Raw genomic sequence first — 419274 nt, forward strand, 5'->3', positions numbered from 1 at the left:
GGCCTTTGTTGAACCAGTTATGGATCACTGGTCGGTGCAAGTGGTTTACACCTACTTATTGAGCCTTACGGAGCAGTCACTCAGGGTTTGGATTGGTATCTGGATTAAAAATCCCATGCCTCGACTGGGATCCGAACCCAGTTCCTACCAGCCTGTAGACGGATGGCCTAACCACGACGCCACAGAGGCCGGTAAAGATGATAGAAAAAAGAAAGAAAAATGTTTTATTTAACGACGCACTCTAAACATGATAGAAGACATAAACAAAATAATCTTAATGTACTACGAGTCTACCTCTTCTTTCTTAAGCCTTAAACTATACATCGAACGTAAGGATCCCATCCACAGTGAATTTAACGACTCAATGGGTAAGTGTAATGCCACTACACCGATTTCTCTCTCACTAACCACTAATCCTCTGTCCTGAACAGACAGTCCAGATAGCTGAGATGCGTGCCCAGGACAGCGCACTTGAACCTTAATTGGATATAAACACACAAAAAAAAATTAAATTAATAGGTCGTACAGTGCATATGGCTATAACTTTTATGTACACTCATTTTTGGATGAAGTCAAATAAAATTTAATATTATGTTGTTACAAGACCGTGACTGTTTTCCTGTCTACAAGAAGACCTGATTGAAAACAGATTGATTCATAATGTGGAATATATCTTTGTTGGCAGTCTAGCGAGTTTCTCGTGCTTGGGAGCTAAACAGTATCTAATTCCGTTACGCCAATAAAATCTCCATTCCAGTCGCCTTTTCCAACATTACGACGCAACCAGACCGTATTTCACAACAGTGGCATGGTTTTTCGGTATTTAGTCAATAAGTAGCATGCACGTGTACAACATGTTTTGCATGTTTGCTACGTGCACGTGCATATGGGTGATTGTAAAATACGAACCAAGGTAAGGTAATGGACAATGTATATTTCTCCAAAAAAATACTAAACCGTTAGTTTACGTTAATTATAAATAATAATAATAATAATAATAATAATAATAATAATAAAATAAATTAAAATTCCCACAAGTAACCGGGACGTATCATTGTTACGCCAAACGCTATCATTATTTTCCTGGTGAATCTTGTCTTTGATTTCTCACTAATCTAGTGAGCTCGTCTTTCCACATGTGTCTTCAAAAGTAAGACAGAGAACACGTGTAGTAATAAGTGAATAATTTACGGCGGGGCTCGCGCTAGGGTGCTGTCTCATGTGTAAGGAAACGGCGCGGTATGCCGTGACAGCAAGCCGTTATTTCACCGCTGCCGTAATGTTAGACACGGCAACGTGGTTTTGTTTTTATCAGCTGCAGTTTTCGCGCGTTGGTAACTTCATCGAGGCTCACCTGTCAGTGTCGGCAATACACAAAACACTGTCACTTCAGACTGAGTGAAATGTATCCGATTAAGATATACGAGACCATGGGCAATTAGCTCTGAGTATTTCAGTACACCTTTGAATCTCATTTAAAAATATGTTAACATTCTGCACTGGCAGATTCCAGAACAATTATTGCTGGTGGTTTGATGCGTTATGTTGTGGGGAGATTAGACTTTCGCTCGCCACAAACGATTCTTTTAAATATACATGTATATATATTGTTTAAATCTTTCACGGTAACAGTGTACTAACGAGCGCTGTTTAGACGTAGGCCATCATATCAGTTTTTGTCTGCTTTTACGTACATCTGGTATGCAGCGTGCGTTATGCGGCAGCAGTGAAATGAACGCCGTATTGCCGCACCTGAAAGGTCTTTGACATACTGAGGGGAAAAAAAAAAACCGCAAGGGTTTTTTTTGGTGGTAAATATTTCAAAAGTTTTATTGATGATTATTTCATTGTTTGGATTTTTAGTTTATGTTTTCATTACTGAATAACCCCTGCGCGCGCTGTAACCTCACCGTGGTGCAGGGGTGTAACATTCACTTTGAGAATGGCCAATACAGCACACATTGCAATTTTGAGTAAAAAACAGTATCTATCCGTGATATTTGTATTTTTGCACAGTTCTTTACACTGTTTTTATTTAAATCTTGAATTTTTATATTGATGTTGATTATCACCGTATTTGTTTGCATTACCATAGTTTGACACCCAATAGCCGATGTATTTTTCGTGCTGGGGTGTCGTTAAACATTCATTCATTCATTCATTCATTACTGAATAAATTTTGACAAGTTTTGCTGTGTTATCACAGACTGCGTTTGCATGGATAATGTTGAAATGTCGGTACCCTACGCAATTTCCTGATCCAAATCAATAGCGTGTGCAGTCGCTGCTGTAACTCTCCTTACCACTGACCCAATCAAGTTGTTTATTGTCCTTTTGTGGATGTTATTCCACTCATGAAGAAGGTACGAAGAAGGGCCTGCGTGACGCGCTTCTTGACCCTCCTGTCCAACTCGTCCCACACATGCTCGGTCGGGTTCAAATCTGGACTGTAGGTTGGCCAATCGAACACTGGGACGACCAAATCCCGATGATCTTACGGCTGTAAGATTTCCCTGAATGACCACGAGAGGTGTTTTCACGCCATAAGAAATTCCCTCTAAAGCATAACAGACCCTCCCCCAAATATGTCGTTTTCCTTAAAGTACACGTCTGAATATTGCTCACCTCGACGTCGATAGACACGTTGTCGTCCATCTGACCTGTAAAGCGAGAACTGAGACTCGTCAATGAATAACACACGTCTCCAGTGGACCATGTAAAACCGATTTAGTGCATGTGCACGCAACCATTCAATCGACTTTGACATCGCCTGGGTCAGGGGACAATATTTCGAAATCAGAGGTAACCGGAAGTCGGTTAACGTGGTTTTTACCTAGGTAACCAATCGTTCGGTTACGTGAATTAGATTTGCGTAACCTGTGGATTACCTGATCGGTTACCTCAAAGTTACGTTGAAATTATATTTTAAATACATAATTTTTAGCTCAAACATAAAGTTAAAACAAAATACAAAAGAAAACGTTTTATAAAACAGTTTCTTGCCATCGGGATCGCAAAAAGTAATTTGTAGTTGCCCGAATCTAAAAACCACTGTCCTCGGGCATCGGGCCACCGTATTCTAGAACCTCTGTGCAGCTTGCGGAAGTTAACACTATCGTAAAAGGACTAAATATCAGCCCAGTACTGAAACAAAATAGATACATTTGGAGAAAAAATGCCCATTCCCTGGTGCATGATTAGACTAATAATTTTCTTTTATAAATAACAGTTAAAGGCTACCATTTGTCACTATGTAAAATTTAGTATACAGCAGATTAAAAAAAAACCCTACCAAAAACCCAAACAACAAATGTCCAGTTCCTCTGAACTATAAAACGGGCTACTCATTGGTGCATGATTAGATTAATAAAAATAAATCTTATAATAACATAACAAGAAAGACCACAATTTGACACTGATATTTTGCGGTGGCTATGCTACTTTCATTTTATCGATGGTACTTCTATACTACAGTGACGTTCCAAATGTTTGTTATTTAAAGCTCATTATGCGATGTTAGTATTTTTCAGCTTTTGTGACATTTTTGCATTTTGGTTTACGTTAAAACCATTTTCAACCTTTGTAAAATTATAGGCAATCCAATAGTATGTCTACATATATTCCTTTAGTACGGAAGCGTATTAGTGCCACCAAACGCAATAAAATAGCAGCAGATAATTTAGGCACCTTAGCGGTCCGTGCACATTTCTTTAAAACGTTTGGCTCGTCTCTATTCTGAGACTTCGGTCGCAAGTTACAGCCGTTACAATATACCGTTGTCTACTGGCTGGCCGCGCATCAAGTATCTAAAAATCAGTCTAAAACATTTGTCAGAATACTAGTAGTCTGCATGAATAAACTTCCTGTAATCGTGAAGTCTGTAAGTTTTAATTTCTGAACGTCTAAAGGTCACGACGTAACCGATTTGCGGTTCGCGTAAATTTAATTTTGCGTAACCGACACGCGAACAGATCGGCGGTTCGCGTGAAATATTGTGCTCTGTGGGTGTAAGTGGCGGACCAACGTAGGGACGTCGTGGCGTTAAGGGGAAATGATATACTATTCAGTCAAAATTTTAAAGTCATTACACCTTGAACTTTTCACATATTATAGATATATCCTTATATTACCGGAATGTCTAAAAAAAAAATCATAAGTCACCCGACAAAATTTTGATCAACGGACCATAAACTGAATAGGTGTATGAATCACCATGACGTTTCCTTTTTTTCGTGTGTAGTCTAATTAATCATGTTTTATATCCATTAACCATATTTAATTTTAAACTTTTTTGTAATGCAAAAAAGAGAACAGTAGTTCACTACTAAAACGTAGTTTTAAAGCTGCAGTCCCTGGAATATTTTTTATTATTTAAGCATTTAGAACAGAAAATCCAATTACGTTTGATGCATATAAGACGCCGCACTCCACACTGGTTTCACTACGCTAGATTATCCAAGTCAAAAACAAACCAAGTATTTCGAAAGTGGGTCACTTTTGACGGGCTCGCACCGATCTCGGTTTTCACTGGTTTATTACAAACGTGAAATTCCCCAACAAAAGATCACGCGAGATTTCGCAATTTTGGAATGCGATTAATGGCGTCAACACCAAAGAGAAGGGTCTCATTACACAGATATCATCTGCCATTGAAACCCATCTTAAATTGCCCAACTTCAAATGAAGATTGCCAATAGAACGGGTTCTTGTTGGCACTAACAACATACACCATTGCGAACATATATTATATAAGCATTTATTTTCGCGCAAACAACGTCGTGATGTTATACGAAATATTGCCCAACTGAGTCTAGAAAAAGATTACATTCGCTGGTGTGAACTAAAAAGCTAGCATTGCAGGCAGACTATACGAAGATGTTGCAAAAATACCGTTCCTTGATAAATGGTAGGTCCTAAGGTTTTACTTTTCAGTCAGACCAGAATTAAATATTACTATTAAATTACTACTAGTAATAGTATCAACATTAAACAGGGTTATTTTAAGTTAGGCCTGTGGGGGAGGTGGTGTGGAAAAGGTACCCAGCGATTTATTAATTGTATTAGGTGTTTGTTTTTTGTAGGTATTTTTTGCTAAACAATATGATTTTATCAGTATTATCACAACTCAGAGCCGTAGCTACCATTTTGCAGCCAGTTCAAGGAGGTTACATACTTAAAACGTCAATATCAATAACCAGTAAATTGTCATGTTATTTGTATTTAAAGGTAACAATTTTACCGCATAATACATACTTTCAAATTTTTCTAGGGAGGACTGTGTTCCCGGAAGTACAATTTTGTTTGTCTTGGTCTCCACGTGGGGCGGGACGTAGCCCAGTGGAAAAACGCTCGCTTGATGCTCGGTCGGTATGGGGTCGATCTCCGTCGGTGGGCCCATTGAGCTACTTTTCGTTCCAGCCAATACACCATGACTGATATATCGACGGCCATGGTATGTGCTATCCTGTCTATGGGATGGTGCATATAAAAGATTCCTTGCTTCTAATTGAAAAGAGTAACCCATGCAGTGGCAACAGCGGGTTTCCTCTCTCAATATCCGTCTGGTCCTTAGCTATATGTCCGACACCATATGACCGTAAATAAAATGTGTTGAGTGCGTCGTTAAATAAAACATTTCCTTCCAATAGCCAATGATTAATAAATCAACGTGCTCCAGTGGTGTCGCTGTAGACAAAAAGGTTACTTTAACATTAAAAATAAAATGGGAACTATTTCTTAAATTTTCTGGAGATCTGTGCAAGTAACCAGCTATGTGGGCAGGGGGACGATTTTGGGGGTATTCAATATAATTTCCTGGGGAGCATGACTTGATCCCCTCTCACCAGTCTAGACCCCCTGGCAGCTAACATTCCCCTATGTGTGCCTACAAACCCCCTTTAACTAGGTGCTGCCTAGGAAATTGTAGTTTTGTTGTTAGTACATTGAGTACAAATCGGTTTTTGTCAATATATATTTATTTACATATACAATGTACACACACACATCAGGGACAGATCCAGGCTTTTTGAAGGAGGTATGCAGGTGTGTTGGCAAAGTCTAAATGCAAACTTTGCACAAGCCCTCTCTTTTATTCATTTTTTTGTCAGTGTGTGTATATATATATATTAATTTTTTATTTTGTTTAATTATGAAGAAGCGTTATTTAGCCAAGTTGGTAAATTGCTCATCTGAGGTATGTGGATTGTATCAAATTGAAATCCTTCTTTGTGTTATTTATTCACTTATGTTTATAACAGGTGTGAAGAACCACAAAGAGAAAAGCCCAACCACAATACCACAAATAGAACAACATTATCCACGGTCAGTGTACATGTATATTACCTTGCATTTTTATTATCTTTATTATTTGTTTACTATTATTCTTGGATTTTCAAATCATTTCTCAGTAATTATTCATATATATATATATATATATATATATCAATTTTCAGTATTCTACATGTATATCAAGATATACAGCTTTATTTCTTTAATAAGGTCCATGCAATACACGTGGCTTCCAGATTATGGTAGCCCCACTTCCACGGCTAGTGATATTCAATTATATGCTAGTAAATTACTATTGCCATGCCCGACGGCTAGTGATAAAAAAAGAAAAAAGTCAAATGTTGCAGTTAGTCTATTTTGTACATATGAATATTCTGCCCCCACCCAACCCCCAATGCTAGTTTTTTTAAGCTCTGTCTCCCTCTTTAGTGATTATTACTATTATTTAGTAAAATTGTTTTAACTTAAAGTAAAGTAGGGCTAGTGAATATTTAATTGCGGCTAGTAAAAATATTTTAATCACTGATCCCATGGCGAGTGCATTTGATAAAAGATCTAGAAGCCTTGCAATACATTAAATGGTCAGATCTTGTGGAATGCATAAATACATTTTAAATAGATTTAAACTTTATACACCATTAACAGTACCTTCCACACATTTAAATATTTCATGTACTACTTATCCATATTTGTTATTAATTTTAGGCATCTTTGAATATATTCCAAGTGGAGTAAGACATGGAGTGTGGTGCCCGTTTTGGAGAAGACATTGTACCAGTACATTCTAGAATTATTAACACAGATCATGCACAAAAGAATAGATGAGGCATATATGACCATGTAACCTCCAGTGACAATCTCACAGGATGATCCAAAAAGGATATTTAGAACCATTGCAGAGATTGAACCAGAGGCAACAGAAGTTCTGGTTTCCAAGAAACGAAGTCGATTCCAATCAGTCTTTGAATGTTGTCTTTATACCACAATAAGTGATTAGAACCACTTCAAATAAATAAGCAGCTGAAACCCTCATAACTGCCAAACGGGTGTGGAAATTTATATCGGATTCTCCAAACACAACAGCTTGATATCACATGCCTGACTCAGGACCCAGATGACCTTGTCTCCAAAACACAAACCGGCTACAGGCTGTATGCCTCGTGGCCTTGTTGTAGTGGCCAAGCATCAAGTTGTGGAGTCCGAAAATGTCCTTTCTGTATGTGTATGTGAGTCGCAAAAGTTGCTCGTCCAGTACTAACATTCAATTTCCTGTAAGAGAAAATTGGTTTGCAGTTAATGTCATGTTTATCTTTTATACCAATGACTTGAAACCATAACAAATAAACCTTGGAATTTTTATCTGGGTTGTATGAAGCAATTGATAAAGTTCATAAATTATGCTAGTATAATTAGAGGATAACAATGTTGTATTTGACCATTTGCGGATGTTAATGCCGGTTTTACAATGGCCAGTTAAGTTATTCCCATTACTCGTTTTGAATATTTCTATCTTGAAATAATTTTTGTTTTACTAATCACAGCCAAACTGGCAAACATTCAATTTTTATTATTGTTTTTCGTAAGTATCTAATGATAAAATTTCACACGTGAATACAATGAATACATATGGGTTGTTGTGAAATGCAGTTCCGTGGAAGGTTGTCACTGCATTTCTCACAATTTCTGTTGGCATCTCCCTACAATTGCCACACCTATACCAACTTGGACTAGTCTGTTCTTGTGGGGGATGGTATCTATATGATGATGGTGATGTAGATGTATTTATTTCACATAAGTCAAACACAATTCCTAGCTCTCTTTCAGTTATTTTCAAAAATTTTTCTCACATCATCAGTTGGCATCTCTGTTATAAGTTCCTGAAATAATAACATATCGTTTATGCACATAGAAAGTTAATGCTATGCGTGCACTGTTATGAGAAAAAAACAAAAAAACATTGGTATTTGGAAAGGTTTTAACAAATGTTTTAGCAATGGGCAAACATGCCATTAATGACTAGTGAAAGAGTAACACTGGTAACCGGAACTGTAATGTTTTAATAAATAAAATAATTTTGTATTTGTAATGCTATTATGTATTTTTAACCAAACATATATTGAAGATGACATACTGAAAGAGTTACATTAGGGCTCGAACTTAACGGCGGCAAATTTTGTGCCGCCGGATACAAATTACTGCCGTCGGTAAAGCTCCTCACCGACGGCAAAATGTATAAACGTTTATGAACATTATCTGCCAGTATTTAACAGGGATGTTTGGGTGTTGGTTGAAGTTAATTGGCGTTTAGTCAGTACCACGCGATGGAACTATATTTAGTCATGCGCGTACCATGTCTTGTTGTATACCCCTGCGCGTGCTGTAACCTCGCCGTGGTTCAGGGGTGTAACATTCTCTTTGAGAATGGTCAATACAGCACACAATTGAAATTTTGAGTAAAAGTCAGTATCTATCTGTGATATTTGTATTTTGGCACAGTTCTTTACACAGTGTTTTTGTTTAAATTTTGAATTTTTATATTGATGTTGATCATCACTTTGTTTGCATTACCATAGTTTGACACCCAATAGCCGATGCATTTTTCGTGCTGGCGTGTCGTTAAACGTTCATTCATTCATTGTTGTATAATATACGTTCTCATTGCATTTTGCCTCCTCGCTTTCGTATTATGCCGCCCCTTTTTCACGTTTGGCAGCCCCATTTGTTGTTTCTGCGCCCCTCGTTAGTTTTCGGCATCCTGTTATAATTTACAGCACCCAGCTCCGCTATTTTAAAATGCACTTTTTTCACATTGAAAAACATCGATCAGTCTGTACACTGGAATCGACGGAAACTAGCTGCGGTGTGTACAAAAGCGAAACTGACGAAAAACTTCACTAGCTTACGACAGTTACCGTAACGTTATTTAACACTATTTTTAACAGCCTCTGTTGTGTCCCATACCAGTATCCATTTGTATGTTTGATACACACAATAAGTTATATTTTATATTAGCAATGGAAACATTTTATTTCGTTTCGGCAATCTCCGACTGAAAAACCCACTTACTTGGCGCCAAATTTGTCACGTGATCAGAATGGTCATTCTGTCTTTTGTGTCCACCAACTCGTGTCTGATATTTTAACTGATGATTTTTACTTACTGTCATTTGTTTATTCAGCAATTCCTTATAACATATTAGAAACGTTTAATTTTGTTAGGGGGGTGGGGGGGATCACCGCTTATAAAAACGGAAGTGGTAGTGTTCATTATTAAAATAATTTATCTTGGGTGCCAAATAATATATACACTGCCTTTACAAAAACGAAAATACTTTTTATCAGCTGACAATATCAATGCGATCGATTTACTCGATGAAGATGGGGAAACAAAAGAACAGATGAATGTTATCCCAAGGTAGGAGATTGCTTAAAAAATATTTAATTTTTTTTTCTGATATCTTAAAATCTTTATTAAAATAATAATATTAAAACTTTGATCGGTTTAGCAAAACGAATACCCGTGAATGTCAGACCGACACTCCGTTTTAACTGAACTACGTTTTAACTAACAGTGCACAAAAGATAAGACAGCTTGTACATCGTACCAACTTTTCAGTACCAGATACCGAGGGGCAAAATAAGGGATAGACCAACCTACAACGATATACGGTAACGAAACGTTCCTTTTATTTATTTATTTAAAAAAAATTTGCTTTTCATTTTTAAATTTTTATTATTATTATTATTATTTATTCTTTTTGAAATGGTGGAGTGGGGGGGGGGGGGGGGGGCTGTGCGACCACCCTCCTTTAATTTTCACCCAGCGAGAACACTGTATACAATTTAATGTCATCCATAGAACAATTTTCATGTCATATTCACCGAAAACTTGATCACTTTCGTCTCAGAAACACCAGGTTCCGTTAAATGTTAGCGTATGCTAGTAGTCCATGATTCTATTTATAATAAATTCTTTATAGACTGGGGGAGTGTATATTACATGTATAATATGCACTGGGGAGTGCTTATTCTACGTATAATCTTGACTGGGGAGTGCAACTCCAGGGGAGTGCAAATTATATGTGACACCAGGCCCCGTGCCTTCTTAAATCTTAAAGTTTAAACTTTAATAAAGTCTAGACTTTAACGTTATAGCAACGCCATTCAAATAGCATTACGTTAAAGTCTGGACTTTATTAAAGTCTAGACTTTAAGATTTATAAGCACGGGCCCTGTTCTTAAAATAAAAACTGAAATGTACACTGTAAGAGTGACGTCAGTATTGCATCAGTCAGTTCTTACAATAAAAAGTGTACACACCCTTCTGGAGGCGGGGCCTAGTGACGTCAGCGATTTCATCATTATGCGTCATCCCCTACTGCGCAGTTTGGATGATGCAATAGTATAATCGATATCCCCTATAGTGGGGCCCTTACTACTGTTACATTTTCAGAAAAATACCCCCTCTTTACTAAAACTGTTTCTGACCTTAACCTACCCTGCAGAAAAGTCCATCATGCTGTTTTGAGATCCAGATACATACCCCTATAAACAAAATACATAGTTAAGTTTGGTGCCCTGGGATGCTACCGAATTGTCAAATTTGGGGTACTGTCCACTCGGTCTACCAATTAATACCTTTATCTATAACAGTACAATACAGTTCATATTTTAAAATGTACTAACAGAAATTCCGCGGAGTTTGTAGACATTCCGATAAACAGTCTAGACTACGGAATAATAATAATTACTAAACTTAAATAAGTGACCGAGTTACATAGCTATATAATTATACAGTAACATGGAAAGGTTTCATATTTGAGAATATTCGAATATTCGAGTTACTGTTACAGTCAAGTCGAGGTTTGCACAGAAGGTGAGATACTGAGTAAGAATATTGAATAAGAATATTGAGTAAGAATCTAAGAGTAAGATATCTGTAAGATTATTAATTATGCATTTACCTAAGTTCGATGGAATATGGTTTTAATTTTGATAGGTTTAAAAATAAATTTAATCAAAATATAATAATACTTCCATATATTTGGCTTTAACACATTTAATCGAATAGATGCACAGAGAAGGTTTACGACCCATCAGACCCCATGTGATCACTAACCATTGGGCCTTGTCTCACTTCTTACTTGCATACAGTAACCATTTGACGAGTCCCAGCCCGCTGGGCCAGATGATTGTTCTGTATTTCGAGGAAACATTTTCATTATGTTGGCACAGTGTTTGTTGTAACACGTGTGGTAGTTGTCTTTTTTATTAAGCTCGTGCATTCTGTAGCCAGACACATGCCGTGTGTTGGTTTTCTCAAGTGCTGTATACTTTCGTGTATGAATGTTATTTGTTTTTCAAAGATACGGTATACACCAAGAAGACTAACCATAGCAGCGTTACAAACACACGAACAGTTTTCACGTCTCATCAACAGAACCAGAGCCTGCCTGTATCCGCGGAACACGAGCAGCCCGCAGAGAAATGCAGATTTAAGTGAAAGTGCAAACTGTCGAGAAGTAATTATGCTAATAGAAGTGCTGAATGATTTCTTTGAAAGCTTCAGGAACATATTGAAAAATGTCCAAACATCTTGTCCCCGCACATTATGATAAAAATGCCCAAGGAAAAATAAATATACAGTTAGCACGTGCGTCGAGGAATCTCTCCTCTCTCTGTATGACCAGAACAGAGGATTGCGAACAGCTTTAGAATATGGTAGCGGGTATATTTAGAAGTCTGTTGTTAGACAAAACAAGCTGCCAGTTGTCACTATTGTATTTATAGTCAGGCGAGACTACATACCTAGGAGACTTAAAAAACACTTTTTGTTTCGTTTAATCCATAGGAAATCATCATCAACGTTGTCAGTTGTCGTTATCATATGTAATATTGACTTTTATTACACGCTATTGAATTCTACATTTCCAATAATATCAGAAACGGGTCGTTGAATCTGGTTACATTATACAACGTACATTGGTTCTATGTATTGAAGCAGGTTACACCGTCACGAGTAGTAGGTTCTACATTATTAACAAACCAAAACAGTTACGTCTTGACTTGACTTGACATTGTTTCAGACAGACACCGGCCTCGGTGGCGTCGTGGTTAGGCCATCGGTCTACAGGCTGGTAGGTACCCAGTACGGATCCCAGTCGAGGCATGGGATTTTTAATCCAGATACCGACTCCAAACCCTGAGTGAGTGCTCCGCAAGGCTCAATGGGTAGGTGTAAACCACTTGCACCGACCAGTGATCCATAACTGGTTCAACAAAGGCCATGGTTTGTGCTATCCTGCCTGTGGGAAGCGCAAATGAAAGATCGCTTGCTGCTAATCGGAAAGAGTAGCCCATGTAGTGGCGACAGCGGGTTTCCTCTCAAAATCTGTGTGGTCCTTAACCATATGTCTGACGCCATATAACCGTAAATAAAATGTGTTGAGTGCGTCGTTAAATAAAACATTTCTTTCTTTTTTTGTTTCAGACATGTCCATCCCGGGCCCCCTGTCTCTGGATAGACAGGGACTTGAATGGGTCCAATTAATTATTTAGAAGCGCTTCCAAAAATTATTATATATATATTGTACTCATTGAAACATTTGGTCGCATATTTTCGAGCGGGCATCCTAAATTTAATTATTTTATTTTAAATAAATAATTTTTTTTTAAAACTTAACTGCCCTTACGAGGTTATGATTAGGCAGGGTTGGTAAGGTAACGGGGGGTGGGGGGGGGGGTGGGGGGGTTGGGGGGGGGTGGGGGGGGTAAACCCACAAGGAAGTTATTTTATGTAGGTGAAGAGGAGCATCAGTCATATAAGGAACGTCAGTGTGACCAACCAAGGGCGAACCCGGGGGAGGGGGCGGGCCCTCGGACAGACCTACCACTCCCTACGGCCAAAACCGCTTATGCTTATCGCACCCTATCTCTAAATTTTCGGTGGAACGCCCCCACCCCCACCCCACACACCCCCGGCGAGTCCAACCGTTGTGCCGTCCAATCATGGTGCTCTTCAGAGATTAAAGTTAGAAAGATCCAGCGTCGGCACCACTAGGAGAGTGATGCTAAATCCAGCGTTGGAGTATTGAAGAAAAGGAAACATCAGTGATTTAGGTTATGTAATGCATATAGAACGTCGTGCATGCATGTTTCTGGCAGACAACTCATCGCTTCACAGGGGAAAAACATAAGTAAATAGTTAGGTTATGTAATCCATATAGAACATCATGCCTGCGTGTTTCGGGCAAAACATTCATCGCTTCAGCAATTACAGAGGAATAACATAAGTAAATATTATGTGATTATATAATGCATTTATAGCCAGTGTTTGTGACAGAACACTTATTGTCGCCATTTCACAGGAATATTATGCGATTATGTAATGCATATAGAGCCAGTGTGTTTCTGACAGAACACTTATTGTATCAGCATTTCACAGGAATAACATAAGTAAAACTGTAAATAGTACGTGGGTAATGTAATGTATGCAAAAAATGTTTGTTTCTACCAGAATACTCTTCGTTTCAGCATTTCACAGGAATAACAAAAGTTAAAATGTGGGTTATTATGTAATGTGTATAGAACGTCACGTGTTTGACTGAACCTGCAACGTGGAGACACGAGAAGAAAGACCGTGCCACTTCTCTCGGTTTGTCAAACCCTGCAGGTGTGTCAGACGGGTGTTAAACATATTCTGTATGCTGAATTTTTAATATCATCTTTGATGTGCTGTGGAACTTTGTTAGGGTCCGTGCTGATCATCAGCTGATGACACTTTAAATTCCTACTCATGACTCTTGCGAAGTCTCCAAACTTGAACTAGGCCAATAATATATTTGTACAGGTGAACGTTTATTAAAGCATTTAGATTGTAGAGTTTTACAAACACTGGGCCCAGTTGCAAAACATGCCGCGTGAATTATCGGAAAACCCTGTATGAATTGTGAATGCAGAAACGACAATCTCTATGATTATGCAAACTTGTAGATTACCTAGGATCAACGCCAGTTCTGTTCTTTTGTGTGAATTAATTCACGCGGATAAAGGACTTTCTTAGAACTATTGATCTTTGACTTGCCTTATCGCAAAACTGTCAGTCAGCGCACACTTTACACGATTACATATCTCACAACTTAACTCTCAGGCATTTATAGTTTCATATCTCGACTACATTATAATGACGTTTAAAGTTAGATATTCCTAGTAAAACTGTAAAACAATCAATCAGACAAACAGAAAAATCCCAAAACAAAAGAAAACAAAAAATAACAACCCCAAAACCCAAACCACTTGTTCTTAAACAGACCGTCCATAATTTAATGTTTTGCTGTGTGACTCTATACAAAAGAAACCCACATAAATTGATTATTCGAAAGGCTTGCACCAAAATCAAGTTACGAATAAACACAAAAGTTAGGAGAAGATACACCTTAAAACTAAACATGCATATTAGAGAACGTTTAACAAAATATCATTCCGTTCAGACATTTGAAGTCGTCGTTACGCAGGATGAAACCTCAGTTTTGCATTGAATTCAGAAATAGTCAACATGCTCTCAGTTATGAAAACAAATATGGACTAAATGGTGTAGCAACTGTGTATTAATAAACTTAAGTTCATTAAAATATTTATTATTGCTGCTTATAGTTAAAATTCTATATATACATATTAAATAATACCAACTGCAATAAGTATTAAAGTACGGCTTTGCTATATCGCAGTATATCGAAATACGGCTTTGACCGATCGTTGCACCCCTACACTTAAACAATTAGTTCAAAACATTGCGACACAGCGCCAGATCACATAACCAGAATTTATATTTCTGTAGTGCTCAACTGAATGTGACTGCAAATTGCTACCTCACTCGAATACATGTATTGCGGTTTTATTTATATCTTTACCAGTGATTTTACTAATTACTAGTTCACATAAATATAAACTCTAAAGTTATTTTCATTTACATTTTACTCAATTAAGCCAAACTGGATTTATATTAAAGAACTTTTTTTTAAATATTGTACAAGGTATACAATAGAGATCAGACCTGCTGTAGACTTGAATACGTATTTATGTGGATCTGAGATAGGTATTTCAATATGTATAACAAGTAGGTGTAACACGATAGTGTAGATCTGACACAGATATTTAAATCGATCTAAAACGTTGGTGTAGATCTGACACAGATATTTAAATATGCAAAATAGGTTAGTGTTGATCTGACACAAAAAACTATTACCAGCCAGAGATTTTAATAGATAAAATAAGCTAGCGTGAATTTGACACAGAAATTTTAATAACTTACTTCAGTTACACTGAGAACGGATAACGATTACGCTTCATAAATTGCATGGTGATCCGTCGTGAACACGCATTATCTAGAAATAAAATGTCTGGCGAGTATCAATCAATCATCGTTTTAACTATATCGACCGACAACCGACATTTTTGACCATAACTGTTCACAATTCAATATATCAATCAAATATTGTGTGGTTTACATTTTGTATGACTCTAAAATTTAAAATATTGCATTACTGTGTTTACATGTCGGCTGTCTAAATTACTGTGCAGGAAAAGCAGGAAAAGTGTCTTTTAAAGGCGCTCAATCACGGATGGTTGACCTAATTATTGACTCAACAAAATATTATATGACAATATATACATTTGATTTGTACCTAAAAGTACTTTATTGACCCATCTACATAACCAGTATATTCCACCTATTATTGATATTTTATAAAAATAATTGAATTATGTCAAAAATAACGGCTATTTGGAGAGCAGAGGTGTGACGTATTATTTTGAGTCACGTGACGGGCATCCCCCGAATAATCGAAGTGTCAAAACGATTTACTAAGCTCGTGTAACGAGAACGCTTTACCGTCCTCTGCGACGTATAGGGTAAATAAAAAAATAAAAAATAACAATGAAAATAAGTTATTAAAAATTAATAATAAAAACATGTACTGAATGATAATAATACATTAATTTATTTTAGTAACAGAAGCATGTTTAACGTCGACAATCCCGACTAGTTAGACCTTTGCATCTATAGGTAAATTCCCCTGCGTGGTGCAGGGGTGTAACATTAACTTTGAGAATGGCCAATACAGCACACATTGAAATTTTGAGTAAAAGTCAGTATCTGTCTGTGATATTTTTTATGTTTGCACAGTTCTTTACACTGTTTTTATTTGGATCTTGAATTTTTGTATTGATGTTGATCATCACCTTATTTGTTTGCATTACCATAGTTTGACACCCAATAGCCGATGTATTTTTCGTGCTGGGGTGTCATTAAACATTCATTCACATGGGCATACATAGGATTTTGAAAAGGGAGGTTCCAATACATAGGATTTTGAAAAGGGGGGTTCCAAAATAGATTGCAGAGATATTGGGCATACATTTCTATGTTGAGTAAATATAATAATGTCAGATATCAATGTCAGATATATTAAATTATAAAAAATGCGATTTCAGGGGGGGGGGGGGGGGGGGGGGGGGGGGGGGGGGGGTTCGGTCGAAACAATCGAAACCCCCCTAGGTACGCCCATGATTCATTCATTCATTCTATAGGTAAATTTATTGTTAGTCGTACGCAAAAAACTCTAAACATCTGGATCACAAACATATTCATTTACCACCTTGTCAAATTCATTTTATGCAAAATATGCCATAACAGCTGACTTGGGATAGGAATTGTTACATTTTAAAAGAATACTCTAGAACTAGACAGTATTTATATACGATGTAACTGTACATACGACGGCCGTGTATATAGCCTCCGCTTACGAGGGCTGGCTATATTCACAGCAAAAATGTATATAGGCAATAAATAAGTATTTGATTGATCCATATTACCGACCATCTGGAACAGAAGGAATACATACTAAGTAATGTACGAATAGTGCGTTTTATGAACAGGGGAGACGGGTGGGGTTTATATGAATCTATGAATAGCGTACTAACAAAAAAATTAATAATAATAAATAAATAAATAAATAAATGAAAATAAAAATTAAAAATTATCAGTTGCCGAGATATATTATCTTAGGACAGTAGACAAACTAACAACAGGGCTTGAACTTATTAATTGTTCTCTGGTTGCAATTTTGAGGCGCCTTACGTAAAAAAAAAAAAAAAATTAAGTTAATTTTACCACAAATAAATATGACTAAAAGGTTATTTTGCTGTATTTAGTCATATTTCAAAAGCGCAAAATTGCAAGGGGCAATAAAACTCAAAATACATATTTTTATACCAGTAACGCTGAGACCACTCCCGGATCCCCCTCAAAATTTATGCAATGTTTCTGTAACAACCGCCCCCACCCACCCGTCATGAATTAATATATTTTAAAAAATTATTTTATTATATAGCCGGCCCTCATTTGCCAAGTCTCTATACACGGCGGTCGTTTATATAAAATTCTAAAATACATTATACGGTTGTCGTATATACAGCCTCATCACTACGAGTCTGTTTTGCCTTATTTTTATGACTTTTCACAAGACTTCCAAATTTTAAAATGAAGCGTGTCATGGAATTCCCTCGATCCTAGTTCAATTAAAATGTTTTGGATCATACAATAACTAGGTTTGGTATTTCAAATGAATGTAATTTCCATTTATAATCCATATTTAGAGAAATAAGGCCCACTAAATCCGTAATTGAGCTCCTTTAACAATGACTACTGTTTTTAAATTGTTTTTAAATTTTTTATCCCTCCCTTTAGGCACAATGTCAGGCAAAACAAACAATAAATTCCAATGATTAAAATCAAACAAGAGTCGATGAGCCATGCGAACAGCGGCCCCTCACATATTAAAGATATCAATAAACGGTAAAATCAACAATGTGTCGAGAGAACCAGACCCTGCGAATAGCGGCCAAACACAAAATCAATCTATAGGAAGTGCCCCCCCCCCCCCCCCCCCATCATAAAGCGACGGTGCCTAAAGCAATAATACATTTTTGTTTTCACTCCAGGTTATAGAGCATAATATAAAAATGTTTAAATACAATGGTAAATTTCTCACCGCAGGTTAAGGTACACAATATAAAAATAATTCAGGAAGTGGTTAACCAGCTCTGAGCACAGCAGCCAAGTATAACTATCCCCAATAAATGTTAAAGACCCATCCTATTTAGCGCCATATGCCAATTGGGTAAAGGACCATCCAGATGGGTGTTGATGTTTTGAAGATTATTTAATTCTACCCCCGCCCATGTTCCTAACCTACCACTGACTATGGTAAACAGACTCGTTGGATGACACAAACGTTTCAAAGGCACCTTTTATGGTATTCACAAATACGTCTATTCCCAAGGTTGGCATGTGGACCCCTATCTGGGAGAGGGATAAACAATGCTGGCTGGTCGAGTCGGATGTCCTGATACGTGATATAACATCCCCCGTGCATCAGTACAGCTCCATATAACATTCGTGTCTCCAAGTTAATCGGGGGAGAATCTGCGACCATACCAGCTCGGTAGAATGGAGCTGACGTGCTAACATGTGTATGGTCTCCACTAATGCGAATTGCATATCTCCTGCCGGCATGTTCCCCATATCACCCCCCCCCCCCCCCCCATGTAAAAACAAAAACTGAGGTAGTGCCCGAAAATCGAATAAACAAAAGTCAACCTCCTTAAGACCTCTCTCCACCGCACCCCACCTATTCCCTGCCACCAAAAGGCACAACCTAACCTAGCTAGGCCTAGGTTAATGCCGCCTGGTCTTTGACTCGCATCGAAAAAAGCTCTTTTTCACCAAGGAGGAGCCGACGCACCAAATGGAGTATTGATCTAAAAGTTGATATTTACAGTTTTAGTATTTTAATGAGATTTTCAATAAATAGTTTGGTATGTAATTACACTGAAAGATTGGGAATTCGTATATAGAATTTGAATGCGGCCGACTTCCATCTCTCTGCTATTTGAATTTCCTCCTTCAATAGGCCCTGGATTGCTGCCATTGTTGCAGCCCCAATGCGAAAGGAATGGAACTTAAATTGTAAACCTTTTAAGCCCAATTGTTTATGAGCTTTCTTCAGTACTGCTCTGAATTGGTAACGGGTGAGAGGTTTCCCAACAAAATGACACAAGAAAGCCCATTCCGTTTCTGGTTCCACTGCTAAAATATGCCTCCGTTTTACTTCAATACTAAAATCACCCCTTTATTCCGTAGAAAAACGACGGTGGCAGCACAAAAAACCCCCAAAACCCAACTCTTAAGTGATATATAAGCCATAAACTGCACAACCTGTTCTAGTGCTGGTGGCCAATAACTGCTTATTTTGAGCTCTGCGCAGGAATGCATATTTAAACTAAATCCTCTGTCATATGTTGTGCGAGTACTGTCTGCAACTGATGCCAAGTTCAAGTTCAAGTTCAAGTTGTATATCATTTCTTCAAATTGTCCTAGTACTTCCGTTGGCAGCTTCTCGGTCTCGGGAGCCAAAGATTGGAATCTCAACGACATTTTGCGAGAAATGGAATCTGATATTTGGTTGGCCTACCTGCCAAGTGTTGCGCGCGGAAACTAATATTATTGTGCAATAATTTGATAATTAAACTCCTAATGAGTGACATAACATTTTTGGACTGTAATGGTTGTTTGTTAATTACTGCAACTAATGCCTCATTTTCAATAGTTATTTTTATTACAGAAAGCGCTGTCCCAAATTTGTATGGCCAGGACCACCGATATCAACTCTAAGAATGTAACATCTTTCATGACTGATAGTCACTTTCAATGTGAAGGTCATGGAAAAAATACCCAGTGTCCTTGAAAATAGTATATTAGCCTCACAAACGAGATCACCGTTTCCTGCAATGTCTGTACACAGTTGCAGAACATCACAGTGGTACAAGTGAGTACCTGGAAACTAACGTTTCCTATTGTAATCTTGCAAAACAAAAACAACCTCTATATCTTCTCGCATTCCGGCAGTTACCCTAATAAAGTCGTGTGGTTGCCTGACCCCGCAAGTTGCATCGTAAAATCACCTGTTGAATGCCCAAGCATTGGATAAAGTTGGCACATTTTGTCCATGTAGATATTACTAAGTGTGCACAACACAATAATAATATATATACTCTTCAAAAAAAGAAACGCAAAAGGGTACAAATGGGTTATAGCTCCGATTTTATGTTTCCTACCGGTTCATGCTTTGTGATTATAAGGTCATTGCATGTCCCAAACACATTCCCACGGTTACATTCGATAAAACGCAGCTACTGTACAATAAAGTTCCAAAATGTGAATATTCGCAAAAACGCAGCCACGTGCAAACCATGTCACCACTGCACGTGCGTTGTCTGCACGTGCAACATGAACACCGACAGTATAAAAGTGCAGGGTGTTCGCTTGCCTGGCCTCTGTATCTGGCCGACAGTTGACAATCCAGGACATGCCACGTCTCAGTGAACCGCAGAGAAACAATGCCATCGGCCGACTAGACGCAGGCGAATCCAGAACGGCCGTTGCCAGGGCATTCCATGTGTCCCCAAGCACCATCTCCAGACTGTGGGACCGTTACCAGCAACATGGATCAACACGTGACCTCCCTAGATCCGGTCGACCACGGGTCACTACCCCGGGCAGGACCGCTACATCCGGGTACGCCACCTTCGGGAACGATTGACTACTGCCACCTCCACAGCCGCAGCAATACCAGGTTTGCGCAGGATATCCGACCAGACCGTACGGAACCGCCTACGTGAGGTAGGAATTCGTGCCAGACGTCCAGTTCGAGGTGTCATCTTAACACCACAACACCGTCGACTCCGACTGCAGTGGTACCAGATTCATCGACAATGGCCTCAACTGCGATGGAGACAGGTGTGGTTCAGTGACGAGTCCCGATTTCTGCTCCGACGTCATGATGGAAGATGTCGCGTGTATAGGCGTCGTGGTGAACGTTATGCGGCAAACTGCGTGCAGGAAGTGGACAGATTCGGCGGGGGTAGTATCATGGTGTGGGCAGCCATCTCACACACTGGCAGAACTGACCTGGTCCACGTGCAGCGCAACCTGAATGCACAGGGCTACATTGACCAGATCCTCCGGCCACACATCGTTCCAGTTATGGCCAACGCCAACGCAGTGTTCCAACATGACAACGCCAGGCCTCACACAGCACGTCTCACAACGGCTTTCCTACATAACAACAACATTAATGTCCTTCCTTGGCCATCGATATCACCGGATTTGAACCCAATTGAGCATCTATGGGACGAGTTGGACCGACGCCTCCGACAGCGACAACCACAGCCCCAGACCCTGCCCGAGCTGGCAGCAGCCTTGCAGGCCGAGTGGGCCACCATCCCCCGGGACATCATCCGTACTCTGGTTGCTTCAATGGGCAGGCGGTGCCAGGCAGTTGTCAACACACGCGGAGGCCACACCCGGTATTGACTCCAGATGACCTTGACCTTGGTGGTGTGTCCTATCACTTACTCACAATGGACTAGAGTGAATTGTGAACAATCCTGCAACATTTGGTAATTATCGGACTCACCATTCAATAATTAAATCAATTCTCCAAATGTTACGACAATGTGGTTTTGCGTTTCTTCTTTTGAAGAGTATATGATGGCATTTGTTCATTTTGTTCATGTTGATATTAAGTGTAAATATAATAATAAATATGATATGATAATAATAAATATGATGAAATTTGTACATTTTGTCTATGTTGATATTAAGTATACATAACACATAATAATAAATGTGATGAGGTTTGTACATTTTGTCCATGTTGATATTATGAATTGTGCGTAACTCCATTTTATTGGCGGTTAGGACGTGTAACCAGTCATGTCACAATACCAACAACAGTCTATTCACCGTCATGTTCCTGGGCAATAAAGTTATTTGCGGCTCGTTTTATTCGCAACGTTTATGTACGAGCCTTACCTTTAGTGACCTGTAACGAAGTGTGATCACAGCGCACATCGATAACATACAACTAAAATTAATTTAAATGTGGAGGTTGTTGGTAAACGCTAATGTACAATGCAGGTGGTTGATGAATAACCGCGATGTGATGCAAACACACGAACACAACGTGTAGACTATCAATTTCATTTGCTGGTGTAGGAGAGATGGAGACGGGGATTTATTTTAAAGCATAGCATTGTTTTGAACTTCCCACAACAATTTGACTTTGTATTTCTAAAACTGACACAACTGTAATTGAAAAGATTACTACTTATAATGTTTCTCATACAGGTAAATACAAGCAATTGATCAGCAAAATAATAGTTGGATTTTTGTTAAGACGATTCATGCTAGGGACGTATAAATCAGAAATGGGTTCATAAATAGACATTATTGGAGAATAACTAACGAGCTACGAGGAATTACGGATTATCTGTCCCGAGTGAATTAATGTTTTACAACATTAATTCACGAGGGACAGATAATCCGTAATTCCTCGTAGTGAGTTGGTTATTCTCTTTATTACCTATTGTCAATATTTAACTATTTTAAAAGTATATTTACGTTTCCGCTGCTGTAACAAGCTTGACCAGCCATAACAATATATTCATACGCGCCATTACTGGTACACACCTAACAGTATCCACAGAAGAATAGTTCCAAAAACAGTCAAAATAATGAAATAAAACCCATTTTTTTGGTATTGATACATATATTGTGTTTGTTAATTTTTTAAAATGATCACAGTAATATTGTCATATAAACACACGAACAAGCGCGTTCGTTCGTACGTACGTACGTACGTACGTACACACACACACACACACACACACACACACACACACGCGCGCGAGCTCACGCACACAACCTCCACCCTAAAAACCAGTAATTTTGTGACGTTACCCGAAAACCGCCAGTCGTAAGCAGGGAACACAGTGCAAAAACATTTTTAGTTTAAAACATAAAAATTAGTTCTTTTCAAATTGTTATTATGGAAGAAATAGTCGGCGTTATAAAAAGGAAAAGAAAGAAATGTTTTATTTAACGAAGCACTCAACACATTTTATTTACGGTTATATGGCGTCAGACATATGGTTAAGGACCACACAGATTTTGAGAGGAAACCCGCTGTCGCCACTACATGGGCTACTCTTTCCGATTAGCAGCAAGGGATCTTTTATTTGCGCTTCCCACAGGCAGGATAGCACAAACCATGGCCTTTGTTGAACCAGTTATGGATCACTGGTCGGTGCAAGTGGTTTACACATACCCATTGAGCCTTGCGGAACACTCACTCAGGGTTTGGAGTCGGTATCTGGATTAAAAATCCCATGTCTCGACTGGGATCCGAACCCATTACCTACCAGCCTGTAGACCGATGGCCTAACCACGACGCCACCGAGGCCGTTTTAAAAAAAAAAGAATACAGAAAATGTGGTAACAACAAAAGAACTATTGAAGTTAAAAAGGTATTGGTCGCAAGAAAAAACACAGAAACAACTCGAAAAGAACAGAACATTGCGTGAGCCTTGACACGTCCTAGTTTGAGCTAGTTTGTTGCACGTGGCTTACAGATGATTGCGTGCTGGACAGTTTAATCGGACTCCGAATCGGAAACTGGAGTATTCGATGCCGTTTAGCTGGATTGTTGGAAGTGTTTCAGACCTTCGTTTTTCAAAAACCCAGGAGTGCTAAAAATCGCACTCCTCAAAATGCTTACGAGTGGGGATGGAAATTCGCACCCATCAAAATAATCAGAATTAGAGGCAAGAGACCGAGAGGAATTGCACCCATGAACATGATTAAGTTTGAGGAGTAATGATTTCTAAATTAAATAAGTTAATGTTTTGTGTTTTCAAAATAAATATCGTAATTAAACTAATATGATAGTTGTTCTCAAAGATGAAGGAATGGGCCATTGCAGTCTTTCACAAGAAAAAGAAACACCATGAACACAACATTTATCGATTTCTTGTGTACTATATGCATATCATGTTGCATTAAAATTCTCAATCATGATAATCTGTTGACTATTTATGAATAAGGAATTGAAACTGATTTGTTTGTGCTTATTCTGTTTTATTTAAAACAAGTACAATAATTTTAGTCTCCATCGCAGAATGATATGATTTCTCCATGGACACAAACCTGTGAACTGAATGTGAATTGACATTGTAACAACTATGGTATTGTTATTAAGAATTCTAACTGTTAAAAAAAAAAAGTTTTATCTGATGACGCACTCAACACATTTTATTTACGGTTATATGGCGTCAGACATATGGTTAAAGACCACACAGATATTGACAGAGGAAACCCGCTGTCGTCACTTCATGGGCTACTCTTTTTCGATTAACAGCAAGGGATCTTTTATATGCACCATCCCACTGACAGGGTAGTACATACCACGGCCTTTGATATACCAGTTGTGGTGCACTGACTGGAACGAGAAATAGCCCAATGGGTCCACCGACGGGGATTGATCCCAGACCGACCGCGCATCGAGCGAGCGCTTTACCACTGGGCTACGTCCCGCCCCCTCTAACTGTAAAATGTCTAATAAAACTCTCACTAAAAATAATGTCAGTAGGCATATTTGTAAATCATTTAAACCAAAAATAATGTCAGTAGGCATATTTGTAAATCATTTAAACCAAAAATAATGTCAGTAGGCATATTTGTAAATCATTTAAACTAAAAATAATGTCAGTAGGTTTATTTGTAAATCATTTAAACTAAAAAGACATTAAAAGTGTAACAACCACATGGCACAGGGTTATCACACTTATCATATTATAATATACATGTCATGTACCTGCAGAGAAAATGTCAACATATATTGTTTTCTACTCAAATATATCTTACTACAATTTTTATAAATATATATTTTACAAACAGGATTAACTTTCATCATCGGCAGAGGTGGTACGATTCATGTTCGGGAGTCGGGGACGAAACCGTCCCGGGTAGCACTCCAAGTCGAAATCGTGGAATTGAAGCTTACCAGTATCTGTTTTTACATCTAAGTATATAAGTGTTTAGCGGTTGTATAATGTTGACAACCTTCCCAATCGAATCTCCATCAACTTTAACTAAGTCGTTTATATGAATTGATAACAGAAACGCGGACGATAATTTTGTTGACGTCTGACGTATTTATGAATTTTCTTTTTCAAATAAAATAAATTATTTTCATTTATTATCTATTTCATTGTTTGTTAAAATATATAATTTTATGTATATATAAACAATTTAATTACTTTTTTCCCCCCGTAAATGTTCGTATCGTAAATAAATTTATTATAAATTTAAAACAGAAATTAAATTGAGACGGTTACGGTTAGATGATCCAAAAGCCTTTTATAAAATACTTAAGAAACAAGATAACTTAGATAACAACGTTAACGTTCCTCCTATTGATACATTTTTCGACTATTTCAGCGACTTAAATAAGGGCCAACCCAATAATGATAACGTATTTGATTTTAACATGGATGAAGTACTATATGAAGTAAACAATGACAGTATTATCAACGAAAAATTCAGTGCAGATGAAATAATGAAAGCCATAAAACAACTAAAATATCATAAAGTAGCAGGTGTTGATAGAGTAGTTAACGAATACATTAAGTCAACCGCTACGTCGCTCATGCCAGTTTATGTTAAACATTTTAATACTATTTATGATAATGGAGTCTTACCAGATGAATGGCATACCGGTATTATTATACCAATTTTCAAAAACAAAGGAAGCCGGCTACATCCCGAAAATTACCGACCAATCACATTACTTTGCTGCTGCTCTAAACTGTTCACAACTTTACTTAATAACCGTTTAAGTTTATTTATTGAGGAAAATAATACCATTAGTGAGGCCCAAACCGCGTTCCGTAAAGGCTATTCAACTACAAACCATATTTTTACATTACATCACTCAATAAATATCTTGAAAAAAAAGAAAAAGAAATTATATTGCGCTTTTGTGGATTTTGAGAAGGCATTCGATACGGTACCTAGAATACAGCTTTGGCATAAACTACTACAGCATAACATAACCGGTAATTTTTTAGAATTATCCATAAAATGTATCAAGGTCTTAAATCAATGATTGTCGCAAATAATCAACAATCTACTTTATTCCCATGTAACAACGGTATCCGTCAAGGTGAAAATGTATCCCCTATTCTATTTTCCCTGTATTTGAATGATTTAGAAGATTATTTATCTAGCCATGGATGTGAAGGGGTTTCCCCTACAACAGACAACCAAGATCACCCAATAGATATTGCTTTACACATGCTTTGCTTGTTATATGCAGACGATACTACCCTATTATCAACCTCTGCAGCAGACCTGCAACACACCTTAAATATGTTTGATCAATATTGCAATAAATGGAAACTTAAATCAACGGTAACAAAACGAAAATATTGATTTTTAACGGTAACACTAGAGATTATAAACATAATTTTAAGATTGGAAATAATACATTAGAAAATGTGAAAGAATACAAATACTTAGCAATTACTTTTACAAAATTAGGAACTTTCAACCGAATGTAAACTTAAAATGTTTGACTTAATGGTTCTGCCAGTTTTATTATATGGATGTGAAATATGGGGATATGAAAAAGTTGATATATTTAATTCAGTACAAATAAACTTTCTAAGACACATCATACCTGTTAAAAACGCAACACCAATATTTATGCTTTATGGAGAGTTAGGGAGAACGCCTGTCGAGTTAACTATATATATGAAAAATGGTATGTTACTGGGCGCGACTGATATCAGGAAAACTATCAAAATTGTCTACTCTTTTATACAAAATTATGTTAAATGACCACCTTACTAACGGAACTAACTATAACTGGATTGATACTGTTAAAAACACACTGAATAACTTGGGAATGGGTGATATCTGGATAAGACAATCTTTCATATCAGTAAATTGTCTCTTACAACAAATTAAACAAAGACAATGCGATTAGTATTTACAAACATGGAAACATAACATATCACTGTCATCGAGAGGCAACACTTACCGATTATACAAAGAACGACTATTTTTCGAAAGCTATATTAATAAACTACCAGAAAAACTGTGAACAGCACTCTTAAAATTTAGAACGTCTAACCATTACCTACCCGTTGAAATTGGACGTTGGAATAACATACTCATAGAAGATAGAATTTGCACATTATGTAATGCATTGGACATTGGCGACGAGTTCCATTATCTTTTTATTTGCCATTTTTTTCATAATTCAAGAGTCCAGTTGCTACACCCATATTATTATACGCGACCAAGTACTTATAAATTTAGAGAACTAATGGAGAATAAACGAATTAGTATCCTAAAGAAATTATCATATTTCATAAATATAATAACTAACGAATTCAAACGCCCTTGACTACAAACACCTTCAAAACCAAACATATTTAACAAAATACTGTAACCGTCTTGTTTTTCGTGTTACCTTTGTTTGTAATAACTACTCTGGGGGATGTAGCAGGGAGCAACTGGAGTCAGCCTAGTTATAAAATGAAGAGAGAATGAATCGAGCGTATATCGTCTTTATACATACGTTTTGACTAACAAATAGAAATATTACATTTGCCATGAAATGTAATAATAAATGCTTATTCATTGTAATAATAAGTAGTATGAATAGATAATAAGTAACATCTGTGTATATAAGGCATGTTACCATTTATACGTGCGTGTAACTAACGCATAAGGTGTGTAACCAGTAACAAGAAACATCTGTGTATATAAGGCATGTTACCATTCATATGTGCGTGTAACTAACGCATAATGCGTGTAACCATTTACACATGTTATGTTCTAAGGTATGTGTTACAGCATAGAAATATATAAACATGAATGTGAGATCGACATTGATAATAATTGCATAAAAATAAACTGTACGAAATATATAGTTAAATTGACTTACCTAGTTATAAAATGAAGAGAGAATGAATCGAGCGTATATCGTCTTTATTGCGGAATCAGATGTGTGTCTGAAGCACATTTGCGTCTTGCTTAAATATAGCTCGATTCATATGGTTACGTAAACGTCTTATTTCTTGATTAAAGGTTATATTGCTAATGGTGACATACTGGCTAGGTAATGTTTTGTGTGTGTGTCGCCTATCAGTATAAACCCTTCATTTTGTTTAATTAATGTATAGTTGATTGGCGTACCTAGCTGCTGCTGTCTTTAAGTTTATCCCTGTTAATTTGTTTACTGTATTCATTGCTGATTGACGTTGCTGGCGTAATTAGCCGCCGGTTGTTAATTGATAAGTCCGTAGTAGGCAGTGTGCGAGCTCTTTGTTGCAATACACGTACATCTTGTGACTGATGTGATTGTGCAGGCTGTTGTGGAGCTGGTGCTGTACTGCTGGAGTAGAGATCAAGTTGAGAGTCTCTATCTCTGGTAGTGTCGGTTGTTGACTGTTGCTGTGCTGTTGGTTGTGTCATCTGCATTTCCTGAGAGTGATATGTTTGTGTCGACTCTTGTGGGGTGGATGGCATTCTAGCGTGAAAATGTTTGAGACGATTTGCATGTACCAGGGACGTGTGAGTCTTCTTGGACGCTGAGTGACAAAGCTTGTATGTATGATTAGGTCCTATTTGCGTGACGAAGTAAGGACCATCCCATTTTTGTGTCAGTTTTGGTGAGCGACCTATCATCTTGTCCTGTTTAAAAAGGAGTACTTGGTCACCAATGGAAAACGTAGGCTGTTGTGCTTTGAGATCTTGGCGATCTTTGTTGACAGTTTGGCTTGTGGCCATATTGTCTTTTGCAATAGCCTTGACTACCTTGAGATTATCAATGAGTGTCGTGATATGCATTTTTGCGTCTTTGCCTAAGCTGGGTTTGGGAAGAAGTGAGGTATCAAAGGGTAGGTGCATTTCTTTTCCAAAGAGAAGGTAATGTGGAGAATATCCTGTTGACTGACATGGTGTGTTTCGCATTGCCATCATGATACATGGAAGAAGGTCAGCCCAATTAGTCTGTTCTTTATTGACGTAAGATCTGAGAACTTGTTCAATGGTGCTGTTTCTTCGTTCACACATACCATTTGTTTGAGGATGATAGGAGGATGTATAATGATGCTTCACTTCAAACAGTTCGCAAATTGCATTTACCAGGAGGGAGGTGAATTGACGTCCTCGATCTGTGATGAGAGTGCGTGGCGCACCATATCGTGTAAATACCTCGTTGAAGAGAACTTTACCTATTTCCGTTGCTTCTTGTGCACGCAGTGGAAAAGCTTCTGTCCAGCGGGCAAATGAGTCAACTACAAGAAGTATGTACTTGTATCCTTCTTTGGTTGCTGGTAAGGGCCCGAGGATGTCAATGTGAAGACGAGAGAATGTATCTTCAATAGGCATAGGAACCATGGGAGCAGGTTTTGCATGCGTGTTGCGTTTTGACTTTTGACACTCTTCACAGGAATGGATGTAGTTTTCTATGTCTTGGTACATACCTGGCCAGAAATACTTGTTAAGAATCGCTTGTCGAGTGGCATCTCTTCCAAAATGGAACCCTCCTGCTTTAGAATCATGATAGGCAAAGAGAAGCTCTTTTCTGTCCTGTAGTGGAACTACCAGTTGTCGTACCATAGGTGGGCAGTTGTGTTTCTGTCCTCTATGTTTGGGTAGATAGAAGTGATACAAGATGCCATTTAGGACATCATATTCTGTGTTCGCCCTTGAAGACCTTTTATCTGTGACTCTGTGTAGTTAGGTGGCATTTCATTCTTCTCTATGTAGTCAATCACAGGTTTTAAATCAGGAGACTTGCGTTGTCTATCTTTAATGTTCTGTTCGTCCAGATTTGTGTCTATTAGTACAACACATGCATCCATTGGAACTGTTTTGGGATTGTAGTGGAATTCAACAGAAAGCTGAATTGGCTCCTCTGAGGGTGAAGCCAATGTTTGTGTTTGCGTCGTAGATATTTGTTATAAATGTTGTGGTGTATCAGTGTCAGTTGTACACACAGAGGCTTCTATTTCATGTGATTCTGCTAGCTGGGCTGAAGTTGGTTCTTCAAGCTGGATGTTCCTTAGATCTAATGAAGGGATGTCATCTGTAACTGGCAGTGTCATTTGTTCCTTATACTGGATTCTAGATAAGGCATCGGCATTTTTGTTGGCGGTCCCTGCATGGTGAATAATATCGAAATCATACTCCTGTAGCATGAGTGACCATCTGGCTAGACGTCCCGAATCTGGTTTTATATCTTTTAGCCATGTCAGTGCTTTGTGATCAGTGAAAACTTGAAACTTCTGTGATGTAAGGTATACTCTATAGGTTCTGATGCCTTCTAGTACAGCAAGACATTCTAGTTGTGTGGTTCCCCATTTCTTTTCACATGGATGAAGAGATCGACCTCCATAGCAGATAACAAGTTCTCTTCCAGTGGAATCTAGCTGACTCAAAATATACTCAAGAGCAGTCCCGGAGGCGTCTGTTGTGAGTATGAATGGCTGATGTGGGTCTGGGTATGCAAGAATAGGTGCAATAGGTTAAGGATCTTTTTAGCTGTAGGAAGGCTTCCTGACATTTGTCTGTCCACTGGAATGGAACATCGTTTCGTAACAGATAGTTGATACGAGTGGCAATCTTTGCAAAGTTGTGAACAAATTTGCGATAGTAGCTGCATATTCCTAAGAAATGTCTGACATCATGGACTGTCTTTGGAGTAGGAATGTTTACCACTGTATCAATTTTGGTATTGTCCACCTCGATTCCCTTTTTGCTAAACAGATGTCCGAGATACGTTACCTTTTTCGCAGCAAACCGACATTTACTAGGTTTAAGTGTGAGTCCAGCTTCCTTTATCTTTTGAAAGATGCATTCCATATGTTGGAGATGTTCTGTAAAGTTTTTGGAGAAAACAATAATTTCATCAACGTAAATCAAGATGTATTTCCAGTTCATTTCTTTGAGGGCAGTTGAAATTGTTTGCTGGAAGGCCATCGGAGCATTCTTCAATCCAAAGGGTAACCGATTCCATTCAAAAATACCATCTGGAGTTATGAATGCTGACCGATCTTTGGTGGCTGGATCAAGAGGTATTTGCCAGAATCTGCTAGCACAGTCAAGGACACTAAATATTTGAGCATGTGATTCACCAACTGAGTCAATGACATCTTCAAATCGAGGCAATGGAAAGAAAATTGGTGTTGTTACCGCAGTAAGCTTCCTGTAGTCAACAGCAAAGCGGTAAGTACCATCACGTTTCTTCACCATGACTACTGGAAAATGCCATTGAGAAGAACTCGGTTGAATAATACCCGCATCAAGCATCTGCTGGACTTGTGTTGAGCATTCTTTCCTAACCTGTATATTTTGTCTGTAGAAGGGAAGTCGGATAGCTCTAGCATCACCTGTGTCAATTTTGTGATGATGCAAGTCAGTTTTCCCCAGTTCAGACCAATCTTTAGCAAATGCTGTGCGGTGACCTGAGAGAAATTGTTGTAGCTGTACCTTCTGTGTTGGAGTGAGGTCAGAGTCAGAAAGATCAAAGAATATGTCATTTGATTGGGATTGATTTTCTGTGATAGAAGAAACATGTGGATGAGTTGATGGAGGGTCTGGGACATCTGCTAGAGTATGCACACAATTAGCATCTACCACTGATGCGGTTGCAACTACTCTTCTTGAACCTAGACGAATGGGTAAATTAGTAGGATTTAGACTCTAATCAACATGGACTTTTTGTCAGTTTTGACCAAACACTTTGCTCCCTGTAATTGTAAGTTTTGTAAGCTCGCTGCAGGCTCGAGGAGAACAATTTGGTTTCTACTGCACCAGGATATCTGTACAGGTATGTCTGCTTGCGATAGTGGGGGAATAATGACTGGTTTTACTAATCTGACACGGCCAGCATTTGTATCAGCTATACAGACAGAAATTAGACCATCATGAATGAAGAGTGTGCGTGAAACCAAGTCAATTGTAGCACTGTTTTGTGTGAGAAAGTCGATACCCAGAATGAGAGAATGATGGAGAGAAGAAAAGACATGAAATGTTTGTGAAATGGAAATGTTGCCAACCCGAATGTTCAGTTATTGAGCCTAATACTGGATGTTTTTCTCCCCCTACTCCTATGATCACGGGAATGTTTGATTTGGACATTGTAGATTGTAATCCTAACTTTTGAATGAATTTCTGGCTAACACAGCTAATAGATGCCCCTGTGTCAACCAAAGCTGTTGTTTTCAATTGTCTCACCTTAACATGGACTGTTTTTTGTTAAGGGAGCGACAAGAGAAACATTGACTGGTTTGTGTCTGATATCAGAAGCTCTCCTTTGCCTATTGTAACGTTTTATGCTTACAGACTCATGGTGACCCCTGTGAGAACAATATGTGTTGGCATGTGGACAAAATCTACGATTAGGGCAATACTCACCACATCCTGGACAGCGGATTTTCAGATGAGATGGTACAGCGGAACGGTTGTTTCTAGATGGCTGGTGTCGTGGACCTGCTCCCTGTCCATTGTTGTATCGTCGTTGTTGTTGGTATGGCGTCTGATGTTGTTGTTGGCATGGCACCTGGCATAATGGCTGATGTTGTTGTTGACATGGCCCCTGCAATGCTGGCTGATGTTGTTGTTGACATGGCGCCTGGTATACTGGCTGATGTTGTTGTTGACATGGTGCCTGGTATACTGGCTGCTGTTGTTTATTTGCACCATGATTTGTCGCCTAGAGCGTTTCTGCCTCGTGTTTGATCTGATTAAACTTAGCTTTGTTTCCCGTTAACATAGCCTCTACTACCGTCGATAGGTGTCCAAGCTTTTCTGCCAAATCGACAGAGTTTTCTTGAAAAAGCGTGGGGCTAGATTGTTCTACCATCTGAGCATTATGTCGCACTTCTTCTAGTGTTTGGGGTTCTTTAAGGTGGACCCACTGTCTCATTGGCTGCTTTAGTCCATTCACCGCACTGGCTACCACCACGTCCTTAGGCAGATTTCTATTTTGTGTGGCCGTTTGCACTCTTGTCAAGAACTCCTCCACAGTCTCCAATGCGTTCTGAGACATACTGAGGAGTCCCAATTGAAACACCATACTCTTTTTTAAACGTTTCTCGAAGGCTTCTCGAAGCCGTGCCAGGTGTTTTGTAACGTCATCAGTGAGATCTTGGTTCCACACCTTTGCTGAGCCTTCTAAATAGAACGGTAGTAGCAGGCATGCTCTTTCATTAGTATATGAATTTAGCGCTGTTAAGCCTGTAAAGTCATTCCACCAAGTTGTGGGATCTTGGCTACCTGAAATTTTTTCGAGTTTAACATGCGCCATCGTGTCAGAACCTCCTTATGTTGTTGGTATCGCAGGAAGCGATGACAAATTGTGCGTTGTCGTTGTGGATGACGACGGAAGTGTCTGAGTGTTAGTCGTAACCGTTGTTGATAATGATGATGGCTGTGTAATTATTTCCGGATATAGCGTTGTTGTTGTTGCTGGTGGTGATGTTGTTGTTGATGTGTCTGTATGATTCCGTTGAAGTTTCTCTCTGTAATTTATTGCGCTGGCTCCGTTCAGTGGTCGGGATCGGAAGCATCTCCACCACTTGTAACAGTCTTGTTTTTCGGGTTACCTTTGTTTGTAATAACTACTCTGGGGGATGTAGTAGGGAGCAACTGGAGTCAGCCTAGTTATAAAATGAAGAGAGAATGAATCGAGCGTATATCGTCTTTATTGCGGAATCAGATGTGTGTGTCTAAACATTGCAATACATACGTTTTGACTAACAAATAGAAATGTAATAATAAATGCTTATTCATTGTAATAATAAGTAGTATGAATAGATAATAAGTAACATCTGTGTATATAAGGCATGTTACCATTCATACGTGCGTGTAACTAACGCATAATGCGTGTAACCATTTACACATGTTATGTTCTAAGGTATGTGTTACAGCATAGAAATGTATAAACATGAATGTGAGATCGACATAGATAACAATTGCATAAAAATAAACATTGTACGAAATATATAGTTAAATTGACTTACCTAGTTATAAAATGAAGAGAGAATGAATCGAGCGTATATCGTCTTTATTGCGAAATCAGATGTGTGTCTGAAGCACATTTGCGTCTTGCTTAAATATAGCTCGATTCATATGGTTACGTAAACGTCTTATTTCTTGATTAAAGGTTATATTGCTAACGGTGACATACTGGCTAGGTAATGTTTTGTGTGTGTGTCGCCTATCAGTATAAACCCTTCATTTTGTTTAATTAATGTATAGTTGATTGGCGTACCTAGCTGCTGTCTTTAAGTTTATCCCTGTTAATTTGTTTACTGTATTCATTGCTGATTGACGTTGCTGGCGTAATTAGCCGCCGGTTGTTAATTGATAAGTCTTACTCTGTTTATTGCTGCACTGTATTGTCAGCGTTACGTGTTTTGTGCAGGTCTGCCTTGGGGTGGTAAATGACACTGTGATAATACTATCATTATCCACTGCACCATATACAAGTTTAACAATCTATTCGTTTATAAGTACTTGGATACCCGTATATATGTATTAAATATCTGTATTATTACATAATATATTGATGTGCGTGGTTGTATGTGTTTGTGTATGTGTTGGTGAATGTATTGTAATTAATGTATTTACTGTCAACCATTTTGTCACGTGTATATAACAAAATGTTTATGTATATATTCCTCCTATGCCGTTGTGTAACGGCCCGAGTGTAAATAAAGTCTTGTCTTGTCTTGTCTTGTCTTGTCTTGTAGTACTAGTTTGATAGATGAATGAAAGCATGAATGAACAAAACGTAGTCCCGGCAGTACGTAATTGCCAATCAAATCTCGTCTTTATAAAGCCAGCCAATCAGTGGCTGTAGAAGCAATCTGCACTGTGCAAAGATAAAAAAATATGACCCTGTATATTTGAGCCCATATGGGTAATAAATAGAGGATAATAAACGAGTTACCAGTTATTATTAAATTTATGTCCGAGTGAAATAATTTTCAGTTGTCACGAGCTTTAGCGAGTGACAAATACAAATTATTTCACGTTGGACATAAATTTGATAATAACTGGTACCGACTTTCAACCTGTTATGTATAGAAACGATGTAAACCACTTTACGCACTGTTCTGAGAATTGCTATAACTTTGTAATTTAATCACCTTCATAGATAATTTTCAAAAACAAAAGTTTTTTATTTATTTTGCTACAAAATCTATAATGAATTGCATTAAAATTACATTTTGTTGTAAATTTAACACCAAAAACAGAGAGCTGTAAACGCAAACTCTGTAAACTACATGACGTCATTTTGTGTGCTTGCCAAATCGTGATGACGTCATATTTAGTACCGACATGGTCGTTGGTTTGTAAGTGCCAAATTACCCAATAGTATTGTTCGTTAGAACAGAACAGAACAGAACAGAATGTTTGTATTGCCAGAGCGGGAGCGAGGGTAATACATAAACCCTGACATGAGTTTCGTAAATTCAGTATGACACACACGACAATTTCCTTATTATCCATATTATTATTATTACTTTTATATTTTATAAATCACAAGGGCCATCTCAAAATGTTTGAACTAAGCTTAGAAGAAGACGACGACGAAATGACGTCATATTTTACATACACAGTCTGAGCTAGGACTTTGGAAGCAACGTCATCTTATGACGTCGCATCCCAAAATTACATTACATTTAGGGGATATGATATGATGTATTTGATTATTTGCTGACGTTAGGTCTCACTACACAGTTGACTTCCGGGTGAGAGTTCATTGATCACGGTCCACTATAGTTCCTAATTGTGACACGTTATGGTTCACATATTCACTTCCATGTTTTAAGGCATTCGTAATTCACACGAAACATGTCGTATACCCTCAGGATAATTCGGAATGTTTTCAAATTATTTTTAAATCACTGGCAGGATTCTGCAAGTAAGGTTTTGATTGGTGGACATGAGCTCCAACTGGCTGTTTTTAGATCCACATGTAATAGTGGAGCTACTTTTAATTAGATTGTCAATGGCAGATACTAAGCGATTTAGTGAAGCAAGTGATGATTTCTCAGTAGATAGTGCTCGTTGTGATGTATTTATGTGCTGTACCATCAATATCTTGTCTCTCACCTGGTAATCCAGGTACAAACTCGGCTGGAATATCTCTCGGACCTACACTATTTTCAAGTAAAATCATTTCCACCCAACCATATCTAATTTGCGTTAATCATCTATATGACTGGGAATTGTGAAACATGGTAATTGCATTATGAGTACATTTCATATCCTACTCTATATTTTCTGTCCACAGACGCTTTAATGAGACTTGAAGTTTGGGTAGATGAAACACGAAGAATGACACATCCGTCAGTAGTTTGCTGTATTAATGCAGTATCAATCCTTTTTATATCACTATTTATCATCCATTAAAGGCTTTTGTAGGAGATATCGCTGGCACTATAATTGGCGATATCTCCTTCCTGCGATATTCTTCCAGGAGATATCGCTTCTTTTGTTGTCACTGTGTATGTTTCAGCGCTAAACCTATCATTAGTGACGTCACGCCACTGTCATTCTGCTAGTTAACGAGTCTACCGCTGACAAATATAATGACATTCAACCAACATTATTGACATTGTTTACAATTGTCGGAAATGAAGAGGATGATAATAGATGATAAAAAGAATACATCCCTCGTGTCCTGTGATACCATAATTTATCAGCACTTGTTGATAAATATAAAATTCTTACTATTATTAACTCGTGCTGATAAATTATGATATCACAAGATACTCGGGAAGTATCCTCTATAACTCCTACATAATGTCATATTATGCTTAAATATTTGGATGAGCTGTTTTGACCAACAGACACTGTCACGAGGATCCTATAATACCCGTAACTGAATAAAACACGATTATCCAAATATCTCTCCTAACTGTATATCTATTTGATCTCTCTGTATCGGACAGTATAATACCCGAGTGGCTCGGCTCTAGGGATAATCAGAGATACGATCTTATATAAAAATGTATATATATATAACACGTTTAGTTCACTAGAAAACACAACAAAACACAATACACTTTGGAATCTGTATTAACACTACGCTGACAAATGTACTTGCCGCAGTAGTTAATTAACAACAACAAATATAATAACAACCCAGAACTAATCACTTAATTAGTTAATCACTAGGTGTCTAGTTTACACAATATTCTAATCACTGCACGGTAATACAACCCACACACGTGTGATGATTGAGAAACGCTGCCAGGGGAACTTAATTAATAAAGGAATTACAACTCTATTCCTAACTGGTTAATTTTTAATTAACCCTTAACTACTCATTCAGTAACCTTGTAATACAGAATTAATACTGGTACCTAACACAATAAAGACAATAACCTACAGTTTACCTAGGTCCTCTAGGATGACTGGCTAAGCTTTAATAATTTTAGAACAGTGAAGCCTAGAATTTACTTTGTCAGATTACCGGAGACACTGTCTAAATAATATTGGTATAATACAGTATTAAAATATTTAAAGTCACATCAATCACATCAAGGTTATACAACAGAGCAGAAAAATATATTTACCACGTCCGGACTGAACTTATATAGATCGTTCAGTGGACGACGTCCGTTCCCCTGGATACGTCCAATGTTTCTCCCCGATATATCTAAAATCCTATCTATTTATTCAAAAATCTCAGAGACAGCGAATATTGCCTGGGGGCACAACGCGGTACCTCACCTATCATGCGATATTGCCACAACTCCCAGAGACGGTATTTTTTCTTAGATGGCCAGACTTACTGTCGCCTAGTTCGCCAGAAATACCCCGGTCGTAAACCGCACTACCGGAGTTATTACGTAACTACTGGCCACATGGCCTCCACACCTGGTCTAAGTGTGTATTAGAGGGTACGGTCGCGCGGAGGTATTACGTAATCAAGCTGCACACAGCCCTCTAAAACAATTAACATCGCCGCAGGCGAAAAGATAAGAGCATGTTCCATCACAGACACCATGAATAGAATGGAAAGAACAGAATAGATTTTTAACGACACCCCAGCACAATAATACATCGGCTATTGTGTCAAACTATGGTAAATGTAAACAGTAAATGATGAACAACATCAATATAAAAATTCAAAAGTTAAATTAAAACACAGTTTAAAGAACTGTGTAAAATACAAATATCACAGATAGGACAAATTAAAATTTAGAGTAAAAGTCAGTATCTGGTAAATATTGTAGTAAACGTTGTCCAAATGTATCTTTTTCAGTTTCTTTAAGATGATGGCACTCTACCAAAATGTGGCGTACAGTCAAAGTACACTGACAGTGCACACATTGAGGTGGAGGATCTTTGTTCAAAATAAATGAATGGGTCAAATATGTATGACCAATGCGAACACGACACAAGACTATTGCATCCTTCCTGCACTGCCTGTAGGAAGATTGCCACTCTCCCAAAATTGGCTTGACAGCATGAAGCTTGATCGCAACCGCACCGTCACAATCAGTTTGCCAAGTCGAAAAGATAAATTGGTTAATACTACATGTATGTTCAAAATCAAAATAAGACACACCAACCCTGGCATGAGGTAAATCCAAAGCAGACTTGACAGCTGAATCTGCCTTTTCATTACCCCTGATGCCAACATGGTTGGGCACCCAACAAAATACAATATGTTTATTGGCAATGGATAAAAAGACACACTTTCGTATCGCTATTCCAATTAAGGGATGGTCCAGCTTCATATTGCGTAAGCTTGGAGACACGAAAATGAGTCGGTAAAAATTTGGATACAATCGAATCCTTGATTTCTTCTAAGGCTTTAATGACTGCCCAAACTTCAGCACTAAAGATTGATGCCGAGTCAGGCACTCTCATGAAAAGTATTGTGTCTGATGAAAAACCTGTAGCACAAGCTACAGAATTCCCATTCCGTGATCCGTCTGTACAAACAGGAATGTAAGCACGGTACCTCTCTTGAATTTCCATGGTGGATATTTTGCACTAATCAATAAAATGATTTAATCTTGCTGCCATACTGCAGAGAACGCTTTGGACGCTCAACACTCAACCAAGGTTCGTGTGCATCAACGTAAAAGCTCTCTACAGATGTTCTAAATGCACCAAGATAAAGCCTAAGTCCCTGGTTGTGTATATGATCTAGCATCTGCAAGTAAGACTTGCGTGCCGACCCATACACAATGCATCCATAATCAAATTTTGACCTCACAAGAAATCTATACAGACGAAGCATAATCTTTCGGTCTGCTCCCCATTCCGTTTTAGCAATAACGTTTAAAATGTAGAGAGATTTAAGGCCTTCTTGTTAACATATTTAAGATGGGGCAAAAAAGATAGCTTCCTGTCAAAAATAACCACCATCAATTTAGTCTCCTCCACAACTGGAATTGGATTTTTGTCCAAAAACAACTGTGGACCTAAGTGGAGACCTCTTTTCTGGCAGATATGCATACAAACAGTATTTGCCTTTGAGAACCTAAAGCCATTATCAGTTGCCCATTGATGAAGTTTATTCAAACAAAGCTGCAACTGACGTTCAGTGATACTCATATTGGACGATCTGTAGCAAATTTAAAAATTATCTACATATAACGAGCAATCCACACTGGGTGATGTTGTTAATTTTCACAGAAAATAAAGTTACAGACAGGATACTACCTTGAGGCACACCCATCTCATGTGTATGAATATCAGACAAAGTCGACCCCACCCAGACTTTAAAAGATCTATCTTTTAAAAATTGAGAAATAAAAACTGAAAGTCGACCTCTAAGGTCCATGTCGTGGAAGTCGTTTAAAATCCCATACTTCCACGTGGTATTATAAACTTTCTCCAATTCAAAACACACTGAAACACAGTCCTGATTATGAATAAAAGCTTCCCTATAAAACGTTTTAAATCTAATAAGATGATCAACCGTACTACGTCTAGATCTGAACCCACATTGCTAGGTTAGTAAGCAATTTGTGCGATTCAAGATACCAGATAAGTCTACGATTGATAATTTGATCCATGGTTTTACAAATGCAACTTGTCAAAGCGATAGGGCGATAACTAGTAGGATTAGTTGGACCCTTATCAGGATTGGGAATAGGAATAATAATTGCTTTCCTTCAATCAGAAGGAAAGTCACCAGAAATATTCAAAAGAACCATCAAAGATGATTCAGGTAAATGTTTCCATAACTGATAATGAATGTCATCTGGTCCTACTGAAGTATCATGGCTTCTACGAAGAGCAACCTGCAATTCCTCGATTGAGAAGGTCTTGTTGTACACTTCAGCATTTTCAGATGAAAAATTGATGGGCTGGTTTTCAGCTTTATTTCGAACAGATGTAAAATCATCTGTACTGAAAGCAGAGGATGAGTTATTAATAAAATTGTCTGCCAATGCATTGAATATGTCATGATTAGACATCCGTCTCATTGACAGCCAAATGATGGACTGTATTACTGGATTCCGTTCCTTTGATTTTACGGATCCTATTCCAGACAGATTTCACCGATGTTTATGAATTCAACTTGGAGACAAAATTTCTCCAAGATGTTTTCTTACTCTGATCTCTCTGCGAGCCTTAACCCTAGCAATACAAAACGTTTGAACCTCTCCAGCAACCTGTTTCGCTCTTTGAATGCATCCTTGCATGTATCAGTAAACCACGGTTTAATGAAATGCTTTGATACTGCCGAAGTCTTAGGAATAGTTTCATCTGCAATGTCTTTCAAGATAGAAGTCAACAAAGACATGGGATCATCAGCATCAGTAATGGCAAATTGTTGCAGACGAGTGCTGCACAGATGCCAAAAGTGACCCCAGTTTGCCTTCGCCAACTTCCACCTTTGAACCCTTTCAAGTAATGGAGGTCCGTCATTCTCCAACATAATGGGAAAGTGGTCACTACCACAAGGACTACAAACAGTTAAATCTATGGAAATGAACGATCCACTTGCAGAATGAAAATATGTATGACTTTTAACATCAAATAATATTAAGTCATTTTTGAGAATTGAGTCTTCCTATTGTTTACCTCTAATACTGACATCCTCACATAACCACAAAGTGTGGTGACAATTAAAATCTCTCATAATAATAAAGGGAGTAGTGAGCTGGTTAATAAGATCTTGAAAATCTCTAGGATTAAAATTAAAATGCTTTTGAGGAGGTAAATAAACTGAACATAGAGTAATAGTTTTATAAGCCGTGACTTTTACGGCCACAGCTTGTAAATTCGTAGTTAATGTTACTATACTCTGAGGAATGTTTTAACAAGAATGAAAACACCCTCTAGATGCTCTATTTTCAGTTTCCTGAAACTTATGATAGAGGGTAAATCCTCTCATTGTAATATGATCTGTGTCCTTCAGGAAAGTTTCCTGAAGACATATTGCAAGAGGATTATGTTTTTGAATTAAATGACGTAATTCATCAAAATTGGGCCTAAGCCCACGGCAGTTGCACTAAAAGACTGAATTTGTACAGGGGTTAGCGTTACTTTTTCTTTTGATATTGATCGTGATCAACGTTGAGATGAAGCTTCCATCTCGTCAGTCATATCAACAAGCAAAGCATCAAAGGAATTGCTAAGTGGAACAGATCGCATCTCAATCTTTTTCAAGTGCCCTGAAGAGCGATCTTTTCTAGATGAAACTTTGTCTTTTCCTGACTGAGAAAGACTGCTAGGCCCTGACATCACGACAGTCAATTTACCTGGATTCTGCGAATCCAAAAACATTTGGGTCATTGTGGTAGTTATCTTGTGTGTTTGAATAGCTTCTTGTTGTTTCTGAGCTGCATTTGTAGGCTTGTTTTGCAGCTTTTTCTACATCTGAAAGCTTTTTGTATTTTGTTTCATCATATTGCCACGTTAGGTCAGTGATGATAACAACACTTCGTGTGGAGACCTTGACTGTCGCAGCATAGGACTTCCTTAATACGACAGATACTTATGTCTCCACCAATTTCCTAACCTCAGGAAATGACAAGTGTTTCTCAATTTTGACCTGCTGCACCTTTTCTTCCAATTTCCATTTCGCACATTCTCGCGAATATGCATGGCCATGACCAAACTTGTTCCGGCGAATCTTGATTCTCCTCAATAATGTCACACCCTGTGGTGACAAGTTTTCAGTAATTTCATCTTCAATGACTCCTTCAAATCTTTCGACCGAATAACTCCCTTAGAAGAGTTCAGGGAGGAATGTTAATTGGTACATTACACAAGACTGTCGACTTAAGAAGACAATAAGAGTGAATCCAAGTCGAACATTCTACCAGCAACGAGCCATTTATCATCTTTTTAACAGTCTTTGGCTCGCCAGCCAAGCGGACAAGCCCTTTCTGAAAAGCAAACGTTGACAGTTTGCTCAAGGTTCCGTTAACAGAAGAACTGATGACCAGAAACCTTGGCCAGGATTCAGAAGTTATTAATTTTGATTTTTTTAGAATTAACAATAGTCTTAGATTCCTCGTCAGATGATGAAGAATCCGCAACCTCGGTGTGGACCCTTTTCAGGGTCCCATCTGAAGTATGGAAGTTACTGTTACCCATGTTGTGAGTCATAAATGTTCATCAACCATGCCCCCACCCACCACGGAGTCCAACAAGGGGACATGATGCTGCGGATAACCAGCAGACATTCATGCCAGGGATACATGGTTGATATACTCAGGAAAGAATATTATTATCACCCGATTGACCCTAGCCACTTCCCCAAGAGCAACAAATACAAAAGGTAATTGAAACTGTTTGTTCTTGGCCAATATAAACAAAGTGAAAAAGGTTGTTTGCTCTTGAGCTTGGCGTGACCAGCCGATTGGTCAGGTCGAGCATCCCTGACCATTCGTCTGGCTGAACTCCAGGCCAAAGTGGTGTGTTGCGAGAAAACATACCCGTAGACATGTTCCCAACTCAACCACCAGGATCCCATCATCCAGCATTATGGGATGCACATCATGGACAACAAGGTGCCCCAAAATGTTACACCCCTGCACCACGATGAGGATACAGCACGTGCAGGCGACAGACATCATGAGTATTTTGTACGATGCTGTCATACTTTGAGGGGCGGGACGTAGCCTAGTGGTAAAGCGTTTGCTTGATGCGCGGTCGGTCTAGGATCGATCCCCGTCGGTGGACCCAGTGGCCTATTTCTCGTTCCAACTCCACAACTGGTGTAACAAAGGCTATGGTATTTATTACCCTGTCTGTGGGATGGTGCATATAAAAGATCCCTTGCTGCTAATCGAAATAAATAGCCCATGAAAGGGCGACAGCGGGTTTCCTCTCTCAATATCTGTGTTGTCCTTAACCATATGTCTGACGCCATATAACCGTAAGTAAAATGTGTTGAGTGTCGTTGAGGGGAAATGATACTAGCGGTCGAGTGGTATGGTCGAGTGCAATAAATAGGAAGCGAAAACAACGTATGTGAAGTTTTGTATTTATTACATACCTTGTTTTATTTGTTTGTAAAAACGTTTTTTAATTTAACGTCATAACGATTATCTATTTATTAATCCTCCTTTCATAGATTTATTTCAGGGGAAATGATACTATTCTGTCAAAATTTAAGTCATTACACCTTGAAATTTTCACATACTATAAAGATATCCTTATTTTACTGGAATATCCACAAAAACATAGGTCTCCGTACAAAAGTTTGATCCACGGCCATAAAGTGAATAGGTGTATGAATCACTATGACGTTTCCTTTTTTCCCCGCGTTTAGTCGAATTAATCATGTTTTACACCCATTAACCACATTTAATTTTAAACGTTTCTGTAATACAACAAAGAGATAATTAGTTGTGTTACTTAAAATGACATCCAGCAGACATAAAAGTACATCTCTTCACTATTAAAACGGAGCTTTAAATACATTGGAACTAAAGAAAAAAGTAACTTTTATTAAAACATTTACTGACTATTTACTTTACATTTGTATACAGGATCTAAAAGTCATTACACCTTTATCAGTTTTGCACAGATAGTAATGTTGATGAATAAATCAATATGAGATAATAAAAGATATACTGTCACCTGCTGAGTTTGAAATACCCCATTCATAAATAAAAATTAAAACAAAATCCACAATAAATCGTTTGAGCACTTTTGTTTCAAAAACAGCTTCATTGGAATGATTAACGAAATACAACCAGTACAAATAATATTATTTTTCATAACGAAATTTTATTGTGGATGTGGGTGGAGCTGGGGTCGGGATGGAGGATGGGGAGGGGGTCATTATTCCCACATATTAGTATATACTGATACTAATGTCATAAATGACCTGTCTGTCAAACGTGACGAACTTGTTAAACAAATTACACTAAGATATGTGATATTTTATTGAGTACGAAGCGAAACTGTTTTCATTTGTCTCCCTATATTGACACCCCAGCGCGTGCTGTAACCTCACCGTGGTGCAGGGGTGTAACATTCTCTTTGAGAATGGCCAATACAGCACAAAATTGAAATTTTTAGTAAAAGTCAGTATCTATCTGTGATTATTTTTTTTTACACAGTTCTTTACACTGTGCTTTTGTTTAAATCTTGAATTTTTATATTGATGTTGATCATCACTTTATTTGTTTGCATTACCATAGTTTGACACCCAATAGCTGATGTATTTTTCGTGCTGGGGTGTCCTTAAACATTCATTCATTCATTCATTCATACATTCCCTATATTGACACAAACAAAAATTATACATGCGTATATAAAAAACATGTTTTAAAAACTAAAAACAGACTATACCTGTATAATTCAAGGTCAGTTGTTATTCCGTGGGAATTTAATGAAGAAAGTTGGCAACATATGTAATTGTAAAGCTTATTACAGTAGCATTCTGAAAAGCTTTGGTGCCATTTTTTCCTGAATATTATCAAGGTCACGGTCATAGCACCAAAAAATGCTGTAGTTTGCATATATTATATTATTTACACGTGTTTTACTGTATTTTGAGGAATTGTGGTTGTGACTGGTGTATATATTGTATTTTAAATAATGAGACTTTAACCATAGTATTACAAATTACAAAGGTAACATTTAATTTTATTCAGTTTCAAGGTCATGTTAAAGTTAAAATGCGCTATATTGTACATGTTTCGTTATATACATAGTTAATGATCATAACTTAGACATAAGAGCAACATATCCAAAAATATTGTACTTTCATTAAAGAAATAGCCTGTAGCATTGTATTTCTGATGTCTAGAATCCTGAATTCAAACAATGCAACTTTGAGTTTATGAATATCACATCACAACAATACTTATTTGAATTAAATTGTACATGTCTAAACACAATAACTGTCTTTTGAGCAGACGCAAGACACAACCTGTATTAATTTATAAAATTCTAAAAGTTTGATAATAATAAAATACCATCTAAACATATATTAGATGCCTTTTCTACCACCTCACCTCTACTACTATTTTTCCCACCGACACCATAACGTAAATGCAGGTAACAAAGTTGAGGCTTTAAGGACAGCGCATCTATGTTCACTTCTGGGCCAGAATGCAAGTTTGTTGGGGAGCAAAAATGAGATATTCTTACCATACAAACCGTGAAATACTTTACACGCACCTATGGATATTAAGTGTACAGTATTTGAAGAAACTTGGGTGTGTCTTTAGACAAAATGCTAATCTTAATAGAGTCTTCGTTTTCTTTCAAGTTATTATGCTGCCTCAAGTAAGGAAGAAATGTTTTATTTAACGATGCAATCAACACATTTTATTTGATTAAGGACCACACAAATAATAAGAAAGGAAATACTGAGGAGCACTGGCTGGCATTTAATGCAAATGATGCATTTTACGGTATGATGGTTGTGCTACAGTTAAGAGAGTCTTCACCACAATATACATATACTGGAAAGACACACGGAAACTGAAATTAACACTTTACGGTATGATGGTTGTGCTACAGTTAAGAGAGTCTTCACCACAATATACATATACTGGAAAGACACACTGAAACTGTTATTAACACTTTAGATACATAAGCAAATATTTTAGGACTTGGAATCTTTTTCTAATACTTTATATTTATTCGACCAAGCCTGTTACACCAACCTAAAAGAAGTTTATAGTTACAAACACTAACAACAGAATGTATTTATGTCTACCCTAACATAGGGTATAATTTTGTTTTCTTCTGCAAATCATTAGTGGGGTTTTTTTGGTATAAAATTCAGATTTCCCTAAACTATAATTTGTTAACTTAAGGGTTGGCTAAAATGACAATACATATCATGGTCTTTATATAATTTTAGAATGCTATCAATCTTATATCTTAATTGAATTTTGTTAATGAAGATTCAAACCACTAACCTTTTTAAAGCATATGCTGTTTTAATGGAAAATAAACTAATGTTAAGTTCCAGGTTGCCAACATCATCATAATCATTTAAGATATTTGATCTATAACAAGCCAGTTGCCATGCATAATGATAATATCCATTTAAGAAGTGATCACAATTACTGTTTGTATGACACCGCTTAGGTATGGGAAAGACATGGACCATGGTGTAATTATTTTTGGTTCAATATAAACACAATAGTAAGCACCTTTCAACTAAACAGATTGTAACAAAGTGTATGGAATGAAAATTTAATTATATCAATTTTAAGAGATATAGGCCAAAAACGTATTTTTCATCAGTACTGACTGTTATTCAAACCCAATGCTCATCTGTGGACAAGTGTGGATGCTAAGGTCAAAGTCGCTGTGAACTGGAATAGTTGAGTGAACTACATTTGTAAGTAAGCAATTAGTATAGTTTAATTACATTGAATGGCACAAAGCCATTTTTTGCTAATATATGTGCTATATATCTGGGTGTAACCCACCAAAGCAAATCTGACATCTACCACAAGCAAACTTTTATATATACACGTGTGTGTGTGTGTGTGTGTGTGTGTGTGTGTGTGTGTGTGTGTGTGTGTGTGTGTGTGTGTGTGTGTGGCGAACACCCAGAAATGATCTCCCCCTTAGAAGTCGCGTCGTTACTATACACCCTAGAGTCTCGCTTTAAACAGCTGTTCGGTAGTGTGATTTGAAGCCACTGGTTGTATAAAATTACTCTGTTCACCTCTGTACGAACCAAAAAAGTTGTCATATTTTTTCAGACAATGAATGTCTGGACTGCATAACGGATATGACAAAATACAACAACAACAACAACAACAAAAACCGCTGGAAAACGAGACGTTTGTATGTCATTGCCAAAAACCTATCCATTCTCGGTGTGTAGATTTAAAAAAAAAAAAATATTCTAAAGAGACTGCGGAGCTTGTTTTGCAATGTGAGATTTGATTAAATACTTGAGGCATAACAGAACAAACTGTTTTGTTTTTGCTACTGACCCAAAAACAAACAAACATAAGAAAATACTTTCCAAATTATAATCTAGAATTTATTTACATAAACCGGCCTCGGTGGCATCGTGGCAGGCCATCGGTCTACAGACTGGTAGGTACTGGGTTCGGATCCCAGTCGAGGCATGGAATTTTTAATCCAGATACCGACTCCAAACCCTGAGTGAGTGCCCCGCAAGGCTCAATGGGTAGGTGTAAACCACTTGCACCGACCAGTGATCCATAACTGGTTCAACAAAGGCCATGGTTTGTGCTATCCTGCCTGTGGGAAGCGCAAATAAAAGATCCCTTGCTGCCTGTCGTAAAAGAGTAGCCTATGTGGCGACAGCGGGTTTCCTCTAAAAAAATATGTGTGGTCCTTAACCATATCTTTGACGCCATATAACTGTAAAATAAAATGTGTTGAGTGCGTCGTTAAATAAAACACTTCTTTCTTTCTTTCTTTTATTTACATAAATATCTTGAAACTGGAAATTTTAATGTGTTCAATATATATATATATATATATATATATATATATATATATACATACACATATATACATATATATACATATACACATATATATACATATATATTTTGTTTGTCTTGTTGGGTTGGGTTGGGTGGGGGGGGGGGGGGGTGTGTGTTTTTTTTTGGCCTAACTAGATTATTTGTGACAAATGTAGAAAAATCCCAACATTTTATTCTCCAGTGACTGTTAAGCCGTATAACAGTTTATAATACTTTTACTTTTTGGTTGAGTATGTTGACTACATTATGATAAATTCTAACATGGCATTAAAAAAAGCCACACTGTTGGACTGAAAATAGAAATACCAGATAGGTATCTGTGATCATGAAACAGGCCATGTGTGAATACTGCATGTAATGCATCTTTTGAAATTAATGTAATTAGTGTTAAGTTAATTGGTGCTGTACCTATATTCACTTTAAACTATTGGTAAACCATAAGTGTACTTTTATATATAGTCATAATTATTTCTTGCTGCATCTGGTTTTAGAAATCCACATTTATAAAATAGCAGTATTTTGTTTCTTTAATTTATAATTTATTACTCTCACAGCCTTTGGAGAGAAAAAAGTATAATGTCTAAAGCAGTTTTCAATTGCTATTAATTTCATTATCAGTGGAAATCATGGAAAGTCATGAATTTTTTTGGTAAATAAGTGTATGAACCATGATTAAGATAATTTACAGTGGACTTTTCTTAATATAAGTATTGGAAAGTAGAATATTTAGATACCGGCATGTCAAATAGATTTATGTTAAAACAGGCTCAGTGAAATCAGAATTCCTATCAGATTATGTTATTTTGTACACACAAATTAAATTATTTACATTAACAAATTATAAATATTGCAAAACAATACTACCATCATTTCTAATTTCATGTAAATGTGTATGAAAAAGCATTGTTATGTTTCTACTTACATGTAAAAAAGAAAAAGAAAATTAAGAACAAAAAACAGTATATTTAATATTTTAAATTTCCTATTTATTTTTCATCATTTGAAAATTTAATATTTATTTCTGTGATTATATGTATGTTACTGATTTAAAAAAATTGTTATTACATTTTTTTTAATTTTTGATTTTACATTGAATATATATTTATTTGTGTTACCATAACTTTAATAATTTTGTTTGAGTTGGGTTGTCAGTGCTATCAGTCAAATATGTAAACATTTAATGGTTTTGTCGTTAGTACTAAAGTAAAATACTAAGGTACTGTTAAGGCATTATATGGCGTTAGTACTAAAGTAAAATACTAAGGTACTGTTAAGGCATTATATGGCGTTAGTACTAAAGTAAAATACTAAGGTACTGTTAAGGCATTATATGTCATTTTGCACAATATAGCAAGGAACTCTTATTATAGATCATTTAGTACTATATTATTATAATAGCAATTTGCTTTTAGGACAGTTGACTGCTTAATAAAGGCGGTTGTTTGATCGGATTTTATGGTACACGTACATGTATTTAGATCTAGTTTATATTGGATTGTACTGATCAAACATATTAGAAAAATACAGGGACATTAAAGAAAGAAAGAAAAAATAAGATAAACAAACGCAGCACATAGCCAGTTTCTTACATCTTTATTGTCTCTAATCCTATGTACTTTAAAAAAAATTATTTTGAGTAAAAATGTAACGAACTGAATCGTGTATTATGTGATAACTAACAAGTATGTACTATAATAAACACTGTTTGTAAAACGAAAGCAGGTTTCGGATTTCCTAATTGCAGAAGGTAAGCGAAGCATAACACGTGTTATCGGGTAACTAGTCAAACGCTGCTCGGTCAGGAAGGTATGCGTATGTGTATGTGTGTGTATATATATATATATAGAGAGAGAGAGAGAGAGAGAGGGAGAGAGAGAGAGAGAGAGAGAGAGAGAGAGAGAGAGAGAGAGAGAGAGAGAGAGAGAGAGAGAGAGAGAGAGAGAGAGAGAGAGAGAGAGAGAGACAGACAGACAGACAGACCGAGACAGACAGAGAAAGAGAGACTGGCTAAAGAACGGGGTATGTTCACCTCCCTTTTCATACACCGGCTATTTATGAGAAAAGCTGTCTGAAAGAGGCAGCCTCGCTATTCGCTGGTTCACACACTAGCGCCACATTGTGTTTGTAAGGTTAGAGAGTCGACGAGCCAGCGACTCGGGGAATAACGTTCCTCATTCTCCGCTTTGTGTTCATTCTACTTGTCCACGTTTAGTGAATGGTATATAATGTCCAGACAACCCACGTGTCAGTGAAAATAGCGCTCCGGCGTAGAACGGGATTATCACTTTGCCAGAGGTGGGAAAACTTTAAGGATATAATTTAAGCGATTTTATATATATATAGATAGATAGATGTATATAGCTAATTTCGTCATTTATTACAGGTGTTTTCTTTCTCTGTCTTTTTTAAAGCGAGATTATAAAATGAATTAATGGTGAGGAAACAGTGGAATGAAATTCTTCGCTGACCGCCTTCCTTACTAAACAGGTCGTTGTGCAGCACTTGCTAGATCGATGAGTTACAGAGATTTCTCATCGATAAGCGTATAGAGATTTCTTCTTTCGTCGCATATGGTGAAGCTCTCACGCTACCTGTCCGCGGGTCGTCATCTCGTGGCGAATCTGGAATGATATCTTCCTATCTCCGGTCGAGGGGGTAAGTCTTACAAGTGCGGCTTTCAGGCCAGTAATTAATTGGTGAAGTTACACCTGGACCCAGTCGGCTTGTGTAACACGTTCACACGCAGTCCACACCGCTCGCCGCTGCAGGTGACAAGTGAAGGGCTCACTTCATTTCCACCAAGTGTCCCTACACAGACGACACGGGATTCATGAAAATTCTTTTGTGCAGTTTCTCGACAAAATTCAGGGATTTACCGGCCTTAAACTGGATACAATATTCTGTGTTGCACCTTTCTTTTGTTAGTTTAAACTTATTATTATATAATCATTGCAACGGTAAGGTCTGCTTCTTATTTTAATCGCTAGACGCAGAATTTATATATATATATATATACATGTATATCATTGTTTAAATTAGCCAGCTACTCATTTGTGTTGTACATGTAGTTGCTACTAATCTTCGAATTTAGCTTATTAATTTTCATATTTATTATATTTAAAAAATAAAATACTGCAAATCAACATTTTAAAATAGACTAAAAGGGGAACCGTGAACAGTTGTTTTGTACACTACATACTATCAATTTAAGTTATTTTAGTTTTTATTCTTCCCATATTAGCCGATATATGTTTTTGTCTGTGGTGTAATTAAACATTCACACGGGCGTAGGAAGGTGCCAAAAGGTTAAGGGGGGGGGGGGGACACCCATCAGACACACACACACATATTTTTACATGTATTTACAAACACACACACACACACACACACACACACACACACACACATAACCATCGCTTCTGCTACAAAGTGGGGGGGGGGGGCATGCCCCCTTACCCCACCCCACCCCCACCCCGCTTCCTACGCCAGTGATTCATTTATTAATGTATTCATTCATTGTTCGTTTGTAATCTATATATTTCTAGGCTATATCTTTAACCATTGTTCATACTTTGTGACTATACGTGTTGTCACGCAACGCTTTATTTTGAACAAGTTGATCGAGTGCCAGATGTTTGCGACGCAGACATTTGTTGTGGTTTATATTAATGAAGTACGAGCTGGAGAAAGGGTTAATATTGAAACGTGAATGTCGGCAATTCGGTCTATGCAGTTAGTGCATAAAGCCCGCTGTTTGTCTCACCGATGTACACACATTAACGCAGTTACGTAGATCTGTATATACTGCACTTCGTGTACCATGCACTTTTCATTAAAACTAATTGGGTTATTAATCATTGCATGAAGTCATGTATTAAACACTTTCATGAACAAAATAATAAACTAACGATCTAAGCCAAACTATTATATTACAGCATACAGTCTTATTGTTTTCGACTGTCTGTTGTGTTTGTTTACGGTGATTATATTACAGCCTACAGTCTTATTGTTTTGGATTGTCTGTTGTTTGTTTACGGTGATTATATTACATTTACAGCACCTTATATCACATGTATGTTGTCTGTATGGATAATTACATTAATCTCGGTGGGTCAGAAATAATAGTGTTTGATATGAGGTCATGTTTAAAATTAGCTAAATCATTATCACCAATAGCCGTCTTGTAATGCATGTATTCTTTATCGAGTTTCCTCCTCTTTACTCTGAACACTTGGATCGAAATGCATTAAAACTATGTAAATCATAAGCGTACGAGACAGGAAGGCAGGGATGGGGGTTAACCGCCCCTCCTTCCCAATGCTGGAACAAAATGTCAAATTCGGGCAAAAATTATAGAGATATTCGGGCAAAATGTGGTAACCTGAGACCATTTAACCATGTATTTTCACCATTCTACCCTCAAAATTAGTTGTAATCCATGGTAAATGCGTAGTGATTCGTTTGCAATCCTATATAGCTGTTTGGTAGTAATGCTAATATGAATAAATGTTGTTATCCCGATTCGGGCATTTTCGTTTAATTCGGGCAAAAACCAGCCTAACCCCTACAAAATTGGGAACCTGTACGCCTATCAACAGTTAAAAATATTAACTGTTACACCACTGTCTAACCAGCTGCGCATTTTTGAGAGCTTTACTGTAAATAACGTTTACCGTGTTATCAGTACTTATTATGAAAACATAGTCTCTGGCATAGGAGGGGAGGGGGGGGGGGGCGCAAAGGGGGCATGTGCCCCCACTTTTCAGATATTTTGCTTTATATTTGCTTTATAATAGTGTAAAAGTGTATAAATATAAAAGTGCATGTTAGTGGATGGTGTGTTTGTGAAACATATAGGCAATTATTTTGTTTAATTGAAATGTTTAAACTTATTTAGAGGTCCCTTTTTACTGACATAAGTTTCCACAAAATGTATAATTCACTACTGGTAAATTGTGGGGTTTTTTTTACTGATATTGTTGGCTGTTTTTGCAGGAATGAAAACTCTTTTTCTTTTTATTTAATCAGATATGAAAGCAATACATCAGCTGATCACACGCCAGTAACAGGTCTGAAAACTCGTGAATGTATACTATTTCAACACTTCCAATATTTACCAGCTGCAAGCCGTATTTTACAGCTCGCAAAATTATATACTGCGCATTTTACTGACGGGAAATGTTTTCATATCGGTATTAGAAATAAGACCACTGGGAATGGCAAATCTGTCTCGTATTTAGCAATACCGTCGCCTGACACCCGAAATCTGTCTCATGTTTGGCAATACCGTCGCCTGACCCCCGAAATCTGTCTCATGTTTAGCAATACCGTCGCCTGACCCCCGAAATCTGTCTCATGTTTAGCAATACCGTCGCCTGACCCCTGAAATCTGTTTCATTTTTAGCAATAACGTCGCCTGACCCCCGAAATCTGTCTCATGTTTGGCAATACCGTCGCCTGACCCCCGAAATCTGTCTCATGTTTGACAATACTGTCGCCTGACCCCCGAAGTCTGTCTCATGTTTAGTAATACCGTCGCCTGACCCCCGAAATCTATCTCATGTTTAATAATACCGACGCCTGACCCTCGAAGTCTGTTTTTGTTTAACCTAAATCTGTCTCGCGTATCTGTATATTTTAAACTTCATTAAACACGTAGTTATAACTACTGTAGTACACGTTGTAGACATTTTGTTAAATCGTGATTATTACGAAAGTGACAAAATAGCTTAAAACATTTAAAGTTTATACCATAATAATTACAAACTTTCCGCCTTTTTACGGTTTACTCTATTCTTAAACTAAAAGTTATCCTTCGATAAATCTCAGAAAATGACGTCATTAGCCTACGCCAGCTGGGACGTCATTACGTAAAACAGGTCATCGAAAGGACGCCAGAAGCTGATTTATGTGTATTTTAACTAAATATGGTGTATTCAGGCACTTGTGCATGCATTTTAGAAGTGGGTGGGGGGCTAAATTGTAGCTAGCGAAATTTTTAGGGGTTAAGATATGCTTCCGCGGAAAAAGCATTAAAAAAAGAAGAAGAGAACATTTGCTTGATTAAAGGGAGGGTTCGACCGCCTAAAACCACCTCTGCGCACGCTCATGTGTTTGTAATTATATAAGAACTGTTTGTCATTTTAATGAATGTATCGATGTACAAGTGTTATAAATTGCATAAAATTGCGTAACGTAATGGACGATTTTAAACTAAAAACTTCAGAAAATGACGTTATTACGTAATGCAGATCAAGGGAATAACGTTAGAATACGATTTTTTATCTCGCCTTCATGTAAAATAGTCGAATTTCATTGGTTTGGACAAAATCCTTATACCCCGCGTGGGCGGAGTCAAATTTTTTATACCCCACCTGTTACATCGGACTGTTATTGTATTAACGCGCCATGCAAAAATTCGTTTTTCACCAACGTAAATAAAACACGGCTGACAAACGATTTGCCAACAACTTGGAAAATGAAATATAAGAAAAGCGAGCATTTTAATGTGGCGAAGCATTGTAATAATACAACTAATTTTGAATTTGAATGACGTTATTATTTTATTTTTTTGAACATTATTAATGCACCTGGATGTGTTTGAAGAAAATCTTGTAATTAAACATGTCGGCAAGATAAATTCGTTGTAGAAGCATCATTGATTTGTTTTCCCTCTGTATGACTTCGGTTCGGGGTACAAGAGCATACAGAGAGTATAAAAATCCATAAACCCCTCGTGATGCCTCTACAATTTAGTTCATCAAAATTAACCTCGAATGCAAGTGCAAGCACAAGCCAAGCTTGCACTTGCATTCGAGGTTAATCTCAGGCTGGTAGGTACAGGGTTCGCAGCCAGGTACCGGCCCCAACCCAGAGCGAGTTCTTAAGGGCTCAGTGGGTAGGCGTAAGGCCACTACACCCTCTTCTCTCTCACTAACCACTAACCAACTAACAACTAACCCACTGTCCTCGACAGACAGCCCAAATAGCTGAGGTGTGTGCCCAAGACAGCGTGCTTGAACATTTATTGGATATAAGCACGAAAATAAGTTGAAATGAAATGAAATGAGGTTAATATTGATGAACTACTACAACTCATAGTGAATTATGTCTAGTTTTAACCATGGGCGTATGGGGACTCTTTGATTTAGGGGGGCTGGAAGGGTTGATTTGCCCGAAATTTTACCCATATAAAAACTGCCCGAATTTTTCCCACTGTTTTCCCGTTTTGCCCGTGGTTTTAACTAAATAAGTTGTGCTGTTTGTAATTATTAGAATTGTTCGTCATTTTTTATGAATTTATCGATGTATAACAGTCACAAATTTAGCATGGGAGGAGCACTTTGTAGCAATAACGATGGTTTTTATATATTTATACATATATTTATATGTGTGTGTCTTCACCCACCCCACACCACACCACCCCACACACACTTTTTGGCACCTTCCTACGCCTGTGATAAACATACGTAAGGTTTTTTTTCTTTCTTTTACTATTATTTTCTACACATAAGGTAGAATGACTAACTGGGCTGGTTTAGTAAGTTTAAAACACATATAGCCGCTCTCTTTGTTTCTAAAGGTAAGAAAAATATATAATGAATAAAATAAATTCTATTTGAATTCTCGTTATGAAGACACATTTTGCAGTAGTACTTAAAGTAAATATACTTAAAAACTTTTCTTGCAATTATATAATGTCAATGTGACGTAACTAATTATGTCTCTACTTTTGTGTAACACTAAATGATTAAATTAGTTACGTCACCGCATGCCAATCATTGGTGAATGTGGCAAAATGTGTCGTGCAATGATACGAAGAATGCACCACTAATAAAGAATGCACCACTAATAAAGAAGGCAGAAACAAATAAGAAAAACAAACAAACAAACAACCGCCACCCATGAACTCGGAGAACACATCCTAGGCAGATCTTTCAATGGTTACACCTGTGAGTTGACACTGGACTTAAAAGTAACCATTGTTAGCAAAACCCTTTGTGTTTGGAGAATGGTCAAAATTGCGTTCCTTTAACGACGCCCACTTAGCAAAACACCTTGAATTAGGGCCCGTATTATTAAGGATTTCCCAGAGGAATTGAAAGTCGGGCAACAATTTGCCCTCTTGCCCATCCAGCGCACTGTAGAACGTCCTTCTGTTTATGGAAATATAATAGAATATAACCGATATTTATCTGCCTCCAACCTCGCCAGTACTTCTACAGCAGCCGAGGTGTTCAGACGTGAGTACAATGTCACAACCGGGCTATAACAAACTGCTCGTTTTCCCAAACACCAATGTGTGAATAATCACTCTTTGCCTTTTCCTCTTTTTTTTAATGAGCATGTGGTAAAGTGAAACAGACGGTTTGCGAATCCGCTTCATTATAGTGAATCGCCACGGCTAATTTACCTCGCCCGACGTGAGGGAACTCAATACTGCCAGGTTGAAAGGCGCCCCAAACTATCTTAATTTCACTCCCCTTGTTTCCACAGTCACGAATCGCTCACGACTTGGGTTCCACACACATACAATACACTTTCAAACTTTATTTATTGTGCAGAAAAGTACAATATACTTCTGATATAAAAGTATCTGGCATGGATAGATCCGATTTTTTTTTGTAACTTTACATTTAGCATTTTATATTAGTTTGCAACAATAACTAAACTACGTTGTAAGTTATAAAATAAATGGAATTCACTACCCGGCTCTCTCTCTCTCTCTCTCTCTCTCTCTCTCTCTCTCTCTCTCTCTCTCTCTCTCTCTCTCTCTCTCTCTCTGTCTGTGTGTGATTGTTGTGGTTGCAGTTTTATTATTATGTGTAAAATATTATCTTCAACCTGTTTATCTGTATTTGTCTGGTCAAGAAACGCGCGCGTGTGTGTTTCTTGTTGTTTATGTTTGAAATATTTACTTCAAACCTATATTTGGATATTTTTGTATTTTACTTTCCCACATACAGGAAAGTACCAGTCGTAATTGTCGAAACATGACAGTGACTGGGGGGGGGGGGGGGGGGCTATATATTAATTTGATTTTATATATTAGCTTTGGAGTGTGGGGTAGTCCCTGCTCTCCCCTCTTGTATTCCAAGCCTGTGCTAGACGCGAGACAGTGGTTGGGGCTGATCTTACCAGAGGCTGGGGTGAATGGGGGGGGGGGGGGGGGGGGGGGGGGTTACGTAACCCAGTGGTATAGCGCTCGTCTGATGCGCGGTCGGTCTAGGATCGATCCCCGTCGGTAGTCCCACTGGGCTATTTCTCATTCCCGCCAGTGCACTACGACTGGTATATCAAAGCCCGTGGTATGTGCTATATGTGATATTCTACTTATGGAATGGTGCATATAAAATATCCCTTGCTACAATTGTGAAAATGTAGTGGGTTTCCTCTCTAAGACTATATATCAGAATTATCAAATGTTTCACATCCAATAACCAATGAATAATAAATCAAATGTATTCTAGTGGTGTCATTAAACGAAACAAACTTCTTCTTTTTTCATTATTTTTTTTCATTTCTATTTTTTTTTTTTGGGGGGGGGGGGTCATTATAATTACTGTTTTCACTGTTGATAATCATCAAAACGAATGGTTGAACGCAGTTTAACGATTAGCTTGCACGCAAAAATTAATGATGTCAATAATCGTATTCGTATCTATTGGATTGCATAAGGTCTCTGCGAAGTAGGATGGCTTATTGCCATTATACTCCACAATCATTTCTCTGTGTCTTTCAAATACAACAATGTATATATACATGCACTTAGACAAACAAGTTTAGCAATTTGGTAAAGTTTCTTAAATAAAAGAAAACTCGTGACTTTGAAAGTGTAATCAGACACTGGATTTAATTGATGCATCATTTGTCAATATACGTAACAGGGGATTTTTAATATAAAATGAAATGCATAATTGTCACGTCATTGAATGCATTCAAAATAAGCACTTTTTCTGGTAATATCTAGAGGTTTCAACTACATATTTACCAGATATATATGTGTATTGCGCATTATTATGTTGATGTGTCTTCATTATTCACACTAGGCCTACTTGTATATAATATTCAATTCAATGTTTTCAGATGTGAAACCGATGGATAACAAGTGGATACCATGTTTTTGGAGGCCTTGTGACCGTTGACCTTCGATATGGATGTACGGATTTTACTGTGTGTGTTATGCCTACCTTTCTGTACGTTAGGCGAAATATTGATACGGAAGCGAGACTTGACAGTGAAAGTGGGCAGGTCAGTGTACCTGGCAAGGGAGGATCTTGTACTGAGACGAGACCGGCGCAATGTGGAATGTAGAGTGGAGGTTGTCCACACTGACCCCATCACCCAGCGAGTCGGCAGATTGGAACCGCCGGTAAGAATTTAATAATGAGTGTGAAGGGCGTAGGTGGTGATAGTCGGCTTTTTATTAGACATATATAAGCTTTTTATTTCAGAAATGTAATGTAAGACTTGAACTGTTTTTATTCACCTGTTTTTAATGCTGAACTCCTGGTTTTATGTTTAGTTTGCTCCTGAGGATGTCAGCATTTAGCTGACGAAACGTTGAGCTTTTTAACTCGATTTTTAATTGCCTCAGTGCTTCTTGAAGCTGCTCTCTTCTCAAACATAAACATCTTTAGAAGGAGGTCAAAGAAAAGCCAAACTTGCTAAGACATTACACAATTAATTTATTTTTCCAAATATGCAGCCACTACGTCTACTTTTTTAAATATTTAATTCCATAAATTATTTTCAATTATCAATTAAATAATATTATTATCATCACCATTCACAAATAGTTTAGAATTTAAAATGGTTACATGTTCATAATTATAACTACAAACATTTTATCAATGATTTCAGGCCACTGATTTTCAAAAATTCCTTTTCACACAGACTATGTACACCTTTAACATCATTATAACGGACAGCAACTATGACACTAGGACAATTTGCCCTGGACAAAGCTCCCCAGACAATCCCCCAGCCACCCCCCCCCCCTTGGTAATTTTATTCAATAAATAATGACAAAGGGGAAATGGGTTGAAAGATACGAGATGGGGTGGGGGTGTCCTGCTCCCATAAATAATAATTAATTGTTTTTATTCTCACCGAAAAGATGGCAACAATGGCTAAATCAGTGTGCAACTAAGCTGTGTGGTCTGTACAACATGATTTGCTTTTGACAGCTATAACGTTATTTCAGTGTTCGTGCAAATCGTTCGTCGTTTGCGTTGGCTCTATTGTTATAACACTTCTAAATCTAGACTGAAGGCTTTAATAAAACGCACGCAGTTAAGTCTGGATACTTTACTCAAGTCGCAAATCTGGTCTTAAAAGTGTTTTATAATCACGGTGAACAAGCATCGTATGATGTCAGTGAATTTGCAGGATCAAAGACATGTACCTAATTATTCTAAGATTAAATTGTCGCATGGTTCACGCTTTTAATGTTACTGTACTTCAGACAGCCCTCTCTCTCTCTCTCTCTCTCTCTCTCTCTCTCTCTCTCTCTCTCTCTCTCTCTCTCTGTGTGTGTGTGTGTGTGTGTGTGTGTGTGTGTAGCTGTCTCTCTAGCTCTTTCTATCTAATATTGTTTAGAGGACATTTCTGGTGTACTTCCATCAGAAAACTGCTCACGCACGCCTGTCGTGGGCACAACCTCTGTCCAAGACCGGCCTCTAATATTTATCTCAACGGTGTTTTTTAACTACATACTAGTACATATTCTGTGTCTACATATTGACATTTAAGTGGGCAAGCAACAGTCTCTTATCCAGATTGTGCAACAAAAGTGGTGTTTATTGACACAGTAAAATTGTTCACACCTTTACCTGGCACTGAAGGACGGAGTACCACTGTTTCTAACATACCTCCTCAGTGGACTGGTGTTTCCCACAACCAGCTTGTTTGTCTAAGACTACATGAAATATTTTCTAGACCACGTTTTATTGAGTATAGCGTATCTATTTGAGGACATAATACAGTCCGGTAAATACTAGTGCCGTGATTAAACACCGCGGTGGGTTGACAGATGACTAGACCCCAACTAGTAGTAAACTTATTAAGGGGCCATCTCACGAGCATACAGTTATAAATATGCGATGTATGCAAAAATGGTCGACCTCACTCGGGTAACCGATTTTCGTTCACAATGCGCAAAATGTGGGTTCGACGCTGATTACTTGAACGGAACAAGGATCTGACTCAGCAGATTCCAATACAGTATGCAGGGGCGTAGCGTGATCTGGACCTGGGGGGGGGGGGGGGGGGATCGAATATGAACCAAGTGGACCTTTTTTTATTTTGTTTTTGCACCAGCAGAAACTCCAAATGTATAAACCTGTATGTTTTAGTTCTGAAAGCGGACCATTTGCTTCAGCGGGGGTGTTCGTTCGAACACCCCGAACACCGCTAGCTTACGCCCCTGAGGATGGCAGAGTTCACTTGGGTTTCATTTTTACTACACTTACATGTATAATTTTCATTTTCTATGACACCATTTGTAATTTTCGAGCTGAGTTTTGTTTGGTCAAATCGCATATTACCGAAGTATTCAATTTATAACAGAAACACGGTAAAATGGAGTATAGCACAGAGTAATAAGAATGTCACAAGAAACCTGCTGGTTTGCTAGCACAAACTTCTTAAGTAAGATATATTTATGCTCGTTTCAGGTACAAAATATATCAGAGTGATTATTTCAATATAATATGGCGTAGATAATTCGTTCCATGTACAACATTTATCATTAATCTCTACTGGTTATGGACCTCAAAATCACCCACAGCAATTACTGGAAATAATGACTACCATCGGTTACAAACCTTTACACCAGCTCAGTTTGAGCGTATGAAACAGTTATTTCCACTGATTACAGACTTGGTTGGAAAAGGGGGGAAAACAGCATTACATTTAGAAACAGCAACATATTAATAACAGTTGCAGAATACTTTCCCAGATTTAGTTTTGCGTAAGAACACTATTACCGGAAAAAGAACATATATGTCCCAGATAGCAAACACGTGGAGTACACGTGCGCATTGTACTTCCTGCGAACATGATCCATTTTTCTGGTTATTTGTCAGCATATCTTTAAAGCATAAACATAACAATCACATTTGACCTCATGAAATACTTCGTGTTGCGGCCTAGTGTCCGCACATGTCATACATTGTCTCAGATATTTAAAGTAGCATAGTCATACACGATTTTTATATTGGTATATCTTACTTGTAAACATTTTAATGGTTTACATGTATATTCATAAATAATTCAGCAGATACGCACGCACAGGATATTCAAACGCAAACGCTGCCGCAGACCCCAAATATATTTTGGTATAGTGTTTCTACATTCCATATTCCTTGTTTATAAATTAAAAACAAACAAACACAAAAAGAAACCGAAATGATATATAACAGGGCTACATCGCTGTGAAGGGTTTGTCTTATTATTAACATAATATTTCATAGATTTAAAAGTTTCGTCGGAGGGAATTTTGAAGCGTTGAGAACGGGATATAATATACATATAAATATAACGAATCTTGACTGAGTATCCCACGCAGCCTCACCTCACACCTTTCTCAGACCCCACTCCCGGCTACGCCACTGCTTTGGCAAATTTTGGGATATTTAAAATACATTTTCTACCACTTTAAAATTGGAACTGGGGATCAAAGCCCATCCACCTGTATCTTTTTTTTCAATCCAACTTGCACTTTACCATGAGAGTAAATAAACTATATTTAAAACAAATATTACACACACAAGTCCCCACCATGTGGACTTTTGTCTTCATATTATGATAAAGGCTTGTTGAGAGAGTGTGTGTGGCACGTGCGGTTATCGTAATACTTATCCCATGTGCCATTTTCGTCATTATCACGAGACAAATTATCGACATTTTACTTGTGGCAGCCGCCGAACAAACAGAAACGTTTTTGATTCACCACCAACTTATCAATACCCGCAGCTGGGACATCCGCTTAAATCACAGATTAATAACATTTACTTAATTCAGTTAATCGTGGCTGCGAGACCATTGCATCATCTCCCTCTTTAGTGTCTATACCCTATAGACTAATCTAGACTAACCTATTTACTTCATTTTGTTTTTAATCGTAGGTCAACGTGTTTTATATATCAAAATGCGCGTTTCCAAAAATGTCTGTGCCAAAAAAGAGAAAAGAATATGCATAGATGGCTTCAGAGTCAATAAATACTTGAAACGTAAATTTGATAGGTTATGATCTAATGAATCAACACATATTAATTAAAAACATAGAGTGGATGTCAAACATATTCAGAACTTTTGTTCTGTTGTTTTGTTGAAATGTAATTACAAAGAATAAAGATTGTCAAATCGACCATCCCCCTCCTGAACAACAACAAAAAGCAAACAAAAACCTCAAAACAAAACAACAATTCCTTCAGACAAAACAAAAGCAAACAAAACGCCTAAACAATCAAATTCAATAAATTCAATTGCATTAAGGATAAAAAATAACTGAATGGAACTGAACCGAACTGAACTGAATTAATTAATTTAGACCTCGCAAACGTAAACCAAACAACAGATAATCCTTGAGATACACATAGATACAATAAATTTTGTTTAGAAATGAGTGTTCATGTATATATTTCTATACATTTCATTCATAATCAGTCTGTGCATTAAATCTAAATAATAAAACAGTTATCGCAATAAAAATCTCTGCACAAATCAGAGTCAAAGTGGAGTTTTGGCAAGGTCGTAACTGCATCCAGAATTAGAAATCCATTGGTAGCATTTTTTCAGTCATTTTATCATGGCGGCCATCTTGAAATTCAAAATGGCCATCATTTTAGGATATTTTAAGTATATTTTGAATCCCATTTAACATAGAAACACAATTCTTGTGTCTATTTACATTTTTGAGATCAATAAACTTGTTGATAACATTTTATTTAGTTATTTGGGCATGACAGCCATCTTGAAATTCGAAATGGCCGCCATTTAAATAGTCATATATATATATTATATATATATATATAATTACTCAAGGTGCCCCACGACATCAATTTAGGTATCTGTTTACATTTATGAGCTCAGTGAATGAATTTGTAAAAAAGAACATTGTTGTCTGACCTAGGCATCCATCTTGAAATTCAAAATAGCCACCATTTTAATTTATTTTTCCATACGTATCAACTCTCCGTTAAGGTAGAAACACAATTATTTCATCTGTACATTTTTAGGATCAATGAATTAAAGGGCGACATTTTTATAATCATTATCCACGTTAAAATTGAAAATGGCAGCCATATGGAAATTTAAAAATGGCCACCTATTTAATCATCTGACAAATAATTTTCCTCCTAGTCCACATACATTTTATGTCAAATAATTAAAATATTGCATTAGTACTTAATGACTTTCATTGTCTATATATTAAACTAATGAAATAGAGGAGCATACCAATTGTAAACTGTAATTCACAATGACACATTAGCAGGGCTCACCTTGCTCATGCCAAATTAGCCAACTGCTAATTTTATACAAAATGGCTACATATTTATATATGCCTCTCGTTAGTTATAGTTATAGTTTTTGTCATTTAATTTATGAAATAGATATATATTTCTAAACTGTACTGAGATGTCTTAATATAGGCATTTGCCAGCTGGTTTACGGGTTATTGCTGTCTTCCTATAGACGAGGCAATAGATTCATAGAATCAACTACTATTTTACCAAATGCCTATTCAACAGAGATACGGCCCTAATCACGTATTACGGTTTTGTCGTTCAGATTTATTTTGTTTTGTAAAAATAAATATTCTTTAAACCAAGAGATACATATTATACTCTTTAGATTGTTGAGCACAAACTACCTGAGCAGTATCTACCCTGAAACTGTAATATGAGCATGTATGGAATACAGTACACGATTTCATTGTGAGAAGCGGCATGCGTTCAGATTTATCATTCAAAGATTTTGGTAGATATAAATAAAACTATACTAGTCCTAGTGAACGTTTAACACAAATATCCGGGCTTTTTTAGCTTTTAAAAAACAAGTCATTAACTGCATTTGGGATATCATACTCTTTCCTCATTAACAGAGATATTGATTTTTTTTCCCACAGATCAATGTGACAATGTCAAGGATGGGAAGACTTGAATCACTGACTTACACAGTGTTTGTAACATACTCATGTACATACATATCCATATTCATACACTCATATATCATTTATACATACATGAACAGATTTTCACAGATTTACACATATTATATTATGTTACTCGTGCCTGAGTAAGTTTTGATCTGAGGAAAAAAGAAAGAAAAAAACAAACAAAAAAAACAAAGAGGAGAAAGAAAGATGAAATTGCAGAAAAATTAAAGAATAAATAAATGAATAAATGCGTGGATTTTTTTTATGGAGTTGAAAATACTGGTAAGAAAAATGAGTACAGTTAGCAAAGAGACGTTTTACTGAATTTATGTATCTTGTTTTCCTTTTTCAAATAAAAAGATCAAGTCACTTTCCCCAGCAGTCATTAAATTGTTCGTACTCGCAATTTTTTTTTTAATAAATGCATTTCTCTATTTCAAATTTCCTTTTCAAAATAACTTTATAGTATTAATACATAAACTTCTTTTAATCATTTTCATGGTGAAAATATAATATTTAATATTAATTGTTAATCAATTTACAGTTTTAACCAAATATCATCTATCATCCCAAAGATAACTACCTATTTCTTGATTTGACTTGCTTTATTATGTCGTCACGATGAACTAGGAGCATTAATATTATAAATGTATTGGAATTCTGAACGGGCGAATCTCTTAAATTGTAATTTCGTTATCCTAGTGCAACACAACCAAGCCTTATTAACAAAAGCTACACATATGTTTGGTGTTCATATTAAACTCAGGACAATCCGAGTTGGTCAGAAGATGTCATTCCCAGGGCCTCCCCACTTGTCACGACGGGACGCAAAGACGAACTAACAACTATTTTGCTTGTGTGATGTTTAAGAATGGAGAATAATCAGAACCTGATACGGTCAACTGCCGTCGATGAATTGAAGAGACAAGTCATTTGTAACCAGTGTTGTGCATCAGTGAAATCGTCAAATTAACGTGATCGGAGTGAGTTAAGATTCATCCTCTTATTCGTACGACAGTGAGTAAAGTGAATCTCAAACAGCGCGAAGGACTGGCGACAGGCCGAAGTCCTGGGAGAGTGTTCGCTCTGTGGCCTCTGTCTCGCTGTCAAGTAGGCGAGGCGGCGGTTTTCACAAGTCCAATTTTACTGTCCAGTGACTGTGGGCAGTGACAGACAAGAACAGCCAGTAGAATACAGTTTAGTGATTAATTGAACATGCAATTTTACTGTCCAGCGACTATGGGCAGTGACAGACAGGAATCGCCAGTAGAATACAGTTTAGTGATTAACTGAACTAGCAATTTTACTGTCCAGTGACTGTGGGCAGTCAAGACAGGAATCGCCAGTAGAATACGGTTTAGTGATTAATTGAACTAGCAGTTTTACTGCCCAGCGACTGGGGGCAGTGACAGACAGGAATCGCTAGTAGAATACAGTTTAGTGATTAATTGAACTAGAAGTTTAGTGAGTAAAGGTGTCTGGATCAATAACGTGTTTGCTTAAAGAGCTCATCATGAAAAATGTTGTAAATGACTACCTTTTTTGTTACTGTATATATATATATATATATATATATATATATATATATATATATATATATATATATATATGTGTGTGTGTGTGTGTGTGTGTGTTTAAAACAATTTTAAAGAAATAATTTCCTTTTACATGTTTCAATTTGTCATCAGAAAGGAACAGCTGCTAAATAACTGCTAAATATACGTATATGTATAAAATATATTTTAAAGATAATGCAATGGATCCCAACACGTCAACAATAATAGGCCTAAGCAGTTTTTAGGATGAGAAACGTTGAGTTTTTATTTGACAAAAATATGTCTTAATAGAATTGACAAAAATTAATATATATATTTTTAAATACTGATAAGCACTGTCAGATGTACTCTATTTATATCATTAGATTAATCTTCAAATTGATAATACACGTCTACTGAAGTTATTCTAATGAACTGTATACTAGAAAGTAATATTTATACAGAAAACCCCCAACATCATTTCAGTATACATGAATTTCGCTTGATGAATTCAAGCAGGGAGTTTATTAAACGTTTTGACATCCAGTAGCCGATTAATCAATAATCTCTAGTGGTGTCTTTAAACAAAAAACTTTTAACTACATTGAAAAGTGGCTGAAGAGCCTCTTTCCTCATTACCTTTACCACACTACCATATGCCTCAAAGCCGTTGTTAGTAATTTTAAATTAACAGTGGCTGTGAAGTCGTCCGTGTGTTTATTCTGTGGAGAATAATACATGAAGCTTATCCCGACCTCCAGACTGGTTGCTTCATTATACCTGTGCGTCTGCAAGCCTCCAAGTACATGAGTGGATTTGCCTCTTTCACGCTTTAATAGAACTCGTCTAGCAGCGGCTTGCCTTGTGGCGCTACTTTTATTGTAACTCTGTGACATTCTGCCAATTAAGATGGCATTTCTTGTAATTCTAGTTTGGTAAGGTCCAGCACGTATAGCACTCACCGATCTTGGGGACCATTGTTCTCGTTAATATCTCAGTGAACTCCTTAGCACCACTTCGCAAATCGACTAGGATATTTAAAAATATGCCTCGGGCTCAAGCCTATCAAACATCCCAAGAACTTCTTATTGTTCACCACAAACATACACAGCTTGCCTTCTTGTATTATTTCTCTTTTGTGTACAAAGGTTAGTTTGTTCCGACCTTGAGAGAGACAGAACCATGCTTTTGGTAGCCAGCAGAACTTGTATACTGCATGTCAAATACTATGCTGCTGCACATGCACATTAGGTACCATCGTACGTTCAGAAGTGACGCAACTCGGGGGGGGGGGGGGGGGGGGGGGGGGTGTTAAAATACTACTAACTCTTTCTTATTAATAATTAATTAAGTAAAAATACTAGTGCGTGTTACTAACGAAATATTTAAGTTTAAGTTAAAACATTACTGTCTTATAAATATTTAAATAAAATACTAGTGCGTCTTATTAATCAAATATCTTAAAGTGTAAATGAAAACACTACTGTGTTCTTTTCCACCTTCCTAGCAGAATATATTGTAGTATGACCTATATTTAAGAAACAATTTGGAAACGTAAGTCAATAAACAATTCAGGCGCGGATTCAGGCGGGTTGTCTAGGTGACACGCCCCCGTCAATTTTTGTCAAACAATATATATTGAAGGCCAAAAGAAACTTTACCATAGTTTTAAATCACTCTGGTGTAAAAACAACAAAAGATAGTCGCATGAGGTGAAATATATTGACTAGATCAATATGTCATCATTAACATAACTAAAAATGAGTGTCATTCAGCATCTGATAATGACGTCACATTTTCCCAAAGCGAGGTGGTGTACACAGATCGAGCTTTCAACTTCATGGACGACATGCAAAGCATACAGACAATCACTCAAGTCCAATAACAAGTCACATTAATAGCGTGTGTGACCACCCTTTGCCCCAATACAAGCAATAATTCTCCGACACATAGAAAAAATCAGTCGTCTGATGAGGTCACGTAGGACGCGTTGCCATTCTTGTTGAAGGGCCTGGATCAGTTCCTGTTGGTTGGCTGGAGGGTGTGGTCGTTGGCGAATACGGCGATCCAAAACATCCCAGAGGTGTTCTATGGGGGACATGTCTGGGGAGCGTGCAGGCCACCGCAATAAGTTTACGTTATTGGCTCTAAGGAAGTTCTGTACGATTCTGGCTGTATGAGGTCTGGAAGTTGTCTTGCTGAAAAATGACACCACGTGGCTGCCGTTGGAGAAATGGTATTGCAGTTGGACGAAGAATGTCATCCCTGTAACGTTGAGCTGTCACGTTTCCGTGAACGATGACCAATGGTGTCCTTTCCTGTGCACAGATACCTTGACACTCCCTCCACCATATGGCACGGCCCCCTGAACGCAAGAAGCCGCCACTCGTTCTCCCCTACGGCGGTACACACGCTGTCTTCCATCAACTCTGAACAAACAGAACCGGCTTTCATCAGTGAAAAGAACCCTCAGCCAATCACGTCGCTGCCAACGTCGTACAGTCCTAGCCCATGTCAATCTCAAACGACGATGGTGTGGTGTCAGTAAGTGTCCTCTATATGGTCTGTAAGCCCTTATTCCATGAGTCCTGAGTCGCCTGGCCACTGTCTGTCTACTAACCCTGTGACCTAAGGCTTTCATTGCTGATGACGTCACTGTCAGGAAGCGATTTCGTAGATGCAAGGTACGCAAGTACCGTCATCACGGGGCGAATTCACCCTGGGTCTGCCTGTTCTTGGCCTGTCTGATGTCTGCCCTGTTTGCCTGTAGCGTTGCATCAAGTTTGTAACAGTAACACGGGAACAACCGAAGGCTCTGGCGATGTGGGCATGAGTGTCTCCCATCTGTATCATACCCAGGGCTCTCTCGCGTTGTTCTGGTGTCAGTCGTGGCATTCCTATGTTTTTTTGTTTTTTTTATCTGTGTGTATGTCTGACATGCCATCTAAACCGTTTTTATACCCTTATTGCACGTGCAATTGCTGTTGTTCATAGTGCACGAGTATAATTTTCTGCATACATTATTGTTGTGTTTGGGCTATGTGTTTTGGATTGAGTTACTTTTTAAAAACAATTCATTTTTTTCTTAAATTCCAAATTGAAAATGGTAAAGTTTCTTTTGGCCTTCAGTATATATTGCAGAATACAAAAAAAAAAAAAATTCTGGATCTGCGCCTCCTATGTCATTAATGTAATGTACTGATACAAAAATAAATAAGTTTGGGGATAAAATACTGTAAAGTAACTATAAGATAGGTTAATACATTATGACTGTCAGGTCCATGAATAATATATAATATTTATTATTTACTAATGCACGAGTAAGTGTTCACCTGAAGGTCAGGATACTGTATACCTGCGATTGGTGGAGGCGTGACCCTCTGCCCAGCCCCACACTCACCTCTGGCTTCGTATGTAGGTGTATTTTATATGGGGGTTTTTTTATGTTGATTGTCTGTGTTTTGTAATACACGTTTTTATTTGTTCAATTGATAGGTTGTTTGATAGTGACTGATAATGAATGTCATGGGAATAAATTGTTTTCAGTGTTAAAGAGTTAATAACTGCATTGAACGTTATGTGCTTGATGGGTAGGGAGAAACAATTTCGATTTACCCTTATTTCACTCCAATAACAATAATGTACTGAATGTTCAGTAATACATTTTCTGTGAACTTATATACTCTTCTATACTCTTCTATACTTGTATTTCATGTGGTTTACACAATGCTACAACAGCACGTGCAATCATAGATTATACTTGGAAAATAATATGTTATTGATCATCGACTTGATATGTACAAGAAATGTTATCGTAGTTTGGACATTCAGGGCCGTGTTTAGGGGATGGGCAAGTGGTGGAACCCCCCAAAAAGTCTGAACAATAGCTTTTTGGTTTACAAAATTGCTTTGCGCATTACAAAAGTATACCTTACCCCCCCCCCCCCCCCCAAGCACCACCATAAATACTATAGATTTGACCACAAGGGATACCAATTAAAAGAAAACAATTGTGGAAAGGACCTAACACTGTGGAATCTTTAACACCCCGATCTTGTGTAAGCTGATTTTTGTTTGTTACTACACCCCAGTTGTGTTAGGTTAGGTACTGTATGTAAATATATAGTTTATAACATAAAAATCAAATAAATAATGTATTGGCAAAATTGATTCAATATACTGCATGTACATGGAATGGTTACATGTATTTTTACGTATATGTTTAAATTAAAGGTTAGACAAAGGTGGTACACATTTTACATTCCAAAACATGCATAACCACGTAGCCTCGTATCCCAATCTTTTGTTATGCAAATAGCCGTAGTCATTTATAGGAGAACGAAACTGCATTAAAAACATACAGAGATTTTTGTAGGATGGAAATAAGTCAACTTCGTACATTTTAGATGAAGAATTGTATATAAAACCTGTTAGGGTTTGGGTTTGTTTTCATGCGAATGTAAAGAAAACAAGAATTGAATGGGAATTAAACGTAACATTTGCAAACAACTTAGGGTCTAAACAATTCAACAGGACATTTCGTTGTCCAAATATATCTTTTCGAGTTTCTTTGACATGATTACACTCCACCAAAATGTGGCGCACCGTCAGAGTGCACTGACAGTGCTCACACTGAGGTGGACGATCTTTCTTGAGGATAAATGAATGGGTCAAGTATAAATATTAAAGTAAAACACTAGGTCTTATTAATGAAATATTTTAAGTATAAGTCAAAACACTACTATGTGTTGTAACTATTTAAGTAAACACACTGGTGCGTATTATAAATATTTCAGTAAAACAGTAGTATGTCTTATTAATGAAATATTTTAAGTATAAGTCAAAACACTACTATGTGTTGTAACTATTTAAGTAAACACACTGGTGCGTATTATAAATATTTCAGTAAAACAGTAGTATGTCTTATTAATGAAATATTTAAGTATAAGTCAAAACACTACTATGTGTTGTAACTATTTAAGTAAACACACTGGTGCGTATTATAAATATTTCAGTAAAACAGTAGTATGTCTTATTAATGAAATATTTTAAGTATAAGTCAAAACACTACTATGTGTTGTAACTATTTAAGTAAACACACTGGTGCGTATTATAAATATTTCAGTAAAACAGTAGTATGTCTTATTAATGAAATATTTAAGTATAAGTCAAAACACTACTATGTGTTGTAACTATTTAAGTAAACACACTGGTGCGTATTATAAATATTTCAGTAAAACAGTAGTATGTCTTATTAATGAAATATTTTAAGTATAAGTCAAAACACTACTATGTGTTGTAACTATTTAAGTAAACACAATGGTGCGTATTATAAATATTTCAGTAAAACAGTAGTATGTCTTATTAATGAAATATTTTAAGTATAAGTCAAAACACTACTATGTGTTGTAACTATTTAAGTAAACACACTGGTGCGTATTATAAATATTTCAGTAAAACAGTAGTATGCCTTATTAATGAAATATTTTAAGTATAAGTCAAAACACTACTATGTGTTGTAACTATTTAAGTAAACACACTGGTGCGTATTATAAATATTTCAGTAAAACAGTAGTATGTCTTATTAATGAAATATTTAAGTATAAGTCAAAACACTACTATGTGTTGTAACTATTTAAGTAAACACACTGGTGCGTATTATAAATATTTCAGTAAAACAGTAGTATGTCTTATTAATGAAATATTTAAGTATAAGTCAAAACACTACTATGTGTTGTAACTATTTAAGTAAACACACTGGTGCGTATTATAAATATTTCAGTAAAACAGTAGTATGTCTTATTAATGACATATTTTAAGTATAAGTCAAAACACTACTATGTGTTGTAACTATTTAAGTAAACACACTGGTGCGTATTATAAATATTTCAGTAAAACACTAGTATGTCTTATTAATGAAATATTTAAGTGTAAATGAAGACACTACTGTGTCTTACAAATATTGATTAAAAATACTAGTGCATCTTATTAATAAAATATTTTTAGTATAAGTCAAAACACTACTATATCTTGCAAATATTTAAGTGAAAACAATTGTGCGTCTTATAGATATTGAAGTAAAAACCGTAGTACATCTTGTATAAGTCAAAACACTACTATATATTTTAAATATTGAAGTACAAACACTGTGCATCTAAGTAATGAAATATTTCTGTGTAACTGTAAGTAAAAAAAACCCCAACCCTGCTATGTCTTGCTTTAAATAAAAACACAAGCGCGTTTTATTAATAAAATATTTAAGAGTTAGTGAAAACATTATTATGTTCTATTAATTAACTATTTAAGAATAAATAGAAACACTATTGTTATTACTGAAATATTTAATTTTGAATGTACTCAAATATTTAACACTTTTTTCATGGATGTCTTAAATGGTAATTAGAAATGTTCTGTTCAATGCCTGGTTAATGAACGTAAAATGTAATTTGTCATAGTAAAATTTGGAATGGTGAGTGGATCCTTGATCAAGTTCAAGTTTCTGTCACCAGTAATGTATGTCTTTACACACGCGGTGGAAGGACCGAGTAATAAACAATGTATAAAACCTGGTTTCGGTTAGGTAATCCGTTACGTCACGGGGTTACGTTTTTCAAAGAATGTTTTCATACACCGGCTGTGTATCCCAGTCGCAGAACATACATTTATCTAGTAAACTTTACATATTTAGTATATCAATTTTGTTGTTTTAGTACCCAAGATGTAGTTAAATCTATTTTCTGTTACATATAGTTTTTGAAGGTGACCATTGCGTAGTGAAAATTGGCTTAAAGGTGCTGTGTTAAAGTTAAAACTAAAATATTTCGTTATTTTCACATTCATTTGTAATAAATAGCTACAATTTAATCGATCCCACGCATATTCTTTCCATAATTCACTATAGAATAATAATTTTTAAAAGTCCGGAATAATGTGTGGCTAAATATAGCATGGACACCATCTTTGTTTCTTTTGTCAGTTGATCACAAATAATACCGGGTAAACTTAGTGTGTTGAATGTGTATGCATAAAACAGTGACGTCATAGTTTATACGTGTGTCACTCTCAATCCCCTTACACACACACCACCACCATCACAAAAAACCCAAAAACAACCCAAACAAACCAAAACAATTATTATATAGAACTTCATCTACGTTGTTTTCGCTTCCTATTTATTGCACGAGTTTATTTTGCGCAAGAATATATATGTTTTTGCGCAAAATAAACGAGTGCAATAAATAGGAAGCGAAAACAACGTAGGTGAAGTTCTGTATTTATTACTTCTTTTTTTATTTTTTTATTTTATTTTATAAAAACGGTTTTCAATTTAACGTCATAACAATTATCTGTTAATCAATCCTCCTTTTATGGATTTACTTAAGAGGAAATGATACTATTCGGCCACAATTTAAAAGTCATTACACCTTCTTGAAATTTTCAAATATTATAAAGATATCCTTTATATTCCTAGAATAAAAAAAAATCATAGGTCACCGTACAACATTTTGATGCACGGACCATAAAGTGAATAGGTGTATGAATCACTATGACGTTTCCTTTTTTCCGCGTGTAGTCGAATTAATCATGTTTTACACCCATTAACAATATTTAATTTTAAACTTTTCTGTAATGCAACAAAGAGAACATTATTTGTGTTACTTAAAATGACATCCAGCAGACACACAAGTACATATCTTCACTACTAAAACGAGTTTTAAATACATGGGAACTAAAGAAAAAGTGAGTTTTAAACGCATTTGTATACAGGATCTAAAAGTTATTACACCTTTATAATTTTGCACAGATAATAATGCTGGGTGAGTAAATCAATATGAGATAATAAAAATGTACTGTCACCGATGAAACTTTTTTACAGTCAGAGCTTGAAATACCTCATACATAGATAAAAAAAAAAAAAAAAAAAAAAAATCATTAAAATTCCACCATAAATCGTTTGAGCACTTTTCTTATAAAAACAGCTTCATTGGAGTGGTCTACAGGCTGGTAGGTACTGGGTTCGGATCCCAGTCGAGGCATGGAATTTTTAATCCAGATACCGACTCCAAACCCTGAGTGAGTGCTCCGCAAGGCTCAATGGGTAGGTGTAAACCACTTGCCCCGACCAGTGATCCATAACTGGTTCAACAAAGGCCATGATTTGTGTTATCCTGCCTGTGGGAAGCGCAAATAAAAGATCCCTTGCTGCCTGTCGTAAAAAGAGTAGCCTATGTGGCGACAGCGGGTTTCCTCTAAAAAAATGTGTGGTCCTTAACCATATGTCTGACGCCATATTACCGTAAATAAAATGTGTTGAGTGCGTCGTTAAATAAAACACTTCTTTCTTTCTTTCTTTCTTCATTGGAGTGATCAACTATGTTCTTAAAAACACAAACAGTACAAATAACATGAACAATTCCATTGTTGGTGTGGGTGGGACGGGTCGGGGTGGGGGCGGTCGTGTGGTCATTATTCCTATATATACTGTATGTACTAATGTCATAAAATGATTTGCCTGTGGGAAGTACGCCATAGTCTGCTTAAATCATACACTTTTTAATATAATTTTATTCAATTTCACGGAACATGATCTCGTTTTGCCAAAACTGTTATCTTTTTTCCCTTCGTTAATATACGAACAAAAATTATTATATATAAGAAAAACATGTTTTGAAAAAAAAGCAGACTATGGTTATGGCCAATATTTTCTTGCCCACTGGACAGGGTTATCCAGCTTTTGCACGGTGCTAGAAAAATCTGTCTGACCCTAGGGCTATATAAATCTGTCCGACCCGAGGGCTAGACGATTTCTACATACGCGTGACGTCATAACTCATGTTTTACAACGATTGACGTCATACCTCATGGTTTTTAAAATTCTGTCATTTCACGTTGTATCGTTGTTTTAAAAATATTTAAACAAATTAATATTTTCAGTTTATTGGTAAGTTGAACATTACATATTTATGTCGTTGCATAAGGTGGACTATATTTTTCCGCGTATGATTAAATGAGTTTGCAGATGAAATGTATACGAATCGTTCTACAATAAACAGACCGTAGCTTACAAAATCAACGCAAGAAAAATAATCAATCACCGTTGTGAGGTATAGATAAGGCAATTCCAATTCTCGGGACAAAATGTTTTTGTAAGAGCCTCGGTAAACCTCGGCCCTCACAAAAACCATTTTGTCTCTTAGGTTGGAATAGCCTTTTCTTACACACCCGTGTAGGAGATCACCATGGTGTATCAAAATCGTATACAACGTATGTTGGAGATCGTTTCTGAGAGGTCATGACCCAGTAACCAAAGTGATCGGAAGTAAACATGCGAACTATTTTTCATCGTCTGCTAGCTTCTATATTATTAAAATGGCTGCGCCTATAAACAACATTCAGGTCAATGAATACGTACAGACTGATGGCAAAGAAAAAGGACGGGTAACATCTACTGTAAAACCATTGGGTACTTACACAATGTACAACATCAGAACATTTGACGGTGAAGTGCGCCATGTCTCCGGTTACCGACTGCAGAAGTTACCAGACCATGTATGCCCCGATGAAAGTGGCATCGATCTGCCGGACGATGTTTTGGAAGAACTTTTTAATGATTACTTTTTTGATGAGCCCAGTAATTTTGTATATGAACCCCCAAACACTTATGACCATTCAAATATCGATCGGTATATTGCAGAAAATCAGAATTAAAACACCATGAAAAAAACATTCTACACCATTAAACAGTTGAAGCATTTCACCGAAGATAATAGCGACACAAGACCGATCGAAACCATTCCCAAATCGGAATTATGCGACATTCTTTGTAGCTTCTTTTTTTTTTTTTGGGGGGGGGGGGGGGGGGGCGTAGCCCAGTGGTAAACCGCTCGATTGATACACAGTCTGTCTCGGATCGATCCCCGTCAGTGGGCCCATTAGACTATTTCTCGCTCCATCCAGTGCACCACGACTGGTACACGAAAGGCCGTGGTGTGTGCTATCCTGTCTGTGGGATGGTGCATATAAAAGATCCCTTGCTGCTAATCGAAAAGAGTAGCCCATGAAGTGGCGACAGCGGGTTTCCTCTCTCAATATATGTGTGGTCCTTAATCATATGTCTGACGCCATATAACCGTAAATAAAATGTGTTGAGTGCGTCGTTAAATAATACATTTTCTTCCTTCCTTCCTTGTAGCTATTTTATTCAATTAAAAAAGCCTGATAGCTCGAATTATGAACCATTCACCATCCTTGGGATGATGGGACGCTTTGAGCGGTATTTGAAAAGTAAGAACTATGGCGGCTTAAGAATATCTGACCCCGAGTTCGCAAAACTTGCTTCAGTATTGAAAACGAAGCAAAAGATTCTCAAAAGTGAAGGCATGGGAAACCTACCTCGACGTGCAGTCTCTCTCTTCGACGATCATATAAATAAACTATTGGATTGACCCTTCAGAGACAAAACTGAAACCTTTTGATAACATTCATATAATATACATGTACTAGTCATGTCATACTGGGCCAATAGGAACCCTTCTCCCCCTCCTCCCTCTAAGACTAAAATATACGGGGTTTTTTCCTACCCTATATGAAGATAAAAATCTGGCTTGTTCACACACACACCCTCTCCCCCCTCCTACTTGAGACTAGATATTGTGCCCACCTTCAAAACATTGTTCCTGCGAGCCTGCATATACGGGAAAGTATTGTAGTTTTCATTGAGAATGCAAATCGCTAATTTTACATTTAATTCAATATCTGTTTTCTTTGTGTACACAAAAACAAACCCAAACCCCAGCATTTTGAGTGTATGCATCAAAACTAACACAAATCCCAGCATATTCACATCAATTCTATTATTCAAACTAAAGGAACAATTACAATTAATATTCCTGAGACAATCAATTATGGAGTTTCTTAATCGATCACCATATAAGTAAAGTCCATCTTGAGGTCGCGAAGACTGTTCACGTACGCGTAGCCTTTAAGGGGTTGGTTTGCAGGGTCCGTGTGCATATAATTCATGGCGACGAGTGAGGTGTCTGAAGAGAAACTGTTTTAACAGAGGTGGTGGGTGTATTGTAGATATAGAGCCGCAAGGGAAGCATCTGTTGAGGGTAAGGAGGGTATTAGGGACAGCTCAGTGGTGGATTGTGTCCTTGATATTGCGATAGCTACAGACTGTAAATGTAAGGATGCACCAATCATCAGGCCAAAACCAGCAAGTATGGACCACATCCTCGGTGCATGTATTGGGTGCTGGATTGAGTTCAGAGTAGATAACGGATAAAATATGGCATTGAAAGTAAAACCAAAGACCATTCGGTCAATATGGCGGGTCATGAGTTGCGACCCGGTCCTGTTAACTTTATGTGGATTTGAAACCTAAGAATAATTTAGATTTCAGTGAGTTCACCACAGCTGAACATTAGATAAACACAGGGATGTCTAGGCCCGTCAAGGAGCAGATGCTCAAACATCACATGTTGAAGGATCAGGAGATCTACATACAAAACAAATGGTGGGTTTTTTTGGTTGTTATTCTGTTTAGGCTAAACCCCTATAATTTAAGCTATTTCAGAGGAAAGTAGAGTTCCTTGGTATGGTAATTAATACAGACGGGGTGGAAATGGGACTGGATATATAGCTCGTGAAAAGGGAAGGTCCATTTTTCGAAATTTCTAGACAGAAAATAACCTACCATTTGTATTTCTTTAAGATCTGGGTAGACTTTATACACAAACATCTTATAAATATTATTGTCATGTTCTTAGACCCCAAAAGCACAGGGTGGTAACAGCCAGCGAGTTATGAATGTTGCATTCTGAAACATCCGCCATCCCTAGTGATAATTTCTAGCCATGAGGACAAATGTTACCTTTCCGTGACCACCTACTCAAAAATTAAGACTCCTTTATGGCTCTGTTTGCAGGACTATAAAGTCTACCATCGACTAAAGCTGAATTAAATGTTTAATCCTGCCCCGGAACCACCCACTGGCTATGTCAGAGGCTGGATCCGTGGTAGGCGTGCGTGAACCTTTATTGGATATTGGCACGTAAATAGTTCCCAATCCTAAATGTTTAAAACGTAAACGATATAAAACATGCTTTTAGGAACAGACTATGGCAAAATCAGATTTGCAGCTTTTCTTCGTTGCTTTTAAATTATTATTTTATTAAGATTTAAACAACCCGACATCGCAACCATTCGTTCTTAAGTCCACTCATTAGATAAAACTATTCGTATATATATTGTAATTGTTCATTTGTCGATGACAAGACTTGTTGTCTAATGAAACCTGCACGGATCACAATAGTTACTTACCTAACTAGAGTGTCCCCTAGCACTCCCCTTTGTTTATATGTTGTTGGGGAGGGTTAGCGTACAAACAAGGGGGGGGGGGGGGGGGGGGGGGGGCCTAAAGGACAATCGAGTTGTTACTTATCTAGTTCTCTAAGCGGATGTTTTAAAAACGTGGAAAAGGGTAGGCTAAGGGCGAACTGCAATAAATAGAAAATATCGCCAACTGTCGTGAATGGATGGCTAGACAGCACGATAAATGGTGTCAATATCATATTATATGACGACAAATTATTTTCTAATCAGTGTCAGTGCCGTGAATCGTTTGCATGATGTATGATTTTCGTATTAACTTTTAGGATGTGCTGCACCGGTTTGTGTGTTTCTCCTTTGTATCTAGGGAAAGCTTTTGTGGCTGGCGAGCTATTCATACCATGTATTCAAGATTTCATATTTTTTCCAACTCGCCGATTCGTTTTTACTGCACCACTGACTCGCTATTTGTAGTGCCTTTCGGGGATTAGAGCTGTGTTTGCGTGGCGACATCGACAGATAGAAGTGTTTTTATTGCCCATTGAAACAATTTGAAATTTAAAAAATCCCTTATTTTTCCAACTGACAAACGACATTTAACGTTCGGCTTCTTTTGGATAAATTGGATTTGTTCTCTCCCATGTCGACGTCTAATAAGCTTGCCACTGTTAGTTTGCTAGCACAAAACTCAGTGAAGAATTAAGAGAGAGGAACAAAGTTTTTGTATCGATCCGAGAGAAAGCACCGAAGAATGCCATTAGTTGCGCTATTTATGGCAGATATCTGAAGCCGTTATTGTAGAAGTGCTCTTCCGTCCATTTGTGTAGCGCCATGGTAGATTTTATTGACAGGTTAAATATGCAATTCAGATAAAAATTACTTTTGTGAGGAAAACATTGCTTTACCGGTGTTTAGCACTTTAGTCTCGACATGCACTAAGTGATCATTTGACCTGTCAGACGATCATTGTTCTGTAATGTTTTTTCTTTTAGTGTTTTGTGTTGGTGCCCGCACAACACCAGAGTTGATCTATACGGTAGCATGTTTATTTAATATTACACACCCAGCGCTCTGCAGAATTTGTTTGTACAACTTCCAAATGTTATACTTTTTAAAATAGGTGTTTTATTGTAAATCAACAGAGCGTGTTCTAGCTTCTAAATAGGCCAAACAAATGAAATAATGTTATTATTGCTCCATATTAACCCTCCCCCCATCAATCATTGGCGTGAGTTGGGAGTGTATAGTATAGTAAGGAACGTCATTCATCTATCATCAATCTGAAAACAACAACAAACCAACTGAAATTAAAGGCCGTCTCAAAGTTGATTGGTGTTCAAAATTATTTGTTAAAGATAATCTTGAATTATTAAGAAAAGATTATGTGTTGGGTATATATTAATATGTAGTTTTATGTACAAATAAATGTAAAAATAGTAAAATATGTCACTCGCAAAGTGCTATGATAATGCAACGTTTAGAATATTATTGTAAAGTTTGTTTTTGCCTACTATACTGGATATTTTTTATTGTGACAGAGGTTACATTTAAATTCTAACACACAGAACTGTATTAAGTTATTACGCCACTGACGTGATTTGTTTGCTTCGTTTACTGGATGTCAAACATTTGGTAATTTTGACATATAGTCTTAGAGAGGAAACCTCTACATTTTCCCATTAATAGAACACATTGGTTAAAATGTTGTGAAAGGTTGGTCATGTTCGTTGTGGTCATCCATCATTTCATCACGAACAGTACTGTAGTATAATAACGTCAATCCAGTAGATATGTGAAAGTAAATTATACTGTTAGCAAACCTGTCAGATGGAGCACTAATGTGTTTATCCTCCATGATTTGTTTTATTCTTGTGCTTTTATAAATCTTAAACCTTTTTAACAATGTTTACAAGTCTATCGGCTACTGAGTAAATGGACAATCACCATCAATATAATATTGTAAAACACTTTTTTTTCTTCTTTTTTTTAAACCCTGAGACAAAAACAACAAAACAAGAAAAAAAAATAAAAACGAAAGGTTATGATCAGAATATCGAAACTGTTTATGAAGCTATTGTAAATAATTAATGATTAAAATATAGGTTCCTCCTACCCACCCTAAAAGTACAACTTTTTAAAATAAAACACACGTGCATGCACGCGTACACACACGCACATGCACACATACTACACTGAATAATCACAATTTATCACAAGAGAATCATATATATATATATATATATATATATATATATATATATATATATATGCTTGTTAAAATAATTGGAATATATAGAGGAATGATTGTGCGCTGTACTGGTCACTCTGATGGCAAACCGTGAGAATTTCTCCACAGTGAGGCAGAGTGCGCGCAGGAAATATAAGCAGTATTTTCTTTCATTCAACGAGTACTGGGAGCTTGTGTTTTCTTACAGTGATTGTGGATAACACCAAAACCAAACAGCATCATTGTGTTTACATTATTTTCCTTTTTCTATTATTGTTTACTTAGTATACGTTCACTGTTAATTGTATCCAGCGACATACTTAATTCGTAACTTTGGTATGCATGTGCGAAACTAGGATGGTAAAAAAGGGAGTGAGAGAATGAATGATTTTTAAAAGACCATGCAAGTATGTTTTAAAATATTTAAAGGGACATACCCTAGTTTTTAAACACTATAACATGTTTTTTCACTATTAGAGCCGTAATATTTACTGAAATCAAACATTACTTATATTTTATCGTTTAGATTATCCATTTCCATAGAATCGAAGTGTTTCTGGTCATTCTGTTGTTTCTAATACCACAAAATGCATTTTTCATATTTTCAAAAACGAACGTGCGTCTGAGAAGTAGCGGTTATTGATTCGAGTTCTATTTTTTAAAGGCTATTTACTGGTTTTGACGTCACAGACTCTTCTTTCACTCTATTGTAACTTTATCCAAGTGTGTTACAGGTTTGTAAATTAACTAAACTTAGTGTCCATTTTACGAGTTAAAACTAGGGTCTGCGCCTTTAATAACTCTATACAGTTCGTTATATCTGTGTGTCAAGATTTAGATAAACATATCTGTGTTGTTAAATTCTGCCGTGAACCTGCCCTTAGTTTACCACTATAGGAATAAACAATACGATTCAAGAACTGATGAACTGTGAATGTTCTCGGACCTGGCGAAAGCCAGGAGGTCAGTTGACAATTTTGTCCGATATACGTGTGTTAGAACACATAGAGGTTCGTGCCGTGGCAGGCCGTCGTCTGCCTTTAACAAGATTACGGGAAAAGACGATTTCTCGGGTTTCTACAAATCTCGTCCTTTCACCGCGGTAATCCACGGGGCTTCACAACGGGCGGAATGTAGGATGAACAAACACCATATTATTAGTTAAATGTGTACGTGTGTTGACATTGAAAGTGATACACCCGCTCAAACACAGTCGCCGTAGACTGAGATCGTCTTTCAGCAGTAGGGCTATTACAAATATTCCTGGTTCTCATTACCGTCAGACTAGTACTGTAATAGTAATATTTCTTTACCTATACAAGGTCGACATTGCAATTCTAAAACTAAAGATATGTTTGGTTAAATGTTCAATACTTCAATACTTCGTCTGTCTTCTTTTAGAATAAATGTACGGTAAACGATCTAATCTGAACGACAAAACCGCCATCCGTGATGAAGCCCGTATCTATTTATAATGCACTGTCGAATGGGCATTTGGCCTGTCTAGTGACTCATCTATAAGAGGACAGCCATTCCAGGGGAGATCTTTTACTTGCCACGTCCAGACTAATTTACAAAATCAACACTAGCACAACACAGAGCTCATTGGAATAAATACAGCTTGATGACATGCACTCATGAATCACTGAAAAACAGGCTAACTAACCTTTATGCCACCCTCTGGGGCAATAATTAGACATCCAATAGTTGATGATTTATTAATCAATGTTCTCTAGTGGTGTCGTTAAGCAAAAAACTTTAACTTTGGAACAATAAAGATAAAAAATACTGATGATAATATATTTCTAACAGATCACTGATCCATATGATACATAGAGTTATACATTCACATACAAAATATATATTACTTAAGCCGTCGCTTCTTGTTTTGGGTTAATGCCAAATTCGATTTGAAAGCCGTCTTTTAATACTTCTTTTCGTAGCACTTTGATTAAACAGATATTTTGACTATCATTTTAACTGTTACACTTTGTCTTTAAAAGTATAAAGCCATCGAACAGGAAATACGCAGAAAACGTGTATAATATTGTCTTCCATTTGTTTACCAATTTTCACATTTTTATTAGCACATTAGCACATTTTGTTCTCTATTGAAACTGCCTATTTCACGGTTGTCCGTGTCGCATGTGCACATGCAATTTGAGGCAGTTTTATCCTTGTGAGTTAGGGCTATACTTGTATCGGAATGTATTAGAACTCTGGGACGTTGTTATATTTTCTAGGGATGGGAACAGTGTGGAGAAATTAAGAAAGAAAAAAACCCCCATCTCCGACAACATTCTGTATGTTTAAATCGCCCAAAACACCATTCATATGTAGAACTAGAAATAAAATTTAATTGTTATTTTAAAGAAAGGTTTGGGAATTTATTGGAGTGCAATCTGATTAAAATTAGCTCTACTGGTCTACCAGTAGATCTAACAGCATTGCGTGGACTCCCATGTCCAGGTGACATTTCATCTATAAATAACAATTTATTAACAATTAAACTTCGCCTTTTATAGCGTTATTTCGGAGCATACAAATTCTAAAAATATCTGGCAATTGGCGAACTTGTTGATCTGTTTCAACATTGAAAAAACAAGGGGAAAAGTGCAGTAATAAACTCTGGATTGTATACTAATTAATATAAACAGATTTTATGGCTATACCATCACGGGGTTTTTTTGGTGTTTTTTTGTTGTTGAAAAATCAAGAAGATTTTCACTGCAGGAGGAAACATGTTTTTAGAGAGATAGTTACGCTACTGATTCCCGCGAACACGGCTAAGAACACGTGGTGTTGTATGATACAGGTATACAACAGCTGGGCATGTGTACCACAACGGGACAAATTCGTCTATATTGCCCCAATATGGATACCTAAAGACATGACATAGCATTGAAGGATTTAAAAGACAATGGTTACAACCGAACATGACAAGTGTGAACGTGATTGAAAGTGTTCGTAACGGTCGTGCAGTCGTACGCTTCTCCGAATGAACATGTGCTCATCAAATATAAGAGAAACAATGTACATACCTTCTGGATTTCAATGTAGTTATGAAAATAAAAGTCCATTGTATTTATAATTTTTGTTTGTTTTGTTTTAAATACAGGTGTAGTTAAATGAAAAGGGCATCATGATACATCTACACTTTTCCTCCATAAGTGTAGGTGTATTGTAATACACCTACACTTATGGAGGAAACGTGTAGGCGTATCGGTGAATACACCTACACGAGACCGGAAGTGGGGTATAACTGAAACATTCACTTGAAATACTACCTTCTGTAAAATGTATTAATACATTTTTATAACCATGCTTAAGGTTACACACCACTAGGGGCGGGCTGAGGTGCTTGGGTCGCAGGATCGGACCACTTCGGTGGATCCATTCAGCTGATTGGTTTTTTTCATGTTCCAACCAGTGCAACACAATTGGATAAATTAGGAAAAAATTAAGTGGGTTTCCTCTCATGACTACGAGTCTGAATTACTAAATGTTGGACATCCAATAGCCGATGATTAATCAGTGTGCTCCAGTGGTGTCATTAAACAAAACAAACTCTCTAAACAAACACACCACCATTAATTACTCCATGCAGTTCAATACAATTTGTATGTTGGATTATATTCTGTGAAAAATACAACACTAGTTGTCCGTGATGATGAATCTGGGTTTGTTGAGTCTATACTAGTAAACTTCAACAGCTTACGATGATGCTCGCCACGCGATTAGAACGGAAGGAAGGAAATGTTTTATTTAACGACGCACTCAACACATTTTATTTACGGTTATATGGCGTCGGACATATGGTTATGGACCACACAGATATTGAGAGGAAACCCGCTGTCGCCACTTCATGGGCTACTCTTTTCGATTAGCAGCAAGGGATCTTTTATATGCACCATCAGTGTTTCTGCCAGAAAGAAATGCTTGGGTATGGCACTATGGAAGTGAATGCAACCACAGTACGAGAGGCCTCCCCCAGAAGTAAAGTTTGTTTTATTTAACGACGCCGCTAGAGCACATTGATTTTTTATCTTATCATCGGCTATTGGACGTCAAACATATCGTCATTCTGACACTGTTTTTAGAGGAAACCCGCTGTCGCCACATAGGCTACTCTTTTTACGACAGGCAGCAAGGGATCTTTTATTTGCGCTTCCCACGCCTCCCCCAGAAAGAAATGCTTGGGTATGGCACTATGGAAGTGAATGCAACCACAGTACGAGAGGCCTCCCCCAGAAAGAAATGCTTGGGTATGGCACTATGGAAGTGAATGCAACCACAGTACGAGAGGCCTCCCCCAGAAAGAAAATGGGTTACGTTTAGGGTTAGGGTTAAGAAAATAATACATTAATTAATTTTGTCAAAAGGTTAACTTAAAAAAAAAAAAATCTGGGTATGGCGCCATACCCATTTTACCCTCTGGCAGAAATCCTGACCATCCCACAGACAGGATAGCACATACCACGGCCTTTGATATACCAGTCGTGGTGCACTGGCTGGAAAGAGAAATAGCCCAATGGGCCCACCGGCGGGGATCGATCCCAGACCGACCGTGCAGCAAGCGAGCGTTGTACCACTGAGCTAGGTCCCGCCCCTCGATTAGAATGGTCACTTCAATATAACCATCAAAACAATAAAATCAGCGGACACATAGCTTAGTTCGTCTGAATGTATAGCCTCTATTAGAAATTCGCGAGAAAAAATAGGCAGAATTACTTCCCCTAACCAGTAACCACTTCCGGCACGTTCCGGTTACAGCAAATATGGCTGATGAACACAGTTGGCTCAGACCACAATTAATTTCGTTATGTTTCTATATAGCCTTAGTGGCTATAACATTTTTTTTTATTAATATCAGCAGGCCCGTGGATTTTTGTATGTACCTTTGCCTGCCTGGAGGACACAAACCCTGAAAAGGACAACCCCTGTTGACCAGCTCTTTCTCCCAGCATATTGGTTTAAACAAACACACCCTCTAAACCAGGCCGGAGTACACCCATTTTACACAACAACAAAACACTACTTTTGCATGGGCCGGAATTACCACAAACAAGTCTTCAATGTCAACAAGTTACACATGTTTACAAACTACATGCTCTCCCTTGTCACTTCAGTCAAATAGTTGCCACTTCATAGCTGTCTGCCATGAAATAATCACAGTCAAACAGCAGACTACTTTCCGGACAACCAAATGGGAAGATAACTGTAATTTGAAGCCAGTTGTTTGTGAATCTTCAGCTGAGAGTTATGCATGCCAGTCCCTGGCATCATAAATGTCTCCACCTATGCTTTAAAAATAAATAATGATACAGATAAAAATTAAGTTGATGAAATTGCGTTTTGTTAACCATGTGTTAAATACAGGAGATGAATCTAGCAAGTTGTCACCCACCCTGACTGTTTTGGTCACTTGCTTGGAATAATATTTACTACAAGTTATTTATTTCTTAGCTGTTTGTTTTCTAAATTACACACAGAAATGGTATATTTTTGTTATTTCCAAAACACTTTTATTTTTATTTTTACGTCAAACCAAACTTAAATTATTTACAAAAACAACAAAACAGTTTTGTAGGAAGATGGGACGGACTATATGTAAGGCCAAATAATAAAACAGAGTTGGTGATCGTTCCCGCCCGTACCTGAAAAATGCGCCCGCCCCTGAAGTTATTTTATTTTTTATTTTGTTAAAAACTGTTAAAAATGCGTCGAAATAGCAGCAATTCAACTTTCGCAAGCACCGTAACGGGTTAAACCCATCACCAGGTCCATCTGGCGGCCAGTGAAGGAACTACAACATCCAGGCACATGCGCTTTTGGCTGCTACTCCCGCAAACAAAATGGTCTGCAAGGGTTTTATAAAACAATTTACAGAAGAAAAAACAAATACCCCCCCCCCCCCCCCCCCCCCCCCCCCGATTTGTGTGATCAAAAGGACGATCACCAACTATTTTTTATTTTATTTGGCCTAATATTCCGATCAGAACAGTCCCCTTTCCCACGTGCTACATTATGTTTGTTTGTTGTTGTTTTTCAATATATTTTCGGAGACGCATGACCCGACCCCTCCCCTAAACACACCACTAGTAGAGTCTAGACTTCCTCTACACCATTTCGTTCACACGCGCCTGTTTGACTAAATATTTCGTTTATTGCAAATCAATTAGGCCTATATACATCGCATTATAGAGTGTAAATTTTGCAGCTAAATATATAATTTAACCTAAAAACATCTACCTATAGTAACAGTACTTGTTTTGTTTACATCAAAATATTTGTGTAAACATATTTATGTTAGTCTTGCATGCCGATTATTTAAGGTAGGTAGATGCCCAACATGTTAAAATGAAGACATTATTGTATACATGATTATAAGCTTAAGTGGCAGGCAAAACAAAAAATGTAATATTTAAAAAATAAAACCCCCTCAACAATTTTACCTCCCACCCCCAAAGAAAACCCCAGTAACAACAACAAATCTGCCCCCAAATAAACAATAGCCTACAAAACAAGCCCACACACCAGTACACACGCAAAACCAAAAACAACCCAGACGAACACGCACATTTAAAAAAAAGGTTTTATCTATGTACATATACCAGTGGCGTAGGAAGGTGGCAAGGGGAGGAGCGCTCGCACATGCACACGCGCACACACACGCACACACATAGAATATATATATCGGCGTGAAATGGCCAGATTTTGGCGAGTGCACGTGAAACTCGGGGAAAAGATAGGGGTAGTGATGGGTATTTAAAGCTGCAATGCTCGCAATGATGCCTCATTTCCATTTCGACGTAGACGAGTTACAAGATGCCAAGACTAAAACCTGCCGAATCGAAACATTGCAATAGGCCGTCTCCAGTTAGATGAATCGAAGTCAGCAGTCGCACGCACCATTTCACCTCTCTGGGACAGGTACCAGCAGTTTCAATCAGCTGAAGACCGGTCCAGAAGTGGAAGACCTCGCATAACAACTGCTGCACAAGATCGCTACATCCGGGTTCTGCACTTGCGTCACCGAACTGCCACAGCAATGAACGCTGCTGGACGCATCCCTGGTTTGAGAAGGGTGTCTGCACAAATCATTCGGAACCGACTTCGAGAAGCTGGTTTACGGGCTAGGAGACCGTATGTTGGCCCCGTCCTGCGACGTCAACAACGTCAACAATGTACAGGGGTGGAACTTGGGAAACTGGCGGCGAGTATGGTTCAGCGACGAGTCACGTTTCCTTCTACAGCGACGTGATGGACGACAACGCAATGAACGTTTTGCCAAAAACTGCGTCGCCCAAGTTGACAGATTCGGTGGAGGGAGTGTCATGATATGGGGAGCCATCTCATACACCGGCAGAAGTGAACTTGTGTTCGTATACAAGGCAACCTGACAGCTAAAACGCTACTGGGATGAAATTCTTCGCCGTTACATGCTTCCCATTTTGGATCGACGGAGAGAACGCTTTCAGCAGGACAATGCTAGGCGGCATACGGCACGTGTAACAATGGATTCCCTACAGAATGAGAACATTAATGTGCTGCCATGGCCATCAAGATTGCCATAACTCAACCCCATTGAACATCTATGGGACGAACTGAACAGACGTATACGCTAGCGTGACCCGGAGTCTCAGACGCTTCCGCAACTGTCACATGCACTGCAGGAAGAATGGGCTAGGACTCCGTGTGCCCGGATTCAGAGACTCATTCAGTCTATGCCAAGGAGATGTCGCGCAGTGATTGCTGCTGCTGGTGGCCACACAAGGTACTGATTTCAGCGCCCTCGTGCGACGCTGTTTGGTGACAAAAACGCCTCCATTGCCATCAGTCCATAGCAAGAACATTGTCACATACTCATGTCAAATTTGACTGTGATACGATCATAAATAACGAAATTATGCCACTTTGTATCAAAGAGATAATTCCATGAGTATTTCGCCTATGCGTTTCGTTTTTGACAGAGTGTATATATATATATATATATATATATATATATATATATATATGTGTGTGTGTGTGTGTGTGTGTGTGTGTGTGTGTGTGTGTGTGTGTATTCGTCATTGTTCAGCACAACTACCGGGTCACCCAAACTGTAGGGATATTCAACGATACACCTCGTAAAGTGTGGATATAACTATTACATGTTTTTAGTCCACGTGTACACAGGTTTCATAATGCGGGCATAACCTAACTTAGTTTGCTGGTGGTTCTAAATGCATAAGAAATCATACAAATATGCTAATGTTGTATTGAATTTTAACATTTGACTAAAATAAATTGAATATTTGCACAAATGGTGTATTTATTTATATAAAGCTACTTATTTAAACTTTATTAAGATATAAATTACCTTGCGATGAACACAAAACAGTCATACTAATTGTTACCCCGGCCATATTTAACTGACCCTGTGTGCCCGAATACACCTCTGGACCAAATATTTTTGTGGGATAGGTCCACAAACACCATAGTGATATTATATTATTTTCACATTAATTCTTGTATTATCCATATAAGTACTGTAAACAGTATTAAAAACATGGGGTTTCACTAAATGACCTTGACCTTGGTTTCTGTTTCACTCGTACACAATTACAATGTTTCCTGTTAAAAGACAGTGTTCATTTTATATCTATGTAGATTCCAGTTTGTAAAGTGAATTCTTCTTATACGAGAAGAGCTGATAAGCGTGTGGATATCAGATTCCCGTCTCTTTTTGACTCCTAGGTCATGTGGTTAAACTGGTATTTTGACTAAGTTATTATCCACTCTCATTTCTTTCACAAACATTAATGTGAAAATGCTGATTGAAGCACTATATAGACATTGGAAGTTGATTCTTCAATACAATAAGTCCTTTAAAGGGACATTCCCGAGTTTACTGCATTGTAAGATGTTTCCGACTAATAAAATATTTCTACGATTAAACTTACATATTAAATATATTTTCTTGTTTAGAATATCAGTGTCTGTATATTCAATATGTTTCTGGTCGTCTTAATATTTGTAAGATGCCCAAATTGATTTTGTCTTCAAATAATTTCGTACGTACGAAAAAACAATAGTTTAGGAAATAAGATGAAATTTAACCTAGTACAAATATTGGAACGATCAGAAACACATTTAATATACAGTTACTAATATTATATACAGAAAAATATATTTGACATGTAATTACAATCGTTAACAAGTCTCAGTTAGTCGATAACATCTTAAAAATTGCAGCAAACTCAGGAATGTCCCTTTAAGATAACACACCACCATTTGCCGTGTCGTTACTCGCTGTAGCAGCTTAATATAGTCCGGAAATAGTTCCTCATAAAAAAACCCTACAAAATTCTGATATGCTTTTTGAAATCTCTTTGATGATTACACGTAGGTTGACCTCTGTAGTATTTAAATAACCCATTGCTTTGAAGTAACGTGTTATATGCAGTACTAAGTGATAACAACTGTGCAAGTGGTATGGTGCTACTTGTATAACAGCACCACGACATAGAAACTATTGAACTGCATGGAGTTCATTGGTGGTGTGTAACCTTTTAACTCGATACTGTGTCAATATGCAGCATCAGTATAACAAGAGCTCTCTCTCTCTCTCTCTCTCTCGCTCTGTGTGTGTGTGTGTGTGTATGTGTGTGTGTGTGTGATCACTGTCTAACACTGTAATCTATTACGTAATATACTTACCTGCCATTTTATAATGATGTTTTAAAGAGTTCATACATATCATAAAGTAGACTTGGCATTAGCTCATTAAAGGCTCAAACTGGCCTCTCGAGTGTCCAGGGAATTAGCGGAGATCCCCAAACAAACACGCTAGTGTTAAGTACAACTCTTATATCAACAAGCTGCGAGAGGTCAGAAACCGCCCACTCCTGTGAACTCTCCTCCACTGCTACTGCTAGAATTGCTGTCAGCCACTAGCCTGCAGCTTGTCTACAGCCTGTCTGTACCTGGCCGCGTTTTAGTCGTTAATTATGAACTAAACAGTAACTTAACAAGGACTCATTTCAACCAGTCCATAGCTTATTTACACATATTTGTTTTAGTTGCTAGACTACACAACAGTTAATAACCACTCAACTCAAAATGTTCTTTGTATGGAGTTTGCTTCAAGAATTATTTCTGCATTAACTAAACTTAATAACTACTACACTCAAATAATGTGTGTCCAAGTTTTAGGTTTATTTTCCTACACGTACTTCATACAAGAGCAATTTTGCAACTACATGTACATATGCTTGCATTCTTGCAAACACTTAACTATGGCAAAAGATAATGCAAGTTCAAGGAGATATAAATTCGTGTAAATTATATACATTAGTTTTCTCCTAGTTTTGTTTTGTCCTCGAGAAAAGCTTAGCTTAATCGACAATTTTCTCACTGATCGGGGAAATAATTAATAATAAAACGTATTTATTTTTACAATAACTGTTTGCCATGCTCAAATGAGGTTCTGATGTTGAAAATGTTGCCTTCAATAAGCTATTGTTACGTGAATCCATCAACGAATTCTGCCCATTATGCTATGTTTCCGTGCATTCAATGACCACTCTTTGCATCAAACCTCAATTTGTAACATCCATTAAGAGTTAGTGGGAAATCATCTCCTCTTTGTGGCAAGTCCCTCATGTTATAAATATCTCTCAGAAGAAGCCAATCTATCCAATCTATATAGTCATACAAATCACTGAAAGGCTATAAATCTGTGAGCACGACCATTCAACTTCTGTATGGGATGGTATTTGTTTGAGCATCCCATGCAGACCGCAATGAAGAGCTATTGTGAAGACAAACTACATATTTCTAAGACCTCCATCCTGGGAGCTCATGAGTGAAATAGTGGTACCCAACGAAGCATGAGATAGCCGACATTTTTCCTAGCAGTTTGTAAACAGTTTGTGCAGTTAAGGAAAGAAAAGTGCGATTCTTCGTTTTGTGACGAGGTGTCAGACATGACTAGGTCCAGTGTTCGTGGGGTCGAGGTAGAACTCTGGGCGGGATGCCACCCCGGGCATGATATCCCAACAATAGGAAAACATCCACCTGTCATAAGTAAACTGAAGTCTTTACAATCAATACCATAATTTTTCTGACTGGCCTCTTTGAACTGTGCGGCTGATGTCTTAACTGGAGCCCACCACCACAGCCTCGGGCTATGAGTAATGAGCAATTCGCCGAGTACTCGAAACAAGATGTCTGCTTTACTGGTCGATGTGAGAATCTTGTTAACTTGGGTTTAGAATATCTGAATGAACAGTTTTATAAGGATTTCCAAGTGTAGGTTGCCTATCATGTCTCAATCTCCCAATGAAGCTGCTTGAACGCACGACAGTGGCAGCCTAATTGAAATATCCAACATGCAGACGACATCCGTACACTGAACACACCCGCACGGCTACCAGCACGAGCCGTGTAAGTAAATGGAAGAGACAACAAATTCTCACTGGAATGCCACTATCGACACTGCCATCAGAAAGGTGCAAGTTTCCTTTCATTGTTAGCGAAGTGTTAAGATGTCTCTCGTATGGACATAGTGTTAACCCTCAAATACCACTGTAGATAAACGAAATAATAAGGCCCATAGACCTGACGGAGGTTGTAACACTAATAAGCATACAGTGATTGTAGTAGTAATTTTACGTAGTCGACTTTGAACACGATTTCTATGTAGTCTTTTATTCCTTGGTTTTAGATTTACTTTGACAGCACCACACAGATAGTTAATTACTGTATAAACGAGAAAATGAAATGCAGTGATTGTCAGGTAAAAAATGTTTCTTTTGCGGGTTCTCTAAAAATGCCTATTAGCAGTAGTGAGAAGTCGGAAGTCGCCGTAATATTCTGGACCTAATCCAATTTTAAAAACGAAATCACGAAATAGACGCCAAGACCCCGACATGTTAATTAGTGTCTTAGTTCACTTGGCACCTTGTCGCCGTATGTCTGTCCGTGTTTTCACTTTGGCACCAGTCTGTACGTCGACACGTTACGCCGTTTGCAGTGATCAGTCAAGCATTCTTAAATTTTTTCCGACATTCATTTCAGTAATGCCAGAAAATACTCATTATTACTTTCATTTTAACATAGTGACACATTATCAACTACTTAATAATATCACGTTTGTAATGAAACATACAGTTGTTTTGTTTTGATTTTATTACTGGAAGTAGTGTTTTATATCGAAATGTATAATTCTGAATTTTTTCGAATGAACACGGAACATGATAAAACGTTACGAAAACATATTAAAAGTAAATATTAAAACAGTAACTGCACCGTTATTACTAAGTATCTGAATTTCAGCACCATGAGCATGATCGAAAATGCATGTAAATTACCAACATTAAGCCACTTCCAACTAGGTCACTGAACTCTGTTGGCTGTTCATAACACTGCATTGCACTGGACCACTGGATTGCAGGGGGGTGGTGACAGCTTATAAATACATTGTTGAACCGTGTTTTATTCTGAGTAAAATATTCAGCATACACTAGAAGTATTGTGGTCGGTCTGATGTTGATATATAGATATATAGATAGATAGACCATTCCGATAGTTTAATAAAATTTTCTCCATCATTTATATTCACAAAAAATATACTACCCTTTCTGGTGCCGGTTGGCCTTATCCAAAAATACACTAAACAAACTATACCGATATAGGTCTACTTGTGTTTAAAAGGGGGGGGGGGGGGGGGGGTGCATTTGGTCTTGGTGACCGATTTCCTAACCGAAATTGATACTGTTATTAAAGAAAATTATTTTAATTTTATTAAATATATTCTGATATTTTGATGTAATAGAATGAAAAGATAAAGATTGAACTGGCACGTCACTGCGGACTGGCTGCGCACAATGCTCTTTCTTACACAATAATGTTTGCGTCCCATTACCTTAAATCTCCTGTAATAAGCATAATTCGGAACGTACATTTATGTTTTATGCCTCAAATTAATTCCAGAACATTTGCCTGTATGGATTTATAACTAAATAACATGAATTAATCCACATTAATTATTTACACGAGACAAAAACATTGCAAAACGTCGAAAACGCTATGTAGACGGGTAACATTTGCAAAACACGTTTTATACAAAAGTGCTGAAATTTTCATTATGAACGCGAGAAAATGCTCGAAAATGTGCCCACAATATCACCTGAAAATAACGTAACTGAAGTAACTGCTAAGTAGATGACTTTGCACATAATTAAACAAATTATTGAAGCAAAAGTTGTTCACACAGACGTGTAGACGCCTGCAAAATGTGTCAAGACTTGATGAGGGTGAGTCTGCATTATTGTAAGCAAAATAACTGTTTCAGCATTTCTTCCTAAATAAAGTCATATTTGACATATTGTTTGCGCAAAATAATTGTATGAAAAATTAAACTGCTTTAACATTGCTACATTTTGAAATATTTGCATATACACATGTACTTGTGTCCAATGAAATGTCACAAAATCGAAAAGTATGCAGTTTGCCGTAGATATGCATATTTTACGGTCAAATATTTAATGTTTGATTTGTCATATCTATTTGTTTATTCTACATATTATTTTTCTTAAAATTAAGAAAAAGTATAACATGGATTTTAAACAAATATAGCAAATTACCTATGTCCAGGAAAATGTCACAAAATTAATATATAATGTGGTGGCTTAAGTCCAAATTTGGGCGATATTGTGACACGTTGGCCCAGTGCACCAAATTTGGCACAGTTGTACCTTGGGACCATAGAATTGCTTTGAGAAGGGGCTACGCGATTTTATAGCTCACGGTGAAGGTCAGGTCAGGTCAAATTAATACAATGTCAATAAAAGCACGTTTAAAGCACTAACCTGGGCACAATTGTACTTTAAGAAAGAAAGAAAGAAGTGTTTTATTTAACGACGCACTCAACACATTTTATTTACGGTTATATGGCGTCAGACATATGGTTAAGGATCACACAGATTTTTTTTTTTTAGAGGAAACCCGCTGTCGCCACATAGGCTACTCTTTTACGACAGGCAGCAAGGGATCTTGTATTTGCGCTTCCCACAGACAGGATAGCACAAACCATGGCCTTTGTTGAACCAGTTATGGATCACTGGTCGGTGCAAGTGGTTTACACCTACCCACTGAGCCTTGCGGAGCACTCACTCAGGGTTTGGAGTCGGTATCTGGATTAAAAATTCCATGCCTCGACTGGGATCCGAACCCAGTACCTACCAGCCTGTAGACCGATGGCCTGCCACGACGCCACCGAGGCCGGTAATTATACTTTAAGATCATAAAGAATATCTGAGATGGGGCTGCCCACTGTTAAAGGTCAAGGTCGTTTCAAGGTCAAGGTCAAATTAAAACTATAGCGCATTGGTTGCCAAAAATTATAAATTGCTATTTCTATTTGCGTGTAATGCTACATATAGGAGCCGGGAGTGTGGTGCTGAACGGACTGTATTTTGCAAAGGTGGGAGACTTAAAATATAAAGTAATACGTGGAAAACAGCCAATTGTTTCACGTACAGTCTGCCATGTACATTTGCAGAAACATCAAATGTGAAAATGGCCAGTTTTCCTTAAGCGAAGATGAACACCAAGATATATTGCAGTGTGTTGATATCTGTCACTTTGTTCGCTAAGACAAGTATTTGCAATGCACATGTGTACGTGTAATAAATTGAGAATAATTATCCTAATATTTATGATACATAAAGTATACAGTACAGGAAGTCGTGTTTATTGACAAATTAAAGTGAATAGTTTAATATACAATGTACAGCTTTTAACAACGTTATAAACAGATGGTGTCATTTTGACCTCTTTGACGTTACCGTATGAGGTACGAACATTGTGCGTAACATATATTTTATATATACATATAAATTGTCATCCCGTTACAACCCCATTGTTTTTCATGGTGCACGAGTCATTCGTGTGTTAACTATTAAGTTATTTTTAGTCAAAGAATACCGCCACCGGTATAAATTATTCTTATTGGCAGAAAAAACACATAACAAACTCATCATTCAGATTTACTTACAACTGAGTTGCAAACATGTTAACAGTAAGATTGCAGTGGAAAGTGCCATGGTCACAATTTTTACAAGCAATTTGGGTATTTGGGGAGAGGGGTTTGCAGGGGTTGGAAATGTACCGATAAATGTTCACTTCGCCTAGTTTTATCAAACTTCTCACCTTTCTTCTGGGAAGGGAGAAGTCACTTCTACGTTTTCAATTCTAGATTCTAGATTCTAGATTTCTAATAATGACTGTTGGAACATAAAGACTTTCAAGTCGCTTAAATCCTTTCTTGGGTTTTTCTTTTTCTGTTAGGGTAGGGGACTTTTTCTGCTCTTCTTTTTTCTCTTTTTTTGGCCTGCATTTTGTTTTAAAAAACCCTGCACAAAATAGAGGTCATGGAAAGCTAAATAGGACAAAATATTTTGGTCCATGCCCTTATAAACTGTAATATAATACTGTTAAATTCTAGACAGAAAGGTTTCGATAATAATGTATCACTTGTAAGTCTGCCATCAATCTGAATTTGAAGTGACACTTTGTGATATTGTAGCGGGTTTCCTCTCTAAGACTATATGTCATACTTACCAAATGTATGTCATCTAATAGCCCTCCTCTTGTAGTGTTATGAAACAAAAATGTTAAAATTAATTCTTGTGATTATAAGTGTAAAACGTACAACAACAAATAGGAAAATCACGCTCATTTGAGATCTTGACTGTGATTTTAAAAAACCCATGACAGATATTCACTTAGTAGTAGTATCATTTACAGAGCACACTGTGTCATCCACGAAATATTAATACGATCCAGGTCAGAGGTTAATCACACATTCATAAATTCCGGTTTGATTTGCGTGAGCTAGGGTTTTTATATATTAATTTGTCAAATGTATATGATATTTAATGTGAAGCAAAGAGACAGGAGTGATTAGATCTAACGAGGGCGTGGATCCGAGCACCTGGTGTCTGAGACGTCTGTTCTCTGGCCAAACCAAACACTTAACACATGATTCACATCTTAAATAAAATGTCTTTCCTCTTTCTGCGGAGTTCCCTTGCTATTAGGCGTTTTTAGTAAAGTATCAGCTTGATTTAATATGGTTCACGTCCGCCGTGGATGAACTACACACTCAGTATCTAATGAGTGCATAAACATGCCAATAATACTAGGGTTTCGCTCATTACTGGACGAGGACAGGTAAAGGGAGAGGGTAAGAGATAACAGGAACAGAACGGAGTCGATCATTATTTCTTTTAATTCCTAGCAGTCATCTTTTCATTACTATCTTTATACAATCATCTTGACAGGTCTGCCTTTGAGTTTAGTTTTCAAACTGATTCCTTTCTAGGAACATTGTACATCTTCCAGATTCTTAGATACACTTTCAACTTTTGTATAATTGACTTTCATTTTCTATTTCTATTTGAATTTCTTGTGTTTTTGTGTTTATTGGTTTCTGGGAACGACCATATGTCAGACACCCAGTTTTGTATTCAGATATTGACGCTCAATAAAAACAATGGCCAGACTAGTAAGTTTAGACCGCCATTATAGCACAGTTTAGTGTCTTAACGTCGTCAGCTGAGTGTAGCATAGTTTATGAGTCTGAACCTCAAGATTATGGGCCAAATTCACAAACATTACATCGTTACGGAAGATGGGGCATTTTAAGGGGGAAAAATATAATAAAAAATATGTGTATTTCAAACTACATGTATATTTGTTGTACTATAATAGTAAAACGAATTGTGGTTTTGTCATAGATTTGTATTTTGTGTTTACGTGCAAAACTAGGCTTACAATGTTTTGTGAAATTGGTCCCAGACTCTTAATTGACATCCACTACCAGACTATCAGCGACAACACGGTATACCTGTAATCATCATCATTATTATGGAAGACATGCTTTATGTGTTGGTTCCAAGTAAGCCTATGACAAATATTTCATTTTTATGGTGGTGTCAAAATCGATTTGCTATAAAGTAGTACGTTCCTTTCCATTTATTAATGGCACATTTGAGTCATTACGGTTACATATAGTCTTAAACACGTAGTAAAGTGGCAGACCCTAGGTTTTAAACACTATGGCGTATTTTTACTAATAGAACCGTTTTTGATAATTGAAGTCAAATATTACTTAGATTACATTGTTCAGATTATCCATTTCCGAATATATCCAAAGTATTTATGGTTATCCTAGTATTTCTAGTACCACGAAATGCATTTTTCATATTTTAAAAACGCATGTCCCTCAGAGAAGTAACGGTTATGAAGACAAGCACTAGTCTAATTTGTAAGGATATTTCACGCTTTAACATCACAGACTTTTGTTCTCTCTATTGTAACATTATCCAAATGTGTTACAGGTTTGTAATCAAACTTCGTGTCCATTTTTAGTTATAATGGTCATAAGGTCATAAGGACATGTGCCTCACATCATTGTACTTCCACATTAATCGTTTATTTGTTGTATTTAATTACAATATATGATAATACCTGTCATAATACAAGCGACGTCTTTGGACTAACCTCAATAAGTTGAGTACTATGGTTCTACAATAAAAACACGCTATCTCTGCTCTCCATGACTGTACGCTTGTCGTGTTTGATTTCTTGGAATCAGTTTACAAATATGTTAACTGTCGGCTATAAAACTCTATACCCACGAGAAAACTTGGATCATTGCATGTTGTAAGCTTAGACACCTGTAGCATAGTGTAGAGACTGCTAAAGAACAGCTGCAAATTGTTTTAACAATCCAAAACATATATTGTTTCACATACATAATTGGAAGCCATCTTTCGGTTGAACTTTAGTAACTTTGCTTCATATTGCCAAACACCTGGATGGGTTTTGTTTAAATTCTGGATTTGCACCTGTTGTGGCTGTTTTTCTAGGAGGCGTTATTTTGTTCACTCGCATTGGTGTGCTTTCCTTGACAAAGAACATGTAATAAAGGTATGAAATTGGCCACGAATGGGCCTGTGACACCGTGAAAAGACCTTGCATGACTAACAGCTATAACGTACACCCAGTGACACCTAGTTTTCACAGTCCACGGAGCACACAGAATCTACAACTATTTCTATAGTGCCGTGGCATGACACCTCTGTGCTTGTTCTCGGGAAATCCCTGAAACTGTCGCACAACAGGTAGAAGGGGTGACAATTATTAAAACTACTCAATCAAACAAGTTTGGTGACATTCGAGTTTAACTGCCATATCTAGAAATGTTTTAACTGTTTTGTGTTTGTTCAAGAACTAGAATAATGCATCACAAACATTTACATATGTACATGTATTTGATTTAATCAGGTGAAGTCTAGGCCATTTCGCGTACAACTGGTTATTTGTCGTTAGTAAAGTCTGGCATGTATTCCGCAACACTAAGGAACGGCGATGGTAACATAACTTGATTGGTATTTTTAGCACGCCTGTCATGGGAACACGTAATGCTGCAAGCTCGCTTTTATGATGAAGAAAGGAAATGTTTTATTTAACGACGCACTCAACACATTTTATTTACGGTTATATGACGTCGGACATATGGTGAAGGACCACACAGATATTGAGGTTAGAAACCCGCTGTCGCCACTTCACGGGCTACTCTTTTCGAGCAAGGGATCTTTTATATGCACAATCCCATAGACAGGATAGAACATACCACGGCCTTTGATGTCGTGGTGCACTGGCTGGAGCGAGAAATAGCCCACTGACGGGGTCTTTTATGATGAAGACGGGAACACTAGATTAGCCCCATTGTTGATTTATGATTAAGTTTTGTCTAAAAACAACATTTAATACAGTTATTTATGTTCCTATTTTGCTTCGTAATTAAGTATGTAATTGCCAAAGTGATAATTGAAATATAGAAAATTTTATATTTTATTATCAAATAAATATACCAAGATTTACGCAGTAATATAGTTTATTTTGAGATTACATTCTGGTCTGTATGCTCTAATTGTAAGCCATGTGAAGTGACAAACACCTAATTCTACTATGTAAGCAGTGTTACCTGGAGAGATCAGGAAACTCGCTGGAGGTGGGTTTTACCATGCAGTAACACCTCTCTTGTAATAAAACACATTGATCTCAACTCGAGTGGAAGGAAGAAAATACATAATCTTTAAGTAATCAACTGTTGTTGCTAGGTCAAACACCTGCTTGTCACGGCGTTCGCTTATTTACACAATGTTAATTTACTCACTTTTGTTGGGCAGATTTACTGTTAAAATGGGCTAATCGACCTGTAATTACTTTGTACATTAGGTTTTAAGGAATCATGACGTCGAGATTTAACTTGATCTGTAGTTCTGATTCGAAACAGTGGGTTGTTAGAATATAATACACGCAAACTTTACTTTTTGTGCTTGTATCCAATTAAGGTTCAAGCTGTCCTGGGGGCACACATAAGTTATCTGGGCTGTCTCTCCTGGACAGTTGGTTAGTTGTTAGTGGTTAGTGAGTGAGAAGAGAGTGTAGTGGTCTTACACCTACCCATTCAATGGTTAAAACTCGCTCTGGATGAGAGCTGGTACCGGGCTGAGAACACAGTACCTAGCAGCCTTATGTCCGATGGCTTAACCACGACACCACCGAGGCCAGTACCTTTCTTTTAACGTATCGTCTTCAACCCTACAATTAAGAAAATGTCGACGGTTAAAAAAAAACATTCCGTGTGTGTGTGTGGGGGGGGGGGGGGGGGGGGGGTTTGAATATAGACCACCGCAAAAATAAAATGTGCTGTGAAGAATTAAACACTCCACGACGATCTGTCAATAGCCTGTTTGATCTTAAAAACTGCACGATCGATCTTAAAATCATGTAATGAGATGATAGGCTGCTTACGTATACTCAACTACAAAAGAAATACGAATATTTATTTAGTTTTGTTTAATTTATTTTACATTATTCAGTTTGAATTCTATTAAATTTTGTGTCTATTAAAATTATCAGTGATGTATTGACATGTTAGACCCGTGAGTACTAAACGCCTTTCTTCTGTTGTTAAGTATAATACTCCTGTTAGTGAAAAGTAAAGTTTGTTTTATTTAACGACGCCACTAGAGCACATTGATTATTTATCTTAACATCAGCTATTGGACGTCAAACATATGGTCATTCTGACACTGTTTTTTAGAGGAAACCCGCTGTCGCCACATAGGCTACTCTTTTACAACAGGCAGCAAGGGATCTTTTATTTGCGCAGGATAGCACAAACCATGGACTTTGTTGAACCAGTTATAGATCACTGGTCGGTGCAAGTGGTTTACACCTACGCATTGAGCCTTGCGGAGCACTCACTCAGGGTTTGGAGTCGGTATCTGGATTAAAAATCCTATGCCTCGACTGGGATCCGAACCCAGTACCTACCAGCCTGTAGACCGATGGCCTAAGCACGACGCCACCGAGGCCGGTTATTCCTGTTAGTGACTGTAACGGGGAGTAGTTCAAGATGCAAAGTGTCACAGTTTTACATTTCTAAATCGACTGTAATCTGATTATTATTATTATTTAATTCTATCATGTGTAAGTCATACCAAATGGATAGAAAACTATTATTAATAATTCCTGCAGTAAACCTTCTCTAATCGTTTACCGGTATTAAAGGGTCTACCTCGAGTTTGCAGCCATTGTAAGAGGTTTCCGATTAACCGAGTCTTGTTGACGATTAAAATCACAAATTAAATACATTTTCGTGTTTAGAATGCCAGTGTCTGTATATCCAGTGTGTTTGTTGTAGCAGCCATTTTTCATATATATACATATATATGGAAGGTAAACAAACCGTTTGGGCTGCTACAAACTATGGAAGCGTATTAGTTCCAAGATTATATTATGTTGATTTTCCCAATATTAAAGTTAATTTTTCCAAGATTATATGTCGGCAAATAGAATTATTGTATTGTGTTTGGTGGCACCAATACGCTTCCGTAACAAACAACAGGACGAAAAAAACTATTTATTTATACAGACACTGATATTCTAAACAGGAAAATATCTTTAATATTTAATTTTACTAATAAAAAATTATCCGTATTTCGTACACATGTTGCTATGGCAGCAAGCTCCGGATAGTACCTTTAACAAACAGCAACTAATGCACAATGGTCATACAGAGAATTGTAGTGTAAATCACTTTGGTTTATTATTGTATCATGTCGTCTAAGATGTATGGTGTCTGCATTAGCTTTCAAGCGGATCTGAATAAATTACGTTTAGTAGAGTTCAAGAACCTGTACAAATGTTAATGCTGAACGTCAGCACGTGTCCGAGACTCGGGTCCCCTGTTATTTCTGGTAGCTGTGTGTACCCTAGCTTCATTGCCGGTCAAACGACAAAATAAACCTGGCTCTGTATTGCACGCACTTCACAGAACGTGGTTTTGTCCATGGGACGATATTTGCGCTACATACTTTGGTCTTACAATTGAGTTGTTCACTATATAAAATGCTATTATACACGAGTATAAAGCCATGTAATCAGGGTAGCCGCCGCTTTGGGGTGAGGTGTGACATATCTCTTAATCGTGTTCTCCAGTACACTATAGGTCTAAGCGCCGGTGGCGGTGACGGGGGTGACAGAGGTGCAGGGACAAACAGTCCTGTTGACTCTAGGTGTAACGCTTTTGGCTGGTACTCCACAGTGTTAGTTTTAATGACACAAACCATTGAAAAACCATTCACTTCAAAGAAACAAGATACTTTGAATTTTCAATTTGCGTGTGCCAAGTAAAAGCACAATAAAACATCTAAAATTATGTTATTGACTTGTAAAAATGTTGGTGTATCTCAAGTTTTTTTCTAACCAGGTTTAGTCAGACGTGTGGTTATTATTATTGAATAAACTCCATGGCCATAACAGCAACCGTCTTAATTTCAAAACGTCACGTCCTGTCATCAATTAATGGTACAAATGCTGACGACGTAAACATTCCTGTTGTGTACACGATATTTATTTACCTAACAATGCAAGGGTGGGGGTTACAACGAGGCCTGCAGAGCAAGTATATGGCATATTGTGTACACGGTCAGTTGAAATACAACACTGAATCCTCGTAAACTAGCCGCGCCTTCCTTACCGTACCTGCAGCTGTGTGTGTGCGACATAGCGGTGTTGTGGAGGAATATCCACATACTTAAAAACACTTATGGTCCATTCACTATTTATTGAAGGTAGTTTGCTAGTCAGAATTTCAGTCATTTATACAAGTGTATGCGTAAGTTTTAATTAGTGTTCGGTCCGAATATTCGAATATTCACTCGCTAATTTGCTATTCGAAATATTCCAATAGTATTTTCAAGTATTCAAATATCTGGAGTTTTTAGGTTTTATCTGCGGTTTCTTTGAATTATAAAACTTGGTCCTGCATGCCGCCTGCCCTCGGCATTCAGTCGGGAACATAAAGCGTGTCTCGAGTTTCAGAACAGATTTTAGGAGTGATGTCATGCGGGTTGCTGAAATTCATAACAAGTATTTTCATTTTCAATAACACGGGAATGGATTGATCTATATTAATCAATATTATATGTCGATTTCAAATCCTATAAATAAGAATTAAAACAAATACCTGCGATCGTTTTATACAACAGTAGTTTTTCGGATATTAGGGGCCAATTTTATAAATTATTCAAAACGAAATTCTATTTGACGAAATTATAGTACCAAAATAGATACTGTATAACTAAATTGCTTACGTCAAATTTAAGATTACTACTAAAAACAGATAGATGGTTTAACATTCTTAATGTAAATTCAGTAATACTGATATTCAATTGTAAACATCAAAATATTAAAAACAGTACAATATATATATATATATATATATATATATATATATATATCTGTGTGTGTGTGTGTGTTTGTGTGTGTGTGTGTGTGTGTGTGTGTGTGTGTGTGTGTCTGTGTGTGTGTGTCTGTGTGTGTGTGTGTCTGTGTGTGTCTGTGTGTGTGTGTCTGTGTGTGTGTGTGTGTGTCTGTATGTGTGTGTATGCGTGTGTGTGTGTGTGTGTGTGTGTGTGTGTTTCAAGGCATGCTGTTTTTGTGTAATGAATCATTACTGAAAAACCTTGCTTTATTATTATTATTTTAAAGTCTAATCTTGTGAACTTTTGAACTGATGTTTCTTCATCGCCCTGTTTAGCTATCTGTATTACGTACCCGGTGCTCATAGTTAACTATAGATAGTGTGTGTTCATGTGTGTTTTTGTCAGGTATGTTAACTATGTATTTGCATTGTCCTCTTGTTACATATTGCAATGTGTCTAAGTGTTGTTAAATAAATCCATCCGAATCCGTTCAGTCGGTAATTGAAAGCTCGTCTCGAAATCGTTTAGAGCTGAGCACTGTAAGAATGCTACATTTCTTAGTAAAAACAAAGCGAAAAATCCCAAACAACAAACAACAACAACAACAACAACAACAACAACACAACACAAAACAAGAAAAACAACATGTAAAGTGTTTTTGGTGTTTTTCTGTACGAGTTCCAGGCGCATATTTATTTTTGTCATACTGTTTTAGTGTTTATTATATTTTGATATTGATAATTCAGTATTTATAATATTCAGAAGTCAAAATATATAGCTATGTTAGCTACCAGCCACTACTGCATTATGACTTGTTTGTTTTCTGTGGTAACTTGAGTTTTGGATTTATTGAAAGTCTATTACACAATTCAAACTATACAAAACACGTTAATTTGATTAGTTAGTTGTTGTTCAGTTCGTATTCGAATATTCGCATGTCCTTTCTATCGAATATTTGAATACCATTTTCAGGTCGAATACCGAACACTAGTTAATAAAACATAAACAAAAATCGAACCAACCAACAGACAAACAAACTAAAAAACCCCAAACAACAACAACATGCTTTAGAGAGTTCACCAAATATAATAACTCCTCCAGCTCTCTGTACCCGGCGGTCACCCCCAATGACGACCTGTTTCTGTCAACAAGACAACTTATGATAACATTGATCTTCTGGACAAATGTACTCTTTGCATGTAACTTAACGCTGAATTAGACTCAATTTCGATCTAGGACACGCAGGACCTAAAATCCACACATACTTTTGGTTATGTCCACACATATTATTTGATGTTTTGAAGACTGTACAACACACCTTATTTTAGTCAATGTTTGCTTTCTGTTGTGCAATAAATCACAATTTGTTGCTATTTTTTTAATAACAGTGTGTTAAAGTCAGACACTTAATCAATAGAGGATTTATTGGTAATTTTCTTGTCAAGAAATGTTACTGGGAATGCGGTTCTCGCTAGAATTAAAACTACTTTATTACGATGAAAGAAAGTGTTATTACTTGATAAAAACACTAAATCGTACTTGATTGAAAAGTGATTTTTAAAATGAGGTGAGTAATATGGCCTTAATGGAGTAATGTCTCGACGGCAGGCCTCCTTTCACAAGTGAACAAATAACTGTTTCGCAATACGGTGATAACCACCAATATGTGCCGAGTCCAAAGAATGTCATCGTTAGCGTGACACAAACCATAAAAATAACTTAAGTAAAGCTTGCACTTGGGGGTGAAATGTTTGTTGTCGGGATTTCTATCGCGTTTGTAAGCAAAAGCCTTGGCGTGTTCTATTTAAATGTGCATTACCAGTTTTAGGAATACGTATAATCTAGGCTTAAAATAAAATAAATGACACGCAGGTGCTACATAAAGAGATAGATAAATGGATGGACAGATGAACGGACATACATATAGGCAGATATATATATATATATATATATATATATATATATATATATATATATACATATACACACACACACAATGTATGTATATATATATATATATATATATATATATATATATATATACATCTAGACAGGTGACTACTTTACAACTAAGGTAAGGTAAATGAGATATGACTAGAACACGTTTACTATTTATAATGAAGTCCTGGACAGATTTGAATATGCAGGTATTTTCTTGGTTACTAAGGTTCGGATCACCAAATAATAAAATGTTACAACTGAAATAAAAATAATTAGACAAGTGGGTATTACGAACCACGTGGTAAATAGGAAAATAGCGCAAAACGTGTTCAGCGTCTTCAATAGGTTGTCGTTTACATGTCATGCAAACTTATTACCATTTAGATTGCTGATACCCAGACGGAGTCGACAATGTAATATCTGTTGCCTTCTGTCACCTTCATGAAAATAAGATGGTATAGTGGGGTCTGCCTTTTTAATTTGAACTTTTAGACTGTAAAATGATGAACAATTCCTAATGTCGGATGAAGTATTATTCCATAGCTTAACGTCCGTATTAATTAGTTTATAAATTAGTTCATCTGTTGTCGAATTAAATAGTTTATGTATTGTTCATATTAATTGGTTTATGTATTGTCGAATTATATTAGTTTATATATTGTCCGTATTAATTAGCTTATGTATTGTCCGTATTAATTAGTTTATGTATAGTCCGTCTTAATTAGTTTGTGTATTGTCCGTACTTGGCCAATTAATCTACATTTTACGGTAACATTAGTCATAATTTTTGCTGCCAATATACATTTTTAATAATCCACATTTGACAGCAACCATCTATAATGTTGCATAAACGAAATCGTTGGCTTGTTTTAATTTAGAAAACGGAATGAATGAATGAATGAATGAATGAATGTTTAACGACACCCCAGCACGGAAAATACGTCGGCTATTGGGTGTCAAACTATGGTAATGCAAATAAATAAAGTGATGTTGAAAAGAGCAACGCGAGAGACTTGATTCTTTACTAGAAGAGATGGATTTTAGGAATTTGTTAAAGAGACATTCCTGAGTTTGCTGCACTTTTTAAGATGTTATCGACTAACAAAGACTTTTTAACGATTGTAATTACATATCAAATATATTTTTTTCTGCATAAAATATTAGTGGCTGTATATTAAACGTGTTTCTGATCGTTCTGATATTTGTATTAGGTTAAATTTCATCTTATTTCCTAAAATATAGTTTTTTCGTACGTACGAAATTATTTGAACACAAAATCCAGTTTGGGCTTCCAGAAACACATTGAATATACAGAGACAGATTCTAAACCAGAAAATATATTTATTATGCAAGTTTAATCGTATAAATATTTTATTAGTCTTACATCTTACAATGCAGCAAACTCAGGAATGTCCCTTCAACCAAACCTATATAGTGTGCTCCATTTTGATGCGCAAGTCCAACATTTATATCAAATTCAACCGAAGCATTCCGAATCAATTCGGATTCCGAATATTTTCAAATTGCAAGCATGATTTTGCCAACGGTGCTTTGATTGGTCGATTTCAAGGTCACGTAAAATTTATTTTGCAGAACCGACAGTTTTCTAAGTTTTATTTGTAAATAAGTCAATGCTAAACGTACATTTCTCAATTGTCCCACATCCTGGCGATTCACTAGGATGTGTTTCTAAAAATTACGTACTTGCGAACATCCAATAGAATCAACATTCTGGCAATCGCCAAACAGTCATAACTAAAAAACAGTCCAAAACTTGTCAGGAGCGAATCCAGGATTTTGTAAAGGATGTTGGAGCTCAAAATGTCCCAACTGGGCGGTATTGAAATTTGAGGTTCGGTAGCAATATCGGTATTTTGGGGTGATTTACCTCGGTATCGGTACAGTATTCGGTATTGACATAATACTAATACCGATATCGAGCGGTAGTTCAGGCTCCACTGCTAATTTAATCTAAATAAAATTAAATTCCATACACAAGGCTCTCGTCTGATTTATACCCAACCCATTTTGCATTCGTCAGATATAGCTCAGTGGTACAGTGCTCGCTCGGGATCTGGGATCGATCCCCGTCGCTGGGTCCATTGGGCTATTTCTCGTTCCACCCAGTGCACCACAACTGGTATATCACCGTCTGTGGGATGGTGCATATAAAAGATCCCTTGCTGCTAATCGAAAAGAGTAGCCCATGAAGTGGCGACAGCGGGTTTCCTCTCTTATTATCTGTGCGATCATTAACCATATGCTTGACGCCATATAACAGTAAATAAAATGTGTTGAGTGCGTCATTAAATAAAACATTTCTTTCCTTCTTTCGTCAGATATATTGTTAGTGCTTTACTAAATGGCAGCAAACATTTTTCAATAGCGAAATTTCGGTATTTTGAAATTTGCTTGGTACGGTAAATCGGTATTGACATCATACCGATGCCAAACAGTATATACGGTATACCGCCCAGCTGTACCAAAGATGTTCCAGTTGTGACATCTTGGTCCAAGAGATGCCATATATACTATATAAAATACAGATATTAACCAATACTTTATTACATTGGCTTCAATCGGTCAAAGATGTTCCAGTTGTGACATCTTGGTCCAAGAGATGCCATATATACTATATAAAATACAGATATTAACCAATACTTTATTACATTGGCTTCAATCGTTCAAAGATGTTCCAGTTGTGACATCTTGGTCCAAGAGATGCCATATATACTATATAAAATACAGATATTAACCAATACTTTATTACATTGGCTTCAATCGGTCAAAGATGTTCCAGTTGTGACATCTTGGTCCAAGAGATGCCATATATACTATATATACAGATATATAAATTGGCTTATCGTTATAAAGATATTAACCATGCCATATATTATATATAAAATATATTATTACATTTGGCTTCAATCGTTCAAAGATGTTCCAGTTGTGACATCTTGGTCCAAGAGATGCCATATATACTATATAAAATACAGATATTAACCAATACTTTATTACATTGGCTTCAATCGTTCAAAGATGTTCCAGTTGTGACATCTTGGTCCAAGAGATGCCATATATACTATATAAAATACAGATATTAACCAATACTTTATTACATTGGCTTCAATCGTTCAAAGATGTTCCAGTTGTGACATCTTGGTCCAAGAGATGCCAATTATACTATATAAAATACAGATATTAACCAATACTTTATTACATTGGCTTCAATCGTTCAAAGATGTTCCAGTTAGTGACATCTTGGGCCAAGAGATGCCATATATACTATATAAAATACAGATATTAACCAATACTTTATTACATTGGCTTCAATCGGTCAAAGATGTTCCAGTTGTAACATCTTGAGCCAAGAGATGCCATATATACTATATAAAATACAGATATTAACCAATACTTTATTACATTGGCTTCAATCGGTCAAAGATGTTCCAGTTGTAACATCTTGAGCCAAGAGATGCCATATATACTATATAAAATAAACATATTAACCAATACTTTATTACATTGGCTTCAATCGTTCAAATTTGTTTTGTTTAACCACACCTCTAGAACACATTAATTAATCATCGGCTATTGAATGCTAAACATTGGGGAATTCTGACACGTAGTCTTGATAGGAAACCTGTCAGTTTTCCATATGCACTTTCCCACATGAAGAATGGCACATACAACAGTCTTTGATATACCAGTCGTGGGTCTCTGGTTAAACCATTTAAAGGCATGTGGACCTTTTGAAATTGTGCGTGCCAAACGAGTGGGATTTTCGCTCGGTTGTAATCCGTTCGTTTGAAATGGACTACAGTGAAGGGTCGATCCTCTTGGTGAAGCTATTGCGTCTTCCTATTCCATCTAGTGATTCCTAAATGGCATAGCATAGGAAATGGTATAAAATATGCTTAGTAAATATGTTTATACCCCACTTCCAGTCTCGTTGTCATGGTATTTCCGTTGTTTCTCTTTTATTTGAAGAGCTCGTACGTGTTCACATTTGAAGAAGCGCACGACTGTGCGACAGTTACTAACACTTTCCGTCACGTTCACACTTGCGGTGTTCGGTTGCAACGTATTGTCTTTTAAATCATTCAACACTTGACTAAAGTCTTTAGGTATCCATATTGGGGGAATGTAAACGATTTTTTCCCTTGTGGTACATGCATGTATGTATGTATGTATGTATGTATGTATGTATGTATTGATGTATGGATATCTATATATTGTATGTCCGGTTTAACCATTACATATATATATATATATATATATATATATATATATATATATATATATATATATATATATTAACGCACTGGCACAGGGGGTAATTAAATCCTTTCTGGCCTCACAAAATGTCTCATTCCGTTGTTAGGACTCGAACCAGTGGCACCGAATCGCCCGCAACTTGCACACTTGCCACGATGCGTTCTGAGCTATCGAGTCATCCTTAAACAAGAATGCTCATTAACACAATCATACGCATGGGGCCTAGAAGCTATGCGGTCGATCCCGCTTACGTGCACTTGCTAGTGTGTGTGTGTGTGTGTGTGTGTGTGTGAATTAAAAGTTTCAACAGTTTCGTTTAAGACTATGTATTTTTTTTTTATTCAACTGCAACTTTAATTGTATAATATCGCAGTTATAAGCGAGGTTTCACTACATTTAACATATTTCAATGGTTATCTTAAGTTGAATTCCTCTCAAAGTCACTTTTTGCATTTATTATTTACCATACAATTGTTGAAAATAACGTATTAATGTTGTTATAAGGTGGTATTCTTTACCTAGTGTGTTTATATGCATGAACGGAACAAATGAGCCATAATTCTTCTTGCGACACAACTGCTTGCGTTTTAGTAAATAGTTAGAATAGAGCATAAAACAATATATTTTATCAATTGTTTGAGCATATGGTCTTAAGATGTGCTTTTATATTATGATTACCGAATATGCCTGGGCCGTTAACAACGCACTCGTATCACTTACGTCAGATGTGTGGTGTACATCTGACGACATTCCCAGTCTGGAGCTCGAAGCGGTAAGACGTGTTTGTTTCGCTTGTGCACACTGCACGTGCTTTCGCGGCTCGACTTGGGAATCCTTCACTTCGTTGTTTTTATCAGTGAAGTGAAGTTTTCTACTAGGATGTATGCGGCCATTGGAACTGATTGAACGCTGGAACGTTTCTCGTTTCGACAGTCTGCACCACCAGGTTGGATTCTTTTTTAGCGAGATTCCTTGCCTCCACGTCATTTCTCCGGCTGACAATGTTGACTTGTTTTTTTCGTTATTCGTATGACGGCCATTCTGCAGAACGCCACGGTTATTCGCGTTTAGTCTCTACATGTCCGAGCCTGTCCTAGCAGCACTGGAAGATTGACCGCCCCACTCTAAGAAGAAATAGGAAGCGGGGTCGGCCCCTACTACTCTTTTCTAGACTTTACTTTGTTTTATTGTGATACCATCTCGTATCCTCCGGAGTCGGACCCGTCCGCACCACTATACCAACCCATGACGACTGGACTATACCATAGTCTGATTCTCTCTCTCTCGTTCAGACGGATCCGGCTTCTCAAGATCTGTATTTCAGCACAGCACTACACCTTCAACGTCTATTGACTGTCAATCTAGGGGTTTTCTTGACGGGATGCAACCCATCTCGTCCCTACAAGCTGTGCCCCCAAACGGCCTTAACGAGGCCACTCACGTGGACATATAGATCGGACTTTAAACTTTTAGACCTTTCGTTCAAAAGTGTATGTCGAAATTACGTTGTTTAAAAAAATATTATTAAATAGTCCGATCCTCTCTTCTTTCTCTTATTTATTTTTGGACTGTCCTTCTAAAATGCTCCAAATTATATAAATATTCGACCGAGCAGTCAATTCTTTTTCTTTTTGGCTTGTAACTTTTTTTTCTTTTCTTTTTTAAATGCTATTAACTTTTTTTACTAATTGCTATTTTCTAAATTCTGCCCAAACTCTAACCCCCCGCACTCCCACCCCCCTCTCCATCCCGAGTCAGGCCACCGATCTTATCTAATTTCTTTTTGACCGCCCGATCTAATCTAGCGACCAAATTTAATGAGTAGAATTTTCTTTATTAATTATATTAATTAGAGATGCGCATCAAAATTTTAAAGGCCCACTATTTAAATTTTTGGATGTAAATTTCAAAATTGTCCCCTTATTTTTTTTTTGTCTCGGGACAAGCCCCTGGCTATCCAGAGACAGGCCCCGGGACGGACATGCTCGAAACTCTAGTGGTATAAGAGCATGTAAAAAATATTCGCACTCGCACTCGCACATCTGACGTAAGTGTTACGAGTGCTGTGCGTTACCGGGCCCTGTACGCTACACTAGTTGCACGTGGAGCTGATGCGCAAACATTGCTGACTATGGCATAAACAGATGCACATAACTGAGCATCTGATTGCGTCTGCAACTCTTCATTACCGACAGCTGGTGTCTATAATAACACATTAAAGAGAAATAGACTGGGAATCTTTCAGACGTTAACTAGTCTCGCCGGCTTCCATTTTGCTGTTCCTTTGATATACGTTGCTGTGTTGGTTAACCTCTAATAACAATTAGTCAAAATATGTAAGCCCATGCACTGTATTATCATTATTTCTTGAAATCGAATATGTTGATTTTTGATGATGCTGATGTAGAGAATAATACTAATGAGTGTGTTGATGCCGTGTTGGTTGTTTTGTTGATGGTCATAGTTATGGTGATCTTACGTTTGACACGATACCAGCTTTGCATTGCATTATAATATAGAAAAAATCATCATATGATGGTTCCAAAAGCAATATATCTGTACATTAAAAACAATCCAGTTTATTTTTAAAGCGTGAATACCAATGACATCTATAGTACTTCAACATCAATGAATGACATTATTGTAGTAAAACACCGGCCTCGGTGGCGTCGTGGTTAGTCAAACGGTCTACAGGCTGGTAGGTACTGGGTTCGGATCCCAGTCGAGGCATGGGATTTTTAATCCATATACTGACTCCAAACCCTGAGTGAGTGCTCCGCAAGGCTCAATGGGTAGGTGTAAACCACTTGCACCGACCAGTGATCCATAACTGGGTCAACAAAGGCCATGGTTTGTGCTATCCTGCCTGTGGGAAGCGCAAATAAAAGATCCCTTGCTGCTAATCGAAAAGAGTAGCCCATGTAGTGGCGACAGCGGGTTTCCTCTCAAAATCTGTGTGGTCCTTAACCATATGTCTGATGCCATATAACCGTAAATAAAATGTGTCGAGTGCGTCGTTAAATAAAACATTTCTTTTTTTATTGTAGTAAAACAATCCTACATTTGACACGTGTTTGTACATCCACAGAAGGTTCAAGTACGTCTGGCTTAGGCACATTCTCCGAATTTCTCGCTGGATGAGTCCGAGACCGTCTATTGTTGGGCTATGTTCTGCCCTCAAATTCCCATTAAACCCAAACATATTCTCTGACTCCGTCATTATGATAAAGCTATACACAAAACGTCTGCTCAATATCTTGAAGCATTGATAAAAAAAACCCCTCCAAAAACCATATGCGGGATAGACAGACGGAGACAACCTCTACTCTCCCTCGGTTGGACCCATAATACAATAGTCCTGTAGCTTTCTCCGAATTTTCCGCCGGATGTTTCCATGACCGGCTTTGGAGTGTACCAGTATATTTAAGATTTGAACACGATACTCTTTGACGTTCATGGAAGTATGAACCACAGAACCGCCTAGACCACTGTATGAATGGATTCACGCTAATTAACGCGTATGAAGCGGTTTGTTGTTCGTACGTCCATGAACTAAAACAATTATTATGTCACATTTATATAATTCAAAAATTATTACTATTTCTTAAATAGAAGATACTACGAAATAACAACAGAACTCTTGCTCGAGGAAACCGATACACCGAATATAAGGAATCTCCATTCAGCGGTTCGGTTTCCCATCAATAGCCGAATGAGGGAATTGTCATATTATTTTATACACAGGGTAGCACATACCACGGCCTTTATTGTAACAGTCGTGGTGCACTGGCTGGAACGAGAAATAGCCAATCTAATTAAAACTAGCTCCACTATTACATGTGGATCTAACAGTAGCCCGTTGGAGCTTATGTCCAGTTGACCTTTCATTCGACCAATCAAAACCTTACTTGCAAAATCATGCCAGTGATTTGAAAAGAATTTGAAAACATTCGGGATTATGTCGAGGGTATACGAAATAATTCGGGTGAATTACGAAGTATGCCGGAAACTAATTGAAATATAAAATTTTATATAAAATTCGTTTCAAGACGAAAAAAAAAACGTGATGGTATAGCCATAAAATCTGTTTATACTAGTATACAATCCAAAGTTTATTACTGCACTTTTCCCCCTGTTTTTTTTCAATGTTGAAATAGACCAACAAGTTGCCTATTGCATAAATAGTCTTGCCCGATATTTTTAGAATTTGTATGCTCCCGAATAACGCTATAAAAGCCGAAGTGTAATTGGTTCATATTTAAATTGTTATTTATAGATGAAATGTCACCTGGACATGGGAGTCCACGCAATGCTGTTAGATCTACTGGCTAGACCCAGTAGAGCTAATTTTAATCAGATTGGAGAAATAGCCCAATGGGCGCACTAACGGGGATGGATCCTAGACCGACTGTGTATCAAACGAGAGCTTTACTACTGGGCTATGTTCCGCCCTCAAATTCCCATTAAACCCAAACTATTTTCTTCTTTTTTTCTTTCTTTCTTTTTATATTAAAAACGCCACAAACATTTAACAGAGAGACAAAGACATTTTTTTCTGTATTTTAGACATTATTAACATGGATGATGATGATGAGATGAATGGTGAAGCCGCAGTATTTCCATTTCGGAAGTGTTCCACGCTTGCTGTCAGTTGAGCTTTCTCGGTATCACCCGAGCCCGGGATACAGGGAACCTGCAGTGCATGCCGGGTAATCATCCCCCATGTCGAGAGACACACCTTCGTCGCGTCTCATAATCGCACCCGTGAAGTGAGTGTATGTGGCCTTACCCATTGAGCCTAGCGGTGCTCTCATTCTGGATTGGAGCCGGTACTGGCATGAAAAATCCCCCATTGCCTCAGGTGGGATACGAACTCAGTACCTACCAGCCAGAAGTCCGATGACATAACCACTACACTACTGAAGCCGGTCTTTAAACCCAAATTTGATCTGTGACTTCGTTATAATGATAAAGCTATAAACAAAACATCTGCTCAATATCTTGAGGCAATGCGAAAAAAACCCTCTCTAAAAATCATAATATGCGGGACAAACAAGACTCCATCGGTTGGATCCATAAAATAAATTGTGAAGTATTTGAGTTTGGAACTCTTTTATTTATTTTCAAGTAGAGATTTGTTTATCAATTTTCTTATTATTTTTTTTTTTTTTATTATTTTTTTTTTTTTGGGGGGGGGGGGGGGGGGGCGGGATATAGCCCAGTGGTAAAGCGTTCGCTCGTGGTCGGTTTGGGATCGATCGTCGTCGGTGTGCCCTTTGGGCTATTTGTCGTTCTAGCCAGTGCACTACGACTGGTATATCAAAGGCCGTGGTATGTGCTATACTATCTGTGGGATGGTGTATATAAAAGATCCCTTGCTGCATTAGGACAAATGTAGCGGGTTTTCTCTGATGACTACGAGTTAGAATTATTAATTGTTTGACATCCAATAGCCGACGATTAATTAATCATAATAATAGCATTTGATACACCAGTTTATACACTGGCAAAATTTGTGCAGTGAGCATCACATCGAGATGGCAATGTGGAAGACATTTGCGAGCTATTTGGATGGATCTGGATATACAAATGCACTAAGACAGGCAGGTGTCGCTTCGTCAGGAATAGCCGGTTCATTCGTTAAGGCTGTTCATCTTGCAAGCTGATGAAGTGTTTTCATACTTTTGTCCTTTTTACAGAATAATTCCCTTCTAACTGATATACGGAAAGTATCCAGTCATATATAATAAAAAAAAATATATGGCTTACCTAGGACAATGGCGCCTTAGTCCCCTTCAAAGTACTCCCCTTGGGACCTCAAACACTTCTGCCAGCGTTCCTTCCATTTTGCAAAACAGTCTGCAAAGTCCTCTTTCGGGATCTCCACCAGCACCTTCGTCGCGTTCTCCTTAATCTCGTCCACGGTCTGAAATCTTTTCCTTTTCAACGGCGATTTTAGTTTTGGGAAAAGCCAGAAGTCGCAGGGAGCCAAATCTGGGCTGTAGGGGGACTGAGAGACCTGAGTGATGCGATGTTTTGCCAAAAAAGAACCTGCACGAGACGTGAAGAATGGGCGGGCGCATTGTCATGATGATGATGGCAGTCATCACTTGCCCACAGGTGTGACCATTTTCTTCTTACTGCATCTCTCTGCCGCCAAAGAACTTCGATGTAGTACTCCTTCGTTATGTTGACGGTGTTGTTTTTTTTTTTTTTTATCACGAAGGTGTTGTTCACCACGAATATGCTCCTCCAGGCCACACAATGACGTTGCTCCGACTTTTCCGCGCCTTCTTCGGACGTGGAGACAAAGGCGACTTCCACTGGGAAGACTGGGCTCTTGTTTCAGGGTCATAGCCGTAGACCCACGACTCATCTCTGGTTATGACCTGTTTGAGGAAATGTGCATCACTATTAGCGTTCTGAAGCAAGTCCACTGCAACCTCAGCACGAAATTCCTTCTGCTCTTTTGACAGAAGCCGCGGAATGAATTTGCCGCCACACGTTTCATGTCAAGATCTTCCGTCAAAATCTGTGAAACAATAGTCCGTGGAATCCCTATATCTTCTTCTAATTCTCGCACTGCCAATCGCTGATTTTACCCATCTTGCATTACCATAAAGTTTATTCCATCCCTCTTGCATTGCCACAAAGAGGACTGCCATTCCCAGACTGGTTTACTAAAGAACGCGCAGTTCTACCTTTAGTCTCTTTGTACTGCATTACCTTTTACTTTAAAGACAACACAAGTCAAGCAGCATATCTTGGGTGTTCTAGCATTTTGTTTTCACCACCGGTATTAAAAATGAGATTTAATATGTATAATTTAATGGTATTTTGTAAAGTAATATTTTTATTTCTACTGGATTTCTTTTTCAAATTTTTTGTTATTTGAGTTGGTATGGGTTTAAAATTTAATGACATGGTTTTATATAAATTTTATCTTTATTCATTATGAAATTAAACACCAATTCATTGGTTTTCTTTTGACGTAAACGGACTATACGATGAGAATATGGTTAGTATTTTTAAAGAAAGTCTAGTTTTGATTTTGGCTCTTCAGTTAAATTTCATTGTGAGGGCTAGTTGAATTTGAGAAGGGCCAGAAAGATTTTTCTTCAACTAGCCCTGCTGGCGACCATGGTTTTCATGTTAATTTTCAACCCTGCTACTTCTGCTGTTGCTGCTGCTGCTGTCGCCGCTACTACTACTGCTACTACTACTACTACTACTACCACTGCTGCTGCTGCAGTAGTAGTAGTAGTAGTGCTCAGCAGCAACAGTAGTAGTAGCGATGGAAGTACCAGATGCAACAGAAGTAGTAGTAGCAGCAGCACCAACTGCAGCAGTAACAAACACGTGATCGGTAACAGCAGCAGTTAAAGTAGCAGTAGTGGTAACAACAACGGTAGCAGCAGCGGTAGTAGCAACAATAACGCTGGTAGTAGTAGTACTGGATCTGGTGCGATTTCTTCTGTCTTGATAAACACTTGTTTAATATGATCTTTCGTTACACAACTACATGTAGTTGGAAGCAGGATATATTGGCGTCTGGAATGATTTTTTGTTTCCGCTAACCATACCTATCCTATTTTTTTCACCCATACCCCATTTTTTTTTACCAAACGTGTTTTCATGCATAAATATTTTATAATCATTGCAGTTGGGCCTAGGATCCTCAAACTTGATATGAAGGTTGGTCATGACCGGTAGAGGAACCCTATCGATTTTGAGGTCGCTAGGTCAAAGTTACAGTGACCTTGGGCAAGGTTCCGATCAATAACTTGAGAACGGTTGGACCTAGGATTTTCAAACTTGATATAAAGGTTGGCCATGACCAGTAAATGACACCTTTTAATCTTGATGTTGCTAGATCAAAGGTCAAGGTCACAGTGACCTTGAGAAATTAAGCAATTTTCTGATCAATAACGTACATGTCAGAACTGTTGGATCAAGAATCTTCATTTACTCTTTATGTGGTATGACTATGCCTTTTCGCCGCATACATCTTGGTGTGTACTATATGCGTACGCATAACGCTCACAGTTGTGCTCTATGCGGCGCGCGCTATATGCGGCGTTACAATGCATGTTTGCAAATATTACAATCTACAGAAATTATATTTCAAAATAGCGACAGTTTGGTATGTCAACTGTTGATGCCGACACATGGTTTATGGATGATGTAGTTATGTCCGTATTATGTATTAGTAGAACACCGACAATGCTGCTTTAAATTATTTGTTTCATATACATATATAATTCTTAAAGTTTCAAATTTCGATTCCACTTCGTAAGAAATGAAATCACTTTGTCTCTAGAATAGGCGCATAAGAGCTTCCATATGTGAAATGATATTTGTCAGAAGTGAGATGCCATTTTACATGGACAATGTAGATGGCGCTTCAAGCACTTTCTAAGCAAACGAACAGGGTTGAGAGAAATGTCAGTAGTGATGGGTGAGAGATGGGATGCAGTGACATTTGGGTTACCAGCCATCACTGAACATCATATAGCAATTTGGCTGTTTAGCTTTTAGATTCCCAGTTGTATTATGAATACAGCAGTGAGCGTCTAATTCCGTAACTACGCTAAATGGTTTCACAAAATCGTTTCGGCCCTGACTGCTGCCAGCCTGGTATCTGAAGACCATGTTGTCTTCAAATTATACTGTGGGCAAGTTAGTTTGAAAAATGTCTTTATTACTACTAATCTCCGAGGATATCTAGAGGATATTCAAGCAGCATTAGTCTGCGTTGCAACGGGAGTGGCTGAAGTTATTAGATGACTACTGGGGGAAAGAGAACAAGGATAGAGGATTCTATTCGCTTCTGAATTTTTGGATTCGGATTGTCTTTATGAGATTACAATAAACGTTTGTTGACAGAATAATCAGTTATACTTGATCGTAGAACTTTCTAGATCCATAGTTATTGGGGTCCCCAATACTGTTAAATGGAGAATACTATACGACTAGTTTTATACTATTTTTATGAACGAGTACATTAAAAAATTATATCAAGCGAGCGAAAGGGAGCTAGATACCATTTTTTAATGTACGAGTTCATAAAAATGGTATTAAACTGAAAGGAGTATAAATTATGTAGTATTTTATGTATTACCTACCTATAATTATTGCTGAGAATTCATCAAAAAGTAACAAACGTAAACAAGCAGAGCAGCTGGTGTTTGAGTATCGGCATAAGCCCCGTCCACAATCGAGGTTAATGACCCAGATTTAGATTTCATAAATAGTCTATTTGACGGCGGTTCTAAAACTACTTCGTATTACTGAGAGTAAAACCAGTCCTAAGTTCAGCCAGCCGTTTTTCGCTAACGTTTGCGAACTATTTTGACTGGTTTCCGAAGTGGTTATTCTTTTTAACATGAAGCGCATAAACCATTCAAGCAGACGTTTTTCTGCTCGGTCTGGCTGAACTCAGCATGTTTTCAATAAGAAAATCATACGTCACATTGAGTTGACCCCATTCTCCCATGTGCTGCGAGCCAATAGCTTTAGCGTTTATATCCCTGCTTTGTTAAGAAAACGGTATCTCACAATGTGACGTACGATTTTGTTATTAAACTCCGTTTTATCTCTCACAGGTATGTAGTAAATAGAGGATATTTCATGTTTTTTCTCAAATATGATTTATATCTTATGTCGTATCTCACGAGTCGCGCTTGCGCCATTTTCTTATTTATTATATAACTTTTGGCAATTTACCTTTATTTTTAAAATGCCAGCAGCAAAATAGTTCCAGTTTTCTTACAGTGAAGATAACACTTTCTACAGTGACAATAACACATTTTAGAGTGAAATAGTGACATTTTCGCTCTAAAATGTGTTATCGTCACTGAGTGACTGATAACACTTTTATTTCACTGATATTTTAAGATATTTCACTAAATGTTATATAATAAAAGCTGTCATTATCGCAATTAAAATATAATTGTTTGTGTTTTTCTTAATCAACAGACTCATCTTTTAAATAACATTAATTTTTCCGGCATATTTCATATTGGACGTAAGAAAGAATATTTGATTAGCCATGGTGAAAAAAAAATACAGTGTATGTTTGTACTTATTTAATTAAGTTATCTGTCTATAGTTAAAACCGATTTGACAACATTCTTCGAACATTATAAATACAAAATATTAATCTTCAGTGCATACGCGATTTTTCGTCACCCAGTTTTACATTTATGAAATACGCTACAATCTCGGACTACACAAAGGTGTTATTTCTTATGCATATAGCATTATTTCTGTCTATAACCAAACAAGGTATAAAGAAAGACATTTTAAAACTCGTTGAACTTAAATATCTGCACTTTGGATATTTTTTAAATGATAAACACTAAATGAAATCTGATGGGTATAGGTTTGTTTTCAAGCGTAGTTAAAAACCACACACTCGCACATACACATAAGTTGGAAATAGAGGGGGTGAGCCTTTCACCTCTGAAGATTATACATTCCACTCTCGTCCTACAGTTGAATGGCGAATTAATATATTATTTCCCACGCCTGTTGCTGGTATTTTCCGATGCCTATGACACACAAAAGAAACTTGTATCGAATAGGTATTAAAGGTAAGATTAACCTAAAACTCCTTCAGGTCTAAATTGCTGTTATTTACTTCTGTTCGTTTTCTGTTTTTGTTTTTGTTTGTTTGTTTGTTTGTTGTTGTTGTTGTTTGTTTTGTTTTGTTTGTGTGTGGGTTTTTTTGTGTTTTTTTTTTTTTTTTTTTTGGGGGGGGGGGGGGGGGGGGGTTGTAGCAGTTTCGTTCATAGCAACACAGTGAGTTTGAAGAAAGTGAAACTAACATGCTTGTTCAGAACGTCACAGGCTTACGCGAAACGTGTTAAACTATCCCCTCATTTGTATTACGTTTTCAGAGTTTGTCTCTGTGCCTATGCGATATTTCACTCTATTGTGGAAATGTATTATGAGCGTTATTGCTCCTAATACATTCCACTCAATGACTGTCTATGAGAGACAGGTTGGAAGTTAAGTATAGATATTATTTATTATACAGCATTGATAACTAAGAATCAACCCAGTGTAATATGTTTTTGTTTCTTGTCCAATTAGGAAAAAAAGGGCACTTTTAAACTAAAAGAAGTGTATTTACGTAATATATGTCCCCTGCACTGCCTATCACGCACTATATACGACTCTGTTGAGTTTGAGTTTTCTCGAACATGCTCACCTTAAATATTTTTAAATTATAGATATAATGCTTTTGGTGCATCGTGGACCACTGCAGTTGTTACATTCAATCATTTAAAAGTGGGATTAGTCCTGAATTTAAAAATGTGTCTGTGTGTAAGAGAGTGTTTGTGTGTAAGTGTGTGCGTATGTGTGTGCGTGTGTGTATGAAAGAGAGAGAGTGTGTGTGTGTGTGTGTGTGTGTGTGTGTGAGAGAGAGAGAGAGAGAGAGAGAGAGAGAGAGAGAGAGAGAGAGAGAGAGTGAGAGTGTGTGTGTGTGTGTGTGTGTGTGCGCGCGCGTGCGTATGTGTCTTTGTAAGAAAGTGTTTGTGTGTGTATGTGTGCGTACGTGTATGAGAGAGAGAGCCAGTGTGTGTGTATGAGAGCGAGCGAGCGAGAGGGAGAGAGAGGGGGAGAGATAGAGTGCGTGTGTGTGTATGAAAGAGAGAGAGAGAGAGAGAGAGAGAGAGAGAGAAGAGCGACAGAGAGTGTGTGTGTGTGTGTGCGCGCGCGTATATGTCTTTGTAAGAGAGTATTTGTATGTGTGTGCGTATGTGTATGAGAGAGAGCCAGTGTGTGTGTATGAGAGCGTGCGAGAGAGAGAGAGAGAGAGAGAGAGAGAGAGAGAGAGAGAGAGAGAGAGAGAGAGAGAGAGAGGGGGGGGCTAGAGTGTGTGTATGAGAGAGAGAGAGAGAGAGAGAGGGGGAGGCTAGAGTGTGTGTATGAGAGAGAGAGAGAGAGAGAGAGAGAGAGAGAGAGAGAGAGAGAGAGAGAGAGAGAGAGAGAGAGAGAGTGAGTGTGTGTGTGTGTGTATGTGTGTTAATGAAGATAAGCCGATTGCCGGGGTATAAACCCTTCAGTAGTTACACAAGATCTTGAGATCTATACTTGGCACTGTGCAGAGTAAAACACGAATCAGATAGCTGTTCAGTAGTTACGCTTCGAGACTGCCGTGATATATTAATCAAGTCTTTTTTTCTTTCTTTCTTTTTTTTTTTTTTTTTTTTTTTTTTTTTTTTTCATTCTCTCAATGCAATCACTTTTGATATGGTGTTATGGTACTGCGTTTGAAACGAGTTCAGTAATCGACATTCCATAAAATATCAATATTTTAGCAGGTCAGGTCAGGTCATAGGGATTTACGTGCACATTCAGAGCAAGCTGTTGTAGCGCACGCTTATCCTGGGCACAAAAGCCGACCTCGGCCGGCTTTTCTGTCCAGGACAGGAAAGGTGGGGGTGGGAAGGAGGAGGGACCGCCTGCACTGGCAGGTGCAAGGGAGCACCAGCAGCCCGACCGTGGTCGGTAACAGGCGGAGGGGGGAGGGTGTAATGGTGCTGTGGAATTTTGAAGGAGCAAAGTCACCAAGTGCCCAAGTAGTCCACCAGCAGCAAGTATTTGGGATTGGGGTAGGGGAGGCCGGTATTCTTTTGTCCAGCTTCCCCTGGGTGCATTGCAATTCGGAGCCGGTTTTCTTTTGCCCGGCTCCTTATTAGAGTACGTGCCATTAATTGGGGGCGGGTGCATTGTTATCATTAGCCAATGCACCCTATGTACTGTTGCGGTTGTGCGTGTTGTTTGTAAACACTAGTTTGGTGTTGAGGTTGTTCCTAATGTCCTAAGTCCCTATTCCAATGTAAACCAACGGCTATTCAAGGCCACCCATCCCCCACTATCCTTGGATTATAATGAAATACAAAGAGAGGGGGGGTGGGGGGAGAAATTATACTAGCCTAGCTATCTATTTTGAAGGGTATTCCCTTATAGTGTAAGTATTGGATAAAAAGCCTAGTGCTTAGCATATCTTATTGGTAGCAAAAACAAATATCCATTAAGGAATAAGGTAGACTGGTATGACAATTATATGGTTAGTTAATATCTAATCAATTGGACTTACTTAATTTCTATCTGGTTTTCTTGTTTCTTATCTGTATCTTCTCCTGGTAAACCTAAATAACTCACCTTATTTTGCTGTAATAGAGTCTGTATTTGCTAATACATGGTGCAAGTGCAGAAATCAAGTCGTGAAGGTTATTTACAGTATTGCGATGTCCAATTAAGAGGATTAACCACCGCAAAATACCTCGAAAAAAGAATTTGAAACATTTATATATACAATTTATAACTATTTATATTTAATATTTATACTATAGTAGTTAGGTCGTTTGTCAATTATCATAATTTGCTGACCCCCCATTCTTGATTCCCCGGGATGGAGTGCATAATCGAAGATCGAGTGCATATGGTCACGGCAGGGGGCGTTGCAAGGTCGTCCGTCGCTAGTTGGTTATTGTAACCATTCCACCGTTGGCCCCCGCAGTGCATAATCGAGATCGAGTGCGTAGGATCGCTGCTCCATCCAAGGGGTGCACAAGTGGAATGGAGTTGTTATAAAACCTAATTTTGATTAAAGTCATACGTCTTAGTTTACTTGTTAACCATCCCGCCGTTGGTCCTCCGGGCTGGAGTGCATAGTCGATATCGAATGCTTAGGGTCGCTCCTCCATTCGAGGGACATACAAGCGGGCGGTGTTAAGTAGTAGCTAATGGATGTTATTTATATACTCTTCAAAAGAAGAAACGCAAAACCACATTGTCGTAACATTTGGAGAATTGATTTAATTATTGAATGGTGAGTCCGATAATTACCAAATGTTGCAAGATTGTTCACAATTCACTCTAGTCCATTGTGAGTAAGTGATAGGACACACCACCAAGGTCAAGGTCATCTGGAGTCAATACCGGGTGTGGCCTCCGCGTGTGTTGACAACTGCCTGGCACCGCCTGCCCATTGAAGCAACCAGAGTACGGATGACGTCCCGGGGGATGGTGGCCCACTCGGCCTGCAAGGCTGCTGCCAGCTCGGGCAGGGTCTGGGGTTGTGGTTGTCGCTGTCGGAGGCGTCGGTCCAACTCGTCCCATAGATGCTCAATTGGGTTCAAATCCGGTGATATCGATGGCCAAGGAAGGACATTAATGTTGTTATTCTGTAGGAAAGCCGTTGTGAGACGTGCTGTGTGAGGCCTGGCGTTGTCATGTTGGAACACTGCGTTGGCGTTGGCCATAACTGGAACGATGTGTGGCCGGAGGATCTGGTCAATGTAGCCCTGTGCATTCAGGTTGCCCTGCACGTGGACCAGGTCAGTTCTGCCAGTGTGTGAGATGGCTGCCCACACCATGACACTACCCCCGCCGAATCTGTCCACTTCCTGCACGCAGTTTGCCGCATAACGTTCACCACGACGCCTATACACGCGACATCTTCCATCATGACGTCGGAGCAGAAATCGGGACTCGTCACTTAACCACACCTGTCTCCATCGCAGTTGAGGCCATTGTTGATGAATCTGGCACCATTGCAGTCGGAGTCGACGGTGTTGTGGTGTTAAGATGACACCTCGAACTGGACGTCTGGCACGAATTCCTACCTCACGTAGGCGGTTCCGTACGGTCTGGTCGGATATCCTGCGCAAACCTGGTATTGCTGCGGCTCTGGAGATGGCAGTAGTCAATCGTTCCCGAAGGTGGCGTACCCGGATGTAGCGGTCCTGCCCGGGGGTAGTGACCCGTGGTCGACCGGATCTAGGGAGGTCACGTGTTGATCCATGTTGCTGGTAACGGTCCCACAGTCTGGAGATGGTGCTTGGGGACACATGGAATGCCCTGGCAACGGCCGTTCTGGATTCGCCTGCGTCTAGTCGGCCGATGGCATTGTTTCTCTGCGGTTCACTGAGACGTGGCATGTCCTGGATTGTCAACTGTCGGCCAGATACAGAGGCCAGGCAAGCGAACACCCTGCACTTTTATACTGTCGGTGTTCATGTTGCACGTGCAGACAACGCACGTGCAGTGGTGACATGGTTTGCACGTGGCTGCGTTTTTGCGAATATTCACATTTTGGAACTTTATTGTACAGTAGCTGCGTTTTATCGAATGTAACCGTGGGAATGTGTTTGGGACATGCAATGACCTTATATTCACAAAGCATGAACCGGTAGGAAACATAAAATCGGAGTTATAACCCATTTGTACCCTTTTGCGTTTCTTTTTTTGAAGAGTATATTATAATAGTAAGATCGTTTGTCAGTTTGCTGTTCCTCCACCTTTGATTCCCCGGGTTGGAGTGCATAATCGAAGGTCGAGTGCATAGGGTCGCGGCTCCCTCCGAGGAACTTACAGGCAGGGGGTGTTGCAAAGTCATGTACGCTAGTTGGTTGTTATGTTAACCGTTCCACCATTGACCCCCCCCCCCCCCCCCCGGAGAGGAGTGCATAATCGAGATCGAGTGCATAGGGTAGCTGCTCCATCCAAGGGGTGCACATGTGGGACGGATTTACTAAAAAACCTATATTTAATTGAGATCATACGACTTAGATTGCTTGTTAACCATCCCTCCATTGATCCTCCGGGCTGGAGTGCATAGTCGAGGTCGAGTGCTAAGGGTCACTCCTCCATCCGAGGGACGTACATAAAATAAAAAATTCTCCCAAGTTATTAAAGTTACATTCTCTGGTTACCATATTATAACATCATGTATAAATATGAAATACAAGCTCAAATGCACTTTTAAAAAACTCGTGTGTGTTCGCTATGAACGGAGATCGTCAAAAGTATACGCTCGATTATTTGCCTGTGCCGCCATAGCTCGGCAAAGCACTAACAACAGCCTGTTGTCAGTTTCAGTTAACAAATTGTAGGGTTCGTCTCAAAAAATTAAAAGAGAAATCTTGCGCTGTACGAAGAACGTTCGGTTGAGGATACGGTTCTAGAGTCTTTCGTTAAAACCGGTTTGATCTTAACAACGTATTATCGACAATCGTACCTTCCTATTTCAGAATTAATATTTTATAAAGTGATAGTAGAAGTTTCAAAGTTTAGTTTGTATACTGGTAACACATTAATCATGTATATATTTTTAAAATAAAATATACTAAAGTAGACAATGAACGTTTTCACTTCTTAATTGTACGTGTTAAAATCGACAAATTCAAATAAATATTCTTTCGTTTGGAAAGGGTAAAGTTAGTGCGGGGTGGGGGGGGGGGGGGGGGGGGGGGTTGTAACGACATCAAAGTTAGAGCATATGGATTTAATAATCATCCGACACCATACAACCGTAAATAAAATGTGTTGAGTGCATCGTTAAATAAAGCATATCCTATCCTTCCTTCCATCTGCTGTTATGTCTAACAATTTGTAATATAATCTTGCATGTGCAGGGGGAGGATATTGGAGGTCGAAACCCTTGCTTGCCTAAGCTTAAAAAAAATTGAAATGTATTTTCTGGGGAACCATGGCCTCATATAAACTTCGCTCAACACAGTCTATAACCCCAACCCCGTTGAAATCCCTGCACACGCGCCTTGGAAACCGCTACATTTTATTTTTTTATCAAGGGATCGTTTATATGTACCATCCCACAGACAAGATATCACATACCATGGTCTTTTATATACCCGCAGATGGGGATCGATCCTAGACTGACCGCGCATTTCCAAAAAATACCTTTTTAGGTCTAAGTAATGAATAAAATTAACATATAGTCTTGAAAAATGTTACGTAAATCGAACACAGTACCCTCTTCCTCTACCCCTAGAGCGTTACGTAATTAGTAACACCCCCTTACATGTAACGCATATGCCAACAGCTGGCCACTGTCAAAATTTCAAGGCAAATCCCCCACCCACCGACCCCTGGAAAGGCATTGTACCATACCTCTATGGATATAAATATGTTTTGGAGATATGGGACGACCCCTCAATCAAGACAGTTAAATTTGTTCAAAAATTGCGAAATCTCACGTGATCTCTTGTTGGGGAATTCCACACTTGTGATAAGCCAATGAAAACCGAGATCGGTAGGAGCCCGTCTAAAGTGTTCCACTTTCGAAATACTTGGTTTGTTTTTGACCTGGATAAGCCAGCGTAGTGAAACCATTGCGGAGTGCGGCGTCATATATGCACCAAACGTAATTGGATTTTCATTTCTATATGCTTAAATAATAAAAAATATTCCGGATACTGCCGCTTTAATTTCCAGTAAGATACATGTACTAGTTTTGATGCAGTGACATACATACACAAAGGGAAGGAACTCTCAGTTACCGCAGGTGTTATGATTGTTTAGTATGGAGGCCCGTTATGGACAAAATGTTAATAAATGTTACATTACTATTGAGCGTGAACATCAAGCAAGTCCTGGTGTGAATATCACCAGAATTTGTCTTTTTAACGTCCTGTTATCATGGTTAAAGATATTTAAAACCAAGAACTTCAAAATTCTTGTTACAAATAATCTGAACAAAAATCCTGGAATGCAAGATATTTTAAACTGGAACAAATCATACACTTCAATATACAGAACAGTAACACTGTAGAAATTTGCTGAGTATATTCTGCATGCAGTGAGAAGGCACAGACACGTGCTGTCTGTCTTTACAACCTTGGTATCACTGGAGAATATAAATTATTTCTAGTGATCACCTTTATCACATTGTACCCACTTGACACTCACAAGGTTTAGACATACTTTGTGTGTTGTTAGAGAAAACTGTTTACAAATTATCAGCATTTCGATTTATCTAAATCAGACCCTTCACTTTCCTCGTGGGAAATTGAATTGCTTTCATTGAGGTGGATGGTCCAGGCTGGGGTGATGAAGGTAAATTGTTGTGTTCTTTCCAGTTATCATCTTTTCAGTGCTTGTTTATTTTAATTTTATTTATTTATGTTTAAAATATTATGATCAGTACCCCTTATTATTTATATTTGTGTTCAGTTTTTTTTTTTTTTTTAAATAATATGTTTAAAGTAACAAGTATGTTGATGCTCTCGCTCATTCTCTAAGTGATTCAGTCAACCAACAGAGTGTGACGTTACAGATTTGTGTTAATATTATGTGGCCTTTATGGGCCTCCATACAAGCCGTAACACGTTACAAAATATTTCGGCTAATCAGCTGACAAACCCAAATAGCAGACGACAGGTCTGGGACACGTGGAAAGTCGGAGAGTGAATTGAAAGGAAATAATGAACAGTTTTGCAGGGGGGGGGGGGGGGGGGGGGGGGTGTCAATTACTATTTCAAGGTTTGTGAATGGCACATGATTTACATTTGTTTTTTAAGTAGCAAGAAAATGGAAAATTTTACACTGATATGTTCGCATTTGTCAAAAACCAATCTGATTAAAATTAGCTCTACTGGGTCTACCAGTAGATCTAACAGCATTGCATGGACTCCCATGTCCAGATGACATTTCATCTATAAATAACAATTTAAATATCGACCAAATACACGTCGCCTTTTATAGCGTTATTCGAGAGAACTTGTTGGTTTATTTCAACATTGGAAAAACAGGGAGAAAAGTGCAGCAATAAACTCTGGATTGTATACTAGTATAAACAGATTTTATGGCTATACCATCACGTTTTTTTTGTTTGTTTTTTTCGTCTTTAACACAATGATAAAACTACCAAATATTTGACATCCAATAGCCGATGATTAATGAATCAGTGTGCTCTAGTGGTGTCGTTACACAAAACAACATTGTCGGGCACTTGTGGTATTATTGTATGAGACGGCCCTTGGAATACGGAATGGCTGAGTGGGCGATCATGTGACGCAACGTCACGATATAGGTAGGCGAACTTAGAATTCTGCTGCCCGGAGTTTGCCGAAGCTTAGCTGAATGTGGGTGCTGTCGGGTTTCTTTCTGTAGTGTGTGTATTAGTGATTAATATCAGAATTTTTTTAAATCAAGGAACTCGAAAATGGCCGATGTAAATGTATTTGACGTCAAACATAGGATTGTTGTGGTATTAGAGCGGAAATCTTCAACTACTTTTTGGTGGTCGGTGATTGACAAAAAATTACATAGCTTGCTCTCTGACTGTAATGAGAACGTATTTATGTCCAAATGTCCGTCTAGCTCTTTTATAGTCAGAGTACTCGGGCTAGTTGGATACCAGATTTTGAAATGTTAGTATCCAACTGGGATACTGCCCCAAATTTGTAATCTCGTCAGTAGTTTTTGTAGGCGAGCGGTGTAGGGTCCGCTAATGTTCACCTGTTCACTAGTGTAACAATGAACACTAGTTAGCGGTTGCAATGTTGACCGCTAGTGTAACAATATGGACACTAACGGTCGACATTGCAACCGCTAGTGTTCACAAATTGACGTTAACACTAGCGGTTGCAATGTTGACTGCTAGTGTAAAAAATAAAACCCCACAACTTTTAACGTCCAGATGCCACGAAATCGCGTTTTAATGCACTTAAAGGCATACTGTCACAGATTGAAGGACCTTATTTCTCAAAAAAATTATAATAAATGATAATTACATTAATTTTTGGAAACCAAATTTAGCTATCGCATCACCATAACTGAACCATGCTGGAGTGAAATCCATGTCAACCCTCTTGGCAATATTAATATTTTAATTATGGACCATTGCCATTAATTCAATAATTTTTACAAAATATCATTAGTAAGTGGAGTATGGTGGTTACATAGATAGTTGAATAAAATACAGTTAGGGACAGATCAAATTTATAGTTGTTTAGGTAATACTTTGTTAGGCCATTTAATAGGTCAGTGGTCTGTGACAATATGGCTTTAAGGTTCAACATTTTCCGGACCCCACTAGACAACTCGAGTGTGTCCAAATACAACCATCCTGTGACCAAATGACCCCTCCCCCTCGCAAAATCCTGGCTACGGGTCTGTGTTGATATTTTGGGGGGATAGGTGATTTAGAGATTGATTTGTGTGAACACATTTGTCAACAACCTATGTAATTTAGTCCAGGGAGTTATGTAAATTTGCTTCTTTTTTTCTTTTTTTGCTCAACTCGTGGCTGATTATTTATTATCTTATCTGATGTCCGTAAACATTCGACATTGTCGCGATGATCTAAATTTAGACAGGAACTAGCACACTACATCATATCAGTCACAGTGTTTTTAACACTTATGTCACGTAATGTATTGATACGGTTGGGAACCAGTTAAATCGCTAGGCTATATTTGTTCTGAAACTTCGTAGTCGTTTGGTTTTAGGTGTTTACAAATATTTGTTTAATGTTAACGCGATTGACAGCGGGAAAACCCCCCACAAAAAACTCAGAATGCATTTAAAACAACAAGCAGAATAAATAACATTATTTTATTGATTAATATCACATAAAAAAGGGATCTGAATTTATTGTTTTAGACAGATCGGTATGATGCAATGCAGGTATGAACACATACAAATAATACGATTTATCTTGCTACCTACACCAGTTACAACAGGCCCGTAGCATGATGGACATTATTGGGGGGTGGGGGGGGGGGGGGGGGCAGTTGAACAGCGCGAGGTATTTGGGGAGTCCGGGGGGATGATTCAAAGGTTATTTGCCCGCTACTGTTACTCTCGCCGTTAATCTCGATCCGTTAATCTCGCTACAACTTTTACACTCAGTCGAGATGTAAGTTATAAAATTAAAAAAAAAAGCCAAAATTATTGGTGGGGGGGGGGGGGCGCTACGGGCCTGTACAACAGTCTCTACATGTCCGAGCCTGTCCTAGCAGCACTGGAAGATTGACCGCCCCACTCTAAGAAGAAATAGGAAGCGGGGTCGGCCCCTACTACTCTTTTTCTAGACTTTACCTTGCTTTATAGTGATACCATCTCGTATCCTCCAGAGTCGGGCCCGTCCGCACCACTATACCAAACCATGACGACTGGACTATACCCTAGTCTGATACTCTCTCTCTCGTTCAGACGGATCCGGCTTCTCAAGATCTGTATTTCAGCACAGCACAACACCTTCAACGTCTATCGACTGTCAATCTAGGGGTTTTCTTGACGGGATGCAACCCATCTCGTCCCTTTAAGCTGTGCACCCAAACGGCCTTAACGAGGCCACTTGCGTGGACATATCGATCGGACTTTAAACTTTTAGATCTGCGTTCAAAATTTTATGTCGAAATTACTTCTTTTTAAAAAAAAATATTATTAAATAGTCCGATCCTCTCTTCTTTCTCTTATTTAATTTTGAACTGTCCTTCTAAAATGCGCCAAATTATATAAATATTCGGCCGAGCAATCAATTCTTTTTATTTTTGGCTTGTATCCTTTTTATTTTTTTTAATTTATTCTATTAACTTTTTTACTAATTGCTATTTTCAAAATTCTGCCCATTTTCACCCCCCCCCCCCCCCCCCCCCCCCCCCCCCATCCCGAGTCAGGCCACCGATCTTGTCGGAGGTCGGACTCGGGATGGGCGTGTTCGAAACCCTAGTGGTATATGGGCACGTTAAACTAGTTATCATCATCATGTACAACAGGTGTTGTTAATTGTTTATTAAGCTTTCAAAGAGGCGCAATTATTTCGTAGCACTTTCTGTGGTGTCCTACTTACTGGGGAAATACCGTCATTGTTTAAAAGGTGACCACTGGCAGACAGTAGAGGTATGACCGCATGTCGATGTAGACAGTAGGGGCAACATCGCGCGCCTGTGTAGACAGATCTAATTACTACATGACCCGTACTTTTGTTCTTGAATTTGCATTCGAAGTCCGGAATAGAAGGCACCCGGTGTCGACAGAGAATTTTTTTTTTCCTAATAAATTAACGGTAGTTGAACAGGACATAATGCCGGTTTAGATAGATGCCGGTTTGCTATGTGTCCACTATGTGTGTGCGTGTACACACACACACACATACACACACATACACACATGTGCATGTGTATATACAAACTAACGGATCAAGATTAACGGCGAGAGTAACAGTAGCGGGCAAATAACCTTTGAATCATCCCCCCCCCCCCCACACACACACACACACACACGTACAGTAAGTTTGTATTTAATTATGAAATACAAGCCCCATATTTTTTATCGTTCTAGGCTTGGTACTCTCCACTGGAATTGGGTGGGTTGGGGGGGGGGGGCACATACCCACACTATGTATATACATGTGTAGGTATTATTTTATAAAATGTAATAGGTTTTGTTTAAAGTTTGATGGGGGTGGGGGCGTGTTCCCGTGGCCCCCCTCCCTACGCCACTGCAGGGACAGCGCATGGCCATAACATTTTTCAAAGAGGCACTTTTGTGGGTTTTATTTGTTGTATCTATGAAAATGTCCAATCAAATGAATTTTAAAGAGTCTGGCAACCTTGAGCCGTACCACTATATTTTACACTGCCGCCCCTGCTCTGGTACCATCCCCGCCTCGTCCCCCCTCCTCCACCCTCACCCTTTTGAGCTTGTTGTGGTTTCTTGTTTGCTGCATTGTGCGCAATCGTAGAACATGTGCCGGTGGCTTGGAACAGATATGTTTAAAAATAAAAAAATAAATAAAAAAATAGGTGTCGTATTTATCGACCACCTTAATAATTGTCGTAATCCCCAGGGATGAAGTGGTTACTGCAGATCCTATCCCATCGTGATTGTCCTTTCCATTACGCACGGGTTCTGTGCAAGAACCACTTAAATGCAAACCCTGTGATTGTTGTTTTGTTTAAAGTTCGGAAAAACTGCTGCTTTAATTGATACATCCAAACTAAACAATGGTTAACCATATTTTACATTTGAAAACTATCTCCAAATGAATATCCCATCCATACAATTCAATTCAGTAGAATAAAATTTTTGATTTTTAAAAATACACGTGTTCCACCTTCCCAGTAAAATGTCTGAAAGGCTGCGAATCACGCTTTCATGTTATGCCGGTTAGCGTGTCACGGGGTCACGTGAATTAGGTCTTGGAGTCGACAGGCGTTTTGGCAAGCGATGGGAAAAACGCGACTTTTTATTGCGAATATATTTTTTTAAAAATTATTTTATTTTATTGATACTTCATATACATTGTAAAAGGTATACGTAGATACCAAACAACAGTGAATTACGTTTTTGATAAACTTGGACTTTTAATGCATTTTTATTATGTGTATTTATTTATACATGTATACACATTTGAGAAGTGGCGTGTAAATGGTGTGATGAGTTGGACTGAAAGTCTGTAAATATCCACAGTGCCAATGAAAATAATTATAACAACTGTATACCGAGTATTAGGTCTGACATATAACCTATAATACACCAGCATTAATTAACAAGAAGAGATATGTTAAATTACACGGCTGGCATGTTGCGGTTATGTCAGCTACATTCAAACCATGGGCATACGACCCGGGGGGGGGGGGGGGAAAAACAGTGGGAAAACAGTGGGAAAAATTCGGGCAAATATTATCTGGGTAAAATTTCGGGCAAATCAACCCCTCCAGCCCCCCTAAATCAAAGAGTCCCCATACGCCCATGGTTCAAGCATTCACATTCCTGTACTTACATGACGTTACTGATTAATTGTACAGGTGCGCTCAGCTTGTGGGTGGGTCTATATCAGTTTTAATACTTCTCCACCTTGAGACACAAAAAAAAGAGCAAACAAAACCCCTTACGTCAACACGTTTCCATTTTATCAGTACTGAAACCAGTATGCAATTCTTGTATCATTTGTTATCGTTTGAGTATTTGTTATTAGTTAAATATTAAATTAACTTTTTGTTCTGCTAGTCTGACACACATCAGTAGTAAATGAGTATCTAACATGTTTACTGATTTCAAGCAATAATCAATATAGCATAATGTTAACAAGATGACAACTTTGTTACTTGCGTTCAGCCAGACCGAGCGAAAAAAAAACGTCCGCTAGACTGGATTATGTCATGTCATGTCATGTCATAGGGTTTTACGTGCACATTCAGAACAAGCTGTTGTAGTGCAGCCTGTCCATGACAGGAAAGGGGGGGGGGGGGGGGAGAGGAGGGACCGCCTGCACCGGCATGTGCAAGGGAGCACCAGCAGCCCGATCAAATCGGTAGCAGGTGGGTGGGGGTGGTGGTGGTGCTATGGAATTTGAATGGAGCAGTTAAATGCCAAAGAGAAAAGGGTGTGCAATTTTGATTGATTTGAACGGTCGGTCGAAAGGTAAATGGCCGAGCTAATATAGGTTTTGATATTAGTGAATTGAGGGTAGCTCGTTAATTTTAGACCTTTACGATGCTGTGGTGTCTCCCTAGGTTGCCCATAGGGCCCTTATAAAGGGCCTGACCGCTTCTGGTCGAGGCATCACCAAGTACCAAGTTTAGCTATCTAATTTGAAGGGTTAAACCTGTATAGTGTAGGTATTGGTTTAAAAGCCTAGTGCTTGGCATACTTAACTTTATTACCAATGCAATAAACTGGATTATGCGCTTCACGGTAAACCAAATGGCCATGTTGGGAACCAATCAAATAGGTCGCAAACGTTAGTGAAACATTTGCTGGATGAACTTGGGGCAGGTACTACGAATTAGGTTACACATTTCTTATAATGTTGCTACATTCCAGTTGAAAATACCTAGAAATACTGAACACATTAAGTGGACAGGTATGTATATCACATGGATTTCGCAAAAAGTCGTACAGGCGGTGTTTGTGACCTATACCCAGTTCTCTTGCGATATGAGTGAAATATTGTTTACTAAGCATGTCAAGTAGTCACTGTTTATCAAGACTACTTTGTGAACAATACTTATAATTCCATCAGTGGTGGTGACACACATTTAAAGTAAAATCACAAAACCGAGAGTGTTAAACATGGTCTAGGAGTGCTCACAATAATATTGTTCTAACCTGGAATAGAATAGGTAGTAATTGATTTGTTTATAGTTTCACTTGAACCAAGCTGGTGGTGGAGAACTAACCTAGAAAACTGTATCTCTCATGGTAGTAAAAATACTAATTATGAATTATCAAAGACGGTATCCAGTGGCAGATCGATAAAATCCATTTAGGGGGGTCCCAATGACATGAGACGGAATGCCAGTGGAACTTTGGGGGGGGGGGGATTGGAGGGGATCATAAAAAAATTTTAAATTAATATCTGGTATCTGGCATTATACGTCACTTATAACAATCACTGGATTGTGCATAAAATTGATACCCTAGGGAAAATTTCTTTCATAATATATGGGTCCTTAACATTTTTCTAACAACTATTACAGATTTTTAACAAGACTATTTTTAACAGTCAGACCAGCCTCGGTGGCGTCGTGGTTAGGACATCGGTCTACAGGCTAGTAGGTACTGGGTTCGGATCCCAGTCGAGGCATGGGATTTTTAATCCAGATACCGACTCTAAACCCTGAGTGAGTGCTCCGCAAGGCTCAATGGGTAGGTGTAAACCACTTGCACCGACCAGTGATCCATAACTGGTTCAATAAAGGCTATGGTTTGTGCTATCCTACCTGTGGGAAGTGCAAATAAAAGATCCCTTGCTGCCTGTCATAAAAGAGTAGCCTATGTGGTGACAGCGGGTTTCCTCTAAAAAAAAAAGTGTCAGAATGACCATATGTTTGATGTCCAATAGCAGATGATAAGATAAAAAATCAATGTGCTCTAGTGGCGTCGTTAAATAAAACAAACTTTTTTTTAACAGTCTCTGAAGGCTTAAAGGTAATTAGTGAACACAACTATGTTACATGTGTGCGGATAGGCACTATTGACTCCCTGTCTGCTGCTGTAATTAGTGAACACAACTGTGTTACACATGTGCGGATAGGCACTATTGACTCCCTGTCTGCTGCTGTAAAACTATCTGTAATCAATTGTAGCTGGTGGTGTTCCCAATTTACAAGCTAATTTCAGGAAACCTGTTCAGTTAGCACAACGTTGTCACTTTCACTGGGTTCCAGTTGTCTGTAGCAGTCATAACATAGGGGATTCTGGAAATTCCACCAGATCAGTATTGGTAAATCAAGCCAACCTAGTATTTAAGGACGAGAATAGATTTTCATAACATACTGTATCTACTGCTTTAGTATGTGTGTGTTCCATTAAATAATACTGTGAGCTTGTCCTTGATGACACCTGCAGATGATTACTGCATAGTCTGATTGTTTGTCTGCTTTTAAACTGACAAGACATATGAGGAGATCATCCCCAACTAGCTTCTGTCTTTGCTTTGAAATCAGTGTTTCACACTGAACAACTGCATGGTCATATAGCTATTTATATATACTACTCAAAAGAATTTAAGGGTCAAAATTTTTATAACCAAATAAGTTTCAGAGTGTATTAGATTGATGATGTAAACTACACCAAATTTTTTATTTATTGTTCCATATTTACGAAAAACCACAAATAAACGTCACTGTATACAAGAAAGTCACATGACATGCTGTCAAAGTTGAAGGTTGTCAAACATGGATTTCACACATTAGAACATTTGTTTAATAGTGTGTGAATCCACCCCTGGCGCGAATACACTCGACACATCGTTGCCTCATGCTGTTGATCAGACGTCTGAAGAACTCTTGGGGAATGGCCTGCCACTCTGCCATAAGAAGTTGACCCAGATCATGAAGGTTGGCCGGAGGGGCATGGTTATCCCGAACTCTCCTGCCTAATTCGTCCCAGGCGTTCTCTATTGGGGCCAAGTCAGGCGAATATGCTGGCCAATCCATCCTGGCGATACCTTGTTGTCTGAGAAAGTCCGTTACCACCCTGGCACGGTGGGTCTGGCATTGTCATCCTGCAGAACTGCCCCGCCGCCAATCTGCTGAAGGCCTGGGAGAACCAACGGCCGGATAATCTCATTCAGATAGCGGATTCCATTCAGATTGCCATCCACCACATAGAGGGGGGTCCTGTGGTGGATAGAGATGCCGCCCCACACCATGACGCTGCCACCACCAAACCGGTGACGTTGTCTAACGTTAACGTCAGCAAAGCGCTCCCCAGGACGTCTGTAGACACGAACCCGATCGTCGTTGAACTGGAGACTAAACCTGGACTCATCAGTGAACATCACTCGACCCCACTGAACACGTTGCCACCGCAGATGAAGCGTGCACCAGTGACGTCTGGCCGTTCTGTGACGTAGTAGGAGTGGTGGTTGAACAGCCTGGTGACAGCATCGTAGATTATTGGCTCTCAGACGATTGCGTATGGTTTGATCAGACACTCGAGTTCCAGTCGCAGTCCGCAGATTGTCACGTAATCGGCGTGCAGTGGTTGTGCGTTGACGTAGAGCCATATTGGTGATGTAGCGGTCCTCTCTATTTGTAGTGCTTCGGGATCTTCCTGAACATGGACGATTTCGAACAGAATTCGTTGCTTGGTACCGTTGCCACAGTCGGCCAACGACACTCTTACTAACACCAAGTCTCAGAGCAACATTTCTTTGTGTATTGCCATCCTGAAGCCAAGCAATAGCCCTTCCTCGATCTTCGATAGTCAGTTGAAGTCGTACCATTGTCGAATTTGGAGTGTGCACCGTACACGAACGCAAGCTCCAATTATATGGAAATTCAGCATTGGGAACATGGAATACACGTGCAAAGCGTGCAAATGAAGCGCTTTGTGAAAAAGCAAGTTAATGGCACTTAGCAGACCTTTCGCTTTCGCCCTAATTTACGTGCAAATGTAAGCATGTTTTCGCCATTAGAACTAGTCGACAGTGTTAATGACAGTGGATTTTAATTCATTTATGGGTTGCATAGACCCACTTTCGTCAAAATGGAACAATACCATGCGTGACATTATGGTCTAGCTAATATAATTGACATTCAGAAAATAATGTCGAAAATATCGTCTGACCCTTAAATTCTTTTGAGTAGTATATATTTAACTACTGGGCATGAACTTATTTTAGTAATAAGATTAGAAATATGGTCGTGTGCTGGCTGTTGTCTGTTTACAGACTAAAACAAAGCAGATGCGTTAACTTAATTTAATTTGAAAGGATGGCAACTTATTTAGTTCAACTTGTATACCATTTTCTTCTGGAAACCCTGCAACGTTGAACTCCCCACCGTTCAATCGTCAAAAGGATAAAACAAAATTTAATATATAATCTGATCAGTTTAATGTTTGGTTTGTTTGGGGTGGGGGTGGGGTGGGGGGGGGGGGGTAAATCTGTCATTGCAATTCATGCCAGTTGGGATATCATGGTTTTCAGATTAACAAATGTTAATGTTTAAATTATAAAGAAAAATGCGAAAGTGTTAACTACTCTGATATTTGTAACGAGTGGATATAATGAGTTAAGATAAGTATTCTATGATTCTCAATTCACTACTGAAGCAGTAATGTGGACTACCGTACTTGCTTCGATTAGCCTATACAGGGAACCATGTTGGGAATTCTAATTCATCTCACATTACAGGCGTGGATAGGCCTACAAGGAGAGAGCGCTGCGTAACCCATCCTCGAAATTTGAAGTGCCCCGGGAAAAAAACGAAATGTTTAGCAGGTGAATACAATGCATTTATTGTGTTTCACGAAAGAATGTAGTATCATGTTCAGCTTTATAATATATATGTTGGTGAATTTTGGCACGAGCTTGGCCATGATTTTATATTGAGGGGTACCCATACATGGGGAGGGCACCCACACTGTCTTTGAGTCATGTATATAATTATAACAGACAAATATATATTTAACAGGTAGTTGCACGGAGGGGAGGGGGGGGGGAGGGGGGTACTTTTCAAGACTTACACTAGTCTTACACATGCCCCGTACACTAGACTTACACAGGGCCTGCTGAGTTATTTGAAAATGGAAGCAGGGGTGGGGCGAATGTCTGTGGATCCAAATACTTGTATTTGTCAGGGCCGTACACTCCGGTTGGGGGGGGGGGGGGGGGGGGCAGTGGGGCAATTGCCCCCCTGAGAATCTTACTGTTTTTTCTTCTTCTTTTTTACTCCAGAAAATAGCATACACATATCAGGAATTAATTTGAATAGTGTTTCATTTGTTTATAAAAAGTAGTTATCTCTGTGCTGTAATCAACAAATTAAGCCCCAAAAGTCTACAGTTAATCTTTTTGTTGAATGACAACTTTGAAACCTTACCTCGCTTTACTCCAGAGATTTTCCATTGGACTATAACACTGGTTACCCATCGGTATTTGCTTGACTTGAATTAGCCAGGTTACTCAAGTTGAGTAATTAGGCTACTCACAGAGCTATTCCCCAGATGAGTCAAGTCTTGAGTCACATGAAATACCCATTTTGAGTAACAATAAAATACTCATTACTCATTATTAGGTTACTCAAAGTGATTAAGGTGCTATGCATAATACAGTACATTGTAATTCCTGGTTACTCAAAATGAGTATGGGTACCCTATATTACACATTTTGAGCAGAAACGCATGCAGTGCATGGCAGTACACATGCTCAAAATGAAGCTACCAAAGCACGGCAAAAGTGGGACAATGATGACGAGATGACATTGCTCTCGACCTTCCAGGGATTTAAGGTATTTGCATTAGTTTCACCAGGGTCATTGCAAAATCTCACCACAAAAGACCTAGCAACAGAGGCAATCCAAAAATCGTTATTTTGTGTCAAAAGAACTCGGACAAGAAGAAGTGAATACATTCATTGAGAAGAGGATGATTGTACCTGAGCAAGGTGACAAGCCAGATGTCCCAATCCATGCATCTATACACAGGAGTAATGCCAAAACATTTACATCTCTGTATGAAGTGGTCAAAGACACTAAAGACAAAGACAAGAAAACTATCCTGAAGGCAGACAGAAATGTCCTCCAACGGCTTGTTAGTGCCTATGAGGCAGGTCATCCAGTTGACTTGCCAGCTGTTCTAAAGCATGAGCTTCTGCCAGTTCCTGTATCACTTGCCGAAATGCATGGTACACTGCGCATTGGAAACAAGTCCGTACTGGCAGATAAGTTAACTGAAGACATAGTGTGTCCTGAAGCTGTTGAACTCATCATCTTGCCTCATCATTGATGGACACTCACTGGTGGTTGCTCTGGGAAAGCCTGACAATGCAATGACCTTTGGGGATTTGGCTGACACAGTACTAAAGGCAGGTTCTAACTATCAACGGGTAGACGTTGTCTTCGACAGATGTAGAGAAGAGACAATCAAGGGTGCTACCAGGACACGATGCACGAAAGTTGGGGGTCGTGATGTGCCTCTTCCAAAAAACTGGACACACTTTTTGTCGCTCCCTGATAATAAAATTGCACGTTTCCTGTCTGAAGAACTGTGTTCTCAGGCACCTTATGATAAGGAGATTGTAGTTGCTGGGGGATTCAGAGTGGAACTCGAGGTAAGGTCATCAAAGACAACCACTGATTCGACTCATCTGAGAACCACACATGAAGAAGCTGACACTAGATTGGTGTTACATGCTGTGCACAGCCAGTTCAATACAGTTGTGCTTTTGGTTTCCCACTTCCCACGTGTACAATATGAACACCTCTGGATGATGTCTTGTACCACCAAGAAATGGTGAGATATACCTATTGATGTGGTTTTCAACATCCTACCAAGATATTCAGCAACAACTCTGTTACCATTTCATGCATTAACCGGGTGCAACACCACATCCTACATTGCATATCACATCAAAAGATCATCATGAAAAGTCTTTACAGGGCTCCATCAATTGCTCATAAACTTGGGAATCGGTGAACTCACAAAGGAGACCATTCGATCTTCAGAAACGTTTGTCTGCAGAATATATGATGTGCACAAAACAGACTCTGTTGATGCCGCAAGGCATATACTGTTCTCCAAGACTGGTAAACCAGAAGCAATGTCACCAACAAGTGGTGCTCTCCACTTCCATTTGATGTGAGTACACTATCAAGCAATAGTTTGGAGAAATGCTCAATGTGCCGTACCTGAGCTTCCTGCACCCGCGGACATGAGATGGAAACATGGTGATTCAGGGCTACAGCCCATTCTGATGTCATTGAGTCCGATCCCAGGAAGTTGCCTGCAAATGCCGCAAATCTGGGTTACGATGTACAGCAGTGTGTACATATCAGCAACAGAGTGATGACCAAATTCGTACTAATATGGTCTAGTCCAACAAACAGTTTATTCTACCACACTTCAGAATGAGGCATTTGTGAGCGAGACCTACTGCCCCGGCATGCCTGCATAAGCATATTTTGATACATAGATTGTTATGTAATTTATTGATAGCTAATTTACACAATTAAGCATCTGGCTTATCACTGATCACATTCTCGGACCTTCAAAACATAGGTATAGACACTCATTTGTCATGTTTGCTTGCCTAGTTACAGAGATATTGGAGAAAAAATATTTTTCTATAACTGTGGCCGCTAATTTGCATATTTATTAGTATTGTGTACCACTGATTACTTTAGAAATGTCTTAATCCTATTCTCTGACGCTCAAAACATAGGTATAGACACTTAATTTTGTCATTTTTATTAGTATTGTGTACCACTGATTACTTTAGAAATGTCTTAATCCTATTCTCTGACGCTCAAAACATAGGTATAGACACTTAATTTTGTCATTTTTATTAGTATTGTGTACCACTGATTACTTTAGAAATGTCTTAATCCTATTCTCTGACCCTCAAAACATAGGTATAGACACTTAATTTTGTCATTTTAATTAGTATTGTGTACCACTGATTACTTTAGAAATGTCTTAATCCTATTCTCTGACCCTCAAAACATAGGTATAGACACTTAATTTTGTCATTTTTATTAGTATTGTGTACCACTGATTACTTTAGAAATGTCTTAATCCTATTCTCTGACCCTCAAAACATAGGTATAGACACTTAATTTTGTCATTTTTACTTGCCTGGTTACAGGGTTATTGCAGAAAATGGTTCAACAAGTGTCCAAAATTGGCAATTTGGTGGCCATTTTGTTTATGCAAATTAGATGGTCAAAAACTCAAAATTTTGTTTGGGAACCTGGTTTATCGGATTCAGCATACCTGAATTATGCTCAAAAGTCTGGTTCCCAACTTTTACCCCAAAATGCTCCTTGATTCTTATATAGGGCCTTTTTTCAGAAATCCCACTAGACTATTTTATATTTACAGATTTGTATTGTAGCTTTATTACTAATGTCAGTGAAAGTGTTGCTTTTGAAAACAATGTTCTAATTTACTTCCTGTTGAACTATATGTGACCTGTAGGCGTAACTGTAGTGACATTGTAAACTGATGGCGAGTGTGTTCCGTCTTGTGATTGGTTAATTACATATGTTTTTCCGGGAACAAATGAAAATGACACCCGAAAAGCTAATGACGTCATTAGAAAGTGATGTCAGTAGCAATTGGAACAGGCCAAGTTGATGGTTCAAAGGTCTACAGTTAGATTGTAACCAGGTATTTGTTTTTTCAAGAAACAGTTCCAAATAGAAACGATTCAGTTTACAATGGACATAGCCATATGGAAGTTTTAGATTTGTGGGTGTTATTGTCTATTTGATGACCGCAAATGTTTCATTTTTAACCTCAGCCTAACGCCTTCGGTCACAAATGACATTTGCGGGATGAAATAGACAATAACACCCGCAAATCTAAAAAAATCCATATGGTTATCTCCTAATTCAAACCACATTACTGACATTGTTTACAATTGTCACAAATGAAAATGATGATAATGGATGATAAAAAGAATACTCATGCTGATAAATTATGATATCACAAGACACTTGGGGAGTATCCTCTCTTTATCAATGATCGACGTAATAATGGTGTGTAGTAAACCAGATATGTTTTGTAAGAGTAATATCAGGGCCGTAAAAGTAATATCAGTTGTACCCCCCCCCCCCCCCCCCCCGAAAAGAATCCAGAGAAAATTAACTGTTTCAATAATCATGTTCTATTCATCAAACGGCCATGTGTTTTAAATATACCTTTGAATTCTGTTTGTCTTTCTGTGTAGGGAGGGGGCCGTGACATGCTTTCTGTGTAGGGAGGGGGGCCGTGACATGCTTTCTGTGTAGGGAGGGGCCGTGACATGCTTTCTGTGTAGGGAGGGGGCCGTGACATGCTCCCCCGGACAGTTTTAAAATATATATACCCAGAGACACATTTTGTGTGAGAAATTAAAAAAGGTTAATTTTATCAATTACATGTATATCATATGACTTGGGCTAATGGGAAAGTGGATGCAAACCAAACACAATGACAAAATATGTAGACAGTAGTATTACATACAAGTGGGTGAAATTATGAAGTAATGCAAAATATTTTACACGCACACATATACACACACACACACACAGACAGAACAATAATGCTTTTTAATCTGTATTTGTATTGCAAAAAAAAAAAAAAATCCTTATTTCTCATTTCTCTGCCAAGTACAGTAACATCCATTTATAAACACACTTTTTAGATCTGCAGAACTTGTTATGGGGACAAGCCTGATGCTGCGATTTTGTTTAATCTGAAAACAAAAATGTACAGGGTTTGTTTTTGTACTATTCAAACAAAAATTAAAGTCTGGCTTTTTTTATGGATATCTGGATAGCTCAGAACGCATCGTAGTTAGTCAGCAATTTGCAGGTGAATCGGTGCCATAAGTTCGAGTCCCAGCAATGGCATGGGATAATTTGTGAGGCCAGAAAGGATTTAATTATCCCCTGTGCCAGTGCGTTAATATCTATGTATGTAACAGTCAACCTCGACATACATACAATATATAGATATTCATACATCAGTACATACTAGCCAGTGCCAGGTCTGCCCACTGAGTCATGCATTTAAGCGGGATCGACTGCATGGACTTTAGGCCCCATGCATGTGGTTGAGTTAAACAGCATCCTTTTTATGGATGTCTGGATAGCTCAGAACGCATCATGGTTAGTCAGCAATTTGTGGGCGATTCGGTGCCATAGGTTTGAGTCCCAGCAACGGCATGGGATAATTTGTGAGGCCAGAAAGGATTTAATTATCCCTGCGCCAGTGTGTTAATATCTATGTACATGTAACAGTCAACCTCGACATATATACTATATATAGATATTCATACATCAATACATACATACATGCATACATACATGTACATATACATATGTACTGTTATTCATATATGTTTGTGTTTCAACACACTATTCAGCAATTGGGACATTTTGGGCTGACTTAGTACATAATTTTTAGAATAGGGACATCTGAGCCGGTGTCCTCCCATGATGTCTCAGATTGGACATCTTGGCCAATTGGGACATTTTGGGCTTCAGCACAACATCAATTCACTCGCACAAGATAAACGGTATTGCCTCGTAGCTCATTGAGTATGCTCTAAATCTACACCTCACAACGCTGATAGATTGTATTAGTCCATGCTTTTGTTATTTAGATAAATATAGTTACCGAAAGAGATGATTGCTCAAAACAACAGCAAACAAACAAAAATACACCAAAACAAGCAACAACAAAAAACAGTAAAGAAATTATATGTACTGTACTTATTATATTAAATATAGGTGTTCACATAATTATTAAGTTATTAATATATAAGAATGAATATAAGTATGCTATATCACTTGCCTATAACATTTTAATACACTGATCATGATGCTGGTATGTATGTAGAACGAAACAATAATTGTGCATTTATGTGATTGCAGTTATGATCATGCATATGACTGTAGTTTTTCAAAATTGTTTCTTACAGATATTCAACTGTGATTTCCTGCCGGGAACAGTCAAGTACATCCACAATGGATCTCCTTTACTGCACACTGACCAAATAAAGATGCGGGTTCACAGGTTCACAAGGACACAGACCATATCAGAGATTGTGTACCTCGGCATTCGAATAGTGAATGCATCTCACGAAATCATCGTCACCAGGGGCCTCCGGTCTGTGGTAGTGCCGAAATTCTATGGGTTATCTAATACGATAGATGGATCAGTCTTACGGTTTCAGAACTCTGATAACTATAATGTCTCGTGTGCTGTCGGCTTTTCAAAGTATCATTCTTTATGGCCAATAGCTGGCCAGATGGTGATGGGGAAGAAGCGCCAGGTGGTGGATGCAGTTAAGAAGGATTGTCGTGAGTTTCTCTACATGTCACTTCATTATGAACATCTGAGGTCGCCTACACCGGACGTCGATTATCTCCCCTTGACTGTGGAATTGTTTGACCCTTCAATCAGTGAAGAAGTTGTGGTTGAAAGCTTCTTTCTTCCTATTTACATTAAAGGTGCAATCCCCAACTCTCCTCCCAAATGTTCTGCAAGCAGTATGAAGATGATGGATGTGGACCAATTTATTTTAACAACACTGATTCCTGGCGTCATATCGGCAGAGGATTACGAAACGCCCAGAGGTCAGTTGATATTCAACATCAGTAAACCATTCAAGCCTGGCCAAGGGTACCTGGTGAATCGAGAAAATCATGCTATCCCAATTACATCATTCCTTCAGGATGACCTAGAAAATCACCACATTGCGTATCAACCTCCAAACATAAGTCATACGAAAAGACGCATGTATGACGTTGAGCTGATGGTGTTTGATAGCCATTTCGCCAGCAGCATGCCCATAGTGTTTCACGTTGCTGTACTGCCATCTGCAACTGCTGCTCCTCGCATTTCCCACAATCTAGGTCTTGTCCTTCTGGAGGGACAGTCCAGGGTGATTACAACCAAGCAGTTACAGATTGTGGACAGAGACAATATAAACAGTGTTCGACTCTATGTGAAGGGTGGATTAAAGCATGGTAATATTGTTATTAATGGAAGACAAACCATTGTTTTCTCGCCCAATGATTTAGCAAATGGAAATATTATTTACTATCACGATGACAGTGACTCCACCAGTGATCGTATAGAACTTCGTATCAGCGATGGGTCTAATACTGTTTTAACAACATTTCCAATCATCATTATTCCAAAAGATGACACAGCCCCTCGACTGATAAGCAACCTTGGCCTCCAGATCAATGAGGGCGGCATGAAGAAAATAAGCGAAGCTGTCCTACTTGCTCATGACACAGACTCGCTGGATTCTAATATTATATACAGTATTGTTAGATCACCGTCTACTGGAGATATTCTCCGCAAAGTTAGACCCAAGGATTCGGGTACTAAAGTGTTTGGATTTAGGCAACGAGATCTCCTTAAAGGCCAGATTTACTACAGGCACTTTGGTGACGGGTCATTACGCGATTCATTTACATTCACTCTTCAGGATCAACAGGATCCACCAAACGAATCTGAAGAGCAGGTATTTAAAATCGATATCAATCCAGTCAACGAGAACCCACCAACTATTTCACCATCTGCATCCAATATGTTAACTGTTTTAGAAACGGACATTGCCTATCTGAGCTCGGCCCAACTGAGATTTACAGATGTGGAATCAACAGACAGACAACTGAAGTATACCATTACCACCCCACCCTACTTCGTGTACAACAGAGGAGAGCGCGATGCTGGCAGACTCATCTCGACTCACAATCTCACAATGGTAATGAAGAATGGAGCAATTCCGTCAGCTCAAGACTTCACTCAGGAGGATGTTAATCACAGGAAGATTGCTTACATGCCCCCTCTAAATGACATAGGACCAGAGTCCAGGTTAGTTAGGTTTATGTACACAGTTGAAGACTCCAGCCACAACAAACTCTATGGCCAGACCTTCGACATCCATGTCCAGCCTATCAATAACAGAATTCCACAGTTTGTTACAGAAAAGTTACTGGTTGAAGAGGGTGGAATTCTGGGAATCACAATAAATCAGTTATCTGCTGTTGACATTGACACTCTTCCTGAAAACCTGAAATTTATTTTGGATGCCCTTCCAAGATACGGAACTATTCAAAAGGGTGGAATTTCTTTGACAAATGGAGGAATATTTACTTTCACTGATCTTGAGAAGAAGGATATTAGGTAAAACTTTACAACTTATTGTTTCAAACTAATACTTTTTACGGTTTGTTTCTAATTTGGCAACTGGAAATTCAAAAGAAATAGCGTGAACGGTATTCTGCAATGAGTTTCATAAAGAAATGGCCATTCTCAATGTATGTAAAACAACAATGAACAATGCATGTACATTATGTACGAGGGTTGTTACCAGGGATAGCTAAATGAATAGAGGAAAACAAGTGAATAATGTATACTAATGTGAAGTAGCTTGGCAGTTTGCATCAGGACTATTAGATGTCCTTTACATTATTCTTTTATATGCACACATGATACGTTATCGCTAACATAACCTGCAGCAACAAATTGTTGTAAAAAGAAAAAATAATAATCATAATATTATCCTTAGAATTAATATTGCAGTTAATTTAAAGACAAGACTGTACAGCACTTGACTTACTAAATGGCCTAATAAAATATTTCCTGAAAATACACACATCTTATTTCTCTCGAAAAGTACTTCACTCAACCATAAATGTATAAGACAAGGGGGCAACTGGCCCCACTTCCTCAGTCCTGGAGAAAATCCTCAAAATTGGGCAAAAACAACCAAGAAATTTGGGCAAAATGAGCTGGCCTGAACACTTTTCACCATGTAGTTTCATTATTCTTCCCAAAATATTATTTGTAACCTATTTAAAACTGCTTGGTGATTCATTTGCAACACTATATAACTGTTTGGCTGTAAGGCTAATATGAACAAATGTAATCCAGATTCAGGCACTTTTGTTTAATTCGGGCAAAAATCAGTCTGCCCCCCTACAAAAATGGGAGCCTGTACGCCAATGCACTCAACCAGTTACATGGTCAACTTTTATATAGTTTCAAAGAAGGAAATGTTTTATTTAACAATGCTCTCAACACATTTTATTTATGGTTATATGGCGTCGGACATATGGTTAAGGATCACACACAGATATTGAGAAAGGAAATTCTGTCACCACTTCATTGTCTACTCTTTTCGATTGGCAGCAAGGGATCTTTTATATGCACCATCCCACAGACAGGATAGTACATACCACAGCCTTTGTTACACCAGTTGTGGAGCACTGGCAAGATTCAAAGAAATACAAACCTCTAGTGTAGGCTATTTTTGTGTGTGTGTGTGTGGGGGAGGGGTGTTGTCAATAGTTATCCCAGTCAAATACAAATGCATAATTAGTCCAGTTCACAAGTTTGATGACGGACAGCCACAGGGTATCTCACAAGGTGTAGAATTCTTGTTCTGTGTTTGAGGCTTCTGGGAACTGAAAGTTTTCATAACCCATAAAATGATAAATGATTTAATTTTTCATTACTTGTTGCAACCGTGAATATGTCCTTTTGTTTAATTTTTTTTTTTTAAATATGATGTTTTAATTTTAAGTTGCAAAGGAAAAATAGATAAAGCAAAATCTGACTTGCACGAGAACAAGGTGAACAAAATTATAGTTTTCACAAGTTTCACAACTCTGTATTTATATATATCTCATTCCTCCTGCTCCAGTGGAATATATTGCAAATGATCACGTGATTCTTTATAACATTTCATTTTTTTCTTGGGTAGCGTTGTTTGATTAATTTTATCAAAACATTCATCAACGATTAATAATCAATTAATAATAATTAATTAGTTTGTAACAGTAATTTTGTTACCCTTATTAAAATAAACAAATAACAAAATCTTCATTAAATAAGCTGACACTGTATTTTGTTTCAGGTATGTTCACGACGGCTCCGAGGTTCAGTTAGATACATTAAATAAGCTGACACTGTATTTTGTTTCAGGTATGTTCACGACGGCTCCGAGGTTCAGTTAGATACATTAAATAAGCTGACACTGTATTTTGTTTCAGGTATGTTCACGACGGCTCCGAGGTTCAGTTAGATACATTAAATAAGCTGACACTGTATTTTGTTTCAGGTATGTTCACGACGGCTCCGAGGTCGAGTTAGATACATTTACACTGACAGTCACTGATGGGTCAAACCAAGCGACTAAAGTGATATCAATAGACATTGTTCCTATTGACGACCAGAATCCACAGATGGGAAGCAACCTGAGACCTTTCCTTATTGTGTCAGAAGGTGGCGAATCTGCTCTTACATCTAGAATACTGGCTGCAACCGACGAGGATACAGATGATGCTTCTTTGGTGTTTCTCATAGTTCGTCAACCCAAGTATGGAATCCTTCAACTGAACAACCAACCAGTGACCAAGTTCACCCAGAAGGACATCAAAGAAAAGAGAGTGAGCTTCCTCCATACAAGTGGGGAGATCGGCATGACTGCAGTGAATGACATCATAACGTTTATTGTCTCTGACCAAAACTACCTAGCTTCGGCAGACATGCCAATGTATGATCTCAATATTACCATCACACCTGTCAACAACCAAAAACCTGCCATAATTCTTGGTAGTCCGGTATTTGTCTCTGAAGGAGAGATTTTCAAGATCACTAGTGATATTCTTAGTGTTGAAGACCCGGACTCTGAAACTAAGGATATTAAATTCACTATCACTATTCAGCCACAATGGGGATATCTTGAAAACATTAAACCAAATGCTGGATCAGAACGGAGTAATGCTGGGGTGAGAATAAACCAGTTTTACTGTAAAGATATACTTGCTGGATCCATTAACTATGTCCAAGCTAACCACAGAGGGGTCGAGCCAATCAGAGATACTTTTACTTTCTATGCTTCTGATGGAAAACTGCACTCACTATCAGAGTCCATAGCCATCACCATTGTACCGGCAAATGACGAAGAGCCAGATTTGATGTTAAATGATTTCTCAGTACAAGAAGGTGGCTTTCAGATAATAGATCAATCCATGATTGATGTTGTGGATTTGGACATGCCCAAAGATACACTGCTGTTAACCGTGTCCCAGAAACCTGAGCATGGACGCATGATCATGATGATACACACATGGAATGGTGAAGAAATTGAAACTGATATTCATGATTTTACAATTGACGAACTCCATAGTGGAATGCAGATGAAATATGTCCATGATGGTACAGAAACATATAGTGATAAGTTTGCAGTGACAGTTTCAGATGGTAAGCACGAAATCAAAAGGGTTTGTAATATTACAGTTAAATTAAACAACGACGAAAGACCAGAAGTTATAAAGAATGCTGGTTTACATCTAGATTATGGTGGTTCAGCATTAATATCCAGTGTTGTTCTGCAGGCAACTGATGAAGATAACTCTGATGAAGAACTGTTCTACATTGTTGTGAGGACTCCTCGCAAAGGAATCCTGCAGTACTGTCCAAACCCCTTTTCCGCTGTATCGTCAAATGAATGTAAGGATATCGAGCTGGGTATAAACTTTACTCAGAGGGATGTTGATCAGAACAAGATTAGGTACATACATACCACGAGCATGGGCAGTACAGAGAGTGATAGTTTTCTTTTTGTACTGACTGATGGCAAATACAAACGTCCAGAAGAAACGTTCGAAATTAACATTATTAATTCTAAAAAGTCCAATATTGCCCTTCTGAACCGAGGAATGACAGTTCGTGAAGGTGAAAGGGTAGCTATCAGTACGAACAATCTCAGTGCCTCGGATGAAAGCACAAAAGCTGAGGAGATTGTTTTTGCAGTAATTCGTCCACCACGATTGGGTCAGCTTGAGTACATTGATCGGCCATTTACACAAATCAGCAGTTTTACGCAGTTGGATTTAGCCTCGCAGAAGGTTGTATATAGTCACCTCACAAAGAGTGACATCACTGAAGACCTCTTCACATTCACAGTGACGAATGGATTGAGTGAAGCTAAAGATGGTGAATTCAGAATTTCTATCCAGCCACTAGACAGAATCCTTCCAAGTTTGGTTGTGAATCACCTGCTTGAAATCCTTCAAGGTACTGAAGAAACCATTACACCGTACCACATTAAAGTTACAGATCCAGATACATCAGCTAAAAACCTAACCTACACCATAGCAAAACCACCAACATATGGCCACATTTACAACAGAGGTAATTTAGTTAATAATAAGTTTACACAAAGTGATGTAGATCTTGGCTTTATAACATACGAAAGCGATGGGAGTAAGACGGGATTGGACAACTTCCTCTTCACAATTTCTGATGGCAGACATGAGGGATTCTTGATTAATGGCTCACTGCAAACACAGCCAGCAATGACTAGCATCTTCATCAAACCCTTGGTAGAAGATGCTCCAAAGCTGGTTACCAAACGACACCCTGAACTTTTAGAACTCTTTGGAAAACAGAGATATGGATATCAACTCAACAACCATATTCTCCGGTAAGTGCAGTTTTAATTTTTGTAAGTTATTATACCAAGAAAAAATTATTAGTCCATATCATACTTTTATTCTTTAAATAGTCTACAGTACATCTATGTATATATAGAATACTAAACGAGCTTGCCTGTCGTACCATTTTTATGAAACGAGTGAACAGTTTTGGCATCTGACGAGCGAAAGCAAGTCAGATACCAACACTGTTCATGAGTTTCATAAAAATGGTATGACAGGCAAACTGGTTTAGTATTTTATTTATTACAAACCAACTGCAAACAAGCTGCAACGCAGAAGTAAACAGATGTCGAGACCTGCTACAGGTTATTTTTCTACGAATTGGGTCAGCAAGTGATCTACGTAACACATAAACATAAATGACGTCATTGTGAGCAACGCGATGTCATCAATGTACAGTTTAGATTTTGGCGTGAAGCTTGCATTAATAATTGTTAGTTAATGTTTTTAAATTCATAATAATGACTGACTTGTAGATCAGACCAGCAAAGATCGAGCTGAGTGAATGGGATTGACTAGATGTGACACTGACATTTTATACATACATGTAGGGCTGTAAAAAAGTAGCATGTCGATGACATCGTTTTGGCTTTGTACACAGTGGGTCCAAATATAACGGCCTATCTTATCACAATTTCCATTCATGGCCGTATTTCATAATGGTATACTTTTAAATTACACTATTTTGTACAAACACGCTTAGATACGTTGATAGTCTCTGATCAAAATATTTTCAACACCACTTTTTTACTGAAATGTTTTCTAGCATTTGGGAAAAAGATGCGTCATGCACCCAGTTTATCTTATTGCAGGGAGATACAAAGTGACGTCATTCCAATATCGACGTCGTTCAAATTAAAAAATTACCCCACCAGTCTGCGCGTGCCAATATTACAGTAGTTAGATATTGAGTAATTGTTATGACATGAGTAATATCTTACACTGGTGTGTAATAAATTACAAATATTAAATTATATGCCATACATTGTGTGAATATTCTATTTGATATAAGCTTGAAATCATTTAGCCATTTCTATTGTATGAATAAGAGTTCAACACACAGCCAGTCTCTAATGAGTACGAAGTAGACATTTTGAACCTTGCTCTCTTGCAAAAGCCAGACATCATTTATGAATTCGCCCCTGACTCCTACTAATTTGGTGAGAGGTTGTGGGGGGGGGGGGGCGCGTTGGGGATTTTGTTTGTTTGTTGTTTTGGGGTTGTTTTTTTTTGTGGGTTTTTTTGTTGGGTTTTTTTTTTTTTTTTTTTTTTTTTTTTTTTTTTTTTTTTTTTTGTGGGGGGTCTTGTGGGTTTTTTTTAAAGGCTATTTTAAACACTGTAAGTGTAGGTAATTAATAATGACTTTTGTAAGAGAAAGACCTATTCAACACTATTGTACAACAACGTAGGCTAATCAGTGCAAGAGTGACACAATGACTTTTAGTCTGCTTAGGAAATTACGCTATTATTGTACACCTAAACATTCCATCAGTTTTTACTTAATATTACAGACAACATATATATATGTGTGTGTGTGTGCGTGTATGTATGTATGTATGTATGTATGTATATATATATATATATTAAAATGTTCTGATAGTTCTGCAATGTTTATCTGAGACAAAAAAAACCCCAACATTTTAGTGTGGTACTTTGTTAAGTGTTTTATTTTTATATGTAGGTATTTTTAGATATGTGTTATCATAATTTTCCAATGCTAGTGTGGTTGACTCGGATACAGACAGCAGTGCACTAGTGTACATCATTTTACGGAAGCCCAAGTTCGGTCATCTTGAGAATACTGTAGCCAAGACGTATGTACGGCGGCGGTTTACCCAGAGAGACCTAGATGAGAATCGCCTCTTGTACATCCTCGACAAGGAGTCACAGACCACTAATGACAGCTTCACATTCAAGGTGGAAGACAGCAGAGGCAACTCACTTAATGAACAAGAGTGAGTTGCATTATATATGCCTTTTGTTAATTGTCAGGCCTGTGCCCCAATCCACCCCCACTCCAATTGAGGATGAAAATGTAAGTGGTTTTTTACCTACTCTGTATAAATAAATATTAAAAATATATAGTTTGTGCCCACCACTAGACACTGTGCCCCTCGAAAAAAGGTATGCACTTAAATCTTAGAATTTAATATATTATGGCAAACCTACAGTATGTGTTGATTGAAGGGACATTCCCAAGTTTACTGCATTGTAAGATTTTTCCGACTAATAAAATATTTCTACGATTAAACTTACATATTAAATATATTTTCTTGTTTAGAATATCAGTGTCTGTACAGTTGTATATTCAATGTGTTTCTGGTCATCTTAATATTTGTAAAAAGCCCAAACTGGATTTTGTCTTCAAATAATCTCATACATACGAAATTGTTTTGTTTTAGGTGATATAGTACAAATACTAGAATGATCAGAAACACGTTTAATATACAGCCACTAATATTTTATGCAGAAAAATATATTTGATATGTAAGTCTCTGTTAGTTGATAACATCTTAAAAATTGCAGCAAACTCAGGAATGTCCCTTTAATGTATATATTTTTCAATTATATATATATATATATAGTTTGTGCCCCCCACTAGACACTGTGCCCGTTGAAAAAAGGTATGAATTTAGATCTTAGAATTATATATATTATGGCAAACCTACAGTGTATGTTGATTAATGTATATATTTTTTTATATATATATATATATATATATATATATATATATATATATATATATATATATTATAATATTTATAAGTGGAAGTTGGAGGTTGTTAGATTTTTTTAATATATGTTTTTAAGTATAACAGTGACTTATACACAACATACACAGGCCAGCCTTATTTGCTGCAGAAAATAGACGTAGAAAAGCATACAGAGACTACACCCAAAGAAGAATTTGAAATACGGCTCACCCCTCCAAATCTTGGCCTTGGTGCATCTCAGTTATGCAAAATTACATTAACTCTGGGTGAGAACAATGCATTTGAATGCAAATACTTGTAAGTTTTTAGGAATTTCCTACATGGAAAAGTGGGTGAGCATTTGTAGATCCTCCTTGGCCACAAGGGGATGCTTCTGACTTGGGTACATATTTATGTGCTAAGTTTCATGTTTTTAACCAAAAGTGCACAATTAAGTTAAATATTGCGTGCTAGCTGCACCACTAAAATGATAGGTAAAAGCGTGGAAAACTCAGAACACAGTGGAAAGATTGAGATCACAGGAAAACTTTGCAGATTTCTTTTGTTAAGATAATAGGCATTATATTAGTCAACCTCTCAAGCAAAACTAGCATCTTCAACTTGACCACAAAATCACAGAGCTTGCCATAGATATCAACAATAACAAGTATCTGTATTTCAAGGTGGTTGGCTACTATATATACATTTAAATTGTGAAAAAAATCATTCATATTGTTTTATTACTGTAAAGTATATTTTTGATACATTGACAACTTTAATGATATCCAGTCCAAACCAGTATGAATTGTTGAGACACATGTATGTGTGACTTGTAGGTTTCTTATGAAGTGGTCTAAGATCGAGTTTACGACAGAGGATGTGGTGGTGTGTGAGAATGTTGGGACTCTCTCTGTTATTCTGCGCAGAACGGGAGCTCTCGATCAGTCTGCGTACGTCGGCATCCACGTGAGGGAAATGTCTGCACGCATAGGTCAGGATTTCACGCCTAGTTCAGCCAGACAGGTTCAATTTAGTCCAGGTAAGACCAGAGTGTGTACAAAACTATATGTAGCCCAGTGATAGAGTACTAACCTCGAGGGTATTGGAGCAAAGTATTGATTATCTTCAGTCAATTTAGATTTTTCTCATCCCATCCAGTGCCTCTAACTATTATGTGTTGTACGATGTGATGTCCTGACTATGAGGAAGTCAATATAAAAGATCCCTTGCTGCTTTTTATTTCAAAAGAGATGAAGTATGTTACAGAAATACATTTCCTCTTAGTGCCCCACAATTCAGGGCATAAAATTTGGCACTAACAATTTTGTCTTTCGTCTGTCGGTTATGCAAAACCAGTATCAACACGAAAGATGAATCGTTCGTGCAAAAACTATAATCGCTCGTCAGAAAATGTAAACTGACGTGTTTTGGATAATATAACTATTTTTGGAATAAAATAATAAGAGAACGGGCCTAGCATTGCAGGTGTAAGAAAAACAACAATGTATCCGTTTGAACTTGACATCGCAGTCAATTACAAAGTCGGCACTGTCTCGTGGTAAATATTCTTGCGCACAATAAACTCGTGCAATAAATAGGAAGCGAAAAAACCATATGTGAAGTTCTGTATATTTACTTTTTGACACCTGTATGGTTAAGTTGAAATATATGCATTAATTCTGAAACATGTATTGTAATGAAAACAAGTTACAACCCTTGCTAAATCAATTTATTAAAATATGAAGTACACAGCGAAGAAAATAGTACGTTTAATAAGGGACTTTAAAATAACTAAGTGGAAATTAGAACATGATGACACACTGAGTTGCAGCATCGATTGGATTGATCGAGGATTCGCAGAACTTCGGGTCTTTCCGTTCAGACTATTATTGGCGCCAACAAGTACTCCCCTGTAACAGAACCGATGGGGTAGTGTACTGAAATGTAAATGGCAGCTTTCAAGTTAGTCCCAGCATTCCAAATAATAATAGTAATTTAGTAGTTATGATAAGAATTTGGAGAAAAGCTATGAAAATCGCCCATCTTAGATTCTCATTTGATTACCGTTGCTGGTTAACCGTTTCTGAACCACTGGAGAAAATCGTTCGTGCAAATACTAAAACCACACGAATGACATATCTTATGCCCTGCAATTGGTATATCAAAGGCCATGGTATATGCTGTCCTGTTTATATGGATCATTCTACAGAAAGTGTCACTTTTATGTCCCTGCACAATTTCTTTTTTCTTTATATATAGAAAATTAAGTTTGTTGTCTTTAACGATACCTTATTAATAATATCATGGATCCTGTCATAGTATTTTTGTCTCTCTGGTAATCAGCTTTGATAGAGATTTTATTCGAGATTAGTGTAAAATGTCATTGGTGTTACCTGTCCCCAGCATACCACTATACATAACATGCACTGTTAAAATATATAACAGAAGACATACATGTACCATTGAATACCTTTAATGTAATACATACTGATGGCTGACTTACTCACTAAAGAAGGAATCTTGTAAAGATTTTCCGTATATAAGCTTATCCCTAAAGTTTTATGTCATTGGTGTTACTGTATATATACTTATGAGAAAACAAAAGAAATTAAATGCTCTCTGGATGAAACATTCCACCGATAGATATTGGCCGTCAAACATATTTGTCAAAAACAGCAGACATATGAACAGTTGTGAATAGTGTTCTTTAAATGTCATGAATGTGTTGTCAAAATATAAAAGTATGTTTATTCACTGTCATTGGTGTTACAATTGTATTTACATGTATGTAATGGTTAATAATTTTAAGAAACTTTTTGTATGTTATTATAGACATCGTATGTCTGCTACAACATGCACTTTTTCAGTTTTCTCAACTGTTTCTTTAGAGAGCATGAATTAATTATGCACTTATTTGTCATTAATGTTACCTGTCATTGATGTTATCAGGTACCAATGACCATTAGTAACACCAATGACAATGCCATTTAATAAGATGCCATTTTCCTCGCTTTGCATATCTTTGACAATGATTTGAAAATTAAAGGGACTTGTGCAGCACCATAGTTGCATAATGGCACTTTGGGTAAAATAAATGTTTTGTTGGAATGTAAATAGTATGTTTTCAACGTCCCTAACTGTGTTATGCGCAATTAACATCTAATTTGTTGTTGTCGGTTTGTCGTTCATTTGTGAGGTTTTTCTTCACAGTTAGTGAAGATTCCCATTAACAATAAAGTTCAGACAAGTAAATATCTAAATACAAAATTTACAAACCCCTAAACCATTAAGATTACCATACTCCATCCATCCTTCTACAATTTAAGTGTTTGTTGTTAATAATTTCAGTTTGGTTTGACGTAAGAAGACAAGTAAAAGTATTTTGGAAATAGAAAATAAATACTATTTTTGTGTCCAATTTACAAAACAATCGGCTGAGAAATAAATAACATGCAGTAAATTTCATAGTATAAAAAAGGCGTTCCCTGTGGAACCGACTAAGAGTCGTTTTTGTTTATTCCTTAAAATTACCAATATCGGGCCCACTTGACTCGTAAAAATTGACTTGTAATGGAGGAAGATAATTAAAATTCAGTGTGTGTCACACGTCCTCATACGTGCCAGATCAACAAGGCCAAATCATTTAATGTTTATGACTTTTAAACCCCCTATTGTCAGAATTTGTTTTCAGTTATTATATATTCGATCTGCACAAGGTATGCTACATATTTATGTCTGACTGTAGTGAATAGTAAACAAATAATCCATTCGTAATAATTGTAAATAATTGTATAAATTCTGTTAATTAAGAATCAACTCATTAGAAAATGGATATTTTACAATCTATTCACTGGTATGAACATATAATGCCTATCTGTATTGACATCAAGTTTTAGCGATTGGTGTTGGTAAAACGCAGACCGGACCGAAACGCTGGACAAACTGATATATATTTTATCATGTAGTTTTTTTTTAAAATTGAAAATGTCGAACCGTGCATGCGCAGAAATGTTATTTTTCCAAATACTAAACGCAGTTAGAAACTACTGGATCTAACCTTTCCTGTTTAAGAGGTTAACTTTATCATAAAGAAAATTTAAATCATACTGAAAATGTATTTATAATTACCAAGTTGTAGTCAAATATCGGAAAATAACATTACGTATGTTTTCATTTCCAATTTTATTTTTAAAAATATTGAAAATCCTGCATTAAAATAGCTTTTTAGTTAAAAGGAAAGCGTTAACTCATTTGAATAATGACGCAGTTTGTATGATTTATTTCTTGAATAGTGACATAATTTGTTTAATTTGCTGTATAGTGTATGTACTGAAAACATTACAATGACATCATGTATAAGGCATCCTCGTTTTCTGAAAATATTTGGAACATTTAACGTAGAGTTTTGCAGCGCTTGTGTAAAAGCAAAAGTAGGATTACAACGTTGTACTCGTTATTATTTTGAGCCTTAATATAAGCACAAAAATAACTACATAAATCAATGAATGAATAAATCTTTAATTTAATATTTAAACAAAATTCAAATTCTGTGTCTTAATTTAGTATAGATTTTAAAACTGTCTGACCAGCTATATCTTATCAATACAGAAACACACAATTATTCTAATAGGCCTTTAATATTTGTAGGTTGAAGAAAAAAAACACAGAAAAAAAAGCATTTAAGGAAATATTAATTACATACTTTTGCTAACAAGTAGTGGTAGTCTCAACAATAATTTAGTGTTTCAAGGATACATTTTTGAATGTCATTGGTGTTACACATTGTCATTGGTGTTACTTTTTTGTTATTGGAGTTACGTAAGAATATTCTAGCTGTCATTTCTCAAAAATCTTTTTTTTTTAAATTTAAATTGTTTATTTAGGTTTCGCATACCTCTATGACTTTGATGAAATTTATTTTGAAGGACTCCATATTTTTAAATAATTAAAACTGTCACAGTGTATAATTTAAGTCACATATAGAATATACGTGTGCACAATTACACCCTTGGATAATTTTTAATTCTAAAGTAATTCCATATATTTTATTAGGGACACCCAAATAACACATCCATGTGCTCTTGATCACTACAAACCAATTGGATCACACTGCTGAACTATCCCACTTGTCCGGTAACATCAATGACATAATGAGCTTGCTCATAGAGTAACACGTGTCTGCACATGCAGGCCTATTATAGTTCTGCGATACCAGATATAATTTTATGTTTCTTTGTTCATCTAGTTTACAAAAGTTAACAATAAAAATGTATATCTTTTAATTGTTTTATCTTGAATATGTATTTTGAAAAGTGACGCTTTTTGTAGAATGACCGATATAAAAGATTCCTTGCTAAATGTAACCAATGAATTAATCAATATGATCTAGTGATTTTGTTAAACAAAAACTATAACTTTTTTCCTTGAACAAGTTTTAAAATAACTACCATACATGTTAGACATCAAACAACTTTAGTTTTAAAATGTTTTGAGTGAGGTGTAAAACAAACCTTTTTTTTTCATTTTGTTTTATTCAGTGTAATGAAAAGTTGATGTTTTGATATATTAATATATTTTATAATTAGCAGTCTATTTTGTTCGTTCCAGCAAGTGCTCTACAACTGGTATAACAAAGGCCGTGGTATGTACTATCCTGTCTGTGGGATGGTGCATATAAAAGATCCCTTGCTGCTAATTGAAAAGAGTAGCCCATAAAGTGGCAGCAGTGGATTTCCTCTTTCAATATCTGTGTGGTCATTAACCATATGTCCGACATCATATAACCATAAATAAAATGTGTTGAGTGCGTCGTTAAATAAAACATTTCCTTTCTTGTTTAGGTACAATGTAAAATCTCTGCACTCCTGACCTGGAGTTAGAGGACAGGCAGTAAAACATTTAGTATGGCAGGAACCTTTCCCTGTGCAGATTTCTTCCACAGCAACACACTATGGTACATGACTGGTGTAACAGATTGTGCCAACATTAATTATAACAGAAATAAAACTGATACTGCACAAGACTGTTTGTTGACATAGGGTGTTTGCAGAAACAAGCTGGTGTTAGTGAGTGTTAAAATGGAGGAATGTTTCTTCCCTGTAGCAGAAGATGAGAAACATTTTTTCTATTATTTCATCACACCAAGTGTAAACAAACTGAATAACACCCAGGAAGATGATCTTGTTTCTTTCAGTACTTGAGATTTCAAAAGTGAATAATGGATGACACGTCAGCCATTAATTGGCATAGTGATAATAAAATAATAATTAGCATGGAAGTAAAGAATTTCAGGTCTACACAGTGAGGTTATGAAGTTAGTGAAAACTGAAAGCTGTCAGTGCTTTGTTATTTAACAGATAGACTAGCAGGTTAAATCCCCAGTAACAAGTTAAATGGATTTGACACAGACACTGCAAGTGATGTGAAACACATTATGGTATTGCCAACTGCCAACTGCCAACTGCCAAAGGGGTTAACGTGCATATTCAGAGCAAGCTGTTCTAGCGCAGGCCTGTCCTCCGTCCAGGACAGGAAAGGTTGGGGAGGTGAAGGAGGGACCGCCTACACTGGCAGGTGCAAGGGGGCACCAGTAGTCCAACCGTAGTTGGTAACAGGTGGGAGGTGGTATGGTGCTATGTAATTTGGAATGTCCCGTAGGATTAAGCCAAAGAGAAATGGTGCACATTTTAATGAAGGAAGTTTGGTGCAATTTTGATGGTCGTTCTAATGTGAATGGTAGAGAGCTACTATAGGTTTGGATTTTAGTAAGCCGAGAGTAGCTCGTAGTTGTGGTATTGACACAATTAAGCTATTTATACAATATTTTATGATCACCTGTGTAATATTTTATTTCTTTATAGTGTAGGGGTGGAGGTTAAAAAAGGGCTTTATTTAAGAAGATACCCCAACCAGAGGTATAACAAGCTGAAATTGGTCTCATTCGAACCATCTGGATGTCTAGTTTTTGGAAATGGAGGGTGTAGTTGTATTGAATTAGCTCCTAATGTGCTGTAATGTGTGGAATTTTTTAAAAACGTATTTGCTTATTTGATGTAGTAAGCACTGTTAACTGATAGAACTGATGAATATTTCAGGGTATTTCTTTGAACTGGATATGTTGCAATACATTTTAGGAGTTTGGTGTTTCTAATAATGGTAAACACAATTTTTAATTTGTATTGTTTGTACTTGATTTCTAAATGTGAAGTTTTTAAGTCCCCTGCCCCTGAAAACCACATGTGATTTTGAAACAATTCATTGAAATAATGGCAAACTGAAAATGTGGTGAAATATTTTTATTATATTCAAACCTATTTGTTAAAGCAAAATAAAAAATGATTCAAATAAATGTTGCAGTGTTCAAGGTTCGTAGAATGTAGTCTGTACATGGAGATAAACCAACTTGCTGAACACATTAAATCAAGTTCCTATAGTTCAGACGACTACAAAATATCAGCCTCAGTTTCATTTTCTTTTTGTTTCTTGTTCTGATTTTCACAGTCAGTGCTAGCACATATGTAAATAGAGTTATCCCTGTAAGGAAGCAAGGACACTTCTTTCCTCTGGAGCAGCCTTTGTTGATCAGAGTGGTAGAGGTGTGTTGTATCTCAAACCTTAATTGGGGCAGACTCCTGAGTGAAAGTCGTCGGAGTAATTTCACTGTCATCACAACTGGTGGTACCATTTGCAATAATATATGACTTTGACACCAAATCCTTGTCTGATATTTTGCACGAAGAACACGTTGCTTGAATGCATCTTCTGTTGGGGGAAGCATTGATGCCGGTTTGTCGATGGTTGTTCCTTGCATTGCATCCTATACATAAGGAGTACAAATTTCCATGCCAGTGAAATACAAGCATCTACATCTGCTTCATGAAACCCCTTCAAGCCTGATCAAGTGTGTGCATTCATCATCAGTGTAGAATATGTAGTTCCCTTACCAAGTCTGTGCAAAGAGCAAGTGATGTCACACCCAGTCAGAGGGTGTGCATCAGGAAGACATTCACAAACAGTCTGCCCTATCTGGTGCGCTATTTCATGGAATGGAATGTAACACTCTTTTCTAGAATGCCTAATATGAAGTTTTCGCAAGCTATCCTATACTAAAATAGTACCAGGACATCAGTGTCATCACAGCAGATAATAATCCTAGAATGGCCATGACAGAGACTGGTGGCATGCAAGATTATACTAGTGTCAGCTTCTCCCCGAGTGCTCTGAAGAACCTCAACAGAAGATACCCGGTACTTCTGATTCATTTATCACCTTGACAAGTTTGCCAATTTCAAATCTTCCAGCTATTACAACAGATTTCCCTTTCAGAAATTGTTCAACTGAAGACGGTAGTTTGGTACTTGCCTGTTGCCCTGAATTTTATGTGTGGATGTTATATTAGTGTCTCCCCTTTGATGCCTTTCAGTTGATTTGATTGAAAGTGTCAATATATTGGTCAAAGATGAGAGATATGCTGGTCACCTCCAGTGAAGGGTTCCTTAGAAGTCTTTTCTGAACAACTACAACTAAATCCTCAAATGTTTTGAAGTGATTTTCATAGTGATTCCATCAAAAGATATAGGTAGATGGTGTAGGTGTAAATCTAGTGTAAGTTTATGGTAATTTTGTTAAGACCACTGCACAGTTAAATTCTCATTTATTTTGAGCACTGTCAGTGTACTCTGATGGTAGAACACATTTTGGTGGAGTGTACCCATCTGAAAGAAACTCGAAAAGATATATTTGGACCACAAAATGTGATGGAATCCTTTCGATTCCATCCAGAACTTATTTTACAGTTCCTACGTGATACTGCGTTTTATTGTAAATTTTAAATATTATATAACTGTGATATTTGTATTTTTGCACAGTTCTTTACACTGTGTTTTAATTTAACTGTTGAATTTTTATATTGATGTAGATCATAATATTTTTTGCATTTACCATAGTTTGACACCCAATAGCCGATGTATTTTTCGTGCTGGGGTGTCGTTAAACATTCATTCATTCATTCATTTAAATTCTAGCTTATTGGCAAGATCAGCCTTGTTTCTCTATCTCACAGAACCATCATCATGAAATAGTGACAGTGGCACTGCAGCTAGTTCATAACCAAGCACATACCTCAAATCCTACTTCACAATTCTTTGAGGTGGCCAGCAACCTCCTGAACAACATCTCTGAGACAATTATGAGCTTTCGATCCTTGTAATTCTATATACTGTTATAACATACATGTAAAATGCAGTTACACTGAGAGAAAATTTGACTTATTTTAAAGCAAAATGTCAAAAATTGCCACATTTGGGGGCTGTTTTTTGTTGTTGTTTTTTTGTTTGTTTGTCTTTTGGGGTTGGGATTTCTTTTTTTTTTCTTTTTTTTGAGGGGGTTGGGGGCGAAACCTTATTAGAAGCATCAAACTCCTAAGGCAGTATCACCAAAGATGTTTTATATATGAATCCATATTCAGATGCATGTATATTCATAGAAACTACAAGCTAACAGTGTTTATTTCATTAAATAGACAATTTTTGGAAAATGTTCACATTACAGCACACATGGGGATAATTCACTAAATTGTGCACTTTTTACCTGCTCAATTAAATCTGGAATAATACTGTTTTAATATATAATGCAGATAGTGAGAGAAAATATGACATATTTTCAACCAAAACATCAAAAACTTGCTAAATTGAAAATTGTTAACTCCAAAGGCAGAACCAACCCTCCATAAATATCTTGAAAACTGTTATATATAAATAAATATTCTAATATAGTCATTAAAACTAGATGTTAATAGCGTGTCATTAAATAGACAATTTTTGGAACACTCCAATTTTTGGCTGTTACAGCACACAAGGGGTTAATTTACCATGTTGTGCACTTTATATCTGGGTTTAACAGAAATGTTTAATCAAATGGAATACTGACTGATAAATTACATCAAGTTTGATACTGGTATAACATAAAATGCATTTAAAGTAAGAGAAAATTTGACTTATTTAAAAAACAAATGTCCAAAATTGCACGGAGGGGATAGAGTTGTGGAATAGATTAACATTGGGGGCTTCTCCAGAAGTACAATTTCCTACATTTTACAGGTAAAATTCATCATGACAAATACAGGTAAATGCAACACTTTTAAAATGCATTCTGTATACATGTGTATATGCTGAATATATAAACACCACAGCCATGTATCAAATTACTAACAATAAACAATTGTACAACCCTATCAAATAATTTGTTACAGTTACAGTTGCAAATATCAGTAATGATAATTTTGTTAATGTATTTCAAGTCAGCTGGGACATTGTGATCAATGACAGAGATGTGACTGTTTTCTCTGTGTGTATCAAGTCAACTGGGACATTGTGATCAATGACAGAGACTTGACTGTTTTCTCTGTGTGTATCAGGTTAACTGGGACATTGTGATCAATGACAGACTTGACTGTTTTCTCTGTGTGTATCAAGTCAGCTGGGACATTGTGATCAGTGACAGACTTGACTGTTTTCTCTATGTGTATCAGGTCAGCTGGGACATTGTGATCAATGACAGAGACTTGACTGTTTTCTCTATGTGTATCAAGTCAACTGGGACATTGTGATCAGTGACAGACTTGACTGTTTTCTCTATGTGTATCAAGTCAACTGGGTCATTGTGATAAATGACAGACTTGACTGTTTCCTCTGTGTGTATCAAGTCAACTGGAACATTGTGATCAATGACAGAGACTTGACTGTTTTCTCTATGTGTATCAAGTCAACTGGAACATTATGATCAATAACAGACTTGACTGTTTTCTCTATGTGTATCAAGTCAGCTGGGACATTGTTATCAATGACAGACTTGACTGTTTTCTCTATGTGTTTCAAGTCAACTGGGACATTGTGATCAATGACAGACTTGACTGTTTTCTCTATGTGTATCAAGTCAACTGGGACATTGTGATCAATGACAGAGACTTGACTGTTTTCTCTATGTGTATCAAGTCAACTGGGACATTGTGATTAATGACAGACTTGACTGTTTTCTCTATGTGTTTCAGGTCAACTGGGACATTGTGATCAATGACAGACTTGACTGTTTTGTCTATGTGTATCAAGTCAGCTGGGACATTGTGATCAATGACAGACTTGACTGTTTTCTCTATGTGTTTCAAGTCAACTGGGACATTGTGATCAATGACAGACTTGACTGTTTTCTCTATGTGTATCAAGTCAACTGGGACATTGTGATTAATGACAGAGACTTGACTGTTTTCTCTATGTGTATCAAGTCAACTGGGACATTGTGATTAATGACAGACTTGACTGTTTTCTCTATGTGTTTCAGGTCAACTGGGACATTGTGATCAATGACAGACTTGACTGTTTTGTCTATGTGTATCAAGTCAGCTGGGACATTGTGATCAATGACAGACTTGACTGTTTTCTCTATGTGTTTCAAGTCAACTGGGACATTGTGATCAATGACAGACTTGACTGTTTTCTCTATGTGTATCAAGTCAACTGGGACATTGTGATTAATGACAGACTTGACTGTATTCTCTATGTGTTTCAGGTCAACTGGGACATTGTGATCAATGACAGACTTGACTGTTTTGTCTATGTGTATCAAGTCAGCTGGGACATTGTGATCAATGACAGACTTGACTGTTTTCTCTATGTGTTTCAAGTCAACTGGGACATTGTGTTCAATGACAGACTTGACTGTTTTCTCTATGTGTATCAAGTCAACTGGGACATTGTGATCAGTGACAGACTTTACTGTTTTCTCTATGTGTATCAAGTCAACTGGGACATTGTGATCAGTGACAGACTTGACTGTTTTGTCTATGTGTATCAAGTCAACTGGGACATTGTGGTCAACTGGGACATTGTGATCAGTGACAGACTTGACTGTTTTCTCTATGTGTATCAAGTCAACTGGGACATTGTGGTTAATGACAGAGACTTGACTGTTTTGTCTATGTATATCAAGTCAACTGGGACATTGTGATCAATGACAGACTTGACTGTTTTCTCTATGTGTATCAAGTCAATTGGGACATTGTGATCACTGACAGACTTGACTGTTTTGTCTATGTGTATCAAGTCCACTGGGACATTGTGATCAGTGACAGACTTGACTGTTTTCTCTATGTGTTTCAAGTCAACTGGGACATTGTGATCAATGACAGACTTGACTGTTTTCTCTATGTGTATCAAGTCAACTGGGACATTCTGATTAATGACAGACTTCACTGTTTTCTCTATGTGTTTCAGGTCAATCACGTGCGACCTGGGACATCACGATCAATGACGAGAACCTAGAGGAGAACAATGAGAAATTCCGAGTGATGCTCACTGATCCAGTGAACGCTGTGATTGGTCGACGCAGAAAACTGAGAATCCGAATCATTAATGCAGAGCAAGGTTGGTGACTTGTAGAAGATGTGTGTCTGTGCTGAACCTCCAGCATAATAATATTATGTTGTACGTGTTCACATTGGTAGATTTAATGTATTTCTTATTCTTATCTCTTTTTAACACCATCATCACCCATGAACTATTATTAAAAAGTGAGTAAACAAATTTAACAATATAAGTCAACACATGTTTATATAATATACAGTATAAATGATCTGAAAATACCAGTGACATAAAATTGTCATAAGTCACTATTGTGAATATAACATATGTTTTGCTTTTAGAAATATTATTGTCACTGTACAAAGTCTTTGTAAAAAAAATAATAATAACAACACTCAACACCTGCTTGGTTTTTGTTTCTTTTATAACAGTTTACCTTTACTTCTGTTTTAATATTTTTACCACTGATTCTTATTTATAAACTGATAAAAATAAAATATTGCAGTAATAGTGTTAATAGTGTTAATAGTGTTAATAGCTGTAGAATGTGACAGTAAATTAAACAAAGATCACAAACAAGAATAATAAACCCTCTACCATTTAATATCAAATTTGTGTCTTTCATACGTATGTGACAGTTAAAATTTACTGATAAACTTGTTGATTATTATTATTATTTAGATTGATAACAATAGTAATATTATAGTTGCAACATGTTGTATTTGGAGAACTAGAACAGACAGATGACAAATACTAAAAAAAAAAAAAAAAAAAAAAATGCTGGCATATATAAACTTACACAAAATATCTAATACAGTTAATAATATGACTGTAGACATCAAAATACCTTAATGCATTTATCAGGAGGGTAGAGGAGACGTTTTAACTGTAATTGCCTGGTTTTATTGTTTGGATTTTAATATTGAAGTTAAAGAACTGACTGATGAAACAAGAACAGCATTCTCAGAAAAAACACAACTAATAACACCCTGGACAACTCAGAACTAAAACCACATTCAAGAAAACAAAGTACTGGCTTGTATCAACACAGGACAGAGATGTAAACATCATCAGTTAATTGTTTTTGTTTTTGCTCTTTCGCAAAAGTGGCGTGAGAGTGCAATGGAGTAGCACCTAGGTCTGGTGCTGCATGATTGGTAATGTTTGTCAGATCATGCCACCATCTGGTCTGAGTTCAGAGTGTTCAAAGTACACCTGTGTTACTGAAAACTCACAGACAGATAAACAGTGAACATGCATGACAATCTACACTGTGTATTTACTTTACAGTTGTGTAGCATTTCCGTAAAAATATCACTCTTTATTTGATTCTTACAAACTAAACAACTTATGACTCACCTTAAGGTTTTAATACCTCTCTTTGTTGTATGTCACAAACCTGTGTATATGATATAATACTTTTCTGTAGCTCATTGGTGTCTGGGGGTAAAACAGTATGTCACCATTTTCTTACTACTAAAAAAAACCTAAACAAATATTCCAGCTGCATGTGTATTTCATTACATAGCTTTTAATACTATACTATATATCCCACTGTTTTACCTATCTACTGTACAATGTATGTGATGATTTATTTTTACAATACATTTTACTTTAAGAGTACAAGCCATAGAATTTGGGGGGTATTTTATATACTTATAGTAACATGGCACTGCACAACAGAAGAACCGATTATTTTTAAAACATCAAGTACCTGTACTATAATTTTATACAGACCCATTTGAGAGAACACCATATGAGATTTATTGTACCCCATGGTGATACACAACATATGTTGAAAGTTGATTTAAAGTAATCCCATTGGCTGTTCCATTATGATGACATACATGTTAAACCCAACATATCCACTAAAATTAACACTGCATTTACTGATTGCTACTGATGGTACACATGAAGTTAATTGTGAAAATGCAAGCACTGTAAATAATATAGTTGGAACAGATGTTTGAATTGTTTTGTTGTTTTATTTAACAATGTATCCAACTGACTTTTGCTCATTTAATACATTTTGAAAAAACTTGAAAGATAAATTATGTTAATTAATAACCACTCATGCTGTAGATGAATGGATTTAGTAGAAGAGTTTTCCATCATAGCATCTGTGCTTTGCACTCTTGAAATTGAGATGGTTTTACAGGTGAATGTCCTCAATACCTTGGAATGATCACCAAGAAAATGGACCGTTTGACCATCGATGCCAATGCCATGTTTTTCCCATCCCATCTGGATGAGAACAAGGACACCATAATTACGGTAAGTTCTTAAATCTGTAGCAAGATATTTCAAGGAGAGCTACTGAAAACATGGTTAACTAAATAGTCCATGTGTCAAGATTGGTCGGTCGGTACCATCTGGGGGGATGAATGCTGATGATTTTTTATCAAGGCCTACATTTATGATAGCATTGCTGACTCACAGAAGGCTTTCGGTGTGTAACTACCTGTCTTGTGACCCTACTCCCATTTCCATAACAGTTATATTTTTACAGAATTGCTAAAGGGTGACTATATTACAAACATTGTAAAATATTTGTCAGGGCATTTTGGATTTTAAAAAAACTTGAATGTTAATGGATTGGAGAATTCATATATGTTTATAATAATGAAATCCTTTGAGGCTTAGGGTCTCACATATCACTTTTTCTATGTCTATATTATTTATTTAAAACCTGTTTTGATCATGTATTTATTGTTATCTTTGTGATACAACCATAACTACAAAGGTATTATTGTTTAAAATTGTATCTTTGTACAAAGAGTCCATGGAAGATACTAACATGACTACACCCAAATAGGCATACTGTTGACTCCACAACTTAAAAGAGCAAAAGAACAAACTTGTTATATTCAAGTTTACATTGGTATGTGATTCAGCTTTTACGTTTCCTAAAATTTAATATTAACATTCATAACATGTTAAACTAATTCAGACACTGAAAATAATATAACAGGATGTGTTATACTCTCAGACGAAGATAAATGATGTAGCTTTATGTCTCATGAAACTAGAAGCTACCATGAGTTAGCACTTTAATATTTTTCAACCACCATTTAGCCTAACACAGACGAATGAAGCTTGGGACAACATTGATAGACTGGAGGTGGCTCTCACTGGTGGAGCAAATGTTTGAACTTTTATGTTTCTGGTGAATGTGTTGGACCATATCCTATGGTAATGATAAAACAAAACCCCAAAGATTTAGCTGAAGTTGCTTGAAAACAAATAACCTCATTTGGAGAATAGCATGGCAGACAAACATAGATAATTTGAAAATCCAAACATCTGAAGTTGAACTGAATTTAGTATGAATACCAGAGAATTCAATATGAACCATCTCAAAGATACCTGCCTACTATCAATACATCACATTCAGAGCCGACGATTGTAGTTTAAATTTTGAACCAGAGCATATCTGAATAAAACTATGTTTACAAACTATTGCCGTACTGATGAATAAAACAGTTTGCAAAGAGATAACGACGGTTATGTTATTAATATCTGAGGATGAAATAATTCATAATGCTGTAGGCGTCATAAGAAGATGATTTCAATGTTTGTATACAGGAATAGGATTATTGCTGAACACGTAGTTAGTTGAGTCCTTGACGTCATGATGTACAACCATGTACCATGTACAAGTATATTATGAAGTTCTAAAAGTCTAACAGTTTACTATTTGGGCAAATAGTCAACCAAAGAAAACCCCCAGCATGGTTGAAGACATGCCGACAGAAATTTGACAGCCTAACATTGTGCCAAGTTTTTGAACAGTTAAAGCATCTCTGGAAAGATTTATTAAAATGTCTGTCTCACAGAAATGAAGAGTTTTCAGCAGTTTTGATGCCTCACACTTACATAGATGCGCATTGCTTAGCCTTCTACGATCATCTCATATGGAAATTGCACTTAGTGCTATTAAGTCAGTGATTCCATGGTGCTCTGCTTTCACAAGCTCTGTTATGGCACATACACACCAGCTTATTAAGCACATTATCAGTCTTCCATATGAGCACCCTGACATGTATAAAGCCTTCAGATTGGCAATTTCTTCGTGATACTGACTTTTATTCCAAATTTCTGTACACTGTGTTTTATTTTCCTCTTGGATTTTTATATTGATGTTGTTCATCACTTCATTTACCTTAGTGTGACACCCAATGGCCGATGTATTTTTTCATGCTGGGGTGTCATTAAACATTCATTTATTCATTCATTCATTCAGATTGGCAGCATTTTTATCAGATGTCTGGCTACAATAGTTTTGAATTCATTCCTAAAAACCACTATGTTAAAGTGAACAAAGATACAAGGACTTGAGAGGTCACAACAGGGTTAAGGCTAAATTCTGCTGCTGAAAATATACAGCAGATCAACATTTCATCACAAAGAGTTTCCAAGGTCAAAAGTTTCAAGTGATGATGAATATATTTCATAGTATTGGTAGTAAGCCTCATTCAAAGTTGGTTAAATGCATTTGCTGAGAACATCTGTACTGCAAAGGCAGTTTCCGTGGATACTTACTGCCTTTCACTTGATGAAGAACAATGTTATGCAACCTTCAAGGGGGAGTGACTATATATAACAAGAAATCCCATGACAAAATAGGTTTGTTTGTTTTGTTTAACGAGACCATTAGAGCATTTTATTGCGATTGAAAACACTGGGCAAGTCAAAACCTTATCGTGAGTCACCTGCCTGGCGACCGGAATTTCGCAGATTTGTTACAGCATATTATTTCAGAATGCCCAAAATGTAATGTTTGTAAAACAACCAAAAAGTTAGTTTTGATAATAATTCAGTTGATATGTATAATCTTTCTTGGAGTTTGTTTATATATTTATTAAAAGTACAAATGCATCTTATAATTTCTTAACCAAACGATTTTACCATTATAACCATTCATTTACAAGTTAAGGCAACTAATAAGACATAATTTTTTTTATATACTAGCATATTCATGTTCCAAAATTTTTATCTGTTAGCATTGGTTGCTGAGGACACCATTTTGTAATATGCCTTAATTATTTATAAGCATTTTTATAAATAAGCATAACAAGCAAACATAAAAACAGTTTTGTTTTGAAAAGTTCTGGCTGTAATCTAATCCACTAAATGTTTTAGCTACCGAAACAGCTAATATTTTGCTAATATTTATGGCTGTTGCAACAGTTCTTAATGCTCATGTGGGAAACATTGCTACATAACAGCCAATTTAGTGCTCATTTGAAGTGTAGAAATAGTAATAAAAAGCTAGCTATTTACATAACAACTACCTCTTTATAAACATTGATATATTTTAGAACTGAGTTGTGTATCCCCATCGAAACTGATCTCCTATGCCAAGTATAATATTTTTTTGTTTAAAATAAAATTTGGTCAACTCACAAATTACACGGGCAAGTCAAAGTGCTGACAAGACTTGCCAAAATGGCAAGTAAAAAAAACAAAAACCCAAGTGCAGACCCTGCTGTTTGAGTACATCACTGAGCTGGCACAAGGTATAATTTTCCAGATAGACTTTAACATTCATTGGTACCTCTACCATGGATCGTGTTGCAGATAAAGCAATGTGCTCTAGTGGTGTTGTTAAACAAAACAAACTTTATTTATTGTTGCAGATAATTTTGACTTGAGCAAATAGTCTAACAGAAAAATGTTAACTATTGTTAATGGGACTAACCTGGTCAAGGCAGTAAACAGTGATTGTGTGAAGTTTTTAAAGGTGGTACATCAATGTTGCATAAGGCATTATGAGGTGGAAGCCATACAAAATGTAATGATATTGGTGTTGATATATACCATGATACTTTTACTGAGAGCAGTGAAAGATCGTTAAGTAAAGAAGTTTCTTAACAGAAGCAACCGAGTATCATAGCACCATTCCCAGTCTGGAGCTCCACGTGGTAAGACGTGTTTGTTTCGCTTGTGCACACTGCACGTGCTTTCGTGTGCTCAACTTGGGGGTCCTTCATTTCGTTGTTTTTGTCAGCGAAATGAAGTTTTCTACTGGGATGTATGCGGCCATTGGAACTGATTGAACGCTGGAACGCTTCTCGTTTCGACAGCTTGCACCACCAGGTTGGATTCTTTTTTAGCGAGATTCCTTGCCTCCACGTCATTTCTCCGTCTGACTGTCGACTTGTTTTTTTTTTGCGACTCGTATGACGGCCATTCTGCAGAATGCCACAGTTGTTCGCGTTTAGTCTCTACATGTCCGAGCCTGTCCTAGCAGCACTGGAAGATTGACCGCCCCACTCTAAGAAGAAATAGGAAGCGGGGTCGGCCCCTACTACTCTTTTTCTAGACTTTACCTTGCTTTATAGTGATACCATCTCGTATCCTCCGGAGTCGGGGCCCGTCCGCACCACTATACCAACCCATGACGACTGGACTATACCCTAGTCTGATACTCTCTCTCGTTCAGACGGATCCGGCTTCTCAAGATCTGTATTTTAGGACAGCACTACACCTTCAACGTCTATCGACTGTCAATCTAGGGGTTTTCTTGACGGGATGCAACCCATCTCGTCCCTTTAAGCTGTGCACCCAAACGGCCTTAACGAGGCCACTCGCGTGGACATATCGATCGGACTTTAAACTTTTAGATCTGCGTTCAAAATTTTATGTCGAAATTATTCTTTTTTAAAAATATGATTAAATAGTCCGATCCGCTCTTCTTTTTCTTATTTAATTTTGGACTGTCCTTCTAAAATGCTCCAAATTATATAAATATTCGGCCGAGCAGTCAATTCTTTTTTATTTTTTGCTTGTAACCTTTTTCCTTTTTTTATTTAATCTATTAACTTTTTTACTAATTGCTATTTTCAAAATTCTGCCCATTTTCAGCCCCCCCCCCCCCCCTCCATCCCGAGTCAGGTCACCGATCTTATCGGAGGTCAGACTCGGGATGGGCGTGTTCGAAACCCTAGTGGTATATGGGCACGTTAAACTAGTTATCATCATCATATATATTGTAAAACAATCGAGAACCTTTTGGAGTCAGATCAACAATAACACCAATTTAATTACTTTCCTGGTCAGAGAATGAAGGAAGGCAGTATATACAAATACACTCCAAGGCAAAGTGTATTAATAACAAATATTAAAATAATATCCCAGGTTGTATGCTATCCTGTGTTTTCAAGATTTGACTGATGCTTGTAATTGCATGCAGCTCATGCTGCAATCGAGGTATATAAGGAAGTTGCCTTTCGCTCAGAAGACAAAGACTATATTTTCTGCTTTGCATTCCATGAGAACCCTGGAGTCCTATTACTCCCACAAATGTGGTCCTAAAACTGGTGCAAGTATCGTTGAATCTGTATAGACAATGAAAATGTTTGCAGAGCTGCATATACTAGGGGTTATACTGTCAGTGTATCCAAGAATAGCAAATATATGTTCTTGTTCTATGCAAAGAAGAGCAGAATCGAAAGACACCAAGTGCAACTATGCAGGGACTGTTTGATAAAACATACATAACATGCAATCAACCAGAAGACTATATAATATCTTGTAGACAGGTTGCAAATGAAGACTGTTCTGAAAATGTAGTACACCATTTTGATATTTGCAAAATATGCATCCATCTTTATCATGGTTTTCTTTTTAATTTATTAGAGTAATGTATGCATTTCCACCAATTTATTGTTTTGACTGTCTTGTACAGTAATATGATTTTAAAAATTAATCTTTATTATCACCTGCAGTTAACAATAAATATATAATCAAAGTACATTTTAATTTGACAAAAACCTTCACTGGGTTTAAATTACAGAATAATAAAATTTGTATAAAAATAAAAAAAATAAAAATCCCTATGAATGCTTATGTCAATAACTTCATCAGCAAATAGCTTCACAAGTACTTTATATATGGAATACCTAAATAATGCGTGTGTCCAACAAACAATCAGGTAAAATAAAGCCATGAGCAAGGTGTAAACCTAAACTTCATCTGGAATTGCTGTTGTAAAATGGCAAAACATTTGCATTACCTATCATCAAAAAGAAAAGTGTTATGTGAGATCCTAACCTTCAAATAATGACACTATTGCTTCTATATCTCAGATTTATATCCCGCCAACTTTATCTACCCTTAGTTATCCTATGCCCATCTTAACAAATATTTCTAATGTTTTTATTTAGTTATTCTGTTAACAATTCCTTTGAAATATTGCTTTTGAGAAAAGGGGGTAGGGTTATCAAAAAGGGTAGTTACACAGAAACACTTCCAAGAAAACTTTATTTACAGGATGTAAATATTAACTGGATGTCAAAATAAGCTTCTGCTGCAAGAAGAACCTTCAAAAGGAATATTTGTCGTTGTGAACCTAACCTTTATGTGAAATTTCTGCTGAAAGATAAAATTGTGCAAATTGTGTCTTATAACATTACAAATTTTTTTTTATGTGAGATCCTACCAGATTTTAATATTGTTAACATGTATGAATTGTTGAATCTATCTGCCAAGGTTTGTAACCTAATTGTTTTGTTAAATATTTTACAATGTTATTTGCATGGTCACCCCCAAATATAGCTGCCGTGGAAATAGGGGTAGGGTAACAAAACCGGTGGTTACACACAGAAAGCTGTAAGTCCTGCAATGCTATTATACTTTTTCATCTCTAGGAATGTAGGCCTTGACAAAAATCACTATGAGCATTTGTTTCCCCAGGTGGTACCCATTGGCCATAGTTTGGGCCATGGCTCATGGACCACATGATGTACTTCTGAAGGTACAAATTCCTGTTTTATAAGTCAGGTCATGTCATAGGGCTTAACGTACACAATCAGAGAAAGCTGTTGTAGTGCATGCCTGTCATGGGTGCAGGTGTTGACCTATGTCAGCTCCTCTGTCCAGGATAGGAAAGGATTTGAGGTAGGTGGGAGGAGGGACTGCCCATGCTGGCAAGTGCAAGAGAGCACCAGCAGCCCGACCAGGGTCGGTAGCAGGCTGGGGCACTTGTGGTGCTATTGAATTTTGAATTTCCCGTAGAATTAAGTCCAAAATATAAAGTTTGTGCAGTTTTCATGAGGTAATTTGGTACCTAATTTGGAATGGTTCATTGAAAAGAAATGAAGCTATCCGAGTAATTTTGACGAAGTTTGCCGAATTGTAGCTTATAAATATATACTGTATTTTTATATCTGTATGTTATTTATTCGTTTCCATCACAAATAACAAATGCTGTATACTCAGATTTCTGCTTCATTCTTAATTTTCTAGTAAACGTTACCTCCTGCAGCTATCTTGACGAGTCATCATAGCCACAATTTTACAATGTTTGCCATACATTGTCTGATCAATGTCACCAAACATTATAATACATTTGTAACTTATATAATACTTTTGTATCAATGAAACATTTTCTTTTTTAAAAGCTACGTGTTACATTAGAATCACCATTTCTGTTGAGATGCAAAATATCACCCTAGATATATCTTATTGAAATGTATAAATAAATTGGTAAAAAAGGAAATAATGATCATAAATTATTATTGAATGGCTGTTATAATAATTTCAGTACCATAGAGTCAACAAAATGTTGCCTATAAATGCATTTGAAAACACATACCTCAACACAGAGCCCAAAACATCTGCAACTTCAGGAAAGACAAAGAAGGAAACGGTAAAGAAAAAAAGGAAAAAAGGAAAAAAAAGAAAAGGCAAGAAGAAGAAGAGCAAAGAAGAGAAGAAAAAGCTGCGTAACCAGGCAACACAGAAGAAACACAAGGATAGTCCAACACCTAGCTCTGCTCCAGTGAACATCGGCAAACAGAAAGGAGCCAGAAATCAAATCAAGGTACATTGTTAACTTATAGGTTCTGTTTGGGATATATAAATAAATAAATATATAAATAAATAAAATAAATAAATAATAAATAAATAAATTCCATGTCTTTTTTAAAGTGATGTTTCTATGACACAATCAATAATCACGGTCAAGGTAAGACTGTAGGTGTATCATTATTATATTTTATGCATGCCATTACAGAAATGGGTGTGAGTATAAAGTGTAATCAGCAACTATTGTAAAAAAACAGTTTTATGCTTGCTGTTATACCATGATTTTCAAATGCTATGTGTATACCAAGTGTGTTTGTGTAATGTGAGTGCGCATTCAGGCATGTTTTATGCTTTGTGTTCAAACAATTCTTCCAGCTTAGTGTAAACATGTATACATAATTGTTTACTCAATATTGTGTAATGTTTGTTAAAAAAAAAAGTTGCAGGCAGCATCATGTGAGCCTTGCATCCCTCTCCGTTCTGATATCATTGTGATTCCCTCGATTGTCAGAATATTAAAGTGCACTGGCCATTGCTGTATCACTCTTGACCCCAACCTCCAAACATTTATTCTGGCCCTTATCTTATCCAAACAAACAATTTCAGGTCTTCCCTCCTAACAAATGGTGGCTAGCCTTTCTCCCACTTCTAAACATACCTGGTCCTTTCCTTCCCACCAAATATCTGCAGCAAATTATGCAGGGGGCTCTACTGTGGCAACTGAAAACTTAAAGGCAGGATCAACTCAAATATGAGCCTGATGTGTTGGAAAGATGCATACCCGGACGATCAACACATACTGACACTTTAAGAAATAAAAAACGTGCAATTTTAGAGTTAATTAAAAAACGTGATTATTCCTGTTAACTGGAGGCAGCCATTTTGTTTCATTTTTGTGACATCCGGTGGTATAGCTTTGGGTGAAGTGATGTCAGCTCCATCCAATGCCTATATGCACAGTGTAAACAAACACTCTAATTTACGACAAGGCGCTTCACTTTCATCAACCTGACTTGTAAAACAACATAAATGACTTGATAGTATAATAAACTATTTAACTAAATATATTTCAATTTGCATCAATAGAACAAAATGGAGTTATAGTATTTTTCTTTTTTTTTTAAATCCAAAGAAAAAAAAAGCATATTATTAGGCCTATTGGTATGCTACGTTTGAGCAAAAATGACCACTCACGATACCCAAGTGATAATTTTCTTTTCTTTGGGACTACGTAATTGGTCAGTTTTGTGATTTTAAATGGGAAAAGTCTACTTAATCAAGGGTGTTACAGAATTACTTACAGTAGTAAAGCAGGACGATTAGAGGGGTGTCTGTGCGGTTAACACACAATACCCTGTGATCTTAATAAAAGAGGCACGTCTTTTTAATGTGTTTAGACACAGTGTCTGGGGACCGTCTAAATATACACCTGCCAATCAGGAACCACAGGTACAGGCCAAGGAAAGAAAAGACCAATTAACCAAGAAAACACTCCGATTATTATTTCAGTACGTGGGTTAATTTCAGTACAAAACATAAGACAGTTATTTCAACACTTTGACAATGGTGGTTTATTTTGTATTGAAAAATAATATATACTTGGTGCTGGCTTACTGGGATGGATATTATTACAGAACATTGCGATGGATCCGCAAAAATTAGGTATGTTTTGTTTATTCAGTTCGAAGAATAATTCCTGACGTGACACGTTAGGTATTATGTAACCACCAGCTTACCAGAGGGCATATTCACTGGGATGGTACAAAATGGCTGTGCCCGTTATATATAATAGCCGTCACATTTAAGTGTTTTATTGATTAACTATACAATTATACTTGTTGATATTAAGCATATAATGTGCATTATATATCGTTGACTATGCATACCAGGCCAAATGCCATAATTGTCCCCTCCTTTAATGTGGGTTGAGTCTAGAAAATATATTGAAAACAAAGAAAAAATGCTTGAAGCAGGGGACATTTGACCCCTGAACCCCCCCCCCCCCCCACCCTTACACACATGCTTGGGCACTGAGTATAGGTGTGTATCTATTTATGTGTTGATTATATTAATTTAGTAAGAAGTATTTCTTATCTGACATGTGACATGTATGTTGTGGTTTCAGTCCAGAAAGAAGTGTTTCTTATTTTGATGTGTATGTTATTTCATATTTGACGTGTATGTTATTTTTTTCAGTCCAGTAAGACATATTTCTTATTTGACATGTATGTTATTGATTCAGTCCAGTATTTGACCTGTATGTTATTGATTCAGTCCAGTAAAAATTCGTGTTTTTTATTTTGATGTGTATGTTGGTTCATATTTGACGTGTATGTTATTGTTTCAGTCCAGTAAGAAGTGTTTCTTATTTGACGTGCATGTTGTTGTTTCAGTCCAGTAAGAAGTGTTTCTTATTTGACGTGCATGTTGTTGTTTCATTCCAGTAAGAAGTGTTTCTTATTTGACGTGCATGTTGTTGTTTCAGTCCAGTAAGAAGTGTTTCTTATTTGCCGTGCATGTTGTTGTTTCAGTCCAGTAAGAAGTGTTTCTTATTTGCCGTGCATGTTGTTGTTTCAGTCCAGTAAGAAGTGTTTCTTATTTGCCGTGCATGTTGTTGTTTCAGTCCAGTAAGAAGTGTTTCTTATTTGCCGTGCATGTTGTTGTTTCAGTCCAGTAAGAAGTGTTTCTTATTTGCCGTGCATGTTGTTGTTTCAGTCCAGTAAGAAGTGTTTCTTATTTGCCGTGCATGTTGTTGTTTCAGTCCAATAAGAAGTGTTTCTTATTTGCCGTGCATGTTGTTGTTTCAGTCCAGTAAGAAGTGTTTCTTATTTGCCGTGCATGTTGTTGTTTCAGTCCAGTAAGAAGTGTTTCTTATTTGCCGTGCATGTTGTTGTTTCAGTCCAATAAGAAGTGTAACAGCTCCACTAAGGACCTGCTGCTGTTTGATGTGTTCTCGCAGCAGTTACTCAAATGCAACGGTGTCGAGTGGCAGGTGTGGAGTCCTGTGTCCAACAGTGATGAGAGTTCACACAGCAGACTCTGCCAGCCAGGTAAACATCACTGACGCATATAGACACATGTTTCAGACAGGTAAACATTACAGATGTGTATACAAGCATGTTTCAGACAGGTAAACATCACTAACATGTGCATATAGCCACATGTTTCAGACATCAGTGATGTGCACTTACACATATGTTTCAGTCAATGTAAACATCAGTCAAATCAGGGGTTTCCCCAGGACCATAAGGTGTAGGGGGCCGATACGCCTTGGTCCATAAAGTAAGCGCTTTGATGGTGTGTTTAAGTGCCTTAAATCAATTGCCGCTACGCCTTGATTTCAATTGCCAGAATAAACTACCATTTAAATGAATAAATGATAGGTGAAACACATTTTTAAGGTACATATAAGTTTTCAATCAACTGTTTCTATCCTGATACCCCCTTCTCAGAACAGAACAGAACAGAACTTTATAACGTTCAGGCCATTGCACAACGGCATGTGAGGAAGATACAATAACAATATTTTACAGTGACAAGACGGGCTTTACAGGCGATAATAAGATTATTGTAAAATAATATAATTATAATATGCTGAAAACACACTGAAAACATTAAAGGAAACAGACTTCGGCGAGTACAAAAACTTTGATAAAAACTTGGTTATTATAACCAATACCTGTCTTTTTTTATTATGTTCAATACCAGTCTCTCTTTTTCTTTTCTTTTTTTTTGTCTGTTTAATACACACAAGAAAAGTTATATTTTATTTCAGCAATAAAAACATTTATTTTATTTTGATCATGTCGGTCATTTCCGCCTGAAAAAACACTTATTTGGTGCCAAATATGACACGTAATCAGAACGGTCGTTCTGTGTTTTGTGCCCATTCACTGTCTTCTGATATTTTGTCATCAGTTGTAGATTTAATTTGTTGTAACTCATTATTTTTACTTATTGTCATTTGTTTATTCAGTAATTCTTAATAAAAGATTAGAAACTTTTTTTGTTTGTTAGGGATATGACCGCTTATAAAAACACCACCGGGAAGTTGTGTCTAATAATATTTACATAACCTTTATACTACTTTTATTAGCCAGTGATATCAAAGCGATTGATTCATTTGAACAAAATAGAAATAAAAAGGTCAGAACAGTGTTATCCCACATATGGGAATCATATTACAAAACAAAAGATTTTTTTTTTTAGATATCTTGAATATAATATTAAAACTAATGGGTTCACCAAAATGAATACACCTGTGCATGACACTGACATTATCTCCAGTTCAATTACATAAAATACATTGTACCAATCTTTCTTTTTTTGTACCAGATACTGAGGGGCTAAATAAAGGGTAGGCCTATCCATAGTCAACTAACACACGACATACAGTAACCAAGCTTTAAAATATTTTTAGTGGATTTTTTTTTGCTTGATTTACTAGGAAGGATGAGGGGGATTGGGGGGAGGTCGGAGTCGCTCAACTGCCCACCTTTAACTTTCACCTAATGAGAACACTGCCCAGTCTTAACAGAATGCTGACATAATAAACATAAAATAATAATTATAATATAATATAAATTAAATTAAAAATAATTAAAGAAATATAAAATAAATAATATAATATAATATAATAATTTAAATTTAAATTTAAATTTAAAATAAAAACATGATTTGCTGGATTGAAGGCAAACACCTAATTGTTTTAACCCACTTATTTTGGGCTTGATTTGTGGTAAACTGATGCTAAAAATGTAAGCGCCTTAAAATAATTCTGGGGAAAGGCCTGTTTCAGCCAATTAAACATCACTGACGTACATGTGCATACAAATACATGTTTCAGCCAGGTTTATATCAGTGATGTGTTTCAATCAACATAAACATCAGCAACGTGAATACAAACATGTTTCAGCCATGTAAACATCAGCGACGTGAATACAAACATGTTTCAGCTAGATAAACATCAGTGATATGTGCATACAAACATGTTTCAATCAACATAAACATCAGTGATGTGCATACAAACATTTTTCAGCCAAGTAAACATCAGTGATGTGCATACAAACATGTTTTAGCCAAGTAAACATCAGTGATGTGCATACAAACATGTTTCAGCCAAGTAAACATCAGTGATGTGCATACAAACATGTTTCAGCCAAGTAAACATCAGTGATGTGCATACAAACATGTTTCAGCCATGTAAACATCAGTGATGTGCATACAGACATGTTTCAGCCAAGTAAACATCAGTGATGTGCATACAAACATGTTTCAGCCAAGTAAACATCAGGGATGTGCATACAAACATGTTTCAGCCAAGTAAACATCAGGGATGTGCATACAAACATGTTTCAGCCAAGTAAACATCAGGGATGTGGATACAAACATGTTTCAGCCAAGTAAACATCAGGGATGTGGATACAAACATGTTTCAGCCAAGTAAACATCAGGTATGTGCATATAAACATGTTTCAGCCATGTAAACATCAGTGATGTGCATACAAACATGTTTTAGCCATGTAAACATCAGTGATGTGCATACAAACATGTTTCAGCCAAGTAAACATCGGTGATGTGGATACAAACACATGTTTCAGCCACATAAATATCACTGACACTCATGTTTTCAGCATATATCAGGCATGGCAACCTGCTGGAGCCAAAAGAGGGTAACTGCGAGGGGACGTACAACGACCGAGTGGGCTGAGGGTATGATAAACCATGAGACTACCAGTTTGCTTGGTACAAGCAAAATGGAAGAAACACCAATCAGGGTTGTTTGTAGTAGCCCACACCTTGCTCCCCTATAATAGCATTTTGAGATCTACTCGGAATTGCACAAAGTGTCCTGGCGGCTCCTAAAATGCAGTAAACAGTGTAAACACGACAAATTCTAATGCCAGATACATTAATAAAATAAATTGATATGAAGGTCAAGGTCTCATTAAGTGTTTAACTTATTCCAAGATTTCTGTGGTCTTTTATACATTACTGGTTCATAATTTTCAGTTTTCACAACAAAACATTAATGAATAAGCTTAAAAAGGAAACTGCATAGGTGTATGGACTCCCATTTTTGTACGGGGGGGGGGGGCCGCAGGCTGGTTTTTGCCTGAATTAAACAAAAATGCCTGAATCTGGATAACAAAATGTTTTCATATTAGCATTACTGCCAAACAGCTACAAAGTGTTACAAACGAATATTTGATTACCGGTACTGATGACTGCATGGATAGATGGGCAATTTGGGGGGTTTGCGGAGTCAAGAGATAGAGGCAGGGAGGAGCTGGGCAACAGACAGACAGATGAATAGACAGAATATAACAATGATATGATGTTGCTTTTTGGGGATAGAGAAATAGATGAATAGATATCTTATTTAAATGAATCATCTCCTAAATTTTAGGTTGGAATGAGTATGACGGACGGTGTTACAGGTTTATCAACGACCGCTTGTCATGGGACGATGCTGAGAAGCTGTGTTACAGTTCCTACAAGGGTCACATCTCAAGTGTCCAGTCCATGAAGCATCTCAGATGGCTTGGAGAGCAGGCGGGCAAGAAATCGTTTTGGATTGGTTAGTAATCTATGATTTGTAGAGTACATGAATATTAGTTGAAGGGCAATGAAAAGCCAGATGTTGCTGCCAAGTCTGCTTTGAATTTACCCCGTGTCCGTGTTGTGTCCCCTACAGTGAACATCATTTTGACTTGGCAAGATGATTGGGACGGTACAGTCACAAACAAGCTTCATTCTGTCACGCTAGTCCTGGGAGAGTGGCAGTCTTCCAACAGGTGGTGCAGGAAGGAAGAAGTAGTATTGTGCTGTGCCTGCATAAATTGACCATACATATTTGATGCATTAATTTGTTTTAAAAGAAGGACCTTGCTACTCAATGTGAACATTTTGGTGGTGTGTGATCATCTGAAGCTGACGAAAAATGATATATTTGGTAACAGAAATTTTTTGGAATCTATTAAATTCCCAGAATTAATTTTAATTTATCTTTCCTAGTTTTTGACAATATCTTTCACTTTTTTTGTTAATGTCTTTCGCTGATCCTATCGAAAACACATAATGCCATGATATATTTCTTCTGGTTGAACTTTTGTTGAAAATTTACTTGACCATGGAATTTTTATGAGAAATATAAATAAAAAGTATCTTTATTTAAGTATTAAATTAATAATTACTTAATACCACTGTGCAAACATACTTGTATCTGACAAAATGATCCTCCCAAAAAACCCACAAACACAAAACTTACATTCAATGACAGGACATTGTGTGCTCATTATTTATCTTCGAATTCAATCAGTTTTAGATATTTTATTGTAATTGCACTTCATATCCATTTCTCTAGGTACAGTTGTTTAAATTACTTCTATTTTGTCAAATACAACCAGATGCATTGGTAATCATCAAACTCATTCATTTTAACTTATTTCTGTGCTTATATCCAATTAAGGTTCAAGCACGCTGTCCTGGGCATAAACCTCAGCTATCTGGGCTGTTTGTCCAGGACAGCGGGTTAGTTGCCAATTGTTAGTGGTTAGTGAGAGAGAAGAGGGTGTAGTGGCCTTACACCTACCCATTGAGTCGTTAAAAATCACTTTGGGTGGGAGCTGGCAGCGGGCCGCGAACTCTGTACCTACCAGACTTATGTCTGATAGCATAACCACGACGCCACTGAGGCCGGTATCATCAAACTTAAATTTGTAATAATTTACAAGGGAGATAATTGATTCATTAATGTTCACAAAACTATAAATATGATTTCTATATTTCCAATGTAGCTAAAACACAAGACTTTTCACTGAATATTACTTTTATGGTTTCTGTAGATCTATATATTCTATTGCTATGTATATAATAATTTCATATACTTACCTTACCCAATAGCTGATGTGTATTTTTGTGCTAAACATTCATTCATTCATTCAAATATTACTTTAATACTTCATTACAATTGCTGTTAAACCAACTTTATTTCACGCTAGAATGTATTTCACTTCGTAGCTTTTGGACTATGTGTGCAATAATTAGTGTGTGGCAAGGTAATAAAAAAAAATTAAATCATGAGATAATAACACAATAAAATTATTGTAATAAGATAATAAAATTATAGCTAGTGATTACCAGTGACTTGTGCAGGCTAACTGTTATATATTAAAGGTGTATTTGAGACTATATAGCTAGTGATTATTAATGACTCATATAGGCCAACTGTTACATATTAAAGGTGTATCTGCCTGTTTTGCAGGACTGAATGACAAGTGGGAGACCGGTGTGTGGAAGTTTATCTCTGGAGACGTGGTGACGTTCACCAACTGGAAGGGCGGCCGGCCCCGAGTAAAGCGCATGCTACACAAGAAGAACTGTGTGGTGGTTAAGAAACGCTACAAGTGGAGGAACAAGCACTGTGACAAATATAGGGCCAAGTTTATCTGTGAACTCAGTGCAAAAGGACAGTTTTGGCAACAGTCGAAGAAACGGCCACGGAAGGGTCCTTCCAGGCGCCACGTTCGCAGAAACAAGAAAGAGCACACTGGAGCATTTTTCTTTGGGTAGAGATGACTCACACTCTCTGTAGATGAGAAACATTGTCATCACTTTAGTTTGACTAGCTCAATCTTGTTCTGCAAGAAGCAGTAACATTTCACTGTGTTGTGTGAACAGGACTGTCTAGACTATACAGTGCACTCTCAACTGTACAGTATGTTACATGCTGCAAACTGACTACTATAATCTGTGAAACAAGATGTTCACTTGTGAAAACAGTTGATGTGCAGTATTAATTTTAGATATAGATAGCAAACAATAGTAGATCTACCAACTTTGGAAACATTTGTCTCCGAAAATGATCTTTTATTATTTTTAATGGCAACAAAATATTGTATTTTTTATTTGTCAGAGCCTAATCTGGAATTTGATAGTATAGAACTTTTCAGTATCGTTTTAATTTTGAGTCAGTTTCCTGAATGCCAGTAATGTAAGAAAATGAAGTCAGCATTTAAATAGTAAATAATCACCATTATTACACACCAGTGTAAGATATTGCTCATGTCATAACAATCACTCAATATCTAACAAGTGTAATATTGGTGTGACCTGAACTTGACGTAGATCACTTGCTGACCCAATTCATAGAAAAATAACGTGTAGTAGGTCTCGACAGTTGGTTTGTAATAAATAAAATACTAAACTAGCTTGCCTGTCGTACCATTTTTTGTAAACTCGTGAACAGTGTTGGTATCTGACTCGCTTTTGCTCATTATATACCAAAAACTGTTCACTTGTTTCATAAAAATGGTATGAATGGTATGCTCATTTAGTATTCTATATTTATAAAACTTCATGTCATGTTTCACTAGTATTGTGAATAATAAATCTTTTGTTGAAACACATTTCCAGCTGCAGTGAAATACCTTTATAAATATAACTGGTGGATTGAGTGCTGTCAAATGATCTGAGTAATGAATTTTTATTAATCATCGGCTATTGGATGTCAAATATTTGGTAATTTGACAATATTATAGTCTTATAGAGGAAAGCCGCTACATTTTTTCATTAGTAGCAAAGGATCTTTTATATGCACCACCCCAGACAGAATAGCACATGACACGGCCTTTGATATACCAGTTGTGGTGCACTGGTTGGAACGAGAAATAGCCCAATGGGCCCACAGACGGGGAGTAATGAATTAATGCACAGATATAATGTCGGATGGGATTTAATCTTTGAAAGGCTTGTAAAATATAATGCACATGTATAGCTTTCACTTTATTCAGTCACAACAGTGGGCTGCTGATTTGAGGAACATTTGTCAGTGGCTAAGGTTTTTGCAGATCGTTAAAATAATGAATTACGTCTATATTATAATTACTGGTTTATATAAAGGTGTGGTGGGATTGGGGCATGTACAACAAGTAACTGAGACTACAATTTGTGGAGTGGAGAGACTGAGTGGGCAGCACCAAGCCTATGAAATGTAGTACTGTCACAACTGGATCATCACTTGGTTGCTCCAACAGATGTAAATATATTGTCCTATTGTGATAAAACTTGTAGGAGTAGCAACTTGTAAATAACTGGATGTGTAATTTAATATAGAAATTTTATTGAATGTTTGTAATATGTATTTTGTCACTATATGTAGCATCTTTGTTTTTTGTTTCAGTTAATATTTTAGGTTTTGCCTACCAGGGTCATTTTTGGAAGTTGGTTCAAAGTTGTAATATAGAACCATTGTTTTGAGATTTTAAAATAAAAATATATATTATGATTAAAGTAATTACATTTAAACTTGGTATTTAAATTAATATGGATGTAGAGAAATATTTAGTCATTCAAAAAATATATTTTATGTGCAGGTACCACTATTTTTGTTCATATGCCAGAGGATATTTGTCAAACTCCTTAACAAAATTATCTGTTTTAAATATAAGCATTCTGTTTAGAATTAATTTGATACAAATATCAGAATTTCATGGCATGTCAAACTTCAAAATAGTAATTCAGAACAAAAATCTTTACATGGTAATGTTAGTTACACATTTTGTTTATTAATACAGTATTTCACGTAAACAAAACAACTTTGTACAAACTTAGGTGAAGTTAATTTCTTTCAGTATTCTTTTATATGAGTATAAAGTAACATTTTGTTAATTAATTACAGTTATATATATATTATTAAATTTCCTTTTCGTCTATACACTTTACGGCAATCTGATTGGTCCAGAGGTGCTTACTTTTTTTCGTTCTTATCTCGATGAACCAAAACAAATTTAAGCCACACACTGACTCGCACTACTTTTGTGCAACAAGCTGGATTATTCAGGCAACTATATTTAGATATTTTTAAGAAAACACATGTGAAAGCTACAAAAACATTTTAAAAAAAATGTATACGATAAATTAATGGAAAATGCTATAGCAGAGTAGACATGTAGATTCTTACGCATTGATTTAAAAAACCCCCCAAAAAAACAACCTCTTCACTAATCATGACATGAGAGTCTGCCGGTGGCCAAAGAAATCATGTAGAAAGCTTCATGCCTGTAACTTATAAGCGATGTTCTACAGCTGTTCGCGAAAATTAAATGGTTCCACCGACAGCATAAATGTTAAGACACGTTCCCTTCATTCACTTTCATAAAATATAAACTAAACACGAATATAACTAAAAGATCCATACACAGCACAGCAGCTAGAGAAAATGGGGTCGCTTATCAAAATTACAAAAATCACCTGATTCAAATAACAGTGAATGAATGTTTGCATTCTTACACGACATAAGTATCAATGAAGTTTACACCAACAGTACTACAGGTATATTTAAAGCTAAACAAAATAAATTCACTTATGTATTGTTAAAGTATGCATAAAAATTTAATTATATGATTTAAAATTGAACGCAATTATTTTTTGGTTCATGCAAGTATGAACCGAAAAAACGATGTGCACACTTTTGTATGAAACTCTACGTTTTTTCGGTTCATACATGAACCAAAAAATAATTGCGTTCAATTCTTAAATAATAAAGGATTTGTTACATTTTTATAGCATTTTGCATTACTTTAATTAGTCTGACAATGTGTTGTAATAATTTAACAACATGTGGTCGCAAGATTGTTATTCACTCGGTTCTGTCTTTATGTGCTCTTCAGTTTTTTTAAATGGGTGTGATTGGTATACATTCAATTTAGGTTTTTTAATCTTACTTTCATCAATGCAAAGTAAAACGAAACACGTACCTTCAACCTATTAACCCAACACTAGTTGGTCAAATTCTTGTACTTTGGTAAATATTTTTGCTCTGTGTGTGTTAAAATTGATATGAAATTACTATATGTACAAAGTAATAAATCAAATTCAGTTAGCCAAAATATTTATGAAAACTAAGTATGTGCAGCAAATAATTTTTTTGCATATTTATCTAAGCACAGACAAGTTTGTAAGCATTGCATGCTAAATTGTATGCATACCGTTAGTTTTCATAAACTGTATAGTTCGAGAGCAGTATCTAACCAGACACAGTGATACATAATCTCTGTGTGACACAATGCCATAGTGGCTGTGAATACTACACCCAAGTATGGTATATAGCCTTACAGTATGAAATGTGTAGCCACAGTGTAATATATGGTTTAAGCTATAGTGTATTAGGCAGCCAGTGGTTTGTGTATTCATACACACAATTATATAATGTTTATAATATTATTATTTACCAAAATTTATCATGCAACTAATGAATGAATGAACAAAATTTTACTGATAGCCTAGCACAATGAAGTACATCAGCTGTTTGATATCAAACAAAGCTATTAATTACAGCTGGTTTTGTCCCAAAACATATTTCCTAGATTGACATACTAGTATATCAAAAATTGCAGATGCAGATATTTTTACAAACAATTGTGTACATAATGTTTGTAAAATTATAATGTCAATCTATACTACATAAATAGGTAGGAATTTGAAAAGGGGTGCACAAATAGTGGGCTAAGCACTGGATGTTGACCCTACATTTTGGTTAAAGACATCAAAAGAGTAATCAAGGTTGGTTCTGCACCCCTTCCTGTATTTGCCCATGATAGACATACTCTAGAAGTAATACTGATAAAAGAGTTCAGCATTTCATAAAACAAAATAAAATGTTTTTATGTATTGGTTGTGTTAAATATTAATGATTCATTACTGCTAGTACATGTCACAATGACCAATTAATCAGTCTTAATTTTTAGATTTTACGTTGGCTTCAACTGCTATCTTGTTTGACATAAACAGTTAATAAAACCATGGTTTACTATGTTTGTCATTAACCTGTCTTTTGATCCTCAGCATCACAAGAATGTCCCATTATTATTAATTTCCTGAAATTGTTCCTTCCAGAAATATTTGTTTTACTAACATTTGAAAATACACTACCTCACAGTACAATGAATCAACTACTTGTTTAGACAACTTGTTGCTAGTAATTCTATCAACCATACACAGTTCAGTTGTTGCAGACAGGTTTATTTTTATTTATTATTTAGTTTAAAAACATATTTGAGCATTTCCACATCAAAAATAAGCATCACGGACATGGTATAAAATGAGTAATTTTTGCATCTGGTTCAGTATGATCTTAAACCAGCTTACTTTAAATTTTGGCAGGCCTGATAATCAGGCCCAGAGATAAGAATAGGATGTTGTACATTGCTCAGTCGTGTGTACTAGTATTTTAAATAAATAAATCATAGACCTAAGACAAACATACAAACATTTTGTGTAAAACACAAATTAAAACTTTAGATTTGTGTTTGAATGAATCCATGTTTTAAAGATACTATCTCAAAGTTGTATAATGGTGACTTAAATTCCTGCCAAAATTACTTAACCTTTATACCTTCAACTACATACTCATAAAAGTACAAGTACAACCAAATAAATTAATTTAATAGTAGAAAAAAACCCTACTTTTATTGCAGAATCTTTAGTGTTGGAACAAATCCTCAAATTCATGCAAAAACGACAGTGATATTTCATGCTAAGGTGCTAATAATCTGATACCCTTTTACCATGCTTTTCCCAAATTAGTTGTAAGCCACGTAAAATGTGTAACAATTCATTTGTAACCCTACATGTATATGGCTGTTTGGCAGTAATGCTAATATGAATTTATGTCAGATTCCAGCATTATTGTTTAATTCAGGATAAAAAGTCTGCCCGCCCTCCTCCCTCTTTTTACAAAAACGGAAACCCATACGCCTATGTATCTGGCTGCTGACAATCAACTTGTCAGATTTTGTGGATTCTACTGTTTCATAAGATTTCATAAGACAGGAACCAAGGTTGTAATAAACACGTCTGTTTACTCAGCATACAAGCACATTACAATTTCAACATTCGCAAGTTATTTTTACAAAGATATGTATGCAATCGATTAATTTCTTTAAATTATTTATCAGAAATAAATGTAAAAATAGTGAAATATAGCACTTCCAACTACAACCACAAAACAATATGAAAAAAGTCAATAAATATTGACAGACAACTTAGTCCAATGTTCCATATCAGTTTATTGTGTTACATATAGAAATATACCCAGCTTCAAAGTCAACAGACTGTAATTTTTGCAAATGTTTACAAAACCTTGAGTATAACAAGTTCTAGAGGAAAAAGCTGATTTCCTATCTTAAATGTGTACCCTGAATAACTTTGATCTAATACATGTATTTCAGTCACGTATAATGTATCTCATTTTTAATAATTCATGACTCATCATAGATGATGGGGAGGATGGGCTGGTGGATTGACATGCAGTTAGCATTATTAAGTATTAATGTCAGAAAACAAGTATGTCAAGTGTTGTTCTTTCACATATTGAGTACAAGATTCCAAATTAATATAGTAGTACAATGTATAATAATAATATAGTGGCACACTAAAATGCAGTTAATTCCCCAGCAATAAGAGTACAGTATATTGCATACAGCATAACATGCTGTAAAATATGGTGTCTTGCTGTTTCAATTGACAAAGCTAATTATTATACATACATTTCATGTTCTAAAGTCTTAGTATAACCTTTATGTTGTATGATTATGTTTGATGTTCAGCACTTATGGGTTTTGTATATTATTCTTTACACAGTTTTGTATGGTAGTACTAACACATTTAATAAAAACATTTTGTGTACCAGTGCATGATAGAAGGTTGGTCTATTTGTTGTTATTGTACTGGCCAGTTAATAGTGGCTGTGTCAATATGCTGGTTAAGTTATTTAGTCACCACATCAGTTTGTGTCTCATTTTAATCTTTGTGTACATTTAACAGTAAATAAAACATATAAACAAGATGTAACATTGGTTGTCTGTCTGCAGGTAGCTTGCAAGTAAAGAAATAATCCTTAAAAATGCATTTCAATCAGTTCTACTTGTAATGGATTTGGAAGTTGTGGAGTATGACAATTTTATTTAAAGAAATGTGTTACACTAGTAAGGTTCAAAGAAAACATTGCCCGTTGGTAAAGCCCCAGTCACATATCCACGATTTTTGCCCTGAATGGCCATGACTTGAAAAATCGGGGTTATTCTTGGATACGAGTAGTAAGACACTAGCAGCTTCCTGATAATCCATCAGTGTTCTTGAAACATCTGGATAGGCACCCGACAGTTTTGATCATGTTCAAAACTGTTGGTAGTATTCTTGCAATTATTCAATTCGTGACACATTCTTAAAGCAGTCATGAGTGCATCGTGCATATCCATAGGTGCACCGTAGACACAGTCGTGATAGACGGGGGTAATCGTGGGACTTGGGGAAAGAAGGATGAAAACTTGGCTATCAGCAGGTCTTTTTATGCAAGTCTTGCTGATGTCGGAGTAAACCGGGAGGTAGTCTTGAGAAGTCTTAATACAGTCGTAGTAATTTGTGGTGCATTCTGGATAAATTATGATGAGTAGTACTGTATTCGTCAAGGCACCGTAGTGGAGGTGTACTATGTCGTAGCAATTCGTAATGAATCGGCTTCAGGAAAAAAGAAGAAGAGGGAAATGTTTTATTTAACGACGCACTCAACACATTTTATTTACGGTTATATGGCATCAGATATATGGTTAAGGACCACACAGATATTGAGAGAGGTAACCCACTGTCACCACTTCATGGGATACTCTTTTTCAATTAGCAGCAAGGGGTCTTTTATATGCACCATCCCACAGACAGGGCCTTTGATATAACAGCCATGGTGTACTGGCTGGAATGAAAAATAACCCAATGTGCCCACCGACGTGGCTTCAGGAACGTAGTGCAATGTCAGTATTGAAGCGGATTCATGTCAATTTTGGCTACAAATCGGGAGCAATTTTAACCGTGGCAGGATGGGTCATGGCTATTCGTGGCCATTGGGGGCAAAAATTGTGTATATGTGACTGGGGCTTTACAGTTAACTTCATGAGGATATGAATAAATCTATAGAATAACAAATACATTTCTCTGAGGTATAACTGTTTTATTAATTAATTAATATCTCTTCTTGCATGAACATGAAATCAAAACAGTATTTGGACAAAACATGCAATTCTGGGACTTCCCATTGTAGTTTGTTTGCTTCTGTTTTTGCTTGAGTAACTGAGATACCTATTTGATATGTACATTGAATACTGCTGTTACATCTTTAACTAAGTGATGAATAAACTAATTAACACAGGGCTGTCTGTTAGTCCCAGAAAGTTGGTGTTAATTGGACACATCTCCTCCATTAGCTACACTTTTCCACAGCTTTCATGAAGTTGGCAAACAGCTTACAATAAAATTCTAGGTGTAAGCTTTCATGAAGTCGGCAGAATAACTTATGATAAAATTCTAGGTGTAATTAAGCTTTCATGAAGTTAATTGGCAGAATAACTTCTGATAAAATTCTAGGTGTAAGCTTTCATGAAGTCATAGAATAACTTATGCAAAATGTCTAGGTGTAAACTTTCATGAATCTGACAGAATAACATATGATAACATTCTAAGTGTATAATCATTGTAATGGACAAATAATTATTGATTACTGTTTGATTCATGGTTGATCCAGTTTCTTTCGCAACCACACATACTATTCCTGAACATAACTTCAGGGTAATGTAACTGTGTCAAAAAAAATAATCACGCAAACATAACTTGTGTTGCAACGTTTAGAAAAATGAAGCAATGCTGATTAAGTGTATACACTGGTTTTCTTATAAGTACATAAGAAGTCAGATTTGAATCCAGCTGGAAGAATTGTATTTTATCAGCCAAATCTTAGTGTAATATTGAGAAAAAACACTTGCGAGTAGATTATAAAAGTAGAATAAGGGTTAGCATGTCTTTATGCCTCGTCTTCAATTCAGTACAGCCATATGCTAACAGAAGTTAACAGTATCAGAAATATTAAGAACTAGCTTTGTAAAGGTTAACTTTAGAATCCAAATTTTAACTGTAAGCTGTATAGTTTAAATTTAGTTTACTGTATACTTTGTATTTTCAATAACAGGTAAAAAGTGTTATTGTATCTACACTAAACATTCCAATCTTTATCCAAAACCAAGGATGGATTATACGTGACTCTTTTTTTGGTTTTTAGTAGAAAAAATCTTACAAACTATGTCACTATTCAAGAGAGTTAACTCTTGGTCTTTTTTTCTTTTAGCCAACAAACTATTTTAATGCAGGATTTTCAATATTTTTTTCATATATAATTGAATTCGCCTTTATTAGAAACAAAGGCATCTCCTGATATTTGACTACAACTTGGCAAAAAAATATATATATGGCTTGGTTTTATCTTTACTTTATTACAAAGTTCACCTTTACCTTTAAAGATATTTTGAAAATCACTACAGTTACAAGTGGGATGAAACTTAGAATATTCTGCCACACAGTTTATCCTTGGTTCATGTGGTGTGTGTTAGTAATGCTGCCAGCACAAGTTTTACAGCACATCTTCTGGAAGTATTCTCTGTCACAGAAACCAAACCGCAGCACCAGGGGACAGTACGCAACTTTGTACTTGTCATCACACACTAGAAAACAAAACATTTCATGTTAACCTTCTGACTACACACACTAGAAAACAAAATATTTCATGTTAACCTTCTGACTACACACACTAGAAAACAAAACATCTCATGTTAACCTTCTGACTACACACACTAGAAAACAAAACATGTCATGTTAAACCTTCTGACTACACACACTAGAAAACAAAACATTTCATTTTAACCTTCTGACTACTGCAGGTGAGATATCTCGACATCACACCAGTCGATATACTGTACACTGTATACAGTGCATTTTCCAATTCATATTTCCCGCCGTCTTGCACATGGCAATCATCGGAAATATTAACAGCACACAGGAAATACACTGACTGACTGGCAGCTTTAGTTTTTTGTTTTTCAATGAAAAATATCTTGGTTTTCGGCAATTATTTTAGCTTGACAAAAATGGCTTTAAATAACAACAGGCCTATGATATAGCAACTGCTAAATATTAAACATAAAGATCAGTTTCAAGAGTAGTTTTGCCTGTTAACACTATCATCTATTAAAAGATAGACAGTGGAGTAATTATTTTTAATATGTATTTTGTATTTACATACTTTGGTTATTCAATGAAAGCCAACATTAAACATGAATTTAAATGACTTATTAATGTGTTAAGTACTATACTGGTTCAGAAGCTGGGATCTAATTCACAAAGGTCTCTTAGTCTCTGCTAGACAACAATTAAAGCATCCTCTTTGTAAGTCTTTTAGCATTGCACTGCGAGATCGCAAAATTGCGAGAGTTTAGTGAATTAGGCCCCTGGTTTGAATGAATGTGGTTTAAGTGATTGTGGTTTGTATGAACTTGGTTTGAGTGATTGTGGTTTAGTGATTGTGGTTTGAGTGATGTTAGTTTGAGTGATTGTGGTTTGAGTGTTTAAGAGATGTTAGTTTGAGTGATTGTGGTTCAGTGATGTTAGTTTGAGTGATTGTGGTTTGAGTGATGTTAGTTTTAGTGATTGTGGTTTGAGTGATTGTGGTTCAGTGATTGTGGTTTGAGTGATTGCAGTTTGAGTAATTGTGGTTTGAACGATTGTGGTTTGAGTGATTGTGGTTCAGTGACTATAGTTTGAGTAATTGTGGTTCAGGGATTATGGGTTGAGTGACAGGTTTGAGTGATTGTGGTTTGAGTGATATTAGTTTAAGTGATGTTAGTTTGAGTTATTGTGGTTTGAGTGATTATGGTTTGAGTGATTGTGGTTTGAATGACTGTGGTTCAGTGATTATGGTTCGAGTGACTGTGGTTTGAGTGATTTTAGTTCAGTGATTGTGGTTTGAGTGATTGTGGTGCGAGTGATTGTGGTTTGAGTAATTGTGGTTTGAGTGATGTTACTTCAGTGATTGTGGTTTGAGTGATTGTGGTTCAGTGATTGTAGTTTGAGTGATTGTGGTTCAGTGATTTAGTTTGAGTGATTGTGATTTAGTGATTGTGGTTTGAGTGATTGGTTTGAGTGATTGTGGTTTGAAAGATGTTAGTTTGAGTGATTGTGGTTTGAGTGATTTTAGTTCAGTGATTGTGGTTTGAGTGATGTTAGTTTAAGTGATGTTAGTTTGAATTATTGTGGTTTGAGTGATTGTGGTGCGAGTAATTGTGGTTCAGTGATTATGGTTTGAGTGACTGTGGTTTGAGTGAGTGTGGTTTGAGTGATTTTAGTTCAGTGATTGTGGTTTGAGTGATTGTGGTTGAGTGATTTTAGTTCAGTGATTGTGGTTTGAGTGAATGTGGTTCAGTGGTTGTAGTTTGAGTGATTTTAGTTTGAGTGATTGTGGTTTGAGCAATTATAGTTTGAGTGATTGTGCTTTGAGTGATTGGGGTTCTAGTAATGTTAGTTTGAGTGATTGTGGTTTGAGTGATTGTGGTTTGAGCGATTATAGTTTGAGTGATTGTGCTTTGAGTGATTGGGGTTCAGTGATTTACTTTGCGTGATTGTGATTTAGTGATTGTGGTTTGAGTGATTGGTTTGAGTGATTGTGGTTTAAGATATGTTAGTTTGAGTGATTGTGGTTCAGTGATTGTGGTTTGAGTGATGTTAGTTTGAGTGATTGTGGTTTGAGTGATTGTGGTTTGAGTAATTGTGGTTTGAGTGATAGTGGTTCGAGTGACGTTAGTTTGAGTGATTGTGGTTTGAATGATTGTGGTTCAGTGATTATGGTTTGAGTGACTGTGGTTTGAGTGATTGTGGTTTGAGTGATTTTAGTTCAGTGATTGTGGTTTGAATGATTGTGGTTCAGTGATTATGGTTTGAGTGACTGTGGTTTGAGTGATTTTAGTTCAGTGATTGTGGTTTGAATGATTGTGGTTCAGTGATTGTGGTTTGAGTGACTGTGGTTCAGTGATTGTAGTTTGATTGATTTTAGTTCAGTGATTGTAGTTTGGGTAATTGTGGTTTGAGCGATTATAGTTTGAGTGATTGTGCTTTGAGTGATTGGGGTTCTAGTAATGTTAGTTTGAGTGATTGTGGTTTGAGTGATTGTGATTTGAGTGACTTTTGTTCAGCGACTGTGGTTTGTGAGATTGTGGTTTGAATGATTGTGGTTCAGTGATTGTGGTTTGAGTGATTGTGGTTTGAATGATATTAGTTTGAGTGATTGTGGTTTGAGTGATGTTAGTTTGAGTGATTGTGGTTTGAGCGATTGTGGTTTGAGTGATTGTGGATTGAGTGATTTTAGTTCAGTGATTGTGGATTGAGTGATTGTGGTTGAGTGATTTTTGTTCAGTGATTGTGGTTTGAGTGATTGTAGTTTGAGTGATTGTGGTTCAGTGATTTAGTTTGCGTGATTGTGATTTAGTGATTGTGGTTTGAGTGATTGGTTTGAGTGATTGTGGTTTGAGAGATGTTAGTTTGAGTGATTGTGGTTCAGTGATTGTGGTTTGAGTGATGTTAGTTTAAGTGATGTTAGTTTGAGTGATTGTGGTTTGAGTGATTGTGGTTTGAGTAATTGTGGTTTGAGTGATAGTGGTTCGAGTAATTGTGGTTTGAGTGATAGTGGTTCGAGTGACATTAGTTTGAGTGATTGTGGTTTGAATGATTGTGGTTCAGTGATTATGCAGAGTATGACAAATATTTTGAAAAGCCCTGTGCTAGTGGGTTTGTGAAAACCACTAGCCCACCAAGATAAAACACTAGCCCAAATTCCGGATCAATTATAATTGGATTTTTATATAATTTTGTAACATTACACATTTACGAGTATAACAGTAAAATAAAACAAACACTTAAATCATGTTGTAACTTTCAGTTTTTTGTCGTGTCGTACGTTTGGTCTTTTGTCAAGTGTGATCCATCATCATTGTCCGGTTTCCGCTGGGGAAAAATAATTGAGCAAACTCTTGGTTGGTATCTAAAGACACTATCAAAATAATTAAATTTAAATGAGGGTACGACAGTGTGACACACGGTAATAGATGGTTCAGTGTATTTGGTAGTTGGTTATATATTTAGGGCCTTCTATTTATGTCTCCAGGAACGGTGATGCCAATTGCTCAAATACCGGGCATTCACCAGTGTCAGACCGATATCAAAAGAATATAACGGCGACATCTAATCCGTTGTTAATTGATGAAGAAAAAAGGTATTATCTTGTATCGGCAGCTGTGATGTATTATCCAAGCCGAGTCATTGCATATGCGGTTACAGTAAATTGTTTTCCTGATTGCCGATAACCACATGTCAGCGAAGTGTTAAATTAGAAAACAATAGGTAAATAAAACAAACACTGAAATTCAAAGCATGGCTGGCGTTTACTTGATTGAGATTAACCTGTCGTCGCGATTGGTGATTTCCAAGTTCTTAGTCTAAAACATATGTGCGAGATTAACTACCACGTGACGTGTCTAACCAATCAAAAGACGCATGTCATTAGACTTATTTCCTGTGCCAGAAACTTGAAAGGGAAAGGTAAACAATGCATGCTGTAACTGTGACGATGTAGAGATAGTATGTTACTGCAGTTTGAAGACCTAGCTCAAGTGGATTATTATTATATACTGATTGCGTTGTTGATATTATTTGATGACAAACGTCACAATCAAATTTATTAAACGAAATTTCAGCCGAGAGAAAAAGAAAAAAGAAAGAAAGAAAAAACCCCCAAAAACCCCCATGACCGAGCGATAATGAGAGGAGGGGGAAAACCACTAGCCCTGCAGGCTAGTGGTTTTGCGTTTCTCACTAGCCCGAACTTAAAAACCACTAGCCACGGGCGTTGGGCTAACGGATTTGTCGAACTCTCGATTATGGTTTAAGTGACTGTGGTTTGAGTGATTGTGGTTTGAGTGATTTTAGTTCAGTGATTGTGGTTTGAATGATTGTGGTTCAGTGATTATGGTTTGAGTGACTGTGGTTTGAGTGATTTTAGTTCAGTGATTGTGGTTTGAATGATTGTGGTTCAGTGATTGTGGTTTGAGTAACTGTGGTTCAGTGATTGTAGTTTGATTGATTTTAGTTCAGTGATTGTAGTTTGGGTAATTGTGGTTTGAGTGATTGTGGTTTGAGTGATGTTAGTTTGATTGTGGTTGGAGTGATTTTTAGTTCAGTGATTGTTGTTTGAGTGACTGTGGTTCTGTGATTGTGGTTTGAGTGATTGTTGTTTGGGTGATTGTGGTTTGAGTGATTGTGGTTTGAGCGATTATGGTTTGAGTGATTGTGCTTTGAGTGATTGTGTTTCTAGTAATGTTAGTTTGAGTGATTGTGATTTGAGTGACTTTAGTTCAGTAACTGTGGTTTGAGTGATTGTTGTTCAGTGATTGTGGTTTGAGTGATTGTGGTTTGGGCGATTGCGGTTTGAGTGATTGTGGTTCAGTGATTGTGGTTTGAGTGATTGTGGTTTGAATGATATTAGTTTGAGTGATTGTGGTTTGAGTGATGTTAGTTTGAGTGATTGTGGTTTGAGCAATTGTGGTTTGAGTGATTATGGTTTGAGTGATTGTGGCTTGAATGAATGTGGTGTGAGTGATGTTAGTTTGAGTGACTGGTGTGATGTTAGTTTTGAGTGACTGTGGTGTGAGTGATGTTAGTTTGAGTGATGGTGGTGTGAGTGACTTTAGTTTGAGGGACTATGGTGTGAATAATGTTGTAGTTTGACTGACTGTGGTGTGAGTGATGTTGTAGTTTGAAAGACTGGTGTGAGTGATGTTGTAGTTTGACTGACTGTGGTTTGAGTGATGTTGTAGTTTGACTGACTGTGGTGCGAGTGATGATGTAGTTTGACTGACTGGTGTGAGTGATGTTGTAGTTTGACTGACTGGTGTGAGTGATGTTGTAGTTTGACTGACTGTGGAGTGAGTGATGATGTAGTTTGACTGACTGGTGTGAATGATGTTGTAGTTTGACTGACTGTGGTGTGAGTGATGTTGTAGTTTGACTGACTGGTGTGAATGATGTTGTAGTTTGACTGACTGTGGTGTGAGTGATGTTGTAGTTTGAATGACTGGTGTGAGTGATGTTGTAGTTTGACTGACTGTGGTGTGAGTGATGTTGTAGTTTGACTGACTGTGGAATGAGTGATGATGTAGTTTGACTGACTGTAGTGTGAATGATGTTGTAGTTTAACTGACTGTGGTGTGAGTGATGTTGTAGTTTAACTGACTGTGGTGTGAGTGATGTTGTAGTTTGAATGACTGGTGTGAGTGATGTTGTAGTTTGACTGACTGTGGTGTGAGTGATGTTGTAGTTTGACTGACTGTGGAGTGAGTGATGATGTAGTTTGACTGACTAGTGTGAATGATGTTGTAGTTTGACTGACTGTGGTGTGAGTGATGTTGTAGTTTGACTGACTGTGGTGTGAGTGATGTTGTAGTTTGACTGACTGGTGTGAGTTGTTCTCACTATCTAGTAGACACTACCTACCGTCTTCTTCCTCATCATCACAGTTACTCTCACAAGATCTTACGGACGTTGGCTTGTTTGAACTGTGACACTTGTCGCTGGGTTTGTGTGAAAACGATCGACACTGAACATTTCGTCTCTGTAGGCCTCGACCACAGTCCACTGAACACTACAAATAACACATCAAAATCATACCTCTCATTCTTTACCAAACAAATAACACATCAAAATCAAACCTCTCATTCTTTACCAAACAAATAACACATCAAAATCATACCTCTCATTCTTTACCAAACAAATAACACATCAAAGTCAAACCTCTCATTCTTTACCAAACAAATAACACATCAAAATCATACCTCTCATTCTTTACCAAACAAATAACACATCAAAATCAAACCTCTCATTTTATACCAAACAAATAACACATTAAAAATCATACCACTCATTCTATACCAAACAATTGATAAATACAAGTCAGAAAAGCTATCTAAGAATTAGTTCATAATTATTAACACTTCCATAAGAAAAATACAACTTCGACAACATGTACCAGTAACTGTGGGGGTGATATCAATATACAGAAAGAAGATGAATTTATTTAAAACCCACAGTGCTCCTCACTTGCAACCATATATTTGGTAATACCATGAAAATCTTCAAAACGTTTTCACTGATAAAACCGTCCACCTTCTCCTTTTTTCTTCTTGTTTCTCTGTTCTAATCTATATATAAATATTATATTTTGACAGGTTTAAAATACAAAAGTTTAACTTTTTTTCCACACTAAATTGTATTTTTCTCAAAATGTCCATGTTTCATACATTTTACTTTCAAATGGTAGTGATCATTCCCCTGTTGTAGTCCATATTGGTCATAGACTTCATGATAAAAAGAGACATGCATTTCAGAGAACTGTTTGGGACCATTCTTCTGCTGTTATTGCTGCCTAAAAATATTAATTTCACGTAAAGTTGTTACAATTCGTCTAACGGATAAACCTTTTATGAATGGAACAATTTTTAGACTAATCAGACAAAGGAAAAAATTGCACCATAAAGCTAAAACTATTAATACACTGATTGACTGGACAAATTTCAGGAAAACAAGAAACTTAGTAATTACGGAAGTACGTAAATCAGAATACTTTGATAAAATTGACAATAGTTCTGATACTAGATCAAAACAATGGTGGAAATGTGTTACTAATTATATAAAAAGATTGCGGTTCTGCTATTTCAACAATAACTCCTTGGCTTATCGAAGGCACTCTTATTGAAGATCCCAAGGATGTAGCCAATGTTTTAATGATTTTTTAATAAAATAATCTACTTTAGATTGCCCACCAGGAGAGCTTCCAACAGTGGTCAGTTCACTTAATGATTCACTTCACGAAATCGTGTTGCTACAAACAGAGGTGGAGGACATTCCAGGTGACTCGACTGTTAATCAGCTACTTGATTTATATAAGTTTATTTGTCAATCTATGGATGAGGGGAAAAGAAGTTAGAGCAGTGTTTTGTGATATAAGTAAAGCATTTGAACGAGTTTAGCACAAGGGTCTAATCCACAAATTAGAAACTGTTGGGATAAAGGGTAAATTGTTAACATGGTTTGAAAGTTATTTATCTGATTGTAAAACCAGTCTTCTTACACCAAAACTGTCCCAGCTGGTGTCCCCCAAGATTCTGTTCTTGGTCCTATCCTATTCTTGATGTACATAAATGATATTGTTTGTGGAATTACTTCCAATATATGCTTTTTTGCTGATGATACATATAACTGTTGACAATCCTGCCGCATGTTGTAACATTTTTAACTCTGATCTTGAGCATATTAATGCGTGGGCTAAAAAGTGGCTTGTTAAGTTCAGCCCTGCAAAAACTGAAACCTTGACATTTAGTCGTAAAACTAAAATCACAAATAATTCTAACTTATTTTTGGACAATGTGCAAGTATCAGAAGTTGAAGTTCACAAACATTTAGGCCGTACATTCCAAAAATGTGGAGAATGTGATTTACATATAAAAAGTATTGTTGTGAAAACAAGTAAAATGTGGAGAATGGGATTTACATATAAAAAGTATTGTTGTGAAAACAAGTAAAATGATAAACTCTTTCCGTTCTTTTAAACAGGCTATGTAGAAAGTCACAGAAAAAATATACAGATCATTTATTGTCCCGATTTTTTATTATGCTGATATTAATTGGGATAACTGTATCCTTCAGCTGGCTCAATCTCTTGAAAATATTCAACTAGATGCTCTTCATACCATTTGCGGCGCTGTTTGGGAACATCTCATCAGTTATTATACACTGAAACTGGCTTCATACCTTTATCAGAAAAGAGAAATCGTCATAAACTATACATGAACAAATTTTCAAATAACTTGTTACCCTCTTTTCTGATATTACAATTACCCCATTTTACTGCTGAGATAAATCCATACCATACACGTAGGGCAGATTATCTGTATACATATTTTTGCCGAACAAAACCTTTTTCAAATTGTTTCTTTTCTTCCAGTGTTAAGCTATGGAATAATACATCATCCGACATCAGGAATTGTTCATCATTTTACAGTCTAAAAGTTAAAATTAAAAAGCAGACCCCACTATACCATCTTATTTTCATGAAGGTGACACAAGGCAACAGATATTACATAGTCGACTCCAATTGGGTATCAGCAATCTAAATGGTAATAAGTTTGCATGACATGTAAACGACAACCCGTCTTGTGCTTGTGGGCATCCTATTGAAGACGCTGAACACGTTTTGTGCTATTTACCACGTGGTTCGTAATACCCACTTGTCTAATTATTTTTATTTCAGTTGTAACATTTTATTATTTGGTGATCCGAACCTTAGTAACCAAGAAAATACCTGCATATTCAAATCTGTCCAGGACTTTATTATAAATAGTAAACGTTTTGAGATGACTTAACCATTCACCCATTCTCTCTCTCTCTTTCTTTTTGTTTCTCCCAAAACTGCATATTTAATGGTTAATAAATATTGTTTAAACCAAATGGTAATTACTCCAATAAATCTTATGAAAAAAACTACAGTACAAAGAGAACAGCCTTACATTATATTTGTCATTAAATTTATTCTTAAATTACTGTACCATTACCATAGGTGTTAGGAGGCAGGAGGCACTGCAGATTCCCCCAACTGTGAAGATAATGCATTATTAGCCCCTCAGTTGAAAATTAAATGAATATGTACATGTAGCTGTCATCTTTTGACACCTATATTACACATGCAATATTACCCATGTTCAGTTATGATGTTGTATTAATGCTTAAATTGAAAAAAATACTAACCTCCCCCCATTCTCCAGTTATCCAGCGTGGTGGTGGACACTTTTGGTTCATGCACGGTTTCCACGACATGGGCCGCTCGTCCTGGTCACACTTGCCATCTTCCAGATATGATTTACCATCGTTTGTCATGCAGAACGTTCGCCGCCGCTTCTTACCAGGCCCACACGATGGGTCACACTATGTAAACATAATAATCATTTCAAATATTTAAAGACAAATTTCTAAATATATTAGCACTGTTAAACATAAAAATATTCAATCATAATAATATACTTTGAAATTCATAATATAATATTTTTAAATATCTTACCCATCAGAGATAATTCTACCAAATGTTAGTAAATTTATTTATTATATAGCCTGTGATTTATTGACTAAAATATTTTAAGTGAAAAAAACCTTTTTATTATTATACAATAAAAACGGTATATTTTGAATATATTGCAGCACATCTGCTACTATATACCGGGTATACTATACAACTTTGTAACCAATAAGGATGTCATTCTCACACAAAGTCTAGAGCTTCAGGCATGAAATGCTGAAATCAGCTGACTATTTCATTTGCCTTCTACAATACTAGCAGGGTTGCAGTTGGCAAAAAAGAGAGTATTTTGCAGTCTGGGAGCAGTGCTTGAGACCAGTGTTACAGTCACCAGCAATTCTAGTTTCTCAGACTAACCTTTACTAACTGTCCATTTGCTGTAACCAGACCTGTCATTTAATAGTACCAATAGTCAGTACTTCTATTTTTATTCTTATACATGTAAATACATGTAGTACCTTACCAGTTTTACAATAAACAATTTAAAGCCTACACTAACCTCAGACCACTCATCAGTGAACCAGACAGATGGACACTTAGTTAACTGACAGGTCTTCTCGGACAGAGGCTTAACCATGGTGCACTCAGAATCGTCGAGAACTGCCTCTGTGTCCATCATGGCCTGGATACAGCTCACAGATCTGCTCTGTTTGCCTTCTCCACACGTCCTGCTGCACTCCGACCACAGACCAATGGACCACCTGAAGTTTGTACACCACACATAGGTCAAGTTCTAATTATAATACATGTAATATCTCACAAATATTAATAAGGTTAAATTATTCATAATATGTGATGCTTTGAGTATATATCAAAATACTTTTGTATTATGAATATGCACACTCCTTAAATTCATTTCCATTAGATACTAAACATATTAGTATTTATAAAAATGACATAATTCTGGTGTCTTTGATATCCCTGGGATATCATTTGTCTGGTCGTGTACAATAATGGTTTATTTATTGAATAAATGAGAGAAAAAGACTCCATCATTAGTGGTCATGTGGGATAGAAAAAGTGCACCCTTGGTGGTGAAAATTTCGACCACCTCAGGTGTATTTTTTATCCCACATGACCACATATGATGGAGTATTTTATTATTACCCCCATAAGGCCTCGTAAAAAAAAAGTAAATTGGTTAGTGTCCTCACCCAATTTACGAAATGCTCCCGACCCACGCTTTTTTATTAATTTTTTTAAACCCTTGAAAACATTCCATACAATGTCTAGCAATATTTGAAAATTGGTATTTGGCAATATTTTGATCTTACATTAAAAAATAATAAAATCCTTATTTTACAGGTGACAGCAGTCTGTCACAACAAGTAAACACAAAACTGTTGAACATTCTTGTCTCAGCTATTTGAAGGCTCAGGGTTAGGGTTTCAGTATTAAACTTACAGGTCTGAGATATTCACACCATTTTAATTTTATTTGCCTATATAGTGGTAAACTATTATCATTCTAGATTTGGTTTTTCTTATTTTTATATAGATTTTAAATGTTATATTTGGAAGCCTTCAAATAATGGTTTATGTTTACATACTGACAGTATGTCTCTGATGACATGTGAATAGTAATATAATTTCTGTCGGTGGATCGCAGAGAACAAGCTGTTGTAGTGCATGCCTGTCTTGGGTGCAGGTGCCAGCGTGCACATTCAGAACAATCTGTTGTAGCGCATGCCTGTCCTGGGCATAGGTGTCAGTCTCTGCTGGCTCCTCCATCCAGAACAGGAAAAGTACTGCATGTTGCTGGTCAGGTAGGGTCATAAAGTTTTACGTGCACATTCAGAATTGTTGTAGTGCACGCCTGTCATGGGCACAGGTGCCGGCCGTGATGGGCTCCTCTGTCCAGGAAAAAAAAGGGTTGGGTGGGGTTCAGAGGCGACCGCCCGCACTGGAAAGGCCAAGGGAACACCAGCAGCCGACCGGGGTCGGGGGCAATTTTGGCGCTATTGAATTTTTAATATCCCGTAGGATTAAGTCAAAAGGGAAATATGGCGGTTTTCATGAAGGAATTTTCGAGCATTTTTTAACAGTTCGCCGAAAGGTGAAAAAGAGGAAATACATGTTATTTTTTAACTTAGTATGCCGAGAGTAGCTCGTTATTGGAACCTAGTCTATTGATGGCTGTTGCATGTTGCTGATATGTGGGGTCCCCTTATAGACATGTTCCCAGTTACAGACCACAATTAATTACACTATATCTTAATTTTTGTAGCTCTTTCTCACAGGATATTGGTTTAAATAAACACACCCACTAAACCTGGCCAGAGTACATCCATTTTACACAAAAAGCACTACTTTTGCATGGGCCGGAATTACTACAAAAAAAATCTTCAATGTCAAAAAGTTACACATGTTTGCAAACTACATGTTCTTCCAGGCCCATATTTAGAGGTGGGTTCGAGGGGTTTGTCTGAATGCTCCCGCACCTTTTAAAAATTTTTTTTTTATAATATTGCACTAATACTTGATTGTAACTTTTGCAACTCTCCCATAAAACAATATGTGCTTGTCTTCATCATTTAGCATTCCCCATAACAATTAAATAAAAGCTGCAGTGTACATGATTCAGAATTTCTAATTAATCTGGCAAACGCAAAACAAAGGAACCTACATTGTACATGTAGCAAAATTGTTTAATTGTATTTTTTGCTATATTGATGACCTCGTAGACTTCGATAATATTACATGACAATGCCAGCAGTTCACCTGCCATTAATTTATCAACCAATTTATCAAGTTAGAAATAAAAGGTTAGAAAATAATCCTGTTTATATGTCTTGATCTTTATATAGAGATTCAAATCAACACTGGCTTCCACATATATCAAGCAATATTCTTCGGTCATTTTGGTATAGAAGTTGCTTTATCATGCCGGTTATTTCCAAATATTTCAAAATGTTTTACGGCCAACATGTAGATGTCATTTTGATGATATGACGCATCAGTGACAAACATACATGTCAACTCTTACGGATCACCCATAAGACTTACAGATTTGTTAGCCTTTGACAGTGCTATGGGCGTAGGACAAATACCTTACAGGTAACACGCATTTTCAGGTTTTTATTTTGTTTCATTATTATTATTTTTACATGACTCGTTATCATCTAAGTAAGCAATACTTCGTGATCCTTCGTGATTTTCGTTGTCCTTTCGTGAATCTGGAAACGGCCATTTTGTCATATTTATTTTGGATGAGAGGTGCTACCTTGCAGATATATGTGCACTAATCAAAGTCTCACGTGATGTTTTGCACACACCACGCCGTGCAGGAAAGCAACTGTAAATTCACACCACATGCGAATTTTGAGCAGGATGGAGCCTCCAACCAAGAAGCGCAAGCAATATGCCGGAACGTATCAGTCGTCTTGGAATGGTCTATTCCAAGGCGTTATAATGAACATCAAGCTAGGAAGCAACCACGCATGGTGCACCGTCTGTTGTCGTGACATCAAAGTGGCCGCCTCTGGGGTTTACGACATGTGCGAGCGACAGTTGTAATGTCCACAAGTGACCAGTGTTGAGGATCCAATAAAATTGTACTTGTTAATAGTCTCGATTTTAATTTTCATGTTGCCTTGAATTTAAAATCATCAGTTCCCCGTCCTTTTGCAGCTCGCTTATGGATTTCTTATGGATTTTTGTCCAGTCTTACAGGTGTTGATCAGTAAAGGTTGGCATCTATGGTAACAAAAATGAAATGGGATGCAATACCTTTTGCTGAAACCATTTGAAGACTACTACACCTCTAATTTTAACAGGGGATGTGTATGTTGGTGTTGATTCATGACGATACAATTTTTAGGAAAGTAATGTGATTAGTTTTTCATAAATATGTTCATTCTTAAAGGAACTGATCATATATATAGTTCTGAGGCATAGCTGTATGGGCTCTCATTTTTTGTAGTGGGCAGGCTGGTTACTGTCCGAATTAAACAAAAATGCCTGAATCTGGATAACAATATTTATTCATATTACGATTACTACCAAACAGCTATATAGGGTTGCAAACGAATCACTACACATTTGTATATGGATTACAACTAATTTTGCAGGTGGAATAATGGAAATAAATGGTAAAAAGGTCTCAGGTTAGCACATTTTGCCAGAATATCTCCATGATTTTTTCCATGAATTTAAGTTTTTGCTCCACCCACCCTCTGTCTCATATGACTATGCATGTACCTTTTCTGTTATAATAAGCAACTGCCAACATCCTTAACTCCTCTTGTGTGCTAGAATTTCATTATCTTAAATACAAAATAAATAAATAACCGTAATAACAAAAATAAAATCTCCACCTTAGTCGAAAATCATTGTTTTAAAATATCCATTTTTAAGTTCCAGATGCCAGGAAAACTTGTTTTAGGTTTTCAGAGATTTCTAATTTTCCGGGGAGCATGCTCATGGACCCCTAGGCAACTTCATATCCAAAAGGCCCCAGCAAATATCTAATCGAACCCTTCCACTTGAAATACTGGCTATGGGCCTTTCTTCCCTGTCAACATCAGTCTAATAGCTGCCACTTCAAAGCTAGCTGTCTGCCATGAAATAATCAGCAGACTACTTGATCAGACTTTGGTCAACCAAATGGGAAGATAAATGTGATCCTTCTGGCAGGTTTAACTGAGACAAGGTGCGAGTCAGACATGAATAGTAATCTGTGTGATCACCATCCCCATTCACCTACCAAGGTTAGGTTATACAGAAATACTTATAGAATCTGGAGGTACTCTCTTATTTGTACACTGAATGGTACTTCTTACATATATGTGGGTACTCCTATCTTTGTACCCCAAGTTGTTAATAAACACAGGTATACTTGCTAGCTAAGGACACACATGTACTTATATGTATATTAAGCATTTATTATGTTATCTATTATTTTGACAGCATATACATGTACCTATTATCTCGCGAAGCACTGCAAGTACTACCAGTGCTCATACAGTCCTGTGCACATGCACACTTGTTCTACCCCAGGGAACCTTGCCCTGTAAGTGGGGTGGTGCTGTAAGACAACTAGTGCTGATGCACTCATACAATGCTGTGCACAGATACTCGTACAATGCTGTGCACAGATACTCGTACAATGCTGTGCACAGATACTCGTACAATGCTGTGCACAGATACTCGTACAATGCTGTGCACAGATACTCGTACAATGCTGTGCACAGATACTCGTACAATGCCGTGCACAGATACTCGTACAATGCCGTGCACAGATACTCGTACAATGCCGTGCACAGATACTCGTACAATGCCGTGCACAGATACTCGTACAATGCCGTGCACATGCACAATGCTACCCCCTGTTGGGCCTTAGAGGTTCTACTTTTATCATACTTTGTGTTTTATGTATATATTATTGTTTACCATATTTCACATGACATAGATGTTTACCCTCTACTAGTCTATGTTGATTAATGTATTTTGCTACATCTTCCTTTGCCTGTGGATGTGAGAGTTAGGGATTTGTTATACATGAACATGTACATGTGATTCTCACTGGAGTTCGTACCATGGGCATCGGTCGCCCTTTTGACAAATTTATACTTAATAAATCTTATGACTGATTCAACTCATTATGTTGTATGTCAACATAAAGGAACTTTTTATTAAAAAGTCAAACTTTACTACGCATATGCATTTAATTTAGCTTCAAGATTGTGCAATATATTCCAATATATATCTCAATATTTGGTTAAATATACCAGTATATCATAATATCAACATTTATGGCAATATACTCAACTTAAACTAGCATTGAACATTTTAGTGTCAAATTACTATTACTAGTATTAGCATGGTTGATTGTCATGTTTTGTTTGGACTTAAAGGGCCGATTTCTCGTGCTCGGGTTAGGTAACACCAGGTTATAATATAAGCCGGGGTTAACCCTGGGCTACATAACATGCTGAAAACCTTAGCCTACACGCACAGGTCGGTGCTTTTTCTCATGCTTGGGACATGTTATAAAAACCATGGGTTTTCCATGGGTTACCTGTAGGTCTGCTTCGGTTGCAAGGTATATAAATGATCACATGCACAATACACTTGTTACGTTTGCAATAATGGCAGAAACAAGGGTGAAAAAAAGAGGAAACTTTATGTGAAGCTGACAAAACGCTTTTGTTAAAATTTATCCGTGCAAACGTTAAAACCATCGAAAGTAAAAAATCTGATAAGAAAACTAATATTGGTAAGCAAAATTTATGGCATGAAATAAAATAAAAATTAATAGTCTGTCATCGGTTAAAAGAGATTTAGGACAACCGAAGGAGTTATGGAAACGGCTAAAATGCAAGGCCAAAAATGATGTCTGCAAACTTAAGAAAAACTTGGTGTCGATTCCACAATGCCCTGCAGCATGATAGCGTCAACCCTTTTTTGTTATGTATGACTGGGTACTGTGTGTCGATGTGCTATTGGCAGAATGGATTTCTTCTTGCGAGGAGGGTATGCTAAACATATTGTTTACAAATTTAGTTAATTGTATATTAAAATAAAACTGACATCAAAAACATTTGTTTTGGATTTTCCAACCAATTAACAATACTACATGACAAACAAATCTGACCGGGATATGCAAATTAGGTGTATCCTGTTTTGATATAGTCTGTTGTATTGTAGTTTTTTGTGATAGAAATACATTGTCTGATATAATACATTTTTGGTAGAAGAAAACAACTTTTAATTTTATATTCCTCTATTTGCGTTAACACATATTTGGGATATATACCGCAACACGTCCAATCCACAACTTGCTGTGTTATTTTAAGCTGACGATCTTATTTTGTAAAAAGGTGTGTAGGCCTACATGTTTCATACCTTTTTCCCTCTTTTTTCAAATTAACATGTACATAATACCACAGGAAACAAAAGTTACAAATTACATAATTTGTTCAGCAGTAATTACCTGACTATATCTTAAATAGATTATGATTTGAAATTGTTTTGTGTAAACTTTTACTATGATAAATACTTTTTTCTATTGGCAGTAATGCTAATATAAATAAATATTATCCAGATTTGGGCATTTTAACTTAATTAGGGCAAAAATCTGCCTGCCTCCTACAAAAATGGGAGCCTGTATGCCTATGATGTCTTATTTGAAGCCTGTAAACAAAGATTTGAAAAGAAAAAACACAAACATTTTTGCAATAGCTATCACAGCTAAAAATGGATAAGAAACAATAAATATGATAATTAAATCAGTAAGTAGTTTTATATTTGTAGGTACATGTAGTACCAAACCAAATAACTTGCAACTGGGTCAAAGTTTGAGGTGCACCGATCGTTTGATAGAGAAGTTAACACCACAATTAAGTCCTGTGATTGGTGATAAATGTGAGAGTGTTGGCTGTAAAAAAAACATAGTTTCATCTAGGGAAAAAATGTATGTAATTTTATTTCATGTAGTATCACTGTGTCAAGTAGCCTTGTGCTGGAAACATGTACATGTATGTGTACCTGTAAAAAAAAAAAAACTCAAATTTTGTGCAGAACTAAGGTAGTCATAGACACCATCCGTTATCTCTGAAATGAGAAACTAGACCCCATTTTTTTCTGATTGACTTTAAGGGTGAGGGGTAGCATTTATATCCATAGTGTTCATGTCGATTGATACGCTGCAGGTAGAAGTTTTAGCCACATATGTTACTATTGTCATCTATGGGATTTCATTTGGTAATATACTATTTGATTCCATGAGTATTGCAGTAATGACAATGAATGGTGCTAATCAAGTGAGAGAAGACGAACTTACTGTGGGGGGCAAGGCTCCTGGTTGCAGTACTTCTTGAGGTCACTTGGTTTGGGTTGTAGGTGACAGTAAGAATCATCTAGCACCATGGTATCAGATTTACGTACACACTGTGACACGGAGCGACTCACACCTGTATAGTAATATGTTAGGTAAATTATGAACATTGTGGTATATGTTAGGTAAATTATGAATGTTATGACAGAGCGACTCACACCTGTATGTTAGGTAAATTATGAAAGTTGTGACACTAAGCAACTCACACCTGTATAGTAATATGTTAGGTAAATTATGAATATTGTGACAATAAGTGACTCACAACTGTATAGTTATACATGTATATATTAGGTATATTATGAACATTGTGACACAGCGCAACTCACATCTGTATAGTTAAATGTTAGGTAAATTATGAACATTGTGACACTATGCAACTCACACCTGTTTAGTTATATGTCAGTTAAATTATGAACATTATGACACAGAGTAACCCATGTGGGTGATTCTTCCATAACAGTGCACTTTTAAAAACGTTTTTTGCTAAAAATTAATTGATGGTATTATGAATAAACTGTATAATGTTTCAAACACTGACTTATTGTGTAATTAAAATATATTGTTAGCAGTGATGATAATTGTTTTTATATTGTTTCCCCAAGTTATCACCAACATACGTCAATTTGACATGGGTATAAGTTTGACAAAACATTATAATTCCAGCAAAATATGTATGTAGTGCTACACAGAATGATAAATATTAAGTTTCATAAATTGGTTTCATTCATTTATTATTTTAATTTTGCAGTTGGTCAATAGGTAAGGGCTCGTTGTGTTGTGTATGATGAAAATATACGTTTTGAACATCTAAACTGTGTTTTGTTTGCCAGGCTATTCACGTTATATAATGCAATGTGTGTTTGTTTTTTCAATATTATGTATTATATTAATTAATCAAGTTCTGGTATAATAAAATACAAAAATTCCCTTTCAATATGAATTTGAAACTCGTGACGGAGGAGAACATGATATTACGGAAAAGACAATGTTGTGATGGTAGTGACATTTGTATTCATTGAAATACTAAACAAACAACAACAAACAGTGGGTTAGTTGATCATAGCTGCACTTTAATCAATAAACTATTAAATTAATAATAAGTTAATCGAGCAGAACAATAAGCATTTAAATTCACAAAATAATTATATTTTCTATTTTTAACTAGTGACAGTTCTTGGCTTGGAAACTCCATTTTGTGTCAACTTGTGTTCATCTGAACATACCGTTTTTAAACAAATCTCTAAAAACTCCACGTATAAAGTTCCACCAGTGAATGGAACAATCAGCAACATATTCTTACAAAATGAAATTGCCAAACACAGCTCAGTTATTAGAACAATTTGAAAACAAGTTGACTTAGTTGTCACAGACTTTTCCTTCATGAATATTTGAAAACATGATTTACTACACATGTTCGGATCCATGTGTAAATGTTATTTAGTAACTGGTATTGGTTTAGGGATAATATCAATAACATTTCCTCATTCATACCAACCCATCCCCCAAAAAACAAAGAAAACAAAAACCCCAAAACAAAACAACAAAAAACAAAAACAGTCATAAAGGTTAGAAGATGTAGTTGACCCTAATACCTTCTTTTTGTTCTGTTGGGTTTTTTGTTTCATATTACACCCCACCCACTCTCTGCCCATACCATGCTTTTCACTATTTATATCAATGACTCATTTTGTAAATATTGCTCATGCTGTTTAAAAGGGTTTTTATCTCTTGACCCTCTCAGCAGTTGAAAGAGCCAATTAAGAAACTGATGCTTGTCTGCAAATAAATGGATATCATAATTAATAAATAAATGATGTATTTGCAAACATATGACAAAAAAAAGTAAATGACTAAGCTACAAAATCTTAATTTGAATAGTTCTGGTACTCTTACAGAGACAGATCCTGGAATCTTTGCCACAGTGACTTGCTGAGGTATTGAACAACATTTCATTAATTTTGCAGGGTGCTGGTCATCAATGTGATTTATGAAACAAATTTGGTTAATTTTTAGATATATTAGACCTCCTAGACTCTTCCTTTGTTTGCTATGATAAAATTATGTCCACAAAATGTCTCTACCATAATAAAAATATGTACCAGCATATCAATTTTGTGACAGTGAGGACTGTTAGGTGAAGACCAAATTAACTGTTATTAACATGTGTACACACCAGATAGCATCATGGCATGTTTGCATTTGTAAGTAAACTTTCTAGCAGCATGAATTTAAATATCACTTGGTATTACACAATGTACAGTAAAGACACCTAATAAACATATATACACAATTTTATCAACTTATTCGTGAATGTGTTGGTATATATCTGCACCACCAGTGTGCAGTAATAAACTTATTCGCGAATGTGTTGATATATATCTGCACCACCAGTGTGCGGTAATAAACTTATTCGTGAATGTGTTGGTATATATCTGCACCACCAGTGTGCGGTAGTAAACTTATTCGTGAATGTGTTGGTATATATCTGCACCACCAGTGTGCAGTAATAAACTTATTCGTGAATGTGTTGGTATATATCTGCACCACCAGTGTGCGGTAATAAACATTCGTGAATGTGTTGGTATATACATGTATCTGCACCACCAGTGTGCGGTAATCAACTTATTCGTTAATGTGTTGGTATATATCTGCACCACCTATGTGCAGTAATCAACTTATTCGTGAATGTGTTGGTATATATCTGCACCACCAGTGTGCGGTAATAAACATTCGTGAATGTGTTGGTATATACATGTATCTGCACCACCAGTGTGCGGTAATCAACTTATTCGTGAATGTGTTGGTATATATCTGCACCACCAGTGTGCAGTAATAAACTTATTCGTGAATGTGTTGATATATATCTGCACCACCAGTGTGCAGTAATAAACTTATTCGTGAATGTGTTGGTATATATCTGCACCACCAGTGTGCAGTAATAAACTTATTCGTGAATGTGTTGGTATATATCTGCACCACCAGTGTGCGGTAATGAGAGCTTATATGCATATCTATTTGTATGTATAACTTATAAGTTCAACAAAGGTTAAAATGTTACACAATTTCATTCTTAAAAAACACATTATGTACATTTGTTCCATCACAAATGCATGCTATCTTATAGATGTTATGGTAAATGTCCATTTAATCTTTCAAACAAATAAACTGCATTTATCCTTCTGAAGGTTAAATAGTTTAAATATATTTAAAAAAATATTATTACTTTTTTTTTTTACATCAATTTAGAATAGTTTTTTCTAATTTCATTATTATTCAACTATGTTATACAACCCCAAGTCATGACCTCCATTGCCGAATTGTCTCCCATGCTGGATGTATGTCTATATCCATGCATGGGCAGACCATCGTCCTCGATTCAAAGTCCGTAATGACTGAATCCAGGGAAGACCTCCTAGGAACGGGTGGGAGGTTACTGTTGTTGTGCTAGCACTAAATAAGTATGAATAATGAAAAAATATATGAAATTTTAATAGTCTTATTAACTTACTGTGCTAGCACAAAAACTATGCTATAACGGATGTGATAAATGTGAATTCAACATTAATGGGAGGAGCAAAGAAAAACAAGGACTTACCCATTCGACCAACGTGAATCGTTTCAAGCAATGACAAGGTGTAGGACAACCAAGACATACAAGATAAATAGTCTAAAGTGACTGTAACATTATCAATAACTGAATTGAAAGACCATCTTCCACCCCACAATTGATACAAAACCATCTCAAAAAGTGACTGCTCCAGACAGGATCCACCCCCTTTCCCAAAAAGGTGGCTCAACCATCTCCTGACACAGCCTGTACCAGCTACCTACTGGAATAGAGGTCTCCCTCTTCTTGTGGCTCTGCGTACTAAGACAACTTGCTGACCTGCAATCACCAACTGAATACTACATGTACCAGACCAGCCATCATGTCTTGAAAATAGAAGAGGTCGAACCTTTCACACTCCTGCATTCATCACCCTGATAATGTCCAAGGAATCGTGAAAATTCAGGTAAGCTGAGACCGCTCGAATCTAATAAGGCCCCAGCACGAAAAATACATCGGCTATTGGGTGTCAAACTATGGTAATGCAAATAAATAAAGTGATGATCAACATCAATATAAAAATTCAAGACTTAAACAAAAACAGTGTAAAGAACTGTGCAAAACACAAATATCACAGAATTTTACGGATACTGAATTTTACTCAAAACTTCAATTTTGTGCTGTATTGGCCATTCTCAAAGAGAATGTTACACCCCTGCACCACGGTGAGGTTACAGCACACGCAGGGGCCATCTAAACAAAGCATTCTAAGTGATATCTATCAACTGTTTAGTATAAGAAATAAACAGCCTCTTCAATGCAAAGATGTTTAGTACTAGTATGATGGAGATAAGACTTTAAAGCCCTTACTGACAAAGGAGTTGGTCAGAATTATCCTAAGGCAATGTACGAGACAAACGTTGAATGATTGTCGTAGGAAACTCTTCTCCTGGTGCTTGGTTCTGTGCCACAAAGATGGGATTAGTCCGTAACGTAACTGAAACTAATACGGCAACAAGCCAAAAAGGAGACAAGAAAAATAATTTTCCAAGTAAAATATCGAAGATTGGCTCATAAGGTGAGTGTATGAAGAACCAGAAAGATGTCCCATTAAAGTAAAATGGAAGGCCTCTCAACCGTGGTCTGCAATGACTCAAGTAAATCATACAAAATGGAGAAAACTTAGGTCAGGTCAGAGAGTTTAATGTGCACATTCAGAGCAAGCTGTCCTGGGTGCAGGTGTCAGCCTCAGCCGGTTCCTCCGTCCAGGTCAGGAAAGGGATGGGGAGTGTGAAGGGGGGACTGCCTGCATTGTCAGGTGCAAGGGAGCACCTGCATTCCAACCGTGATCGGTAGCAGGCGGAGGGGTGGTTTGGTGCTATGTAATTTTAAGTCCCGAAGGATGAGTCCAAAGAGAAATGGTGCACATTTATGAGAAGGAAATTAGGCGCATTTTTTAACGGTCCGCCAAAATAGTAAAGAAGTGATAGATACATCACCTGTCCTCAAACTAGTGCATATTCACCAAAGGATAGCAGTCTGGTTCGAACATCCCAACAGCCAATGGAATGGCCTAAGATTCTTCTACTGCGCACCCCATCCTGTCCCGGTCACGTGACTGTAACTTCCTTCTTTTTTCTGAGCAGATCGCATGGGGAACTGGAAGCAGGAAGGCCAAATGGGTATCATCCCTTGAGGACAGGTGATGTATCTATAAAAGAGAAAACACTCCAAGTTTTCTCTATTTCTTTTCAACATCACCTGTCCTCAAACTAGTGCAGTATTCAACAGATGGCGGTGGGTTCTGTACTCTGAAGATGTACACATCTTCTCCCAATGGACTGGTAGGAATCTGACACAGTGAAAGAAAAAGGCCAGCCTTGGTTAGCCTATCCCCCATATGGTGCCCTGAACAGACCACACCCGTGCTGTTAGTATTAACTGTGGTGGCATCTGTCAGTAGTGTGGAGGAATGAACCCGCATAGTACGTACATGTATAGACTCCGTCCTCTAACAAATGGGTTCTGACAGGGTGGGTAAGCATAGCCACAGGGATGCAGGTGTTAGGTAACTTCCCAGGCCATTCTTGTGTTAGTAACAACAGCAACAATATTATGGGTGCATCCATCAGAACATTGAACTAAAACATCCCCCTGTTTTTTCTGACTAGTAAACAGTGAATTGTTAGCTCATATGGGTGGAAACAGTTCATCAATGTGACATGAATGACTAGTGTTATCCTGACAAAAGTCCTGTCACTAACCAGTGTGTAAACTTCAGAATGGTGCAACAAATAAATTTTCAAAGTCGAGTCCTCACCTATTGATTCGTTGGACATCTCGGGGTACAATCCGGAATTCAACAGACATCAGCGACCCAGATGATGGAATCCCACATCTTTGTTAGACACATCACGCAGGTAGTAGTTTGCGAAGATGGAATCAGTGGCCCAAAAACACCCTGTTAAAATGTTGTTAATAGGTGTATTGCAGTGCAGATGCCAACGGTGGAGGTAAACCTTCTGCCTGGTAAGAGCACAGGATCGTGGACCAGATCCAAGTAGACACTTTGTTCTTGGTAATGTCGTTAAAGTGGCTCTGATTGCATGAGAGGAACAGACGCTTTCGATTCTTGCGAAAAGACTTAGTTCTCTTGATGTAATGCTTGAGGGCTTGGACCGGACATATTGACAAGTCCTCGACATCATGGAAACCACAATGGAAGAGAGTGCTTGGACAGCATAGGTGCGAGGCGCTTGATCAGGCAACTGGTTCTTAGTCACAAAGTTCATCAGGAGGCCCAGTGAAACTGATGTGTTGTCTCTATGAAACCACACCATGTCCACATCCAGAGCATGGATCTCTGACACTCTCACCGCTGTAGAGAACCCCAGCAGGAACACCATCTTCCTTGTTAAAACCTCTAAAGACCACAGTCCCAAAGTTGTCCGACTGTTGAGATGAGCTCCCCAACCTTCCAGAGATGTGTCTACGAACAAATGATGTGTCACTTGAAATGGCTGCATGGAGACTCTGTCTAAGAAGTTTGATGTAATCTGCCACTACTGGAGACTGGGCCGAAGGTTGTGGGTAAGGCTGATTATCAGTCTGGGGTTGTCCAACATGATGAATGGATTCAAGAAGACATGGAGGCGACGTAACTGTAAACGGCCTCTTAGTGTCATGTCTTTTGCTGATGTCAAAAGACCCAGCAGGCTCTGCCAAGTATGGAAAGTCACAGGTTCGACCAGGACTGTGGAAACCGCAGATTGTATCGTGGACCATCTGTCAGCAGGAACTTGAATCAGTCCCAGATCTGTACACAGCTGTACTCCAATAAACTGAAGATTCTGTGTTCTTCTAGGTTGACAATCCACCCGAGGTGAACTCAAGAACTGAAGTATGTAGCTGACATGTACTGCTAACTGCACCTTGCACTGGCACTTCATAAGGCAGTTTTCCAGTAAGGGTCAAAGGATATACCCTGATGATGGAGAATCCATGACATCAGAGCTGTTATTTGAGTGAACAGCCAAGGAGCTACTAAGATATCAAAAGGCAGGACCATCCACTGGTAGTGCGCTCCCTGCAGCACTAACCTGAGGTATTTGTGATAAGCTGGGAAGATGGGCTGGATGACGGTTCTCACATTCCGGACAGTCAACATCTTGAACTTTGGAGGTGATTCTAGATGATGCAGATTGAAGTATGGCAGGTTGTGAATCATCCAGAGGTCTCCGGAACCTTTCTTTGGAACAAGAAAGATATCTGAATAAAACCCTGGAGTGACGTGGTGCAATGGTATCTTCCTGACCACTCCTTTCTCTAGCAGTTTGTCTACCGTCTCTGGCAGAACCTACACATGTGAGATGGAGTGACGGTCTTCCCTTGGTGATGTAGTCAAGGGTGGTGGTGGAAACAATTGCAGGCGGTAACCATGTTGTAAAATCTTGGTTACAAACACATCATTGCAGAGGTGTTCCCAGTTCTTCCAATACCTCTGTAGTCGACTTCTGACACTGGACATTTCAGATGGTGTTGGACACACTGGAAGCGTAAGATGACAATTGTTGTTCAACGGGAAGTCAAGGGATGGACAAAGGTCGAAGGGTTGGCCGGCTGGCATCAACGTTGTGCAGGCTTTCCTTGGAGTCAACTTCAAGTTGTGTTTCTACAAAATGGCTGCTGCTTAAAAGGTGTATGTTTCCACTTCTTAGCCTGAGTAGACTGTAGAAAAGGAATTTTCTGTTTGGATGACTCTAGGGTAGAAATAAGCTGAAGAGCTCTGATGGTTGCATTGGACTGCTGCACTTTCTTGTTATCATTAACGACGTCCGTGACCTTGCCTACAAACAGTTTAGAAGAAGACCAAGGCTGTGATAACAAAGTCTTCTTATGCCCTTCGCCTAGGGTAGACTGTTTCAAAGACGAGTTCTGCTGCTGAGTCAGGATATTCAACATGGAAGTGATCAAAGATGTCATAAAGGCAATCACCGTAGCTGATTGTTGTAACAAAGTATAGCCTTTTCCATCTTTCACCTGAAAAGCTAACACTGCCAGAAAGACATCGAGATATGATAGTATGTATTGTAGTCATCTCTGTGTGGTATCCATGGAAGTAACCGTACGTTCTGGAAACTCAACAGTAGCTGGGTGTTTGTCAAACCTGTCTAAATCCCCATCAAGTTGGGTGCCCGATCTTTAAATGGCTTAATAAATACCGGGTACCATGGACGAACGGCCAACGGCCAAGTTGTCTCTTTGAAATTGGCATCCAACTCCAAAGCCATGTTAGCAATCATAGTACAGGCTAACGGACGAATCACGACATCCTCAGGAGCTGCATCGGTAGCTATCATCGACACCGGACCCTTCCGTGTTGGCACTGGTGGATGCGGTAATGAAGGCAGCAACTATTAAATGACTACTAAACAATCTTTCATAAGACATCCGGTCTGCTGCATCAGTGTCATCGACAACGGACACATGGGACTCTTCATCTAGAAAGTCATGAAGCAATCTGGCTTGATTATCAAGACTTCGGGAATGGTGATGGTTGGAACGAGCCAAATTCCGTGGTGATCGGCTTCACTCACGGCTCCGATGATCAGTAGAACATCATGAACATTGTGACACAGAGTGACTTAGTCCTGTATAGTTATATGTAAGGTAAATTATGAACATTGTGACACAGAGCGACTCACACCTGTATAGTTATATGTTAGGTAAATTAACTGTGACACTATACTTATAATGACTACACTTATTTCTGACATTAGGTGAGTACATTCAGACCAAGGAGAATGTAGCTACTATAATTATACGTACATTCAGACCATGGATAAAAGTACCTACTATTATGACTAGACTTAAACTTGACCAAGGAGAATGCACTTACTAGTCTTACTTCTGAAATTATGGAGAATGTATCTGTTACAGTGATCAGTCATACCTCTAGCACATGTGCGAGTACATTCAGACCAGGCAGAGTGTTTCCAGGTGTACAGAGACAAATCATGTTTGTTGGACGTGTTCACAGGTAAGTTATAGGAGAAGTTGATACCAAGGTTTTCTTCTTGCAGCAACATCTACAAGATATACAACAATCAGTAAAACATCTGCACTAGGTACACCATATCATAACATATGAAAGAAAATGCAAGACCCTTACAATGTCACAAACCTACAATTACAACTAATAAAAGATCTGTTAACATTGAAGACATGCTATTGTTTCATATTTCACCCTCACCCAGGTCTTCACTGGTAGGTCTCACACACTTACCATTATGACCAGGTGTTCACTGGTAGGTCTCACACACTTACCATGACGACCAGGTCTTCACAGGTAGGTCTCACACACTTACCATTATGACCAGGTGTTCACTGGTAGGTGTCACACACTTACCATTATGACCAGGTGTTCACTGGTAGGTGTCACACACTTACCATTATGACCAGGTCTTCACTGGTAGGTCTCACACACTTACCATTATGACCAGGTGTTCACTGGTAGGTGTCACACACTTACCATTATGACCAGGTGTTCACTGGTAGGTCTCACACACTTACCATTATGACCAGGTCTTCACTGGTAGGTCTCACACACTTACCATTATGACCAGGTCTTCACTGGTAGGTCTCACACACTCACCATTATGACCAGGTGTTCACTGATAGGTGTCACACACTCACCATGATGACCAGGTGTTCACTGGTTGGTCTCACACACTTACCATTATGACCAGGTGTTCACTGGTAGGCGTCACACACTTACCATTATGACCAGGTGTTCACTGGTAGGCGTCACACACTCACCATTATGACCAAGTGTTCACTGGTAGGCGTCACACACTCACCATTATGACCAGGTCTTCACTGGTAGGCGTCACACACTCACCATGATGACCAGGTCTTCACTGGTAGGAGATGATGACCAGGTCTTCACTGGTAGGCGTCACACGCTTACCATGATGACCAGGTGTTCACTGGTAGGCGTCACACGCTTACCATGATGACCAGGTGTTCACTGGTAGGCGTCACACGCTCACCATGATGACCAGGTGTTCACTGGTAGGCGTCACACGCTCACCATGATGACCAGGTGTTCACTGGTAGGCGTCACACGCTCACCATTATGACCAGGTGTTCACTGGTAGGCGTCACACGCTCACCATTATGACCAGGTGTTCACTGGTAGGCGTCACACGCTCACCATTATGACCAGGTGTTCACTGGTAGGCGTCACACGCTCACCATTATGACCAGGTGTTCACTGGTAGGCGTCACACGCTCACCATTATGACCAGGTGTTCACTGGTAGGCGTCACACGCTCACCATTATGACCAGGTGTTCACTGGTAGGCGTCACACGCTCACCATTATGACCAGGTGTTCACTGGTAGGTGTCACACACTCACCATTATGACCAGGTGTTCACTGGTAGGCGTCACACACTCACCATTATGACCAGGTGTTCACTGGTTGCCATGATAACACTTACAGGGGCAGGATGTAGCCCCCTGGTAAAGTGCTAGCTTCATCAGTTTGGGATCGATCCCCGTCGGTGGGTCCACTGGACTATTTCTCATTCCAGCCAGTGAACCACAACTGGTATATCAAAGGCTGTGGTATGTGCTATCCTGTCTTTGGGATGGTGCATATAAAAGATCCCTTGCTTCATTTGGAAAAATGTAGCGGGTTTCCTCTGATGACTATGTGTTATAAATTTTACCAAATATTTGACATCCAATAGCCAATAATTAATTAATCAATGTGCTCCAGTGGTGTCATTAAACAAAACAAACAAACTGACACTTACATAATGATCAGGTGTTCAATGGTTAGTCTCCCACTTACCATGATGACCAAGTCTTCACTGGTTGGGCCAATAGCCTTCATGGACTCCAAACCTTCTTCTGATCTCTCCGGCCTTTCATAGTGGACAACCGTACCAGCAACATGGAACTTGCGAGGCCAGTCGATTGTCCAGTCACCATTAATGTGATACTTCCCTTTGGAGTTTCTCATGGCTACAAAAATATTACTATATAATAATATTACTGACTTTGGGTTTTTTTGGTTATAAAACTATTACTTTACAATAAATATAGCCTCTGTTTTTCACTGCTATCATTACTATGTAATAAATGTACCCTTTGTGTTTCTCATTACTATAAAAGAATTATTATGTAGTAGTAAATCTGAAGAAAAATAATAGCAGGATAGATATGTATGCACTATCTGTACTATCAAATATCATTTTCAGCAATCATGAGACAGTAACATGGAAATCCATCCTCAGAACTATGTTGTAATGTCATGTGTCTATGGCATACTAAATTTGCTGTATTAATTGTTAAGATATTTCTGTCTGACTGAGCATTTTTAATTACTAAATACATATTCTTGTTTAGAATGCCAGTCTTTTACAATCATCATGTTTCTTTTTTTCCTAATATATTTTTTTCGGTTGTAGGAAATTATTGGGAGGTATATGAAGAAAACTTTAAATGTTTTTTCTTTTATTAATACTTATCCTGACCTCTGACCATGTGCATTTCCCCCTTTTCCACCCTTCAGTCCAAACATTCAACAGCCAAATTGCTACGAAATCTTCCAATGTACATGTATACCTTCCCAGTTCCGGTCACGTGACCTGAACTTCCTTCTTTCACCTGAGCGGCACCCAGGTATCGACGGAAGCGGGGAGGTTGGGTGGGCTGATCCTCAGAGGTCAGGATAAATATTAACAAAAGAGAAAACACTTAAAAGTTTTCTTCATTTCTTTATACTCCATCCTGACCTCTGACCGTATGCAGAATTCGTCAGCAAGGGGGTGTGATCCGCAATACCAGGTACCAACACCCATACCAGAACTGTTCTGACACATAGGAAGATTTATGCCATTCAAAGACAAAAAACAAACCTAAAGGATGTGTAGCTCAGTAACCATACAAACAATGTTATCTTAAACATGAGTGATGGTTAGCATCCATCAGAACAATGAACTAGTCAAATACCCCAAGACGTTAGTATGAATGACTGGTGGTGTTTAGTTCAGCTGTGTGGTAACAGCTAATGTTAACAGAACCGTGCATGAACACAACAAACCAGTGTGATAACGTAGTTAGTGTGAGAGCATGTACGGTCAAAAGAACCTCACCTATCGGATAAACGGACATGTTGAGATACAGTCCGCCGACTCCGACGTCATCGTCTGTCAGGTCTTTGGCGAGCCGTGTTAACCAGAATCTGTACCGCTATGTTCGGTCCCAAGTGATGGAAACCATCCACATCCTCTGTGGAAACATCCCACAGGTAGTGAATGGTGAATACCAAATCCGTAGCCCAGAAACACCCAGCCAAAATGTCTTGTAACAGGGTGTTGCAGTGCAGAGACATAGTGGCCACTAGCGCTCTCAGCTCATGTAGATTTGAAGTGGAAAGCGCAGATAACCCCTCAGCCCCAAAATGTCTCTTAAATGACTCTGATTACATGATAAGAATAGCTTTCTGCGGTTCTGCCGGAAAGGTCTAGTCATGTCAACGTAGTGACATATGGCTTGCACTGGGCACAGGGAAAGATCTTCAACATCTTGTTCACTGATAATTGAAGACAAAGCCTGCACTGTGTATGTCTGTGAGGGCTGAATCGACATTTGGTTCTTGGCCACAAAGTCCATTAAAAGTCTCAAACGCACAGCCGAATCGTGATGTCGAAATCGAACCAATTCGACATCCAATGCATAGACCTCTGAAATTCTAGCTGCAGTAGCGAACCCAAGTAAAAACTGTATTGATGGGCTCATAAGGGGCTTGTGTTAAAGCACGTAGGACGAGATTGAGGTCCCACTTTGGCAGCCGAAATCTCTGTAACTAATCATGTTGCTGGAACCCCTTAACTATGGCACATAATTCAGGAACCAGAGCCAATTTCTTAGATACATGAGAAACTGCCAACTGGACAAGAGTGATAGTCTGTGGTATGATCTTCTTCTTCTTCATGCACCATCGATGAAAACATAACCATCTGACATTGTAGGCTGCCGTAGTCGATGAGCGAAGAACTTGCAACATGGCTGTGGAAGAGACAACCAAGAACCCCTTTTCCTTAAACCTTGGTAGATAATGTTCACGCATGCAGATGGAATAAGCCCGGGTTTGGATGGTACTGTCTTGATGCCGGATGAAGAAGAAGATAATCCCAGTCTGGAAGAGGTAATGGATCTGGATCCACCAGGTGCAGCAGATCTGGAAACCACAGACCATTCGGCCATTTTGGAGCTATGAGTAGTAGACGGCAACAGAACTGTTAAAACCATTGTAGGACTCTTGGGATGAGTATAGGCGATGGATAGGTGTACACATCGAGACCCTCCCAACTGATGGCCAAGGTGTCTACATCTAGTGCCTGTGGATGTGGTACTGACGAGACGTAAACTGCTAACTGTTTGTTGAATCTTGTGGAGAACAGGTCTATGTTCAGATTCCACAAGTTCTAGCAAACCCACTTGAAGGCTTCCGGATGTAGTATCCACTCTGTCACCTCAGGTGTGGATGGTCTGTGCCAAAGATGGAATGTCACAGGTTCTGCCAAGATGGTGCAGACCATAGATGGAATCTTGTTCCACCTTCATCCTGCACTGGCATTTCATTAGACAGTCAAGATTCACCTACGGTGGAGCAGCCCGCTACACTATAATTCTGATATACGTTGAAGTAAAACAATGCAAATATCGGATGATAGGTATTCATGACAGTCCCAATGTCTGATACTAGGCAAGCAGCAAAAAGACAATCTTCTCTGCATCATACATGAATGCTGACGGTGGGTTGATAAACTGCAAGAGTCCATAAAAATGGATGCGGTAAAAAACCCCAGAGCTGCATGACATCAACTATTTGATTGTTGCCGGCCGCTAACGTAATCTGTTGAAATTCCAGGAGGCAACTGTCCAAATGATAACTCAATGGACCTAGCACTGATAACTTACGGAGACTGTAGAAGTGACAATCGAGTTGCAAACTTCCGGTACCAATGGATGTAGTGATCGACCCGCCGAATATCTGTGGCGTCACCGATCAACAGACAAACAGTGGAACAGTCCAAAGTACTCTTTATGGGGTCCCAAAACAGTGCCAGCAGTTGACTGGCCCAGTGTACTGTCTTCAGCCCAAACTGTAACGCCTGTAATCTTCGAACTGATGACAGCAAATGAAAACCCATGATGGATTCCCACAAACGGCGGCATGTCGAAGACCGTGTAACGAGGTTTATTGCAACTCATTGAGTTGATATGGTAACTGAGTCAGAAGCTGTAACTGTTGCTGGAGTAGCAACCCGATCTGAAGGTGTGAAGGAAAGGTATCTTCCTTTCTCTCACTTCTCTGAATGCAGTTGCACAAGTCCCGTGACCCACAAGTAGAGTATCACCCGTAGGCATGGTTGCAGCAAGCGCCATGACGGAAGCAGTAGGTGGTTGCTGGTCTGTGGAAGGAACAGAAGCAGTTGATCATGAGAGCTGGGAAATCCCCATGAACAGTGCAGGAGCCCTCTCACCCGTAAACACGGGGGCCATAGACACCGTAACGACAGCCGTCGAAAGTAACTGGTCAGCTGCAGAGACAGTAGCTGAAGTACCGGCAGGAACAACTGGACTGACAACTGACATCCGTAGTGGTAAACATTGCTGTGAATGTCTTACGGCAAAGTAATTACAGTACTTAATCAACAGTCTAAAGGAAGACTGCCGAGACTTGAGAACAACATTGTCTGGCAGTTTTTCAGCAGATGCCATGACGACGAATCCCTTCTTGGATGGCACCGGCGGTCTGGGTAGTGATGAGATGAGCTCGTAAAACAGCACGTAACAGTCTCTATTAGGGTCATGAATTCTGACGTATCGGTCTTGGAGTCGAATGGGTCAGCATCTGACTCGTCAAGGAATAGCAGCAAACGGGCACAGGTGAGACGATCCCCCAAGGGCGACCCTACTCATGAAGATCCTGAGTGATCCTGTCAATCTGTCATCTGGTTGAAATGATTGGAAGACCGAGCCCGTTCTGGAATGGAGGGACAATGCCGGTCACGTATGGGAGAAGAAGAACACCTGGAACCTGACGTCGGATATCATGCTACCAATGAACTCTCAGTAAAACATCAGAATCCGTGTCATAAGCAGTGCGAGAAGTCTTGAGGGAAGCCGAACGATGAGCCGGACAGGAAGCCGTGCCGGTAGCCGTATCGGAAGCCGTGCCGGTAGCCGTATCGGAAGCCGTGCCGGTAGCCGTATCGGAAGCCGTGCCGGTAGCCGTGCGGGAACCGTATCGAAAGCCGTGCCGGTAGCCGTATCGGAAGCCATATTGGAAGCCGTGCCGGTAGCCGTATTGGAAGCCATGCGGGAGCCATATCAGAAGCCATATTGGAAGCCGTGTGGGAGCCGGAAGCTGTACAGAAAGTTGTGGCTGAAGCTGTGCGGGACCCGTGAACCGTACAGGTAGCCATGTGAATGGCCATATGAGGAACCAGTGTCTCATGACAGGCATCCGGAGCCGGTAATATCTCCGCCAGAGTAGTCTTCAGCAATTCAGGTAACATCCCTTTCAAAGTTTCCGCGATAGTATCATGGAGACCCGAATCCGGTGCTGTTTGTTCCTGCGACCAAGCCTCTATGATCTATAAGTAGTTCATGAACTGGTCGTCTGTAATGGCCGAACAAACAGCACACATCGCCGGCAAATCACACGGTGGTCTACATTTCGGCAGACATTGTGAGGATCTTTCACTGACATAAAACGTTTGCAATGCATACAAAGTTGGGAGACATGGTTGATTCATTAGACATCTTGCAAAGAGCTATAATGAAACAAACAAAACAACGCTAGCCAAAGATTATCTTATTAACATATTCCTAAGTAGATACAAACTTAAGAATTGTAAATATAATAATATAATAAGACCAACAAAAGACAGTCTTAAAAGTGTGCATAGTCACAATAATAAGTGACAACACTAAGATATAAGTGACCAACAATTGACAAGAGAAAACCCCTCTGAAACCGCCCGGATCTCTCGATAAAACAAGCAACAAAACATTTATGAAAGTACATCTTATAAATATACTAGAAACAAATTCGCATAAAAGCCAAGTAATACGCTGTAAACAAGTACGATGTTAATATAAACGCTAGTAACAGAAACAATTAAGAAATACGGAGTCCAAAGTTTTGGATAACAGGCTAGAGCAAATACACAAGCACATGCAAACCATGAAAGCGGAGAAAGAAGGAAGTTAAGGTCACATGACTGGAACTGGAAACGTGTACATCAGAAGATTTCGTAGCCATCCGGCTGTTGATTGTTCAGACCAAGGAATGGAAAAGGGGGGAAATGCACACGGTCAGAGGTCAGGATGGAGTATAAAGTAAATATAGTTTGGACATCCAGAAACACTGAATATACTATGTCATTTTAGTCACTGAAGTTTCTTTGTGCATGAAGAAAATACACACGACACGCTGTTAACTTGTGAAGTATTTATTAAAATGAATACTTACCAAGATAATTTTTAGACTGTCTTGCTTCTGCCACATTAACATGAACAGCACCCTTAGGGATTTTTACTATCTCTTGATATGCTGAAAATATACACAATGTACACATAATTTAAAATTTTAAAAATATAGTAGATGTAATCATGTGCCATTTGATTGATTGATTGATTGATTGATTGATTGATTGATTGACCGATCGAATACTTGATTACTTGATTGATTGTTTAATTGACTGACAGACTGACTGACTGACTGACTGACTCATTAAAAATACAGAACTATACTAAAACAAAATAATGCTATCTTAGTAGATAATTACATCTCCATGAAAGGAAGGGACAATTAAGGCATTTGGCCTGGTATGCATGCATATTCAATGATATATAATGCACATTATTGCTTAATATCAAAAAGTATAATCGTATTGTTAATTAATAAAACGGTTAAATGTGACAGCTATTATATATAACGGGTGTGGGCATTTTGTACCGTCCCAGTGAATACGCCCTCTGGCGAGCTGGTGGTTACGTAATACCTAACGTGTCACATCAGGAATTATTCTTCGAACTGAAGAAACAAAACATACCTGATTTTGGTGGATGCATCGCAATGTTCTGTAATAATATCCATCTCAGTAAGTCAACAACAAGTATATATTATTTTTCAATCCAAAATGAACCACCATTGTCAAAGTTTTGAAATAACTGTATTATATTTTGTACATAAATTAACCCACGTACTGAAATAATAATCGGAGTGTTTTCTTGGTTAACTGGTCTTTTCTTTCCGTGGCCTGTACCTGTGGTTCCTGATTGGCAGGTGTATATTTAGACGGTCCCCAGACACTGTGTCTAGACACACTAAAAAGTATTTTATTAAGATCACAAGGTATTGTTTGATAGCCACCCGGACACCCTTCAAATCGTAATGAACATTATCAGCCATCCTGCTTTATTATTGTAAGTAATTCTGTAAAACCCTTGATTAAGTAGACTTTCCCATCTAAAATCACAAAACTGACCAATTACGTAGTCCCAAAGAAAAGAAAATTATCACTTGGGTATTGTGAGTGATCGTTTTTGATCGAACAAACCCTACCAATAGGCCTAATAATAAGCATTTTTTCTTTGGATTTTTTTTAAAGAGAAAAATACTATAACTCCATTTCATTCTATTGATGCAAATTGAAATATATTTAGTTAAATAGTTTATTACACTATCAAGTCATTTATGTTGTTTTACAAGTCAGGTTGATGAAAGGGAAGCGCCTTGTCGTAAATTAGAGCGTTTGTTTACACTGTGCTTAGAGGATTTGGACGGAGCTGACGTCACTTCTCCCCAAGCTATACCACCGGATGTCACAAAAACAAAACAAAATGGCTGCCCCCAGTTAGCAGGAATAATCATGTTTTTTTATTAACTCTAAAATTACGCGTGTTTCATTTGTTAAAGTGTCAGTATGTATTGGTGGTCCGGATATGCATCTTTCCAACACATAAGGCTCTTATTTGAGTTTACCCTCCCTTTAATCTGTAATTTAAACTATTTGTAGTTCTTATATAAATTATCATCAACTAAAATGGCTTTAAACACATGTGCAGTATAAAACATAATTATAAGACATGCAGCAGCTTTATAGAGGTGGCTGTATGAGCCGATCTGATTGTAGTTGTAAGATATTGTAACACAGATTGTAAGATATAAGAATAGTGTACCTCCTTTAGGTAGAGGTCTGGTGTGAACGCCCGACATTGTCCTGCATGTGCTGTTATCTCCTCCACACACGCGGCACTTGTCTTCCTTCACCGGCGAACCCAGGATTCCATCACAACCCACAGCCTGCAAAAACACAACACTGTTAAATATCAGACTCTTAACTATGAAGGATAAAACTAACTTCAAAACACGCAAAGTTAAAGTTTGTTTAACAACATCACTAAAGCACTTTGATTGAGTCATTATTAGCTATTTGTCACGCAGTTCACGCAGATATTTCAATTACATAATCCCTATTCAATTTGACTCATCTTCCTGTCTAAGGGTATTGCCTTTTGTGGTCCCGCCAACTGTTAATGAAAATAAATAATGATGGTAGGCTATTCCTATTAGTCAAAGGACTAAACTAAATTTAATATATCGTATCACTATGAATAACAACACTACACAATAATACTGTTTTGATGATAATTATTATTATATATATATATATATATCACATGATAGGCCAATCTTGCCACATATAGGGACTATAATCCGTTATAACAATATCAACATAGATGAGTTGCCTTACTATCTATAACATGGCATGTAGGTGTCCTATCAATATATCTTTAAGTTAGCCACCTAGGATTTGTAGGAACAATATACAGGAGTAATGGGAGTGGGCACTGGGTAGTTTTACTAACCTACAATAACTTATTACTCAAAGATTAGGGTATATTTACTTTACCACTGGTGAATTTACAACGTATATAATTATGATACTCTATGAAGAATAATTCAACAGGTTACATCATCTCTACAACAAGACATCAACAGACAGGGTAAGAACTGCCCTCTGTCCCCGCATCAAACTTATATTAAACACAAGACATAAACATTAAACATAATAACCTAGTTCCATTTGTGTAGTAACTGAGCACCCCAGCATCACGCCTCTCTTGTTCCCTTTTTGTTTCTCCCTTTGTCTTTCTATTGTATCTCTTATATACCATCCCATCAGTGGGCCCACTGGGCTATGTCTCCTTCCAGCCAGTGCTCCACAACTGGTTTAACAACGGCTGTGGTATGTACTATCCTGTCTGTGGGATGGTGGATATAAAAGATCCCTTGCTGCTAATCAAAAAGAGTAGCCCATGAAGTGGTGACAGCGGGTTTCCTCTCTCATATCTGTGTGGTCCTTAAGGAACCATATGTCTGACGCCATATAATCGTAAATAAAATGTGTTGAGTGCGTTGTAAGCTGCTGTTAATTAGCAGGTGATTGCGGCAAATGAATTACTGCTAATTACAGAGTCACATATATGAGCAACACATACTGTTAGTAAAACATGCAAAAATGGACAGTGAACCCATGTCTTTCATTAAGTTTTATCTACAAAACATGTCCAAGGAGTTATTGTCCATCAAGATGAAGTACATGATAAATTAGTCTGTTTTTCCCCGACACTTTTAGAAACTGTACCTTAATGATAATTATAATTTAGTATAATCAGTAAAGCTGCTGTGGAGACCTACAAGTGTATATAAACTAACATTCAATCTGTAAATTATTAACATTATTAAAGATATCTATCCTGTAACAAACACAGCTATTGTTCAATTAGCCAGATCTCAGCTGAAATTATCTACAGACTGCCTGGGGCCTTTCTAAGGTATATGGAGGTTGGGCTAACGGTTTACCGTCATACTACTGAATATCAAGAATTTGTTAATTCCGATAAGTAGTCTTCAGAGGAAACCCACTATATACATTTTAAAAACACAAGACAAATGGGCAATACAAATTTATTCTTATACTACTAGGCAAATAAAATCAACATACATAAAATACACATATAAAGACCTCCCCTCCTTGAAGACGACCAAAAAGAAGATTAATTGAAATCCAGTCCCATTCCAGATTAGAAGTAGGTTAACGGATAAAGTTAGGTAATGCAGGCTTAAGACCCTGAAGCAAGTAAAACTTGGAACTATCATCAGGTTGCAGATATTTGAAAACACATTCATTCTTCCAATCACCAAGAATGTTTATAAGTTGTAGCGGAACTCCTGCTGAAAGAAGCCAGGTTTCACCACCACTGCACAAAGAATGTGTATTGTAAGTTTTAGTGTACAATTTGAGCTGTTTTAACACTGACTGTAGGCGAGTCCGAAAAAGATTCAGTTAGTATGTGAAGTGAATTTTCCACTTTATAACTAAACCCCGGAAAGGAGTTTGGTAGGTCCTGCTAAGTCTAAAAACCGTAGTATCCCTGTAGCTGGACACAAGAGGTGGTCTTTGAAGAAGGGGAGGGTGACAGTGTGGATCCATTGTTGAAACTGAATATTCCTGGTATATGAGTTGCTGTAATTGTGAAGTTATATTTGAGACACAAATAACTAAGTTCTTGCAGAATACCAATTGATTCTGATCAAGGCGAAGTTCCTTTGTTAATAATTGCTGCTGTCACTGTGTTATCTGTAAAAATTGCAATTCTGTGACCGCTCCATCATTTGCACCAGCTTTTGGCAGCTTCTAACACCATGGCCAGTTCTTTAATATTGATATGTGTACTCTCAAGATGAGACTGATCAGACTTCCAGTGAGTAAATATCCAGGCTCCTAAGGAGAAAGCTCCCCTGCATATAAAGAAGCATCACAAAACACTGGAATCAACTTTGTATGGTTACCTGTATGAATATAGGCCAGCCACCACCGAATATCTGGTAAGATTGATCAAATCCTGCACTTATGCTTGCTGTTTTTTTAACTGTATCATCAAAGAATTATATAGGGCTAAGCATTCCTGAAAATTAGGTCCTGTTATGAGAAAATCATCTAGGTAACATACTGGTAGCCTTTTCGGGCCATAATTTGACATACTGCTTGTGTTAGTCGTGAGAATATAGATGGACTTTTTCTAGCCCCAAAAGGTTACGACTGTCAAACATATAAGTGGGATGTGCATCTCCTTCAAATGTCCACTTAAGTCCTGTAAACTTAAAATTAGAAGGATGGATTCCCACCAAACAATAAGCTGATTTAAGATCCACTTTGGCCAGGAACTATCCTGGTTTTATCAATTCCAGTACATCTTGAATGGACTGAGAGAAAAGGGGGTCTTTTGTGGTGTAGTTATTTACTCCTAGGTTATCTGGTTTGCTAAAATCATGAATCAGTCTTATTTCTTTACCGTTTGATTTTGGAATAGCACTAAGTGCTGAAACCACTTTGGGTTTTTTACCAGTTCTGATGTAATTACTTTTAATCAGTTCATCATGGATTTGATTTTCAAAGTTACCACTGACAATAAGTGATTATTCATTTCGACTTCCACCACTAAGCACTGTTTATCACTGTCCACAAGTTCAAAACCAGATAACAAGCCTTTAAGAAGAAATTCTTTGTCAATGTCATATTTTAAACATTTATCCCACACATGAAAAGAGTTTGAAAGAGACACCTGTTGTTAAAGCTGCAGCCTCTCTACTCTCACTCCCTGGACCGATTAGTTTTTTGACATGTCGTACCTCTCCGAGTCAGAGTTCCGCTCAGTGTTCTTTCTGTGTATAAAATCCGAATTGTTGCTGAAGCAGGTCAAACAGACATGAGAATATCTACAATGTTGTAGTTAACATCCATACCAGCCATTGAATCTCTCACGTATTTGGCGGCCACTGTTAGGGTCGGTTTTGTATCTGCGCAATTGCTGGTTTCGTCCCGCAACTCTAGCTGGTCCTTGGTATAGGGTCCCCTGCCTTTATCTCCCTCTGTTTTCAATAACAGCTGCATGAGATAGGAGTTGTCAGCACCCCAGTTGAAGCCTTGATCAGCTTGTGCTTTCCTATATTCTCGGTCATATACACCAAGACAGATTGCCACTGGAAAACTTGGGCCATGGTCGAGATTTTGATCAAGTAGCCAATGTAGTCCATTATAACAGATGTATTCACTATGTCCATGCGAACCATTTCTCTTAAAATCTTAAGACTAGCTTCAAAATATTGTGGATTATTGACTTTATCTAAAGGCAATTTTCTGTCGCTGACTGATAATTTACCGTTGGTAACTGACAGTTCCTATCCAGAATCGTTATCCCTGAACCGCTCATTTTTAAGTGGCAGAGAAACATAGTCGGTTATGCAACGGTAGGTCACTTTTTTTACTTCTGACGTTCCAAGGAATAAGAAAGGATCGAATGTTAAGGCCTTACCGTCGTTGCCTGGTGTTTCATTGGTCGTAGATGTCATCGCTGTGTTGCCGTTGACCCACAGTCGCATGAGATCAGCCACCGACAAGTGTCCGTCCGAATCTAACCGATGTTGGAATGCATGGGCGCCGCCATTTTCCTGTACCTGTGAAGTTCCGGTTATCGGCTGTTCCCTTCGGCGATCAGTTCTGTTCCGCGCAGTCGAAATTTGTTCCGTTTGTCCTTGTGACGTCAGTGGAACAGAATGCAAACTGACTGTTGCTCTTTTCAGCAGCAGTCATTGTCCTAGATTTAACATTTTAAAATATTCCTTGTTTATTTCCAACGTCAACATTTTGACGGACAGCATTGTTGTAAACCCCTCTTTTGCCAATTCCATCACTGTCGATGGGTGCAGTTCAAACTTGTCGCACCATCGAACAAAGGGTTCATCTGTGATTGATTCATCGTCAGAGATTTTATCTACACATTAATTTACCGATTTTTAAAAGTTTTTTACTTTAAAAAATCGGTAAATTAATGTGTAGATAAAATTTGTAATCTCAAAGTTGGGACTGCTGTCCTATCTGTAATGCTAGCAAGAAGCGCATTTGATTGTTTGCGCCAAGCATGACAAGCCAATCAGATTAGTCCCTGATGACACGTGCGCTAAACAAGCCGTATATGGTAAAGCAAAGTACCGGTGTACTCGGGATTAATATTAATGCATACATTAAAGGGCCAATCTGTCTTGTGTTTTTAAACCTGGCTAAATAATATAGTCTCACCTTTCTATTAGCAACAAGGGATCTTTTATGTGCACTTTCCAACAGACAGGACAGCATACACTAAGGCCTTTCATGTATCAGTGGGAAAAGCAATCACTGACTCTAGCACCTTCACTGAGTACTCTACTGACTGAACTAGATCCACCCTACACCCGTCTAAAATAAAGACTGTCTACATACATGACATTCTCCATTAATACAGACGTCAAGCTGGTCTGGATAGCATCTTGTACCATCAATTACTCTTGACCCACGCTCTGTGTAAAAGTTGTATCCCTCAGCCATGCAGATTAACGCACAAGGTTTCACCTGCGCTGAAAAAAAGAAAATTTTAAACCAGAGACCATAGGCATATGGGCTCCCATTTTTTTTATGGGGGCAGTCTGGTTTTTGACTGAATTAAGCAAAAATGTCCAAATCTGGATAACAGTGTGTTTTTTCTCATATAATTAGCAATACTGCCGAACAGTTATATTATAGAGTTAAAAAACGAATCAGTACACATTTTTTTCATAAAATTAAAACTAATTTTGCGGGTATATAATGATGGAAATACATGGTAAAAAGCACATTTTGCCCAAATATTGCTATCGTTTTTGCTTGAATTTGAAGATTTGCTCCTGAACTAGGTGGGCAGTTCAGACCTAGCTGCTGTCAACTTTTAGTCAAGAGAAAGCAGGAGGTGTGTTGAAAAAGCAGAAGATTTTTTCAAAAAAAGGAGTTTGGTATCCACTCTCGTAGTACTGTAGGGTGGTGTATTCGTGGGTGTGCATTATGGGTAGCACTAAAGGCAATGTGAAATATATATTGTTCCATATTATTTCAGTTATTAAATTTTATTTAAGTTTTTGGTTGTGTCATTGCTTGGTCACTATGATGTAATTTTACATAATATATATATATATATATATATATATATATATATATATATACAACATGCAAAATTCTTAACACTAACAAAAAATTTAAACATTAATTAGTACATTTACCATATTACACTTACAGGTTGCATCATCGTTATTTGTGGTTTGTGAAAAGTAGACCCAAGACAAATTTATATAAATCTTACAAATTAATATTCAGTTTTTACTATAATGAGGTACAGTGGTGTGGTACTTATTTAAAATCATCATAACCATGCAATAAACATTGTATTTCCACTAATCATTTCTACTAAAGCACAAAATAAGCATCCACTAATCAGAAGTAAAAGCTCATTACCGACATTGTGTGAAAGCAGATGTTTTACATCAGTAATTACTAAAAATAAGCATCAGTCACAAATGGAGATTGAGTCAAGGACTGGGGTGTGGAGGTGGACAGATGCCAGATGAGGAAGAAATAGATGGAACTCAACAGAAAACAAAGAAAAGGAAGTAGTGAAATAAAAGCAAATTGATTAATTAAAATTAATAATGAGGATCATAATATGTTTGTTACGAGACAACAAATTGATTAATTAAAATTAATAATGAGGATCATAATATGTTTGTTACGAGACAACAAATTGATTAATTAAAATTAATAATGAGATCATAATATGTTTGTTACGAGACAACAAATTGATTAATTAAAATTAATAATGAGGATCATAATATGTTTGTTACGAGACAACAAATTGATTAATTAAAATTAATAATGAGGATCATAATATGTTTGTTACGAGACAACAAATTGATTAATTAAAATTAATAATGAGGATCATAATATGTTTGTTACGAGACAACAAATTGATTAATTAAAATTAATAATGAGATCATAATATGTTTGTTACGAGACAACAAATTGATTAATTAAAATTAATAATGAGATCATAATATGTTTGTTACGAGACAACAAATTGATTAATTAAAATTAATAATGAGGATCATAATATGTTTGTTACGAGACAACAAATTGATTAATTAAAATTAATAATGAGATCATAATATGTTTGTTACGAGACAACAAATTGATTAATTAAAATTAATAATGAGGATCATAATATGTTTGTTACGAGACAACAAATTGATTAATTAAAATTAATAATGAGGATCATAATATGTTTGTTACGAGACAACAAATTGATTAATTAAAATTAATAATGAGGATCATAATATGTTTGTTACGAGACAACAAATTGATTAATTAAAATTAATAATGAGATCATAATATGTTTGTTACGAGACAACAAATTGATTAATTAAAATTAATAATGAGATCATAATATGTTTGTTACGAGACAACAAATTGATTAATTAAAATTAATAATGAGGATCATAATATGTTTGTTACGAGACAACAAATTGATTAATTAAAATTAATAATGAGATCATAATATGTTTGTTACGAGACAACAAATTGATTAATTAAAATTAATAATGAGGATCATAATATGTTTGTTACGAGACAACAAATTGATTAATTAAAATTAATAATGAGATCATAATATGTTTGTTACGAGACAACAAATTGATTAATTAAAATTAATAATGAGGATCATAATATGTTTGTTACGAGACAACAAATTGATTAATTAAAATTAATAATGAGATCATAATATGTTTGTTACGAGACAACAAATTGATTAATTAAAATTAATAATGAGATCATAATATGTTTGTTACGAGACAACAAATTGATTAATTAAAATTAATAATGAGATCATAATATGTTTGTTACGAGACAACAAATTGATTAATTAAAATTAATAATGAGGATCATAATATGTTTGTTACGAGACAACAAATTGATTAATTAAAATTAATAATGAGGATCATAATATGTTTGTTACGAGACAACAAATTGATTAATTAAAATTAATAATGAGGATCATAATATGTTTGTTACGAGACAACAAATTGATTAATTAAAATTAATAATGAGATCATAATATGTTTGTTACGAGACAACAAATTGATTAATTAAAATTAATAATGAGGATCATAATATGTTTGTTACGAGACAACAAATTGATTAATTAAAATTAATAATGAGGATCATAATATGTTTGTTACGAGACAACAAATTGATTAATTAAAATTAATAATGAGGATCATAATATGTTTGTTACGAGACAACAAATTGATTAATTAAAATTAATAATGAGATCATAATATGTTTGTTACGAGACAACAAATTGATTAATTAAAATTAATAATGAGATCATAATATGTTTGTTACGAGACAACAAATTGATTAATTAAAATTAATAATGAGGATCATAATATGTTTGTTACGAGACAACAAATTGATTAATTAAAATTAATAATGAGATCATAATATGTTTGTTACGAGACAACAAATTGATTAATTAAAATTAATAATGAGGATCATAATATGTTTGTTACGAGACAACAAATTGATTAATTAAAATTAATAATGAGGATCATAATATGTTTGTTACGAGACAACAAATTGATTAATTAAAATTAATAATGAGGATCATAATATGTTTGTTACGAGACAACAAATTGATTAATTAAAATTAATAATGAGATCATAATATGTTTGTTACGAGACAACAAATTGATTAATTAAAATTAATAATGAGATCATAATATGTTTGTTACGAGACAACAAATTGATTAATTAAAATTAATAATGAGGATCATAATATGTTTGTTACGAGACAACAAATTGATTAATTAAAATTAATAATGAGATCATAATATGTTTGTTACGAGACAACAAATTGATTAATTAAAATTAATAATGAGGATCATAATATGTTTGTTACGAGACAACAAATTGATTAATTAAAATTAATAATGAGATCATAATATGTTTGTTACGAGACAACAAATTGATTAATTAAAATTAATAATGAGGATCATAATATGTTTGTTACGAGACAACAAATTGATTAATTAAAATTAATAATGAGATCATAATATGTTTGTTACGAGACAACAAATTGATTAATTAAAATTAATAATGAGATCATAATATGTTTGTTACGAGACAACAAATTGATTAATTAAAATTAATAATGAGATCATAATATGTTTGTTACGAGACAACAAATTGATTAATTAAAATTAATAATGAGATCATAATATGTTTGTTACGAGACAACAAATTGATTAATTAAAATTAATAATGAGGATCATAATATGTTTGTTACGAGACAACAAATTGATTAATTAAAATTAATAATGAGGATCATAATATGTTTGTTACGAGACAACAAATTGATTAATTAAAATTAATAATGAGGATCATAATATGTTTGTTACGAGACAACAAATTGATTAATTAAAATTAATAATGAGGATCATAATATGTTTGTTACGAGACAACAAATTGATTAATTAAAATTAATAATGAGGATCATAATATGTTTGTTACGAGACAACAAATTGATTAATTAAAATTAATAATGAGGATCATAATATGTTTGTTACGAGACAACAAATTGATTAATTAAAATTAATAATGAGGATCATAATATGTTTGTTACGAGACAACAAATTGATTAATTAAAATTAATAATGAGGATCATAATATGTTTGTTACGAGACAACAAATTGATTAATTAAAATTAATAATGAGGATCATAATATGTTTGTTACGAGACAACAAATTGATTAATTAAAATTAATAATGAGGATCATAATATGTTTGTTACGAGACAACAAATTGATTAATTAAAATTAATAATGAGGATCATAATATGTTTGTTACGAGACAACAAATTGATTAATTAAAATTAATAATGAGGATCATAATATGTTTGTTACGAGACAACAAATTGATTAATTAAAATTAATAATGAGGATCATAATATGTTTGTTACGAGACAACAAATTGATTAATTAAAATTAATAATGAGGATCATAATATGTTTGTTACGAGACAACAAATTGATTAATTAAAATTAATAATGAGATCATAATATGTTTGTTACGAGACAACAAATTGATTAATTAAAATTAATAATGAGGATCATAATATGTTTGTTACGAGACAACAAATTGATTAATTAAAATTAATAATGAGGATCATAATATGTTTGTTACGAGACAACAAATTGATTAATTAAAATTAATAATGAGGATCATAATATGTTTGTTACGAGACAACAAATTGATTAATTAAAATTAATAATGAGGATCATAATATGTTTGTTACGAGACAACAAATTGATTAATTAAAATTAATAATGAGGATCATAATATGTTTGTTACGAGACAACAAATTGATTAATTAAAATTAATAATGAGGATCATAATATGTTTGTTACGAGACAACAAATTGATTAATTAAAATTAATAATGAGGATCATAATATGTTTGTTACGAGACAACAAATTGATTAATTAAAATTAATAATGAGATCATAATATGTTTGTTACGAGACAACAAATTGATTAATTAAAATTAATAATGAGGATCATAATATGTTTGTTACGAGACAACAAATTGATTAATTAAAATTAATAATGAGGATCATAATATGTTTGTTACGAGACAACAAATTGATTAATTAAAATTAATAATGAGGATCATAATATGTTTGTTACGAGACAACAAATTGATTAATTAAAATTAATAATGAGGATCATAATATGTTTGTTACGAGACAACAAATTGATTAATTAAAATTAATAATGAGGATCATAATATGTTTGTTACGAGACAACAAATTGATTAATTAAAATTAATAATGAGGATCATAATATGTTTGTTACGAGACAACAAATTGATTAATTAAAATTAATAATGAGGATCATAATATGTTTGTTACGAGACAACAAATTGATTAATTAAAATTAATAATGAGGATCATAATATGTTTGTTACGAGACAACAAATTGATTAATTAAAATTAATAATGAGATCATAATATGTTTGTTACGAGACAACAAATTGATTAATTAAAATTAATAATGAGGATCATAATATGTTTGTTACGAGACAACAAATTGATTAATTAAAATTAATAATGAGATCATAATATGTTTGTTACGAGACAACAAATTGATTAATTAAAATTAATAATGAGGATCATAATATGTTTGTTACGAGACAACAAATTGATTAATTAAAATTAATAATGAGGATCATAATATGTTTGTTACGAGACAACAAATTGATTAATTAAAATTAATAATGAGGATCATAATATGTTTGTTACGAGACAACAAATTGATTAATTAAAATTAATAATGAGGATCATAATATGTTTGTTACGAGACAACAAATTGATTAATTAAAATTAATAATGAGATCATAATATGTTTGTTACGAGACAACAAATTGATTAATTAAAATTAATAATGAGATCATAATATGTTTGTTACGAGACAACAAATTGATTAATTAAAATTAATAATGAGATCATAATATGTTTGTTACGAGACAACAAATTGATTAATTAAAATTAATAATGAGATCATAATATGTTTGTTACGAGACAACAAATTGATTAATTAAAATTAATAATGAGATCATAATATGTTTGTTACGAGACAACAAATTGATTAATTAAAATTAATAATGAGATCATAATATGTTTGTTACGAGACAACAAATTGATTAATTAAAATTAATAATGAGATCATAATATGTTTGTTACGAGACAACAAATTGATTAATTAAAATTAATAATGAGATCATAATATGTTTGTTACGAGACAACAAATTGATTAATTAAAATTAATAATGAGATCATAATATGTTTGTTACGAGACAACAAATTGATTAATTAAAATTAATAATGAGATCATAATATGTTTGTTACGAGACAACAAATTGATTAATTAAAATTAATAATGAGATCATAATATGTTTGTTACGAGACAACAAATTGATTAATTAAAATTAATAATGAGGATCATAATATGTTTGTTACGAGACAACAAATTGATTAATTAAAATTAATAATGAGGATCATAATATGTTTGTTACGAGACAACAAATTGATTAATTAAAATTAATAATGAGATCATAATATGTTTGTTACGAGACAACAAATTGATTAATTAAAATTAATAATGAGATCATAATATGTTTGTTACGAGACAACAAATTGATTAATTAAAATTAATAATGAGATCATAATATGTTTGTTACGAGACAACAAATTGATTAATTAAAATTAATAATGAGGATCATAATATGTTTGTTACGAGACAACAAATTGATTAATTAAAATTAATAATGAGGATCATAATATGTTTGTTACGAGACAACAAATTGATTAATTAAAATTAATAATGAGATCATAATATGTTTGTTACGAGACAACAAATTGATTAATTAAAATTAATAATGAGATCATAATATGTTTGTTACGAGACAACAAATTGATTAATTAAAATTAATAATGAGATCATAATATGTTTGTTACGAGACAACAAATTGATTAATTAAAATTAATAATGAGATCATAATATGTTTGTTACGAGACAACAAATTGATTAATTAAAATTAATAATGAGGATCATAATATGTTTGTTACGAGACAACAAATTGATTAATTAAAATTAATAATGAGGATCATAATATGTTTGTTACGAGACAACAAATTGATTAATTAAAATTAATAATGAGATCATAATATGTTTGTTACGAGACAACAAATTGATTAATTAAAATTAATAATGAGGATCATAATATGTTTGTTACGAGACAACAAATTGATTAATTAAAATTAATAATGAGGATCATAATATGTTTGTTACGAGACAACAAATTGATTAATTAAAATTAATAATGAGGATCATAATATGTTTGTTACGAGACAACAAATTGATTAATTAAAATTAATAATGAGGATCATAATATGTTTGTTACGAGACAACAAATTGATTAATTAAAATTAATAATGAGGATCATAATATGTTTGTTACGAGACAACAAATTGATTAATTAAAATTAATAATGAGATCATAATATGTTTGTTACGAGACAACAAATTGATTAATTAAAATTAATAATGAGATCATAATATGTTTGTTACGAGACAACAAATTGATTAATTAAAATTAATAATGAGATCATAATATGTTTGTTACGAGACAACAAATTGATTAATTAAAATTAATAATGAGATCATAATATGTTTGTTACGAGACAACAAATTGATTAATTAAAATTAATAATGAGGATCATAATATGTTTGTTACGAGACAACAAAAATAAAAGTATGACATAATTTGAATTCAAGCGACTACTAATTCTGGTTTGATACCTTGTGCAGTACACATTGGCCCCATATCTTCAAATACTATCACAAACATAGCCACTTATAAATTGAAAGTTATATTTTTCACGTTACAAATTGTTTTCTCTGTAAAAATAATGTATGTGTTTCAAGTACTAGTAATTAAAAACACGCTACACTGACATGATCTACACTTTGTATGTGTTTCAAGTACTAGTAATTAAAAACACGCTACACTGACATGATCTACACTTTGTATGTGTTTCAAGTACTAGTAATTAAAAACACGCTACACTGACATGATCTACACTTTGTATGTGTTTCAAGTACTAGTAATTAAAAACACGCTACAGGGATCACACCGCTATTTCAGCCAATGAGCGACGTGTAGGCGACGAATTTAGTTCCATGAAAAAGAGTACCTCTTTTCTTTATTTTATTATGTTGGTGTCTGAACAGACTTGACAGTATGATTATGGAATATTGGAAGGGTAACATTGCCTCTTGATTTTGGCATATCAAACTGACAGATGCATATCTGCTTAGCTACAAGCAAGACCATTGTTTGCTATGCCTGTGGTACATATATTTAACGAGAGTAGCCTCCCCTCCATTAGCCCATGTGCTTAGGAGAGAGAATAATTAAAATTGCAGGTGGCGAAGTATCAATTTTATTTGCTTAAATCCTGTCACAGAGGCTGTTCTCTTCATGTCAGGTAGTATATAGCACCTACTGTTAATAATTTAGTCAGTGCTTGGCTTTATATTTGTACTGTCACCAATGTATAATCAATAGTGGTGAGATACCTACACTGACATGATCTACACTTTGTATGTGTTTCAAGTACTAGTAATTAAAAACACACTACACTGACATGATCTACACTTTGCACATTAGTATTTGTTTCAACTGTCAAAAATAAACTTAAAGAGTTAATTTTAATTCACTCCTTGCAAACTGTGCACATAAGCGGGGGGGTGGGGGGGGGGGGTGGTGTTTGTGGGTTTTATGGCAGTTTTTATACTGTGATGTAAACTGATGGCGAGTGTGTTCTTTATTGTGATTGGTTAATTACAATCTTTTTCCGGGATAAAATGATAATAACACCCGGAAAGCTTATGACATCATTAGAAAGTGACATCATTAGCAATTGGAACAGGCAAAGTTGACAATACTATTAGATTGTAGCCAGGTCAAAAATGACATTTTCGGGATCAAATGGACAATAACATCTGCAAATCTAAAAAGTCCATATGGTTATCTTCTGATTCTTGTGGCACACAATAATGCACTGTATAGTATGATCTCAACTGTAGATTATTTAAGAAAACAACATCCATTAGCTTATCATATTTATTTGAAACAAATCTGTTCAATCATTTGCTCAGCTATCAGTGACTCAGTTGGTATAGTATATTTGCTCCATATTATAAAGTGCTTGCTAGATGTTAGATATATGTGGTAACTCAGTATTCCCCACAGGAATTTTGTTCAGAGAGTTCGCAAAATAGTTAAAAGTAAACTTAGGGGGTTTCGGGGGCATGCTCCCCTGTAAAAAAAATTGAAAATTCAGCTGCTTATAGATGCATCCTGGAGTACATTTGGGTGTCATATGTATGCTTCTAGAAAGCATAGATGAGAATGACCTATCCCCAAAATCCTGAAAATTACAGAGGCTTATTTAGAACATTGTTTAAATGTCATACTGTTTAGCAGGTTATAAATAATAATATAATATCAATAATAGTGCAAGGCAGTCAAGGGTACAGGGGTGAATGTCCCCCCCCCCCCCCCCCCCCAATTTTGAAAATATAATGGTCTGAAAGCCGATTTCCTGGCATCTGAGTAAAAATATTAATCCTTTTCTAATTATTAGTTTAGATAATTTTTATGGGTTTTTGTAGTTGATTTTATTTTAATGGTTTTGAAATATTTTTATCTATCTTAAAATTTATAATACAGTTTATATTTTTACAGTAGTTGACACAGCTTGCATTTTGAACCAAATATCGAATTATGTTGTATGTAATGTTATTAATCATTTGTTAAAAATGTGTATCGGACAAAAAAAAAAATTCTTCCATTCTTTTTTGCTTATTTGATGTCAAGTCTTCAGCTGTAGGCTATGGCTAAATGTTACATAAAAAAAAAATCATTATGCCTTATTGGAATTTGCCAACAATTTCGCCACGGTCACTTGTTTGGCTGACTGGTTATGTGAAGGAGCATCGACCAGCATACGCCGATGTAGTCCAAACAAATATGCACATTTACACTGCTAACAGATCTCAGAGATCAAAACTGACCAATGGTGATGAAGATAACATACATAGATAATATATCTGCAGTCATGTGGCCACAGACCACAATTAATTATGCTATGTTTCTATATAGTGTTAGTGGCTATAACATATTTATTAATATCAGCAGGCTTGTGGATTTTTATATGTACATTTGCCTGCCTGAGGGAAACATACTCTGAAAAGGCCAATCCTTGTTGTCCAGCTCTTTCTCCCAGGATATTGGTTTAAACAAACACCCTCTCTAAACCTGGCTGAAGTACACTTGTTTATTTTGCAAAAGAACATACCAATCGACTGCTACGCGGTCTCGTGGTATATATTCTTCCGCAAAATAAACTCGTGCAATAAATAGGAAGCGAAAACAATGTATGTGAAGTTCTGTATATTTGCGCTGCTGCCACCACATATTATGCTACTCCCACCGAGTACTAGTACCGGGTATACTGCAATTTGTACCAACCTCCTGTGTAGGGTTTCCAAGTGTAGAATCGGCCTCGAAACTGGACTTTATTGTAGCTGGTACACTGAACTTCACGGAAATTAGTGGAATTCTGAGGACATGCCTATATGAGGAAAAAATTACAATACAACTCATTTAACAATTAATGTACTGTACCCACAGCTCTGTATAGCTAATGCTATATCTGTAATACATACCTAGGCTAGCAACCAGTTTTTGATTTAAACATTTTAAAATAAGGTATTATATCAATAAGGTATGCTTGTTTTAGCATGCATCAATAGTCTAGTGCCGTCTTGCCTTAATCAGCGCCATGCTGCCTTCAGATTAAACAAGCCTTTTTTTAATAATAATAATTCTAAAATTGCCTTCATGAAACACTCAGGGCCGGGACATATCCCAGTGGTAAAGTGTTCGCTTGATGCGAGGTCGGTCTGAGATCGATCCCCGTCGGTGGGTCCATTGGGCTATTTCTTGTTCCAGCCAGTGCACCACAACTGGCATATCAAAGGCCATGGTATGTGCTACCCTTGCTACTAATGGAAAAATGTAGCGGTTTCCTCTCTAAGACTATATGTCAAAATTCTCAAATGTTTGACATCCAATATCTGATGATCAATAAATCAATGTGCTCTAGTGGTGTCGTTATATAAAGCAATGTTTTTTCATAAAACACTCAAAAATGTATTATTAATTAATAAACTATGCCTGTTATATATTTTGCCATTCATTTATTAAAGCAAGCACATTAATTACATTTATTCTTTTTTCAATTAATTTTTTGTCTTTAATGAAAACAAAAGTGCTCTGAAAATGGTGGAAAAGAATGTCCTAAAAATGTTTAGTCTGCCATGCCTTCCTTGCAACACTAAGTCATAACAACTTTTTCCAGTAAAAAAACACAATTTGATTTGAACTTATACTAAATGAATATCTTCAGTGGTAAATAAGGGGTGGGATGTAGCCCAGTGGTAAAGCACTCACTTGATACACTGTTGATGTGGGATTGATCCCCATCGGTGAGCTCATTGTATTTCTCGTTCCCGCCAGTACACCACAATTGTATATCAAAGGTTGTGGTATGTGCTATCCTGTCTGTGGGATGGTACATATAAAAGAACCCTAATGGGAAAATGTAGCAGGTTTCCTCTCTAAGACTATATGTCAAAATTATCAAATGTTTGACATCCAATAGCCATTGCTTAATAAATCAATGTGCTCTAGTGGTGTCGTTAAACAAAACAAACTTTTTACTTTTTACTGGTAAATATGGTTCAGCATGGTCATTTCTGTACACAAAACCTCAATTCATATTGCTACAGAAACATTTATATTATACAATATGATAAGCAAAACTAGACACCTGAATAATAGTTTGCAGGATAATGAATAAAAGCGAGAGCTATTGCTAACTATTCACATAGATATTTCATGTTACCTTTGTGTTACAGGATCTGTATCTTTTCCGCTCTCCAAGACAGTACTTTCCTTCATGCTCTGGACTGAAACACAAATAACACATCCTTGCAAACAATTTGAAAAAAAGTTTTCTATTTTTAATTGTAGTTCAATAAACATAGGTCTTTTTTTTTACTTTTACTTCCAAAAGTTTTATTAAGTTTTACCATAATCTTAAGTCAGAGGGGTTTTTTTTCAATATAAAGAAATATACATTATTTCATATTTTGTTATAAAAACTATATCTTTCAGGCCTATTTACTTTGGAATGAAATGTAAATGTTTCAAATATTCTTATAATATATTGTAGTAATTAAGAAAAGTATCCTCACAACAGGACGGTTGAAAAAAGTTAGAAATAAAATATAGCAATTAAGAAAAACATCTTAAAGACCGAATGGTTAAAAAAATTGTACAAACACTGGATTAATGCATTTGCGTTGGCAAGACATGACACCACCACCACAGGTTCGTGAACAGGTTCCCCAGCTAGACCAACTTCCCCATGATCCATCTATAGGTTTTGACTTGAAGCTGTGCTTTCTACACTGACCTCGGTAGCACCACTGAAACAGATAGTCAGGAATGACCTTCACCTCTCACAAGAGCAATTAGACAGAGATATAAATATCCATAGTAAAATCTATGCATTGGCACACATACTTATTAAATGATTAAACAAGGAGAGACATCCCTGCCTTTGACAGAACTTTTTGACGAAGTCAGAGGTTATATCCATGACAGGCATGCTTGACCAATTCTCTGGTAGTAGCATGCTAAAAATTACCAACATGCACATCGAAATACCAAACTGTAAGTTATCTAAGCTTCAGGTCTGAAATAAAATAATCAGTGTTACATAAAATGGAATAAACTTTTGGAAACGTCAACTTCTAACACTCTTTCAATTATTTATCTACATGGACAAACACAACTACTAACAATTCCTTGTTGTGTGCACGTAAAACATACCCCTCTTTTCTTGTGCGTCAGGTAGCACTTGGTCCCTTCAGCTGCAGGAATACTATTGGTTACACACTGGTCCCGATGGTCTGTGCACCACAGTTCTCGACACACTTGCTGATGGGCCAACAACAGACACAATCAGGAACATTTTCAACAGTATTTTTAATGTTAAATACATAATAATATGTGACATGAAAGATAAATAGTAGTGAAGACAATTTGCTGATTTCCAACAAATAATAAAGGCATAGATACTGAACATATATTGGATGACAAACGAAATGCAACACATTTAAAATATTAAATAGATTGTATTGCTTTTATTTCATATGCAGTGAAGGTGGAACATTTCAGCATGATGTTCACCCCTTGTGTAGATAGACAGGTTAGACGAAAGTGTATAAATTTGCAGTTTTAATGTGATGACTAAAGTTACTTTGTATTAATGTCACATTCAGCAAACAATTCTTGTCATTTTCTGATTGACTTGAATGTGATGTTTACCATATCATTTATTTCTTGATATGTATTGAAACCAATTAAATATATTTAGTACTTTAGACATACAGTACATGTATGCAGGGTTTCTTTTGTCAACCAGTACATTTTAGCTGTTTTAACAGCATACATCAAATTAGTGGAGAACAGAATTGTAAAAGCCTATGTGTACCAGAACAATAACTAATTATGAGAAATGCTTTATTCAAATATTCAAAAGTTAAAATTATATTGGAATCTGATTTCTTCTTTAGAACAAAAATATGATTAATTTTCATAGATATTAAAACTGAGTAATGACAATATGAGAGGCTGAAACTGAACTTAAACATCAATGTGGCCCTTAATAAAGTTCAGTAGCCCTCAAATTCTTGCACTGAAAAGAGGCTACTATAGTAGGTACAAACAAAGAAAATGGTTATCATTTTACATTTCCTCTTTTAGTACTTTTTCTTCTAATTTATGACTGCTGACAGACTATCTGCATAAAATATTTAGTAGTCTCCCTTAGTCAGTCAAACTGCCTTAGGTGACTGGACAACCGCCAAATTTCAACCCTGATTTGAAATAATAGTGCTGCCTACCCTTAGTTTGCAAGCTTTTGAGTGAGGCCCAAACTGTAGAGTGCACTGTCGATGAGCATCAATTCTCTCACCAGGAAGCTCCTTCAGAAATGGAAATTCACGTTTCTGTGGATGGTTTTCCAGACAGTGGGCTTTTCCAGAACTATTTTGCATATTTAAAAACAAATTACATTAGCAATGCTTTGATGGAACTATTTCACATTGTTAAAAACAACCATACATTGTCAATGCTTTGATGGAACTATTTTACATTGTTAAAAACAAACTACATTAGCAATGCTTTGATGGAACTATTTTACATTGTTAAAAACAAATTACATTAGCAATGCTTTGATGGAACTATTTTACATTGTTAAAAACAACCATACATTATCAATGCTTTGCACCACACTAAGGTTGTTTTTTCGATTGATAAAAGTGAGCAATATATACTGAACAAAATGGAAAACTTTACAGTTTGAAAATACATTTATAAAAAGGAGCTCAGCCATTCATCAAATTTTAGCGAGCGAATCGTTACTACCTTGACACTAGCTTGCCAACAAGCTGATCAGATTGCTTGCGAAACACGTGAGCGCATGTGCCGGGTCAAATTGATGGAAATCATGTTTTGCATGTGCAAAATTGGCATGAATTGCATTTCGCATCCCAAATCGATTGAAACTTGTAGCCTGTCATCACATCACTTGGAAAAACACTTTCGCTACTGGATTTGTTGCTATTGGAAATGCCGAGACTGTCAAATGAAGAACGAAATCGCGCCATAGGGCGTCTAGACAGACGGCAGTCCGTGACGGTCGTTGCACGTGCGTTTGGTTGCAGCAGACAAACAATAAATAACCTGAGGACCCGTCTTCATCAAACTGGGTCAGTTGCAGATCGCCCCCGACTAGGTCCTCGACGTGTGACGTCACAGAGGGAGGACAGGTACATCCGTTTACGTCATCTCCGTGACCGCTTTACGACAGTAACTTCCACCAGCAGGGTGCTCCTGGGAGGGAGGGTAACCGCACAGACCACCAGGAACCGCCTGTGCACCGCTGGACTGAGAGCCTGAAGGCCATACTTCGGTCCCATTCTTACCCGTTTACATCGTCAACAGTGACTTCTGTGGACGAGACGCCATGTCAGTTTCACTCAGAGACAATGGAACACAGTGGTCTTTAGAGACGAATCCCGATTCACAATGAGTTTCGCCGATGGCAGAATAAGGGTGTGGTGAAGACGTGGTGGACGTCATGCTCAGTGCTGTGTCAGAGAGGTCAACCGTTTTGGCGGAGGAAGCGTGATGGTGTGGGGAGCATTCACCAGCAATGGAAGGTCAAGGCTGGTCGTCATCCAGGGGAACATGACCGCCCAAGTCTACTGCGACCAAGTGCTTAGGCCGGTGCTGGTGCCATTCATCCATAACCATGGGCCTGGGTTGACCTTTCAACATGATAACGCAACCCCCCACACAGCGGCATTAACACAGAACTTTCTTCAAAATGCCGGTATCCCAGTCATGGCTTGGCCAGCCTGATCACCCGACATGAATCCAATTGAACATGTCTGGGATGAGCTCGGAAGACGAGTCAGAAACCGTGTTAACGCGCCTCAGACACTGCAGGCAATGGGACAGGCGCTGGTGGCTGAATGGAGGCGACTTCCGGTTCAGTTTTATACACGATTGCTGAGATCCATGAGAAGACAGTGTCGGGCAGTTATTCAAGCGCAGGGAGGTCACACTCGATACTGACACTGCATAATGCATTCATCTGAAATCATGTGAATGTTGATTTGGACCCCCCTTCAACATTTCAAGCCATAACATGTTAGACAATTAAACATCGTGATGACATATTGTGTTTTGCTCTTTATCACATCCCTCCCATCGACAAATGTCTGCATTAATGAACATACATATCGTTGTGAGGTTATCAGAGGACAAATAATATGTGTCAAGTTTTCCATTTTGTTCAGTATATATCTGTATAACTGCACACTTTTTAAACCCCATCTGTCATTGAGCCAAGCGTCCTTATCACATCATGTAATGTCACTTAATGTCACTTAGGTGTGTGGTACATGTCAGATACCTTGCATAAACTTACTTGTGGTACACATGGTTATTGCACACTTTTGATCTTTTGATTGACAGCAGATAGACTCTCATGCTGTCACACTTGTGACTATTGACTGTCAATCAAAACAACGAAAATGTGCAATAACCATGCATACCATACATTATCAATGTTTTGCCACAAGTTTGCAGTCCTAAAACAACCAAAAAGTATCAACACTTTGTCAGAACTATATTTTACAGTATTAAAAGCAAACATATATCAACAAGGCTTTGCCAGAACTATATATTATTGTATTAAAAACAACCATATATCATCAAGGATTTGTGGTGGTGGGTGTGTGAGGGTTATGTAGTAACTCCATCATGTTACAGATTCAAACCATATATTATTTTTACAAAGAGACAATTAGTTGTCATTTGGTGTATTCCTGCATTGCAAACTGCATACTGGTATATAATCTAAGATTGAGACACCTGACATTGTGCTATCCCAGTACAATATATTTACTGTAAGCAATACTGATGTCCTACTCCAGAAAACTGGTAATGTATTCCTGACTGCAGCTCGACCACAGGAAAGGCACAGTGTCCTTGGTTAACTGGGCGGCCATGATGCGGGCAGGTTCATGACCCGGCGTCCCACACGGGTTTCCTGCACCGTCATGATGCATGCCAAAACTGAAAACAAACCACAGAAATAGCTAGTTTTATCTTTCAATATTTTGTTTCCATTACATATTAAAAACTTAATAATCACAAGGTTTATAAATGCATTGTTATTAAACTAAATTTGTACAAGAAATATCATTAGGTAAGAAGGAAGGAAGGAAATGTTTTATTTAATGACGCACTCAACACATTTTATTTTCAGTTATACGGCATCAGACATATGGTTAAGGACCACACAGATATAGAGAGGAGGAAATGCGCTGTAGCCACTTCATAAGCTACTCTTTTCGATTAGCAGCAAGGGATCTTTTATATGCACCATCCACCAGACAGGATAGTACATACCACAGCCTTTGTTACACCAGTTGTGGAGCACTGGCTCATTACATAAGAATTGTTCTAAATATTATACTACCATTCAGAACATATAATCAGTCAATGTATACACTGATATAATAATGGAGAATCTGCAATTGAAATGTATCCGTCCTAGAGACAACATATCAGAGCTTTCATTTTCAGTTCCACTTTTACCTGTACTGTCAAAGAGATAACATAAATATTATCTTGTAGCAAAAGAGAAATAGCTATCCAGACTGAATCACTAAACAGTAAACTAAATAGGCCCTATTAGTCAGGGAGCCATGGCTAGGGCCTCCACAGTCCAAAATATTGGACTCAAGTACTCGAGGGTTAAACTTGACCCGGACCCGAGTACCAGACACTTACACTAGATGATAATGAATAAAGTCAAATAGAATTATGCATCTTAGTTCCAGTGCTGAACATAGATGCCAAATCATGCCATTTCACTGCAATTAAAAACCGGTTGATACATGTATGTTCAATATTGTGACGGACAGACGGTCAGTTTAAAAAGCAAAACTATAGCACATGATCATATAATTATTGTGTAACTTAATTCACTGACTATTTACTGCTGATATTATTGTCCTACATGTACATTGTCCATTGTATTATAGTTAATCATTGTATTCCACCTTGTATGGATACTCAAGTTCTTTCACAGGACTAGAGTCTTGCTAAATTCGAGTACTCGTGGAGACCCTAGCCAAGGCTGAATTTTTTGGTCACGGTGAAACCTTCTGTTATACTTTTTAAACCATGTTGTATTTGAAGTTTATCATCTCAGGAGTTATGAAATGGTGGTCTGCTCTGCAAAATTCCACTGTGAATTTTATATAGTACACATATTTCATGGCCACCTTAGAATTTTACAAAACTTGCTTTTATAAAAAGTGTCAAAGTTGTTTATGGAAAGTTGTATCACAAATGATGCAAACTAACAGAATATAATATTTTAGGTTAGATATACCCTGAGAAAAATAATTTTTGTCCTGCAATAACACAGGTAAAAATCAAGATATAAGTATTACGTTTCAGGCAACATTGGCAACAGTGTCAATGTTTATATTTAGCTCGAACGTTAAATTTGTTTATTTCTCAAAAACTAAACATTCTAATATAATTGTATCTTTGTTCATCTGAAGGCTTTTAAAGCAATTTGAAATTTATTACTGTAAACTGGGAAAACAACATGTGTGTATTAATTACGCACCATTTGCGTCCAACCTCAAGTCACAGAATTTATAGGCACACATTACTAAGGTGCATATTCGTAGAAAAACCCACATAACAATATTAATCCGCTTTACAGTAAGTTAAAATCTAAATGTTAATTAATTTGCCTTTAAAGTGAATTGCGATGAACATCTCTGGATGCAACTATGAGCGACAAAGAATACATTTAAGGTTAGCTAGACATTTAATTCTGAGGAATTGTGGTCTTTTATTGTTGTGCAGATGTAGTCTCAAACGCTATATTTCGAAGAACTTATATCAAAATGATACAATTGCATAAATATATTTGTAATATTGCTTGATATTATAGTTACGCATCAGCTGTTATTGTTATTATATACATTTATTCATTTTATAATTAAACGATTTTCGTGCTTTTCATTTCCAGTATTCATACTACTATCATTGTAAGAATAATCACTTATATAGGCATTCAAGCAGCCATATTTGTAAGGGGAAGGGTGGGGATTATTTTTACTTGAATGCTCAAACTGAATAATAACATTTATCTCCATTACTTATTAGATAACCATATGGAATTTTTAGATTTGCGGGTGTTATTGTCTATTTGATCCCGCAAATGTCATTTTTGACTGAAGGCGTTAGCCTGAAGTCAAAAATTATACATTTGTGGGCATTAAATATGTCCATTGTAAACTGAATCGTTTTTCTACTGAACTAACTGTATATTTGGTATTTTTTGAAAACAATACCTGGCTACAATCTAACTGTAGATCCTTGAATCGTCAACTTCGCCTGTTCCAATTGCTAATGACGTCACTTTCCGGGTGTTATTTTTATTTGATCCCGGAAAAAGAAGTAATTAACCAATCACAATACAGAATACACTTACCATCAGTTTATAATACCAAATAGCAATATAGGGTTTCAAATGAATCATTTCACATTTTTACATGGAATACTAATACTAATATTACATGTATGAGAAGATTGATAGAAATACATGTACTTAATGAAAAGTTTTTGTGCCGGCTCATTTTTCCCGAATATCTCTATCGATTTTGCATGAATGAGAAGATTTGCTCCCCCCTCATCTATGCATATGATTCTCTGATTGTGCTCCACATGAACATCAAACAGCAGGTCACATAAGTCTTGCACATAAGCATGACTAGCTGAAAGCATTTTCATTTTCTACCTTTACAAAATAAGTATGTCTGGTTACACAGATTTATTGCAGGAGCAAATTACTGTTCTCCATCGAGGAGTGCTTATAATAATAATAATAATAATAATAATAATAATAAAATCTTTATTTATAGAAGGTACCGGGGTAGCTCATTTCTAAGTTCTAGACTATTCTCCCCTGAGGCCTTCTTACTACATGTAATTATAACAATAATAATCATAACCATATTAATTTAAAAACAAAAAAACCAAAAAAAAAAACCTAACAAAACCATACATGTATGTACAATATATATGTTTCTAAGAAGTGTTTAAAAAAAAAAGTCTTAAATATATTTAAACTAGTACATTTTTAAACATCATTATAGTCCGGGATCCACAGGTCTGAAAGCCCTCAAAAATGGGTTGAACCTGACTTCACCTAACACACTTTTATTGTGTGTTTTATTTGTTTGAATAGACCTTCGTGTGATACAATTGAGTGGTCTGCTTTGCCAAATATTTTACAAACAAAAATTATGGCTACATTTATACATATACTATGAAATATTTTTGTAGCAAAAAAATATTAATAATAATATAAAACAATTGATTATGTTCTTCCCTACAAAGCCTCTTGTTACTATAGCTCATTAAATGCATTCTAATAATGGCAAACAATTAACCATTAACCCACTGACCTGGACATAGAGCCCAGATAACTGAAGTAAGTGCCCAGGATAGCGTGCTTGAACATTAATTGGACATAGGCACGAAAATCAAATTAAATGTAAAGAAAAGAAACAAAAAATCAGTTCAACAGATGCTATGTGTTCTGATGCATAGATTCATAGATGTGTTATAAATACATGTACCAGGAAGATTGTGAACAACCATGTGGCCCGTCCATTGTCAATCTACCCCACCCCCTACCCCACCCCCCATCCCAATGCTAAACTGTAATTAATGATGCTGATCAATTCCATACCAATGGAAACTAAGCTTGAAGGATTACTTCCTACCTGAACTAAACACAAATCTGTATCGGTGTGAGTATATGTGTACAGATATTTTGACCAACCTTGTGTGTTCCCCTTTCTACTTTGGATCTAGGCCCTACGAAGATGAAAGTAATGTTTAAACATCAGAAGAAACAATGGCTATGCAATGAGAAATGGAAGTACAGTCAAATCTAAATGAGTCGCCAACCATAGTCAACAGCCACCTGTCTTAGTTGATTGTTCTGTTCCCCCTGGATGATTTGTATTGCATTTACAAAGTAAAAAGACGAGACATAGGTACATGTATTACCTTTACAACGGCGGCGGTATCTGTAGTAATGGCATCATCTTTTATATTTAGCTCAACTTTAAAGGTTTGCGTTTAGCCCCATTTCTCACATACAATAAGTCTTACATTATTGACACTGGATTTATAGTTTCATCTATGAAACTTCATCTCAATGATTGTTAAAAAAAAAATCAAATTTATTAAATAAAATATTAATTGATTTTATTTTTGGTAAGGCTTTTTTTCTTCACATACATGTACATAGAGAAAAACATCTATGGATGAAACCATCAGCTACCCTGAATGTTGAATAAAGTTATGGTAGACATTTAATTACACTGAATTCTTGATTGACAAGTGACCTCTATTAACATGTTACCTGTCTAGCATTGGCAACAACAACCTACATAAGCATAGGAGATAGGAGAGGGGGGAATAACTTCCCCCTAGTGCTGGAGCAAAACCTCAAATTCGGGCAGAAGTGATACAGATATTCCGGGAAAATGTGCTAACCTGAGACCTTTTACCATGTATTTCCATCATTCTACCCTCATAATTAGTTATAATCCATGTAACAATATGTAGTGATTCTTTACAACCCTATATAGCTGTTTGGTAGTAATGCTAAGATGAATAAATGTTGTTATCCAGATTCGGGCATTTTCTTTAATTTGGGCAAAAGCCAGCCTGCACTCCCCCCCCCCCCCCCCCCCCTACAAAAATGGGAACCCGTACATCTATGACATCCTAAAATTAATCCAAAATCAGTATACATGTACCTGCGTTGTGTGGCCACAATAAAAACATTGCCTGTAAATTTTACGCAACCAGAAGTACAGGCATCAAGCCATAAACCAAAAGGAAAATGCAAGCGGGGAATGCATTCTTTGAGTAAATTTTGTAATTCATCCAGTTTGATTATATATTTCAAGAAAGTCCAGCTACAGTGTGGCCTTAGGAAAGTTAATACTCGTTTGATAAGATATTTTGTGTGATTCAAACTGAATTCACAGCCACTGTATTTTTATTAGTTCATGGAGAGAGAGAGTCCACAGCTTAAGAGATGCCCTAGGAGGAAGACGTAACCAGGATCAGCACAGGGAGATAACCAGTTGCACCACTGCTGGTGGCTGGTCTTTCTACAATGCCGGCCCCCTCTCGTCCTGCGATGCTAGCTAGTACTCATGTCTACACATTGAGCCTCTAGCCAGTTCTCTTATATTTTGTTTTATTTAACGACACCATTGGAACACATTGATTTATTGATTATTAGCTAATGTCAAATATTTAAAAATTCTGACATAATTTTAATCCTGATTGAAACCCGCTGTATTTTCCTTTAGCAGCAAAGGATATTTCATAATATGCACTTTCTCATAGGCAATGCAGCACTAACCATGGTGTTTGATATACCAGTCGTATGTCACTAATTTGTACGAGAAACCCAAGCAGAGAATGGGTCCACTGACTGGCACTAAACATACAACCAAATCATCACAAGCATGCGTTCTGCCGATTGTGTTAGATACGGACCATACCTCAAGCCAGCTCAGTCTTCGCTTACTCCAGCTCAACGGTGATTCACATAATTATATACTGTACTCCAATATGTTGGCTATAGCAGTCATACTATTATGCAAACTGTGAATACTGTCTACAGTCTGGGCCATAGCTAGACCGTAGATATGGCAGAATGCAGCAAAGTATAACATAGTTGCCATCTCTTCTCAATACATCCTAACTGGGTGTAATCCTATGAACTGTTCCTACATGTGAGAACAGAATGTTGAAAACACTGGAAATGTTCCCTTAATCTTGTTTGTGAAATGTTTTGTTAGTCACCAAGGAAAATTTGCTTTACATTCTTCTGCCGAGACTGTATTTTAATGAGATGTGCAACAGTGATGCTGAAGGAGTCTGATCACTGCAAGATGTCCCAAGTACTGTCGATGCAAGATATAAGCTAAGACCAGTGAGGCTGTACATAAACAAAGGCTAATTTGAAATGTGTGATTGCTTGTTTTTGCACTGGTGACCTAAAGAAATTAGACAGCAGTGAATAATTAACTATTGACAGGAATAATAAACTTGCTGGATAGTTTTCAGAAGCAGTAAGTAAACTTCACTGTACATTTCAAATAATACTTCTAAATTCCTGTCTTTTGGAATAATAACAGATGTTACTAAAATAATATTGTGAAGCATTACCAATAGCAGGGATGGCAGCTTCTACACAATAAAGTATTGTGGAATTGTGTCAACCTTCAGTATGTTAAAAGAGAAGCCATTCAATATGTGACTATGGGTAAGGGTAGACAATCTACCTTTTCAATTAAAAGAAGTGCAGTAACCGAAAACAAGAACAACGCCTAAACCCATGATCGAACAGTAATGTATTAATTTGATACTAAAGTCTTGCCACTTTTCTTGAGAGGCACACTTCAATTTATTGATTCTCATATTTTCTACTGAACTGTGATACACCAAACTACATCTATAGGGCATAATACAAACTTGCAGATTTTGTTTTCTCTCACACACACATTTATGACAATAATTAAAAATAATAATAATACACAGTAGCATGGAACTTCGTTGGATCGTGATTCTTAATGATTATATTACTATAGATTCAATAAAGTGCCACACAATAGTGAAAACTGTATTGCAATATATATTTGATATTATTTATATTTATATATTCAAATGAAAGCAGAAGGAATAAATATTTTTATGAACTTTGATTATTAGCTGCAGTGGATATGCTAAATCATTTAGTCCATACCTTTCTTTACAGAAATCAATATGGCTACTATTTCTGTATAGTATAGTACATGTAGTTATTTATGTTTACTGGGGAGTGGATGCTATTTTCTTAAATTCACTAGAAAATGAGAGGCTTATTCAAAGATATCAGCTTAATTCTGGTAAAACTTATTACAACTTGGAAACAACAACGAATAAAAATAGCGATATGCAAAACTGTAGCGCGATTCGTATCGAGTTGAAATATCGCGGTATACCAGTTTATGGTTGCAGCATTAATATTAAAACTGACTGGCAAATGTATTATTAATTATAAAGCAAATGATAAAAAAGAACCGTTTCATCAGTTATTCCTATAAATTTATCAGTCTACACATTGCTGCAAGGTGTTTAAATACTACCTCCAAGATAAGGTGGTACAAACTTCATTTGTTTTTCCATAGATTTGATGATATTTATTATTATTCATATTTTAAAATCTAAATAACCATTTAATATTGATTTAAATAAAACACTGAAATTATATGCTGTATTAATAGACAGTGTTTTGATGTGAAGTTCATTGCTGATCTGCCTTCTATTACGGTTTTAATTTTTACAGCTTTTATCTGCTTCCATCAAATGATCGACATGTAAGTTTACAGTTTCACTGACATTACTCACTAGCATGTAAATATTAACATGCATATACATATGACAGTTTGTCATATCTTTAGGCTTTGATAGTTATAAAATACTAAAACTACAGTTGTTTTAATGTACATACAGATAGTGTTCTTTTAACCAATTTAGGTTCGGGTATAGAACACATTAATTTCAAAAGTAAAATTAAAAAATAATATGGATATACTTCAATTTTCATGGCTGGTTGCTGTCTGTACTTCTGCTTGTCCAACAGAGAAAGTAATTAAAACTATAGGTGGTTAACTGCTAAAACCATTGATGAAATCTCAAATGCCCTGATTCATTAGAGCCCGCGATTCAACAAAAAGCAGTATACATGAACATATGGTCATATTTTTTGTTTGCAATGTTTCCAGCAAAGCAGACCACCCAATTGTTTACCCTGAAGGTCTGTTCTAACAAATAAATAGCAAAGCAAAAGTATGTTGTGCGGAGTCAGGTCCATCAAGATTTCAAGCCCTTGGATCCCGGACTATAGGTAAACTCTTCCAGATACCAACTCCAGAAAATTGAAAGCTTTTCTTGTAGTGTTCTATTTTTGGTCGGGAAGCTAACGTATTTCCATCATCAATGGAGCGAAGTTCATAAATTGATGATATTGGATTGAACAGGTCTCTGAGGTACTGAGGAGTAAGTCCGTTTAGTGTTTTATATACAAGAATGGCTTTTTGATATTCAACTCTTCTGTTTATTTTTAGCCACTTTATGAAAAAGTACCCGGTAAATCATTTGGGTCATCAGGTGATTTGTCAAAAATAATATGTGCTGTTCTTTTTTGTAATTTATTTATTCTTTCTAAGTCTAATTTAGAACAATTTCCACATATAGTAAAGCAGTAATCGAATAATGGTTGAATATAAGCATTAAATAAAGTATTCTAATTTTTAGAGGAAGTTTATGACCAAATCTGAAGTGATATTGACTCATACATGAGGTACATGTATGTGTATATATTTTAGGTCAAGCTAATTATGATAGATATCATTTTCTGGAAGGTACCGGTAATAATGAATCAAAAATGTGTACAAGATATCATGATCCCCAATGAATTGCTGAACATTGAACATATTTATTTCACACACATCTGTAACACTTTGCAAAAAAATAAACACAATGCCTCTAATAAGTGCTGGGCCTCCAATAAACACCGGGTAAGACAATCGAAAATTGATTACTCCCTGGCATAATTTTTTAAAAACACAAAAATGCAGATGGATGGCTAGAGTTGACAGCTATTAACTCAGTATTATATCAGTTGTAAGAGGTTATCACGAACATCGAAACATATAGAATCTGATAGACAGTGAAGTTTTTATTACTAAATTAGATCCCAACAACACTTTTCATAAAAACGGTGTGTGAGTTTTCAAAAACAAGCATTCTGAGAGTACTGCTAAAGCAATACATGTCCCCTACCGGGCCGCAAATTGTTTTCATATCTCCTAAGTTCAAGGGCCATAACTCTGTCAAAACCGGGTAAACTGCCATGAAAGTCGAACTTGATCTGTATATAATAAAGCTATACAAAAATGTTCACCTCAATATCTTAACTCAAAGCATTCTAAAAAATATATCTGGAAAACTGTATACGGTACAGATGGATGGACATACAGACAGATGAACAGAAGGACGGAGATGAAACCTATAGTCCCCTCCGGTTGAACCGGTAGGGGACTAATAATAATACAGTGGGCCACATTTCACATGAGTTGTCTAATATCTTAAGACATTTTATTCAAAGAGGGGATGCACTTAGGGCAGAGTACCAACACTCGAACATTGCAGGAGGTCTTGAAGTTCCTGCGATCTTCATTTTGAAAGGAGGCACACCTCTGTTTAGAAAAGCCAAACAGCTGCTGGAAGAAACACAGGTTACTTATAGTGAAATGTAACATACTGTTAAAAATAAGTAGGGGATATTCCATTTCAAATAACAATAATTATAGAATGAAGTGAGATATAAAACTCAAAATAAGTGCACAATGTGCGTTAATGTTCCCACTAAAGAAGCATGAAAAAATGCACTGATCGTTTTGATCGTGAAACACGTGACGTGACATTGCACGTGCGAAGGATGTGATTTGAAATTGAACACTTAGTTTGTGTGTACGTTGTGTGAACACTGTGGCAATATTCTTTCTTATTTGTTACTGGAACACTAAATCATAACCTTGCTGTCACATTCTTTACAACATTGTGTAACTTTTCAACAATGCGACATCTCCAATGTCAGGAACGTCTCAGGGCTGTAGGCATGCTCCAAGTTGACACCACCCAGTGAATTGTGGCCTGTAGACTTAAATTAATGTGTCACAATCAGTTAGCCGATTGTGGGCCCGATATCGACAAACCAGCAATGTGGATGATCGTTGCTGTTCAGGACCACTTCATTAGGACTTACACATTGAGGAATCGAGGTAAATCAGCCAGTCAAATCACAAGAGAACTCTGTGTTACAACTGGTATTACAGTGTCTGGTCAGACTATTTACAACAGACTGCATAGAAGTAACATCCACGCATGTCGACCCTACTTTACCCCACATTTAACTACGAGACACATTGATGCCAGACGTCAATGGTGTACACATCGTAGACATTTGGCTAACAGAATTGGGCTCGGGTAATGTTTTCAGATGAGTCCAGATTCACAATAGACTTCCATGATCGACAACAGCTTGTCTGGCAACGCCAACGTCAACGTTCATCCTCATGATCGATTTGGAGGAGGGTCCATTATGGTGTGGGGTGGCATCATCATGACTGCCAGAACCCAGCTGCATATTGTTCATGGGAAGGTCACTGGGCAGTACTACCATGACAACATCCTTGCACCAATTGTTGTGCCCTCCGCATGTTAGGCTGGATGCCATTTTATTTTTCAGGACGACAATGCCCGTGCTCACTGGAGTCTACTGGTCACTGCATATCTGCAGCAACAGAACATCAACACACTACCGTGGCCAGCCTTAAGTCCAACTTTCACCCATTGACCACATGTGGGTCATCATTGGACGTCTCCGAGAGGAATGGGACAGGATCCCCCAAAATGTTATTTGGTGTTTAATCAGGAACCTGCCACATCAGATTTGTGCATGCTTTGCAAACGGCTGGGATTTTACCCGTTACTAGTGCAAATATTGAAAACATCAAATTGACAAGCACCACCCCTGTTGCTTATCTGTGTCTTCTCCGGACCTACATCACTATCCTGGCTATAATCTTTAATGCCAATTCCTTGTCACCTGAGTGCTTGTATTTTACCATTAATTAATATTGCAATAAAAATGAATATATCTCTGTTATATTGTGTTATATTTGAATATCCCCTACTTATTTTGAACATTATACAGTCATACCTCGTTAAAATGACCATGAATGTCCCTGGGTCACTACATTGTTATATCAAAATTGCAGTTGTATCGAATTAATGTGTCATGAGTTATCTCCTTTGCCAAAATGATATAAGAAAAAATACTAATTACATTAACTGATGACTGAATAGCATTTAAATACTTAATGCATTGCAATTAAAAACAACAAATATTCAATTCTTTATTTCTTTATATATGAATAATACATTCTAAATCATAAGTAAGAATATTTAAATAAAGACATATATGTATGGATTTTAAGTGAATAATGGCACACAGTGTATATAGTTTAATAATAATTAATAAAACTATACTGCTTATACTGAGGTAGAAGATCTGGGCAGTTCTGTTTGTCTGTGTAAAAACATTTCGTAACACGTACATATAAATATGTTTTTGAAAAGCATTATTAAATATATTAATCAAGGCCAATGGCGTACACAGAATTTTATATTAGTGGGGCCAACCCATACTGGTGTGGGGGCAGCCCAAATTATGTATGTATGTATGTATGTATGTATATATGTATGATTTTATAAAACTTAATAGATTTTTTTTGCTTAAAAGGTTTGATTGGGGGGGGGGGGGGCATGAGCCCCCCGGCTATGCCGCTGAAGGCACATACACTGTCAGTGTAATCATTCCTTGGTTAAAGACATCTACGATTGGTACCTGCTTCATTTGCAAAATATCCTAAAAATAGAACACTTTATTGATCGAAGTTAATACTTTAATTGTTTGATTAAAGTCTCATTTTCAAAAGTAACACACGTCTAGATTTAGCCGACATCGGTAACTCAGACAGCATGCGACACTGTCAGCTCACTATGAGATCAATGATTCTAAGTGGCTGTGTGTGTACTGCCAAGGTGCTGTGGTATCTGTGATAATGTAATGTATGTTTGTTCCTGACAATTTGTGGTTGGATAGTGTAAATGTCATAGTAACGACGGTCATTGTAACGAGTTCTGACTGTATATCAAATGGAGGAACAAGGCTCAGGAACTGTAAAAGATTTTAGATCATATTATGACGTAAACTTTAAGATCAAGGTAATCAACTATGTAAAAACCACATCTAAAGAAGCTGCAGCTAGAAAGTTCAATATCGCCCCTAGACATGTACAGAACTGGTATTTGAAGGAATCATCTCTTCTCAAATATGCCACAACGCCATCTGATTCTAAACAGAGATGACTTCCCGGTGGAGGGAGGAATAAGCTCAAATTTAGAAGCTGGATCACAGAAATGAGCGATAAACATCTGCGTCTTTCCAGAAAGATGATCATGTGCCAAGCAAAGATTACCTTTGAGAGCAATGACCTTAACAATGCTATCACTAATAGATTCAGTGCTAGCAGAGGGTGGTTGGATAAGTTTTTACGAAGAAAAGGTTTCTCACTACACAGAAAGAAAAAAGTTTGTTTTGTTTAAAGACACCACTAGAGCACATTGATAAATTAATCATCAGCTATATATATTGGATGTCAAACATTTTGTAAATCTGACTCGTATTCAACAGAGTAAACCCACTACATTTTTCCTTATGCAGTAAGGGATCTTATATATCACAGGAAAGCACATACCATGGCTTTTGGCCAGTTGTGGTGCACTGGTTGGAACGAGAACAAACCCAATCAGTTGAATGGATCCATTGAGGTGATTTGATCCTGTGATGCAAGCACCTCGAGCGAGCACTCAACCGACTGAGCTAAATCCTGCCCACACTGCACAGAAAAACAATTACTTGTTAAAAATTACCACCTGATCTAATCTCCAAACTGGTATGATATGTCACACATATACAGTTAATCTGCCAAAGGAATAAATATTCCCTAAGCAGCATAGGGGCTACAAACGAGATAGCTTGTTGGGTTGATGTCCTCTGACACCACCATTGATCATACTGGAAATTGAAGCATCAAGGTACGAACAACTGGAAATAGCAAAACCAGGTTTACAGTAGTACTAACTGCCAAAGCAAATGGTACAAAACTTAAGCCATTCATCGTTTTGCAAGACTAAAGGGTTAACAAAGACCTCACTAAAATTCCAGGAGTCATTGTGGAACTTTCAGACAATGGTTGGATGAATGATAAGCTAACAGATACATATACTACTCAAAAGAATTTAAGGGTCAGACGATATTTTCGACATTATTTTCTGAATGTCAATTATATTAGCTAGACCATAATGTCATGCATGGTATTGTTCCATTTTGACGAAAGTGGGTCTAAGCAACCCATAAATGAATTAAAATACACTGTCATTGACACTGTCGAATTCTGTTCGAAATCGTCCACGTTCAGGAAGACCCCGAAGCACTACAAATAGAGAGGACCGCTACATCACCAATATGGCTCTACGTCAACGCACAACCACCGCACGCCGATTATGTGACAATCTGCAGACTGCGACTGGAACTCGAGTGTCTGATCAAACCATACGCAATCGTCTGAGAGCCAATAATCTACGCTGCCGTTGCCAGGCTGTTCGACCACCACTCCTACCACATCACAGAACGGCCAGACATCACTGGTGCACGCTTCATCTGCGGTGGCAACGTGTTCAGTGGGGTCGAGTGATGTTCACTGATGAGTCCAGGTTTAGTCTCCAGTTCAACGACGGTCGGGTTCGTGTCTACAGACGTCCTGGGGAGCGTTTCGCTGACGTTAACGTTAGACAACGTCACCGGTTCAGTGGTGGCAGCGTCATGGTGTGGGGCGGCATCTCTATCCACCACAGGACCCCCCTCTATGTGGTGGATGGCAATCTGAATGGAATCCGCTATCTGAATGAGATTATCCGGCCGTTGGTTCTCCCAGGCCTTCAGCAGATTGGCGGCGGGGCAGTTCTGCAGGATGACAATGCCAGACCCCACTGCGCCAGGGTGGTAACGGACTTTCTCAGACAACAAGGTATCGCCAGGATGGATTGGCCAGCATATTTGCCTGACTTGGCCCCAATAGAGCACGCCTGGGACAAATTAGGCAGGAGAGTTCAGGATAACCATGCCCCTCCGGCCAACCTTCATGATCTGGGTCAACTTCTTATGGCAGAGTGGCAGGCCATTCCCCAAGAGTTCTTCAGACGTCTGATCAACAGCATGAGGCAACGATGTGTCGAGTGTATTCGCGCCAGGGGTGGATTCACACACTATTAAACGAATGTTCTAATGTGTAAAATCCATGTTTGACAACCTTCAACTTTGACAGCATGTCATGTGACTTTCTTGTATACAGTGACGTTTATTTGTGGTTTTTTGTAAATATGGAACAATAAATAAAAAATTTGGTGTAGTTTACATCATCAATCTAATACACTCTGAAACTTATTTGGTTATAAATTTTTCACCCTTAAATTCTTTTGAGTAGTATATATCAAACAAGTGTGGGGTTTGGAACATGCCATTCAAAGCAAAGTACAGATCACTACATGAAGACCTGGGTCAACACAGCAAGCATCTTTGCCTGTGGGTCCGAGAGTCATTGGAGACATGTCTGACATCCGAAGACATCATCAAGTGCTGTGGTGTATATGTCAATCATGATGGGTCAAATGATGACAAGATCACCTGTTTCAAACCAGGTCACGTGCTAGAAGCTGGCATTGAAAGAACGTAAGATGGTATTGACTATATGCAGAGTAATGAGATAGTCAACCCTTTCAAAGACAATGAACTGGAAAAGAATGAAAAATGTAGTTGAAGCCTAATTCAGCAATGATGAAGATGTGGAATCCAGTGGTAACATTGATTAATTAGGTTTGTTTGTGAGGGCTAATTCACTATTTTTATGTTAATGATTTAAGTTACAGTGAACTATTATTTTTTAAGTTACTGTTGAGGCCTCTTCCAGCAGCGACGTTGACACTAGGCACTTTACGTGGACAAATAATATTAATTTGAACATTCATTATTTTGTTAAAAGTTTAAAGATTTGTTACAGTTCAAAATTAAAGTTTAAAAATAAATAAAATTGTAAATTTATAGTTTTTAGCTTTAATTTCTAAAATTTGTTTGAAAAAATAAAGGCCAGATCTCCAATAAGTGCCAATCTCCAATAAGCGTTGGGTCTGAGACCATTTTGAAATGAATAAGTGACTGGGTGCTTATTAGAAGAAATATTGTACGGTATGTCTTATAAGGATAAATTTAACACCTATTATTTTCAATACAAATGATATGTGTATCAGGCAATAGACTATACAGGTTAACAAAGGACACCATGGCGATGAGACTGCAGATGAACATTGTAGTAGCTACTCAAGGCATCAATGTTGGTAGCCTGCACTACCACATCACATTCAAGTTCTTTCACACAGTAATTGTCCAGCTGCAACTACATGTACTTATGTTAACGTGTTTTCTGTTTAAAGCACATGATGTTGCCAACTACCTGCACTCTCAAAGTAGATAAGCACATTCAGATTGTTAACCATATTTATGCACCTTAACCAAGAAATCTGTTACAACATAGGTATTTAAATGATGTAAGGAGTGGTCATACACTGGAGAAGAATTAAGAAATATCATCTCCTTGGGACACATCTTGCTCTTCCTTGAAAGTATCAATAATGTATCCAGATCTGAAGTTTCTGGCAAGATATTGAAAATCAGAATAGCTCAAATATTGCATAGCACACCACACTCGTTGCCTCCAGTATTAAGTAATAGTTCTCAAAGAATTATTCTTTTTGGCAGTTCCTGGAAGGCAAACCTCTGCATTAGCAAAAATATATTCCTCCACGGGAATAAAGCTGGTCTGACCCACGGCACTAACTAACGACCGCCGGTAGTAGGGGTGCATAGTAGGTGGTTACAAGTGCCACCTCTTAACAATGCCAGAAGTAACTACTGAACACTCCCCGAAGTGGTCAGACTAAGCCCACAGCTAAAAGCTGATGGGGAATGGCAGGTGTGTGGCACAGCTAGCCACAAGAGACAAGCACCTGTCACGGTTGGAGAGACAAGGACTGGGATGTGGAGGTGGACAGCGAATGAAGTTGAAAGATAGGAGGAGTTGCCAGATTGGGAAGAAATGAGATGGCATTCAAAGGAGAGAAAGAAAAGGGGCAGTGGGATAAAAAAAGAAAAAAGAAGAAGAATATATTCTATCTCGCTTAATCGCATGAAGAATACTAAATGCACATTGAAAATTGGATGCAAAATAAATACCACACAGCTGTCCAGGACACTTATTCCAATGTGCTAATGCTATTTCATAAATAAATTGTCATAAGTCATTACAAATTTGTCATGCTTAACTTTCTTTGATATCTTAAGTAGTAACCCAGTGATGTTGTCACCACCTCAGAATCAGTAGGCAATTTGAGGAATATTAGCTCAAATGCTTTGACTGTTGCTTTGGATTCTTTTTTAATAAAAAGTTATAAATACGCTCAATATTCGAGGTAAACATTCCACATCATGATCACTTCTAAGCTTTGTGGGAGCTATCTTCATTAAATGCTATAAACTATACAGGCTATTGGTAGAATGGTAGTAAAAGCTGTGGCAATGGACTACCAGATAGTGAATAGTCTGTTGCTTTACATCAGAGGAGGGTAAGACAAAGTGAGTGGTAAGTGGAATAACCAATTTCAATACCCACATCAATTTTAACATCAGTTGTGTGTAACATGGAATAAGTCCCCCACCCCCACCCTATAATTTTTATGTGGAAACCTAAGTTCTTGATTTTTCATGCATTAAGGTTTGACACCCAATAGACGACTTCGGAGTTTTGAACTGCACATGCGCGACATTCCGGAAACACTGCCGGTCAAAGGTCAATACTTCCTAGGAATGGATTGTTTACATTGAAAGTGTCTTAAATAGATTGTTCTGTAAATAAGACATGTATTTTGGAGTCTGTGGAGGGTTCCTGAGAGTGTGCAGGTGTCTTCCCAGCACATCCCAGACGTGCTCGATGGGATTCAGATCGGGCGACCTTAAAAGCCAATCCATGACATTGATGCCCGCGTTCCTCAGGTAATCCCTTGTCAAGATGGCCGTGTGGGGTCTGGCATTGTCATGATGAAAGATCAGGCCTGGACCATGAGCTGCCAAGGAGGGCACAAGTTCCTGGGCCAGCACCTGGTTGTGGTATGCAGCAGCGTTGAGGTTGCCACGGATGACAAGAAGTCAAGAACGTCCATTTCCACAGAAAGCACCCCAAACCATTACATTTCCACCTCCGAATCTGACAACTTCACTGACACAACACAGAGCATGACATTCAAAACGTTGTCTCCAAACCCTCTGCTTACCATTGGCAAATCACAGTGTGAATCTTGATTCATCGCTAAACACAACCCTATTCCATTGCCCCTGAGTCAATCGCAAGTGGTGTTGTGCCCACAGTTGACAATGACGCTGATGAAATTGGGTCAAAATGGGTCCAACATATGGGCACCGTGCGTGGAGATGAACCGTTTGCAGCCAATTTCAGATCATTTGCACGGACACCCGATGTCTGAAAAGTTCATTACTGGTTGCTGTAGCTGTCATGAAACGGTTGCAGAGGTGACGTAACACAATATGTCGGTCATCTGCCTATGACATCACACATGGTCTACCAGGTTGGAGGCGATCAGTTGTGGTGCCCATTTGTTGTACTCGTGTCCGCAGATCATAAATTGCCCGTCAACTGCAACTCAATGCCCTTGCAACATCAGCTACTGACATCCCCACATGCAACATGCCAACGTTCACGATGCACATTTGTAAGGCGTGGCATCGAAACAAATCAAAACAAATATCATTTTAATGTGTTTTTTCACTGTGTCAGACTACTGTGAGCAAGTAATGAAGAAAACATGTGTGCTATTGTAGTCACATGATCAGTGGCACCTGCAAAACCACTTTTGCCTCAATGCACATGCTATGGATCGGGTAACGTGGGCTGTGATGGGCTTCAAATGGAGTGTAGACATTGTCATTACAATATTTATTCCTAAAAAATACCAGCTTTCAACACTCACTGACTTTATTCAAATTTTAGATTGTGACTCAGTATACATGCAAATCTGCTATAACATGTTTTTATATATTTCAAATTTATAGCTAAAAAACATACCAGGATAATATTACATTTTTAGCATTTGAAAGTACGCAATATTTTTTAATTACTTTTAATTTAAACATGCTCCCTATAGTATGTGTTATGTGTACACTAAGTTTCATCTCAATTTTCAAATACCTATTAATTATTTTTTTTAGTTTGAAAATATTCACTATTCGGTTCATTATGTGAAAAATCTATGTAATTGTCTATACACCTTCAGTTGCTATAGGATAAATTGTTTTTGCAATAAAAATTGACTTACAGACTAATCAATCCTTCATTTAGAATATATAAGCTATTTAAAAATCCAAAAATAAAAAGTATAGCAGAAGGTTTCACCTTGAACATGATTTTGAGCACATTTTAGGTTTGGCTCCCATGACTACTATATAATTATATGTCATAAAGTTTGTTCAAGTTTGGTTTGTTTAACGATACCAATTGGCTATTGGATGTCAAACATTTGGTAATTGTGACACATAGTCATCAGAGGAAACCCACTATATTTGTCCTAATGCAGAAAGGGATCTTTTATATACACTTTCCCACAGACAGGAAAGCACATACCACAGCCTTTGTCCAGTTGTGGTGTTATGTGTTATAAAGTTTAGCATTGGGCACATTCATACACTGAAGCCATTTAACGAATTGCACCCTTTGAAAGAATCTATTATGAACATAAAGTAAAACAGATAGACTACTCATTAAAAGTGAAAAAATGTGTCAAAAAATAATATTTAATAACAAATTTAAACAAAAAAAACACCAACAAAAAGTGAATAAAAATGCATTATTTTTCACATTTACCCAGTACCCAGGTTGAAAAACCTTGGAGCCCAAGCTAGAATCAAGTATGTTCTCATTCATCTAAACTCAGGTGAGAAGATTGTACATAAATAAATATAGTGGGTACTCTATTTAAAGAAAAGTTAAAAGTTTGTTTTGTTTAATGACACAGCTAAAGCACCTTGAATTATTAATCACACGGTAGGCTAATGGATGTCAAACATTTGGCAATTTTTACATATTGTCTTAGAGAGGAAATACAACACATTTTTCCATTATTAGCAAGGGATCTTCTATAGGTACCGTGTTTTTGCCAGAAAGAAATTTGTGGGTATGGCGTTATGGAATTGAATATTTACAATGTGTGTGCTGAATGCAACCACAGTTGACACGGGGTATGGAGGGCCTCCCTTAGAACGAAAATGAAGTTTAGTTTAGAGTTAGGGTTAAAAAAATCATAATTGTGTCAAAAGATTAACTTAAACAAATAAAATCTGCAAACAATTTGGGTATGGTGCCATACCCATCTTACCCTCTGGCCAAAACCCTGTCACAATCCCAAAGACAGGATAGAACATACCACAGCCTATGATATACCACTCGTGGTGCACTGACTGGAACAAGACTATTTAAAGATAATCCATGTTGGACACACAAAACATTTGCTTGTTAACACTATACAGATTTTCTTTTCACCAATAAGCCAGTTTAGACAGATTTCTGAATGAATATCAAGTGGAACCTGTATTAAGGATTACTTGACATTAGAATGATCCATCAAATGCTTACTTGTGTCCTATTTCATGAGCTATTGTAAATGCTGAGGCAAGGCCGATGTCCTCATTGATGCTGCAGCTGCGATCATCCTCACACATGCCAGCCACCGGTGCCAGACCTACATGTAAAACATCAGCACACAGTTTTATACAGTCATAATTTATGCTTTTACACAGTAGCTTGCTATACATGTACCACCATATTTGCAATAAAATAAAAGTATTTACAAGTTAGAACCTAGCCCTAAACAAACTATTATAATGTATATCTTCAATATTGCTTTTATGAGTCAATATTTTGTTTCTGTTACATATATACTCACATGACTTCCATTCACACCAAAAATGAACACCTAAAACACCTACCGGTAGACCTAAAGGATGAGCCACATGTTAAATCACTAGTTGGGTGTTAGTACCCAACAATGTCCATTGATTGTATTGATCCCAGAGATCCTAAGGATTACAACGTTTCCAGGTTCCTGAGGTTCCAGTTAAGAGCAGTGTTTTTTATAGCTTAACTGAGTAGTTCCCTCGAAATCCCTCCTGATTGGTAGAAAAAGCAGCATATATCCATTTTCTCCTGCACTTCATTAAAATATACATTTATGTTGTAGATTTCATCATTGGTATATTATAACCAACTCCTGCGTAAACATGTGCATTGAGACTCCAGGCTCCATGCGTATGTCAGTGCATGTTTTATCTGCTAACATATTCTGGAAGAACCAATAAATCTGCAAGCATCCTCCAAAGAATAGGATTCTAACATCACAATCAGCAGTTACTAGGGTGATCAGGCCTATCAATCCACACTGGAAAATAACATCTTGGGAATTATTAACTCTGTCCGCTACATAGCACTCACTTTTTTTTTTTAAATTCCCATGTTCACAGCTTATCCCCTTTCTTTTATCGCAGTCCATCCATCATCATTCTAGTACTTAAGAACATCAGATGCATTAGAGTCTATTTCATATCCTATGGTCAACTTACTGTTAAAACTGGACCTTCCCTCAATGCAACATCACAGGAAACACAAAACATTTTCACTACAGTAACTTCCATTTTATAAAACTACTACAACATGCAATTCCTTCCATTCTGAGCTCATTTCCAAATAAAGCTAATACAACTAATCAGTATGTATTTTGTTCACCCATCTACTATAATTATAAACTTAATTTTCCATCAGAAATACATGTATATCATGAAAACATTTACGTATGCTGAATGTCTTTACTCCGGCATGACTGTCATGTAAAGGTGGTTCAAGATAATTGTTTCTTGTGCCCTAACATACAAGTAAGAATATGTTCGATGGTAATTTGCCTAAAATCATCAGCCAAGTTAGCGACTGATTCATTGGGTTGCCTCTGTCTTACTTCTAAACATGCTATCCATTGGTTCTGCTGGCATTAATTCCCAAACCTATGGTTGAATTCCTTTATCAATGTATGATATGACCTTTTGTCCTGGTTTGACAAATCCATGTAAAAGGTTCGGGCAGTACCCTTTCAACTAGCTGACAAGACTAGAAGCTTTTGTGTATCTGTCTATTCTCCTAGTTATCTCCAAAATATTCTTCCCAATTACTCTCTCAATCGAAAAATTCTGGCCTAATAATAAACTGATTCCTTTCCCTCAAACTATGAGAAGTCCTATAATGGGGTGTCCTCATTTCCATGAAGAGGTTGGTCCTCCAGTAATTGATCTCCGCGGGACTCCTCAAACTCCCCGTGTTCCTCTGGTTCTCCCAGTCCTGTTATGTGATTTGAAAGTGACTTCCAAATATGGAGAGACAGTAACTGTCAGCTTCATCCTTTTGCAGTGTCTCTTAGTCATCTCGGTTCGATCCAAGAATATCTATTTAGCTTTAGATAACCCACTTCTGTGACACCAGTTGTATTAGCCCTCGGGTGACGCTACAGTTTATGTATCGTTGTACTCAAACTTAATAACAACTCCTGAGTAAAGTCAAAACGTTTATTTTGTTAAAACAAGTTCAACAATACATAGAATTCATCAAGGTCACATCCAAGGTAAAATAATATGTTTTGAGAACTAATAAGACTACAGCAAATAATGACTTAAAATGGAATAATAAAAATACCACTGTAAAACTTGTAACTGATGTCTTGAATATTTATAAGTTACTAAGTATACTCCTTGCTCACGATATCGCGGCATTTACATTTTTGCGGTTTAGCAAGTGCAACGTCCCCTGGTGGCACGTTTATTATTAGAAATGTGATGTTAGACAACACATTGTTTTGCCCGTTAACAAATTTGAAGAAATGTCAAAATTTTGGGCAAGTATTCATAGTTTAACTGTTGGGTCATAAAATAACAGAGAGTGTGATTTTACTGACACCCCCATGCTTATGAATAGCCCCACTACTTACCATACACGCATACAATTCTGCTCCGACAGCTATCCGACTGTCGTCTGGTTGTTGACAATCAAAATGAGGCTATATACGGTCAAAGTGTTACTATATTTAGAACACACGACCTCTAGAAAAGTATGGAAACATTTAAGGGCCATGCCTATATTTATTGAAAATTTAAACAAAACACATAACTTTTAATATGTTCTATTCTTGGCTTTACTCGATAAATATTGATTATATAACTGTTGAATCTTACTAATATGGCTTGGTAGTATTTTTAAATGCCCACACTGTCTTGCAGAAGAATAATTATTATTATTACCGACTTTTCCATTGGAAAATGTAAATATTTTACTACTATTGAAAAACGAAATGTTTTAAGTTGACTTTTCTTCGTTATTGTGTTGAAGTTTGTTAACTAGACATTACTACAAATGTGTGTACAAAAAGAGCCATTTTTAACCCATGCGGTTCACCGTATTGTAACGTTTGCGATTTACCGCGATATCGTGGTAACCTCCCTTGAACGGAAGCCAGTGCTGTGGTGTACTTCCATCAATTGTTTTAATGTTAGAACTGTATTTATTTGTAAATACAATGGCATGGACATGATGCAGATATAGAAAAAATTGCAACCCAAGTATATTTACCTTCATATGTTTAAGTACATTTCTTTATTTCTTCCAAATAGTTAATACCGCGATATCGTGGTACCCCAGTATAATAATTTTTACTGACTGCAATTTTGTGTAATTTCACTTTAAAATATTTCTCAATATAAATAATTGTATTTCTTAATATAAATGAACAGTAGTTTATTTATTTAATACTTTTCATTTGTTAAATTGCCAAAAACAATTTAGAATGGCACTAGGCACTGGAGCAGGACAAGGGGAATTCACTGACAGGGCTATCTTCCCTTTTCACATGTAAAGTGTGACTGTCAGTTTGAGAGTCCTCTCCATGTCATGTCAGAACAAGCTGTTGTAGCGCACGCCTGTCATGGGTGCAGGCCTGTCCAGGACAGGGTGCCCGCCATCAAACTTGGCTTTCTTTATACCCTAGCCAGTGGGACAAACCAAAGGGATTAACCTATCAGAAGGATCCCTGTATAGGACAGCTGTCATGGATTCTGTAGCTAAAATGGTGTGGCACAAGGGGGCAAGAACAGAATAGGAACCAGGGTTTCTACCAGAGGGTAAAACAGGCATGGCGCCATACACATATTTTTATTTTTTAAGTTACATTTTGAAAAAATTAATGACTTATCATTAATGTAGGATTTTCTTAACTCTAACCCTAAACTTAACCCATTTTCTTTCTGGGGGAGGCCCCCAATATCCCTAGTTGACTGTGGTTGCATTCAATTCCATAGCGCCATACTCAACATTTCTTTCTGACAGAAACACTGGGAAGGTCTGCTGAAGATATTAACAGCATTTGAAAGGGGTAGGAAACTTGAAAACAATTTTTATTTTATGTAATACATAATACCCCTTTTTGTATTGCATAAATTCAAATGGCTACGTACAACGGCATTAATCGGACTGTCCCCCAACACAGTGTTGAACACAGGGTCATGCTTACTTGGATTTAAAACTGGAAAAATTATAGTGGGACCCTGCGTATTTCAAGTGGGACAAATGAATAATTAGCAATTTAGAGAGGTACACTTTACAGAATTATAATAAGTCTGTACCTAGGTAATGTTGTTAAATTAATATTTAGTAAAATTAGTCAGTAAATTGGTTGAACAACTGGTGTATAGATACTGAAATTATTTTCACACTAATAGTCGTATAACAGCTAAATATTCCTGTAATTAATTCCAATTTATACAGTGGGTTCATAAATTATAGCTTTGCAAACATAATAAATATATGTTTAATAATATAACACTGAAATTTATTGAAATAATGAATCTTTTATTTTTAAAAAGTGTAACATTGAAACCAACTGTTGAGGCCATTTTTGTAAAGTAATGTCATATTGTTTCCCAGTTAAAGTGGCAACTTTAGATTTTGAAATTGATGTTTTGCTGAGAAAACAACCTTTCACCTATCTGGTTTTATGAAAGGAATGTGTGCAAAGCTTTACAATAATTATGATATAGTTGAATGTCTGTTTTAAAATATACAATTAATTAATGGACAGTAAAGGAGCGGCCATTACAATATTATGTATGACAGCCAAGGCATGCCCTGAACTGGAGTAAACTGACAGAAATATTTAAGTTTTATGAGAACCAAAATAGTTGGATGCAATACTTTCCAACATTCTACTCATACATGCATTCTTCAGATTTCTAAGGGACAGACTATACTAATTTATCCTGTACACATGCATACAAAATATTTTAAAACATTGTAATTACACTAATGAAGAAAACATGATCACAAAGACATCCCAGTGCAAACTGCTACGCTTACCAAGTGTCCCACATGGTTTGTTCTTGTATGTACAAATGTCATACCTGCAAATAAGCAAAAATTGTTACTCTGGTGAAACATGTACTCTCACAAAATAGCAATACCCGATAAAACTTTCTTAAAGAAATGCTCGCGCAAGGCTTTTGGACTGGTAGGCATATTGAACGATATATAATGCACATTACTGCTTAATATCAACAAGTACATTGATATATTTAATTTAAAAAATGGTTAAATGTGAGGGCTATTATATATAACGGGTGCAGCCATTTTGTTTGATTCCAGTGAATACGCCTTCTGGCGAGCCGGTGGTTACGTAATACTTAATGCGTCATGTCAGGAATTATAGTCTTAGAACTGAAGAAATAAATGTACCCGATATTTACAGGATGATAAAACAGGCATGCATTGCAATGTTCTGTAATTTTATCCATCCTGGTAAGCCAGCAGTAAGTATATATTATTTTTCAATACAAAATAAACCACCATTGTCAAAGTGTTGAAATAACTGTATCATGTTTTGTCCATGCATTAACCTACATACTTTAAATGAGAAACATAGTGTTTTCTTAGTGAATTGGTCTATTCTTTTTAATTGCCTCCACCTACAATGGTAATGGACATCAACCATCATGCTTTATTACTGTAAATAACTCTGTAAAAACTCTTGATTAAGTAGACTTTTCATCTAAAATCACAGAACTGACCAATTACGTAGTCTCAAAGAAAAGAAAATTATCACTTGGGTATCATGGATGGTCATTTTTGCTCCAATGTAGCCTACCAATAGGTCTAATAGTATGCATTTTTTCTTTGCATTTTTAAAGAGAGAAAAGTACTACTGGTATAACAAAAGTTCTGCAAACTGAAATATATTTAGTTAAATATTTTATTACATTATCAAGTCATTTGTGTTGTTTTACAAGTCAGGTTGATCAAAACGATGCACTTTGTCGTAAATGACTGCGTTTGTTTACACCATGTAAACAGGAGTTGGTAGGAGCTGATGTCACTTCCTCCCAAGCTAGAGTACCGGATGTGACGAAAAAGAAACAAAATGGCTGCCCCTAGTTAGCAGGAATAATCAATTTTTTTTTATTAATTCTAAAATTACACATTTGTGGTTTGGGTATGCATCTTTCCAACACATAAGGCTCATAATTTTGTCCTGCTTTCAATTTGTACAATATGAAAATGAAAATACTGTGAACATCGATATTCTGTAGTGTCCTTGATTTAGGATCTTTAGACCTTTTAATTAATGAGAACTATCTTCCATCAATAATTTCAGAAATAATTCCACATGGCCACAATAATCTCATCTGTGACTATAATAGCAAGAATATATCAGTTATTTACATACCATATCATATAAACTTATAAATTAAATGTAATAAGATCCAACTGAGGTAAGGCAGGTTATAATATTACCTACATGTAGATGTATATACTACTAGTACATATATATATATATAATGTTTAGATACTGAAATTATTATACACACCTAGTGATAAGGACAGCATTGTCATGATGAGCAATGCCATCTCCTGGCTTATATGTCAAGTTTACATTGATGTCTCGTTGCCACTTGCAAAAACTATCTAGTGACCGGTCGGCATGGTGATTGATTTGAAGGTCTTTCTAGATACAGATACAATCAGTTTAACATAATATTATGTGATAAAATAATCAGTAATATACTACAGTATTCAAAAACACATGCCCTAAGTTTTTGTTGTAAAATGTATATCAAAATATTCAAGCCCCAGATAAGTGTCAAGATTTTCATAAAATGCAACAATCTTTACTTGTCTTAATATCAAAGCTGAATACATCTGTGCAAAACATGTATTGAATATGTTTACAATGAGAAAGATCTGTGCTGGTTCTTGAGCTTTAAGATTAAACCATACAAATTGTGAAGACCAGATACTGTATATACATTATATTATATACTCGCACTTATACATTTAGATTTTTGTTCTTCTAATTTTCATTATTATTCATAAGCATGCAACAGATGGTCCAAAAGTGCTCTAAAATTACTGAAGTGGCAACTATTGTTACTACCAGCTAATTTTGGGTTTTTATGAAAGTATGTATCTGACTAGCTCTGGGGTAAAAATTATGTCCATGGCATTTTCCATGGCAGTTTTATCGTTAACATGTTTGCAACTCTGGATTGTAAGTAAATCTGAATGATGAGTTTGCTATTTGTTTTGTTCAAAGCCAATATGGTGTAAGATTCATTTATACCAGTGGCAGTATTCATTGACTGAAAGTGACGTAGCAGTTATCATGCGAATGTCACGTGCATGATCAAGAACAATGGGGTTGTAAGGGGATGACACTTTACGTATACAGCGTATAGTCAGTCCACAGTGATGTCCAAGTCCAATTTTGATTTTTTAATTATAGTATCCTCACAGTATGGGTTTTGGCGCTGATAAGCAATGATATCATGTAAAAATAACGATGTTTTTCTTGTTATTATTGACAGAGACATAACTTATTGTATATATATATATCATTAAAATATAAATATTAAATTCAATATATAGTGAGATTTTTAGTTTTAGTTTCGTTTACTTGTGTATATTGTAATATTCTAACCTTTTTGATGTATGTGGTATATATTTGAAGCAGAACATCCAGATAATTACTTCTGAATGACCAATATTCAATAAAAATAAATCCATACAATTGGAAATGATGTGTGGTGGTCCATAAATTCCATATTAATAATAAAAAATAACACTATTAAAATACATTTTAACCCTATCATCACATGTAAACCATATAGCCATTGCAAACAGTCACTATTTGTACATCGATAGGGTGGGGTAAATTTGACAGCCATTCGAGTATTTTTGTTTGTTTGTTGATTATTACTATTATTCAAAACAATGTCCACTACACATTTCATGTTGAATAGATATTATTTTAAGATGTAATATGCACTTGAACATCATTTAATCCTGACCCAATATAACTGTATGCAGTGCATGTAAAATAAGGACACCTGGAGACTCATTCGTCATCCATAGAAATAGATTGACGTAGAGTTGATCTAATTGCCTTGTGTTTATTTCACTAGTAGCAGACGACAATGTTTCGTGTAGCAGGTGAGTAAAATTCATTGTGAAAATTTGGAGATAGAGAGATGTTTATGTGTGTTAAAAAAGTGCCTTACGGAAAATAGTACTTTTAGTTACATGCCATTTTTAATTGTTTATTTACTTACCGCAAACTGGCAAATTGTAAACATTACTTTATTCTTATCAATAAAAAATACTTCCGTTAACAAAAACTTCTGCATTTGATGTCATAGCCTTTCTTTGATGACGCACAATTGCTATTTAAAGATAGCGCTCCAAAATACATACCATGTCATAATACATACCAAGACGATACTTACATCGAAGTGTCAGAATATATTTAATGTGATAGACAATTAAAATAATTTGATTTAATTACAGCATAATTTGTATTAGGAAATCTGTCACCAAGACCGAATGCCTTCCTTTCAAACCCAAGTAAATAGGTATAGTTTTTTCTTTTGGGTTAGGCCACTTGGCACCAGAAAAGGGTAGTACATTTTGTCAATATAAATTACAGAATTTTTTTATTAACCCATCGGAACAATCTCTCTTTATATATGTATCTCTACAAATATCTCATCATCAGACTGACCATAACACCATAACAAGTGACTAGTAGGAGTGCATATTAATTTTTTTACTGAAAATACTGCGCCATAGCCACGATTCAACAATGTATAAGCTGTCACCCCCATGCAATCCAGTGCTCTTTGCAATGCATGTGATATGGACAGTCAACAGAGTTCAATGACCTAGTTGGAACTCGTTGCTGGTAATTTACATGCATTTTCTATCATGCCTGATGGTGCCGAGATTTACTGTTTTAATATTTACTTTTAATCTGTTTTCAGTTCACAAAGCATATTTTATTTTTAACAGTAAGTAAAAAATCCATCTTGAAAAAAAATCCAATATAGTCCATGGCAAAAAATATGCCGCGGATAATGACAAATTCTGCAGCAATCTCCATGGCATTGCCGATTGCCGCAGGTAATTGCAGGGGTTGGGGAACATGGTCAAATGACATCATCAATACTAATGTTGAAAATGTTATAATACAGTTTAAATTAAAACAACAATTATTAATTTTTGGGTATTAATAAATGTTTAAACAGTAGAGAGTACTTCCAATATGGCTGTCTCCAGGCCAGTATTGCTGTTTCTTAGCGATGATGAAGTTAAATTTACTCAATTTAATTAAGCTGTGGCAGCTTGTCTGGTTATAGCTAATACAATACCTTGATTACTAATATAAATTAATTTTAAAAACATTGCTTTATTATTTGGATCCTGATATTTAGTGTCTGATTGTATCCTTACAAGAAATATGCCAGTGTCCATTTCGTCAATTGTATTTTTGAAGATATCTAGCTATGTACGTAAATAACAATCTTTCAATTACTCCTACACATGCAAGCATATAATATTAACACACACACACAAACACACACACAAACACACACACACACACACACACACACACACACACACACACACACACACACACACACACACACACACACACACACACACACACACACACACACACACACACACACACAAACACACACACACACACACACACAAACACACACACACACACACACACAAACACACACACACACACACACACACAAGCATGCACATGCACATAACTGGGGCGGATCCAGCTTTTCTGATGAGGGGGGTCCAAGACAAAAAGGGCACCATAACATTATGAAAACGCACTATTGAAAAAGTACACACGGTTCACATGGACCATAATATAATAGTGCTACAAACAGGGACGCTGGCAGATGTATTCTACAGTGTTCTATACATTGACAGAATAAATAAATTTGTAAAAAACCTAAAAATCCGAAATAAAAAGGGCACTTCTCGGGGGGGGTCCGGACACCTTGGTCCCCCCACCCCCCTAGATCCGCCCCAGCATACTCAAACGTACAAAACATATGCCCATTTAATGGTTTCTAGTATGCTAGTTTCATCGTGACACAAAAGGTCTGGGTGCTGTAGTAAGGCATCCTCAAGTAATGGAATGGTTTTCATTGTTGTTCCATTTTGGCAGTACAACATATTCCTTGCTACGTCAACATGTTCTAGGTCACTGGTCTTATCATACAAACTTACAGTGAAGCACTAGAGTGTGGATCATTTGCATAAACTTTGGTGTAAGGCAAAGATACAGGTGTTAGGTAAAGGCACTGGTCACATCAGGGTAGCAGTTCCGTTCACCCTGTGCAGTCCTTTTACCTGTTTTTAAAGAAAGCAGAGGATGTATTATATCCTGTTAAGCTATAGAAAAGAAGCCGGGACAGGTATTTCTCTTTACCCAGGATGTCATATATGCATGCCAGTGATGTGATGATTTTTAAAAGTATTTACCTGTGCCACACGCAACCTACATTCTCACATTTGCTTTACCCAAGGTAAACACATGATGGAACTTGCCGATTGAGACAACATATACATTTGTGTTAACAATGCGCGCAAAAGAGTTGGTATACAGCCGTTCATAATAACGTCCTGCACATGAATTAAAAATGTGGTGTCCAATTCCTTGTATGGCATTGAACGAACATTTGCTCGAAGAATAACTGTGACACCAAACGTAATGGTCATTTCCTTCTCTTTGTGCCAATCTATAGTAGCAGTCTTGGTAGTGTGAAATACAAAAAGTTCCTCTTTGTTGATTGGATCATGTAAAATGTCAGTCCACAACCTTGTTTTTACCAGAAACCTGGCTTTTCATGAGTATGTTGGCCACATGGGTTTGTTTTTTGTTTTTAGATAAACATAATTATATGGATGATGGTAAGTTAAATGGTGAAACCACAATACTTCCATTTTGGAATGTGACTATTGACAGGGCCATATGTCCTGTGTTCTCTGTCAGATGAGCTATCTCAGTATCATCCAAGCCCAGGATACATGGATCCTACAGTGTTTGTTGAGTAATCATTCCCCGTGTGGGGTCAAACATTCATGAGAAACCCATAACTGCACTTCTTGCATTGGAATAGGACACATACATCATGAACATACATCAAAGCATCCACAGGAGAAAAGCAAACAAATGGTATTCAAGGAAGCAGATATAGTGGCTAAAGTGAAATTCCTGGCCCTGCCTCTCATCAAACATCTTTCAAGGATGTTACACCACTTTGCTTTTCTCAGAAAAAAGTAGATGGACAGGCTTGTGTGCATGGAACTGCTACCCTGATGTGTCTTTACCAACATGGCGCTCAACCCCTACATCAAAGCAGTGTATGGTTCACATCTCCAGCTACTGAAATGCTTTACAGTTATTCTGTATGATAAATTCAGCGACCTAAAAATTGTCAATGAAGCACTCAAAACAGGTTGCCTACCAAGCTGAAATATGGCTCACCAGTGAACAGAGTTACCAAAATGCACGCACTCTAGAGGGGTGGAGATGGACTTTTGATAAAGACAACCTTTTCACGTGTGTGGCCTCCAAGGCCTGCAGTATGTTAAGTGGGTGTTGTCCCATTATGTCTCGATTGCAATTGTCTAAAAGATAAGATCATAGCATTACCTGATTAATAATGGACAATTCTGGTACAATCTTTACTTGAGATGTTTGGGTGCTTAATAAATGGATTTGCTTAAAATTACATGACCAAGCTTCTATTCATTTGGGTCTGTTAGTAATAATAGTAAAATAGGTGAAGTGTTTAATTGTATAAACTAATATATTAAATAAGATGTCTCTAATTTAGTTTGCATTTGTTTAACATGTCTGGGTCTGATTAATAATGATGTTAAGCAAGGTGTATTCCTGTACTACATTAACTGTTCACTGGTAAGACACATTTCAGCTTGGTAGGCACCCTGTTTTAAGTGCTGTGGTCAGGAATCTTGGTGTAAATGACATTGTTTCTATTATCTTCCCCTTGCTTCATTGACAATATTCAGGTTGCTGAACTTATTAAACTCATATTAATATTAAACTCGGATAACATTGACACTAATCACACAATGACATTCAAACTTTCAAACTATTCTCAAGTATTATTCACTGAAATGTTTATTGAAATATGATATTTTTTAACAGTTTTATAAAATGTTATTGTTATATCTTTCATGTTATTCTGTTAATGAAATGTTGATTGGTCCAAATGGAGGAAACAGATTATTAACAATTCAGTCATTAATTTCTATAATTTATTTTATTGTTTGACCAAATGGTATTTGAACCAAAATGAAAGTGAACTGTTATATGTAGTTTCAAAGTTTGAGGGGATACGGTAACAGCTGTGCTGCACCGGAGTGTATTTGTTACTGTGATAATTATAGTTTCAATAAAAATTCCATGCCTGTGCAGTGTAGTGGCATATGAAATCAGCAAGCCATCTTCAATAATATATACCTCTGCATATTGCAATTATTAATTGTGTTAATCTATGCCGTGACTACAATATATTATCTATTTGCAAGTTAAGTTCTTATGAATTACTTGATTGCATATCAAAAAGGGTAGGCCATGGAGAGTCGGCAGTGGGTTTCCTCTCTAATTATATCTGTGGTCCTTAACCATATTTCTAACGCCATAATGTTTTGTGTGTCATTAAATATTTCTTTCTTTATTTGTAGTTTCTTCTTAAAGACTAAAACACAAGGATAATACAGCGAGAAGCTGATAATGCACAACAGATGTTTGTTTTCCTCAATAATATTTCTCTATATTCTGTTCCGTTTATATAAATCTAGCAAATAATATTAATTTTGTAATTATATAATTGCATTCCTTGCCCCTAAAAATGTTAGGTTAGACCAAAGAAGTGCTGACATATTGGTACTAATAGGTTTTTATGGTGGCCATCTTGAAAATCCAATTTAGCCACCATAATGTAATTAGTGGTTCATATTAAAAGTTGAAAATTATACCATTGGGCAACTTGTGGATGAATGTCTACATCATTTTACTGGGTTGTATGATTGAAAAAATATACTAAATATGATCGCCATTTTGATGACATCATTTGAGCATGTTCCCCCCACAGGAATTCTGGGTAATTTTCACATGTGAGATAGTCAGGAGATATACTATCAAGAAATACCAAAATTAGCTGGTAGTATGGTAGTTGCCACTTGACCCCCAAAATGAGCCCCAGTCTGCACGCCTATCATACTTACCTGTTGCTAGCACAACAAATATGCTATATGACCCTGAGTCATAACCTCCACTACAGAAATGTCTCCACTTGCCGAATGTATATCTATATTTGCACATGGGCAGACCATCATCATCGATTCAAATTCCGTAATGATCGAATCAAAATAAGACCTAGGGGCGGGTGAGAGGTTACTGTTGTTGTGCTAGCACTAGGTAAGTGTGAATAATAATGAAATTTAGAAACAAATTTTTTAATAGTCTTATTCAAGTTACTGTGCTAGCACAACTATGCTATAATGGAACAATTATATCACCGTTACAGCATGTGAATTCAACATTAATGGGATGAGGTAAGAAAACGAGGACTTAATTACCAATTCAACCAACGTGATACGTTTCAAGTAATTGCAGGGTATAGGACAACCAAGACATATGAGGTAAAAAGTCTAAGTGATTGTAACATTATCAATAACAGAAGTGACAAACCGTATTCCACTCCACATGTGAGGCAAAACCATCCCACAAAATGAAAGGAAATGTACTAGACTGCCCCAGAGAGGAACCATCCCCTTTCCCCAAAACGGTGGCTCAACCATCTCCTGACACAGCCTGTACCAGCTGCCTAATGGAATAGAGGTCTCCTTCACCTTGTGGCACTGCGTACTAAGACAACTTGCTGACCTGCAGTCACCGACTGAATACTACGTGTACCATCAGGACCAGCCACCATGTCTCGAAAATAGAAGAGGTCTCAAGCCTATGTCGACCCTTCCACACTCCTGCATTCATCACCTTGATAATGTCCAAGGAATCCAGTTTGATGGTTGCAGCAATCTATCTAAACAAAGCATTCTAAGTGATATCTCTCAGCTGTTTAGTATAGAAATAAACAGCCTTTTCTTCACCATGAAGATGTTTATTATGATGCAGATAAGACTTTTTAGCCCTGACCGGACAAATGAGTCAGTCAGAATTATCCAAAAGCAACATATGAGACAAACATTGAATGATTGCCAGAGGAAACTCTTCTCCTGGCACCTAGTTCTGTGCCACAAAGATGGGATCAGTCCGTAACATAACTGTACTATCAGTATTATAATCGACCAAATCATGCAAGAAAGCATGAATCAAATGTGAAAAATTGGTAAACCTCAATGGCTCATAAAGTGGACATTGTGCACATGAAGAACCAGAAAGACGTCCAGTTTGGGTAAAATGGAAGGCAATGACTTGAGTAAATCATGTAATACAAGATTTGTGAAAAAGTCCTTCCGATCATACTGCCTGAGAATAGTGAAGATGGTAGACCGATGACTTTCGACTGTCTGAACTTTAAGCTTCCTTTTCTGGACCAAGACCAGAAAGTATTCAGCTATATAAATCATTGACAGTTGGTGGTAAGGGATTGAAATCCCTATCACCTGCCCAACAAACCTAAATATACCAGTAGCATTGGTAACCCTCTCAGCAGACCGGTATTTCGAAGAGGACTTGAGTTAGCAACTTGAAGCCTTGCAGGGAAAACTCAACAATCTCTACACATGAAGCCGGAAAACCTCTGGCTTCGGATGCCACACCGGCTGCTGCAGCCGCTGCCTGCACAGATCCAGAAGAGGTGGCAACTGCACTGGCTCCTGCACTAACAGTGACAGAAGCTGAGTAAACCAAGGTTGGGCCACCCAACCCGACACAACGAGCATCATTCGATCTTGGCCAGAACCTTGCTGAGTAAACCTGAGGGAGGGAAGGCATACAGATCCAATCCCATCCAGTTTAGACTCAATGCATCAGACTCCAGTGCCAGAATATCGGGAACAAGTGACACGAACACCGGCAACTGGTGGGTCAGTTTAGTTGCGAACATACCCACAATTGAAGAATTCTGTAAGCTACATCCTTTTGCAACATCAACTCTGGTAGGACAGGTAAATGTTGACTCAAGACATTGACTTAAGAGGGAATGTGTTTGGCCGTTAACATAACTCTCCACTGATCACACAACACCAGGATTGCCAAGCTCTGCGACTCAGTGACTCAGACTTGGTGCATATGACAATAGATGTGGTGTCAGACCTCAACACTATTCGATGATGTCGAATAACACTCCAAAACTGGAGGCAAGTACGACAAATGGCTTTCATCTCCAAAAGGGTGATGTGAAGACTCCACATGGAGGCAGTCCACACCCCTGACAGATGTTGATCCGCAAAATGTGCACCGATGCCCTTGAGAAAAGCATTGGTTAATGGGGTGTAAATGAACGATCTGGGCCAACAATTGTCCACCAGGTACTCTCAGCTCAATTGAATGAACTAAGGCCCCAACGGAATCATCATATCTCAACAGCAGCTATCCCAAACACAGGATAGATGCCACTGGAGAGGTCTCTTGAATCATCTACACCGCACATACAATGTGGCCAGTGACTGGAAATGTCCTAACAACCTGTGCAGTGTGCGCTGCTTCCGAGTAAGACACTGCACCAGCATCATGCATAGTGGAGGCGTCCGTTCGAACACCTCTATAAGGTTGAAGACAACTCTGAGATACATTAAAACCTGAGTCAGCACCAGTTCTGCCTGCTGAGAGGAAGCTGGAACTAGTCAGTCGTCCAAATAGTTGTGCATTCGAATGCTTAACAGTGGAACACAACCTACCACAGCCTTGACTCCATGAGGAATCATAACCAAACCAAACAGCAGCACTCGAAATCTGTAAGCTTTGCTGTCGAATAGGAAGCACAGGAACTTCAAAAATCAGGACATGCATGTGACGGACGCCACTCACTCCTCAACCTGGAGTAAAACCCAGACTGTCTGAACTGTCTCTATCATCAGAAAATGACCACGAAACAATTCAGTGGCTGGAGGTTGAGAATCAGTCTCCAAATCCCATTTTTCGTTTGGTCAAAAAAGAAATGGGAGTAAACACTCGGGAGTCCAAATCTACATGGTGGATGGTACCCTTGCTGAGAACTCAGCAATCATCTTATTCACCAGCAACCCGCCTGTCTAACAACAGCATCAGAGGCTTCTGGGGAGATGAAAAGAGAGGGAGAGTCAATGAAAAGAAGGGATCTTGTACCCTTCTGTGATGACTGACACCCGTCAACGTACTACTGGTAGGCGCCATGCCCTTAGTGGTAACCCGAAACAGTGCCGCTCTCTGCCAAAAATGACTGTTTTGAAGGTGCCTGTGCAATCCCTGCCTGCCAAGTAGGGCCAGAAACCTTGGGAATCTGGAATCCCTAAAGAAGCGCCAGTTTCTTGGAAGATGGCAGTTTAAATGTTGCTGCACCGGAACTGAGTTTGCAAACGTTCCAAGTTGGGACTTCAAAAACTATATGTTCACAATGTCGGCAGCCTGCAACCCAAACAGGAAAAGGTTGCATCGGAGCAAAAGGTTGTTCGGTCACAGCCGCCGCCAACAACTGTTCGTCATCGCAGAAAGGCTTACAACAGGAATGTTTCCAAATGGTTACTGACCTGAAAAATAGGTTGACACCTCTCCCTCATTTCCAGGTCCCCGAACAACACACAGAAGGCACCGGATGACAGTCCATCTTAACTCTAGCTGATACAATCGTTGGATAAGTAAGGAAAGACACGCCTAATGTATGAAGAAAGGGCGATCAACTTTGTACTGCGCAAGAGTTTTCCTATGGCTAAAGCCACAGGGTACCCTTCAACCACTGCTCTTATGATATGACCATGATCAAAGCATCATTCTCCAAAAGTGATTCATGAGTCTCTTGAGCCAGCTATAAACCCAACTCCTGACATGGAGCCTGCACCCCCAATGGCTTATTTCCAAAGAAAATGCCCTGAAAGAGGGGAACTATGACTTTGGCTGCAATAGCCTCGGCACAGACCAGATGAACCTCCTCACCTTGGTAATCGTAAGCCCCATAGCCTACCCTGAAATTCATTGGCATGAACAGGCTTCCACACCTGAGTCACACCTGCATCGCCAAACTGAACTTGTGAGGAAACCATCGCTTTCCTGCACTGGAAAACCAGGTGGAGGTGGAGCCAAAGACGTCACGGCCACACATGAAGGCGGCATCCTCACATCTTCACCAGAGTCTGGGCAGAATCAAGAACAGAAGATTCCAACAGCGATTGCAAGCAATCCAAACCACCAGACTGAAGCACCTCCATTCGGCTTCCATCCTGAAGACGGTAAAAAAGGGAGAACCACAGTAACTGAAGTCACCACCGTCCCCCGGCACCCAATGAGCACCACAGAAGTAACAAATTAAGCATCACCTCCAACCACAGAGACCTGGTACCCACCACAAGGGCAAAACAAAACAAAAAGAGAAAATTATTAAAAGAGGACTGCAGAATTGAGAACGATGGTCTGCCCATGCATGGATATGGATATACATCTGGCAAGGGGAGACAATTCTACAGCGGCGATTATGACTCAAGGTCCTATAGCATAGTTGTTGTGGTAGCACAGTCAGGTGAATAAGACTAACATTATCACATAGTCAAAGTCATGTTTTAAGCAATCCGGCCTCACTTTACTGACAGCAAACAAGATGTTTTATATTAATAAATAAATAGAGATTATCACACAAGCTTATGTGTCATACTGATTTTACGAAATAAGTGACAGGATTCTTATATTGCCAGAGTGAAAAGAGGGTACCGGGTAATACATAAATCCTGACACAAGTTTTGTAAAACTAGTATGACACATACACAAGTATGTCAGGATTCTTGTATTGTCAGAGTGAAAAGAGGGTAATACCTAAATCCTGACACAAGTTTTGTAAAACCAGTATGACTCATACACATGTATAATCATTTCTTTATTATCCATATTATTATTGTTAGTTTTATTATGAATAACAAGGACTGTCTCAAAATGTTTCAACTTTAACAAGAAGGAGATGACAAACTGATTCCATATTTCACATGCACAGTCTGAGCTAGGACTGGGAAACCAATATCATGTTATGACATCATTTCGCTTCCCACAATTACATCATTACACTTGTTATTACACATAATTTAAGTAAAGATTTAATATCTAAACATTTAACAGTGTCTTTCTAAATAAACAATATGTTTCAAACTGTTAATTAATAGTTTAATATGTTTTTAAACAAAACTAATACCTGGTCTTCTGTTAACAAGACTAATCGGGTGATGATAATGTTGACAGCATTGCCGATACTTGGATCATGGAAGAGCTTAGCAACCTGACCTCAAAGAAATATAGAGAATATGTCTATATTAAAACAACCTAACATAAAGTGGAGGCATATATAAAACAACAAAGGAAAAACAAATATGAATTCAATTTTCTTTAATTTTTAAAAAATTATTCAGCTTTGTCTAAATCCAATTAGTTTTTGTTTCATTAAAATTATTAATGTCTTGTGGACATTTTTGGCCCATTTTGACAGTCTATTTACTGAATTCATTGTATCAGGAAAAATATGCATATTAAAATATTTGCATTTCTTTTGATGTTCAGTATAGGTCCTAGCTGTTTGTTGCAGATTTTGTAATTGCTGGATTTGAGATTTAGGCTCTGCTATATATACCTGATATTATAGCAATACATTATCAAGGTACTTGGTCCTCTAACAATACTGCTTACTAAGCAGTGCTTAGTATTTATGTCTATGTCTATATCAGAGGTGTAGGCTAGGGGTGGGGGAGTGGTTCAGTGCAATATTTCAATATTCATATAGGTGTCCAAAGAATATATAGACAAATGGGTCTCATAGATTCATATCCAAACCTTCACCCCACAGGTCAAGACCATGCTATGCCCAAGTATGTCTTAATTCTTTTTCTTTTTTTCTTGTTTAAAGTAGTAATTTTTCATATCATTTGAAATTGATCACATAATAGTATGTACATCAAACATCTTCAGGATTCAATTTGTCAAAGGTACTGTAATTACAGAAACCCAGGATTATCAAATTCCAAAAACTGTCACATCAAATTGTAGTAATTACTAAGGTCTATAAAGGCTTGTGTCTAAATTTTGAAGTTTAATTATTAATATTTTGTTCTGATATTCTTGGTATTTTTGTACTTATACACATTATTGTACACCCACTATTTGGTTACAATAATTATATTGATTGTTGTGTATAAATATCCTTGGCAAAGACTATGGCCAGAGTGTAAATAAAGTTCAGTTCAGATGAGTTTTTAAATATATATTTTTATGTATTAAGATACTTTCTTACACACACGTTGGTGAGAACATCATTCGTTATTTTTTATAACACATACTTGTTTACACATGTATGTGTGTTAACAATTTCAAGACATACAACTGGCTGCTCCTAGGTCACCAATACCATACATTCCATGAAAAACCAGCATTATCGAAATTGATTACCTTGTGACGTATAGTTAACCTGACAATCATTTGTCTGTGACGTGTAAGTTAGCTACAAGTGCAAAGGCTGTAAATAACTTTAAGTCGAAAAGATGTTAAAATTTGCTTAAAACCTGGTTTTTGAGGGTATGTAAGAAATAGAATAATACATTCATGTCCGTTAGATACCATTTATCTTACAATGAGTTGTTTAAAAACGTATCAAACTCGCTTTCGATTGTTAGATACATTTTAAAACAACTTGTAAGTTAAATGGTATCTAATGGCCACTCATGTATTATTCTCTATATAAATCAGGAAATGTTAGCGAGTATAAAATGTGAGCAAAATTAGCAAGGTCATACAAGACGCTAATATTTCATAACGCTAAATTTAAAGAGACTGTTCCTAAAAACTTTTGTGCAATTGTTTTGTCAGTGATTATATTAAATGAACATATAACAATGGTTACATGCTATTGCTTAAACCAAAAGGATAGCAAACAACAACTTTACTGCAATTTTTTACTTAATTTAAGTTGTCTGCTTGTAAGGCTAGCGTAAGCTGCAAAACGTTAAAATGTATCAAAAACACTATTTCAGCACACCCTACAACTTAAGCTTATTCTTTTCTTTTGTCAGTTTCTGATATGATGACCTCACTGAAGGTTTATGTCACTAATAAATCACTGAGTTGGAATTCGGTACATTTTAAGATAGCTAGTATTTTATGATTTACAGGAATCAATTCAATTCAATTCAATTCAATTCAATTCAATTCAATTTATTGCATATTACCAAACAAGCTGGTGTTTGCAAACAGATAAAAAAAAAAAAAAAATCAAACATACAACATCAGTAACAACAATGATTAATAATAATAACAATATTAATGTACATGCCATACGGAGAAACAAAATTTGTATTATATTTGTAGGAATAAAGTATATTATAAAAATAAATGGTTAAAGTACCTGTACTTGGAAATAATTAAATTAAATTACTGCCCCACTGATAGCTGGAACAAGAACTTTGCGTTTAGAAATACAGCCATCAATAAATGTTATACATGGTTAAGAATTTCAATGTTACCATTATTGTATGACATAATAAATATAAATTGTAAATTGCTATTTAGAGAAGAGAAGTCAGAAAAGGAGTTAAACTTATCAAATAGTTGTTGCCTTTCAACATAATAAATAGGGCAGTCTAAAATAAAATGTGTTTCATCTTCCACAGCTTGAGAATTACAAACAAAACAAGTCCTCTGTTCAATTAGTTTCTTAGGTTTACAGAATCTTCCAAGTTCAATATGATGACTGTGCGCACTGATTCTCATTTTAGTAAATGATCTGCATTGTTCGAAGTTTGGTGTGCAGAGCAGGTAGTTTTCTAATTTAAATTCTGATTTAAATAGACTGTATGTTCTGAGTTTAGAATCATTGTTTTGAATAGTATCTGATCAGAATTTTATATATTTCGACTCGAGTTCTTGTTTGAACTTACGTGTATTTCTGTGAGGGTATAATGAGCCTTGGTTGATCCACATAATTTTTATATAAAATGACCAGTTTAAATTAGATGAGTTATTATAATAATATGATTCCAAGTACGCCTTATGCACTCTTGACGAACATCATATGTTCCCAATCTAAACCAGTATTTTGCTGCAAGGGGTAAACCTGTAATAAGAAGTGGGTGCTGGCCAAGTAGGCCATTGTCCTATTTAAGATGCACACAAAGTGTTAACTAGACACCCTTTATGTATCAGTTTGTTTATTATATCTAAATCAAAATGGGAGAGTGTATCTAGTATACTGTGAGCACCACAAGCCTACTCTTCAACAGTTTTTAACATTTGTATAAATAAACTTTGGTGACATGCCTGAGCTATACTGAGCTCAGCCATAGGCATTTTGTCACATAAGCCACAAATTTGATTACTCTCCCCTTGTTTTAATCAAACAGTTATCACTGTGTATCATCGTACACAGGATATTGCGAGCTCCGAAGCGAGAGAAAGGCAAAATACCAACGCATCGAGGTAAGTTATTTGCAGATTTATGTTGACCAATGTTATGTGATTACTAGCTAGAATCCATTCATCATCAGGCCATTTGAACTGATAGATCATATGTAATAGACAAATTATAACAAATGTTCATCTCTATTTTCACAATACCCTGACAAAAAGGTCAGTTTACTAAATGATCATAGTGACATCGATCTTAAACGTTACATATTAAATACTGTGCAAGTTGTGCAATAGAAAATTAAGTTTTTTTGTTGTACATGTATTTATTAAAAGCCCAAAATTGTGATGAACTTCAAATTGAAATCGAGTGTACTGCCTATTGCAATTTAGCAAATATTCAGTGTAGGCATATTGATTTATTTGAAAATTTAAAAATTATGAAAATATAGTCTACATGTATAATCAACTATGCACACTAAACAATGGTAATTGAGATTAAAGATATAATAATTACAAAACATGTTAATTCCGTGTATTCCTACATACTGAGAAGCACATTATTAAATGTTTCCTAAAATAATCTTCATTCACAGGTAGCATATTTTCCAGATATTTAAGGCATCAAAGTGAAGAAGAAAACGTTTTTTAAATGTCCAATATTATCATACATAATATATATAAAAAATTGTGTAGTAATTATAATTCATTATCAGCATACACATCTTTGTTCACATGCTGTAACGTTGTATGTTTCTTTAGTGATCACAGTCTGAGTGCTGTAATTTCGTTTCGTAAAAATGCATATAACGGCATCTTAACATGTAGCCTATGCAGTACAACCAACACTTCACTTGTTGATCACATGTGTGTATGTCCTTGCCAATTAATTACGCTGAGTCCCATGTATGTCCTTTACAATTAAGTCCAAACTTTGATTTTAACATCTTTGCCATGTAAGTAGCTCAATTCAGGATACTGTCTCGATCACTATGTCCCTGGAAGTAGCCCAGGGGTAAAGCACTTGCCTGATGTGCGGTCAGTTTGGGATCAATTGCTGTCAGTAGGCCCATTGAGCTATTTCTCATTCCAGCCAGTGCACCATGACTGTGTATATCAAAGGCTGTGGTATGTGCTATCCTGTCTGTGGGATGGTGCATATAAAAGATCACTTGCTACTAATGGAAACATTTGCTGGTTTCCTTTCTAAGACAAATTGTCAAAATTACCAAATGTTTGACATCCAATTGCCGATGATTAATAAAATCTATGTGCTCTAGTGGCGTCGTTAAACAAAACAAACTTTTACTCTATCCCTGGATCTGTTGTAGGAGCACTTGTTATTTGCAACATCCATTGTTGTTTGTACTACTTCATTAATTCTGGAAATATAAAACGATGAGTCTATTAAGTTTATCTACATGACAATATTTTACATAATTATATGTCAGTTGGCACATATCGCATTGTTTGAAACTAAAATAATGTAGTGCATAAAACAAACGAATATACACTTCACCATGTATAAATAAAGCCAAAACTACCTTGTTTGTGAAAAGTAAGACGCAGTACACCCTTGTTTCAATTAACTAGATATTATAATTGCAATACACGGTACACCATTGTTTGGGGTTTTAAACAAATATTTGTAAACTACAAAAAAATGTATAGTATAACTTACACAATATGTTTAATATAATTTAAGGGTCATTTACAGGCAATGTTTGACATCCATGTCAAAATAATTCTTTAGTAAATGAATTTTTTTTGTCAGGTATTGTGAAAATGACGACGAGCAAACATGATAGATTTAGTTTTATTTGAAGATATGTCATTTCATTTGGTTTTCGGACAAAATAATTGTATTGGCAGATTATCTAGCAACTACAAGTAACCGCATAGTACTGTGCAATATAAACAGCACCAGATCAAAGAAAATAGCAAATAACTTACCTAAGTGCATTGGTATTTTGCCTTTCTCTCACTTTGGAGCTCACAATATCCTGTGTACGATGATACACAGTGATTATAATACAGTACCCCTCTAGGCACAGTGGGTTTTTGGGGCAATGTGATTTTGAAAAAGGATAACGGAAAGTTTGAAAATATTTAATATCGATAAATAATAACCAAAACATAGATATATTTAATATTGATAAAATAGGATGTCAAAAGCCAAGAAGAAGTAGAATGGAGGCACCTTTTCGGATAATGCCAGTGGGGACAAGAAAGCAAGGTAAATAGAGAATGGAACAAAGTCCCACAATGGACTGATGATGTTGACACTGACAACGCGGGTCCCATTGTGGGAACTAAATGTGATCCCAGCTAGCATGGCAGGAACAAGTAAACCTAGTGGTAAGGAGAAACATGCTGGTGTTACCGAGTAAACCTAGTGGTAAGGAGAAACATGCTGGTGTTACCGAGTAAACCTAGTGGTAAGGAGAAACATGCTGGTGTTACCGAGTAAACCTAGTGGTAAGGAGAAACATGCTGGTGTTACCGAGTAAACCTAGTGGTAAGGAGAAACATGCTGGTGTTACCGAGTAAACCTAGTGGTAAGGAGAAACATGCTGGTGTTACCGAGTAAACCTAGTGGTAAGGAGAAACATGCTGGTGTTACCAAGTAAACCTAGTGGTAAGGAGAAACATGCTGGTATTACCAAGTAAACCTAGTGGTAAGGAGAAACATGCTGGTGTTAGAGATACATTCGGCAGCGTTAGTACGAATCCAGCATTCCCCAAACTCAAATTACGTCCTTGATGATATTATTTTAAATGACTCACCAAATATTGCTAGCAACATACATAGTTACGATAGTAATAGTTTGAGTCAATGGTCCACTTTAGACACAGTCCAATAACATTTACAGTTAATGAGCTTGGCATGTTGCAAAGTAACAAATGGCAACCATAGTATAAAAAGATTACTGACATAGTGGAGTGGATGAGTGCGTTTACTGTATATATTTGGAAGCCTTCCTGCATAGGCACCAGAAGCTGATATTTTATATCAACTTGGTACCTTCAGCAGCGCTGCAATTCAAACATGTGGAATGGCTGGCTTATGATGAACAATATGGCATGAGGCAGTCAAGGTATGCAAATAATGATTGGACCAAAATAAATGTCCAATTGTGGGTCCTGCACATCATTAGCTACAGCAATGTAGCAAACAACACACACATATCGTTACTGATGCAAATAACAAGGTAGAATTGAAAGGGTTGTGTTGGGATATAATACAAAACCATGTCAAGATGGTGAAAAATGCAGGTTTAAGCATATTTGTGCGCAATGTCTGGGTCCATACCTGTCACAGGTTTGTTTTCATTCCAACCTCACCATCAAAAGTGCCAAAGTTGAATAAGAATAACACATTATTACAGCTAGGAAACACTCCAGATAATGTGAAGGTGTTATGTTCAGTGTTAGTTGATTATCCCAATACAGTGGTGGCTGAGGAATTAGCAAAAGGATTTCTATTGCATTATATTGGTGATCATGTAAAAATGGAACCAAGTAATCTTATTATTCAAGTTGCCAAACATAGTATAAGACAAAAATAGACAAAGAGATAACATTAGGCAGGGTAGCTGGCCCATTTATTTCACCACCATTTAAACATTTGAAAATTAGTCCTATTGGTTTGGTACTAAAGATGGTACCTGGAGACTACTGGCATGTACATCATTTATCATACTCTGTGGGTAGTTCAGTCAATGACCATATTAATGATTCGGAAAGGTTCCTTTATGACTAAAGCGGATATCAAAAATGCATTCCGATTATATCTTATACAACTGGATGATTAGGATTTACTGCGTTTTAAATTTCAGAATAAATTCTATTTTGATAAATGCTTGCCTATGGGTTGCAAGGTGAGTTGTGCACATTTTGAGAAGCTTTCCACTTTTATTCAATGGGCAGTAGAGTAGAGACGAGACTTTCAAGGGCACAATTGGTGCATTACATTAATGATTTTCTTTTCATAGGCACAGATTCAAAATTATATTTTTTATTATTTAACAGAGAGACAAAGACATTTTTTGTATTTTTGGACATTACAAACATGGATGATGATGAGATGAATGGTGATGCCGCAGTATTTCCATTTCAGTATGGGACTACCTGACAGGTCCGTGCTCCATGCTTGCTGTCAGTTGAGCTATCTCAGTATCACCTGAGCCCGGGGTACACGGAACCTGCAGTGCATGCCGGGTAATCATCCCCCATGTGGGGTCATACATTGGAGACAAACCCACAATTTCATCCATGATGTGGCCTTGCACCTACCTATTGAGCCTAGCAGTGCACTCACTCTGGGTTGGAGCCAGTACTGGCATGAATAATCCCCCATTGCATCAGGTGGGATATATGAACCCAGTACCTACCAGACAGAAGTCCGATGGCATAACCGCTACACCACCGAGGCCAGTTCAGATTCAGATTCAGACATTCTCAATACAAATAAAAAAATAAAAATACAATTGCTTTTAGACGCATTCTGTAGTACATATAGGTGTCATGTACACTTACAGAAAGATATATATTTAAAGATATATTTAAATAATAATGTTTATTATTATTTGCATAATGTCAAAACTTTGATGAACAATAATTTGAAAAGGAAGTATAGAAGTATTTGACTAATCACAAGCACATAATACATACTACTGAATAATTGAATGTCATTTTTCTGTATGCTTTTTTAAGTCTTTTTTTTATGTAGGTGTATTGTTGTTAAATTTATGGCATTTCATCATATAATGCACCTGAAAATAATTTCTTGCAACTCATACAAATTTAATTATTTAATGTTTAAATATACAAAACAAAGTACATGGTACACCCATCAGGATTTTGATGGAAAACCATATCTATATTAATGAATGTTACAGCTATGATTCAATTCTAATTATGTGAAATTTTTGCAATGGGATGGATAAACAGTTTGTTTTGGACCAACCACCATGTTGTTCCTACATGTGGTTTGATGGTCCTGTATGTATCTGTTTGCAAAATATGATCTGGACAAGGATTTACTGTTATGTGCAGTAGACCGTGAAAAGTAGGTCACAGTGACCTAGTAATAGTACAAGACTCACTGCCATCCCAAGTTGTTCCTACATGTGAGATTTGATGGTCGTGTATGCATCTGTATGCAAGATATGGTCCAGACAAGGATTTACTGTTATGTGCAGTAGACCATGAAAAGTAGGTCACAGTGACCTAGTAATAGAATGCAACACACCAACATCCCAAGTTGTTCCTACATGTGAGGTTTGATGGTCCTGTATGCAAGATATGGTCCAGACAAGGATTTACTGTTATGTGCAGTAGACCATGAAAAGTAGGTCACAGTGACATAGTAATAGAATGCGACACACAGCCATCCCAAGTTTTTCCTACATGTTAGGTCTGATGGTCCTGTATGCATCTGTATGCAAGATATGGTCCGGACAAGGATTTACTGCTATGTGCAGTAGACTGTGAAATGTAGGTCACAGTGACCTAGTAATAGAATGCGACAAACCGCCATCCCAAGTTATTCCTACATGTGAGGTTTGATGGTCCTGTATGCATCTGTATGCAAGCGCCTGAGATGCTTGCATCACAGGATCGAACCACCTCAATGGATCCGTTCATCTGATTGGGTTTTTTTTTTGTTCCAACCAGTGCACCACAACTGGTCAAAGGCCGTGGTATGTGCTTTCCTGTCTGTGGGAAAGTGCATATAAAAGATTCCTTGCTGCATTAGGAAAAATGTAGTGGGTTTCCTCTGATGACTATGAGTCAGAATTACTAAATGTTTGACATCCAATAGCCGATGATTAATTAATCAATGTGCTCCAGTGGTGTCGTTAAACAAAACAAACTTTAACTGTATGCAAGATATGGTCCAGACAAGGATTTACTGTTATGTGCAGTAGACCATGAAAAGTATGTCACAGTGACCTAGTAATAGTACGCAACACACCGCCATCCCAAGTTGTTCCTACATGTGAGGTTTGATGGTCCTGTATGCATCTGTATGCATGATATGGTCCAGACAAGAAAACATTAACAGACGGACGTACGGACGTATATATGTACGGATGGACACACAACGCCATACCATAATACGACCCATTATATATGGGTGTATAAAAATAAATAATTACATTTAGAACCTTAAAATAAAAGACTGGTCACCTTTTGCATGATTATGCCTGCACTGTGTTAGAGTAACAACTGTTTGGGTGCCAGTAGTTAAAGGAAAATGGCGGCAAATTCACATAAGAGCGTTTATTTAAAGGTGCAGCCCCAGTTTCAGTCCGTGAAATTAGACACTACCATTAAGTTTAGTTAAGCTAAAGTCTGTGGTGTTTAATGGGGAAGTACCATCCAAAAATACTGGTACTTCTCAGACGAACGTGTGTTTTCAGAACTATGAGAAATGCATTCTGGGATATTACAAACACCTGGATGACCAGAACCACTTCAAGTGTACAAAAATGAATATTTTAAATAATAAAATGTAATTACTTCTAATTTAAAAGATCAAAATGGGCTTTAATAATAAAAACAAAATGTCGTAGTGTTTGAAAACTAGGGTCTGTCACTTTAACTTGGACTTGAATAAAATATACTAAAAGGCAAAAGTTATTGTGACACACAAAAGACAAAGATAAATGATGATAAGTTTTTACTGCTGTGTATGAAACATGGAAAGAGAAATATCCGACGGTATGGAAACAAGCAATAGGCACACCTGCCATACATGTATGCAAATGAGCCACATCACTAGAGGGGATCCAGAGTGAAGTTCACACAGTCAGTAGCGAGTGTGTCCACTTTGAGCATTGATACAGGCCTAGCACTGTCGTCTCATTGAGGCCACTAAATGCAGGAGAACATTCCTGGGAATGCAATTCCAGATCTGAAGAAGGATCAGCCGGAGTTCCTGCAGTGTTGTTGGATGATTTTGAAGACGTCGCAAGTGTCGCTCCATTTCATCCCAGACATGTTCGATTGGTGACAAACCCGGGGACCTGGCAGGCCAGGGTAGCACATCAACATTATTCTGATTCAGATACTGCTGCACAACTCTAGCAATGTGTGGTCTGGCATTATCGTGTTGTAATGTCATCCTGGGGCCGTTCTGTTGCAAAAACCTAACACAGTTGTTTGCAAAATTTTATCTCAGTACCTCACAGCATTCAAATTGCCTTCAATCACAACCATCTGGGTCTGACCTGTGGCTGTAATTCCACCCCATATCATAACGCCACCACCTCCAAAATTATCCCTTTCAAGAACACATGGCGTGACGTAACATTCACCTTGACGTCTGTAGACATGTGTCCTGCCGTCAGATCTGTGGAGAAGGAAACGGGATTCATCAGTGAAGAGGACACATCTCCAGTCATGTGTTGTCCATCGCATCACTGGAGACATTGGCGTCGATGTTCTGGCATCAGGATTGGCCTTCTGGCTAGGTGTCTTGCACGGATGCTGTAGCTGCGTAGACGTCGTTTGACTGTCCTCGCTGATACACTTCTGTTGCCAGGGATGGTACAGGCTGTGAGGGTTGCTGGCTGGAACCTGTTTCGCAGATGCGCAGTTCGGATCCATGTATCTTGGCAAGGGGTTTTCACGGGTGGTCGGCCGCTATGGGGATGGTCCCTGACCTGGTTGTTTTGTTCATACCGTTGCCATAAGTGCCATATGGTGTTTCTGTGGACATTGAATTGACGTGCGACGTCACGCTGTGAGGTCCCAGACTCACGGATTCCTATGACTCGACATCTATCATTTTCACAGAGGCTTGGCATGACGAAATTGCATCAAACAGTTCACTAATTGTGTTTTTCTGATTTCTGGAGTTCTGAAGGCTGCACAGAGTGGCAATGATTTGCGACTGAATGTCTGGCCTTTTATGGTGAACACTGAACAGGATTTCTCCCGCATATTCCATGTTTCTTGCACAAAGCATGCAATCGCTGCAACAACTGCTTGGTTGCATTTCTTCGAGCTGTTTCATGCACATTTTCTCTGGTTACATCCATAAATTCATTCACAAATTTATTACTCTAAACAATCCATGTCACAATAACTTTTGCCTTTTAGTATATATTAGTAGTCAGGTCCCATTTCTTAAAAAAGTGCTTATTTATGGAAGTACGAGCATTCCTTTAGCATTATATCAAACATACTTTTCTAACCTAATTTGGCTGAATCCAAACAAAATGTTGGCCATCTGAAAAATTACATTTAGGGGTCAAAATGACAAAAACAAAATGGTAGTATATGAAATTAGGATTGTGTTGAAAATACATTATATCTAATTATAATAGAGTGTCACAGATTATGTAGTTATCTATTTTTGTGCGATAAATTCTTCAGGATTGTATCTAACATACTTTTCTAACCAAATTTAAATATGAATACAAAAACATGTGTTGGACATTTGAAAAATAATGCTTATGTAAAAAAACAACAAAAAAACAACACATTTTCGACAATAATAATGTGCAGACATTCATATTATGAAACCCCTAAATGTAATTTTTCAGATGGACAACATATTTATTTGCATTTAGCAAATCTATATTGGAATAGAAAAACAAAACATCTTATGTTTTTAAACAATGTAGATACAAATGTGTTTACAGGCATCAAAATTAAAGGCAACCAATCTAAACGAGATTTTAGGAGAATGATTTTACAATCTCAGATAGAGAACTGTATTTTTAAAAATTATTTTAAATAGTTAAAAGGAAAAAATAAATAATGCCTAAATCTACATGTTAATATCAGGTTTTGGAAGATTTTATGTCTGTACCTACTATATACAGGCACGGATCTAACATTTTAGTGTGTGTGTGTGGGGAGGGGAGGGGGGGGGGGGTAATATCAATGTAATGGGGATCGATTGGTTAATATAAGTTTGGATTTGTAGGTGATAAAAATGTTGATGCCCCGAAGCTAAAATCAGAGGATCAATATTTTAGACCTTTATTGTGCATAGGCCTGTAGGGGGAGTCAGAGTAGGCGTTGCCCCCTACACCCCCCCCCCACCCACCCATCTGAACTCATGTTGAAATGCAATTTAAATACAAGAATTTACATGTAGGCCTAGCTCATAATTATCGATGTTATTAGAAACTATTTTAGTGCGGCCAAAGTTGATTATAGACAGTCTATATTGTTTTATAACAATTATATGTGTACATATTTTGTGTATTATTATGTGACAATTACAAACACAACCGCACATTTAATAATTGATCCCTCCAGTTTGCGCCTCCCTCCCCCACCCACCCAGTTACCAGCCTCTCCCAACACTTGTTTCGAGGACTTGTTTATATCCAACCTCCTAAACTGGATCAGCAAAATTATGAAATCATGCCAGACCTGGCAATGACCTAACAAAGATACATGTATGCCTCCAACATGACTGATATTCAGTTGATATATTATTATTATTTATCCCAAATTAACCAATGTCAGATACATGTATATGCCCATTTTTCAGCCTCTATACCTATAATGGGAGGTTCACACATCACTATCACTATGAAATATGGATAGAAATATTTGGCCCTGTAGCTGTTGGTCAGGAAGTGGCAGGAAAACAATACACAAGAGAAATGAGAGCTCATAAGCTAGCTAGCATCTCAATCCCTCTAATGTTTAATCTTTTTGCAATTAATGATTTTCATAGAGCAGAAATACACAAACATTCACAAAAGACAAATTAAAATACAAATTTGTATGACAACTATGTATGTTCTTATTGCTGTTTCACAAGTTACTTTACAAAATGTTATATTAACCAGAATGCTAATTTCAAATTAATGGTTTCAGTATTTACAAGGGCAGTGCTTGGATGATCACATGGGATCAGTATCGGTACTCATATTGGTACATGTTGCCATGGTTTTATAGATACATTTGTATGATCACATTAACTACAATCGAAGGAAAGAAAGAAATGTTTGATTTAACAATGCACTCAACACATTTTATTTACGGTTATATGGCGTCAGACATATGGTTAAGGACCACACAGATTTTGAGAGGAAACCTGCTGTCGCCACTACATGGGCTACTCTTTCCGATTAGCAGCAAGGGATCTTTTATTTGCGCTTCCCACAGGCAGGATAGCACAAACCATGGCCTTTGTTGAACCAGTTATGGATCACTGGTCGGTGCAAGTGGTTTACACCTACCCATTGAGCCTTGCAGAGCACTCACTCAGGGTTTGGAGTCGGTATCTGGATTTTTAAAAAAACATGCCTCGATTGGGATCCAAACCCATTACCTACCAGCCTGTAGACTGATGGCCTAACCACGACGCCACCAAGGCCGGTACAATCGATGGTGCACTGTCTATCATCAGATGCTCATCGGTTACTACATGAAATCCTTCATGAATTTTTACGTGGTAATTTTATGGTCAAAAGGCCCAAAGAGCCAAACTGCAATATAGTGCAATCAGGTACAATCCTTGAATTGCAATCAGGTACAATCCTTGAATTGCAATCAGGTACAATCCTTGAATTGCAATCAGGTACAATCCTTGAATTGCAATCAGGTACAATCCTTGAATTGCAATCAGGTACAATCATTGAATTGCAATCAGGTACAATCCTTGAATTGAATAAGACCTGGAAGTGAATACTTTGCTGATCATAAAGAATGACTTGCTACCCATACTAATACCCATTGTTGAAACAAACTCAACATTCAAATTTACCTGAGAAATTACTCAGGAAGTCAGTCTTCATTGTTGACAGACAGGCATTGGTTCAAAGTCCAAAACACAAAGGGAATCAAATGTTTGAGAAATATACTGACATGTTGTATTTGATCGCTACAAGTCTCTAAATGCACAAATTAGAAATATACAAACCCAAAAGAAGGATGCCAGTGACTGACACTGAACAGAAAGCAATGTAACTTTAACTAATTTCCTCTTTGAAACTTTTTTTTAAAACTTGGCATTGAATGCAAACTGGGTGGGTGGTTTTACCGAGGATGATGCAGTGTAGAGTAGTAACAATGAAATAAATATTGTACAATAAAGACCAAGTACGAGGAATCTGATACCAGAATAATAGTTCATGCAATTCACTGTTCAAAACTATCTGACTAAATATTGCTGGACATATTAGTGAGACACTGATATCCTGTTGATTTTTGCTTTTTCACATGTCAATTTTTGGAAAACCATTCCTATAAATATACTATTGGAAAACACACCTCTTAGTACTAGAATGTTGAGTTTGCATTGGTTGCTTTTCATGCTCTGAGATGCAATATTATTATTTCATATGTTATGGTATTTCAAGGGAAATTAAATGATTCTGAAAAAGTTTTGGTTACCTGGGACTGAGAACAAATTTGAATGCTTTAGCCAATTCATTTGTAAAGTGTATAATCTAACACTTTACAAATACCCATACAGATTAAAAGACTCTTTGCATAATATTTGATGTAATAAATAAAAAATACAGTAATGTATTATTAAATAGACTATGTTTTGGACGATATATTTCCACTCATTGCAAATAGTTATGATATGGTGGCCATCTTGAATCATACCACACAAATGTTGAACTCATTTGTATTGTATGCTGTGATACATTATTGCATTTATGACAGCAAATAATGCCCTTTATAAGACTTGGATGTCGATTTTATGACAAATGGCCACTATTTTGTTTTCCACCATCTTGTTTTTCAACACAAAACTTTATTTTTAAATTTTCAACATAGATTTTTATAAATTAAATGTATCCACATATTATATGTTAATGTCAAAACAAATGCTATAAAGATAGTTGGGATACCAGTTACATACTTTTTATTAGGCATTTTCCGCCATTTTGTTTTTGGCCATTTTGAACCATAAAAAATAATTTCTCAGATGATCAACATATTTTTTTGGATTCAGCATACCAAAATTAGGTTAAAAATCGATGTTGGACCAAATCCTAAAAAAATGCCCATACATGTCACATTTCTAGAAAATGGGACCTGCAATCTGATGAAAATTAGCTCTACTGGTCTACCAGTAGATCTAACAGCATTGCATCGACTCCCATGTCCAGGTGACATTTCATTTATAAATAACAATTTAAATATTGACTAATTACACTTCGCCTTTTATAGCGTTATTCGGGAATATACAAATTCTAAAAATATCGGACGAGACTACTTATGCAATAGCCGAACTTGTTGGTCTATTTCAACATTGAAACAAACAGGGAGAAAAGTGCAGTAATAAACTCTGTATTGTATACTAGTATAAACAGATTTTATGGCTATACCATCATTTTATATAACATTTTATACTGAAATTAGTTTCCGGCATACTTTGTAATTCACCCGAATCATTTCATATACCCTCGGCATAATCCCAAATGTTTTCAAATTATTTTCAAATCACTGGCATGATTTTACAAGTAAGGTTCTGATTGGTCAAATGAAAGGTCAACTGGACATGAGCTCCAACAGGCTGCTGTTAAATCCACATGTAATAGTGGAGGTAATTTTAATTAGATTGATGGGACATGACTACAGTAAGTATATTTATTTCAGTGATGGGAGATTACTGGTGACCATATATCATTAGTTCACTGTTGCTTTTCTTTTTTTCTTCTTCTTCTTTTTTCTGGGTGGGACGTAGCCCAGTGATACAGCGCTCGCTTGATGTGCGGTTGGTTTGGGATTGATCCCCGTCGGAGGGCCTATTGGGCTATTTCTCGTTCCAGCCAGTGCACCACGACTGGTATATCAAAGGCTGTGGTATGTGCTACCCAGTCTGTGGGATAGTGCATATAAAAGATCCCTTGCTACTAAAACAAAAAAGTAGCGGGTTTCCTCTCTAAAACTATATGTAAAAATTACCAAATGTTTGACATCCAATAGCCGATGATTAATAAATCAATGTGCTCTAGTGGTGTCGTTAAACAAAACAAACTTATTTATTCTTATTTTTCATACTATCATGGTGGTTGATTTTTTTTTTTTCCTCACTATCATTATGGTGGTTGATTCCCCCCCCCAGCACTGGCAATCGGGCTCTAACAATGCACTTATTTGGTGAATATACTGATGACAAATAGTGTTTGCATTAAAACAAAACATCTATCAGCAAATTTATCACAGGTGAGTCCCTTTTTATAATGGTTACAATTTTTAAGGTCCTGGTCAAGAAATGAATGGGGTTGGTGCAGGGTCTGAACGGCCCCTAGGGGAAACACTCAATTGGAAAAACTTAAATAAGTCAATGAAATGCTTCACTTTTTTAAAACACAAAAGAAAGTGATGCTAAAACAAATGCAGTCTCTTATTGGGTCCTTACATTTTAGTAACAGGGCAATACCAATGACACGTGCATTCAGTCACAGACTTATAGACACAACGTGCAAGGTTCATAGACCCAATCATAAAATAAGGTTAAATGTACAGATAAAGGTTGACTTACATATTTTATCAAATTTCTTATGTGATCACAACAGTATTTTCCTTTTTGTTGACCAATACCAATGGTGGGTACATAATGAACATCTACAACTATTTACAGATAGTTCAGGGGTGCATGAATTTGGCATAAATTTTGCTAGAAACTGGGCTTACAGCCGGTGGCCTAGTCAATGGAGGACGAATAGCCTAACAAACAATATCACTCTGTTAGAGTTATTTCCCATTTCAGTAGCAATTAAGTTGTGGAGAAACACCTTGGCAAACAAGAGACTATTGTTTAATTCCAATAATCAGGCAGTGGCCAATATTTTGAATAATAATACATCACGTTCACCTGAGGTCATGACACTGGTTCGCAGCTTGGTCTTAGAATGTCTAAGATCCAATTTGTTTATCAGGGGACAATATATTGAAGGATGTCAGTTTAAGAACTTTAGATGACTGGCACCAGAGACAAAGAATCTACCGACTCTAGTACCCTAAACTGTGTTGGACATTTATGGGCCGAAGCATCCCGCTTATTAGATTGTTCTATATCAGATAATACTAGGAAGGTATACTTCTCAGCTTTACATGAGTTCACCAAGTTTAGAATTGAAGGTAACATGCAAAACAGCTGGATAGCTCCTGTCAGTTAATGCAATATATCACGCACATGTCCTTGAGGCACTGGTCTCCAGAGACAGTTGCAGTACACATTTCAGCCATTAGCCATGAACATAAAATATATGGCATGGTTGACCCCACAGGTCACTTTCTGATATAAAAAATTATGCAAGGGTTACGGAAATCTGATAGATGGGTAGATGTTAGAATCCCAATTATAGTTAGTATATTAGAACACCTTCCTAGTGGCTTGTAGACGGCATGTTCTTCCAGTTACGAGGCAGTACTGTTTCAGCTGTCAGACATACATATGGGTACCATACAGTTTATGGAGTTTACGAAATTGAAAACTGATCACGGTGGTTAAGGCACTACTCTTATGCTTTCAAGCTTACGTAATCTGCAGCTATGCCCAGTTCAAGCTATGCAATCATATCTACAAATTTGATCGCAGTCTGGTGAAATTTATTTCTCCATTTCAATGGTCATGCGGTAACACACTCTCCATTTGCATAGGTTTTAAATAAGGTGAAAAAACTTTTGGCCCACTCTTTCAGGATTGGCGCTGCAACTGCAGCAGCAATGCATAGGGTCAACCTGGAGGATATTCAACGCTGGGGATGGTGGACATCTAGTGCATATCTTAGGTACATTAGAATTCTGTGGCTGTTTTTTGGTTGTATTCATATTCATGTACACTGAGGGTTTTTCAGATATCTGGATAGTTGGTTCGTCGATCATCTACTGGGCTCACAGGAGAGCAGTCATCCATCCATTGGGTAGCAACCTTGGCTTACAGAGCTGTAAAATTTTCTGGTTTAGTCAACGGGGTCTCAAGTGGAGAGCAGTAGTACCGACAGTAATCCAGAAGCTAATACGATACTCAGTACCTGACATTATTATAGTACATCTGGGTTTAAATGATATTGTTCATAACTCAAGCAGAGATATGAGAGAAACTATTTTTCGTTGTTATGGGGAAGTACAAAAATATCTGCAAAAGACCAAAATAATGTGGTCAACCCTTTTTCCACAGCACATATGGTGAGGGGTTGAGTCATGGTCTGTGATTAAGCATAAAAGAAAGTGGGTTCATTGTTATGGTTTGAAATGGGTATGTGAAAACGAGGGATTTGGGATTAAACATGAGATCGTTAATTAGTGTGAATATTCAGGGATGATGGGGTGCATCTGTCGGATGTGGGAAACAACATCCTTTTAAACATATTCCAAGAGGGTTTGCAAACATAATTTAAAGGGAACATGAAGGTGTTTTGATGGTCTTTGAAATATGTGCTGTAACTTGCTGTAACTCGTTCATAAAGGAATCCACAGTATGCTCCATTATGTTGTCAAGGGGTTGTGGGATGTCCTTGTATCAATGAGTCCTTTGGCGGACTGGTGGTGACCGGGCAGATTCTCAATGTTGGAGACCCTTGTTCGAGAACGGTAACCTAAAGGTATTTGGGTAGGTGCACACCACCATGTGTTGGGATACATTTATATGGTTAAGAATTGACCACAATTATTTTTTGTTTCATGGAAGTATCAACTGAAAAAACAATGTGCACACTGTATCACTCCGTGTAGCGGGTCATACAAAACTGTGCACATCGTTTTGGGGGTTAAAAATTGCATGACCCAAAAATAATTGCTGTCAATTCTTATAATTAAATTTATATGCATATTTTATAACAAAACATAACTGAATTAATTTTGTTTAGCTTTAAATACACCTTTAGTATTGTTTTTGTAAACTTCATTGATACTTATGTCTCATGAGAATGAAAATGTTCATTTACTATTATTAGAAACAGGTGATTTTGATAAGCGATGCCATTTCCTCTAGCTGCTGTGTGCATTTTTACAGATCGTTTAGTTATATTGGGAGAATTTGTCATGCATGAAGTTTCCTACATTTCTTTGGCCACCGAGTTTCATTTCATTAGCAAAGACGGTTTTTCTTTAATCAATTCTATAGCATTTTCCATTAATTTATCGTATTAAATAAAGTGTACTATTATGTGGTATCTGTATCACAATATTATTGTTTTTGTATTTTTCATGTGTGTTTTCTTCAAAATATCTAAACATGGTTGCCTGACAAAAGTAGTGCGAGTCCGCCGGGGTTGGGGGTAGTAGGTGTGGCTTAAATCTTTTCGGTTCATCGAGATTTGAATGAAAAAAAGTAACCACCTCTGGACCAATTAGATTGCCGTAAAGTATATAGACGCAAAGAAAATTTAATTAGTATGGGTTTGAATATGTTCACGCTGGGGACCCTCGTGAACAGACAAGGTTTTCATACTCATGCGGGGTGCACCAGGTGGGCCCTTTCCTTTGGAGACTCTAGGAAGGGCACAGCTGTGTTGCCAGTACGAACTCCGCCTGGAGTAGGGGTATTAGTCACTACGGGTCTGTAATATGATTTGTTTTATTGTAAAAGATTAATAAATGCTACAGCCATTTTTTATCCGCTAATATCATCTTTGCCGTATCAATTATTTAGACATACCTATTGAGGTTATGGAATATTTAATAATCTATATGTATTTTGTGGCATGAAGAGACAATAACGTTTTCATTCAAACCATAGAAAATAATTACCAAATGCATCAAATCTAATTGCAAAATAGACTTATAGTTTATTTTTCCAATACTTACAATATTCATAATGGTCAGGACATAGGGTTCTATTTCGTGTGGTCCATGGAAGTTCACCATCTTTTTATCAACAACAACCAACATTTCTACATCTCTTTCCTTGCTTGTTGATCGGCGGAAGCGACTTCCTTTTCGGTATTTTGGTTTCACTATTTCAAGCCAGTGCTTTGGTCTTTCCTTTGGTTTCAAAACTTCGTTAAAAATTCTTGGAGCTTTATTCAATAGCCACTTTGTTTTCTTTTCCAGAACATCTAAAACAATAGAGGATAATAATGAATGTTACAACATTTGTTGAGTTTTTATGAGAAGAGATGCAATAAAATGAAGTTACATATGCATAAATATCTTACTGTTAAATATTAGAGTCGAAATTGGTATCACCTGGGTGGGCAAAGTCTCAAGGTGTTTTGTTAATAGTCCTATGCCTGTAGTTCATAAATTAGTGTGATAGACATTTCTAAGGAGTAGCTATTTGGTAGATATCACCGAATATAGTGAGGCAAGGACAAATTCTTGTACAATATTTTGGGGTAGGGATAACAAAATGTATCATAACTTTGCTACCAATGAACATAGCCACACAAATTAGCACTCAAAATGTTCATATTAAACCCCTTTACAAACCGATGCATGATATATAAAATTGGTGTAATAATTAGGTCACCAAAGGTCAAAAGGTCATGACATTTTGTTGATTTTAAAAATCAGATGCCTTGCAATTAATTGTACTACTGCTTCATGTATGAGGGACATATTTCAATTCAACTGCCTATAAGGTGAATGATAGACACCCCGTGAGTAATTAAAGGGGCCATTGTTAAATTGTTTTGAAAAAACATGTGCCTTTACAACAAATGACAGAAAGTCATATTTAGAAAACTAATATAAAACCCATAATTACTTTGCAGGCAGTCAACAGATCCTTATACACTACCAGTAATAATTCACTACCAGTAATAATTTGAAAATATTTTACCATTGCTTTAGAATTCAACTTTTAAAAGGGATCACTTGTCCAAAATACATTATGGTAGCAATTGTGGATTTCCAAGATGGCCACCATACAATAGCTATTAGTATCAATATATCAGAATCCTTGCCATGGATTTCCAAGATGGCCACCATGCAAAAACCTATCGATACCAATACCTTAGAACCCATACCATATAGGCTCGTAACTTTTCTTTTAATCTAACTTAGTTTTGAGGGTAATAAATGTACTTATATCATTCACAACATTACTAGATGTATTTTTTTTATAAAAGAAATGAAATTTATAGACTATTGCAGTCTTACCATCGTTTTGCTTTTGTATTAATCTGTTCTCATTAAAAAGTGGAAAATGTTTGTCCATTGCCTTAGGTTTCAACTTTTAATAGGGACCACTTGTCCAAAATACATTATGGTAGCAATTGTGGATTTCCAAGATGGCCACCATACAATAGCTATTAGTATCAATATATCAGGATCCTTGCCATCTATACTCACTTGGGGTCTAACTTTGAGTTTGAGGTAATCAATGCAGTTATATCAATCAAAATATCACTAGATGGATTTTCATAAAAGTAACAAAATATACAGTCGAATTATTCAGGAAAAAAAGTGCAATATCAATTATGCATCTTACCATAGTTTTTCTTTGAGGTCAATATGTTCATGCAAGAAGTTTCTATTGAACAATTTACTTCTCACAAAATCAAATAGAGTTTTCAGTGCACTTCGATGGGACCAATTTACATGCCAATCTTGTGCCACATCCACTCAAACTCTTATAACCACACTATCACTGCAGTCTTTGGAAGCCAAAGTTAGGGTATTCCAAAAAAGAACGTAGACCTAGCCATCTGTATCAAAGATACTTACCATCTCTCTGGAGTGGGTGCATTTTTTTTCACTGGTGAACATTGTGTTAGCTTTATAAGTAACATGTTTTGAGTGATGCAGATTCTAGGTAGTGATCGATTATAATTGATTATAATAAAACAAAATTGATCGGTTTGGCTCTGCTGATGTTATGATTGATTATAAATGTCTATCACTGCAGTCTTTGGAAGCCAAAGTTGGGGTATTCCAAAAAAGAACGTAGACCTAGCCATCTGTATCAAAGATACTTACCATCTCTCTGGAGTGGGTGCATTTTTTTTCACTGGTGGAACATTGTGTTAGCTTTATAAGTAACATGTTTTGAGTGATGCAGATTGTAGGTAGTGATCGATTATAATTGATTATAATAAAACAAAATTGATCGGTTTGGCTCTGCTGATGTTATGATTGATTATAAATGTCTATCACTGCAGTCTTTGGAAGCCAAAGTTAAGGTATTCCAAAAAAGAACGTAGACCTAGCCATCTGTATCAAAGATACTTACCATCTCTCTGGAGTGGGTGCATTTTTTTTCACTGGTGGAACATTGTGTTAGCTTTATAAGTAACATGTTTTGAGTGATGCAGATTCTAGGTAGTGATCGATTATAATTGATTATAATAAAACAAAATTGATCGGTTTGGCTCTGCTGATGTTATGATTGATTATAAATGTCTATAATTGATTGTGTGTGAAAATGTTAACTGTAATTATTCCTCTAGTCTAGATGATGTAATTGATGTAAATATGTTGGGGTTGGTGTTTGTTTTCATATCTACATACAAAAAAGTTATTAATTAGTTCTTAAAGGTAGATTGGCGAGGTGTAGGGTATATTGCAGTCCATCTAATTAAAATTAGCTCCACTGGTTAATTACTATTGCCTGTGGATCTAACAGCACGCCATTGGAGCTCATGTCCAGTTGATCTTTCATTCGACCAATCAAAACCTTACTTGCAAAATCATGCCAGTGATTTGAAAAGAATTTGAAAACATTCAAGATTATGCTGAGGGGTATACGAAATGACTCAGGTGAATTACGAAGTATGCCAGAAACTAATTTCAATATAAAATTTTATATAAAATTTGTTTCAAGACGAAAAAAAAAACCTGTGATGGTATATAGCCATGAAATCTTGTTTATACTAGTATACAATCCAGAGTTTATTACTGCACTTTTCCCCATTCTTTAATGTTGAAACAGACCAAAAGTTCGCCTATTGCATAAATAGTCTTTCCCAATATTTTTAGAATTTGTATGCTCCCGAATAACGCTATAAAAGGTGAAGTGTAATTGGTCAATATTTAAATTATTTATAGATGAAATGTCACCTGGACATGGGAGTCCACACAATGCTGTTAGATCTACTGGTAGACCAGTAGAACAAATTTTTATCAGATTGTATTGCAGTGAGCATTGTCCTTATAATTCAAATTATTTATTATGTTCATATAATTTTAATCGATTATGTAATCTAAAGTTGATTGGTTGGTAACAACCAAGTATAACTGAGGAATGATGATGGAATTCCAACCGATTTCCAACACTAGCAGCAGGGCATATTCGGTGGATGGAATGGTTTCCATTGTCCTCCTATTGTGGTAGTACAACAATTTCCTTGCTTTGTCATATTCCACATCACTGGTCTTATTATAAAACATAACTGTGAAATGTTTTATTAGCTAGAAGTGTGGAGCATTTACAGTTACTTTGGTGTAAGGGTTGAATACCATATAAGTAAAGGCACAAGTCACATTAGGGTATCAGTTTTAAGCTGTCCTTTTACCTTTTCCAGTGAAAGCAGAGGTAGTGTCACATTCTGTGAAGTTGTGGAAGACAGGCAGTGCCAGGGGTTTTTCTTTATCCAAGATGTCATATTGTATACCATGATGTCTGCTTTCTCGAATACCCTTTCCTCACTTTCTCTTAAAATGATGTGATGTTACATGTGATGCATGTCTTCTAGAATGTTCTGTGTTGTATGAAACAGAGACATGATCAGCATACTCATCAAATGTCCATTATCTGGTAACAACAACATTCCAGGAAACTGGGTGGACTTTTTTCGAAATCCAACGAACAATCAGCAACTTTTTTTTCCATCACATTTGCTATCGTAGCTTGACCCAAAGACAAGTAAAGAACCATTACATCTAGTGCCATAGTTATTCTTCTTTCTAGATGCAGATGCTTTACACTTCCGCTATTGGAACATTTCACAGTTATCTTGTACGCTAAGACTAGTGACCTGGAATATGTTGGCGAAGCAAGGAAGGTGTTGTACTACCAGAAGAAGAGGACGAAGAAGAAGACAATGGAAACCATTTCACCCACCCAGGATGCCTTACAGCAGTACTCAAAAACGTGTTGCCTACCAAGCTGGGATGTGGTCTATTAGTGAACAGCATAATCAAAATGCACACACTCCAGAGTGATGGGGGGAGGACTTTTAATAAAGGCAGCCAATGCTGAGTTCTTGTGTGGGACACTACTTATGAGACGAGAACCTGCAGTGAATTGGTTAAGCATACTTGTAAAAGACTGAGTGGATGTAGGACTAGGTGTGCATGCATGCACAAATTCCCATTGGAGCGCATTGAACTGTGCATTTGTGAGAAGTAAAATATTAAATTAAAACATATTTCATGTGCAGTGAAGTATGGAATCAATGAAGCATCTTGAATGATATATGCCTCTATATATATATTACAATTTGCAATCAAGTTAATCTATGCTGCAACTACCTAGTATATTATCCATTTCTAAGGAAGGCACATTAACTAAAAGTCTGGTGTTGATTTTCTCGTGGTCACATGGTAGCATCAGATAATTTAGAGAGATGAGTAAGATAAAAGCATTTGAGGAAGTAGGCACAATTGTATATGTGATGTCTTATAAAGTAAAGTTAAATCCTTGGCCCTGCCTCTCTTCCACATCTTCATAGAATGTGGCATAATGTCTGCTTTCTTTGGGAAAAAACAGAACAAAGAACATCTTGGAGTGCATGGAACTGTTACTCTGGTGTGACTCATGCCTTTATCTACATGACACTCATGCAACTCACCAGCCTCGGTGGCGTCATGGTTAGGCCATCGGTCTACAGGCTGGTAGGTACTGGGTTCGGATCCCAGTCAAGGCATGGGATTTTTAATCGGGATACCGACTCCAAACACTGAGTGAGTGCTCCGCAAGGCTCGATGGGTAGGTGTAAACCACTTGCACCGACCAGTGATCCATAACTGGTTCAACAAAGGCCATGGTTTGTGCTATCCTGCCTGTGGGAAGCACAAATAAAATATCCCTTGCTGCCTGTCATAAAAGAGTAGCCTATGTGGTGACAGCAGGTTTCCTCTAAAAAACAGTGTCAGAATGACCATATGTTTGACGTCCAATAGCCAATGTTAAGATAAAAAATCAATGTGCTCTAGTGGCGTCGTTAAATAAAACAAACTTTACTTTTTACTCATGCAACTCTTACACCAGTTACTCTCATGATAAGACAGTGACCTGGAACATGCTGATGAAGAAAGGAATGTGTTTTAATGCCAGAATAGGTAGACAATGAAAACCATTCCATCCACCCAGTATGCCCCATTGCAGCAAACAAAATGGTGTGCTTACCAGGCTAATAATATGAGTCACCAGTGAACAATATAAACAACATGTACAGTACTCACTCGATCCCGAGGGACGGGGAAGGACTTTTGATAATGATGGCCAGTGCAGGGTTCTTGTGTGAAATACCCTTAAGCTAATTTTAGCTTCAAAAATCTTAAGCAAAACTATTGTAGTACATGTAGTTCGGGAGCCACCATCCACAGTCACATCATGTACATTTCACATGGAAGGTCTGTACATTAGATGGATATGACACAGTGCCATCACTGCTGGGGGGCTGCTGGATGCAACAGATTCTCAGTAAGCAAAGGGGCAAATGTTGGGGGGGGGGGAAATGTCCTAGGGGCAAATGACCGCAACCGGTTAACAAGATGGTTGGTGAGTTGTTTTTGCCTGGAGCTGTTAAACTGTTCATCTTCAATCAAAGGCCAAGATTGCTTGATGGATTCTGTTAGGCCAGGATAAAAATGATACTTGACAAACAAGTAGGGACTACTATGAGCTATTCATGTAAGAGTAAGGACATAAACAGTTTTAGGTAGTCCTTTGGTTAGGATTTAAATGAGTAACTGCCTAGGACCAGTGAATGCTGTATACATTACTTGAAGTTATAGTTTGTGGCAATTAAGTGCTCTCCAGCCGAGCATCTCCTGTATGTGCTAAGGTATCTTAAACACAACTCTTGTTGCTAAGAGTAGTGCTCATGTGTGCACATGGTCTTCCTCTCTTACACTTGTGCATTAAATAACCATTTGAGTTTTGAGCCCAGGACAGTATACTTAAATCTTAGTTGGATATAAGCACACATATAATTTTTAGCATCATTGTCAAATGGGTTGCAGAATTTTCTTTAGTTGTTAATAGAGGGCTGTACTTAGCCTAAACAAGAAAAGTCTGCAAACACAAGGGCACCTACAGTATGTATTCAGGGAGGGGGCAACATTTACAAAAGGGCACCTACAATATCCAAAAGTACACTGACATGCATTATATATGGCAAGTCACCCCCAAAAACCAAGCATAAATAAACTCATTGTTTTCATTTGCTACACACTGAATTTTTTAAGGCACTTTAAAATTCCATTGGGGTTGGATACCCTCAGCACCAATTGTCCTGGATCCGCACTTGTACTTTCTTCATATCTTCTGGAGGTGCAAGTGCTGCCTACCATCCACCATAGGTATCCCCAACCAGTAACACTGAATGTGTTATAGTTACATTATATAATAAAGAGTATATATTTATATATGTAACTATAGTATTCGTACTAGGGGTTTCTATTTGGGGATACCTGTGCCCTCCGCTACATATGACCCTGTCATACAGAACCTGACATTTGTTGTCATACTGAAGATAATAAACATTTAAAAAAAAACAAGCAGATGATAAAAATGTGATATAAGAAATATGTTTTACCAGTGACTCCACAATGTGAATCCTCATTGCGAAGTTTGAGAGATGATCGCCGGTACACAATGTGTGGATACCCTTCCTTACCAATGTTGTTAGTGTGGTTCCATAGCGGCTCCACAAAATAGTCATCCTCGTCAGTAGAGAACACACCATACTGAAAAAGACACATACTATCTGTTATGACAGATGTTTCTGTAAAAATAAATTCTCGACTGGTGGTACAACTTATTAAACATCAGTAACATCAGATGAATTACATTTGTACCATTATAAAACTCAGTAGCAGATACAGTGGGGGTTTGGGGGTTCGAACCTCCCCACTTTCTAACAAGATGCTCTTTTTAAGCAAAAAACAATCATATTAAGTAAAGCAAAATATAGCACAACTGTATAATTAGATCCAACCCTTTAGACAACAATTATTCACCATGTGTGTGGCGAACGAACAACAAAGCACCTGAGATATATATAGAGATATAGTTATTTACTAAATTAGTAAAGATAAGTATTTTTTTTATGTGTGACCTGCATGCAAATGGGAAGTATTGGAAGTTGATCGGTTACCACCGGTTTCAAAGCAATAAACGTCTGTCACAGACTGCAGTCTCATAATGACATGATTTGTTTTTGTCTCCTCTTAACAAAAGAAACAAAAAGGTGAAAATTGGATAAAAAGTGGTCCTGATTCTCTCATTTATGTAGAGGGAAGGCTGGTTTTTGCCCAAATTAAATGAAAATGACCGAATCTGGATAACAACATTTATTCATATCAGCATTATTGCCAAACCGCTATATATAGGGTTACAAATGACTCACTACAGAGTTTTATATGGATTACAACTATTTTGCTGGTAGAATGATGGAAATACAATTCATAAAGGTGTCGGGTTGGGATATTTTGCCCGAATATAATTTTTGCCAAATTTGAGGATTTGCTCCAGCACTAGGGTGTACTAGCTTGTGTCTTGTATGCCTATGGGTGGTGCCCTGGCCTTCAAAGAAATGTTTGTTTGTTTTATTTGTTTATCATTGGTCCCCAGCTCATTTTGACAGTGTCAGGGTTGGGGTGCCCTGATTCATCACAACACAAAATATTAATTAGAATATAAAAGTTAAATACTAGAAGTGCATGACATATAGTAGTATTGTAAGAAAAATGATAATAATAGTTGTATTAATAATAATAATAATAATAATAATAATAATAATATAAATGATCATAATAGTCATAATACATTTTTGTACTACAAAAAAAATTGATTAATTAAAAAAGGTTTCGTTCCATTACTGTAGGTAGAAAGAAAAAACTGTTTATTTTTTAAATCCTTTTTTCGCTATTTTCGATTTAATATTTGCTGAATACTATTCCAGATTATTATTTTAAAAGCTGTTTCTTTGTGTTACAAAACATACTCTGATCAGAATTATTAATAATTTTCTATACCAAAAAAGTCCAAATCTCGTTTGATCATATTCTGTGATTTAAACACCACCCAAGTCTAATACTATACTGTGATGTTATTAACTATGAAGACACTCAAAGAATGTTATAATTTGTTCATTGAAAAAAATAGAAGTTTAAAATCAAATCTGACAAAGTTTTTTTTGTTTTTGTTTAACACCACTAAAGCATATTGATTTATTAATCATTGGCTATTTTAACACAGTCATAGAGAGGAAACCCACTACATGTTTCCATTAGTAGCAAGGGATTTTTATATGCACCATCCCACAGATAGTCCAGCAGCCAAGGCCCAACATTTGAGTGGTATCGTTCACTTTTCAGGAAAGCATGAAGCTTGGCACAGGTGTTCTGTGACATGGTGGGATCAATTTAAAAAAAGACAAAGAAAATAACTCACTCTGGTGGCCGCCATCAGCCTCATTTATATTGAAAATCTCGCATTCTAAGGCAGACTGAACCATAATTCCAAAGCCTATACCCATGTTTTAATGATCTGTAAATTTACTGGTGCATCTAAAAGTACGTAGGTCAAATGTCCGCCATATTGAATTTAAAGATGGCCAACATATAATAACATTTTTAATGTTTAAGCAAGATAGAACCATGATTGCGAAGCGTATACCCATAGTGTATGTACCTATGAATCTAATGGTACAAATAATAAGTAGATCATATGTCTTCCATATTTGATTTAAAGATGGCTGCCACATGGAAACATTTTCAATGAATATCTTGATATCAAAGGTACAAAGAACAGTGGTTTCAAAGCTTATACTCCTTTTTTTAACCTATCAATATATAAATGTAAGTACACACTTACATGCATTTGTGTGTGTGTGTGTGTGTGTGTCTGTCTCTGTGGGTGTGTGTGTCTGTGTGTGTGTGTCCGTGTGTCTTTGTGTCTGTGTCTGTTTGTATGTCTGTCTGGCTCTGTGTGTGTGTGTCTGTCTCTGTGTGTGTATGTGTCAGTGTGTGTCTGTATGTGTCTGTATGTGTGTGTGTGTGCCTGTGTGTGTCTGTGTGTGTGTGTCTCTGTATTTCTGTGTCTGTGTTTCTGTGTGTGTCTGGGTCTGTGTGTGCCTGTGTGTGTGTGTCTGTGTGTGTGTCTGTTTGTGTGTGTCTCTGTGTGTGTGTGCATGACATCCTTAAATAAAACAAACTTTACTCTTTTTTTGTTGAAAAACATTTATCTTTCGAAAGTTACTTATTTGTAAGTTTCATTATATTACATGTATATTGTGTACATGTGTGAAAGTGATCAATTTTATATTGTAAATTTATTTAGTTAGTTATTTGAATGTTTGATTCTATTATTGGTGAACATTTGTCACCTGTCTTATTTTCACTTTATTTAAATGACCTAGAAAACCACCTACTAAATTTTAATTGTTAATGGGTAGCCACCACTATAGATGAACACGACAGCTTCCTAGCTTCCTAGACATCGGTATCCACTTGTTTTGTCTCCTATATGTCAACGACACTGCACTACTAGCAACTAATGCTCACAATTTGCAAAACAACCTATATGCCTTTTTGGCATTTTGCCACACAAAAAAATAAAAATAATAATAATAATAATAAAAAATGGAAACTTAAAGTAAATAGTGAAAAAAAACAAAAATAATAATATTTAATGCAAATGCAAATGACTATAAGAAAACGTTTACCCTCGGAGACAAGTCCCTTGAAAATGTAAAAAAATACAAAGCTTTGTTGTCAGTCCCTTTGACAAAAGTATGTGGTATTTGTCCATACACTGCAAACTTTTGAAACCCCACCTCTCAAGTGCAAAGAGACCCGTGATTGGTCAACATTTGTTCACGCCTATTCTTAAACTGGAAAAAGAGACCAAAAGGTCAAATAAGTAATACTTTAATTGTATAACATAAACAAAAAAAAACATTGTTCCATATCCAGAGAACGCCACCACGTTCAACAATTACGTACGGTGGTTATCATCGGTTGTGTATGAAACATTATAGGCATATCTCAAGCAAATTTTTTAAATACATATTTCCACCGAGAGGATTCGTTCCTTCGATCCAAGCACCTCGGGCGAGTATTCTACCGATTGAGCTAGATGGCGCCTCCAGAGCTCCAGAGCTGGAACTTTTGCAAGGAGTGAGATTTTGTCCGACATGTGCAAGTGCAAATAATTTGAACATGCTCATATACCACTAGAGTTTCAAGCATGTCCGTCCCGGGGCCGGTCTCTGGATAGCCAGTGACTTGCTCCGGGACAGAACAAAATTAAGGGGATAATTTTGAAATTTACATCCAAAAATTAAATAGTGGGCCTTTAAAATTTTGATGCGCATCTCTAATTAATATAATTAATAAAGAAAATTCTACTCATTAAATTTGGTCGCTAGATTAGATCGGGTGGTCAAAAAGAAATTAGATAGATAGATAGATAACACACCTGATTTGGGATGGGGGGGGGGGGCGGTGAAAATGGACAGAATTTTGAAAATAGCAATTAGTAAAAGAAATTAGTAGGATTAAAATTAGAAAGAAAAAAGTTACAAGCCAAAAATAATTGAATTGACTGCTTGGCCGAATATTTATATAATTTGGAGCATTTTAGAAGGACAGTCCAAAAATAAATAAGAGAAAGAAGAGAGGATCGGACTATTTAATAATATTTTTTTTTAAAAAGAGTAATTTCGACATAAAATTTTGAATGACATTGTGAATCCGAATAAACCGGCCCAGGAAATAAGCTTGCTGACAATTGGACAACGTGGACACCTATTATAGGAGTTTAAGAAGAAGAAGGAAATGTTTTATTTAACGACGCACTCAACACATTTTATTTACGGTTATATGGCGTCAGACATATGGTTAAAGACCACACAGATTTTAAGAGGAAACCCGCTGTCACCACTACATGGGCTACTCTTTCCAATTAACAGCAAGGGATCTTTTATTTGCGCTCCCAACAGGCAGGATAGCACAAACCATGGCCTTTGTTGAACCAGTTATGGATCACTGGTCAGTGCAAGTGGTTTACACCTACCCATTGAGCCTTACGGAGCACTCACTCAGGGTTTGGAGTCGGTATCTGGATTAAAAATCCAATGCTTCGACTGGGATCCGAACCCAGTACCTACCAGCCTGTAGATCGATGGCCTAACCACGACGCTGGTATATATGAGTTTAATGTCTTACGATGCTTAATTGTCCTGGGCATTCTAGTTTTTTCCAGAGAAGAAGCTTGACGTAGTGGCATGCTCTCTCGAGGTCTAAAACAAGTGGATAACGATAACAGTTTTCAAACATTGCGGTAAACATGTTCCATTTGCCAGAACACGGTGCCATCTGGACGAGTAAAAAAAGTATTTGATAGTGTCTCGAATGGCAACTGCTGCTCTCCCTCCACCCTGCTGTTGTAGGTGGATCATACCTCCTCCAAGGGGAGCTATTTCTTCATAAACAATGTCTGAACTTCGATCAATCAATTGTCCGTCACGACGACGAATAAAATTGTGAAGGACACATCCAGCATTTGTTACCATAACAGCCATGTCTGGTTGAAGGCGCATAGCTCTCTGAAATATTTCAAATTTTTCACTAGAATGCCAAATGCACACACTACAGAACGTCAGGCACGCGAATGGCGATAATTGTAAACTCTTCTCATGTCATCCAGACCACGCCCTGGATATGGTTTCATCAACTGTGCCTTTAATGGGAAAGCCTCATCAGCAATTATCATGTATGGAATTTCCATATCGGATGTACTCACTCGAAAACCATCACTCGGAATGTTCAATTTAACATCATTTATTTGCAAAAACTCCTCCATCGCTAATCCTGCCGTACTGGCCACAATCAGTAAGAATAAAACAGGAGTCTGCATCACTGAGTGCCATCAAAACAATGCTAGGATAGCCTTTGTAGTTATAGTACATGGAACCAGCATGAATTGGATTGTACAAAGGAATATGTTTTCCATCCAGTGCTCTGATGGCAAAGGGATAATCCCAGAGTTCTCCAAATCGTAATGCATAATTTCACCAATCCTCAGATGTTGGAAGTGGCATGACCATAGGTTGAAGAACTTCCCACAGGACTTGGCATGTTGTATGCACGTGTCTTGCAATAGCTTGTTTTGACGTATGGAAAGGAACACTCACAAATGCAAATGATGATCCAGTAGCCAGATGCCTATAAAAGAATAAAGAAAATGTTAACGAGGTTTATGGTTACCGGTTTTTTGTTTATACTGAACCTATGTTTTGTAACATGATGCCATTATATTTGAGAAATGATAATTATCTGATATCAAAAAAGTTTTTAAAAGTATCTCTTTTAAATATTTAATTTTAAATATATTCACAATATTTTTAAATCTTTCATTGTTGTAGGCTGTTATGAATATATTATTATTATCAATAATCTTTTTCAGAGTTCAATGTGCAGAAAGTGTGGACAAAATTGAGACAGGCGCACTCGAAGGCACTTCTCTGGCAGAAGAAACTTCCCTCTGGCACTGGAACATCCAATCGGACATCATGGAAGCATATGGAAGCCATGTCATTTCTTCTTCCAACCAAGGTGCCAAGAAACACGGTCAGCAACTGTTCAGTTGATGACGAAGGTGATTATAATGATGATGATGGAATTGAAAACCAAAATGAAGACGAAAGCCAGGATGGAGAAACCGCATCGCAGGCGAATAACAATTTGGGCGAGATATTTCCAGAACTGATTAAACCGCCAGCCAAAAGAGTAAACAAAAGTATTACCAATTCGAAGAAACACTCAAGACATGATAGAGCCGATGATACCGCCATTAGCATCAGTGAAGCTGCCAAGAGCATCACACATTTATTTGAATGCATCCCCTCCAGTTGAATCGCACCGCTTGGGATTCTTTCACTCGATCCTTCCTGAAGTTGATAAATTTTCTTCATCGGATTTCCTCACTTTTCAAATGAGTGTGTTGAAGGCCCTCTCCAAGCTTACACCTCGTCCCCATCAATATCATCCCCAGTTTGGTTATACATCATGAGCCTCAGGGATAAGTCCGTATCAGTCATCGGAGTACAGCAGTATTTTATCTACCCACACACCACCACCTGCCTCGCAAGTGTATCATTTCATACCGATCGGCACATGCTACTCTGAAAATCAGAACTAACATGAACAATTCTTACCTTAGTGTTAAAATCAGTTTTTCTTCAGCTGTGATGGATTTGCGCCAGTTGGATCCGGCAGATTGAAGTCTGGGTAGAACAAGGCCCTTGAGTTCATTGTAGGATGCAGTACTCATACGAGTATAGTTGAAGAAGAGATCTTCATCACCACACTGTTTCAAGGCCTGGGAAGTTCTGTAATATTCACCTTTTTCTTCCCGCATTCTATAAAATGGCCGAATCCAATACTGTGGGCATTGCCTAAACACATGTTGTTTTCTGAGATGAGCAACAGCGAGGAAAACAAATGCAATGGCAGCATCCTCCTCATCTTCAGTTTTTCTGTTCATCCTTTCGTTATTAAAATATTTTTTGCATTAAATATTTTTGTTATTTCCTCGAGTTTCAATTTTTTTATGTTCAGTGTTTCTTTTATCACCTGCTTATAAGTAAAATAAATCAACAGTGCACATACCACAGGGAACATGCTATGGAGACAGAGAGTACAAGGCCAGGTCACGAGGTCACAATGCCACAAGTTCTCAAGAGAACAACATTCTATGGATACGGGGCTTAAGGTTGCTGTGACGAAGCGGAAAGCAACCGCGATCCACAAAGTCAAACTGCGTGAGAGACCGTTCGCCGTGCGGGACGCTACAACCAAGGACTGCTGTTGAAAGAGATGGGAAAGTCTACTTAATCATCGCATCATGAAGACAGTTACGGGGAAAGACTACCGTCCACTCACCAGGAAACTAGCATCCGACCCGTACCGGCAGTTCCTCCCGCAGCTTGACATCGCCAATTTTACCGGGACTCCCTAGACGTCATCCACCCTACCAACCTCCTTTGCCTCCGTGAGTATAGTCAGACTTTAAAAAAAATTGGCCGCCATTTTAAAAACTTTGTTTATTTTTTTGTAAACAGTCTGGCAGCCTTTATTTCTGGCAGTCCGTCTAAATTGCTCCAATCACCTTCAATTTTGGATGAGCAGTCAAAATTTTGGTTTGGCCTTAATTTTAACCGGACATGGCTATTCTCAACTTTGCTAAATTTTTCCAAATTGCGCCCACCTCAAACTTACCCTCCCCGTCATGTCCCGGAATTGATCACTAGCGAAGTCAGAGGCTAAGTCCGGGGTGGGCGTGCCTGAACCTTAGTTGGATATGGGCACCTAAAAATAGTTCCCATCCCATCGTCCTAGGTCCCGTTCCACGAAGCGATCTTAACCCTAAGATCACCTTAAATGCATAGCTGCCTTACGCACTACGGTGATCTTAGTGGAACGATGCCGGCTTTTGTGCCCAGGACAGGCGTGCGCTACAACAGCTTGCTCTGAATGTGCACGTAAAGCCCTATGACCTGACCTGACCTGGCGCTTAATCGGGCCGGCCGGCAGTCGCAGGCTTGTTTGTCGGTCGTCGAGATCGAATGAACAACAAAAAATATATATGTATACTTTAAAAAAAATTAGTTTTTTTGCTATAATGTTTAAAATGCGTGAGAAAATCATGTACCGACGTGAGAGAGTGACACGGCGTTCAAATGCGTGAGTCTCACGCCGGTGTGAGAGAATGACACGACGTTCAATGCGCGAGTCTCACGCCGAATGCGTCAGACTTGACAGCACTGCGCCTCCTCTAGATGATTTTCTATTTATAGTCCTTCCCAGCCTTCATAAACATTATTATTTTGAAATTATTTCAGTTTGATTTGTCGTAAGAAAAAAGTAAAAGTGTTGGAAACAACAAAAAGCTAAATTTTCGTGTGCGTTTTAGAAAACAATCGGTTTTATCATTGGAGGGGTCGGACTAAAAAAAAAATAATAATAATAATAATATAATATAAAATAAAATAAATAAATAATATAAAAATAAAAACAAACCTATAGTCCATCCAACAGAGGTATTTTTGTGTTATTTCCAAAACACTTTTACGTTTCTTTTTACGTCAAACTAAACTGAACTTTTTTCTGTTTTTTTAAAAATCCCAACAAAACACGCATTTTTGTAGTAGGATGGGGCGGACTATAAAACAACCGACCATTTAACTCGCTGTCAATAGTTGTACAACTATTAAAAGAGTGTTCCGTTATTTTTCTCCTGAAGTAGCAAGATTAGGCTACTTCAGTTTTCAAGCTATGATCAAATACGAGTATTTGGGATTGTATTAGATGCTTATAGGTCGTTTTAAACAAGCCTGAGCCAAACTTCCTTATGGCATCATGCAACGTCATATAGGGGCGTGGTACAAAGCAGTTACCTCATAAACTTACTCGTGATTAGCCCGAGTACTCTGACTGTAAGAGAGCTAGACGGATATTTGGACATAAACACGCTCTCATTACAGTCAGAGACCAACCTATGTCTTTTTTTGGCAATTCCTGACTACCAAACGGTAGGTAACGAGTCCCGCTCTAATACCACAACAATCCTATGTTTGACGTCAAATACCTTTACATCAATCATTTTCGAGTTAAGTGATACCAAAAAATCCACATATTAATCACTAATACACATACTACAGAAAGAAACCCGACAGCACCCACATTCAGCTACGCTTCGTGACACTCCGTCGCAACAATTACAAAGCTCGGCGATCTATTTCGAAACTGGGCGATTCCGCCTTGTGAAGCAGTTTACAGGGGTCGTCTCATAAGAGGAGGCAGTACGTAGCACATACTTTGCCGTATCCTGTCGATAACACCCCAAATGTATCCTTCAAATTCAAAATGGAATCAATAATGTGTAATTGTTTTGGTTTAATGACGTAATGAAATCCAAATTCATCCAAAACGGCATTAGCCAACTCTTCCATGTTGTAACTTCGCTTGATATGAGACGGCCCGTGTAACTGCTGCACAAGGCGGAATCGCCCAGTGCGCGATCACGTGGTCTACGTCTCGAAATAGATCGCCGAGCTTTGCAATTGTTGCGACGGAGTGTCACGAAGCGTAGCTGAATGTGGGTGCTGTCGGGTTTCTTTCTGTAGTAAGTGTATTAGTGATTAATATGTGGATTTTTTTGTATCACTTAACTCGAAAATGATTGATGTAAAGGTCTTTGACGTCAAACATAGGATTGTTGTGGTATTAGAGCGGGACTCGTTGCCTACCGTTTGGTAGTCAGGAATTGCCAAAAAAAGACATAGGTTGGTCTCTGACTGTAATGAGAGCGTGTTTATGTCCAAATGTCCGTCTAGATCTCTTACAGTCAGAGTACTCGGGCTAACTCGTGATATGAATGGGCACTATTTGACGTGGCCCAGTGGTAAAGCGCACGCTTGATGCGCAGTCGGTCTAGGATTGATCCCCGTCGGAGGGCCCATTGGGCTATTTCTCGTTCCAGCCAGTGGACCACGACTGGTATATCAAAGGCCGTGGTATGTGCTATCCTGTCTGTGGGATGGTGCATATAAAAGATCCCTTGCTACTAATGAAAAAATGTAGCAGGTTTCCTCTCTATGACTTTGTCAAAATGACCATATGTTTGACATCCGATAGCCGATGATTAATAAATCAATATGCTCTAGTGGTGTTGTTAAACAAAACCAACTTTTTTTTTATTTGACTCCCCCCAATACTTTTGTATGGCTGTGAAATCTGGGGATACGAAAATGTGGATATAATTAAAAATATTCACATAAATTTCCGTAAACGATTATTGCCGGTTAAAAAACAAGAAGGTACGCGCCTATCTTTATGTTATACGGGGAACTTAGTAGAACGCCGCTAAAACTAATTATTGATCAAAGAATTATAGGATTCTGGGCACGTATTGTTAAAGGTAAATCCACAAAAATCTCTCATTTACTTCTTAATTATATGATAAAAGACTTGTAAACGGGCACAGCTATCACTGGCTATAAAACTTAATACGCTTGTTGAACAACCTAGGCATGTCCAATAGTTATATCTTGAACAATCTCCCATCCATAAAAACATGGGCGTACGACCCGGGGGGGGGGGGGGGGGGGGGCAATTGCCCCCCAAATTCGGGCAAAACAGTGGGAAAACAGTGGGGAAAATTCGGGCAAATTTTATCTGGGTAAAATTTCGGGAAAATCAACCCCTCCAGCCCCCCTAAATCAAAGAGTCCCCATACGCCCATGCATAAAAATACAAACTGAACGTGTTAAACGAAGGCAATTAGACCAGTACTTACAAACATGGCATAACATCGAGTCTACATTCAAAGGCAAAATATATGTTATTTTAAAACAAACTTTAAATTTGAAAAATTACTTTATTAAATTATCCAAACAATTGTGGACCATTCTTCTGAAATTCAGAACATGTAATCACTATTTACCCATAGAAACAGGACGCTGGAATAGCACTTCAGTCGAATACAGATTATGTATATTGTACGAATTTTTTTATATTGGAGATGAATATCACTACTTATTTAAATATAATTATTTCATGAACACACGCAAAAGGCTTCTAAAGTCATATTATTATTATTAAAAAAACAACAACAAACAAATAAACAAAAAACCCACCATAGCACACTTATAAAAACCAAATGGCTGCGGTTATCCCACAATACCCTGTGATCTTAATAAAAGAGGCACGTCTTTCTAGTGTGTCTAGACACAGTATCATGTCATGTGATAGGGTTTTACGGCTCCTCCGTCCAGGAAAGATGGGGGGGGGGAGGGACTGCCTGCACTGGTAGGTACAAGGGAGCACCAGCAGCCCGACCAAGTCGGTAGCAGGGGGGGGGGGGGGGGGGGGGGGGGAAGGGCTATGGAATTTTGAATGGAGCAATTATATGCCAAAGAGAACGGTCGGTCAAAAAGTAATTGTCTAGACACAGTATCTGGGGACCATCTAAATATACACCTTCCAATCAGGAACCACAGGTACAGGCCACGGAAAGAAAATACCAATTAACCAAGAAAACATTCCGATTATTATTTCATTCCGTGGGTTACTTTATGTACAAAACATAAGACAGTTATTTCAACACTTTGTTTATTTTGTACTGAAAAATAATATACTTGGTGCTGGCTTACTGGCTTATTATTACAGAACATTGCGATGCACCCGCAAAAATCAGGTATGTTTTGTTTCTTCAGTTCGAAGACTAATTCCTTACGTGACACGTTAAGTATTACGTAACCACCAGCTCGCCAAAGGGCGTATTCACTGGGATGGTACAAAATGGCTGCGCCCGTTATATATAATAGCCGTCATATTTAAGCGTTTTATTAATTAGCTATACGATTATACTTGATGATATTAAGCAATACTGTGCATTATATATCGTTGACTATGCATACCAGGCCAAATGCCTTAATTGTCCCCTCCTTTAAAATTAATACTCTTAATTTCATTAGCAAGTAAGGATCTACATTAAAGAAACAATCAAGGATGCTAAATTATGCAATCAACCTAAGCAATTAGTGTGAAGTCTGAAGCTGTACAGTACTACCGACCTCGGTGGTGCAGTGACTACAGACTGGTAGGCACGATGTTTGCAGCCCGGTACCGGTTCCAACCCAGAGCGAGTTCTTAAGGACTCAGTGGTTAGGTGTAAGGCCGCTACACCCTCTTCTGTCTCACTAACAAACTAACAACTAACCCACTGTCCTGGACAGACATCCCAGATAGCTGAGGTGTGTGCCCAGGACAACGTGCTTTAACCTTACCTGGATGTAAGCACGAAAATAAGTTGAAATGAATGTACAGTACTCTGGATACTGACATTAAACATATTATGTTCTAGATACACACACCATGGAGAACGTTAAGTCCACCTTTTGATCTATAATAGTGTTAGTAATGTTTACCACTAATAATTAATAGGAGGGTGATGACTGGGTGAAATGACCTTGGGGGAGGGCGTGGGGGAATGCCCTGGTACCAACATGTTATAATACAGTTTAAAAACAACATTTATCAATTTTGGGGTATTAATACTGTCACGGGGATTCTATAATACCCGTAACTGAATAAAACACGATTATCAAAATATCTCTCCTAACTGTATATCTATTAGATCTCTCTGTAACAGGCAGTTCAAAACCGCTTTGGCTCGTCTAGGTATGATCAGAGATACGATCTTATATAAAGTATATATTATTATAGCACGTTTAGTTCACTAGAAAACACAACAAAAACACAATACACTTTAGAATCTGTATTAACCTACGCTGACAAATGTACAGCCGTAGTAGTTAATTAATAACAACAATAATAACAACCCAGAACTGATCACTTAATTAGTTAATCTCTAGGAGTCTAGTTTACACAATATGCTAATCTCTTCACCGTGACACAACACCCACACGTGTGATAATTGAGAAACGCTTCTAGGAGAACTTAATTAATAATGGAATTACAGCTCTATTCCTAACGGGTTAATTTTTAATTAACCCTTACTACTCGTTCAATAACCTTGTAACACAGAATTAATACTGGTACCTATCACAATAAAGACAATAACCTACAATTTACCTAGGTCTTCTAGGATGACTGGCTAAGCTTTATATTACCAAATACTCGTATAATGTTAGAACAAAAAGTCGACGATTTACTTCCGTCAGATGACCGAAGACACTGTCTAAAGAATATTGGTATAATACAGTATTAAAATATTTAAAGTCACATCAATCACATGAAGGTTATACAACAGAGCAGAAATAAAATATTTACCAAAGTCCAAACGGACAACGTTCCCGGGAAGCCTTCCTTGTTCTGTCCTTTTAGCTTCTCCTCATAACTCTAAAACACTAGCTATTTATTATAAATCGAAATATCGCCTGGGGGTAAATCGCGGCACCGAATCTTATCATCTGATATTCCACCTCTACTAGAGTCGGTATATTTCTCTCTGATCGTCAGTCTGGCTGTCGCCAATCCGCGACCAATCACCTGGCCATAAACAGCACTACCGGAGATATTACGTAACTATTAGCCACATGGCCTTCGCACCTGGCTCTGGGTGTGTATTAGGCGTACCGATCGAGGACTGTCGCGCAGAAGTATTACGTAACAAGTTGCCCACCTGGATAAGTGCAATGAACTGCACACGGCCCTCTAACACAATTAATATCGCCACAGGCGAAAACAAATTAAGAGCATGTACCGTCACAAATAAATGTTTAAACAATAGAGAGCGCATCCAATATGGCTGTCTCCAGGCCAGTAATGCTGGGTTTTTTTTAGCGATGATAAAATAAGATTGACTAAACTTAAGCCGTAGTAGCTTGTCTGATTGTTGATACTACAATGCCTTAATTGGTTACTAATACAAATTCATTTTAAAAACGTTGCTTTATATTTTGATTCCTGACATTTAGTGTCTGAGGGTATGTTCGTCGAAAGTGTATTTTTGAAGATATTTACCTGACACACACACAAGTGACAAACACACACACACACATACACACACACACACACACAGACACACACACGTGACAAACACACACACACACACACACACACACACACACACACACACACACAAATATATATAAATAACATATGCCCCTGCCACCGTTTCTAGTATGCTAGTTTCATCGTGACACAAGAGGTCTTACTCTGGTATATGAAGCCCCTGTACAGATCTTCATTACAAACATTTTGAAGTGCTTGGAAGATCAACATCATCTTCAGGATGAGCTGACAACTATTGTTAATCAGCTGTGTGATGTACGGAGGATGTTCATCGAGTAATACAAAGAGTACTGGTATCTGTAAAGCTGCAACGTTTATTGCGAGTCTTGCCAGTTTCTTGATTTGGTATCATTCTGTTCTTTACGTACAGAGTACAATAAAAACAATCAATTTATTCATGAGAACTTTCTTTGGAAATAAAAAATAAAATGTAGTCATGGCATAGATCAACCCTATTAAGAATTACAATATGCAATAACTCACACTGCTTTATTGATTCCATACACTAATGAAGATGGATGGATTTTCTAATGAATGTTTTACTTCTCACAATAACAAATACATAGTTCAGTGCACTACCATCGGGCTTATTTTGGCATACATATATATTATATAATTATACATCTAGTGTCACATCCACTTAGACTCGTGTAACAACACTGCACAAGTATCGTACTGCATATAGGAACTCGGGATTGGCTTTATCAAAAGATCATCCCCACCCCTCTGAAGTAGATGCAATTTATTCATTCTGTTCACTCATGAACCATATTCCAGCTTGGTAGGCAACTCGTTTTGGGGGCTGTAGTAGGGCATCATAGGTGGATGGAATGGTTTCCCATTCTGGCAGTACAACATATCCCTCATTACGTCAACATGTTCCAGGTCACTGGTCTTATCATACAACCTTTCCGTGAAGTGTTTCAGTAGTGTGTAGTACCCTGAATTGTAATAAATTACCTGACTTGTAATACCTGCCTTGAATTGTAATAAAAACTGCCCTGAATTGTAATAGACTAGCTGACTTGAATTGTAATAAAGAATTAATTGCCTTGATTTGTAATAACCAGAGCTGCCTTGAATTGTAATAACACAAAAATGGAAAGGAACGTGTGCTTAACGACACCGCACCGCATTTCTTCAGTTTGAGGCTGTTGAGTTTATTATATTTAAGACGATCATTACTGCCACATAGGCTTCTCCTTTCGACTATCAGCAAATACGTATGTGGACCCACTGGGCTATTTGTCATTCCAGTCAGTGCTCCACAACTGGTATGGTATGTCGATGCATACAGAAGATTCCTTGCTGTTAATCGCTAAGAGTAGCACAAGGGGTGGAGGAACTATGTTTTCTATCTTAGTATCTTTGTTGCCCGTAATCATGTCGGGGGCGGGATCTAGCTCAGTCGATACACACACACATACATACATACATACATACATACATATACACACACAATCACACACAATCACACACACACACACACACACACACACACACACACACACACAGATATGACTACAATTCAATCAGTTAATTCTTTAAGAAGAAGACGAAATGCTTTATTTAAAGATGCACTCAACTCATTTTATTACAGTTACATGGTATTGGACATATGGTTAAGAACCACAAAGATAATGAAAGGAGAAATCTGATGCCGGCACTTTATGGGCTACTCCTACTGAATAAGCAATAAGTGGTCTTTTATATGCACTTACTCGCAGATGGGGCACTACATACCACGGACTTTGGTATATACCAGTCTTTTTGCACAGTTTGGAACAAAAAATGTCTAGTGGTAGCCAGCTCCATCGAGGAGATTCGATCCTGCGACCCAAACACCTTAGGTGAGAGCTCTACTGACTGAGCTAAAATCCCGCGCCTGGTCTATATTTTAATAATCTGATTTTCGTCAAACTATTCATTAATAAACTATTATCTTCCTTATTACAGAGGATTTTTTCATACATATTTACGTTTTTTGTCAACTGCGACATTGATATCCAGGCTTTCTGGCAGAATATAAATTGTGAGTACGTACTAAAAACATCAGACCATAAGTTACCGTACTAGAGTGATTGAGTTTGGAAATATTTTGAAATTAGACACTGCATTTTGTCCACTTTGACACATATTGAACAGCAGTTTCCTTACCACGATTTACACAAAATTACAATGTCACACATGTTATACATATATTAATTGGCAAGATTTAAGGATAGTAATGTCACCCTCAGTACCCTGTGTTAAAAACTCTGATATTGTCCCCCTCTAATCCCATTACAAAAGAGGGAAAGGCACTGGTCAGAAGACTTCAACAGCATGGCGTGTAGATATGGCAACACGAGATTTAGATTTCTTAAAATTACGAGAAGCTGCCATTCTGGAATTGTTTGTTTAACAACACCTGAGCACATTTTAAATTACGACTGTTTGGTGTCTAACATATGATTGTGACACTTGGTGTAGATAGTGAGGGAAGCAATCTGCTCTCACTACATTAGATATCTCTACCGGAAAACAGCAAATAATTATTAACAAAGATTTTATTATGTTGATATTTTTGCATTTTCGATTCAGTTTTGTTAGATTAAGCATACATTTGGCATTAATTTGTACTATATGTCAAGTTTTAGAAAAATATTCCACATTCTTGAAATTTCAAGCGCCGAATATTCCAGTACCTTTTAGGAGCTGATGCTTTCTAAAATGGTTTGGTACTTTCTAGAATATTCCAATGGCTGCTATGTTTTAGTTCTTTCTAGAATGTTCCAGTGCTGTCTAGAATGTTCCAGTGCTTTCTAGAATGCTATAGTGCTTCCCCCAGATGGTGTGTATAAATAGGCCTATACATGCATAGGTCAACTTAGTATTTTTCAGGTGCACAATGTCTTCATCGCGAAGCTGCTTACATTCTGGTGATTATTTTTTTTACGCGTGTGGATTCTGCATTGGCATTGGTATCTACGAAATTTGCACAAGCTTATGAATTATACTTTGGCATGAAGACAGGTACAAATGGCAGGTTTGTGGCGATTTCAAAATGATTAGCTTCTTAAAAGGACTCCAAGAAGGCTATACAAAACACTCTTCCTTTCTTTGCCTGTGGCACAGTCGTGCTACATCCCAACACTACCGCAAAAGACACTGGCCTCAAAGAGAACACTTTATTCCAGTCACACAAAATGTGAAGTACCAGCCCTTGGTAGAATCGGAAAAAAATGCTTATGCCTTCACTGTATACCAAATTTGGGCTTGTCAAACAGCAATCTAATTAAACTATTACATGTGGATCTAACAGCAGCCAGTTGGAGCCAGTTGGAGCCAGTTGGAGCTCATGTCCACCAATCAAAACCTTACTTGCAGAATCATGCCAGTGATTTGAAAATAATTTGAAAACATTCCGAATTATCCTGAGGGTATACGACATGTTTCATGTGAATTACTAATGCCTTATTTAGACCAGTAGAACTAATTTTAATCAGATTGCTAACAACACTGCGTAGTCTCCAATGTCCAAGTAACATTTCGTCTGTAAATAATAATTTAAATATTGACCAATCACACTTCGCCTTTTATAACGTTTTTGGGAGCATACAAATTCTAAAAATATCGGGCGAGTCTATTTTAGTGGCCGCAGTACAGCGAACCATACCAATACGTACGGGATGGGTTATCAGTCTTCAATTTTACATTACAAATTATTTATTTATTAAAAAAACTAAAAACTAAATCAGTCTTCAGTTTTACATTACAAATTATTTATTTTATAAAATAAAACATGTTTTAAGGCATTCGTAATTCACACGAAACATGTCATATACCCTCAGGATAATTCGGAATGTTTTCAAATTATTTTTAAATCACTGGCATGATTCTGCAAGTAAGGTTTTGATTGGTGGACATGAGCTCCAACTGGCTGCTGTTAGATCCACATGTAACAGTGGAGCTAATTTTAATTAGATTGGTCAAACAGTTTGTGAAAGCACGGAACAAAGAAGGCGAAGCTTTCAAATACATTTCCAACATGTTTCCACATCTGTCAAAAGCAAAAATCGAAGGTGGTATTTTCACTAGACCAGATGTTCGCAAGATGCTTCAGTCACAAGAATTTGAAGAAAAAATGACATCAAAGGAACGAAACGCTTGGAGGTCATTTAGAGAAGTGGTTGAAAATTTCCTTGGGAATAACAAAAGTGGGAATTACGAACAATTAATAAAAAAGTTGATAAAGACTTATGAAAAGCTTGGATTCCGGATGTTTTTGAAATTGTATTTCCTCTATTCTCTCCTAAATTTCTTCAGTGAAAATATGGGTGACATCAGTGAAGAACACGGCGAAAGATTTCACCAAGATATATCAACTATGGAAAGACTATATCAAGGGAAATGGGACTGCGACATGATGGGTGACTATCTTTGGGGGTTAGTACGTGATGACTCATCATGCCATCGACGAAAAGTACAAAAAACTAATCATTTGTGATTTTGTAATCTTTGTTGTTGGTTTATATCTGTATAGTAGAACATGTAGAATATCTATGTAATATTTGTGTTAATAAATGCCATTAAAATCCATCAATATAGTGTTCTGTATATGTCTTTGGAGCGAAAAATCTCATAAATTCGTAAATCATTTCCTAAAAATAGTGAAAGTGAGATTCTGTGACTATAACTAACACTCTAGAAGTAGTGACATTTTTGTTATCAGTACACTTTAACTAAACATAATCAACACAAAAACTGACACAACTAAGAACTTGGAAAATTTCTGTCACATTGTGTAATCTTTATATGCACAGACATAATATCAACTAGTACGGTATTTAATATATAACAAGCATGGGTTACTGGTTGGGATGAGAAAACCCCAGTGAGTCACCGAGGAGGCTCGATCACATGACCCAAATGCACCTCGATTGATTGCTCTATGACGGCTAGATATAACCCATAAAACAGCTGTTATTCTCTAATAGTCCATTCCGCTTTAGTGTGCTCTACAGCTGGTATATCAAACGTTATTTGTGAGTGCGAGTAACAAACCTATTTGTTGATAGTCGAAAGGAGAAGTCTATGTGGCAGTAATGATCGTCTTCACTACAATAAACTCAACAGTCTCAAATTGAAGAAATGCGGTGTGTTGTCGTTTAAGCAAACGTTCCTTTCCATTTTTGTGTTATTACAATTCAAATCGGTATTTTATTACAATTCATGGCAGCTCTTGTTATTACAAATCAGGGTAATTCTTTGTTACAATTCAAGTCAGCTAGTTTATTACAATTCGGGGCTTTTTTTATTACAATTCAAGTCAGTATTACAATTCAGGGCAATTTTTAGTCCAGATACCGACTCCAAACCCTGAGTGAATGCTCCGCAAGGCTCAATGGGTAGGTGTAAACCACTTGCACCGACCAGTGATCCATAACTGGTTCAACAAAGGCCATGGTTTGTGCTATCCTGCCTGTGGGAAGCGCAAATAAAAGATCCCTTGCTGCTAATCGGAAAGAGTAGCCCATGAAGTGGCGACAGCGGGTTTCCTCTCAAAATCTGTGTGGTCCTTAACCATATATCTGACGCCATATAACCGTAAATAAAATGTGTTGAGTGTGTCGTTAAATAAAACATTTTTTTTTTTTTTTTATAAAATTACTAAACACACACAGTGACCATATGGAGAGATAGATTTACAAAGAACTATATGTTTGCACTACAACTTCCGGTTCCGGTGTTTTTCAGCTGTTATGGTCAACTATTTATAGAGGGTTTATTGTAAGTATCAAATAAAGTAGTAAACTGCATTTTTGTTTTAAATTCTATTAATATGTATTCTAACAAGTGCGCCAAAGATCATGTCCCATTCTGGTCATTTGTCCTTAATAATATGTCCAAATAATGATTTGACATATGCCCAAAATCACGTGTGTTGTCAAGCATGATTTTTAGATGAGGTTTATAAAATTAATAACAATTGTTATTTTAACAATAGTTAAAATATGAGTTATGGTGTTTTAAAAACGTTTTACTAATATCTATTATAAAAAAAATATGTTTTAATATGTTGCACCATATATTGGTGGTGAAAGTAGTCCCTTAAATAAAATGGTTGATTTTTAACAAAGGGTACCATGTTTTGAATTGGTATTACTAATTGATGGATGGTATTTTAAAGATTTCATTGCTCAGCTGTTGTTGGATCTACAGAGGACTCTTGGATCACACTCAATCTGGTGTTTATTGTTCATGGTTATTGCCATCTTGACACCCCTGTATTTTACATTTGCTGGTAGATTTTGTCAATTTAATTATTTTAATGCATGTTGTTTTTGTTATCACATTTATTTCACCCTTTTTGTATCTGTGGGATACTTGTGAATACACAATCAGTGCATATATGGTTACATTTACAACATTTGAGATATACCCCATTATACCCTTGGGTGTCATAGTGGAATAGTGGATCACTTTACAATGATGGGTGGGGATGGAGTTTTGATAAAGACACCAAGACCTGCATTAAATTAAATGGGTGTCGTCCCAATATGTCTACGTCTCGATTGCAATTGGTCAAAAAGAAAAGATCATAGCATTACCGGTGTTATAAGCTTTACTTGGGACATTTTGGGTGCTTAATAAATGGATTTGTTTGAAATTACATGACCAGGCTTCTATTCGGTTGGGTCTGTTTAGTAATAATAGTAAAATAGGTGAAGAATTTAATTGCATTAACTAATATATTAAATGGGATATATCTAATTTATTTTGCATTTGTTTAAAATGTCTTGGGACTTTATTAATAATGATGTTAAGCGATGTATATTGCGGAGCTATATTATTTCATATTAATATTAAACTCGGATAACATTCACATTAATCAAACATTCACATTAAAACTTTCAAACTATTCCTCAAGTATTATTCACTAAAATGTTCATTAAAATGTAATATGTTCAATTAGTTTTATAAACTGTTATTGTTATATCTTTCATGTTATTCTGTTAATGAAATGTGGACTGGTCCAAATGGAGGTAACAGTCAGGTGATTAGTGATTCATTCGTTCATTTCTACAATTTATTTTATTGTTCGACCAAATGTCATTTTAACAATGTACTAAATCAGCAAAGCATCTTCAGTTGTATATATCTCTACATATTGCAATTCTTTATTGGGTTAATGCCTGACTACAATATATTCTCTATTTTCAAGTATGTTATCATGGGTATCAAAAAGGATTTCCCGTAGAGTGGCAGCAGCGGGTTTCCCTTACCATATGTCCGACGTCATAATGTGTTGTGTGTCGTTAAATAAAACATTTTTGTTTCTTTCGTTGTACATTTTCTTCTTAAAACTATCTAAAACACAACGATAATAAACCTTGAAGCTGTTAATGCACAATATACTTTTGGTTTTTCCAATAGTATTTCTCTATATTTAGTTCCTTTTATAAATATCTAGCTAGTAATATTTGTAATTATACAATTGCATTCATTGCCCCTAAACATGTTACGTTAGACCAAGGTGGCATGGCTGCTGAGATACTGGTACTATTATTCTGTTCAATTATTTAGACCCAAAGTTTTTTGCAAATGTTACGTTTATTTCCTATTCGATATTTGTTTTCTTTGCATTTACATGAAAACAAACCCAAACCCCGACAGGTGTTATATACAAATCATCATATAAAATGCACGAAGTTGACTTAATTCGACTTTTTAAAAATCTCTGTGTCGTTTGAATGCACGTTATTTCTCCTATAAATAACTACGGTCATTTGCATATCAAAAGCATCATTCTATAGTGCGTTTCAAACTAATGTTCGGTTCTATCGTCCTACCGCACAAATCGTAGTATGACCTATATTTAAGAAAATATCTGTAAACATGAAGCAGGCGCGGATTCAGGTGGGGAGTCCAAGTGACAAAACCTCAGTTTGAAAAAAAAAATATGTATCAAATATTATAATTATATTGTGGAATACACAAGCGGGCGCGCTGAAGAGAGAGAGAGAGAGAGAGAGAGAGAGAGAGAGAGAGAGAGAGAGAGAGAGAGAGAGAGAGAGAGAGAGACGTCATTTATGTAACGACGCACTCAACATATTTTAATCTATGGTTATATGGTTATAGGGAGAGAGAGAGAGAGAAGAATATGGTATGCATGCGATTGGTGGAGGTGTGACCCTCTGCACAACCCCAACCCCACTTAAGGCTTCTTTTGTATATTGAGCGGGACGTAGCTCAGAGGTAAAGCGTTCGCTCATGGTAGGTCGACTGATCGATCCTACATGGTAGACCCATTGGGTTGTGTCTAGTTCCAGCCTGTGCACCACAACTGATGTATAAAGGCTGTGGTATGTGCTATCCTGTCTATGGGATGGTGCATATAAAACGTCCCTTATTGCTTATCAAAATTGCTTATCGGAAACAGTGGCCCATGTGGCGGTAGCGAGTTTCTTTCTCACTGTCATAATGCTCCTTAACCGTTTTGTCTGACGCCACATAAACGTATATCAAATACGTTGAGTGTGTCGTTAAATAAACATTTCTCTCGTATGTATGTGTAGTCTATATGCATTTCTAGTCGATTAGTTTATAGGTTGTTAGGTTGTTTGATAGTGAATGATATGGAAATAAATTGTTTTTGGTGTTAAAGAGTTCATGCGTACATTAAAGTAATACTCCTGATGGGTATGGAGAAATAACTTAATCAGTCGACGAACTCATTTCTTCATCACTATCTTCGTTAAGGGGGACTACCACAGGGGGTATTTTATTTCTTATAAAACTATTTTGTTTTCTAAAATCTTCTTCGATCTTTATTACATGTTTAACTGCGTCAGACAAGTGTGTAGGTGTGACAGAGTTCAATGCATGTGCAAGTTCTCTCCGCACCGTGGTCATTTTACCATCATTATGACGAGCTATGTGCCCTTTGACTTGACTCCAGATCAGTTCTATCTGATTGAGTTCAGAATGTCTTGGCGGCAGTCTTATACACAAGTGCCCATGGCGTTCAGCAATACCATCAGTAACAAATTGCTTTGCACATTTGTTACTTTTCACAAGTTCATAAAAAACTGGCTTTGTCATGTTACTCTCAAAAGGTATATTTTTGTTTCGTAGCCACGACTGAATTTCTTCCTTTTTAGCGTTTAGTGCAGGACATCGTGTAATCTCAGTTAATTTGTTGTGGTAGCTTGCGTTATCCATGACGATAACAGAAGGTTCTGGTAGAGAAGGCATAAGTTGTTCTTCAAACCATTTGATGAAATTGTCATGATTCATCTCACCATGATAGTCTCCGTCTGTTTTTTTAGCCTCAAAGATCAATTCACAGCCATCTATCAATCCATATTTATCACAGCTAGCATGACAAATAATAAGTCTTTTTCCCTTCCCAGTCACCGAACAAAGTTTAGGAACTCGATCAGCAGCGTCTGATTTCGGCAGGTGATTGGCAGTACTTGTGCCCGGGTGGATATCTGTCCAGTGGTTGGATGTTGTGTGGTTGACATTCACCCAGGTCTCATCTTGATACACTATTAAATACCCCTGTTCTCGTCAACTGGATATTTCATGGAGATAGGACAGTCTCCTGTGTGATATATTGGCGTCCTCAAAAATCACTTTTCCGGTTGTAGACATATGTTGGTATTTAAAATCGAGGTCATGGAGTGTTCTTCGTAAAGTTGATATGGATATGTTGATTCCACATTCCTCCCTTAAAGCCACGTTAATCTTATGTAATGTAGGTAATTCGCCCTCTCTATAAAATCTGTATACTCGTCGTCTAATAACATCTTTATCAAATAAATCGATGAGTTTTCGGTCGCGTTTTTTAACAGTGATTTCTGTGCTTGGATTCGTAGAGCTTAGATTTTTCACAGTTCTTTTTACTGTTGAAACCGAAACTTAAAGTGCAGCGGCAACTCGATCGACAATTCGATAAGAAGCATACCTAGGTCTACCGCGCTGATATTAATCTTCAAAATAATCGAAAACGTTCTTAATACACAATTTTACATCAACTGAAGTGTTTTTCGATTTACCCATATTTTTCCTCAAATAACAATAACAAGAATGTCGACTACTACATTTTCAATGAATTTATATACCCTACCTAACTTGTATTTTCCGTGGTTTACACATTTCTACAATAGCACGTGCAGTCATAGATCGAAATAATGATGTTATTGACCAAGCAATGCTATCGTATTTTGAACATTCAGGGCTGTGTCTGCGGGATGAAAAAGTGGTTGAACCCATACGAGTCCGAACAATAGCCCTTTGGTTTTTCGCATTACAAATGTAACACCCCACCCCCAAACACCAGACCCTAGCACCACCCTAAAAATAATATATATATATATATAATATATATATATATATATATATATATATATATATATACGTATGAGTTCCCAATTTAGAGGCAAATTAAATAACATTTTTATTATTATTTGATGTTGGTGGCCTTTTGACATTTTATCCCCCCCCCCCCTCTGGTCTTCTGGGTCCGGCCCTGCATTAAATTTATTTATAAATTTGGAAAGCACATTCCTGCTTTGTGTGAGGTGATTTGTGTTTATTACTGTGCTACACCTCAGTTGTGTTTACATTAGCTAAATTTATTAAATATAATGCACCTACAAGAAAGGGTTACATGTTCTGTTTGTTTACATCTATGTTTAACGGAAAGATTAGACAATGCTGTTACACACTGCAAAACAATAATAACCTTGATTTAGTGAAACAAGCTATAATGGCCTTCACGTAGCCTCAGATCCCAATGTTTTGATATGCAAATGACCTTAGTTATTTATAGGAGAAATAACGTGCATTCAAACAACACGGAGATTTTTAAAAAGTGGAATTAAGTCAACTTTGTGCATTTTATATGATGATTTGTATATAAAACCTGTCGGGGTTTGGGTTTGTTTTCATGTAAATGCAAAGAAAACAAATATCGAATAGGAAATAAACGTAACATATGCAAAAAACTTTGGGTCTAAATAACTGAACAGGATAATAATAGGTTTTTACATGGCAGCCATCTTGATAATCAAGTTTAGCCACCATAATATAATTTGAGAAAGTGGTTCATATTAAAGGTTGAAAATTGTGGCAATGGGCAACTTGTGGACGGAATTTGATGCTTTTGTCTAGAACGTTCACGTCATTTTACTGGGCTGCTTGCAAAATGTACTAAATGCGGTTGCAATTTTGATTACGTTATTTAAGCATGTTCCCCCACAAGAATTCTGGGTAATTTTCACCTGTGAGACAGGACATACATAAGACTGTTGAACAGTGGGCATTAATAAGAGGTCAGCCATCAAGAGCTGTCACTTTCCATAAAGGAATGGTTAGGTGTGGTTTAAAAAAAAAAAAGGATTAATGACATTTGTAAATGAAGTTCTGGGCCGATTTGTCTGAAATGTGATAGTTGGTTAGGTACGTGTATGTGGGTTGGGTGGGTAATTATTGCTATAATTAAACAACGTATAAATATGTCTGAGTAATAGGTGACAGTGTGTATGCGTGTGTGTGTGTGGGGGGGGGGGGGGCATTGCAGTAATTAAATAGCACATAATATGAGTAATAGGTGAGAGTGTGTGCGTATATGTGGGTTGGGGGTAGGGAAGAATTATTGTTGTAATTAAATACAACAGCTATGAGTAATACGTGACAGAGTATGCGTGTATGTGGTAATTATTGCTGTAATTAAATACAACAGCCATGAGTAATACGTAACAGAGTATGCGTGTATGTGGTAATTATTGCTGTATTAATATATAAATATGTCTGAGTGATGTACAGCTATTATAGCTCGCGAATCCGTCATTACCACTTGCGGTTATATTTATTATTATTATTATTATTGTACAATGCAATATTAGATTAAATTCATATAGAATAGATAAAAAAAATAGAGAGAAAATGATCAGCTAGGTTAATTTTAAAAAGAAGTACCGACATTAAATAAAGAAATACCGACATTATATTTTGGAGATTAATTATCTACAAAACTCACCAATCCTATACAATTGCTGATTGCTGCTCTGTTGGACTTGCTAGGTTCTTTGCTGAAGCCGGTGTAATGACATTGACGGACTTGGTTAGATTTCTTCTCCAGACCATAGCCATTCCACCATTCTGACTGAAAGTTTTTAGAGAAAAGTTTTGCGTTCAGCGTCAGATTAAACTGAAATATTCTTCCATACGCACTCAGTTTATAAAACACACGACCAGGGCCGTCTTTTTGGAATCCCGGGGGAAACACTGCCCTAGGGCGTTTCAGTTTCCGTCGCTTACGACGCGACGTCTGGATTGTGGCCTGTCGTCTGCTGCGGGCCAAGGACTGTCGGTGAAGGATGTAGTGGTAATAATGATGCTGGACATGATAACTGATAAACTCCCCCTTCTCGTTGACTAGCTCAGGAATAACCATCTCATAGTTGTTCAACTGACTCAAGAGAGTCTCTGAAAGAGGTATACGTGTGACAGATAAGAATTAACCAAGCAAATAATTCTGTGTATAACTACAAATCATGAATAGAGTAATAATAATTAATTATCACATCCTTTACAGTGGATTCCTGAATTGTGGAATAGTACTACCTAGTTCAGGTCTGTAATTGTCAGCAATGAATAAACTAAGACGCTTGGTCGTGTATATTGTCACTCAATGTCCCAGGACGTGTAGGCCTATCTCTGTTATTGGTAAACTAAGATGTTCGGTCGTGTATATTGTCACTCAATGTCCCAGTACGTGTAGGCCTATCTCTATGATTGGTAGTAAACTAAGACGTTCCGTCATGTATGTTGTAACTCAGCGTCCCAGTACATGTAGGCCTATCTTTGTGGTTGGTAAACTAAGACGCTCGACATTAAGACTCGACATATACAGCCCTCCCTGACTCTTGTGCAGATAGTCTTGACAGTTATGTTTTGCTCACACTTCCAGTCACTTCTGATGTATATTCTTATGTAGCAGTGAAAATTTATTCTAATACGTATTATACTATTCCATTTTTAATGTGTGAGTGCATGCGTACGTGTGTTTGCTTTGCATTCTAGTGACAGACACTAGTTTTTAAACACTAAGATATACTTTTAACTATAAGAGCCGGGGTTTTTTTTTATCACTGAAATCAAACATTACTTATATTTTATTGTTTAGATTATCCATTTCCGTACAATCAAAATGTTTCTGGTCATCCTGGTTTTTCTATTTTCATTTTCTTTTCTATTTTTAAAAACACAAGTGCGTCTGAGAAGTGATAGAGCTATGAAGTAGAGTTCTAGTATATTTTAAAAGATATTTCCCTGTTTAAAAGTCAGTGACTCGTGTTTCACTCTGTTGGAACTTTATCAAAATGTGTTACAGGTGTGTAGATTAACTAAACTTAGTGTCCACTTTAAGGGTGGAAATGTGTTACAGGTGTGTAGATTAACTAAACTTAGTGTCCAGTTTAAGGGTCGAAATGTGTTACAGGTGTGTAGATCAACTAAACTTAGTGTCCAGTTTAAGGGTTGAAACTAGGCTTTACAACTTTAACACACATTATATTATTACATATTACAGTAAAAATTGGAATAATGGAATTTCACATGCGTCAAATATATTGGATACATCAAGCTGTGTTTGGTGACAGGAAAATTAGTTGAATAATAAATTGTACTGCAAATCTTTCGCGTGTGGGTGATCACGGCAGTATTTAACACACAAAAAAACAATCAGTGAACATTGGTGAGGTCATGTCTTGTTATTGCAGTACTAGAATAACAATGACTTCACATGTTTCAAACGCCTCGGTGGCGCAGTGGTTAAGCCATCGGACTACAGGCTGGTAGGTACAGGGTTCACAGCCCGGTACCGGCTCCAACCCAGAGCGAGTTCTTAAGGACTCAATGGGTAGATATAAGGCCACTACACCCTCTTCTCTCTCACTAACCACTAACCAGCTAATAACTAACACACTGTCCTGGACAGACAGCCCAGATAGCTGAGGTGTGTGCCAAGGACAGCGTGCTTGAACCTTAATTGAATATAAGCACAAAAATAAAATTGAAATGAGAATGAATGAATGAATAAAACGACTAATCTCAAATAATGTTACCTTTTTTTTAACAGAGGCAAAGCTTCCGAGATTATCACTTTCATGCGGATTAAATTGATACTACTTGTCAATACCAGTTAGAACAAATAATTACTATAAATTGTAACAGTAAAATGTTTTTACGTTTTAATTTAAAAGAAATAAGTTAATGCATCAAAGTCAAAAATAAAAATAAAATATGGCCTTGTATTTGTTTCTCGAAAACATTTGATTCGATTTGTAAAAATAAATATTGAAAACTATCCTTCTAGATCGCGCAAAATGTACAAAATATATATTGAATATGTTATTTGGGATCACATATGTCATTTGTGTATTTTTATGAGATAAACATACATTCGGGACCCATTTCTTCTTTTGTAATGTAGCAAAACACAAAATGTATATATAGTAAGAATAATTGTGAATATTAATTAATATAATAAGAACAATATGTATATACTAATTTTGAAGCAAACACAAAAATCTTACCTGTTTTAGATATTAAATACCGATTGTTGTTGTTATTGATGTTATTGTTGTTGTGATCTATGACCTGAGCTTTTGTATATGTTTCACTACAGATACAAATAGTTAATAGCAATATAAACTTCATCATACTACGAGCTTTCGTCGGTTTCTTGGCGCATTTAGTATGTTTCTCCGTCTTTTGCACATTGGCACAACCCAAATATCCTTTGTTAACATTGGAAGTGAATATTTGATTTGCACTCTGTCTGGAATATTCCACTCTTCTGTCTTCTGGTCGGCAATCTCATCGTGTCAGTCTGTTTAGGTGAATTGTTTCTCGCAAAACAGGAACATGTATACATTGAATGTTTCCACTTGTGACAAACCAGCAATATAAATACTGGATTACCAAAGCGTCTAGCAAAGTCGCTGAGTCGGCTGTATATAGAGGGATACTTTTGAAGTCGTACAATAAACTCTGTTAGCGTTTCAACTATGTTTCGGCAGGAAACAAGAAAGTATAAAGCTAGAAACACAAAGCTCTAAGGAAATATCTCAGAGTGTCGAATATCGTATACGTTGCCGTGAATAAACGCGACTTTTGTTTTCAATAAAACTGATATGTTCTGACCTGGTTTCAATCCATATGTGTTTCACGGTGACTATAAGAATTCGTTGTTCCACGAGTATGTGCGAGTATGCACACGGCGTCTAGTGATTTTAGTTCCGATATAATTCCAAACCACCAACACATGATACAGTTATATGACACAGACATAGTTATACTTACATGTTACTGAAATGCTTAATGCTGTATAAATGTGATTAACACATCACTCTGTAAATAAACAACAAACATAACAACAAAACAACATCCCTCTGTCCTGGAACACAGGTCCACTACATTAATTCCAGACATACAGCATACGGTGTATTATATTATCTAAAACAATTCCTTTGATAAAACATCGACCTTTCCCTTCCTTGTACTTTAACTATTCCTTAAGCGCAGGTTGGTCGATCATATTATTAAAAACGCAAAACAAAAGAAAGCAGACAGCCATGCGGGAGATCGGTTACTTGTGGTCCGACAGTCGTGCCACACAGACGGCATGGTAACTTTTATCACATAGTGCTGACTGCGCAGACCTTCATTCCTGCTACAGCCATGCCAAGATGTGGCTAGACTGACTGTACAGTCAGCTAGACGCAGCTAAAAAAAATGTAGACAGGTGAAAATTCCAACTTTCCTAAAATGACAAATGTCGGTTTTTCGCTCTCAGGTGTCAGGGCAGTGCCGGCGGGGGAATGTTTCCAATATCTCTGGTGGAGATTTATAGACTGCATATGAGTTGTAAAGGTAAATAACTGGATGGCAGGCGGCGTGAAACGACTTGCAGGTGCACGGCGTGTGCTCCAGGTGAGGTGCCGGGCTAACCTCACAACACGTTTTCATCCTCCCTTCACACTACAGGGCAGTATTGCTACGAGATGTTTAAACAAAGATGTTTTCAACTTTCAGCTGCCAGACCTACCTAATGACATTGTCGCTAATTATATTTTATTATATAAATCATAATTAAGCTATGAGACTGATATTAACATGTCTTGTTTTTCTTTTTTTACTGTTTAATATTTTTGTTCATGTCTCTGTATGATTCATTTATGGTAATAAATGATCGATTGATTGACAGTCAGTCAGTCAATCTGGACCCATTGTCAGCAATTTTAAGGAATAAACAAACAAAAAATAACTTACTACAATTAATGGTTTATGGGTGGGGTTTGATTTAATTAACATAATTACTTTTTTGGATTTTAGTGTTGTTGAAAAGACTTCCGACTTTTGAAGAAAAACCTTACAAATGAACAGATTGCAACAAATCTGATACCGACTGCACGAGCTATAGACGAACATATATCTGTAACCAAGTTTACAGCAGAACAGAGTGACATGTAGAATCATTGACGATGTAACTGAAGCATAATGTTCGGGAAACCAATACTTCAAAGGAAAGTCATTACATTTAACATTTATTTATAAAATATACATATATGTTTTAATAGTGTAAGCTATATTGAATAAATAATCTAATCCCTCTTTGTCCTTGGTTCTTGCTCAAAACAAATAATGGTCAATAAATATATTTTATAATTATGCAAGTGCATATCACTATAATGTCGTTGAAATGAATGCAGTGGAATTTTCACTGTTGTCACATCGAATACTATGTCTAATCTTATAAGCGAACGTGGAAAACAGTTTTATGTTTTATATGACATATCTATATTTGTGGTATCAATGGTCCTGTTAAAATTAACAAAACAATTTTAAACATTAAAAATACCCACTTTTTATATTGAATACACCCAGCAGTATTATTTAACTCAGCATACGATTAACACATTACTAGTGTGGTACGAGTTTGAAATTCGGTATGCCTCGTATAGACAGCATTGAAGACAGGGGTAGGGTCTTGTCTGGCTTCAAGATGGAAATTTACAAAGAAATGTTGCACTTTGGCTGTATTTTAAATAATTTAGAATTTTGAAGAATAGGAGCTCTTGGTCGTTTTATAACGAATTTATTTAAACAACTTTGTTTTCAGTGCATCGTGAAGATAACTAGATACACTACAGATGCCGAACGAGAGCTCCGCCCGACGTGTACTGGCAATATGAGTTATATTTTACTATGATCAAATACGTTATTAAAAGGTTACAATTCATGTATTTAACTTATCAAAGCGACGAAAGAGAAATCCAAAACACAAATCTGGAGACATTAACGGATAGTCAGTACCAAGCATCTAGGTAATGAAGCCCATAAGAGTCAAGCGATTTTACCACATATTAAATTGAGAATCAAATAGCCTATGCTGGGGACACACAGCTTAAGGGTGTATACTACCAAATCAAATCCCATAGACGACAATAGTAACATATGTGGCTAAAACTCCTACCTGCAACGTATCAACCGACATAAACGCCACGGATATAAATACTACCACCCCTTACACTTAAAGTGAATCAGAAAAAAATGGGGGTCAAGCTGCTCGTTTCTGAGATAACGGGTAGCGTCTATGACTACCCTAGTTTCGCACAAAATTCGAGTACTTTTTTTTACAGGTACCCCATACATGTTTCAAGCACAAGGCTACTTGACACATTGATACTAGATGAAATAAAATTGCAAATTTTTTTTACCCAGATGAAACTATTATTTTTTACAACCAACACACTCACATTTATAACCAATCACAGGACTTGTGGTGTTCACTTCTCTATCAAAATTTGGGTGCACCTCGAACTTTGACCCAGCCAGAAGTTATTTGGTTTAGTACTACCTTAAGAAATAGTGGTGGGGCTCTTAGCTAATTAAATGTCAGTTTTTCGACAAGCCAGCAAGCGGTGTTAGTGGAAGACTATGCCTTACCACTTTAGAAAGGCCGGTCAGACATCCTACACAGCCCTTGATGTCGGGGCTTTTCGTCTGAGTGTACGAAGGGAAAAATTACGTTTCCTAAAATCTTCAAAATTAATGGATATACATGTAACTTTATAAATTTGCAGTTTAACATGTGTCAAAGTACATGATATACACTGGCCCTATTTCAAAAGAGTCCAACCCATAACCACCTAGTACGGACACTTTGGTCTGTTTTGTTTTCAGCCAAATCTGCTTTGGATTTGCTTCATGCCAGTGTTGGTGTGTCTTATACCGATTTTAAGCATAGTATTAATCAATTGATCATTTCCATTTGGTAAGATGATTAAAACGGAGCGGTTGCAAACGAACTTCATGCTGTCATGTCAGTCCTAGGATAGTGGCAGTCATCTTATAGACGGTGCAGAAAGGATGAAATTGTCTTGTGTCGTGCTGGCATCGGTCAACCATTCATTTATTTTGAAGAAGGATCCTCCACCTTAGTATGAGCACTGTCAGTAGATATATTTGGTAGAAGAAATATGATGGTATTATTTTCATTCCATCTTCAACTTTTATTCCAATTTCTTCGTGATACTGAATTTTATTCTAAATTTTAATTTTACCTATCTGTGATATTTGTTTTGTTTTGTTATTCTCAGTTCTTTACAGGTTTTTAAAAAATTTAATTGTTGAATTTTTATACTGATGTTCATAATCACTTCATTTTTGCAGTTACGATAGTTTCACACTCAATAGCTGGTACATTTTTCCTGCTGGGGTGTCATTAAACATTCATTTAGTTTTGTTTTCATTGCGTACCCTCAAATTATTTTCTGGCAGATGGTGCATCTAGCAACAGCTATCCATTGCGTTAAAATAGAACCGATGGATTGGCATTTAACTATAACGAATAAATACTCATACAAATTTATTATTACGTTTTAGTATAAAAACATATCATCTCCCATAACATGTTTTACAAATAAATCTCAGTGTAAATTTTAAGTTTCATAACAAATTGCGTCAAATTCTGTTGGTTTAAATCTCCATGCATGCTTCACCACCAGGTGCATTGTCCTATTGAGCAGTGTACCGGCCTCGGTGGCGTCGTGGCAGGCCATCGGTCTACAGGCTGGTAGGTACTGGGTTCGGATCCCAGTCGAGGCATGGGATTTTTAATCCAGATACCGACTCCAAACCCTGAGCGAGTGCTCCGCAATGCTCAATGGGTAGGTGTAAACCACTTGCACCGACCAGTGATCCATAACTGGTTCAACAAAGGCCGTGGTTTGTGCTATCCTGCCTGTGGGAAGCGCAAATAAAAGATCCCTTGCTGCCTGTCGTAAAAAGAGTAGCCTATGTGGCGACAGCGGGTTTCCTCTAAAAACAGTGTCAAAATGACCATATGTTTGACGTCCAATAGCCGATGATAAGATAAAAAATCAATGTGCTCTAGTGGCGTCGTTAAATAAAACAAACTTTACTTTTTATTGAGCAGTGCTGTTCTCTGTGGAAGGACTGTCACTTTATATAATCGTTGTGTCGATATCGTGGGGACCACATAAAATATCTAGTTAACCGAATATCGACTCAAACATTAAGTGAAATATGTAAAACAAAATATGTACAAATAAAACAAGACATATATTAAAAATATATATAAATGTATTTTTATCGAATCTAAATTTTTTTATTTAAGTCGATGAAACTTATTATGCTGTAAAAAATAAATTAATCAATCTATTGTACCACTGTGCATGTTCTGAACAAAGAAAAGTTCTATAAATTATAAAATTAAAATCACTGTGGACGTTAGAACAATCTAAATTTTCTTTTTAAGAAAAATGAATTTATAAGAAAGTTATACTAACAAAATGCAGTTACACGAAATGTTTTGTAGAAGGAAAGTCTAGGAATAATATTTGTCGCGCATTGGTTCGTGGCATCAAATCTGCAGTCCAAGTCACACTGACTACGGTATGGCAACGGTGACTCACGGTGCTTGAAATCGGGGAGAACCGTGAGTAACCGTAGTGAGTCCGGCGGCAAACCGTAGCAAACAGTACCCATCCGGGGTGATCCGTGACGAACCGTAGATCGGTACGGTTGTTTTAAGCGGTTTAAAACTTCCGTAGCTCGCCGCCGGTGAATGCATATATTGCAGTGCCACCGTAGCAGTTGCGTACCGTATAATAACTTTAGCACCACCGTGGCAGACTGTCTTTTTGGACAAAATTGGAGCCAGAGCTACGGTAAGCTACGGTTCATAGCACCGGGACCTACCGTGTGATACCATGACCATCACCGGGACAGTGTGACTGACGCTTTAAAACGTTTACACATCGACGTCTCGTCATTTTCTGTGACAATGGTATGGTATGGTATGATATAGCCTCTATTAGAAATTAGCGAGAAAAATTTGGCAGAGTTACGTCCACTAACCGCTCTCCAGGGCCCCGTTCCACGAAGCGATCTTAGACCTACATGTAAGATTACCGTAACTGCACAGCTAACATATACAATTAAGGTGATTTTTACGTCAAAGCAAACTGAAATTATTTACACAAAAACCCCCAACAAAAAACAAAACAAAAAATTGTAGGAGGATGGGACGGACTATATGCAATATTCCGATCAGAACAGTCCCCTTCCCCACGTGCTATATTATGTTTGTTTCTTTTCAATGTATTTCCGGGGGCGCATGACCCGACCCCTCCCCTAAAAACAACACTAGCCAGTTTAGACTTCCTCTACACACAATTCCCTGCACACGCGCCTGTTCTACTAAATATTTCGTTTGCTGCAAATTAATTAGGCCTTTATACATTGCATTATAAAGTGTAAATTTTGCTGTAATAACAGCTAAATATATAATTTAACCTAAAAACATCTACCTAGTAACCGTCCTTGTGTTATTTACATCAAAATATTTGTATAAACATATTTATGTTAGTCTTGCATACCGATTATTAAAGGTAGGTAGATGCTCAACATGTTAAAATGAAGACATTGTTGTATGCATGATTATAAGCGTAAGTGGCAAGCAAAACAAAAAACCTAATATTAAAAAAACCCCACAATTTTACCTCCTCACAAAGCAAACCGCAGTAACAACAACAAATCTGCCCCCAAATAAACAATAGCCTATAAAATAAGCCCACACACACCACCCAAAAAACATAACCCAGACGAACACGCACATTTTAAAAAAGATTGTATCTATGTACATATACCAGTGGCCCAGTGGTTCAGTGGCGTAGGAAGGTGGCAAAGGGGGGGGGGGGGGGGGGGGGCGCACACACACACACACACACACACACACATATATATATATAAACCATCGTTGCTGCTACTGTATCAAGAAAACTTATATACAGTGCCGTAACAGTGGCAAACACCAATAACAGTTGTATTGTTTTGGGGGGCTTTATTTTGACTACGGCGTGTCAAAACTTATTTACGAAACACCATGTGAGAAGACAGACTGGCTGCACTATCATTGATGCATATTCATCGTTCTATGAAAACTGACATTGCTCAAATCATTAGCATGTTCCTACGTCGCAGACTATTTCAAGGATCCATCCTGGCAACTATGTGAGCAAAACGTTGGTTATCATGGTGCTTTTCGATTAGATAGATATATATGCTGTTGATTACATACATACATACATACATACATACATACCAACTATCAGTATTCGAGAGCAATCAACATAGATACACATCACACAGTACGTGTAAAATTGTGTCGATTACAAATTGCCTGACAATGACACTGGACTGTGTGATGTGTATCTATGTTGATTGCTCTCTAATACTGATAGTTGATATATGTGTGTGTGTGTGTGCGTGTGTATGTGTGTGTGTGTGTGTGTATCAGTGGCGGATCTAGAAAATAATAAGAGGGGGTAGCTGGATTGGGATGGAGTTTTAAATATTGGTTAAATAAAAAAAAGTCTTACACCTGACAGGCCTGTCTCACAATTTACTCCAGACAATTTAAACCTTATACGTCTAAAATCAAAATCAACACAACAACTGGGGGACTCTTTTGTTAATTTTGTGTCTAAAATAGCCGATAAGGCTAGCATATTGGAGATCCCAATAGTCAATGTCAAATGCCAAAGTACCAATCCCTGGGAACTAATTCAACCAAATATTCCCTTTTTTATCAAAAAAGAAGTAGACAAAACTGATATACCACTTTTTTTTTAAAGTAATTTTCCAGGCCTCCCGTTATGATAATTATAATAATCACACTCGTATATATACAGATGGATCGAAAGATCCCACGTCGGGCAACACTGGTGATGGTAACTCTCAAATAGGCTCGCACGTTAGATTACCTGACAATTTATCTGTATTTACAACAGAATTAGCGGCCATCCACCAAGCCCTAGTTTGGATTAAATTAAATGCACCTGGTAATTATGTAATATTTACAGATAGTCTTAGTAGTCTTCGGGCTTTAAAAAGTGGTGGAAACGCAAGACAAGATTTTACTAACGCTAAACTTATACTTATTACCGATTTGACCAAACTGGAATTCAGTGTTGTATTAGAATGGGTACCAGCTCATTTTGGAATCCCGGGAAAGGAAGCTGCGGACCGTTTGGCCAAGAAATCCCTACTAGAAACTGAAACATCCCCTTTGGTAAAGTTGGGGGTTACTGAACTCTTTTCCATAGCCAAACCTATTTTTCAGCTACCTGAAGTTGATACAAGTGGTCCTATCTTAAATAATGTTAAAACTACTGGTACTGTAACTAGACAGAGTGAGACAATCGGTGGGTCTAAAGGACACTCTGCATGCGTTGGGACTAGCTAAATCTGATAAATGTGATAATTGCCATGTTGTTGAAAACGTTAGTCACTACTTATTCAAATACCGTGAGGCTTTAGAGCAAACGTTTTCTGATATAAATATATCTTTTAACCCTATTAGTCTTTTAAATCCTGATAAAGCTAAGCGATATTATTTCTAAAGCTTTATTAAAATGTTTCAGATACAGGGATTAAAATCTAAACTATTTATTCCGAAAATCTACTGTTTGTATTGGTCCCCTTACCGCGTCTGTCGAGTCCCCCCCCCCCCCCCCCTCCTTTATCACCCCCACCCCCATGTGTGGGTTTTTGTTTGTAGTTTTTCACCTCTCTCCTCATCTTATACAGTGTGCATCACTGGACTGTTTTGAGAGGGGCCTGTGACCATTTTTCTTTTGACGACTTCCGATGTGCATACCCCCCTCAAATATATAACTTTGTATATATCAACCTAAATCCTAGTCTTTTGTCTTGGTTCCAACCTTAAGTTTTTTTGGGTTTTATGTGGACTTTTTGTTCGTTTGTTTGTCTGTTTTGTTTTGGGGTTTTTTGTATGCGTTTGTTTGGTGGGTTTTTTAAATTATTATTTTATTATTACTACTATTATTTTATTTATTTTTTCTCTTTCTCTCTCCTTTACAATAATTATATATGTATATATGGTGTGTGTGTGTGTGTGTGTGTGTGTGTGTGTGTGTGATGTTCTATGTTTTATGCCATGTTTTATACGTTTAATTTGTCAAGGGTTACACTGCGTCTAATCTCTCTGGCAGGAGTAATACGCTGTATATTAATAATCATTATACGTTTTAACTTTTTGACACTTGTTCTTAACAAAATTATGTTAGGTATTTTAATAATTATGTAACCCCTGTTGGAACTACATCTCGTATGGATTGGTATCCTTATTGGGATTCCAGATGGGGTTTTAACAATACTGTCCCCAATTTATACTTTTATACGACTGGACACTAAAATATAATCCACCTTTTCCCTTTCTACTTATATTAATACCTTTTAATTTACTACTATGACATGTTTATATACATCTTTATTTTATTATTTTTAAAAATTTATTATTAATTTTTGTTGTTGTTGTTATAGACTTATCTCAATTATATTAAATATATTATTAATATTTTAATATTATTTTTAAAAATTTATTTATTTACTTTTATTAATATTTATTATTATAATTATTATTAAACTATCTTACCAATATGATGGAGTACACAAACTATCTATATCTATATATATATATATATATATATATATATATATATATATATATATATATTCCATGTTTATTTTATTATCATTGTTTTTTAATTATCATCATTTTTTTCTCGTCTCATTGTTTTTAACTGATGCTAGTTGGGGCGGTATGTTAAAAGTTAGGTGATAGCTCTTTTGACTTAAGTTTAGTCACAGCCCCAATCACATAGTTTTACGCGGTCTCATGATATGGTTAATATGGAAATGATATCATTAATCAATCTCCAATTTCTAACATTTACATTATGGTGGAGGTAGTTGGTGGGAGGGCCTAGGGAAATGAATTAAAAATGGGACGGACCTTCCCTTCTGCTCTCCTCCGACATAAACACCAGATTAACTAGACATACGTTATTGTCAATATTCTACTTTTTATGTAGTCATTGTAGAAACCTTTTTAACCCTTTGTTTAAACCCTTTTAACTTCTTTGTAAATAAAGTTTATTTAACCATCAATTAAATATTTTTAGCTAATCATCTGTATAAACGTTTTTAACTTTTAAAACATTTTTTTTTTTTAACACGCCCCCACCCCCCTCGTTCGAGTAGTTTCTGGCTCTAGTCAACAATCGTGCTCGAAACGAGCGTGCTTGAACATTAACTTGATATAAGCACGTGAATTCCCGACACCTGACCTGACATACATACATTGGGATGAAGTGAACCGGTGGGGGCTGAGCCATGGTAAAGATTCCGGGGGCAAAGCCCCCTGAAGTTTCGGCATTGTGGACATTTTAGAGCCTTATTTCACTGATTTCCGAGAATCTAATTCCTAATTAATAATCCGTAAAGTTGATTTTGGTTTTTTTTTGCCGTTTTTCCGATTCACACCAAAACGTAGGGGAACTCTAATAAGAATTTACAATTGCCAAAATTGTAAGGTATATTAGCAGCGGGGAATGGTTATATGATAATAGTGAATTAATTGGGCAAACATTACAACCGGTAGTTCAGTATTACAGTAGGTTTTATGACCACCAAAGATCTTGAAGGACGATTGGGGTCAGAAGTGAAATTTGAAAGTTGACGTTTTTTATCAGTAGAGGGTGATACCGCCACGATGTGTCAGACATTCATTCAGTCAACGAGGCATACTGCGTATGAGTCTCCCAATGGCCATTTGAGGGAGTCTGTTCCACTCCTCTTGCAGCGCCAGCCCAAGTTCCGTCAACGTGGTCTGCAGTCTTTGACGCACACGTCTCCCTATGAACACGTTTTTAATGGGAGAAAGGTCTGGGCTCATTGCTGGCCATGGCATTCGATAGATGTTGTGCTGCTGGAGGCGAGCATTGACGATTCGTGAACGGTGAGCACGGACATTGCCGTCATGAAAAACAAAACGTCGACCCACACGCCTAGCAAACGGGACGACAAAGGTCGTCAGTATGTTATCCCGGTAGTACTGCCCAGTGACCCTTCCTTGCACAATATGGAGGGGGTTTCTGTCAGTCATAGTGATACCACCCTACATCATAACCGATCCACCACCAAATATGTCATGAAATCGCATTGTGACGTTGGCGTGACGTTCATTTCGTCGTCGCCAGATACGACCACGCCTGTCAAGGAAGTCCAAAGTGAATAGGAACTCGTCTGAAAACACGAGACGTGACCATCGACGAATACCCCAGTTCTGACGCTCCCTACACCATTCACGTCTGTGGGCAATGTGACGATTTGTCAAGGTAGGCACAACCTGGGGCCGTCGAGCATGAAGATGGGCTGCAATGAAGACGATTTCTAATCGTCTGACCCAAACTCGGACACCAGTAGCCTGATGAAGGTTTGCAACAATTTGATTTGCCGTTTGAGCTCGATTTCTTAGAGCCTGGTTACGGATAAATCGATCCTGTACTCCTGTCATTGCCCTGGGACGACCTGAACGGGGTTGATCGTCAACATTTTGGGTTTGTTGGTACCTGTTCCATAGTCTGCTAATCACGGACTTCGAAACATTGAAGGTGTTGGCCCCTTCACGCTGACTTCTGTCCGTTTACAGCATGTCAATAGCCCGTAGACGCTCATCGCGTTGCATACGCCGCATCGCAAATTCAAACAATAAAAATTACTAAAAACAAAACAATAATAACTGTATGATCAACAGAATGAAAAGGATTGACAGAAATAATATTGCAGTGATTAATTGACATTCCTGGAAATTGTCAAAATCGAGAATGATACCCACACACGTGTACGGGGCAATTGCGTAATGCACGTGCTAACTATGGAATGTGTTTCGGTGTGTTGACAAACAGACCTGAACGTTCTTTACTAGGATGGCTCTGGTCAAAACGTAAAACATTAATATTTCAGGTTCCCCTACTTTATCCTTACCGATGTAAGCCATACTCGGTTCAATTGTACACCCGATTGACAACAGGGCGATGCATATTATACTGTCAAAAAAGAAACGCATAGGTGATAGGGAAAGAAGAAAAGTGTTTGATTTTACAAAATATCGGTTGTTTGGTATAATGTTGCTGAATAACCATGTTTGTTAATGTTCCTGGAATGGGACAGCATGCCCAAATGCACCCTAAAACAAATTTAACGCACGTTGTGCGACAATTGCAGGAAATCGGCGTGAAACTCGGGGGAAAAGATTGGGGTAGTGATGGGTATTTAAAGCTGCAATGCTCCCAATGATGCCTCATTTCCATTTCGACGTAGACGAGTTACAAGATGCCAAGACTAAACCTACTGAATCGAAACTTTGCAATAGCCGGCCCCAGTTAGGTAAATCGCAGTCAGCAGTTGCACGCCACATGAACGTCCATCAGAGCGAGCACCATTTCATGTCTCTGGGACAGGTACCAGCAGTTTCAATCAGCTGAATACCGGCCCAGAAGTGGAAGACCTTGCATAACAACTGCAGCACAAGATCGCTACATCCGGGTTGTGCACTTGCGTCACCGAACTGCCACAGCAACGAACACTGCTGGACGCATACCTGGTTTGAGAAGGGTGTCTGAACAAACCATTCGGAACAGACTTCGAGAAGCTGGTTTACTGGCTAGGAGACAGTATTTTGGCCCCGTCCTGCGACGTCAATATCGACATTTACGTGTTCGCTGGTGCACGAATGTACAGGGGTGGAACTTGGGGAAACTGGTCGCGAGTATGGTTCAGCGACGAGTCATGTTTCCTTTTACAGCGACGTGATGGACGACAACGTGTTTACAGACGCCGCAGTGAACGTTTTGCTAATAACTGCGTCGCCCAAGTTGCCAAATTCGGTGGAGGGAGTGTCATGATGTGGAGAGCCATCTCATACACCGGCAGAAGTGAACTGCACAGGCAGCTAATTGAGCATATATGTTTGACAATCTCTGTTGATAGTGAACACACGTTTTAAGAGTGCATTTTAGCTTGTATTTCGCATTGGTAAATGATGTTATAATTTGGTAACCAGAGAATGTAACTTTAATAAAGAGCAAAAGAAAAGTAAAAAGTAATTTAATAGATAATACCACACAAAAATAGTCTGTTAGAAACTCTTGTTTTCATTAAAAAGTTACTTTCGTCACAATTCTGCACTTTTTGCATCAAAAGTGTAATTTTAACTATTAATTTTAGCTATCTGAGCTCTACAATATGAAACTGCCCTATTTCAAGTATTGTACATATCTCACTAATGATATGTAATCAAGAGCTCTATTTAAAGTTAAATGTTTAAAACACAATTCAGGCCTACAACATATACACATTTATGTTCATTGTTTTAGTTATATTAATGTTTTGCTTTATCACAATTCACAATGCAAGAATGATGGTTAATGACCATTTTATTAGAAAACAAAACTAATCATTTGTGTTGCCTGCCAAATTGTCACTTTTCTGCAAGATGTTCCTCCAAACCACTGAAGCCAATGAAATATCAGCTGGACAAGTCAATAACAATGATGAGAAAGTACTACTTGTTATCTATCAATTTGTCTCTTGCAATTACGGACTCATCAAACCGTATCTGAAAAGCTGTACCTTTGTGCCAATGAACAGTCACCTTGGCTGGCTAAAATAGACAAAAATAAAGTTAATGGTCATTGATACAAAATCACAATATATATCAAGTTGAACTTCACAGAACAAATGTTGCACATAAATAGTTTTTCAAATGTTTTGTAATTTCAAGAAATAAAAAACATTTACAGACTATACTAATTGAAACAAATAAGGAAACACACAAGTATTAACAGCAAATGTTGACTGTAACCATGCAAAACCCTCGAAGGGTGCCAGGAAGCTACATTCAACCCCATATTAGTGACATTCAATCCCACATTATATCTTTTTATTTCACAGAAACAGAACTATGCTAGTATTGAATTTGAATTTGATCTAAAATATCATGTGTTCCATTATTTCTTTCCAACAGTATATAAAATACAGTAAAAACTAATCCTATTTAATTATCTTTATTAAATTTATTCTAGGACACAACTGCCTTGGCCAAGTCTATTTTTCAGTGTTATCAAAGGCTTTAAGCTAACATGAGCACATAAAAATTACAATGAACTATTCCACTACTGCAGGGAAGTTTTTGTGTTCTGTCAAAGGAGTTCTGTTGTCAGTATTGTTTTAAGTAATTTTGTAACAAAGGACAAATCACACCTGAAATCCTGAAATGATGCAATAATGGTCCCAGGATTACTGCAATAAACACTTGAACACATTGCTATAAGCTCTACGATAAGTCTTGTTGCGCGAGATGTCAACATTGTACATTGCCTGTTTTAGAAACCGCTTTTACTTTTTTCTTGTTTCTTTTTTACAATTGTTTCTGGTAAAATATTAAAGGTTTGTGGAAGATTTTATGATGGAATTTTCTGGATTTTTTTTTTTTTCCCCGTATACAATTAACCGATGTTTGTCTTTATAAAGCTATTCAAATATGCGATATAATTTGTATTGATTTAATGCTAAATAGTTCTGTGCAGCCGAATTATATGCAAATAACCAATTCATGCTATAAACCGATATGCAATAAAGTGGATTCTACTGTACAAGTATAGTTAGAGTAAAGAAAATACTTGTGTATCTCCTCATATGCAATGAAAGAACATATTCCAGTCACACCTGGTATAAACCAGCACTTGCTACATGTATGTATGACCAGCTAAAGCGTATGCAGCACTGTAATATGTTTTCTGTATCCTGCATATAACTGGCTACAACACTGTGAGCTCTTTCTAGGGTCATGGGAAAAACTAAGTATAATAATGAAGAAACTTGAACAGTTTTAGTCGTTCCCAAACTGGGAACACCCTAAATATTGTTTTAGGAATAAAAATAGTAGCTACCAGGTTTCTTGGGCCCTGTTCAGTAACGCTGACTGTGCACTGTTAAACAATATTCAGTGAGACATTTTCTATAAGAAGAGTGTCTTTGCAAAGAAATGGCCACCAGCTGAAGACACATGCACATGCAGACTGCACTGATACCAGCTGACATAGCGATAAACACCATACCCATGAATGAGGATTCCACCAAGTTTGATTTCAAGAAAACACTTGATGGATAGAGTTTACCAAAACTGATGAAACAGATTATTTGCATTAATTGATCTAAAATTGCTGAACATCCTGGAGTGCACAAGGCGACCCTTTTTATATACACATGTATTTCAAAGTGCTAATGTCTTGACATTGGACAACCTTGCACAGTAGCATGCAGATGTATCCAAGGGATGCACCAGATTATTTTGTTGCATGTGATCCACCAACACGTTATGTCAGTTGAGTTAAAGTCTGTTTTGTTCAACAACATCACTGGAGCACATTGATTTAAAATCATTGACTATTGGATGTCAAACATTTGGTAATTTTAACATATTATAGTCTTAAGAGAGGAAACCCGCTGCATTTTTCCATTAGTAGCAAGGGATCTTTTGTATGCACCATCCCACAGCTTTTGATATACCAGTCGTGGTGCACTGGCTAGAATGAGAAATAGTCCAATGAGCCCACCAACGGGGATTGATCCCAAACCGACCATGTATCAGGCAAGCACTTTACCACTGGGCTACGTCCGACTACGTCAGTTGAGAAGGAATCGGATGACAGTATTCTGTACTATTTATTATGTTCAACACATTGACATCATTTTATGAACAACCCTCAAGTTTTTTTGTGCTAGAGTTTTACTAAACATTCTTTCATTCATTCATTCATTCATTCAAACATACACTCACTCATTCACTCACTAATTCATCCATGCATGTATTTATTCAGGCCATAGTGGTTAGGTGTTTGTGGATGCTGATAGGTGTATAATTACAACAACGCTTTTTAACTGGGGAACCATTGATCATAATCTGACATATGTTGGTATCTTGATCTATTATTTTATACAATTATTTACAATTTGCAGTTATTTTTTATTTTAATAATTTTTAAAACATGCTAACTGAACTTAGCAACAATCTAAAACTAACATTTGACATAAAATTAGGTTTTTCTAAGTCATGTTACAAATATTTTTAGATTTTCATACCATAATTACCATCCTTTTAATCGGCCATTAGTCTGCACAGTATCTGACAGTATTAGAAACAGTTTTAATGAACTCATGGAGCCCATAAACATCTATTTTGAAACCAAGATCACATTTCTAAGTGCTGTAGTTCTGAAGACATACAGTTTTTATGATGACTGGTGGCGATTTTGAAAAACGGCTGCCATCCTGTTCGCACAAACTTTAGATAATGTCATCTTATATTTTCATGAACTCCATATCCCAGAGATTAATTTCAGCCATAGTGACAAATGTTATACTTCTGGCCCCGGTTACTCAAAAACTAAGGCTCTTTTTCTGCCTCTGCTGCAGGACTAATATGGGTAAATCAATATAAAAGTTAAAACTTGATCATGATAACACTGTACACAAAATTTCAGCTCAATATCTCAAGACATTGTGATAAAAACATCCGGAAAACTGTATGTGGGACAGACAATCTAATTAAAATTAGCTCCACTATTACATATGGATCTAACAGCAGCCCATTGGAGCTCATGTCCAGTTGACCTTTCATTCGACCAATCAAAATGTTACTTGCAAAATCATGCCAGTGATTTGAAAACATTCGGGATTACACCGAGGGTACACGAAATGATTCGGGTGAATTACGAAGTATGCCGGAAACTAATTACAATATAAAATTTTATATAAAATTAGTTTCAAGACGAAAAAAAAACCTGTGATGGTATAGCCATAAAATCTGTTTATACTAGTATACAATCCAGAGTTTACTACTGCACTTTCCCCCCAGTTTTTTCAATGTTGAAATTGACCAACAAATTTGCTTATTGCATAAATAGTCTCGCCTGATATTTTAAGAATTTGTATGCTCCCGAATAACACTATAAAAGGCAAAGTGTAATTGGTCGATATTTAAATTGTTATTTATAGATGAAATGTCACCTGGACATGGGAGTCTATACAGTGCTGTTAGATCTATTGGTTAGACCAAGTAGAGCTAATTTTAATCAGATTGGTGGGACAGACGAACAGACAGACGGAATGAAACTGATAGTCACCTCCGGTTGGACTAAAAAGGAAGTACACTATATGTTGGTGTCTTTAACATGCTACTGGGCTACCATACATGTACACAGACCCTAATCTAGATTTGAAATATTAGAAGCAGTGTGTGATTTTGGTTTTAAAAATGTAAGTGTCATAAGGACTCTCTGTTTGCAAATCTTTAGAGCCTGCCACCAACCCTATGAGCCCTGCCACACGTCTCCAGTAGAACAGAAGATACACTACATGTTTTGCATGAAACCATGGAAAAGATAGCTATTCAAGACTCTGGTTTCCCAGGATAGTGAGATATATGTTGACTGTGTCATTTAGAAGAATCAATGTAATTTGTACAAATAATTTTTATGAGCCAGGCGGGCTCCTATGTTAGCCAAGCTAGAGAGTCCCAGAAAAAAAGGGGAGAAGTTTGATAAAAAATAGTGGAAGTGAACATTTATGGTAGATTTCGAAACATTTCACCATTTCTGAATTATATACCGACTTCCTGATCTAGGAAATGATTCTAAAAAACTCTAATTTCTTTTAATTAGAATAGTTTGTAAAAACAATGATTCTAAACTCAGAACATACAGTCTATTCAAATCAGAGTTTAAATAAGAAAACTACCTGCTCTGTACACCAAATTTCCAACAACGCAAACAATTTACTAAAATGAGAATTAGTGAACACAATCTTCATATTGAACTTGGAAGATTTTGTAAACATGAAAAACTAATTGAACCCAGGAGTTGTTTTGTTTGTAATTTCCAAGCTATTTTGTCCTATTTATTATGTTGAAAGGCAACAACTATTTGGTAAGTTGAACTCCTTTTTAAACTTCTATACTCCAACTAGAAATTTACAATTAATATTTTTATGTCATACAATAATGGTGACACTGAAATTCTTAACCATGATTTAACATTTATTGACAGCTGTATTTCTAAACGTAAGGTTCTTGTTCCGGACATCAATGAGACAGTAATTTAATTTAATTATTTCCAAGTATTTTGACCATTTCATTTTTATAACATACTTTATTATTATATAGTAATTTTATTCCTAGAATACAAATTCTGTGTCTCTGTCTGGCCTGTACATTCATATTGTTATTATTATTAGTTGTTGTTATTGATATTATATAATTCTTATCTCTTGTTTGCTGACACCAGATTATTTGGTATTGAGCAATAAACTGAAATTGAAATTTGAACTTCCGGTAATAAAATTTAAACAAAACAATTGACATTATATGTTTAATTAAAAATGTAATATTATTAAGTAGTTGACAATGTGTTGTTATGTTAAAATGGAAGCAATAATTAATATGTTCTGGTATTACTGAAATGAATGTGGCCGACAGCTATCACTGTTTGACTGATCACTGCAAACAGTGTGACATGCATCACTGTACAGTCTGCTACCAAAACATGAACTAACAAAGTGCCAAATGAACTATGACACCGAACAAGTCAGGGTCTTGATGTCTGTTGTGTGATATTGTTTTTGAAATTGGATTATGTCCAAAATATTACTGCGACTTCTCACTACTACCAATACCTCGTCAACTTGAGCCGACTTTGGGCAAAGAAAACGTTCATTTTGCCAGCTAGATTAGGGCCCATGTCCATGTATTTTAGCTGCTTAGTAGTCCAATAGACAGGTAAATTATTAAAAGTTCCAACCTAACAAAGGAAGCAAATTCAACAGTTTGTGTTTTTGAATAGTCCACTTAAGTTTGTAAAGACCAAAATGTAACTTACTAATAAATAAAAGAACTACACAGTGTTTTACATTATATTGAAATATACTTACAAAATTTGCTCCATTTAAAATTGCCTCTAAAATTCCAGCTGTAAAAGCTGCTGGGTTGAGGCTACCTGGAAATATAAAATTAAAGCTCCAAAAGCTTGATTCTGACATGCACAAACGAATTACAAGAGAGACAATGTCAAAGATATAAACAGGTAATTTATGCAATAACCAGTTTTTCTATCTCAGCCATATTAATTTAATCTCACGACATACTGTGAGAACATATTCACTAAAGACAATATCCCAGGCAAGAACACAAGTCAACTTTAATGCTGACCTGTAATATCAGTGAGTTTCACACTGTGATGGCACCGCAGTGTAAGACAATATCCCAGGCAAGAACACAAGTCAACTTTAATGCTGACCTGTAATATCAGTGAGTTTCACACTGTGATGGCACCGCAGTGTAAGACAATATCCCAGGCAAGAACACAAGTGAACTTTAATGCTGACCTGTAATATCAGTGAGTTTCACACTGTGATGGCACCGCAGTGTAAGCTTAATGTAGCTCTGTATTTCAGGCCCTGACATCACTATTTGGTTTTCATTAACTGACAAATACTACACAACAAATGGACAATCAGCATTGTGTGAACTGCTGTAAGAATGATATTTATAAAATTCTTTGTTTTGTTTGCAACTATCAAATTGTAAGATGAAAATATAAACAAATTAATATTACCTACATATATATAACAATATATAACAATATATAACTTACATGTACATGTAACTTATTTTCAGACTACTGGCAAAAAGAATGTTTGCTACTCTCCAGCATTTGTCCAGAAATTGAACTAGTACTCAAGTTTTAACTCCAATGTACCGGTAGTCATAAAGTTGTTAACAATGTAATAGTTACTTTTAACATTTTTAATTGCACATACATGTTTCTACCACAACTGTCACAATACATATTATGTTTTGTCATTTGCACAGTGTGCCAAAACCTTTGTAACTGTGTAAAACTAAAACTGGATGATGATCTGCTCTAGTGAATATATTTCGTAAGAACACATACCTTTATCCTTTGGAACTGAAATGTATCTGTTGACTAGGGATTCTTTTTCTATAATATAATCTAATTATTATTAAGGAGCATATCAAGAGAATACTCTAGATATTAGTCACAAAATGCCAAAGATATAAAACTAGTATCACCTGGCCAGTAATAAATGATGTGATTAAAGATCAAACCTGTGGCTTGAGCTTGAAGAACTACTTCTTTTAGTGTGTAATAATAGTTGATTGGTGAATACTGTGTTTTACTGTATAGCAGAAATTCTGTATCACTCAATTAAAATGTACCATTTAAAAACACGTTTGATAATCTAGTGACAAACTCTTTATTCATAATGGTACTGACAGCTAAGTCATGCTTGACCTCAAATCATTAAAAACACCAGTCACAAATATTTCAGAAAGCCATTTTAAAAAATATAATTGTTAGCCAACTTTGCTCAAACATAAAATTTATGTATGTTTTATGCACATATATTAATCTCTCATATCTACATGAAGTTTTACCAGCCAAAGGTGAGCATGCTAACAACCTTCAGTAAATACTACAGAATATTAAAGACCTAAACCTGTTGCTTAGAATGTTAATTTGACAACTGCATCAATTATTTTTCACAGCTACAAGTATCACACATATACAAAGGATACAAACTCTTTCATCATCATTGGCATGTTCCAAATTATCAGCTTCTTTTCCAAACAATGTCTGTGAAAACAGAATTACATTTAAGAAAGAACACACACACGTGCACACACAATGACAATACTTATTATGGATGTTTACCTGTTTGACAATAATTATGAATTCAATCACTTAACAACCATCCAATCCAATCCAATCTTTATTACAACCACTGTCTGTTTACACTGGTTAAGGGATATTCTCATGAAAAAGAAAAAGCAAACATCCAACAAGTATCCCCATATTAATGTTGATAAATGCCTTCCGAGATTCTGGAACAGTACTTAATTATCCCTTCAACAATATCTCTTCTCTTCTAGCTTTTGACCAATGACTATGTATTTTAGCAGAGAGAATGATTTTGGCATATACCAGTTTTTACCAAGTTTTACATGTATTCAAAAAACATTTCAATAAGTTTCAAGCAGTAACCGTGCATGTACTTCAAATAATCAATTTATGATTCAGATATCCCCCAAGTTGATAAATGTAAATTATGTTGATGAAATAATAATTCTACAATGACTTTAGAAAATACTATTCTTATTGGTCATTTACATTAGCTCTATTAAACCACGTTAACCTACCTCTAATTTAATTAGCCCTCTTTACTCATATAGGAATATAATTCCATTTTATAATTACTGTTTTGTAACAGGCATCTGGATTGGTTAAAATGCTATCACGTGATCTTCCATGAACGTGAAAGCTTCACTTTTTCGGTAAACAAATAAAAACAAAATGTTATTACTGGAACTACTTTTTATCAATTACTTTTTAAAAACAGAATCCTTGAGGATTCCTTTCTGTTTTTATCCCAAATATCATCTGCACTGTGAGTGACAGTGACAAACTGACAGACAATGTCGGATGACAGACACGAAAGGTTTGGTGGAGACTTTACAGTAAGTTTATCACCTCTTGTTGAAGACAACAAAAAAAAGAAGGAAATTGATGCTCAACAAATCAAAAGAGAGACATGAGCACAGTTCTGTCACATGTGAGAAAAACACCAAATCGACAACTTACACACGCGAAAACACATACACGACCTGTCCTTTCTGAGAATAATATCACACAATCACAAACTTCCTCTGAAATCCACACATACAGTAACACTGAAACCACTTTATCCCTTTCAAGCCAGTCTTAACTTTCACTTTTCACTAATTCAACTTTTGATAAATCTTCTAAATAATTTGATGCTCTCCCTTATGTTAATTAGTTCAAAATTCATACTCTTAACCTCTTTACAACAAATCTTCCATTTAAGTATATATATTGTTCAATTCTTAATTAATTATCATTTGATATTTTTTTTAAAGACTGTTTGCGTTATCAACTGATGTTCAGTTATTTGAAATTTTATAACTTTTTATCCATGTTTGATTCAGAAAATTAAAATTGATAAAACCTTATGTAAATCATTATAATGAATTGGAGATTTGATGGAAAAAAAAAACCAAATGTAACTTTCTAAGGGAATTCCCTTATTTGTGTATTGATACAGTTGTAAATCATTGTGGAAGAGAGTTTGATTTGTTTTTTTAATATAGTTTTGTATAATGGCAATATTAATGCATTTGGAATTATAAGAATTGAACGTTATATTTACTTATATTTTTGCCGTTCATCAATGATAAACACCAAAACCGTTTTATACACTTATGTATGAACGGCTTTGCGCTAACACACTACGCCATTCATACAGTGTGTAAAACGGTTTTGGTGTTTATCATCGCATGAATGTCAAAAATATGACGTTCAATTCTTAAATGAATCTGTATGTCACTGGACACTGGAATGCTAATGGTAATTTTGAATTCAGAAATAGTCTTAGGTCTCCACCCCGAATGGTTTGAGGACGATATAGGACAGATTCAAGGGAACACAATGCCTGCAGTACAACTGAAGAAAATTAATAAAGTTAGAACACAATTGTATTTTGAACAAGTCAAATGTAAATCTAGCATTTTTTGCCCCATAAAAAAAAAAAAAAATCACATTTGATAGAATTCCAGGCTATAAGTAAGGAGATTTTATACTACATTTGTGAATGTAATACATCGATATAAACAAAACAATTCTTATAATTACAAACAGTACAGTTAATATCGTTTGAAATTCATAAATCACATTTTTCTTTGTCCTACTATGATCTATTTTCAGTAATGACAAACTTGTTTTGCACTTTATTAAAGAATAAAATTGTGGTTTTGTTTTAGTGACATCATCCGATTAAATACAGTAAACTGTATAACAGCAGGAAGTTTGTAATTACAATTTATTTATTCTTATTTATGAATTTGTCTCTACATCTATTGATTAAATTAATTGATTAAATGTTTACAAATGGTTGTCCCCTCAAACAAAGTAGAAGTGTCCTGCCTGTTCACTTCTATTCACTTCCCTCCAACAAAATGGAAGTGTCCCAGCTGTTCACTCCTATTTGCTTCACGTTTTGAAACTAGTTCAACTTTGACTATGGTAGAATGGAAATAAACATATTCTTAGTTCATTCTTAAGGTAGTTATTATGGATTTAATAACGCTAAATATTACATTTAAAACCTCATGCTAATGTGTTCGGTTATAAATGAAAATTAGTGTTATTAAATCCACGATACCCTACCTCAAAAATGAAATGAGAATATCAGGTCTCACACTGGAATAAACTTTTGTTTAGCCAATTTTTAGACATGTACATGTATTTTGAGTATTTCCTTGAAAATTCGAGAATACAATTCATTGTACACCACATTGAGAAGAAATTTGAAATAAATGATTACAAAATGGCATACTTATTTGTTGGTATGTAAATCGTCTACATTTCTAAAAGATCCCTTGCTGCATTATTAAAAAAAATGTAGCGAGTTTTCTCTGTTGACTACGAGTCAGAATTACCAAATGTTTGACATCCAATAGCCGATGATTAACTAATCAATGTGCTCTAGTGGTGTCGTTAAACAAAATAAACTGTTTACAAACACTATCGAGGAACATCAAATTCGTTCATGTTTTATTTTTTTTAATTAACAAAATGTAATACGCTAGTTAGGGTTAAACACTTGTCAAGTTTTAATAACCAAACACAAACATGAAAGATATTTAAAAGGGCATGGTTATTCATAGCTGTAAAGTAACTGGCATTTTTGAGGCATGATGAAAAAGGCACAAGTCAGTATGGCAAAATTAATGCTGTGGAGCCGTGGTGAATTTCGAAGCCTGTAGCAAAACACCAAGTGTATACTGACAGGATTCGAATCTAATGCATCGATTCGCAATGCATTTGACAGTCCATCACATTAACAAGTCCATGACATTATTGGGCCTTTCAAGTACATTGACAAAACAAATGCCAAATTAACTATTCATGTACAGTCGAACCTGGTCTAACGGTCACCTGTACATAACGGTCACCTGCCTATAATGGCCACTATAAATCCCCCCCAATGCATTTCCTTCTTTATTTGACCTGTACATAACGGTCACCTGTCCTTAATGACCAGCAGTCACTATTTTCCACCCAAAATCACAGGTTGAACTTGCTATAACGGTCAGAAGATGATCGTCGTAAAGACGTTTTTTGCTTTATGTTTTGATGCTGGTTATGTCTTTACTTTTTCAATCATCTTAAAAATTATAAATTAAATGTGTTTATATGGCCATGCCATGTAAAAGCTTTGGGTTTATTTTCTGTCAAAGTAAAGTTCCATTGTAATTCTCTGATCGTAATTGAAAAACAAACGGACACTCAGTAACTTCCGTTACTGGTGGGGTAATTCGATTGGTTCTCAGCATCCTCACTGAATAGTAGACGACTTCCCATTGGCTGTACATAATGTAATCTGTATGTATGGTAACTCTATTGAGTCTCGAGAAACTAAACAAATGAGGTATTATGTTAGGTGTTTCATTGTGTCTAGCCAGTCATGATTGTTAAATAAACATGAATTGTTGAAGGCAGCGGTCATTGCAGATGTCCCGTGTTCGGATTATTTAAGCGACTCCTGATCTTATTCAGCTGTAATCAATGGTCATACTCCACTGAAGGATTAGCGGTGACATGAAACAAACAAATGAGTTAAACATGTCACATGGGTAATAACCTTCAATTACACAAAATATCTTCTGCAAGTCATTGTTAGCGTTTGTGAAATATATCAAGGAATATGTTTGCATGCAAAATGCCACCGAAAAATCGTACTTTAACGTTAGAACAGAGAATCGACGTTATTAACAAATCTGAGAAAGGCACTTTAAGTGCGCGAAAGATCGCCGATCATTTTGGTGTAGGACGTTTTCAGATTAAGTCTATTTTAAAAAGGAAAGCTGATGTTCTGGCCGATTTTGACAATAATGTTTCAGCCGAAAGAAAAAGGCAGAAGAAAGCAACAGGCAATGATGACATAAACAAGCTAGTGTGGGAATGGTTTAAAAATGCGACATCTTTTTTTATGACAGTTGTGATATTCTTTAATATATGGGTTCTAATTTTGAACTTGTATATAAGGGTCACCTCTCTATAACAGCCACTTTTGTTAGGTCCCTTGGGTGGCCGTTATATACAGGTATGACTGTACATGTAATTTGTGGTACACTCAGGGACTAAGCAATTCACTAGAAGAAAGGCCAATTCAGTATATTACTGATCTTCTTGGCATACAACCAGAACAAGCTCTTTTCTTCTCCTTTTTAATTTTTTTTAGGGATGTTTTAAGTTTTTATGTTAACTTTTAATTTTCGTAAAAAAGAGAGCTGGAAATTTTGTCAGTACTAGTAGCAGCTTATTTTTACACTATCAAACAAAAAACATTAAAAAATTGTTGTGTAATAGAAAGGTTAAATAAACACACCTTCCACATGTTGGATTTAATAAATAGCAGCATTGTTAACAGCTTGACTTCTCTCTTGTATCCTTTTTCTCTCAAAAACAACACATCCAACAAATGAGATCCAACATGCTGTCCCATCTCTGCAAGCCTAAAGACGAATAAAACAAATTTAATAACACAACAAAAAAAGAAGAAGAAAATTTTGTTTTGTTTAACGACATCACTGGAGCACATTGATTAATTAATCATTGGCTATTGGATGTCAAACATTTGGTAATTCTGACATATAGTCTTTGAGAGAAAACCTGCTACATAGCAAGGGATCTTTTATATGCACCATCCCACAGACAAGATAGCACATACCACAGCCTTTGATATACCAGTCGTGAGGTACTGGCTAGAACGAAAAATAACCCAGTGAGCCCACTGTTGGGGATCGATCTAATAACACAATAAATAAGTTTTAATATAATTTTCACGAGATGAATTTACTGATGACATAATGATTGTTTCCAAATAACCAAATGCTACACTTCAAAAATACAAAACACTCAGCTGCAAACTACACAAAAAAATAAACAAAACCAAGCACAACAAAGTTCAAGGGCCATAACTCTGTCAAAAATTGGCATATCTCAATGCCTGTCAAACTTGACCTATAACTCTTATTCACTTATTGATAAAGCTATACACAATATTTCAGCTTAATATCTTGAAGTATTGTGAACAAAAAGGTGTGGTTGAACTTGTAGAGGAAAAAAACTACATATATTTTCAAATTCACGTACATGACAATTAAAAATATGTTAAGTACCATACCTGTAGATAAAAACAGAACATTTCTTTTAAGCAACTCACTTGGTTTGAAGCTCTGGCACTGTATAAACTCTGTTTTGGCAGTACTGGACAATTTCAGAAAAAAGTAGGGCAAAAGTTGCAACATTTATCTGAAATAAATAAAATCTGAACATTTGTAGTAAAATTAAGGAAGCCGAAGTGTTCATCATTACTATCATCTATATGTAAATATATATGTATTTTGGGTGCTAAATATTTACACCACCTTAAAGTTTATAAAAATAAAACTACATTTATCAGCTAGTGATGTCAATGCAAGGGGATGCAAGAGGGGTGGAATCCCCAGTAAATGATTTCCTCAGGAGTTGCTGTTCTATAGATGAGACACTAGATAGACAACCATGGAATCATCCACTATCTTGCCAAATGCCCATTCAACTCTGCTTTGTGCAGAGATACGAGGCTGAGCCCCATTCCACGAAGCGATCTTAGCATTAAGATCACCTTAAGTGTATAACTACTGTATGTATCATGTATTATGGTTTTGTCATTCAGATTACCTTGGATGTTTAATCAATTACCTTAAAACCTCTATAAGAAAAAGAAAAAAAGAGTTAACCTATGCAGTTTGATGGTAATTTGTAAAGAATATTTGTTTTAATTTATACTGAAGTTTTACCCCCAATAAAATGTTATTTGAGATGGCATGGGTTTAAAACTTAATAAATTAATATGTTTATGTGAATTTTATCTTTATTCATAATTTTGGCACTGTCAATATATAGAACATGTTCTAATAGTCTTCTGCTGCCAGATCAGTAGTGTGTTTTGTCACATTCGATTCAGTATCAGCATGTTTCTTTTTTAACTATAGTACCACTCGCCAGACCCTAAAATCGATAGTTGCCCAACTGACTATTTTTCTAATATTCTTAGTCGCCTTTAGTCAATAAAGGTTGCCACGAGCGACTGCTAATTTTCAACTCTGCTCCCCCCCCCCCCCCCACGGGACATTCACAAGTTATATTATACACTGGTCATTTATTTGCCTTTACATATATGAATACTATTCAGGTATAACATTTCGGACAAATGAGCTAGCCTAAAAGCTTGGAACCAATGACCATGGAAGGTGCAAGAAATCTAGATGCTCTGAAATACCATTTTGCAGCCATTTCAGGGAGGTTAAATACTAAAAACATCAATATCAATAACCAGTTATTTTCAATTATTGTTACCAGAATTTTTTTTTGGGGATTGCCCCCCCCCCCCCCCCCCCCCACCCTCTCCCCCTAGCTATGGCCCTGCTGTTTGGCAGTAAAGCTAATATGAATAACTGTTGTTATCCAGATTCGGGGATTTTCGTTTAAAGGTAGGGTCAACTCAAACAAGAGCCTTATGTGTTGGAAAGATGCATTACCTGGACCACCAACACATACTGACACTTTAGCAAATGAAAAACGCGTAATTAACTATTTAACTAAATATATTTCAAGTTGCATTAACGGAACAAAATGGGGTTATAGTATTTTTCTGTGTTAAATAATCCAAAGGAAAAATGTACACTATTAGGCCTATTGATATGCTACGTTGGAGCAAAAACGACAACGCACGATACCCAAGTAATAATTTTCTTTTCTTTGGGACTACGTAATTGGTCAGTTCTGTGGTTTTAGATGGAAAAGTCTACTTAATCAATAGTTTTACAGAACTATTTACAGTAATAAACCATGTCCATTACTATTTTAGGGGCGACATGTAATATACCACAATACCGGTATGTATTTTTGTGTATAGACAGCGGCAATTAATTGGCTCGTCTGGTTACAAATCAAATACACACCTGCCAATCAGGAATCACAGGTAGAAGCAACTAACAGCATAGACCAATTAACTAAGAAAACACTCCGTGTAGCATTTCAGTGCGTAGGTTAATGCATGGACAAAACATTGTTAATTATTTCAACTTGTTGTGTAGTCACTTTGACAATGGTATTTTATTTTGTATTGAAAAATAATATATATAGTGCTGGATATACTTATTGCTGGCTTACCGAGATGTGTATTATTACAGAACATTGCAATGTATGACTATTTATCATCCTGCAAAAAACAGGTAGATTGTGTTTCTCTAGTTCTAAGGCTCATTCCTGACGTTATACGTTAAGTATTATGTAACCACCAGAGGGCGTACTCACTGATATGGTACAAAATGGCTGCGCCCGTTATATATAATAGCCGTCACACTTAACCGTTTTATTAATTAACTATACGATTATACTTGTTGATATTAAGCAATAATGTGCATTATATATCGTTGAATATGCATACCAGGCCAATTGCATTAATTGTCCCTTCCTTTAACTCTGGAAAAATCAGCCTGCATCCCTACAAAAACGTAGCCCAGTGTCACTTTGTCGTTATATCAAAATTGCTGTTGTATTGAATTGTCATGAGTTATCACCTTTGCCAAAATGGCGTAACAAAAAATACTAATTAATATTAACTGATGACTTAATAGCATATAAATAAGTAATGCATTGCAATTATTATTAAAAACAACAAATACATGTACATATATTAAACATGTTTTTAAAAAACATCATTAAATATTTTAAACAAGGTGCATTCACCGTCAGTCTAATCATTCCTTGGTTAAAGACATCTATGATTGGTGCTTGTTTCATTTACAAATTAACATGAAAATAGAAGACTTGATTGGTCGAAGTTAATCCTTTAATTGGTTGACTAAAGGCTTATTTGCAAAAGCAATACATGTCTACAGATTTAGCAGACATCGGTAGCTCGGACAGCATGTGACATTGTCGGCTCACTACGAGATCAAGGATTCTTAGTGGCTGTGTGTGTACTGCCAACGTGCTACGGTATCTGTGATTATGTAATGTCATTATTAAAGAGGTGTTTTCCCGACGGTGTGAATTCTGGTGCAATGAACAGAATACACTGATGTACGTGCGTTCCCGACAATTTGTGGTCGGATGGTGTAAATGTTGTGGTAACGGCGGTCGTCGTAATGAGCTCTGACTGTATATGTGTTGTGACTGCTATTTTTGACACATTCCAGTCAGAAATGTAGACAGGTTTTCAGTTCTTGCCAATGTTAGTTTGACTATACAAAAGTGTGAAGCAATAGCTTCCTGGATATGTGGTCGTTCATAAACTGAAGATAAAAAACTGGGAATATTTATTCCATCCAGTGCCGAAGACAATTCTGTTTGATTTGGCACTGCTATGTTGCACAGCATTGTCATTAGTTTGCCAATATACCCTGAAATTACATTTTTCCATTAATAAAATAAAGTCTTATCATGTTTAGTCAAATGTCTTCTCTTTTCATAATCGGTACAAAATACAAAAATAAACTTTGAGAGTGACACATAAGCAAATGGATCACAAAAGGCACATATGAAAAGGCAGACATTTATTACTGTACCACACATACACATGACATCATATTTTAGTTTTATCTGGTACTACATGTAGTTATGTTACCCTTTTAATATTAAGCTAGGAAGTTATTTATAGCTCCTCTTAAATATCAAATATTATCAATACTTAATAAAGATGGGAAATAAGTTAATATCCTAAATAGCTTCCTTAATCAAAATAAGATAGCAAGTAATCACTCCCTTAATTTTTTTCCCACTACAACTAATACATAGTCCATTTAGGCAAAACAAAATTGTGTGTTTCCGAGAACCCAATCCTACCAAGAAAAAAGGGTCAACCCTAATTATTTTTTAAATTAAAAATGATATGAAGGTGGGGCATGTTTTAGGCTTTAGATATGGTAGCACATCCCTGCAAATATTTCTTTTTCATATGGGTGGTAGATGTCATTATTGCTGATGTTCAACACCTCATCAAAATATTTGTTATCACTTGCTACCCAGGTGGAAAGGTATTCTGTCTTCAAAAAGTATATACAACCGCAACACTAGTAATTATATATGTCCAACTAATTGAGCTAAAAGAAACAAATATTGTTCTTGAATTGTGGAAACATTAAATCTAAGAACAAACAATTGATATATAAATTTACTATTATTTAAAATTAAAATATTTTACAAGTATAAGAAACTTGATACTGTGAAGAAATGATAGATATCTTGCTGCTTAAAATATTTTTACAGTGGGCATAACCAGTTAATATTTTGTGTGATTGTAAATGTGACAATGAGAAAACAAGCTGTATTTTCTAAATCTACTCTTGTTCTTGGAGGCATGATTAGACCTACATGTAGTCCGGCTTTAACAAACCATTTGAGATGCCTAAAAGAATAATTTGAATACACACATAACAGTGGCGTAGGAAGGTGCCAAAAAGTGTGTGTGTGTGTGGCATATACATTTTGTATATGTATGTATGTATGTATGTATGTATGTATGTGTGTATGTGTGTATGTATGTGTGTATGTATGTGTGTATGTGTGTGTGTATGTGTATGTGTACACACAATGAAAATGCAAAAACAACTTTTCATTGCAAATAATGACAAACTATTAATGAATTGATGGATAATGTAATATGACATTAATGACTGGTATTCATGAGATACATTCACATGGAAACATGGCCAGTTATTATCAGTAATTGAGTTGTATTCGTAACCGAAAAGTTCCCCCCCCCCCCCCCCCCCCCCCCCCCCCCCCCCCATATCAAGGTCAGTATCTGGTGTGTCCACCATTGGCCCGTGAGCATGAGTGAAGACAACAGGGAAAGGATTGGCACAAACGTCTCAAATAAGCCACAGGAATGTTCCTCCACTCCTCCTGCAAGCTCAGCAACATTATCCCACATGTGTTCAATTGCATGGGTTCAAATCCGGTGAAACGGTGGGCTAGTTCATAATGGTGATACCGGCTTGTTGCAGGAATGCCTGGGTAATTCTTGCAGTATGTGGACGGGCACTGTCTTGTTAAAACAGAAGGGGACCTCCTGGTCTTCGGTGATGGTGCATGTGGCTGGAGAATTGGTCTTAGAATAACATCAACATAACGCTGGGCTGTAAGGGTATCCTGGACAATGATGAGATCACTCCTGAAATCACAGTTGATTGCCCCCCATACCATCAGACAACCGCCACCAAACCGATCATGTTCCCTCACACATCTGTCAGCGTACCGTTTATGGAGTCTCCTGTACACACATGCTCTTCCATCAGCAAAGGAGACAGAGAAACGGGACTCATCTGAGAAAACAATGCTTCGGTAAAAGGCTGGTGGATGATTACCATTCTAGAGAACAAACTGTAGTCTCGCAGCACGATGTCGCGGAATCATGATGTTACCGTTGTACAGGCGTCTGCATCTGAGTCCAGCCATTCTGAGTCGACGGATGACCGTCATTGGATGGATAGGCCTTCCATGACGTCCTATCGTGTTGCTTGCTGTTATCGTCACAGTTCTGAACCGGTCACGGAGGTGGTGTCGTCGAATCTGCCAATCTTGGCATGGAGTTGTAACGGGACGTTGACCAGGTCGAGGTCGATCACGGACACTCCCGGTCTGTTAATGACATTCAACAAGTCGTCCAATAGTTGATGGATGGACTCTGAAGTTCCTAGCAACTTGGCTTTGCGAAGTCCCCCCTTGAACCATGCCCAATGCTCGCTCCCTTTGTTATAGGAATATGACACCGTTACGTGACTTTTATGTGTCCACATACTGGCATTTCATGTGCATTGCATGCAGCATGATTGAGCATGTAGTGAACGCATTTCACACCAGTTTGTGTGTTTCTGCTAGTGTATGTATAACGAAAACAAAACCAGGATTAAAACCCAGACAAAAGTACCAATCAATGGCTTCCTCTCATAAATTGTTATTTTAAGTCCAATAAATATATTTTTCATTAATCACAACACAATATTGAAAAATATGTTTTGCGTTTTCATTGTGTGTCAGTATATATATATATATATATATATATATATATATACATAAAGGCATCGAAATAAGCATTGTGTCTGGTAACCCATTTACAAGTCACCACAACATATAGCCTGGTAACCCATAGGTTACCACAACTATATGAAAGTTAGAATTGAATTCCTGTTACTACTACTTTTAATGCCATTACATGTGTGCCAGATGATTATTGTAGTATACATGTATTTATGAACGTCCTGAAATATTATCAGTGCATGCAAACATCGGTACAAGAAACGAAAGTAAACGGAAGTAAATTTATCTAGTGGGCGCTGCTTAAACGTGGATTGCCGAAATTGCTTGCAATTGCACAAGTGCGCACAAACATCGGTGCAATTTCGTACGAGAAAATGAAAGGCGGAAGTAAATTCAAATAAAATGGACGCTGCTTTAACGCGGAATGACTTACATAAGTATAATTGCTTGCAATTGCACAAGTGCGTGCGAACATCAATGCAATTCCTTACAAGAAAATGAAACGTGGAAGTCCGGAATACATTGCCTGGTGTACGTTCGGAAACAAAACTACCGTTAATTTTTTTATCGAGAACACTGTTTTTCTTACATGTGGTAACCTCCCGGTAACCTGAACGATTGTTCTCGACTTATTTCGATACCTGTATATATATATTAGCCGTCGCCAGTCGCCCATGGTGACCTTTATTGGCTATGGGCGACTAAGAATTTTACAAAGGTAGTCCGTTTGGCGATCATCGATATTAGAGTTTGGCGAGTATGGTACCAGTTAAAAAACATAGACACTGAAACTGAATTAAATGTGACAAAACACATTGCATCTGTGTTGGCGCGAACTACAGCAGCAGAAGACATAGAACATGCTCTATATTTTAACAGCGCCAGACTCAGCTTCTGTGGCTTTAGGCCGGGTCTTCTAAAAATAGAGCTCAAAACGTATTGAAGACACTGCACGTATTATTTTTAAATCTATAAGCAGTCGGCTTATTAGAATGTACTGGATATGCCATAACTATTTGACAATTGTTATTCAATGTTATGGTAAAAAGGAATCATATTTAATTAGCTTACATTATTTTTGGACAACATCAAAATCTATCTTGTACTTTTAACACACTAAAGTGAGCGCATGCGCATATATACAAATAACAATGACATTTTCTATTACTACAGCCCAGGGCTTATTCCAAAGGTCAGTTAACTGACTCGTTGTCGATATTGTTTTAAGTTTAAGCGATTTGCATTACATAAAAACATATCAGATCTAAAGTCTTGACACCAAGACTTACACAGTAACATAACTGTCCAAATATTACTGTAATAAACAATAAGTACACCGTTATGCTATGTAATATAATAACTAAGTACATTGTATATTTTGGTAAAATGTTGATTTATTTTTTAATAGATTTATTTTTATTTTGATATTTATTTTATTAGTACCCTACTACTGTAGCATTTACAATATCCAAATTAAACGCACATGCGCGTGCTTCGTCCATTCCCGAAGAAATCTGATACTGGAGATTGTACCCCTTCTTGCATCGCCACAAAGAGGACTGCCACCCTGAGACTAGGTTTATATACTAAAGCACGCGCAGTTCTACCTTTATTCTCTTTGTATTGCAATGCAAGTTAAGCTGTATACCTCGGCTGTTCTAGCATTTTGTTTTCACCCCTGTATTACAAATGAGATTTAATCATCATAATTTAATGGTAATTTGTAAAGAATTATTTTAATTTATACTGGATTTCTTCCTCTTTTTAAAAAAAATGTTATTTGAGTTGGTATAGGTTTAAAATTTAATACCATGTTTTATATGAATTTTAACTGTATTCCTTATCAAGTTGCATGCCAATTCATCAGTTTCCTTTTGAAGGAAACAGACTATATACGGTGAGCACATGAAAGAAATGTTTTTTATTTAACGACACACTCAACACATTTTACTTATGGTTATATGGCGTCAGATGTATGGTTAAGGACCACACAGATATTGAGAGGAAACCCGCTGTTGCCACTTCATAAACTACTCTTTTTTTTTACATACCACGGCCTTTGTTACACCAGTTGTGGAACACTGGCTGGAACAAGAAATATAGCCCAATGGGTCCACCAACAGGGATCGATCCTAGGTGAGCACATAATTATTATCAACAAAGAATATTCTAGTTTTGATTTTGGCTGTGTGATAATTGGAGGGCTAGTTGAATTTGAGAAGGGCCAGTAAGATTTGTCTTCAACTGGCCCTGCTGGCGACCATGGTTTTCATGTTAATTTTCAACCCTGCCATCACCTCCTAAAACCCATCCCTTCAATCCATGGTTGATTATTGTAAATGTATATATGTATTATGCTATATAATGTCAAAAGATATTGATTTAATTAATGTAGAAAAGTTATTAAAAGGGATACAACCATGTCCAGTGTATCGGCGCATGAGGTGATTCGGCGCACTTGGTATTTTGCTCAAGTATGCTTAGGAAGTTGTCATGTTGTCAGTGTTTTTAACGAATTAAAGTTAAATTCCCTTTTCAATGGTTAATCAAGTATCAACGTGTTTATTGTTAAGGGTGCAATTAAAAAATTTTTTATTAGAATTATCAATAATTATATCATAATTTCAAAATAAATCACTCACCTGTTTTCGTGTATATAAACACGAAGTAGGTCATCCTTATTGATATTAAGAATGTTAAAACCAGTTTAAAAACACCTTTCCCGTATTTTTTAAATTATAGTAAACAGTATAAATGTAATTATTTTTATTTGGTTATTTTTATTTAAACTGAAAAGGAAAACACAGACAAATGCAAACAAAACGAAAATTGTACACCTTAATTGACAGTCATTCCAGTTCACAACTGTCAAATTGTTATAAAAAATAAAAGCGAAATAAGATCCACGTGTGTGCACAATCTACCTGAGAAAAATAAAATCCATGTAGGCATCTTAGCCATGCATGATAATGAACATGTATGCATCTGCAGTACTTACTGTGCCACTCAAGAAAACAATTCCGAAACTGTTCATGAGATAGGTCATGTGTGATCATTCATTTTCATAGTAATATTTTTAACAAGACAAAACAAACAAGTACTAAAATAATTCTGGGACAATAGTGTAGCGTTTATGGGCTAAAAGTGAGGTCATGGGCGGTCTATAAATAACGGGGTCAACGATCCACATCTACTTACGCCAAATCACCGGACATGCAAATCGTTTTGGATACAAGGGGGTGCCTATATTTATGCACCATTTTAAAATGTTTATTTATTACAAACATAAAACAATTTGTAGTGTATTTCAGATTATGCACTGCTTCATGGGTGAGAGACACATTTTATTAAGTATTTCACAGTGTTCACATAGAAAATGGTCCTTGAATGCTTAGGTGCGCCGATACACCAGACAGCACTGACTGTACACTGAAACAGAATTCATGTACCATATTAGGCATATACTTGAGGCGAGCGAATGGTCCTTTTTTGGCATTGAAAAAAATATTTGGACTATTTTAATGACAATTTAGTGGAATTATTTATATGATAAATGCTAATAAAGGTATTAAAACTCAAAATAAGGCTTAAATTTAAAAACATTTCACTGTACCAATTTTTTAGGTCTTCTGTCAATTATTGCTAAACGGTGTTATTTCCCCGTAATGAAAAAATTACATTTTAGGGAGTTAGGTGCAATTAAAAAAAAATTGTTGTTGTTGAAAATAGTTTTTTAAAATGTATTCCATCAGTACAGCAAAAATCGTTGTCATTCTTGTCATATTTAGGAAGTGTCCGTGGTCCCTAACTATACCCCCAAACTGACCGAAATCAGGTTCGCCACGGTAATACAAGCACGATGATAGGATGATTAACTCTCAGTGTTAAAAAAAATATAGAATGACATGGAAAAAAAACATGGTGATATAATACCTCTGGTTTACCCTTTCCTAACATTTTGTCTAGATTTGATGACTTCTGTCTTGGCACAGATGACATTCCAAGTATAAAATTACTCTTCACTACTCTTGACTATTCTTTTTGTATATTCCTCCTTTTAGTGTGAAATATTGTAACCTACTGTATCGTTACAGAATGCAGGAACCGTTTCAAACACGTGAAATATCGACGTACAGTAAATGTGGCAACATTATGATAATGGGAGATACCTTTTATTTACGGTTATATGGCGTCGGACATATGGTTAAGGACCACACATATATTGAGAGAGGAAACCCGCTGTCGCCACTTCATGGGCTACTCTTCAATTAGCAGCAAGGGATCTTTTATATGCGCTATCCCACAGAAAGGGTAGTACATACCACGGCCTTTGATATACTAGACGTGGTGCACTGGCTAAAAGGAGAAATAGCCCAATGGGCCCACCGACGGGGATCGATCCCAGAGCGACCGCGCATCGAGCAAGCGCTGTACCACTGGATTACGTCCCGCTCCTGGGAGATATTAATGCTGACCTATTTAGTGAATACGTAATACATTTGGTATAACCTTAATACATGTGCGTGATTTGTACTAACTAGTATGTGTAATTTATGTATATCTTATACACGTAATGTGTCCCGTATTTGCGTAGTGTTTAACTGATGTACATAGAACATACTCTATACATGTTTACGGGCAGGATTTAGCTCCGTCGGTTGAGTACTCGATTGGGGTGCTTGCGTTGCAGGATCGAACAACCTCGATGGATCCATTCAGCTGATTAGGGTTTTTTTCTCGTTCCGACCAGTACACCACAACTGGTCAAAGACCGTGGTATGTGTTTTCCTGTCTGTGGGAAAGTGCATATAAAAGATCCTTTGCTGTATTAAGAAAAATGTAGCGGGTTTCCTCTGATGACTACGAGTCAGAAATATCAAATGTTTGATATCCAACAGCCGATGATTAATTAATCAATGTGCTCTAGTGGTGTCGTTAAAAACATTAAAAAAAATTTATACATGTTTACTACATATACTTAGTGTATACTTGTACGTGATATATACGTAAGTGTGTAGTTTAAGTGCTCGATTGACATTGGTATGTTTATAGTGTATAATTAGCGTATGTAGTGTATGCTCGATACATGCGTGTAAACACAGTATGCTAAACATTCTGTGATAAACATTCTATGTTTAGTTTCAGAATTTTTGGTTGATTGATTTGACACTGTGTACCTTATATATGAACGGGGCAATACGTGGGAAGTTGCCCCTGAGCCACCCCGTGTTTGTTATTTATGGGCTGGATGTGCACTACTGAACACTAATTTATCGTATGATAAACATTCTATATTTAGTTTCAGAATTGCGGGTCTAATCTGAATATTGAGCTGAACTCTGAATTTCGACCTATAACGGGTCGTCAAGTACATTTAGTGTCTTGACCCAACCTAGACTCTTCATATTTCCATAGAACATGCACCAGAATTTCATAAACTTTCTTTGTTTAGATTCAGAACTGTATGAGTATAAACGAGTGTGGTGTAGTTATATATGAATGGGACGATACGTGGGAAGTTGCCCCTGAGCCACCCCATGTTTGATATTTATGGGTTGGATGTGCATTACTGAAGACTTGTCTATCATATGAATAACATTCTATGTTTAGTTTCAGAATTGTGGGTCTAATCTGAATACTGAGCTGGTCTGCGAATTTCGACCTTTAACGGGGTGTCACGTACAGATAGAGTCTTGAGCCACCCTAGACTCCTCACATTTCCATATAACATGCACTAGAGGACGGATCTGTTGAATGCCATAAACCTTCTATGTTTAGTTTCAAAATTGTGTGACTGTAAACGAGTGCGGTGTATACCATATCTATATGGATGGGGCGTTACCTTGAAAGTTGCACCTGAGCCCGTGTTTGTTATATATGGGTTGAATCTGCAGTGCTGAACACTTATTTATCATATGATAAACATTCTATGTTTAGTTTTAGAATTGTGGGTCTAATCTGAATATTGAGCTGATCTCCGAATTTCTACATTTAACGGACCGTCACGTTCAGATAGTCTTGAGCCACCCTAAACTCTTCACATTCCATAAAACATGGACTAAAGGATGGATCTGTAGAATTCCCTAAACTTTCTATGTTTAGTTTCAGAATTATATGCCTGTAAACGAGTGTGGTGTACTTATACTGTTTACCAAATATAGGGATGGGACGTTGCCTTGAAAGTTGTTCCTGAGCCACCCCGTTTTTGTTATATATGGGCTGAATATGCACTGCTGAACACCTCTTTATCATATGATAAACATCCTATTTTTAGTTTCAGAATTGTGGGTCTAATCTGAATATTTAGCTGATCTCCGAATTTCTACATTTAACGGGGCGTCACGTTGAAACAGAGCCTTGGGTCATCCTAGGTTCTTCTTATGTCAATAGAACATGCATAAGAGGATGGATTTGTAGAATATCATAAAGTTTCTGCGTTTAGAGCCAGAGTTGTATGGCTGTAAACGAGTGTGGTATACCATATATAGGGATGGGGCGTTATCTTGAAAGTTTCCCCTGAGCCATCCCGTGTTTGCTATATATATGGGTTGAATGGGCACCGCTGAACACCTCTTTATCATATGATAAATATTCTTTGTTTAGTTTCAGAATTGTGGGTAAAATGCGTTTACACTGTTTACCATAAATGTGGATGGGGCATTACATGGGGAAATTGCCCCTGAGCCACCCCGTGTTTGTTATTTATGGGTTATTTATTACTGAACACTTGTTTATCATATGATAAACATTCTATGTGGAATCCTAGCCCATTCTTCCTGCAGTGCATGTGGCAGTTGCGGAAGCGTCTGAGGCTCCGAGTCACGCTGGCGTACACGTCTGCCCAGTTCGTCCCATAGATGTTCAATGGGGTTGAGATCTGACGATCTTGATTGCTATGGCAGCACATTAATGTTCACATTCTGTAGGAAATCCATTGTTACACATGCCGTATGCGGCTTGGCATTGTCCTGCTGAAAGAGTTCTCTCTGTCGATCGAAAATGGGAAGCATGTGACGGAGAAGAATTTCATCCCGGTAGCGTACAGCTGTCAGGTTGCCTTGTACGAACACAAGTTCACTTCTGCCGGTATATGAGATGGCTCCCCACATCATGACACTCCCTCCACCATATCTGTCACCTTGGGCGACGCAGTTGTTGGCAAAACGTTCATTGCGGCGTCTGTAAACACGTTGTCGTCCATCACGTCGCTATAGAAGGAAACGTGACTCGTCGCTGAACCATACTCGCCGTCAGTTTCCCAAATTCCACCCCTGTACATTCGTGCACCAGCGAACACGTAAATGTGGTTGTTGACGTCGCAAGACGGTGACGCAAGTGCAGAATCTGGTCGTAGCGATCTTGTGTTGCAGTTGTTATGCGAGGTCTTCCACTTTTGGGCCGGTCTTCAGCTGATTGAAACTGCTGGTACCTGTCCCAGAGACGTGAAATGGTGCTCTGCTGGACGTTCATGTGGCGTGCGACTGCTGACTGCGATTCACCTAACTGGAGGCGGCCTATTGTAATGTTTCGATTCGGCAGGCTTAGTCTTGGCAACTTGTAACTCGTCTACGTCGAAATGGAAATGAGGCATCATTGCGAGCATTGCAGCTTTAAATACCCATCACTACCCCAATTGTTTCCCCGAGTTTCATGTGCATTCGCCAAAATTTAACCATTTCACGCCGATTTCCTGCAATTGTCGCACAACGTGCGTTAAATTTGTTTTAGGGTGCATTCGGGAATGCTGTCCCATTCCAGGAACATTAACAAACATGGTCATTCAGCAACATTGTATCAAAAAACTATATTTTGTAAAATCAAACACTTTTCTTCTGTCCCTATCACCTATGCATTTCTTTTTTGATAGAGTATATATGGATGGGGCGTAACTTGGAAAGTTGCCCCTGAGCCACCCCGTGTTGTTATGTATAGGTTGGACGTGGACTACTGAACATATAATCAACAGCATTCTATGTTTAGTTTCAGGATTGTGGGTTTAATCTGAATATTGAGCTGAATCTCCGAATGTCGACCTTTAACTGGGCGTCACGTTCAGATAGTCTAGAGCCACCCTACTCGTCACATTTCCGTATAACACGCACTAGAGGATGGATGGATAGAATTTCATAAATTTTCTGTTTAGTTCCTGAATTGTGTGCCTGTAAACGAGTGTGGTGTAGCTATACTGTGTACCATATAGTTTGACGTGGCGTTAGCGTGAAATTTGACCCTGAGCCACCCAGTATATATTTATATATATCGGTGGGATGTGCACTACTGAACACCTGTTTATTATATCATAAACATTCTATGTTTGGTTTTAGATGTGTGCGTATGCTGTTGATTCTTTTGCTATATACTGGTAATCATTTTGATTTGATTTCGGCGAGACTTAGCTCTGTGCTTTATTTCCGAGCTACACCAGATTATTTTATATCCCTAAGCCACCCTCGATTCATCATAGTATCATAGGACATACACTTAAATTTGTATCGTAGATTTTGAAGAATGTTGTACAGTTCAGAAAAACAAATGAATGTTGAATGTTGTCCTGTCAGAGCAATATTCAATATTGAATGTTGAACGTTGAATATCGAATCAACTTCAGCTTCCCAGTGCGACGTAACATTTTGACCCAACGTCACTAAGTGGAGCGTCTGCAGTGGTACCAGCAGAGGGTGAGATGGACACGTGCCAGGTGGGGGACTGTTTTGTTATCAGATGAGACTCTTTTTTTCCTGCCATGTGCTGGTGGACGCACACGTGTCTATAGATGTCGAGGGGAACGTTATGCTCCACACTGCGTACAACAAGTTTTGGTGGTGGCAGTGTCATGGTGTGGGAAGGAATCCATCATGGTGGTAGGACGGTGACGGTTCTTGTGCATGTGGCAGGTGCACTAACGCAGTGTTCTAGCTAGCAATAAATAGAGGGGCGCTGCGCCCTGCCCCCGTTTTGTGCCGCCCTGCCGTGTTTGTTTCCGCACCGCTTTCCTCTCAAAGTGTGTACAGTGTTGTTACGAGTCTAAATTCCCAACTAAAAACACGTTTGACAATACATTGTTTGGCCACAGTTGTGAAAACCGACAGCAGTAACATGATATGTTTTTTTCTTTTCTATTGTTAGTCGATATGACTGCAGTCTTACAAAGCTTGAATGCGAGGTAATTCTCACACCGTCACGCACATAACCACACGCCACCTAGCAAACACCTAGTTGAAAGTAGACCATCATGATAACTTCGACAGAACGTCAAATGCGAAATTTATTTTGATAAGTAAATTTTTGAAAGTAATTGTTGCCTTTGCAAATACCCAGACCAAGATACATATAGTTTTAAAACTACATTCCCTGGAATATTTTTATTATTTAAGCATATAGAACAGAAAATCCAATTACGTTTGGTGCATATATGACGCCGCACTCCGCATTGGTTTCACTACGCTGGCTTAACCAGGTCAAAAACAAAGCCATGATTTTGAAAGTGGGACACTTTTGACGGGCGCGTACCGATCTAGGTTTCCATTGGCTTATCACAAGTATAGAATTCCCCAACAAGAGATCACGTGAGATTTCGCAATTTTTGAACAAATTTAACTGTCTTGATTGAGGGTCGTCTCATATCTCCAAAACATATTTATATCCATAGAGGTATGGTACAACGCCTTTCCAGGGGTCGGTGAGTGGGGGATTTTGACAGTGGCCAGCTGTTGGCATACGCGTCACATGTAAGGGGGGTGTTACTAATTACGTAACGCTCTAGGGGTAGAGGAAGAGGGTACTGTGTTCGATTTACGTAACATTTTTCAAGACTATATGTTATTTTTATTCATTACTTAGACCTAAAAAGGTGGGTTTTTTGGAAAGGCGCAGTCAGTCTAAGATCGATCCCCATCGGCGGGTATACAAAAAGACCATGGTATGTGATATCCTGTCTGTGGGATGGTACATATAAACGATCCCTTGCTTAAAAAAAAATGTAGCGGGTTTCCAAGGCGCGTGTGCAGGGATTTCAGCAGGGTTGGGGTTATAGACTGTGTTGAGCGAAGTTTATATGGGACCATGCTCTCTCTCCCCCCCCCCCCCCCCGCCCCCAACCAAAAAAAATACATTTCAATTTTTTTAAAGCTTGGGCAAGTAAGGGTTTCGACCTCCAATACCCTCCCCCTGCACATGCACCCGATTCGTCTCTAAGATTATATGTAAAAATTACCAAATGTTAGACATCCAACAGTTTTATTATGTCCCTTATTTAACCCTGGTGTGACTGCATTATTATTGTACAGTTACAAGTGAACTTTAGACTTAGTAGACAGCTGATGCGTTTGCACGATATCTTAACGTGACAGTTGTTTGTTTTGCATGATTATAAATCTGGATGACACTGTAAACTGGGGCAACACCCTTGAGGCAGGTCAAAGTTCTCGGATTTACCCGAGCCGAGTTTTTATCAGAGACTCGGCGACCCACAGTCGTGTCTGCTGCTCTGTCACTAACAGGACGTACAGCGAATAGGTGTTACACGCAACTTACTGCTATACACAGGTAACTAGAGAATTCAATCTGCACCTCGTACATATATTACTGGCATTTAAAATGCACATAAAAAGGCAATAGAGAAAGTTATTTAATAGTACACGTAATGACCCTACTAGCTACTAGGTATGTATTCGTTATTAGTAAAGTAGTTTCGGCTATTAGGCTCCAACTGAGATTTTTTTAAATCATTAAATTACACATTGATGACTTCTTGCTTAAATGATCAAATTGACGAATCCAGTGTGTTTGTTTGCGTCCTGATTCTTATGGTAGATCAAATACATTTTATGCGAAATAGAAATGGTACGTATATAGCTTACTTTTGGAATTTCAAGTATGTCGGTTATCAAAAGTTTATACATCAATGATTTGCTTTTATTTTCTTATGTAAAATTAAATGTTATCGTGTATTTTTTTCATCAGAATATATATGTTCGAGGACTGTACATTAGGCAATGGTTTGATCATTTTGAAATTACTTCTGTACATGCTATAGCCAAGGTGTAATCAATATCAACATGGGTGTTATAGTCTGTTTCAATTTACATATGTTTTGCAGTAAAATTATAAATACATCTCATATTTCTATCTATTACAGGACTTTTATTGTCATTTTTTTTTATGGTTTTTATTCCAGGGATTTTCATAAATAATATATAAGACTGGAAAATCACCTGGGTATAATTTTGATTAGTACTTTAGTTTTAAATTTCTCCTTTTCATTTACAAGATTGTTTATGAATAAAAATCCTTTTATAATATTAATTAATCAAATACATATATCAAAGTACTTGACATTCTTTTTTTTTGTTTTGTTTTGCTGCTAAACCTGTTTGTTTAATTGTGTTTGTTTTGTTTTGCTGCTAAACCTGTTTGTTTAATTGTGTTTGTTTTGTTTTGCTGCTAAACCTGTTTGTCTAATTGTGTTTGTTTTGTTTTGCTGCTAAACCTGTTTGTCTAATTGTGTTTGTTTTGTTTTACAGATCTCTAGAAATGCGGGGCCTGCGGGCACTGCTGGGTGTGATGGCCATCACCCTCTTTGTCCCCGTCTCCCATGGACGCCAATGCCAGAGACTAGCACCGTGGTCTCTGGGAGAGGTTAGTCCCATGGTCGAGGCCCGGGGCAGAGTGACGGTAGTGGCGCTACTCAAAGCTAGCTGACACTTCTGTAGAGACCAAGCCGTTAGGTATGTCTATTTACTACCGATTCAAATTCCGCATATACATGTACACTTCTGAAAACATTTTGGATTTAAAGTGGTCACTCATTCACTCACTCACACAAACATACACACGTACTTTTATGGAAAAGTATACATATATGTTTCTTTTTTGAAAATATTACTTGCAGTGGTTTGTTGTTTGTTATGTGTTTTTGTATTGACGTGATTGGAAGTAACATTGTTTTTCTCTTTTCCAGCTTAAACAACCTAAAAGGACTATTGGGCAGGGACTATGGCTGGCACGATATCAACATGTTCATCATCAACCACCACGACCACCCGTCTGTGCTGATGGCCAACGCGTTGACCGAGCTGGTCCCCTTCCCGGTTTACCAGGACTCTACACAGCTCCACCTTTGGCGGGACATCTTCCAAGGATCCAAAGATGACTTCTTTGTCTTTGACAGGTGAGTACTGAGGTCAACTGAGATGAACACAGTTGACTTCATATGTACACACAGAGTTCAACTGAATATACCTGGGCCCTATTTCACGAATCGATTTTAGCACTAAGATCACCTTAAGTGCATAACTACCAAGTCAAGGAGAACTCAAGTCAGATATGAGCTATATGGGTTAGAAAGATGGACCGGACCACCAAAACATACTGACACTTTAAGAAATGAAAAAGGCGTAATTTTAGAGTTAATAAAAAAACGTAATTATTCCTGCTAACTGGGGAACAGCCATTTTGTTTCGTTTTCGTCGCATCAGGTACTCTAGCTTGGGACGAAGTGACGTCAGCAACTCCTGTATGTACAGTGTAAACAAACGCAGTAATTTACGACAAGGCGCTTCCCTCTCATCAACCGGATTTGTAAAACAACACAAATGACTTGATAATATAATAAACTATTTTAACTAAATATATTTCAATTTTCATTAACAGAACGAAATGGGGTTATAGTATTTTTCTCTCTTAACAAATCCAAAGAAAAAAAAGCATACTAGTAGGCTACGTTAGAGCAAAAACAATCACTCACGATATCCAAGTGATAACTTTATTTTCTTTGGGACTACGTCAGTTCTGTGATTTTAGATGGGACAGTCTGCTTGATCAAGAGTTGTACCGAATTATTTAACAGTAATAAAGCATGACAGCTGATAATGGCCATTACCATTTAGGGGTGGCAGGTGATTTCACGATGCCCTGTGATGTTAATAATACCGGTACGTATTTTTGTGTCTAGACGGCGGTAATTAATTGACTTGTCTGGGTACCTACCAAATATACACCTGCCAATCAGGAATCACAGATGGAGGCACCTAAACGATATACCAATTAACTAAGAAAACACTCCGTTTATCATTTCAGTACGTAGGTTAATACATGGATAAAACATGATACAGTTATTTCGACTTGTTTTGTAGCCCTTTTGACAAACGTAGTTTATTTGGTATTTAAAAAAATAATATACTAGTATACTTATTCCTGGCTTACTGGGATAGATATTATTACAGCAATCTAATTAAAATTAGCTCCACTATTACATGTGGATCTAACAGCAGCTCGTTGGAGCTCATGCTCAGTTGACCTTTCATTCGACCAATCAAAACCTTACTTGCAAAATCATACCAGTGATTTGAAAATAATTTGAAAACATTCGGGATTATGCCGAGGGTATACAAAATGATTCGGGTGAATTACGAAGTATGCCGGAAACTAATTTCAATATAAAATTGTATATAAAATTCGTTTCAAGACGAAAATAGACTAACAAGTTCGCGTATTGCATAAATAGTCTCGACCGATATTTTTAGAATTTGTATGCTCCCGAATAACGTTATAAAAGGCGAAGTGTAATTGGTCGATATTTAAATTGTTATTTATAGATGAAATGTCACCTGGACATGGGAGTCCATGCAATACTGTTAGATTTACTGGTGAGACCAGTAGAGCTAATTTTAATCAGATTGTTATTACAGAACATTGCAATGCATGCTTATTTCATCATCCCTAAAAAATCAAGTACGTTTGTTTCTTGAATCCTAAGACTAATTCCTGACGTGACGCGTTAAGTATTACGTAACCACCGGCTCGCCAGAGGGCGTATTCACTGGGATGGAACAAAATGGCCGTCACATTTAACCATTTTATTAATTAAATATAATAATATATTTGTTGATATTAAGCAATAAGTTGCATTATATATCGTTGAAAATGCATACCAGTCCAAAAGCCTTGCGCGAGCGTTCCTTGAAGGTGGTCTAGCTATACGATCGCTTCGTGGAACGGGTTCTTGGTCTGTATATGTAATTAACAGAAAATATCCAGCTAGAAATAAGAACATATCCACATATCCAAAGCTAGTTTCACTTTTACAACGAACCCCTATGAATAACAACTGTTAAGCAGGGCCTTACTGGGGAGGGGCGGCCAGGCTATTGCTACGGCCCCCGAAAATATGTATATATTTGTTTAAGTAGCCGTTTTCTCAAGCTCGGGGAGACCCTCCCCCTATTTTATTTTCAGCGAGGTACAGCCCAACATGCTCGTAGTCTGAATAGATTTAGAGATGTGTAACTCGGTGGGAGTGTTTACTGGTGTTCACTGAACAGTTTTAATCTTCATGTTTTGCAGATGTGGGAAACTGACATACCACATCCCTTTTCCGCAAAGCTATTTGGGCTACAGCTACACCCATGTAGCCATAATAAACACCTATCAAAACAATATCTGTAACTGTAGCCAGAACAGTTGGTCCAGCGGTGACATGCACGACAGAATGATGGGCGATGCACCATCACAGCCAGAACATGCAGTCAGTCAAAATGCCGGCCACGTATTACCAAAGTGTGCTGCCGAAGACGGGCTTTGTCGAATGCTTCATCGTATCAGAGGAAGACACGGACACAGAAGTGTGGGACACTGAAGATGACCTAGCCAAAGCAGAGGAGTCACACACAAATGATTGTGTCCTTCTCTCATCACAGAAACACAGTGATCCTGCTCTCTCTCGGTAAATGAGTCACACGGGGGCACTGCTCTCTGGAACTGCTCCTGACGTCAGCCATCAGAGATGACACGTGAACGTTGTCTTTGACAGGCCTGATCGACAAACACACTAACCAGCCCCTGACAAGCAGACGGCAGTTGAGCATGACGGAATTCCAACACACACACTACTACCACTAACTGACAGTGACGCAGCAGTCGACAGAGACACTGACAGTGACACCACCATGGTACTTGAGAGTGTCCTTTCACTTACGACAGTTGATTGTGACCCTCAATGTAAACTGTTGCTCAAAATCCTACACTGTTAACCATTATTGAGATAAGAAAAAAGAAACGTTTTGAACATTAGAAATGTAAACAGTAATAACAAAGGTCATATCAATGCGTGACTTTGTCATCAAAATATAATTGACATTTTAAACTCCTGTATACTCAGTCAAAAATAAGTTATGTTTGGTTTTCAGTAGGCACACTATCAAGTATTACAATGTATGTCAGGACAATGGTCTAACAGTCCACCCAGTACTTGCTACTGCAAATTGGTTTTATTTGGTTTGCTAACATCAGTTGAACTATGAAGTCATCCCAATAAAACTCAACGGTCTTGGGGTGTTTGATGTAATTTCAACTGCTCTGTTGGCAAATACAATCAACCCATTCTCAGTAGAATTTTAACGTCCGATTTGTAAATATAATTATGTATATAGGAAATAGTATTTTTAATCAGTACGAATTTCTGATAATAATAATCCTTGTTTCAGGACTAGATGATTTTGGGGAAGTTTAATATATTATCTTAGAAGGGTATTTATGAATACGTAATCCAATATAATGTAGCTTAACACTGTAAATTGTACAAGCAGATAATTGGAACAGCTTTAGTTGATTTCATTAACATTTATCACTGATGTCCTGTTTATGAGAAGACTCACATTACAATGTGACAGTTGTATTTTATTACCACGAATATTATAGTTTAGTGTAATATGACAAATGACGTATAGTGCAATAAATTTGTGAATTATTAAAATGTTAAATGTTAGCTGGTTTCATCTAGAAATGATGGGTGATTATAAAACTTTAAAAGGTTAATGTCCCTGAACATAAGGTGCTACCAGGTAACATTTAGCAACCAGATAAGCAAATAAATTTATAATAAAAGATTATTCTGTCCATGGTGTTTTATTGTTGTATGTAATAAAACACTTTTCAGTTAACTGGTAGAAAAATGCTAAAATAACATGTAATATTGCTAAATCAATTTAATAACCAATTAAAAAATATATAATGTGACCTTTGTGTGCATTACAAAGGTTTTAAAAGTATAAACAATTTACCAAAACTTAAAACACTAAACGTAAATGTGCACAAATTAACAACAAATGGATACAGAATAATACTTATGATAAAGACAGAACCTACACTGATATACATGTATAGACAGGACAACCATTTAATAACACGATGATGTGACCATAATGGCAGTGACTCTTGTTATCAACTCAACAATAATGTACAGTGTTATGGAATATTAATACTACTTTATGATGTTTCATTGTAAATGAAACTACTGACAGTACACAAACTAACAACAGGGCTTAAACTTAATAATTTTTTAATGATTGCATTTTTGAGGTTGCTTAAGTTAAAAAAAAATTAAAGTTAATTTTACCACAAATAAATTTAACTAAAAGGTTATTTTGCTGTATTAGTCATATTTCAAATGCGCCAAACTGCAAGGAGCAATAAAACTCAAAATATATATATTTTTATATACCAGTAACGCTGAGACCACTCTCGGGTCCCCCTCTAAATTTATGTAACGTTTCTGCAACAACCACACACACCCACCTCACTGCGACGTGATTTTACCAACATTATAATACAATACATGCAATAATAATAATAATAATAATAATAATAATAATAATACACAATTATTATTATTATTATTATTATCCTACTACTACCTTTTGGGGGGTGGAGGGGGCGGTGTTTTATTGGGGGGGGGGGGTGGCTATAAAAATCAAAAATTAACGTGCACACACAAACGGCAGGCTGAACTTAATAATTTAAGTAATAATTTAGCCAACCTTTGGACGGAAAAATATGCTACAGTATACTGGGGCTTTGTTTTACGATATACATTAAACCGAATGACCACTTTGCGAATCAGTCAAAACAATTTGCAAACGTTTAACGAAAAACGACTGGCTGGTCGTAGGCCACATTGGGGACGCTGGAAAACATAACCATCTAGATTATCTCCCTTGCTAAATTCCATGCACACGCGCCTGATAATAATAATAATAATAATAATAGGTAGTAATAATAATAATAAATGGTAAGTTTATGTTCCGACTATTTATTATTTTATGGTACGGTTATAGAATATGTCCGCCACCTAAATACAACCATTTACTATACACTAAATAACGAATATGTCATTTTCTATAATTTTAACTACTCGGACGATTCCTAAAATAAAGCCAATAACTCGAGTTAATTTCCATTTTATTTTATTTTAGGAACTTTGCGTTATTTTGTGTTTTATTTCAGGAACGGTTAGGGTTTTGTTTGTTTTAGGAACATAAGGTCGAGTGATTTTCTGTTTTACTTTATTTTAATTAGGAACTTTGTCGGTCGATTGTTACAGAGGAATGTTGATAGCCTACACAGCTACAGAGTGATTAGGGTTAGCAAGGGGGGCTGGGGGGGGGGGGGGGGCTGGCCCCCCCAATAAGTCTTAATGTCCATATTTTTATTTATTTTTATTTTTATTGTTTTTTTCTTTCTAAATAAATGTTTTTTCTTTCTTTCTTTTTCCTCCGCAAAAACCATGCCCCACTTTTTTTAAGAATCCCCACCAAAAAATCCCTCTTTTTACAAAAGGATTAGTGGCGGACAGATTCTATAACCGCTCCTATTTTATTTCAGCATATTCGCAGTTATTTTCATCATGAAATAATAGTTTTTATTATTTGCCATGTATATATATATAGCCGGCCCTCATTTGCCAAGTTTCTATACACGGCGGTCGTTTATAAACAATTCAAAAATACATTATACGGTTGTCGTATATATAGCCTCATTACTACGAGTCTGTTTTTGCTGTATTTGTTTATGAATTTTCACAAGAAGAGTTCCAAATTTTAAAAATGAAGCGTGTCATGGAATTCCCTCGATCTAGTTCAATTAAAATGTTTTGGATCATAAAATAACTAGGTTTGGTATTCCAAATGAAAGTAATTTCCATTTATAATCCATATTTAGAGAATGAATGAATGAATGAATGAATGTTTAACGACACCCCAGCACGAAAAATACATCGGCTATTGGGTGTCAAACTATGGTAATGCAAATAAATAAAGTGATGATCAACATCAATATAAAAATTCAAGGTTTAAACAAAAACAGTGTAAAGAACTGTGCAAAAATACAAATACAAATATCACAGAATTTTACGGACACCGAATTTTACTCTAAACTTCAATTTGTGCTGTATTGGCCATTCTCAAAGAGAATGTTACACCCCTGCACCACGGTGAGGTTACAGCACGCGCAGGGGATATTTAGAGAAGTAAGGCCCACTAAATCCTTGACCGAGTGCCTTTAACCATTTTAGTTGCACTAGCTGTTATTAATTTAAAAACATTTAAGTGCCAACGTTAGGACACAGGATGGACCAGAATGTAATATTTTCATCGTGCATCCGAGGTGTAAATATTGCATTTTTCAAATATTAAATACTTACTAAAAAGGTAGGCAGTCGACGAAATAAATTTTTTACAAATATTGTCAGATTCCTTCCTTTCACACCCGTGAAAAAAATATTAATATACTGAACCAAATTTAATGTTTTTCAATTCCTCTAATTAATCATAAATACCCTGCCAAGTATTTTCAGTATTAATAATAGTCTGATACACTATATGTTGTAAACTGTACGATCAGACTTCTGTATTTAAGACCCTGAGGGGCCTAAATGATAAGAGCGATAAATTTTATCCAATTTTACTTTCAATGTGTTCTTTACAAAATCGCGAATTAGGTCGTTTCAGGCCTCAAACTTAACGGAGGCACCGAGGGCAATTCGAGTCGTTGAGATATAAATTTCCGTCGATAAAGCTCCTCAACAATGGCGAAATGTATACACCTGGTGTACATTATCTGCCAGTATTTAACATTTGCACATTTAAAAGATGTCTACATATAACAAGATAGCCTTTCAGTCAGGTTTATTTCCTGCAAATGTCACTTTAAAAAAAAAAGCCATAGACAGGCTCAAAATTGCAGTCGGTGGACCGTTTCACATTATGGGAGACAATTACCTTATAGTTCGCAAGGGAATTATGCCTCAGGTGAGCGCTCTACCCAGTAAACTTGATATTGCCGTAATATTACAATGACAAATGATCTCACGACATTTTTTGAAGCTTGGAAGCGGAGTTTGCCTTCCACGGCGAAAACAACGATATGAAAAAGAAAAAGAGAAAGAAATATGGTTGGGACGGGATAAAACCTATCGCCTTCCTATCGTACAACGCATCGCGCCTCAGGTAAGCGTTCTACCCACTAAGTTCAACATCGCCCTTGTGTTACAATGAAAAATGACGTCACTGAATTCTTTGAGGCTTGGACAGTGTAAAAAATTATTTGAAAAAATAGCGGGGGGGGGGGGGGGGGGGCACGTGTGTGTTCGTGCATGTATGTATGCGTGCGCGCGTGTAGATGTATGTTTAAATGTGCTGAGGAGTCAGTAAACAAGGATCCCTTTCTTTTTTGTTTTTGATTGGGTAGGGGTGGTGATGAGTAAAACATAATTATGCGGCGAGCGGGGGAAAAAGGAGGTGTGTGTCCCTTTTTAGGAGTATGCATTTACAATACTGTGTCTGTGCGTGTGAATAAAAATCAAATATTGCAATTATGTATAAAACCACTTTCGTGTGATTTGTTTGGCTCTTGAAAGAGCCGGCACCAAGTGGCATCTGCATTTATTCCATTTCTTCATCTTCGGATTCGGATTCGGATTCGGGGGAGACGATTCCCACCTTCAGCCTCAACTCTGCGACCGTTTCTCCATTTCAGCAAGCATACTCGTAGTAAGAGTTCCGGACTCCCTCTACTGTTGCCATCTTCAGTCGCAGGTTGTAACGGAATGACTTGTGGTTGTCGATTCTCGCTTTATCATAGCGAATCTGGAGGTCTTCTAGCCTGTTGTTAAGGAAGATGATCTGCTCACAGGCTCGTCTGAAACGATTCTCCGTTTCGTAGAGTTCGGCGTATAGATTGAATTTCTCCATTATATTCAACTGCAGTGTCGTAATTATAAAAATCAAATGTACAGAGAGAAGAGAAACACGCACTTTATATTCCTTATGACACGCACTAATACTCAAAGAAAGAACTCTTTTATTTAACGACGCACTCAACATATTTTATTTACGGTTATATGGCGTCAGACATATGGTTAAGGACCACACAGATTTTGAGAGGAAACCCACTGTCGCCACTACATGGGCTACTCTTCCGATTGGCAGCAAGGGATCTTTTATTTGCGCTTCCCACAGGCAGGATAGCACAAACCATGGCCTTTGTTGAACGAGTTATGGATCACTGGTCGGTGCAAGTGGTTTACACCTACCCATTGAGCCATGCGGAGCACTCACTCAGGGTTTGGAGTCAGTATCTGGATTAAAAATCCCATGCCTCGACTGGGATCCGAACCCAGTACCTACCAGACTGTAGACCGATGACCTGCCACGACGCCACCGAGGCCGGTCACTAATACTAAATGTCACGTCAGCAATATACACATTGTACACAAATCCAGACCACTCAAGTGCCAGTCAATTAGTTGATCTAATTAACAAACTCAATGACGTAATCAAGGCAATTAGAATAACCTTCGTTAAAACTTTAACTGTTAATTTCTTGGCCGTGGTCCTAAAACAACAGTGCTCCTTCAAAGATGAATTTATTTATGACTAGCCTCAATAATAATAATAAATGAATAAATAAATAAATAAATAAAATCGATATTTTAAAGTAAATTAAAATATTATTTTCTTAATAGAAAAAATGTCTACAGCACCCGGTGTTCCCAGACGGTCACCCATCCAAGTACTAACCGGGGCCGGCGTTGCTTCAACGTGGTATGGCCGTAGACAACAACTGATGTAAAATAAAGGTATACGTATGTAATATTCCGGAAGTTAACATGCAGTATTCATTTTTTGTTTTAATTTTATCGACGGACTGGTAAAATGGCGTTCGGTGGGGCCAGGCGCATGTTCACTAATTTACCGCGGGGGTGGGGTGGGGTGAGGTGGGGTTCTCCACTAAGCTCGATATTGTCATTGTGTTACAATGACAAATGACGTCACGCAATTGTTTGACGCTTCGAAACGAAGTTTTGCTTCCACAGCATAAACACTTATTTAAGAATCGCTGTGCACCGGTTCTAACGGAAAGATACTTTATAGTTCGCAAGGTAATACGCCTCGGGTGAGCGCTCTACCCAGTAAACTTGATATTGCCGTAATACTACAATGACAAATGAACTCACGCAATTGTTTGACGCTTGGAAGCGGAGTTTGCCTACCACGGCGAAAACAACGATATGGTCCTATCGTAGAACAAAGAGAAAGAAATCTGGTTTAATTGAATTTCTCCATTATATTTGACAAGACGGGATACTCGTAGTAAGAGTTATGGACTACCCTAAGACTACTGTTGCCATCTTCAGTCGCAGGTTGTAACGGAATGACTTGTCGTTGTCGATTCTCGCTTTACCATAGCGAATCTGGAGGTCTTCTAGCCTGTTGTTAAGGAAGATGATCTGCTCACAGGCTCGTCTGAAACGATTCTCCGTTTCGTAGAGTTCGGCGTATAGATTGAATTTCTCCATTATATTCAACTGCAGTGTCGTAATTATAAAAATCAAATGTACAGAGAGAAGAGAAACACACACTTTATATTCCTTATGACACGCACTAATACTCAAAGAAAGAACTCTTTTATTTAACGACGCACTCAACATATTTTATTTACGGTTATATGGCGTCAGACATATGGTTAAGGACCACACAGATTTTGAGAGGAAACCCACTGTCGCCACTACATGGGCTACTCTTCCGATTGGCAGCAAGGGATCTTTTATTTGCGCTTCCCACAGGCAGGATAGCACAAACCATGGCCTTTGTTGAACGAGTTATGGATCACTGGTCGGTGCAAGTGGTTTACACCTACCCATTGAGCCATGCGGAGCACTCACTCAGGGTTTGGAGTCAGTATCTGGATTAAAAATCCCATGCCTCGACTGGGATCCGAACCCAGTACCTACCAGACTGTAGACCGATGACCTGCCACGACGCCACCGAGGCCGGTCACTAATACTAAATGTCACGTCAGCAATATACACATTGTACACAAATCCAGACCACTCAAGTGCCAGTCAATTAGTTGATCTAATTAACAAACTCAATGACGTAATCAAGGCAATTAGAATAACCTTCGTTAAAACTTTAACTGTTAATTTCTTGGCCGTGGTCCTAAAACAACAGTGCTCCTTCAAAGATGAATTTATTTATGACTAGCCTCAATAATAATAATAAATGAATAAATAAATAAATAAATAAAATCGATATTTTAAAGTAAATTAAAATATTATTTTCTTAATAGAAAAAATGTCTACAGCACCCGGTGTTCCCAGACGGTCACCCATCCAAGTACTAACCGGGGCCGGCGTTGCTTCAACGTGGTATGGCCGTAGACAACAACTGATGTAAAATAAAGGTATACGTATGTAATATTCCGGAAGTTAACATGCAGTATTCATTTTTGTTTTAATTTTATCGACGGACTGGTAAAATGGCGTTCGGTGGGGCCAGGCGCATGTTCACTAATTTACCGCGGGGGTGGGGTGGGGTGAGGTGGGGTTCTCCACTAAGCTCGATATTGTCATTGTGTTACAATGACAAATGACGTCACGCAATTGTTTGACGCTTCGAAACGAAGTTTTGCTTCCACAGCATAAACACTTATTTAAGAATCGCTGTGCACCGGTTCTAACGGAAAGATACTTTATAGTTCGCAAGGTAATACGCCTCGGGTGAGCGCTCTACCCAGTAAACTTGATATTGCCGTAATACTACAATGACAAATGAACTCACGCAATTGTTTGACGCTTGGAAGCGGAGTTTGCCTACCACGGCGAAAACAACGATATAAAAAAGAAAAAGAGAAAGAAATATGGTTTAGACGGGATACTCGTAGTAAGAGTTCCGGACTCCCTCTACTGTTGCCATCTTCAGTCGCAGGTTGTAACGGAATGACTTGTCGTTGTCGATTCTCGCTTTACCATAGCGAATCTGGAGGTCTTCTAGCCTGTTGTTAAGGAAGATGATCTGCTCACAGGCTCGTCTGAAACGATTCTCCGTTTCGTAGAGTTCGGCGTATAGATTGAATTTCTCCATTATATTCAACTGCAGTGTCGTAATTATAAAAATCAAATGTACAGAGAGAAGAGAAACATGCACTTTATATTCCTTATGACATGCATTAATACTCAGTGTCACGTTAGCAATATACACATTGTACACAAATCCAGACCACTCAAGTGCCAGTCAATTAGTTGATCTACTAAACAAACTGAATGACGTAATCAAGGCAATTAGAATAACGGGTAGGCACCTTCGTTAAAACTTTAACTGTTAATTTCTTTGCCGTGGACCTAAAACAACAGTGCTCCTTGAAAGATGAATTGATTTATGACTAGCCAATAATAATAATAAATGAATAAATGAATAAATAAATAAATAAATAAAATCGATATTCTAAAGTAAATTAAAGTATTATTTTCTTAATAGAAAAAATGTGTACAACTGATGTAAAATAAAGGTATACGTATGTAATATTCCGGAAGTTAACATGCAATATTCATTTTTGTCTTAATTTTTTCGACGGACTGGTAAAATGGCGTTCGGTGGGGCCAGGCGCATCTTCACTAATTTACCGCGGGGGTGGGGTTGGGTGGGGTGGGGTGAGGTGGGGTTCTCCACTAAGCTCGATATTGTCATTGTCTTACAATGACAAATGACGTCACGCAATTGTTTGACGCTTCGAAACGAAGTTTTGCTTCCACAGCATAAACACTTATTTAAGAATCGCTGTGCACCGGTTGTAACGGAAAGATACCTTATAGTTCGTAACCTATTAGGTAATACGCCTCAGGTAAGTGCTCTACCCAGTAAACTTGATATTGCCGTAATACTACAATGACAAATGAACTCACGCAATTGTTTGAAGCTTGGAAGCGGAGTTTACGCTTCCACGGCGAAAACAACGATATGAAAAAGAAAAAGAGAAAGAAATATGGTTGGGACGGGATAAAACCTATCGCCTTCCTATCGTACAACGCATCGCGCCTCAGGTAAGCGTTCTACCCACTAAGTTCAACATCGCCCTTGTGTTACAATGACAAATGACGTTACTGAATTGTTTGAGGCTTGGACAGTGTAAAAAATGATTTGAAATGATGGGGGGGGGGGGGGGGGGGGCACGTGTGTGTTCGTGCATGTGTGTATGCGTCCGCGCGTGTAGATGTATGTTTAAATGTGCTGAGGTGTCAGTAAACAAGAATCCCTTTCTTTTTTGTTTTTGATTGGGTAGGGGTGGTGATGAGTAAAACATAATTATGTGTCGAGCGGGGGAAAAAGGAGGTGTGTGTCCCTTTTTAGGAGTATGCATTTACAATACTGTGTCTGTGCGTGTGAATAAAAATCAAATATTGCAATTATGTATAAAACCACTTTCGTGTGATTTGTTTGGCTCTTAAAAGAGCCGGCACCAAGTGGCGTCTGCATTTATTCCATTTCTTCATCTTCGGATTCGGATTCGGATTCGGGGGAGACGATTCCAACCTTCAGCCTCAACTCTGCGACCGTTTCTCCATTTCAGCAAGCATACTCGTAGTAAGAGTTCCGGACTCCCTCTACTGTTGCCATCTTCAGTCGCAGGTTGTAACGGAATGACTTGTGGTTGTCGATTCTCGCTTTACCATAGCGAATCTGGCGGTCTTCTAGCCTGTTGTTAAGGAAGATGATCTGCTCACAGGCTCGTCTGAAACGATTCTCCGTTTCGTAGAGTTCGGCGTATAGATTGAATTTCTCCATTATATTCAACTGCAGTGTCGTAATTATAAAAATCAAATGTACAGAGAGAAGAGAAACATGCACTTTATATTCCTTATGACACGCACTAATACTCAATGTCAAGCAATATACACATTGTACACAAATCCGACCACTCAACATTAGTTGATTATTTACGGTTATTGGCGTCAAGGCAATTAGAATATGGTTAAGGACCACAAAATTTTGAGAGGAAACCCTTTGTCGCCACTACATGTGCTACTCTTCCGAATTGGCAGCAAGGGATCTTTGATATTTGCGAATCCCACTGGCATAATAGCACAAACCATGGCCTTTAGTGAATTAAGTTATGTATTTTCTAATCGGTGCAAATGGTCTACACCTACCCATGTGAAAAATGCGTTAGACACTGTGAAAATTTGGAGTCAGTATGGATTAATTTTCTTTGCCTCGACTGGGATCCGAACCTGGTACAACCAGACTGTGGGGACCGATGACCTGCCACGACGTACCGAGGCCGGTCACTGTTACTAAATGTCACGTCAGCATGATGGGGTTCTGTACACGATAATGACCATTGTCTTACAATCAATTAGTTGATCTAATTAACAAAAATGACGTGAATCAAGGCAATTAGAATAACCTTACGTTAAAACTTTTTACTGTTAATTTCTTGGCCAGGGTCCTAAAACAACAGTGCTCCTTCAAATATGAATAATTTATGACTAGCATTGTTTAATAATAATAAATAGCTTGGAAAATAAAATAAATAAAATCGAAATTATAAAGTAAATTAAAATATTATTTTCTTAATAGAAAAAATGTCTACAGCACCCGTGTTCCCACTTATTCACCCAATCAAGTACTAACCGTTTGCCGGCGTTGCTTCAACGTGGTATGGCCGTAGACAACAACTGATGTAAAATAAAGGTATACGTATGTAATATTCCTTGAAGTTAACATGCAGTATTCATTTTTGTTTTAATTTTATCGACGGACTGGTAAAATGGCGTTCGGTGGTAAAAGGCGCATGTTCACTAATTTACCGCGGGTGTGGGGTGGGGTGGATGGGATGAGGTGGTGTTAATCCACTAAGCTCGATATTGTCATTGTGTTACAATGACAAATGACGTCACGCAATTGTTTGACGCTTCGAAACGAATTTTAGCTTCCACAGCATAAACACTTTTTAAGAATCGCTGTGCACCGGTTCTAACGGATGGTTGATATCTTTATAGTTCGCAAGGTAATACGCCTCGGGTGAGCGCTCTAGTAGTAAACTTGATATTGCCGTAAGGTACAATGACAAATGAACTCACGCAATTGTTTGACGCTTGGAAGCGGAGTTTGCCTAAAAACGAAAACAACGATTGCTTAAAAAGAAAAAGAGAAACCATATATTTAGACGGAGATACTCGTAGTAAGAGTTCCGGACTCCCTCTACTGTTGCCATCTTCAGTCGCAGGTTGTAACGGAATGACTTGTCGTTGTCGATTCTCGCTTTATCATAGCGAATCTGGAGGTCTTCTAGCCTGTTGTTAAGGAAGATGATCTGCTCACAGGCTCTTCTGAAACGATTCTCCGTTTCGTAGAGTTCGGCGTATAGATAGTGAATTTGTTCCATTATATTCAACTGCAGTGTCGTAATTATAAAAAAATCAAATGTACAGAGAGAAGAGTAACATGCACTTTATATTCCTTATCCACTTGGCATTAATACTCAGTGTCACGTAGCAATATACACATTGTACACAAATCCAGACCACTCAAGTGCCAGTCAATTAGTTGATCTAATTAACAAACGCAATGACGTAATTAAGGCAATTAGAACAACGGGTAGGCACCTTCGTCAAAACTTTAACTGTTAATTTCTTTGCCGTGGACCTAAAACAACAGTGCTCCTTCAAAGATGAATTTATTTATGACTAGCCTCAATAATAATAATAAATGAATAAATGAATAAATAAATAAAATCGATATTCTAAAGTAAATTAAAATATTATTTTCTTAATAGAAAAAATGTCTACAACTGATGTAAAATAAAGGTATACGTATGTAATGTTCCGGAAGTTAACATGCAATATTCATTTTTGTTTTAATTTTTACGACGGACTGGTAAAATGGCGTTCGGTGGGGCCAGGCGCATCTTCACTAATTTACCGCGGGGGTGGGGTTGGGTGGGGTGGAGTGAGGTGGGGTTCTCCACTAAGCTCGATATTGTCATTGTCTTACAATGACAAATGACGTCACGCAATTGTTTGACGCTTCGAAACGAAGTTTTGCTTCCACAGCATAAACACTTATTTAAGAATCGCTGTGCACCGGTTGTAACGGAAAGATACCTTATAGTTCGTAACCTATTAGGTAATACGCCTCAGGTAAGTGCTCTACCCAGTAAACTTGATATTGCCGTAATACTACAATGACAAATGAACTCACGCAATTGTTTGAAGCTTGGAAGCGGAGTTTGCCTTCCACGGCGAAAACAACGATATGATAAAGAAAAAGAGAAAGAAATATGTTTGGGACGGGATAAAACCTATCGCCTTCCTATCGTACAACGCATCGTGCCTTAGGTAAGCGTTCTACCCACTAAGTTCAATATCGCCCTTGTGTTACAATGACAAATGACGTCACTGAATTGTTTGAGGCTTGGACAGTGTAAAAAATGATTTGAAATGATAGCGGTGTGTGTTCGTGCATGTGTGTATGCGTGCGCGCGTGTAGATGTATGTTTAAATGTGCTGAGGTGTCACTAAACAAGGATCCCTTTCTTTTTTGTTTTCGATTGGGTAGGGGTGGTGATGAGTAAAACATAATTATGTGGCGAGCGGGAAAAAAGGAGGTGTGTGTCCGTTTTTAGGTGTATGCATTTACAATACTGTGTCTGTGCGTGTGAATAAAAATAAAATTTTGCAATTATGTATAAAACCACTTTCGTGTGATTTGTTTGGCTCTTAAAAGAGCCGCCACTAAGTGGCGTCTGCATTTATTCCATTTCTTCATCTTCGGATTCGGATTCGGATTCGGGGGAGACGATTCCAACCTTCAGCCTCAACTCTGCTACCGTTTCTACTTTCCAGCAAGCATACTCGTAGTAAGAGTTCCGGACTCCCTCTACTGTTGCCATCTTCAGTCGCAGGTTGTAACGGAATGACTTGTGGTTGTCGATTCTCGCTTTATCATAGCGAATCTGGAGGTCTTCTAGCCTGTTGTTAAGGAAGATGATCTGCTCACAGGCTCGTCTGAAACGATTCTCCGTTTCGTAGAGTTCGGCGTATAGATTGAATTTCTCCATTATATTCAACTGCAGTGTCGTAATTATAAAAATCAAATGTACAGAGAGAAGACAAACATGCACTTTATATTCCTTATGACACGCACTAATACTCAATGTCACGTCAGCAATATACACATTGTACACAAATTCAGACCACTCAAGTGCCAGTCAATTAGTTGATCTAATTAACTTACTCAATGACGTAATCAAGGCAATTAGAATAACGGGTAGGCACCTTCGTTAAAACTTTAACTGTTAATTTCTTTGCCATGGTCCTAAAACAACAGTGCTCCTTCAAAGATGAATTTATTTATGACTAGCCTCAATAATAATAATAAATGAATAAATAAATAAATAAATAAATAAAATGGATATTTTAAAGTAAATTAAAATATTATTTTCTTAATAGAAAAAAATGTCTACAGCACCCGGTGTTCGCAGGCGGTCACCCATCCAAGTACTAACCGGGCCCGACGTTGCTTAATTTCGGTGATCAGACCAGAACCGGTGCTTTCAACGTGGTATGGGCCGCAGACAACAACTGGTGTAAAATAAAGGTATACGTATGTAATATTCCGGAAGTTAATATACAGGATTCATTTTTGTTTTAATTTTATCGACGGACTGGTAAAATGGCTTTCGGTGGGGCCAGGCGATTGTTCACGAATTTAGCGCGGGGGTGGGGTGGGGTGGGGTGAGGTGGGGTTCTCCACTAAGCTCGATATTGTCATTGTCTTAAAATGACGAATGACGTCACGCAATTGTTTGACGCTTCGAAACGAAATTTTGCTTCCACAGCATAAACACTTATTTAAGAATCGCTGAGCACCGGTTGTAACGGAAAGATACCTTATAGTTTGCAAGGGAATATGCCTCAGGTGAGCGCTCTACCCAGTAAACATGATATTGCCGTAATATTACAATGACAAATGACCTGACGCAATTGTTTGAAGCTTGGAAGCGGAGTTTGCCTTACACGGCGAAAACAACGATATGAAAAAGAAAAAGAGAAAGAAATATGGTGGGGACGGGATAAAACCTATCGCCTTCCTATCGTACAACGCATCGCGCCTCAGGTAAGCGTTCTACCCACTAAGTTCAACATCGTCCTTGTGTTACAATGACAAAGGACGTCACTGAATTGTTTCAGGCTTGGACAGTGTAAAAAATGATTTGAAATGAGGGGGGGGGGGGGGGGGCACGTGTGTGTTCGTGCATGTGTGTATGCGTGCGCACGTGTAGATGTATGTTTAAATGTGCTGAGGTGTCAGTAAACAAGGATCCCTTTCTTTTTCGTTTTTGATTGGGTAGGGGTGGTGATGAGTAAAACATAATTATGTGTCGAGCGGGGGGAAAAGGAGTTGTGTGTCCCTTTTTAGGAGTATGTATTTACAATACTGTGTCTGTGCGTGTGAATAAAAATCAAATATTGCAATTATGTATAAAACCACTTTCGTGTGATTTGTTTGGCTCTTAAAACAGCCGGCACCAAGTGGCGTCTGCATTTATTCCATTTCTTCATCTTCGGATTCGGATTCGGATTCAGGGGAGACGATTCCCACCTTCAGCCTCAACTCTGCTACCGTTTCTGCTTTCCAGCAAGCATACTCGTAGTAAGAGTTCCGTACTCCCTCTACTGTTGCCATCTGCAGTCGCAGGTTGTAACGGAATGACTTGTGGTTGTCGATTCTCGCTTTATCATAGCGAATCTGGAGGTCTTCTAGCCTGTTGTTAAGGAAGATGATCTGCTCACAGGCTCGTCTGAAACGATTCTCCGTTTCGTAGAGTTCGGCGTGTAGATTGAATTTCTCCATTATATTCAACTGCAGTGTCGTAATTATAAAAATCAAATGTACAGAGAGAAGAGAAACATGCACTTTATATTCCTTATGACATGCATTAATACTCAGTGTCACGTTAGCAATATACACATTGTACACAGATCCAGACCACTCAAGTGCCAGTCCATTAGTTGATCTAATTAACAAGCTCAGTGACGTAATTAAGGCAATTAGAACAACGGGTAGGCACCTTCGTTAAAACTTTAACTGTTAATTTCTTTGTCGTGGACCTAAAACAACAGTTTTTTGATTTATGACTAGCCTCAATAATAATAATAAATGAATAAATGAATAAATAAATAAATAAATAAAATCGATATTCTAAAGTAAATTAAAATATTATTTTCTTAATACAAAAAATTTCTACAACTGATGTAAAATAAAGGTATACGTATGTAATATTCCGGAAGTTAACATGCAATATTCATTTTTGTTTTAATTTTTTCGACGGACTGGTAAAATGGCGTTCGGTGGGGCCAGGCGCATCTTCACTAATTTACCGCGGGGGTGGGGTTGGGTGGGGTGGGGTGGGGTGAGGTGGGGTTCTCGACTAAGCTCGATATTGTCATTGTCTTACAATGACAAATGACGTCACGCAATTGTTTGACGCTTCGAAACGAAGTTTTGCTTCAACAGCATAAACACTTATTTAAGAATCGCTGTGCACCGGTTGTAATGGAAAGATACCTTATAGTTCGTAACCTATAAGGTAATACGCCTCAGGTAAGCGCTCTACCCAGTAAACTTGATATTGCCGTAATACTACAATGACAAATGAACTCACGCAATTGTTTGAAGCTTGGAAGCGGAGTTTGCCTTCCACGGCGAAAACAACGATATGAAAAAGAAAAAGAGAAAGAAATATGGTTGGGACGGGATAAAACCTATCGCCTTGCTATCGTACAACGCATCGCGCCTCAGGTAAGCGTTCTACTCACTAAGTTCAACATCGCCCTTGTGTTACAATGACAAATGACGTCACTGAATTGTTTGAGGCTTCGAGAGTGTAAAAAATGATTTGAAATGATAGGGGTGGGGAGGGGGCACTTGTGTTTTCGTGCATGTGTGTATGCGTGGGTGCGTGTAGATGTATGTTTAAATCTGCTGAGGTGTCAGTAAACAAGGATCCCTTTCTTTTTTGTTTTTGATTGGGTAGGGGTGGTGATGAGTAAAACATAATTATGTGTCGAGCGGGCGAAAAAGGAGGTGTGTGTCCCTTTTTAGGAGTATGCATTTACAATACTGTGTCTGTGCGTGTGAATAAAAATCAAATATTGCAATTATGTATAAAACCACTTTCGTGTGATTTGTTTGGCTCATTAGTTTCCGTATTTTGGACAACCAAATGGGTGGATAACTCTAGTCTGAGGCCTATCAGACCAAAATTGTTTTCACCATGACACTCAAACTCACATATGGCATTTAAATACATATGTCAAGTTGCATACAGGCAATAAAAAGAATATTTGATACAAATATGGCTATTGGAGCCTGTGAAATGGGGGACTGCCTGTGCCGCAAAAGGCGGCAATCTGCGTCAAATTATTCCCAATAGTGGACTAGTAATTATGCAATAACTTTAAAAGTTACAGACATTTTTCTGAACAACAAAAAGAAACTTGCTCCTTATTGTGTTCTCTGCAATTGAAATATAGCAGTTGGCAGGAATATGACTTTTTCAAAAAAAAATCAATTTAATTTAAAAAAAAATTTAATTCCAAAAAAAATTTCCCACAAAGTTCTCTTTTTAAACAAAATTTAATCTTTAAAACTGTAAAATTTTGGATACTGCACACAGTCAATATATGCCAATTACAAATTAGGACTGCTCGAGTGTCATTCTGGTGAGGGTAATTAGCAAGGTGTCTGCACACCGTAACAGGTCACACCTGAATGCAGGGGACAGGGTACCAGTCTGCAAAGATGCAGTACCGAATACACAGTGAACAACAAAAAGCTGTCAACTGCCACTGCACTGAAATGTTTTAATGCGTCAGAACTGAAAGTGACATCACACATGAACATATATATAAGGGTGGACATGCATACCACAATAAGTATTTCACTGTTTTATACACTACGAGTCACATCCATGGAAGGCAATACAAGACGAAAGACACAATTCAAGAAGGGACATGCACCTTGGAATAAGGGTGCAACTCTGCTGCATGAACATGCAAGTCCAGAATCTCACACTGAGAAGTTGCGACCAGTAGTCCGGATGAATATAGACGAGTTTGCCTTGGTCACGAAGTCGAGTTCCACTTCAGCCACCATATCCACTCCAGATTGCGAAGGTGCGTCACAGCCAGTCCGCCTGCTACGTCCCATTACGAGTACATGTACTGCGTCTGAAATGAAAGAAGAACAACAGTGTAAAGACAAAGAAGGCATGAGAATAATGGACAATGACAGAATGGTAGATGCATGGAATGCAGCTTTCAGATACCACTCAACAGCTTCCCCTGAGTGCGACGAGCCTGAAATGCAAATATTAAAAGAGGTTAAGTGGGGTCTTTGTTGGAAAATCACACTACACTGAGTGAATTGTGACTTCACTGCTCCTGAAAGCAAATTGTACAATGAGGTGAAGACAAATAAACCTGGCCCAAATGCAGCAAAAACTAATGTGGGTCTTGCTATCGGTCTCCAAGATACTCCCGTCGGCAATACGAGAGCGAGAGTGCTATTGGCAGGCATGGACATTCCACCGCCGTGTCGGAGCAGCATGCAGAGAACATCATACAAGGTATCAACGGCTGTAACAGATCTAAATGAAAAAGATATAGCACAAAAAGTTGAGCTACTGAAAGACATTAACATGAAACGTGGAAATGATCGTGATGAAATTAATATAGCTATGGATGGGAGATACAACTCCACGACAATAACAAGTCGGAAGAAACCGGGCCAGAATGCATCACAAGCTATAGGACTTGCGTGTGAAACAATGACTGAAAGAAAATTCATTGTAAGTGCCTGCTTCCAGAATAAACTTTGTTGGACCGGAGCCTGGTTAAGAAACAAAGGTATTCATGTGACGTGTCCCGGTGGTCATCCTGATTGCACAGCAAACTTGCCGCCATTTGCTCCGCTGTCGGAATACGAGATGGGAAAAGATATCGGAACAGACTTGGCTCTACAAGGTATTCTCATAAAATACGTCACAACAGATGGAGATTCCAGATCATCTGCTGGAGTTGATAGTGCTTTGAAACTTCTACATCCAATGTGGAAAGTGCAGCGGCTAGCTGATCCAACCCACTTAGGTCAGCGTCAGTTTCGTAAGTGTTACAAAGCTAACTTCAGTCCCAACATGTTTACTGGGTCCACCCGTGAACAAAAGCGTGAAGCACAGAAGGTATTCAGCCAGGATATGAAAGCAAGGTGCAGTTTAATTCTTAAAGAACTGATGAAACTACACACTGGTAATATCGGTGTACTGAAATGAGACTTACCAAAGGTCCTGCAATCGACACTTTCGTGCTACGGTGGTGACTGTTCAAAGTGTTCGCGGTACTCGGTCGACTGCAGTGGAGGAATAACGAACAACTGGTGGCACCGATCCATGTTCCTGGGTACACACAGAATCACAGAGCTGAATATGAATGAAAATGACAAAATGTTAGTACTGGAACTTCTGAAGATTAAACTAAGTATTTCAGCTGTAGAGCAAATGAAACTGTATACAGACACACAGAAATGTGAGGCTGCGAACCGTTCTCTCAGTGTTTCCTTACCTAAGAATGTGAACTATTCACGAACGATGACTGGGAGAGCTGCATCCACCATCCACAGGCTGAACAACGCCCCGGGAACATCGATGATAGAAAAGTGCAAGTACTGTGGCATCGAACTGTCAGCTCGGGTGAGGCGTTCACTGCGTCAGATGGACAAAGAGTCGGACTATCAAAAAAGATATCAAAACAATCCACAGGTGATTAAAAGGCACTTAGTCCAGCAAGGAAGTAAAATTAGAGATCACTTACGATATAAACATTTGCACAGAGATCAACAAGCTGACTACAAGAAAGGATTATTAGATATTGACAGTCAAAGAACAGACAACTCCTGTGACCACAGTTATTCAAAGTAATTTTTGTCACAAACTTTCAAGTGATACATATAATATAGGAACTATCAGTTTGCATGATAGCATTTCTGCTGTGGACATGAACCCTAGACATTGAAGACTGACTTTAAACAATAAAAAATAGTAATGTGAATAAATGTATGCTTTTGAATAAATGTATCATGTGATATTTATATGTGATATTTATATGTGATTTTATGACATAAAATATTTCTTTAAATTAAACTTTGTTATTGTTTTACATTCTTATGTGTTATGCATTCTGAGATGCAAGAGGCAGGGAGGGTATTGTCCATGTCCCTGACAGACATCCCGGTTCACACATTGTATGCGCGAGCTGTTAATTGCATGTGGCTCAGCAGATAAGTGATCTTTAAACATACAAAGACGGTTATGGCACAGGTGACTGATGTCACTGCCATCTAGGTCCATCTCCTTATTAAAGACCATGAAACTTAATCTGTGAGCATTTACTGTACGATACTGGCCTGTGATTGGTAATTTGAACTTAATAGCACCATATCCATTTGGTCTGGGAGGCCCATTCCACCATTCACATTCACCATTTGGCCCAGGATCACATTTTGAAAAAATTACCCTCTGGTATTTTTGAAAAAAAGCCTCCATTTTCACTTATTCAATTAGCTCAGTTACTCAAAGTGAGGCCCTCACAGGGTGCAGGGATACATTCTGATTGAAAAGAATGACCTATGACCTAATACGGGTACAATGCAGGTCAAATCATGTTATAATTTGTGAAATTACAAATTTCAAAATATAAATATAATAAAATTTAATTTAATTTAAAGAAATAAAATATTCATCACCCAAACTGATAACTTTCAGATTTCCACCTATCTGCACAATTATCATGTACATTTTGAGTGCTGTAACTGGCATAGTTACCTCACAATTTGGTATCAAAGTGTGTCACCCTGTGTCAAACATCATTGAAGAAATCCTCCATATTGACTTATTTGACCTTAACCTTCAAAGTGAGGCTCTCATAGGGTGTAGGGAAACAGCCTGATTGAAACGAATCACCTATGACCTGATAGGGGTACAATGCAGGCTGAATTATGTCATAATTTGTGAAATTACAAATTTTGAAAATATAAATATAATAACATTTAATTTAATTAAACAAAATAAAATATTCACCACCAAAACTGATTAGTTTCAGAGTTCCACCTATCTGGACAATTAGCATGTACATTTTGAGTGCTGTAACTGGCATAGTTACCTCACAATTAGGTATCAAAGTGTGTCACCCTGTGTCAAACATCCTACTATATCAGGCCTCGGACCACAATTAATTTCACTATGTATTCTCATGTAGCCCCAGTGGCTGTAGCACTTTTATTAATTTCACCAGGCCATTAGCATTTCATGTGAAACATTACCTGCCTGTGCCCATTGAACACTCGAAAGGACGACATCTGTTGTCCAGCTCTTTTCCGCGTTATATCAATGTAAACAAACACACGTGGGCTAAGGGACCGAATCACACCCATTTCTCTGCATTTTACACAAATTTTGCATGACTTCAATGTGCTCTGGGGGACATTATGCAGTATCCAGTGTAAACCAAGTGCACATATTCACTAACTGCATCCTCTTACCTGTCAAACCCAGTGTAACAATCCAGTATACTAAGCAGCTCCCCAGCCATTAATCACATCACAAGAAAACTATATTTTCTCGCATTAGTTTCCATATTTTGGACAACCAAATGGGTGGATAACTCTAGTCTGAGGCCTTCTGCTTTCCAGCAAGCATACGGCCTCAGACCACAATTAATTTCGCTATATGTTTCTATATAGCCTTAGTGGCTATAACATTTTTATTAATATCAGCAGGCCCGTGAAGTTTTGTATGTACCTTTGCCTGCATGGGGGACACACACCCTGAAAAGGACAACCCCTGTTGTCCAGCTCTTTCTCCCAGCATATTGGTTTAAACAGACACACCCTCTAAACCAGGCCGGAGTACACCCATTTTACACAAAAAGCACTACTTTTGCATGGGCCGGAATTACCACAAACAAGTCTTCAATGTCAACAAGTTACACATGTTTACAAACTACATGCTATCCCCTGTCACTTCAGTCAAACAGTTGCCACTTCATAGCTGTCTGCCATGAAATAATCACAGTCAAACAGCAGACTACTTGCGCGGTGAAACTTCCGGATTTTGGACAACCAAATGGGAAGATAACTGTAATCTGAGGCCTATCAGTCCATTTTTTCCCCTAAAAACTGGCCCACACTAATGCATTCCAATGATATACATATTAAAGCAATGCTCGGTAAGTATCGGTATGTCACCTTTAAACTGAGAGTATACAGAGGCTGTGTTAAAACACCTACCACAGTGCCTTGCCATGGCCAATTTTAGCAATGGAAACTTGAGGGACACCAACTTCAAAATGTAATAACTTTATCAAATTTTGGAATTTCTTCATACAATGAGCAGCTATTTTTTCTTCTACATATGTTCTATCTGCACAGTGTTGTCTTGGAAAGATTTTGAAATATTTAAAGGAAAAAAAATCAATCATTAGATTTTACTTCATTTTTAATTAAATATTAAACTTAAATTTAAATTTTTGAAAAACAAAAAAATCTAAAACTGTAAAATTTTGCATTTTAGATATGATAAGTGGAGGCTTAGTAAAGATATGGTGACTGAATTCATGATCCATTATTAGAAATGTGTCAGAGGGATGGTGAAAGTCACAAAATTGGGGCCATTTGCAACAAATGTTTACACACTAATTTCAGGGAAAATTAGACATGATAGGCCTCATATTCAATTTTGACCTGCTGTATTTACTTAATCTACTTCATTTACTGTATTAGACATGTAGCCACTTTGTAAAAGGCAAAACAGTCCATATAAATGCATATTAATATGAATATGCCCTACAGATATTACTTAGGTATACACCATAATATTTTTTTTGTTGACGACAACTTTGAAAATGAAGATTTTGTCACAAAATGCTGATATAAATCCTACCAAGAGGTACTTGCACCATATTTTTCAGTTTCCAGTGATAACTGTTAACAAGTGTAGTCATGTGCCAGTGTCTGGGATACCTCAGTGTAGTATTTCTTGATTGGAAGGATGTTTGTAGTAATGACCACTGAATATGCATTATGGATTATTCTGCCATATGTATTACAAGCCAAATGTTAACCTTTTTGGCACATTTTCTGCAATAAACTTAAGTATACCAGCATCTGATTACTGAACACAATAAATACATTCAGACAGCATAGAATATTAGCCTATTAGATTTTCTAAGGATAAAAGACCATTTCTGAAAAATGACTGAAATGTGTAATTTACATAAATGTAGGTGAAATGTATTATTAGAGTACTTAATCTTGTTAAAAACTGTATACTATTTATTTAAAGTGTTTAATTACATTTAGTAGTGATATATTCATTATATTTAGATCTTCTGTCCAATTGCAATAATTGAGAAACTCTTTAAAATTCAATATGTAAAAAAAATCAAAATCTCAATATTGACTAACAAAATCCAACTTTTGCTCTTTTTTACCAAATTATTAGCTCAAAACTGTTAAAAATATTGCAACAACCTGTAGTAACATCAGAGGTCATTTTATGCTATTTTGGAGGATATTGAAATTTAAAAGTTGAAACTTTTAATTTTAATTTTTAATAAATTCAAAAAAAAATGTTTTTTAATTTAATAAAATATTTAGAAAATAAATAAATTAGTTTTCATATTCCTTGTGGTATGCACAATCAGTCTGTGTAATTTCACCTCTCTGGTTATAATACTTTCATCAGAATCAAGCATTTAACCGGTGTAATGTGTGAACTATATCAGGCCTCAGACCACAATTAATTTCGCTATATGTTTCTATATAGCCTTAGTGGCTATAACATTTTTATTAATATCAGCAGGCCCGTGAAGTTTTGTATGTACCTTTGCCTGCATGGGGGACACACACCCTGAAAAGGACAACCCCTGTTGTCCAGCTCTTTCTCCCAGCATATTGGTTTAAACAGACACACCCTCTAAACCAGGCCGGAGTACACCCATTTTACACAAAAAGCACTACTTTTGCATGGGCCGGAATTACCACAAACAAGTCTTCAATGTCAACAAGTTACACATGTTTACAAACTACATGCTATCCCCTGTCACTTCAGTCAAACAGTTGCCACTTCATAGCTGTCTGCCATAAAATAATCACAGTCAAACAGCAGACTACTTGCGCGGTGAAACTTCCGGATTTTGGACAACCAAATGGGAAGATAACTGTAATCTGAGGCCTATCAGTCCATTTTTTCCCCTAAAAACTGGCCCACACTAATGCATTCCAATGATATACATATTAAAGCAATGCTCGGTAAGTATCGGTATGTCACCTTTAAACTGAGAGTATACAGAGGCTGTGTTAAAACACCTACCACAGTGCCTTGCCATGGCCAATTTTAGCAATGGAAACTTGAGGGACACCAACTTCAAAATGTAATAACTTTATCAAATTTTGGAATTTCTTCATACAATGAGCAGCTATTTTTTCTTCTACATATGTTCTATCTGCACAGTGTTGTCTTGGAAAGATTTTGAAATATTTAAAGGAAAAAAAATCAATCATTAGATTTTACTTCATTTTTAATTAAATATTAAACTTAAATTTAAATTTTTGAAAAACAAAAAAATCTAAAACTGTAAAATTTTGCATTTTAGATATGATAAGTGGAGGCTTAGTAAAGATATGGTGACTGAATTCATGATCCATTATTAGAAATGTGTCAGAGGGATGGTGAAAGTCACAAAATTGGGGCCATTTGCAACAAATGTTTACACACTAATTTCAGGGAAAATTAGACATGATAGGCCTCATATTCAATTTTGACCTGCTGTATTTACTTAATCTACTTCATTTACTGTATTAGACATGTAGCCACTTTGTAAAAGGCAAAACAGTCCATATAAATGCATATTAATATGAATATGCCCTACAGATATTACTTAGGTATACACCATAATATTTTTTTTGTTGACGACAACTTTGAAAATGAAGATTTTGTCACAAAATGCTGATATAAATCCTACCAAGAGGTACTTGCACCATATTTTTTCAGTTTCCAGTGATAACTGTTAACAAGTGTAGTCATGTGCCAGTGTCTGGGATACCTCAGTGTAGTATTTCTTGATTGGAAGGATGTTTGTAGTAATGACCACTGAATATGCATTATGGATTATTCTGCCATATGTATTACAAGCCAAATGTTAACCTTTTTGGCACATTTTCTGCAATAAACTTGACAAGTATACCAGCATCTGATTACTGAACACAATAAATACATTCAGACAGCATAGAATATTAGCCTATTAGATTTTCTAAGGATAAAAGACCATTTCTGAAAAATGACTGAAATGTGTAATTTACATAAATGTAGGTGAAATGTATTATTAGAGTACTTAATCTTGTTAAAAACTGTATACTATTTATTTAAAGTGTTTAATTACATTTAGTAGTGATATATTCATTATATTTAGATCTTCTTTCCAATTGCAATAATTGAGAAACTCTTTAAAATTCAATATGTAAAAAAAATCAAAATCTCAATATTGACTAACAAAATCCAACTTTTGCTCTTTTTTACCAAATTATTAGCTCAAAACTGTTAAAAAATATTGCAACAACCTGTAGTAACATCAGAGGTCATTTTATGCTATTTTGGAGGATATTGAAATTTAAAAGTTGAAACTTTTAATTTTAATTTTTAATAAATTCAAAAAAAAATGTTTTTTAATTTAATAAAATATTTAGAAAATAAATAAATTAGTTTTCATATTCCTTGTGGTATGCACAATCAGTCTGTGTAATTTCACCTCTCTGGTTATAATACTTTCATCAGAATCAAGCATTTAACCGGTGTAATGTGTGAACTATATCAGGCCTCAGACCACAATTAATTTCGCTATATGTTTCTATATAGCCTTAGTGGCTATAACATTTTTATTAATATCAGCAGGCCCGTGAAGTTTTGTATGTACCTTTGCCTGCATGGGGGACACACACCCTGAAAAGGACAACCCCTGTTGTCCAGCTCTTTCTCCCAGCATATTGGTTTAAACAGACACACCCTCTAAACCAGGCCGGAGTACACCCATTTTACACAAAAAGCACTACTTTTGCATGGGCCGGAATTACCACAAACAAGTCTTCAATGTCAACAAGTTACACATGTTTACAAACTACATGCTATCCCCTGTCACTTCAGTCAAACAGTTGCCACTTCATAGCTGTCTGCCATGAAATAATCACAGTCAAACAGCAGACTACTTGCGCGGTGAAACTTCCGGATTTTGGACAACCAAATGGGAAGATAACTGTAATCTGAGGCCTATCAGTCCATTTTTTCCCCTAAAAACTGGCCCACACTAATGCATTCCAATGATATACATATTAAAGCAATGCTCGGTAAGTATCGGTATGTCACCTTTAAACTGAGAGTATACAGAGGCTGTGTTAAAACACCTACCACAGTGCCTTGCCATGGCCAATTTTAGCAATGGAAACTTGAGGGACACCAACTTCAAAATGTAATAACTTTATCAAATTTTGGAATTTCTTCATACAATGAGCAGCTATTTTTTTCTTCTACATATGTTCTATCTGCACAGTGTTGTCTTGGAAAGATTTTGAAATATTTAAAGGAAAAAAAAAATCAATCATTAGATTTTACTTCATTTTTAATTAAATATTAAACTTAAATTTAAATTTTTGAAAAACAAAAAAATCTAAAACTGTAAAATTTTGCATTTTAGATATGATAAGTGGAGGCTTAGTAAAGATATGGTGACTGAATTCATGATCCATTATTAGAAATGTGTCAGAGGGATGGTGAAAGTCACAAAATTGGGGCCATTTGCAACAAATGTTTACACACTAATTTCAGGGAAAATTAGACATGATAGGCCTCATATTCAATTTTGACCTGCTGTATTTACTTAATCTACTTCATTTACTGTATTAGACATGTAGCCACTTTGTAAAAGGCAAAACAGTCCATATAAATGCATATTAATATGAATATGCCCTACAGATATTACTTAGGTATACACCATAATATTTTTTTTGTTGACGACAACTTTGAAAATGAAGATTTTGTCACAAAATGCTGATATAAATCCTACCAAGAGGTACTTGCACCATATTTTTCAGTTTCCAGTGATAACTGTTAACAAGTGTAGTCATGTGCCAGTGTCTGGGATACCTCAGTGTAGTATTTCTTGATTGGAAGGATGTTTGTAGTAATGACCACTGAATATGCATTATGGATTATTCTGCCATATGTATTACAAGCCAAATGTTAACCTTTTTGGCACATTTTCTGCAATAAACTTGACAAGTATACCAGCATCTGATTACTGAACACAATAAATACATTCAGACAGCATAGAATATTAGCCTATTAGATTTTCTAAGGATAAAAGACCATTTCTGAAAAATGACTGAAATGTGTAATTTACATAAATGTAGGTGAAATGTATTATTAGAGTACTTAATCTTGTTAAAAACTGTATACTATTTATTTAAAGTGTTTAATTACATTTAGTAGTGATATATTCATTATATTTAGATCTTCTGTCCAATTGCAATAATTGAGAAACTCTTTAAAATTCAATATGTAAAAAAAATCAAAATCTCAATATTGACTAACAAAATCCAACTTTTGCTCTTTTTTACCAAATTATTAGCTCAAAACTGTTAAAAAATATTGCAACAACCTGTAGTAACATCAGAGGTCATTTTATGCTATTTTGGAGGATATTGAAATTTAAAAGTTGAAACTTTTAATTTTAATTTTTAATAAATTCAAAAAAAAATGTTTTTTAATTTAATAAAATATTTAGAAAATAAATAAATTAGTTTTCATATTCCTTGTGGTATGCACAATCAGTCTGTGTAATTTCACCTCTCTGGTTATAATACTTTCATCAGAATCAAGCATTTAACCGGTGTAATGTGTGAACTATATCAGGCCTCAGACCACAATTAATTTCGCTATATGTTTCTATATAGCCTTAGTGGCTATAACATTTTTATTAATATCAGCAGGCCCGTGAAGTTTTGTATGTACCTTTGCCTGCATGGGGGACACACACCCTGAAAAGGACAACCCCTGTTGTCCAGCTCTTTCTCCCAGCATATTGGGTTTAAACAGACACACCCTCTAAACCAGGCCGGAGTACACCCATTTTACACAAAAGCACTACTTTTGCATGGGCCGGAATTACCACAAACAAGTCTTCAATGTCAACAAGTTACACATGTTTTTACAAACTACATGCTATCCCCTGTCACTTCAGTCAAACAGTTGCCACTTCATAGCTGTCTGCCATGAAATAATCACAGTCAAACAGCAGACTACTTGCGCGGTGAAACTTCCGGATTTTGGACAACCAAATGGGAAGATAACTGTAATCTGAGGCCTATCAGTCCATTTTTTCCCCTAAAAACTGGCCCACACTAATGCATTCCAATGATATACATATTAAAGCAATGCTCGGTAAGTATCGGTATGTCACCTTTAAACTGAGAGTATACAGAGGCTGTGTTAAAACACCTACCACAGTGCCTTGCCATGGCCAATTTTAGCAATGGAAACTTGAGGGACACCAACTTCAAAATGTAATAACTTTATCAAATTTTGGAATTTCTTCATACAATGAGCAGCTATTTGTTCTATCTGCACAGTGTTGTCTTGGAAAGATTTTGAAATATTTAAAGGAAAAAAAATCAATCATTAGATTTTACTTCATTTTTAATTAAATATTAAACTTAAATTTAAATTTTTGTTTAGTAAAGATATGGTGACTGAATTCATGATCCATTATTAGAAATGTGTCAGAGGGATGGTGAAAGTCACAAAATTGGGGCCATTTGCAACAAATGTTTACACACTAATTTCAGGGAAAATTAGACATGATAGGCCTCATATTCAATTTTGACCTGCTGTATTTACTTAATCCTACTTTATTTTACTGTAT

General features: G+C 36.9%; 5 protein-coding genes, 1 long non-coding RNA gene and 1 other non-coding gene across 8 annotated transcripts; 2 read left to right on the forward strand and 5 right to left on the reverse strand.

Moving 5' to 3' along the window:
• Positions 1 to 6998: 6998 nt before the first annotated feature.
• LOC121374652 lies at positions 6999 to 11862 on the reverse strand. Its single transcript, XM_041501760.1, has 3 exons — positions 11715 to 11862; positions 7858 to 8130; positions 6999 to 7390 (listed from the first exon to the last, which is right to left on the reverse strand). The coding sequence occupies exons 1-3, from the start codon at positions 11860 to 11862 to the stop codon at positions 7293 to 7295; spliced, it is 519 nt and encodes a 172-aa protein (XP_041357694.1). The 3' UTR covers positions 6999 to 7292.
• A 38532-nt stretch (positions 11863 to 50394) lies between these two features.
• On the forward strand, positions 50395 to 186376 carry LOC121375822 (FRAS1-related extracellular matrix protein 1-like). Of its 2 annotated transcripts, none has more exons than XM_041503482.1 (12): positions 50395 to 50498; positions 58290 to 58575; positions 144202 to 146423; positions 148363 to 150732; positions 152467 to 152700; positions 154275 to 154477; positions 165705 to 165854; positions 167950 to 168065; positions 175339 to 175617; positions 178501 to 178651; positions 182011 to 182181; positions 183868 to 186376. In XM_041503482.1, the coding sequence occupies exons 2-12, from the start codon at positions 58357 to 58359 to the stop codon at positions 184173 to 184175; spliced, it is 6423 nt and encodes a 2140-aa protein (XP_041359416.1). In that variant the 5' UTR covers positions 50395 to 50498; positions 58290 to 58356; the 3' UTR covers positions 184176 to 186376. The 2 variants fall into 2 exon arrangements, with proteins under 2 accessions (XP_041359416.1, XP_041359415.1); XM_041503481.1 differs by lacking the exon at positions 50395 to 50498 and adding an exon at positions 50675 to 50858.
• Positions 186377 to 191589: 5213 nt separating this feature from the next.
• LOC121374653 (A disintegrin and metalloproteinase with thrombospondin motifs 6-like) lies at positions 191590 to 354259 on the reverse strand. Its single transcript, XM_041501762.1, has 26 exons — positions 354184 to 354259; positions 344413 to 344529; positions 341821 to 341913; positions 341465 to 341736; positions 315423 to 315573; positions 308524 to 308774; positions 288581 to 288664; positions 276716 to 276852; positions 275211 to 275254; positions 270402 to 270507; positions 250780 to 250926; positions 248184 to 248325; positions 247108 to 247215; positions 246556 to 246701; positions 246116 to 246179; positions 244678 to 244780; positions 233946 to 234079; positions 228802 to 228925; positions 227090 to 227170; positions 221390 to 221562; positions 219483 to 219618; positions 210430 to 210559; positions 203147 to 203348; positions 202323 to 202499; positions 199017 to 199164; positions 191590 to 193144 (listed from the first exon to the last, which is right to left on the reverse strand). Exons 1-26 carry the CDS (start codon positions 354257 to 354259, stop codon positions 193005 to 193007), a joined length of 3486 nt encoding a protein of 1161 aa, XP_041357696.1. The 3' UTR covers positions 191590 to 193004.
• Positions 354260 to 357302: 3043 nt separating this feature from the next.
• LOC121375882 (trafficking protein particle complex subunit 5-like) lies at positions 357303 to 380185 on the reverse strand. Its single transcript, XM_041503567.1, has 7 exons — positions 380067 to 380185; positions 370267 to 370355; positions 369430 to 369556; positions 364541 to 364598; positions 363894 to 363953; positions 362872 to 362936; positions 357303 to 357547 (listed from the first exon to the last, which is right to left on the reverse strand). Exons 1-7 carry the CDS (start codon positions 380130 to 380132, stop codon positions 357449 to 357451), a joined length of 564 nt encoding a protein of 187 aa, XP_041359501.1. The 5' UTR covers positions 380133 to 380185; the 3' UTR covers positions 357303 to 357448.
• Positions 380186 to 386487: 6302 nt separating this feature from the next.
• Positions 386488 to 392027, forward strand: LOC121375065 (selenoprotein Pb-like). Its single transcript, XM_041502287.1, has 4 exons — positions 386488 to 386678; positions 387656 to 387859; positions 388093 to 388302; positions 390477 to 392027. Exons 3-4 carry the CDS (start codon positions 388148 to 388150, stop codon positions 390766 to 390768), a joined length of 447 nt encoding a protein of 148 aa, XP_041358221.1. The 5' UTR covers positions 386488 to 386678; positions 387656 to 387859; positions 388093 to 388147; the 3' UTR covers positions 390769 to 392027.
• Positions 392028 to 404704: 12677 nt separating this feature from the next.
• Positions 404705 to 404824, reverse strand: LOC121376601. The gene has a single exon (XR_005958494.1). It is a non-coding gene; the product is annotated as a 5S ribosomal RNA (ribosomal RNA).
• Positions 404825 to 408421: 3597 nt separating this feature from the next.
• LOC121376455 lies at positions 408422 to 409938 on the reverse strand. The gene is made up of 3 exons (XR_005958448.1): positions 409870 to 409938; positions 409588 to 409727; positions 408422 to 408480 (listed from the first exon to the last, which is right to left on the reverse strand). It is a non-coding gene; the product is annotated as an uncharacterized LOC121376455 (long non-coding RNA).
• Positions 409939 to 419274: the final 9336 nt, after the last annotated feature.

Source organism: Gigantopelta aegis, chromosome 6, assembly GCF_016097555.1.
Source record: "Gigantopelta aegis isolate Gae_Host chromosome 6, Gae_host_genome, whole genome shotgun sequence".
NCBI classification, from domain to species: Eukaryota; Metazoa; Mollusca; class Gastropoda; order Neomphalida; family Peltospiridae; genus Gigantopelta; species Gigantopelta aegis.

What these genes read in the sequence shown, in the direction of transcription:
- LOC121374653 (XM_041501762.1), bottom strand. Translation starts at nt 354,259, where the DNA reads ATGCCGAAACTTCAGGGGGCTTTGCCCCCGGAATCTTTACCATGGCTC. An exon ending in AATGCTGTCCTTATCACTAG is followed by an intron (nt 275,255 to 276,715) that starts GTGTGTATAATA and finishes GCTTATTTGCAG; the next exon opens with GTATGACATTTGTACATACA. An exon ending in GTGAAGACTTGGTCATCATG is followed by an intron (nt 219,619 to 221,389) that starts GTAAGTGGGAGA and finishes TATATCTTGTAG; the next exon opens with ATGTTGCTGCAAGAAGAAAA.
- LOC121375065 (XM_041502287.1), top strand. Translation starts at nt 388,148, where the DNA reads ATGTTCATCATCAACCACCACGACCACCCGTCTGTGCTGATGGCCAAC. An exon ending in GACTTCTTTGTCTTTGACAG is followed by an intron (nt 388,303 to 390,476) that starts GTGAGTACTGAG and finishes CATGTTTTGCAG; the next exon opens with ATGTGGGAAACTGACATACC.
- LOC121375882 (XM_041503567.1), bottom strand. Translation starts at nt 380,132, where the DNA reads ATGTCATCTGTGCCAAGACAGAAGTCATCAAATCTAGACAAAATGTTA. An exon ending in TAGGAAAGGGTAAACCAGAG is followed by an intron (nt 370,356 to 380,066) that starts GTATTATATCAC and finishes TATTTATTTCAG; the next exon opens with ATAAATGTTGCAACTTTTGC. An exon ending in TTAAATCCAACATGTGGAAG is followed by an intron (nt 364,599 to 369,429) that starts GTGTGTTTATTT and finishes CTGTTTTCACAG; the next exon opens with ACATTGTTTGGAAAAGAAGC.
- LOC121375822 (XM_041503482.1), top strand. Translation starts at nt 58,357, where the DNA reads ATGGATGTACGGATTTTACTGTGTGTGTTATGCCTACCTTTCTGTACG. An exon ending in CTCAACAACCATATTCTCCG is followed by an intron (nt 150,733 to 152,466) that starts GTAAGTGCAGTT and finishes TTCCAATGCTAG; the next exon opens with TGTGGTTGACTCGGATACAG. An exon ending in AATCATTAATGCAGAGCAAG is followed by an intron (nt 165,855 to 167,949) that starts GTTGGTGACTTG and finishes ATGGTTTTACAG; the next exon opens with GTGAATGTCCTCAATACCTT.
- LOC121374652 (XM_041501760.1), bottom strand. Translation starts at nt 11,862, where the DNA reads ATGTTCCTGAAGCTTTCAAAGAAATCATTCAGCACTTCTATTAGCATA. An exon ending in TCTGGTTCTGTTGATGAGAC is followed by an intron (nt 8,131 to 11,714) that starts GTGAAAACTGTT and finishes TGATGATGTGAG; the next exon opens with AAAAATTTTTGAAAATAACT. An exon ending in AGATACTTACGAAAAACAAT is followed by an intron (nt 7,391 to 7,857) that starts AATAAAAATTGA and finishes CTGGGTCCTGAG; the next exon opens with TCAGGCATGTGATATCAAGC.